The sequence below is a fragment of the Mobula birostris genome, chromosome 1 (genome assembly GCF_030028105.1).
Source record: "Mobula birostris isolate sMobBir1 chromosome 1, sMobBir1.hap1, whole genome shotgun sequence".
Taxonomy (NCBI): domain Eukaryota; kingdom Metazoa; phylum Chordata; class Chondrichthyes; order Myliobatiformes; family Myliobatidae; genus Mobula; species Mobula birostris.
Window position 1 is genome coordinate 133187550 of NC_092370.1, and position 500624 is coordinate 133688173.

The following is a 500624-nucleotide window of genomic DNA, read 5'->3' on the forward strand; positions in this document are numbered from 1 at the left end:
TTCCCATCTATTACACTCAGCAAAACTGGCACTTGGTTATTTTATTTGCTTCAAAATACTGGCCATTCAGTATACATCACCCAGTTATCTATTGTGTAATCGAACGTGTCTATCTTTCTGATGTAGCCAGCCATTTCTGCTTTTTATTTATTTATTATTTTTATCATCTGGTATTCATTGTTTATGAACCCATGAATGTTGTCTGTTCCATGCTCTTTTTTTTTAAACTTGACCATCCCTCTCTCATTTTATACAGAAAAAAGAACATGCTTCAGAAGGTAGGTGGTTATCTCAGGTTTGTTTTAAAACTTCCTTGTTGCCACTGTTATGCTTTGTAACTCCAAAAACTAATTGAAAGGAAGACACAGGAGCTGGGTAGTGGGTCTACTTAATGATACCTTAGAGAGGCACGCTCATATGACATGGTGGTGTTATCACATAAGCCGTTCACCTACCTCTTCCATATAACCCATCATGAATTATGTAAGCAAACAAGGAATGCTTAATTAAACAATATATTTATAATATTTCTCAAGTATTAGTGTAATATTATGTACAAAACAATGTAAATTTATTACTTAAACAATATAAGACAGAGATGCAAAATGGTGACATGTAGAGATGCAGTAGCTTCTCCGGCTCCCAATAATGGAGCTAGCTTTAAGTTCGTAGATAGTGTTTCAAAGCTTCTAGTCAGGGATTTCAAACAACCAAAGCCATGTACAGTGACTTGTACATTGTGTTTTATAAGATTGCTTTTATACTTGTATTCATGGTTTCTTTCATTTTGTTTTTTAAATTTTCTTTATACCTATTGAGTTTTTTCATGCTGTATCAGATACAGAGTAACAATCATTTTGTTCTCCTTTACACTCATTTACTGAAGAATGACAATATCAGATCTTGAATCTTAAATTTCTCAAATCCAAATAAATTAGTTTTCTGTGATGTAGTTATGAACTGTATCTGAACACCCAGTAACTGAACATTAAGTAACACTGCTGATACTAATGTCTTCATTCAGCGTTTTAAATTCTGTGTAAGTCCTCAGCAATGTTTTGAGGCTAAATCATCCATGGAATTATCTTTTTAACCATCATGGCTTAGAAATTCAATCACACACAGCAGTTCTTGTCAGCATGTTGTGATTGAAAATTGATTTTACCTGTAGTGGGACATAATTGCAAGCGTTTAAGGGCCTCTTCTCTTCATTCTGGAAACTCACTCGTGCATTTCCAGAAATGATTCACCTTTACATGTTTGACACAGTTTACACATCACTCATGCATGAGTTAATGTCATTCTATGCACAATGCCCACAAAATGCTGGAGGAACTCAATAGGTAGCATTGTGGTTACCACAGCGTTTTAGAGTACAAGCAACCTGGGTTCAATTCTTGCTGGTGTTAGGAAGTTTGTACATTCTCCCCATGACTGTGTGGGTTTCATCTGGGGGCTCTGGTTTCCTCCCACAGATCAAAGACGTATCAGTTGGTAGGTTAATATAACATCGTAAGTTGTTCTATGATTTGGCCCAGATTAAATCAGGGGATTTCTGGGCCGTGTGGCTCAAGGGGCTGGAAGGGCCTATTCTAAAATGGTTCCGTTTATCATCAGAGAACGTGTACAGTATACAACCTGAAATAATTTTCTTCGCAAACATCCACAAAATACAGAAGAACCCCAAACAAATGAATGACAGAAAAATGCTAGAACCCTAAAGCCCCCGCTCCCCCCTCACCCGCACAAGCAGCCACAAGCATTAAAGCATCAACTTCTCCCTCCCCCCGCTCGTTTTAGCAAAAAGCCTCTGTGCCCACCACCCATCAAGCAACAGCAAAGCACCTAAAGAAAGACCATCATTTGCAGTCAACAAGATCATTGTTTACCCAACAGTTTGACATGTCAAGGTGTCTCTCCCAGCAAGAGACAAAGAGAAATGACCTATTTTTCACAGCGAAAGGGGAGACTGACAGTCGCTGTTATGGTCTGCCACACTGCTTGTTACTCCTAGATTCCCGACCTGAGAATTAGCAAACTCTCCCCCCATTGAGAGAAAGGGAGAGAGAGTGTGCAACCGCTTGTCCACAGAGCTCTCTATTCCCACATCCACCACAGTGAAATCCTGATATTCCTCCCCTCACAATGCCTCAGTCGGCAACACTGGACTAGAATCGGCTGTCCACAGGGCCGTGCAGGAGACACCATCTTCCAAGCCGTGCCTAGAGAATGTCAGAAAATATTCGAACAATGAGCACTTGCAGATCAGGACCTCAATAGAACTCCAACCTTGAAAAGGGAAAAAAAGAGACATTAAAGGGAGGAATTTAAGCTGTTTTCGCGGATGAGCTTGAAGAGGCAGTCACTTGGTGCCATCTTAACTCTGTGCTGTATTTCAATAAAAAAAAATTAAAGGAAGGTCAGGCAGCATCTATGGAGAGAAATAAATAGTCAGCGTTTCAGAGTGAGAGTCCTAGTGAAGTGTCTTGGTCCAAAATGTCAACTCTTTATTCCAGACTTGCTGAGCTCCTCCAGCAGATTGTGTGTGTGTGTTGATCTGGATTTCAACATGTATAGGGTCCCTTGTGTTGTGCAATACTCCTTTGCACTGTGCAGAAGTTAGTCCAAGTTGTCTTTGGAGACACATTTATTGGGACAGTTAGGTTCTTAATGCTGCAACATTGCGTTACAATCATTATTGGTCACCCCCCCCATCCGTCTCCCCTCCACCAACCAACTAAATAGTAGTAGTGCATACACAGACAAAGCATTCCTATTTTAACAAAAGATCTTTTAAGTTAGATATCAAATTTGTCCACATTAAGATTGTGTTTGTTCGTGCATCATTTACTCTTCCTGATGAAAGTTCCAGGTAAGAAATGTCCAAAAAGCTCCGAAGCCAGTGAGTATTTGAAATATCATGGGGAGGTTTCCAACGCTGGACTACAATCTTCTTAGCCACAGTCAGGCCTGCCAGCCAGACTTCGCGTGTTTTTTCCGTAAGGGAAAGGTGGGAGTCATCATTTAGAAGATGTACAGCGGGGACCATTGGTAATTGTATCCCTGTTAGTTCTGTAAGAGTACTGATAACCTACCCCCACAAACCAAAACCCCCTGGTTCTGTGGGAGTAAAATGAGCAAAATGGGTCAGGAACCAGTCCCATTTGATGTCTAATTCTTGGTGTTAAATATGCTCTATGACAAAATTTCAAGTGTATATACTGATGATTTGGGTTTTTCGAAGCACCGGCAGCATTATCCCAAATCACAACCCAGTTTAAGTCTTGTCCTAATTCAGATATGTCCCTACCCAGGCTTTCATTCCTGATGTGGGCATATATTTCTGGGAGTTTAATTTATCATAGATATATGACACTATCTGTCCTGGAGCACTCTGTATCCAACTTAAAATGAGATGGTCCTTTAAATCTGACCCCCAGGGAACGCCGTAGGCTTTACAAGCTGATCTTACTCTAAAGTAGAAGAAAAAGAGAGTGTTTATCAATATTATACCGAGATATCAGTTCTTGAAAGCTAAGGATAGTACTTGCCCCATTAATATCTTGAAGAGTAGTAATACCTTTATCCTCCCAAGTTCTGTTAGGGAATGGTTTCCCCCCAGATAGAAAACGATTATTGTTCCATAATGGAGGTGATTTGCACCATATGCTTTTAAATTTTAGGAATTATTCTGCTGTTCTAAACACTTGTAACACATGGGTTAAAATTGGACCGTAATACAAATCACATTTTTTGGTAGACATACCTATAAGGAGAAAGTCCTTCAACCTGATTGGTGCTATTAACTCTTGTTCTATATTTTTCCCTGATGAAACTTTATCCTCCTCCATCCAATAGCTAAGAAGTTTTAATACAAATGCCCAGCGATACAATTTAAAATTTGGACATGCCAATCCCCAATCCGACTTTTTGAACTGTAGAGCTGACCACTTTGTATTGGGTCGTTTACCGTTCCAAACATAGCATCGTAGTAAGGAGTCCAGTTTTCGCCAATATCCTGCTGGAGGTGCAAGTGGGATCATTGAGCTGATAAAATTAATGCATGGTAAGATGTTCATTTTAGTGACCGATGTACGGGCTGGGACTGATGCTGGCAGGTGTCTCCATCTATTAATATCTTCTTCTATTTTTTTCAAAATTAGTGAGCAATATGTCTTAGCCACAGATTATAGGGAAGTATTAACTTTAATACCCAGGTAGAGGACCTCATTTGTAACCTTAATCTGGGGAGGGAGAGAAACCTTACTTTTATCCGTATTAATCAGCATCAGTGCTGATTTTGACAAATTAACTTAGTATCCTGAAAGAAATCCAAATTGCTCCAGTGTTTTAAAAACATAGGGGAGAATTTGTTGAACATTTGCCATATAAACTAGCGTGTCGTCCGCATAAAGTGATATCAAATGTGATGTTGCACCTATTGTAACAGGGGAGATCTGAGGAGAGTTTCTAATTAAATGTGCAAGCGGTTCAATAGATATAGTAAAAATTAAAGGAGACAAAGGGTTCCCTTGTCGTGTACCCCGTCCTATGTCAAACAACTCGGAGAAACCTCCTCCCACACATACCCGGGATGAAGGATTAGCATACAGTGTTTGAATCATATTGATAAATTTATCACCGAACTTAAATTCTTTTAGAACTCTCCAAAGATATGGCCATTCAAGGCGATCGAATGCTTTTTCAGCATCTAGAAATAGCAGGCCACAGGCAGGCGGGATCTTATGTGTTGCACTCAGTATGTGTAAAAGGCGGCAAATATTATCAGATGCCAGACGCCCCCTGATAAAGCCCATTTGATCTGGGCTAAGTATTTTCCCAACTACTGTCTCAAGTCTATTGGCTAAGACTTTGAAAAATATCTTGAGGTTGGCATTTATCAAGGAGATTGGACGGTAATTGGCACGCTCCAAGGGGTCCTTACCAGGCTTAGGTATAACTGTGATCAGGGCTGTGTTTAGATCTCTATGGAAAGCACCATTTCCAAAAGCATAATTTAATGTTTCTAACCATACTGGTCCAAGAATATCCCAAAGTGCTAGGTAAAGTTCCACAGGTATGCCATCTATGCCTGGCGTACGGCCCTTATTTGTAGCTGTGACTGCTTTAAGTAGCTCATCCAGTGTAATAGGAGAGTCTAGATTTTTGGTGTCCTCTAATGACAACGTAGGGAGGTCTAATCCACTAAAAAAATCTGTGAAGTCATTCTCAGAAGGAACTGAGCCACATGTACACAGTTCTTGAAAGTAATTGTTGAATGTCTCGTTTATTTCCTCTGTTGAAGATCCTACTCCACATTTAGCACATCTAATCGCTGGTATAGACCTGTTAGCTTCCTGTTGTTTGAGCATTAGAGCTAAAAGATGGCTCGGTCTGCTGCCTTCTGCGTAATACCTATGTTTGGTTTTATGAATCATATATTCTGCCCTGCTTCTTAATAAATCATTTAATTCTGCTTGTTTTGTTTTGAGCTTGTTTTCTTTTGTTATGGTGTATCTCCTTTTGAGATCATTCTCCAAAACCTTACATTCTTCTTCCAGGGTGGAAATCTTTTGAAGCCGGCTTTTATGTAGATGGAAACTGAACCATATGGCGTTATATCGTAAGAAACCCTCGATGGAGGCCCAAACCACAGTCACATCCGAGACACTATTTTTATTTACATTTATAAATTCTGCCAGTTTTGTTCTCAATTGTGATAGAAATTTGTTGTTTTTTAGAAGGGTGGAGTTAAACCTCCACCTAGTAGCCTTATTTTTAATTTTGCCATAATTAAAAATAGGTATGACTGGGTTGTGATCAGATAGATGTCTGGGCAAAAATTCTATTGAGTGTACCAAAGGCAGCAGACCGGAGGATATAAGAATGTAATCTATCCGAGAAAGTGTTTTATGTCTTGTGGAGAAGAAAGTATAGTCTTTAGCAGATGGATTATGCATCCTCCACACATCAGTTAAATTTAAATCCGTTAGAAAAAGGTTAAGTGCTTTGGAAGCAGATTCTTGAGAGCTTGATATAGTTGGGGAAGATTTATTGAGGTTAATGTTTGCCAAAGCATTCATGTCGGAACCAACATACAGATGGTAGTCACTTAGCTTCAGTAGTTGTGAGGTAATAGAGGGAAAAAATTCAACCTCGAATATAGTTGGGGCATATAGGCTAATGAATGCAACTTTTTTTTTTACCCTGAATAGATGTGCAGCAAAAAGACATCCTTTATTGTTGGAGCCAGCCCTTTCAATTGATACATTGATATTATGTATCATTAATATCATAACTCCTTTCATACGAGTACCATCAGCTGATGCCACGATGGGTTTATAAAAGTGGTTTTGAATTCTGGGAATGTCATTAGGTTTAAGATGTGTTTCCTGTAACAGCGCGATATCTATTTTCTTTCTGCGTAAGAAATCTAAAACCTTTGAACGCTTGTAGGGAGAGTTTAATCCTCTAACATTAAATGATACAATAGTAAGATTTTCTAATTTATCTGTGTTGCTCATCGTCCCCTGGATCTGTTGTTGTAAGTTGGTGGTGGAGCCCTGAGTTACCCCCTTCCCACCCCCCTCCCATCACCCCTCGCATTCAACCCTTTACTATGTAACATCTGTGAGTGTCACTTAGCAATGTCAGACACTGAACACTGACATTAACCGCCCCCCTCTAGCACCAACAAATTAGAAAGGCAAAGCAGTTCTCACAGACAATCATATCCAAGAGACAAGAAAAAAAAACCTGGACAAACCCGTTAACCTATATTATTAAAACCATTTCCATCTCAAATATAGTATAACACATAATCAAGGCCCCAACAGCTATCTTGCAAGAAACTGTCGCTTAAATAGACCGTTGCTTAGCGATGGTGCCAGTGACGTCTTATCTGGTGCCCAGGAACGTAAACCAGTCTACTGGAGACAAAACATTCTGAAGTTATTCAGAACACCTAGGACGTTAACTTTCCCGTGCCTGTTAGATTGTGCATACAGGCTGGTCCAAGCTCTTAATGCAGTTTCATCTCCTCCAGAGGGGTGTGTGGACTTTGCCCAGGGACTTCTTCCATATCTCCCAGCACCGATGATTTCAGAGCTTCTTTTGCTTCCTCTGCCGAGTTAAATGACATCTTCATGTCCTTGATATTCACTCTCAAAATCGCCAGGTATATGAGGAACCAGTCGATCCCCTTCTGCCGAAGCTTAGCGCGGATCTCCTTGTATCCCTGCCGTTCCTGCATCATGCCGGGGCTGTAGTCGGCGAAGAACTGCAGCTGGGTGCCATCAGGGAGAGTAGGTTTGGCTTTCCTCGCACCCTCCAGGATAGCCTGCCGGTCGGTGTACCATAGAAGCCAAAAAATCATAGTCCGCGGTCTTAAGGTGTCGTTGGAAAAGATCCTATGTGCTCTATCGATCTTCAATGGAGTGCTGTGGGAATTCTTGAACACTGGAATCCAATTAGGAAGCATCTTCTAGAGGTAACCTCTTGGATCGTCGCCATCAGCGCCTGTCGGTAAGTTGACCAGCCGCACATTGTTTCTCATGGATCTGTCCTCCAAGTCGTTTAACTTCTTCCATACCTTAGTCACCTCCGCGAGACGGGAGTTAGTAACTTTCTCATTCTCGCGTAAGCAAACCTGAATGTTGTCTATTTTGTTGAAGACCATGCTAAATTTTTTAGCGTGAATGTCCGCTTGCTCCTTTAATGATCGAAGAATGTTGCCATTCTCTGCCATATGTTTCTGTATGGGGTCCAGAGCCTTTTCCAGTAACTCCTTGAGCATGTGGGCAACCGTTTCTTGCAGCGATTCCATCTCTGTTGCCATTGTTTGCTTAATTAGCATAGCTATTTCCTCGGATGAATTGCTAGCTTGGTGTTGTCTGCTGGTATCTTGTTTCCTGGTTGTATTTGGATCTTTTTTTGAGGTCATGTCTTTAGTTAGATCTTTCTCCAAGTCAACTTTGTATTAAGACCGTCTATGAGCCCTGAAGAACTTGAAAAAGGAGGGTTGTATGCCAGCGCTCAGTGCTGTGCTACCATCTTGCCTCGTGCCTCACTGCAAGTCCCCAACAATATACATTCTGAAATTCTTTTTCTTTGCAAACATCCACAAAATCAGGAGAGTGCCCCAAAGAATGAATGACAGTTAAACATTAGATCCCCTAAGCCACCCCAACTCCCCCCCATGCATAAGCAGCAGCAAATCAATGATCTCCCCTTCCCCACCAGCAAAAAAGCATCACCACTGAGCACTCAAGCGTGCAGCAAAGCATCAGTAAAGACACAGACTTGCAGTACCCCAAAGACTACTCGTTCGCCAGGTAATTCGACATACCACAGGCTCTCTCTCTCTCCTTATTAAGGGAAAAAGGGGTGTCTCCGTTTCACAGCGAGAGGGGAGACATAACAAACAACTCACCGATCTATGGTGTTAAAAGTCCGAGCTCTATGCCTGAAGAACTCCGGTCTCTGGGCACACAGCCCGCAGTCAGCCTGCTGCTTTTGATCTTCCATCTCCCACGATGCACCAGCGGGCGGCACTGACCTCGAGTCTGTCCGCCTCCTGAAGGCGCGCTAGTCTCCTAGGCTATGTCCTTGGCATATTGAGTAGTGGCCAGTCGTGAGACCCCGAGAGCAGGTCCCACTTCCACAAAGAACCGAAGTCAGCGTGTAATTCCAGTTCAGGATCTTCAAAAGAATCCTGGAAAGGGAAAAAACAGATATTAAAGAAAGAAATAGAGCTGTTTCCGAAGATGCAAACAAAGGAGTCGCCGTTAGGTGCCATTGTTCTCCTGAGCTCAGTAATATACAGTATATATATATGTATATTAAATAGATCAAAAATTGTGCAAAATCAAAATAATATAAAAAAAGTGCGGTAGGGGTCATGGGTTCATTGTCCATTTAGGAATCAGAAGGGCAGAAACTAATCCTGAATCATGAGTGCGTGACTTCAGGCTTCTGTACTTCCTTCCTGGTAGTAGAAATGAAAAGAGGGCAAAAATCCTGGGTGATGTTGATACTTAATGATGTATGACGCCTTTCTGAAGAATTGTCCTTGAAGATATTTTGGATATTACAAAGGCTAGTACCCAAGATGGAGGTCTTTTGATCCTGTGCTCCCTGCTCCATACCAGACAGTGATGCATTAATTGCATATATTTGCTGTCTTGTCCTCTTTATAGCCACATTGATACGTTGGGACCAGGTTAGATCCTCAGAGATCTTGACACCCAGGAATTTGAAATTGCTCACTCTCTCCATTTCTTATCCCTCTACGAGAATTGATACATGTTCCCTCGTCCTACCCTTCTTGAAGTCCACAATCAGCTCTTTGGTCTTACTAACGTTGAGTGTCAGGTTGTTGTTGTGACATCACTCAAGTAGCTGGGTATATCTCGCTTCTGTACGCCCTCTCATCTCCATCTGAGATTCTACCAACGACGGTTGTATCAAAATCTGGAACCCTGAAGGCTTCCACGTTGCGTCCTTGGGATATGAAAAGGCAGCCGGTCATGAGGCCTTGAGAACACCAAGAACCAAAGTCAGAGTGTAACCCAAGGTCAGGGTATTCAAAAGAATGTTGAAAAGGAAAAAAAGAGATATCAAAGATAGAACTAGAGCTGTTTCCGAAGATGCCAGCAAAGGGGTTGTCGTTTAGCGTTATCTTGACTTCGCTCCGCCCCTCCGTGAAATGTTTAAGTGGAACATAAGGGAGAATGTTTTTACTCAGAGAGTGGTAATTTCAACATCTAAGAGAAATTTGATTAAGTACATGTATAGGTGGGGCATGGGGGCCTATGGTCTGGGTGCAGGCTGATGGGAGTAAGCAGAATGATAGTTCAGCATGGACTAGATGGGCTGAAAGGCCCATTTCTATGCTGTAGTGTTCTTTAACTCTATGACTCTACTTCATGAAGTAGATTAAATTGACAAATAAAATAGCTTTATACAAATATAATATCTCTGTTGCATGATAATAACGAACAGGAAAAGATCTCATCCATCTTTAATGTGCCATACAGTGTTAACACATAAAAAACAAATAAACATTACTTCGGGAAATGCCTGACTGAGTTTCCAGAATGAAAGGAAATGACTCAGAAAAGGTTGTTATTATTTTTCCAGTCTAGATAAAATAAATTTTCAATTGCTAAATTCTGAAACAATTACTACTCTACAGAAGATTGAACCTGATAGAATTGTTGTAGAGGAAGAGGGGGTTCAGATTGGTAGAGGAACTGTTGAAAGTCAGAAACAAAGGGAATATATATGGAAGTTCTGGTCCTGTCACCTTATTGTAGGAAGGAAGTGGAGGCTTTAGGGTGCTGCATGGACGACAGGGCATGTCTTATGAAGATAGGTTGAGCGAGCTAGGGCTTTTCTTTTTGGAGTGAAGTAGGATGAGAGGTGAATTGATAGAAGTGTAGAAGATGATAAGAGGCATGGATTGAGTGGATAATCAAAGGCTTTTCCCCAGTATGGAATTGGCTGATATGAAGGGGAATCATTTTAAGGTGATTTGAGGACAGTATAGGGGGACGTCAGAGGTAAGTTCTTTATACAAAGAGTGGTGAGAGTGCAGAACACCCTGCCAGTGGTGCTGGTAGAGGCAGATATATTTGGGACACTTAAGAATCTCTTAGATAAATACATAGACGATAGAAAAACAGAGGGCTATGTACAAGAGAAGGGTTAGATTGATCTTAGAGTAGGTTAAAAGGTTGACACAACATCATGGTTGAAGAGTTTGTAGTGTTCTATGATCCAAGTTCTAGAGAAAGACATTCACTTGGATTTCGTGAAGGCACAGCCCAAGTATACCTATCTGCCAAGGTTACTTAACGCTGCTGACATCTAGAAACAACCAAAACCTATTAAAATGAAATAAACTATCTAATTGAAACATTTTGGAAACTGAAATTTAAGACCACAAATAATTTATTTGACCCTGCGTGCTCACAATGTTTTTCAATATGATCATGGCTAATCAATATAAGAATGATCATGACTAATCAATACATGGCTAATCAGGACAAGAAACAGGTGCTAGAGAGTAGTCCAGTGGCTGCCCCCCTTAACAATAAGTATTCCTGCTTGAGTACTGTTGGTGGCGGGGGCGGGAAACGGCCTACTTGAGGGAAGCAACAGTGGTCGCGCCTCTGCACAGAGTCTGGCCCTGTGGCTCAGAAGGGTAGGGAAAGGAAGAGGATAGCAGCAGTGATAGGGGACTCTATAGTTAGGGGGTCAGATAGGCAATTCTGTGGACGCAGGAAGAAACGTGGATGGTAGTTTGCCTCTCAGGTGCCAGGATCCAGGATGTTTCTGATTGCGTCCACGACATCTTGAAGTGGGAAGGTGAACAGCCAGAGGTCATGGTACATATTGGTGCCAATGACATAGGTAGGAAAAGGGAGGAGGTCCTGAAAACAGACTACAGGGATTTAGGAAAGAATTTGAAAAGCAGGACCTCAAAGGTAGTAATCTTGGGACTACTGCTGTGCCATGTGACAGTGATTATAGGAATAGAATGAGGTGGAGGATAAATGCGTGGCTGAGGGATTGGAGCAGGGGGCAGGGATTCAGATTTCTGGATCATTGGGACCTCTTCTGGGGCAAGTGTACAAGAAGGTCGGGCTGCACTTGAATCCAAGGGGACCAAGGAGGATTGCTAAGGCTACTGGGGAGAGTTTAAACTAGAATTGCTGGGGGGTGGGAACCAAATTGAAGTGACGGAGGAAAGGGAGGTTGGCTGACAAATAGAGAAAGCTTGGAGACAGTGTGAAAGGGAGGATAGGCAGATGATAAAGAAGGGACACGCTCAGACCGATGGTTTGAGATGTGTCTATTTTAATGTGATGAGTATTATGAATAAAGCAGATGAGCTTAGAGTGTGGATCAGCACCTGCAGCTATAATGTTGTGGCCATTACAGAGAATTGGATGGTTCAGGGGCAGGAATCACTACTTCAAGTGCCAGGCTTTAGATGTTTCAGAAAGGACACAGAGGGAGGCAAAAGAGGTGGGGGCGTGGCACTGCTGATCAGAGATAGTGTCACGGCTGCAGAAAAGGAGGAAGTCATGGAGGGGTTGTCTACGGAAAACTCTGTGGGTGGAAGTTAGGAATAGGAAAGGGTCAATATCTCTACTGGGTGTTTTTTATAGACCACCCAATAGTAATAGGGACATCGAGGAGCAGATAGGGAGACAGAGTCTCGAAAGAGGTAATAATAACAGGGTTCACACATCAAAGTTGCTGGTGAACGCAGCATCTCTAGGAAGGGGTACAGTCGATGTTTCGGGCCGAGACCCTTCATCAGGACCAACTGAAGGAAGAGCTAGTAAGAGATTTCAAAGTGGGAGGGGGAGGGGGAGATCAAAAATGATAGGAGGAGACAGGAGGGGGAGGGATGGAGCCAAGAGCTGGACAGGTGATTGACAAAAGGGATATGAGAGGATCATGGGACAGGAGGCCCAGGGAGAAGGAAAAGGGGGAGGGGGGAAAAACCCAGAGGTTGGGCAAGGGGTATAGTCAGAGGGACAGAGGGAGAAAAGGGAGAGTGAGAGAAAGAATGTGTGTACATAAATAAATAACGGATGGGGTACGAGGGGGACGTGGGCCATTAGCGGAAGTTAGAGAAGTCAATGTTCATGCCATCAGGTTGGAGGCTACCCAGACAGAATATAAGGTGTTGTTCCTCCAATCTGAGTGTGGCTTCATCTTTACAGTAGAGGAGGCCGCGGATAGACATATCAGAATGGGAATGGGATGTGGAATTAAAATGTGTGGCCACTGGGAGATCCTGCTTTCTCTGGTGGACAGAGTGTAAGTGTTCAGCAAAATGATCTCCCAGTCTGCGTTGGTCTCGCCAATATATAGAAGGCCACATCAGGAGCACCGGACGTAGTATATCACCCCAGCCGGCTCACAGGTGAAGTGTCGCCTCAGCTGGAAGGACTGTCTGGGGCCCTGAATGGTGGTAAGGGAGGAAGTGTAAGGGCATGTGTAGCACTTGTTCTGCTTACAAGGATAAGAGCCAGGAGGAAGATCAGTGGGGAGGAAGTGGGGGGGAGACGAATGGACAAGGGAGTCGCGTAGGGAGCGATCCCTGCGGAAAGCAGAGAGGGGGGGTAGAGAAAGATGTACTTAGTGGTGGGATCCCGTTGGAGGTGGCAGAAGTTACGGAGAATAATATGTTGGACCCGGAGGCTGGTGGTGTGGTAGGTGAGGACCAGGGGAACCCTATTTCTAGTGGGGTGATGGGAGGATGGAGTGAGAGCAGATGTGTGTGAAATGGGGGAGATGCGTTTGAGAGCGGAGTTGGTGGAGGAAGGGAAGCCCCTTTCTTTGAAAAAGGAGGATATCCCCCTCGTCCTGGAATGAAAAGCCTCATCCTGAGAGCAGATGCGGCAGAGACGGAGGAATTGTGAGAAGGGGATGGCATTTTTGCAAGAGACAGGGTGAGAAGAGGAGTAGTCCAGATAGCTGTGAGAGTCAGTAGGCTTATAGTAGACATCAGTAGATAAGCTGTCTCCAGAGACAGAAAGATCTAGAAAGGGGAGGGAGGTGTCGGAAATGGACCAGGTAAACTTGAGGGCAGGGTGAAAGTTGGAGGCAAAGTTAATGAAGTTAACAAGCTCAGCATGCGTGCAGGAAGCAGCGCCAATGCAGTCGTCGATGTAGCAAAGGAAAAGTGGGGGACAGATACCAGAATAGGTTTGGAACATAGATTGTTCCACAAAGCCAACAAAAAGGCAGGCATAGCTAGGACCCATACGGGTGCCCATAGCTACACCTTTAGTTTGGAGGAAGTGGGAGGAGCCAAAGGAGAAATTATTAAGAGTAAGGACTAATTCCGCTAGATGGAGCAGAGTGGTGGTAGAGGGGAACTGATTAGATCTGGAATCCAAAAAGAAGTGGAGAGCTTTGAGACCTTTCTGATGGGGGATGGAAGTATATAGGGACTGGACATTCATGGTGAAAATAAAGCAGTGGGGGCCAGTGAACTTAAAATTATTTTAAAGTTTAAGAGCGTGAGAAGTGTCACGAACATAGGTAGGAAGGGATTGAACAGGGGGGGGATAAAACTGTGTCGAGGTATGCAGAAACGAGTTCGGTGGGGCAGGAGCAAGCTGAGACAATAGGTCTGCCAGGACAGAATTCCTCGCGTTTACAATAATAACAGGGTTGTTGTGGTGGGAGATTTTAATTTCCCAAATATTGATTGGCGTCTCCCTAGAGTGAGGGTTTTAGATGGGGTAGAGTTTGTTAGGTGTTCAGGAAGGTTTCTTGACACAATATGTAGATAATCCTACAAGAGGAGAGGCTGTACTTGATCTGATATTGAGAAATGAACCTAGTCAGGTGTCAGGTCTCTCAGTGGGACAGCATTTTGGAGATAGTGATCATAATTCTGTCTCCTTTACCATAGCATTGGAGAGGAATAGGAACAGACAAGTTAGGGAAACGTTTAATTGGAGAAAGGGGAAATATGAGGCTATCAGGCAGAAACTTGGAAGCATAAATTGGAAACAGATGTTCTCAAGGAAACATACTGAAGAAATGTGGCAAATGTTCAGGGGATATTTGCATGGGGTTCTAAGTAGGTACGTTTCAATGAGACATGGAAAGGATGGTAGGGTACAAGATCCGTGGTGTACAAAGGCTGTTGTAAATCTAGTCAAGAAGAAAAGAAGAGCTTACCAAAGGTTCAAAATACTAGGTAATGATAGGAATCTAAAAGACTATAAGGCTAGCAGGAAAGAGCTTAAGAATGAAATTAGGAGAGCCAGAAGGGGCCATGAGAAGGCCTTGGCAGACAGGATTTATGAAAACCCCAAGGCATTCCACAAGTATGTGAAGAGCAAGAGGATAAGACATGAGAGAATAGGACCAATCAAGTGTGTCAGTGGAAAAGTGTGTACGGAACCGGAGGAAATAGCGGAGGTTCTTAATGAATACTTTGCGTCAGTATTCATTATGGAAAAGGATCTTGGTGATTGTAGGGATGACGCAGTGGGTTGTAAAGCTTGAACATGTAGATATTAAGGAAGAGGATATGCTGGAGTTTTTGGAAAGTATCAAGTTGGATAAGTCACTGGGACCGGATGGGATGTAGCCCAGGCTACTGTGGGAAGCAAGGGAGGAGATTGCTGAGCCTCTGTCAATGATCTTTGCATCATCAATGAGGATGGGAGAGGTTCCAGAGGACTGGAGGGTTGCAGATGTTGTTCCATTATTCAAGAAAGGGAGTAGGGATAGCCCAGGAAATTATAGGCCAGTGAGTTTTACTTCAGTGGTTAGTAAGTTGATGGAGAAGATCCTGAGAGGCAGGATTTATGAACATTTGGAGAGCCATTATGTGATTAGGAATAGTCAGCATGGCTTAGTCAGAGGCAGGTGATTTGAATTTTTTGAGGATGTAACTAAACACATGGATGAAGGTAGAGCCGTAGATGTAGTGTATATGGATTTCAGCAAGGCATTTGATAAGGTACCCCTTGCAAGGCTTATTGAGAAAGTAAGGAGGCATGGGATCCAAGGGGACATTGCTTTGTAGATCCAGAACTGGCTTGCCCACAGAAAGCAAAGAGTGGTTGTAGATGGGTCATATCCTGCATGGAGGCTGGTGACCAGTGGTGTGCCTCAGGGATCTGTTCTGGGACCCCTACTCTAAGTGATTTTTATAAAAGACCTGGATGAGGAAGTGGAGGGATGGGTTAGTAAATTTGCTGATGACATAAAGGTTGGGGGTGTTGTGGATAGTGTGGAGGGTTGTCAGAGGTTACAATGGGATGTTGATAGGATGCAAAACTGGGCTAAGAAATGGCAGTAAACACGGGGAATTCTGCAGATGCTGGAAATTCAAGCCACACACATCAGGGTTGCTCGTGGACGCAGCAGGCCAGGCAGCATCTCTAAGAAGAGGTACAGTCGACGTTTCGGGCCGAGACTCTTCATCAGGACTAACTGAAGGAAGAGCTAGTAAGAGATTTGAAAGTGGGAGGGGGAGGGGGAGATTCAAAATGATAGGAGAAGACAGGAGGGGGAGGGATGGAGCCAAGAGCTGGACAGTTGATTGGCAAAAGGGATATGAGAGGATCATGGGACAGGAGGCCCAGGGAGAAGGAAAGTGGCGGGGGGGGACCCAGAGGATGGGCAAGGGGTATAGTGAGAGAGACAGAGGGAGAAAAAAGGAGAGAGAGAAAGAATGTGTGTATATAAATAAATAACGGATGGGGTATGAGAGGGAGGTGGGGCATTAGGGGAAGTTAGAGAAGTCAATGCTCATGTGATCAGGTTGGAGGCTACCCAGACGGAATAGAAAAGTTGAAGAGCCGAAGAAATTACTGATGGGGAGCAGTGAGAGGTGGGAAAATCCTCACCTACCACCCCACCAGCCTCCGAGTCCAACATATTATTCTCCGTAACTTCCGCCACCTCCAACGGGATCCTACCCCTAAGCACATCTTTCCCTCCCCACCTCTCTCTGCATTCTGCAGGGAGCTCTCCCTACGTGACTCCCTTGTCCATTCGTTCCCCCCATTCTTCCCCACTGATCTTCCTCCTGGCACTTATCCTTGTAAGCGGAACAAATGCTACACATGCCCTTACACTTCCTCCCTCATCACCATTCAGGGCCCCAAACAGTCCTTCCAGGTGAGGCGACACTTCACCTGTGAGTCGGCTGGGGTGATATACTGCGTCTGGTCCTCCCGATGTGGCCTTCTATATATTGGCGAGACCCGACGCAGACTGGGAGATCGTTTTGCTGAACACCTACGCTCTGTCCACCAGAGAAAGCAGGATCTCCCAGTGGCCACACATTTTAATTCCACATCCCATTCCCATTCTGATATGTCTATCCACGGCCTCCTCTACTGTAAAGATGAAGCCACACTCAGGTTGGAGGAACAACACCTTATAGCCTCCAACCTGACGGCATAAACACTGACTTCTCTAACTTCCGCTAACGCCCCACCTCCCCCTCGTACCCCATCCGTTATTTTTTTATATACACACATTCCTTCTCTCTCTCTCCTTTTTCTCCCTCTGTCCCTCTGACTATACCCCTTGCCCATCCTCTGGGTTTTTTTCCCCCCTCCCCTCTTCCTTCCCCCTGGGCCTCCTGTCCCATGATCCTCTCATATCCCTTTTGCCAATCACCTGTCCAGCTCTTGGCTCCATCCCTCCCCCTCCTGTCTTCTTCTATCATTTTGGATCTCCCCCTCCCCCTCCCACTTTCAAATCTCTTACTAGCTCTTCCTTCAGTTAGTCCTGACGAAGGGTCTCGGCCCAAAACATTGACTGTACCTCTTCCTAGAGATGCTGCCTGGCCTGCTGCGTTCACCAGCAACTTTGATGTGTGTGACTAAGAAATGGCAGATGGCATTCAACCCAGATAAGTTTGAGGTGGTTCATTTTGGTTGGTCAAATATGATGGCACAATATAGCATTAATGGGAAGATTCTTAGCAGTGTGGAGGATCAGAGGGATCTTGGGGTCCGAGTCCATAGGACACTCAAAGCTGCTACATAGGTTGACTCTGTGGTTAAGAAGGCATATGGTGCATTGGCCTTCATCAATCATGGGATTGAGTTTAGGAGCCAAGAGGAAATGTTGCAGCAATATAGGACCCTGGCCAGACCCCACTTGGAGTACTGTGCTCAATTCTGGTCGACTCACTACAGGAAGGACATGGAAACCATAGAAAGGGTGCAGAGGGGATTTACAAGGATGTTGCCTGGATTGGAAATCATGCCTTATGAGAATAGGTTGAGTGAACTCAGCCTTTTCTCCTTGGAGCGATGGAGGCTGAGAGGTGACCTGATAGAGGTGTACAAGATAATGACAGGCATTGATCGCATGGATAGTCAGAGGCTTTTTCCCAGGGCTGAAATGGTTAGCAGGAGAGGGCACAGTTTTAAGGTGCTTGGAAGCAGGTACAGAGATGTCAGGGGAAGGTTTTTTACACAGAGAGTGGTGAGTGCGTGGAATGGGCTGCCAGCGACAGTGGTGGAGGCAGAAACAGTAGGGTCTTTTAAGAGACTCCTGGATGGACACATGGAGTTCAGGAAAATAGAAGGCTATGGGTAAAGCCTAGGTAGTTCTAAGGTAGGGGCATGTTCAGCACAGCTTTGTGGACCGAAGGGCCTGTATTGTGCTGTAGGTTTTCTATGTTTCTAATACCATACTCCTACTCTCTTCCCATATCTCCTCGTACTTTTTGTGTCAAAAAACCTAACTACTCAGCGATATGGGTAAACAACCTACCTTGGTAGGAAGTTCAGGATCATGGTCCTCTGAGTGGAGACCATTTCTCCTTTCATGGTGCACTTCATATCCTGAGAAAATGTTCTAGACTCCCTCGCCAGGAGAAAGATCTTCTCTGTATCTTAATCTGTCAAGCCATGTTAAAATTCCAATGATATCTTCTCTGGTAAATACAAACCTCGTCCACCCATTTTCTCCTCATCTGATGGTTGCATAATCTCAGGAATGTTTTGTTCTATTCTCTCTTTGGATTGGGCATCCTTTCTCAGATAGGGAAACAAGGACTGCACACAATACTCCATTTGAGGTGGTGTGTAATTATTTTAAGGCATCCTTGCTCTTCCGACTAACACTCTTTTTTGCTGCATCTACGTATTTGTTTTCAGTAAATGTTGGAAAAAGGCATTCGGGTAACTTTGTAAATCAGTATTTCCCACCATGATATTTCTGCAGCAAAATGCTGGAGGAACTCAGCAGATCAGGCATCATCTATTGAAATGAATAAACACTCAATGATTTGGGCAAGACCATTCATCAGGACTGGCTCCTTGTTGTTTTTCCTGCCAAAGTGAATAAGTCCAAATTTCTGTGCTATAACCATCTCCAATACATTTGGCCATTTACTCAACACGCCTAAACCTTCTCCAAGACTCATGCCATCTTCTGCTGGATTAGGCTGTAGAATTGTTATTTTTCTTGTAGTTTAATGTTCCTATGCTTGTTTTTATATAATCATCTAGAGTATTATATATATATATAGATAGATACTCACACACACACACACACACACACACACACACACACACACACACGTGTATCATGTAAATAATAAAGTGGTCACTGAGTGTGTGTGATCTTCTGCTGCTATAGCCCATCCACTTCAAGGATCGATGCCTGTGAATCACTGTTGTAACACATAGTTATTTGAGTTACTGCCACCTTCCTGTCAGCTTGAGCCAGTCTAGCCATTCTCCTCTGATCTTTCTCAGTAACAAAGTATTTTCGTGCACAGAACCGCTGCTGACTGAATATCTTTTGCTTCTCGCACCATTCTCTGTAAGCTCTGGAGGATGTTGTGCATGAAAATCCCAGGAGATCAGCAGTTTCTGAGATACTCAAACCACCCTGTCTGGCACCAATAATCATTCTATGGTTAAAGTCACTTAGGTCACATATCTGTCCAATTCTGATGTTTGGTCTAAACAATAAATAAGCCTTTTGACCATGTCTGTATGTTTTTATACACTGAGTTGCTGTCACATGATAGACTGATTAGATATTTGCAATAACAAGGTGTACAGATGTACCTAGTAAAATGATAACTAAGTATACACTTGATTGTTCAGTGAGTGTTTCAGTGATTGCAGTTGCCTCTTTTTTTCCTGGAAACCTGAATTTCAGTGGCATGTGTCACATTACTTGAATCTAGATATTTAATGGTTTAACTGTTATCTTTTGGAATTTTAATAGATTTACTGTTATCAGTGGTACAGTATGTTATAAGAAGACCAGTCCACCTTTGCTCTTTCTCTTTCCCTGCTCCACACTTTTTTGTTCTTTCCCTTTTCTCTATGTCTCTTGCCACGCTTCTTCTTTTCCCTTCTTTGCTGTGGTAACACTTAATAAAACAATCATAAGCAATAAGTTTTATGCCTCAATTTTGATTTCAGAAGAACCTTTGGATCGCAAAAGCATCCGGGCCCAACGCCTCCTTACTCACAATCTTACACAATTTTGAAAGATCAGCTATATCTGTCACATGTGCATCAAAACATACAGTGAAATGTGGCATTTGCATCAACAACCAGCACAGCCTGAAGATGTGCTGGGACAGCCCACAGGTTTTGCCATGCTTCTGGTCCCAACATAGCATGCACGCCACCCACCCTAACCCATATGTCTTTGGAATGTAGGAGGAAACCAGAGCACCTGGAAGAAACTCACACGGTCACAGGGAGAATGTAGAGAAAGAGAAGTCTGATCAGTAATTGCTGGTGCTGTATGCGCTGCTATTCGTGAACTGACAAATAGTATATTTAGTTTATTTAATAAAATTATTGATATAATTAGTGAAAGCAGAACTAGCCACCACAGAAAGATCCATTAATTCCTGTTCTCTGTTGTGGTATCCTAACCAGCCTGTGTTTAGCCCTGAAGCTATTAGGTAGCAGTGTTAATTAATGTACTACCCAATGACACATAGGTGAACTAATTTCTTATCCTACAACTATAGAAAAAATATTTAAATGTTGAAAATACAGACAAGCCTGGGCAATTTTCCATAGTGATGAACTACTCCTTTGGTTACATGGAGCAGTCTTTGTTCCAAACCTACCCTGGCTATTCCTCTGCTACATTGATGACTGCATTGGTGGTGGTTCCTGAATTTGCCAATTTAATTTTATTTGCTACCCTCTTCTCCTTTCTTAATTTTGCTGTCTCCATCTTGGGATAGCAGTTATCTACAGGCATTACCTACTCCCCCCCAACTCCGACAGTCATCCATACTGCACCGCATCCCGACCAGCCACTTGCAAGGATGCCGTTTCTTTCTCTCGGCTTCTGTCTCCACTGCATCTATTTCCAAGATGAGGCCTTCCACTCTGTGATATCCGAGAGGTCCCTCTTCTTTTAAAAACAGGACTTTTCCCTGACTATGGCCGACAAAGCCCCCACTCTCTTCTCAACCAATCTTAGTCCACCTCCTCCAGGCCAGAGCATGGATAGAGTCCCCTTGATTCTTACCTTTCACCCACCAGCCAACAGACCCAGCACACTGCTTTTAATTTTAATTTAATTTTATTATTGTGATGCAGTATGGAGTAGTTCTTTCTGGCCCTCTGAGCTACACCACCCAGCAACCCCTGAATTAATCCTAGCCTAATCATGGGACAATTTACAATGGCCAATTACCCTTCCAACTGGTCTGCTTTTGGACTGTGGGAGGAAATCCGTGTGGTCACGTGTGGAGGGAGGCTCCTTACAGGCATTGGGCAGGAACTGAACACAGGCCACTGGTACTGCAAAACCTAGTGTTAACTACTACACTACTGTACCACCCCATTCTTCGCCATTTTCATGAACTACAACATGGCCCTGCATCCGTTCACACCTTCCTTTGCCCTCCCCGCTTTGCTTCCCACAGGGATCATTCTCCCCGAGACTCCCTGGCTTGTTTGCCCCTCCCCTTCCCCAAGCACTTTTCTTCATAACTGTAAGAGACGCAGCGCCTGTCCCTACACCTCCTCCCTCACCACCATTCAGGGCCGAAACAACCCTTCCATGTGCACCTCCTCCACACACTTGTGTATTGCATTCAGTGCTCTCCATGTGGCTTCATCTATATTGGTTTGACCAAGCACAGACTAGGTGACCACTTTGCCAAGCACTTGAGCTTCACCTACCATAGAGTCCTGGATCTCCCAGTAGCTAACCACCTTAAATCTACTCCCCTCTCCCACCTTCACTCTGACCTGCCTGTCCTCTGTCTCCTCCACTGCCAGGATGAGGCTAAAACTGGAGGAAATGCATGTCGTATTCCACCTGGTAAGTCTTCAACTTAATTCTAAGAATATTGAATTCTGAAATTTCAAGTAAAATGCTTACCCCGCCTCTTTTATTCCTCACCTGTTGACCCACCAAGTTCACTCCACACCTGCAGCCAGTGCCTCATCACTTTGTTTCTCTCCCCTCCTCCATCCACTCCATCTGCCCATCAATTCCTCCCACGAGGTCTCCTTTGTGCACTGTTCCTGTCTGCCTTCTCCACCTTCCTTACTTGAATCCATTCTCTGGAGCACTTTGTAGCCTCCACCTATGACCTCCCAGAACCTGTTGCCTCCTCTATTAGCACATCCTCCCTCTTCACCTGGATCCACCTATCACTTCCACCTTCAAGGATCAAGGATCAGCTGTATTTGCTATAGATATTTACAAGGGAGGGAGGAGAAGATGGTGGCACGACGCAGTGTGTGCGGCCATTCCGAATGATATCATATGTGTTAACTAGGGTGCCGTGCACAATCCTGATTTGATGGAGACAGCCATGAGAAGCATGGAGGAACACCTGGAGAAACTTCTGAAATGCCCGTTTCGCTGCAGCTGCTACTGTGCGATTGAGAATCTCCAGAGGGGAAGGCCCCAAATCCTCGGCTTTGCCTATTGCCTGTTGCCGGGGCTGGGGTCGGGGTCGAAGCGCTCGGTAGAAATGATGCTCGGTGCTTGGTGTCGGAGAGCTGGTCGGAGGCTCGGAGTTTTCGGACGGGCTCGGAGTCGGACTGTGGTCGGATGCTTCCAGGATGCTGCATCGGCAAGTTTGCGGCGCTGGAGGTTCACCGTCTGCGTGAGATGATGGGACTTTTGAGAGACTCTGAGACTTTTTACCGTGCCCATGGTCTGTTCTTTATCAAATTACGGTATTGCTTTGCACTGTTGTAACTATATGTTATAATTATGTGGTTTTTGTTAGTTTTTCAGTCGGTTTGTCATGTGTTTCTATGATATCATTCTGGAGAAACATTTTATCATTTCTTCATGCATGCATTACTAAATAACAATAAAAGAGGACTGCGTGTCCACATAATCTAAAAAAAAGTGTTAGTACAGCACAGTGACTGAGGTAACAGAAAGGGTGGGGTGGCAAACCAGAATGGTTGATCAGATTAATTGCCTGGGGAGGGGGAGCTTTAAAGATGAAGCTAAGTTTTTATTTTAATGGCCCTATAGGACTTATCCCTTCTTATCTTTCACTGAAAGATCTCGACCTACACCACAGGGGGAGATAACAGGAAAAAAAGTAAAAACTAATTTTAACATCCATGAAAAATTAACATATTTATTCATAAAATCAGTTTATTTTTTCACAGTTAAGAAGGTTGTTTGGCATAAACTGTACAAAATGCCATTTAAAACCTCTGTTACAATTTGTTTAATCTGAGATTAAATGTCAGTGGATTTTACAGTGAAACCAGTCGATAAAAAGTAGATTCATTTCACTGATCCGGTGCTAGCTACCAAAGAGGAGACAGTGATTGCACGCTCCACAAAGCTCTACATTTAAGGTGTGGGGGGGGGGGGTAAGTCCAACAGAGATGTTATGGGGAAAACTGTCTTACCTTTACACAGAGAGTGGTGGGTGCCTGGGCTGGTGGTGGAGGCAAATACGGAAGAGGCATTTCAGAGGCTCTTGGATGGGCACATGGATGTACTGAGAATGAATGCTAATGGTCATTGTGTAGGTAGAAGGGATTGGTTTAGTTAGGCTTTTACTAGTTTAAGTTAAGCTCAAGTTTAAGTTCATTTTCATTTAGCCATACTCATGTATACCGCCAAGTGTTACAAGGGGCACAGCACAGTGCATATGGGAGGAATATTGAACTAGATCTGAAGTTTCAGTACATACTTGCTTTTAACTACCAAACTTCTAGATTACCATAAACACAAGAGATTCTGCAGTTGCTGCAAGTCCAGAGCAACACACACCAAACGCTGGAGGAACTCAGCAGATCAGGCAGCATCTATGGAGAAGAATAAAGAGTCAACATTTCAGGCTGAGACCCTTCATCAGGGCTCCTCCTGATTGCTATTGTGTACAGGAAATGCGATAGCATCTTGAAATTAAAATTGAAAGCTTCTATGAGTGTTTTAATACCTTCCCTCTTTCTGCAGCAGCATAAAAAGCTTTTTACATTAAAACCTGCCTGTAAGAAGTGCAGATTATTTCACTGATGCTGTGCTAACTGCTAAAGAGGGAGACAGTGATTGTATCCTCTGTAGAGCTCTGCTTTTAAGGTGGGGGGGGGTAAGTTCAAAGGAGATATATGGGGAAAATTGTTTTACACAGAGAGTGGGGTGTGCCTGGAGTGCACTGTCAGGGACAGTAATGGAGGCAAATATAGCTAGTTAGTTACTGCCTGTTATACCACTGGCACTTGGGGCAGTAATGAAGTTCCTCTATCTGTCTGTTGTTGGTCGTCTTCTCTAATGCACCCCAGGTGTGGTTCAGGGTCCTCATTTCTGCCTCTACGGTACAGCGCCAAGTTGTCTTTAGCCTCCCGCGTTTCCTCTGCCCTTCAGGGGTCCAATGAAATGCTTTCTTGATGATGGAGTTGGCCTCTCTTCTCAACATCTGCCCAATCCACCTCCAATGTTTCCTCATGGTGATTGCGGCCACGTCCTCAGGGTGACAATGAAGGAGTAGGGCGTGGTTAGAGATCTTTCTTGGAGGACCATCCAGAGGTTCACGGTGTGGAACGATGGCAGCTTGGCAAGGCCAGTCTCTGTCACGTGCTGGCACTCTGACCCGAACAAGAGTGTGGACAGAACACAGCTGTGGTACAGCTTCACCTTGCTGTGGACGCTGTACTTGGTTGATCCCCATATGCTGCTCATTGAACTGAAGGCGTTTCTAGCTTTGCTGAGTCTGCACTGGAGTCGTCCTCGGTCCCACCATCCTGCGGAATGATGCTGCCCAGGTTGGTGAATCTGCCAGTGCAGGGTAAGTTGATGTCCTATGCCTTGACGGGAGACTCTACATTGAGGGGCACGCTCTCAGTCTTTCTCTGGCTGGCTCTGAGTCCAAGCTGTCCACCGAAGATACACAGGTGCTGTGTTTTCTCTTACATGTGCTGGCGTGTATGTGACAGTATGTGAATTCATCCGTAAAGTCAAGGTCTTCCAAAGTAGAGAATAGAGTCCACCCAATGCCTTTCTGTTCATCTTTCACTGTCTGCCTCATAACCCAGTCAATCACCAAGTTAATCAATATCGCCGACATCATAGAGCCTTGCCTGACTTGTCTTGACTTCAAAGCTCAAATTAAGTCCACAATTATTCAGATGAAGTTAGAATAGAAACTCTGGATAAGCTTAACAATTTTGGAGGCAAATATAAGTCATTTCAGAGGCTCTCAGATAGGTACATGAATGTGCTGAGAATTGAGGACAATAGACACTGTGTAGGTAGAAGGGATTAGTTCAGATAGGCACTTACACATTTAATTAGATTGACACACCATTTGACAGAGTACAGAAGACGTGCTAATTAAGTGGCTGGAGTGTTTACAACACCTACACTCTCTTGCTTCTGCAGTCAGAGGCTACCTGACATGCTGGGTAATTCCAGAATTTTCTGATTTTATAACTTCCTTCTAAATGACACTAGTTTAAAATCAAAGGTGTTTTAAAATGCTGTAGCTGTAGTTGAGCAGAGTAGCTTCAGTTTCACGCAGTCTAAATTAAAATGTTAACTATTATTTGCTATGTGAACATTTACTAAAACATAGTTTAATTCCATTACCTCAGGTTCAGGGGATAATGCTTTTTTTTTCAGATTGACTCCTCCCACGGCCAACATCAGAGGTTGCCAAGGAATTATAAACTTGATTAGGAAAAAAAGGATTAAATCGATGTTGCATTCTAAAGAAACATAGTAAAACAATGTTCTTTTCTAAAATTATCTGGTTCATTGATGTTACAGTATAAAAAAATTCACTGGGAGTCTATAATGTGATTGAGAATACAGCAAAGTACATGGAAATATGCAAACACACACAAAATGCTGATGGAACTCAGCAGGACCGGCAGCATCTATGCTTACTTATTTTCTGCCCATTACGCCGCTGGCATTTAGGGCAGCAATGAAGATCCTCCATCTCTGACGGCATTCAGGGCTTCATTCATCATGTCAGTAGCTTCCTCTCAGTTTTCATGCAAGTCCTGAGTGGAGACACAGGAATACCACTGCACTCAGATGAAGAAGGATTGTTCCTTGCTTCTTCCATAACAATTTTGTTTTATGTGTAAGGATTGTTAGCCCTGAGCTGAGCCCCTGAACCTGGAGGATCAGTGGACCACTCTTAGACTGGCTTCTATCAAGAGCCAAAGCATAAAGCCCTGACCTCAGCCAACATAGCTCTCCGGGTTATTGAGGCACGCGCACACAAGCCTCCAAACCGCAAGGCTGTGCTCCTCTTGGAGGGCGGCATCTATGGAAAGGAATAAAGTCAACATTTCCAGGCAGAGACCCTTCATCAGGACTGGAAAGGATGGGGGGAAAAGCCAGAATAAGGTGTGGGGTGGAGATGTACAAGCTGGCAGTTGATAAGGTGAAACCAAGTGAGGGGGAAGGTGGGTGGGTGATGGAGAAAGGTTGAAGCGAGAAGCTGGGCGGTGATAGGTGGAAAAGGTAAAGGGCTGGAGAAGCAGATAAGCAACACCCAAGGTCAGGTTTGAACCCAGGTTATTGGACTATCTTTTTACCATCATACAGTAACACTCCAAATGATTGTAATGGCAACTGTAATTTGTATTCAGTACTACAGAACAATGGGCTTACAAGATATCGCAGTACTAAAATGGAAAACGGACACTAAACAGAGTACTCCAGTGAATTAAATCAAAAATGAAGTTAGCTGCAGAGAAAACTGGAGGAGGACTGTGTTTTTTGGAAAGGATGTTATTCAAAATCTGCTGGGAATTAGAAAGTAATAAACAACAGGGGAATTGAAACTATATTTATATTTTAGATTTAGATTTAGTAGTTGTGTTAAACTGGACTGAATGTATCTGTCCAGGGGCTACCAGGAAGGACTGAAGGAAAATCTGAGGAGTTACACTTAATGTTAGGGTAAATGATCTAGTTATACAAGGCATGCGAGAATACTTGGCCAAATTGTGAGCTGGGAATGATGGATTGACAGGTGACAGTAACAGATGATGCATTGTTTTACAGAGAGAGAAGTTAAGGCAATGTAAAGCCAGATGGAACTGTGGTGTTGTTATGGTTTGAAGGCTGGAAATGAGATACTTGGAGAACAGCTGTGGGCTTACAGTAGGACTAACTGGAAAAATGGTCTGAAATATGGTAAATGGAATTTACTGCAGACAAGTGTGAGGTATTGCACTTTGGGAGAACAAGCCAGGCCAGGAATTACACAAAGAACATTAGGGCACTGAGGAGTGTGGTAGAACAGAGGAATTTGGGAATACAGGTCTATAATTCATGTTCATCCACTCAAGTGGGAGGATACCTTGAAGGAATATAGGTGTTGTTCTTCCAACCTGAGAGTGGCCTTATTGTGGTAATTGAGGAGGTCATGTTGCAATGAGAGTGGAAAGTAGAATTAAAATGGGTGGCCACTGGGAAATTCAGCCTTTCGTGGTGGATGGAGCAAAGATGTTTGACAAAGTAGTCCCTCAATCTACATCAGGTCTCACTGATATAGAGGAGGCAGCACTTGAGCACTGGATACAGTAGATGACACAATGGACTTGAGTGTGAAATGTTGCTTCACTAGGAAGGACTGGTTTTGGGCCCCGAATGATGGTGAGGGAAGAGATGTAGAGGCAAGTGTAGTATTTGTCCCGCCTGCTGGGATAGGTGCCAGCAGGGAGATCAGTGAAAAGGGACGACTGAACCAACTCAGCTGCTTCATCTTGGGGACTAGCCTCCCAGCATCCAGGACACCTTCAAAAGGTAGCAATCCATCGTTGGCCCCCATCACCAAGGATGTGCTTTCTTCTTATTACTACCATCACTGAGGAGATAAAGGAGTTTGAAGATACACACACAACATATTAAGAACAACTTCCTCTCCTCCAACATCAGATTTGTGGATGGACAATAAACCCACGTACCTCAGTATTTTTTCTTTCTTTTTTCTCTTCTTGCACGACTTTTTAGTTTAAATATATAGATACACATACACTTCTTATTGTAATTTATAGTTATTATTATTATGTATTGCAATGTACTGCTGCCGTAGAACAACAAAATTCATGGACGTATGCCAATGATATTAAACAGAATTCTGATTCTGATTTTTGCAATAAAAACAAGTAAGTAATTATAAGCTTTAAAATGAAGTAAAACCAACCACCTATTCCGACGGAGTTAGAGAACATATTCCATGAATAGAATCAGGCTCTCTTACACAAGCAGGACCTAAGCACGTGCTGGCTACAGATAAATGCAAGCCAGTCCAAATATTGGCTGTATGGAGTTAATTTCAATAGTCAGCATGTCAAGGTTTGGCTTTGTAAACTGCAGCTTAAAAGTGTGCCCTGTTAGAATGAGGGCACTTGTGGGGAATCAATGGACTAAAATGCTCATCCCAAAAGTTTTTCGTAATAATGAAAATAGAAGACAATAGGGAAGAATAAAAAAAGGCAAACCATAAATCAAACTCGGCCTACTTGTTTGAAACACATTCAGAAGAGCTGTATGTTTTATTAACTTGTCTGTTCTCCCCATAGATGTTAACTCACTTAAGTACTTCCAGCAATTTCTCTTGTTACCAAAGAAAAACTATTAGCTAGTTTTCTGAAAAAAAAAAACAATTTTAAGTTACCAGTTGCCTTTCTTCACTTTCTTGGGAATATGAAATTGTGGAAGGGTTTGATTTTACTCTATAGAGCAACTGGTATTCTCAAACAAGACTAATAATTTCAGAAAAAGAAATAAATGCCACCCATTCTTTGATATTTTTAATGTAAAATGATAGTTTGGGTATGAATTTAGATCCTTTGCAAGACAGGGAGTTCATACAATTAGCAGGGAGCAGTGCTAATGCCTGAGCCTAATAATAAAGTCAGCCTTGATGTTACACGTGTGGCAAGAGAAATAGAAAAATTGGAATTTATTTTCTCATTTTAAAATTCCAGGTTCACAGGTATAACTATTTCTAGGAATGAAGTGGTTATTGATCTCAATCTGCCAATGACAGGATTTCTTTGGAAACTGCTTCCTCAATTGGAGTCCAATATGTATACTTTTGAAGTCATCTTGTATTGCACAACTTGTTCAATTACATATGCCCTGAGTTTGACAGGATCACAACCTTTCCGTGAGCAAAATTGGCACATAGCATCCTCAAAACTAACAAAAGGTGACCCAGTTTCTTTGTAACTTAAAGAAAGAAAATAAAAGCATCATCAACAGAAAAAAGATTCTTTTGATGAAATAGCCTGTTTTCAATATTTTACATTCTGCATCTGGTGGTTCCAAGAATATCTCAGCTGTAATTGTTACCTGCACCTTTTGAATGGAGAATAGCATTAACTTCATTAACTTCACAATAACCTGTGAAGTTACACGGAGTAGGTTCTGTTGAACTGGTTACTCACATATCAGCAAAACCAAATAGCTGATTATTAACTACAGGAGGAGGAAACCTGAGGTTCTTGAGTCAGTCCTCATCAGGAGATCAGAGATAGAGAAGGTTTGTAGCTTTAAATTCATCGGTGTTGTCATTTCAGAAGATCTGTCCTGGGTTCAGCTCATTAGTGCCATAACTAAGGAGGCACGGCAGCACCTCTGCTTCCTTAGCAGTTTGCGAAGATTCAGCAGATCCTCTAAAGTTTTGACAAACTTCCATTGATGTATGGTGGAGAGTATAGTGACTTGTTACATCATGGCTTGGTATGGAAACACCAATGCCCTTGAATGGACAAGCCTACAAAAAGTAGTGGACAGAGCCCAGTCCATCACGGGTACAGGCCTCCCCACCACTGAGCACATCTGTGAGGAATGCTGTCGCAAGAAAGCAGCATTCGTGATCGAGGACCCCCCCCCAACTAAGTCATGCTTTCTCTCGCTGCTGCAACAGGGAGGTGGCATAGGGAGCCTTAAGCCCCACACCACCAGGTTCAGGAAAAGTTATTACCCACCCGCCCCCAACCATCAGGCTCCTGAACCAGAGTGGATAATTTCACTTACCCCAGCACCGCACACAGGGACTCACTTTCAAGGAATCAACAAGTCATATTCTCAATATTATTCATTTTATTATTATTATTTTGTGTTTTTCTGTTTTGAACTTCCACAATTGTTGTCGTTTGCACACTGGTTGCTTGTGTGCCGTTTTCATTCATTCGATTGTGTTTCTTTGTATTTTACTGTGAATGCCAACGAGAAAAATGAATCTTAGGGTAGCATATGGTGACATTTATGTACTTTGATGATAAATTTACTTTGAATTTAGATGACTTTTTGTCTATATCGTAGACCAGGGGATCCCAATCTGAGATCCATGGATCCCTCGGTTAATGGGCACGGCATAAAAAAGGCTGGGAATCCCTGTATTAGGATATTGACAGACAGTTACTTTCTGTCAGACAGATTTTGACAGACTGTTAGACAGTTAATCTCCCCAAGCAGTAAGGTTCTTCAACACCTCCACCTCCACCCACTGATGCACCCCACAGCACACCCTCCACCACCACTAATTTATCGTTTCCTTTCAGACTCACCTAATGTACAGACAGTCCTGTACATAGTGTCACTTTAAGTACATATTCTAAATATCAGTATATAAGCTATCTTATGTATTTATATTTAATGCTTTTATTACGTTATTTACATTGGTGTGTTTTTTGGGGCTGCAACAGGCCCAGAGAAACAATTATTTTGTTCCCCATTATACTTGTGTACTGGAAATGACATTAAACAATCTTGAATAGAGTCACAGACTCATAGAAAGGTACAGCACAGAAACAGGCCCTTTGGCCTATCTAGTTAAACTAACTAGTCCCATTGACCTGCACCCAGACCATCCATGTACCCATCCAAACTTCTCTTAAACATCAACATCAAGCACATATCCCACTTGTGCTGGCAGCTTGCTCCATACCCTCATGACCCTCTGAGTGAAGAAGGTTCCCCTCATGCTCCCCTTAAGCAATTCACCTTTCACCCCTAACCCATGACTACCAGTGGTGGGCCCACCCAACTTCAGTGGAAAAAAGCCTGCTTACATTTATCCTATCTATACTCCTCATAATTTTGCACATCTCAAACAAATCTTTTCTCAATTTTCTACATTCCAAGGAATAAAGTCGAAACCTATTCAATCTTTCCTTATAGTTCAGATCCTCCAGTCCCGGCAACATCCTCATAAATTTTCTCTGTACTTTTTTAACCTTATTTACATCTTTCCTGTAGGTAGGTGACCAAAACTGTACACAATACTCCAAATTAGGCCTCACCAATGTCTTACACAACTTCAGCTTAACATTCCATCTCCTGTACTTAATGCTTTGATTTATGAAGGCTAATGTGCCCAAAGATTTCTTTTCGACCTATATCGACCTGTGCCACCACCTTCAATGAATTATGAGGCTGAGGCTTTATTAGGCACTGGTGAGGTCTCACCATGAGTCTTGTGAACAGTACTGGGCTCCTCATCTAAGAAAAGATGTACTGATACTGGAGAGGGTTCAGAGGAGGTTCACAAGGATGATTCTGGGAATGAAAGGGTTATTATATGAGGAACGTTTGATAGCCTCGGATCTGTACTCGCTGGAATTTATAAGGATGAGGGGGGGATCTCATTGAAACCTTTCGAAAGTTAAAAGGCCAGCAGATGTGGAAAGGATGCTTCCCATCGTGGGGGAGTCCAGGACAAGAGGGCACAGCCTCAGTATAGAGGGGTGTCCATTTAAAACAGAGATGCAGAGAAATTTCTTTAGCTAGAGGGTGGTGAATTTGTGGAATTTATTACCACATGCAGCTGTGGAGGCCAGATCATTGGGTGTATTTAAGGCAGAGATTGATAGGTTCTTGATTGGGCATGGCATCGAAGGTTACGGGTAGAAGGCTGGGGTGTGGGACTGAGGAGGGAAAAAAAAAGAGGATCAGCCATGATTAAATGGTGAAGCAGACTCGATGGACCAAATGGTCTAATTCTACTCCTATGTGTTATGTTGGTCAGCAGCTTATAGATTTACTTTGTGGTTCTTATTGGTAATACGTTTGGCTTTGTTAATCCTACATCGAGAAATGGATTAAAATAAAGCTGCTTCAGCACCTGTAATAGTAGCAGCAAGTAAGCTGTCGTTTCACTTGCTGCAAGAAGGCCTTACTGATTGTAGCAGTTTTCTAGGATTAGAGATTACCATAGAACCATAGAACATTTTGGCCCTTCTTGGCTGTACAGAACCATTTTCTGCCTAGTCCTACTGACCTGCACCTGGACCATATCCCTCCATACACCTCTCATCCATGTAACTGTCCGAGTTTTTCTTAAATGTTAAAAGTGAGCCCACATTTACCACTTCATCTGGCAGTTCATTCCAAACTCCCACCACTCTCTGTGTGAAGAAGCCTCTCCTAATGTTCCCTTTAAACTTTTCCCCCTTCACCCTTAACCCATGTCCTCTGGTTTTTTTCTCCCCTTGCCTCAGTGGAAAAAGCCTGCTTGTATTCACTCTATCTATACCCATCATAATTTTATATACATCTATCAAATCTCCCCTCATTCTTCTACGCTCCAGAGAATAAAGTCCTAACCTATTCAACTTTTCTCTGTAACTCAGTTTCTCAAATCCCGGCAACATCCTTGTAAACCTTTTCTGCATTCTTTCAACCTTATTAATATCCTTCCTGCAATTTGACCAAAACTGTACACAGTACTCCAAGTTTGACCTCACCAATGCCTTATACAACCTCACCATAACATTCCAACTCTTATACTCAATACTTTGATTTATAAAAGCCAGTGTACCAAAAGCTCTCTTTACAACCCTATCTACCTGTGACGCCACTTTTAGGGAATTTTATATCTGTATTCCCAGATCCCTCTGTTCTACTGCACACCTCAGTGCCCTACCTATGTTCTACCTTGGTTTGTCCTTCCAAAGTGCAATACCTCACACTTGTCTGTATTAAACTCCATCTGCCATTTTTAGCCCATTTCTCCAGCTGGTCTAAATCCCTCTGCAAGCTTTGAAAACCTTTCTCACTGTCCACTACACCTCCAATCTTTGTATCATCAGCAAATTTGCTGATCCAATTTACCACATTATCATCCAGATCTCATTGATATAGATGACAAATAATGATGCATTGATCCCTGTGGCACACCACTAGACACAGGCCTCCACTCAGAGAAGCAATCCTCCACTACCACTCTCTGGCTTCTTCCATTGAGCCAATGGCTAATCCAATTTACTACCTCTCCATGTATACCTAGCGACTGAATTTTCCTAACTAACCTCCTATGCGGGACCTTGTCAAAGGCCTTACTGAAGTCCATGTAGACAACATTCACTGCTTTCGTTCATCCACTTGCCTGGTAACCTCCTCGAAAAACTCTGATAGATTGGTTAAACATGACCTACCATGCACAAAGCCATGTTGACTCTCCCTAACAAATCCCTGTCTATCCAAATACTTGTAGATCCTATCTCTCAGTACTCCTTCCAATAACTTACCAACTACTGACATCAAATTTACCAGCCTATAATTTCCCAGATTACTTTTAGAGCCTTTTTTAAAAAATGGAATAACCTGAGCTATCCTCCAATCCTCCGGCACCTCACCCGTAGATACCGACATTTTAAATATATCTGCCAGGGCTCCTGCAATTTCAACACTAGTCTCCTTCAAGGTCTGAGGGAATACCTTGTCAGATCCTGAGGATTTATCTACTCTGATTTGCCACAGGATAGCGAGCACCTCCTCCTCCTCAATCTGTATAGGTTCCATGACCTCACTACTTGTTTGCCTTATTTCCATTGACTCCATGCCAGTTTCCTTAGTAAATACAGACGCAATAAAAACCATTTAAGGTCTCCCCCATTTCTTTTGGTTCCATACATAGCCGACCACTCTGATCTTCAAGAGGACCAATTTTATCCCTTACTATCCTTTTGCTCTTAATATATCTGTAGAAGCTCTTTGGATTATCCTTCATCTTGACTGCCAAAGCAACCTCTTGTCTTCTTTTAGCCCTCCTGATTTCTTTCTGAAGTATTTTTTTGCACTTTTTATACTCCTCAAGCACCTTATTTGCTCCCTCTTTCCTATACATGTCATACATCTCTTTCTTTATCAGAGTTCCAATATCCCTTGACAACCAAGGTTCCTTATTCTTATTCACTTTGCTTTTAATCCTGACAGGAACATACAAACTCTGCACTCTCAAAATTTCTCCTTTGAAGGCTTCCCACTTACCAATCACATCTTTGCCAGAGAACAACCTGTCCCAATCCACACTTCTTAAATCCTTTCTCATTTCTTCAAATTTGGCCTTTTTCCAGTTCAGAACCTCAACCCGAGGACTAGATCTATCTTTATCCATGATCAAGTTGAAACTAATGGTGTTACGATCACTGAAACCAAAGTGTTCCCCTACATACACTTTCGTCGCCTGTCCTAACTCGTTTCCCAATAGGAGATCTAATATTGCATCCTCTCTAGTTGGTACCTCTCTATATTGAGTTAGAAAATTTTCCTAAACACATTTTACAAACTCTAACCCGTCTAGACCTTTAACAGTATGGGAATCCCAATCAATATGTGGAAAATTAAAATCCCCTACCATTACAACTTTATGTTTTCTGCAGTTGTCTGCTATCTCTCTGCAGATCTGCTCCTCCAATTCTCGCTGACTACTGGGTGGTCTATAATACAACCCCATTAATGTGGTCATACCTTTCCTGTTTCTCAGCTCCACCCATATGACCTTGGTAGACAAGCCCTCTAATCTGTCCTGCCTGAGCACTGCTGTAACAATTTCCCTGACTAGCAATGCCATCCCCCACCCCCCTCACCCTTCATTCCTCTGCCTCTGTCACGTCTGAAACATTGGAACCCTGGAACATTAAACTGCCAGTCCTGCCCCTTCTGCAGCCAAATTTCACTAATGGCTATAATGTCCTAATTCCATGTGTTAATCCACGTCCTCAGGTCATCAGCCTTCCCCACAATACTCCTTGCATTAAAATAGACACACCTCAGAAGATTATTACCACCACACACAACCCTTCTATTTGTGACCTTGCATGAACTTTGAACGTCATTTATTTTCACCCCAGCTCCACTATCTGCTCTGGCACTCTGGTTCCCATCCCCCTGCAAAACTAGTTTAAACCCTCCTCAAAAGCACTAACAAACCTCCCTGCAAGGATGTCGGTCCCCCTGTAGTTCAGGTGTAACTGGTCTCTCTTGTACAGGTCCCACCTGCCCCAGAAGAGGTCCCAATGATCCTGAAATCTGAAACCCTGCCCCCTACACCAGTTCCCCAGCCACGCGCTTATCCGCCAGAGCATCTTATTCTTACTCTCACTGACACATTTTTCTTAAGTTCACATTTTTCTTCAAACATTGTTTTCCTGACTGCTAAAAGGGAAACTCAAAAAGGGAAATTCAAAAAGGGAAACATTTTTAAATGTACTGTAGGTCAGTCAGTCAGTGGGTGCCGTCCTGAATCCGGGGTTGGCGGCTATGCACCTCCATCTTCTTCGATCTTGTGACGGCACCGAGTACAGCCTCTCCTCCAGTTTGTTCTCGCTGGCCGCTTTGGCACCTCCTGCCGCCGCCCCCGCTGAACTCAAGCCCGAGGCCGTGTCGGCCTCCAGCCGCGGCTGCTTCTTCGAGCTCGGCCCTTCCTTAGGCGGAGGCCTTGGGCAGGTCCAGGCACACAGTGCAGCGCCCAAGTTCCTCATGTCTCTTCTAACTAAGTGGATAGCATACGATTCGTAGGTACCTGGTGAGGCTTTAATCTCTTCCATGGAAGATGGCCGTTGGCTCACAAGGAGCTCATCCGTCCTTTGTCAGGTCTTGTTTATTTTTAGCCCTGCTGGGTGTCCTCACACCCTCCTCACCAGACTAAGTCTGGTGGGGGAGCCAGCCCAAGTCGCTGACCACTTGACCACGGCCCCTGGCCGAGCACCGTGTGGCTGTCCCCCCCCCCCCCCCCCGCTGAATCTCTCCAAGCATCCGGCACCTGACCGTACTGTAGGTGCAAACATATAAATGCTACTTACTGCACTAATCTCGGCAGTCTTCTCAATTCTGCTCCCAGAAGTGCCGTTTCATGGTGCCTCAAGTCCACAAGTGAGGCAGCACGAGGGTGCACAGTGGTGCAGCTCGTAGAATGGTTTGCTTAGTTTCAGTGACCCAGGATAAATGCATACTGCTGGTGCAGCCTGTGTGGAATTTTCACATTTCTCCCGGTGACTGCACGGATTTCTTCCAGATGCTCCGGTTCCCTCCCACAAACCAAAAGCATGCTGGTTGGTGCATGAATTGGCCACTGTAATTTGCTCTGCATATGTAGGTGAGTGGTAGAATCTGGAGGTGTAGGAAGAATGATATGGGACCAGATAGCGGCGTTAGCTAAAGGCAGAGATGACGGCATTTGCTTCATGATTAACTCATCGTGGTGCACAGAAGTGTGATTATGTCTGAGTCCTGTTCCTGTGACTGGAACATCTGTTGATCGAATTCATCAGGAAAGAAAATTCAAACAGGGGTGCAAAGGGACTTGGGAGTCCTCATGCAAGACTCCCAGAAAGTTAATTCGCAATTGCATCTGTGATAAAGAAGGCAAATGCAATGTTGGCATTTATTTTAAGGGGAATAGAATATGAAAACAAGAAGATAATGCTAAAGTTTTATAAGACATTAGTCAGGCCGCACTTGGAGTATTGTTAACAGTTCAGGGCCTTTTATCTCAAAAAGGATGTGATGTCATTGGAGAGAGTCCAGAAGAGGTTCATGAGGATGATTCCAGGAATGAAGGGGTTAACATATGAGGAGTGTTTGGCAGCTTTAGGCCTGTATTCACTGGAGTTCAGTAGAATGCGTGGCAATCTCATTGAAACCTACCAAATGTTGAAAGGACTAGATAAGGTGGATGTGGCGAGGATGTTTCCTCTGGTGGGAGTATCCAGAGCTAGAGGGCACAGCCTCAAAATGGAGGGGCGACCTTTTAGAACAGAAGTGAGAAGGAATTTTTTTAGCTGAAGAGTGGTGAATCTGTGGTATGCTCTGCCACAGACAGCGGTGAAGGCCAAGTCTATGAGAATATTCAAAGCAGAAGTTGACAGATTCCTCATTGGTCGATGCATCAAGGGATCTGGTGGAATGTACACTAACTAGGATGATAGAAGAGAGCTTTATCAGTCAACAGAATGGACAACATGGAGCTGAATGGGATACGGGATTAGCCACGATGAAATGGCAGAGCAGACTCAATTGGCCGAATGGCCTAATTCTGCTCCTATCTCTTATGGTCTAAATATTGTCAATGCTGATAAAGCTCTCTGTCATCATCCTAGTTAGTGTACATTCCACCATTGGCAAACATCAACTGTAACTGGAGGAGCTGAGCACTGTGATTAACAGTCATGATACAGCATCGCCCTAATCCCTTCCCAAACATTGCGGGGGACTTCAATGGGCCAGTCTGAAAAAGAATCTGACAAACTATGACCAACATGTCACCTGTGGAACCAGAGGAGCCAACACACTTGATCAGTGTTATACCACCATCAAGAACGCTTGCCATGCTATCAAGTGCACCTGGCCGTACTTATACTCTTGGTATACAAGTAAAGACTGAGGACTGTAATACCAGTGGTGTGGACTGTGAACTTATGTTCAAGGGAAACTCAGGAGGGTTTACTGGTCTGGACCATATTCAGGTATTCAACTTTGGATCTGAATGAATATGCTACTGACGGTATCTGGCCGGGTGCTGGAAAGCTGTGCCAACCAACTGGCTGGAGCATACAGGGACATCTTCAACCTCCTACAGCTGCAGTTGGAGATTCTCACCAGCCTCACAAGGCATCGATCATACTGGCGTCTTTTTGAAGAGAAGGGTGAGCTGCCTCAATGACCATCACCCAGCAGCAGTCACGTTACTGTGATTAAGTGCTTTGAGAGGTTGGTCTTGGCGAGAATTAACTCCTGCCTGAGGAAGGACCCAGACCTGCTGCAATTTGCTTACTGCCACAACAGGCCCATGTGGCTCTGCACTTGGTCTTAAGAGGACCTGGATACAGCAATATTTATGTCAGGCTGCTGTTTATCAATTACAGCTCGGTGTTCAACAGCTTCACTCCGTCACTACTAGTCAACAAGCTTTGAAAAATAGGCCTCTGCAACTAGATCCTTGACTTCCTCAGTGAGAAATCACATTTCCTTCTCACTAACAGTCAACACCAGCGTACCTCAAGGAGGCATGCTCAGCTCACTCTACACTCTGTGTGGGGCTAGGCACAGCTGAACTGTTGTCTACACATCCACTGTTGTCGGCAGAATCTCGGATGGTGATGAGGTGGTGTACAGAACTGAGACAGATCGGCTGCTTGAATGGTGTCACAACAACAACCTTGCTCTCAACATCAGTAAAAGCAAGGAATTGACAGTGGACCTCAGGGAGGGGAGGTTGAGAGAACACACACTAGTCTATTTTGAGGGGTTAAATTTAGAAAGGGTGAACACCTTTAAGTTCCTGGGTGCCAACATCTTAGAGGATCCATCCTGGGCCCAACAATTCGATGCAATTATGAAGACAGAATGCCAGTCGCTCTACTTCAGTCAAGGGTTTGAGCAGATTTTGTATGGTCACCAAAAAAATCTAGCAGATTCCTACAAATATCAGGTGGAGACCTTTCTGACAGACTGCATCACTGCCTGATCTGCAGTCTCCAAAGCACAGGATCAAAAGAGGCTGTGGAGGGTTGTTAGCTCAGCCAGCTCCATCACAGGTGCAACCTTCCATATCGAGGACATCTTCAAAAGGCAGTGCCACAAGAAGGTGGCATTCATCATTAAGAACCCCAACCATCTGGGACATACCCTCTTGTCATTAATACTGACGACACACACTCAGTAATTTAGGAACAGCTTCTTTGCCTCTCCCATCAGATTTCTGAATGGTTCATGAACACTATCTTGCTATTCCTTTTTTACACTTTTTTGTAATTTATAGTAATTTTTATGTCTTGCACTGTACTGCTGCCACATAGCAACACATTTCATGACATACATCGGTGCTAACAAACCTGATTCTGATTATGTGTACCAGTGCTTTATGGCCAACCTGAATATTATTAGGGATTCATGATTTACGGAATTACGTGGATATAGCAGGTGTTAATTCAAATGAGAAGTAGTCTTCAGGAAACCGGTTTTAAAGTAAATTGCAGGCAGCAATCAGTTTAAAATTATAAGCACAACAGTGTTATCCAGAGCACAGGCTACTGACCACAGCAGGAGGCTGATCATGAGATATGGCGTGGAAACTGCTGTGACAAGATGCACTCATGTGCATCAGTGAAATGTAAGAAACTGGGGCTATATTAATTCTCCCATATCAAACTAGGCATCAGGCAGCAGCTAGGTTACTTCGCATCATTATATAGAGATCAAGGAAGCTTCTGGACCACACTGACGTTGTCACCTATCACATCCACCATAAGCACTTATGCTGCATATCAATAATTGGGATGTTTGCATAGCCAAAGAGTCAGCCCTCACAGCAATAATTTTGAGTTTCTGAAATCTGTCCTCAGAAGCTTTTAGACCATCCACATCCATGTGAATTATTTTGTCCCAGCAAAGATGTTTGAACACTTAGGAGTGTCTTGTCAGATACAGCGCCCTTACATTTTTGATAATGTAATTCAACCGTTGTATTTGTCAGATTCAAAGTGAGTAGATATTGACATTGTATTTAGCTCATCTGCTGTTACTTTTTGTTCTTAAGAGTGTATAAAAAAGATGTACTTTTGAGTTCAAAGACTACTGAGAGGGTGCCTGTCATGATGAATAAAAACCTTTGTATCTGTTAGTTTCCAAGTCTCCAGTGAGTCAGATCACAGTTGCAACAGATACAATGAGCCAAAGGGCCTGTGGCAATGCCATTTACTTGCTCGAGGTATTCACAGATAACCTACTGTGGCCACGGTGTTCTGCTGCTGTAGTGCATTCACGTCAAAGTTTGACATGTGCGTTCAAAAATGCTCTTCTGCACACCACTATTGTACACGTAGTATTCAAGTTACTGTCACCTTTCTGTCAGATTCCTATTCAAAGGGCACCTGATACAACCGTAACAGGAGTCAGCCCCAACAATGTTTATGTCAAAAAAAAGCCTGATTTTCTCTTCCATCTCCAACAAAGGCCAATTTTGTAACCTCTATTGCACCTCTGGTTGAGCTCAATTGATTAAATGTTGACTTTTGTTGGTTCAATGCTGCATCCATGATATCCTTGCATTTCATAAGGCACATAAGGCACCAGAAAAGTCAAAGCAACACTGGTGAATACAACCAAAAAAATTTTATTACCAAAATAAATTAGAATTTCAATGAAACATACAGATGATTTACAGCAAGATTGCACTTCACTTCACAATAAAATGCTCACACATTTAGGTAAATTATTAACTGGTCAGTAGGACTGCAAGATTTTCCAGACACCTCAAAAGATAAACATTTAGGGGACCTTCAGGTACACCTGGAAAGTAATTTGCATATATATTAAAAATTGACTTTTATACAAATATACTACACTAGCTGTACATGTATTTATTCAATTAAGTAATTATCAGTCTCACTGGTTTTGGTACATGCCTCAGCTTAACGGAAAAAAAACTTACATTTCCATGGTAGTAATAACCACTAACACCCACCTCTTTCTAAAGTTTAGAATCACACAATACAACTGCGATGAGTAAGAGATCATTATAATTCACATTTCAAAGTTTATAAAATCTTTTTGTTGATGGGGAGCAATTGTGAATAGTGGATTCAGCTACAACTCACAGGCCCCAGGGCCGTTAAGAACTACATTAGACTGGCAAATGGACTACAAATAATGTGGCCCTCATTCAGTCTCCATGACTGATAGTTCAGCACCTTGGTTTGCTAGAGAAAGACTCGGAGGCTACCCTTGGGATTTGAATCTAAATAGGTGCCACAGTAGTGCAGCAGGTAGTGCAATGCTATTATAGCTGGGGGTGTTGGAGTTTGGAGTTCAGTTCTGGCGCCATCAAAAAGTTGTTTGTATGTTTTCCCTGTGACCACATGTGTTTCCTCCGGGTGCGCTGGTTTCCTTGCACAGTCCTAGGATATTCTGGTCAGAAGCCTAATTGGTGATTGTAAATTGTCCTGTAATTAGGCTAGGGTTAAATATGTGGGTTGCTAGGTGTTGCAATCTGTTGGGCTGGGCTATTCTGTGATCTATCTCTAAATAAATAAATCTTACTATGAACATTGATCTACGCAAAGATAGTTGATTGTTTTTTTCTTCAGTAATACAAATTGGTTTATTCATACGAGAGAAGGCTACATAATTTAGCTGCAGGCTGATAGAATAAAATGTCTAGCAGGCCAGGTATTGGGGCTCTCCCTGTCAGTTTATATTTGTAGCATTCTGCGGTTTCTCCCCTATGGATGGTCCCAAGCCCAGCTGTGTAAAAGCCCAATGCTACAGAAGCTCCAAAAACTTCATCCCTTGGAGAGGAAGGGTCTTTGCCCAGAGGCATGAAGTTGTGTGGTGAAAGCCCAAAGCCACAGGGCTGATGGGCTTAAGAAGACGAATCGTGGTGTTACAAATAGGAGGGGGCAAGTTGTGACCTCCTGGCCAGAAGAATTTCCTGTATAAGAGCTTCTGCACGAAGTTCAAAATTTGTAATTGAATTTCTAAGCTAGTCTCGTTTGGATTTCAGGAAAGAATGTAAGTTCAATATTTCTTAGAAATAATATAAAATGGTGCATGATTTTGCTATTGCATGTCTGCTTCCCTCTAATAAATCTGTTTTACAATTTATAGACCCTGCCAATTTTTTTTATATGACCAGAATTACAACTCAAATCACCACTGAAGGTACATTCACATAAACTTGTTCTGTTTGAATAAATAATGATTGATTTTTTTCAACAAACCATAAATGCTAGAATTTACTAGTAACTGAATTTCAGATTCAAATTCATAAACACAAGAGATTCTGCAGATACTGGAAATCCAGAACAACACACAAAAAGCTGGAGGAACTCAGCAAGTCAGGCAGCACCTGCATTGGAATAAACATTGACTGCTTATTCTTCTCCACTGATGGTGCCTCACCTGCAGGGTTTCCTCAGCATTTTGCATGTATTACTTCAGATTCAGATTGCTACCAGAAAAAACACCAAGTCAATAAAGATTTCCTTATTTAAAATGTAGAGAACTAAGATTTTTTTTAAGTGGAATGCATGTCAGATAATGTAAATAGTTTGACAACATAAAGGGTAAGAATTATTTCAATTATCAGAGTTATCAGTGCGGAATTACAATAGTAATCTGGATCTGTGTTGAAATAGTGTCCTATCACTGATTATAAACTTTTTGTTGTTTTATAAATAAACTTTAATCAATGAGAGACTCTTCCCACTTCCATGTACCCTGTACTTGAAGTTAATTTTTTTATTTTCCTCCACTTATTTAGTCACTCAATTCGGACCCAAGGATCTCTCTTTTGCTGGGTTGGAGCTTACAATTTTTGTTTGCCTGACAGGCTGCCCCACAAGCCTGTCCTCACACGCATTTCCTCTTAAGGTTGCCCATCAAATTTACAAGCAACATACACACAAAATGCTGGAGGAACTCAGCATTTTGTGTTTGTTGTTCAGATTTCCAGCTTCTGCAGATTTTCTCTTGTTTGCCATCAATTTACAAACTGGTTTCCAAGAGAAATAAAGGCTCCAACCAGTGACCCTAAATGCTTGAATATCCTTCAAATATCTCTCACGCTTGGGAGATGGTCTTTAGATTTGCTCCCAATTTTCATCAGTGACACTCTAAAGATCTGACAAGGATTATGCTGATTAACTGTACTATGCTTCGATCTTTACTGTGCAAGGCAAATGGAGCCACTGACTTCATATTATTATTTGGAATGATAAATGAGATTTGGACATGAGAGAATCATCAAATTATTGAAACTTGCAAGGATCTATTTTCTGGAGTGGTCTAAATGCAGTATCTGCACTGGTGATGTGATGACTGCAAGAAGCTCTTTTGATGTGTTTAGTTAATTGCTGAATGTGCTTGATGCCTGCATGATAGAGAAGGTTGTAAACCTTCATAAAATGAAAGCTGCATTTCAGGTAGTTGGAGAGTTAAAGATTAGATGGCCAGATGGAGGTAAGCCAAGCTGAGCAGCATGATTGGAGATGCCACGTTCAAGTTTATTGTTATCAGACTGTACATACATACAGCAAACCACGTTGCACCCTCAAAACATATAACACACACAGCACAGATAAACAGTACAGTATACAGTAATTGACCTAATGAGATCTCGGTGGCGTCAGCTTGAGGGGAGAAGCTGTTACCCAGTCCTTCCTGATGGTAGTGCGTCAAAGAGATTGTGGGATGGGTGGTAGCGATCCTCAAAATGCTTTGGGCCCTTTGTCTGCAACGCTCCAGTAAATGTCACAAATAGGGGGAAGGGAGACCCCAATGATCCTCACAGCAGTTCTAACTATCCTCTGAAGAGTCTTGTAGTCTGAAGCCTTGCAGCCTCTGTATCATAGGATGATGCAGCGAGATAGGACACTCGCAATGTTGGTCCTGTAGAAAGTTGTTAGAATGGGGGCTGGACGTTGTGTACACCTCAGTCTCCTCAGAAAATGTAGATGCTGCTGTGCCATCTTGACTAGTGAGAATGGGTTGTGGATCCAGGTTAGACTGTCTGTTACGTGCACATCAAGGAACTTCGTGCTCTTCAGTTCTCGTTTATTGTCATTTAGAAATGCATGCATTAAAAAATGATACAACGTTCCTCCAGAATGATATCACAAGAAAAACACAGGACAAACCAAGACTAAAACTGACAAAACCACATAATTATAATATATTGTTACAACAGTGCAAAGCAATACCATAATTTGATAAAGAGCAGACCATGGGCACGGTAAAAAAAAAAAGTCTCAAAGTCCCAATAGACTCATCATCTCACGCAGGCAGCAGAAGGGAGGAACTCTCCCTGCCATGAACCTCCAAGCACCGCCAACTCGCTGATGCAGCACCATTGGAAGCACTCAACCGCAGCGGACTCTGAGTCTATCCGAAAACTTTGAGCCTCTGACCAGCCTCGCCGAGCACCATCCTCTGTCAAGCACTTCAACCCTGCCCCGGCCGCCGAACAATAAGCAAAGCCGAGGACTTGGGGCCTTCTCCTCCGGAGATTCTGGACCACACAGTAGCAGCAGCGGCGAAGCAGGCGTTTCAGAAGTTTCACCAGATGTTCCTCCGTGCTCCCACGTCCGTCTCCATCAAATCAGGATTGTGCACGGCACCCTACTTGACAAATAACAGACATCATCACCGGAGTGGCTGCTGCGAGCTGCGTCACGCCACCTTCACCCTCTCCACAGCAGAGACATTGATGTGCGATGCAGAGTGGTTGACCTATGCCTTCCTGAAGTCCATAATCATCTTTTGTTCTGTCCACGTTGAGACTCAGGTTGTTCATGCACTATCTGACAAGCCTCTCAACCTCCTTTCTGTATGCTAACTCATCATTGTTGCTGATGAGGCCAACTACTGTTAGTATCATCAGCAAACTTGATGATGCGGCTTGAGCCGAATCTGGCAGTGCAGTCGTGAGCAGGCAATGTGAACGGCCATGGGCTGAGCACACAGCCTTGGGGGTACCAGTGCTCAGCGAGATGTTACTGCCACCTCACGCTAACTGGGGCCGTTCCATTAAGAAGTTCAAGATGCAGTTACAGAGAAGGGCACTGAGCCCAAATGAGGACAGTTTACCCACCAGCCTCTGAGGGATGATTGTGTTAAACACCGAGCTGAAGTTGAACAGCATCTTGACGTATGAGGCATCGTTTTCTAGATGGGACAAGACAGAGTGGAGGGCCAAGGCTATGGCATCATCAGTGCACCGGTTGGAGTGGTAGGCGAACAGGAAAGGGTTCAATGTAGCAGGAAGATGGCATTTTATATGATCTATTATTAGCTGTTCAAAGCACTTCATGATTGTTGAAGTCAGTGCTACTGTGCAGTAATCTCTTGGCCACTGGTGGCTGCCTTGAAGCCTGCAGGGACAATGGACTGTTGCAAAGAGATGTTGAGGATGTCCATTAATTTTTCTATTAGCTGATTTGTAGCCACTCAACACACAGCCAGATATGTTGTCCAGCCCCACATCTTTGGTCGGATTACTTTGGCTAGGATGCTCCTCACCTCAGCTGTGTCCAGAGAGGGTGTCTGTCCCTCAGGTGAAGATGGAGCTTTCCTCAATGTCACATCATTCAATGCATCAAATTGCACATAGAAGGCATTCAGTCTATCAGGAAGGAAGGCATCACTGTAATTGAATCACAGGGTGGTCCTGTAATCCGTTACGGTTTGAATACCCTCCCACATGTGCCGCATGTCTCTGTTGTCAAAAAGGTGTCTGGCTCCAGGTTGGGCTGGAGAGAAAGATAACATAGACTAGATGTTGTCAGCATGCTGTGTGGTCTGAGCAATATGGACATTGAGGTGCACTTGCTTTTATTGACATGAAGAACACACCAATAGTCTGCATGAATCTAAAACTATATTAATTCTGACTTAATTTCCGAAAAAGATGCCTCCTAAAATCTCAGGATGTCTTTTTCTTCACAAATGATGCAGCTTATGTACCTCAAATTTAGGAAAATAAATAATGGATTCACTTCTATAGTCAAACTGATAGATCGAGCTGATTAAAGCACCTTCATCAAGTTAATTTCATCTTTTTATGGGCTCCGGAGTCTGACTTCCAACTAGTTCCATCTGTTGACAGAACAATTATAGAAGGGCTTGAACTGTAGAATTTTTAATAGCACCCCTAAATGTTATCTTCAATGGAAGAATAAACTCCTTGCAACAAACTCTCTTGTCAGGTGTTGGCAATTAAATATACACACTAAATTATATATTTCAGACAAATTTCCCATTCTTTCTAATACTTACACTTCTTAACTGCTAAATAAGCTTCATCCACTCTCCTCTTGATTGATGGATTTTTCAGTGTCACCTTCGCCTGTAAGCAACATTCATTTCAATTTTAAATTGTGAAAATGAATATGATGATGGTGATGTTTGTTTTGCTAGGAGACAAACGAGGGCAACCATGCTTAAGTGAAGACAACCTCAACAATTTTAATTTATTATAGTAGAAAAAGAACATGGCTTCTCCAGAACTGTTTGAAAGGTAACTATACTCAGTTATTTAATCTACTATTAATGGTGCCAAAGAAAATAGTGCATGAAAAGAATCCCCAAATATTAATTCTTGAGGGTTATAAAGCTTAAGCAACTGAGACTCTGACACTCTGAACTGCAGCATTGTTGCATGATACAGATGAATACAAATTACTGACAGTAGGCTGAAAACTGAATGCTGAATAAAATGAAATATTGTGCACCATTGACCTTTTCAGTGAGGAGTCTACAACGGCAAACTTCAGTGATGCACATATCTGTGTTTTCCTTTTTCACTACAGAGCACAGTAAGGAAGAAATGGCATGTAAAATCAAGGTTGAGAGAGGAATAGGATGAGCATTTGGAAATGAAATTGCATTGAGGTGGTGGAGGTGGCATTGGCAACTCTGGAGACCAAGTCATGGCTTTGGGAGTGGAGTGAGTGGTTATCTGAACATTAGAGGCCCATTTGGGGTCTGGGATTTGGCTTGTAGTACACTACAGATAATGATGGAGGGAAAGATGCCGGACCTTGGACAGGAAGTTTAATTTCAGGGGAGGTGGATTGAGAAATTCAAGGAGGAGATGGTGGGCAGATGGACGATGAGGGCCAACTGGAAACAGTAACAGGAAGTTTTCATGGTTTTGTTGAAATGCCATTCTTCTTGGAGCACTACATTTCACACAAGGAACCTTTCATGGTCAATGTACAACACAATGCCTGTCTCTACCCCAACAAAACCCCAGATCTGTTAAGCAATTGATCTCCAAATGTTCTTCTGTTATAATTTTCTTGAAGTTGTTAACTTTGGTCAGACAAGTTTGCAAACTGATTAAAACGAATACACATAATGTTATGCTCTTTTAAACCTCATGACCATACATACACTGTGGCCACTTTATTAGGAACCTCCTGTACTGAATAAAGTGGGCACTGAGTATACTGTATCTTTGTGGCCTTCTGCTGCTGTAGCCCATTCACTTTAAGGTTCAATGTGCCGTGTGTTCAGAGATGCTCTTCTACATACCACTGTTGTAACATGTGAGTATTTGAGTTACTGCCATCTTCCTGTCAGTTTGAAGCAGCCTCGCCATTCTCTTCTGACCTCTTTCATTAACGAGGTTTTTTTTTTGACCACAGACTGCTGCTAACTGTATTTTTTTCATAATTCTCTGTAAACACTAGACATTGTTGTGTGTGAAAAGTCCAGGAATTCAGCAGTTTCTGAGATGCTCAAACCATCCCTGTCTACCACCAACAATCATTCCATGATTAGAGTCATTTAGATCACATTTCTTCCCCATTCTGCTGTTTGGTCTGAACAATAACTGAAGCACTTTGATAATGCTTGCATGCAGCTATACATTGAGCTTCTGCAATGTGATTGCCTGATTAGATACTCGTATTAACGAACAGGCTAGATTTACTTACTAAAGTAACCACTGACCGTATAATGGAATGCACAAAATCTTTAATCACATGCTGTAGGATTTATACTCCACATAAAAACGTTTACAACTAAGTGTAAACTGGCAAAGTGAAATGAAGATGATTTTTCGAACCTACATGAATGCAGTTATTTAACTTTAACCTTCACACAAAGATAGAAGAGATGGTAAAAGATTGTGAAGGTGATAGCTAAACAATGCTGCAGCACAAGAATGCAATTTTAGTGTAACTGATAAAAAAGTTACCACGTCTCCAAACAATAGTTTTGCCATTTTCTTAAAATTTATTTAGTGGTTGGTTCCATCCAACTCACATACTAAAGCAATAAGAAGGGAATGGCAGTTTGTATTTAATGTTACCTCAGTGGCCACTTTATTAGGTACATCTGTACACCTGCTCATTAATGCAACCAATCATGTGGCAGCAACTCAATGCACAAGAGTGTGCAGGAATATAGTCAAGGGATTCAGTCGCTGCTCAGACCAAACATCAGAATGGAAAAGAAATGTGATCCAAGCGACTTTGACTGTGGAATGATTGTTGGGGTAGTTTGAATACCTTAGAAACTGCTTATCTCCTGAGATTTTCATGCACAACAACCTCTACAGTTTACAGGGAATAATGTAAAAAAAATTCCAGTGAGCGTCAGTTCTGTGGGTAAAAATACCTTGTTGATGAGAGAGGTCAGAGGAGAATGGCCAGACTGGTTCAAGCTGACAGAAAAGCCACAGTAATTCAAATAACCATGTGCTACTACAGTGGTGTGCAGAAGAACAACTCTGAATGCACAAATGTCAAACCTTGAAGTGGATAGGCCACAGCAGTAGAAGACCACACCGGGTTCCACTCCTGTGGCCACTTTATTAGGTAAAGGAGTGTACCTAATAAAGTGGTCACTGAGTGCATTTCATAATACAGTTGCTACCTTCAACATTAATAGTCTATACTTATTGGCAATGATGAAACCAGTCATGAGGTGCACCTTTCAGTTGAGAGTTGCTTTTCCAGCAAGACACAACTCAAAACGCTGACATTGCACTGCAGGTATTCAAGGGCACACTCACCTTTTGATAGTTATGGAGCAAAGCCCAGAGAGCTGAGGCTCCTATAGTCTGAACCACAGGATTGTCATTTTCTAGACAAGAAGAAAATATTGACACAGTTTTATCTGGGGACAAAAGGAAAACAAAAGAGCACAGTGATTATTCCTCTACTCATAACTCCCTTTCTCTAATTTTTGCTCCCATGTCTGGAGACTAATAGAAGCCAGAATAAGTACTTCAGGTGGATTTAATAGCAAGCAATTATTTTAACTAAGTGCTCTGAAATAAAAGTAAAACATGTTGCTGCCAATCATTGCTAACAGCTAAAAGCATCATTTGGCTAAATAGTCACTTGGTTGTTTGGACAATCAGCTGTTCTTGGCCCTATAAACAAGCTTCCAAAATACACATGTTTCTCAAGAGGATTAAGATAAATGGGCACATGATTGAGGAAACTGGACATTGCAGTGATAATGGCATTTAGGAAACACTTTATCACATTGTAATGGCTTGAAACACTTTACACAGTGACTCACTTACAGAATTCAGTATCTTGTAGCCAAAATTGTACTTCATCCACACATTTGAAATATGTTAATCACTTCTTGGGGCTTCCTTTAATTTCGTTTTACATCATTATTACCTTTCAAATCCAGAGGTAAACAACCACATTCCTCAATGTCCAAATTCACCAAGTGAATGACAAATGTAAAGCATTTAGGAAAAAATACTCAATAAAGCTCTTTTTTCACAATCATGATCAATTTTAATTTTAAAGGGCTATAACTGAAGTGAATTAATCAAGGCCTCTTGCAATCAAAGGAAGATCTTGGAGTGAGCTTCAAAGTCTAATAAATAGATTAGACTAAGTTTAGCAGCATACCAGATAAAATAATTTGCAATTTAATCTACAATATTTTTTCTTAGCATTCTGCTATCTCAGCACAGATACACTCAGCACAATCTCAGAAAATGACACCACAAAATATAAATCTAGAAGCCTATAGCAAAAAAAGAAAATACAATTTTTCACTTTCATTAAATCATTAAAATATCATAGGAGTTTCAAGCCAATAAAGTAGTTTTGTCAATATTGTTTGGATGCTTTCCTGAAGCACTCTATAAAAGATCATAAGGCATAGGAGAAAATAGGCCATTCAGCCCATTGAGTATCCTCTGCCATTTTATCATGGCTGATTTATTATCCCTCTCAACCTCATTCTCCTGCCTTTCCCCTGCAACCTTTGACACCCTAACTAATCAAGAATGTGTCAACCTCCGCTTTAAAGATACTCAATGACTTGGCCTCCACAGCCATCTGTGGCAATGAATTCCACAGATCACCGCACTCTGGCTAAAGAAATTCCTCATCTCTGTTCTAAACAAACACCCCTCTGTTTGAGGCTTTACCCTCTGGTCCCAGACTCCCTGACTATTTAAGAAATATCCTCTAGCTAGGCCTTTCACATTGGTATATTTATATTTTCAGATTAGTTCTTTAAATATTGTTTCTTTAATGTTCCATACCCTTCAGTGCTCTTCCAGTGAGGTTTGTTTAGAAATGGATTTCTTCAGATCTGCTAAAATTAAACAACGTTTGCACATTCTACCAATCAACCCATGTCATTAAGGTCTTTTAAATAATTTTTACTCGTTCAATACCTTGCTCTTATGTTGTCAGAAAGTTTGACAATTATGCGTCATGCTGACCAGCATATCTGCCCAAATTTTTAAGTTTACGTAAGCAGTTCCACTGCACTACTCTTTCCTATTATCGTGCCACTTTCTATCCAATTCCCCATAATCTTTGAAGAATAACTGCATTAAAAAATGTGTTTTTGAGAGAGACTTCAGTTGATTACTTACAGAAGTTGCTATGGTTAATTAGTCATTTAACCAAACTTACAACTGGGAGCTCTAAAGGAGTACATCAAGGATGTAATACTGCAACCGTATAAGGCACTGGTGAGGTTTCATTTGGAGTAATGTGAGCAGATTTGGGTTCCTTATCTAAGAAAGGATGTGATGACATTAGAGAGGGTTCAAAGGAGGTTCAAAAAAATGATTCCGGGAATGAAAGACTCATCCTCTGAGGAGAATTTGAAGGCTCTGGACCTGTACTTACTGGACTTTAGAAGAATGAAGTGGGTATCTCATTGGAATGTATTGAATGTTGAAAGGCCAAGATAGAGTGGATGTAGAGAGGATGCTTCTTATAGTAAGGGAGTCCAGGACTGGAGGGAACAATCTCAGAATAGAGGGACGTCCATTGAGAATGGAGATGAGGAGGAATTTCTTTAGCCAGAGGGTATTAAGTCTGTGGAATTTGTTGCCAAAGGTGGCTTTGGAGGCCAGGTCATTAGATGGTTGATTAATCAGGGAGTGAAAGGTTATGGGGAAAAGGCAGGCAAATAGGATTGAGAGTGAAATGGATTAGCCATGATCAAATGGCAGAGTAGACTCAATGGGCTGAATGACCTAATTCTGCTCCCACGTCTCATGGCTTTATGGCTTAAATTAATTGATCACAGTCCTGTGACTAAAGTTTGAAGAAGACTGACTGAAAGTTTTGCATGCCTTGCTCATGGCCACCATGTTCTTTGGGAGAGAACAAAAAATACCTGTCCAAGTGGTTCATGAGTAACCAACACAAAATGTTGGAGGAAGACAAAAATCAGGCTGTAACGATGGTGAGGAATAAATACTTGATGTTCTGGGCTGAGACCCTTCAAGGCCTGAAATGACTGCTTCTTCTTCTTCTTCTTCTTCATAAATGACGTCTGACCTGCTGAGTTTCTCTAATATTTCGGGTTTGCTACTCCTGATTTCCAGCATCTGCAGAATCTCGGGTTCATAAATGAGATTTTATTTTCTAATTGGCAGGCAAAATTTGCCCACTGCTAGGTGCTTATGTAAGCAGATTTTACACACAATGATATGCATTTTTAGAACTTATATTTAAATGCCATATTTAAAGTGTGACCAATATTGTTAGAAATCCTGTAATAGTTGAAATTTCTAAATACACCTCTGTGCAATTGCGTGTTAGACTTTCTAACCAACAGATCTCAGATAGTCAGGATGCACATCTTTCCTCCCTCATCATTCTCTACACAGGTGCCCCCACCCTCCCACCCGGGCTGAGTGCTGAGCTCATTTTCTACACGTTGATCACATATGACTGCACCGCCAAACACCCGAGTAATCATATTGTCAAGTTCGCCGGTATGAAAGTGGTGGAGCTCATCACCAATAACGATGAGATGGCCTACAGAGAGGAGTTGGAAGATCACGGAGCCTGGATTCCCAGCAAATAACCTCTCTATCAATGTCAACAGAAAGGAGATGGTTATTCACTTCAGGAGAACTCGTACCAATCACTCCCCTCTTTGCATCAGTGGCACAGCAGTGGAAACTGTGAGCAGTTTCAATCTCCTGGGAGCGCACATCCCACACAACCTCTCTTGGTCCCAGAACACATCCTACACAATCAGGAAAGCTCACCAGCACTTCTGCTTTCTGAGGATGCACATCTGTACTCATGTCATTCTGCACAGTAGAGAGCATCCTAACATGCTGCATCACTTCATGGTATGGAAACCACACTGTGGTAGAGAGGAAGGCTCTACAATGGGTAGTTAAAACTGGCCAACACAACACTGGCATCAAGTCTACCTGCCATCAAGTAAGTGCTTGTGTGTGCGTGTTTGTAGGTGTGTGTACACAAGCTATCTTATGTATTTGTACTTATTATGTCTTTTTTTAAATTATTGTGTCCATTATCTAATTGTGTTTTTTTTGTGCTTCATCAGATCTGGAGTAATAATTATTTCTTTCTCCTTTACATTTGTGTATTGGAAATGACATTAAACAATTTTGAATGTTGAATTATACCTGTAAAAACCACAATAATAATTTTAAAAAGAGCATGAAATTTATAATAAAGTTAAAAACAATTCAGTTATTCTCCAGATATTCAACCACAGTACAACGTTTAAAATAACCTACCATGAGCTAGAACCTTTGGCTTGTTGGCAGGATGGAAGCAAATATTGTGAAGAACAAGCAGTGCAGTGGGTTGGTTGCTTTTGCACTTTTGCTGAGATATTGTTGACAACAGCTCCAGACTTCCATTCATCTTTAGAATCATCTGTTGTCCCTCATCTCCAAAAGACAAATTCAGTAAAAGCTTCAGCCAAAGCATGGTCAAATTGCTAACTTGTCTGCCTGCAGCCTTTGGTAATGGCAGGGAAACGAAGTTATGTAAAAAATTGCTCTGTAATACAGATTAGAAGCAGAAAAGACCTAAAGTTATCATATTGATAATTAGTAACATAATTCACAATCAATGACCCATATACAATATTGCCTGCTTCCTGCAAAGGGATCACCTTCCAATTTAAAATGCAAATCACATCTTGAACCATGCAATATAAAATATTAATGTACAGTGCAGTTAACGCTGATTGGAAGTTTTCAGTCCAAAGTGTAACTTTTCAGCTCAATATATGAAGGGAAATATTTGTTTAAATTACTACCATGTCAGCTAATAGCTGACATTTCAGTTACAAAGCCATGGAGTTCAGCTAATGGCTCTTCTGCCTCAGTCAGCAAGCATCTTCATGTAGATTATCAGAATTAGTTCCTTTTTATATATAATTGGATAGCATACCAAATCTATCAGTCACTCTCAAACCTGATCTGAGATAAGAATGCAGCTGGAACAGATTGAAAGCTTTTGTCCTTTCAGTCCTGCTACTACATAGCAATTAACATCAAAACATCCTGATCTCTTGGCCACATTCTGTCAAGAATGATGTTAAATGCACGTCAGTAGAAGACTCATATTCCTATTTCAAGTCCCCCCTCCTTTCAGCATCATTCAGACTAGCTAATTAAGTTTATAAAAAAGCTGCAGTTTAATCTGTTTGTTCTTCAGATGACATTGTCCAGCCAAAAGGTGTTCAGTCTTATCCTTATTCAAAATGGCAAGGAACAGAGGATGAGTGAAAAGGTACTGCCCCGCCAAACTGATTTACAGCTTGCATCAACAAATGGAAAATATTTACTTTTGATTTTACCATTTATCTGGAATTAGAAAATCAAATTAGTGTCCTGAACCATGATAAAATCCTTCCGGAACTTAATCAGATCATTAAAAGCAGAAATAAATTCTGAACAAATACAGCCGATGATGGAAATTACTTTTTCTTGATTTCTCCTTGTGGCTCTAACATAAAAGTTTGTTGAACTTACTAGCCTAGGAATTCTTCATTTTGATATAACATAATTGTGTGCTATCAAATGGAGTTTCACAGGAAAAATATCCAAGTAAGTTTAATATCGAAGTGTGGATATATCACCATATACTACCATGGCATTCATCTTCTTGCAGGCATCTACAGGAAAATAAAGAATTTATTGAAGCAATACACACAAAGTGCTGGAGGAACTCAGCAGGCCAGGCTGCATCTATGGAAAAAGAGTACAGTCGACGTTTTGGGCTGAGACCCTTCATCAGGACTCATTTATGAAGAACTATATATAAACAAAGACTGACATACCACCAACGTGCAAGAGAAGAGAAATTGCGCAAATAAAGTAAATAAATAAATAATACCGAGAACATGAGTTGTAGAGTCCTTGAAAATGAGTCCATAGGTTATGTAATCAGTTCAGAATTGAAGTGCGTCAAGTTATCCTTGCTGGTTCAGGAGCCTGATGGTTGAAGGGAAATAACTGTTCTTGAACTTGGTAGTGGGAGTCTTTGATGATGACTGCTGCTTTCTTGTGGCAGTCCTCCTTGTAAATATGCTCAATGGTGGGAAGGCTTTGCTTCTGATGGACTGTATCTAAACTAGTTAGTTTATATGCCCAGAGTGCTAAGGAGTGTAAGATCTCAGGTATGCTTACTGGCACAGGTGATTGTGTGTCATTTTTGTATGATATTGATCCCAGGAGTCATCCTGACCAGATGTGCAGAAACCGACTCTGTAATGAATGAGTAGCCTACTTTGGTGATATGTGAAGCAAGCCGATATAACCAGTTCCAACTCCATGGAATCCAGGGCTGCAAACCAATGGAAAAATGGCCCTTTTTAAATGTTTTCCTTTGAAGCAGGTCACTACCTGGAATTCCCAAGGATCACAGCTCAGACTGATGACCTTAGCTTGCACTCAACCATGACTGCTTTCCCAGCCAACTGTAAATCCAGTTCTACACCTGCTATGACCCCACTGAACAGACTCAGTTCACAAGACTCACAAAGCCATTCACCCACCATCTGGTAGCAAACCACACCCATCTCTGCAAGAGATTTCCTTGCCCCACAACACTTCCCAGGGCTCTATTGGACTTCCTCAAAATGATGAAATAACTGTAATAATGGTCTCTGTCAGCATTGAACATGGAAGGCGCTATGCATAACAGAATTTTGTTATGTTTCGTCTCACACAAAATGTCCATTGACCCACTGCGTGTGTTTATTATGCTTTTCTTGACATGAAAGAACTTCAAAGGCTACAATAGAACAATTTGGTCATTTCTCTCTATTCTTGTGCTCCATACTCAATTCAATAAAAGTCAAGGCTGTTTGCCCTTTCTGTGTATTGATTACATTTATACTTTCAGAGAAGACGTTAAAACATTATGTTGCTAATGCTCCATACCCTTCAGTGCCCTTCCACTGGGGTTTGTTTTAAAACTGATTTCTTCATACTAACTAAAATTAAACAAACTGTTGACACATTCTGCCAGTTAACCCATGTTCTTGCACATTTTTAAATTGCTTTTACTGCTTCTAAACATTGCTTTCATGTTGTCAGAATGATTGACAATTAGTCTTCATACCAAAGTCCTAACCTTTCTAAATGCAGAAAACTAGCCTGAATGGTGACCCATAGAATTAACCTTTCTGTAACCTTTCCAACCTTCCTTCAATTTGAGCAACACTAGAACTGGAGATTAATTTTACGTTAGTTAACCAAACTTCTATTAATGTTGATTTCTTCTAAACTATGAATTTGGCTTCTGGGATACTGAGATTGGATCAAATATCTGCATTGTACTTCCTTTACTTGTCCATTCTTCACAAAAACAATCTGCCAGACATGATAAAGGTCCTAGTCATCCTTACAGACTGTCCTTCACAAAACTAGACAACTCCAAATGTTTGTTAATTCTATCTTTAATTCTGGATCTGTAGAATGCCCAATCACTTGTTTTACCTTTCTCTTTGTGAACAATGTATTATGTTGAATATATTCATGGTGACGAGAAGGCATGCAGGAGCGAGACAGATCGGCTGGTTGACTGATGTTGCAAAAACAGCCTTGCACTCACTGAGAAATTGATTGTGGACTTCAGGAAGGGGAAACTGAGTGAACACTAGTCCTCACTGAGGGATCAGCAGAGGAAAGGATGAACAGTTTCATGTTCCTATGTGTCAACATCTCTCAAGATCTCTACCAGACCTAACATTTTGATGCAATTAAAAAAAAAAGGCATGCCTGCAGCTATATTTCAGTTTAATTAGCAGTTTAAGGAGATTTGGTACGTCACCAAAGACTCTAGAAAATTCCTCTCGATGTACTGTGGAGAGGGTTCTGACTGGTTACATAACCATCTGGTATGGAAGTGCCAATGCACAGGATTGGAAAAAGCTGCAGACAGTTGCAAAGTCAGCCAGTTCCATCATGGAAATTAGCCTCCCCACCATTGAAGTCATCTTCAAAAGATGCTGCTTCAAGAAGGCAGCATTCATGATCAAGGACCCTCACCATCCAGGACATGTCTTCTTCTTATTACTATCATCAGAGAGGAGGTACCGGAGCCTGAAGACACATACTCGGTGATTCTGGAACAGCTTCTTCTCCTCTGCCATCAGATTTCTGAATGGACCATGACCATTATCTCACTATTTGCTTTCTTTTTGCACTGCTTATTTCATTTGTCTATATTTCTTACTGTAACATCATAATTTTTTATGTAATGCACTATACTGCTGCCTTAAAACAACAAATTTCATGATATACTATGTCTGGGATAATAAAACTAATTCTTCTAGTCTCCCAGTCTAAATACTATATTCAGAACTTTAGCTGGGCATTCTAAGATCCCTGTGGACTTTTCTGAGTTATATATGCCAAGAGCATTGAGTATTTTAAAACTTATATAACAAAGCTGTAACACACATCAAATTTGCAGGTGAACGCAGCAGGCCAGGCAGCATCTCTAGGAAGAGGTACAGTCGATGTTTCGGGCCGAAACCCTTCGTCAGGATGAAGGGTCTCGGCCGAAAACGTCGACTGTACCTCTTCCTAGAGATGCTGCCTGGCCTGCTACGTTCACCAGCAAATTTGATGTGTGTTGCTTGAATTTCCAGCATCTGCAGAATTCCTCGTGTTTACGTTAACAAAGCTGTCCCTTGATTATCCTGGAGTTTTTACTAACCTTTTGTAAAATGCCTTTACATTCGTGGGATATAACCAAGTTGGAGAGCACAGCAAATGCTATTTGTTGAATGATATTACTGTCATGTGTCTTTTGCAAGGCTTGCTTCATGATCATATGCACGAGACTGCTCCCGCCAAGTCCTTTCTGAGATGAAACTGGTCCTCCAGTTCCACAACACAGGGAAACACATGCTGAAAAATGACAAGTTGGATCACTGAGCAAGATCCAATGTTTCAGGCTTCAATTTCAAATGGTTACACATGAACAAAGTATTTTTTATAACCAACATGAACTAGATAATGAATATTCTATTATTTGTTATTATTCTTCCTCAGTCTTAAGGAGGTGCAACGTGACCTGGGTGTCATTATACATCAGTCATTGAAAGTGGGCATGCAGGTACAGCAGGCGGTGAAAAAGGCGAATGGTATGCTGGCATTTATAGCGAGAGGATTTGAGTACAGGAGCAGGGAGGTACTACTGCAGTTGTACAAGGCCTTGGTGAGACCACACCTGGAGTATTGTGTGCAGTCTTGGTCCCCTAATCTGAGGAAAGACATCCTTGCCATAGAGGGGGTACAGAGAAGGTTCACCAGATTGATTCCTGGGATGGCAGGACTTTCATATGAAGAAAGACTGGATGAACTGGGCTTGTACTCGTTGGAATTTAGAAGATTGAGGGGGGATCTGATTGAAACGTATAAGATCCTAAAGGGATTGGACAGGCTAGATGCAGGAAGATTGTTCCCGATGTTGGGGAAGTCCAGAACGAGGGGTCATAGTTTGAGGATAGAGGGGAAGCCTTTTAGGACCGAGATTAGGAAAAACTTCTTCACACAGAGAGTGGTGAATCTGTGAAATTCTCTGTCACAGGAAACGGTTGAGGCCAGTTCATTGGCTATATTTAAGAGGGAGTTAGATATGGCCCTTGTGGCTACGGGGGTCAGGGGGTATGGAGGGAAGGCTGGGGCGGTGTTCTGAGTTGGATGATCAGCCATGATCATAATAAATGACGGTGCAGGCTCGAAGGGCCGAATGGCCTACTCCTGCACCTATTTTCTATGTTTCTATGTTAACTTTGTTTAAAAAATTCAAGGAGGAAAATAGTTGCTTAAAGCACAGAAATGTGAGTGTAGTATGCTCATTATCATCGCATAATCCCAAAAATAACGTCCTGGTAGCAAAATCCAGAGCATTGACTACATTTCAAAGTTTAAAGTAAATCAAAGTTTAAAGGTAAATCTATTATTAAAGTATACATATGTCATCATATACTAACTTGAAATTCATTTTCTTTGGGGTATTCACAATTAATACAAAGATAGACAAATAACCAATGTGCAAAAGACAAAAAATTGCGCAAATTAAAAAAAAAATAAGCAATAATATCAAAACATTGAAGAGTCCATAGTTTGTGGAATCAATTCAGTGTTGGGGTGAATGAAGTTATCCAGTCTGGTTCAGGATCCTGACGGCATCAGCAAGAAGAGAGCATGGCCTGGATGGTGTGGGTCCTTGATGGTGGATGCTATTTTCTTGCAACAGTGCTCCTTATAGATGTACTCAATGGAGGGATGGACTTTCCTGTGATGGACTGAGCTGCATCCACTACTTTTTGTAAGCCTTTCTGTTCAAGGGCCTTGGTGTTTCCACACCAGGCTGTGATTGAACTAGTCAGTACACTCTCCAGCATGAATTGATAAAAGTTTGTTAGATGACATGGTAAAAGTTCATAAACTTGTATGAAAGTAGAATACCTCGGTAATATAAGTGGTATCTGTCAGAATATTTTTGAGCAGTCTAGTGGCTTGCAATTGGTACTTTCTTTATCTGAACATTCAAGCCTATTATCTATAATGCCCATTCATAAGATACATTACAACAGATTTATATTATTACAATCTTGTGGTAAATGAATTAACTTACAAAAAAAGTGTAGCAAGCTACTGAAAACAAAAGTCAGCCTCAGTGGATTAGACTTTCACTCTGTCAGCTGCAAAAGCAGCAGGTAGTTTGAAAATGTCAAATGGAGAAAAAAGCTGAAGTGATACATTCAGGAACAGAAGTGCTCCTAATTTGTTCCACAAATGACTGAGATCTGTCTGTTGCTTCCATTTTCATTTTACCTCAACTTAATGAAAACATGTTGACCCCTGCCTCTAATATTTCAAATGAAAATGATCCTGAGCCTTCTGAGGTACAGGATTACTTTATATGTGGAAAAGGCTCTTCCTGATTTAATTTTGACACTGTGGCTACTTGTTCTGGATTCTCTTCCCATAAGAAATATCTTTTGCACTTCAACCCTTTCAAATCTTTCATCATGTTAATTAACTGAAATTAGTTAACACTTGTTCTTCAAAGCAATAAGTCCCAATTTTATCTCAGCTGTAATATAACCCAATTCCTTAAGCCCAGCCCGATGGGTGACACAGTAGCGTAGTGGTTGGCACCAGGCTTTACAGCACTAGCACCAAAATTGATCGGGGTTCGATATCTGCTGCTGTCTATCGGGAGCTTGTGCATTCGTCCTGTGGCTGTGTGGGTTTCTTCCCACAAACTAGAGACGCTCGGTTGACATTGGTGAGTTGTGGGCATGCTATGCTGGTGCCGGACACTTGCAGGCTGCCCAGCACAAACCTCACTGATTTGATTTGATGCAAGTTACACATCAAAGTTTATGTGACAAACAAAGCTAATCTTTAATCAAATCTTTCTTTAACACCAGCTGTCAAGGAATTGTTCCACATGTAGGTGATATGATAAAGGGTCTCAGCCCAAAACATAGACCATTTATTCCCTCCACAGATGCTGCCTGACCTGCTGAGTTTCTCCAGCATTTTGTGCGTGTTACTCTGGATTTTCAGCATCTGCAGAATTTACATGTTTATAATTAATAGTTGAATGTATTTTATTAGGATTCCTTGATGGCTTCCACAGCCAAATTCTGCTGCACTCTTGGAATTCAGCTAGTTTCTAAGTGTGGTTGTTTTAAGATCTGGAGCCATATAAACCTGGTAAGACTTGGATTAGGCTTTGATGAGTTGGTTACTGGGAAATGCTACTTGTTGGTACCACTAATGCCCTTTTTCATCGCTATGTTGATGAAGTTTAGATTGACAAGAAAGGCTGTATCTAAAGGTTAATGATTAGCTTGATTTCTCACATGTACATTGAAACATACAATGAAATCCTTCATTTTGCACCAAAGGATGGTGCTGGGCAATCCACAAGTGCTGCCACAGTTCAGGTGCCAACATAACATGAGCACAATTCACTCACTCTAAGCGTACATCTTCTGAATGTGGGATGAAACCAGAGCATCCAGGTGAATCCTGCACAGTCACGGGGAGAACGTACAAATTCCTTAAAGCCAGCGGTGGAAATTGAACTCTCATCGGTGATCGCAGGCGCTGTAAAGCAGTTGTGCTAACCACTACTCTACCGTGTTTACCTGGCTTCTTGTGTACAGGATATATACAGAATGGCCATTTTGTTATTGTCAGATAGATACACAGTTAACTGCACTAGAATATCACAGACCATAAGACATAGGAGCAGAATTAGGCCATTCAGCCCATCAAGTCTGCTCTGTCATTTTATCACGGCTGATCCATTTCTCTCTCAACCCCATTCTCGTGCCTTCACTCCACAACCTTTCACACTCTGACTTATCTAGAATCTATCAACCGCCACCTTATATACACACAATGACCTGGCCTCCAAAGCCATCCGCTCTAAATGGACCATTCCTCTACTCTGTGGTTGTGCCCTCGAGGTCTAGACTTCTCCACTACAGGAAACATCCTCTCTATATCCACTCTATCTAGGCCTTTCAACATTTGATAGGTTTCAATAAGATCCCCATCGTTCTTCTAAATTCTATATAGGTCTAGAGCCATCAAACAATCCTCATATAAGCCTTTCATTCATGGAATCATTTTTGTGAACCCCCTTTGAACCCTCTGCAATGTCGGCACATCTTTCGTAGATAAGGGGCCTAAAACTGCTCACAAAAATTCAAGTGAGGCCTCACTAGTGCTTTATAAAGCCTCAGCATTACATCCTTGTTTTTATATTCTAGTCCTCTCAAAATGAGTGCTAACATTTCATTTGCCTTCCTCACCACCGGCTTATCTTTATGGAATTCTGCACAAGGATTCTCAAGTCCCTTAGCGTCTCAGATTTTTGAAATTTCTCCCTGTTTAGAAAATAATCTATGCTTCTTATTCCTTCTATCAAAGTGCATGACCGTACACTTCCTGACACTATATTCCATCTCCCACGTCTTTGCCCATTCTCCTAAACGCTCCAAGTCATTCTGCAGCCTCCCCACTTCCCTGTCGCTCCTCCACTTACCTTAATATCATCCACAACTTTTGCCACGAAGCCATCAATTCCATCATTTAAATCATTGACATATAATGTAAAAAGAAGCAGTCCCAACACCAACGCCCGTGGAACACCACAACTGACCAGCAGCCAATCAGAAAAGGCTCCCTTTATTCTCACACTTTGCCAATCAGCCGCTGCTTTATCCATGTGAGTAACTGCTTTTGAGTCTACTGGTCCAGGCGTGGATGCTGCGTGAGAATAGGACAAACAGTCCATAACTATCGTGGATGGGATCCTTCACGATATTGCTGGCACCTTTTTGTAAATATGTCCTTGATTGTGGGTAGGCTGGTGCTGGTGATGTATTGGCCAGTTTTAACTATGCATTGCAGAGCCCTCTAACGCACTGAGCCCTGTATTCACTGCAATTCAGTTTCTGTACCACACAACGGTGCAGCATGTTTGGATGCTGCCCACTGCATATCTGTAGAAGGTCAAGAGAATTGGTGTGCATAGACTAGCTCTCTTCAGCCTCCTCAAAAAGTAGAGGTGTTTTCCTAGTTTCTTGACATTCAAAACAACTTTTACTGAATTAATCGTATCAGGCCTTCACACATTGCAACTAACTCCAGTAACAGAGTCTAGGCTCTACTTACGTGCTGGAAGGTTAGCAGTGTAGACACAGAGCAGCTTCAGAGCTTCCAACATCAGCACATCATCCATTAGAAGCCAGGGCCAAAGTGAATGGACAGCACTGACAAGATGAGCATCGGATGCTGCAACCTGTAGAGATGGGGTTAGGGTACAGAAGTAGAGAGATGGGTGGAATTGCAGTGGAGGGCCAACAGAAAAGTTTAGAGATTGTTCAGGTAATAATTCAGAACATCACAGATTAGTTTGACTTGGTAGCAGACTTACTTTGCATTCGATATTGTGGTGTAGACAATTCCTCAGCAACTGCATTACTGCTTTCAGTTCTCTGGTCAGAGGGTCATCCTGTGGCATCAGAAACATATTAACAATCCATATCAATACTTCTTGAGAAATTCTAACAGTCACAGACAAATTTCCATATTTCCTTATAATATGGAGGGCTTCCATTTCAACGTACTGAGCTTAGGTTGTTTATTAAGGCAAATCCATTCCCTGGTAACTTTCCTCTGTAACCTATTTCTTACATTCTTCACATACATGAGGAGTAAAAATCTTTACGTTGCGTCGCCATCTAAATGTGCAATCATAGTAATTTATAATACAAACGTTTGTAAATAGAACAGTTAATGCAATATAGAGTACACTCAAATCAGTATGAGTTCATCAGTCTGATGGCCTGGTGGAAGAAGCTGTCCCGGAGCCTGTTGGTCCTGGTTTTTATGCTGCGGTACCGCTTCCCAGATGGTAGCAGCTGGAATAGATTGTGAATGGGATGGCTTGAATCTCCAGTGATCCTACCGGCCCTTTTTACACACCTAGTAAATGTTCTGAATCATGGGAAGTTCACAACTACAGATGCGCTGGGCTGTCCGCACCACTCTCCGCAGAGTCTGTGATTAAGGGAGGTACAGTTCCTATAAACAGGCAGTGCTGCAGCCAGTCAGTATGCTCTCAGTTGTGCCTCTGTAGAAAGTTCTTAGGATTTGGGGGTCCATACCAAACTTCCTCGATCGTCTGAGGTGAAAGAGGCGCTGTTGTGCCTTTTTCACCACACAGCTGGTGCGCACAGACGACGCAAGGTTCTCGGTGATGTGGATGCCAAGGAACTGGAAGCTATTTACCCTCTCAACCACAGATCCATTGTTATCAATAGGGGTTAGCCCATCTCCATTCCTCCTGCAATCCACAACCAGCTCCTTTGTTTTTGCAACATTGAGGGACAGGTTTCAGTCCCATCAATGTGCTCTCATCCCCAACAAATTTCACTACTCTTCTACACACTAGGAACAATTTACAATGGCCAAATAATGTAGAAACCTGCGTGTCTTTGGGATGTGCGGAGAGATAATCCGAAACATCAGAGGAAAACCTATGGGGCAGCAGTACGTGCAAACAACAGATGGACAGCACCAGAGATCAGGGCTGAACCTGGGTTGACGGACATGCACGGAAACTGTTGCTTTGCAGTGAGGTGGGAAGGGGAGAAAAAAGCCATGCAAACAACATTACTCATGACTTAAAAAATGTAGTTCATCAATTTTCAAAACTGAATTTTATTTCGACATAGAAGTGAATTAAACGATGCCTGTATGGAGTCAGCTGGGTACTAACAATACTGGTGTTCTACATTTCAGCACATAAATGATCTCCTCAATAATAATCATCACATTGTGAATCAAAACCAAACTGAAGGAATAAGGCCGTGCCAAAACATCAGTAGGAGTATTTCAAAAAAATTATCAAAGTAATTATGTTACATGGAAAATCTTTGTGTCTGAAGAAAATAGAACAAAAATTAATTTGTTGACTAAATAGAAGAGATTCTGCAAATACTTGAAATCCAGAATAACACAAGCAAAGTGCTGGAGGAACACAGCAGGTCAGGCAGCATCTCTGAAAAGGAATCAACAAGACCATCCTGATGTCATCTAATATTTTGTTTCTCCAACATTTTGGGTTTGCTGATTGAATTTTTGTTTCCTCACTTACCTTTCTCCTTTGTATCACTTTTCCGGGTCTCAATGAATCCAAGTTGAATTGTACATAGGTTTGCTTCATCTGTTCTATACAGCTGTCAATAAGGCCAGCTAAACAAGGAAGGATTGCAGAATCACATCCAGATTAGAAGCAGTTTGTTCACACTCACTTTATCTCAATTGTATAAAGAGATTTTGTTTTCATGTAAAATGAGAGATTGAAACTGAGTTTTCAAAATTATTCATCAAATCTGCAAAAATTATTTCAACCCTATTTCCAATATTGCTTATAAATTACAATGAAAAATGTCTAGAATTTTGCGTATATGTATTATGAGAACAGATTTGTGGAAAAATATGCATTTTTGAGTCAAATATTTATAAGTTAAAAGAATGCTTATATTAATTCCCAAATATATTTCACTTTAGAGGGGATAAGGGTAGATATATTAGCTCATGGTGTTAATGTGGCATAATAATACCATTCAGAATCAGTACTAGTGGTGTGAAAGCTCCATCCACTCTGCTTGAATGGTATACCTTAACCAACCCAAGGAATAAATCTTCCTATCCACAGGATATGTGGTAACTTTTTCATTTTCTACATCAGTTGTTTTAACTGCACCACTGAAATGAAAATTATTAATAGGAAGAATGCGTTCATCTGTGGTTCTACTAAGTATAACCACAGTTGAGCTTATGAATCCATACCTAATTTTGCATAAATCTTGCTGTGCGTTGGTAAAATACAAAAAGTAAATACTTGAACTATTTTTCAGCTCATGGCATGGGTCTGAAAATATGAATCTTCTCATCAGTCTGCAACAATTCACTGCACCAGAAGCTTGTAAATACAGTTTGAGGTTGTTGGCCCAGTTGGGATACCTTTGTGGTCTAAAGTTATGTGAGGAATATACACTCACTGACTACTTTATTAGGTACACTTGCTCGTTAACGCAACTATCAAATCAGTCAACCATGTGACAGCAGCTCAAAGCAGAAAAGCATGCAGACATAGTCAAAAGGTTCAGTTGTTGTTCAGACAAAACACCAGAATAGGGAAGAAATGTGATCTAAGTAACTTTGACTGTGGAATGATTGATAATCCTAGACAGGGTGATTTGAATATCTCAAAAGCAACTGATTTCCTGGCATTTTCACACACAAGAGTTTACAGAGAATGGTGCGTAAAACAAATTAAAAACAATTGAGAGTGTGGCAATTCTGTGGGTGAAAATGCTTTGTTAATGTGACAGGTCAGAGGAGAATGGCCAGACTGGTTCAAGCTGACAGGAAATTGACAGTAACCCAAATAATCACACGTTACAACAGTGGTGTACAGAAAAGCATCTCTGAAGGCACAGCACATTAAACCTTGAGGTGGACCGGCTACAGCAGCAGAAGACCACGAACATACACTCAATGTCCACTTTATTAGGTACAGGGGAACCTAAAGTAGCAACTGAGTGTATGTCATCAAAGAAACATTGATCTTCATTCTGTGTCCTGAAACATTCTTTGGGCAACATTAAAATAGGCAGGTTCACTGTAAGACCTATAAACAATAGATCTGAACAAACTGAAGTCAGTTTGTGATTGGCAACTGCATCTACACAAGTATGAGTAAATGCTCAAATGTTGTTCTATATGGCAGCCTTAGAGTTGCAATGATTGGTATCTTAACAGTGCTCTGGTTGAGGAAACATATCATTCACTCGCTCCTGGGCCAATTCTCTGCAAGATGGTGGAACGCAGATTTATTTAACATAGTAGGGATGCTCATCAGCTCGTTGCCCTGGAGTTCTTGGATCACAAGAAAGAACAAGTGTCAAAATATTTGCCCGATGCAAATTATATGCTCCACAGAAGAGAAGACAGAACAATTCTCTGATTTGAATTAACCTTGAAAGTAAACTTCAATTAAATATTTACCCAAGCCCACATGATAGCTCTACTGGGAGCATCAAATTCAACAGTTTACTGTCACATCACTATTCTGTAAAATGGAAAACAATTTTTAGTGAAAGGAATTTAAATATGGTTGTTTGAATAGCTCGGAGTGGTTAATGCAGTAACTTTTCAGAATCCTCACTTCGAACAAATGACATATCTGACTAGACAATGACTAAATGGTCAGATGATCTTACAATACAACCAATGTATTCACAAGAAGAACAAAATTAACTCAGACAGAATCACATTTTAATATTGGTGAGATGTGAAAGAAGTGAGCTATTACAGAATTAAGAAAACTAGAGATGAAATCATAAACTCAGTATAATACTGCAAATGTGACTGCATGAAACAGAAAAAATGTGCAGTGATACAATTTAGAAAGTCAAATTTTAAGGCAAAGTTTGGGGTAATGGCAGGATCCTTGGCAGAGTGGAAAAACCGAGGCATCTTGGGGCCCACATTCGTAGATCCCTCAAAATTGCCACACAAGTTAACAATGTGTATAGTGTGTTAGCTTTCATTACTCAGAAGATGGAGTTCAAAAGCCACAAGGCAACATTGCAGTTCTATAAAACCCTAGTTCCATCACTCTTGAAATAAAGTACTGATGAAGGGTCTCAGTCTGAAACCCTTCACTGGATAGACAATGGAAAATCGGTTGATGTTGTGTACTTGGATTTTCAGAAGGCCTTTGACAAGGTGCCACACATGAGGCTGCTTAAAAAGCTATGAGCCCCTGATAATGCAGGAAAGATTCTAGCATGGAAAAAGCAGTGGCTGATTGGCAGAAGGCAAAAAGTGGGAATAAAGGGTGTCTTCTAGCTGACTGCGGTGACTAGTGGTGTTCCATATGGGTCTGTGTTAGGACCAATTCTTTTTACGTTACATGTCAATTATTTGGATGATGGAATTGATAGCTTTGTTGCAAGATTTGCAGACAATATGAAGATAGGTGGAGGGGCAGGTAGTTTTGAGGAAGTAGAGAGGCTACAGAAGAACAGACAGATTAGGAGATTGGGCAAAGTAATGGCAGATGGAATGCAGAGTCAGGAAGGGAATGGTTATGCACTTTGGTAGAAGAAATGAAAGGCTTGACTATTTTCTGAATGGAGAGAAAATACAAAAACACTGAGGCACATAGGGTCTTAAGAGTCCTTGTGCAGGATTTCCTAAAGGTTAATTTACAGGTTGAGTCTGTGGTGAGGAAGGCAAATGTAATGTTAGCATTCATTTCAAGTGGACTAGAATATAACAGAAAGGATATAATGTTGAGACTTTTGCATTGGTGAGGCCTTGCTTGGAGGAATATGAAAAATTTTGGGCCCCTTATCTTAGAAAGGATTTGCCAAAACTGGAGAGAGTTCAAAGGAGATTCACGAAAATGATTCCATGATTGAATGGCTTGTGAAATGAAGAGCATTTGATGGCTCCAGGCCTGTATTCGCTGGAATTCAGAAGAATGAGGGGTGACCTTATTGAAACCTATTGAATGGTGAAAGGTCTAGATAGAGTGGATGTGGAGAGGATGTTTTCTATGGTGGGACAATATAAGACCAGAGGACATAGCCTCAGAATAGAGGGGCGTCCTTTTAGAATGGAGATGAGGAGGAATTTCTTCAGCCAGGGAGTGGTGAATCTGTGGAACTCTTTGCCACAGGCAGCTGTGGAGGCCAAGTTTTTACATATATTTAAGGCAGAGGTTGATAGATTTTTGATTGATCAGGGCACGTAGGAATATGGGATGAAGGCAGGAAATTGGGGCAGAAAGGAAAATTAGATCAGCCATGATGAAATGCAGAGTGGACTCCAAAGCCTAACTCTGCACCTACATCTTATGGTCTTATAGAAACAGCGACTGTTTACTCTTTTCCTTAGATACTGCCTAAGCTGCTGTGTTCCTCCAGCATTCTGTGTGCATTACTTGGAATACTGTGTTCAGTTGTGATTGCCTCATTATCAGGGATGTGAAAGCTTTAAAGGGTGCAGAGGAGATTTATCAGGATGCTGCTTGGACTAGAGGGCATGTCTTATGAGGATAGGTTGAGTAAGCTAGGGCTTTTCTATTTGGAGAAGAGGAGGAGGAGGATAAGAGGTGACTTGAAAGAGGTGTTCAAAATGATAAGAGGCATACTGTAGATAAAGTGGATTGTCAGAGACTTTTTTCCAAGGCAGAAATGGCTAATACAAGAGGGAGTAACTTTAAGGAGATTGAAGGACAGTATAGGGGGATTGTCAGAGGTAGATGATTTTATTTATTTATTTTTACACACAGTGTGGTGGGTGTGTGCCAGGGGTGGTGGCAGAGACAGATATATTTAAGCAACTCTTAGATAGGCACATGGGTGATAGAAAAATGAAGGGAGGAAGAGTTAGATTGATCTTAGAGTAGGTCAAAAGGCTAGTATAACATCATGGGCCGAAGGGCCTGTACTTTCCTGCAATGTTCTATGCTTTCAGATCTATGTTCTATGAACTCTTTTTAACGTTATAAATTCTAATGAATATACATGAGACTGCAGATGCTGGAAACTGAAGAAACAAATAACCTGTCGGAAATGTCAACCATTCCTTTCCTCCCACTGATGCCGTTCACCAGCTGAGTTCCTCCAGCAGACGTTGCTTTTAAATTCTAATTATGGATATCACATGACAACTAATTCATGTGATTGTGACTAAGAATACAAAATAATCACATCTCGCACTTAAGAGAAAACTGATTGGAAGGTGTGATTAGACAGAAAATGGGCACTGAAAAACATGAATACATTGAGGACAAGTAATGATGGTAACATGGTTAAAGAGTTTCAAAGGACAAATTGAAAGCAGAAGGAAAAGTAAGCTATGTGTTAAGAGGGGAAGTTACAGAGCACAGACATGGATAGCCAAAGGTGTGGTGAACAAGGAAGGAATAAGTGCAAGTTGGATGAAGTAAGAGATAACTCCTGGAAAGCTTGATGATAGTAATAGTCAGAGCTGGGGAGGAATGAACTCAGGAAGGAACTTGATTACCACAGCGAGCCTTTTAAGTATGAGAGCTCCCTGTGGAACTATTAGCATTCCCCTCTATAACTGGAGTGAAGCTGGGCATGTAAATGTGAAAGCACCAAACTTTGCAAGAAGTTTCTGATTACACATTGGATTTGGATACCTCATGCAGCCCAGCAGTGGAGATTGAACATGCAACCACTTACCAGGAAATACTCTGTGAAGTTTGCCTACTGAACACCTGTGACATTTGGGAGCACTCACTCAACTATTTCTGCCGCATTTATTGGGGTGGCGTGGGAGCTAATGGGGTGGCATGGTAATGTCATGGTTCCTGCAATCCTTTACAGAACTGGCTACAAGACTGGTGTTGATTCCTGCCACTATCTGAATTTGTTAATTTGTCCCATGACCACATGTGTTTCCTCAGGGTGTTCCAATTTCCTCGCACATTCCAAAGACGTACGGATCAGGGCTAGGGAGCTGAGGGGTGCCAGAAGAATGGCAGCACTCATGGGCTGTCCAACACAATCTTTACTGATTTGATTTCACACAAATGATGCATTTCACTGTATGCTTCAATGTAAATGTGACAAATAAAACTAATCTTTAATTTATCTTGTCTTCTCCATCAGTCTTGAACTCCAAATCTGAAATTCATAATCACAATTTTAGTTAATTAGGGCCCACAACATCTTGTTCCTCAAAGTTCATAATGAAAGACCCAATCTGCATCTTCCCTTCCACTTACTGGACATCACATTTCATACTCATCCAAACCCAGTAACTGATCAGCATCTTTCACTTACCTTCTCTCTGGCCATTTGGCTAATCCATGAATCTTCTTCCACATATCCAGCCTCTCATCAATTTGAAAAGAAGTCTCAGTTGGTCCCATGATCACAAATCCTTAATTTCCTTACTCTAAACCCGCCCCCCCCCCGCCCCATCTCCACCAAGCATAACTTCAGTGGCACATTTCCAAAAAAGATTGGTGCAAAGTCCTTTTACCATGCTCTATCATTGTATGAGGCTTTGGACCTCAGGTGCAAATGAAGTTTGCATCAATGGGTCAAAAATCAAACAGTGTATGGCATGCTGTCATTTGAACAATCACCAATCATCAAAATATTTAGGTGAATACGTCCTTGAGTTCACATATTACATCGGATCTTCCCCCATTCCTGTTGATCGACTCAGACTCTGACAAAACTCCAGAGTAAGGTTCCTTTCTTAATCTTTAATGCTTCAAGATCTTACTTTTGCTGTCTTTCTTCACCTCTACAAATTTTAAAATTTCTAAATGGCTCCAATTCTAACCTTGCTCTTTCCCCTTTCTTCATTGTTCCAACTTCGGTGGCAGTATCTTAACATAACTAGCTCTTACTAAACACTCCCCCTATTTTTCCACCTTAAAATGTTTCTCCAAACCTGCCTCCTTACCAAGCTAATGCAACACTTATTCTACGTTACCACTGGACACATGGTAACACTTGCAGGCTGTAGGAGGTGTTTGTTACGTTGGCTATGTTGATGCAACGATAAATTTCACAGTATGCTTTGATGTTCATGTGTCAAATAAACTTAATCTTTAATTGCTAATTTCAATATTTGCTTAAGATAGAAGGTATCCAATTTTGTTTGATTATTCAAGTTTACTCCATTAAAGACATCAAAATTGTAATAATGTAATATGTTTAATCAAACATAATAAAATTTATACTCAGTGGCCAGTTTATTAGATAACTCAAATATCTAATAAAGCAGCCACGAGGGAATGTTCATGATCTTCTGCTGCTACAGCCCATCCACTTTAAGGTTTGACGTTGTGCATTCAGAAATGCTCTTCTACACACTACTGTTGTAAATGAGGTTACTTGACTTACTGTCACCTTCCTGTCAGCTTGAACCAGTCTGACCATTCTCCTGTGACCTCTCTCATTAACAAGGTGCATTTGTCAACAGAACTGCCGCTCACTGGATGTTTTTTTTTGTTTTTGCACCATTCTCTGTAATCTCTAAGAACTGTTGTGTGTGAAAATCCCAGGAGTTTTTGAGATATTCAAACCACTCTGTCTGGCAGCAACAATCATTCCACGGACAAGATCACTTAGATCACATTTATTCCCCAATCTGATGTTTGGTCTGAACAACAACTGAATCTCTTGACCATACCAGCATGCTTTTATGCATTGAGTTGCTGCCACATGATTGGCTGCATTAATGAGCAGGTGTACAGGTGGCTTAATAAAGTGGCCACTGAGCCTATAGCTTACTTTTCTGATAACTTCATGTTAGACAGAGCTGATTTTACAAGGGCACTCTAATACTTGTATCACTCACCCTGCAAGGCGTGTTTCTGTGCACAGGCACTCACAGGAAGTAATGTGGTGAGAGCACCTGCAGCAACTTTCCTCTGAGTATCTTCAGATGATTTACCCTCGTAGCTCTACAAAAGAAAACACCACATCAAGATCAATAACAAGTAACTGAAAATAATTTTATATACAAAACACTGAAATAAAATGTTTACATTTTTCCTTTACCTTGGTTTTCAAATTACACTATTTCAAGTTCTGCAATATTGATTGTGAATAACTGATTCCACAAAAAAAAAAGACTGTGGTCAAGTTGTTCATACACAGGGCAATGTTTCTTTAACATTGTGAACACAAGAGATTCTAGCAGATGCTGGAAAACCAGAGCAACACACAAAATTTTGGAGAAACAAAATGCCGCAGGTTAGGCAGCATCTGTGGAGAGAACAATGGAGAGTCAATATTTTGAGTCAAGCCCCTTCATCTGGTCTAGAAAGGAAGGAGGAAGAAGCCAGAATAAGCACCTGGTTGGGGGGAAGGAGAACAAGCTGCAAGGAGATAGGTGAAGCGAGGTGAGGGGAAAAGTAGCTGGGTGGAGGAGGGAGATGAAATGTGAAACTGGGAGGTGACAGGTGAAGGAAGTGAAGAGTTGAAGAAGGAATTTGATAGGAGAGGAGTTTGGATCATGGGAGAATGGGAAGGAGGAGGGGCACTATAGTAAGGTGATAGGCAGGTGAGGAGAATGGGCAAAAGGGGAGCCAGAATGGGGAAATGGAATAAGAGAGAAGTGGGACGTGGAGGAGAGAAGTTACTGGAAATTGGAGCAATCAATGTTCATGTCACTTCATCAATATTGTGCATCTAAATGTAATGCGTTGTTAGGATTCACTGCTAATGTAACGGCTTCTCTGCAATGTTTCACTGCTAAGGCTAATGAAATGGCTTCTCTGTAATGTTCACTGCTGAGGTAGCGGTTTCTCTGTAGCAGCAATATTTGGGTTATGGCTGGAGATAACAGGACTATGGTATGCATGTTAGCCAATCAGGATTTTGTTGCTTTGTCTTGTGAATTTGGAAGGAGATTTTTCGCAGGCTTTTGCCAGGGAGAGATGAGGAAAGAAGCCGCGAATGGAGAGAATTGGTAGACAGCCGGATGGGGTGGACTTGGAGCGAGGGTCCGAAGGGTAGCGACGATTGGAGGTCAATGGTGAACAATCTACTGATCAGTGAGCTCCAACTTTGCACAACAGACTGCTTAATAAGACTGGACCCTTTTTTTTTTGTTTCTTTACTAACCATATAGTCCAAGTAAGAATTATAAAGCTTAATCGTTTAATCACATATTGTGTACTGTTTGTTATTTCGGGGTACTGATTTGGAAAAGGGAACACATCGTGCAGCATCCATCCAAACAAGATTTCTTAAGTTTGGCTGGGCCGGGGATTATCACCCCCTATATTAAGTCGCTAGCCGAAATGAGAGTTACAATTGTGGGGGCCACGTTTGGGATTGGTTCCATTTGATGCTGTGTGATTACCCTGAACAATGAACCAGTGGGGCAGATATTTGTACTCCCGATGAATTGTTAATTCCATTGTTAAGAAATGTTAAAGTTGCAATTGTGAGCGGAGGTTTGATAAAATGGCTGGCGCAGCTCTCGTTTTAATGCAGACCAGCGCTGAAGTGGCGGTAGCTGGGGACTGAGATTTCAAAGACAGGGTTCTCTCATTTCTGAGGAGTGAGGGGAAAGAATGGTCGGATTTGGAATGTTTAATTAGTCCACATCTACCGGTGAAGAGTGAGAATTCTGAGTTAGTATCTGCCCTTACTTCTCTGGTGAATAAATGGAAAAATCAGATTCAAAGTCCCAGCTATGGCAGGCTCCGCCTATTCTCTGGAATAACACCCACCCCTAAAGGGGAGGAGGAGTATGAGACTTGGGCGGAGCAGACCTCTCCGTTGTTAGATGAGTGGCAGTGCTCTGATGATGAAAAGCGACACAGATTGGTTGAAAGTTTGAGTGGGCGGGCTGCTGACGTTGTGAGAGCTGTCAGGTTGAAATCTCCCGTAGTGACAGCTGTCAATTATCTGCAAGCACAGGACAATGCTTTTGGTCCGACTGGAAGCCTAATGGAGCTCCTGGTGGGGTTTCAAAACATGTGTCAGGAAAAGAGGGAGAAGCTTTCTGCTTTTATTTTTCAGCTGGAGAGGCAGCTAAATTGATTGCGGAGCAGAGGGGTCATTCAGGCGGCTGAGGTGGATCAGTTAAGAATGGACCAGACAGCCAGGGGCGCCCAGTCCCAGGACCTGATTGCGTGGGGTCTCCGACAGTCTCGTTAGATGCGCCCCCCTCCATCTTTTGTTGAGCTGATCAGAGAGGTACGGGAAAAGGAGAACGCGGCGGAGGCGCAGGAGGCCTCTGTCAGCAGGGTACAGTCCTCAGTAGTGGTTCCCTGCGGTGAAGTGACCACAGATAGCCTACCCTGGGGAGCGGTAGAGGAGATTGTGGCAGAGTTGAGAACGGAGATATGTCGGTTGTTATCAGTGGGTGTGACCCCCCCCCCATATGATGGAGCCAATGGCGGGGGGGGGGGGATCCCCTGAGGGGATGAACAATGCGGAGGGCTGCTGGCAGCAGGTGTCACGCCAGAAGGAGAGGGAGCCCCTGGGTACCTCAGCAGAGAGAGTCGTTGGAAAAACTTAGAGGAGACCAAGTATGGGAATGGCCTGGTGTCTCTGGGGGAACACGTTCCCAGCAATGTACCAAGGAACCTCTGAAAGCGAAAGGCCCAATTCCTGAAGACTTAGTGGATTCATGCTCCTCCAGTGTGTCGCTATGAAGAGAGGGTATTTATGCTAAAGCCATACTCAACACCGGGTCACAGGTCACGTTGTTATACTGTTCGTTTTACAACCAGTATCTGAAGCATTTACCATTGACAGCATTCAGGGCACTGGAGATCTGGGGACTTAGTGCTAGTGATTATCCATATGATGGTTATTTGTCAGTGAAGTTGGAATTCCCGGAGGCCGAAGTGGGAGTGTCAAAGGTCCTTGATACATTGGTGCTGGTTTGTCCGGACCCCGTTGAGACGGGCAGCATTTCGGTTCTGGTGGGGACCAACACCCCTTTTGTTAAGAGGCTCATGGGGGCCTGTAAGGAGAAGGCGGGTGAGAGCTTTCTGGGAACATTCTCTGTGCACCCGGGGTTTTGAGCTGCTTTTGAGGAAGTGTGTGGCAGCATTGGGCCAGATACCGAATTTAAACACGGGACTGTGTGGTTCACCCAGTCGAAGCCAATGGTGGTAAGGCCCGGAGAAGTAGTGAGAGTGATGGGGACCCCTAAATTTCCCGGAGTGCCTGAGGGCAAAGCCTCTTAGTAGACGCTCTGGAAGACCACGAGGGGAAGTCGGGATTTCCTTCTGGGGTACTAGTGACACCTGAATTGCAGAAGCCCACGGTTGTACTAGAACGCAGGTTGGCAGTGATTGTCCGGAACACTGCGAAGAGGGAGGGTCACCTTCAAGCAGAGGATGCCCCTGGCGCATTTGTTCCTGGTGGCAGTAATATCTAGTGCCCCTGTGAGACATGCCGGGGAGAAACTATTGGAAAAGTGGGGAAAGTTGACCGCTGAGTCATTCAACTTCAGGGACTCCCCGGTTCCTGCGGGTTGGAAGAGGAGGCTGGTAGAGAAGATGTTGAAGCTGGAAGGTGTCTTTTCCACTGATGAGTTTGATGTGGGTTGTTCCAAGAGCACACATCACAATATCTAGGTGACTAAGGACACCCCGTTCTGAGAAAGGTCGCAGCAACTGGCCCCTGCAGAGGCGGAGGACGTTCGGCAGCATTTGTGTAAGTTGAAGGAAGCTGGGATCATCACCGAGTCCTGAAGCCCCTATGCGTCCCCAGTAGTAGTGGCCCGAAAGAAGAATGGGAAGGTACAGATGTATGTGGACTATAGGACTCTGAACAGGTGCACCATCACTGACCAGTATACTGTCCCAAGGATTGAAGACACGTTGGCCTGCCTGAGTGGTGCGGTGGTTCAGTGTGCTGGACTTGAGGAATGGATATTACCAGATCCCCACGAGTGAGGCTGACAAAGAGAAAATGGCATTTATATGTCCACTTGGATTTTTCCAGTTCGAAAGGATGCACCAGGGCATCTTGGGAGCTCCTGCAACCTTCCAGCGGGTCATGGAAAAGATTGTGGGGGATATGAACTTGCTTGAGGTGGTTGTGTATCTGAATGACCTCATAGTATTTGGATCCACCTTGGAAGAACATGAAGCGGGGCTGCTGAAGGTGCTGGGCCGCCTGAAAGCTGAAGAGTTAAAACTTTCCCTGGACAAGTGCCAGTTCTGCCAAAAGTCTGTTAGCTACGTTGGGCACATAGTCTCACATTATGGGGTAGCTACAGACCCAGCTAAGATCGAGGTGGTTTCCACTTGGCCAAGACCCCAGACTGTGAGTGCTTTGCGCTCGTTCCTTGGGTTCTGTGGTTACTATCAGAGGTTCGTGAAAGGTTATGCAAAATTGAGTCACCCTTTGAATCAGTTACCCTCCCTGGGGAAGAAAGGGAGGGGTGAGAAAAGGACAGGAGGGTGGAGAGTATCTTAGACCATCGGAGCCCTTTGGACCAAGGTGGGATGCAAAACGTGAGGAGGCCTTCCAGTCGCTGAAGGAGCTGCTGACCCAGGCGCCGGTGCTGGCTTTTGCAGACCCCCGATTACCGTATGTACTGCACACGGATGCTAGTGGAGAGGGTTTAAGGGGCATCCTGTATCAGCATCAGGGCTCTGAGTTGAGGCCCGTTGCATTTGTCAGCCGGAGTCTGTCGCCCTCTGAGGAAAAACTATCCAACAAACAAGTTGGAATTTCTAGCGTTGAAGTGGCTGGTGGTAGATAAGTTGAGTGACTACCTCTACGGGGGCCAAGTTTGAGGTGGACAACAACCTCCTAACTTGTATCCTGACCTTGGGGAAACTGGATGCCACAGGCCATCGGTGGTTGGCGGTGTTGTCTGCCTATGATTTCAGCCTGAAATACCGGCCGGGAAGCAGGAATATTGATGCTGATGCTTTGTCCTGATGGGTGCATGAGGGACTGGTCAGGGATGAGAGTGGGAGAGCATTCCTGCCTCGGGGGTGAAGGCCCTGTGTCAGTTTGCCATCACCGTGAAGGCAGAGGGAAAGGAGGGGCAGGAGCGAGTGGTGGATCAATTGGGGGCTTCTGATGACATCTCCCAAGTTCATTGTACCCTGACTGCTCTGAAGACAAATCAGCTGCCGGAATTGAGCCCTGGGGAAGTGGCTGCTGCGCAGCGAGATGACCCGGGCATTGGTACCATTTGGGCAGCGGTTGAAAAGGGAGTCATGGCTCAGGAGGAGAGGATGAAACACGCGTCGGTGCCTCCATTACTACGAGAATGGCTTCGGTTGGAGTTGAAGAACCAGATCTTATACCGGGTCACGTCACCCCCAGACCAACCCCAGCATTGCCAGCTGGTTCTGCCCGAGAAGTATTGGAGGATGGCGTTGAAATCACTTCATGATGATTCTGGACATTTGTGGGTGGAAAAGACCTATGGATTGTTCAGAGTCCGGTTTTACTGGCCCCGAATGAAGACGGAGGTTGAAGAGTACTGCAAGTCATGCATTCAATGCATATAGCAGAAGACACTGCCCATGCAGGCAGCTCCCTTATCCCACCTTCAGAGTGCGGGGCCTCTGGACCTGGTGTGTATGGACTTCCTGTCAATAGAACCCGATGTCAGCAACATGGCGAATGTCTTAGTCATCACGGACCACTACACCAGATATGCTCAGGCTTTTCCTAGGACCAGAGGGTGTCTACAGTGGCAAAGGTGTTATGGGAGTATTTCATTTATTACGGCCTTCCCAAGTGAATATATTGTGATCAGAGACGGGATTTCGAGAGCAGACTCATCCGTGAGTTACTGGGTATGCTTGGAGTCAAGAAGTCGAGGACCACACCCTATAACCCACAGGGTGATTCCCAGCCAGAGAGGTTCAACCGGACTTTGCTAGACATGCTCGGGACCCTGGATTTCAGCACGAAGGGCAGGTGGAGTCAACATATTGGGCATCTAGTTCACAGTTATAATTGTACGCGAAATTCTAGAGTAAAAAAATATAGCTGCTTTCATTAATGGGTTAAATTGTACTACTTGGGAAATTAAACCAAGCACATAGCCATCCTTGTTGTGGTTTGGAGGCTTGTGTGCTTCAATGACCTGGAGAGCTATATTGGATGGAGTCAGGGATTTATGCTTTGGTTCTTGGTAGGGTCACCCATGCCAAAGAAATGAAAGGGTAGAGGACAGACCAAGAGTGGTCCAACGCTTCTCCAGGTTTGGGGTTCAGCTCAGGGCTAATAATTCTGACTGATAAAACAAAATTGTTATGGAAAAAGCAAGGAAGAATTATTCTACATCTCAGTGTGACAGTATCCCTGAATCTCCACCCGGACTTACATGACTGACAGGAGTGAAAACCGAGGGGAAGCTACTGACATGATGAAGGAAGCCTTGAACACTGCCAGGGATGGAGGACCTTTACTGCTGTCCGTAACGTCAGTGACAGAGCAGGCAGACAGAATATCCAGTCATGAGTCACGCTTTCCTATTTGGCAGCAATTGCATGGCGGTTGGGCATGGGGTACCTCTATCCACTGTGCCATCAGCAGGGAATTGGATGACGTGAATCTGAGGGCCACCACCTGGAACACCCTTGGTCTTGTTTAACAGCTTAACTGTGTTCTTCAGAGTGCCACCAGCCCACAAGTGCCATGAACAATGAACACCTTCCCGAGCCCTGATCTCACAACCAAAAGATCTGGATGGGGTCTGAGTATACTATCATCAGCATATAATAATGTATGCAGAAGACTCAGTTGTATACAGTTAGCGCAATTGCTTTACAGCAATCCCCAATTGGAGTTTAATTCCCATCGGTGTCTGTAAGGAGTCTGTACATTCTCCCCACGACCAGGCAGATTTGCCCTTGGTGCTCCAGTTTCCTCCCACATCCCAAAGACATATGGATATGGCTAGTAAGTTGCGGGCATGCTATGTTGGTACTGGAAGCATAGCGACACTTGTAAACTGCCCCCAGCACAATCCTTGCTGATTTGTTATGATGCAAACAACTTAACTCACTCTACGCTTTGATATCCATGTGACAAACAAACTAATCTGTATCCTTAAAAAAATAAGCAATAACTAAAAGCTTTCTTTGATGTTTTTAGTAAAAATGAAAAATCACTGACCTAGGATATTAGCTCTGGCCAATGTCTCATGCATTTGAGGAGATAAACAATAACAGCCGATGTAGCCATTTAGCTCCATACACCAGCCCTGATCGCTTACCACAACGTTACTTTTCACGTTTTTCTTAATGACGATAATCTAGCAATTTGCCTTGACTAGACTGAACAAATGCTCCAGAAGATCTCTTTTGAGCAGTGAGATCTCAAGATTTTAGGGGTGAAGAAATTCGTCCTTAGCTTTGATCTGAATTGCCAGTCTTCTAATTTGAGATTTTAATTCCTGGTTCTAGACATCCCAGCCAGGAAAAATATCAACTTTGCATCTACCACATAAATCCCTAAGGAATTTTCTATGCTTTAATGAGATCACCTTTCATTGTTCTCAAATTAATATCAATGACTTAGTCTCTATTCATATGACAAACTCATCATCCCAGTTATCATTCTGGTAAATTGTTGCTGCACTCTCTCTAGGACAGGATTTACAGCAAAGATTGCTTAGTTATGGAAAACAACATTATAGATGTGGTCCCATCGGGGCTCTATATAATTGCTACAAGACATCGCTGCTCTGGAGCTGAAATCCTCTTAGAATAAAGATCACACAGAGTTATTCATTGACAATTGTACCCTGCATTTACATCACGGAAACAGTAAATAGAAGAGGCAGTAACCCACATGAACCTCTGAGCTTGTTCTGCCAGTCATTTGATCATGATTGATAACACAAAATAATCTGCAGGTGCTGTGATCAAAGCAACACTTTCAGTACGCTGGATGAACTCAGCAGGTCGGGCAGCATCAGTCAGAAACGATGAGTCGACATTTCAGGCCGGAACCCTTCGTCAGGACTGAAGAATGAAAGATGGGGAAGGATTTGAAGAATGCTTGTAGCTTCAGTTGAAAGACCAGTAATTTGAAAGACAAAGGGGTGGGGGAGGGGAAGCATTGACGTCATAGCCCTGGAAACAATGGACAGTAGAAGAAGGAGGCGGAACCATGAGGGAGCTGGGGGAGGGGGTAGAGTGAAATTGGGATAGAGGAAGGGAGGGGGAGGGAATTACCGGAAGTTGGAGAATTCTATGTTCGTACCAAGGGGTTGGAGACTACCTAGACGGTACATGAGGTGTTGCTCCTCCAACCTGAGTTTAGCCTCATCATGGCGGTAGAGGAGGCCATGTATGGACACATCTGAATGGGAATGGGAGGCAGAGTTGCAGTGGGTGGCTACCGGGAGATCCTGTCTGTTGTGGCGGACGGAGTGGAGGTGCTCGATGAAGCGGTCCCCCAATCTGCATCGGGTTTCACCGATGTAGAGGAGGCCGCACCGGGAGCACTGGATGCAATGGATGACCCCAACAGACTCAGAAATGAGGTGTTGTCTCACCTGGAAGGACTGTTTGGGGCTGATTTATGAAGAGAAAACAGATATCTAACTAATGGAGTCTCATACACTGAAGATGATGAGTGAATTTCCTGGCAATTCTTAAACCTAACAATGCTTTAGTGTTTTAAATGAAAAGTTTGGTAAAAATAATGATCAAAGTTCAACTCTTGGTGTTGGAGGACTATGTGTGCACGTGGGTATATGAGTGGGAGGGAGAAACGGCTTGTTTCACTGTTGTTGTTCAGTTGCTTATTGTGTTCTGTTTTGTCATGTTCTGTCGAGCATGATTGGTGGTGGAAAGTGCAGAAACACTTATGGGCTGCCCCCAGCACATCCTTGGGTGTGTTGGTTGTTAACACAAATGACGCATTTCATTATATGTTCCCCTTAAATCTCAACCTGAGTCTAAATATCTTTATTCTAATGTTTAAGAAGCCTCCAAATGACATGTTGCAATACAGTAATTCACTTCTAAGTTTAAATAGAAATTGAATACTTTAGCTTGGATTCTTAACACATTCAAAATAATTACAATGAATGTATTGTGTTGTATTATTTCAGAATACCTGTAATATGTTCTCACAGATCTTGCTCCCTGATGATACATCATCTTCAACTTCATCCAGAAGCTTTGTAAGTGAAGGACACATGAGTGGTTGACCTTCTGCGCCAAGCTGCCGCTTTCCCTCTTCCACCAGAAGAAGAGAGAAGAACTGCAAGGACACTGTATACAGACTAGGATTGATGGTAGACAGCTGAATGCACAAGGAAATAGTCTCTAAAAGACAAAGAGATACTTGTTTTAAAAAAAGACAAACTGAATTCTTGCAGCAAAAGCATTAAAACATTGTATTAGTTGAAAGATTGGAAAAGTTAAATGACTCAGAGAGAAATTCATGTTTTGTTAGAGTTAAACACCTCCGACAATATTAGCTTCTCTGCGCATTCAGATTCCACTTAAGTCAACATATGGTTGGTGTTCTTACAAGCAGTTAGCACTGGCAGCCTCAGACAAACTTCTCCCACACCAGTTAACAGGAATCTGCAAGGCAGGTATCAGCAAGTGTTTCTCTTTACATCACTATACAAGGCTTGAAACTAGTTGGTCGCATACACTGAATAAGAGGAGGGAAGATTCAGTTGTTATGTTTTGAATAATTGTAAACACTGGACCTTCATCCTGTGAAAAAAAGTACAGTTGATGTTTTGGACCAAACCCAAACATCGACTGTACTCTTTTTCATTAATGCTGCCTGGCCTGCTGAGTTCCTGCAGCATTTTGTGTCTGTTGCTCGGATTTCCAGCATCTGTAGGTTTTCTCTTGTTTGTGACCTTCATCCTGTGAATGTCATTTTAGATATGAAAACAAAATATTCTCAAAAAGAAATTTGCAAAAATGACATTCACATTAGCTTTATTGAGTTCCTTTGGTCCATCCGTAACAGGGAGGATTTCCTAGTGGGCAACTTTTTAAATTCTACTCTCCATTTCCATTCTGACAAGTAGATCCGTGAACCCTCTAACTGCCATGATGAGGCCACTTCTAGGTCAAAGGAACAACACCTATTCTGTCTGGATAGTCTTCAACCTAACAGCATGAACATTGATTCCACCATATTTCTTTTTCCATTCCCTATTCTGTTTCTTCTCTTACCCCTTTCTCTTTTCCTAATCTGTCCATCACCTCCCTGTGGTGCCTTTTCTCCTTCCCTTATTTCCATGGCCCACTATCCTCTCCAATGACTTTCCTTCTTCTTCAGCCCTTTACCTTTTCCACCTATCATATCCCAGCTTCTCATTTCATTCCCCCCTCCCTCATCCATCTACCTTCCCCCTCAAGTGGCTTCACCTATCACCTTCTAGTATGTTCTCCTTTCCCTCCCCCCCACCTTCTTATTCAGGCTTCTTCCCCCTTCCTTTCCAGTCCTGATGAAGGGTCTCAGCCCGAAGCGTAGACTGCACAGATGCTGCCTGACCTGCTGAGTTCCTCCAGCATTTGCAAGCGTTACAATAAAATTTTTCATCTTGTTTTCAATTTCCTGTCGTAATTATCAACATAGTATAAAGTACCACCATTCGCGTTATAAGCAATGAAATGATACAAATCATTTTAACAACAGAACAGATGTTCCTGTACTCATGGGCATCTGATGACTGAGACAACAAATCATAAACCATATTAAGTTATAACACTACAGTGATACTTTATATTCCAGAAGCCTATAATGATGTACTTTAGGAAAAGCAGAGGAATATGATGCAGGATATTTTATGTACGGGATTAAATTTTCAATTTAGATTTAGAGATACAGCACGGTAGCAGGCCCTGCTAGCCCATTGAGTACACAGCGCCTAATTACACTCATGTAACCAATTAACCTACTAACCCATATGCCTTTGGACAACGGGAGACAAGCAGAGCACCTGGAGGAAACCCATGTGATCACAGAGAGAACGCACAAACTGTGGTGGGAATTGAACCCAGGCCACTGGCACGGTAACAGGGTTACACTAACAGCTATGCAAATGTATCACCCCCACAGTAGAACTAATCAGAGCCATAAAGGGTCCACTGTTAGCAATTTACTATCTAGATGTACCTGATTTGTTCAAAAGGAAGCTAGTCTTCAGATCTGTAGTCATGAGCTTCAATGTTGTGTCTCTAAATTGGTTACTATGTTACATTGTGGAAAATAACATGGGGTGACATGTGCCCCATAAAAGCAAATTTCTCAGACACACTAAACTGGTGATAACTACTTTCTAAGGAGGCTGAACTATGCACATCTATACTCAGGTCATTCTACAGATGTACAGTGGGGGGAATCTTAACAATGCTGCATCACTGCTTGGTACGGAAACCACTTCCGTAGACAGGAAGGCTCTACAACAGTCAGTCAAAACTGCCAAACACAACACCAGCATCAGCTTACCTGCCAACAAGGATGATCAACACCTTCCTCACTAACCCACCCTTTCGCACCTCCACCACCACTACTTTATAATTTCCTGTCAGCCACCTTATGTACAGACACCCTTGTGCTTAGTGATACCTTATGTACATTCATGCAATTAACATATGACATTTTATGTATTTATATTAATTGTGTGCACTTTTAAATTATTATGCTGTTTATTTTGTGGAATGTTTTTGTGCTGCATCAGATCTGGAGAAATAATTATTTTGTTCTCTTTTACACTTGTGTACTAGAAATGACATTAAAAAATCTTGAATCTTGAAACAAAAAGAAACTTCACCTGAGCTGTTTGTAACATTAGAACTGTTAATGTGAATAAAAAATGAGGAAAACTATTGTGTGGGAATCAGGATTTGGTTCAGCAATTCAAATGTATGTCAGATTCATTCCATGTCAAGGCATGTACATGGAAACGTTGCAATGACAATTGTGGCTGATGTAGTAACCATGGGGAGGGCTTATTCTCCTGAAAAGTGAGAATGTACAGATTAGCTGGGTTACATTACCTAAGAGAGGAACCCACTGCTTGGCCACAGCAGTTACGACAGCAGGGAATACAGCCTGACCACACTTCCGTAGAATTGTAATCAAAAGAATAAATAAGTCCATCCAAGCTTGGTAGATGCCAGATGTTATTTCATAGCCTGAAAACACAGATAATAATTAGATTGGCACTAAAAAGAATTATTAATTTTAAAATAGAAATTCTAGTCATTAACTGCTATTACTAATAATAATGTAATGTTCTTACTTCAACCCATTTATGTAAATTTCTTTGATAATGTTTATGGTTAAAGTACCCAGATCCCAATAAAGATGTTAATCTGCTTAATGAAGTAGTGGTCAGCTGGTTAAAAAAATTGAAATTTACAATACAGGAAGGATTATACATTCAGTAGCCACCTTATTCGACACCTGTACACCTGCTCGTTAATGCAAATATCTAATCAGCCAATCATGTGGCAGCAACTCAATGCATAAAAGCATACAGACCTGGTCAAAAGGTTCAGTATTTCTTTAGGCCAAACATTAAAATGGGAAGGAAATGTGATCTAAGTAACTTTGACTGTGGAATGATTGTTGGTGCCAGACAGTATGGTTGAATATTTCAGAAACTGCTGATCTCCTGGGGTTTTCACACAAAACAAACTCTAGAGTTTATAGAGAATTTTGTGAAAACAAAAACATATAGTGAACGGCAGTTCTACGGGTGAAAATGTTCTGTTAAAGAGAGAGGTGAGAGGAAAATGGCCAGGCTGGTTCAAGCTGACAGGAAGATGACAGTAAGTCAAATAACCATACACTCCAACAGCGGTGTACAGAAGTGCATCTCTGAACGCACAACATGGCGAACTTTGAAGTGGATGGGCTACAGCAGCAGAAGACCATGAACATGCACTAAATGATCACTTTGGTCATAGTCATACTTTGATCCCGAGGGAAATTGGTTATCGTTACAGTTGCACCATAAATAATTAAATAGTAATATGTAAATTAGGCCAGGAAATAAGTCCAGGACCAGCCTATTGGCTCAGGGTGTCTGACCCTCCAAGGGAGGAGTTGTAAAGTTTGATGGCCACAGGCAGGAATGTGACGCTCTGTGTTGCATGTCGGTGGAATGAGTCTCTGGCTGAATGTACTCCTGTGCCCACCCAGTACATTATGTAGTGGATGGGAGACATTGTCCAAGATGGCATGCAACTTGGACAGCATCCTCTTTTCAGACACCACCCTGAGAGAGTCCAGTTCCATCCCCACAACATCACTGGCCTTACGGATCAGTCTGTTGATTCTGTTGATGTCTGCTACCCTCAGCCTGCTGCCCCAGCACACAACAGCAAACTCGATCGCACTGGCCACCACAGACTCGTAGAACATCCTCAGCATCATCCGACAGATGTTAAAGGACCTCAGTCTCCTCAGGAAATAGAGATGGCTCTGACCCTTCTTGTAGACAGCCTCAGTGTTCTGAGACCAGTCCAGTTTATTGTCAATTCGTATCCCCAGGTATTTGTAATCCTCCACCATGGCCACACTGACCCCCTGGATGGAAACAAGGGTCACCGGTGCCTTAGCTCTCCTCAGGTCTACCACCAGCTCTTTAGTCTTTTTCCATTAAGCTGCAGATAATTCTGCTCACACCATGAGACAAAGTTTCCTACCGTAGCCCTGTACTCAGCCTCATCTCCCTTGCTGATGCATCCAACTATGGCAGAGTCATCAGAAAACTTCTGAAGATGACAAGACTCTGTGCAGTAGTTGAAGTCCGAGGTGTAAATGGTGAAGAGAAAGGGAGACAAGACAGTCCCCTGTGGAGCCCCAGTGCTGCTGATCACTCTGTCGGACACACACCGTTGCAAGCACACGTACTGTGGTCTGCCAGTCAAGTAATCAAGAATCCATGACACCAGGAAAGCATCCACCTGCATTGCTGTCAGCTTCTCCCCTGGCAGAGCAGGGCAGATGGTGTTGAACGCACTGGAGAAGTCAAAAAACATGACCCTCACAGTGCTCGCTGGCTTGTCCAGGTGGGCGTAGACACGGTTCAGCAGGTAGACGATGGCATCCTCAACTCCTAGTCGGGGCTGGTAGGCGAACTGGAGGGGATCTAAGTGCAGCATGACCATAGGCCGGAGCAGCTCCAGAACAAGTCTCTCCAGGGTCTTCATGATGTGGGAGGTCAATGCCACCGGTCTGTAGACATTGAGGCTGCTGGGGTGTGGCGTCTTCGGCACAGGGACGAGGCAGGACGTCTTCCACAATACAGGAAACCTCCGGAGCCTCAGGCTCATGTTGAATACATGGCGAGGTACTCCACATAGCTGAGGGACACAGGCTTTGAGCACCCTGGTACTGACACCATCCAGTCCTGCAGCCTTGCTTGGGTTGAGATGTTTCAGCTGTTTTCTCACCTGTTCAGCTGTGAAGCTCACTGTGGTGGTTTCATGTGGGGAAGGGGTATCGTCATGAGAGCAGGATGGGGGACTGTGAGGAGGGGTAGGAGGGGAGAGCGGAATATGTGTTGGTTGGGGGCCAACAACAGATGAATCATGTGGGGGAGTGGCAGGGGCCACAATGTCAAATCTGTTAAAGAACAGGTTAAGTTTGTCGGCCCTGTCCACACTGCCTTCAGCTCCTCTGTTGCTAGTTTGCCGGAACCCAGTGATGGTCCTCATCCCACTCCAGACCTCTCTCATGTTGTTCTGCTGGAGTTTCCACTCAAGCTTCCTCCTGTACCTGTCTTTAGCCTCCCTGATCCTGGCCTTCAGGTCTCTCTAAAGTGGACTTAATGAAGTGGTCACTGAGTATACATCGAATGGTATCCACGACAGCCATGTAAGAGCTATCCAGTTTTTCACCATGCACTTTGCAGCTTTTGCTTGGAGGCTTGGAGCTACACATTCAAGAACTCTGTAATAACGTCTTGTAGAATTTTTCCCCCACCACCCTTTCAGGAGTGGGATCCAGACCACAGCCTGGTTGACTGCACACTTGGTAAAATAATTTCTTCTTAACTTCCCTTTAATCCTTCTACCACCTATATACCTAGTTGTTGAGCTTTTTACTGGGAGAAAATGGTTGCTTTATATCCCCATATCCCCTCCATCAAAGAAATAAAGAAAATCTTCTTTCTACCATCAGGGAGGAGGTACAGGAGCCTAAAGACAAACACCCAAAATTTTAGGAACAGCTTCTTCCCCTCTGATAACAGATTTCTGAATGGACAGTGAATCATGAACACATCAGTATTTTTGCACTGTGTTTGCACATTTCAACCTCTAATTGGTCTTAAGGTCTTCAAAAAAATGACTCACATTCACCAAATCATCTTTCCTAATGTTGGCTTCCTGTTGTGAATCGCCCTCACAAATGTAATGTTATTTTGGTATCAGTGGTGGTGCAGAGAAGAGATCAATCAAATAAACTTGGGACAAGCTGGGGCAAGGAGAATTATTAGCATGGATATAATGGACCAAAGGGCCTGTATCCAAGCTCTGTGACCCAAACCCGCAAAGGACACTTTTAAAGGCACCAGATGAAACGATGTTTTAAAAGAAAAACTATGAAAAATAACAAGTATTTTCCAGGCTACCTCCTCACAATTGAACACAATTTGATTTTCTCTAACAAAAGCAGTAATGAAAACAGCATAAAATAGTTTCTATGTTTCTAAAAAAAAGGGACATACATACTTGTAGGGAAGAGGAAACTGAAGACAAGAAATGAAAGTATATTACCAAAATAATCTTTGCAGCGTATACAAAGTACTGCAAATGCATTAGACAACAAAGGCTTCAACAAGACATCTTGGTTTATGAGCTCTGGATGCAGGATTACACAGGACTGGATTAACCCAGAAAGCGAGGATAGATACTGAAGATGGCTCAATACCTGCACAGAAAAATAATAATTACTTATGTCACACAACAAATCTGAGTGATTACAATCTACTTTAAAAAAATAATCAATATACTCTTAGCTGTGCCACTCAAAGAGTTGACAAATTGTTAAAGTACTTATGCAAAAGCAAGTTCAGGATCACATTTATTTTACCACTTTAACCAATTACAAGGTGAGGGTGTGTGGTGGGGTGAGGAGCTTAAAACTTTGAGAATTACCCTAAATGCAAAATTCAGTGCAAAAGGTAACTTTTGATTTGCATTTCCTGCTCATAACAATCAAAGAACAAAGTCACAAGATGGATAAGAACTGTGTTTACTTCTGGAAATAATTCAGTCAAAGTTGAGTTTACTGTCATATATACAAATGCAACGAAAAACTTGCTGCAGCAGCCCCACATTGCATCATTTGGGCAGTATTCACAAGAAAAAAAACATAAGTGAAGTATAAATTATACATGAAAAGGAGTACACTCAATGTTTCGGGCCGAGACCCTTCAGCAGTCCTGTTGAAGGCTTTTGGCCGGAAACGTTGACTGTACTTTCTTCCATAGGTGCTGCCTGGCCTGCTAAGTTACTCCAGCATTTTGTGCATGTTGCTTAGATTTTCAGTGTCTGCAAATTTTCCCTGGTTTATAAATGATACATTATTTTTATAAGAAAGTATGCAATTGGAACCAAAACTGAAATCTATTTTAGTAAAAAGTAATCAAAGTGGTCATAGTATTGCTAATTTAGAGGGACTAAGGTTTTGCCAGTTGGTTCAAAAACCAAATGGTTGAAGGGAAGTAGCCGTTCTTAAATCTGGTGTGGGACCTCAGATTTCTGTATCGCCTGCCTAATGGCATGGGCCAGATGGTGGGAATCTTTGATGGTCACTATCGCCTTCTTGAGGCAGCACCTCCAGTAGTTATTACCAATAGTGAGGAAGGATGCGCCTGTGATGTGTTGGGATAGAGTCCGCTATTCACAAATTCCTAATACTGGTAAATGTAAATGGCAAAGTTGATCTTTAATCCTTTGCAGCTTCTAGCATTCCCGTGTATTCAAATTACCAAACCGCATCACAATGCAACCAGTCAACGTACTTTCAATAATGCATCTGTAGAAGTACGTTAGAGTCTTCAGTGAGAAGTGTAATCTCCTTAACCCCCTAAGTAAGTAAAGATGCTGGTGCACTTTTCTGTACGATTGCATCTATGTGCTGGGCTCAGGACAGGCCATTTGATATGTTAAAGCTCATGAATTTAAAACTGCTGACTCCTTCCATCGCGGATCCCCCAAGGCAAACCATAAGTGCGGGTGCCAGAGTAGCGTAGCAGTTAGCACGATGCTATTACTGCTCTGGATGCTTCAGAGTTCCAACACCATCCATAAGGAATTTGTACGTTCTCCCTGTGACCACATGGGTTTCCTGTTTCCTCCCACAGTCCAAGAGATGTACTGGTTAATTGGTCATTGTAAACTGTCCTGTGATTAACTGGGCAGTGAGGCTCGTTAGACTGTATCGCTAAAATAAAATAAATAAAAGATGTTCACCTTGCTTCCTATTCCTGAAGTCAACAATCAGCTCTTTAGTTCAGCTACACTGAGTGAGAGCTTGTGGTTGAGGCTCCACTCAACTAGGTGTCAATCTCTAAAATGACTTATTGCCCCCTGTGATTCGTCCAACATCAGCAGTACTGTCGATATATTTGAAGATGGCATTGGAGCGGACCCTGATCACCTCTAAAGCAAGAGGTGATTGATGTGAGTGTTACAGGTCAAGAGTCATTGAGGCAGATCACCGCACTCTTCTTGGACACGAGTATAACAGATGCCTTTTTCAACCCCAGTTGGGAACCTCAGACTGCACAATCAAGAGACCAAATCTTGGATTGACACTCAATGCGGTGAAATGAGGTTTGTTTTTGTCAAAACTATGTGATCAAAAAGTTTTCCCCAATCACGCTCCCTCTTCCTAACCCACTGAGTAAAGTGGGATGGTAATTATTTCTGTGTTACTTCACACCACTTTGGTTATTTGTTTCTGTATTTCTGGACAATCAGCACTCTTGTGGCCTGAAGTGGTTTTCTCACCCAGAATACATAAAGCACCACTGCACGTGAGCTTGGGTGATACTTGTCTTCGTTCTATATTCCATCACCAGACCTCACTTTCAAATCCCTCCACGCTAAACATGAGATCTTTCACTCTTCAGACCCAAAGATTTCAACTTCCAATCACACTTCCCCCTACTCAACAGACTTCTGAAAGGAACATTTTTGATTAAGAATGTTGTGCAATGTCTACTCAGTTGCACTCATAGTTAACAACGCCCAGCTAACGCATTTTGCTTTGCACAACAAGTTCCAAGTTGATACACCTTTGTACTGACGGTAACTTGTAAAGTTAATTTCAGATTGGCACGGTAGCATACTGGTTGGTGCAATTCCTCTACAGCAAGCACCGATCGGGGTTCGATTCCCACTGCTGCCTGTAAGGTGATCGTATATGTTCCCTGTGACTGCATTGAGTGCTCCAGTTACCTCTCACGTTCCAAAGATGTACTGTTAGGATTAGTGTGTTGTAGACATGCCATGCTGGTGCCGGAAGCGTGGCAACACTTGCGGTTGCCCCCAGCATAATTCTCGCTGATATGTTTTGACACAGTGGCGCGTTTCACTGTACGTACCTTTGTTTCGATGTAGACATGACAAACAAATCTAATCTTTAATCTCTTTAAAGCTGTGTGAAGATAAACATTCATGATAGTAAGAGAAAACAAGTTTTACTGCTACATGTTAATATGAATCTTGAATTCTGCAGCTGGTGAAGTGATATCACTAAGAAGCAGGAATTTAAAAGAAACAAGTTTGACTTGGATGTGATGCAGTCATTCCAAAAATCAAGTGGGAATGGCAGAATAATTGAGAAATGATGAAGTCTGAAAACTGAAAGTTTTGTAATTAACAAGAACTGAGAAACTGAGTATTTAAGCAGTGGAACTTTGCAAGCCACAGAAAGAAAGTAGTAACTGTTGCAGTGAACAGTAATAATGAGGCTCACAGGATCTTGCTTAGACAACATGCATGTTTCTCGGATGAATAGTGTTATAGTAGTTAAAAGGTAGAACATGTTAGTAGTAAAAATTCCCAAGAAATATCCTTTCACTAATTTCAAGGATCTTACCTGGAATGAACATGGGACTGACCTGTACTTTAATATCCTGACGATGGCTCGGTCGAGTCAGTGGTATTCCCAGCTCCCATAAGCACTTCTCTAGTAAACTGGCATTTGTCAATCTTTAACAAACAATGAAATGAAAAATAATGTTATTTTATTTATTTATTGAGATACAACAAGGAATGGGCCCTTCCGGCCCTCCAATCTGCATCGCCCAGCAATCACTGATTTAACCTTAGCCTAGTCACAGGACAATTGACAATGACCTATTAACCAACCAACCGATACGTCTTTGGACTGTGGGGGGAACCCCGCGCAGTCATGGGGAGAACATACAAACTCCTTACAGGCAGCGGCAGGTGTTGAACCCCGGTTACTTGTACTGTAAAGCACTATTTACTATGCTAACCACTATACTATCATGCGTTGCCTTCACTATATTTAAAGACAACCTACAAAACTTCTTACTCTAAGTATTTACATAAAAAATATATATATATATATATATATATATATATAGGACCAAAAGACAGTCGGCTATTCTGCCCATTGAGTCTTTCATTATGGCTGATTTATTATCCCTCTCAACCCCATTCTCCTGCCTTCCCCCTGTACACCCTTACTAATCAAGAATCTGTCAACCTCTGCTTTAAATATACCCAGTGACTTGGAGGCCACAACAATCTGTGGCAATCAATTCCACAGATTCACCAAGAAATTCCTCTTCATCTCTGTTCGAAACGGGCACCTTTATATTCTGAGGTGTCCTCTCTGATTCAAAGTACATTTATTATCAAAGGACCTTAAGATTTGTTGCTTACAGTTAGTTACAAAGCAAGAAACCTAAGAGAACCCAAATAAAGATAAAGAACAGACCAACACTCAATATGCAAGAGAAAGAAAAAAATACAAACCATGCAAACAGTTGAATTGAACAACAACATTCTGAACCAAATTGAGTCCGAAGATCCAAACCCCAGAGCAGCCTGAAGCAGGCTTAAAGCCTCACTTAACAGTTCATCATATTAGAGGGCACAGAGCACAGCAGCCAGGGCAGTCTGCATAGCCTAAGTGCCATGGAGAAAGGAGTGACCATCGCGAAGAGCAAGCGAAATCAGCTCTTGCCTCAGATCCCGACACCTCGTCTTTCCAGTCTATCTGGGCCAGCGTTTAAATTGCCCAAATAACAGAACAGCAAAAGACCCTGCTGGCCTGGAGAGAGAAATGGACATTGAGGAGAGTGAGCAAAATCGTCTCTTGCCTCTGATCTGGGCTGGTGTTTAAATTATCTAAACAGCGGATCCTACCTTACCACTGCGAAGGGCTCGGGGCCTAGACCACGCCACCTAGCAATTCACCCCAGGCCCATATTTCGCCACTTAGCCCGAAGCCACTCTCGAACTCTTCAAATCAGCTTGGCACCCAGAGCAATCCAATCTCACATCTGGGCAAGTTGTACAGGCATCTCCTCTCTGAATGCTCACTCCATCTACGTTGATTCTGCAACACACCATCTTGGCACATCCCCCAAACTCACCTCGCCATCGCTTGGCCCTCCACCATTTACGGCAATAATTTAACACAATTTACCTCAGGAAAGGTGTTTTTAGTGGCATTTTTAGTCCAATTTCTTGCTTTTTTAAACAGCCAGTGAACTGTCACATGCTTTTGATAACACCATCTTAACTGGAAGTTATCCTAGACTCCCCCACTATTGCAAATATCATCTCAGTTTAAAGGCATCCGTTAGTCTTGCGAGACCATGGATCTGCACCTGGAAAGTCTTCACTCTCCAGGGCGCAGGCCTGGGCAAGGTTGTATGGAAGACCAGCAGTTGCCCATCCTACAAGTCTCCCCTCTACACAACACCGATGTTGTCCAAGGGAAAGGCAAGGGCTGATACAGCTTGGCACCAGAATCGTCGCAGAGTACTGTGTGGTTAAGTGCCTTGCTCAAGGATACAACACGCTGCCTCAGCTGGGGCTCGAACTCACGACCTTCAGATTGCTAGTCAAATGCCTTAACCACTTGGCCACATGCCCACTCTATCATCTCAACACCCACTCTATCTCAGACGTTCAATAATTTTCAATGAGATCCCCTCATTCTTCTGTACTCCAGTGAGTACAGGCTCACAGCCATCAAATGCTCCTCACCCTTTCAGTGCCAGGACCATCCTCGTGAATTTCCTCTGGACCAGCTGCAATGCCAAGACATTTTTTTTTAGGTAAGGTGCCCAATATTGCTCACAATACTGCAAAGGTATGAATATTATATTCTCAAAAAGTCTCAAATGCAGTAGATTCTGATTAATTGCAACAGATTGGGACCAGTACATTTCAGCCCAGTTAAGCAGCTGCCCAATTAGCTGAGGTTTCATGGAAATAGCTCAAGGTCCATTATTATAGTTATTGTTTAACTGAGTGACAAATTATGTAGTTAAATAGATAAAATGTATTTAATAACTGGAAGAAACTCCTTTAGCAGCAATAAACTCCATCAAACTTTTCCTGTAGCCGCTGATCAGACTTGAACATTGGTGATGAGAAATTTTAGACCATCCCTCCATATAAAACTGTTTCAGTTCATCAATATTTTTGGGATATCTTGCATGAACAGCCCTCTGCAGGTCATGCCACAGCATCTCGATTGGGTTAAGGTCTGGACTCTGACCTGGCCATTCCAAAACACAAATTTTCTTCTTTTTAAACCATTCTGAGGTTGATTTACTCTTGTGTTTTGGATCATTGTCTTGTTGTGTCATCCAACTTCTATTACGCTTCAGATGACAGACCGCTACTCTGACATACTCCTGTAAAATTGTCTCAATACAATTTTGAACTCATTGTTTCCTCAACGATTGCAAACCGTCCAGGCCTTGCGGCAGCTGAACAGCCCCAAACCATGATGTTCCTTCCACCATGCTTCACAGTTGGGATGAGGTTTTGGTGTTGGTATGCAGTGTCCTTTTTCCTCCAAAGTTGTGTGCATTTCTGCCAAAACGTTCAACTTATGTTTCTTCTGTCCACAAAACATTGTCCCAGAAGTGTTCTGGAACATATAGGTGGTCTTTTGCAAACTTGAGACATGTAGTAATGTTTTTTTTTTAAGAGAGCCATGGTTTCCTCCATGCTGTCTTTCTAAGTACACCATTCTTGTTCAATAATTTTCTTATATAGACACATAAACAGAGACTTTAGCAAGTTCTTGAGATTTCTGCAGGTCTTGGGTTCTTTTTACCTCCTTCAGCATTGCATTATGTGCCTTTGGTGTGAACTTTGAAGGATGCCCACTCTCAGGGAGGGAAGTAGCAGTACTGATTTCCTCCATTTGCAGACAATTTCTATTACTGTGGACTGATGAACTCTCAGGTCTTCAGAAATGCTTTGTACCCTTTTCCAGCTTCACGCATCTCTACAATTCTTCTTCTAAAGTCCTCTGAAAATTGTTTTAATTGTGGCATAGTGCACATAAACAGATGTTTCTTCAGTAGAGCAGGCTCTGTCAGTAACCTGACTTTGTGTGTTCTTTTTATAGGTCAGGGCACCTCCACAATCCACACCTCCAATCTCATCTCATTCATTGGGACACCTGACTCCAAATAGTGTTTGTAGAAGCCTTTAGCACAGAAGTTCACATACTTTTTTGAACCTAGACTGTGATTGTTTAAATGTTGTTCTCAGTATTACGAGAAGAACAATTGTTAGTGTGTTATTAGTTTCGGCAGTTCGTGTTTGTCTATTATTGTGACTTAGATGAAGATCAGACCACATTTTATGCAGAAAACCAGGTAACTGCAGTCAGTTCACAAACCTTTTCTTGCAACTGTACATATACACATATAAAATACTGTCTTAGGCGTATGTAAAAAATTCTGTAAAGCAAAGATGCTTTCAAAAATAATGAAAAGTTTTCAAATATGAAAAAAATTACTATAAAGATCAGTAAACAATAAAAAAACTATCAAATCAATATTTGGTCTGACCACCCTTTGCCTTTAAAACTGCATCAATTCTCTTTGGTACACTTGGTGCAGTTTTGTAAGAAAATCAGCTGGTAGGTTGTTCCAAGCATCTTGTAGAACTTGCCTCAGTGCTTCTGCAGACTTTGACTGCCTTGCTTACTGCTGTCTCTCCAGGTAACCCCTAACAGCCTAATTGATTGTTGAAATCAGGACTCTGTGGAGGCCATAACATCTGTTGTAGAACTCTTCATTCTTCTTTTTACTGACAATAGATCTTTATAACTTTGGCCATGTTTTGTGGGTCATTGTCCTGCTGCAGAATGACACTGGGACTGATCAGATATCTCTATAATGGTTTACTGTGTGATCTATGAGACTTGCTTGTATTTCTCAGCATTGAATAATCCTTTAATTCTGACCAGATTACCAACACCACTTGCAGAAATGCAGCCCCAAAAGTGCAGAGAACCTCCACCCTGTTTCACTGTTGGCTGAAGACACTCATCCATGTAGCGCTCTCCAGCTTTTCTAAGGACAAACTGCCCCCTGCTTGAGCCAAAAATTTCAAATGTTGACTCATCAGTCCAGAGCATTGCTGCCATTGTTCAGCACCCCAGTCTGTGTGTTTTTGTGCATATCTGAGTCTCTTGTCTGTTTCAATTTAAGAGCAATGGCTTTTTAACAGTAACCCTTCTAAGGCCACTTCAGACAAGACTTTTCTGGACTGCAGAGGTGTGTACTTGGGTTCCAGTGGTTTCTCTGAGTTCAGAGTTGATAGCAGTGCCGGACCTCTTCCGATTTAGAAAGGACATCAGGTTGATGTGTCTCTCATCTGCTGCACTGAATTTCTGGTCTTCAACCTTGCCCGTTTCTTTGTGCTTTTTCAGAATTGCTCAGACAGCATTTTTTTGAAATTCCCATCTGCCGCAAAATTTCTGCTTGGGATAGGTCTTGCTGATGCAGGATGACCACCTTGTGCCTTGATGCTATACTCACTCTTGCCATGGTGTAAGGATTGATGATGTGAAGGTTAAACTGTTATATCTGCCACACCCTCACTTTTTAGTTTGGCTGTCCTTAGCCCAGTTAGATTTGTTCTACACCCGTTTCTGTTTCAATTAATCAGTTTAGTTCATGCAACTCATTATGTCATTGATCATTAGCACCTGTTTGTTATCTTTGTTTAATAATACACTGGGCTATATACCTACAAAATAATCAAGTTTTGAGTGAGTGAGTGAGTGTGAGAACACGAGTGAGTGAGTGTGAAAAAAAGAGAAAGAAAAGAATTCTAGTTAACTGAATGTAAATCTGCTCAAGGAACAATTTAGGCTTCAAATGCACAACTGATCCAGAGGCTAAAATATTGATATTTTGTCAAAGTTTCTGTCTGGCTTCCACTGAATTGTCACTTGTCTTTATTTCAGAATGAGCATAGCAATACAATATCTAAAGGAATGAAGAACAAATTCTGCAATACCACATAATTAGTCATCCCTTTGACAGTAAACAAGAGATGAAGGCAACTATTTGTATACAATTACCAAGTGTCAATAAAAATGCTGTTGGAAAGCAAAAACATGAATTGGTAGTGTGTGAGTCATGTTTTCTAATGTTTAAGACGATGCAAAGTATAATAATCAGTTCCTACTGCTCATAGAACACATGTACAAATAGATACCCATTAAAAGAACTTATGTGCCTAATTAGGATGTCTAAAACATTTCAAACAGACAATTAATGTAGAACAGATACAAGATTTAAAAAAAGTCCCTTTGGTGCAACATAGCTCATACACAGAGTGCCTTCTCCTTCAATGGTTGTTTAAAAAACTTGGTTTATTTCCAATCTTAAGGGACAATGTAACGTGTCACAATTTTCTCCTGAAGTACTGTGATTGTATTGCTATGACGTAGGATCTCTACGGTCAGATGGGAGGTACTAGAGCCTGAGACACACACTGAACATTTTAGGAACAGGTGCTTCCCCTCCGCAAGCAGATAATATATACAGTTGAAGTCAGAAGTTTACAGACACCTGAGCCAAATACATTTAAACTCAGTTTTTCACAATTCCTGACATTTAATCCTAGAAAACATTCCCTGTCTTAGATCAGTTAGGATTACTATTTTAAGAATGTGAAATGTTGGAATAATAGTAGAGAGAATGATTTATTTCAGCTTTTGTTTCTTTCATCACTTTCCCAGTGGATCCGAAGTTTACATACACTTTGTTAGTATTTGGTAGTATTGCCTTTAAATTGTTTAATTTGGGTCAAGCGTTTTGGGTAGGCTTCCACAAGCTTTTCACAGTAAGTTGCTGGAATTTTGTTCCACTCCTCCAGACAGAACTGGTGCAACTGAGTCAGGTTTGTAGGCCTCCTTGCTCGCACACACTTTTTCAGTTCTGTCAACGAACTTTCCATCAGATTGAGGTCAGAGCTTTGTGATGGCCACTCCAATACCTTGACTTTGTTGTCCTTAAGCAATTTTGCCACAACTTTGGAGGTATGCTTGGGGTCGTTGTCCATTTGGAAGACCTATTTGTGACCGAGCTTTAATTTCCTGGCTGACATCTTGAGATGTTGCTTCAATATATCCACATAATTTTCCTTCCTCATGATGCCATCTATTTTGTGAAGTGCACCAGTCCCTCCTGCAGCAAAGCACCCCCATAACATGATGCTGTCACCCCCATGCTTCATGGTTGGGATGGTCCTCTTCAGCTTGCAAGCCTCACCCTTTTTCCTACAAACATAATGATGGTCATTATAGCCAAACAGTTCAATTTTTGTTTCATCAGACCAGAGGACATTTCTCCAAAAAGTAAGATCTTTGTCCCCATGTGCACTTGCAAACTGTAGTCTGGCTTTTTTATGCTGGTTTTGGAGCATTGGCTTCTTCCTTGCTGAGCAGCCTTTCTGGTTATGTCGATATAGGACTCGTTTTACTGTGGATATAGATACTTGTCTACCTGTTTCCTCCAGCATCTTCACAAGGTCCTTTGCTATTGTTCTGGGATTGATTTGCACTTTTCGCACCAAAGTACGTTCATCTCTAGCAGACAGAATGCATCTCCTTCCTGAGCGGTATGACAGCTGTGTGGTCCCATGGTGTTTATACTTGCGTACTATTGTTTGTACAGATGAACGTGGTACCTTCAGGAATTTGGAAATTGCTCCCAAGGATGCATCAGACTTGACATCATTTTCTGACCACAATCCGATAAAAAATTTGTGGGCAGAACTAAAAAAGCGTGTGCGAGCAAGGAGGCCTACAAACCTGACCCAGTTACACCAGTTCTGTCTGGAGGAATGGAACAAAATTCCTGCAACTTACTGCGAGAAGCTAGTGGAAGGCTACCCAAAACATTTGACCCAAGTTAAACAATTTAAAGGCAATGCTACCAAATACTAACAAAGTGCTTGTAAGCTTCTGACCCACTGGGAAAGTGATGAAAGAAATAAAAGCTGAAATAAATCATTCTCTCTACTATTATTTTGACATTTCATATTCTTAAAATAAAGTTGTGATCCTAACTGACCTAAGACAAGGAATGTTTTCTAGGATTAAATGTCAGGAACTGTGAAAAAATGTGTGTGTATATATATATATATATATACACACACACAGATATATACACAAACACACACACATACACACACACACAGTGGCATGCAAAAGAAAGTTAGAAAGTTTGGGCACCCCGGTCAAAATTTCTGTTACTGTGAATAGTTAAGTGAGTAGAAGATGAACTGATCTCCAAAAGTCATAAAGTTAAAGATGAAACATTCTTTTCAACACTTTAAGCAAGATTAGTGTGTTATTTTTGTTTTGTACGATTTTAGAGTGAAAAAAAGGAAAGGAGCACCATGCAAAAGTTTGAGCACCCCAACGGATTTGAGCTCTCAGATAACTTTTACCAAGGTCTCAGACCTGAATTAGCTTGTTAGGGCTATGGCTTGTTCACAATCATCGTTAGGAAAGGCCAGGTGACGCAACTTTCAAAGCTTTATAAATACTCTGACTCCTCAAACCTTGTCCCAACAATCAGCAGCCATGGGCTCCTCTAAGCAGCTGCCTAGCACTCTGAAAATTAAAATAAATGATGCCCACAAAGCAGGAGAAGGCTAAAAGAAGGTAGCAAAGTGTTTTCAGGTAGCTATTTCCTCAGTTCGTAATGTAATTAAGAAATGGCAGTTAACGGGAACGGTGGAAGTCAAGTTGAGGTCTGGAAGACCAAGAAAACTTTCCGAGAGAACTGCTTGTAGGTTTGCTAGAAAAGCAATCAAAACCCCCGTCTGACTGCAAAAGACCTTCAGGAAGATTTAGCAGACTCTGGAGTGGTGGTGCACTGTTCTACTGTGCAGTGACACCTGCACAAATATGACCTTCATGGAAGAGTCATCAGAAGAAAACCTTTCCTGCATCCTCAAAATTCAGCGTCAGAAATTTGCAAAGGAACATCCAAACAAGCCTGATGCATTTTGGAATCAAGTCCTGTGGACTGACGAAGTTAAAATAGAACTTTTTGGCCGCAATGACCAAAGGTATGTTTGGAGAAAAAAGGGTGCAGAATTTCATGAAAAGAACACCTCTCCAACTGTTAAGCATGGGGGTGGATCGATCCTGCTTTGGGATTGTGTTGCAACCAGTGGTATGGGGAACGTTTCACTGGTAGAGGGAAGAATGAATTCAATTAAATACCAGCAAATTCCGGAAGCAAACATCACACTGTCTGTAGAAAAGCTGAAGATGAAAAGAGGATGGCTACTACAACAGGATAATGATCCTAAACACACCTCAAAATCCACAATGGACTACCTCAAGAGGCGCACGCTGAAGGTTTTGCCATGGTCCTCACAGTCCCCTGACCTGAACATCATCGAAAATCTGTGGATAGACCTCAAAAGAGCAGTGCATGCAAGACGGCCCAAGAATCTCACAGAACTAGAAGCCTTTTGCAAGAAAGAATGGGTGAAAATCCCCCAAACAAGAATTGAAAGAATCTTAGTTGGCTACAGAAAGCGTTTACAAGCTGTGATACTTGCCAAAGGGGGTGTTACTAAGTACTGACCATGCAGGGTACCCAAACTTTTGCTTCAGGCCCTTTTCCTTTTTTGTTATTTTGAAACTGTAAAAGATGTAAATAAAAAAGTAATCTTGCTTAAAATAGTAAAGAATTGTGGCATCTTTATGACTTTTGGAAATCAGGTCACCTTTTACTCACTTAGCTATTCACAGTAACAGAAATTTTGACCTGGGTGCCCAAACTTTTGCATGCCACTGTATATATATATATACACACACACACACATACATACATCAACTATGTATAAGATAAAGGTTCAAAGACCGTATTCTTGGGCACCAGTAGAATGTCAAGACATTTTTGACATAATACTCCATGCTGTCAATGTTAATTCACTTTTTAAAAGAACTGAGATTTTAAAATTCTCAAGTCATTAGAAGGGACCATCCATTTCGAATTCCCTTCTCAGCAACCATGATTTTCTATATGCAATAAGGGAACAACTGACAATAATTGTATGAGGGCTTGCCAGTCAAACGTGCTGAGATACAGATTAAAGATATGTGCCTTTCATGAGGCTGTTATTTCTTTCTGTTTGTTTCTCACCAAGAATTAAAATAGTTTTTGTTAAAATTTTATCAGATGGCTTTCTCAGTTATCTTGTAAGAGTGATTACTTAGCTGTGTGCATAGCCTTACAAATCCTGCTAAATTAATCGCTAGTTTAATCAAGTTAGTTGTATTAATAGTCATAGTCATACTTTATTGATCCCGGGGGAAATTGGTTTTCGTTACAGTTGCACCATAAATAATAAATAGTAATAAAATCATAAATAGTTAAATAGTAATATGTAAATTATGCCAGGAAATAAGTCCAGGACCAGCCTATTGGATCAGGGTGTCTAACCCTCCAAGGGAGGAGTTGTAAAGTTTCATGGCCACAGGCAGGAATGACCTCCTTTGACGCTCTGTATTGCATCTCGATGGAACTCGAATGTTGCTTTTTGAAGCAGATTGTGGATAGATGCCCAGTTAAACTCCTGAGAGGAAATTGAGGCCAGAACTACACAAACCATCTACTGATGCATATTGGAGGGTATCCTTACTGGTTGCATTAGGCCTAGTATGGAAACATCAAAGCCCAAGAAAGGAAAAGCCCATAACAAGCCCATTTTATCAATGGCAAAGCCCTCTTCACCATGGAGCACATCTTCAAGGATGCCACCATAAGAAAGCAGCATCCATCAAGCACTTTGCCCATTCAAGCCATGCATTTTCCTTGCTACTGCTGCCAGGAAGGAGGTACAGGAACTGTTGGTCCCATACAATCAAGTTAAGGAACAGTTATTACTCTTCAAATATCAGGCTTCTAAACCAGTGAGAGTAACTTCATTCACCTCAAAGCAGAATTGATTCCACAACCTATGGACTCTCAAGGAGTCTACAACTTAAGTTCTCAGTATTATTAATTAATTATTATTCATTTTTGTATTTGCACAGATTGTCTTATTTTGTACATTGGTTGTTTGTCAGTCTTTGTGTGCAGTTTTTCATTGATTCTATGAATGTGTTTGTTCCACTGTGAATGCCTCCAAAACAATGAATCTCAGGATACTATATGGTGACGTATGCATACTTTGATAATAAAATTACTTTGAACTTTTTATAATGACAACCAGAAAGGAAAAGATATAAAGAGTGGAATCTCATTCTCACTTGGATACATTAACCAATTAACTTGCTTCATTTTGATTCTTTTCAATGAAGCCTCTTTTCCATTCTATTTCTCTTTCAGTCCTGATTTCGTTCTAATTTAGTGTATACTGTTCCATTATTTTTCACTCTTAAATTCATTGGTTGATGAGATAGACCTGGCTACTTCCCTACCCACACACTTCATCAACATATATTTCAAAAGTGGGCCAGACAACAAAATGCCCTTCTCAGGCAAACTAAATGTTAACATCCTCTGGCGGTCCTGAGCAAGAAATTACCAGGCTTCAACGAGTTCCAAATGATTTTACAGTGATCACTCACCCAATGAAAGCTTCAAGAAGGTGGTTTTGCTTGAATCCAGTTAATGTGTCTTCTGGAACGACTGCCAGTAAGTTAGAAAGCAAGCTGCATACAGCTGACAAGAACTGAGGAGTAACAACTGCACATTGCTCCGAAGCAGGTTCAGAATCACAGGAATTCTCACTGTGAAGTGATATTGTAATCTCTGAATTACTCTGACCTAAAAAACAGAAAGATGAAAACATAGCATTCATATGAAGTGGAAACAATAGGCAGTAAACAATGCCTCATTTGCCTCACATATTTCTCTACTATATTGTATTGAAGAATCTAAAGAAAATTGGTTTACAGTTATAATTCTTTTTGCAGTGTCTTCAAATTAACCTGAATACAATAGAACTCCACAAACGCACATGGTGTGGTCCAGGACACAAGTGTCTGTCCTGGGTTCAGCGTGCAAATGCCATTACAAAGTAGGTACAGCAGTGCCCCTACTTGAAGATTCAGCATATCATCTAAAACTTTGACAAACTTCTTTGACAAACCACAGTGAAGAGCATACTGTCTAGTTGTATCACAACTTTGAAAGGAAAAGCCTACAAATGATAGTGAACACTGCCCAGTCCATCACAGATAAAGACCTCTCCACTATTGAACACATCTACAAGGAGAACTAACACAGGAAAGCAGTATCTATTATCATGGATCCTCACCATCTGGGCCATGGTCTCTCACTGCTGCCATCAGAAAGGAGGTACAGGAGCCTAATGTTTCACACCTCCAGGTTCAAGAACAGTTACTAATAGTTAACCATCAGGCTCCTGAACCAGAGTGGATAAATTCGCGCACCCCAACACTGAGGTCTCAACTGATTTTACAATCGATGGACTCACTTTCAAGGACTCGACAACTCCCGTTCTCAATATTGTTTACTTATTCAGCTATTATTATATTGTTTTTCTTTTTGTATTTGTACAATTTACTGTCTTTTGCACATCGGTCACTTGTCCATTTTTGTGTGTAGTTTTCATTAATTCTAATGTATTTGTGAAAATAAAACACAATAGAATCAAGAAAATAAATCTCAGAACAGTATATAGTGACATATATGTACTTTGATAATAAATATACTTTGAACTTTGAAATAAAATTTGCACCCCACCAGCTTCTCTGCTTTCTTGTAAAATTGATTTGGCTGCAACTATTAATTTAAAAAATGCAAATAGATTCAGGAAATTCATCAAAAGAATATTTGAATACTTATGCAAAACTCTACAATTTAAACTAACAAATATTAATTAGGAGCAGCACATAAAATGCTGGAGGAACTCAGCAGGTCAGGCAGCATCTACGGAGAGGAATAAACAATCGATGTTTTGGGTCGAGACTGTTGATCGGGTCGAGACTGTTGATCAGGTCCTTCAATTTTCCCCAACGACATGACTGGAGAGTGTGTCCTGAATTTTCTACTATCTTAACTTGGTAACAAGCAGATCCACAGCCATAAGAGATACAGGGGAAGCTTATTTACTTGAACCTGTTAGAAATTTAGCAGCCTTATGGCAAATCACAAGCACCTTTTCCTATGGACCTCACCAAGCTCACTATTCTTTTTATGTTATGTATTTTTTATTTAATAGGTGTTAAATAGGGGGGGTTTGTTGGGCAGGAAGGGCCAGTTCCACCCTGCATCGCTAAACAGGCAACAATCACCAGAGTTTATAGAGAATGGTGCAAAAAAACAAAAAAAACATCCAGTGACTGGCAGTTCTGTGGGCGAAAACACTTCGTTAGTAAGAGGTCAGAGGAGAATGGCCAGACTAGTTCAAGTTGACAGAAAAGTGACAGTTATTCAGACAACCACACATTGCAACAGTCGTGTGCTGAAGAACATCTCTGAACTCACAGCCCGCCGAACCTTGAAGTGGATGGGCTACAGCAGCAGAAGACAGCACCAAGTTCCACTAATAAAGTGGTCATTGAGTGTACAGTAAAATACTGGTGACTCCTTGGTTTGGCCTATGGTGAGACAACTGTGCTCAAGGCACTCCCAGCTGTTAAATTCTGGCATGGGAATGAAAAGTTGTAGGCACTTTGTGGCTCACTTAGTAGGATGGACTCAACTGTCTTCTGGCCAAATATAGTCAGAAGACCATAGGTTATGCACCACCGTGGTAGACTAAATTATAGCCTGTAACTTAAATGTAGGCATACGTGGAATGCATTTCTTCTGCTGCTCATGGATACAAGATCTGAGTTGCTAGATCTGTTCTGTTCTGAATCTATCCTATTTTGGATAATGATAGCATCAAGTATGATGATCCCTTCCTATGTACAAAGGACCATGCTGTTATTAATAGTGCAAACTTTATAGCTGGAACAGTAGGTTTTGTCCCGCGTGTTCACCTTCTCACTCACTGCCTCAGGCCTAGGGTGGCACAGTACCACAGCAGATAGCATAATCACTTCAGAGCGCCAGAGATCACTAATCGGGGTTTGATTGCCACCACTGTCTGCAAAGGAGTTGGTAAGTTCTCCTTCTTAATTGCACGAGTTTCTCCCAGGTGTTCTGGTTTCCTCCCACATTCCAAAGACATACAGGTTAGGCTTTGTAAGCTGTGAGTGTGCTACGTTGGTGCTGAAAGTAGGGCAAAACTTGTAGGCTGCCCAGCACAATCCTCAGACTGTGTTGGCATTGACACACAATCAAGCATTTCACTGTATATTTCAATGTTTCAAAGTACATGGGACAAATAAAGCTAATCTCTAATTTCTTTAACACATGAGATTCTGCAGATGCTGGAAATCCTAAACAACATACACACAATGCTAGAAGAACTCAACAGATCAGGTAGCAACTATGAAGAGTAATAAATAGTTGATGTTTTAGGCTGAGAAACTTCACCCTCTAATTTTTTTTAAAGTCTGATTGCCTTAAATTTCAGGATCTGTCCCTTTGTTCAATAGGCAGTGTAACAGAGTTAACCAGTAAAGTTTCATGCAGAGAACATCTTGTGACCTTGTTTGGAGCTTCTTGCAGTTCATGTGGTGACTATTGGTTGAGCAAGATAGGGTGGGGGGAGGGGGCTCAAAGGTGGGGCCAATAGTCAAGGGGATCACAGATGGAGGTAGAGGAAGAGGGAATTGGTACTGTAGATGAATGTGAGAAGCAGCAGAGTTTGATCGCTCAGGTGGCTTGGAGGCCAAGAGATTTCAAAGAAGAGGGTTGTCGTAGTGGGAGATTTTAATTTCCCAAATATCGATTGGCATGTCCCCAGAGTGAGGAGTTCAAACGGGATGGAGTTTGCTAGCTGTGTTCAAGAAGGTTTCTTGACACAAGAGATAGATAAGCCTACGAGAGGAGAGGCTGTACTTGATCTGGTAATGGGAAATGAACCTGGGCAGGTGTCAGATCTCTCAGTGGGAGATGTGACGAGAGTACACATAGATTAAGATGTTAACTGTCCTGTGCTGGCACCAGTGGGATCAGCAGTTGGTCTGCCACCTGTTTTCAGGAGAAAGAGAGATAAGGAAAACAATGGAGCAGCATTTGGAGATGTTAATGAAGGGATGGGAGAGTTTAACGGAAGGAGAGCTGTCAAGATCGGCCCCCCCCTTTGAACCCTGAACTGTTTGAAGTGATGGACAGGCGATACCCCAGCAGGGGGATAAAAAGGGACAGGTTCGCTAAGGCAGACACACACGACACCCCGAGGTAACGAGACTCTGGAAGCGGTACGTCTCCCACAAGTCGGTGGGAGGTTTTGGAGGGCTCATCGCGGGACCAAGCCATAGACGCACAGGGTGGAAAGGTACGATCGGCGGGAACCTGGTGTGTGTCTGCCCTTGCCTGGGTGCCAGGTTCACCGCAGAGAAACGATCGTATCTGGAAATGGAGGGGTCATGGTCGATGACCTCAGAAGACATCACAAAGGGCTCCCCCGAAAGCTGACTGCAAAGAATATCGAAGGTCTGTGTGGAAGCCGTTTGAATATTCATTCGTTTTTGCTCTCTCTCTCCTTCCCCCCCACTGTCCATCTCCCACGGCAGTGATTAATGTGAACTGAACTGAACTCAATTGAACTGAACTTTGAGTCACTTTGAAACTGGTCATTTACCCCTAGATGACGATAGAGCTTGATTGATCCTGTTATCCTAATTCTGTGTACATGTGTGTTTATGATTGCTGAACTGTTGCATTTATTATCCTTTTGCTTAGAGTACTGTGTTGCTTGTTTCTTTAATAAAACTTTCATAGTTCTAGTAATCCAGACTCCAACTGAGTGATCCATTTCTGCTGGTTTGGCAACCCAGTAACAGAGAGCATTTTGGAGATGGTGATCACAATTCTATCTCCTTCACCATAGCATTGAAGAGGGATTGGAACAGATAAGTAAGGAAAGCATTTAACTGGAGTAAGGGGAAATATGATGCTATCAGGTGGGAGCTTGGAAGTATAAATTGGGAAAAGATGTTCTCAGGGAAATGTACGGAAGAAATGTGGCAAATGTTCAGGAGATATTTGCATGGAGTTCTACATCGGTATGTTCCAATGAGACAGGGGAAGGAGCCGTGGTGTACAAAGGCTGTTGTAAATCCAGTCAAAAAGAAACAAAGAGCTTATGAAAGGTTCAAAAAGCTAGATAATGATAGAGATCTAGAAGATTATAAGGTTAGCAGGAAGGAGCTTAAGAAAGAAATAAGGAGAGCCAGAAGGGGCCACGAGAAGGTCTTGGCGGACAAGATTAAGGAAAACCCCAAGGCATTCTACAAGTATGTGAAGAGAAAGAGGATAAGACGTGAGAGAACAGGACCTATCAAGTATGACAGTGGAAAAGTGTGTATGGAACTGGAGGAAATAGCAGAGGTACGTAATGAGTACTTGGTACTTTGTTCAGTATTCACTATGGAAAAGGATCTTGGAGATATTAGGGATGATTTACAGCAGACTGAAAAGCTTAAGCATATAGATATTAAGAAAGAGAATGTGCAGGACCTTATCGAAAGCATCAAGTTGGATACGTCACTGGGACCGGATGAGTTCTACCCCAGGCTACTGTGGGAGCAGATTGTTGAGCCTCTGGCGATGATCTTTGCATCATCAATGGGGACGGGTGAGGTTCCGGAGGAATGGAGAGTTGCGGATGTTGTTCCTTTATTCAAGAAATGATGAAGATGGACGTGAAAGCACAGAGGAACATCTGGAAAAATTTCTGAAACGCTCGTTCGCTGCTGTCGTTACTGCGCGGTCGGGAATCTTCCAGAGGGTAGGCCTCAAAATCCCCGGCTTTGCCAGCTGTTGGCGACAGAGAAGGAGGTCGAATCGTTCGGATAGTGATGGTGCTCAGTACTCGGTGTCGGAGAGCTGATCAGAACTCTAAGTTTTCGGATGACTTAGAGTCGGACTGTGGTCAAGTATGGCAGGGAGAGTTTTCTTTCCTTCTTTCCGTCTGCGTGAGATGTGGGACATTTGGGAGACTTTGAACTTTACTGTGCTCATGGACTGTTCTTCATCAAGTTATGGTATTGTTGCACTGTTGTAACTATATGTTATAATTATGAGGTTCTGTCAGTTTTTTCAGTCTTGGTCTGTCCTGTGTTTTGTTGTATCACACCGGAGGAAATATTGTATCATTTCTTAAAGCATGCATTACTAAATGACAATAAAAGAGGACTACGTGTCTTCATAATCTAAAAGAAAGGGAGTAGAGATAGCCCAGGAAATTATAGATCAGCAAGTCTTACTTCAGTGGTTGGTAAGTTGATGGAGAAGATCCTGAGAGGCAGGATTTATGAACATTTGAAGAGGCATAATATGATTAGGAACAGTCAGCATGGCTTTGTGAAAGGCAGGTCGTGCCCTATAAGCCTAACTGAATTTTTTGAGGATGTGACAAAACACATTGATGGAGGTAGAGCAGTAGATGTGTAAATGGATTTCAGCAAGGCATTTGACAAGGTACCCCATGGAAGGCTTATTGAGAAAGTAAGGAGGCATGGGATCCAAGGAGAAATTGCTTTGTGGATCCAGAACTGGTTTGTCCACAGAAGGCAAAGAGTGGCTGTAGATGGGTCATATTCTGCATGGAGGTCGGTCACCAGTGGTGTGCCTCAGGGATCTGTTCTTGGACCCCTACCCTTCGTGATTTTTATAAATGACCTGGACGAAGAAGTGGATGGATGAGTTAGTAAATTTGCTGATGACACAAAGGTTGGGGGTGTTGTGGATAGTGTGGAGGGCTGTCAGAGGTTACAGTGGGCCTTTGATAGGATGCAAAACTGGGCCGAGAAGCGGCAGATGGAGTTCAACCCAGAAAAGTGTGAGGTAGTTCATTTTGGTAGGTCAAATATGATGGCAGAATATAGTATGAGTATCAATGATAAGACTCTTGGCAATGTGGAGGGTCAGAAGGATCTTGGGTCCCAGTCCATAGGACACTCAAAGCTGTTGCGCAGGTTGACTCTGTGGTTAAGAAAGCATACAGTGCATTGGCCTTCATCAATCGTGGGATTGAGTTTAGGAGCCGAGAGGTAATGTTGCAGCTATATAGCACCCTGGTCAGACAGTCATCTCACTATAAGGAAGGATATGGAAACCATAGAAAGGGTGCAGAGGAGACTTCCAAGGATGTTACCTCGATTGGGGAGCATGCCTAATGAGAATAGGTTGAGTTAACTCGGCCTTTTTTCCTTGGAGCGACGGAGGATGAGAGGTGACCCGATAGAGGTGTGTAAGATGATGAAAGACATAGATTGTGTGGATTGTCAGAGGCTTTTTCCCCAGGGCTGAAATGGCTAGCATGAGAGGGCACAGTTTTAAGGTGCTTGGAAGTAGGTACAGAGGAGATGTCAGGGGTGATTTTTTTTTAAAAACGCAGAGAGTGGTGAGTGCGTGGAATGGGCTGCCAGTGACGGTGGTGGAAGCGGATACGATAGGGTCTTTTATGAGACTCCTGGACAGGTATATGGAGCTCAGAAAAATAGAGAGCTATGGGTAACCCTAGGTAACTTCTCAGGTAAGGACATGTTTCGCACAGCTTTGTGGGCGAAAGGGCCTGTATTGTGCTGTAGGTTTTCTATGTTTCTATGAAGAGAATGTTGAAATGCCTTCCCAGGTAATCAATACAGAGAGCAATTATCATTGATGAGTTTGTCCGATCAGTAGATAGGAACATCCAGTGCTGGTGCTGGAGGAATACGGGTAAATATTATGGTTCTCAGGTGACCGAAGATGGCACTAATTGGAAGATCAGATCTTCCAACTTGGATACCTGAACTGATTGGGTCTAATGCATACCTCCTGTCTTTCATGTTCTATTTTCTGTAAAATGGGAGAATTTTAACCTACCTTGAGCTGTCAACCTGTTGATGGGAGATTCAGGAACAAGAATGGGAGATACTGCTGATGCCTGAAGTAATCCATGGAACTCAGATTCAGCAATGGACAAAGATGAGGCTGGCAAAATCTGGAAATTTCACCAAACGGGAAACATAAAGCAACACTTAATACTGTGAAAATATTAATATCATTATCTACATTTGTCTTTCCATTTAAATTGGCCTAGAAATTATTTTGCTCATGGAAAGATATCTTAATGTGATGGTGATTGGTGAAGTATTCAGTGATTTGTCCCAGTGAATTGAAATCTGGCATTGGGACGATCAGGCAGTTTGTAGGGATATGGGAAGGTATGGGAAAGGTGTTGATACCATGAGAGACAAGCATGAAGGCAAGGTGGAATCCTAGCACTGAACTACAGAGCTAGAGACCCACCTCTAATAAATGCCTTCTTCTGCATGACTTGCCTGGAGCAGCCGCTGGCCATCTGTGTGATGAAAAGCCATGGAAGTAGCATAACATACAAAGAACTGGACAGGACTGCATGTGTCCAGTACCAGCATCCATTCAATGTCAGAAGGTCAATGAACAGAAATAATGGATTTTGTAGTCGTTGCTACTAATTTCCAATATTCTTTAACAAAATAATTTTCTCAAAATTTAACTGTGTAGAACATGACCTAATGCATTAAAATTTTTGGTTTGCCAACTTTCCAATCTAAATTAAGCATTAGAAATACAAAATAAACTAGGGTTCAGTGAGTAAACGCTTTCATTGTACATTGAAACTCCCTCACGATCTTATGTCTTGAAGTGTGCAAATCCAATATTAACACAGAAAAATCATTTCTGTAGACATAGAAATACTTCCTAAAAATTCTGGCAGGAAGAATCAAGTAAACTTGTTCTGAAATATTTTTACATTCGTCGATTTGTTACACACCACAGTGCTTGATGTTGATGGAAAACATGACAGCTGACTGTGATTTGACAGGCTGGATGATGCTCTCCAGTACTGCAGTGAGTCAGCATCTGTTGAAAGAAAATGAAACATCACTAGATATCAAAGCCATCTATAAATGTAGCTTTTTACTTTTGAGTGATTTAGGATTATACAAAAAACAAGATTTTGCCAATTGTATAAATACAGTTAATGTACGCTCAGTGGCCACTTTATTAGGTACAGGAGTGGAACCTGGTGTGCTCTCCTCCTGCTGTAGCCCATCTACTTCAAGATTTGACGTGTCTTGGTCATTCAGAGATGCTGTTCTGCACATTTCAAAGATGCTCTAAACACGTGATTATTTGAGTTGCTGTCACCTTCCTCTCAGCTTGAACCACTTTGGCCATTCTTCTCTGACCTCTCTCATTAACAAGGCCTTTTTGCCCACACAGCTGCTGCTCACTGGATGTCTCCTATTTACTTGTACCATCCTCTGTTGTGACAGGGTCCTGAATTACCCCCATGAACTGTGCTCGATTACCCCTATGAACTGTGCTTTGAAGAGAGAGAGAGAGAGGGAGAGAGAGAGAGAGTTATTTAACACCGACATCTTGTTTTTAAGAGAGAGTGAGAGAGTGAGAGAGTGAGAGAGTGAGAGAGAGAGAGAGAGAGAGAGAGAGAGAGAGAGAGAGAGAGAGAGAGAGACAGACAGACAGACAGACAGACAGACGGACGCCAAGACTGCTCACAGTATGTTTACATTTCTACAAGGTCGCTGCCTGCTTGGAAATTCTTAGAGAGAGAGAAAGGAGGAGCTGTTTGAATGACAATTGGTATTCAGCACGGGGAGATAAATAGAAGGCCAGATGATAGACCTCAGACACATGGTTTTGGACACTGGTTGAGCTTTGTTGTGCCCACAGAAAAAGTGGGTTTTGGAGGATCGATCAGTGGCTCTCGCAGTGTGGAGAAGGTGTCACTGGTGGGGAGGTATTTTTTGTGTCCAACCCTCACCTGGGTTGATACCTCCACCACAGAAGAACAGTCCTCTTTTGTTGTGGTCACAGTCGGTGACCTCTAAAGGATTTCGGAGGACAATGGGAAAATCGACAGCGTCAGCTCACCTGAAGACTCAAATCTCTCCCTCTCTCTCCATCACTACTCAACTCAATACCACAAACTGAACTGAACTTTACTCATAAGATCATAAGATATATAAGCAGAATTAGGCCATTTGGCCCATCAAGTCTGCTCCACCATTTAATCATGACTGATCCTTTTTTTTCTCCTCCTCAACCCCATTTCCGTAACCTTTGATGCCATGTCCAGTCAAGGACTTGACAATCTCTGCCTTAAACATACCCAATGATCTGGCCTCCACAGCTCCCTGTAGCAACAAATTCCACAAATTCACCACCCTTTGGCTAAAGAAATTTCTCTGCACCTCTGTTTTCAATGAATGCCATCATTGTAAGACTATCTATTTACTCCTAGACTTGAAGAAGCTTGGTTTTTATATATATTTCCACACTTACCAATATACTTTCTTATATATAATCATTGCTAATCTGTTTAATTTATCTGCAGTTATATTACTGTATTGCGTAGTTACTAATAAATACCATTAGTTACTAGCAATAGTGTTTTCCATTTCTGCTGGTTCTTTAACTCATCATGGGGTACGTAACACTGTAAACTCCAGAGCGGGGATTCTCAACCTTTTTTATGCAATGGACTCTTACCATTAACCGAGGAGTCTTTGGACCCGAGACTGGGAACTCCTGTTCTAGAGACATGAGGTATCTAATAAAGTGGCCATTGAGTGTATGTTCATGATCTTCTGCTGCTATAGCCAATCAAATTCAAGGTTCGATGTGTTGTGCGATCAGAGATGCTTTTCTGCATATCACTGTTGTAACGCGTGGTCATCTGAGTTACAGTTACCTTCCTGTCAGCTTGAACCAGTCTGGCCGTTCTCCTCTGACCTCCCTCATTAACAAGGCATTTTTGCCCATACAGTTGCGGTTCATTGGATGTTTTTTGTTTGTCACATCATTCTGTGTAAACTCTACAGACTGTTGTGCATGAAAATCCCAGGAGATCAGCAGTTTCTGATGCTCAAATCATCCCGTCTAGTACCAATGATACCATGATCAAAGTCACTTAGATCACATTTCTTCCCTATTCTGAGGTTCGGTTTGAACAACAACTGAATCTCTTGACCATGTCTGCATACTTTTATGCATTGAGTTGCTGCCACACAATTGGCTGATTAGATATTTGCATTAACGATGTGTACAGGTGTACCTAATAAAGTGGTCTGAGTGTATATTTACAACCTCATTACTTAAGCTTCATAGATAGTCATTTTGCCTGCTGTTGTCTTCACAAATTGTAAAGACTGTATTGTTCAGTCTATTAGCCTTATCTTAATGATAGCTTTGAAAGCTGGCTCCAGTAAGAATTATACCAAATTCGTAGGATTGACACGGTGGAGTAGTGGTTAGTGTAATGCTATTACTCCACCAGCTAATTTTATCAGGGTTCAATTCCTGTCACCGTCTGTAAGAAGTTTGTATGTTCTTGCTATGACCACGTGTGTTTCCTCAGGTACTCCAGTTTCCTCCCACATTCCAAAGGTGCACGGCTGGGATGAGTGAGCTATGGGCACATTATGTTGGTGCCAGAAGCACGGTGACACCTGCAGGCTGTCCCCAGAACAAGCCTTGCTGACTAGGTGTAAACGACGCGTTCCGATACATGTACATTTGACAAGAAAGCTAATCTTTAACATATATAGTACGTTGACTACACAATTCATTTTGAAGCACACAACTTTGTGATCTTATACTCAAATTAATTCATACAAATGTATGTATTCTGTTTTCAATGAGAACTCAACTTTCCATTCCCAGAGAAATAATCCACCTATTTAAAATGTTTATCACTTACTTACACGATTTCTTTCTACTTCATTAATTTTAATACTATTTTATTAAAAAGACTCCCCCTGGAATGACTTACCTTACCTAATTACTGAATAAAATACCAGTAATTATTTGCCATCTAATGGTAGCATCATCATTATGTTAATGGACAGTGATTAGAGATCTAAACTAAAATTCCAAGGCACAAGTTTAAACTGAATTACAATTTAAAGTCTCAAAATGTGAAGTTGGAACAAAATGCATCCAAGAATATTTTGTGAAAATTCATATGGTTCACTGACGGTCTTGTCCAGTCTGTTAATCAACACAGCTCCATCATTGCAAGATCTGTCTGTGTTCAGGACAAAGAAGCTGGCGGGAAAAATCACTGCGGACACAACCCACCCTGCAGATTGCCTCCTCCGAAAGCTCCCTTAGGGCTATTAAAACAAAAATTACGCCATCCTAAAATTTTCTTTCCCTAGGCAGTTAATCTGATCAACCATTCCGGTTAGTTCTCCCCCCCACCCCCCCCCCCCATTATCCTTGTCACTGCACTGCAGACACTACAAAAAAAACTTTTTATAAAGGTGTTTACAGTGTAAATAAACACTGGTATTGTCTGTATTTATGCACATTTTATTCCATACTCATTCTTTAACCTCTAACTTTATTTTTATATAATTATTTATTCTTTATAATTGTTGAATGTTGTTTTTTGTTGCATGTCGAACCATGATAAACACACCACAGCAAATTCCTAATACACGTAAATACATAAGGTGAATAAAGCTGATCCTAGATGCTTAATATGCAACACAAATCCTCCACAAACAGAACTGAATTTTACCTGTGTCCTGAGATATACAAACAATAAGTCAAACAATGATGTTAACCATGTACAGTCAATTAGCAAAAAATCAGTATCAGGCCAATATACTCAATGGATATGAATCAGATGATGTCAGTCTGTGCAGGTACCACAGTGATCTGGTTTTCCCCAATTATATGAATATTTGGCAAAGTGGGTGATGGTAAAGAAGGAAGTTTTAGGCTGCAAGAAGATATCAAAGGACTAACTGTATAGAATTCAGTCCTGAGGTAATGCATTTAGAAACAGCAAATAAGATGAAGGAATGCACTATTAATGCTTTCTAGGTCACCGCTTTAGGATCATGCATAATTTTAGACATTGATTCTGGAAAGTGGAATTAACCGAAACAGATCTCATTTTACAACACTGTTCGATTGGGCTACAGAAATTTCTTTGCAATTTAACTTGCTTATGCTTGTTTATATAATCATCCATATACATGTGATCATTCTGTGAGTTTTTCAGTTGTTACAGTTGCTCTGGGAACTTCTTGGTTTCAGTGACGGATGTCACATTACTTGAATCAGGCTATTTCATTGATTAATGTTAACAATGCAATTTACTGTTATCAGTGGTCTGGTATAAGAAGACCACACCACCCTTATCTTTCTCTGCTCATCACTATCTCTTGCCTCTCTGTTCATCGCCACACCACTTCTCCCTTTCCTTCCTTTGATATTATAACACTTAATAAAACGATTGTATGCAACATTTTATGCCTCATTCTCAACTTCTGAAGAATACAAAAACATCAGGATCCAACAACATGGATATAACTGGATTCCTTCAATGTTGTAACTTCCTCCAATTCTATACATTTAATGTTTATGAAGTACAAGGTTAATGAAAGCATTGGATATATTGTTAAATTTTGAAAATAAAATATTCTTAAAACTCCTACCTTCAGAAGTGGTGCTGAGCAAAGTGCTGCTCGGTTTTGGAAAGTTCAAATCAAACATGTATCTTCCCAGGTAGCAGTGTTTTGCCATTTGAGCCACATGATCATAGAACTGGCAGTGGTATAAAAGGGCCTGGAGAGCAGGCAGCCCGACTAGAGATAAGCCAGACTCCTCATCATGAACACAGGGGCTCTACAAAAGAAAACATTTCAGGTAAAAATTAAAGCAGAACCATAAATTCAGTGCTTCCAACAGAAAAATGGACCTTTCTTATTGCTTCCGACTTACTAAACACAGTTCATTGTCTTTGGAGTGGTGCTATAAAATGTGTGCTATATAGATTGGCGCTATATTTGTTTAATTGTCAGATGTTATCTGAGTTTAAAGGTTTCAGGAATGAAACCAAGACAATTCACTTTTAGGAGAGTCATTATTCAAATTGAAGTATATTATTTGAATCATAAAGCATTTTAAACAATTAAATTCCTGTTTATCGAGCACCATTAGAGGGAACTATATCGTTCACTCTGTTCACACCAGTTTCTTTTAACTGCCAGATTTGCCAATATGATTGTTCAGAAAGAAATCCCCTATAGTTCTTTATATGGTTGGTAACATAATTTTATCAGTAATTACCACTAAGTACTTTATATGTTGAAATTGGTGGGTGAAAGTTAAATCTGGCACTATGCAGGTGATACAGCAATAAATGTTTAAGATGGCAAGCCATGGTATCTTTGGCATCAACGTTCAGCTTGCAATTCTATTTACGCTGTTCTAAAAGCCCATGGTCCCTCACTGTTCCATCTCCTTTCTTGGATCCAATTACCCCATCTGCAATGCTAAAAGTAATCTGCTCACTGCTCTTGTGTAACCCAACAATATAAACTAACCCCCTCACCTGGATTCACCTAACACTTGCCAGTTTGCACTCCACCTTCTTATTCTGGCTGTTTTCCCCTTCCTTTCTAGTCCTGATGAAGAGTCTTGGCCCAAAATGTCTACTGTTGATAGATGCTGCCTGACCTGTTGAGTTCCTCTGGATTTCCAACATCTGCAGAATCTCTTACGTTAATAATATAAATACAGAATTCCTTCTTGACACTTATAAAAATATACATCAGACTTTAAATCCTCATATTTTGTTTCTTTTTACATTACTTTTACCATTGTTCAGGAAATACTCCAAATGCACATTTAATATCAATTCAGAATCAGGTTTATTATTACTGACGTATAGTATGTCATGAAATTTGTTGTTTTACAGAGGAGTATAGTGCAAGGTATAAAAAATCATAAATTACAATAAGAAATATTTTAAAAAGTAGTACAAAAAGAGAGCAAAAAAGTGATGTAGTGTTCATGGACCATTCAGAAATCTAATGGCAGAGGGGAGGAAGCTGCTTCTGAAACACTGAGTGTGTGCCTTCAGGCTCCTGTATAGCAGCAATGAGGAGAAGCATGTCCCAGATGGTGATAATTTTTGACCTTTCAGCAACTACTTATGATGTAGGCTTCCATGCTTATGCTTTATACTTATTGAAGAGATATTGGCTTTGCAGACTGAGCCGGCATTTAATTACCCATCCTCAGTTGCCCTTCAAGAAGGTGCAGGTGAGCTACCTTTTGGGTACACCTTTAATGTTGTTAGGGAGTGCTTCTCGATTTTGACCCAATGATTGTGAAGTTATAACATATAACATTTCCAAATCAGGATGACCTGTGGCTTGGAGGGCAACTTCCTGTTGGCGGTGTCAGAGAAAGATCTAATCAAGGGATATACTGGGCAACATAGAAACAATAATCCATCACTGGAGGCATGAAGGCCAGTCAGTCAGTGTGCCTGGAGTTTGGGGTCCTGTCAGCACCTAGTCTGAGAGTCAATACGGCAGATCGAAGCCTGAAGGTTGATCAGAAGTCCAGAAGTTGAAGCCCAATGGCTGCACCCGGGACTTGGAGGACCATCCATGTGTTTAGGTAGGTTGGAGGGAGGAAAGGGACTTGTTCTGCTGTTTCTGTTTTGTTGCTTGTTGTATTCTGGTTTGCTGTGCTGAGCATTATGGGTATGCTACGATGGCACCCGAATGTGTGACAACACTCGTGGGCTGCCCCCAGCACACCTTTAGGTTGTGTTGGTTGGTAAGACCAATGACATATTTCACTGTATATTCCCATGTACATGAGACAAATAAATGTGAATTTGAACCATTGTTTTGTGGGTACTTTAAATTTAAAAATTTAGAAGCAATCAAAGCATCCAATGCTACTGAACTAACCATACCCAACAGAATGGAGAAATGAGTGAATTCCAGTATAGGGACACCATGAAGGGAAATGGCCAGGGTTGGGCATGTGAGCTACCAGTTCACATCAACGATGGGGAAATGTGGGTGCCAATGACAGAGTGGATAGGAGTAATGCTATTTACATTGTAAATACATGGTGGCATTTACCTATTTATGCACATTTTATTCCACATCAATAATTCTAACTTTATTTAATATAACTCTTTATAATTGTTGAATGTCGTTTCTTTTGATGCATATCACCCCAACACACCAAGAAAATTCTTAATACGTTTAAATGTATATGGTGAATAAAATTGATCCTTGAATGCTGCGCTGAGTTAAGCGGGAGTTCCTGAGAACGGTGACAATTGTTGGCCGGAGGGTGGAGGGGCAACAGATCAGAGCTTTACTCATGGAAATGGGATCTAGAGAAACAGCAGCATTTGACCCTGGGTCCATAAGATCGGCTTGGGTGGTAGAGGTGAAGGCTATGTATGAGGTTGAGTGAGGGATCTGAAGGGTAACAGATGATTAAACAAATGAAAGGGGACCTAATTCAATGGAGTCCAAGCACCAGGCTAGGGCTTGCTCAGGAAGGCTGCCTTACAGCCCACTGGCATGGATACATTTATAAAGACAAGGCTTTATTTTCAAAAATAAAAAGCACATCACCTATAAGGAAAGACAAAAAGCTATGCATACCTGCCAGCTACAATTTTTGGCTTCCTCCATAGTGGCCGGCATACGAATCATCAGCAGGTTCTGCAGAATAGCTGCTGCCTGAACAGAAATCAGACTATTGTTACATTTCTGTTCCATTATCAAAATTATAATGGCGCCCTCCAGATCCACAGCAATTCATGAGAGTGCAAACAGGAAAGACCATAAAATGCAGCAGCTTATTTGACCCATTCGCCCCATCAATCCACTCTGTCATTGAACTATATTTAAACACCATTTTCCTGCCTTCTCCCCGTAAACCTTAACCCCATACCAACCAAGACTCTAACAAAATCTGCCTTAAATACACCCAATAACTTGGCAATAAATTCCACAGATTCAGCACCCTCTGATGAAAGGAGTTCTTCTCCCTCTCAGTTTTAAAAGGATGTCCTTTTGTTCTGAGACTGTGCCTTCCAGTTCTAAACTCTGGAAAAGGAAGAATCACTTTGTCACCTCAAGTTTCTGAACAAATGCAAACCCTGATATACCAGCGGAGGTGCAAACTGGATCATATTCTTGGACATATTATTTAATTACCGTGACATTTTGAATATCATCATAACGTCAAGTCAAGCCAACATCTAATTCTGTGCAAAATGTGTACTCATTGTTCGTTTTTTTGTTGTTTTATTATTAGTGTCATGTGTACCAAAATACAATGAAAAGCTTGTCCTAAACACTGTGTTTATATAGATCAATTCATTACATAGCGGATTCAGATAGAATAAGGTAAAATAATAATGCACAATAAAGTGTAAAAGCCATCAAAAACATGCAGTGCCAGTACAAACATCAGTGAGACATTACACTTTATTGTGCAGGTAAAGAATAAAATGTAAGATTGCAATGAGATTTGGATAACTAATAAAAGTTATTTGTAATATTTTAAGGATAAATTTCATTAAATTTCATTAAAGCATAGGGGTTATTATTGTTCAGTTCTGTTTTCCAATCAGCAATTTTCAGACAGTTAGTTGTACATTGAGAAGAATGAAGGATTTTATATTGAAACCAATGAAGGGTAGAATCTTAGACATCTGTAAAGGGTGCAAAGTGTGCAAAGGAGAATGAAATAATTGCGACTCCAAATTCAATGCAGCCCAAAAAAATACACAAGGAACACAATAATAAAAAAAGCACAATAAATACATAAAGTAGCTTATATACGAGATTGATTGTATGTACATAAAGTGATGCTAGGCACAGTAGCGTCTGTACATAACGTGACTCCGACAAGAAATGATAAAATAGTGGTGGTGGGGTATGTGGTGGTGTGGTTAGGTTGAAACTTTTTGTAGTTTCCACAGCTGTGCTGACATTGTAACGGGGGATACGAGTGGTACGAGTTATCCTGAAGTCAATAACCATCTCCTTCGTTTTGCTGCCATTCAGAAAGTGGTTACTTGCCTAGCACCAGGCCTCGAGCTCTTCCACCCCTTCTATGTAGGCCTTCTCATTGTTGTTGGTGATGATCCCACCACTGTCATCGCTGAACTTGACAATGTGATTACTCGGTGTTTGGCTGTGCAGTAGTGTGTGAGCAGAGTGTACAGCAGTGGGCCCAGCACACAGCCCTGAGAGGCACCCCTGTTGAGGATGATGGGGAGGGAGGAGTGATTGTATATCCTGACTATCTGAGCTTTGTTGGTTAGGAAGTCCAACACCCAGTTGCACAGTGGTCTATTTAGTTGCACATTGGTTCACTAATGTCCCTGGGGCAATAATGTTGAATAGAACATAGAATAGTACAACACAATACAGGCCCTTCGGCCCACAATGTTGTGCCGACCCTCAAACCCTGCCTCCCATATAAGCCCCCACCTTAAATTCCTCCATATATCTGTCTAGCAGTCTCTTAAACTTCACTAGTGTATCTGCCTCCACCACTGACTCAGGCAGTGCATTCCATGCACCAACCACTCTCTGAGTAAAAAACCTTCCTCTAATATCCCCCTTGAACTTCCCACCCCTTACCTTAAAGCCATTTCCTCTTGTATTGAGCAGTGGTGCCCTGGGGAAGAGGTGCTGGCTATCCACTCTATCTATTCCTCTTATTATCTTGTACACCTCTATCATGTCTCCTCTCATCCTCATTCTCTCCAAAGAATAAAGCCCTAGCTCCCTTAATCTCTGATCATAATGCATACTTTCTAAACCAGGCAGCATCCTGGTAAGTCTCCTCTGTACCCTTTCAAATGCTTCCACATCCTTCCTATAGTGAGGCGACCAGAACTGGACACAGTACTCCACGTGTGGCCTAACCAGAGTTTTATAGAGCTGCATCATTACATCGTGACTCTTAAACTCTATCCCTCGACTTATGAAAGCTAACACCCCGTAAGCTTTCTTAATTACCAAAATCCAAAAATGTGGAACCAAAATCCACAAACTGCATTCTGACATGTGTCCTTGTTTTCAAGGTGTGTCAGGGCCAGGTGCTATGGCATCTGTCATAGAGCAGTTCTGTCAGTAAGCATACTGGTGAGTGTCCAGTGTTTCAGAAATGGCGTTTTTGATATCTGTCATTACCACCCGCACAAATCTGCACAACACTAAAACATGGTCTTTCGAACCCTTGGGAGGAAAGGTGAGAAGTAACTGTGTTTAGAAAAAAGAGTTCGATACAATCAGTGACAGAAAATGGATAGCACACTTCACTTCAGAACTGTGAGGAACTGTATAGAATTAAAGGGATTCACATATTTTCTCAGCACATAGAATTTTCAGATAGGTATACAACATTTTGTGCAGAACCAGATGATTTAAGATGAGAACACTGGAGCTGTATGAAGATTCAGTTCCTTCCCGATTGCCAATGATTCAAAACACTAAACTGAATCTTCCGAGTGAACCTCAGATACGAGATCCAGGAAAATAAAACTGGATAAATGACTTTAATTTGCAAAATGAGAATACATCATATGAATTCTCTGAAAAATGGTCAGAACTTAAGAGGTGATTCAAGCAGCTAATCACCTCTCTTACGGTCTCCAGTGGAAGTCTTCTATTCTGCATTCAAAATCAATCACGACGTACATCTAGTTACCTGGTAATTCCAGTGAGCACTGTCGGGTTAACTCTGTATCTAATAAAGTGGCCACTGAGTGTATAATTATGGACTTTTGCTGCTGTAGCACATGCACTTCAAGGATCGAATTGTTGTGTATTCGAAGACTCTCTCCTGCACACCACTATTGTAATGCGTAGTTATTCGAGTTACTGCCACCTTTCCGTCAGCTTGAACCACTCTGACCATTCTTCTCTGACCTCTCTCTTCTGTTTTTGCCCACAGATGCTCACTGGATGTTTTTGTTTTCTGCACATTCTCTGTAAACTCTGGAGACTGTAGTGCGTGAAGATCAGCAGTTTCTGAGATATTCAAACTACCATCTGGCACCATCAATCATTCCATGGTCAAAGTCACTTAGATCACATTTCTTCTCCATTCTGATGTTTCACCTGAACAGCAAATGACCTCTTCTCCATGCTAGCATGCTTTTATGCACTGAGTTGCTGCCACGTGATTGGCTAATTAAATACTTGCATTAACGAAGCGTACAAGTGTACCTAATAAAGTGGCCACTGAGTGTATGCTAATGGATGCACATTATAGTTTTAACCTTTATTATTTAGTTGTTCTAGCTGATTTAATACCTCTGCAGGGCTAATACCACAGCCAGCTGCTTTGATAGAAATACTTCTTTTAAAGAAAGAATACTTTTAACATATAAAAACGTTAAGATGAACAACAATGTTTTGCTCAGGAGGCATGCTGAAAAGGCAATGGGTGGTTAAAACTGCCCAGCACATCACCGGCATCACCTACTCACCATTAAGGACATATAAGGAAAAAGGTGCCGGAAAAAGGCCTGCAATATCCCCATCATCCTACTCATGGACTGATTGTCCCACTCACATCAGGGAAGAGGCTACACAGCATCCACGCCAGGACTACTAGCCTCTGAAAGTAACTTCCCCCAAGCTAATCTTGCTGATCACCATCTCCACCCATCAACCCACCCAGTCACCGCTAGTTTTTAATTTCCTGTCAGAGACACCTCGTGTACAGATACTCCTGTTCCTAACGTCACTTTTACATACAACCCATTTATGTATATTAGCTGATTTTATGTATTTATATTTATAGTGTTTTTTTTTAAATTACATTCTTTATACTTATTGTAGTTTTCTATGCTGCATCGGATCTGGAGTAAAAAACATTTTTTTTTACACGTACTAAAGAATGACAATAAACAATCTTGAAATTTAATCTTGAAGCTAGCAATGATCTATGATCTAAGAGATACAAATTGGACAATGCTGCTCCTTGCTGGAGGAGATGAACCATTGCTTGAAACAACATATCACCTAAGATTAATACGCACCAACTAAACTATTAAAGGGCCAGTTTCATACATTAAGGTCATTTCATTGGCTTTAATTGTGGTTGCTCATCAGCAGAATAATAGGTATATTTATTATATGTTAAAAGGTGCTTCATGAATGATTAGACTGGAGTTTAGACTGTACTTGCTGTACACACTGGAGTTTAGAAGAAGGGGGGGGGTGGAATCTCATTGAAACCTATCAGATATTGAAAGGCCTAGACAGGTTAGACATGGAGAAGGTGTCTCCTATAGTGGGGGAATCTAAGACCAAAGGACACAGCCTTAGAATAGAAGAGAGCCCTTTTAGAACAGAAATGAGAGGGTCTTTAGTCAGAGGGTGGTGAATCTGTGGAATTCATTGCTACAGATGGCTTTGGAAGACAAGTGGGTATATTTAAAGCGGAGGTTGATAAGTTCTGCGTTAGGAAAGGATTCAAAGTTTACGGGGAGAAGGCAGAGAATAGGGTTGAGAGGGATAATGAATTACATGATGGAATGGCAGAGCAGACACAATAGGCCGATTGGCCCAATTCTACTCCAATATCTTATGGTTTATCGTTTAAGGTTTCATGAAATGGATCAGCATTGTATTTTAAGATCATTTCATTAGTTTTACAACGTCTGGATATTCAGGGATATTACTGGATCGTTTCATTAAATAATCTTACTTTTTCTGTTAACATCCTTTCCAGTTACAGTACATCTCAGAAGTTGAGGATGCTGAGTCACTACATATATTGTGGGTTGAAATAGATTAAGTTCTGGGTCCCAGGAGGATTTGGGTATCACAAAGGAAAGTGGAGTTTGGGCCGATTCAGATCAGCTATATTACTGAATGGTAGAGCAGACTCAAGGTGCTCTATGGCATCCTCTTACCTTTATTTCTCATGTTAAATCTATTCCACTTTACCCATTTATACTCCACAAGCAGAAAATGCCCGAGGTAAAAAGAATTTCCAGCATCTACAGTCTTATCTTGGATTTTCAGTATATTTCTAAACTTCAGTCAATGCTTACATTATAGAGTCTAATTCCATCCATAGCAATCAAGGCTTGTGGCATTTTAAAGACTTTCGCCATAATCTAATTTATTGATTTTTTAAAAACAGATTAGATTATCTATTTTTACATCTGTACTGATGTGTCAGCAATCAGAAAAAAAAACTTGCATGGATCTTATTATCTTTTAACATCATTTTGAAAGGAACTTGGCACAACATTCCACAAAACATTTAAAAATATAAAAAAGCTTAAACTAGAATGACCAACCATCTTTAACTTGAACTTAAATGCTCTTAAGGGCAATTCACCAAGCTAAACTAGTCTATTATTCTGTATTTTGGGTTTTTTCCCCCCAAAATTACATCTCTTTGCTATTTGCTAAATCCCAATAAATGGTAATACATATTCTCGATGTCACGTCTCTATCCAACTATTGAATCGGTAAAATGTACAAAACTTCCAGAAAACAATCTAAAAGTGACTATTTCTGCAGTCTCCATAGGACTTCACTGTCTAGAGAACCAATTTTGGCACTGTCCAAACAAACATCTCTGTTTTAGTTATTTTTAATTGAGCTATTTTTTATACTTTATACTTTATTGTCGCCAAACAATTGGTACTAGAACATACAATCATCACAGTGATATTTGATTCTGCGCTTCACACTCCCTGGATTACAAATATTAAATATTAAAAATATTAAAAATAGTTAAAATTAGTAAATATTAAAACACTTAAATTATAAATCATAAATAGAAAATAGAAAAATGGGAAGTAAGGTAGTGCAAAAAAACTGAGAGGCAGGTCCGGATATTTGGAAGCTACAGCCCAGATCCAGGTCAAGATCCGTTCAGCAGTCTTATCACAGTTGGAAAGAAGCTGTTCCCAAATCTGGACGTACGAGTCTTCAAGCTCCTGAACCTTCTCCCGGAGGGAAGAGGGACGAAAAGTGTGTTGGCTGGGTGGGTCGTGTCCTTGATTATCCTGGCAGCACTGCTCCGACAGCGTGCGGTGTAAAGTGAGTCCACGGACGGAAGATTGGTTTGTGTGATGTGCTGTGCCGTGTTCACGATCTTTTGCAGCTTCTTTGGGTCTTGGACAGGACAACTTCCATAGCAGGTTGTGATGCACCCGAGAAGAATGCTTTCTACGGTGCATCTATAAAAATTAGTGAGGGTTTTAGGGGACAGGCCAAATTTCTTTAGTTTTCTCAGGAAGTAAAGGCGCTGGTGGGCCTTCTTGGCAGTGAACTCTGCTTGGTTGGACCAAGTCAGGTCATTTATGATACTGACCCCGAGGAACTTAAAGCTTTTGACCTGTTCCACTTGTGCACCACCGATGTAAATTGGGTCGTGCGGTCTGCTGCTCCTTCTGAAGTCAACAACCAATTCCTTTGTCTTGATGATGTTGAAAGATAGGTTATTGTCTTCGCACCATGCCACCAGGTTCTTAATTTCCTCTCTGTACTCAAGCTCATTGTTACCCGAGATATGGCCTACAATTGTTGCGTCATCAGCAAACTTATACATTGAGTTTGATGGAAACTTGGCTACACAATCATGGGTGTACAGTGAGTACAGCAGGGGGCTGAGTACACAGCCTTGTGGGGCACCGGTGCTCAAAGTGACTGTAGAGGAGAGCTTGTCCCCTATTTTTACAGCCTGGGCCCTGTCTGTGAGGAAGTTGAGGATCCAGCTGCAGATCTGGGTGCTAAGGCCCAGGTTCCGGAGCTTAGGAATCAGTTTATTTGGAATGATGGTATTAAAGGCAGAGCTGTACTGTCAATGAAAAGGAGCCTTACGTATGCGTCTTTATTCTCCAGGTGTTCTAAGGAGGAAAGTAGGGCCAGAGAGATGGCATCTGCCGTTGACCTGTTGCTCCGGTAGGGGAGTTGCGAAGCATCAAGGTTGACCGGTAGGCTGTGGTTGATGTGTGCCATAACCAATCTCTCGAAGCACTTCATAGCAATTGATGTCACAGCCACAGGTCGATAGTCATTCAGGTATGCCACCTTGCTCTTCTTCGGCACTGGGATTATCGTTGCCTTCTTAAAACACGAGGGGATCTTAGACTGAAGCAAGGAGGAGTTGAAGATGTCAGCAAACACTCCAGCTAGCTCACTTGCACAGGCCCGGAGAACCTATTTATCACAAACCTTATGTACTTTCACAACTTGAAAAAAAATTATCTTCTGTTATGGAACTTTATCTAATTCTACGCAAAACAAGATACACTGTTAGACCATATTTTGATTACTTCAGGGAAATATAGAAGAAAAATACAATGCCCATTGAGTCATTTGACATATACAGTGCTTATAAAAGGTATTTACCCCCCCCCCCCGAAGTTTTATGATTTATTGCTTTACAACATTGAATCACACTGGATTTAATTTGGCTTTTTTGACACTGATCAACAGAAAAAGACTCTTGTGTCAAATTGAAAACAGATCTCTTCAAAGTGACCTAAATTAAAAGACCATAAGACATAGGAGCCGAATTACACCATTTGGCCCATCAAGTCTTTTCCACCATTCAATCACAAACAAGAGAAAATCTGCAGATGCTGGAAATCCAAGCAATACACACAAAATGCTGGAGGAACTCAGCAGGTGAGGCAGTACCTATGGAAAAGAGTACAGTTGATATTTCGGGCCGAGACCGTTCAGCAATACTGAAGGAAAAGAAATGGGGAGTAGAGTTAAAAGGTGGGGGGAAGGCAGGGACAAACACAAGGCAATAGGTGAAACCGGAAGGGGAGGGGTAAAGTAAAGAACTTGGAATTTGATTGGTGAAGGAGATACAGGGCTGGAGAAGGGGGAATCCCATCGGAGAGGACAAAAGGCCACAGAAGAAAGAAAAGGGGGGGGAGGAGCACCAGAGGGGGGCGATGGGCAGGGAAGAAGATAAGGTGAGAGAGGGAAAATGAGATGGGGAATGTTCATGCCATCAGGTTGGAGGCTACCCAGTTGGAATACAAGGTGATGTCCCTCCAACCTGAGTGTGGTCTCATCGCGACAATGAGGAGGCCATTGATATACATATCGGAATGGGAATAGGAAGTGGAATTAAAATGGGTGGCAACAGGGAGATCCCACTTTTTCTGGTGGACGGAGTATAGGTGCTTGGGCATCTAGCGATGCAGAAATTCGCAAATGGATCCTAGCCAGATGCAAGCAAGACCCTAATATGACTCTACAAGCTGATACCCAAGAATGTCAGAGGTTGGTCAACCTGAAACATGATTTCAACCTGGTTAAACAGAACCATGTCAATGCAGCTTCGAATGACTCAGACATCATCATTCAGCAGGTTTTCAAGTGGCCAAACACAGCTGATTGGGACTGTGGTGCATGGTATTACATAAGAAACTGCCAATACAAGAAATATACTTGCTTCAAATGCCAACTCCACAGTCATAAAGAAGGCTTTTGCTATCTTTCACTGTCTTCTAAGTCAGTGAAGCACAAGGCCAAGAAGTTTCGAAAGCCATCAAAATCTACAAGGAGTTTAATGGTCATATTCAAAGTTGACTTCACTCCCAGGAGTTGATACATCCACATACCTATCAACAATTAGTTGGTCAAACTACAACTCCAAATGCACAGAGCAGGTCTTGAGTCACCAACTATTCAAATCAATTCATCACTCTGCCTGCAGTACATCGGGTGGAACGCTCCAGCTGATTGGCGAACTGCACTGCATGGTAACCAAATCAACGGCACGCGTTGCCTAACAGACCAGCCAGATCTGAATGTTTTTGGCATTGACTGGATGGGCAAGCTTGATCTCTGGAGCATCCCTCTAAAGGAAGTCTGTATGGAGACACTGACCATTAAAATCATGTCAGTCAACGCCATACCAACATCAGTATGTGAGATCATACAACAACAGCAACAGTGCTGTGCAACAGTGTTTCAAGAAGGCTTAAGCAATTGCACCGAACTGGAAGCAGAATTCTATCTGCATCCAGACACAAAGCTAGTCTTCTGTCGCAAAAGATTGGTACCATAAACTGCCTTACCAATTGTGGAGCAAGAGTTAGATTGCCAGAAACAAGCTGCTGTGATCAAAGCTGTCAACTATTCACATTGAGCAGCTCCAAAAGCCATTATCAAGAAAGCCAATAGTACAGTGAGGCTGCGTGCAGACTTCTTAACTGGTCTCACTACGGCTTTGGACACACACCACTACCCACTACTGGTCCAAGATTGAATGGTGGTCACTACTTTGTGAAGTTGGATTTGGATGAAGCCCATCTCTAGATGGAAGAGGCAAAAAATTCACAGGAGTTTCTTGCTATTACAACAGAAAGCATTGTTTTCCTTCTTCTATCTACCTTTTGGGGTAAAGGCAATTCCTTCAATTTCACAACAGTTTATGGACACCATGCTGAGTAATAATAATAATGTTGCCGCTTTCTTTGATGACATCGTTATAACTGGCACGGATCCACATTATCAGGTACGTTAGGGTTGATTCACTTAATGGAGAACACCTCTATGTGTGACTTGGTTTAACATGCAGATGCTGTTGCATGGACAGCCAACACACGGTCCTTGACAGGTTGGTGGTCAGGCACCAGTGGCATGAAATGCAAGACAACTGGGGACCCTTCAATGCTGCAGTCTTCCTCCATTGTGATGCATCATCGTCTTCTGCCAGCTCCACCACTGAGGTCTTGGTTTAATCGCTCTTTATCTGGAACCTCTGCCTTGACCTTAATGGCACCTGCATGTTTCTGAAGCCCTTCATCACTGTTAGAGTAATTGTACATACGAAGGTACAAGATTATAGTTCATAGAAGATAGCCAAATTATGAAATTGCTTTGTTACTGTGAAAAGCTGAGCATTGGGTAGGGGCCAGATTACACTCAACAGCCACTTTACATGGTACATCTGATCATTAATGCAAATATCAATGACCCTATGATGTGGTAACAACTGAATACATAAAAGCACACAGACATAGAGGTTCAGTTGTGATCTAAGTGACTTTGACTGTGGAACGATTGATGGTGTAAAATGGGGTGGTTTGAGTATCTCAGAAATTGATGGATCTTGCAGGATTTGCACGCACAACAGTTGATAGAGTTTATAGAGAATGGTGCTAAAAAATAAACATCCAATGAGTGGCAGTTCTATGAGAAAAAATGCCTTGCTAATGAGAGAGGGCAGAGGAAAATGACCAGACTGGTTCAAGCTGACAAGAAGGCAACAGTAACTCAAATAACCACGTGTTACAACAGTAGTGTGCGGAAGAAAACCTTTGAACATATAACACATTGAACAGCAGAAGACAACGAACATACACTCAGTAGCCACTTTATTAGGTACAGGAGGTAACTACTGAAGTGGCCACTATGTGTAATTCATAGAAGTCAGCCTAATTATGAATATGCTTTGTTGCTGTGAAAAGCTGAGAATGCTGGGTAGAAGCCAAATGATAGTATAGGTATTTACTCTGTATAATTAGAAGAACTGCTTACCTCTTTACGAACCATACTGCACTCTGATTGGTCTAGAAGAATATTTAGCAGCGTACCCCATAATCCTCCAGAAATGTTTTGACAGCTGGCTGCCAATGCAACACAGCCACCTTCTACCAGTGTTAATGCTGATCCAATGCCCAAGCTGCCAAAACGAACCTAGCAATATTCAAACAGAAACTAATTCATACAGCAGGCACTGTTCAAAAATTTTACAATGGTCTTAGCACTGGCAAGACACATGTGCTTTACATTTCAAACGAATGGCATGAATAGAAATATTATATAAAAACGGCACAGAGCTGAATATAGGTTCATTTAAATGGGACATCAACATACTGATCTGTCATTGAGTTTACTTTTCATGACCTCAAAACCTTAAAGCTAGATAATTCCCAAGGGCCCAATGGGATTTAACCCAGGTTATTGAGAGACAAAGGAGGAGATTACTTGGGCCCTGAGGGACATATTTGTACCCTCTTTATCCACAGGAAATGTCCTAGAAAACTGGAGAATAGTCAATGTTGCTTCTCTGTCTGAGAAGGCCACTCTGAGCAAACGAGGAAATCATAGGCTGGAGAGCCTTATAGCAGTGACGGCGAAATTACTGGAAATGATTCTCTGATATAGAATCTCCTTGTATATGGCCTTGTGCAGGGGAAGTCAAACCTTACAAATTTTTTTTTTGAAGATGTTACAAAAATGACTTATGAAGATAAGGCAATAGATCTTTATACATGGAGTTAAATAAAGATTTTGACAAGTCCTTCTCCAAAGATCATGGACCAACTTTACTTGCTATATAAGTTTACATGTATTAAGAATTTGCTGTGGTCTGTTGGCATGCACAACATACAACAAGATTACAGAAATTAAAAAATAAAGAAATATATAAAAAATTAAAGTTGATGCAAAAGAATTAGGGCACAGGATAACTTGTAGACTGAATTCAAAATTGGCTTTGTCATAGAAGGCAGACAATAGTGGTTGTAGGTGTTATTCTGACAAGAGGACTGTGACCAATTGTGTTTCACAAGAGTCAGTGCTTAGACCTCTTTTGTTTGTGATATATACAAGTGATTTGGATGAACATAAACAGTAGGTGGCTAGCACAAAAGTTGGCAGAAATGTGGATAGTGAGAAAGGTTGTCAAGGACTACACAGAATACAGACATATGGCTAGAGAAATGACAGTTAAAGTTTAATCCAAACAAGTGTGTGATCAAAGGGGAAAGCCCACAGTAAATGGTGGGACCCTTAAAAGTACTAATGTACAAAGGTATCTTGGGATGCAAGGCCATAGCTTCTTAAAAATGGCAAGCAAGTAGATAGAGTGGCAGCATTCTTGCCTTCATTGGTTGGGGTGTTGGGCATAAGTCAGGAAGTAATTTTACAACTGTATAAAACTACTGTTAAAGTTATATTTGGAATACCGTGTGCAACTCTGGTTGCTGTATTACATTAAGGATGTGGAGGCTTTGGAGAGATCTGAGAGATTCATCAGGATGCTGACTGGGTTAAGAGTATTAGCTAAAAGGAGGAGTTGTATAAACTTGGAATCCTTTTTCTGGAGCATCGGAGGCTGAGGAATGACCTGATAGAAGTATATCAACTTAAGAGAGACATAGTTAAGGTAAACTTTGACAAACTCCTATAGATCTGTAGTGGAAAGTATATGGACTGGCTGCATCACAGCCTGATATGGAGACACCAATGCCTGAATGGAAAACTGTATAAAATGTAGTGGATATTGCCCAGTCCATCAGGCCAAAGCACTCGCCACCATTGAGCACATCTACATGGAGCATTGTTGCAAGGGAGCAGCATCTGTCATTGGGGACACCCACCATCCAGGTCATGTTCTCTTCTTGCTGCTGCCATTCAGAAGGTGATACAGGAGCCACAGGACTCACACCACTAGGTTCAGTAACAGTTATTACCCCTTAACCAACAACCTAAAGACTCACTTTCAAGGAATCTTCATCTCATGTTCTCAATATTTGTTTATTTATTTGTTATTATTCTTTCTCTCTTTTTGTATGTGCACCGTTTGTTGTCTTTTGCGTACTGGTTGAATGCCCAGTTAGAGCGGTCTTTCATCGATTCTATTATGGCTATTATTCTATGATGAATTTACTGAGTATGCCCACAAGAAAATGAATCTCAGAGTTGTGCATGGTGACATATATGTACTTTGATAATAAATTTATTTTGAACTTTGAGATCATAAGTCTTTTTTTCCCCCAGGGTGGAAATATCAAATACTGGAGGAAATAGCTATAAAGTGAAAGGGGGAAATTTTAAAAAGTCAGGGTGCAGAACACATCTAACATGCCAAAGAGATGTTATGAAAGTGATGGCAGGTGAGAACCTTGATCCAATTATTGTCACTAAAGAGGTAGTGATGAACAAACTAGTGGGTCTAAAGGTAGACAAGCCCACTCTGGCTGATGGGATAGAGGCAGGAAAGTTGTTTCCATTGGTTAGTGAGACTAGAACTAGGGGACAGAGCCTGAAGATTCACAGGAATAGATATAAGACAGAGCTGAGAAAAAACTGCTTTTCCCAAAGACTGGTGAATCTATGGAATTTTCTGCCTGTGGAAATGACCTCATTAAATATATTTAAGATATGGTTAGATATATTTTGCATAATAGGCAAATTAAGGGTCATGGGAGAAAGGTAGCAAAGCAGAGCTGAGTACATGGTCAGAACAGCCATGATCTTATTGAATGGCAGAGCAGGCTTGAAGGGCCAGATGGCTGACTCCTGCTTCTATTTAATATGTTCTTATGAGATTTGTGAAGCAAACATTTTTTAAAAGCAGAGAGTGACAGATGCATGAAATTAATTGCCAGAAGTGACGGAATGCATTATGACAGTAAACATTTAGACAGAGAAATGAACAGGCAGGCAATAGAGGGATAGAGACCACATGCAGTTTAAATTCGTATCATGGTGACCACAGACATCACTGGCCAAGGGGCCTGTTCCATGTTCTATGCTTTAAGTTAAGAGTACTTCACTACCTGCAAGGTAAAATGTTGAAACTAATATCATGCAGAAAGCAGAGAGAAATCTCTACAGAGCAAACTCCCATAACTAGGAATAAGATAGCGACCAGATAACTAATTGTTAGTACTATTTTAAAATACAGATCAATATAGTGGGGATAACTCCCAGAGCAACACACACACACACCAAATGTTGGAGGAACTCAGTGTGTCAACCACAATCTGTGGAGAGGAATAAACAGTCGACATTATGGACAGACCCTTCGTCAGGACTGGAGAGGAGGGGAAGGGCTACAAAAGCCAGAATAAGGTGGTGGGTGGAGGGAATAAACAGTTGACGTTTTGGGCTGAGACCCTTCAACAATACCAAAAAGTTGACTGTTTATTCCTCTTTGTAGATGTTGTCTGACTTGCTCAGTTCCAGCACTTTGTGTCTCTGTGTGTGTGTGTCTCTCTCTCTCCAGATTTTAGCATCTTCAGAATCTCTTGTGGTTATCACTTACACACTCTCTGATTCTCCCTCACCTTACACTCACTAACATTTCTTGATTTCCCTCTATTACTCAGACCGCCACGCTCTGATCCCTGTCACTCAATGTACCCACCAGATGTCTAATACTTCTCACCCACACTCCCTCACTTCCTTCTGCTGTTCTTCTCTGCAAAGGCTAACAAAACAGTGATTTTTCTCCACCATTTCCACATTCATCAATATAATTCCTCTTGTTTCAATCTGAATGGGGCCTGAATTAACTTGTGTCTCGCTGGAAGAACAAACTAGTTTTTCTAAAGCATTCTATTAGTATGCCACTAGAAAGTTGTGACTAGGATTTTGTGACCGGGCTTCTAGCCTGGTAACTGCACCCAGAATCCTCTGACTTAACAGCAAATCTGGAACTAACAAATATATTGTATTTCAGTAACATCACAAATGAACACTTAATGGCAAATGACTTTCTTCAGCAGGAAAGAAACAAATATTGTCACCTCTCTCTCTATGCAAGAGGAGAAATAAAGTTCATAAATTGTTCTGGTTTATTAGAAAAACGAATCTGTTCTCTACAATAGAAGATAAATTTTTGACCTGGATAGGAGGCAGCCAGAAATAGAGAAAGGGAGATAATGGGCAGATACTTGTACTGTTATATCATGACAGCTGGCAACTTTAAAGATCTTCAATAGAACTGTAGCAGAACTCTATTACTGGGCAATTAATATTCGATATTTAAAATTTTGGTTACAAGATTTGGACGCATCTTTAAACCCTCATTGGGTAAATCTTGAATCTAATTCATTACAAGGGTTTTCCTTGGGTTCGGTTTTAGGAACTTTACTTCCTTTTATTTCTTTTAAATCATATAAACAAATGAACAACCCAATAGTTAAGCATACTTTACGTATATGGTTTCAATTCCGAAGATTTTTTGGGTTTAATCAATTTATTCTAGCATGTCCCATTATATCAAATTTTCTTTTTCAACCTTCCACGATGGATCAAGCTTACTTTGATTGGAAAACCAAAGGTATAATATCTTTTCGCGATTTATTTTTGGATAATTGTTTTATGTCTTTTGATCAACTCTCTAATAAATATCTTACCCAGATCTCACTTTTTTAGATATCTACAGATTAGAAACTTTTTAATTACTGTCTCCCCTAATTTTCCACACCCATATCCAATGGACACTATGGAAAAAATCTTAGATTTAAATCTCTCTCAGAAAAGTGTAGTAGCAATTATATATAATATAATTATGAATCTATGTCCTGATGCTTCTAATAAAATTAAAGCTGACTGGGAAAGAGAACTTGAGATTAATATACCGACTGAAAAATGGGAAAAAATTCTTCAGTTGGTGAATTTATCCTCTGTATGTGCAAAGCATAGGTTGATACAGTTTAAAGTAGTGCACAGGGCTCATATGTCCAAAGATAAACTATCTCGTTATTACTCTTATATTAATCCAATATGTGACAGATGTCATTTCGAGATAGCTTCTTTAACCCACATGTTTTGGTCATGTCCCTTGTTGGAGAAATATTGGAACGATATTTTTGATATTATTTCAACGATCCTAAATATAGACTTACAACCTCATCCAATTACTGCTATCTTTGGACTACAAATGATAGACTTAAATAATTTAACCTCTTCATCACGAAGGATGATTGCATTTCTTACTTTAATGGCTAGAAGGTCCATTTTGTTGAATTGGAAGGAAATTAACCCTCCTAATGTATTTCATTGGTTTTCACAAACTATGGTGTGTTTGAATTTGGAGAAAATTAGAAGTGCAGTTTATGACCCTTCCATTAAGTTTGAAAAAACTTGGAGGCCATTCATTCAGCATTTTCATCTGATGTAATTTGATCATTTCCAAACTTGTTTTATCTCTCTGTACTGTTGGAGGGGAATGGAGTCGTCGACACTAAGGTTTTCTTCTTTTCCATTTTTAAGTTGTTAGTTTTGCCCAAGTCTTTTAGTTTAGTTGATTAATTTTGTTTTTCTTTGGGGATGAGGTTTGTTTCTTTTTTGCTTTGTTTTTTTTCTTTTTCATGATTTTTTTCCCAGTTTTTTTTTTGCTTTGTATTATCCGTTGTTCTACATGATTGGGAGCTTTGTTAATTTACACTATTTGATTTTACAATTACTTTTTTTTAAGTGTAACAATATATCTCCTACTATCTGTATTATTGCTATGTTTTGTCTCTATATTTTGAAATTAATAAAAAGATTGAAAAAGAAAAACTGTAGCTCTACTTATAAATGACTTAATTGATGGGAATGAAAGTCATATATTCAAGTTGCCCTAAGACACAAAGAAAGGTGGTGAGCGTGTGAATAGAATAATTCAGTTGAAAGGGAGATTCTAAAAGTTTGTGTGAATGGGCAAAACAATGGCCTTGGAAGAAAAGGAGATGCCATCCACTCCGACTTTAAAATAAAAGAACATGTTACCTTCTAAATAATCAGAATCAGGTTTATTACCACTGATACATGCCGTGAAGTTTATTGTTTTGCAACAGCAGTATAGTGCAATGCATAAAATATACCATCAATTACAGTAAGATTAAGTAAGTAATGCAAAGAGAGCAAAAACAGTGAGGTAGTGTTCATGGTTTCATCAACTTTCCAGAAATATGATGGGGGTGGGAGGTGTGGGGGCAGAAGAAGCTGTTCTAAAATGCCGAGTGTGTATCTTTGGGCTCCTGTACCTCCTCCTTGATGGCAGTAATGAGAAGTCCGGGTGTGGGAGATCCTTAATGATAGATGCTACCTTTTTTGAGCCATCGCCTTTTGAAGATACCCTCAACGTTGGGGAGGCTAGTGCCCATGAAGGAGCTGGCTGAACTTACAACCTGCTGCAGCTTTTTCTGATCCTTTGCTGTGGCCCCTTCGTACTAGATACTGATGCAATAATAAAAGCCACAAATAGCGTTGTTCTAAAGAAACTCTGGAGTCTATTAAAAACTCATAGTCAGGATAAAAATGCTGCCTTGATATCTAGAGAAACAGAAGTCATATTTTGTACTACTGTACAAAGCCCTTGTTAGGCCACACCGGGAATACTGCAAGTATCTTACCTTAGAAAGAAAAGGTTGATCTTAAAAGGACTGCAGCACTGATATAACAGAATGATACATGGACTTAAAGGATTAGATCACAAGAAGAGATGAAAGAAAAAAAATCTATTCTGAAAATGTAGAGTTCAGACATTACTTGATTGAAGTCCATAAGACAGTAAAGGAAATTGATAGACATAGACATGTACAAGAAAGTATACACACCTCAGGGTCTCGGTCAACCCACAGAGGAATTAGCCAGGCTAGGTCCAATCGTGGAGCTACATGATCCTCATTGTTACGTTCATAGACCAAAGACCACATGGATATCCAATCCTAAAACAGATATAAAATAAAAGCTGAAAAAAAACTCCCTTACTACAATGGTATGGTTAGAATTATATGTAGATTATAAATTAAACAAAGACATGCATGTGTATTTTCTAAACAAAAGTACTTGCATACTATTTCACAGATGATTCCAATCCGTACTGGTTATTCTCAGAATTATTTTTTGTTTTAGCTTATTTAAAGGCACAGTGTGGTAACTGCACCTTCTGTCCCAGCTACCATATGCCTAATTAATTTACTAATCTGTAGTCTTTTGAATGTAGGAGGAAACCGGAACACCCCGAGGAAACACACACGGTCACAGGGAATACGTACAAACTTCTTACAGACAATAGCAGAATTGAACCTGGGGTCGCTGGGGATGTAATAGCATTATGCTACCATGCTACCCAAACAAATTGATGGATGCTCATAGATCTACTTACCATGGCTTAGCCTTAGACTAAGGCAACTGTGAACTATTTTGTTGATTAATCTAAAGAAAACACATAAAGGAAACACTTTCTGCCTAACAGACCCAAATCAGTTAAATTAGACAACCTCTCCTCCTCCACTCTCACCCTGAACACCGGCGTGCCTCAAGGCTGTGTGTTGAGCCCTTTTCTGTACTCCCTTTTCACCCATGACTGCGTTCCTGTACATGGTTCCAACTCCATAGTCAAGTTCACAGACGACACCACGGTGGTTGGCCTGATCAGAGGGAATGCTGAGACGGCCAATAGGGACGAGGTCTAGCACTTGGCCGTGTGGTGTGCCAACAACAACCTGGCCCTTAACACCCAGAAGACCAAGGAGACCATTGTGGACTTCAGGCATGCTAGGAGCCACACTCACGTCCCCATCTACATCAACGGAGCTGTAATGGAGCATGTATCAAGCTTAAAAATTCCTTGGTGTCCACATTTCCCAGGATCTCACCTGGTCCCTGAACTCCTCCATCCTGATCAAAAAGGCGCAACAGCGCCTTTATTTCCTGTGGAGCATCAAGAAAGCTCACCTCTGTCCCAGGACACTAACAGACTTTTACTGCTGTACCATTGAGAGCATACTCACCAACTGCATCTCAGTGTGGTATGGCAATTGTCCTGTATCGGACCGCAAGACCTCACATCACAGCGCTAAGCAGTATTGCACCCATATTATACTGTCTCGGTACTTTTATATTTGTGTGCTATAGCACTTACTTTTTATTCGCAGTTATTTTGTAAATAACACTATTCTTTGCATTTCTGGTCAGATGCTAACTGCATTTCATTGGCTTTGTATCTGTACTTGGCACAATGACAATAAAGTTGAATCTAATCTAATCTAATAAATGAAGAATTGTAATTCCTTTAGTTTCTGGTTGCTTTTTCACAAAGGTTCTCATCATATAGAAAATACATAAACAATTCCAGATTTTGCTACACCCATCATTAAAGCTATACTTCTCCTAAATGAACTCAGAAATCCCAAAACCCTTTAGCCCCAACCTTAGTAGGAATTCTGAGTTTCTATGTTCAATGTCCATTCTGCAGAATAGTACTTCGCAGGGCTAAATAGAAAACCAAAGGTGATAATCTCTAACCCTCGCAAGGTACAGGTGTCTCAAGAATGACCTGTTAACCTAGCAACCAAATTAGCTTGAACTGGCCTTGATAGTACACCTAGCAGCTTGGCTCACATGAATGATGAGGATGGGTTGCCTTAGGATGGTAGGTTGAGCAATCTCCTTGGAGTGAAGGAGGATGACAGGTGATCTGATAGAGGTGTACAAGATGATAGAGATATGGATCAACATAATTTTAAGGTGATTGGAGGAAGTATAGGGGGAATAGTGGTAGGTGGGTGGAATGCTCTGCCATAGGTGGCAGTAGAGGCAGTTACATTAGCGGCATTTAAGAAACTCTTTTATTGGCACATAGATGATAGAGAAATGGAGGCCTATGTAAGAGGGAATGGTTTGACTGTTCTTAGAGCTGTTTAAAAAGTCGGCACTACATTCTGGCTCAAAACGCTTGTAACATGCTGTAATGTTATCTGGAAAATCTATTGAATCATCCACTATGCACAAAAAAAATGTCAAAATACTGCAACTCCTGAGACAGTTCATCTGATTTTGTATCAAGTTCCCACATTTAGAGAGAAATCCAACATAAATAACACAAATGTTGTCCCAGAATACCCCAGGGATGAGCAGTAGCATTATGTTTCCTTGATAATTGATTATTAATTAGTAATTGTTGAAATATAAAATATGAAGATTTACATTTTGAACCCTGGCCACTATTGTAATGCAAAATAGCATGGCGTCCATTCTATTAATGAAAATTATATATTCATCAAAAATGAATAAGGATAACCTGTCATTTTTTAAAAATGAGAAATGAATCCAAAGCTCCATCAATTCCTTCTCCATCAGCACTTAGTTGTGTTCTGCATGATATCCTGCCTAACAAAGGTGAAAGCTATCTCCCACAGATTGTGATAATGGAATTGTGTAACTAACTGTTAGAGGTAGGAAAATGGATCAAATTATAGTTAAACTGAAAAATAACTTTGTTGCATTTCAGAAAAATTACAGTTTTGCTGCAAAAGGCAGAAGTGTACAAATTCACTGGAAAGGTACATTTAGTGACATTGAGACAGATGGGAAGTTATTTTGTTTAATATGCTGTAGGGTTCCAAGTCGTGTGCCGTAGCCTTTTAGTTCATAGAGTCTTGCAAATGTAGTCTTCTGTGGCAAGTAGGCTAAGAATCGCTACCTTAAACAGGAAAACTTAGATATTGCTGGTAGTGATAAGTAGAAGTGATAGCCTTGGTAAACTCACAGCAGAAATTGTGACCCTCACCTGAATTCCTCCACTATCCACCAACTCAACTCTCCTACCATCTCAGCAACACAAAGATTCAGTGCAAAAGTTGACACAATTTGACCAGGAGCTACGTTGAATGCTGAGCTGTAATCACAGAGCATCCTGATGTATACACCTTCATTGCCCAGATGTTCCACAGCTGAGTGAACAGCCAATGAAATGGCCCCTGCTGTTGATGCGTTGTGATGATAGACAAATTAGAGCTGATCCAAGTCACTCCTCAGGCAGGAGTTGATATGGTTCATGACCAAACTCTCAAAGCACATCATCATAGTGCTACTGGTCGATAGTCATTGAGGCAAGTTAACACGTTCTTCTTAGGCACTGGTATAATTGAAGCCTGCTTGAAGCATGTGGGTACGTCAGACTGCTGAAACAAGACTTTGAACATATCAGTAAATAATCCAGCTAAGTAATTAGCATAGGTCTTCAGTACTCATTCAGGTACACAGTCTGCCTATCATTGAGCACATTTACAAGGAGCACGGCCACAAGAAAGCAGCAACCATCAAGGACTCACCACATATTCCAGGTCATGCATTCCGGATGCTGCCTTTCTGAGGCATCGCTTTTCGAAGGTGTCCTGGATGCCGCGGAGGCTAGTGCCCATGATGGAGCTGACTGAGTTTACTGTTTACTGCAGCTTTTTCTGATCCTGTTCAGTGGCCTCTCTATACCAGAAGGTGATGCAACCAGTTAGAATGCTCTCCACAGTATATTTGTAAATATCTTCGGTGACATAACCAATTCTGCTCATAGTCCTGTAATGCCTTTGTAACTGCATCAATATGTTGGGCCCAGGATAGGTCCTAAGAGATGTCGACACCCAGGAACTTGAAACTGCTCACCCTTCTCACTTCTGATCCCTCAATGAGGACTGGTGAGTGTTCCCTCAACTTCCCCTTCCTCATCAAGTCTGCAATCAATTCTTGGGTCTTACTGACATTGTGTGCAAGATTGTTGCTGCTACACCACTCAATCAGCTGATCTATCTTGCTACTTCATGCCTTATCATTACCATGTGAAATTCTGCCAAAAGTATTTGTGTCAACAGCAAATTCATAGCCAGCATTTGAGCTGTGCCTAGCCACAGGATTGTGGGTGCAGAGAAAGTACAGCAGTGGGCTAAGCATGCATCCTTAACGTGTGTCGAGTGTTAGCGAGGAGGAGGTGTTATTTTCAATCTCCACACACAGTGTGGACTCAGTGTGGGAGTCAAGCATCCCATTGCAGAGGAAAGTACTCAGGACCAGGTTTTGGAGCCTGTAGATTAGAACTAGGTATGATTGTGTTAAACACTGAGCTGTAGTCAATAAACAGAAAGCCTAACGTAGGCAATACTATTGTCTAGAAAGATCCAAAGCAAGTGGAGAGCCAGTAAGATTGCATCTGCTGTAGACCTATTGTAATGATAGACAAATTGCAGTGGGTCCAGGTCGTTGCTTAGGAAGGAGTTGATTCTAGTCATGACCAACTTCTCAAAGTATTTCATCACAATTGATATAAGAGTCACTGGACGACAGTCTCTGAGGCAGTTCATGCTGTTCTTCTTCGGCACTTGTATAATCATCACCTTTTTAAAGCATGTGTAACTTCCGACTGCAGCAGTAGGAGATTGAAGATGTTCTTGAACTGGTTCACACAGGTTTTCAGAACCCTCGCAGGTACACCATCAGGGCGTGATGCCTTGCAAGTTTTCTGACACTGGTTTCTGAAACAGAGATCACAGGGTCACCAGACGCTGCAGAGATTCGCACAGGTGTGGTTTTATTCTCTGTTTCAAAGCTTACATAAAATGCGTTGAGCTCATCCAAGAGTGAAGCATCACAGCCATTCATGATGTTATGTTTTGTTTTGTAGGAAATAATGGCCTGCAAACCCTGCCAAGCTAATGTGTATCTGATTCAGTCTCTAACCTCAATTGGAATTGTTTCTTCACACTTAAACTAGCCTCCTAAAGGTTATACTTGGACTTCTTGCATAGTTCTGGATCACCGGTCTTGAATGCCACAGATCCAGTCCACAGTAAACTACGAATCTCATGGTTCATCTACAGGTTTTGGTTTGGATATGTCTGCTATGTTCTTGAAGATACACACTCATCCACACAAGTCTTGAAGAAGTTGGTGACAACTGTGGTGTACTCATTCCGACTTGAAGATGAAACCCTGAATACTGTCCAAGCTACCAACTCAAAGCAGTCCTGTAAGCATACGTCTGCCTCCCTTGACCATACCTTCTTGGCCCTCACCACTGATGCTGTGATCTTTAATCTCTGCCTATACACGGGGAGTAGAAGAGCAATCAGATGATCGGACTTTCCAAACTGTGGGTGTGGGATGGTATGGTAAGCATTCGCGCTGATGATATCACAGTGGTCAAGTGTATTGGGTCCTCTGGTTCCACAGGTGATACATTAGCGGTAGTCGTTCAGAGACTTCTTCAAGCTGGGCTGGTTCAAATCTCCCGCAGTGAATGGGGAGACATCAGGGTGTGTTGTTTCGTGCCTGTTGATTACGTTGCTCAACTCCTCCAGTACCTGCCCAATGTTGTCCTGAGACGGAATGTACACCGCTACTAGGATGATGGTCAAAAACTCCCTTGGCAGATAAAATGGATGATATTCGACCGCTAGATGTTCCAGGTCAGGTGAGCAGGGCTGAGACAGAACCACTAAGTTTAGGCATACTCCATCCCCTCTGCCTTTAAAAGACTCAGTTGTCCTGTCTATGCGGAGAATGGTGAAACTCTGAGACTTCAGCAGTGCTGCATCTGAAATTGTCAGTGTGAGCTCATCTTTCCGTAAAGCAAAGCACACAGAAGTTCCTAACGTCCTTTTGGTACAGCAATCTTGCTCTGAGGGCTTCAATTTTATTTCCCACGGACCGTACATTCACTGGCAGGATAGTTGAGAGTGGAAGTCTCAGTCTTCTGCATTTCAGTCATACCTGTAGACTGGGGCAGCAGCCATGTTTCCATTTTCTTAAAGGAAAATGGCATTCGCAACCAAAGGCTGCCATTTGACGTTTGTTGATTTTGAAAGTCACTGAAAGCAAGCATGCAAGTACAGCAGGCAGTGAAAAAAGCTAATGGCATGCTGGCCTTCATAACAAGGGGAATTGAGTATAAGAGCAAAGAGGTCCTTCTGCAGCTGTACAGGGCCCTGGTGAGACCACACCTGGAGTACTGTGTGCAGTTTTGGTCTCCAAATTTGAGGAAGGACATTCTTGCTATTGAGGGAGTGCAGCGTAGGTTCACAAGGTTAATTCCCGGAATGGCGGGACTGTCATATGTCGAAAGATTGGAGCGACTGGGCTTGTATAGTCTGGAATTTAGAATGCTGAGAGGGGATCTTATTGAAACATGTAAGATTATAAAGGGATTGGACACGCTGGAGGCGGGAAGCATGTTCCCGCTGATGGTTGAGTCCAGAACCAGAAGCCACAGTTTAAGAATAAGGGGTAGGCCATTTAGAACGGAGTTGAGGAAAAACTTTTTCACCCAGAGAGTGGTGGATATATGGAATGCTCTGCCCCAGAAGGCTGTGGAGGCCAAGAAAGAGATGGATAGAGTTCTTAAAGATAGCGGAATCTAAGGTTTTGGGGATAAGGCAGGAACTGGATACTCATTGTGGATGATCAGCCATGATCACAGTGAATGGCGGTGCTGGCTTGAAGGGCCGAATGGCCTACTCCTGCATCTATTGTCTATTGAATATTGATAAGATTTTCTTAAACATCCTAAAACATTGCTGCTTTCTCAAGTACCTATGGCTGCGACTGTGGATTTCAGCTGTTGTAATCCTAGACAGGAATATTTGATGATTTCCTTTGCAGCTGCACACAAAGACTCATCAATTAATGGCGCTATCTTTCACACTATGAACCTGATCTAAATGCACTGAAATTCCTTACATGGACTTAAAGCAATAACCATAAAATAACAATGACCCCGCCCAGGCAATGGATCGGAGATGTGTGTGGTATTTTAATTGTTTTAACTGGAATTCTAATGTCGACCTTGCCATTTACCAATCACTGCTCCCATCTTGTGCAATGACATTGGATTATTCTGGTTTTCTTTCACCAGCACTAGATAGAGTGAATGTGGAGAAAATGTTTCCTATAGTGGGTTAGTCTAGGATGAGATGGTACAGTCTCAGAATACAACGATGGATGACCCTTTACAACAGAGATAAGGAGTGTGTGAGATGGAGATGGAGATGGAGATGGAGATGGAGATGGAGATGGAGATGGAGATGGAGATGGAGATGGAGATGGAGATGGAGATGGAGATGGAGATGGAGATGGAGATGGAGATGGAGATGGAGATGGAGATGGAGATGGAGATGGAGATGGAGATGGAGATGGAGATGGAGATGGAGATGGAGATGGAGATGGAGATGGAGATGGAGATGGAGATGGAGATGGAGATGGAGATGGAGATGGAGATGGAGATGGAGATGGAGATGGAGATGGAGATGGAGATGGAGATGGAGATGGAGATGGAGATGGAGATGGAGATGGAGATGGAGATGGAGATGGAGATGGAGATGGAGATGGAGATGGAGATGGAGATGGAGATGGAGATGGAGATGGAGATGGAGATGGAGATGGAGATGGAGATGGAGATGGAGATGGAGATGGAGATGGAGATGGAGATGGAGATGGAGATGGAGATGGAGATGGAGATGGAGATGGAGATGGAGATGGAGATGGAGATGGAGATGGAGATAAAAAGAGAGAAACTGTGGCATGCCAAACTGTTAGGTAACTAATAGATTTGCAGACTTCAGATCATGGTCTTTGCTTGGGTGCTTTGCTATTTGCTTGTTGGGTGGTGGATGCTGACGCTTTTTTTGCTGAAATGGATTGGGGAGGTTGATGCGTTGATGCTGCTTGCACAGGGGAGGGGAAGAGGGGGCTTTGGTGTTCTAACGTTTTTCTGTTGTTCATTCTTTTGGGGCTTTGTTTTTCATGGATGTCTGTGAAGCCTATGTATTTCAGGTTATAAACTGCATATATTCTCTGATAATAAACGGAACCATTTGAGGAGGAATTTCTTTAAATAGAGGGTGGTGAATCTGTTGAATTCTTTGCCATGAAAAGCTGTGGAGGCCAAGTCATTGGGTAGATTTGAAGTGGAGGTTGATAAGTTCTTAATCAGTAAGGGCATCAAAGATTACATGGAGAAGGCAGGAGAAAAGGGTCTAGGGGAATAATACTTTAGACATGATTGAATGGTGGAACAGCCTGATTCTGCTCCTATGTCTTATGGTCTTATTCTTTTAAACTTACCAAGTTTACTCAATATCTCAGCGTGGCAAACTATACCGCTTGCTGTAGTTCAGTGTCGATATCGAAGATTGAAGCCCAAAGGTTGATCAGATGACCGGAAATTGACTATCTGTGTGTATGGGCAGATGGGAGGGGTGTGGAGGGAGAAAAGGACTTGTTTTGCTGTTGTTTTATTGTTTGTGATGTGTGGCGACACTTGCGGGCTGCCTCTAGCATAGCTTTAGGTGTGTTAGTTGTTAACAGAAACATTTCACTCTGTGTTAACATGAAATAAACATGAAAGTGAATCTGAATCCTCCCATCTCTGGAACGGCAGATACTGGAATCTACAGCAGAAACACAAACTGCTGGAAGAACTCCGCAGATTGAGTGTCATCTGTTGGGGGGAAGGGATCGGTAATAGGTCAAGCCAAGACCATGCATCATTAAGGTAGGGGCTATGAGTACTCCCATAATACTTAATCATTGTTTGGATGAACACTTAAATAGCCAAACAATAGAAATCTAAGAAACCAGTGCTGTATGTGAGAAGATTGCAGATGGGTATTTGCTGGTCAGGATGGATATTGTAAGTAGAAGGGGTTGTTTCTGTGCTGTATAAGTCTATGTTACCCAGCAGTATGCATCATCTTATTGTCCCAAAGTCTTTCACACCATATTAAGAATTGCTAAAATCCATTTTATAACCAAGTTTTAGTAATTATTTCTAGCCCTTTTCAATGACTCAGGGATTAGTGAGAGCAAGCAATTGTTAAGTCTGAATCACAGGAACTCGGTCTGACTCTTGGCTGACCTTATCAGCGATCCCAGCATTTTTAGTTTTTTTTATTTGGGTTTTTGCAATTTCATCTGATGTTTATGGAAAAGGAATCGAAACTGAAAATGTAAGCAATCATCTTGGGCAAAAGAACCTGCAGTGTGCTGTAACATTCCATGAAATAGCTAGAACATCAAGCAATTCTCTGTGGAGAGAGAAAAAGAATTGAGTTTCAAGTGTTCAATATGCCAATGGACGTTGGACCTCAGAGATAAAATAAATGGGACCACTGTTGAGAAAGGCAGCTATTGTAACTACAGAAGGGTCTCTCCACTTTTTGCACAAAGTGGAATTATTCTCCTCAACCACTTCCTGTTCGTGGTAACATATTTTTATTCTTTATACTTTTCTAATATTGATATCTGTGTACTTGTAATGCTACTGTGACACTGTAATTTCCTTTGGGATCAATAAAGTATCTATCTCTCTTTTCTCTGTGGCCGAAATACTGCTCCCTGAATTACAGTGCAAACTCTATCCATCTAGAAGTACAGGGTTGTGATCTTCAGCACACAACAGACGAAAAGTCAGGGGATGAATTACTCATTGTAGATAGCATTTTTGACAAAATTCTGAAATTCTACCAAATGAGTATGTGAAGCATCCTTCTTAAATTTGGTTGCATTCAGGAATTCAACGCCATGTGACTGAGATCCTTCTTATGGTCAGATATGGCAATAATCAAAGGAGGGGAAACATTGTTGAACTGAAGGGGGGAGAAGAGGACCGGTGGAGAGGGCAGAAGGGGTATGGGGCAGGATTAGAGAAGGGTGGGGCAAGGGGGATTGGGGTAAAGGGCAAGGGAGGGGTCGAGGCATAAAGCGGGCGGGTATTGGGCAGCGGATGAAAGTCAGGAAAGCAATTGAAGAGATGTTTACTTGTAGGTAGGTGGGAGACATGGTTGCTAAGGTCTCTGGGAGTCCTTAATTTACCTCGTCTCCGTAGCTAGAGCAGTGGAATTACCACCCTATCCTCCCAAAATAGGCATTCCCGGACAACACTGTCTAAGTCTCCCTACAAAGCTCTTAATGCAGCATGATACGAGAAGCTATTTCATACAGCACCAGATACCTCCCAAACAGGACCAAACTGGTGTATCTGCATTATTTTTGCACATTCTCCCTGCAACCATGTGAATTTCTCACAGGTACTCCAGTTTATTCACATATATCGCAAGGATATATGGGTTGCTAAAATGAATGACCTTTTAAAATGTCCATTGCATGTAGGTGAGTGGCAGAATGTTGGGGAGGGGGGAATTGATGAGATTGTGGAGACTAAACATGGGATTAATTGAGCATTAATGTAAAATGCATGGTTGATAGCAGAGGGCCGATGGACGACAGGGCCCTTTTCCAGGCTGCTTCTCTCTGTGGTACAATGTGTATTGCTAATGTGAAAATCCCATTGGGGTCATAACAAAAAGTGCCTTGTTGAATTTTATAACTAGATATACATTCAGTGGCCACTTTATCAGGAACCTTCTATACCTAATGAAGTGGCCATTGAGTGTATGTTCATAGACTTCTGCTACTGTAGCCCACCCACTTCAAGGTTTGATGTGCTGTGCATTCAGATATGGTATGATCTTCTGCACACCACTGTGTGATTATTTGAGTTACTGTCACCTTCCTGGTAACTTGAACCAGTCTGGCCATTCTCCGCTGACATCTCTCATGAGTAAGGTGCTTTCGCCTACAGAACTGCAGCTCAACGGATTTTTTGTTTTTTTGTTTTTCCACACCATGCTCTGCAAACTCGAAAACTGTTGTGTGTGAAAATCCCACGAATTCAGCAGTTTCTCAGATACTCAAACCACCTTGTCTGGCACCATCAATCATTTCAAAGTCAAAGTCACTTAGATCACATTTATTCCCCATTCTGATGATCGGTGTGAACAACAACTGAACTTCTGGACCATGTCTGCATGCTTTTATGCACTGAGGTGCTAACACATGATTGGCTGAGCAAATATTTGCTTTAACGAGCAGGTGTAGAGGTGTACCTAATAAAATGGCCAATGACTGCAATTTCCATGCACTTCCTTTAAAAAAAAGTAGCACTGCTTTTTTTCCCCAAATACAGGATATTGTTTCTGCAGGTAACAACCAGGTTACTTATCTTCTGAAATACGTTCTTCATTTCCCTATTTGTCGCTTATATTTATTGCATATCATATTATCTATCTGAATTATTCAAAATCTTGGTGCTTCAGTATAAAATTGGAACCTGCTGGCAATCATGATTCTTCATTTTTGACATCCAAATTAACCTCCTAAATTTTAATAACCTAACTGCAAATCACCTCATTAGTCTTTGCTAACCTGATGGCATAAAGATCCATATCTCTAAATTTTGGTGATTTCTCCACCTCCCCCTTCTCTTTTTCTATTCACAACTCTGGCTCCCCTCTAACCCCTTCTCTTAGCCTCACCTGCCTATCACATCCCTCTGGCGCTCCTCCTTCCCTTTCTTCCATGGCCCACTGTCCTCTCTTATCAAATTTCTTCTTCTTCAGCCCCTTTACCTCTTCCACTTATAATCTCCGAGCTTCTCAATTCAAGCCCTTGACCTCAGCCACCCACCTTCCCCCTCAACAGGTCTCAGCTATCACTAGCCAGCTTTTACTGCTTTCCCTCCCCCACCACCTTATTCTGGCTTCTTCCTCAATCCTTTCCAGCCCTGGTGAAGGATCTCTGCCTGAAACTTTGACTGTTTATTCCTCTCTGAAGATGCTGCATGACCCACTGAGTTCCTCAGCATTTAGTCTGTTTATCAGAGTCTTTTGTTAATTGTGGACCTTTCTTTTCTGAGAGCTCTATGTTCCTACATACAGTGCCTTATGAAAGTATTTAGCCCCCAACCCTTTATTTACATAAATGAATATTACAACCAAGGATTTTGATCAATTTAACTGAGAATTTTTATTTATGAATGCCATGTTCCTTATTTCAAAATAGAGCCCAATAATCAGGAAAATAGTGAAGCATGAAAAACTGAAATGTCAGCATTTTAGAAGTATTCATCCTCCTTTGCTCAGTACTTAGATGAACCAACTCTCTATTAACACAATGTCTCTATTAGCTTTTCACAAAGTGATGGAGCAAGCTTTGCCCATTCTTCTGAAAAATTGTTCAAGTTGTGCCAGGTTAGGAGTCAGCAGTGGACAGCAACCTTGATGTCTTGCCAGAGATGTTTGATCAGGTTAAGGTCAGGACTCTTACTGAGCCAATAAAGAATATCAATTTTCTTCATTTGAAGCCACCTCATGATTGTTCTGGCAGTGTGTTTTGGGTTATTGTCCTGCAGAATGACGAACTCCCTCCCCAGTTTAAGATTTCTAGCAGAGACAAGCAGTTTTTTGTCCAGGATCTCTCCGTATTTAGCTGCCTTCATCATTAATCCTGACCAGATTTCCAGCACCTACTGCTGAAAAGCATCCCCATAGCATGATGCTACCTCCACCATACTTTACTGTAGGGATAGTGTTACCTGGCTGATGCACAGTATTACATTTATGCTACATGTACCGCTTATTCTGAGTGCAAGACCTTCTTCCACATCTTTACAGCACCTTCTAAGTGTCACTTCGCAAAGTCTTTATGGGCAGGGATATGCTTTTTTTTTTAAAGCCAGGGCTTCTTCCTTGACACTCTGCCATCAATACCCTTTTTGTACAAGGCCCTAGAGATTGTGGAGTCATGAACTTCATCTCCAGTTGCACCTACTGACTTCTGCAGCTCACTCAGAGCTGTCACAGTAGCCCTTCTTACAAGTGTCTTTCTTCTTTGGCAACTAATTTTAGAGGGGCAGGCTGACCTGGGCAGCGTGGCTGTGGTTTCATACTTTCTCACAATGGACTACACTGAGCTCTGAGGTATGATGAGTGCTTTGAGATGATCTGTATCCTTCCCCAGATTCGGTTTTGTATTATCATTTCCCTGACTTTGTTTGAATGCTCTTTTGTCTTCATTTTGGTTTGGTCCGTTGAAAATCTACCATACTGATGGACCTTGCAGAGAGAGGGAGTATTTATTCTTATGAATTCATTGCAAACAAGTGATCCATCAATTTCCTACATCAGCAAATTAACAAATTAGGTGATTTGGTAAGGTAAATTATTGCATCTGAGGAAAGTTAGTGTAGTAATTACAAAGGGGATGAATACTTCTTTAGCCTCACAGTTTTGGTTTTTAAATTTTTTGTAAATTGTTGGCAAGTTTTGGAATTTTTCTTTTGATTTGACATGATGCACAATGTTTTGTAGATTAGCTCAAAGAATTCCTACTTCAGTGTATTTTAAATTTAGAAAATGATACAATAAAAAAGTGAAAGTAGTTGTGGGAGCTGAATACTTCTACAAGGCACTGTATACCATTCTACCATCATCCGCACTCTTCATTATTCTGCCTACTTCTTATTCAGCCAGCGTCACAGGAATGTGGTCATGTCTATAAACAGACATACTGCATGGAAATACACTGCCTCGCTCCATGTGTGCATTCTTTTCCGAAACAAGTCTGTTTTATTATTCTCACTTTCCCATCCATTTATCCCAGATTCAATCACTTACCCTTGCACAAGGGACAATTTAAAGTGCCTGTACGTTGCAGGGATGTGGGAGGAAACCATGGCACCCAGAAGAAACCCACACAGTTGTGGGTAGAACATGACAGTAGAAGTCAGGATTGAGCTGGGTCCCTGGAGCTGAGGCAACAGCTCTAGTAGCTGTGCCACTGAGAAAGCGAAGTGTTCTCCAGCACTTTTTCCAAACGTCCTTATCATCACAGTATTAAATGTCCTCACATTCTTCAGATAATATTTCAATTTTCTAAATTTTGCAGCTAAATCAACTATTGTCACTAAGTTTTTCCTGAATGATCTCAACTTCTTTACCTGGTATTTTACATTAATATACCTAAAAGCATTTACCACTGAAATTCCGTCTGCAAAATTCCTCATTGCTTTTGTGTTCCTTATCGTAACTCTGTTTCAATTAAGGAAGGCATAGAATCAAATCCCAACATACCATGATTTTTTTCTTTCTAAATCTTTGACTGGAAACTCAATTTAATGGCAGACACAACGTGTTTAAAATGCAGAATAAAACTGAGGAATGTGACACTGCCTTGTCACATGTACAGTGCACATTGAAATTTACAAACGTGTACTTCCACGCATGCAATGTGCACACATGCACAAAGGTGGCAGAATATGCAACAGGAAAGTCAAACACCAAGCAAGGCATGCATGATGCTGAAACTACCATACTATTTGTTTAGTTTATTTTACTGACCCAGCGATAAAACACAGAGCAGACCCTTCGAAGAAGGAAGTCTGAGAAGCGGAGCGGGAGTGTGGAGGAAGACATTTTTGAATTTTTCGTTTTTTTTTCCATCGGCATTCAGAGAGGTAGGACTGCGCAGGTGTGTGACGTCGGGCAGTGAAGCGCGGAAGATTTAAAAGGAACAGAGCCTCATACAGCCGGCAGCGTAGTTTGCGGGCTGCAGAGTGAGCCGGGAGCAGAGTGAAGGCTTAAGGGCTTCGGCTCACCGGGCTTAGGCAGAAACGGGCAAGGCGAGGAAGGTTTGGTATTCATTCTTTTTTTTTGTTGTTATTTGAGGAGAGGGGCAGTTTGAGTGTGAGGGCAGTTTGTTGTTCTCGGTGCCGGATGTGGGAGTCTCCAAGCCTCCCAGACGTCCACATCTGCGCCAGGTGCGCCGAGATGCAGCTCCTAAGGGACCCCGTTAAGGAACTGGAGCTGCAGCTCCAGCTCGATGACCTTCATCTGGTCAGGAAGAGTGAGGAGTTGATAGTGAGGAGTTACAGGCAGGTGGTCACACCGGAGCCACGGGAGGCAGACCAGTGGGTCACGGTTAGGAGGGGGAAGGGGAAGAGTCAGGTAATAGAGAGTATCCCAGTGGCTGTGCCCCTTGACAATAGGTACTCCTATTTGAGTACTGTTGGGGGAGGGAGGGGAACAGCTTACCTGGGGGAAGCGACAGTGGCCGTGCCTCCGGCACAGAGTCCGGCCCTGTAGCTCAGAAGGGTAGGAAAGGAAGAGGAGGGCAGCTGTAATAGGGGACTCGATAGTAAGGGGGTCAGATAGGCAATTCTGTGGACGCAGTCCAGAGACCCGGATGGTAGTTTGCCTCCCCGGTGCCAGGGTCCGGAATATTTCTGATCGTGTCCAAGATATCCTGAAGTGGGAGCGTGAGGAGCCAGAGGTCGTGGTACATTTAGGTACCAATGACATAGGTAGGAAAAGGGAAGAGGTCCTGGAAGGGGAATATAGGGAGCTAGGAAGGGAGTTGAGAAAAAGGACCGCAAAGGTAGTAATCTCGGGATTACTGCCTGTGCCACGCGACAGTGAGAGTAGGAATGCGATGAGGTGGAGGATAAATGCGTGGCTGAGGGGTTGGAGCAGGGGGCAGGGATTCAAGTTTTTGGATTATTGGGACCTCTTTTGGCGCAGGCGTGACCTGTACAAAAAGGACGGGTTACACTTGAATCCTAGGGGGACCAATATCCTGGCAGGGAGATTAGCGAGGGCTACTGAGGTGACTTTAAACTAGAATGGTTGGGGGGTGGGAATCAAATTAAAGAGGCTAGGCGAGAGGAGGTTAGTTCACAACAGGGGGATGGGAACCAGTGCAGAGAGACAGAGGTGTGTAAAATGAGGGTAGAAGCAAAAAGTAGTAAGTGAAAAGTAGAAGTGGCAGGCCGACAAATCCAGGGCAAGCATCAAAAAGGGCCACTTTTCAACATGATTGCATAAGGGCTAAGAGAGTTGTAAAAGCGCGCCTGAAGGCTTTGTGTGTCAATGCAAGGAGTATTCATAACAAGGTGGATGAATTAAAAGTGCAGATTGTTATTAATGAATATGATATAGTTGGGATCACAGAGACATGGCTCGAGGGTGACCAAGGATGGGAGCTCAACATTCAGGGATATTCAATATTCAGGAGGGACAGACATGAAAGAAAAGGAGGTGGGGTGGCGTTGCTGGTTAGAGAGGAGATTGACGCAATAGAAAGGAAGGACATAAGCCAGGAGGATGTGGAATCGATATGGGTAGAGCTGCATAACACTAAGGGGCAGAAAACGCTGGTGGGAGTTGTGTACAGGCCACCTAACAGTAGTGGTGAGGTTGGGGATGGTATTAAACAGGAAATTAGAAATGTGTGCAATAAAGGAACAGCAGTTATAATGGGTGACTTCAATCTACATGTAGATTGGGTGATCCAAATTGGTAAGGGTGCTGAGGAAGAGGATTTCTTGGAATGTATGTGGGATGGTTTTTTTTAATCAACATGTCGAGGAACCAACTAGAGAGCAGGCTATTCTAGACTGGGTATTGAGCAATGAGGAAGGGTTAATTAGCAATCTTGTCGTGAGAGGCCCCTTGGGTAAGAGTGACCATAATATGGTGGAATTCTTCATTAAGATGGAGAGTGACATAGTTAATTCAGAAACAAAGGTTCTGAACTTAAAGAAGGGTAACTTTGAAGGTATGAGACGTGAATTAGCTAAGATAGACTGGCAAATGACACTTAAAGGGTTGACAGTGGATATGCAATGCCAAGCATTTAAAGATCGCATGGATGAACTACAACAATTGTTCATCCCAGTTTGGCAAAAGAATAAATCAAGGAAGGTAGTGCACCCGTGGCTGACAAGGGAAATTAGGAATAGTATCAATTCCAAAGAAGAAGCATACAAATTAGCCAGAAAAAGTGGCTCACCTGAGGACTGGGAGAAATTCAGGGTTCAGCAGAGGAGGACAAAGGGCTTAATTAGGAAGGGGAAAAAAGATTATGAGAGAAAACTGACAGGGAACATAAAAACTGACTGTAAAAGCTTTTATAGATATGTGAAAAGAAAAAGATTGCTTAAGACAAATGTAGGTCCCCTACAGACAGAAACAGGTGAATTGATTATGGGGAGCAAGGACATGGCGGACCAATTGAATAATTACTTTGGTTCTGTCTTCACTAAGGAGGACATAAATAATCTTCCGGAAATATTAGGGGACAGAGGGTCCAGACAGATGGAGGAACTGAGGGAAATACATGTTAGTAGGGAAGTGGTGTTAGGTAAATTGAAGGGATTAAAGGCAGATAAATCCCCAGGGCCAGATGGTCTGCATCCCAGAGTGCTTAAGGAAGTAGCCCAAGAAATAGTGGATGCATTAGTGATAATTTTTCAAAACTCTTTAGATTCTGGACTAGTTCCTGAGGATTGGAGGGTGGCTAATGTAACCCCACTTTTTAAAAAAGGAGGAAGAGAGAAACCAGGGAATTAAAAACCGGTAGCCTAACATCGGTGGTGGGGAAACTGCTAGAGTCAGTTATCAAAGATGTGATAACAGCACATTTGGAAAGCGGTGAAATCATCAGACAAAGTCAGCATGGATTTGTGAAAGGAAAATCATGTCTGACGAATCTCATAGAATTTTTTGAGGATGTAACTAGTAGAGTGGATAGGGGAGAGCCAGTGGACGTGGTATATTTAGATTTTCAAAAGGCTTTTGACAAGGTCCCACACAGGAGATCAGTGTGCAAACTTAAAGCACACGGCATTGGGGGTAAGGTATTGATGTGGATAGAGAATTGGTTGGCAGACAGGAAGCAAAGAGTGGGAATAAACGGGACCTTTTGAGAATGGCAGGCAGTGACTAGTGGGGTACCGCAAGGCTCAGTGCTGGGACCCCAGATGTTTACAATATATATTAATGACTTGGATGAGGGAATTAAATGCAGCATCTCCAAGTTTGCAGATGACACGAAGCTGGGCGGCAGTGTTAGCTGTGAGGAGGATGCTAAGAGGATGCAGGCTGACTTGGATTGGTTAGGTGAGTGGACAAGTTCATGGCAGATGCAATTTAATGTGGATAAATGTGAAGTTATCCACTTTGGTGGCAAAAATAGGAAAACAGATTATTATCTGAATGGTGGCCGATTAGGAAAAGGGGAGGTGCAACGAGACCTGGGTGTCATTATACACCAGTCATTGAAAGTGGGCACGCAGGTACAGCAGGCGGTGAAAAAGGCGAATGGTATGCTGGCATTTATAGCAAGAGGATTCGAGTACAGGAGCAGGGAGGTACTACTGCAGTTGTACAAGGCCTTGGTGAGACCACACCTGGAGTATTGTGTGCAGTTTTGGTCCCCTAATCTGAGGAAAGACATCCTTGCCATAGAGGGAATACAAAGAAGGTTCACCAGATTGATTCCTGGGATGGCAGGACTTTCATATGATGAAAGACTGGATGAACTAGGCTTATACCCGCTGGAATTTAGAAGATTGAGGGGGGAATCTGATTGAAACGTATAAAATCCTAAAGGGATTGGATAGGCTAGATGCAGGAAGATTGTTCCCGATGTTGGGGAAGTCCAGAACGAGGGATCACAGTTTGAGGATAAAGGGGAAGCCTTTTAGGACCGAGATTAGGAAAAACTTCTTCACACAGAGAGTGGTGAATCTGTGGAATTCTCTGCCACAGGAAACAGTTGAGGCCAGTTCATTGGCTATATTTAAGAGGGAGTTAGATATGGCCCTTGTGGCTAAAGGGGGGTATGGAGGGAAGGCTGGTACAGGGTTCTGAGTTGGATGATCAGCCACGATCATACTGAATGGCGGTGCAGGCTCGAAGGGCCGAATGGCCTACTCCTGCACCTATTTTCTATGTTTCTATGTTTCCAGTCCTGAACACTACATCGCCCCAGCAACCCTCACCCTCAACAAACCTAATTAACCTAACTTACAATTAACAATTACAATTAACCGAATTAAAAATTTACAATGCCTAATTAACCTACCCGGCACACCTTCAGACTGTCGGAGGAAACCACAGCACCCAGGAAAACCTGCACAATTCACAGGGAGGACATACAGAATCCTTACAGGACGGCACCACATTTGAACTTCAAACACCAGAACGCCCTGAGCTGTAATAACATCATACTAACTGTTGCACTATGTGGTATAAGTTACATGTTAGGAACACCATAAAGGAATTATTAAAACTTGTTAAGCAATGAGTTGAGTACCAAGCCCTATTTAGAACAGACTTCCACACAGAAAGCTGACCTTTATTCTTTGGACTTGATATTGGCCATTCTCTCACTCTCCCATGGGTTTTATTTTCTTAACCATTCTACCTTTAGAGACTTTGTATAAAATCTCCTTTACATTCATATGTACTATATCAAATGAACTTCCCCAAAAGGTTAAATCGTTGGCCAGACGTGACCTTTCTGTAATAACACTGAGTTCAAGTCAAGTCAAGTCACTTTTTATTGTCATTTTGACCATAACTGCTGGTACAGTACACAGTAAAAACGAGACAGCATTTTTCAGGACCATGGTGCTACATGAAACAATACAAAAACTACACTAGACTACAGACCTACCCAGGACTGCATAAAGTACACAGAAGAGTGCAGGCATTACAATAAATAATAAACAAGACCACAGGCACAGCAGAGGGCAGTAGGTTGGTAGTCCGATGGCTTGGGGGAAAAAACTGTTACATAAATAAACAGCTGAGTCCAGGATTCCGTCTGTTTCTGTACTCCTGCTGAGTATTTCGTTGGAGTCGGATGCAGTCCAATTTAAGCTGAGAGTCTCTGATTAATCTGTCTCCCTCTAGCTGAAGGTAAATATTGTACCCTAGAAAGGATTTTGATAACTTTTTCATTCCCAAAGTTAACTGATATATTTCTTTCCTCTTTCAGAATATCAGTGCATTAGCAGTCCTCCAAAGCTCTGGCGGCATTTCAGGAGCAAGAACAGGACCTCTGGAATTTCTTCCCTTGCTTCTTTAAGTACCCAGGAAAGTATTTCATCTGGGCTTAGCAATTTCTGCCCGTGTAAAGATGCATCCAGGACTTGCCCTTTCTCATTGCTACCATCAGGGAGGAGGTACAGGAGCCTGCTGATACACTCTTGATGTCTTACTAACAGCTTCTTCCCATCTGCCATCAGATTTCTGGACAGACAATGAACCCATAAACACTACCTCACTTTTTGCACTACTTAATGATTTTAATTTTTTAAACTGTAGCTGATAGTAATTTTATTTCAGTATTCCACTGTACTGCTGTTGCAAAGCAACAAATTTTTAGACATATATGAGTAAGAATAAAACTGATTCTGATTCAGTTACACACATCACTACTTTCTCTTTCCACTTTTAGTCAAACTACATTAATACTGTTTCTGTTTTATAAGAGGCTTTAAAGTGTCCGAAAACTTAAATGTTGTGCATTTAGCTCAGTAAATGATCTTAATAATGGTCCACCTACACCATTTCCTAAAACTGAGTCTCCCGTGATCTTATTCTGTTAATTCTAAAACTTACCTTAACCAAAATATTATGTACCTAGATTCAAACTTAACTGTTGAGCTATAAAAATCAAAGAGTTTTAGGGCAATATGCTTTTGTTAATATATTACTATTTATTACAGAGTTGTAAATGTACAGTTAATCACATAGCACAATTTCCTTCACTATTAAAGATTTACTATCGAAAGGTTGAAAGAGTGCAGAAAAAAATTTACAAGGACATTGTCAGGACTTGACCTGAGTTATAGGGAAAGGTTGAATAGGTTCCGCCTTTATTCCTGAAGTATAGGTATAGGAGAATTGGGGGGGGGGGGCCGATTTGAAAGAGGTATACAAAATTATGGATGGTATAGATAGAGTAAATGCAAGCAGATGTTTCCCACTGAGGCTGCTGAAACTAGAACTAGAAGTCATTCATTAAGGGTGAAAGGTGAAAGAGGGGAAGCTTCTTCACGCAGAGGGTGGTGAGAGTGTGGGATGAGCTGCCAGCGGAAGTGCTGAACACAGGTTCGATTTCAACATTTAAGAGAAATTTGGATTGGTACATGGATGGGAGGGGGGTGAAGGGCTAAGGACCAGGTGCAGGTCAATGGGACTAAGCAGAATAAAAGTTCAGTGCAGGCTGGATGGACTGAATGGCCTGTTTCTGAGCTGTAATGTTCTATGACTCTATGATAATATACATCATGTGAAATTAATAGTTAACTGAATGCATTTACTGTTTTAGAAAATCTTGTCTCATTGGTGAGGATAAGTTCTAATAAGTTACCATATCACTATACAATCTAAATTTATATTGAAATAAACTTACTATAATGTATGATTTAATAAGCCATGTACACTAAACTATGATTCTTTTTTAAATATTTGCTTGCGTATAAAGGTTTAATTTAAACTAAGCTGAAATCTACACTCAGTAGCCACTTTATGAGGTGCACTTGTACACTTGCTCATTAATGTAAATATATAATCAGCCAATCACGTGGCAGCAACTAAATGCATAAAAGCGTGCAAACATGGTCAGGAGGTTCAGTTACTATTCAGAACAAACATCAGAAAGGGGAAGAAATATGATCCAAGTGACTATAACCATGGAATGATTGTTGGCGGTTTGACTATCTCAAAAACTGCTGATCATCTGGGATTTTCATGCACAACAGTCTCTAGAATTTACAGAGAATGGCGTGAAAAACAAAAAAAAACAATGGCAGTTCTGTGGGCGAAAATGCCTCGTTAATGAGAGAGGTCAAAGAAAGGCTGGCTGGTTCAAGCTGACAGGAGGGCAATAGTAACATACAACAGCATCCCTGAACACACAACAGTTCAAACCTTGAAGTGGATGGGCTACAGCAGTAGAAGAGAATAAACATTCCGCTAATTAGGAGATACCTAATAAAGTGGCCTCAGGATAAATTCATCTTGAAATGAGTTTGTACTATTTATGACTTATTAAGACACGCATGCTAAACTATGATTTCTCTTTAAAATTTTGCTTACTTACAAATACTTCATCTAAATTCAGTTGAAATTTACAACTTATTACTTACATAGGGATTAGTGAACTCTGGATATTCTATGAAATGACATCCAATCATAAAGTGGCAAGCAAGCATCAGGAAAACATACTTTCTCAAGAGGAAGACAACATGCAAACATCCCACTGATGATCCTACCTTATCTTTGGCTTGCATTTTCATCTCATAGGACAGCTGGAGCAAGCAGATAACTGCATTCTTTGTGACTCCTTTCCCCATGAAAGATACTGCATTTCCTCCCCATTCCACATAAAAGGATGAAATGACCTGATAGATGGGTATAAGTCAAAAAGTTCACATGAAATGAAACATCTTGGCAGTGCAGTGGTGAAAACATTTACCTCATGATTCTTTGCAGGTTCAGACATAGGTCTTGCTCAATCAATATTGACAGAAATGGGCCAATTATTTTTGAAGAAAAGGACTAATACTGAAATTATCAGCACTTTGGTGAAGGTCCAGAGGGTATTTTCTTCATTTAATTTCCACATATTTCAAATATGTCAAGAATCAATCTATCATTGAATTTTCAAACTTTTATTCTCAGTTTTGCAATTCACTAAAATGATATTGATCATTTCTAAAATGATATTGATCATTTCTATTCTCTGATCTCATTTTACCAATCTCTTTGTTGCAACTTACTTCGCATTAGTTCTGTACTATTGTCCCTGTAGTGACAGATCAAAGCCAGTAAGGATGAAGAGAACAGCAATTTAGCTTAGTTAATGAAAAAAAACTGGAAGGCTGAATTTTTCTCAGAGGTATAATAGTATTTTGAATATATTTACTTATTTAAAACTGTATCCTGTACACTGATTGAACATAAAATTACCTCTATTTATCCAACACACATCAAAATATACGTGAAATGGGATATTTTGTGGCAACGACCACAGTCCGTGGATTCTGCTGGAGCAGCCCACAAATGTCGTCAAACTTCCAGCACCAACATAGTACATCCATAACGCACTAACCCTAACCATATGTTGTTCGAATGTGGGAAGAAACCGTGTACTTGGTGGAAACCCACGTGGTCCCGAAAAAACATATAAAAATCCCTTACAGGCAGCGGCAGGAATTGAACTCCAATCGGTGATTTGTAGCCCGCCAGAGTCATATGAACTACATGCAAAAACATCTGGCCTCTCTCACCTGCCTATTTATTCCCTATTGTCTTGCAAGTTTTTCCTTTCAGATACTTATCCAGCTCCTTTCTGAATGCTGCAGCTGAACCCATCTCCATTACTACTGCTGGTAGGATATTCCAGAACTAAAACACATGCTGGAAGAATAAAAATGATTTTCCTCATGTTACATCTGTTTTTATTGCTAATCATCTAAACTCTATGTCAATTAGCTCTTCATTCTTCTACCACTGGGTCCATTTCTATCTGCTCCATCTCAATCCTTTCTAAATTTAAATACTTCCAGATCTCAGGTAGATTGGCAAAAATCAGGTTGGTGCTGGATCCCCACAGCGGAAATTTCTAGAATGCCTACGAGATGGCTTTTTGGACCAACTCATGGTTGAACCCACTAGGGGAATCAGCTATTCCGGATTGGGTGTTGTCCAATGAACTGGAATTAATTAGGAAGCTTAAGGTAAAGGAACCCTAAGGGCCAAGTGATCATAATATTTTTGAATTCAGCCAGAAAGTTGAGAAGTAGCAGCTAAAGTCAGATGTATCAGTATTACAGTAGAGTAAAGGGAAATGCAGAGACATGAAAAGGGAATTGGCCAAAATTGACTGGAAAAGGACACAGGCAGGGATGCCAGCAGAGCAGTAATGGCTGGAATTTCTGGAAACAATTCAGAAGGCATAGGATACATACATCCCAAAGAGGAATAAGTATTCTAAAGGCAAGATGACACAAATGTGGCTAACAAGAGAAGACAAAGCCAACATGAAAGCCAAAGAGAGGGTATATAATAGAGCAAAAATTAGTGGGAAGTTAGAGGATTGGGAAGCTTTTAAAAACCAACAGAAGGTAACTAAAGAGTCACTTAGAAGGTAAAGAGGAATACAAAAGTAAGCTAGCCAATAATATTAAAGTGGAAGCCAAACGTTTCTTCAGATACTTGAAGTGTAAGAGAGAGCGGTGAGAATGGATATTGGACAGCTAGAAAACGATGCTGGAGAGGTAGTAATGGGGGACAAGGAAATTACAAAACTTAATAAGTATTTAGCATTAATCTTCACTGTGGAAGACACTAGCAATATGCCAAAAGTTCAAAAATGTCAGTGGGCAGAAATGTGTGAAGTTGCCATTACTAGGGAGAAGATTCTTGGGAAACTGAAAGGTCTGAAGGTAGATAAGTCACCTGAACCAGATGATGTACACCCCAGGATCCTGAAAGAGGTAACTGAAGAGATTGTGAAAGTACTAGTAAAGATCTTTCAAAAAAACACTAGATTCTGGAATGATTCTGGAATACTGGAAAATTGCAAGTGTCACTCCACTCTTCAAGAAGGGAGTGAGGCAGAAGAAAGGAAACTATAGGCCAGTTAGTTTGACCTCAGTGCTTGGGAAGATGTTGGAGTCAATTGCTAAGGATGTGGTTTCTGAATTCTTGGAGCACATGATAAAGTAGTCCGTAGTCAGCATGGTTTCTTCAAGGGAAAATCTTGCCTGACAAATGTGTTGGAATTATTTGAAGAAATAAAAAGGTGGACACACAAAGGAGACTTGGTTAATGTTGTGTATTTGGACCCTCAGAAGGCCTTTGACAAAGTGCCACACTTGAATCCTAGGGGGACCAATATCCTGGCAGGGAGATTAGCGAGGGCTACTGAGGTGACTTTAAACTAGAATGGTTGGGGGGTGGGAATCAAATCAAAGAGGCTAGGCGAGAGGAGGTTAGTTCATAACAGGGGGATTGGAACGAGTGCAGAGAGACAGAGGGTTGTAAAGTGAGGGTAGAAGCAAAAAGTAGTAAGGAGAAAAGTAAAAGTGGCAGGCCGACAAATCCAGGGCAAGCATCAAAAAGGGCCACTTTTCAACATAATTGTATAAGGGCTAAGAGAGTTGTAAAAGAGCGCCTGAAGGCTTTGTGTGTCAATGCAAGGAGCATTCGTAACAAGGTGGATGAATTGAAAGTGCAGATTGTTATTAATGATTATAATATAGTTGGGATCACCGAGACATGGCTCCAGGGTGACCAAGGATGGGAGCTCAACGTTCAGGGATATTCAATATTCAGGAGGGATCGACATGAAAAAAAAGGAGGTGGGGTGGCGTTGCTGGTTAAAGAGGAGATTAACGCAATAGAAAGGAAGGACATAAGCCGGGAAGATGTGGAATCGATATGGGTACAGCTGCATAACAATAAGGGGCAGAAAACGCTGGTGGGAGTGGTGTACAGGCCACCTAACAGTAGTAGTAAGGTCGGAGATGGTATTAAACAGGAAATTAGAAATGTATGCAATAAAGGAACAGCAGTTATAATGGGTGACTTCAATCTACATGTAGATTGGGTGAACCAAATTGGTAAAGGTGCTGAGGAAGAGGATTTCTTGGAATGTATGCGGGATGGTTTTTTGAACCAACATGTCGAGGAACCAACTGGAGAGCAGGCTATTCTGGACTGGGTTTTGAGCAATGAGGAAGGGTTAATTAGCAATCTTGTCGTGAGAGGCCCCTTGGATAAGAGTGACCATAATATGGTGGAATTCTTCATTAAGATGGAGAGTGACATAGTTAATTCAGAAACAAAGGTTCTGAACTTAAAGAGGGGTAACTTGGAAGGTATGAGATGTGAATTAGCTAAGAGAGACTGGCAAATGACACTTAAAGGATTGACGGTGGATATGCAATGCCAAGCATTTAAAGATTGCATGGATGAACTACAACAATTGTTCATCCCAGTTTGGCAAAAGAATAAATCAAGGAAGGTAGTGCACCCGTGGCTGATAAGAGAAGTTAGGGATGGTATCAATTCCAAAGAAGAAGCATACAAATTAGCCAGAAAAAGTGGCTCACCTGAGGACTGGGAGAAATTCAGAGTTCAGCAGAGGAGGACAAAGGGCTTAATTAGGAAGGGGAAAAAAGATTATGAGAGAAAACTGGCAGGGAACATAAAAACTGACTGTAAAAGCTTTTATAGATATGTCAGAAGGAAAAGACTGGTAAAGACAAATGTAGGTCCCCTACAGACAGAAACAGGTGAATTGATTATGGGGAGCAAGGACATGGCAGACCAATTGAATAATTACTTTGGTTCTGTCTTCACTAAGGAGGACATAAATAATCTTCCGGAAATAGTAGGGGACAGAGGGTCCAGTGAGATGGAGGAACTGAGCGAAATACATGTTAGTAGGGAAGTGGTGTTAAGTAAATTGAAGGGATTAAAGGCAGATAAATCCCCAGGGCCAGATGGTCTGCATCCCAGAGTGCTTAAGGAAGTAGCCCAAGAAATAGTGGATGCATTAGTGATAATTTTTCAAAACTCATTAGATTCTGGACTAGTTCCTGAGGATTGGAGGATGGCTAATGTAACCCCACTTTTAAAAAAAGGAGGGAGAGAGAAACCGGGGAATTATAGACTGGTTAGCCTAACGTCGGTGGTGGGGAAACTGCTGGAGTCAGTTATCAAAGATGTGATAACAGCACATTTGGAAAGCGGTGAAATCATCGGACAAAGTCAGCATGGATTTGTGAAAGGAAAATCATGTCTGACAAATCTCATAGAATTTTTTGAGGATGTAACTAGTAGAGTGGATAGGGGAGAACCATTGGATGTGGTATATTTGGATTTTCAAAAGGCTTTTGACAAGGTCCCACACAGGAGATTAGTGTGCAAACTTAAAGCACACGGTATTGGGGGTAAGGTATTGATGTGGATAGAGAATTGGTTAGCAGACAGGAAGCAAAGAATGGGAATAAACAGGACCTTTTGAGAATGGCAGGCAGTGACTAGTGGGGTACCGCAAGGCTCAGTGCTGGGACCCCAGTTGTTTACAATATATATTAATGACTTGGATGAGGAAATTAAATGGAGCATCTCCAAGTTTACGGATGACACGAAACTGGGTGGCAGTGTTAGCTGTGAGGAGGATGCTAAGAGGATGCAGGGTGACTTGGATAGGTTGGGTGAGTGGGCAAATTCATGGCAGATGCAATTTAATGTGGATAAATGTGAAGTTATCCACTTTGGTGGCAAAAATAGGAAAACAGATTATTATCTGAATGGTGGCCGATTAGGAAAAGGGGAGGTGCAACGAGACCTGGGTGCCATTATACACCAGTCATTGAAAGTGGGCATGCAGGTACAGCAGGCGGTGAAAAAGGCGAATGGTATGCTGGCATTTATAGCAAGAGGATTCGAGTACAGGAGCAGGGAGGTACTACTGCAGTTGTACAAGGCCTTGGTGAGACCACACCTAGAGTATTGTGTGCAGTTTTGGTCCCCTAATCTGAGGAAAGACATCCTTGCCATAGAGGGAGTACAAAGAAGGTTCACCAGATTGATTCCTGGGATGGCAGGACTTTCATATGAAGAAAGACTGGATGAACTGGGCTTGTACTCGTTGGAATTTAGAAGATTGAGGGGGGATCTTATTGAAACGTATAAAATCCTAAAGGGATTGGACAGGCTAGATGCAGGAAGATTGTTCCTGATGTTGGGGAAGTCCAGAACGAGGGGTCACAGTTTGAGGATAAAGGGGAAGCCTTTTAGGACCGAGATTAGGAAAAACTTCTTCACACAGAGAGTGCTGAATCTGTGGAATTCTGTGCCACAGGATACAGTTGAGGCCAGTTCATTGGCTATTTTTAAGAGGGAGTTAGATATGGCCCTTGTGGCTACGGGGATCAGGGGGTATGGAGGGAAGGCTGGTGCAGGGTTCTGAGTTGGATGATCAGCCATGATCATAATAAATGGCGGTGCAGGCTCGAAGGGCCGAATGGCCTACTCCTGCACCTATTTTCTATGTTTCTATGTTTCTATGAAGCTGCTTAAGAAGTTATGAGCCCATGGTATTAAAGGAAATATTCTAGCATGAATAAAGCAGTGGTTGATTGGCAGGAGGCAAAGGGTAGGAATAAAGAGGGTCTTGTCTGGTGGCCACAGAGATCTGAATTGAGACCACTCTTTTTACATTATATATCAATGATTTGGATGACGAATTTGATAGCTTTGTTGCAAAGTTTGCGGATACAAAGAAAGGTGGAGGAGCAGGAAGTTTTGCAGAAGTGGCAGATGGAATACAGAGTCAGGGAGTGTAAGGTCATGCATTTTGGTAGAAGAAATGAAAGAATTGACTGTTTTCTAAATGGAAAGAAAATACAAAAAAAAAATGAGGCGCACATGGACTTCGAAGTCCTTCGAAGTCCTTGTGAAGGTTAATTTGCAGATTGAGTTTGTGATGTTAACATTCATATTAAATATAAAACAAGGATGTAATGTTGAAACTTGATAAAGCACCGGAGAGGCCTCACTTGGAGTATTGTGAGCATATTTGGGCCCCTTATCATAGAAAGGATGTGCTGAAACAGAAGAGGGTTCAAAGCAGTCTCACAAAAAATGATTCCAGAATTGAACAGCTTATCCTCTGAAGAGCATTTGATGGCTCTGGGTCTGTATTCACTGGAATTCAGAAGAATGAGGGGTGACCTAATTGAAACTTATCGAATAGTGGAAGGCCTTGATAAAGAGGATGTGAAGATGTTTTCTATGGTGGGAGAGTCTAAGACCAGAGGACACAGCCTCAAAATAAAGTGGTGCTGTTTTAGAATGGAGATGAGGAAGTATTTCTTTGGCCAGAGAATGGTGAATCTGTGAAATCTGTTGCCACAGGCAGCTGTGGAGGCCAAGTCCTTACATCTATTTAAGACAAGAGGCTGATAGATTCTTGATTGGTCTGGGCATAAAGGGATACAGAATGGGGGGTGGCAGGAAACTGGGACTGAGAGGAAAAATGGATCAGGCATGATGAAATGGCGGAGCAGACTCAATGGGCCATATGGCCTAATTCTGCTCCTATGCCTTATGGCCTTATCTCCTTGCAACCTCCTCTATTTCAGGGAAAGTAGCCAGAGTTTCTCCAGGATATCTACATAGCCAAAGTATCTCATTCCTGAAATAAATTTCTTCTGCACCCTCTCCAAATCTTCACATCTTCTCCAAAGTGTAAAGCCCATAACTGTACACAATATTTCAGTTGTGACCGAACCGAGTGATTTATGAAGGTTCATCACAACTTCCTTGCACTCAGTCACAGCAAACTATCAACTTGCACTCTCTATATCACATGTTTTCTGAACCATTTTCAGAACATCTTCTCTTGATGAAAACCAACATTGATAACGAGATTTGCCTGCAATGCAACAGCACAGTCTTTGGTTGACTGAGGTAAATGTGATTATTTCAGACTCAGCAGAAAAGTTTCAAGAGCTACATGGTAATGTGGCAGCTCTATAAAACCCTGATTAGACCACACTTGGAATATTATAGTTCTGGTTGCTTCATTATAGAAAGGATGAGGGAATATTAGAGAAGATGCAGAGGAGATTTACCAGGATGCTGTCTGGATTAGAAAGCACATCTTATTAGGAGAGGCTGAACATGGTAGGATTTTTCTCTTTGAAGTGGAGGAGGATGAGAGGTGAACTGACTGAAGTGTACAAGAGGCATAGAGTAAGTGGCCAGAAACTTTTTCCCGGAGCAGACATGGCTAATAAGAAGGGGCATTATATTAAGATGATTGGAAAAAAGTAGAGGGTGATGTTAGAGTTAAGTTTTGTTTTACAGAGTGGTTGGTGCTTTGAACACCCTGCTAGGGATGGTGTTAGAGGCAGGCACATTGGGGACATTTAAGAAACTCTTAGTAAGAACCTGGATGACAGAAAAACGGAGGGCTATGTATAAGGGAAGGGTTAGGTTGATCTTGGAGTAGGTTAAAGGATTTGGAAAATGTTATGGGCCAAAGGGCCTGTGCTTTGCTGTACTGTGCTGTATTGTTCTATGTTCTATAGCATCTGTAAGAATGTGAAATGAAGGAGAAAATTCATGGGAATGTACGTATTTACACTGGCTGGAATATTTCCATATTAAAGGTCTCTTATTATCTTATTAGTTTTGCCTGCCAAGATTAATATCTAATTTGCTAAAGGTATACACTGTATGTCCTCATTCCATTCAAATCTGACCTTTTGCAATCCTTTTGCAAATCTCTTCTAAACTACATTAAACCAATGATTGATGTTTTCTTGACATTGCCGACTGATGCTTGTTCCACTTACCCTGGGTCAATTCTCAGAACCAAGTCCAAGTCCACCACCCCTGGTAGAGTGTTCCACACACCCACCATACTCTATGGTTACCTCTGACAACCCCAATATTCTTTCCTTCAAACACCTTAAATAGGGTCTAAGATACTCTTAGGTAGCTAGATGGAGCTTAGAAAACTAGAGGGCTATGCGGTAGAGAAATTCTAGGCAGTTTCTAGAGTAGGTTACATGGTTTGCATAACAGTGTGAGCCAAAGGCCCTGTAATATGCTGTAGATTTTTACGCTCTATGTTCTGTGATAGCCCTTGGGAAAAAGTCTCTAGCCATCCACTTGATCAATACCTCTGCTCATCTTATACACCTCTATCAGTTCACCTTTCATTGTCCTTCTCTCCAAAGAGAAAGCCCCAGCTTGCTCAATCTATCGTTAAAAAACATGCTCTCTGATCCAGGCAGCATACTCCACATCCTCCCTTTGGCTTCCAGATCACTCCTACAATATAATGAAGCAACCAGAACTGAACACAGTATTCCAGTTATAGTATTCTAACCTACAGAATAGTTCCAGTGTCTGTAGAGATCAAGTTTTTTTTATATCTGGTTGTTGAAATGTTATATCTTTTAGTTTTTTCCTACAGCTGCTATGTGTACCTGCTCCAAGTCTAAATCTCATTTAAAATGTAATCATTTCACAGATTATGCCAAGTATTTGAATGCATACCTCCAGAAGGCCAGTCAGATATTTAGTACAAAGTGAATAGGATTCCACAGTGGCTGAGTGCAGACTCCATCCAGGAAGAGCCAGGACGTGGACCATTCCATGTAGTGCCCGCTCTAATGAAGGAAGCCCATAGAAATTTGGAGCATCTGTAATCCTCAAGCACTGCAAGAGTTTGACTGACAGCTGGGTTCTGAAAGGACCAGCCAAAAACAGGCACTTCCTTAAATGAAACACAGAAAGAATTAACTTTAATTACTTAAACATTTTTAGTGAAACAAGCTTAAAAAGAGTAAAGTCACTACTTTCAACATGCCAATAAATGAGTTTCAAATGATATTTTTGGTACAATCACTTTCTACCAGCAGAAATATTGCTTCGCATCATAGAATACTACAGCATAGAAGAGGCCCTTCAGACCATCTAGTTTGTGCTGAACTATTCTTCTGCCTAGTCCCCTTGACATGCACCCAGACGTAGCCCTCCATATCCCTCCTATCCACTTACAGTACCTATTCAAACCTGTCTTAAATGTTGAAATCGAACCAGCATCCACCACTTCCACTTGTAAGAGTTATGCAAATTTTTAGACAAAGTAATATTATCAACAATGACAATGCCGTTAAGCTTTCTTGAAAAACTGAGATGCTTGGTTGGCATCTTCCCATAATTTGCACTTATTGTTGAGAACCACCCTCATTAATGCAAGTTGTTACTGCAGCTTCACAGATGTGTGAACAAGATCGTAGATGGCAAACATAGAATGTCTAAGAGTCTTCCTCAAAGGGCAGTGGAAGCAGAATGTTGATATATTTTTAAGGCAGTGTCAGATTCATCAGAAGAAATGAGAAGAAAGCAGGAGTGGGCTAGAATGCGGAATCATCATTACAACACAGCCATAATAGTGGAGGAGATTTAATTTGAAATAGGATCTAGTTGCTTTCCCACCATATATGACGAATAAACCCTTCTCAGGCTTCCAGTCGGGTACAGGTATCGATTACAAAAGACATTTCAGTAACAACTCTGCCACCTTCATCAGGGATGATGCCTGGGCATGTCCAGCCTGGTGGTATTTATACCCCCATAGTCCATTCCCCGATTGTTTTGTCCTCATCCAATCAGCTTTCTGCTCTCCTACCTTGTTTACAATCAAATTCCAGTCCTTAGAGCTATTGATATTGTTATTGTCATGGGACAAGGTGCTGATGAAAATACCATAGGAAAATTTGGACTCGGGGAAAGAAATGAAAGAGGTGAAAAATGGGTAGAATCGTGCAAGATGAATAATCAGGTCATCATGAATACCTACTTTAAAAACCATCCAAGACACTTGTGGACCTGGAGAAGTCCAGGTGATTATAGTAGAAATCAAATTGACTTTATTACGATAAACCAAAGATTTAGAAACTCAGTGGCTCAGTGCAAAACATATCCAGGTGCAGACCGTAATAGTGACCATAACCCAGTAGAATGTCATGTAAAAGTAAAACTTAAAAAACTAAAGAAGCAAAAACCTGAACAATCCCTTAACTACTTGCAATTAATTAAAGAAGAAAACTGAACACAAAAATTTACAATTGAAGTAAGGAATAGATTTCAAAGTCTAGAAATAGAATCTGTTGAAGATGATAGCAATCATGTAGAAATGAAATTTAACTCTCTAAAGGATGCTTCGGTAGAAACAGCAAAGTCAGTGACTCCTAAAAAAGAAAAGAAGCTCAAAGAATAAATGGATGACAGAAGAAATTCTATAGGCTTTGCTTTCTTCCATTAGATTTTAAGTCCTTAGATTAAAAAGTTACAAGATTATGTCAAAAAGCCAAAGAAGAATAGTTAAACCAGGAATGTGAGCAAATAAAAAGAATCCCTATTAGTGATCCAAAAAGGTTACATCAACAAATCAAGAATATCAATGGCAAAAAGCTCTTCTGTTCTTCAGATGGATGTTTGAAAGCAAAGGACGGTAACATTACCACGGAAAAAGATGAGAATATGAACAGATGGATTGAGTATATTCAGGAATTGTTTGAAGACGATCGAGGTTAAAAATCAGAAATTAAGAAAAACATTGAAGGTCCAAGTATTTTAAAATCTGAAGTTCGTAGTGCAATAAATAAGATGAAGAAAGGAAAGGCAGCAGGTCCTGATGAATTAGGTCCTGACAAATTGTCGCCCTTGAAGATTATGGAATTGAAAAACTTACTGATTTAATCAATGACATTGATGAGACTGGAATAATACCAGAAGAGGTGAAAAAAATCAGTATTTATCATTCTTCCTAAGGAACCTGGAGCAATAGAATGTGAATTACATAGGACCATAAGTTTAATGAGTCATGGCACCAAGTTACTTCTAAGAATTTTGATGACAAGAGCTAAAAGTAAGATACAAGCTGAAATAGACAAAGAACAATGTGGTTTTGTGAACACAAAGGTACAAGAAATGCAATATTGATGTTAAGGATACTATCAGAACAAGCTATTCAGGTGCAAAAAGATTTGTTTGTTTGTTTGTTTTATCGACTATAAAAAAGCACTTGATAAAGTGAAGCACAGTAAGTTATTTGAAATATTACAGAAAACTCTAGATCTAGATTCAAAAGACCTCTGCCTAATCAGAAATCTGTAATGGGTACAAACCACCGCTGTAAAAATAGATGGAGAAGTGAGTCAGTTTACGTAAATCAAGAGAGGCGTTAGACAAGTGTGTGTTCTGTCCCCTGATTTATTTAATGTGTACAGTGAAACAACATTACAAAAATTAAGAGACATCTTGGGAATTAAAATTGGCAGTGAAAACAACAATAATTTCAGATATGCAGATGACACTGTGTTAATTGCAAGTACGGAGGAAGAACTACAAAACTTAATTGATATAATTGTTGAAGAAAGTGCAAAAATGGGTCTATCTATCAATTGCAAAAAGACAGAATATATGGTGATATCCAAAAAGGAGAATCCTATCTGCAGGCTGAGAATAAACAGGGAAGACATAAAACAAGTACAGAACTTTTGCTACTTAGGAAGCTGGGTGACATCAGTCAGCAGGTGCGACATGGACATCAAAAGAAGAATAGGGATGGCAAAAGACACCTTTACGAGAATGAAGAGTATACTGACCAATACTAAACTACAACCCGCCTCAGAGTACTGAAATGTTACGTTTATCCAGTTATGTTATATAGCTCAGAATGTTGGACAATATGTAGTAACATGAGGAAATGAATTGTAGCAGCAGAGATGTGGTTTTTGAGGAGGATGCAAAGAATATCACAGATGAAACGAATATCTAACAAGGATGTCATGAACAGAGCAAACACAAAAAGAGAAATAATGTACGAGGTCATGAAAAGACAAAGTAACTTCATTGGAGTTTTTCGAGGAGGTTACCAGGAAAGTGGATGAAGGGAAGGCAGTGGATATTGTCTACATGGACTTTAGTAAGGCCTTTGACAAGGTCCCGCATGGGAGGTTAGTTAGAAAATTCAGTCGCCAGGTATACATGGAGAGGTGGTAAATTGGATCAGACATCAAGAAGCCAAAGAGAATTGCTTCTCCGAGTGGAGCCCTGTGACACAGGGATCAGTGCTGGGTCCATTGTTATTTGTCATCTATATCAATGATCTGGATGATAATGTGGTAAATTGGATCAGCAAATTTGCTGATGATACAAAGATTGGAGGTGTAGTAGACAGTGAGGAAGGTTTTCAGAGCCTGCAGAGGGACTTGGACCAGCTGGAAAAATAGGCTGAAAAATGGCAGGTGGAGTTTAATACAGACACGTGTGAGGTATTGCACGTTGGAAGGACAAACCAAGGTAGAACATACAGGGTTAATGGTAAGGCACTGAGGAGTGCAATGGAACAGAGGGATCTGGGAATACAGATACAAAATTCCCTAAAAGTGGCGTCACAGGTAGATAGGGTCGTAAAGAGAGCTTTTGGTACATTGGTCATTATTAATCAAAGTATTGAGTATAAGAGCTGGAATGTTATGATGAGGTCGTATAAGGCATTGCTGAGGCCAAATCTGGAGTATTGTGTTCAGTTTTGGTCACCAAATTACAGGAAGGATATAAATAAGGTTGAAAGAGTGCAGACAACAGGAATTCTGCAGATGCTGGAAATTCAAGCAACACACATCAAAGTTGCTGGTGAACGCAGCAGGCCAGGCAGCATCTGTAGGAAGAGGTGCAGTCGACGTTTCAGGCCGAGACCCTTCGTCAGGACTAACTGAAGGAAGAGTGAGTAAAGGATTTGAAAGTTGGAGGGGGAGGGGGAGATCCAAAATGATAGGAGAAGACAGGAGGGGGAGGGATAGAGCCAAAAGCTGGACAGGTGATAGGCAAAAGTGTTTACACTTCCTCCCTTACCACCATTCAGGGCCCCAAACAGTCCTTCCAGGTGAGGCAACACTTAACCTGTGAGTCGACTGGGGTGATATACTGCGTCCGGTGCTCCCGATGTGGCCTTTTATATATTGGCGAGACCCGACGCAGACTGGGAGACCGCTTTGCTGAACGTCTACGCTCTGTCCGCCAGAGAAAGCAGGATCTCCCAGTGGCCACACATTTTAATTCCACATCCCATTCCCATTCTGACATGTCCATCCACGGCCTCCTCTACTGTAAAGATGAAGCCACACTCAGGTTGGAGGAACAACACCTTATATTCCGTCTGAGTAGCCTCCAACCTGATGGCATGAACATCGACTTCTCTAACTTCCGCTAATGCCCCACCTCCCCCTCGTACCCCATCTGTTACTCATTTTTATGCACACATTCTTTCTCTCACTCTCCTTTTTCTCCCTCTGTCCCTCTGAATATACCTCTTGCCCATCCTCTGGGTTCCCCCCCCCCCCGTCTTTCTTCCCGGACCTCCTGTCCCATGATCCTCTCGTATCCCCTTTTGCCTATCACCTGTCCAGCTCTTGGCTCTATCCCTCCCCCTCCTGTCTTCTCCTATCATTTTGGATCTCCCCCTCCCCTTCCAACTTTCAAATCCCTTACTCACTCTTCCTTCAGTTAGTCCTGACGAAGGGTCTCGGCCTGAAACGTCGACTGCACCTCTTCCTACAGATGCTGCCTGGCCTGCTGCGTTCACCAGCAACTTTGATGTGTGTTGCTTGACAGAGTGCAGAGAAGGTTTACAAGGATGTTGCTGGGACTTGAGAAACTCAGTCACAGAGAAAGGTTGAATAGGTTAGGACTTTATTCCCTGGAGTGTAGAAGAATGAGGGGAGATTTGATAGAGGTATATAAAATTATGATGGGTATAGATAGAGTGAATACAAGTAGGCTTTTTCCACTGAGGCAAGGGGAGAAAAAAACCAGAGGACATGGGTTAAGGGTGAGGGGGGAAAAGTTTAAAGGGAACATTGGGGGGGCTTCTTCACACAGAGAGTGGTGGGAGTATGGAATGAGCTGCCAGATGAGGTGGTAAATGCGGGTTCTTTTTTAACATTTAAGAATAAGTTGGACAGATACATGGATGGGAGATGTATGGAGGGATATGGTCTGTGTGCAGGTCAGTGGGACTAGGCAGAAAATGGTTCAGCACAGCCAAGAAGGGCCAAAAGGCCTGTTTCTGTGCTGTAGTTTCTATGGTTCCTATGGACATGTGATTAGGAGAGAGGAGTTAGAATGCACAGTAACTATGGGAAAGATTGAAGGGAAGAAAGCAAGCAGAAGACAAAGACAAATGATGATGGAGACAGCAGCCAGAGAACTGGAAATGAATACCAATGAATTGATCCACTTGACCCGAAACAGGAGTGTGTGGGCACGGCACTTGATGATGATGAGAGCTAGACCTTTGTCTTTGTTAAAAAGTAGAGGAAAAGAATTTTAACAAAGACAAAGGTCTCGCTCTAAGTAAGAACTCAATTCGATTGTACACAAGGTGGGAGAGCAGAAACCTGATTGGATGAGGACTAACCAATCAGAAGGGTATAAATACCATCAGATTAGACATACCCAAGCATCAACAGGGAGGGGAAAGAGAGGCATTTATACAAATACAAAAGAGTGCTGCAGGTACTAGGGTAGGTAGTGGATAGAGAAGAGAGGAAACTGTGTGGACTAGGTTAAGGCTGGGGGACTGTGCATTAAACAAAACATTGTAAATGATAGGGAAACACCAGACAGGATTGTGTGAGGAATGTCAGGAAGAGGAGTCAGTAGAACATGTAGTTCTGAGTTGCAGGAAGTATGGGATACCGAGAGAGATGATGAGAATTAATCTGAAGGAATTGAGGGTGCAGGAATTCACATTAAAAGGGTTGCTGGGCATGGGTGAGAGCACAGGTCAGGGTATTTTTAGCTTCCTTAAGGGGTCCAGGGTTTTTTTTATATAGGATATGATGGATAAGCGGGAATAGGGTACTAGGGTGGCCAAAGATGGGAGGATAAAGTGTAGGTTAGGGTGTGTGTGAGTGTGAGAGTGAGTGTGAGAGAGTGAGAGTGAGAGAGTGAGAGTGAGAGTGGGTGAAAGGATTTAGAATGCAAGTCTATTGCACACTCCGGAGCAGAAGGTGGCGGTAATGCACCATAAAGCTGGGTGCCAACTGCCGTAAAACAAGATGGAGAAGAAGAAGAAAAAGAATGCCCAAGCATCATCCCTGATGAGGATGGCAGAGTTTGCCATCGAAACATCAGATATAATCAATACCTGTATGCGGCTGGAAGCTCAATCAGAGTTTATTCATCATGTTTAATTTCCTAATTCTACTTTCTATGAATTACTTTCCTAATTCATAGCTTGACATGCAAAAATGGAAAAGTTGCTGATCCAAACAAAAGATATGGGAGGGCAAAAGCTTGTCAACAAGATACCTTTTCAAGAGAGGGGGAAGAAGGGCTCTAAAAGAATGAGTGATTTATGAAGGAAATTCCGGAGGGGAGGCCCTGGTAGATGAACAAAACGCAGCCAAAGAAGAGGGCTTACATGGCAGAATGAATTCATAGGGTTGGATACTGTAAGTTACGGTTGGGGATAGTTAAGAGTCACGGAGTCACAAAGCAATACAGCACAGATACAGTCCTGTCAGCCCAATGAATCCATGTCGGATGTGCTGCCCACCCAACTAGTCCCAATTTCCTGCATTAGGGCCATATCCCCCCAAGCCCCATCATTCCATGTACCTTCCCACATGCATTTTATATGATGCTCTTACACCTGCCTCAAAAACTCCCTCTGGCAGCTCTTTCCTTACTCTCACCACCCTCTGCATGAAAAAGTTGTGCCTCCGTCCTTTCAAAAACTTTCCTTCTCACCCTAAACCTTTGCTCCCTATTTTTGGACTCTTCTAACCTGGGGGATAAAAAAAAAAGACTGTTGGCATCCATCTTATCTATGCCTCTCATAATTTTAAACAATACAAGGGGCTATGATATTCAAGTAAGAAATGTTGTGTCAGCCAATCAGGATGGTGGAAATGGGAGAAAGTTCGAGACAGCGGGGCAGAGAGAGGTTTGTGACGGACAGTCTGGTTCACAAGTTTATTTTGGCAGGAGCTGCAGAGAGGACAGGAAGGAAGACGGCTGAGGGTGCCGTGGGAAGCAGCGTCCCTGTTGCACAAGGTGCTTTGTTCAGATGAATGGCTCCAAGGCAAAGGGCCAATACTCCTGAGAGAGTACCCGCTTCTTCAAGATAGATCTTGAGCGATGTTTGGGACGCAGTGTGTGCTTTCATGCAGGCCATGGGTCCAGCATGAGAGTTAAAAACAACACCAGTATAAGCTCCAATTTTATCTGCATATTTGAACTAGGTTAACTGTAATGGGTGCTTTTATTTATTTTTTCCTTTTCTTTTTCTTACGAACTATTTGATAAAGCTGAAATTTGTAAATATACTTTCTATATAATTTTATGCCATGTACAATTTGTTATTTCTTGCTGACCAACAATCATGTAAAGGCAGTATTTACACAGCATTCGCTCAAATCAAGGTTTCTTTAATCAGAACATCAGGGCGTTCCAGCTTGGTTGTACCCCAAATCATACCAACTCTAGACACCTATTGTTAATGAAAGGTGGCCTTCTCACCGCTGAGTCCTGTGGCTGTTAGCAGGGCCGGCAACGAGCCAAATTTCCACACGAGCCTGGTGAGGGGACTTCAATAACAATGCCAGCTCTTAAAATGTTAAAGAACTGTATGCTCTGTTCACAAGACTTATTCACTTTAAGACTTAAAAGCAGCAGGTTGCAACAAAATACATTTAAGTCAACTTAATTAAAACAGAAGGAAAATTATCTTGGACTTGTATTTATCCACAGCTCTTCCTTAAACAGATGTGCTTTATTGTGACTGCAGCAGATACAGAACACAGATTAGTTTACTTTCTAACATTGGATACCACAAAACGGCCAATAACAGAATACAACAGCCCAAAGCTCAAATTAGGGGGAACTGTCAGCTTTTATTCAGAAAATTCATGAACCAAAATTTAGAACAGTGTTAAAACCTTCAGTAACTTGCATTTTGGATCTTCTCGTTTTCTCCAAACCTTAAGTTTGGAGAAAGTAGGAGGAGCCATTGGCACTCAAATGGGCCCCAGCTTCGTCTGCCTTTTCACAGGCTACATGGAACAGTCCATCCCCTGACGGCTGCACTGGTGCTGCTTTCTGCACCCATGCTGAACTCGTTAACTTCATCGATTTTGCCTCCAGCTTCCACCACGCCTTCTAATTTACTTGTCCATCTCAACACCTCTCTCTAGAGACACACTAACTACCGATACTTTTCACAAGCCTACCGACTCTCACAGCGACCTTGACTATACTTCTCCTCACCCTGTCACTTGTAAAAATGCTATACCCTTTTCTCAGTTTCCCTGTTTCTGCTGCATCTGTTCTCAGGATCAGGCTTTCATCACCTTTTTCAACGAACAGGGTTTCCCTTCCTCTTCCACTGATGCAGCCCTCACCCATATCTCTTCCATTTCCCACACATCTGCCCTCACCGTATCTCTCCAATGCTACTGCAGGGATAGAGTTCCTCTGTCCTTACTTACTGTACCACCTCAAGAGTCTCCATATTCAGCACATCATTTTCTGTATCTTCTGCCATCTACAACAGGATCCTACCACTAAAGCACATCTTTGTCTCCCCTCCGACTTTCCAATTTCCACAGTGATTGCTCTTTATGCAACTCACTTGTCTATTTGTCCCTCTCCACTGAGTGTGGAGTAGTAGGTAAGGACAAAGCGAACTGTATCCCTGTTATTGCTGTGGGAGGATAGGGTGAGGGCAGATGTGCAGGAAATGCAGATGTAAGTGAGGACATCGTCGATGGTGGTGGAAAGGGATCCTCTTCTTTGTTACTGCCTTCTCCCTTATCCTCATTGATCTTGCTCCTAGCACCTATCTCTACAGACAAGGCAAGTGTTATAGTTGCCCTTACACCTTCTTAGTCACCACCATTCAGGGCCCCAAAATAATTCTTCCAGGTGAGGCAACACTTAACTGACAGTCTATCAGGGTTATGTGCTCTGCTTGGAGAGGATCTTTTGCTCCTTCTACCACAAAAAGGTGGGTTTTCCTGGTGGCCACCCATTTAAATATGACCCCATTCCAGTATGGTGGTACATAATTTCCACTACTACTACAAGGAGGGCACACTCAGGTTGTAACATCTCAGATTCCGTCTGGATAGCCTCCGACCCAACCGCATGAACACTGATTTCTTAAACTTCCAGTGATTTGTCTCCCTCCTCCTCTCTTTTTCCATCCCTGATTCTGGCTACCTTTCTCTTTTCCTCACCTGACCATCACCTCCCTCTGATACCCCTCCATCTTCCCTTTCTCCCATGGTTCACTCTCCTCTCCTATCAGACTCCTCCTTCTTCAGCCCTTTACCATTTCTCCCTTTCATCTTCCAGCTTCTCACTTCATCCCCAATCCCACACCCACCCAACCACCTTCCTCCTCACCTGGTCTCACCTACCATCTGTCAGCTTATACTCCTTCCCTAACCTCCACATTCTTAATCTGGCCTCTTCCCCTATCCTTCCTGTCCTGATGAGGGTCTTGGCCAAAAACATTAACTGTTTATTCGTCAAAGGATGATCTCTGACTTGCTAAATTCTTCAGCACAGTGGGTTAAATTGCTAAGGAACAAAAATATCAAGTTCAGCCATCTTTACCTGTCTGTAACAGAAGTGAGGGATCGTAATATTGCATTGAAGAATCTTGTCAACTCCTTCTGTAGCTTCTGTCTTACAAGAGTATCAACTTCATCCATTTCACCTTGAGCTGGTGATTCGGTCTGCACCAGTAAATTCAGAAGTGAACTGCTTTCCTATCACATCAACAAAATACCAACAAAGAGTGAGTCAAGTGTCAAATTTCTTTAAACTTTCAACCTGACAATACAGATGACGATTATCGATGTCTATTCATACCAGCTCTGTCATAATATTAATAATTCAATTACAGAGCTTGGTAGCAGAATCATAAAACCTTCAAAGAGCGGGAGGGAGTTTTCTACATTTGCATTTCTGATCCACTGACATGACATTTTTTTGCCCCGCACATAAAAAACAAAATAACTTTTTTCCAATTTACTTAAGAGATACAGCACAGGATAGGTTATCCTGGCCCAGCGAGTTGCACCACCCAGAAACCAATCTATTTAACACTAGACTAATCAAAGGACAATTTAGACTGACCAATTAACCTACTAACCAGTGCATCTTTGGACTGTGGGAGGTAACCGGAGCATCTGGAGGAAACCCGCATATTCACGGAAAGAACATACAAACTCCTTAGAGGTGGTGTCAGAATTAAATTCTGAACTTCGATGCCGAGAGCTGTAATAGCATCATGCTAAACGCCAGCTAACATGGTGCCCTCTGGTTCATTCCTATTTGTTCTTTCAAACAGAATATGATTCATTATTCAATTCATCCTTCAGAGAATACATGAATATTTAATTTCACAAACTCACCATCATCTGAGAGAAGTATGTATGAGATCAATATTTTATTCTCTATTTACACTATGTGTTTATGGTATTTTATTATGTACTGCTGCTACAAAACAAACCATGATATATGTTAGTGGTAATAAACCGGATTCTAATTTTCTTGGCAACTCTTGCTATTCCAAACATGCACAGAATTCATACTTAATGAGAAATGGAAACAGAAAAAAATGAGCTTAAAATGAAACATACTGCATTATAACCGTACATCTGGCATTAATAACATCCTAACATCAGGTGTAAAGTACTTTGGTGATGCCAGCAACTTTCAACACTAATTAACTTCCAAAACTCCACCATGGACGATTCCAAGCCAGGCTGCGAAAGCAGGAGGGTTGGGCACGGAAAGAGCAACCCCATCCCATGAAAACCCAGAACTACAGAAATGCCAACAGAAGCTCCAAAGGCTTCACCCCCGGGGAAGGAAGGCTCTTCGCCTCGATGACGTATGAAGTCCCGTGGTGAAAGTGGAAGCCACAGGGCTGATCAACCTTTGGCCGAGGACAGAGGACTCTAGCGGGCTACTGCCTGCTGCCTATGCCCCAGTAGGGGTGATGTGCTTAAGAAAATTAATTTCCAGAGTTTTCTATAAGTCTGCTTTGATCACTTGGAATAAGGACACAAAATACTGCCAGTGAGGGTGACATGGTAGTACAGCGATTAGCACAACATTTTACAGTGCAAGCAACCCGGGCTCATCTCCTGCCACTGCCTGTAAGGAATTTGTACGTTCTACCTATAAATGTGTGGGTTTCCCCGAGTGCTTCGGTTTCTTCCCCCAGTCCATAGATGTACCAGTTGGTAGGTTAATTGGTCATGATAAACTGTCCCATGATTAGACTAGAATTAAATCTGGGGATTGCTGGGCTGCATGCCTCGAAGGGCTAGAACAGCCTATTCCATGCTGTATCTCAATTTTAAAAAGATTAAATTAAAAATTAAAACAAATTTTCTGACTGCTTGGCAGCTGAGGCAGCATCTGTGTAGAGCAAAATTATTTACTGCTTGAGGGCAATTATTTTTCAATAAAACTTCACTGAAGAATTTTGCTTGTTAACAGCAATGAAATATAATCTCATTGAAATCTATCAAGTAATGAAAGGCCTAGACAGAGTGGACATAGAGAGAATGTTCCCTTTAGCGGGGGAGTTTAGGACCAGAGGGCACAGCCTCAAAACAGAAGAACATCCCTTTAGAAAGAGATGAGGATGAATTGCTTTAGCACTAGCGGTGGTGAATCTGTGGAATTCTTTGCCACAGATGGCTGCGGATGCCAAGTCAATAGGTGTATTTAAAGCAGAATTTGATAAGCTCTTCATTGGTAAGAGCATCAAAGGTTACGGGGAGAAGGTAGGAGAATGGGGATGAGAAAGGTAATAAATCAGCCATGATGGAACAGCAAAGTCAATCAAGGGGCCCAGTGGCTTTATTCAGATCCTACGTCTTTATGTTCTCAATCTTTTACAGTCACCATCAAGAATGAATATTAAACTATGCTGATTCTGAACGAGCACAAGCAGGATAAAAATCTGATTTTAAAACACCTTCAAGTAAAAAAAATCCTCCCAAAGATTCATGCATAGAAGGGAACATTAACATAGCAAATGCAAAACTGAGATTTTCTGAGATTGATTAGAGGTAAAGATTTTTAGAAACAACAGAAGGTTAATGAAGTAGGTAGATTGCATTTCAACTGATTTACGAATTTATCATGTTCATACTGCTAAAAGTAATAGAGGCCAGGCTCCAGAGAGAAATTTGAAACAAACAGAAAGTTCCAGAAGTGTACTTCAGATAAGTCAGCACCTGTGGAGAGAGAAACGGAGATAACACCACTTCCAATTGATGACCTTTCAACATTCCTTACTTTAGAGCTGCTATCTGACGTGCTGAAAATCTCCAGCATCTTACATAGATGAGAGGAGGCTTTCATGATCCCGAACAATTCTTGATATGTAGATTACGGGACAAAGTACAAGGTAGTGGGTGATATGTGAAACTGGGAGAGGGGTAGAGGTGAAGTAAAGAACTGGGAAGTTGATAGGTGAGAGAGATAAAGGGCTGAAGAGAGGGAATCTGATAGCAGAGGGTAGAAGACCATGGAAAAAAGGGAAGGGGGAGGAGCACTAGGAGGTGACGGGCAAAGATAATAAGGTGAAGAAGCTTTCCCAGCCAAAAGCACATTCCATCACCACTTACAACACTATTATACTGTTCAACACTATTATAAAGTTCATTCCATCACCACTTACAACACTATTATACTGCAGATGCAAAGTCATATGATCCATTTCTGGCTTTCACTTCAAAGAAATCTTATCCATAGGATTAATTAGGATAAAGCTGTGTTGCGGAAACATGGACAGCAGCCAGGAGGGAAGGAGACAGATATTACGCCACAAAATCTAGGATAGTTCTATCCCCAGAAGACAATTGGCAAAGTGAAATCACTCAGACTGTATGAGTTTCCTGGATACTTAGTACAGATCGTGTCTTAAGATTGAGCACAATGGACACTGAGGAAATACAGGCCCTTTAAATTCACAGATTCTGAACTAGAACCTAAGGTACTTCATGAGTGCAATTTATCTCTGCTGAAGCCTGCAATATTGCATTATTTACAGATTGTTCGGTACTCATCACCTTCACTAATACAGAAGTCCCTACCCCATAGGGTAGATTATCAGTGCTACTGTGAACAAGATACTCTGAAGGTAGAAGAAAGGTAATTTGGGGTGGCCTAAAATAACCCTGAGATTGGAAAGTTGAGTGAACCAGTTACTTTGAGCTCTACTGAAGAACAAACAAGGCACGGACTGGTTGCAGAATGACCAGCTTTCATTGACGACTACTTTGGAAAACATAAGTTTCCACAGCCATTGCTTCTCTGGAGAACCAAAGGTAAGATTGTGTGCATTAGCAAATTTAGTGAGGATTGTCCATTGAATGGGAGTACCTATACAACTCATCTCATGGAGTTTGAGAGTTTTACTCTGTTTCTGGGACTGATACTCCCATTTCAATAAAGTCCAACATGATGACAGCGAAACACTCCATATTAACTAGTACCCAATCACAATGTAATTCAATAGATATTTCTGTGGTCAATAGAAATAATTTTCAGTATGAGTTGTCAGCCTGCTCAGCAGTTTGAACTTCCACCATCACTTTTAAACAAAAATATTAGAGGATGAACACCATCATGTTTATACAGTTCATTTGTACAGACAATACCCTAAACTTGCACTGCACAAGAACAAACACAGTTAGGTCTAAATCCACTGCGGAAAACTTTCCATTGGCAAAAACACACATTTGAACTATTCAAGGTTCTGAAAGAATTACTGGAATATACTATGTGACTTGGAAGACATATTCCATTTCAGGCAGACACATTATTTTTCATTTGCATTGTGCTGAAAAAAACATGTTATTCTTTCTAATTTCTTTGCTATCTGCTTTCTACCTGCCCTTTGATAATTTCAAAAGGTCTCAGCTTTCTCACTTCTGTAGGAGGAGCTCAAAATAGTTCAGAATTACTGATAATAACATGGTATGCAATCTCATACTAACCTTGCAAATTTTTTCTGCACCTTCTCTGTACTTCTATGTTCCTTTGTGAAATAAAGGCTATTGTTGTATTAAAATAATATGCTTCGATAGGTGAGGATATGACTGGTTAGTTTGTGATTATAGGGTGCGTTATACAGATCATTATTGACTGATATTAAGCTAAAAATTCAGTGTAATGAAATGGCTGCAAAGCAGATGACTGTCATGCACACTGCTTAGGAAAGTGCACCTAAAAGACATTTAAGAAAAGAAAAATATTAAAAGATCAGCTTTATTTGTCACGTACATCAAAACATACATTGAAATGTATCGTTTGCGACAAATCAAATTAGCATGGATTGTGCTGGAAGGCAGCCGCAAGTGTTGCCACAATTCTAGTGCCCACAGCTCACTAACACTACCTGTAGATCTTTGAAATGTAGGAGGAAATCCATGCGGTCACAGGAAGGACGTACACACTGCTTACAGACAGTGCCAGGAATCAACCCCTTATCAATGATCGCTGGCACTGTAAACTGATTATGCTAACCACTGCGCTACCATGCCAACTTTAATTTCAAGAATTGTAAGATTATGAATTTAATATAGTGTTAAACAGAAGATAAAGTAATGTTGTGTAAAACTGATAATAAACAAAGTTCGCTTTTTGAAAGACAAGATGATCGAGTGTCAAGGCATTCAAGCTATTTACAAGACAAAAGATTGTTAAATATTACCTTAGCTTAGGAAGAATGTTGATTAAAAATATCAAAGGCTCTTAAAATCTTAATTATTTTAAGGCAGAGAATGGAATGAAATGCAAGGTACAGAAAATAAAGATAATAAATCAAAAACATCAAAGATTCTGTAAATGCTAAAAATATAAAACAAAACACAAAATGCTGGAGGAAATCAGCAGATCAGGCTGCATCATGGAAGTGAACATAGGTCAACATTTTGGACTGAGACCCTTCTTCATGACTGGAAAGGAAGGGGGAAGATGCCAGAATAAAGAAGTTTGGGGAGCGCAAGGAGGCTAGCTAGAAGGTGATAAGTGGGAAAGCTAAAAGGCTGGAGAGAAAGAAATCTGATAGGAAATGAGGAAAAGGGAAGCAAGGGCACCAGGGAGAGGTGGCAGACAGGTGAGAAGAGGCAAGCAGCCAGGATGGGGAATAGAAGAGGAGAGGGGAAGGGAATTTATTTATTTTTTTATATGACGGAAGGAGAAATCAATATTCATACCATTAGATAAGAGACTACTCAGACGTAATAAGGTGTTGCTCCTCTATCCTGAGGGAGGCCATGGACCAACACGTTGGAACAGGAAGGGGAATTAAACTGTTTGGTCATTGGGAAGTTCCGCCTTTGGCGAATGGAGCAGAGGGGGTCGACAAAGTATGACATGTCATATGAAAACAAAAATCAGCCTGAACCCAAGTGGCAGAGAATTTATAAAAAAAAAACTAGGATAAACCAAAAGTGGAACAACACTAACTAAAGGATTGTAAACTTGTTAAAAGTGGGAGACAAAGAGTTTGCTCAGACCTTTTCAAGAATTTCTGTACATAACCATTCAAATGTATACTAAGTTGTTGTTACAGCAAATCTGAAAGGTTACAACAGAGACAAGCTAATCAAGACTCTGCTGAAGGGCGTTGGCCTGAAACATCAACTATCCTCTTTTCCAAAGATGCTGTCTGGCCTGCTGAGTTTCTCCAGCATTTTGTGTGTCTTGCTTGGATTTCCAGCATCTGCAGATTGTCTCTTGTTTGCAGCTAATTAAGCTAAAACCAGCACTTGGTCAGCGAGAAAGAAGAACTTATAGGAACCCAATGTTAACTTTTGCCCAACATTTTGACCTAAGGAAATTAAGAGGCAAAAAATAGTAGTCAATGGGAACCTGCTGCCTGCTCCTAATTTTTGCAACACAAAGTACTGGAGGATCTAAGCAGGTCAAGCAGCATCTATAGAGAAGAATAAACTTTCAACATTTCGGGCGTTTGACCCTTAGTCAAGCCAATCCTGATGAAGGGTCTTGGCCTGAGTTGTTGATCTTCTATTCCTCTCCCTACATGCTGCCTGACCTGCTGAGTTCCTTGTGTGTTAGTCTGGATTTCCAGCATAAGCAGAATTGTTTGTGTCTATAATCAGTGCACAATAACCTCTCTTTTTTAAAGAAACTGAAATTATTTCACTGATAAAGTTTGCCGTTGAATCTTTAGAAAGTCCCAGTGAGTAAAACTGGGCCACTTTGTTTACAACCGAAGACTATTGCAAACAATTTATAGTTTTTATTTATTCCTTCCTAAATTCAGATGTTATCTATTTTTTAATTGATCATACATTCATGAGTATTAATCTATTTTTATACTATAAGTATTAATTAGATTTTGCTACTGTACCTGTTTAACCAGGAGATCCAGGAGTGAGCTTAGATATTTGGCATTTGGAGCATCTCTTTGAGCTATCAAGGTTTTGGTTAGGAAAACAACAACATCAGCCAAAAGCTTCTCATCTTCAGCACAGGCTGGAAGAACTTGTAAAAACCTGGAACATAATTAATGACAATTGTATGACATTTCAAACCAAGGCAGCTAATGGAACAAAGCAAGAGTTTAATTTTCAATACATGTGATCTTGCATTATTTTTGAAATGGCAGCTTTAGTCCTAACAAAATTAAGAGGCGAAAATAAACCTCAAGCTTAAATTATTAAAAAAAATGGGAATTCCAATCCTTCAGAGTTTTTTTTTAAGCTGTCAATGTAATCCATGGTCCCTTAGTTATGCATTTCACTGAAAACAACAACCCTACCAAAAGTTCCAGATGCACGCAGGACCTGTAGCATTATGAATTACTCTGATATTGATCGACAATATTTGGGTAATGAGTAAAGTGTGTGCGTGAGTGAGGAGCAGACAGCAGAAGGCAGCATGAAGGGAACAGTGACAACACTTGAAGAACAGTGATCGCGACTCATTATGTAGAAAACGGAGATATGCAAGTTAAGTTTTAAATGGACCTAAAATGGAAGAGGGCTAACTACAGTGGAATGACAAAAAAAAAACTGTTTAAGGTAAAATGGAACCAAATACTACTGGAAGGTAAAACTATTAACGGAAAAATATCTGACCTTGAATAAGTAGATATTCCAGTCTTCTTCCACTGAGGTTTGGTGAGGTCATAGGTTAAGGGCAAAAGATAAAATATTTAAGAACAACATAAGGGGAAAGTATATAGAGAAGTGAAAAGGAAAATTAAGTACTAAGGGAAAGAATGGTGTATAACACGAATGCGTATTGTAACTAGATAATACAAGGAGTTAGGCTAATTAGGGAATTTGAAGAGGAGGAGGGTTGAAGACGGGAGAAGGGGTCATCGGTGGGGCGGGAGAGTCCTTGCCGAAGGAAAAGTGGGGGAGGGATACCAGTATAGGCTTGGAACATGGACTTTTCCACAAAGCCAACAAAAAGGCAGGCATAGCTGGGACCCATACAGGTGCCCATGGCTACACCTCTAGTTTGGAGGAAGTGGGAGGAGCCAAAGGAGAAATTATTGAGAGTAAGGACTAATTCTGCTAGACGGAGGAGAGTGGTGGTACAGGGGAACTGGTTAGGTCTGGAATCTGAAAAGAAGTGGAGAGCTTTGAGACCTTCCTGATGGAGGATGGAGGTATATAGGGACTGGACATCCATGGTGAAAATAAGGCGGTGGGGGCCAGGGAACTTAAAATCATTGAAAAAATCCAGAGCGTGAGAAGTGTCACAAACATAGGTGGGAAGGGATAATTAAGGATGGTCAATTTAACTTCAAAGTTCAAAGTAAGTTATCAAAATACATATCTGACACCATATACTACCCTGAGATCCATTTTTTTGCAGACAGAATGGAAAAAAAAATCAACGAGAAACTACATAAAATGACTGGCAAACAATGTGGAAAAGATGACTAACTGTGCAAATGCAAAAAAAAAGATAATAATAAATAAATAATATTGAGAATATGGCTTGTAGAGAAAGTGAGTCCATAAGATGTAGATTCAGATCAGTACTGAGGTCAGGAAATAATCAGGAAAACATATTAATAAGCATTTTGAAGTAGCTGAAGCTGATAAAAGTGAGTCATTGTGGGTTTTTTAAATGCAAATTGTGTTAGACTCGCTGGATTTAATTTATTAATGAGGCGTAAGAGAAAGTTAATGAAGGTATGTATTGGTTGTCAGGAGTTTGGTAACATCCCACTTGACACACTGGTTAATGACACAAAGGCATATGGAACATTTTCAGAAGTGCAGATGACACAAAGCTTTGAAGTGAGGAGGACAGTAAAGCAAAAACAGCAAGGAAAAATAGTCCTGACAAAGGGTCTCAGCCCAAAACATCAACTGTACCTCTTCCCAGAGATGCTGCCTGGCCTGCTGCATTCACCAGCAATTTTTATGTGCATTGCTTGAAATTCCAGCATCTGCAGATTCCATGTTTGCGTTTTTAAAAGGAAAAATAATATTCATCATTATTTACTGTTTTGGTTTCAGATTACCAGAATCAGCAACTCTGTTGCTTTTTCAATTACTGCAAGGAGACATAGACAGGCTGGCTGAACGGACAGATAAAAAAAGATTGAATTTAAGGTAACACACACAAAATGCTGGAGGAACTTAGCAGATCAGGCAGCGTCCATGGAACGGAATAAAGAATGATATTTCGGCCAAGACCCTTCATCAGGACTTGTCCATCGTAAACCATTATCATAGTCCTAATTCTAAAAAGGGTGCAAATAGAAGGACTTGGTTATGTACATGTATTAATCCTTGAAAGTGCAAGCTTAGGTTGAGAGGGTGGATAGTAATGCATATGAGATCGTGCATTCATAAACTGAGGCATAAAGTTCAAAAGTGGAGAATTTATTCAAAGTATTCAAAATACTTTTTATGCTACAACTGGAGTGCTGCGTCCAATTCCGATCACCTTTAGGAAGAATATGAAGTTCCTTGAAAGTGCATTAAAAGTTTAAGGAAGGAGGGAGGCAGCAAAAAGAAAATTACAGACCTATTAGTCTGTACTGTGCTGTAATGTCCAATGTTCTAGATCAAATACAGTGGATTCTGATTAATTAGGACACATTGGGATGCGTACATTTTGTCCCAATTAAGTGGCTGTCCCAATCAGCCAATGCTTCATGGAAATAGTTAAAAAGGAATAAAAAAAATAGAACACTACCAATATTACTGCAGTACTATAAAACTGTGTATTAGTTTCTAATACTTATCGATGGAGGAAATCATCCACATCATGTTCCTTTCACCATAAACGAACAAAATCAGCACAGACACCTAGTGCAGATAATAGACTACCTTCATACAGTCCTGTTGACAACTGCGTCCTCTAAATCTTCATTTCCATTGTACCATTTAAGATCATTGTTGAGATCTTCAAATTCTTCGCATTTACCCTATTTAAAAACCATTCATATGACTGGTGCCAGTTAGAAACTGTTCTGTAACAGTGTCCTGCCCCAATTAAGCAGCAGTATCCCAAATAAACAAAGAGAACCCTGGGTATTTTCTTGATTAGATTTTTTTTCTTTCAGAGTTGTCCCAAATAAGCAGCTAGACAATTAACTGGAATCCACTTTAATTGCATTTCTGATACTACCTTGAAAATCATGGAAACCATTTAGAGAAAAATGGTGGCTAGAGTTTTTAAATAAAACCTACATGAATCATAAATGGATATGAAAAAATAATAGTTATATATGGCAGATACTCAAGAGTTACATTTTCAGCAATTGTACAAACCTGCCCAATACTGTATGCCACTGAAGGTTGTGTAATATAGATATACAGCTGCCAGATCCTTGTTTTAATGCTAGTTTGTCATTCAATAAATACAATCTCATCCTGGCAAGAGCAGAATAGACGGCACTGTGAGAGACAGCATTGGTGATGGAAAGAAGAGAATCCTGCAGACCACTGGTAACGTGACTTGCTTTAAGCACTATTTTGTCAACAGGAGACAGCCTCATGTCTTCTGGAAACCTACATTTAAAAAAACAACAAATTAATATGTCATTTAAATCAATAGGAGTACATTTAAATGCACCGTGAAATTCAATATAGTTCAGATAAATACCAATTGACACAGGAGCAAAATTAGGCTGTGTGACCCATCGAGTCTGCTCTACCATTTCATCATGGTTGATATATTTTCCCTCTCAACCCCATTTTCCTGCCTTCTCCCTATCAACCTTGACACCCTTACTATTCAAGAACTTAACAACCTCCACTTTAAATAATACACAGTGACAGTTGTCTGTGGCAATGAATTCAATAGATTCACCAGCTTCTTGCCAAAGAAATTCCTCCTCATCTCTATTCTATAGGGATGTCCTTCTATTCTAAGGCCGTGCCCTCTGGTCCTAAACTTTCCCACTATAGGAAACATCCATAGTTTTAATATCATCAGTCAAACCATTATATCACATACACAAGAGATTCTGCAGATGCTGGAAAACCAGAACTCAGGAGGTCAGGCAGCATCTATGGAGAGGAATAACCAGTCAACGTTTCAGGCTGAGACCTTTAAAAGGGACTAAGTCAGGACCATAATATCAGACCACTTCTTTGCAGTCCAGATGAAGGGTCTTGACCCAAAAATATTGACTGCCCATTTTCCTCCATATATACTGAGCTCCTTCAGCAGTTTCTGTGTTGCTCCAGATTCCATTATTTGCAGTCTTGTGTCTCAAGTTCCAAAGTCAGCCTGGAGAATTTATATTCTGAATAAAAGCAAGCACTGATGTACAAAAAAATTACTATGTGTTCATAAAAACATACATGATTCAATGATGTCTTTTTGAGAGGAAAACCACTTTCCTTACTGAATCTGGCTTAAATGTGACTCCATACCTACTATAAAACATCAAAAGTGCTCTTGGCTCAAGGTCAAATGCAGATCATGAAAACACAGACAGGTAGTAAATGTTGATATAATACCCAAACATGAGAACATTTTTACCAAAGAATTGCAGGGAATAACTGAAAATTCCATCAAAGTTCTCTTACATTATCTTCATCATAAAACTATTAATATTGTTCACCAATGCTTTTAAACACTTTGTGACATTTTGCGGGCTTGGAGACCAGAATTCATACTGTACAGCCAATGAAAATGCAAAAAAAACATAAAATGTACTGATGAAGGGTTGCCTGCTGAGTTCCTCCAGTAATTTGTGTGTTATTCATATATATAAAACATACACTTACTCTGATGAAGTATCAGTTCTTTGACCTCCTTCCTGATCCAAGGTCTGCTCAATTCCATTATTCCATGCAAGATTCCAGGCTAGTTTCAACGTATCCAGTACAGGTGTCAAGGTCATGGGGTCCGAACTGGATGGAACAACAATACAGTAGGGGCTCACAGCATGATGAACTGCCACTTTGACCATCAAATTGTACCTTTTTGAGTTAATAAAACAAATCAAAGCAATGAGTGAGAGAAGAAACCAGATAAAAGCTAACGAACAAAATAATATTTACTACAATTAAAGCATCCTATATGGGGGTTTCCAGCCAATTAAAATTGTAGCTATGCTGTAGTGCTAGATCCAACAAAACAAGACCTCAGACATAAGGAGTGTCTTAACAAGTCACCATGCTAACTGTAGGAACTGCATTGGGAAACTGAGCTTATGGGGAAGGGGTGATTAATTATGTTTTCAAATACTTAAATAATAAAAGCAGAAGTTTCATTGGTTTATAACTTCCTAGAGTTGGAGTACTGTCTGTGGTTAGGTCGATGGGAAGATGTGAGGATGTACATATGATAAATAATTCTGAATCAAATTATGTAGGTTTGCACCTCCATTACATACTGAATAATTCAGAAATGACTGGCATAGTCATTTGCACATTATAAAATTATAATTAATGAAGTCTTCAAAAGATAAAACAGAAATTATATGGTAGTTTTAAATAAACAAGGTATACACTCAGTGCCTGCTTTATTAGGTACACCTGTACAACAGCTAGTTAATGGAAATATCTAATCAGAAAATCATCTGGCAGCAACTGAATGCATAAAAGCATGCAGACATGGTCAAGAGGTTCAGTTGTTGTTCAGACCAAACATCAGAATGAGGAAGAAATGTGATCTAAGTGACTGTGACCGTGGAATGATTGTTGGTGCCAGACAGAGTAGTTTAAGTATCTCAAAAACTGCTGATCTCCTGGAATTTTCACACACAGCAATTTCTAGAATTTATAGAGATTGGTGTGAGAAACAAAATAAATACAGTGCACAGCAGTTCTGTGGCGAAAATACATCATGGTCAGAGGAGAATGGCCAAACTGGTTCAAGCTGACAGGAAGGAGACACAGACTCAAGTAAACACGCATCACAACAGTAGTGTACAGAAGAACATCTCTGAACGCACAACACTTCGAACCTTGAAGTGGATGGGCTACGGCAGCAGAAGACCACAAACATACACGCAGTGGCCACTTTATTACATACAATGGGTATCTAATAAAGTGGCCACTAAGTGTACTTGTTTCATGTCAAAGTCCCCATAAAATGTTATAAACAAAAATTGCACTTTATGCTTTCAGCTGGATTTTGAGGTGTGGAAGTGAGTGAAGGGTCTATTCCTGTGAGGAGGAATTTTTTTGGCCAGAGGGTGATGAATCTGAGAAACTCGTTGCCGCAGACATCTGTGGATGCCAAGTAATTAAGTAAATTTAAAGCAGAGGTTGATATGCTCTTGATGAGAAAGGGTGTCAACTGTTAGAGGGAAAAGGCAGGCGAGTGGGGTTGAGAGGGATAATAAATTGGCCGTGATGGAATAGTGGAGCAGACTCGATGGGTTGAATGGCCTAATTCTGTTCTTACATCTTATGGTCTTATTTCCAGGATAAATAGATCTTAATTTTATTTTTAATAGATTTTAATTTTATTGTCATGATTAAGTTTCTGATTTATTGCTTTTTTTTAAAGCAACGGGCAATCTATGCCCATATACATACTGCCACACCAAATCAAGATGGATGGAAATGTGTGCTGATATTTTAATTTAGATAAAGAAATAACATTAAGATGTGCTTTTCAAAAAGGCTTACCTCTGAGTTACAACCACAGGCAAGCTGAATGGAGTTGGAGTGGCAGCACTATCAGACCTGTTAAGAAAATGGCCTTGTGAACAAAGTAATCAATACCAGGAGACATATCAACGACACAGAAACAAATGCAGGATTCTGCTTCTGATTAATCACCAAGAGCTTCAGACTGCAAACATGGTGACCTGCATCATCCACAGATACCAATTATGTTGACCATCAATTTCGCGTCAGTCTAAAACTATCATATACAGACATATAACATATACCTACATTACCTCATAAGAACAGCATGATAACTGAACACACTATTTAGGTCAGAGAGTTTTAATTATTGTTGTAAAAGTCAGCTTTAAACAAAATGAAACAGCATTTGATAGGTTTCAATCAGATCATCTTGATGCTCAAGAGATGAGTTTCCATCCTGTTTTAATTATAAATTAATTAAAGTGAAAATAATTATTTTTCTTTGGATATTTTTACACCAATATATGAAAATAAATCAGATAGCTCAAATGAAGACGTGCTTTTAGGATTACTGGGCCGTGTTATTTACAAACTCTAGTACTGTTTAATGGAAATCCTGCAAACAGGCACCAGCTTATGCTAAGTAATCACATACAATAATTCATAAATATATTGTCTTAAGTTTTAAACATTGCCTAAGGTTTACCTCAAATATCAAGAAAATTTTGTGCAGAAAAGTCAGTTAGGTTATGGAATATTATAGTGGATGAAGTAAGGATTAAGGTTAAGGAGAAGAAAAGGATGTATCTTTAGAGAGACATTGGAATTGTTTGTGATTTAGCAGGATCCAGCCAAGGTTGGAGAACAGGTTGAGGAAGAGATTAAGTTGGAGTAGTTGGTTGGCTGAGTTAGTTAGTTGGCAACCCAGGGATGCCTGGGAGACAATCAAACTGGGGAAGGGGGATTTGCTGAGAACACAGGTAATTGCAGATTTGGGAAAGCATACAAGAAAACATAAAAGATAAACCCCGTCTTCAATGGCAGCAACAGAAATATGGAATTCTGCAACAATTGGTCATTTGAAGTCAGGTCATCGATTATATCAAAGTTGGCATTAAAACTCCAGATAAAAAAATTAATACTGTGCTATATGCCAGGGCTTACAATGTCATCACACTGCTGTTGATGGCACATTAGAGGCATATTGAGCCATCATATACATTAATTTCTCCAGCTGTAGTGATCACATATTTTGATAAAATTGGTACTATAGCATAGTGATTAACGTAACACTATTCAGCGCCAGTTGTAAGATCAGGGTTCAATTCCCGCTGCCGTCAGCAAAGAGGTTCTACGTTCTCCACATTTCCTCTGGGTACTCTGGTTTCCTCCCACATTCTAAAGACTTACAGGTCAGGATAAGTTGTGGTCATGCTATGTTGGCGCCTGAAGTACACTGACACTTGCAGGCTGCTCAGATAACTTGATTTGATGCAAATGACATATTTTTCCTATTGTTTCAATGTACATGTGACAAATAAAACTAATCTTAAACACAATTTGGTGTACCAAGACAATGAGCTACACTACAGACTTACTAGACTTTTACATTTTAAACACTTCAATAATTTCAGCTGTTAAGCTGACAAACTGCAGTCTTACCAAGTATCCATTCTGGCTACTTCATCAAAAAGAAGCAGAGTCAGCAAGGCTGCCACCTCAGAAATTGTATCTTTGTCTTTCTGCAAAACTAAGGATACTGAAAGGAGAAGAAATATCAATAAAAAATATTGATCATTATCAATAATGTTGTATTGCGTAATTCAGCTTTAACTTATTTTTTACATGGTTGGTTGTTCTGGCAAACCACATTGAAGTAAAATTATAATCATAAAATATTTGCAAACTAATACAATTCACTTTATATGAAGTAGTTAACCAAATGCAAATCATGGAGTATCATAACTACATTTAAGAGTTGCCAGCGGATATTTATTGCATTAAGCAGGAGATGGAGGTTGGACTCTAAGATGGCGGTGTGCAAAGGCTCAGCAGTTGCCCTAGTTCCCAATAATAGTCCTAGCTTCAAATTTTTAGAAAGTATTTCAAAGTTTCTAGTCGTGGATTTCAGTCAGTCAGAGCTTCACAAGTACAATGACAGACTTTTTGTTCCCTTTTATACTCGTGTACTAAAGAATGAAAAAGCAATCTTGAATTTTCAATTAATGATACAAAACGAGAGCTGATATGGACTGATGTCAATAGGCATAAGAAAATTATCACAGCTTTACTGCAATTACAAGAGAAGAAGGCAAACTCAAAGATCTTAAGGTGGATAAGTCACCTGAACCAGATGGACTACATCCCAGAGTCCTGAAAGAGGTTTCAGAAGAGATATGGATATATCGGTCATGATCTTTCAAGTATTACTTGATTCTGGTGTGGTCTCAGTGAACTGGAAGATTGCAAATGCCACTCCACTCTTCAAGGAAGGGAGGCAAAAGAAAGGAAGTCATAGGTCAGTTAGCCGAACCTCAGTGGTTGGGAAACTGATGGAGTCTATTATTAAGGATGAGGATTCAGGTAACTTGGAGACTAATGATAATGAGACCAAGTCAAAGTCAGCATGGTTTCTGTAAAGAGAAATCTTGCCTGACAAATCTGTTAGATTTCTTCGAGGAAGTAACAAATAGGGTGGACAGGAGAGAGGCAGTGATTGTCAATTATCTGGATTTTCAGAAGGCACTTGATAAGATGCCACACAGGAGGCTGCTTAACAAAATAAAATCCTACAGCATTACAAGAAAGATTCTGGCATGGACAAAGGAATGGCTGACAGGCAGGAGGCAGCGAGTGGGAATAAAAGGGGAGGCCTTTTCTGGTTGGCTGCCAGGGACTAGTGGTATTCCTCAAGGGTCAGTATTGGCACCACTACTTTTCACATTGTTTGTCAATGACGTGGATAATGGAATTGATGGCTTTGTGGCAATGTTTGTGGATGATACAAAGATAGGTGGAGGGGTAGGTAGTGCTGAGGAAGCAATGCGATTGCAGCAGGACTTAGACAAATTGGAAGAATGGGCAAAAAAGTGGCAGATGGAATACAGTGTTGGGAAATGTACGATAATGCATTTTGCTAGAAGAAACAATAGTGCAGACTATTATCTAAATGCAGAGAAGGTTCAAACATCAGAGGTGCAGAGGGACTTGGAAGTCCTCGTGCAAGACACCCAGAAGGTTAATTTAGAGGTTGAGTCAGTGGTAAAGAAGGCAAATGCAATGTTGCCATTTATTTCAAGGGGAATAGAATATAACAGCAAGGAGATAATCTGAGCCTTTATAAGTCACTAGTCAGGCCGCACTTGGAGTATTGTCAACAGCTGTGGGCCCCATATCTCTAAAAGGATTTGTTGTCATTGGCTAACAAGGATAATTCTGGGAATGAAGGGGTTAACATATGAGGAGCATTTGGCAGCTTTGGGCCTGTACTCACTGGAATTTAGAAGAATGCGGTGGGATCTCATTGAAACCTTCCAAATGTTGAAAGGACCAGATAGGGTGGATGTGGAGAGGATGCTTCCTATGGTGGGGTATCCAGAGCTAGAGGGAACAGCCTCAAAATTGAGGGGAGACCTTTTTGAATTGAATTGAATTGACTTTATTTCTTACATCCTTCACATATACAAGGAGTAAAAATCTTTACATTACATCTCCATCTGAATGTGCAATGTGCAAATTGGTAAAGAGGTAAGGAGGATTTTTTTTTTTAGCCAGAGAGCAGTGAATTTGTGGACTGCTATACTACAGACGGCAGTAGAGGCCAAATCCATGGGTATATTTAAGGAGGAAGTTGGTTATTTCCTGATTGGTCAGGGCATCAAAGGACATGGCGAGAAGACAGGTGTATGGAGTTGAGTGGGATCTGGAATCAGCCATGATGGAATGGCGGAACAGACGCAATGGGCTGAATGGCCTAATTCTGCTCCTATGTCCTATGGTCTTATGATCTTATGATTAAGAATCTAAATATTGATTCATGGATAAAACTAGTTACAATGCATAATTTTCAATATTAAAAAGGCATCTAATAGTGACACATTTTCAAATATAATGACCTGTCAAAAATAGCAGTGGAGTAGCTGAAAGAAAACAATTCAAAAGTTTGCACTTGTCATTAGTATGTTGCAATGATCTGAATTACTTTGTACCATTGTAGACTGAAAATGTCCTTTCTCAAAGAAACCAAAGTAAGTTGCATGTTCATACATTCTATTTTGCTCCCAGAATTCAAACTAATTAATTTCATACTTGTGAAGATGAACACTAGAAGAGTCACTTAAACTATCTTCCCTGCTGACACATGGTATTATACTGCAAGGATATAAGCCATGAAATACCAAGCTGTCAATTCATTGCACTTCAGTAAAAAGTCTTGAGATATAAATCTTTCTATCAAGGAGTATCTAAGCTATATTTCACTAAATAAGAAGGAAAGAAAAGCAAAGTGTACAAAGGTAGACACAGAATAACTTTGAAACAAACTGTAGTTGTTACATTCCCCGTCATCTTGCATTCCATGCCACTGGACCCCGACCCCGATCTGTCAAGGAACATGTGGTGACTGCCTGTGTATCAGCCTCCCCACATTAAGCAATGTCACACAGAAATGTTCTCCATTAAGGGATAAACCTTAAAAGAACATTTAGAAGAACATCATACTCAACTCGATTGATCACACTACTACTATAATTGTTCGAACGGTATGAAATAAAATGGACAATCATAAAACACATTTAAAAGTTGCTGGTGAACGCAGCAGGCCAGGCAGCATCTCTAGGAAGAGGTGCAGTCGACGTTTCAGGCCGAGACCCTTCGTCAGGACCCTCCTGACGAAGGGTCTCGGCCTGAAACGTCAACTGCACCTCTTCCTAGAGATGCTGCCCGGCCTGCTGCGTTCACCAGCAACTTTTATGTGTGTTGCTTGAATTTCCAGCATCTGCAGAATTCCTGTTGTTTGGACAATCATAAGATGGCTAACATGGAGTGGAGTTGTACAATTTCAGTAAATTGCAGTTGGAGACATCTTCTCTTTCTTTTTCTTTATTAACCTTTTTATTGATGTAAAAGGAACATAAATACAAACAAGAGGAGAATTATCTCAAATATATATAAATATTAAATAAAGGCATCCGTTAGCCTTGCGAGACCATGGATCTGCGCCTGGAAAGGTTCAAATATATATATATCAATAACAATACAAAGCAAGATTAAGATAGACATTATCAAAATCATACATAGTGTTAAGCTAGTATATAATATATAATAAAAAAAAGAAAACAGCAATTCTCCTCTTATCTGTTCATGAAGAGGAAAGAAAAAGCTTCGAATTTTAAATGAAGAAAAAAAACCACTACACTATACAAAAAAAAAGAAAAAAAAAAGGGACTGGGCAGTCTATTCTGAGGATACGACCAAAAACAAAAGAAAGACTTTCTGATCAAATCTAAAACTTCGAAAAAAAAATTGAAAGAGTAATAAATCAAATTAAATGAAATCAAATTCAGAGCTCAGAGCTCACCTCTGAAAAGAGCAAGTAGAAAAGAGGTTGCCAGATTTGCTCAAATTTAAAGGATGTATCAAATGTCCAACTTCTTATTTTCTCTAAACTTAAACAGGACATAATGGAGGAGAGCCAATAAAAGGCCATAGGTGGATTAGAATCCTTCCACTTCAATAAAATGGCTCTCCTAGCCAATAAAGTCGAAAAGGCTATCATACATTGAGCGGAAACAGGAATGTTTCCTGCTTCCAATGGGATAATCCCAAATATTGACAAAAGCAAATTAGGTTGTAGGTCCAGATCCAAGACTTTTGATAGGAAAAGTTATCCAAAAGTTATCTAGCTTTATACAAGACCAATATATATGCATTAAAGTGGCCACCTAGAGACATTTTCTCAAAACAATCAACGTATTAAGCCAAGGCAAACCAACGTTTGCCATAAGACTTGCCTCAAATTGGACTGAAGATTTTTTGCACCCCACCTCCCCCAACACCTTCACATTACAGCAAAGTTATCCTATCCCAAGAGATTGATTAAGTTCTTCCTCTCCATCAATGTTCTAAATGCTTCATCCCATTAAGGAACCAATCACCAGCAGTAAAATACCAAACGAGCTTCTCCAAATCCCCACCCCAGGTTAGGTAATTGGTCGCGATCTTCGTTCATCTATGCATTTCCTAATAATACCGTCACTCTGTGTCTCTACAGCCATCCTCAGTAATGATAATTTTAAGGTACCAAATTAATCTTATGTCTGGCTGGATATAGATTCATAGAAACATATTATGGAGATAGAGAAACTTCGCCCCAATGAGTTTTCACTGACCACCAACCATTCATTAACAGTAATACATTAACCCCATTCTTTTTAATTGTCCCACAGTCTCATCAAGTACTCCGAGGTTCTAACAATCATCTACTCATTGGAGGTAACTTAAAGTTTAAACATGGCACCACATTCTTACCAATGTTCTAACAAACAAAGTGTACCCAGAGATATGTGGCATGCCTTTGTCTGCCTTTTTATGGCTTTGCTCTAACTGTAATAAAAATGCCAGAAAACTGTATAACCAATGCATTTTCAGAGAATCCTGTGGATTATAGTTATATTAATTCACTCATAACTCAAGCTCTTCATTTGTATTCTATATTAAGTTGTCCTAAACAATTTATTGAACACAATCATAAGACCAAAAGGCATAGGAGCAGAATTACCCATTTGGCTCATTCAGTCTCCCCCACTGTTCCATTGTGACTGATTTATCATCTCTCAACCACATTTTCCTGCCTTTTCCCCATAACTTTGATGCCCTTACTGATAAAGAACCTTCACTTTAAATGTAACAATACTGATAACAGATCTCAAAAAAGATGCAAGTCAGAGAGGAGAATAAAAATAACATGTCTAGACTCTCAAAATGCTGTAGGAACTCAGCAGGCCAGACAGCATCTACGAAAAAAAGTACAGTCGAGTTTCAGTCCGAAAAAGCGACTGTACTTTTTTTTCCATAGATGCTGCCTGGTCTGCTGAATTCCTCCAGCATTTTGCGTGTGTTGCTCGGATTTCCAATATCTGCAGATTTTCTCTTGTTCATGTCTGGACTCTCCCATTTTGGCAAATCAGGCAAGGCATCACTAATAAGCTCAACTTTTCAATTAGAGAAGAGCAATGAAAACAAGTTCAAGAGCTCACCTCTGAAAAGAGCAAGTAGAAAAGAGGATTGCTGAGCCAGGTCGTGACGAAGTGCAGGATCCAGGTAAACCAGTTTCCGTAAAACAGAAACACATGGCAACACTAAACACTGCATGCCCTATTCAAGGGGAATAATAAAAACATATATACTATAAATGCAAGCATATTAAAGAAATGAACAATTCTAAACAAATCCTAAGCAAACTGAACCATATTTGGTTTTCCAACTTCTTTTTTTAAGAAGTAGTTAACCCTCTCCAAGCATTACAACCCAAGTATGATGTTCTGCTGAGAGATAAACTACCCAATTAAATTATAACTAGGATTTGAGTCACTTGCTTAAATACTAGGTGTGCTTGCTTTAGCAAATACAACATAGCTTTATATTCACTCCACTTGAAAAGATACACACCTTTTTGCCATCTAAGTAGGAAAAAAATCTAGAGTTTTTCTTTTAAAAACTAAAAATATTCAATAGTTGCCAAGATGAATTTTTGTACAACTGACAAGTGAAACAGATTATAGGAGTAAGCCCATCACTGGAATATTTACATTAATACAATGTCAAAGATAGTGGGAAATGCAGTTGAGGATGTCAAATGATCAGATAACAATCTGTGAATACACCACACACTTTAAAGATGCAGGAAGGAGACAAAGAGAAAAGTAAGTGAAATAATCATGACTACTCAATTTTTCAAATCATCGACTGAAGTCTTGAGAATAAAACCAAATAAACTGATAAACTTTCAAACACAGAAAACTGACTCCAATATTTTACCTTTGTAAAGTTACTGATAATTTATATTGCATCTTTTCTTGCCCTTTCACAGGATACAATAGTAACATAGTTAAGTTAATGAATTAAAGATCAAGAATTTTGTATTGATAATTCAATAAATGCAAGGTAAAATTCACATACTACCACATATTTCAAATAAATTTAGAATAATAAAGCTGGTATCAGTAAAAATTATAGTGGAGTTTGTGTCTGAAAAATATATCTGGCTCACCCTACCAATCGATAATTGAAGTCCTAAATTTTAAGTAAGTAACACTAAGTTCTTCAGATGTCACAAAAACTAAAAATGGTCAGAATGCATACAGTCAAAGGGACTTGAAAAATGTTATTAAATGAACCTTCACAAATCAACTTAAAATTTGTGTCAATGAGCACAGACCGAAGAAAAAGCATATTGCAATACCTTTCCATTTTTGTGTACACTTTCATATATCAGTGAAACTATCTTTTCTACTATTCCAAGGTTTTTTAATCCTTCATGGATTTTAGCATCTGCAAGTAAATAACAAACATGATTTATTCTAATGTAGCAGGTTGCAATTTGGAAAGCACTGAGTGAAAACGGGTTCAATATTAACATACAAAACAGTTCTGGAAATGAGCATGGAAATGACTGTAATTGAAAAGATCTGCCAAAGTCCTGGTACGGGCATGACAGATCTAAAGCCCACATCCATGCCATTTAATTTCTAGACTAAATGAATTCTAGATTTTTAATATTGCTTCCATATACTGCATGAACATCCTTTGAACATGGCAATTTGAAAAGAATAATTATCCATCTCTCACCCCCCATGAGAATATTCATGTGTCTCCTTCCCTCGGGATTGAGGATGGCTTGCTTCCACTCTGGTTTTGTGAGTCCTGAATGAGGCTGATATAGGAATCACAGGCTCTTCCACTGAAGGGGCCGGTCACTACTGACAAGGTGACTGGGCTCATAAGGTGGACTGCTCCTACCATTGATTAACAATGATACCCAATGAGATTTTCAGTACCATCCAAATACTCCTTCAACACTTTGAGTGGTAACAGGCCCTAGATTCCCAGGAATCAGTGTATTTTTTCCCCAAATAGCCTCTTCCATCTTTTTCTCCATTGGCTGGTAAATTCTTAACTTAACAAGCAATAGAGGAATAATATTACATAATTCAGAATAGATCTTCTGGTCTGGTGCTGGGCACAAATCAACTTGGTCTGCACAACTTAGTGCAATGAGGGCACCAATGTGGAAGAATATTACTGGCATTATTCACAGCCAGTGAGCCTGGAAACTGGTCTCACTGGCTGTGATATCCATTCTCACAGTGCAGCTAGCTGTCTGTGCTGAGACAGACCTTGAGCTGCACTGAGCTCTGCAGAACATATGGAAGCCAGGCACCCAACAGAAGAGAGCAATAGAGACCACATTGGAACAAATAGCGTGGCAAAAAATGTGATTTCAAGACTATGTGGAATGCGTATATTTTTCTTGCTGTATATTCCCTTACTGTGTTCTTTCATGCTCATGACTATATATTTGCACAGATTATAAGTTTTTAGTTACCAGGTACCCAAAAAGGAAGGAAACTTCCTGAGATGCCTTCAGATCCACACCTCCCTGACAGTCTGGATGAGCTTGCTTTGCACAGTCAGAGCAGAAATGAAATAATTAATCTACTTATTGGAGGAAAGAGCATTTGCTATTGCTTTTGTATATTGGGTGGTATGGTAGCACAGTGGTTAACACATCACTTTACAGTGCCAACTTTCACCGATCAGGGTTCAAATCATGCCTCTGCCTGTAAGGAAATTTGTATGTTCTCCCTGTGACTACGTGCTCCAGTTTCCTCCCACATTCCAAAGATATACAGTTAGGATTAGACGGTATTGGGCATGCTGTGTTGATGCCAGAAACACAGCGACACTTGCAGGCTGCCCAGCACAATCCTTGCTGATTTGAATTGATGAAAACAATGCATTTCACTGTATGTTTTGATGGACGTGTGACAACTAAAGCTAATCTCATTTAAAATATGAATTTGTTCTGAACAGGTCCTTAATATAAGAGATGCACTAAATTAATACAATCTTTTATGGTCAAGATTCACTTTACAGTACAATATATTTAAATAATGTATCTAAAACAGGGAAGAAAAAGGACAGCTTCATGCAACAGACAAGTAAAAACTCTACCATTTGAAAAATAATACAAAATCACTGCACAGACTGTGAAGTGTTTACCTTGTGCCATAATTGCCAGCTGTTCTGCTGCAGATTTCCGTAGAATCAGGTCAACAGTCTCCGAGATCAAGATTTCATATACTTTATAAATACTATCATCCTAGAACACAAGACAAGAGCATGATATTGCTGAAGCAATTCACTGAAGTCTCTGTTGAAGTGTGTCATTGCAACAAGCTACAAAGCTGTGTGTTAAAAAGGAGTACATTAATCTTGCTTGGACAGTATGATCTAGCTTCACAACCCAAGAGTATAATTTGCCATAGGTTATTCTAGAAATTTTACCAAAACCAAATCTATACAGTCATTTGGTTTTTCAGTGACAAATTGATGAATGCTTCAGCTGTGGACCAGTTAGCATAGGAAATGCATTACTCTGGTCTGGGACTGGATTTGGTGGTAGTGTTGGGAGGAGAGGAATGTACTGCCATAATCAGAATCGGAGTTGTAAGTGTAGGGAGATTCAAGATTCATGATCCAAGGTGGTTAAGCGTAAAGTTGAACAAAAGGATTGTTCCTCCGGATCCAAAGCAGCATATAAAAAACACAGTAAGTATAAAGAACACAATAAATGTAAGTACATAAGATTAGCATTGTCTGTATTGTACATAAAGTGACGATAGTTACAGGAGTATCTGTACATAAGGTGACTGACAGGAAATGATGAAGTAGTGATGGTGACCGAGGAAAAGTAATCGGGGTCAGAGGGAGTGTGATAGAATATTGTGGTCAGAGGATTGAAGGGTGGCAGGACCCAGGAGGTGTTGATCAGGAGTAAGAATGTACCTTTTGATTCATATTCTAGAGAGTTTTCAAAACATTAGAAGTGTGGGATACGACTTACAATTGTAAAAATTCACAATTGTCTCAAAAGATGGTCAATTTTGCCCCAAAATACTTCAAAAAGACTATTATATGTAAACAAGTCATTTTTTGTGTAGAAATTTCATACAGATCACATGAATACATCATTCTGGAAGTACCTGGTCAAATTCCCAAAACAATGTTAAATGATACAGAAATTTGGTTATGATAGCTTACACACTAATTATAATATTAAAAATTGGCTTCAAATACTGTAACTAAAGCAATATTGTGGGACTACTGAAAGGGCAGGTATATATCCGCCCAAGTCTGGCGAGAAAGGTGGTGAATTTAGTCAAGAAGAAAAAGGAAATATACAGTATTCCAATCACAAAGAGAATATCTGCAGTTGCTGGGAATCCAAGCAACACGCACAAAATGCTGGAGGAACTCAGCAGGCCAGACAGCATCTATGGAAACTAGTACTGTCAACATTCTGGGCCAAGACCCTTTATCAGGCCTGGAGAAAAAATGATGAGGAGTCAGAGTAAGAAGATGGGGGAAGGAATGAAGGAAAACAAGGTGACAGGTGAAACTGGAGGGGGGAGGGGTGGTGGAGAGATAAAGCAAAGAGCTGACAAGTTGATTGGTGAAAGAGATACAGGGCTGAAAAAAAGGGGAATCTGATAGCAGAGGCCAGAAGGCCATAGAAGAAAGAAAAGTGGGAGGAGCACCAGAGGGAGGTGATGGGCAGGAAAGGAGATAAGGTGAAAGGGGGAAATGGGAATGGTGAATGGTGAAGGGGGAGGGGTGGGGGGCATTACTGGAAGATAGAGAAATCAGTGTTCATGAGATCACATTGAAGGCTACCCAGACAGAATATAAGGTGTTGCTCCTCCAGCCTGAGTGTGGCCTCATCGCAACAGTACAGGAGTGACATGACAGAATAGGAATGGGAAATGGAATTGAAATGGGTGGCCACTGGGAGATACCTGTTTTTCCGGTGGATGAAGCGTAGGTGCTCAGTGAAGCAGTCTCCCAATCTACGTTGCCTCTCACCAATATACAGGAGTCCACACTGGGAGCAGCAGATACAGTAGATAACTTCAACAGACTCACAGGTGAAGTGTCACCTCACCTAGAAGGACTGTTTGAGGTCCTGAATGGTAGTGAGGGAGGAGGTGTAGGGGCAGGTGTAGTACTTGATCTGTCTGCAAGTATAAGTGGCAGGAGTGAAGCTGGAAGATGTCTTTTCTACCGACGAGTTTGATGTGGTTGTTCCAAGAGCACTTGCCACATTATCCGGGTGACAGAGGACAGCCCGTGCAGAGAAAGGTCACAGCGACTGGTACCTGCAGAGGTGGAAGGCGCTTGACAGCATCTGCAGAAGCTGAAAGAAGCTGGGATCATCACTGAGAACAGGAGTCACTATGCATCCCCAGTAGTAGTGGCCAGGAAGAATGGGAAGGTACGTATGTGTGTGGACGATCAGGCTCTGAACAGGTGTACCGTCCCCAACCAGTATATGGTCCTGAAATTTGAGGACACGTTGGTCTGTCTGAATGGTGCAAAGTGGTTCAGTGTGCTGGACTTGAGGAGTGGGTATTATTAGATCTTCATGAGTAAGACTGACAAAGAGAAGGTGGCATTCATATATCCACTTGGATTCTTCCAGTTTGAAACGATACCCCAGGATATATCAGGAGCCCTGGCTACTTTCCAGCATGTCATGAGAAAACCGTGGGGGATATGAATTTGCTTGTGGTATTGGTGTACCTGGATGATCTCACAGTGTTTGGGTCCATCTTGGAGGAATATGAAGCAAGGCTACGGAAGGTGTTAGACCGCTTGAAAGCTGAAGGATTAAAACTTTCACTGGACAAGTGCCAGACTTCTGTCAACTAGGTTGGGCACATAGTCTCATGAAATGGAGTAGCTACTGATCAGTCAAAGATTGAGGGAGTGACCACATGGCCAAGGCCCCATACTGTGAGTTCCCTACACTCATTCCTTGGACTCGGTGGGTACTATTGGAGGTTCATGAAGGACTACTCTAAAGTGAGTCACTCTTTGAATCAGCTTCTGTGTGGTTACCCTCCCTTGGGGTAGAAAGGAAGGAAGACAAAAGGAGAGGATCTTTCATGATGATTCAGGTCATTTGGGGGGTTGGCAAGACAAATGGATTGGCCAGAGATCTGTTCTACTGGCCTGAAATGAAACCGGAGGTCGAAGAGTACTGCAAGTCGTGCATACTATGTATACGGAGGAAGAAGCTGCCTACAAGGGTCACTCCATTATCTCATTTGCAGAGTGCAGAGCCACTTGATTGGGTATGTATGGATTTTCTATCAATAGAGCCTGATGTCAGCAACACGGAGTTATTACCGATCACTGTACCAGATATGTGCAAGCCTTCCTTACAAAGGATCAGAGAGCGTCCACCTTGGCCAAAGCGTTATGGGAAAAGTATTTCGTTCATTATGGCCTCTCCAGGTAGACACATAGCAATCAGTGACAAGATTTCGAGAGTAGACTCGTACATAAGTTACTGAGCATGCTTGGAGTCGAGAAATCGAGGACTATGCCTTACTAGCAAAGGATAGATCTATATGGAAAACCATGGTCACAGAAGTCCACATCAGATATGGTACCTAGACAGACAGACATGCCTTATTACCTTCGGTGTGATCGCCAGCTCGAGAGGCATGTTCACAATCTTGGAGATCAATAAATAGAACAAGTGGAGTCAACATATTGGACATCTGGTCCACTGTTACACCTGTACACAGAATGAAGCTACGGGGTACTAACCATATTACCGGATGTTTGGGCACGAACCCAGGTTGCCCGTTGACCTCTGTTTTGGGATTGGTGGGGAAGATCTACAACAGAAGATGAACCTGAAGTATGTGTCCAACATAAGGGGGGAACTGCAAAGGGCTTATGAACTAGCCAAGGTCTCGGATACCAAACAAAATCAAGGAAATAAGAAGAGGTATGATCAAAAGGTTAGGTTCTCCCAACTGATGCCTGGAGTCAGAGTCCTCATAAAGAATTTGGGGCTACCTGGGAAGCATAAGTTGGCTGACAGCTGGGCGGCTATGTCCTAGGTAGTGGACAGTCATATGTCAAACATAGAAACATAGAAAATAGGTGCAGGAGTAGGCCATTCGGCCCTTCGAGCCTGCACCGCCATTCAGTATGATCATGGCTGATCATCCAACTCAGAACCCTGTACCAGCCTTCCCTCCATACCCTCTGATTGCTTTAGCCACAAGGGCCATTTCTAACTCCCTCTTAAATATAGCCAATGAACTGGCCTCAACTGTTTCCTGTGGCAGAGAATTCCACAAATTCACCACTCTCTGTATGAAGAAGTTTTTCCTAATCTCGGTCCTAAAAGGCTTCCCCTTTATCCTCAAACTGTGACCCCTCGTTCTGGACTTCCCCAACATCGGGAACAATCTTCCTGCATCTAGCCTGTCCAATCCCTTTAGGATTTTATACGTTTCAATCAGATCCCCCCTCAATCTTCTAAATTCCAACGAGTACAAGCCTAGTTCATCCAGTCTTTCTTCATATGAAAGTCCTGCCATCCCAGGAATCAACCTGGTGAACCTTCTTTGTACTCCCTCTATGGCAAGGATGTCTTTCCTCAGATTAGGGGACCAAAACTGCACACAATATTCCAGGTGTGGTCTCACCAAGGCCTTGTACAACTGCAGTACTACCTCCCTGCTCCTGTACTCGAATCCTCTCGCTATAAATGCCAGCATACCATTCGCCTTTTTCACCGCCTGCTGTACCTGCATGCCCACTTTCAATGACTGGCGTATAATGACACCCAGGTCTCGTTGCACCTCCCCTTTTCCTAATCGGCCACCATTCAGATAATAATCTGTTTTCCTATTTTTGCCACCAAAGTGGATAACCTCACATTTATCCACATTACATTGCATCTGCCATGAATTTGCCCACTCACCTAACCTATCCAAGTCACCCTGCATCCTCTTAGCATCCTCCTCACAGCTAACACTGCCGCTCAGCTTCGTGTCATCCGCAAACTTGGAGATGCTGCATTTAATTCCCTCATCCAAGTCATTAATATATATTGTGAACAACTGGGGTCCCAGCACTGAGCCTTGCGGTACCCCACTAGTCACTGCCTGCCATTCTCAAAAGGTCCCGTTTATTCCCATTCTTTGCTTCCTGTGTGCCAACCAATTCTCTACCCACATCAATACCTTACCCCCAATACCCTGTGCTTTAAGTTTGCACATTAATCTCCTGCGTGGGACCTTGTCAAAAGTCTTTTGAAAACCCAAATATACCACATCCACTGGTTCTCCCCAATCCACTCTACTAGTTACATCCTCAAAAAATTCTATGAGATTCGTCAGACATGATTTTCCTTTCACAAATCCATGCTGACTTTGTCCGATGATTTCACCGCTTTCTAAATATGCTGTTATCACATCTTTGATAACTGACTCTAGCAGTTTCCCCACCACCGATGTTAGGCTAACCGGTCTATAATTCCCCGGTTTCTCTCTCCCTCCCTTTTTTTAAAAAGTGGGGTTACATTAGCCACCCTCCAATCCTCAGAAACTAGTCCAGAATCTAAAGAGTTTTGAAAAATTATCACCAATGAATCCACTATTTCTTGGGCTACTTCCTTAAGCACTCTGGGATGCAGACCATCTGGCCCTGGGGATTTATCTGCCTTTAATCCCTTCAATTTACCTAACACCACTTCCCTACTAACGTACCAGTTTTCCGGGTGAAAAGCGAGGATGGGAATGAACCTGCCAGTATTCTCCATCGGAACCACCTTCTACCTCTAAGGCAAAAGATATGTGTTGACCCAGAGCCTGACCTGGACCCTACACCTAGTAAGAGGACTCCTCGGCGACATGGAAGAACCAACGGACAAGCAGCAGAAAGGGCTAGACTGAACCTAACCACTGAATGCAATACGGACTCAGAGGATGAGGAAATGGGGGTGTGGTATATGCTGCCCTTTGCAAACTCCCCAAAAATTGACAAAGAGATCCCCAATCCTCCTCAGGCTGAGGCAGGTGGAATGGGAGGAACTGGCAGTGGGCAGGCAAGTCTGCGGTTAAACAATGACAGAACTCTTGACTCTACAGTAACTGGGCAGGAAGCTGAGCTCAGTCAAGTGACAAGGGGACCCGAGTTGTTGAAAGGCACGAGTAATGGACAGGTAATGGACCTCCCGACGTAGACAGGAAAGAGCCCAGGGAGTGTCTGAAACTGAAGAAGTCTGATGGGGTAAGAAGGTCTCAAAGAGTCAGGAAAACCCCCAGATAGAGTGGCCTATGTCGCACCGAGGGAACAGAGTGTGGTGCCTATCCCCTTGGTGAGATACATCACTGCCATTTACATCTGGACTGGAGGTCCTGATGTCACGAAATTTCTGTGAGAATTCGTGTTACTCATGAAGGGCTGATAAGTTATCTCAGTCATGAAAAGGTGACTATTTTTGGTGGGGGGAAAGAGTGTAACGCCCTGGTAAAGGTTTCACTGCTAACGTAATGGTCTTTCAGTAGATGCAGTGTTTCCGTTATGGTTAGGGATAATGTGTGCTTTGCAATGCGAGCCACCCAATCAGAAGAACGGTTTTGTTTTGGTGTGCCTGACACCGGTGTGAACTGGGGTCTTTGTTTGGCAGGAGATGAGGAGAGAAGACCCTGGAGAGAACCGATTGTAGGACTTGACCCGGTGGAGACCGTGATCCAATGGAGCAAGGTGCAGAAGTCTACTGAGAATCAGTGAATATGACTTTTATTCGAGTTGAGTTCCAACCTGAGCACATTTGACTGTTTAATTTATAATGGGCCACTTTTGCTTTACTCACCCTTTAGTTAATATTGATAAATATAATTCCTTTAATCATATGGAGTGTGCTGTACTGGCAACAAGTTGTAACAGGGTAGCAAATTACACGGCATTCACACAAACCGGGGTTTGAGTGGGAGAGACTTCCCAATCTCGCAGATTTGGCAGGACCGGAGCGTGTATTTCCTAGACTTACGCGGCAAAGAACTGTGAGTCTGTTGGCGAAAAGTCGGAAGGCAGGTAGCAAGGGATAACAAGTCGTTTCCAGAGAAACTCGAGAAAACCGGGGTTTCACTTGATTCATAATATTTGTCGCTTAGCTTTTACCTTGAGCATCCTGTTATCACATTTTTAGGAATTATATGTCTGGAAAGACGAACTTTATGGTGCAACGAGGCATGACCTACTGTATATGGACAAAAGAAAAAAAAGGATTCTTACCTTTAAAAATGTTTTGCCAATGTCTTCCAACTGTAAGTCAATAGGCTTATCCAATATATACAGATCAGACACATTGTTGAATATACTTCCTTGTAATGCAGGCAGTTTATCAGCTACCCTGTCTTCATTTAGCAGGTGTGGCATTAAGTGTGTAATAGCCACGGACCGCACTCTTGATCAAACAGAAAAAAAAATTAAATAAATACATATTAGCTTTATTTGTCACAGGTACACGAAACATACATTCTGCTCCAATGTCTTATAGCTTATGGAAATAATTTGTTCTTCGTCAAAGACCAACACAATCCAAGGATTTACTGGGGGAAACCCATAAGTGTTGCCATGCTTCCAGCACCAACACAGCATGCCCACAACTTATTAATCCTAACTGTACATCTTTGTAATGCGTAAAGAAACCGAAGCATCTGGAGGAAACCCACGCAGCCTCTGGGAGAACTACATCTCCTTACAGACAGCGTTGAGAATTGAACCCTGGTCCCTGGTGCTGTAAAGCCTTACACTAACCGCTACATATTCGTTGAAATTAAAAACTATTACATTCAGGGAAAATAAATTTGATTATGGATAACAAAGTAGACCAGTTATAAATGAGGTAGATAAGTATGTTACAAATTTACGGAACTAAAGCTGTACTAATTTAATTCAAAAACTATCATTCTGATAATGATCTGATTAGAAGTTCTGAAGGTATAGCAAAAAACAAAAAGTAACTGTTGAATTTAACTTATCGCCACTCAAATCACATTTAAGTAATCAATTAAAAAAATTTCAAAGCAAAATCTAGTAATTGCATTGAGTTACTTACAGCTGAGTACCTAGACTTCAAGCCTTTCTTATCTTCCTGCTAACAGAGAAATCTCCAAAGGAACAAAGCATCTTAAACTCAATTTGCACATTAATGTTTGCATTGACATGCCAGAGATTACCATCCAATTTATTGTCCAGTCATCTGAGAAGTAGGAGTCTTCTGGTCACTTTTATCATGTCATCCCGGCTTATAAGCATCATATTTTCTTTAGAAAATGAACAAATATAAAACTTAAAGGGTTTGAAAGGGTAGGTACTGAGATGGCTTTCTTTGTTTGGAGAAATCTAAACAAAACAACACTGTTTCAAGATAAACTGAATATAGAGAGCAAAAGTGATATATATATTTTAAAGCAACTTCAGTCAAGGAATCAGAGGACAATACAGGAAAACTGAATGAATGTAGACCATATTAATCCATATAGTGGCAGGATAAACATTCACAGTTCTCTTCATATACACTCAATGTCTACTTTATTAAGTACACCTGCTAGTTAATGCAAAAATCCAGTCAAACATGTGGAAGTAACTCAATGCATAAACAGCATGCAGACATGGTCAAGGTTCAGTTGTTGCTCAGATCAAACTTCAGAATGGGGTAGAAATACGATCCAAGTGACTTTGACTGTGGAATGATTGCTGGTTCTGAGCTATCTCACAAAATTGCTGATCTCCTGGGATTTTCATGCACAAGTCTCTAGAGATTACAGCGAATGGTACGAAAAAAATACATGTGATTGGCAGTTCAGTATATGAAAATGCCTTGTTAGTGAGAGGTCAGAGGAAAATGGCCGGATTGGCTCAACTGCCAGGAAGCCAACATTAATTCAAATAACCACGCTTTACAACAATAGTTTGCAGAAGAGCACCTCTGAATGCATGACACGTCGAGCATTGAAGTGGATAGGTCTACAGCAACTGAATGCCATACTTGGTTCCATTCCTGTACCTAATAAAGTGGCCACTGAGTGCATAAACACAATTTGATTCCGCTACCGTTTGATTTCTTTACATAGTTGGATTTCAGTCCAATATCAAAGAGTGGGTTACTTTAAAATAAATTATTCTGCTTACGGATGCTGTTTACTCATAAAGAGTCGTAGAGAGGCACGGATCCTTGCTGTCTTTGATAAAACTCCAGGTACAGATTCACTGCATGGCTCACTCAATGCAAGAATACAGCGACCTAGTGACTCTTCGACAGTTGCAAACCCCTATAAAATTCAATGAACACAATGATCAATGATGATGCTTCAAAACAATAATGGTCACTTTCATTGACAGAAGGACTGGCGCTCAAACTCAGTTTAATTCCAATATTCAATTTGTATTTTTTTTGTGATGTGCCTCATCTTGAGGAGATAAAATTGAATATTTTTTCCTGAAAGAACACAAGAGAAAAATCAAACCACATATGGAGACTTATTATGATATCACTCAGGGAGTAACCTACTAAACATCCCCTGAACGTAATTGAAGTAGCCAAGGATTCTGAGAAAATTCATTATCTAGGTAGGGATTAAACCTATGTAAATGCCATGTTAAAGGTGACTGTTTTTATAAACTCTATTCAACTCCATTCATATCGCAATGAAGGATGAGCCAGTACCTCATACCTACAGTGACAGTCACTGCCCTACTGCGTTTCTTTAAAAGATCACTATATGTACAGTTTATGTACAAACGTTTGTATATAAACTAATCTTATGTATGTAGAGCCACACTCAGTTACTGTACATTCTGTCTTATAAGATTGCTTTTATTGTGTTTTGTTAAGCGTATTAGCTGTTTGTTCATGCTGCATCAGATTCGGTGTAACAATTATTTTATTTTCCTTTTACACTTTGATACTGATGACAATAAGCAATCTTGAATCTTGAAATTAGAGACTGAACATACAGCAGATAACAAAATGCTACTGCAGAAAGTAAAAGGTTTAAGGCAACACAGATCTCAAGGGTCCTAAGGTTTATACTTCAGGATATGAAAAAAGATAGCTGAGAAAACAGCACATCATTAAGTCCTGAAACTCTTCATCTGCAAAACTTGCATTTTCAAATAAAACTAGTAAATGATATGCCATTCCATAATTTTAAAAGAATGGGAGAAAAAAAAAGAAATGTTTTGTTTAATGTGAATTGTGGTAAGTTATCCGACTGGGCACTTGGACAGGTGTGAATCGACTGAAGAAGGACAGGTCATTATTACTTAATTTTATTGACTATTTTTAGTTTGCTAGATTGATGCAAACATTCACGGATATTAGTTATACGGTCTACCAGACAACATTGATTAGTTGCTGCACAAGACTAAAAGCAAAAATAAAATCATGAAATTCGACCTAATCTTACAACAGATGCCTGCTTGTAGAGAGGAAACAGACTGAAAATAGAGATTGAGGGTGAAGAGCTGATTTTGATTATGCTTAGGAATCAGATTTCAGAACTCAGCCTTTCACCATAAATATTAATCACACATGAAAAAATGATATATTCAAACTTGAGGATGATAGAAAGTTGAGGGAAAGTATTTATGTAAATGGATGGAGAGAGTGACAAATGAACACAAAGTGCAGTCATTCCTATGGCAATCTGAAATGAATATGGGGTCACCACTCTGGTTTTATTATCAAAGCACCTACTGTATATGCCATCATATACTACCCTGAGATTCATTTTCTTACAGGTATTCACAGTAGAAAAAAATACAATAGAATCAATGAAAAACTACACACAAACTGACATACAACCAATGTGCAAAAGACAAACTGTGCAGATAGACAGACATACAGCAACTGAGAACAGGAGTTGCAGAGTCCTTGAAAGTGACTCTGTTGGTTGTGTTCAGTGATCAGTTCAGTTTTGTGGTGATTGAAGTTATCTGAAAGTATAAATCAAAATATTTTCTCATGGAGAGAATTATTCATGATGGAGAACAAAAGATATTAGGGGACTTAAACAAATTAGCAAAACACGACCATGTGCCCAATATGTTTTTATTACCAAAGAATGCCAAGCTTCATTTGTACATCGCCTTAGTCAAACACTACCTGAAGCACTAAAAAGGTTTGTACCAACATTCTAATGATAAAGGGTACCTCGGACGGACAGAGAGCAAGGAACTAATGAGCTTAGCATGTCAAAAAAAGTTGAGGCAGTGTAAAGATCTTGATTTTCTTTATTTTATTGATGAGGAATGGCAGAAAAAATCAAGAATTAGCAGTTCAGCTGTGATAGATGGGGAGAATAAAAATAGAGGACAAGCTTTTTAAACATTAAGTCAGGGAAGACGCAAATCAAAAATGAAGGTCCATTTTGCACATCAATCTTGCCTAACAAGAAGTGTGCCTGAGACAGCTAGGTCAAACTTCTGCAGTGCTCAAAAAAGCATTGCTTGAAGATCAGCAATCTTTAGATCATCAGACGTAGGAGCAGAATTCAGCTCCACCATTCTATCATGGCTGATTTATTACCCATCTCAACCTCATTCTTCTGCCTTTTCCCACATAACGTTTGACACCCCTACTAATCAAGAACCTATCAATCTCTGCTTTAAATATACCCAAAGTCTTGGCCTCCACAGCTGTCTGTGGCAATGAATTCCACAGATTCACCACCCTCTGGCTGAAGAAATTCCTCTTCATCTCTGTTCTAAAGGGAAGTCCTTCTATTCTGAGGTTGTGTCCTCAGGTCCAAGACTCCCCCACTATAGGAAAAATCTTCTCCATGTCCACTCTATCTGGTCTTTCAATATTCAATAGTCTTATACAATTGTGATATAGAAATCATGTCAGTGTCTCAAAGGTGACATGTTATGAAGCCCCTAATCAAATTTCTGAAGGTGCATGAAACAACCTTGAAATGGACATCATCACATTTCACACCAGACAGAAAATGCACAAACCAATTTGCAACTGAACAATGAAGAAACAAAAAAAAACATTTTGCCATTGATGTTCTTCATTATGGTAGTCTTGCAGAGGGTGCAGCTCAAACTCACCAGAAAAGTTTGCGGACAGCTTGATTTGTACTTGCCATCGGTGGAACAGTTGAAATATATAAAATGATTAAGAGATTTAATTCATTCATACATTCGTGCCTGGCGTGTAATGTCAAGATTGGTCTCCTTTCGGATTAATCGGGTCACGGTATGAATGTTCTTGACTCGACCCTTGTTTTTTTTTGTTTTTTACAAGGCCGAGTGGCTAGCTCGATGCTCAACCCGGCACGGATAGAAAGTGTGCCCGGGGGGGGGGGGGGGTCTCAGGAGCCTTCGCTCCGAAGTCCGGCGCTGATGCCACTGTGCTACCAGCTGTCCCAGAGATTTAATAAATGCCAAGAACACATTTATCTTTTGAGGGAATTCAGATTCTTTTCCCCCCATCGGTTCTCCTGTGTTTCTTTGTAATTACTGTGAATGCCCGCAAGAAAGTGAACCTTAATTTAGTACTATATGGTGACATATATGTACTTCGATAATAAATTTACATTGAACTTTAAATCAAGATTAAAATTGGAACTATGCAATTTAGAGGTGCCTTTACCTCATGAACATGATGGAAATCAGAACACACACTTCTTCCAACAGATTGTAGAGATCGATTCAATTGAAATTTCCAGAGCAGATATTGATTAGGCTTCTGTCAGAGGAAGATAACATGGGAAGCATGGGAAAACTATATAATTAGAACTGAGGTGAAAATGAATCATGGTCAAACTGAACGGTGCAATGTAGACAGAGAGTCTGATCAGCTGACTCCTAAATCTACTTTAAGACATGACGTGGTGGTTAAGTTAAATCAATCAAGAAGATGTGCAAATAATGGGAAAGCTCAATAATACCATCAGACATGAAAACATAAAAGCTAATGAAAACATAAAATTAGAAATACTGTAACATTCTGATGATTGCTTCAAGTTAAAAAATATGTTGATGCTGATGTCTCTCACATGGATTGAAGTTGCATAATCAGCCTATATTTTCCTCTCATTTTAGTTATTAATGCCACTGGTACACAAGAGGGATGTTAGCTACAAAGCAACTTTCAAATCTTGATATCATTGAGAATCAACATACAAGAGCCAAAAGTGTAAGGCTAAATTACAAGACTACAGCTTAAATGTAAAGGGTATAGCATTTGTTAATTCTTTGGAATCACATGATTTCTCTATGCAAACAGAGAATGTAAGGTAACAAAAGAAAATGAGAAATATTCAGCAAGTCAAACAGCATCGCCAAATAAAGGACTTCATTTCTATTTGGGTTTTATATTTCCAGCATTTGTTCCCATCCTCAATTAACAGGATTGTGTGTTCTTGGATATGTACGGCCACTTGAACTCTAGATCTAGATTTTTAAAATTTGGGGCATTAAAATGTTTGTTTGATGATGAACTTCAATAAAAAATAAATTACAAAAAAAAATCATTTTGTTTTGTCCAAAATATGGAGAAACTTGATCACAGAGAACATTCCAGTGATATGCAAGTAATAATGACAAATATGGTTACTTGTGGCTCTGGATCACTTCTCTGAAGATTCAGCTTGGTATTTTAAAGTTTGAGAGCTATAGTCTCTACTCGCTTTGCATTCCTGTTTGTTCACAACCACCAGAGAGAGTTCTAAAATAATGACAATCACTCTGGCATATGAGACCTATTAAAGGACTCCTCAAACTCAATCTACCTACCTGCAGCAAACAATGCACCCCCAATACTCATCCATGATTCTGCGGCTAAGATGGTTGTATAGGCAAACAGAGCCCTGTCCGAGATCCTCCAGCAAAAGGGCAAAGATAAGAAATAAGAGAGAGGAGAAGGATGGACAATGGAAATGAGGATGAGAGCAAGAAGGAGAAATAGGTGAGGTAAGGTGGAATTGGAGCAAGAAAAAACAAGAAAGAGGGGTGCAGGGCCACTGTGAATAGTACTTACAGCATATTTCATGGAAGTCATCTTTTTCCATTCAGCACCTTAGCATGCATCTATCAACTTGGAGACTAGGAACCAATCTTAAATTTTTGTATGGCTGTCATCAGTTTCATAAGGAGTAACTGATAAACTCATCTCCGTGGATTGTCACCTTGTCGTGGTGGAGAGGCTTGTGTGGTTCTGTGATCCCAAAAGCGATGCCGTCTAGAGCTATGCTCCTGGTAGGGTCACCCATGGCGGTAAGGTCAAGGGTGAGGTCCCTGACAAAGAACAATCCAACCAAGACCTCAACGGTGGAACAGGCAGATGAAGTTACTTCGAACTCAACGGCTGTGAAGGCGGATGAAGGCTGCAACAAATCCATCAGCTCCAGTCGTCGTGGTTTCCATGCTATTGGAATCAGTTGGTTGATTTGTGAAGTACATATTAAACAAATACACACACACACAGGCGTCCTTGCTCTGTGGGCCACTTCTTCAGAACGAAGACCATCACCCTTGACCTCAAGGGATAGCCACGACGACAACGACTAATAAACTGCATGACAGCTTAACGCTCTTTTGTCTGTCAAAGTTAATGTCATGCTGAAGCATGGTGAAAAAATACCAGTTCTGATCTGTTTTCGCTCGCCCACCTTCTCTTTCTATCTTCTTCCTTCCTTTCCGGTCCTGACAAAAGGGTCTTGGCCCAAAACGACGATTGTTTGTTCCCCTCTATAGATGCTGGCTGACCTGCAGAGTTCCTCTAATATTTTGTGTGTGTTGCTCAAGATTTCCAGCAATTGCAGAATGTGTACATTAGTTACACCAAGCTGTGTAAGGAAGAGGGCACACCTGTGGACTGGTCAGTCACTGAGCTCAAGAATGCCAAGCAAAATGGAGATGCAAATCTGCAATGTGGCCAACTTACTCCATTAGCATGTGAGTAGCTGTGGGTGACCGCTAATAAGAGGAGGTAAGAAAGATTTCTCTCTCTGGTTGCAAGCAAGTGTAGGAAGTTTCTGTCTGCCTAGTGTGTATGTGAAAACTAACCTGGTACCTGAACGGTTAAAATGCTACGACAAAGACTGTGTCGCTTGACGTGGCTGTGTGCACCACTTTCTGTGGTCTTTTCTGTTCCTGGCACCACCAATCACAGGAACAGTGACTTAGTTATTTATTTTGAGATACAGCATGGTACTTGGCCCATATGGCCCAATCAGCCTGTGCCGCTCGATTACACCCACGTAACCAGCTAACCTATTAACCCGTACACCAATGGAATGCTGGAGGAAACCCACACGGCCACAGGGAAAGTGTATGAACTTTTTATGGATAGCAGTGGGAATCCAACCCAGGTTGCTGGCACTGCGATAACATTACACTAAGCACTACGCTATCATGCTGCCTAGTTATCACTCCACAACCATCAAAGAAAGAGCTAGGAAGTTGATTGGTGAAAGAGACAGAAGGCCATGCAAGAAAGAAATAAGGTAAGAATATAAGGTATTGTTCCTCCCAAATGGAATACAAAGCTCCAGAACTAGCATGGATAACTTCACTCACTTCAACTCTGAACTGAATCCACAACCTATAGGCTCACTTTCAAGGATTCTGCAACTCATATTCACAATATTATTTAATTATTTGTGCGATGTGTCTTCCTTTGCACATTGGTTGTTTGTCAGCCTTTGTTAATGAATAGGTTTTATTAATTCCATTGTACTTCTTTATCTTCCTGCAAATGCCTGCAAGAAAATTAATTTTACAGTAATATATTGTGACATACATGTAATAAGCATCCGTTAGTCTCGTGAGACCATGGATTTGCACCTTGGAAGGCTTCCAGGGCGCAGGCCTGGGCAAGGTTGTATGAAACACCAGCAGCTGCCCATGTTGCAAGTCTCCTCTCTCCATGCCACCAATGTTGTCCAAGGGAAGGGCACTAGGGCCGATACAGCTTGGCACCAGTGTCATCGCAGAATCGCAGAGCAATGTGTGGTTAAGTGCCTTGCTCAAGGACACAACACGCTGCCTCAGCTGAGGCTCGAACTAGCGACCTTCAGATCACTAGACCGACGTCTTAACCACTTGGCCACGGATCAACACATGACATACACGTGCCTTGATAATAAATTTACTTTCACTTTGTATGTAAACATTATGCACAAATTGTAGAGCTGTAACCTTCCTAAATCTAGTAAGCTCAGGATTCCTTCTCCTGCACTGATTCATGTTAGAGGTCGCCTCACTCCTGGAAATCAGTTCCTACCAAGCTAATCTGACCATTGCCCTAGATGGTAACCTGGCATCGCAACACAAACAGCCTCTCACGATGCATGGATCACTTCTAAAACATCAAACACTCTCTAAAACAGGAAAGACATTTACTTCCAACAGCGATGAAGCCCAAGTTCTGCTGGCAACTGCGCAAGATTCCACGGGAGTGCTTTAAAAAAGATCATCTTCCAATTGAGAAAGTTTAAAAGAATCACAAGTGCACAGTTGCAGTTAGACTGTGAGCGCTAACTCATAATACTTAGGCAGCTTTTAAAGAAAGCACGAAGGGAAAAATGCTAGAGAGTTTTAACACTAATAAATTCTAAGGCAGCATATTAAAGATGAAACTACACCAAGTGCAAGATGCTTTCCAATTTTCCACTGAATATTTGCTTCATCATGGCTGCAGGAGCAGCATTTACTAAGTAAAAAGCTCTATGTAACTCCTGCTTCTCACAGCAAATAGTGGATTTGCATCACGTTCACAAATAAGTTGCAATAAAATATGGTAGTGCAGCAGTTAGTCTAATGCTATTACAGCACCAGTGACGTGGGTTCAATCCCTGCCAATGTCTGTAAGGAGTTTGCACGTTCTCCCCATGACCGCGAGGGTTTCCCGAGTGCTCCCGTTCCCTCCCACATTTCAAAGATGGGTTATTAGGCTAATTGGTCACAAGAGTGCAACTGGGTGGTACAGGGTCATTCAGCTGGAAGGACCCATTACCTTATCTCTAAACGAATAAAATGTGAGGGCTTGGAACTTCCCTGTTCATGCAAATGTTTTCACAACTTACAGAATATCCTGGCTCTATGACAAATTTTAGGTATTGTATTCGATCTTGCTGGTAAAATACAAGCATATTTATGAACACAGAAGCCCAGAAATGGCAAATCTGTCAGTGTGCCTAACAGGAAAGAGTGCAGTAGCAAAGACTTGCTTGAAGTTTCCCAGACTGTATGCTAGAGAATCTGCATTCAGACTCTACAACAGGTAATACCTAATCCATAAAGCTGCATGCTTATTTGTTTCAATGGAAAGTTTACAGCTGTGAGAAAGACAGGCAAGGTTAGGATATCATATTTTAAACAATTTGTATATGCAATAATGTTTTATTTAAATTAAGCATTTATATTTAAGTATCTTAAGTATTTAAATTAAGTATTTAAGCTCTACAATACTCTGGTTAGACCACAATTGGAGTACTGCGTTGAATTCTGGTCACTTCATTGCAGCAAGGATGGTGTGGAAACTTTAGAGAAAGTGTAGAGATTACCAGGATACTGCATGGATTAGAAAGCATGTCTCATGAGGACAGGCTAAGTGATCAAGGGCTTTTCTCTTTGGAGCAAAGTATGAGAGGTGACTTGATAGAGGTACAGAAGTTGATAAGTTGATAGAGTAGACAGTCAGCATCTTCTCCCCAGAGCAGCAAAGCTAATACAAGAAGGCATAATTTGAAGGTAATTGGATATCAAAGGGTGGGATAGCAGAGGTATTTTTTTTCAACATCACAAGTCGCAAGTGCACGGAATGCTCTGCCGGGGGTGATGATAGCGGCAGATATATTAGGGACATTTGGACATTTAAAGAACTCTTAGATGGAAGAAAAATAAGAGGGCTATGTGGGAGGGAAGGGTTAGACTGATCTTCGAGTAGGTTAAAAGGTCGGCACAACATCATGGGTCAAAGTGCCTGTACTATACTATGTCTTATTTAAGATAAAATTTTTAGTTTATCTTTATACTGCTTGATAGCAATGACAGATGACAAAGATGTTTTTAATCTAACGAAGGTTTACTCAGCATTTTACAAGTGAGGCTACTTTTTGCTCACCTGCAAATCACACAAGGCCTTGTCAATCAGGTCCTGGCCATCTTGCATTACAGAATGGGGCAGTCAAGTGCAAAATTATTCTACAGCCAAAGTCTATGAAGAATGAATATTTAATTCTGCCCTTTAATGGTGTGCAGGTTAATATTAATATGATGTCGAGGTAAAGCAGAATACAAAGCCTCCCTTCAATCCTTCAGTTTCATTACAACTTCCTGATTATTCTGGCATATTGGTAATAAAGACAGGTATAGTTGAACCCAGTGATGTATCTGCTGCATAAAAAATTAAGAACAAGATAAATTTCAGAAATATGAAGTTAAAATTACCTGCAGGACAGGAATAACAGGATATAAAGCTTCTAGTAACTTGTTCCAGCTTAAAGCACTCATAACTAGGTATCCTTGCATTAAGTAAAGGAGAATGTCCTTCGCAGCAGTGTTCACCTGTGTGATGACAGAGAAGTATTTTGATAACTAGTAAGAAATTCATTCACATATCCTCAGCAAATCAATTAAACAAGATATAGCAAGATCAAAGACACAAGAGACTCTGCAGATGCTGGAAATCTAGAGCAACATACTGTATGTAAGATGTTTGCGGAACTCAGCAGGTCAGACAGCATCTATGGAAAGGGTCTCAGCCTGAAAAGTTAACCATTTATTCCTTTCCATAGATGTTGCCTGACCTGCTGAGTTCCTCTAGCATTTTGTGGGTGTTAATACAGCAAGACCAAAAATAGGTTTTAATGTATTTCAGTAACAAGGTAGCCGATTTTAATGTGTCCTTTTTTAAAGCAATTTTAGTTATGACTGTTAAATGGTACTGTATAAAGAGTGAATAGAAAGTGGGTAGGTTATAATAGATGTAAAAAATATAGGGGTCACCTGCTGGGAGAACAGGAGTCAGAACATTAGTATGGACAAGTAAAGCTAAAGGCCAACCCACGGATAAATGAAACAGATTGAAATCAGGTTTTTGGATTAGCAATTTGATTCAGGACAGGGTCGTCAAAGTTGCAAAGAATCATGGAAAATAGGAAAAGATGACCTTTTATGTGGAACAGTATACAGCTTTGACTTGGGGTGGCATGGTAGTGTAGTGGTTAATACAACGCTTTACAGTATAGGTGACCCAGGTTCAATTCCCGTCACTGCCTGTAAGGAACTTGTATGTTCTCCTCGTGACAGCGTGAGTTTCCTTTGGCTGCTTCGCTTTCCTCTCACAGTCCAAAGGCGCACAGGTAGGTTAATTGGTCATTGTTAATTGTCCCATGATGCGGATTAAATCGCAGATTGCTGTGCAGTGTGGCTCGAAGGGCTGGACAGAACTATTCCACACAGTACCTCAATAAATAAATAAATAAATAGATTGCTGAAGGAGTTTCAAGTTTTGAAATTAACGATCAAGAGTTGCAGTTAAAGATAAAGATTAGCTTTATTTGTCACATGTACATTGAAACATACAGTGAAATGGATTGTTTACATCAAATCAGCACGGATTTTGCCGGTGGCAGGCCGCAAGTGTCGCTACTCTTTTGGCACCAACATAACATGCCCACATCTTGCTAACCCTAACCACACATCTTTGGAATGTGGGTGGAAACTGGAATGTCCAGAGGAAACCCACAATGTTACAGGGAGAAAATACAGCTTTCAGGCGATGGTGGAAACCAAACTGATTGGTTATTGCAGGCACTGTAAATGGAACATTAACCTGCCTTGCCTAATAATTCCATTTTCCATTACTAATCTAAATCTCATTTGTGATTACTGTTCTCCGAATGTTCTTGTAATGAATGAACTATCATTTGACCTTCTTTATTTTCCAGTATCAGATTCAGCAAGAGTATTTTCCTCAAGAAACATACTGATCAAGCCAGGTGAGGGGGAAGGGAGGAATGAAGAATGAAGTTGGGAGGTGGATAGGTAGAAAGGGTAAAGGGTTGAAGAATGAATCTAGTTGGAGAGAAAGGACCAAGAGAGGAAGGAAAGGAGGAAGGTGCACCTGAAGGAGGTAATAGGTAGGTGAGGAGAAGAGAACAGGAAAGCCAGAATGGAGACTGAAAAAACAGAGAAGGGGGTATGAGGAGAAACTATCAGAAGTTTGAGAAATCAATATTCATGCTGTCAGATTGGAGGCTACCCAGATGGAACATGGGGTGTTGCTGCTTCAACCTGATAGTGACCTCACCATGGCAGTAGAATGGGAATGGGAAGTAGAATTAACATGGGCGGCCACCAGGAATTCCCATCTGTTGCGGCAGATGGATTGAAGCTGCTCCATCTTCCTTTATGAGAGGCATAATTCTTGTGGTACATTTCCTTTTAATGCCAATTGACTTCTCTTTGAATAGGACTCCTTAATGTTGCACTGGATTATATACTGCCCTGATGTCAAAGACTCAGACAGAAATTATAATGAATGGTCAGGAGAAGCAAATAATTATCAGAATTCAGAACCAAACAGAATACTGAAAGTATGGAGGTGTACTAAAAAAAAAGAAAATGAGAGTGTTAGCCTCTATAAACATACAAAGTAAAATAATATTTTTTTTTAAAAACTGATGAATTTATAGAATAGATTTACTTTGGACTAATATGGGGAAAGACAAGGGAATCTGAGATAAGGAAAAATTGTTCACACTGGCAAAAGAATCAATAATCATAGATTGAAGGCAATTTAAAAAAGGCATAGAGTCAGATATCAAGTAGAGAACTGTATTAGTTATGATACAGAAGATTAGGCCAATTATGTCACTACCAAATGGAAATAAAAGAGCTACCCAACCTAATCATACTTTCCAACACCAGGTTTGGAGCTCTGCAGAACACAACTCTTTACCTGCAATTCCAAAATAAAATTCTCGTTTTACTTGAGGGTTTCTGCCTCTACCAGTCTTTTAGCAGAGTTCCAGACCCTTCTTAACCTAAAAGTGGAAAAATAATGTTTGATCTTTCTACCAATTATTTTATGTTGATGTTCGATAGAAATAGGTACTTTCTATTTATTTCAACTTGGCCCCCTCACAAGTTGATGGCTTGTGTTCTCCAAAAAGACAGCCAAGCCTTCCACCTTTCCACACAATTACAATATTTTAGTGCTGGAAAATTATCTCTGTACTCAAATCTGAGTAACTACAATTTCCATCTAATATGGTGAGCAATACTCAAATACATGGTACTCAAGATATATCTATCAAGTAATAGTGTCCTACAGTAATATTTCAGTTTTTATTTCCCAGGCATCCTGGATAACATTTTACCTGCCAAAAGGTAAACTGAGTACATACTTCAAGGATAAGCACTTTCATTATTGTGGGCCATGAGCTAATTAATGAGTTGCAACAGAGACCCAGAATGGTGACAATAGACTGAATGATCTTTTGTAGTCTACTTTTCAAAGATTTCCGGATCACATCTAGTCCATCTCCTTCCAACACCTTAAATTCATAAAGAGTATACCATTGCCTGTTAAATAAACATTTAGAATTCTAAGTACCTTCACAGCAGAGTCTTGTAAACCAAAAGTGCATATTTCATACAGAACACGAGGATGGAGGAGGAAGTGAATGCCATGAGATGCTGATGATGCTGGTTTGGTAACATTGTGGATTCCTAAGCAATTCTTAGCAAGAAAATGTAAAAATAAATCCATTAGTGCATCGAATACAGGATTAGTTTTATGTATGTTAACATATGTTAACCATGGAATTAAAACAATATTCTTCAGAGCTCCTTCTGCCAAAACATCAATTACGAATATTGGAATTACAAGTTCATCTTGTTTCAGTCTGGTTCTTGCCAAAATAGGCTTCAGATTTATGCTCCACAATGGGACTTCACTCAGTTGACATTTCATGCAGCTTTGAGGAATATTCTGCTGTTGAAGTACTAATTTTTGAATGACTGTTAAGAACGCGACACAAGCTGGTTTGCAGTATGAGGATTAATAGAGGATTTTATACAGTTTGCGAACCTTGATTTATTCCTCAACCAACACCAATTGAAACAGTTTTTGTTCATTTATCTCAGCACACTTTGCAGGATATACCATGTATAGATCAGCTACATGACAATAATGACTACTCTTTAAAAGCTAGCATATCAGTTGTAAAGTTATTGTGATATGCTAAATATCACATAAATACAAGTTATTTTGTCTCAACTTTGACTGTTCCCATCTAAACACATGGCCCGGATCTCTTGTTGGTTTAGTCTTCACTGACTTTACAAAAGGACCACGATCCATGCTTCATCCGTTACAACCATTTGATATGAATGCCAAGTCATAAAGATATCTCCATAACACAGCATTCTGAGCTTCAGTGATGGTACCTCTCACCAGAAGCCTTTCCAATCCTCAGTTAGCTCTGGCTACTGCTGACTCATTTCCAACATTATGCAGTCTGCCTATTCTCACTCTCTTCCATTCTCCTGCCCTATCTCTATTACTATTTACCTGCCCTCATTTTTGACAACATTGTACACCATTGAATACCACAGAAAGTTTGAATCCTAAAACAAAACATTCAGCCCAATAGTTCCATTTTAAAATGTTGGAATGTAGATGCAGTCAATAGAACATAAAGCATTACCAGTACTCTACAGGCCCTTTGGCCCACAATGTTGTGCCGACCTTTTATCCTACTGTAAGATAAATATAACCCTTAGCCCCCTATATAGCACTCCAATTTCCTATCATACACATGCCTAAGATTTTCTTAAATTCCATTAATGTATCTGCCTCTATCACCATCCCTGGTAGGCCATTCCATGTACTCACCATTCTCTGTGTAAAAGCCTACCTGACACCTCCCTATACTTTCCTCCAATCACCTTTAAATTATACCCCCTTGTATTAGCCATTTCTGCCCTGGTAAAAAGTCTCTGGCTCTCCACTTAATCTATGCCTGTTATCATCTTGTACACCTAAGGGAATCTAAGAGTTGCACGTACTTGGAACACAATAATCATTGCCACAGACGGCTGTGGACACCAAGTCATTGGGTATATTTAAAGCATAGGTTGATTAGTAAGGACTTCAAAGGTTACAGGGAGAAGGCAGGAGAATTGGGTTGAGGGAAAATAAATCAGCCATGATTGAATGGCAGATCAGACTCAATGGGCTGAATGAACTAAATCCGTTTCTATGGCTTATGTTGGAGAAGTAAAAGAAAATATTTTAAGATGAAGATGACCAAGTGAAGAGAAATCTACAGTGGAACACACACAACAAATCAATGTAAAATCTATAGCCCATTAACAAGAGATCAACAATGTTCTTAGCTTACCTTGACAACAGCTAAGGAGTAATGATAGGTCTTAGTTTTAATAACTGGCAAAGGATGAGACAACAGTTTTAGGAACACTTTCTTACTTTCTCCTTCAAGTATTGGGCTGGTCTGTGCAGATTTAGAACTGCAAAAAAACGAACAGCTATAACATCATTCAGATTTTTTAGCAGCATAAGTCAGCTCTAAACAGAATAAAACCCGAAAACCTCTATTATTTAAAGTTGAGTTTTCACGCCAAAAAATATCTAGTATTTGAAAATATTTTCAAACTATGACTAAATATTTTTCAGAACCCACAAGAGAAAATAAACAGTCATGCAAGAAATCTAATGATATTAGCCACGGGATTTTTTTCTTATAAGTTTTAACTTTGCTGAAAGTGCAAGGTTATCCTACTGTAGTGAGGAAGATTAGATGTTTACTGCCCAAGCACATTAGAAATACACCATGTATCATCTGAGACAACCAAATTGAAATGAACAGCTCAAGTGACAAGAAGAAAGCATAAAGTGAGTGGCTAAATCAGATACAAATTAGATAGAGAACAGGAAAAGGGACCAAAAGATTGAATTGTGAGATTAAAATCACAAAAGGAATCTCATTTTTTTTTTAAGACAGATTTAACAGTTGGCACTGGAACTTAACAACATATATCACTAAAAGAAAATCTTGAACAGATCACCCTCTTGTGAGTTTAGTACAGTATGTATTTACCATTAAAGTACTTCAACTTCAATCTATTCAGGGCATTTCAATGCTGATGCCTACAACAAGGTTTGACTTTTGTGAAGGTGACATGAAAGCAGAAAATGTTAAACAGCAAATGCTGAATGTAGCTTATCCACAATCTCTTCCTGATGCGAAGCTGCTAAACTATTTGCAAATCGACTTCAGTTATTTTGACAGCAAGTTACAACCCTGTACCTTTAAGTGCCTACTTAACTAGATCAGGAAAACAGTTTCATTTATAAAAATTGCACAATTACGTAGAGGAACATGTAACACTATTTTGAAGTGGCACTCCTTCAGGCAGAATTGTAATTGGCATTGGTTTGTTATTGTCAGATGTATTGAGATAGTGAAAAGCTTGGTCTTGCATACTGTTCATATTAGATGAAATCATTACACAGTGCATTGAGGTTTAACAAGGTAAACAATAACAATGCAGAATAAACTGTAATACCTACAGAGAAAGTGCAGTGCAGGTAAACAATAAGGTGCAAGGTCATAATGAGGAAAACTGTGAGGTCAAGTGTCCATCTTACTATACTAGGAAATCACATAATAGTCATACAAAATTTTGTAATAATCTCCCGGGACTATGGTCTAAGAATCTTTATAGTGATAGATTTACAGTAACAGCTTGGTATGGAGCCGCCAATGTATTTGGATCAAAAGAAGCTGCAGAGGGATGTAGACTTGGCCAGTTTTGAAATGGGGCAGCCCACGCCATCATCAAGGACATATTCAAGAGGTGGTGACTTAAAAAAGCATCATCCATCTTTAAGAAGAGAAAATCTGCAAATGCCGGAAATCCAAGCAACACACACAAAATGCTAGAGGATGCAAATACGAGGAATTCTGCAGATGCTGGAAATTCAAGCAACACACATCAAAGTTGCTAGTGAACACAGCAGGTCAGGCAGCATCTCCAGGAAGAGGTAGTCAACGTTTCAGGTCGGGACCCTTTGTCCTGACGAAGGGTCCTGGCCTGAAACGTTGACTGTACCTCTTCCTCGAGATGCTGCCTGACCTGCTGCGTTCACCAGCAACTTTGAAAATGCTGGAGGAACTCAGCAGGACAGGCAGCATCAATGAAAAAGAGTACAGTTGACATGGAGGAACTCAGCAGGCCAGACAGCATCTATGGAAAAGAGTACAGTTGATATTTCAGGCCAAGACCCTTCAGCAGGTCTGTCCTGCTGAAGGGTCATGGCTCAAAACGTTGATTGTACTCTTTTCCATAGATGCTGCCTGGCCTGCTCAGTTCCTCCAGTATTTTGTGTGTGTTGCATCCATCATTAAGGCCCTTCACTATCCAGCATATGTCTCTTACTACTCTCATCAGGGAGAAGGGTACAGGAGGAGCCTGAAGACCAAACTTCAATGATTTAGGAACAACTTCTTCCCCTTCGTCATCAGCACATACCTTTATTATTCCCTTTTTTTGCTTTATTTTAGTAATTGATAGATTTTAATGTCATTGCTCAACACTGCTGCCATCACAAAATAACAAATTTCATGTCATATGGTATGTCTGTGATAATAAACCTGATTCTGTTTGGAACTTATAGGGAAAATCTGATATATTATGGTTTTCTTGCCAATAGCAAACTGGAGGCAGAATTAATCAAACAACTACTTGGGTGCAGAATGCAGCCATTTGACATGTGAAATCTAGTGGGCTTGAAAATGGGATAGCAACACACGTAAAAGTTGCTGGTGAACGCAGCAGGCCAGGCAGCATCTCAAGGAAGAGGTGCTGCCTGGCCTGCTGCATTCACCAGCAACTTTTATGTGTGTTGCTTGAATTTCCAGCATCTGCAGAATTCCTGTTGTTTGTGTTGAAAATGGGATATACACTCAATGGCCACTTTATTAGGTACACCTGCATAATTGCTTATTATGCAATTATTTAATCAGCCAATCATGTGGAAGCAACACAATCATAAAAACATGCAGACATGGTCAAGAGGTTTAGTTGTTGTTCAGACCAAACATCAGAATGGGGAAGAATTATGATCTAAGTGACTTTAACCATAGAATAATCGTTGTTGTCACACAGGGTGATTTGAGTATCTCACAAATTGCTGATCTCCTGGGGTTTTCACACAACAGTTTCTAGAGCAAGGGTTCCTAATTTTTTTTTTATGTCATGGGCCCTTACAATTAATCAAGGAGCCCATGGACCCAAGATTGGGAACCCCTGCTCTAGAGGTTACAGAGAATGGTGTAAAAAGCAATAAAAAAAATCAATGGGTTAAAACATCTTGTTAACGAGAGGTCAGAGGAGAATGGCCATATTGGTTCATGCTAACAGGAAGGCAACAGTAATTCAATAACCACGCATTGTAACAGAAGAGCATCTCTAAACAACACTTCGAACCTTGAAATAGATGGACTGCTGCAGCAGAAGATACAAACATGCACTCAGTAGCCACTTTATTATGTACAAGAAGCATGTTAGAAATATTCTGCAGGACCCATAGCATCTTAAGAGACAAAAAGAGTTCATGTTTCCAGTCCACAACCTTCCAATAGAATTTTAAAAAACAAGCACAGCTTGATGTGCAAGGAAAAATGGATGGTGAGAACAAAGGAAACATCTGTGCAAGAGTGAAGAGCAAGACAGACCAGATAACCCAAGCTCTGGGAATGCAGGCTGTGAGGGGCTGGTGAAGGCATACTAAGTGCAAATGATGCAAGGAGAAGATGGAGGATAGAGGAGAGGAAAAAAAATAACAGTGCTGGAGCTCTGAGAGACAGACTTCTGCAGGTGCTGGAAATACCCAGACAACATCAGTGGAAAGAGAAAAAGCTGAATTAACGTTACAGGTTTGGATGGAACAATGTAAAATGAAAAGACAATGTAAAATGAAAGTGGGATGGAGAACTGACACGACAGGTTAATTCAGCATTCCATTCTCACCATGACTAGTACCTTTAGCTTCCAACAAAACCAAGTTCAAGCTTAATAAATGGCAAACAATCTTGTCACCAATTGACAATAATCAGCCTGTCCTCTTAAGTATTTCTGCCCCCACCTGTGTCTGCACCTTGGAGTCACAAATTCGCATCTCAGAACCCACACTATTACAATGGAAGCATAGGATCTTCAAGGCCAAGAGATTGCATAAGAAGAATATTCTGTATTTATATTTATTAGAAGATTTAAATATAATATGAAACATCCTCTTTACATTTCTGAGCAGATGTCAATAAACTTCTGGACCAGCTGTAGCTGTTGATGGTAGGGAAGGCTGAGCACAGCCTGATCTGCTAACTCAATCAATTCCATCAGATCCCGTTCACTCTGCAAGAAGGATAATTCAATTAGGCTGAGAACATGCTTTTCTCTTTCCAAATATTACATGCAAAACCGCAAAGTTCAGAGTAAATTTATTATCAAAGTATACAGTAGATCACCATATACTAACCTGAGATTCATTTTCTTGCAGTAATTCACAGTAGAACAAAGCTACACACAAGGACTGACAATCAAACAAAGTGCAAAAGAAAACAAACTGTGCAAACACTAAAAAGCTAATAATCAATAGATAGCTACATAACAGATAAATAAACTAATTATATTGAGAACAAGAGTTGAAGACTCCTGGAAAGTAAGTCCACAGGTTGTGTTCAGGGATCAGATCAGTGTTGAGGTGAGTGAAGTTATCCACAAGTATTAACCTAGTTTAATATAAACAAGTATATCAAGTGCTATCTTTAGATTGTGGGAGAAGAATTGCAGGATTATCACTGTTATTCAACTATGAAAGATAAATAGAAATTATTGCCACATTAATGCTCCAATTCCCAGAAATAAAGCTGTGTTATTTCCGCATGGCTGTGACAATGATGACAATTTAAGGTCTCTTCAATGGTACTTAAGAGTTTCTTACTTTAAAGAGATGTACTATGGTGCATATTGGTTTGTATAATTAGTAAAATAGGTCAGAAAATACATGATACAGATTTTTAATGGGTCATGAATCTAATGTGTTGACATATTTTAGAATTTGGAATCACAATTAAAATTACAAATAATGATTTTGATTAAAAAACAAAATCTAAAACAATTCTGGCAAAATCTGATGAAATAAAAATATCTGTTTCATGGAGACTTGTTTCACACTGAAATACTTGGTTCTTTTTAAATTTGATACTCACTTTTAATGGAGGTTCAGACAGAACCTTTGAAACTCAACATGGAAATGCTCTCACCTATATCTCTGTAGTCTGACAACTTTACAATAAAAGATGTCTCAGAACATCTTTCATGTATCAGTTCCCATAAGTAATCATATTTATTACAAGAGGACTAATATTTCTCAATTAAAATAAGAAGCTTTAAAATATTATAAATGCAAATTAATATTATTTTGAATTAAGAAGATGTATTCATATTATAAACCATTTATGACAACAGAACTGCACATATAAGTGATATACTGCTCTGACTGTATAAATTGATTCACTCTTTTAAGCAATTTGGTCCACAAAACAATTTAACTACTGACTTGCTGTATGAAAACAGAACTGCCAATTGCTCTTTGGAAAAAAAAAAGGAAAACAGTCAAAATCAACCAATATTTATTCCCTAGTTTCAGAACTAATAAATAAAACAGAATGTATACATACCTTTGCTTCAACATCCTTGATAAAAGAACATGCATACTCCATTGAGTGTGCTACCTCTGTGGCTCTCTTGTACATATTATAGCTCTGCAAGCTGACCTTCTCTAAGTAGACAGTGATGGACTCATGAATGCTGAAATAGCTCAAACGGAATGGGACATCCAGAGACAGAAGATAAAGTGCGTTCCCTATGCTCTCTGGCAGAACTTCACTAGCCTAAATAAAAAAAAAACTCCAAGTTAGATGTCCTGTCCTGCTGAGTTCTTCCAGCATTTTGTGTGCACTACTCTGGATATCCAGCATTTGCAGAATCTCTTGTGTTTATAACTTTAAGTCATTAACAGAATCATTTCAAGAAGAATATTACATAGTACATTTGTAATTTAGAGACTTGAATTGCTATTTAAAGTTTATTAATGAGGTGCTTCACATCTACCCTCTGAAGAGATTGCTATGGTCAATTTCACAAAATATGAAGGCAATTGAGCTGCCTAGTTCAGACTTTGTGAAGGATCAAAGTGATTATTCTCTCTTTAGCCTTGGGAGCTAAAGACAATGAGCAAAGCTCAGTCTGCCAATGACCTGTCTTGGAAAGTACACGGAGAAATAAATATTTCAAATGCTACCCTTATACTGGATTGTGATGCCCAGAAGGAAAAAACACTACAAACACTAATTGTCCCATGTGTAATTGGAGTATGACCATGGGGATAACCTGTGACCCTGACTTTACTCACCATTCATTGTGCACTAACCAAATGCAAGGTGCTAGAGAGCACCAGTTTCAATGATGCCTTTCAGGACTTCAACCCAAAATAATCTTCAACATGGAGGTAAGAACACTGGGGTTTGGGGAAGTGGTGGTTTACCATGATTACTAGTTCACAATCACCTCTTGCTGCAGTAGTTCAATCATTAAACCAGGTAAGTGGAAGTAACACTTTATGCTGACAAATTGGTTATAGCTTGTGAATCAATTCCCCTGAAACAGATCTACTACATATGATCTGGTATTTGTGTTTGAGATTAGAAATTAGCTTTATTTGTCACATGTACATAGAAATATATAGTGAAGAGCGTTATTTTTACCAAGTCAACATAGTGCAAGGCCGTGCTGGGGGCTGCTTGCAAGTGTCACTATGCTTCCACCGCCAACAAAGCATGCCCACAATTTAGTAACCCTAACCCACATCGAAACAGAAAACCTACAGCACAATACAGGCCCTTCGGCCCACAAAGTTGTACCAAACATGTCCCTACCTTAGAAATTAAAAAGGTTACCTATATACCTCTATTTTTCTAAGCTCCATGTACCTATCCAAAAGTCTCTTAAAAGACCCTATCGTATCCGCCTCCACCACCGTTGCCAGCAGCCCATTACATGCACTCACCACTCTGAGTAAAAAACTTACCCCTGACATCTCCTCTGTACCTACTCCCCAGCACCTTAAACCTGCGTCGTCTTGTGGCAACCATTTCAGCCCTGGGAAAAAGCCTCTGACTATCCACACGATCAATGCCTCTCCTCCTCTTATACACCTCTATCAGCTCTTATCCTCCGTCGCTCCAAGGAGAAAAGGCCAAGTTCACTCAACCTATTCTCATAAGGCATGCTCCCCAATCCAGGCAACATCCTTGTAAATAACCTCTGCACTCTTTCTATGGCTTCCACATCCTTCCTGTAGTGAGGTGACCAGAACTGAGCACAGTACTCCAAGTGGGGTTTGACCAGGGTCCTAAATAGCTGCAACATTACCTCTTGGCTCCTAAATTCAATTTCACAATTGATGAAGGCCAATAATTCGTACGCCTTCTTAACCACAGAGTCAACCTGCGCAGTTGCTTTGAGTGTCCTTTGGATTTGGACCCCAAGATCCCTCTGATCTTCCACACTACCAAGAGTCTTACCATTAATACTATATTCTGCCATCATATTTGACCTACCAAGATGAATCACATCACTTCACACTAACCTGGGTTGAACTCCATCTACCACTACTCAGCCCAGTTTTGCATCCTATCAATATCCTGCCGTAACCTCTGATAGCCCTCCAGTCTATCCACAACACCTCCAACCTTTATGTCATCAGCAAACTTACTAACCCATCCTTCCACTTCCTCATCCAGGTCATTTATAAAAATCACGAAGAGTAAGGGTCCCAGAACAGATCCCCGAGGCACCCCACTGGTGACCAACCTCCATGCAGAATATGACCCATCTACAACCACTCTTTGCCTTCTGTTCTGTAGGCTAGCCAGTTCTGGATCCACAAAGCAATGTCCCCTTGGATCCCATGCCTCCTTACTTTCTCAATAAGCCTTGCATGGGGTACCTTATCAAATGCCTCGCTGAAATCCATCTACTGCTCTTCCTTCATCAACGTGTTCAGTCACATCCTCAAAAAATTCAGTCAGGCTCATAAGGCACGACCTGCCCTTGACAAAGCCATGCAGACTATTCCTAATCATATTATACCTTTCCAAAATACTCATAAATCCTGCCTCTCAGGATCTTCTCCATTAACTTACCAACCACTGAGGTAAGACTCACTGGTCTATAATTTCCTGGGCTATCTCTACTCTCTTTCTTGAATAAAGGAGCAACATCCGCAACCCCCCAAGCCTCCGGAACCTCTCCTGTCCCCATTGATGATGCAAAGATCATTGCCAGAGGCTCAGCAATCTCCTCCCTCACCTCCCACAGTACCTTGGGGTACACCTCATCCAGTCCCCACGACTTATCCAACTTGATGCTTTCCAAAAGCTCCAGCACATCCTCTTTCTTAATATCTACATGCTCAAGCTTTTCAGTCTGCTGCAAGTCACCACTACAATCACCAAGATCCTTTTCCATAGTGACTACTGAAGTAAAGTACTCATTAAGTACTTCTGCTATTTCCTCCGGTTCTATACATACTTTCCCCACTGTCACATTTGATAGGTCCTATTCTTTCATGTCTTATCTTCTTGCTCTTCACATACTTCTAGAATGCCTTGGGGTCTTCCTTAATCCTGCCTGCCACGGCCTTCTCATACCCCTTCTGGCTCTCCTAATTTCCTTCTTAAGCTCCTTCCTATTAGCCTTATAATCTTCTAGTTCTCTAACATTACCTAGCTCTCTGAACCTTTTGTAAGCTTTTCTTTTCTTCTTGACAAGATTTATTACAACCTTTGTACACCACGGTTCCTGTACCCTACCATAACTTCCCTCTCATTGGAACGTACCTATGCAGAACTCCACACAAATATCCCCTGAGCATTTGCCACATTTCTTCCGTACTTTTCCCTGAGAACATCTGTTTCCAATTTAAGCTTCCAATTTCCTGCCTGATAGCCTCATAATTCCCCTTACTCCAATTAAACGCTTTTCGAACTTGTCTGTTCCCATCTCTTTACAATGCTATTGTAAAAGGAGATAGAATTATGATCACTATCTCCAAAATGCTCTCCCACTGAGAGATCTGACACCTGACCAGGTTCATTTCCCAAAACCAAATCAAGTACAGCCTCTCTTCTTGTAGGCTTATCTATATATTGCGTCAAGAAAGCTTCCTGAACACACCTAACAAACTCCACCCCATCTAAACTCCTTGCTCTAGGGAGATGCCAATCAATATTTGGGAAATTAAATCTCCCATCCTGACAACTCTGTTATTATTACACCTTTCCAGGATCTGCTTCCCTATCTGCTCCTCGATATCCCTGTTATTATTGGGTGGTCTATAAAAAACACCCGGTAAAGTTATTGACCCTTTCCTGTTCCTAACCTCCACCCACAGAGACCCTGTATACAATCCCTCCATAGCGTCCACCTTTTCTGGAGCCGTGACACTGTCTCTGACCAAGCGCCACGCCCCCACCTCTTTTGCCTCCCTCCCTGTCCTTTCTTGAAACATCTGAAACCCAGCACTTGAAGTAACTATTCCTGTTCCTGAGCCATCCAAGTCTCTGTAATAGCCACCACATCATACCTCCAAGCACTGATCCACGCTCTAAGCTCATCCGCTTTGTTCACAACACTCCTTGCGTTAAAAAAGACGCATCTCAAAACTTCGGTCTGAGCGCGTCCATTCTCTATCACCTGCCTATCCTCCCTCTCGCACTGTCTACAAGCTTTCTCTATTTGTGAGCCAACCTCCTCTTCCCCTGTCTCTTCAGTTCGGTTCCCACCCCCCACAATTCTAGTTTAAACTCTCCCCAGTAGCCTTAGCAAACCTCCCCACCAGGATATTGGTCCCCCTGGGATTCAAGTGCAACCCGTCCTTTTTGTACAGGTCCCAATGATCCAGAAATCTGAATCCCTGCCCCCTGCTCCAATCCCTCAGCCACGCATTTGTCCTCCACCACATTCTATTCCTATTCTCACTATCACATGGCACAGAGAGTAATCCCGAGATGTCATTGGTACCAATATGTACTACAACCCCTGGCTGTTCTCCCTCCCACTGCAGGATATCTTGAACGCAATCTGAAACATCCCGGCCCCTGGCACGTGGGAGGCAAACTACCATCCCAGTTTCTTTCCTGCATCCACTGAATCACCTGTCTGACCCCCTAACTACAGAGTTCCCTATCACTACTGCCTTCCTCTTCCTTTCCCTACCCTTCTGAGCCACAGGGCCAGACTCTGTGCCAGAGGCACGGCCACTGTTGCTTTCTCCAGGTAGGCTGTCCCCGCAAAAGTACTCAAACAGGAGTATTTATTGTCAAGGGGTACAGCCACACGGGTACTCTCTAGTACCTGACTCTTCCCCTTCCCCCTCCTGACTGTGACCCACTTGCCTATCTCCCGTGGCCCCGGTGTGACCACCTGACTATAACTCCTTTCTATCCCTGACCAGGCGAAGGTCATCAAGCTGCATCTTCAGTTCCCTAACTCAGTCCCTTAGGAACTGCAGCTCAATACACCTGGTGCAGATATGGCCATCTGGGAGGCTGGGAGACTCCAGGACCTCCCACATCTGACACCGAGCAGAGAAAACTGGCCTCACACACATACTTCCTCCTTTCCGCAAATAACAACAGTAAACCTACCTCACCTCGTCCCGTTAGTGCCTAAGCCCGTTGAGCCAAAGCCCTATCACTCTGCTGCCTCTCACTCCGCTGCCCGCTCCGAATGCTGCCCGCTGGATATGACGGTCTTCTTTTTAAACCTTTCGTGCTGTACTGGTTGACGTCACGCGCCTGCGCAGTCTTGCCTCTCTTTTACCCCGGAGCGGTAAAAACCACCATGGCTCCGAAAATCAGCTATTCACTTGCAGCCTTCTTGCTCCAAATCAAAAACCGTTGAAGATTCCCTGTCTTTTTAAACCTTTCACGCTCTACTGGCTGATGTCACACGCCTGCACAGTCTTGCCTCTCTTTTGCCCCGAGTGGTAAAAACTGCCTTGGCTCCGAAAATCAGCCATTTACTCGCGGCCTTCTTGCTCTGATTCTTTGGAACGTGGGAGGGATCTGGAACACCTGGAAGAAACCCATGTGGTCACAGGAGAAATGTACAGACAGCAGAGGGAATTGAACCCCCTGGCGCTGTAATGCATGGCGCTAATCAGACTATCATGTCATATCTCATTTTTTTTTCTAAGTAACTGAGCAGATATTTTTGTAAGTCAGAGTGGTAACATTAATTTTTGATTGAAACCTAGAGTGTGAAAGAAATCTTCTTGATTAAATGTCCAACAATGCATGACATAGTGGTAGACATGACATAATCCTCCAAGGCACAAAAGGCTATGGACCAAATAAATGACCCTGTGATACTAATTATGCTAAGAGTGAATCAGGAGAAAGCATTAAAAAAAGGCTCTTTGTTGAATGTTTATTGAATAATTATTGAAAATTATTCCAAGTTCAATTCCTTCCTCACATTTTAATTCCAGGAACTGATAAAAATGCATAGCAGGCACCGCACTGTATAAAGCTTGATTGCATTTTGGGTCTTCTGATATCAGACAGAATATCCTATTCGTAGGTCTGGATGTTTTAACCTTATTTTTGTAGAGAATAATGTTCCTCTGCCATGGTTCCTACATCAACAACGATCTAGGAACAACTCCTGCATGAATGAGTAGCAGTATAACATCTGTACCAATTAATTTAACCATACAGTTTAGTCACAGATGAAGATGCCTTCATAAGACCATACGCACCCAACTAATTTCATCACCCCAAAATCAGATGGCTCTATTATTTTCAATACTAGTTAGAACGGAAATCATAATGATTGGAGCCACTTCAGAATACGTGAAGGCTCCCCTAACAGTGGGCATCACAAAACTACCAAGCGGAACTTACACAAAGGACTTTATTCCTTGGAACGCAGAAGACTGAGGGAAGATTTGATAGAGGTATACAAAATTATGAGGGGTAAAGATAGGGAAAACACAAGCAGACTTTTTCCACTGAATTTGAGTGGGTGAAGGGTGAAAAGCTTAAGAGGAACGAGGGGAAACTTCATGTTCCCCTCTAGCAGCCAGTGCATGCAAGCCCGACTACAGCATTTGAGAGAAGTTTGGATAGGAACATGGATGGTAGGGGTCTAGAGAGCTATGTATGTCAATGAAAGTAGGCAGTGTAAATGGTTTGTCATGGGCTAGATGGGCCAAAGGGCCTTTCTCTGTGCAGTACTTCAATGGCACTGTAACAAAGAAGGACTTACAAAATAGCTGGGTGCACTCAGGATAGAAAATTCAACAGTAGTATGTTTTATATACATTTATTTTTTGCAACCACATACATTTAAAAAAAATAGGAGTATGCTGAATAGTAATTACTCTGTAGTTTTTCTCTCCACTTTATAAATACTCATGAATTACAGCATCAAACAGAAAAATACATCAGGTTCAATGAGATCAGTGATATTCAAACTGAGAAACTCAGACAGAGCCTACACAAGGGATGCACAAGGTCAATGCTCCAGTTATTCTGACAGATTAATGGTCCTATTTAGATTGCTTGATCCCCAAAGGTAACCAGGGAAGAAAACGAGCACAATTTAAACTTTAAGCCTCATTTATCACTAAAATTCACTGGAGACATCACATTGTCACTTTAAACATTTCGGAGATTCCATTCAACAAGCTAGAGTAGCATAAAGATATAGCCAGCAAGGCTACTGTCTCAGTTCCAGTCACTGGTTTCAATCCTGTTCTCTGGTGTTTGTGGGGGGGGGGGGGGGGGGGGTCTGTGTGGTCTCCCTGTGACCATGTGGGTTTGTTTCCTCCTGGTGCTTCATACCTCCAAAAGCATGCAGATTCTCAAGTGGATTCTTTGGTTAATTGGCTACTGTAGTTTGTCCACGCTCTGTACGCAACTGGTAGAATCAGGGTTAAATTGAAGGGTATGTGTGGAGAATAATATAGTAGGTGCAGACGAATATAAATTGGTGCAGACACTTAGCACAGAATCACCGGGCTGAAGAACTTGTTTATAAATACTGATCATGATTTTTGATTAAGGCAATATTTCGTAAAACCCCTATGATGATGCTGTAATTCTCAGTATCAAAGGCGAGCCTTGAATCATCTAGTTGATGACTCCATTGTCGAGAGTGAAGCGCAAGCATTCAGCCCATTAACAACTTAATGGAATTTCAGAGTGAATACAAAAGCCCTATGAGGATTGCAAATTGTTTCAAAATCTAATTTCTACAGCAAGTGATGTTCTGCAATGTTTTTTGATTTGACTTTGTTTGGCTTCTTTCTAAGAAACTGTTCACAATTTCAATCACTATTTGAAAAGGTTTGCGCAAAAGGGAAGTTTCTGAACTTAAAGAAGCCAACATTTAATCTCATATCCTATCCAAAACAGGAAATACACACTGCTTTTTTCATATAATCACTGTAAATTACATCACAATTGTGTAACCATCAAAGGAAGTAGCTTATCAATATTAACAAGCAAATGCTCTTCAGAGTTTTCATCAGTTGAAGATACCTTGCTCAGTTGGCCATTTTCTATACACGTTCCTAGATATATCACCGCACTGTCTTGTCAGACACTGCACAATGAAAAGCAAGTTTAAAAAACTTTAGAAAAGAGAAATGGAAAATTGCATATGAATTACAATTACATGTGCACACAGAAACAAGGAGTAATTACAGACCTATCAGTACCTATCATTACACTTACAGTAGCATAGAGATTAGCACATCGCTTTAATGACCGTGAATCAGGGTCAATTCCTGCTGCTACTTGTCAAGAGTTTGTACTTTCTCCCCATGACTGCATGGGCTTCCTCTGGCTGTTCCATCTTCATCCCACATTCCAAAGACCTACAGGTTAAGGTTAGTGAGCTATAGGCATGCTATGTTGGTACCATAAGCGTGGCAACACTTGTGGGCTGCCCAACACTGCTCTTGGGGTAAACAACACACTTCATGTATATTTCAATGTACATGTGACAAAGCTAATCTTAATTGTCCTTTAACATACATAAAAATATGCAGAGAGCTGCAAACTTACATTTGATTGTGCACAAGATCCAAATGAAATCTTGTGGAAGTGAACAGGTACAAATGCATCAGCTCACCTTCTCTACAGGGAGGACTACTTGCAGAAAACGCACAGAGAATAGCGCAATACTAATAAACGCTAATCGGTGGTGCACAATAGCCGCTTCTTGTTGTTCTACAGCAATGCTGGTATTATGATAAGCAAGAACTTCCCCTAAAGCATCCAATGATCCTATCAGACTCTCCTTCTGTAAATAAAAACAGTAAAATGAAAAGCATTAGACTTACTCATTTGAAGTACCCTAAACCATAACAGTGGTTAACTGATACAGCAATTGTTTTGGCTTCTTTACCTTAACTAAAGATTTAATAATAGTCATTGTTGCATGCTGAGAACAGAAATTGCAAAATAAATATTTAGTACAAAACACAGTACCATTTAAAATGACTATAAGACATAGGAGCGGAAATAGGCCATTCGGACCAGCGAGCCTGTTCTACCATATCATCATGGTTGATTTATTTTCCCTCTAAACCTCATTCCTCTGCCTTTTCTAAGTAAGCTTTGATGTCCTTCTCATCAGGAACCTATCAATCTCCGCTTTAAATATACTCAATGACTTGCCTCCACAGCTGCCTGTGGTAAAGACTTCCAGATTCACTACTTTCTGGCCAAACAGATTCCTCCATGTCTCTGTTCTAAAGGGACATCCTTTATTCTGAGGCTGTGCCTTCTGGTTCTAAACTTCCCAACTATAGGAAACATTCTCTTCACATCCACTCTCTCTAGGCCCTTCAATAAACAATACATCTCAGTGAGATTTCCCACACCCCAACTCTTTCTTCTAAACTCAGCAAGTACAGGCCCAGAGCCAAACACCCCTCCTACGCTGACACCTTCATTCCCAGGATCATTCTCATGAACCTCCTCTGGACCGTCTTCAATGGCTGCACATCCTTTCTTAGACAAGGAACCCAAAACTACTCACAAGACTCCAAATACCATCTGACCAATGCCATGTAAAATCTCTGCATTACATACTTGTTTTGATATTCTCATTCTCTTGAAATGAATGCTAACATTGCATTTGCCTTCTTTAACACCGACTCAACTTGCAGGTTAATCTTTAGGAAATCCTGTACGAGGACTCTCGGGTCCCTTTGCACCTCTGATTTCTGAATTTGCTCCCCATTTAGAAAATAGTCTAAATTTTTATGCCTTCTACTAAAGTGTGTAAACAAATGCTTCCCTGTACTGTATTCCATCTACCACTTCTTTACCCATTCCCCAAATCTGTCTCAAGTTCTCCTGCAGATTACCTGCTTGCTCAACACTACTTGCCCCTCCAACTACCTTGTATCATCCAGAAACTTGGCCACAAAGCTATTAATTCTGTCATCCAAATCATTGACGTATAATGTGAAAAGAAACGGTCCCGACACTGATCCCTGTGGAACACCATTAGAATGCAGAATACCACGAGTCACCAGCAGCCAATCAGAAAAGACCCTGTTTATTCCCACTCTTTGCCTCCTGACAGTCAGCCAATCTTCTGTACGTGCTATTATCTTCCCTGTAATAGGTGTAGTGATGTAAAAAGTACCAGAAGAAAGATTCATGAACGGGAATATATCATTCCCATTCATGAATCCCCATGGGGTTCAATGAAGCCCATTTGTTCATATTTCATCTTACCCAATCTACCAATAAATTGCATTCTTAATAAGTGTCTCTCCCTTATCCGGCCAATTATTTCAAATGCAAATCTCTCTTTTTGGGAAGAAATAATTTTACAATTATAATGCCATGCATCCTTTACTCAGCTCAATGAAGTGGCTCTCATTTAGCTACAATCAATACTTAACAGTTCCATGGCTTATGGATCTACAAGAATATTTACAGTTAATACCACTGGGCACAATTTTAAGATGATTGGCAGACAGTGTGGGGGGTTGGAGAATGTCTGGGTTTAAGTTCTTTACACAAAAAGCAGCAGACACGTGGATCGCACTGCTAGGGATGTTGGTAGAGGCAGATTCATAAGGGACATTTAAGAAACTCTAAGATAAGCACATAAATGATAGAAAAATAGAGGGCTATGTTGGAGGGAAGAGCTAGATTGAACTTAGAGAAGGTTAAAAGGTCAGTACAACATTGAAAGGCCTGTTTTGTACTGTACTGTTCTACATTCTACATTCCATGTTCTATTAACCTTATTTCAAGAGGCTGAAATGCAATGAGGAACAAGTATGCATAGAGTCTTAGTCATGCTCAATGTAGAGTATTGTGTTCAGTTTTGACCACTACACCTCCTGAAAACATAATACAATTCATATGGAAAGAAGTTTGGATGACCTTATGATTACGGTGGACGCATAACGAAGCAAAAAAGTTAATGTCACATTCAAGTATGGAAATGAAGAAAGATAAAGCACAGAGATAAAAGAAAGATAAAGATTTGGAATGGCTGCAGAAACTTGCGCTCTGATTAAATGCTAAAAGGATCTTGGCGCAGGTAAGCTTATCTGCATGTGGGAAAAATCAAGAAAAGGAGACATTATCTTAAATTTAGTATGGATCATTCACAAACAGAATGATTTAAGACTTATTCAGACTAATGGTTGTAGAAATTTGGAACTCAGTTTCCCAAAAAGTTGCAAGCATCTGAGGTTTTAAGATACATTCTCATAAGACAAGAGCAAAAGCGAAAATAAGCACTCATCCTCCAGGATTTATGCATATAGCTAGTGAACAGGGCAGTTTTGCTTGTATGTCATGGTCTGTACATTGCATTTATTACTGATTCACAGCTTCCCCCTACTGGTTAGAACTGAAACACTCACCTGGAGATACAGAAGATGTGATTGAAAATGTTAACATCTAAATAATTATGGTACCTTTCTTGTATAACAGCCAGTGAGATTTGATGCCAAATTTAATTTGGGTAGTTATCTTTTATACTGGCAGAAAAGCAAAACTAATTCTTTCTATATGTCAGAACCAATGAAAATTTAAAAGGTGAGAATAGAAACATCCATAACATTGTTATTTATAGATTATGGACTTAGAACAGGGTGTGCTACAATATTCTCTTCCTCAGTTTCTTCAACCCCATCCCAGTTTATTGGTATCCATTGTTATTCAATGCAGAACCATTTGTTTTTTCCCCTACATATACCAGAACCTTAGATGTTTATGTAGATAACCTCATTTCCTGCACCGCAGTACCTAGGATTGAAACAGAATCGCAATGCAATCCATTTTTGGAATGTTCTGAGTTTGCGAAAGATGATACACAAATTCAAATCCTTACTTGATTCTGGACATGCAGCACTAGTTTAAACCAACATCAGGACTTATTAACAAGAATTCAAAGACAATTCCCAGTGATGAATCTTAAAAGCTTTGGAAAGAAAGGTGCCAGCACAATACCAATACCAACAAGGAGCAAATAACACAAATAAAAACACTGTGTTGTGTGAGAAACTGAAGTCATCACTAATTTAAAATCATTTGCAAAAGAGAAATTAAGAGTGCTCAAAGATGTAAACATGTTCAGACCAATTCAGATTTTTCTTAATAGAATACAAGGTTCTGTTGACAAATGTATTCCCACAAAACTCATACCAGTTCTCGACCGGTCAGACTCTCATCATCCCAGACGTCTTCAGAGATTGAATCACTAATAAGCATCACCAGTTCTGTCAAAAGCTCTAGTACACATATCACAATCTTCCTACTACCTGCAAAAGAATTAGTGCCAATTTAATGGTCAAACGTTTATTACGTTAATGACATCAGATTACAAAATGAACACAAAGTTCAAAGTAAAGTGATTATCAAAGTAGACATATGTCATCAAATACAATCCTGAAATTCATTTTCTTACAGGCACTCACAGTAAGTACAAGAAACACAGCAGAATCAATGAAAGACTGCGCCCAACAGGATAGACAAATGACCAATGTGCAAAATACAACAAACAGTGCAAATACAAAAAGCAAGAAATAATAATGATAATAAATCAATAAGCAATGAATATGGAGAACATGAGATGAAAGGTCCTTAGAAGTCAGTCCATAGGTTGTGGGAATAGTTCAATGATGGGGTGAGTGATGTTGAGTGAAATTATCCCCACTGGTTCAAGTTGAAAAGTAGTAACTGTTCCTGAACCTGGTGGTGTGGATCCTGAGGCTCCTGTACCTTCTTGCTGATGGAGGTCCATGGCCAGTTCTTGTCGGGGGTTTGGCGGGGGGGGGGGGGGTGCGAATGAGAGGTGGAGAGGGTCAGCATTTAGCATCATTAAATTCCTCAGTGTTATCATTTCAGATAACCTGTCCTCAGTCCAGCATACAAGTGCCATTTCAAAAGGACAGCAGCACCTTCCTTACAAGTTTGCAAATTTGGCATGTCATCTAAAACTTTAACAAACTGCTATACATGTCCAGGGAAGAGCATATTGAATGTTGCATCAGTCTGATATGGAATGCCCTTGAATGGAAAAGCCGACAAAAAGTAGTAAATACAGTCCAGTCCATCACAGATAAAACCCTCCACATCACTGCGCACATCAATAAGAAGTGCTGTTGCAGGAAAACAGCACTCATCATCAAAGATATGTTGACCACCACTTAGGTTCTGAGGAAAAGTGCTTCAGAAATGAATAGAAGGATTTGTGCATATGAGCTGTTGAAAAGTTCAGACTATTTTACAGACAATACCAAGTAGGATCATTAAAAACTATTTTGTTTTAATATTCTTGCATCCACCACATTGAGATAAACAACTAAGCAATTATGCTATTTTATCCATCATGCATACTTTGCTAACTTTAAAGTGTCTAATCACTTCAGCAAGGTCTGCCTTGACATGGCTCTAAAGTTTATCAAGATAGCCACACCTAAGCTTTCAAAGCAGTAACTGTGGTCACAGAACCTCAATTTAAAGAATATTTTCCTTGCAGTGGACAGTTGCTAGGAAGTCATAAGTCAGTATTGGATATAGTGCTAACTCATGGAGTCTGTTCTGAATGAATGAATGGCAATCATGCTGCCACAGTTGTGGTGTCATTAAGAATCTGATGAGCTTGCAGAATTATGAAGCATTTTCAAATATTTCACACTACTGAAAGTTCAGTTTACAACTGACTGCTACCTGTTTTACCCAATATAGAAAGGGCGATGTACCAAAAAGACTGACAAGCAATGCTGCAGTGAATCAAAAATCACTCACCTTTAGCCTCAGACTCCACAGAGAACCAGCAACAATATCAACCTTGCAGATTAGTTCAGCTTTGATTTACACACAAACACATCTGAACTCTCATCCTATCCCTGGACTTGCAACACTGCTTTTCCTATTCGAAATATGACCCTATTCAAATGACTTGATTTAAAAGGCAAGTAATATGTTTATTTTATTCAACCAACACACCTAAAATGCTGGTGGAACGCAGCAGGCCAGGCAGCATCTATTGGAAGAGGTACAGTTGGCGTTTCGGGCCGAGACCCTTCGTCAGGACTAACTGAAAGAAGAGATAGTAAGAGATTTGAAAGTGGAGGGGGGGGGGAGATCCAAACTGATAGGAGAAGACAGGAGGGGGAGGGATGGAGCCAAGAGCTAGACAGGTGATTGGCAAAAGGGATACAAGGCTGGAGAAGGGAGAGGATCATGGGATGGGAAGCCTAGGGAGAAAGAAAGAGGGAGGGGAGCCCAGAGGAAGATGGAGAGCAGGCAAGGAGTTATAGTGAGAGGGATAGAGGGAGAAAAAAAAAAGAGAGAAAAAAAAGGGGGAAACAAATAAATAAACAAACAAACAAGGGATGGGGTAAGAAGGGGAGGAAGGGCATTAACGGAAGTTGGAGAAGTCAATGCTCATGCCATCAGGTTGGAGGCTACCCAGACGGAATATAAAGTGTTGTTCCTCCAACCTGAGTGTGGCTTCATCTTTACAGTAAAGGAGGCCGTGGATAGACATATCAGAACGGGAATGGGACGTGGAATTAAAATGTGTGGCCACTGGGAGATCCTGCTTTCCCTGGCAGACAGAGCATAGGTGTTCAGCGAAACGGTCTCCCAGCCTGCGTCGGGTCTCACCAATATATAGAAGGCCGCACCAGGAGCACCGGACGCAGTATATTTTATTCCATGTTTTTAGTTCCATAATCTACAAAAACTATTAGCATTCATTTTGACAGCACTAGAATCAAGGATATAATGCTGAGGCTCGATAAGGCACCGGAGACTGGAGAGGGTTCAGAGGAGGTTACCGAGAATGATTCCAGAAATGAAAGGGCTGACGTCTGAGGAGCATTTAATGGCTCTGGGCCTGTACTTGCTGAAGTTTAGAAGAATGAAGGAGTTGACTGTGGACTTCAAGAAGGGGAAGTCAAGGGATCACACACCAGTCCTCATCGATAGATCAGCAGTGGAAAGGGTGAGCAGCTTCAAGTTCCTGGATATCAACATTTCTGAAGATCTATCCTGGATCCAACATATTGATGCAATTACAAAAGCTGCTATAGTTCATTAGGAGTTTTAGGAGACTGGGTATGTTACAAAAGACACTCACAAATTTCTACAGATATACGGAGGAAAGCATTCCAAATGGTTGCATTACCGTCTGGTACAGACGGAACACAGCACAGGATCGGAAAAAACTACAGAAAGTTGAAAACTCAGCCTGCTTCACCATGGGCATTAGCCTCCCCAGCATTAAGGTCATCTTCAAAATGAGACATCGCAAGAAGGCGACATCTACCATTAAGGAACCCCATCACCCAGGACATGTTCTCATCTCATTGAGGAGGTACAGGAGCCTGAAGACACACACAGAACATACCATGAACAGCAACTTCTCCTCCACCATTAGATTTCTGAATCGACCATGAACCCATGAACACTGTCACCTTTTTTCCCTCCCTTTTTGCACTACTTACTTGATTTAATTAAATATTCAGTGGATTCCAGTTAATTAGCCCATTAGTTAATTGGGGCAGCCACTTATTTGGGATAAATAAAGAACAGTAACTAATCGAGAAAATAACCAGGAATTCTTTTGTTTATTTGGAACTCTATACTGCTTAATTGGGACAGAAGACTGCCGTCGAACAGTTTCTACTAGTGTCAGTTGTGTGCTCTGCATGGCTGTTAAGACATTTCACCATGCTCAGAGCAAACAGTTTTTAAATAGCGTCAGTTGCATGTGCTTGTGTTTAAAAAGTAGTTAGTTGATAGTTGGAGGGAAATAATCAGTAAGACAATTTAGAATTGCTTTGTTCACTATGGTTTCAAGCACTCAGGCTTGGAGATGCCAGAAATGGCCAGGAGCGAAATGAAACAATTTCACTACTTCAAGTTAAGAACTATGAAGAATTGGAAAGCATCAAGAACCATACTGAGTATTACAATGAAAATGAAGATTTGGAGGATGCAACCAGAAGCATTGTATGAAGGCAGTCCATTTTCTGTACTAGGTGTCTTGCTAAGTTTGCTCAGTCAAAAGAACACGGCAGAGTGTAGGATGTTTGTCATATCCAACGATGACACTGATACCTGTTTTTAAAGTGGAAGAGCCATTGCACTAGGACAGTTCAACTCTCTTCACCTCAGTAGTCTGGGTCTAGTGGTACGAGCAGGCATCACAAACTAGGGTCTTCCTTTCTTGCAGTGGGTAATCATAACTTCTTCTGTGCCTCATCATAAACTTTGCTCCCCACAAAGCATTGCAGAACCACATTCTTGGCCGTGGAATCTCACTGTTTCTCTCATCAGTCCAGTACATTGGAGCTCACTTCACCTGCAAGGACAGGCATGTCCCAATCTCACCAGGGTATGAAGCTCATCGGCTACCCTCATCTGGTTTATACCACTTGTCAAAGCGTTGTACTGGAGAATGGCCGCTGTCACATGCAAACAGCTACTTGGAGCCACAGGTGGGAGCTGAGTGTCTGGTTGGGTCCAAAAGAGAATGAGCGGCCATAAAATGAACACTACAAGCCCCTCCACCAGAGGTGCTACTCCTCCCTGGACACCCCATACACAGAAGCCTGCAGTGGATGAATTCCTCCCTTGAGGAACTAATACAGCTTTATAGTACTGTAGTAGCATTGGTAATGTTCCGATTTGTTCTGTATTTCACTTAAATACATAATTTGTTACTCAGTTAAATAGTAGTTTGTATTTTTTTTAAAACAACTTTTTAACTATTTCCATGAAACTTCAGCTTAATTGGGTCAAAACGCTCTGATCTTGATGTGTTCCTGGTACCACAATCCACTGCCTCACTGTGTGTGTGTGTGTGTGTGTGTGTGTGTGTGTGTGTATGTATTTCTTATTGTTAGTCTATAGTTTTTTTTTTAACTATTATGTATTGCAATGTACTGCCGCTGCAAAACAACAAATTTCATGACATATACCAGTAATATTAAACCTGATACAAACCTATTGAACATGTAAGACCTAGATAGAGTGGATGTGGAGGGACTGTTTCCATTAGTGTGGGAGTCTAGAACCAGGGGGCACAGTTTCGGAATACAAGGACTTCCCTTTCGAACAGAGACAAGGAAGAATTTCTTCAGCCAGAGGGTGGTGGATCTATGGAATTCATTTCCAAAGACGGCTGTGAAGGCAAGTTATTGGGTATATTTAAAGCGCAGGTCAATAGGTGCTTGATTAAGAGTGTCAAAGGTTATAGGGAGAAGGCAGAAGAAAGGGGTTGAGATGGATAATAAATCAGCCATGATAGAATGAATGGTGGAGCAAACCCTCAAACCAAATGGCTAGATCTGCTCCTATATCTTATGGTCTTAAATATATTTTTATTACAGTAATTTTAGAATTAAATCTATTTAATCTGCTCTTAAAAACCTCTGATATGACCTGTACAAAAAGGACAGGCAAGACCTGAACTTGAGGGGGACCAATATCCTTCAGGTTTGCTAGAGCTGTTGGGGAGGGTTTAAACTAATTTGGTAGGAAACCAGAGTAATAAGGCTGAGTATAGGTCAGCTGCTATACAAGTAGATGCACTGTGTGAGGATGGACAGGTAAATGACAGGGAAACATTGCAGTCAGTGGGATGATTTGAAATGCAAAATGGGGACAAAATCCATAAGGACGATGAATACAGGACTGAAGGTGTTATATTTGAAATCACTCAGTATATGGAATAAGGTAGAAAATCTTGTAGCACATTTAGAGATTGGCAGGTATGACACTGTGGGCATCGCATGGCCAAAAGAAAAACATAGTTGGGAGCTTAACATCCAAGGATACATATTGTATTGAAAGGACAGACTGGTAGAGTGAGAGGGTGGGATGGCCCTGTTGGTAGAAAAAAGATGAAATCAAATCCTTAAAAAGAGGTGACATAGGATCAAAAGATGCAGAATCTTGTAGGTGGTGTAAAGAATCAGCAAGGGTAAAAAGACCCTGATATGAGTTAGGTACAGGCCTCCAAACTACAACAATGAGGCAGGGTGCAAATTACAAAGGGAGATAGAAAAGGCATGTGAAAAGGGCAATGTTACAACAGTCATGGCGGATTTCAATGTGCAGATAGATTTGGAAAATCAGGTTGGTGTTGGATTCCAAGAGAAGGTATTTGTAGAATGTGTATGAGATGACTTTTTAGAGCAGCTTGTAGTTGAGTCCACAAGGAAAAAGGCAATTCTGGATTGGGTGTTGTGTAGTGAACCAGATTTGATTAGGGAGGATAAGGTAAAGAAACCCTTAAGAGACAGTGATCATAACATGATCGAATTCACCCTGCAAATTGAGAGGGAGAAGATAAAGTCAGATATATCATTATTATCGTGCAGTAAAGGGAATTATAGATGCATGAGAGAGAAGCTGGCCGAAGTGGATTGGAGGGGACAGTAGCAGAGATGACAGCAGAACAGCAATGGCTGGAGCTTCTGAGGACAATTTGGAAGACACAGGATAGATACATCGCAAAGATGAAGGAGTATTCTAAAGGGAGGATGAGGCAACCTTAGCTGGCAAGGGATGTCAAAAACAGCATGAAAGCAAACGAGAAAGCATATAATATAGCACAAAATTAGTGGACCCTCGTCATGGGCCTTACACTTCGAAAACCTTCACTGGACTTTGTGTAACTGTAATGCTATATTCTGCATTCAGTTTTATTTTCCTTTTATGCTACTATGATGTACATACAGATTAAATGATCTGTCTAGGCGGCATGCAATCAAAAGCTTTTCACTGAATTTTGCTACATGACAATAATAAACCAATTATCCAAATGCCTGTGCACAATGCTGTATATCAATCATCAGATAATAAGGATGCATAACAGGAAAAATTTCATTATTTCTTGAATCATTATTAGCTTCATTTTCCTTTTGAATAATACCAGCTCAACAGTTATCAATTAATAAGAATATTACTGTGGCAATACATTCCCTTTAGAACCTAGAACAGTACAGGTCCTTCAGCCTACAATGTGGTGCTGGCCTTTTAACATACTGTAAGACATTCTTACCCTTCCCTCCTACATTGTCCTTCATCTTTCTTTCACCCATTGGCCATTTGTCTCTTAAATGGCCCTAATGTATCTGACTCTACTACCACTCCTAGCAGCAGGTTCCAGGCACCCACCACTTTCTGTGCAAAAACACTACCTTTGACATTACCCTTATACTTTCCTCAAATCACCTTAAAATTATGCACCCTCATATTAAGCCATTTCCATAAGACCAAAAGACACAGGACCTAATTCTGCTCCTTCGGCTTAACCATTCCACCATGACTGATTTATCATCCCTCTCAATCCCTTCTCCAGCACTTTCATATTTCTGCCCTGGGAAAAAGTCTCTGACTGTCCACTCAGTCTATGCCTCTTATCATCATATGTACCTCGTGTATTTATGGGTCAAAGTCACAAATGTATTTAACTTCAATGCAATAAATATACATTTCAGTAAGTTTCAAAATGCACTTTCAAATTCACTAGCATAAACGAAATGCAGAAATGAATTCCAGTTTCCACATAACAAAATACCACACATCCAACATCAGTATAAGCTCCATTCCACAACTGCACATATTTTCATGTTTTATTGAGACAATCCATTATAAATATAGGGACAGGAGCACTCAATTTCAGCCAAGTTTAATTCCAGGAACTGAGCAATGCTGTTTTACTACACAAAGCTATCAAGTCCTGCATGTTCTTTTTTATAAAAGGTACTGAAACAGTTTCTATCATCAGTTCTCTTAAGTCTATCTTTCATCATCAAGCATACCCTGGTTGATAGACCAAGTTGGAAAGAAAAGCAACAGAGATATACAATCTGATTAAAACCCGGTTTCCACCAGACTGCTTACCTGTTTTGAGCAAAGGTACTGCATGTTCCAGGAGAGTTACACAGAACTGTGGAAGACTAAGCTGCTGGAACTGAAGTTCCAAGGAATTCTCACTTTCCATCTCAGGCAGCTCCAACTGGGTCAAGTCAGCCACCGAATGCTTAGACACTGAACTTCTGCTGTTGGGAAATCCTTGGGAACTACTTCCACTGAGATTGAATTTAAAAAGAGAAATGACATGAAAACACATATCAACACATATTCAACAAAATTTCAACAGAAAGCACTGAAGATCAGACCGCTAATCATTAACGGTGTGGCACACTTCTGCAATGTCTCTAACAGAATTCTATTTCTTACTATCACACAAAATGTTTTGAATGAGACAGAAGTTTTATCTTGAAAAATGCTATCTTTCATATGCATGAAGTGAATTGGTAATGGTTACAACTGCTAAAACTATCAGAGACACTATTGCACTGATTCTTTGTGCCAATACTGCTCCAAAATTATCAACACAGAAATGGTGCAACTGGTCTGTGATTATTGAACTGAGGCACTTTGGCTGCTTGGACATCTACTAACAATTTTAAACATCCCTAAATCAGTTTCTGCACTTTCCAAAGCTGTACATTTTAAAAATATTAGTTTTATTACCAAAGAAATGAATGGCTTACAATTTGGAAAATTCACATTAAAACAATCCGTGGCTACTAAATTATTTTGCTTCAAGTTTCCACAGAGTGCATAATTCTGTCAGGGCAACTGTAGAGGGCACCAACCACAATCCACCTTCCCCATGCTGATTTGTGGAGGTGTTTAATCTTGTGAACACTTGCCACTGTATTTGTCAGGTCATCAAGGACAAAAGAAAGATTATTTTAACTTTGAATGCATTTTAATGCACTTAACTTTTAACGCATTTAACTCTGAACCTAAGCACACATAACAATGAAAACATGATACTTTATACTTTATTGTCGCCAAACAATTGATACTAGAACGTACAATCATCACAGCGATATTTGATTCTGCGCTTCCCGCTCCCTGGATTACAAATCGCTAGTAAATATTAGAAATTTAAATTATAAATCATAAATAGAAAATAGAAAAATGGAAAGTAAGGTAGTGCAAAAAAAACTGAGAGGCAGGTCCGGATATTTGGAGCTCCTGAGCCTTCTGGAGGGAAGAGGGATGAAAAGTGTGTTGGCTGGGTGGGTTGTGTCCTTGATTATCCAGGCAGCACTGCTCCGACAGTGTGCGGTGTAAAGTGAGTCCAAGGATAGAAGATTGGTTTGTGTGATGTGCTGCGCCATGTTCACGATCTTCTGCAGCCTCTTCCGGTCTTGGACAGGACAACTTCCATACCAGGTTGTGATGCACCCTAGAAGAATGCTTTCTACGGTGCATCTATAAAAATTAGATTCACAATTTAAGACAATAAGACATGGGAGCAGAATTAGGGCATTCGGGAATGCACATCACTGAGGAGCTCTCCTGGTCCATCAACACAACCTCAATAGTAGGGAAGGCACAAAGGTGACTATAATACCAGCAGTGCTTAAGGAAAGCTAATCTTCTCCAAAAACTGTTGGTCAACTTTTACCGATGTGTGACAGACAGCATACTCACATACGGTATGACAGTGTGCTGCTATACCTGCCACAAGACAAATCACAAAGCACTCCAGCAGGTGATTAGGATGGCTCAGCATATCAATGGGACTCAACTACTGGACCTTGAGACAACCTATAACTCTTGATGCCTATGGCGGGCTCTTCACATCATTAAAGACCCATCTCATTCTGGACATTGCCATCTGGTAGGAGTTACAGAAACCACCTAGCCAAGACTGAAAACAGCTTCTTCCTGAATAATGTTACATCCCAGCTTACCAGTGGCCTTTGAGCTTCACAGACTATCGAAGTCACTCGTTGCATTCAAGTATAGGATTTTTTTAAATTAAGCCGTACCATATGCATCGTAAATATCTGTGTTGCATGGACTGCAGCAGCATCACAATCTCGTTGGCCTAAACAATGACAACAAAGTTCTATTGTATCCTATTCTCTGCTCCAAGTTTGGTCTCACTACAGCCCTGCATTTTGGCAGCATATACTCCTACTCATATATTCTAAGCTCATTGCAATAAAGGCAGACATACCTTCAAACTGCTTGCTATGACTATATGAAAGCTTTCTGCATTTTCTTCCATTGTAATTCTAGATGCTTCTGATCACCATTTTTTAAATTAATTTAATATTACTATTGCTTCCATTCTTGACATCTCTCCCGCAGCTCAACTTTCTCATGTAGATCTATATTGTTAGTAAACTTTGTTATCGTACACTTCGTCAACAAACCAAATTACCAATACGAAATGTAAATCTTCAAGGGCTTAGCTTTCATCCTTGTGGTAAGAACATATTTATACATGTGAACACTCAATGTTTTACGAACAGCTTCTTGCCCTCTGCCCTCAGATTTCTCACTATTTTTGTTCTCTTTTTGCACTTTTAATTTAAATTTTCTTAATATACAATTTATACTTTGTTATGTATTGCACTGTACTGCTGCTGCAAAGCCACAAATTTCATGACATATGTCAGTGATTTTAAAGGCCATTGTGATTCTGAAATGCACCAGGATTTATCCACTGTAAGTGGTCAGAAAATGTTAACATCAGATAGACTATTAAGAACATGTCAAATGTAATTTCAAGTGCCTGAAGATACAGATTAATTTTGTAACTGACAATGTATGAGAAGTCAAATTGTCATTTCGCAACTGTTCCTTGTTCCTTGCAAAAGGTTGTTACAATAGATATAGATTAGAGGCAGCTACTTATTATGGGGTTTAAAAGAAAAAGAAAGGTGCACTTCACTTATTCTATTGTAAACTTAAAATGATGTGTGCAATAAAGAAATACTTTATTAAACATTGTCTGGTTAAACACCAACAAGCCAAGTGTTGTGTCTGTTCATCTAATAATAATCTTGATTCATAAGATGATAGTTTTAATTTCCACTCCAAAGGCTTGAGCACAAGATCAGGGATAACACTTCTGTATAGCTGTACAGAGCCAAATGCTGCACTGTCAAAGGTACCATATTTTCACTGAAATATTAAATCAAGACCCATCTGTCCTCCCAGCTGGACATGAAAAATCCCACAGTATCAATTCAAAGAGCAGCAATTGAGTTTCACACACAAAATGCTGGAGGAACTCAGCAGGTCAGGCAGTCAAGTTTTCAGGCCAAAACCCTTCATCAGGACTGGCAAGGAAGAGGAAAAAAACAGTATAAGATGGTGGGATGGGGAGGGGAAAGAGTACAAACTAGAAGGTGATAAATGAAACCAGGTGGGTGGGGGGAATGAAGTGAGAAAATGAAAGCTAGGAGCTACCACAGCAAGTGGGTTTCCCTTGTGATCTTAACACTGTTTAGATATCAAACAATAAAAATAGAAATTATGATCACATTGGGACCTTGCTGTGTACAAATCAACTATTCACTAAAGCACAAAACTACTTCAAAAGCTATAAACCTGAGGTTCCTGAGATTGTGAAAGTGCTCCACAAGTTTCTTTCCTTCACTTTCTGTGCAAACTTTCAATAATCAGCCTCAACTGCAGATTCTTAAGGAACCTACACATGGACCAATGCAACTCATCTTCATTTCACACACCTATAGTAATTCAATCACTCAAGTAAAGTACAATGTTCCCCTAAGGGGTTGTCTTCACATGGCTGTAGAATATTCACATATTCTGAGGGGCTTCCAGACCTCAGTCCTGCACACATTGCCACTTGCTGATCACAATGGGACTTAATCCAGGATGTTAGGGTGGAACCCCTTAATGGAGAATGCCTGTGCCTGACTTTGTTTAACATGGAGAGGCTGATGCACGAGTAGTCACCACACGGTCCTCAACAGATTGGGGTCAGAGTCCAGTGGTATAGAATTCAAGATGACGAGGGACCCTTCACTACTGCAGCCTTCCTCCGCCTTCAGTCATTCTGAGGTTGCATCACCTTCGGCCAGCTCCACCTTTGAGGTCTTGCTTGGATCGCTCTTGCTCGAAACTTTCCCTTTGACTTTACCACTGTGAGTGAACCAACAGGAGCTAAGCAACAGATGGCTCAACTCCAGATGGCATCACTCTCATGATATCAGAAACTCACACACCAGGCACAAGGTGGCTTGCCATTACAAATCGAGCAAATGTTTGTTAAAAGTTGACTGGTAGCCAACAGAATGCTGGGGCAAGAGAAGGTGCAACGAGATAATTTGATTTGGTTTTTATAACTTGTCTGTCTCCCTGGCTTCCTCACTCCAAGGCTACAAGTAATTTCTAACATCTCTCAAAGTAGGAAAATAAATCCATCCGATTTCCCTACGTACACTGAACCCAATAGATCTTTAAATTGTTACACTCAGGTGATTAAAATTACAGTGGAAAATTTGCCCAAGTTCCAATAGAAGTTTGAAAACTTCGGTTAGATCATGTCCATCTTTAGATTCCTGATATTCTAAATTGGATCCACTATGCAATTTGTTTCCTTTCAAAGACAATAATCCCCCTTAAGGATCAGGTGTCCAATACGGCACCCAATATTCCAGGTAGGAGCTATACTGTATACCTTCTACTTTAATATCTAATTTGGTATCCCATTCTTCTTTACCTTTTATTAAAGTTAGAGCTGAATTATATCACTTGTCAATTAATTTACAGTACTGTACTGATGTGCCAGTCTAGTTTCATGACTCAAGTCCTACCTGTCAATTTAGTGAAGATGGAACCTGAGCATGGACGGTAGAGCAGGTTGTATGAGCTGAATAACCTCATTATGTTTCTCATTCTACAAGCTCATGAATCAGTGAAGGCTGACTTAGGACTGAAATGTTCTCTAATAAATTTCTTTTGCACTTCAAAGAATACTGCCGCGCTTTCCATCGCCTCTTTTCTGTCAATGCAGGAAATTATACTGAGAATGAATTGCCCCATAGCTAAATAGAATAAAATGCCAATCTTTAATGTTCAAATCGAAAAAAGGATAGGATTTACCTCAGTGGAGAACATGGCTCATTACCAAAAGCAAACATCCTAAACCTAGCCATAGAAAATCATCAATCTCAGACAGCTTTCCTCCGCAAAGGGAAAAGAAAGAAAACTGAGTAGTTGAAATGAGAAATAAAGACAGAACATATCAGATAAATAGATAATCACTCAATGTCCATTAGGAGAATGAAGTGTTTTCCAGGAATGGCCTTTTCATAAGAAATGATGGAAGAATCAATATTTGAAATGGCCATTTAGATTTTGTCTTCATGCATTATGCATTTACAGTATTTTCTGCCTTTTTTTTATTTAAGTCCATTTAAAGAAACCTCCACTAGTTCTTTCTTTAATTTTCAATCAAAAACTTTAAAAATCACAAAATATTTTGAAAATAGTTACAAATGGATTTGCAATTTAAAGTGCATCATATTCTGAATAACTACAATGCTGTGACATGGGACAGTCGGCATGGCTTTGTGTAGGGCAGGCCATACCTTGCAAGGCTGATCAAGTTTGTTGTAGAGTTAACAAATCAGCTTGATGAGGGTAAGGCACTAGGCGTTATCTACATGTGCTCTAGTAAGGCATTTGATAAGGCCCCTCTTAGATTATTTCAAAAAATAAAGGTACATGAGATTCAGGTGAATTACAAGTTTGGATTCAGAACTGGCTTGCCCATAAGAGACACACAGTAGGAGTGGAAAGACGTTACTGTTGGTTATTCTCATTGGAAAGCAAAGACTAATTGTATTCTGTAAGGATGACAGTGAGGGGGTTAGGGATTGTTATTGTTACTATTTTTTTCTGTAGGGCAGGGGTGGGGATTTGATACTATAGTTGCTGATATTTTCTGCGGGGGAGTGTGTGGGGGATTTTGGGGTCAAAGAGTTTTGTTCCTTTTCTATTTCGTGCTGGGAGGGGCAGTTGATACTTTTTCTTTCATCAACTCCCATGGTCTTTCTGTATTTCATGGCTATCTGGAGAAGACAAATATCAGAGTTGCATTATAAATGCATACTTTGATAATAAAATGAACCTTACGACTAATATTTCACTTACCTTGAAGATACTGCATCACCATCTTGTCCATCTCCTCTGGGACGCTGTACTGTTCGTCCAATCACTGATGGTCTAGGACTAGTACTCCTAGGTGATGGATTTTGGGAAACATGCATCCCATGTGCTTCCTGGGAATAAGTCAATGAGGAGTTCTGGGAAATTAAGTCTAAAGGAATAAAAGTGAATATAATGGATTTTTTTTCTGATATTAATTAAATGACTCTTCAAAACAAGGATTACACATTGTTAATGATGTATCAATTTGATATAAAGAGTTTCTACCTCCTGAAAGTTTAGTGTCTGCCACAATTCAGTGTAAGAACATTGCTATCTCACTAAATATTGCTAAAGATAGAACCAGACCTGATATAACTGGTATGTGAATGCCTTGGTAGTAATGGCCCACTGCACACCACCGATAGTTTTTAAGATGGTAAAGTGCAGGCCTTTTTTCAATACTATGCAAAAGTCTTAGGCATATATACACACAAACATACATATATATGTATGAGGAAGAGCGCCAAGGGCTGAGGGCGGCGAGGGTGTAGACACACCCAGCCCTGCGACACCAGGCAAGGTAATTTGATTCCAAACAATTGGTTTATTGATCATTGCAGAATGTCTCTCAGGAGTTTCCTGCTCCATTCTCTCTCCCTTCCCCTTTTCCTAACCATGATTCCTCTCTCCCTGCCCCCTTCCCACTGTTGTCCACAACAGAGAGCCATATTAGAATCAGGTTTATCATGACTCATGCATGTCATAAAATTTGTTGGATTTCACATGGCTTTTTTGACAATGATCAACAGAAAAGACTCTTCAATGTCAAAGTGAAAACAAATTTCTACAAATTGTTCTAAATTTATTAAAATTATTAACACAAAATAATTGATTGCACAATTACTCACCCCCTTCAAGTCAGTGTTTAGTCAATGCTCTTTTGGCAGCAATTACAGCCTTGAGTCTGTGTGGATAGGTCTCTTTCAGCTTTGCACATCTAGACACTACAGTTTTTCCCATACTATTCTTTACAAAAACTACTCAAACTCTGTCAGATTGCATGGAGATCGTGAGTGAACAGCCCTTTTTAAGTGTAACCACAAATTCTTAATTGTATTGGGATCTGGACTCTGACTTGGCCACTCCAGGACATTAATTTTGTTATTTTTAAGCCATTCCTGTGTAGCTTTGGCTCTATTGACTTGCTGGAAAACAAATCTTCTCCCTAGTTGGGGTTCTCTTGCAGACTGCATCTGGTTTTCCTCCAGGATTTCCCTGTATTTTGCTGCATTCATTTTACCATCTACCTTCACAAGCCTTCCAGGGCCTGCTGCATGAAGCATCTCCACATCATGATGTAGCCACCATCATGTTTCATGGAAGGGATGGTATGTTTTGATGATGTGCAGTGTTTGGCTTATGCCAAAGACAGCATCTAGTCTGATGGCTAAAAAGCCCATTTTGGTTTCATCAGACCATAGAACCTTCCTCCAGCTGACTTGAGTCTCCCACATGCCTCCCACAAACTCTAGCCAAGATTTCATCTGAGTTTTTTTTTTCCAGCAGTGGCTTTCTCCTTGTCTCTCTCCCATAAAGCTGCGGCTGGTGAAGTAGTTGTTATATGTGCAGTCTCTCCCAGCCAAGCCACTGAAGCTTGTAACTCCTCCACAGTTGTCATAGGTCTCTTGGTGGCCTCCCTCGCTAGTTCCCTTCTTGCACGGTTACTCAGCTTTTGAGGACAGCCTGCTCTAGGCAGATTTACAGCTGGGCGATATTCTTTCCCTTCTTGATGATTGACTTAACAGTACTTAGGGGATATTTAGTGACTTGAAAGTTTTCTTGTATCCATCTCGTAAATTGTGCTTTTCAACAACCTTTTCACAGATATGCTTGGAGTGTTCTTTTGTCTTCACTTCGTCAGGATACTAACTCACCAGCAGTTGTACGTTCCAGATACAGGTGTATTTTACTACAATCAGTTGAAACACCTTAATTGCAGACAGGTCTCCTAAAACAGATCTGCACTGAAACAATTGTCTCCACCAGTGATGATTTAATGTGTCATATTAAAGGGGGTGAATATTTATGCAATCAATTATTTTGTGTTATATTTGTAATTAATTTAGATCACTTTGTAGCGGTATGTTTTCACTTTGACATAAAAGTCTTTTTCCTGTTTATCAGTGTCAAAACAGCCAAATTAAATCCATGATTCAATGTTGTAAAACAATAAAACATGAAAACTTCCAAGGGGGGTTTAATACTTTTTATAGGCACTGTATGCGTCCAAGACTTTTGCACAGTACTGCATCCCACCCTCCGCCGGTGCTAGTGCTGGGAAATCCCTGCAGGAGCTCTAGAGCACCATCTGCAACCTTGAAGCTATTCACCCTGATAGTTTCTTCATTGCTTCTGGTGACTTCAATCCTGCCAACTTAAAACAGTCCTGTGCCAACTTAAAGCAGTCCTGACAAAGTTTTACCAGCATGTCAATTTCGCAACCAGTGTTCGTCGAACCTACAAGGCTGTACCTCGACCCCTGACCTTGGCTACTCAGAACACATATTTTGCCGGTCCCCGGCTACAGACCACTGGTTAAACGAGTCAAACCAGTTTACAGGGAGATCTGGACCCAGCCAGAAGTTGCCACCTCAGCGGTGCAGGACTATTTCAAAAGGACAGACTGGAGCATATTTAGGGAGGCGGCTACCTATGATCATCATGTCAACATTGATGAATATGCAGGATCAGAGATTGGCTGCATTGAGAACGTTACCATGATTAAAGACTACACTGCCAGAGCAAACCAGAAACCATGGCCAACTGCAGAGGTTTGTGCATTGCTTAGGGATTGGGACGCTGCTTTCAGATTGGGGGTCAGAACAACTGTAAGGTCAGCAGGAGTCATACTCTCCTGTGTCATCAGGAAGACAAAGCGAGAAAACTTTGTGACACCACGTACACGTGGTGCATGTGACAATCGTAACAGATTACCAATCCACCCTGCGCATCGACAACACCTCCCTTCCTGATAGGCTGAATGCCTTCTACACATGACTGGACGCAATGAATGATGTGACATCAAGTAAGGCCCTTGCTGCCCAAGGAATAGGCACCCCGTCTGGCTGTAGCCGAGGTGAGGTGGATCCTAGCAAAGGTAAGCCCACGCAAAGCTGCAAGGCCAGACAACACAACTGGTCAGGTGCTGAGGTATTGTACAGTCATCTAAGGGGTCTTAACGGACATCTTTAAAATCTCTTTGCAACAGTCCACTGTGCCTGCAGGCTTCAAAGCAGCCACCATATTCTGGTGTTCAGGAGAGTAAAGGTAACTGGCCTAAATAATTACTGCCCAGTGGCACTTAACTCAACAATCATGAACTGCTTTGTGCGGCTGGTAACAGATTGTATAACATCCCATTTCCAACTACACTGGACCTTTTCCAGTTCATCTACCACTCAAAATGGATCATTGATGATGCTATAGACTTGGCCCTCCTGTGCCACCTAGAAACTGATGCCTGAAACACCAGGATGTCGTTCATCAACTTCAGCTTGGCGTTTAACATAATTATTCCTCTCTACCGCCCATTGAGCCGCTGGCATTTGATGCAGCAATGAAGGTCCTCCATCTCTGGTGTTATTCTGAGGTTTCCTTCTTCGTGTCAGTAGTTTGGTTTTCACTACTGTCAGTCATAAAAGCCCCAGCTGGAGCTTCAGGTATACCGTCGCAATCATATATAGCAGAATTCATCGCTGCTGTTTCTGTAATAATTTTGTCTTACCAGTCAGGGTTGCTAGCCTGCAGCTAAACTCCCAAACCTGGAAGACTGGTGGACCATTCTTACTCTGTCCTCTATCCTTTGACCTGTTTGGCATGAATGACCCTACTGAGGGCACAGCTCTCTGGGTCACTAAGGCACTTAAGCCACCAAACCATAACAAGGTTGTGATCCTCTTGGAGGAATCATCCATCAGACTGGATGAATTGCCTTTATTGGGACTCAACACCCCTCTTTGTGGAAAGACAGGAAGACCCAGTCAGTCATCTCGAACTCCATCACACTAATAACTGGTGCCACCAGGGCTGTGTGCTCAGCCCGCTGCTGTTCACCCTTCTCACTCACAACTGTACTGCCAGATCCAGCTCAAACAACATCATCAAGTTCTACAGTGACTGGCTTCATCAGCAACAATGATGAGTCGGCATATAGAAAAGAGGTGGACAGGCTTGTCAAATGGCGTGAGAAAAACCTGAATCTCAATGTGGACAAAACAAAAGAGACTACCGTGGACTTCAGGAAGGTGCATGTTGACCACTCTCCATTGCACATCAATGGCTCTGCCGTAGAGAGTGTGAGCAGCATGAAATTCCTTGGTGTGCACATAACAGAAGATCGAACCTGAACCCACATCACCTCCTCATTAGTCTAGAAGGCACAGCAGTGTCTACATTTTCTGAGGACATTGAGGCATGCAAGGCTCCCCACCCACATTCTAACAATTTTCCACAGAAGCACCATTGGGAGTGTCCTGTCTGGCTGCACCATTGAGTGGTATGGAAGCTGCAGATATCGGACCACAAAACCCTACAAAGGGTTGTAAAAACTGCCAAGAAAATCATCAGGATTTCCCTCCCATTTGTGATATTTGCCGAGAATGTAAAATATAACGGGCCCGAAGATGTTGAAGATCCCTACCACCCATACCACAATCTCTTTGACTTGCTATACTGTCAGGAAGGAGATACAGGAGCATCAGTACCAGTACTGCAAGCCTGGCTAACACCTCGGGCTGTGAGACTAAGCAAATACCTTGCCACTACCAAGGTCTCATCACTAGGACAGCAAGCTGTTTACTGTTTACCTGCTCTATGCACCTTGAATTGTATTTTATTAACTTATATCTGGTAATTTCTTTTTGTGTGCTGTATATTTTGTGAGTGCACCATGATCCAGAGGAAAGTTGTTTCATTTGATTGTATATATGTACAACCAGATGACAATACACTTGACTTTGATCTTGTGATCACAGCAAACTCTTCAGATGGCTAAATCGACACCCCTATCCTAAACACCCTCAAGCCTTTCTCCTACCTCGGTCAATCATGCAGAACGCCTCCATTACTTAATCAGGTATACTGAAGTCTCAGCACACCACAGAGGCTTACCTGCTTTTGATACAGAGCTGCAGACAGTTCAAAGGCTGGGTTCAGTTTTTAATTGTTTCTGAACCTAATACAATTGTAAATAACCTTTAAAATGTAATTTTAAATATTGACATATTTATTAATTTGTAAATATCTGTGTTTGAAAAGCCAGCAATACTGGCATGGAATGAATGATATCCAGGTAATTGCAAGGCATTCATAAATTTGCACTGTATGTTGTTTTCTCCCAGCGCATACACCTTATTGTCATCTACAGTTTATTTTAATTGTGTATTGCAATGTACTGCTGGAGCAAAAGAACATACATCATGACACATGTCAGTGATTCATTCCTGACTCTGATTCCTCATCAGGCTTGGAAAGAGAAGGTGAAAAAGCCAGAGTAAGGTGGTGGGGGAGAGGGGAAGGAGTGATGGGTGATTCCCTTTCTCGATAATTCACCGGGTCCATTTCCAACAGCTCCATTCCCTTTTTCAATATTACAGTCTCTATCTCTGAAGACAGCTTATCCACCGATGTCTATTACAAACCTATGGAGTCTCACAGCTACCTGGACTATGCCTCATCCCACCCTGCTACTTGTAAAAACGCCATCCCTTTCTCTCAATTCCTCTGTCTTTGCAGCATCTGCTCTCAGGATGAGGCTTTTCATTCTAGAACGAAGGAGATGTCCTCATTTTTCAAAAAAAGAGGCTTCCCTTTCTCCACAATCAACGTTGCCCTCAACCGTATCGCTTCCATTTCATGCATGTCTGCTCTTACCCCATCCTCCCGCCACTGTACCAGGGATAGGGTTCCTCTTGCCCTCACCTACCACCCCACCAGACTCTTGGTCCAGCACATAATTATCCAAAAATTTCACCATCTCCAACAGGATCTCACCACCAAACATATCTTTCCCTCCCCACCCCCACCCCCTCACTTTCTGCTTCCCTCAGGGATCACTCCCCGTGCGACTCCCCCGTCCATTCGTCCCTCCCTACTGACCTTCCTCCTGGCACTTATCCTTGCAAGCAGAGCAAGTGCTACACCTCCTCCCTCACTACCATTCAGGCGACACTTCACCTGCGAGTCTGTTGGGGGTCATTTACTGTGTTCGGTGCTCCCGGTGTGGCTTCCTGTATATCAGTACACCTTATTTCCTGTTTGGGTAGCCTCCAACCTGATGGCATGAATATCGAGTTCTCAAACTTCCGGTAATGCCCCCCCCCACCCCGACCATTTCCCATCCCCTTTTCTCTCTCTCATCTTATCTCTTCGCGTGCCCATCACCTCCCTCTGGTGCTCCTCCCCCATTTTTCTTTATTCTATGGCTTTTTGTCTCTTTCACCAATCAACTTGCCAGCTCTTTACTTCATCCATCCCCCTCCAGGTTTCACCTAGCACCTGGTGTTTCTCTCTCCCCTTTCCCCACCTTTTAAATCTACTCCTCAGCTTTTCTTCCTCCAGTCCTGCCAAAGGGTTTCGGCTCAAAATGTCGACTGTACCTTTTTTCCCCATAGATGCTGCCTGGCCTGCTGAGTTCCTCCAGCATTTTGTGTGTGTTGCTCGGATTTCCAATATTTGCAGATTTTCTCTTGTTTGTGGGGTGATAGGTGAAGCCAGGTGCAGGGCAAGATGGGGGGGTGGGTGAGGGGTGATGAAGTAAGAAGCTGGAAGATGATAGGTGGAAGAGGTAAAGGGCAGCAGAAGGAGAACTTTGGATGACAGGAGACCATAGAAGAAGGGGAAGTAGAAGGGGCACCAGAGGGCAATGTCATGTCATCCCCCTTCCTGTCCAGTCCTGATGAAATGTTAACTATTTATTCCCCTCCATAGATGCTGCCATGCCTGCTAATTTCCTCCAGCATGTTGTGTGTGTTACTTTGGATTTCCAGCATCTATAGAATTTCGTGTTTGGTATTATTTCAGTGAAATTTTATTGGATTTCTGGTCTCCAGTGCCTCAGCAGTCTTTGTTGAGATAAGAATATAAAAAATTTAATACAGAGAATAATAACATCATTCTTGGTGATTCTAATTAACCATAATTACTCGAGACCAAATGAGAACAAAGCAAAGGACCATTTTCTGCGTTGAATAATTCTGTAACTTCTATTACTAGAATAAATGAAGAAAAGAGGTTTTTAAACAATGAACATTTCCAAAAAGAAATTACTTCATGTGCTTAGAAGGCAGATGTTGTATTGATGAACAATGAAATAGGTCAAACAGACAATGAGGAAAACTCAAGTTTAGCAGTGAGTGCAGGAAAAAATTACTCATACAGAAATGGCTATGTCTCACTGCAGTTAATGACTTAAGAGTCACTGTCAAACTTTGCAATTAAATTACTCTGGCATCTGGTGAGCGACAACACCGCCTACATGGAGAGCAAAAACATACTATAGATGGAGCATTTGCGCATTTTCTGCTTCACGCTGTGATGTGATGCAACTTTGAATGCCTACATTAATTAACTTTGAATGGGTTGAGTCAGTGAGGTAGACAGCATTAATGAATTTTAAATATATATTTCTTTCATCACGTCAGTCACAGAGCTCCTGTACTTTAAGTGGCCACTGAGTGTACGTTCGTGGCCTTCTGCTGTTATAGCCCGAACACTTCAATGTTCAACAAGTTATGTGTCCAGAGATGCTCTCCGCACACCACTGTTGTAATGTTTGGTTATTTGAATTACTGTCATTTTCCTGTTGGCTTGAACTTGCCTGGCAATTCTCCTCTGACCTCTCTCATTTATAAGGCATTTTCACCCACAGAACTGCCGCTCACTGGATGTTTTTTGTTTCTCACACCATTCTTTGTGAACTCCAGAGTCGTCTGTGATAATCCCAGGAAATCAGCGGTTTCTGAGATACTCCAACTACCCTTCACCAGCAATCATTCCACGGACAAAGCCACTTACATCAAACTTCTTCCTCCCATTCTAATGTTTAGTCTGAACAACAACTGAATCTCTTGATCATGTCCGCGTGCTTTTATGCATTGAGTTGCTGCCACACGATTAGCTGATTAGATATTTGCATTAACGAGCTGGTGTACAGATGTACCGAATAAAGTGGCCAGTGGATGTGAATTCCAATGCCAACACCTTTCAGCATTTGAATCACAGACAGACCAAATATGATTGTAATTTTAAAGCCATTAAGTAAAGGATTACAGTGGTAATTTTGAAAAACTTTCTCCAACAAAATTCAGCTTCAAGCCAGTCTCTTGGCATTCTCTCACCGATCAACAACTCTTCTTCCTCCCCCTTTTCTATTGGTCAACTGGCAACAACATCTTTCCCAAAGAGAGCCATTCTCAAAATGAATCTCAGTGCTCAGGGAAAAGTATGCAAAAATTTAAGTTGAAAACTTTCGAGGAGTTCTGGACAACACGTAGACTACCCTCCCTCTTTTTGCTGGAAACATATTTGGGCTGAGCAGACCATGGGGACTGGATTCACTATGAGGCGCAAGAGGCTTAGATAAAATCTGAGGAAGAATTTTTTCACCCAAAGGACAATTGCAAATCTGGAATACACTGCCTGAGGAAATGGTGAAGGCAGGTACTCCCACAACATTAAAGAGGCATCCGGATGAGCACTTGAATCACCAAGGCACATTAGGCTATGGGTAAGTGCTTGTAAATGTGATCAGTATCAATAGGTACGCTAAGTTCAAAACAGACATAGTGGCCAAAGGGCCTGGTTCTATGTCGTGAAACACAATAATTTGCTCATGTTCAAAGAGAAAAACGGTGTGTGCTATAAATCTGAAACTAAAATACAAAATGCTGGCAAGTCACAAAAGCTCTTTGGCATGAAACATTAACCTTGTCAGTCTGTCCATTCATTTTGCCGCACCTGCCCAGTACTTCCATCAATTTCTGATTTAAAACAAGCTTACTCATCTTACCTTGCTTTACGGAGAAGAAGCTGGGATCCCTGTGGAAGTTCAGTCGACTCTGTAGATAGCTGCAGAGTTGAGTCAGGCAGCCTATAGCAAGTATTGCTAAATATTGTTTTCCATCGCGTTCAAATGCTAACTTCATCAACAAAAGAAGATTCTGAAATATTAAAAACAGTTTAAACAATTATGATCACATTAAAAATCAAAAATAAACTCCCACAAATATAAGTAAATACAGAGGATTGCAGTTTATTGGGACACACCAGTACATTTTAGCCCAATTAAGCGCTTCCTCAATTAGCCGAAGTTTCATGTTAAAAAGATAGTGAAAAAAGACAAACTACCATTTAACTGAGTAACAAATTACGTAGTTAAATGAAATACAGAACAAATTGGAAAAAATGTGTTTTTTACTTCTTTTACACTTATTTTTCACCTTAAATATGTTTTTGGGACTATCAGAGCCTGCAATTGACAGTTTGGAGATTGTTTGAGTGATCTGGCACTTTGCTGCCTGCGAAAAGATTCCAGGAAGTGAGTGTGTACCCAGACAGCCTCAATGTGAAGAAACTTCTAGACAAAGCCGAAGCCAATGTTCGACTCCATTTCGCCAGTTAAAGCACCTATTAATCACTGATTAAAGTGTCGAGGAAGATTGAGACATCAAGGCAGATGTGGTATCGTGCATTTGATTGCTGCCGGAGAAGAGATCTGAGTGGCCTATCGCTGTGTGGCTCACTGTGGCAAGCAGCTAGGCCTCTTTGCCTTGTGTGGTGTCCCTCTCTTTTGGTGAATGTCAATGATATCGCAGGATGGTATCGGGGTTCTGCTTTTATGGATTGGACTATTGCATTTATGGACTGTGGACTATTTTCATACTTGGGGTTTTTAATATTCTGTACTTTTGATCATCTGTTCCTTTTACATTTTGTTGTGCAAGGGGAGGGTGCTTGGAGGTTGATGTTCTGTTGTGTTCTGTTAGTGTTTCTGTGCAGAAGAAGGGTTGTTTTTTTGTGGGTTGATGTTCCTGTTTTGTGGGGGGGAGGAGGGTTTTGGGGGTTGATGATCGGGATGCCATTTGGTGGCGGGGAGAGTGGGTTTGATGTTTCTCTATTAACAACATGGTGTTCTTTGTTTCATGGCTATCTGGAGAAGACAAATTTCAGAGTTGTATATGGATACATGCTTTGATAATAAATGAACCTTTGAATCTTTGAACTAATACAGAACTATAAGACTGCGTATGCAGTGTACACTGCTATGTTCTTTTGATTGACTGTAAAAAACAAAATCAGTGCAAACACCTAGTGCAGATAATGGACTGCCTTTAATGCCTTCCTGCATGAAATAATGTCATAATCCAAGCATATGCAACTCATGTTATTTAAAAAACTGTTCATTCTTAGCACAGTGTGCTAACAACTACACAAGTGCACCCAGCTGCCGCTAGTTAGAAACTGTTCAGCAGCAGTCTCCTGTCCTAATTAAGCAACACAGGGTCCCAAATAAAAGGAGGAAATCCTGGCTATTTTCTCAATTAATTTTTGTTCTTTAAGAGTTGTCCCAAATAAGCGGCTACTCTGATTAAGCAACAGCCCGATTATCCAGAATCCACTGAATAAAAAACATAGAGTGGACACCAGTTCACTGGTCCAGATGACACAACACTGCTTAGAGCAAACAGTTTTTAAAAAGCAATGATTTTCATCACTGATAGTTGGCGAGAAAAATAGCAGTAAGACAATTTGGAACTGTTCTGCTCACTATGGGTTCCAAGCTTGGAAATGCCAGGAATGTAAATGGAACGATTTCACTACTTCAGCAAGTTAGGAACTACAAATAAATAGAAGGTATCGACAATCATCTTGAATGTCACAATGAAAATGGAGATTTGGAGGATGCAATCGCTGGAAGCATTTTATGAATGTAGTCCATTACCTGCATTAGGTATCTGCACTAATTTTGTTCATTTATAGTCAATGAAAAGAACACAGCAACGTGTTGGTTTTTCATCATACCCAATGATGTTGGGGAAACGTGTGGGAGTGTTTTTAAAGTGGAAAAGCTGTTGCATTGGGGCAGTTCCACTCTCTCGACCTCAGAAATCCAAGTCCAATGGCACGAGCAGTCGTCACAAACTGGGGTCTTCCTTGGTTGCTATGACTTCTTCTGTGCCTTATCATATCCTTCGTTCTTAATGAAGTATTGCAGAACTGCCGTTAGATCTCACTGTTGATCTCATCCACCAGATCTACCGATGACTTCACAGACATGTCCCTATTTCATTAGATATGAGGCCCGCCGACTTCCAACACTTGGTTTAGCCCACCTGTCAAAGTGGTGTACCAAGGTATGGCTTGGAGCCACAGGTGAGAGCTGAATGTCATGTAGAGACCAAAGTGAGTGAGCTACCCCTCCCTGAACACCTCATAGAGCATACACTGGATGAATTCCTCCATCGATAACTGTTAGCAACTAATACACACACTTTAATAGTACTATAGTAACATCGGCACTGCTCTAATTTGTTCTGTGATTCATTTAAATACCTAATTTGTCACTCAGTTAAATGGTAGTTTCTCTTTTTCAGTCCTTTTTAACTATTTCTATGAAACTTCTGTGAATTTCGACAGCCGCTTAATTGGGCCAATATGTATTGGTCCTGATCTGTCCCTATTAACCAGAATCCACTATACAGTTTGATTCTCCACCTGAGCCCACATACTTAACTACAGTGACAATAAGGATACCACAACTGCCTCAGTACCCAGACAAGGAAAGGCTCAAATGAGAATAATCAAAATGCCATCTAGAAACCCTAAAATAATGTAAAAAAAAAAGTAACTAAATTGCTTTATTGATTACAAAAATAAGCACTCTGTGGGTAAGCAGAGATTAAGTTTAAAAAGTATGACAAACTTGCTGTCAAGTAACTGAATTAGTGAATTTAGCATTGTATTGCTCAGGAAACAGCTTACCAAACACCTTTGTATGCAGTGTTAATAAATAGTATTAGAATGGTTCACGAAGGCACAAAGAATAAAAGTTGGTCAAATTTGCTTCTAAAACACAAGACACAAAGCTTTAGGATTTTACATTATTAACATGAGATTGTCACAAAATATTTTAGTTTGGAAAAGTGGCTGCCCTGCTGTTCACTAGAGGCAAGACTTCCCATGATAGGAAGTAATTATGCACACATTAATAGAAAGAGTAACAAATCTACCAAGAACAAAAAAGAATAGAATTGCTAAGAAAAGGAAGCTAGTCCAAAAATGGAATACATTATTTGAAAAGTAATGTTAAGGAATTATATAGTGAAGATAAGAGATATCATGTAGACATTAGCTCCACATTCTATTTTAAAAAGTTTCTAACAGTTTTATAATTTAACTTGGCATGTAAAGGAATGAGGAGCATAAAGTGAGGAAGAATCAAATACAACTTGATATTCAGTCCTAAGAATGCCAGAGCACTGCACAATCTTCTGCAGAATTGGAGCTTAATCACTATGTATTTCAGTGTAAGACCATGTCTAACTGAACAATACAGTACTCTCCAAATGCAGACTTGGGAAAAAGCAGTCAGAATATATTACTTAAGATGAAGAGATAACTCTAGTACCAACAATTTGTCTGATCTGGTTTACTGAAAGCGAGCTTGCCTGGATTGTATGTGTATAATACAGCATTATAACTGAGTAATTGGATTTTATACTCTCTCCTCACTCAGATGACCTCCATTACAATTTTAAATGAATAAGGCATGATCGTTTTAATTCATTTCGTTCTGAATCATCATTAGAGCTGACAAACATTCATGACCCAGGTTTAAGTGTATCTAAAATCGTTGATCTTTGTTTGGGTCACTGCCTTACCAGAATCCAACATTAATTTCTGTGACACTTAATTTAATCATATTTTCTCAATTAATAGCAATTTCTAAGCAAAGTTCTTCATAAAGATTGTTATTTAAAAGGTTTTCATCAGTACAGCATTTTGATGTATGAAAGATTCATATTGTTTATTTGCCATCTCTTAAGTTTAGGGAATTGTGGGCACACTATGTTTGTTTGTTTATTTATTTATTTATTGAGACACAACGCTGTATAGGCCCTTCCACCCTTCAAGCCACATCACTCAGCAATCTCCCATTTAATCCTAGCCTAATCAAGGGACAATTTGCAATGAACACTTAATCTACCAACCGGTACGTCTTTGGCGCCAGAAGCACGGCAATACCTGCAGGCTGCCCCAGTACAATCCTGTGCCGGTCATTGACACAAAATGACGCATATCACTGTACATTTCAATGTTTCAATGTACATGTGATAAATAAAGCTATTCTTTTAATATTTATCTTTAATCTTCAACATACCTCTCCACTTTTTAACCACTCCTCTGGAATGGCAAAGAAGTGGAAATGGAAGCAGTTCATGATGGCGATAAAATTTGCAATTCATTCAAAATTAAAGCAGCATTTAAGTTGGAAATCTGATGAAAAGCCATTGACCTGAAACTATCACTTCTCCATAATTTTGGTCTGTTGCAATTTTCTTTTTTTTTGTTTCTATTATTAATAGATTTCCTTTGCCTCCTCAATAAATTGAATACCATACCAAAAAAGCCAATTTATTCCATAGAGTCAGAGCACAACATCACAGAAAGAGGCCATCTGGCCCATGCCGAACTATTATTCTGCCTGGTCCCATCAGTCGCACCTGATATGCTTAAGAAGTTAAAGAATTTATCTGAAGGAAGATGATGCGATGGCTTCTCTAAATTCCCCAACAGCAGCCAAGATGGGAATTGACATAGTAACCCATGCAAAAACAGGTCTTAGATTCCCAGTTTGAATAGTCAAAGTTAATTAATCAATGTTCATGCCATCAGGTTGCAGGCTACCCAAACGGAATACAAGGTGTTATTCTTCCAACCTAAGTATGGCCTTATCCCAACAGTGGTGGAGGCCATGGATGGACATATTGGAATGGGAATGGTAAGAGGAATTAAAATAGGTGGCCACTGAGAGATCCCGCTTGTTCCGGCAGATGGAGTGTAGGTGCTCGGCGAAGCAGTCTCCCAATCTACATTTGGTCTCACCGACAGACAAGAATACACACCGGGAGCACCCAACACACTGTATGACCCCAACAGACTCACAACAGGTGAAGTACTGCCTCACCTGGAAGGACTGTTTGGAGCACTGAATGGTAGTGAGGGAGAAGGTGTAGGGGCAGATGTAGCACTTGTTCCGCTTGCAAGGGTAAGTGCCAGGAGGGACGAATGGACAAGGGAGGCACATAGGGAGCGATCCCTGCAGAAAGCAGAAAGTGGGGGGAGGGGACCATTCCCAATTGTCAACTTAATGAGTTGACATCATAATTACAGTAGAACACAAATTATCCTTTCAAACATGTTCCATAGACGTGGCCTTCTTTCACGGTCAGTTCGTAAACTCTGAAATTGGTAAGATGTTATTCTACCATGTGCTTAAAGGATATTCAACTTAATGAAAATGAATTGTGTCTTTTGCACCTGAACAATCTTTGGCCGCTGAAGGAAGATCTCAGCTGGAAAATCCTGCATGATGACATCTTGTAAAAGCTCGCAGGTATTGCGAACTAAAGTATGATTAGTACTGGTCAAGGAGCTGTTCAACAAAAGAAATACAGATTAGGTATGTTCAATTTTTTCCACATTACATATTCAAGAATATATTTCGCAGTGCCTCCAACACTGTCAAAAACTCCTGACATCCTTCCTGCAATCTTCATGACCTCCTGCCATCAGGCAGAAGGCTCAGCATAATAAGAAACAGAACTTTCAGGCTGGATAACAGTTTCTTGCCCCAAGCTGTTAGATTTCTTAGCACCATGCAGCCACCCAGCACACATGCACATCCTGTCTGAATGCACTGCAGTCACAACACCCATCCCACCCCCCTCATCCACACACTCCCCAACTCACAGACACACTCTATTCCTGCACTGGTCACTCTTCATCTTTCATTGTTGCTGCTTCATATATTTATACTACTGTTTGTATCATTTCCCTCAGGATCAATAAGGTATGACTATGACTACTACAACTATTATAATCATGCAGATAACATCATGCTACCTTACATAAGCACCTTATGGCAACCTGCCCATCTTCAGGCCATGTCACGCAGGGACTTCTGCTAATATTAATTGGTGATTGTATGTTTTGGATCATTACTGTATGTGCTGTGTCTGACTATATATACTGTGTTTTGTAACTCAGTCCCAGAGGAATAATGTTTCACTTAGGAAAAATGTGTATGGTTGAATGAGACTAAACTCGAACTTGAAGATTTGAATGGGTGCTGCTAGAAAACAGTGAGACAGCCATATTGTGTGAAGCTCAGATCCTTGTAGAAATCTATTTCTTTGGGTTATTAGAAAGCCAAATAAATTGGCAATTGTAATGATTTGTGTGCATTACAATTTATGCATGTGGCCCCAGAATGAGAATCTTTCATATTTTAATAAGCATATAAAGCATTACCCCTCAGTCAGGTTTTCTTTAGTATAGAAAATGTCTATATATTTTTGTTTAATTCTTTTTGCTAATTCTTTGCCCCATTGTTGGTTTTAATGACCCTTACCAACAATTCATACTTATTGAGAAAACGCTGCCACACTATTTACTCCCTAATTTGGTCACTGTATTCTGCATCAGTTGAGTTCATCAGGAATTGATAATCTAATGAAAATAGAAAATGCTGGAAACACTCAGCAGATTTGATAATCTAACAATGAATTTAAATCAAAATGTGCACTCTTATGGATCTTTTAGCTTCTAGAAGACATTTTCAAAAATGTGGAAAATTGGATTTCCATTATATCACAATGCTGAATTATTTACCGAGAACACGCTGCATTATATCTTTGGTGACAGTCAGAATCACTAATATACTTAAAGGATTTGCTGTAAACCCTTAAATAATGTGCATACCCATGGGTTCCAGCTGAATCAACTGCTTGAAAGGTACTAATAGGTAATCACACAATATCTATTTAATATCTTCTCCCAAACACACCATTGTTTCTCCGATATTATTTGTATCACCAATGAAAGGCATGATAAGAGGTATAGATCAAATGGACAGCCATTGACTTCTTCCCAGGGCTGAAATGGCTAATACAAGGAGGTATTAAGGTGATTTGAAGAAAGTATGGGGAAGGGATAGCCGGCCAGTGGTGTAGTGGCTTCAGCACCAAACTTCGAGGTGAATGGTCCTGAGTTCAAATCCAGCCACCTCCTTGCATGCTCAGTCCAGCGCGGATGGAAAGTGCTCAGCTAGCAACTCGGCCTTATCTAAAAAACAGACAATACTAAAGAAACAGCAAGGTTACCCCCCGATGCACCACAAGTCACGGACAGGAACAGCAGCAACTGGGGGTGGTGGGGGGAGATTCTGTATCAATATCCATACATATATACATATGGAGAGAGATAGACACAGACACATGGTGGGTGAGTGGAAAGTCTTGCCAGGAGAGTGGTAGAGGCAGATAAATTAAGGGTATTTAACAGATTTTTAGATAGCACATAGATGACAGAAACATGGAGTGTTATGTCAGAGGGAAGAGTTAGATTGATCCTAGAGTAGATTAAAAAGTCAGCACAACATCATGGGTTGAAAGGCCTGTACACTGCAGTAACGTTCTGTGTTCTATGAACTTAAAATCTGGTAAGACCTACCTCTCATTCGATAGAAGAACATGCCTGTCTGTCATAGTCAGCGTTAACCAGGGGAAGGTGGAATACTTCAGACATTTCACTGTATCATTAACTAAAAACAGAGAATAAAATTAAACTACTGGGAAAAAATAGTATCATAAAGTTAGCATATCTTCAGCCTAGACTAATAACACACTGAATGCCACGTGCGATGCTTACAGTGGAAGTCAGCCACAGCACACCATCTTTTTTCATCCAATCCCACAATAAAAGCACGCATTAGCTCTGCAGAAAAGGTGAACTGCCCACATATTGGTGAAATTAACCACTGGGAAGCAATGTTCTTCCTCCTGCTTGCCCTTTGTCAAATATCAGTGTTAACAAAAAGGATGTAACGACCCTCTGCCCATTCCAAACTAACAGGGAAGCTACAAGTCCCGATACCACCAGATATTATGGTCAAGCAAGAATGTGTCATTACAGTGTAAACACAAGTCCTGATGTAGGACCTCAGGCCGAAACATCAACTGTTTATTTCTCTCCATAGGCACTGCCTGACCTGCTGAATTTGTCCAGCATTTTGTGTGTGTTATTGTCATTACAGCAACACTCTTCACAATCCTACCCTAATACTGCACCTCCTCTGCAGCAACATCCCCACTGGAACCTAATCTACAGAGTGTTTAGGAGATTGTCATTTGTTATTCAGGACCTTTGTTATTTCTACTCCCAGGATCACTCCCATCTCAATCAGTTGTCATGAAACAGCATGCAGATGACTCTTGCATGTATATGCCCAAAGATTTAACTCTAAAGCATTCCAACAATAAGATACAAGAGCATAACAGCGTAATGGTTAGTGTAATGCTATGACCATGCCAGTAACCCGGATTCATTTTCCACCATTGTCTCTAAGTTTCTACATTCTCCCCATGACTGTGTGAGGTTCTGACAGGTGTTCAGGTTTTCTCCCACTTTCCAGACATTATAGGTTTGTAGACTAATTGGTCACACGGGTGTAATTGGGTGGTGCGGACTTGTTACTGCGTTGTATCTCTAAATAAATAAGAGGATGGGCCTTAAACTATATATCTAAACACAGAAACATTCTTTGCCTTCCAAATCTTGCCACAAATCACTGTCCCTTAACCAGGATCCAACATAAGCCTCTGGTTTACATGGATCATTTCCCATTTCTTGGGAGCAGTGCTCAGCAAGGACAAGCAATAAAATCCATCCCAACCTTCAGCGTACCAACAGCCACCCGAGGAAAGGGTGCTTGACGACCCAGTGACAACTTCATGGTCTAACAATCAGGATTTCCATTCTCTTGTGCACAGACATGTGGATGAATAGAGACTGTTCAAAGCAATACTGTCCAATACTAATGATCAGTGATAACATCTCTTCCTTGCTGGCAAATAACATAGATGGTAAAGATCAAAGTTGCTGGTGAACGCAGCAGGCCAGGCAGCATCTCTAGGAAGAGGTACAGTCGACGTTTCAGGCCGAGACCCTTCGTCAGGACTAACTGAAGGAAGAGTTAGTAAGAGATTTGAAAGGTCACTTACCTCTTCCTAGAGATGCTGCCTGGCCTGCTGCGTTCACCAGCAACTTTGATGTGTGTTGCTTGAATTTCCAGCATCTGCAGAATTCCTGTTGTTAGATGTTAAAGATGTGTGCTTAGCGCACTGCCTGACTCTCTCTACACTACACAGCTCAAACACTATTTATAAATTTGCAGATGACACCACTGTTGATGGTAACATCTCTGATGGGAACAAAGGGGCACACAGTTGTTTACAATATATATTAATGATTTAGACGAGGGAACTAAATGCAGCATCTCCAAGTTTGCAGATGACATGAAGCTGGGCGGCAGTGTTAGCTGTGAGGAGGATGCTAAGAGGATGCAGGGTGACTTGGATAGGTTAGGTGAGTGGGCAAATTCATGGCAGATGCAATTTAATGTGGATAAATGTGAGGTTATCCACTTTGGTGGCAAGAACAGGAAAACAGATTATTATGTGGCCGATTAGGAAAAGGGGAGGTGCAACGAGACCTGGGTGTCATTGTAGACCAGTCATTGAAAGTGGGCTTGCAGGTACAGCAGGCGGTGAAAAAGGCGAATGGTATGCTGGCATTCTTAGCAAGAGGATTTGAATACAGGAGCAGGGAGGTTCTATTGCAGTTGTACAAGGCCTTGGTGAGACCACACCTGGAGTATTGTGTACAGTTTTGGTCCCCTCATCTGAGGAAAGACATTCTTGCCATAGAGGGAGTACAAAGAAGGTTCATCAGATTGATTCCTGGGATGGCAGGACTTTCATATGAAGAAAGACTGGATCGACTAGGCTTATACTCGCTGGAATTTAGAAGATTGAGGGGGGACCTTACTGAAACATACAAAATTCTAAAGGGATTGGACAGCCTAGATGTAGGAAGATTGTTCCCGATATTGGGGAAGTCCAGAACGGGGGGGGGGGGGGGTCACAGTTTGAGGATAAAGGGGAAGCCTTTTAGGACCGAGATGAGGAAAACATTCTTCACACAGAGAGCGGTGAATCTGTGGAATTCTCTGCCACAGGAAACAGTTGAGGCCAGTTCATTGGCTATATTTAAGAGGGAGTTAGATATGGCCCTTGTAACTAAAGGGATCAGGGGTATGGAGAGAAAGCAGGTACAGGGTTCTGAGTTGGATGATCAGCCATGATCATACTGAATGGTGGTGCAGGCTCTAAAGGCCGAATAGCCTGCTGCACTTATTTTCTATGTTTCTATGTAACTTTTTGTAGCTTCTTTCAGTCCTGTGTAGTAGACTACCCCCCCCCCGCATACAAAAGTGATGTAGTCTGTCAGAATGCTCTCCACGGTACATCTGTAGAAGTTTGACTACCTTAGGTGACAAACCAAATCTCCTTAAACTCCTGATGAAATATAGCCACTGTCTTGCCTTCCTCATAGCCGCATTGATATGTTGGGACCAAGTTAGATCTTCAGAGATCTTGCCACCCAGGAAACTTGAAATTGCACACTCTCTCCACTTCTGATCCCTCCATGAGGATTGGCTTGTGTTCCCTCGTCTGAAGTCCACAATCAGCTCTCTGGTCTTATTGACATTGAGTGCAAGGTTATTGCTATGACACCACTCAACTAGCTGGTATATCTCACTCCTGTATGCACTCTCGTCTCCAGCTGAGATTCTGCTATCAATCATTGTATCATCAGCAAATTTATAGATGGCATTTGAGCTATGTCTAGCCACACTGTCATGGGTATAGAGTGAGTAGAGCAGTGGGCTAAGCACATATCCCTGAGGTGTGACAATGTTAATTGCCAGAGAGGAGGAGATAATGATACCAATCTGCACATATTGTGGTCTTCTGGTTAAAAAGTCAAGGATCCAATTGCAGAGGGAGGTACAGAGGCCCAGGTTTCATAATTTATAGATCAGGACTGTGGGAATGATCATGTTAAACACTGAGCTACAGTCAACGAACAGCGCTCTGACATAGGTGTTTGTATAGTCCAGGTGATCTAAGGCCATGTGAAGAGACATTGAGATTACGTCTGCCGTAGGCCTAGTATGGTGATAGGCAAATTGAAATGGGTCCAGGTCCTTGCTGAGACAGGACCTGATTCTCACCATGGTCAACCTTTCAAAGCATTTCATCACCGTAGATGTGAGTGTTACAGAACGATAGTCATTAAGGCAGCTCACACTACTCTTTTTGGATACTGGTATAATTGTTGCCCCTTTCAAACTGGTGGGAACTTCCAACCGTAGCAATGAGAGGATGAAAATGTCCTTCAGTCCATCCGCCAGCTGGTTGGAACAAGTTTCCAGAGCCTTACCAGTTACTTTATTGGGGCCTGCCGCCTTGCAAAGATTCACCCTCCTGAAAGACACCTGACATCGGCCTCTGAGACAGAGATCACCAGGTGCAGCAGGGATCTTCACATCTGTAGTTATACTCTTCCTTTCAAAGTGGGGACAAAAGGCACAGAACTCGTCTGGTAGTGAAAGCATCATAGCCATTCATGCTATTGGGTTTTGCTTTGTAGGAAGCAATGTCCTGCAAACCTTACCAGAGTTGACGTGCATCTGATGTTGCTTCCAACCTCGCTCAGAATCGTTTCTTCGCTTCTGAGATAGCCCTCTGCAAGGCATACCCGATTTTCTTGCATAGGCCAGATCGCCAGACCTAAAAGCCACAGATCCAGCCCTCTGCAGACAAAGAACCTTCTGATTCATCCATGGCTTTTGGTTTGGGAATGTATTGCAAGTGTTCGTAGGCACACACTCATCCACGCAAGTTTTAATGAAGTCGGTAACAACTACAACATGCTCATCCAGATTTGAACATGAATCCCTAAATGTAGTTCAGTCCACCAATTCAAAGCAGTTCTGTAAGTGCTCCTGTGCTTCCCTTGTCCATACCGGGTTGCAGTCTTCAGTGTCTGCCTATGCTCGGGGAGTAAAAGTGCAGCCAGGTAATTAAACTTTCCAAAGTGTGGGTGTGGAACAGTATGGTAAGCACAGTGGTCCAGTGTGTTGCTTCCTCAGGTACTACAAGTGATTTGTTGGTGATAATTGTTTGGTGATTTTTTCAAACTAGCCTGGTTGAGATGCCCCAATATGATGGTGAAGGCGTCAGGGAGTGCTGTTTCATGCGTGTTGATTACATTGCTCAGATCATCCAGAGTCTGCTTGACATTGGCCTGAGGTGGAATGTACACCGCTACCAAAATGATGGCAGAAATCTCCTGCGGCAGGTAAAATGGACAGCATTTAATTGCGAGATATTCCAGGTCTAGTAAGTAGAATTGGGACATCACTGGACATTTATGCACCAAGAGGAATTAGTCTTGAGGCAAACACCTCCACTGCTACTTTTGAGAGACCTGACAGCCCTATCCTGACAGTGAACCCTTCAATGTGAATCACTGCATCCATTACGTAAGGTATTAACCAGGATTCCATGAAGCAGAGGATGCACACTGTCCCCTAATGTCTCTCTGATACAGCACCCTAGCTCTGAGATCGTCAATTTTATTTACCACAGACTGTGCGTTTGCCAGTAGTCAAAAACCTAGACTTTTTTTCCAACGCACTTGTAGCCCCGAGCAAAAACCATGTTTGCAGTTGTGATTCTCAGCTACAGCAGGCTGAAATGGGAATATTTAAACGTATCCATCCAGCTGCTCAGCCACGAATTCGCCCATTTAGAGGTGCCCCGGAAGTATTCACAGAATCATGAAGAAGTCATGCCAGTAGCTCTACATCAGCAGGATTTTGAGGAAGTTTGCTATATCACTGGGTGATGGGGCAGAGATATGTCTCTACCAAAGGATATGCAAGGAGGTCACTAGCCTGCAGGTCACCCTTGGGCAAGAAGTAGCACCTGCGTAGTCCCCTGATCCGGGTCACATGAAGCCATGGGAGCAGGTGATGGATGGTCATATCAGCAGCTGCTGCATACCACAAGTCCTGGTTATGCGACAACTGATGCCAGGCAGGCAATCTCTGAGAATATTGATAATGACAGAAGTTCCCACTTGCTTCAAAAAGGCATCAATTATACCAATGCCCAAGAAGAATAATGTGGACTGCCTTAATGACTATCATCCCGTAGCACTCACACCGACAGAGATGAAATGCTTTGAGAGGTTGGTCATTACTAGACTGAACTCCTGCCTCAGCAAGGACCTGGATCCATTGCAATTTGCCTATTGCCACAATAGGTCAATGGCAGATGCAATCTCAATGGCTCTCCACACGACTTTAGACCACCTAGACAACACAAACACCTACATCAGGCTGCTGTTCATCGACTATAGCTCAGCATTTAATACCATCATTCCCGCAATCCTCATTGAGAAGTTGCAGAACCTGGGCCTCTGTACCTCCCTCTGCAAATGGATCCTCGACTTCCGAACTGGAAGACCACAATCTGTGCGGATTGGTGATAACATATCCTCCTCACTGACGATCAACAGTATGTGCTTAGCCCACTGCTCTACTCTCTGTACACACATGACAGTGTGGCTAGGCATAGCTCAAATACCATCTACAAATTTGCTGACGGTACAGGTGGTGACGAGAGGGCATACAGGAGTAAGATATACCAACTAGTGGAATGGTGCCGCAGCAACAACCTGGCGTTCAACGTCAGTAAGATGAAAGAGCTGATTATGGACCTCAGGAAGGGTAAAACAAAGGAGCACATACCAATCCTCATAGAGGGATCAGAAGTGGAGAGAGAGAGCAGCTTCAAGTTCCACGGTGTCAAGATCTCTGAGGATCTAACCTGGTCCCAACATATGAAGGCATAAAGAAGGCAAGACAGCAGCTATACTTTATCAGGAGTTTGAAGAAATTCGGCATGTCAACAAATACACTCAAAAAACTTCCATAGTTGTACTGTGGAGAGCATTCTGACAGGCTGTATCACTGTCTGGTATGGAGGGGCGACTGCACGGGACCGAAAGAAGCTGCAGAAGGTTGTAAATCTAGTCAGCTCCATCTTGGGCACTAGCCTACAAAGTACCCAGGACATCTTTAGGGAGCGATGTTTCAGAAAGGCAGCGTCCATTTTTAAGGACCTCCAGCACCCAGGGCATGCCCTTTTCTCACTGTTCCCATCAGGTAAGAGGTACAGAAGCCTGAAGGCACACACTCAGCGATTCAGGAACAGCTTCTTCCCCTCTGCCATCCGATTCCTAAATGGACCTTGAAGCTTTGGGCACTACCTCACCTTTTTTTAAAATATGCAGTATTTTTGTTTTTTGCACATTTTTTAAATACTATGTCTTATTTTATTTATTATTTTTTTCCTCTCTCTGCTAGATTATGTATTGCATTGAGTTGCTGTTGCTAAGTTAAAAAATTTCATGTCACATGTCAGTGATAGAGTTCAGCACGGACTAGAAGGGCCAAGATGGCCTATTTCCGTGCTGTAATTGTTATATGGTTATGGTTACGTGGTTATAATAAACCTGATTCTGATTCTAATGGCTGGGGTCACCTATTTTGTAAAGACTTTGCCGAGAACGCAGCAACAGCAAACCCTTTCTGTAGCAAAATATGCCAAGAACAATCATGGTCATGAGACCTTGATTGCCCACATCATACAACTTGGCACATAATGATGATAATGCTATGTCACCAAAGTCTTGCAAATCTCTATACATTTACAGTGGAAGGCAGTCTGACTGGCTGCATTAAAGCCTGGTCCAGTGCACATGATTGCGAAAGCTGTAGAGGGTTGTGAACTCAGCCACCTCCATGACAGGCACAACCCTCCCTATCATCGAGGACATCGTCAAGATAGCAACATCCATCATCAAGATCTCTCAACATCCTTCTGCCCATTACTACCATCAGGGATGAAGGTTCGGTGCCTGAAAACCCATACTCAACGATTCAGTCATCATCATAGCTTGTCACACCAGACAGTCAGCCACTCTAGTGTTGTTTGGTTGATGTTGAGCAGGTCAGTGTCAGCTAAATCAGGTGAGAGTGAGCAGTTGCGCAGAACGTGTTCAATTTTCTGCACCCTTTCACCACACTCACAGGATTCACTGGTCTTTAAGCCCCACTTCATTATATCGTCTCCTGTCCTACAAACTCCCGCTCTCGCTCTGTTGAGACTGCACCATTTCCATCTGTCAAGCAGTGCCCTGTCTGGCAACATTTCTGTGGGGTCTTGCACTGAATTGTTTGGTGGGGTTCTGGCTTCTGTTTGTTGCCAGAGTTCAATCTTGTATGCTTGGGGGGGGATGTTCCGTGTGCTAGTTCCTCCACTGTAGCAAAGCTTTTCTTCGATTTTAGGCAGTTGGAAACTGGCACATGATGATGTAGTGGGTGCCGTGGATCCCGGTTCTGTTTATCTTTTTCAATTTTTGTTGTAGTGTGCCTTCGGATCTCTAGGGGAGCAATGCCTGCAAGTCTATAAATGATGTTAATGGATGTGGGGCGCAGTGTGCCCGTGATTATTCTGCAGGCTCCATTAAGCAATGGGTCTATTTTCTTCACATGGGCTGATCTGCTCCACACAGGTGCACAGTATTCTGCAGGTGCATAGCAGGGTGCTAGGGCAGTTGATCTTAGTGTGTGAGCATTAGCGCCCCATTTCATGCCCACTTCAAGAGAGAATTGTGACAGCCAACTTTCCCTCGGAGTTTTTGGATGTGTGTGGCAAATGAGAGCGTCCTATCCAGTGTCACGCCCAGGTAAATTGGAGTCAGATGGTGTTCGAGCTCCTTTCCACACCAGAAGATCTTGAGTTTCCGAGCTGCTTCTCCATTCCTCAGGTGGAATGCACACACTTGAGTTCTTGATGGATCTGGGTTCAGAGACCATTTTTCATAATACTGATTCATTGCTTCGAGGACTGCTGTAAGTCGTACTTCAACTTCTTGGAAGGAGTTAGCTTGTGTTGCTATGCATAGGTCGTCTGCATAGATAAACCTGCATGTGTTAGGAAAGGTTGGTTGGTCGTTTGTGTAGACATTAAATAGTAGGGGTGCCAGAACTGATCCCTGTGGTAGTCCGTTCTTTTGTGGATGCCACCTACTCTTAATTCCATTCATTTCTACATAAAATCTATGATTTTCTAGGAGGCTTCTTATTACTTTGACTGTGGTTTCGTTCTTTAACATTTCAGATAATTTCAGTAGAAGGCCTCTGTGATTCACAGTGTCATATGCTGCTGTTAAGTCAACGAATACTGCCCCTGTAATTTGTTGCATTTCAAAGCCATCTTCGATATACTGGGTTAAGTTCAGGACTTGACCGCAGCAAGAGCAGCCTGGCCTGAACCCAGCTTGGTCTGGTGTTAGAAGATCTTTGACTAAGGGGGATATTCTTTTCAGTATGAGTCTCCCGTAGAGTTTATAGAGGGTGCAGAGCAGGGAAATCAGTCAGTAGTTTTTAGGAATGTTGAGGTCTTTATTGGGTTTTAGGAGAGCAACAACTTTGGCTCTTCTCCACTTTTTAGGTATCTTTAATGATCTTAGGCAACAGTTAAAAAGGGACAGAAGCCAGTGGAGTGTTTTAGGTCCAAGATGTTTAATGAATTCATTAAGAATCCCATCTATGACAGCAGCTTTGTTGGATTTTAGCTGTGATACTTCATCCTTTAATTCTTCTAGAGTGAGAGGTGGGAAGTTGTTATTCCTGTTTGAGAGAGCCGACTCCACCTCCTGATGTTACTTTTTCTTTTTCCTCTGTTCCTTGTTATTTGGTCAACCATTTAGTATCATTTGGTGGGCAACCTGACTGGGTGTTACTGCAGCAATTCTCTGTGGTGGTCTATGATTCAGTCATAGCTTCTTTTCCTTCATCATCAGATTTCTTAACTCAGTATTCCTTCTCTTGGTACTATTTATTTCTTTCATAATTTATAGTAATGTTATGTCTTATCACTGTACTGTTGCCACAAAACACCAAATTTCATATCACATAAGATAGTGATAACACTCCTGATGCTGATTCTTCAAATCCTCTCATGGCATAGGCACACCTACGTTAGTGTGCACTCCTATGCTTAGCAATCTCATAGCAACAGCTCTGATTGAGCCTAACAATTCCAATGTGACTCCTCAGACAAGCATGCTGATCCTACCTGTCAAAACATGCTTTTTCTAGAAGGACAGAAATAAAATGTGTGAATAATATCCTGCAAACCTCATTGAAGACATGTAACATCCTTACATCTCACATAATTCCAAGACCAGTCAAACTGACAGAGAAACACACAGAAAGGAACCAACTTCAAGTATCTCTGATAGTAGTACCAGGAGACAATGTTCAAACGTCCCACCTACCTCCAAATGAGATGAGCCAATCTCTCCAATTATTTGCTTTCTGTGTCAGCAAAAAGGAATTATTCTGAAATATTTCCGAAAGTAAACTAGTACTAATATACGAAAAGGAATGGTAACACCAGCACTCTGAAAATATTGTATCACTTCTCTCCTGACACAATAGCATGTTCTGCTGAAATCTTTAAAGGGAAGACATCAAAGTGCAGAATAAAGAGTTGTTGATCTGCTTAGAAGAGTTTTGTAGAGCACCTAAACTACATGTTTTGCAGGACTGTAAGATCCACTCAATTGCATAAAACTTAAGTGGGGTTGCATTGATGTATTAAATACTTGGTACTAACTTGATGCCAGTTTTAAGATGTCCCAACTGATATCTTAGTCATTTTTAGTAAGCCTTTATATTGAACCACAAACTCTCACTACACTGCCAAATCTTCCTTATTGCATAATGTTTTTTATATTTGAATAAAGAGTAAAAGTACATGAAGGTACTCATGTTTTACAAACGTTTGTAATTCACAAAGTTTAAATTTTCAAAAGAAAAAAAAATATATCTAGAAGCATCCAAGCAGATAACATTCTTGAAATCTCACCAGCTGCTTTCCGGGGCACTTGATTGTTTGGTTCCACCTGATTGCAGTTATGCTTCTGAAAGTAACCAAAACCTGTTGTGCCCTCTTCAGGTGGTACAGAGGACACTACTGTAAAAGAATATATTTTTTAAAGAATTTAAGATTTTAATTGTTCAATGAAATACCACATAATCACAGCTCAGAACATTTTTATCTGATTTATAAAATCCACAAAATTTTCCAAAACACTATATTATAAACACAAAATGTAGGAAGAACTCAGCAGGTGAGGCAACATCTATGGAGAGGAAGAAAAAGTCGACATTTTGGGCCGAGATCCTCCATCAGGACCTGATGAATAAAAAGTGCCTGATGAGGCCAATTTCTCGATGACTATATATTATGGAAGTAAAAGTGTATAAACAAAGGAAAGACTTTGTCCAGGGACCACAACCACTTCTTCAGGACCTGATGAAGTGTCTCGACCCAAAACGTTGACTGTTTATTCCTCTCCACAGATGTTGTCTGACCTGCTGAGTTCCTCCAGCATTTTGTGTGTGTTGCTCTGGATTTCCAGCATCTTCAGAATCTTGTGTTTATTATTCTTCTAAAGCATTTTTATGGGAGATAATTTGCTTCAGTCTGCTAATTTTAACTGCCATAACATTTTTTGTATAAAGTATATTTCTTTTTCTTTACTTGCAGTCTAAAACACAGAACATTAGAGCACAGTATAGACCGTTCAGCTCACGATGTTGTGTCCACCTTTTAACCTACTCTAACCTTCCCACATAACTCTTCCCTCCCACATAACCCTCCACTTTACTATCATCCACCCGCCTATCTAAGAGTTTTATTTTAAATCGAGCATAGAAAAAGTTCAATTTATCAATGCAATTCTTCAGGTCACAGATGCCAACAGAATAGAATAAAATTCAATTTACCAATGCAATTCTTTTGGTCAGAGGTGCTACCAGGAGACTCATATAGACTTCTATTAAAAAGTAATTTTTTCTGATATATACCTCAGTGGCTTGGAAAACATTACTACCCACGAGTAACCAAAATGAATAGCACCTGATGTCATGTCAGAGAGCAGCTCAAAAATCAAGCATATTGATTGGTATGGGATCACATAAACATGCAGATTTTTCTCTATAGAGCGTTGCTGAACCAGATTGTCTTATATTATAATCTAGCAATTCCATGGAGCTAACTACTAATACTAGATCTGTTAAGTGTTCATAATTTGTATTGTTTGAACTTACACCTCATGAGTATTCATATATGGTTGAATAACAATTAAATTTGAACTTGAAGGCTAAACAAATGCAGCACATCTGTCCACATACAGAGAATTCAAAATCTATAAAGTGTTTACACACATGTAATACAACTCTTAGTATTAGATGTCATAAGCTTATTATCAACCAATACAAAGTACCTTTGTCAGAGGATTTTGAAGGCTGTAACTGATAGACTACAGTTGGATCAGCATCCACAATTGTGTCAGGCAGTTTAAGCAGATCATCCATTATCTCATCAATGCAGACCTGCATACTTGGCTCCACATTGGGTCGCAATTGTGCTAGAAATTCCAAAGCTCCAATTTCTCGAAATGTTTGAGCCACTGATGAATACTTCAAAGCCGAAACACAAAAGGCACACGTTAGGTTGACAATGTAGATTTTATTCTTATTCATTCAGCAAGTCAGACAGCATCCGTGAAAAGAGAAACTAGAGTTAGTGTTTCAGTTTACAAACATTTCATCAGGATACCTAGATCAATCTTTCTTTCCACAGATGCTGCCTGTCTTGAGATTTTTTAATTTCAGATGTGCAGCAACTACAGTTTTTTTAAAAAAGGTTTTCAGCTTTTAGGTCTTATTCTTCCTTCTCTCAACCATTCATTGTTTCACCTAATGACAGATGAAATGATAGGGTGCAAAATATTCAAACTAGAAGAAAAAGTAGTTCATGAGAAGGATGTAAAGACTCTGCAAAATACATAGACACGTTAAGCAGGTGAGCAAAGAAAAGTGGCAGGTAGAAAACTGTGGAAGTTATACATGTTATTAAGAAAAGAAACCGTCTTTTAAACAGTGAGAAACATTGACGTGCAGGAGAAATTTTGAGTATTTGCACAGGAAGCAATCTGCATGTGAACAAGTAAATAGGAAGGCAATTTGTATTTTACACTTTATTACAAGGGTGTTTAGGTTTAAAAAGAAACGTTGCTGAGAATTTGACAAGATCATAACAGAAGTAAATATTTAATTTTGTTTTCTTAACCGTAAAGAAAGACTTAATATTTGACTCCTCTTTGGTATGTGCACAAGTATAAGACAAAATTGAGGTTGTAAGACAAAATGGTGTCTTATTGGAATGTGGGAATATTTTGAGAATGAACAGAAGTACCAATCACTGTTTTCAAAGTAGGTAACAGTATTTTAGTCTTTTAAGTTATGTGTCAAGGTTGAAGGTCATGGGAGATATGAAGGTACAACCTGACGCCATGGAAAACTACTTGGGTTATACTATGGTTGAAAGGTATAAAAGGGACAACTTCTTTGTGCATGTTGGAATCTTGTCTTCAGCTGTATCATGATCAATGCAAAGAGGCTGAAAGAGCAAAATTGCAGAAAAGTCTGTCAGACAGTTGAGGTTCCTTCCAGCATTATATATGGTTGATAAGTATTATTATATTTCTTTATCTTAGTGAGTTTTTGTGTTTTTATCCTTTATGTAATTCCAATGAAGTATTATCCTAAAACATTTAATACGTGTATGGTGCCTCCTTTGGTACTGGCTACTGCCCGTTGCTGAATCAGGAAAGAACAAGGAACAAATTCTCAAAATATTTTCATTACATTAACTGAAGATTACAGCAGCACTCCCAGGTGAAGGAATATTTCATTAATGAACCTTCACTACAATGAAAGGATTTATTTCAAGTTACCACCTAAAGGTTTGGTTCCTTCAACAAAACATCAGGGAATGCATTTGTACATTGCGTTTCATACACAGGTCCATAAAATCCAGTACCTGTTTTAATTAGATCAATACAGAGTTGACAGGAAAATAAATAAACTATTTAAAATGGTAGAAACTCACAGCATCTGTGCTATTCGACCTAGCAACAACAGTGATCAATTTGTAACCTGTTTTTATAAACCAAAATGTACAAATATAGCTTGATTTAGATTTACAGCATAGTAACAAGCCCTTCCAGCCCAACAAGCCTGCACTGTCCAATTACAACCATATGACAGTTCACTTACAAACAACATGGTAAAGGTGGTGTTTGGCACACCTGGCTTCATCAGTCAGAGCACTGAGTACAAGAATTGGAATGACATCTTACAACTGTACTAGACGATGATGAGATTGCACTCCGATCATCATGTGCTGTTCCAGTTGTTAAATTACAGGGAGGAAAGAGTGCAGAAAAAAATTCACATAAAGATTAGATTATGAAGAGACGCAGTCCTCTTTTATTGTCATTAGTAATGCATGCATTAAGAAATGATACAATATTTCCTCCAGTGTGATATCACAAAACACAGGATAGACCAAGACTGAAAAAAACTAACAAAACCACATAATTATAACATATAGTTACAACAGTGCAACAATACCATAACTTGATGAAGAAGTCCATGAGCACAGTAAAAGTTCAAAGTCTCTCAAATGTCCCACATCTCACGCAGACGGGAGAAGGAAGAAAAGCTCTCCCTGCCATACCCGACCACGGTCCGACTCTGAGTCATCTGAAAACTTCAAGCTCTGATCAGTTCTCCGACACCGAGTACTGAGCACCATCTCTATCCGAGCAATTCGACCTCCATCTCGGTCACGAACAGCAGGCAAAGCCAGGGATTTTGAGTCCTTCCCTCCGAAAGATTCCCAACCACGCAGTAACAACAGCAGCGAACGAGCGTTTCAGAAATTTTTCCAGATGTTCCTCTGTGCTTTCACATCCGTCTCAATCAAATCAGAATTGTTCACGGCCCCTATTTAACGGATACAGTATCATTTTTCACCGGAGGGCTGCGCACGTGCGGCGCGCTGCTTCATCTCCTCCCACCACATGTTACCGGGACTAGAGATATCTAGTTATAAAGGAGAGACTGGATAGGCTAGGGCTTTTTTCCCGATGCACAAAATGGGTGATCTTATGTAGATCTATAAAAGCAGTGGATAGGATGAATGGTCAGTCTCTTTCCCAGGTAGTGGAGTCTAAAAACAGAGGGCAAAGGTTTAAGCCAAAAGGAAAAAGATTTGAAAGGGACCTGAGGGACAACTTCTTCACACTGAAATATCTGAAGACTGCCTTATCGTCAGCCCTCTCAATCCATTTCAGAATTTTGAATGTTTTTACCTGGTTGCTTCTTTTTTGGAGTTCTCTATTTCAAGTGGGCTTGCCCTCTGAACACACTCAAGGCTAGGAAAAAAAATGGGATCTTTAGATACCACAGGAATCAGGCTAAAAGAAGCTGACTGGAAAGAGAAAATGACACATGATCAACCATGAAATTATTTCATAGAACATGAGGCTTGAGATATTATAAAGCCTGTTTCTGCTGCACTTTATAATTTTATATGTTTAGCCAACATCACCAAAACATTTTTTCCCAATCATTAGTCCTATTACTATCTATAGGAGGGAACATGTGTGAAAATTAGAATTTCTCTATATACAGCAGTGAAAATAACTTAAACATCTGTTAGCCTTGATGAACTTAAGGTTGAGAAAGATGTAATAAAAAGGCAAGCTAGCTAGATTTTTATTCCCTAATCTTTATCATATGGTCCCATATGTCTTCAAAGAGGTAGATGAAAAACCTCACACTTTAGCATAACACTCAGTTTAAAAAAAAAGGTCTGTAAGCACCAGTTATGGTCTTACCTATTGCTGAGCTCATATTAGGAGGAAGTGACAAATAATGAAATGGATTCAGACTGGAGGTGAGCAAACACTATTTGATATGAAAATACATGTCCAAACATTACATTTCTGATATAAACTCAGGGGCCACTTCATTAGGTACCTCCTGTGTTTATTAAAGTGGCCACTGAGTTTATGTTTGTGGAATTCTGCTGCTGTAGCTCATCCACTTCAAAGTTCAACACGCTGTGCATTCAGAGATGCTCGTCTATACACCACAGTTGTAATGCCTGGTTATCTGAGTTACTGTAGCCTTCCTGTCAGCTTGAACCAGTCTGGCTATTCACCTCTGACCTTTCTCATTAACAAGGTGGCTTTGCCCACAGAACTGCCACTCACTGGATTTTTTTTTTTGTTTTTTTGTTTGCACCATTTTCTGTAAACTCTGGAAATCGTTGTGCATGAAAATCCCATGAGATCAGCAGTTTGAGATACTCAGCCCGACTGGCAACAACAAACATTCCACAATCAAAGTGACTTAGATCACATTTCTTCCCCATCCTGATGTTCAGTCTGAACAACAACTGAACCACCTGACCGTGTCTGCATGCTTTTATGCATAGAGTTGTTGTCACACGATTGGCTGATTAGATATTTGGATTAATGAGGAAGTGTACAGGCATAGTTAATAAAGTGGCCACTGAGTTTATAGTGCATCTTTACTGATAATTCATGTGTACTACTCATCAGAATATTTATAATAAAGGTAATGGAAAATAATCAGCTTTAACTGCAGTTAAATAAACCAGAAAAACAAGCAGGAATTCTGGGACATATGCTCTGTCCTAATGACCACTGAGCTTACAAGAAAAAAACTGGTAAATCCAAACTCACCATTTGCAAGCTCAATACTAAGCACATTGACAGGGTCCTTTTTTGCCTCATTATTCTTCAATACACTTAAAACATTCCCAATGTCTAACACATTTAAGTAATTTTTCAATGATTCCTCTCTCACAAATAACTTACCTTTACAAGTTGACCACAGAGCTTGAGCACTTCTCCTTGCATCGGAACAGTTGGGAAGTTGAACCATTCAAATAGTCGAATAAAGAGCCTCTTTTCTTGTGTCAAATCAAAAATGGAAATCAATCCATGATCAATTTTGCTCAAAATATTCTTCAGAGCTCGAACTCTGATTTCCATCAACTGGTGACCTAAAAATAAAAGACATGTCATTTTCTGTACTTCCGGCATCTCGAACACGACCCTACCACAAAATACTTCTTTCCCTCCCTCTTCCACTTTCCGTAGGGATCACTCTCTACGTGGCTTCATTGACCCTCCCCACTGATCTCCGTCCTGGCACTTACCCTGCAAGAGTGACAAGTACTAATACCTACCTCTACACCTCCTCCCTCACCTCCATTCAGGGCCCCAAACAGCCCTTACAGGTAAGGTGACACTTGACCTGTGAATCTGTCAGGGTCATTGATTGTATCCAGTACTCCCAATGTGTCGTACTAGTCATCAATAAGATGCAATGCAGATTGGAGGACAACTTCATCGAACACCTTTTCTCTATCTGCCACGAAAGGAGATCTCCCGCTGGCCATCCATTTCAATTTGACTTCTCACTTCTATTCTAACATGATGAGGCCAAACTCATATTCCATTTGGGTAGCCTCCAACCTGCTGGCATGAACATCAATTACTCTAACCTCTGGTGATTCATCATCCCACCCTCTTCTCTCTTTTTCCATTCCCTGTTCAGGCTCCTCCTTTTACTCCTGCTTTTTCTACTCAGTTGCATGTCACCTCCTTCTGGTTTCCCCACCTCTTTCCCTTTCTTCCATGGTCCATTGTCCTCTCCTATCAGATTCCTTCATCTTCAGTTACTTATCTCTTCCATCTAGCCTCTCTCAGCTTCTTACTTCCCCACCGCACCCACCCTTCCCCTCATCTGATTTCATCCATCGCCTGCTGACCCAACTTCTATTTCTGGCTCTGTCCCCTTACTTTCCAGTCCTGATGAAGGGTCTCAGCTCAAAGTGTCGTCAGTTTATGCCTCTCAATAAATGCTGCCTGACCTGCTGAGTTCCACAGCATTTTGCATGTGTTAATCCAAGATTCTAAGCATCTGAAGAATCTCTTGTACTTTAGAGTAAAACCAAGATCCAATATGTAATTTGCATTTAGATTTTCACATTTAGGGTGGATAACAACTGAGCTGGTTAGTCTCCTTTCAAATTGCAGCAATACAGCCAATGAAGAGTTGTGTATCCTCCTTCACATTTGCACTCCGTAGAGAAAATACAACCCCAAATTCAGGTATACATGAGAGCTAGTACCCCTCATTTCCACTGATTCTGGAACTGAACCAACAATATGGCACGAAATAGCTCAACCAACAAGTAACATCACTTATCTTGACAGGAAACGCACATGCAATGTCATTTCCAGATTCTGAAAGTACAGCGGGGAATAAAGGAACTCTCTGAATCTTAACTCGTGAAACATTCACATTATCAGAGTCAGCATCAATCACCAAGCAGCCTGACATTATAACCGCAACTAATTGGATATCCAAGCTAGAGGTACAGCCTGGTAACAGGCCCTTCTGGCCCAAAAAGCCCACAATGCCCAATTACACCCAAGTGACTAATTAACCTACTAACCTGTACATACTTTGAATGTGGGAAAATGCTGATCAATAAATGTACGATAAAAAATCAGATATGAATAATATCTTGCCTCAACAGAATACTCTAATTAGTTGTAATGTCATGGTGCTGAGTGCTGGTTTATAAGGTCATTGTGTAGAATTCATGGATTTCATGTGGAACCTCGCTATGTAGCTAGTGTAGCAGCAACTATCCAGCAATATATTAGTACTCTTCTACATTATGGGCACCACAGCAGTCAGCACAACACTGTTATAGTTCAGGGTGTTCCAGAGTTTGGAGTTCAACTCCAGCACTGCCTGTAAGGAGTTTGTATGTTCTCCCCATGAAAGCGTGGGTTTCCTAGGGGTGCTCTGGTTTCCTCCCACAGTCAAAAGATGTACCAGTTAGCAGGTTAACTGGTCATTGTAAATTGTCCTGTGATTAGGCTCGGGTTGAATAGGTGGGATGCTGGGCAGTACGGTTCATTGGGCCAGAAGGGCCTGTACTGCGCTGTATCACTAAATACAAACTGTAAATAAAACCAATTACATTAGAAACTGTCCTCCTAAATCACACGGCATGTCAGGGCTAGCACTCGATCAGTAATGCATTCACTTGTATAGAATTCATGGACCTGCAGAAAAAAGTTAATTACCAATTTACTATAAATGTTTCAATGGGTTGTTAGTCTTTAATGTGCTTTAATGATGTTTTCAATTTAAGGCATTTTAAATTATTAATATTTAATTTTACCTTGTAATGGCGCTATCAAAGACAAAGACCATTAACCTGCTAAAGCAACACATGCATATGCACGCGCGCACACACACACACACACACACACACACACACACACACACACGCTGGAGGAATTCAGCAGGTCAGGCAGCATCTATAGAGGGTAATAAACAGTCGACATTTCAGGCCTAGTATCTTCATCAGGGACTGGAAAGGCAAGGGGCAGAGACTAAAATAAGGTGGTGGTGGGGGGGGGGGGGGGGAGTGCAGCATTTTGTGTGTGTGTTGCTCAAGCTTTACAGCACCTGCAGAATCACTTGTATTTAGCATGAAACTGCTTCACAGCTTTGGCATAGGGAGATCTACTTGAGACACATGCCTCATGTCGAGAGTATTCTGGAGTTCAGGGCTGCAGGCAGGGTGATCAATGCTATTCATTGCTGAGGCATTGCTGGTGAACTCACGGTACAGAGGATTTAGCTCCTAATATTTGGGCCAAATGAGGGCAAGCAGAACGGAATCTAACAATCCAGTCAACCAGCAATACTTAGCAATCACACCATTAACAGATTTTATAGGAAAAGATTAACCCTATCAAAGCTTTTGTTTTGGGTAGAGATCTGTTAGCATTTGGGTTAGAGTAAAGAACAGTACAGTAAAGCAAAGTCCCTTCAGCTCAAAATGTCATGCTGACCATCTAACCTACTCCAAGATCAATCTGACCCTTTCCTCCCATGTAGCCCTCCATTTCTCTTTCATCCATGTGCCCAAATGTTTTTTAAGTGCCCTTAATGTAACTAAAAAAAAAGGCATTTAAAAAAAAAAATGTCCTTAATGTATCTGGGGTGTGTGGGGTGTCTAGGGAGGGGTAGCACCTCTGGTGGGGTAGCCTGCCGTGCCCTTTTCAGGGCAGCTCGTCCACCTTTGGTCCTCACCTGGCGCTCAGCTCTCACCTGTGGCTCCAAGTAGCTGTAAAATGCGCAGCGGCCACTCCCCAGTAAATGGTCTCGGCAGACGGGCCAAAGCAGGCGAGGGGAGCCTATGGGTCCTTGACCCTCGGTGAGGTAGGGGATCTGCCTATCCTAGCGTGTGAAGTCTTTCCCTGGCAGATTGAGCGGACGAGACCAATTAACGGTCCAACGGTCAAGAAGGTAGGCCAGCAGGCGTTGTGGAGCGCTGAGAGCACGACAAGGCACTTAGATGACTTGGTCATCCACTGCAAGAGGTGGTGATCTCTTTAAACTCACCTGGCAGAAGGCAAAGGCAAACCACTGCTGTAACCTGCCAGGTACACGATTTCCCAATATGTCTGAGCGGCGTGGAGGGAAAGTGTCCGTCAACTGGAAATTCCAGATGCAACCTAACGTCGTCGTCGTTAACGTATCTGCCTCTATCACCATCCCTAGCACATGTTCTACACACCCATCACCTTGTGTAAAAAAAACTTAACTGACCCCTAACCCTCTATCACCACCCCTGGCAGGGTGTTATTTCTGAATGAAAACTACTCACTTTGTATTTCTGAAGTTGAGAATAATGTAATTTAGGAGCGCAAATTCCCTATTTAGATCCCAATTTGGGTGTGTAATCATCAATATTTAAAGTTCTGCTTATGATACAACATTTGTCCTTTCAGCACACACATCATCTCCTCAGAACAACTGTGTGACTTATTGGACTGGCTCCTTTTTTTTTTGAACGAAAGAAGACCAACAATTTACATTTCTATGGACACTAAAACTTGGTAGACTTCAACTTGCTCTGCGGGGAGGGGGGGGAAGTCTATCATTTTCTATCAACTGACTGATAGAAAATGAGATCCCAAAAATGACAAAAGTCAGTTAAATAATTAACTTTGAGGAGGTTCCGGAGAGCAGGTAGTTGCAAAGGTATTAGAGAGTTTGGCGAAGTTAGCTAAAGACCTGCGCACAGAAAATGAAATGGACAATGGATTGCACAGGGACCAAGGAACGATAGAAAAACATTGAAGGGCTGAATGAGATTTCAAAAGTAGGATGCAGCATGGGGATCACTGGATAAGAATCAAAGATATGGATTCCAGTTTGGATTATTGCCCAAATTCCCACAAAGAGAAGGTTAGAGATGCTGTGGAAGGGAAACAGTGGATAATTGAGTGAGATAAAGCAGAGCTTTAGATCGAGCTGAGGTTTATGCAACAAGAAGTTTGCAAAGGAGGAGGAAATCATCAATGCAGAATTTTGAGTAAATAAACCATTGTCAAAGGCAACATGGTGGCAAGAGCAGATATTAAAGCAAAAGCACTCCAAGCAAACTTGGATAGATCAGCTTGAACAATGGGGGTTGACGTTCTGCTCAGAGTCAAACAGGACAAAGTGCAGAAATACAAGAGCAAATTTGAAAATACATTATCAATTAGTTGGTAATTTGAAACGGTAAATTAAACCAAGAAATTGGTAAAAATGAAAACAAAGAACGGGCAACAACAGCAATAAATATCAGAAATCTAAAGGGATTCACTAATCCATGAAGTATACTATAGAAATATTAAATAATTAATATCTGCACAGCTTTTAACAACTTGCTACCATTATAAATTTTTTAGTCTGAATTTATCAAAAAACAGCTCACAAACTTATTTCCATATTATATCTGCCTTTTGGAAGAAATGTGGCAATGCCACCAATGGTAAAGATATGTCAACAAGTTCACATAAGCTATTCTGTAATGTGGTGGTGCCAGAGAGCAGTGATACTTTGCAGCCTGCTCTTAAGTATTTCCATTCTTACCTTTAAAAACTCAAATTTGCAGCCACAATTACTACAGAAATGAATGATGTTTTAAGCCATTTAAATGCTTTAGCGATCTTAGGATAGCGAAACAAACAAAACTCAGCAGAACAGACCACCCAGAAGGCGAGTTCAGTATCTATAAGCATTAGGAATGCCGTTATTGTGTCAGAAAATGTGGTCACCAGGGAGGACTTCAGGCAAAATGCCATATCAGAGAGACACCAGGGACTGAAGTTTACTGTTTCACAGAAACATTGCTCACCCAGCTTTCCAGTCCCAAAATTTCAACAACCACTGCACGGATTGGACAGAGGTTTCAGGTTAAGGTATAGGCAGCTGCGCTTGCATATTGGTTAACTCGCGCTGTACTCAGACACAGCAGTTCTATCTGAGTCCTGCTACCCCAACGTGGAACATGTGGCAGTGGTATCATCTGTACTATCTGCTGAGGAAGCTCCCCCACCATCATCCTTATTCTAGTACACATCCCACCCCCAGGCAGGCAGGCATCAAGTTGGCACTGGAGGAATTGAGTGCCACGATTACCAAGCACAAAACATTGTATCCCAACACCTTTCTCATCATTGTATCATCTTCAACCATGAAGAAGCCTCTGCCAAACTATACCAGCACGTCATCTGCTTACACCACCATCATCACACCCATATTTTGGGAAATCTAACCACCCAGTCATACTTCTTCCTGTGTACAGACAGACTGAAGGGTCTGGCATCAATGGAAAAGGTACGGTACAGATCTCCCCACTTTTGAAGAAATCTACAAGAGAACCTTTCTTAGGAAGGCAATATCCATCAGTGAGGATTCCAACCACCCAGATCATGCCTGCTTTTCAATGTTGCTGTCGAGCTGGAGATTCAGGAGCCTGAAGACACAGACCTCAAGGTTCAACAACACCTTCTTCCATACTGCCATCAAGTACTTGAACAAACTTGCAAATCCTTAACACTAATTCAGACTTTATTTCCTTTTTTCTTTCACTTGCACACATGTCATTTTGATTTTGTTTAATTCATGTACAAGTTATATTAAGCCTATGTTAACTTAACATGGACTTAAATTAGCAAAGAGCATCGAGGATGAGGGCTGGTGGTTCCACCCCAACCCCAGGTCAGTGAATCATCAGCAGGCTCCAGGATCGAAGTACTGTGTAGGCAAGGGCCTGTGACCCCCTATGTACACTAAGTTAATGAGACTGGAGTTTGAAGCCTCGTTCTCAGTCTCATCATTGATGAGTCTGAAGTTCCAGGCCAGGAGTTCTGATCTTCAGTCGTCGCCATTCTGGGGTCAATACCAAAAGATGGATGCTCAATAAACTGATTAGAAAGGCTGGCTCTGATATAGGGGTCAAACTGGACACACCGGAGGCTGTGGTAGAACAAAGGACCCTACGGAAAATCCTGACAATTCTGGACAATATTTCTCACCCACTGCATGCCACCTTGGCTGAACAGAAGAGCACTTTTAGTCATAGACTAAGACAACTGTGCTACTCCAAAGAGCTCTATATGAGGTCATTCTTACCCTAGGCCATGAAACAACCAGAGAAGTGATGAACCCCCTGCCCCACGTTAAGACTGATGTTAACTTATTTTTTATTCTTTCTTACTTCTACTCTAATATTTGTATACCTGTGCATTTATACTGTGACACTCTAATTTCCTTTGGGATCACTAAAATATATATCTATCAGAATTGGAGGCCCGATGGACAAAGCCTTGAGCCTGGGTGAATCTCAGTGAGTTTGCTGAGGAAACAGGAGGCCCAGTATTTGCACCTCTGAGCCCACTGAAGGCTGAAGGCAGAGCGGCCTGTCCTGGTGTTAGAGGACTGTCCGTGCATATGGGTGGGTGGGAGGGAAGGAACGTGCTTGTTATGCTGTGGTTTGTTGCTTGACATGTTCTGTTTCATTGTCTTCTGTGCCATTCTGCCGAGGACGGTGGGCATGCTACACTGACAACAGAAAGACTTACAGGCTGCCCCCAGCACATCTGTAGGTGCGTTGGTTGTTGACACAAATGACATTGCACCCTGTCATTCAATGTACATGTGTTAAATAAATCTGAATTTGAATTTTATGTTTGTCATGCTTGTAACTTGCTCTGCAACTGCTGCAAAAAGCTAACTTTGATGGCATTTATACCCTGTGTACATATGCCTCTGACAATAAACAAATTTGAAACTTGAAACTTAAACTGGGACACACTAAGTTCCAATAGAAAGTTTAAAAAGGCAGAATACATACTTTTAATTTAACTGAATTTAGTCTGCAAAAATCTGTATCAACGTTCTCTAACCTTGATTAATTTGGAAATAATATCCGGTCATGATTCCCCATGCGCAGCACCTCCGAAGAGTTGATGGGTGAACCAAACTCAGATAATAGCAACAGGTTTAAATTTTTCGCACACCCTGTCATACAGACAGGAATTCTCCATCAACTCAACACACTTTATCACATAGAGTCGGACTCTACACTCAACCAAGGTTTCTACTACACAGCAACAGACTGCGTTAACTTGTCAAATTCTACAGGAACACATTCTGCACTGATCTGAGATCTGTGTACATCCCGCAGATGCACTTTGCATACCTCAACCGTGTACCTCATGAGAGCACACTGATCCACTACAAATGGTGTTCCAACATTCTAAAATATCCCAGAGCAGGATTTGCCCTACAGAATGTGTTTTAAGGGAGACCCATTGTAGGAACAAGCCCAATACTAATCCAGACCGGAATACATTACCCGTACACTCCCTGCACTGACCAGGGACAGGGACGGGTAAGAGGAGACTCAGCCTACGTTCGAGGCCGCCGACAACCGCCGGCTCTGCTTTACCTAGTTTGGTGATGAGCACCGTCAGCTCCATGTCCACGACCCACAGGGCGATTCAACGGTGGCGCCGGTCCATCTCCGGTTGTGGTCCGGGTGCAGCAGCGACTCCCAGCACCGTTCCAGACCTAAAGAAAAGGAGTTGTCAACTTCAAAACAATCACTGAGCGCACCATAGCAAATAGTGGCTCCCTGTAAACTCTCGGGCTAAAAAGCTTCAACTACCAATGTCACTGTCTCTGCTGGTGACAGTTCACAACTTTGTTCCGAGATATATTAAACTCCCAGGATTCTCTGGGACGCAGTGCAGATGCGCGGCACGGCGGGCGGGCAGGCGGGGAGGAGAGGGCTCGGCCCGAGTGGAGCAGCGATGAGGCGCGCAGTGGGGAAATGCGCATGCGTAGGATTGCAGGGTTTTCTGGACCTTGTAGTCGTTGTTGCTAAGAGTTACGGGGTCTGGCTGTTAGCACCATGTGATAACTGGGTTACCTGTCTGGACATGCCTGGACACGCCCCTCTGCTGACTGCTCCTGTGGCTCTTCCCACAGACCCCTGAATAAAGGCGATTGTGTCACTGCGCCTCCCACAGTGCCGGACAGACATACAACATGGACGTGGATCGATTTTACTGTTAATAAAAGCTTTTCAGTATTTACTCTACTTCCAGTCTTTGGGAGTAACCGATAGTGCATCACACCACCTGTGATGTGATTGAAGGAAGCCTGTGGCGGGAAATTCAGAAGTCTGCTTAGGCTGTAATAGTCACTCAGTCAGAATGCGTGACCCTCCACCGTTGCGGTGTTTTAAATGCTAGCGAGTGGGACAGACTGCTGCTTCTCGTAGGGGAAATTGCGATGTGCAGAATGCGGGGGTGAACATGATTACAAGGAGTTCTGAGGTTGGCGCTGAGGCAAGATGCTGCAACTCTTGGGGGGTGCTCATAGCGCTGCTTATTTAGGATGCCCTGTTTTACAAAAGGCTCGGGAAATTCAGAAGGTGAAGTCAGCGCATAATATTTTACTTATGTTGAAGCTGTGAAAAGATTTGGTTTCACTACATCTGTTGTGTGTTGGGTAAAAACAGACACTTCAACAGGGATTCGGGATTCGGGTGGAACCTGATCATGGACCGAGGGGGTAGTGGTGGAGGTGAGGCAATAGTGATGTATTGATTCTTTAAAAATAGATTTTCTTGCATTTCTGTCTGCTGTGGTTAATGGAATAGCACAGGTATGAAAGAAATCTGATAGACTCGGGATCGTGGTGGATGCAGCATTGAAGTATTTGGGTTTAGTGGGAATTACTGCAGAACAAGTACATGAAATACTTCGGTGAGAACATTTGCAGAATGATAGTAGAGGGAATGGACTAGTGGTAGAAGGTGATTGTACACAGTGTGCTTATTCCGACCAATTTACAGTTCTTCGTTGGAATGCGAGGAGTCTGTTAGCCAACAGACAGGAATTTAAAGCGTATGTTTTAAGTTTTGGCGTTCCTTGGGTGTACAAGAAACTTGCTTGTTGCGATCACATTTATCATTAAAGATTCCTGGTTATAAAGTTGTGAGCGCCTTTACTTCCTGAGGAAGCTAAAGAAATTTGGCCTGTCCCCTAAAACCCTCACTAATTTTTATAGATGCACCATAGAAAGCATTCTTCTAGGGTGCATCACAACCTGGTATGGAAGTTGTCCTGTCCAAGACCGGAAGAAGCTGCAGAAGATCGTGAACACAGCTCAGCACATCACACAAACCAATATTCCGTCCTTGGACTTACTACACACTGCACGCTGTCGGAGCAGTGCTGCCAGGATAATCAAGGACATGACCCATCCAGCTAACACACTTTTCGTCCCTCTTCCCTCCGGGAGAAGGCTCAGGAGTTTGAAGACTCGTATGGCCAGATTAGGGAACAGCTTCTTTCCAACTGTGATAAGACTGCTGAACGGATCCTGACCCGGATCTGGGCCGTACCCTCCAAATATCCGGACCTGCCTCTCGATTTTTTTTGCACTACCTTACTTTCCCTTTTCTATTTTCTATTTATGATCTATAATTTACATGTTTAATATTTACTATCGATTTGTACTCCAGGGAGCGCGAAGCGCGGAATCAAATATCGCTGTGATGATTGTACGCTCTAGTATCAATTGTTTGGCGACAATAAAGTATATAAAGTAATACAGTATATAAAGATATGATAGGCATACAGAATGTGGGAGGAGGCTGTGCTACATTTGTGAAGGAGGATTTATTGTACAGAATTTTGCCTTCTCCAGAGAAAACTGAATTGATCCACAGAGTGGGATCAAAATTGTGAACTTTTATAATCCAAATCAGGAAGGGTTGGGGAGAATGGTGGGGAAATTATTATGGTAAGATTATTTTTATGGTGATTTTAATGCACATAGTGGCTTATGGGGCAATAAGACTACAGATGCTAATGGGGCAGTAGTAGCGGAGTTTTTGGAAGAATGATTTTAGTGGTTCAAATGATGAAAGAAAGGTAAAGGTGGTGCTCTTGTCTAGACTTGACTCTTATCTCTGCACCACTTGGGTTGTAACGACTGATTGTGATCATGTCCCAGTCCTGTGTATTGTAGGGTAATCCCTACAAGGTTCACAGTCAGAATTTGGGTTCTGGTGCTAAATGGGCAAATTGGGGAAGATTTTCCATTGAATGTGAGAAGTCATTTGATCAATTGTCTCTAGGTGGTACCAGAGAAGAAGACCATCAGAGTATAATTTCTGGTTTGCGTGGGGCAGCCTATCAAGCCGTTCCTTTGGTGTCTTGGAGAGCGGGTAAGAAATGTGTCCCTTGGTGGACACAGGAATGTACAGAGGCTATCAGAGACAAGAGGGGCTTCTCACGTTTTGAAACGTAGATTAATGCAAGAAGCCTTGTTGAACTTTCAGAAGAAGCATGGAGAGGTATTATGAATGCTAAAAGGGCGGCTTGGAGGGAATTTTGCAGATCGTTTGGGGGAGGGGGAACTGATCTGACAGTGGTGTGGAGAATGCTGAAGAAAATGAATGGTGTCAGAGGTTATCACCGGATTCCAGTATTAGCAGAACATGGAAATTTGGCTACAATGGACAAGAAAAGGCAGGGTGTCTGGGAAACATATTTGCAAAGACACATGGACTGGATGATTTGGGGGATGAGTATATTAAGAGATGGCAGTATTTTGAAGAAGAATGGGAAGATTGTGAGAAAATACATGTTTGAGAGTGCCATAAATAATGGTTTTACATTGGCTGAACTGAAATTTGTCCCCAGGACAGGATATAGTCAGCTATCATAAGCTCCAGCGTCTGCTGAGGCAGCCCTAAAGAAGTTGCTTGAGCTTTATAATAAGGTCTGGAAGCAATGAATACTCCTGGAAGACTGGAAAAGGGCTCTGGTGTTATCTACTGTAAAACCTGGGAAGGATTCGATGCTGCCAAATAGCTACAGGCCTATGGCTCTCACCTCTTCACTATGTAAAATAATGGAGAAAATGATTGTAATGAGGCTGTTGTTTGTTTTGGAGAAGAAAGAATTAATTATTCGCTACCAGTGTGGAATTCATAAAGAGAGATCTACATTTGATGCCCTTGTACTACTGGGAAATGATATTCAGAAAACCTTTTCAGTAAAAGAATCAATAGTTGCAGTGTTTCCGGACCTAGAAAAGCTTACCATATGCTCTGGAGGGAAGGGCTTTTGATTAAATTGGTATTGGTGGGAGGCATAACAACTGGGTTTTGGATTTCTTGTTTGACCGGTGCTTCGAGTGAGGATGTGTGAAGAAGTGACATCAGAGTTTTCGGTGGATAATGGGACCCCCCCCCCCCCGAGGGTAGTGTCATTAGTCCAATGATTAATGATATTTTTGATGGTGTTGCACCAAGGGTTGTATTGGCTTTATATGCTGATGATAAGGCACTGTGTAAAAAGGGTTGTTGCCTCACAAACAAGAGAAAATCTTCAGATGCTGGAAATCCAAGCAACACACCCAAAATGCTGGAGGAACTCAGCAGGCCAGGCAGCAACTGTGGTAAAAAGTACAGTTGACATTTGGGGAACGAGACCCTTTGGCAGGGCGTAAGATTGCCTATGTGGTTATGTGTGTGCAAACAGCGTTATCAGCAATGGAAGAATGGTTTTTGAACTGGGGATTTAAGCATTTTATTTCTAAGTCAAAATGTATGTTTTTACTCGGAAACATGGGCTGGATAATATTCACCTTACTCTATATGGGTGCTTGCTGTCTAGGGTTCCTGTGTTTGACTATTTGGGATTATGGCTGGATGTGAGACTGACTTAGAGAACACACATAAGGTTTTTAGAGGATAAACGGAAGCAGGTCATTAGCTTTTTGTGATGTGTTGCTGAGTACCACAGAGTGACTTCTAGGGGTGTGCTGTTGCCAATTTATCGTGCTTTAATGAACTCTTGTCTGGACTATGGTTGTATGATTTATAGGGAGACAGCTCGTTCAGTTTTATACAGGTTGGATGTCCTACAGGCCAGGCACTTAGAATCTGTAGTGGAGCATTCTAGATCACACCAAGAGATGGACTGAGGGTTTAACCAACTGAGATGTCACTTGTTCTGTGGAGAGAAAAATTGAGCCCTGCATACTGGACTGCCGTAGTAGGGTGGTGGACATCCCATTTGACATACTCAGTTCTAATTGATTTCTGGGAATACACAAACAGAATTGTTGAGTGTTTTGGGTGGATAATTAGGGAATATATGATGGAGTATGGTTTTAGGGATTTGTGGATTAGCCCAACAGTGGCCTGGTCAGCAATTTCCAGATATGGGAATAGATTTGTTGTTACTGGGGTATAGACAGGATCTTGTGGGTGGTGAGAGGGTGTCTGGTCATCTAGAGCAGAAGTATTTTTCCTTTTTGCCTATCTTTACAGATGGTGACCTGATCCATTGATGGAAGAATACTACAATTTACATTGTCATGTGTGACGCCAAGCAGAGCTACCGGACGGATGATGCTAATGAGAGAGATAATGGAAGACAATGGAGAGACATTCAAAATGCTAATAAGAGAGAAGAGAGAGATTAATGAGAAAGAAACATAATTCAGATATTGACAGACCGTTTGCTTTGAACCTGAACTGTTTGAAGTTTTATGGACAGGTGATACCCCAGCAGGGGGATAAAAAGAGCAGGTTTGCTAAGGCACAACACGCCACGAGACCCTGGAAAGTTGGTGGGAGTTTGGAGGACCAGTTCACGGGAATCGGTCAGAGGCTCACAGGGTGTAGAGGTACGATCGGTGGGAACCTGGGGCATGTGTCCGCCCTTGCCTGGGTGCCGGGTTCAATGCGGAAGAACGATTGTATCCGGAACGGAGGGGTCACATTCGGCGACCACAGCGGGATCAGAAGACATCAAAAGGTCTGTCCGAAACTGCATCTCTCTCTCTCTCTCTCTCTCTCTCCAGTGGTACAACAACAATGATTACTGCGAACTGCACTAAACTGAACTAAACTCTGCTTCACTTAAGACTGATCATTTTACCCCTAGACTGTGATAGAGCTTGGTTGATTCCTATTACCCTATTTCTGTGTATAGGTGTGTATTATCATTGCCAACCTGTTACATTTATATCCTTGCGATTAGTGTACTGTATTACTTATTTCTTTAATAAAACTTTATTAGTTCCTAGTAATCACAGACTCCAACGAGCGTTCCATTTCTGCTGGTTTGGCAACCCAGTTACAGGGTACGTAACAATATGTTCTCGAGAGTATGGGAATAGTAGCACATTTTTGTTGGGTACCAGCACATGTGGGTGTATCAGGTAATGAAAGGGCAGATGTTGCAGCAATCAGGCATTTACTAAGTCAGAGGTAGATATTATAGTCAATATAGGAAAGTGTGAAGCTAAATCTTGCATTAGGTTGGCTGGGATTAGAAAATAGCAGAATTTGTGGGATAGGAGTGGGTCAGCGAGGTGGCATTACAATTGAGTACCATCAGTTGAGGGAAGGAATAGGACGGAAGATGTGTGGTTGGTGAGATTGAGGTTGGGACATACAGATCTGCACTCCACTTTGGCACTCATTGGTAAACAGTGGAACGGGTGGTGTGACTTTTCAAAGGTACCAGAGACAGTGGAACATGTGTTCATGCTGTGCCTCAGATATTCGTTAGAATGTATGAAGCTGTTTAGGCAATTATTGAGTAGATCTGGGGTGCCTAGGCCACAGGATATTCTGGCACCTGAAGCAGGGATGGTTAAGTCATGTAGGACTTTGGTGAACCTTTCAATTAAAACAGATTTGGGAGGCAGGATCTGATCCGCATCATGGCTCCTGTCATAACCCATTACAGTAAGTGGCAGTGATGCACCTTCCTGATAGGTGCAAGCCACCATTAGCACAAAAAAAAGAAGAGGAGACAAGGGAGAAATGAGAGGAGGAGTGGAGAAGAGGATGGTGAGAGGGGGAAACAAGTGGTGAGGAGAAAGAAAAGGGGAGGGGAAGGAGAAAGTGGGGGAGTAGGAAGGAGGGGAAAGAGAAGGTGGGAGAGTAGGAGGGAGGGAAGGAGAAAGTGGGGAGGGGAAGGGGAGGGAGGTAAGGAGAAGGCTGGGGAGAATGGGAGTCAGAAAGTGGAGGAAGGGAAGGAGAGTGGGGAGGGAAGGAAGGAGAAAGTGGAGAGTAGGGAAGGATGGAGAAAGTGGGGGAGGGAGGAAAGGTCGAAGAGGAGAAGCAGGGAAAGTAGAGGATGAGGGCAGGAGACAGGGTAAAGTGAAGGGGAAGAGAAGTGGAAACAGGAGGGGAAGGAGATAGAGGGAAGAAGAGGACTTTGGTAGGAAGAATGAAAGGAGTGGGGGAAAGGGAAGTGATGGAGGGGGGCTGATGAAGTAGAGAGATGTGGAGAGAGAGGAATGGGAGCAGCTAAGGAGGAGAGGAAGGGGAAATAGGGAGGGGGAGGGTGGGTGAAGGAAGGGAGGGTGGAAGGAGTGGAGGATAATAGTGAAAGGGGGTTGGAGGGATGGGATAGGCAAACGGAGAATGGAGGGGTAGATGGTGTGGGAAGAGCTTGGAGATAAGGGGGAGAAAGGGAGAGGAATGGGGAAAAGGAGGAGGGGGGTGTATAGAGGTTCTGGCATCTGTCCCATAGTGGTTGTAGGCGTCGACTCTGAGACAGAAGGAAATGGTTCTGACAGCTCTGGACATCTTTCTTCTCTAACAATTTACTCTGCTCTCCTCAGCTGATCGACATGTCATTTACAGATGACACATCAGACACAATTCCCACTTTGTAGGACTGTAGTCCAGTTCTGTCAATCTTTCCAAGTGCCGACTTTTGATCACCTCAGTAGTCCCTCCCCAGGACTGCTTGCCCAGGAGTGAAACATTGAACCTCTTTGTTTGAGGAGCCCTCAAATTGTCTCAGTTACTTCTTCTGCACAATTCTTCTGAGATTGGGTTTGAGGGGATCCGAGTGTGAGCACAGGTAAAAATGGGAAAACTGGAATTTCTGCTGCAGGTTCTAGCCACTTTTTTGCTGTGTAGACACGAGACAGCACAGGATCTTTTCTGGTTTCCATTTGCATCAACTCTACCATAATAGGGAGACTCAAGGAGCATATTTCAAGAGGAGTGTCCTCTTATAACCATATAACAATTACAACACAGAAACAGGCCATCTCGGCCCTTCTAGTCCATGCCGAACTCTTACCCTATCCTAGTCCCACCGACCTGCACTCATCCCATAACCCTCCATTCCTTTCCTGTCCATATATCTATCCAATTTAACTTTAAGCGACAACATAGAACATGCCTCAACCACTTCTGCTGGAAGCTCATTCCACACAGCCACTACTCTCTAAGTAACCCCTAAACTTTTGTCCTCTAATTCTCAACCCATGTCCTCTTGTTTGAATCTTCCCCACTCTCAATGGAAAAAGTCTAACCACGTCAACTCTCTCAATCCCCCTCATAATTTTAAACATCTCTATCAAGTCTCCCCTCAACCTTCTACGCTCCAAAGAATAAAGACCTAACTTGTTCAACCTTTCTCTGTAACTTAGGACATGAAACCCAGGCAACATTTTAGTAAACCTCCTCTGTACTCTCTCAATTTTATTGATATCTTTCCTATAATTCGGTGACCAGAACTGTACACAATACTCCAGATTTGGCCTTACCAATGCGTTATACAAATTCAACATTACATCCCAACTCCTATACTCAATGCTCTGCTTAATAAAGGCCAGCAAACCAAAAGCTTTCTTCACCACCCTATCCACATGAAATTCCATCTTCAAGGAACTATACACCATTATTCCTAGATTCCTCTGTTCTAAAGCATTCTATAATGCCCTACCATTTACCATGTATGTCCTATTTTGATTAGTTCTACCAAAATGTAGCACCTCACATTTTTCAGCATTAAACTCCATCTGCCATCTTTCAGCCCACTCTTCTAACTGTCCTAAATCTCTCTGCAAGTTTTGTAAACCTACCTCATCATCCACAACGCCACCTATCTTAGTATCATCTGCAATCCAATTTACCACCCCATCATCCAGATCATTAATATATATTACAAGCAATATTGGACCCAGTACAGATCCCTGAGGCACACCGCTACACACCGTCCTCCAATCTGACACACAGTTATCCACCACTACTCTCTGGCATCTCCCATCTAGCCACTGCTGAATCCATTTTACTACTTCCATATTAACGCCTAACGATTGAACCTTTCTAACTAACCTTCCGTGTGGAACCTTGTCAAAGGCCTTACTGAAGTCCATATAGACAACATCCACCGTTTTACCCTCATCAACTTTCTTAGTAACCTCATCAAAAAATTCAATAAGATTTGTCAAACATTACCTTCCACGCACAAATCCATGTTGACTGTTGCTAATCAGACCCTCTCTATCCAGAAAATTATATATAATTTTTGGATTGGGAAAATTTGTTTTATGGAAAGGGTGTAACAGAAATGGAGGTCACGTAAAGGTGTTAAATGTTTGTTTAATTATTTAATACATAATTAATCACATAATACATAATACCTATATAATTAATTAATTTCTTTAATTAATTTAATTCTTTAATTGTCATTGTATTAATTGTCATACTTTCCATAACTACCCTACTTACTTCCTTTACCTTACACAATTCAATATCCTTCTCCTTACTGAATACCGAAGAAAAGAAATTGTTCAAAATCTCCCCCATCTCTTTTGGCTCCGCACATAGCCGTCCACTCTGATTTTCCAAGGGACCAATTTTATCCCTCACTATCCTTTTGCCACTAACATAACTGTAGAAACCCTTTGTATTTATTTTTACTTTACTTGCCAAAGCAGCCTCGTATCTTCTTTCAGCTTTTCTAATTTCTTTCTTAAGATTATTTTTACATTTTTTATATTCCTTGAGTACCTCATTAACTCCAAGTTGCCTATACTTATTGAAGATCCCTCTCTTTTTCTGAACCAAGTTTCTAATATCTCTTGAAAACCATGGCTCTCTCAAACTTTTAACCTTTCCTTTCAACCTAACAGGAACATAAAGATTCTGAACCCTCAAAATTTCACCTTCAGATGACCTCCATTTTTCTATTACATCCTTCCCATAAAACAAATTGTCCCAATCCACTCCTTCTAAATCCTTTCGCATCTCCTCAGAGTTAGCCTTTCTCCAATCAAAAATCTCAACCCTGGGTCCAGTCCGATCCTTCTCCATAATTATATTGAACTAATGGTATTGTGATCACTGGACCCGAAGTGCTCCCCAACACATACCTCCGTCACCTGCCCTGTCTCATTCCCTAACAGGAGATCCAACACTGCCCCTTCTCTAGTTGGTACCTCTATGTATTGCTTCAAAAAGCTAACCTGCACACATTTTACAAACTCCAAACCATCCAGCCCTTTTACAGAATGGGCTTCCCAGTCTATGTGTGGAAAATTAAAACCTCACACAATCACAACCTTGTGCTTACTACAAAGATCTGCTATCTCCTTACAAATTTGCTCCTCCAGTTCTCAATCCCCATTAGATGGTCTATAATACACCCCTATAAGCGTCACAACACCTTTCCTATTCCTCAGTTCCACCCAAATAGCCTCCCTAGATGAGTCCACTAATCTATCCTGCCAGAGCACTGCTGTTATATAATCTCTGACAAACAATGCAACACCTTCCCCTCTTGCCCCTCCTATTCTATCACACCTGAAGCAACGAAATCCTGGAATATTTAGTTGCCAATCACACCCCCCCTGCAACCACGTTTCACTAATTGCTACAATTTCATATTTCCAGGTATCAATCCATGCTCTAAGCTCATCCACCTTTCTTACAATGCTCCTAGTATTAAAATAGATGCATTTAAGAAAGTCTCCTCCTCCCACTCTCTGTTTATCCTTAATTGAGCAAACAACTTTGTTATCTTCTTCTTCTGCTCTGCTGGGGGAGAAGCTGACAGCGATGCAGGTGGATGCTTTCCTGGTGCCATGGATTCTTGATTACCTGACTGGCAGACCACAGTGCGTGTGCTTGCAACACTGTGTGTCTGACAGAGTGATCAGCAGCACTGGGGCTCCACAGGGGACTGTCTTGTCTCCCTTTCTCTTCACCATTTACACCTCAGACTTCAACTACTTCACAGAATCTTGTCATCTTCAGAAGTTTTCTGATGACTCTGCCATAGTTGGATTCATCAGCACGGGAGATGAGGCTAAGTACAGGGCTACGGCAGGAAACTTTGTCACATGGTGTGAGCAGAATTATCTGCAGCTTAATGTGAAAAAGACTAAGGAGCTGGTGGTAGACCTGAGGAGAGCTAAGGCACCGGTGACCCCTGTTTCCATCCAGGGGGTCAGTGTGGACATGGTGGAGGATTACAAATACCTGGGGATACGAATTGACAATAAACTGGACTGGTCAAAGAACACTGAGGCTGTCTACAAGAAGGGTCAGAGCCGTCTCTATTTCCTGAGGAGACTGAGGTCCTTTAACATCTGTCGGACGATGCTGAGGATGTTCTACGAGTCTGTGGTGGCCAGTGCGATCATGTTTGCTGTTGCATGCTGGGGCAGCAGGCTGAGGGTAGCAGACACCAACAGAATCAACAAACTCATTCGTAAGGCCAGTGATGTTGTGGGGATGGAACTGGACTCTCTGATGGTGGTGTCTGAAAAGAGGATGCTGTCCAAGTTGCATGCCGTTTTGGACAATGCCTCCCTTCCGCTACATAATGTACTGGTTGGGCACAGGAGTACATTCAGCCAGAGACTCATCCCACCGAGGTGCAACACAGAGCGTCACAGGAAGTCATTCCTGCCTGTGGCCATCAAACTTTACAACTCCTCCCTTGGAAGATCAGACACCCTGAGCCAATAGGCTGGTCCGGGACTTATTTCCTGGCATAATTTGCATATTACTATTTAATTATTTATGGTTTTATTACTATTTAATTATTTATGGTGCAACTGTAATGAAAACCAACTTCCCCCGGGATCAATAAAGCATGACTATGACTATACTTTTTCCCCTACATCAACCTCCCCTCTCCTAGTCTCCTTAATTTGATTCCCTCCCCCCAACCATTCTAGTTTAAAGTCACCTCAGTAGCCCTCGCAAATCTCCCTGCCAGGATATTGGTCCCCCTATGATTCAAGTGCAAATCGTCCCCTTTGTACAGGTCACGCCTGCGCCAATAGTGGTCCCAATGATCCAAAGACCCAAATCCCTGCCCCTTGCTCCAATCTCTCAGCCACGCATTTATCCTACATCTCATTGCATTCCTACAACTAATAATTTATTTTATTTTACATAAATAAATAAATAAATAAAAATAAAAATTTTAAAAATAACTCTTCTGTAAATTTTTCAGGTAATTCCTTTCCCAAGAGTAAGTGGGACAATCCTTCAGGATTCCATGATTAGCTGTCCAATCGAATTCAACTTTGTCATTGTGTCCTCCAAGAAACAGAGTCCATGTCTGCATTTGTGCTGCTGTTCATGGAACACCCCTCTGTGCATTGAAAATGGATATTAGTGGTTGATAATCAATAATGAGGGTAAACTCTCTCCCATACAAGTAATGGTTGAAAGGTTTTACACCCCAAACCAGACACAAGGCCTGTCTGTCAATCTGTGCACAAGTTTTATCTGCAGCAGTAAGGGAACGTGACACAGAGGCAATGAGACGTTTACTTCCATCACTCATAACATGTGACATAAATGCACCTATACCATAAGGCATGGTATGACAGGCAAGCTTCACTGGATGACATGAAGGATAATGTATGAGTACAGTGTCTGCCTTCACCATTTCCTTTGCCTTTTGGAAAGCCACCTCACACTGCTTTGTCCACTGCCATTTCTTCCTGATCCATAATTAAGAGGTCAAGGGGTGAAGCACAGTAGCCAAGTTCGGCAGGAGCCTGTTATAGTAATTGACAAATCCGAAAAAGGACTGCAACTGTCACAAATCCCAAAAAGGTCTGCATCCTTTGGCCTTGAGGCATCCACCACTGCTTGAATTTTCTCAGCATACTTGTGTAATTCTTGAGTGTCAATAGTGTGACCACAGTAGTTGATGCTTGATTTAAATAATTCACACTTGTTGCATTGTGCTCTGAGTCCATAATCTTCTTATCTTCTCGCAATTTGGAGATATTCCTTGTCATCTTCATCTGTAATAATGATGTCATCCAAGTAACACTGAGTACCTGGTCCACAGCTTTCTGTCAGAGTGCAGGTGCAAATGCCACTCGAAAAATAAATCTATTATAGCGATAAAGCCCTTTCTGGGTGTTTATGGTGAGAAACACTTTGGACTCTTCTTCCGTCTGCATCTGTAGGCCCCTGCTAAGTCCATTTTGCCGAAGTGTTTCCCTCCAGGAACACTTGCAAATATAGCCACAATCCTGGGTAGAAGTTATTGATGAACTTTTGGCACTGGGTTGATGGTGACCTTAATCACCATAGATACTGACAGACCCATTCTTCTTGGCTACTGGGAACATTGGTGTTGCCCATGTGCTTTTCTCAACCTTGAAAAGAAGTCCTTCAGCCTCCATGTGATCTAGCTCACTGGCGACTTTATCACGGATGGTATAAGGAACCAGACAGGCTTTGTCGAACGGGTGTGGCATTTTCATTTAACACTATTTTACCCTTGATATGTTTGAGTTTTCCAATTCCATCCTTGAACATTCATTCAATGCAAATGTCTAATAAATGTGTTTACTGAGTGCTCTCTGTCACAGTAATGAGCAAAACAGCTGAGACAGTGTCCAATTCCATTCTAATTAACTTGTTATTCACTCTGGTGTAAACATTATTGCTGGTCTTTTATTAGTTTTCACATTTTAAATCTCAAGGCTCCTCAGACCTGTGTCACTCTCATGATTATCAGATTTTTCACGAACAGCATGCAGATTAGTGCTCTTTTTGAACTGCAACTTGACTTTTTTTTTGCCTGCCCAACATGCGCTTTAAATGTGTCATACTTTGTTGCATTTTCTGCAAATTTCACCTTTAAACCTGCATTGGTCTGGTGTATACATGCCTTTGCCACAATAGTAACACAATTTTTTCAGCCCCACTAGTTTTTGTTCAAATATTGCAATTTTGTCCATGCTTGCTTTCATTCGTGATTGCAATTCAATTGTGTCTCTGTCTACTGTTTCTCTTTTTACAACAATTTCTACGGTACTTTTGAATGTGAGCCGTGCTTCAGTTAGGAGATGTTTTTGAATGCTTTCACAAACTAAGTGACCTCTCAGTGTATCATTAAGCCCATCACTAAACTGGCTGACTGGTATGGAGGGGCTATTGCACAGGACCAAAAGAAGCTGATGAAGGTTGTAAATCTAGTCAGCTCCATCTTGGGCACTAGCCTACACAGTACCCAGGACATCTTTAGGGAGTGGTGTCTCAGAAAGGCAGCGTCGATTATCAGGACCTCCAGCACCCAGAGAATGCCCTTTTCTCACTGTTACCATCAGGAAGGAGATGCAGAAGTCTGAAGGCACACACTCAGTGATTCAGGAACAGCTTCTTCCCCTCTGCCATCTGATTCCTAAATGGACATTGAATCTTTGGACACTACCTCACTTTTTTTAGTATACAGTATCTCTGTTTTTGCACGATTTTTAAAATCTATTCAATATATGTAATTGATTTACTTGTTTATTATTATTTTTTATATTTTTTATTATTTTTTCTCTCTGTTAGATTATGTATTGCACTGAACTGCCACTGCTAAGTTAACAAATAAACCTGATTCTGATAATGCTCAGACAATTTCTTCAGTTCAGCCACATACACTGAAATGGTCTCCTCTGCTTTTTGATTCCACTTATGAAACCTAAAGCATCCACAATGTTTTTAGTTCTAAATGTTCCTGCATTATGTTCTCAATATCAGCAAAGCTCATTTCATCTGGTTTCGTTGGAATAGTCAAACATCTGAGCAAACTGTATGCCTTTCCACCCATTGCATTTAGCAAAACTGGCACTTGCTTTTCATTGGCTATTTTATTTGCTTAAAATACTGCTCAATTCGCCCACTATACAATATCCAGTTATCTCTTATGCAATTGAATGCACCTATCTGACGTAGCCAACCAACTATGCTTTATTATTTTTTATTATTATTACCTGGTATTCGCTGTTTATGAATCAGTGAATTTCGTCCATTTTCTGCTTTTTTTTTAAACGCAAATGTCTCGCTGCACTTCTGAAGAAAATAAACATGCTGCACTTTTACACATCTCAGGTTTGCCACTATTATATTTTGTAATTCCAGCAACTAATCAAAAGAAAAACATGGGAGATGCATGTCTTAGTTTCATTTTACTTTCGTGAAGTGCACATTTACGACATAGTGGCATAATGATGTGTGCCATTCACGTACTTTTACATGTAAACTCGGCAAACTCCACAACATCAAACAACAAAGAATGTTTAATGAAACAATATATTTATAATAAGACCATAAGACATAGGAGCAGAGTTCAACCATTCAGCCCATCGACTCTGCTCCACCATTCCATCATGGCTAATCATGGATCCCATTCAACCCCATACACCTGCCTTCTTGCCATACTGCCCTGACCAGTCAGGAAACTATCTACTTCTGCCTTAAATATATGTACGAACTTGGCCACCACTGCAGTCTGTGGTAAAGCACTCCACAGATTTACTACTCTCTGGATAAAAGAAAAATCCTCCTTACCTCTGTTCTAAAGGGTCACCCCTCAATTCTGAGGCTGTGCCCTCTAGTTCTGGATACCTCCACCATAAAAAACATCCTCCTCCCATCCACCCTATCCAGTCCTTCCAACATTCAATAAGTATCAATGAGAGCCCCCTGCATTCTTCTAAATTTCAGTGAGTACAGGCCCAAAGCTGCCAAATGCTGCTCCTATTTTAACCCCTTTATTCCTGGAATCATCCCTGTGAACCTTCTTTGGACTCTCTCCAATGGCAAGATATCCTTTCTGAGATATGAGGCTCAAAATTGTTAACAATATCCAAGTGCTGCCTAACTAGTGTCTTATAAAGGCTCAGCATTATCTCCTTGCTTTTATATTCTATTTCCCCTGAAATAAATGCCAACTTTGCATTTGTTGTCTTTGTTGTCTTTACCACAGACTCAACCCGTAAATTAACCTTCTGGGAGTCTTGCACAAGAACTGCTAAGTCCCTCTGCAACCCTAATGTTTGAACCTTCTCCCTACTTAGATAATAGTCCACACTATTGTTCCTTTTATCAAAATGCATTATCGTACATTTTCCAACACTATTCCATCTGCCACTTTTTTGTCCATTCTTCCAATTTGTCTAAGTCTTGCTGCATTTCCATTGCTTCCTCAACACTACCTACCCTTCCACCTATCTTCGTATCATCTGCAAACTTTGTCACAAAGCCATCAATTCCATTATCTAAACCATTGACAAACAATGTGAAAAGTAGCAGTCCCAATACAGACCCCTGAAGAACACTACTAGTCACCGGCAGCCAACCAAGAAAGGCCCCTTTTATTCCCACTCGCTGCCTCCTGCCTGTCAGCCATCCATGCCAGGATCTTTCCTGTAACACCATGGGATTTTATCTTGTTAAGCAGCCTCATGCGGCACCTTATCAAACGCCTTCTGAAAATCCAAGTGAATGACATCCACTGCCTCTTTTGTCCACCCTTGTTACTTCCTTGAAGAACTCTAATAGATTTGTCAGGCAAGATTTCCCTTCCTAGAAACCATGCTGACTTTGACTTATTTCATCACTTTTCTCCAAGTACCTCAAAACCTCATGCTTAATAATAGACTCATACACTCTCCCAAGCACTGAGGTTAGGCTAACTGGCCTATAATTTACTTTTTAGAAGTTTAGGATTATTTGTAACTGACTTACTGTCCATTTGTGTCACAGCAAGAGAATGGAGTCTGTAATAAAGGCAGAGAAAACTGGAAAAGCATGCCATGCTGATCAACATTGGAGAACACATGGAACCTGAAGGATAATTGGGATAAAAAGTGTGCAGAAATCCTTTTTAAGCTAACTTAAATTAAACATATTCATCTTAAATAGGAGAGAATCAGTAATGTAACAGAAGAAGAGACAACTGAAGAGTTGTTGGACGGGGGTGTAGAATTGTTATTTTTCTTGTATCTTAACTTTCCTGTGCTTGGTTGTATCTTTATATAATCACACATAAATGCTTGTAATTGTTCAGTGGATTTTCCAACAATAACAGTACAGTTGATTCTATATTTGTTCTAGAAACCTCTGAGTTTTCAGTAGCAGGTGTCACGCTATTTGAATCTGTCTGTTTTATAGCTTAATTGATGTCACTGGAACTCGCTGTTATCTTTCATTTGCATATAAGTTGCCCACAACTACTTTCTAGTCTAGTCCTTTTTTTTTGTTCCCTCAACTGTTCTTGTTCTTCTTTGCTCTCATAATGTTCAATAAAATAGCCATAGGCAAAAAGTTTTATGCCTCATTCTTGACTTCTGAAGAACCTCTGGATCGCAGGAGCATCAGTATCCAATAGGGTCTTTTGTCTGTGCTGTATATCTATATCAGGTATTAAATTTTTCAATAACATTATGAATCAGGAATTTTTCATGTTCTTGAAAGAATCACCAAAAAGTAATTGTGATATTATGCAATATCAATTCAAGAATACAATTTCATTAATTCTTAAATGAAATTAATATTAATTTCTTAGGTTTATTTTTCATTCATCATTGATTGACAGTAGACAGATAATGAATATGTTCGCTTTGAAGCCCATAATTTTACGTAGATATCTATCCTGAATGTATACAAAATACTGTATAGTTGGACTCTTGGTAAATAGTATTTCTGCCATTGTACAAATGATTTAATTCTCCCAGCCTCTGGTTGTTTTCTAAATTATTCTGTCATTGCAGCAGCTTGTATATAGCATCCTACCAATGGCAAAATCTAACAAAACTACTGCATTTTCAATACATATTTTTTGTATGTTTTGGACCAATTTTCCTTCTTTAATTCCCATTGAGGATGACTGATTGACAGCTTTAGTATCTCCTGCAGAACTGCTGCAGGAATCACAGCCAGACTACATTTGAAATCATGTTCATTCAGCTGAGCCCACTTTCCCATTTCCAAATCAGACAAGCATGACAGGTCCAGAGCCACATCTGGTAACATAGGATTGTTCTTGTCAGTTATTTCTTTTTCTAGTTCCAGCTGTTCTATATGACTCAGCCACATTTAAAGAGCGTGCTTCGCATTAGGATGAGTAATTCTATAACCGTTCTGTTAATTTTAAAAAGCTACACTATACACCATGATTTACCATTTAGCATTGCCTGCTTTACTCTACTGTACTTTTGTGACCAAAGAATGTTTTAAAACCATGTAGTAAAACAATATGTATATTCGTAGTCACCATCAATAAAAACAAAGGTATCCAGAATTAAATATATTGACAGAATGATAATATATTGAACCAATATTGTTTAAGGATCAGGGATCAAGGATCAGCTTTATTCACCATATACATTTATATGCATTAGGAATTTGCCGGGGTGTGTTGGTCAGGGCCGAGACCTTTCATCAGGACTGGAAAGGAAGGGGGAAGAATCCAGAATAAGAAGGTGGGGAGAGGGAAAGGAGGATAAGCTGGCAGGTGATAGGGGAAAACCAGCTGAAGGGGGAGGGCAGGTGAATGGGGGAGGGGAGAATGAACTGAGAAGCTGGAAGGTGATAGGTGAAAGAGGTAACGGGCTGAAGAAGAAGGAATCTGATAGGTGAGGAAAAGTGGACCGTGGGAGAAAGGGAAGGATGTAGAGCACCAGAGGAAAGTGATTGGCAGGTAGGGAGAAGAGAAGGGGTAAGGGGGATCCAGACTGGGGAATGGAAAAAAAGAGAAAAGGGAGAGGGATAAATTACTGGAAGTTAGAGAAGTAGATATTCATGCCATCAGGTTGGAGGCTATGCAAATGGAATATGAAGTATTGCTTTTCCAACCTGAGAATGGTCTTACACTGATAGTACTGACAAAACCATTCACAGATTTGAAAATGGGAGAAGGAATGGCCCTTACATAATGTTTCATTTCTATTTCCAATTCCTCTTTACCTCTTTTAAGTTTGATAACTTACGCTTGGATATAATTTCATATGTACCAGGAGCTTGTTGCCATCTGATCCAATCTTTTAACTTTTCATGCAGAAATTGACAAGTGTATTAATAAGGTATTCAATCTTAGATGGGGTGCTAGGGTGGGGAGGAGGTGTACTTGCTCAGGTAACTTGGCTCACCCTTGAAATTAAGCCTTGAAGATGTTTGGCCTTTATTGCTGAATAAACAAGAGTGTGTCTATGTCACTGAGGGAACACAAACACTTACAAACTCGGTGCCTTGTGGATCCAACTGAGATGGCAATAATATAGCTGTAGCAGGGCCTTTGATGATCTCAATGTTATTTGACTCACTATACTTTCCTTTAATAATAGCTTCAGAAATCAATTTGCACTACAGTATATTCATTCTGGTGTTGTAGACACACTGGTTTGGGGACTGTAATCCTTGCTTTCCAAAGTTTGATATTGAAGCAAAATAAATTTCAAACAAGTGTTTTCATAATATAGCTAAAGTAGTCTATTCTTATTTTCATTGGGATCATCATTAACAATTTAAATAATTTCGAACCTCTTGAATTATAGTTTACAGAAAGTTTTGTAGTCAAGAAAAATGGCATGCTTATTTTTGCATTGTGGCACCAATCCTTGACGAAAAAAGTAAATGGGAAATAATCTTAAACATCTTATGAATGAAATGTAATGAAATTGAATGAAACAGACTTAAAAACCTAGTGAATGCTGTGTGTCCAAATGTTGATGATAACGTCAAGCTGAAATGTTGTACAATGTAAGTATTACAGTTGAGTATCTCGGTTAATGATAAGTAGTGTTTTTGATATAATGACAAAGTAATGTTTAAGTGGGTGGGGTGATGGCATTAACTGTATTGAAGCTATAGGAAGCTGATAATGTCATTTGCAGCAGCAGAGTAGGGGTATCTACAAAGGCAATGAAATTCCTCTGTATTAAATCAGAGATGTAAATGCATAAAATGCATTATAGTATGATTGAAGAATTCTTTTCATTTGTTATTTTCGAACATTATCCATTACCAAAAGATGATCCATATTTCAAGGCAAATAAATGTTATGCCGAGACTCTTTATTCAACATTCAATTAATTGCTACTACAATTAATAAGAGAATAAGTACCATATTTGTCAGAATATGGGGTCAAGAATAGACCATGACTTAAAAGAAATGACTTCTGTTCATTGAATTAAAATCTCTAAAGGCATTTCAATATTCAGCAGTGTAGAAACTATTAAGATGCTGTAGAAAAGGAGTATCAATTATGACTTGCAGCATACCATGCTTATGTTTCTGAACTAAAATGTAATTGAGAGTTTGGAGTCATTAGAGAGTAAACATTGCTTCAAATTGCAATAATCAGTCTAACTTGTATACTATAAGTTCACTTACAAATTAGTTTTCTCCACTGTACAATATATATTCAGTAGGTATGGAAGTGAAATTTTACCTGTCTCCTTAAGAGCATTACAGGCATTTTGAAATTCATAATCTTTGGCAACAATTTAATTCAAGCCATTTAAAATAATTGGAAACAAAACCACTTACTGGAAAATTATGAATAATAAATTTAACATACTAAAAGTCAACTAAAATTTTATTCTCTCACTTGATCAAATACTTATTTTATTTGTTCTTTGCTTAAAATGCCCGCTCTTTTTCTCCTCCACACATTCTTCTTTTGCTACCTTTGTTCAGAATCAACTTCTTTTGGTGAATGTTGCTTAGAGTTCAAGTTAATGATTATTGCCATCTAATTGTACATACATGCAACCAACCAAGCGTTCCTCCAGATCATAGTGCACTCACAAAACATATATCACACACAGCATGCAAAACAAAATATTACCACAAATAAGTTAATAAATATAATTCATAAATGCATATAGTGTGCAGCACAGTCAAACATAAACAAGAAACAGTAGGAGTATCATATTTATGCTGAACTGCAGAAGAAATGGTTCCTAAGGTTGTCAAGCCGAGGAGTGGTAGTGGGGACAAGCTCCCACTACCTAAGAGTGCTCCTCACGGCATGCACCTCAAATAGCCTCTAACAACCAAGTCCAACTCCTGGCCTTCTCATGTGGCTTAGTCTCTAAGCCCAGTGGAACTGTTTCTACTGACAGGAGAAGGGGCGAAGGCGGGTCCTGGTGCCTTAAAACCAGTGCTTCAGGTCGATGGAGCTTGTCAGCCTGGGAAGGCAGTCCATCTAAGAGAGGGAAAACTCTGATTTCAAACCTCCTCTACCTTGCGGCCATACCCACTCACCGGAAAGGCTTCGGGAGTAAATCCTGAGGACAAATCCGGAGCTGGAGCCCCTAAGGCAGTCCGACGTTGCCTTCAGTCTCATTCTGGCAACTCCTGCAATGAGACTAGTGCCAAGTCATATCAGACCTTGCCCTTCCCTTGGACAACATTGGTGTCGTGGAAAGGGGAGACTTGCTGCATGGGCAGCTGCCGGTCTTCCATAAAACCTTGCCCAGGCCCACTCCCTGGAAACGTTCCAGGCGCAGATCCATGGGCTTGCGAGACTAACAGATGCCACCACCAGCAGAAGAAATAATGTTTGCAGATCATGGAGAGTATCCATAAATGTTTCATTTTCAAGTAGCGATCTTAATCCAGTCCTGTGTTTCTAAAATGACAGATCATGAGTAAACCAAATGATTTAGATGATAATGTAAACTGGATCAACAGATGTGTGGATGATACCACAACTGGGGGTGTAGTGGACAGTGAGTAAGGCTATCAAAGCCTGCAAAGTGGTCTGGATCAGCTGGGAAAATGAGCTGAAAATTTTCAGATGAATTTTAATGCAGACAAGTGTAAGGTGTTGCACTTTGGGAGAACAAAGCAGGCTAAGACTTACACAGTGAATGGTAGGGCAGTGAGGTGCACGGTGGAACAAAGGAATCTGGGAATATAGATCCATAATTCATTTGAAGTGACATCAAAGGTAGATAGGGTCATAAAGAAAGCTTTTGACACATTGGCCTTCATAAATCAGGGCACTGAGTACAGGAGTTGGGCTGTTGTTTTGAAGTTGTATAAGACATTGATGAGGACAGATGTAGAGGACTATGTGCACTCCTGGTCAGCTACCTACAGGAAAGACATCAAAAAGCTTGAAAGTGCATGGAGAAAATTTTACACAGATGTTGCTGGGATGTGAGGACCTGAGTTACAAGGATAAATTGAATAGGTTACGATTTTATTCCCTAGCGTGCAGGAGAATGAGGGGAGATCTTATAGAGGAATACAAAGTTATGAGGAGTATAGATAAAGTAAATATGCAGGTTTTTCCCTTTAGGTTTATGAGACTAGAAATAGAGTTCATAGGTTTAGGGTGAAAGGTGAACTATTTAAGAAATATCTGAGGGGGAACTACTTCACTCTGAGGGTAGTGTGAGTGTGAAATGAGCTGCCAGCAGAAGTGGTAGATGCAGGTTCAATTGGAACATTTAAGAGAAGTTTGGATAGGTTCATGGATGTTAGAGACGGGTGAATCTGCTATGATTGTATTATTTTGCTTATAACAAACAAACTCATCAATTAAATTTTACTGAAAACTAATTGATCTCAAACCATGAATACTTTGCTTTCCACTGATGCTGTTTGACTTTTCAAGTAGTTATAATAACTTGTTTTTACTTCAATGGCAGTGTCTATGTTCTAAGTGAACAGAGCAGATTTTTACAAAACTCTGAAAGTTAATCACTGTTCAAAATTGCCAGCATCATCCAGCACTTTACACATGATGTCTACGAGGATGATATTGATGCCATTTGTGTGATCATAATGTATGTATTATCCTTTATTTTTGAAGCTCAATATTTTCTGTTTCCATATCACAGTAAGTATGAATTTCATGAATGTTTGAAAGAGCAAAAGTTACCTAGTAAACCAGAACCAGGTTTACTATTACTGACATATATTGTGAAATTTGTTTTGTGGCAGCAGTACGATGCAATACATAATAAAATGCTCAAAGTTACAATAAGAAATAGACAAGTAGTGCAAATAGAGATCAAAATAGTGAGGTAAGGCTCATGGACCATCCTGATGTCCTAAAACCTTCTTTTCTTAGATGATGGTGAGTTTGTGAAATTAAATATTCAAGTATCTCTAAAGTATGAATTGAATAATGAATCATATTCTGTTTAAATAATGAAAAAAGATATGTCTTCCTGACTAACTTTTTTACTTTGTTATGTGCTGGGCCATAGATGTCTCAATTTTTCATGTGTGTATTTTATATTTCAGTAACATATGAATAATACTGTTTGATTAAGCATTCTTGTTCATTTCAATAATTCATGTGGTAATGTAAAAGTACGTAAATGGCATATGTCATCACACCACCACATAATACGTGTTCACCTTTCTTGAAGTAAAGATGAAGTTAGACATGTTATTCCTGGCTCCATGTTTTTATTTCAATTAGTTTATTGTCTTGGAGTTGATGAGAAAGTTTTAAACAAACCTAAGATGACTTCTTACCTGTTGAAGCACAGTGAGACATTCAAGTATAAAAAAAAGCAGAGTGAGTGAGACAGTCTAAATTTTTAAAAGTGCAGCAAGATATTTGAGTTAAAGACAAAGCACAGTGAGATGTTCAAGATTTTTAAAAAAAGCAGTACATGGATAAATTCCATGGGTTCATAAACAGTGAGTACCAGGTGATAATAATCAAAATTTTAAAAAAGCAGAAATGGCTGGCTACATGTGTAAGATAGGCACATTCAATAAATAATGGAGAGCTGGCTGATTCATGTTGAGTGAACTGAGCAGTATTTTAAAGCAAATGGAGCAGCCAATGAGAAACAAGTGCCATTTTTGCTCAGTGTAATTGATGGAAGAGCATACACCTTGTTTAGAAGTTTGACTGCTCAAACCAAACCAGCCAGAATGAGCTTTGATATCATGAAAGTAATGCAGGACCATTTAGAACCAAAGTCATTGTTGAAAGCGAAATGCTTTAGGTTTCATAAGCAGAATCAAAAGGAAAGGGCATCCATTTCAGTGTATGTTGCTGAATTGATGAGTTTGTCTGAGCATGTCAGTTCAGTGATGGGCTTAATGATGCACTAAGAAATCGTTTAGTTTGTGAAATCTTACAAGAAAGCATTCAAAAATGGCTCCTGACTAAAGCACAACTTACATTTAAAAGAGCAGTTGAAATATCTGTATCAATGGAAACAGCAGACAGAGACGTAATTGAGTTGCAGTCAGGAATGAAAGTGAGCATTAACAAAATTGTAGTGTCTAACAGAAACCAGCCTGGCTGAACAACTTGGATTACCATTATGTCAGGAGCTCACATACACCAGAGAAATGCAGATTTAAAAGCAAAACTTGGAGAAAATGCAACAATGTGGAACCTATACAAAGAGCATGTTGGGCAGACGAAAGTAAATGGGCTGCTAAGGGAAGAGAAATAAAATGTTAAGTTGCATTTTCAAAAAGAGCACTGATCTTCATGGTAGTCATGAAAAATAAGATAACAATGAGAGTGACAATTCTATAAACCAAGCATCACTTACAGTGGTCATATCATTGACACACCAGGATTAGACTGTGCATCGTAAATGGACAATAGTGGTTGATCAATAATGAGGGTAAACTCTCAAAAAGTACAGTTGAAAATGTTTTACACCCCAAACCAGATTCAAAGCCTCTCTGCCAATCTGTGCATAATTTTTCTCTATAGTTGTAAGTGAGGTGTGTTGACAAAATTCAAACAGTGGTGGGTGCCCTGAGGCAAAAAGTTGTGTCTCAGATGTAGTCCTTTATAGGATTTTACAATTACTAAGACAGGTTCCTGCCAAACCTGACTACTTGCTCCATACTTTAAACTCATTACTACATATCGGGAAGAGATGGCAATGGATGAAGAAGTGTGAGGTAGCTTTTCAAAAGGCAAAGGAAATGGTGATGTCAGACACTACTCAGACATTATGATCCACATCATCCAGTTAAACTTGCCTGTGATGTCCCATAATAGGAGCAATCATGCCGCATGTGATGAGTGATTGAATTGAATGCCCCATATCCTTTGCATCACATTCCCTTACCACTATAGAGAAAAATTATGCACAGTTTGGCAGAGAGGCCTTGAGTTTGGTTTGGAGTGTAAAATGTTTCAACTTGTATGAAAGGTTACCCTCATTACTGATCATCAACTACTACTGTCCATTTTCAATGCATAGAAGGGTAGCAACACAAATCCAAAGATGGGCACCATTTCATGGAGGATACAATTACAAGATTGAATTCAAGAGGACAACTAATCATGGAAATGCTTATTGATTGTCTTGTTTGCCTTTGGAAAAGGAAATCACTGAAAAATTTACAAAAGAGGACACTCCTCTTGACGTATTCTCACTAATGAAAATTGAAAGTCTCCCTATTATGGCAGAGATGAGACAAGGAGAAACCATTTAAGGCCTCACACTGTCTCTGGTCGCCATGGCAACCCAAAATGGCTGGAATGTGCAGCTGAAACTCCAGTTTCCCCAATTTATCAGCATCAGAATGAATTTGTGCCATCCAAACAGTTAGAGGAGCTGCATTCCGGTCATCTAGGCATGGTCAGAATGAAAGTGTTGGCTCAAAGATTTGTCTGGTGTCTCGGGTATATCAGCAGATCGAGCAGCTTGTCATGCAGTGCTCAGAATGCCAACACATCCAGAAGAAAGCTGTCACTTCCTGCAGTTCCAGAGTCAACTCTTACAATTACCATTGAGGAGGCCCCAATGTCTGAGTTTGATTCACAGCTACAAACTTCACTTGCCAAGCAGAGTGATGTACCCCCCCACAACTCCCCTCCTTGTCAGAAACATAGAAACATAGAAAATAGGTGCAGGAGTAGGCCATCCGGCCCTTCGAGCCTGCATCGCCATTCAGTATGATCATGGCTGATCATCTAACTCAGAACCCTGTACCTGCCTTCTTTCCATACCCCCTGATCCCTTAAGCCACAAGGGCCATATCTAACTCCCTCTCAAATATAGCCAATGAACTGGCCTCAACTGTTTCCTGTGGCAGAAAATTCCACAGATTCACCACTCTCTGTGTGAAGAAGTTTTCCCTAATCTCGGTCCTAAATGGCATCCCCTTTATCCTCCAACTGTGATCCCTCATTCTGGACTTCCCCAACATCGGAAACAATCTTCCTGCATCTAGCCTGTCCACTCTCTTTAGGATTTTATATGTTTCAATAAGATCCCCCCTCAATCTTCTAAATTCCAACGAGTACAAGCCTATTCGATCTAGTCTTCCATCAAATGAAAGTCCTGCCGTCCCAGGAATCAATCTGGTGAACCCTCTTTGTACGCCCTCTATGGCAAGAATGTCTTTCCTCAGATTAGGGGACCAAAACTGCACACAATACTCCAGGTGTGGTCTCCCCAAGGCCTTTACAACTGCAGTAGTACCTCCCTGTTCCTGTGCTCGAATCCTCTTGCTACGAATGCCAACATACCATTCGCCTTTTTCACCGCCTGCTGTACCTGCATGCCCACTTTCAATGACTGGTGTATAATGACACCCAGGTCTCTTTGCACCTTCCCTTTTCCTAATCGGCCACCATTCAGATAATAATCTGTTTTCCTGTTTTTGCCATCAAAGTGGATAACCTCACATTTATCCACATTAAATTGCATCTGCCATGAATTTACCCACTCACCTAACCTATCCAAGTCACCCTGCATCCTCTTAGTATCCTCCTCACAGCTAACACTTCGTGTCACCCGCTAACTTAGAGACGCTGTATTTAATTCTCTCATCTAAGTCATTAATATATATTGTGAACAACTGGGGTCCCAGCACTGAGCCTTGTGGTACCCCACTAGTCACTGCCTGCCATTCTGAAAAGGTCCCGTTTATTCCCACTATTTGCTTCCCGTCTGCCAACCAATTCTCTATCCACATCAATACCTTATCCCCAATACCATGTACTTTAAATTTGCTCACTAATCTCCTGTGTGGGACCTTGTCAAAAGCCTTTTGAAAATCCAAATATACCTCATTCACTGGTTCTCCCCTATCCACTCTACTAGTTACAATCTCAAAAAATTCTATGAGATTCGTCAGACATGATTTTCCTTTCACAAATCCATGCTGACTTTGTACGATGATTTCACCGCTTTCCAAATGTGCTGTTATCACATCTTTGATAACTGACTCTAGCATTTTCCCCACCACCGATGTTAGGCTAACCGGTCTATAATTCAAACAACAGGAATTCTGCAGATGCTGGAAATTCAAGCAACACACATCAAAGTTGCTGGTGAACGCAGCAGGCCAGGCAGCATCTGTAGGAAGAGGTGCAGTCGACGTTTCAGGCCGAGACCCTTCGTCAGGACTAACTGAAGGAAGAGTGAGTAAGGGATTTGAAAGTTGGAGGGGGAGGGGGAGATCCAAAATGATAGGAGAAGACAGGAGGGGGAGGGATAGAGCCAAGAGCTGGACAGGTGATAGGCAAAAGGGGATACGAGAGGATCATGGGACAGGAGGTCTGGGAAGAAAGACAAGGAGGTGGGGGGGACCCAGAAGATGGGCAAGAGGTATATTCAGAGGGACAGAGGGAGAAAAAGGAGAGTGAGAGAAAGAATGTGTGCATAAAAATAAGTAACAGATGGGGTACAAGGGGGAGGTGGGACCTTAGCGGAAGTTAGAGAAGTCGATGTTCATGCCATCATTCATGCTATAATTCCTCGGTTTCTCTCTCGCTCCTTTTTTAAAAAGTGGGGTTACATTAGCCACCCTCCAATCCTCAGGAACTAGTCCAGAATCTAAAGAGTTTTGAAAAATTATCACTAACGCATCCACTATTTCTTGGACTACTTCCTTCAGCACTCTGGGATGCAGACCATCTGGCCCTGGGGATTTATCTGCCTTTAATCCCTTCAATTTACCTAACACCACTTCCCTACTAACATGTATTTTCCTCAGTTCATCCATCTCACTAGACCTTCTGTCCCCTACAATTTCCAGAAGATTATTTATGTCCTCATTAGTGAAGACGGAACCAAAGTAGTTATTGAATTGGTCTGCCACGTCCTTGTTCCCCGTAATCAATTCACCTGTTTCTGTCTGTAAGGGACCTACATTTGTCTTAACCAATCTATTTCTTTTCACATATCTATAAAAGCTTTTATAGTCAGTTTTTATGTTCCCTGCCAGTTTTCTCTCATAATCTTTTTTCCCTTTCCTAATTAAGCCCTTTGTCCTCCTCTGCTGGACTCTGAATTTCTCCCAGTCCTCAGGTGAGCCGCTTTTTCTGGCTAATTTGTATGTTTCTTCTTTGGAATTAATACTATCCCTAATTTCCCTTGTCAGCCACGGGTGCACTACCTTCCCTGATTTATTCTTTTGCCAAACTTGGATTAACCATTGTTGTAGTTCATCCATGCGATCTTTAAATGCTTGTCATTGCATATCCACCGTCAACCTTTTAAGTATCATTTGCCAGTCTATCTTATAATAGATAGACTGGCAAATGTCTATCTATTATAAGACATTAATTCACATCTCATACCTTCAAAGTTACCCTTCTTTAAGTTCAGAAACTTTGTTCCTGAATTAACTATGTCACTCTCCATCTTAATGAAGAATTCCACCATATTATGGTCACTCTTACCCAAGGGTCCTCTCACGACAAGATTGCTAATTAATCCTTCCTCATTGCTCAATACCCAGTCTAGAATGGCCTGCTCTATAGTTGGTTCCTCGACATGTTGGCTCAAAAAATCATCCCGCATACATTCCAGGAAATCCTCTTCCTCAGCACCCTTACCAATTTGGTTCACCCAGTCTATATGTAGATTGAAGTCACTCATTATAACTGCTGTTCCTTTATTGCACGCATTTCTAATTTCCTGTTCAATGCTATCCCCAACCTCACTACTACTGTTAGATGGCCTGTACATAACTCCCACCAGTGTTTTCTGCCCCTTGGTGTTATGAAGCTCTACCCATATCGACTCTACATCCTCCCGGCTAATGTCCTTCCTTTCTATTGCGTTAATCTCCTCTCTAACCAGCAATGCTACCCCACCTCCTTTTCTTTCATGTCTATCCCTCCTGAATATTGAATATCCCTGAATGTTGAGCTCCCATCCTTGGTCACCCTGGAGCCATGTCTCTCTGATCCCAACTATATCACATTCATTAATAACAATCTGCACTTTTAATTCATCCACCTTGTTACGAATGCTCCTTGCATTGACACACAAAGCCTTCAGGCTTGTTTTTACAACACTCTTAGCCCTTATACAATTATGTTGAAAAGTGGCCCTTTTTGATTTTTGTCCTGGATTTGCCGGCCTGCCACTTTTACTTTTCACTTACTACTTTTTGCTTCTACCCTCACTTTACACCCCTCTGTCTCTCTGCACTGGTTCCCATCCCCCTGTAGTGAACTAACCTCCTCATGCCTAGTCTCTTTAATTTGATTCCCACCCCCTAACCATTCTAGTTTAAAGTCACCTCAGTAGCCCTCGCTAATCTCCCCGCCGGGATATTGGTCCCCCTAGGATTCAAGTGTAACCCGTCCTTTTTGTACAGGTCACACCTGCGCCAAAAGAGGTCCCAATGATCCAAAAACTTGAATCCCTGCCCCCTGCTCCAATTCCTCAGCCATGCATTTATCCTCCACCTCATCGCATTCCTACTCTCACTGTCATGTGGCACAGGCGGTAATCCCGAGATTACTACCTTTGCAGTCCTTTTTCTCAACTCCCTTCCTAACTCCCTATATTCTCCTTTCAGGAACTCTTCCCTTTTCCTACCTATGTCATTGGTACCTATATGTACCACGACCTCTGGCTCCTCACCCTCCCACTTCAGGATATCTTGGACGCGATCAGAAATATCCCGGACCCTGGCACCGGGGAGGCAAACTACCATCTGGATCTCCTGACTGCGTCCACAGAATCGCCTATCTGACCCCCTCACTATCGAGTCCCCTAATACTACTGCCCTCCTCTTCCTTTCACTACCCTTCTGAGCTACAGGGCCAGACTCTGTGCCGGAGGCACAGCCACTGTCGCTTCCCCCAGGTAAGCTGTCCCCCCCAACAGTACTCAAACAGGAGTACCTATTGTCAAGTAGGTACTGGGGTACTCTCTGTTACCTGACTCTTCCTCTTCCCCCTCCTAGCCGTGACCCACTTGTCTGCCTCCCTTGGCCCCGGTGTGACCACCTGCCTGTAACTCCTCTCTATCAACTCCTCACTCTCCCTGACCAGACAAAGGTCATCGAGCTGCTGCTCCAGTTCCCTAAAGCAGTCCCTTAAGAGCTGCATCTTGGCACACCTGGCGCAGATGTGGATGTCCAGGAGGCTTGGAGACTCCCACATCCGGCACCGAGAACAACAAACTGCCCTCACACTCAAACTGCCTTTTTCCTCAAATAACAACAAAAAATGAATACCAAACCTTCCTCGCCTCGCCCGTTTCCACCTAAGCCCGTTGAGCTGAAGCACTTAAGCCTTCACTCTGCTCCCAGCTCACTTAGCCGCCCGCAAATGACGCTGCCAGCTGTATAATACTCTGTTCCTTTTAAATCTTTGGCGCTTCACTGCCTGACTTGACATGCTTGCGCAGTCCCGCCTCTCTGAACGCTGATGGAAAAAAACTCAAAAAATTCAAAAATGGCTTCCTCTGCACTCCCACTCCGATTCTCAGACTTCTTTCTCTGAATTAAACCCGAAGCAGGATTTCTGTCCTTTTAAATCTTACATGCTTCACTGCCCGACGTCACACGCCTGCGCTGTCCCGCCTCTCTGAACGCCGATGGAAAAACAACCAAAAAAATTCAAAAATGGCTTCCTCCGCACTCCCGCTCCGATTCTCAGACTTTCCTTCTCAGGAAAGATGTTATCCAACAAGAGTAAGAAAGCGTTCATGGCGATTAAATCTTTAGGCCTGAATGGGACACATTAAAATTTACCGTGCTGTGGATGTCTATATAGTCATTGTATTATATAGAATACTGTATATGTACAGCTTATATGTACAGGATATAAGTTGAGATGCATTCGATATTGAGATAGAGTTTATAGCTAAATATAGAGGGGTGCTGTGTATTTACTATTTTAGTAATATTTGAGTAATATTGTAAATTAATCATTTGATTGAGCATCTTTGTTCATTTAAATAACTCATTGTGGATTTAATGTAAAAGTATGTGAATGGCATACGTCATCATGCCACCACATCATATGTGCTCACCTTGCTTAAAGTAAAAACATTAGACATGTTATTCCTGGCTCCTTGATGTTAGTTCAATTAGTTTCTTATTTGGAGTTACAAAACATAGATCAGAACTGCAAATGTAGAAAATTTAAACCTCGCCTGCCCAACAAGGTCGCCCCTCCTTCCCTTTCTCCTACGGTCTACTTCGCTCTCCTATCAGATTCCTTCTTCTTTAGCTTTTTAGCTTTTCCACTTAACACCTCCCAGCTTCAGGCTTCATCCCCCCCCCCCATCTACCCACCTTCCCCCTTACCTGGCTTCACCTATCACCCAAGCTGTGTTCCTTACTTCTGCCCACCTTCTTATTCTGGCTTCTTCCCCCTTCCTTTCCAGTCCTGATGAAGTGCCTCAGCCTAAAACGTCGATTGTTTATTCCCCCTTCCATAGATGTTGCTGATCTGCTATGTTCTTCCAACATTTTGTGTGTGCTGCTTTGAATTTCCAGCATCTTCAGAATCTCTTGTGTTCTTAAAAATTAAGAACTGAAGATAAATGGAATGTGAGAGTGTAAATCATTTGCATTGTATTTTTCAACTTTAATATTTTTAAATTTAAGTTTGAATAAAATCTAGTGAATTAGGGACCAGGAACAACTATCATTAAATATTGATATCATGCTTTCACTTATCTGACGCACAGTGAAAAATATGATAGATTTGTTTTTTGATTGCTTTTGTCTCTTCCAGTGACACCATCCACCCTAGGGTTTTATGTAAAACCACAGTAGACCTCATTAAGTTTTACTACTGGCAGTTGCTTTTGCCATAAATATTGACAACGTCAACAGCTCATCAGAGACTTATGTAACACTAATCACTTAAAATGAATAAACAATAGAAGTATAATTTAGCAGCTTACCATGCTACTTAAACATTGAAGTCACATTAACTTAAGTTTGTAATTGAGAAGCAAAACAAAAACTGACTTGATAAATCTAAAATATTAACAGAATAAGCTGCATGTAATTTACTTAAGAAGCATCTGTATAGAAAGACACATAATTAGCATTTAAAATTGAAAGGTCAATTGCTTTTAATAAAATATTCCTGATGTATGAACATTTGATTTATCACAAATACAAGCACGATTATACAATCTGAATTCGGAGTAAACTCTGTCATTTGCAGGCTACAAGCTGAAATCAGGCAAAGATATATCAATTTTAGATTGAAATCATTATAATTACAGATATACATACACATATAATTTATAAGAAGCATACATCCTAAACACATAGCCTCACCATTAATGAAGGCATTGTTTCTGCAGAATTTTTTTTTGTTTATGATAGACTGCTTGAAGCTGAATACAAATGTGATTTCAGACTACTTGTACCATGTGCGAATGTGGAGAAATAAGAAATTAATTATTATTGAACATAATGCATAACATTGCTGATGCTTTGTAATAGTTCAACTAAGCTAAAATTGTTTTGTTGATGATTTTCATTTGTACTCAGTTTCTGAGGCTTCTCTTTTAAATGTCCAACAATAATCAACCAGCACGGATGGATTCCAGATGCCCTGATACCTTTTCTCCATGACTGCAATGTCCTGGTGAAACCTTTCACCATGCTCACTGACATCATCAAGATTTGCAAGGAAGAAGCCTAAAACAGGAATGCAGAAAATAAATCTTTAGTGACATGTTGCACTTCATGGTTTTGTATATTTGAAGCATGTTGTCAAGCAGCTGAATGTAATTTAGTGCTCTGTAGTTGCCAAGAAAATTTTCAACCACATCTTTGAATGCCTTCGATACGATTTTCTCCAGTCCCACTTGAAGTTCTTTGAATTGCCAATCATTGATGACCTGTTTGATTTGTGGACCAACAACAATGCCTTCCTTAATCTTGGCATTAGTTATTCTGACTAGAATTATGAATTGAAATAACAAATATAGGAGATTTCAAGAAAATAGTGTGTGATAGGGAAATTTCATGATGATTTTCATGATCTGCAGTCACAACTCCATAAGATACACCCAAAAGTATTCAGGAAGCAAAATCTTTGTTGTCCAGTGTAAGCTCTACAACAAGGAAGGCCATCCAAGTCAATCAACAGATCATTTTCCAACATCTTCTATTTTACAGCAGACCATGGGATCTTCCCTTCATCATAGATCAATTCCACATTAAGACCTTAGAAAATGTATTGAATCAATCTCACAATAAAATAATTACATTTGAGTTTTGCCAGTAAATGAATAAATTTAAAGCTCACAGCTCCAATCTGCTATTTAAATTTGCTGACGACACTACATTGATTGGCCTAATCTCAAACTACAGAGAAGAAGTCATCACCCTGACACAGTGGTGTCAAGAAAACAACCTCTCCCTCAACATCACAAAAACGAAGGAGCTGGTTGTGGATTACAGGAGGAATGGAGAAAGGCTAACTCCTATAGATATCAATTGATTTGGGGTTGAGAAGGTGAACAGCTTTAAGTTCCTTGGCATAACATCACCAAAGATCTCATGTGGTCCATACCTGCTGGTTGTGGAGTAAAAAAGGCACAACAGCACCTCTTTCACCTCAGACGGTAGAAGAAGTTTGGTACGGCTCCCCAAATTCGAAGAACTTTCTATAGAGGCATGACTGAAAGCATCCTGACTGGCTGCATCACTGCCTGGTATGGGAACTATACTTCCCTCAATCGCAGGACACTGCAGTGAGTGGTGCAGACAGCCCAGCACATCTGTAGTTGTGAACTTCCCACTATTCGGAACATTTGAAAAGATAGGTGTGTAAAAAGGGCCTGAAGGATCATTGGGGACCCAAGCCATCCCAACCACAATCTATTCCAGCTGCTGCCATCCGGGAAATGGTACCGCAGCATAAAAGCCAGGACCAACAGGTTCCGGGATAGCTTCTTCCACCAGGCCATCAGACTACTTAATTTATGCTGACGCAACTGTATTTCTATGTTATATTGGCTATCCTGTTGTATATAATATTTATTATAAATTACTATAATTGCACATTGCACATTTGAATGGAGACGTATCGTATAGATTTTTACTCCTCATGTATATGAAGGTTGTATGTAATAAAATTATTCCAGTTCAATTCAATTCAAAAATATTGTTTTGTATCTTGCTTTATTGATGATTGTTATATTGAAAAGCAAAACTATATTCTTCATTAGGCAGGAGGTACAGGAGCCTTAGGTTCAGGAATAGTTATTACCCTTAAACCATCAGGCTCCTGAACCAGTGTGGATAACTTCAATCACCTCAACACTGAGCTGATTTCATAAGCTGCAGACTCATTTTCAAGGACTTCTAAAGGCATCCGTCAGTCTTGCGAGACCACGGATCTGCGCCTGGAAAGTCTTCACTCTCCAGAGTGCAGGCCTGGGCAAGGTTGTATGGAAGACCAGCAGTTGCCCATGCTGCAAGTCTCCCCTCTCCACGACACCAATGTTGTCCAAAGGAAGGGCATTAGGACCCATACAGCTTGGCACCAGTGTCATCGCAGAGAAATGTGTGATTAAGTGCCTTGCTCAAAGACACAACACATTGCCTCGGCTGGGGCTCGAACTCACGACCTTCAGGTCACTAGTCCAATGCCTTAACCACTTGGCCACGTGCCCACACTCAAGGACTTTATGACTCATGTTTTCAGTATTTATTGTTAAATTGATTTATCTACCTTTTTATTCATATATTTGTACAATTTGTCTTCTTTTGCACATTGATTGTTTATCAATCTAAAGTATTTCTCTATTTTCCCATAAATGCCTGCAAGAAAATGAATCTCAAGGTAGTATATGGTGACATATACACTTTGATAATAAATTTATTTTGATTTTGATTTTGTAGCACTTTACTCCTCTTCTTGTGTTCATTCATTACATCTTTTTTTTGAACATTAAACGATATATTTGGCTAATTGTACATGTCAGTATTATGCTTGTAAGGCTCAGACATTCCATCGGATGTGGCATACAGTTGTGTCAGTTGGAAATAGCAATCATGCACTTCATCTCTAGCCCATGAATTGAGTTGGGCAGCCTTTTTTGTAATTTTGTGAAGTGTTTGTTAAAGCACCATGGTCTGTCATTAGAAAGTTTTAATTCCTTGAGGGTAAGGTACAATATGAGGCATTTTCTTTTAAACCAAATGAGATTCAAAATAGAATTTCTGGAACCTTGTGAAGATGTATGTATAATTGTGTTTTTAGCTGCATTGCCTTTGAATTCATTTTTTATCATGATGAATGCCAGCTTCTAGGTCACTTTGTATTGTTGCTGTAGGCTGACAACATCGAGGCTGAAAGATCAATGGTTGCAAATTTATTTTCCTCATAACTCTTGTGCAAATAGCAGAAACAGAGCTCCAGATAAAGTGCGGATTCTATCAATGCTGTGATTTTCCTGATTCTTATCAGGGGTAGAATCTTCACCATTCCTTACATGGCAAATATAGAGACAATTAAACAGAAGAATGGAGAGGTATTATGCTTCCCTGGTTTGAAAAGTAGCTGATATGCAAAGAAAGATAAGATTTTCTCACCGAACCTAACACCACCACATGCCCCACCACTCCTCAAAATAAAACATAGAATATTGAACATTACAGCACTGTACAGGCCCTTCAATGTTGTGCCAACATTTTACCCTGCACTTAGATCAACTTAATCCTTCCCTTCTTCATAGCCCTCCACTTTTTCTATCATCCTTGTGCTTACCTAAGAGATTCTAAATGTCCCTAATGTATCTGTCTCTATTACCAGCACTGGAAAGGTGTTCCACACACTCACCACTCTGCGTAAAAAAAACTAACCCTAACATATCTTCCTGAAGTTTACTCCAATCATCCTAAAATTATGTCCCCTTGTGTTAGCCATTTCTGTCCAGGGATAAAGTCTCTCTGAAGGTACAGTAAGGCAAGACCCACAAATAAAGAAGTGTTTTTAAAATTAAAACTCAAAGGAGCTGCATATATGGGATCTCAAGATTACCTACACCATAATGATTCCTAAGGCACCATTCCCCTAGTAAATATGCATTTTTGTTCATGATGAAAAATGTGTCAGTAAATTATCCATGAGTATATGAAATATTTAAATCAACCATTTTCCTGCAGATCAGGAATAATTGCAAAATCCAACAGAAATGTCAATCATTACCAATGTCCTAGTTAACATTCATGCCCTCATTCCCATAAATCATCTTACAACCTGTTAGTTATCCATTGACTTTAAAATCGAAGTATAATTATCATGACAGTACAAATATGACACCCTATACTACCTTGACATTCATTTTCTTGCAGGCATTTACAGGAAAATAGAGGAATGCTATAGAATTCATGAAAAAATATACAATAAACAAAGACAGACAAACAATCGATGTGCAAAAGAAGACAAATTATGCAAATAATAACAAAAACTAATACTGAGAATATGAGTTGTAAAGTCCTTGACAGCGAGTCTGGAGTTAGTGGAATCAGTTCAGAGTTGGGGAGAGTGGTTCGGGAGTCTGATGATTGAAGTGTAATAACTGTTTTTGAACCAGGTAATGTGGGACCTAAGGCTCCTGTATCTCCTGCCCAATGGTAAGAACAGACAATGCAATCTTCAGTAAATGCATTTTGATACTTCAGTATATTTATACAGTCCTTGTTTGTATTGATGTAGGACAAACACTATAAAGAGAACCCTTAAATGAAAGGAGGCCAGAGTTAGGATTGGTATTGATTAAAACCCAACAAGAAACCAAAAAGACGGCAAGAGACAATAAAGCTGAACCTGCCACAGCGAAGGCAGAAGCTGGAGTACGGAGAAGAGTTTGGAAGCTTAAATGTAAAATAAAGACAGTGAGTGAGTGAGACCTCTATCGGTTAGGGTGAACCTTGGAGGTTGCATCCCAGCTGTCTAGATTTGCAAGCCTGGGCAGTACGACCATAGAGAGCAAGCTGTTGCCCATGTAGCAAGCTGCCCCTCTCCACGCAGCTGATGAACTCAAAGGAATGGCAGAGACCTTTGGTACCAGCAGCTCTGCAGGAGTTGTTATTCACATTGAACTTGGCGTAGGACTGCCTTAGGGACTCCAGCTCCAGATTCTTCTCTCGGAGTTCACTCCCGAAGCCTTCCCCATGAGTGGTTATAGCTGCAAAATAGCAGAGGTTTGAGATCAGAGTTTTCCTTCTCACAGATGAGCTACTAACCACAGCTGATGAGCCCCATCTGCCTGAAGTGACTGATTTTTAAGGCACCAGTAACCTGTCTTTGCCCCTTCTCCTGTCAGTAGAAATGGTTCCACCAGGTTTAGTAGCTAAACCACACGTGAAGGCCAGGAGCTGGACTTGGTTGTCTGAGGCTAATAAAGGCAGAAGCTGTTGGAAACACTAGGTAAGGCTTTGCAGTAACATCCACAATTCGTGGCTTTGTTACCATAAGGTGCAAGTCATGGGGCGAAGGATTGTGTAAAATCAATTGATAATCAGAGTTGATACTTCATTATGTAGCATCCTTTGTCAGGAATAACAAAATAGAACACAGTAAACAACAAAACACCAACAGCAAAGCACACCCTCACACCCACACACTTACACAGACGCTTCTTTTGTCTCCTCTCCAGTTCTGATGAAGGACCTTGATCTGAAGTGTTAACTCTATTCTCTATTGCTACTTCCACTGAACCAGCCTGATCTGCTGAGTATTTTCAGGAGTTTCTGTTTTAATTTCAACTTTTCAACATCTGTCCTTGTTTCAATTCCCGCCTTAGATGGACTGCAGGGTAGCGTTGCAGTTAGTGCGACACTATTGCAGCTCAGGGTGTCAGAGTTCAGAGTTCATTTCTGACAAACTCTGTAAGGAGTCTCTGTACATTCACCCCATGGAATGTGTGGGTCTTCTCCGGGTGCTTCACTTTCACTCCACAGTCTAAAGACACACTGGGTAGGTTAATTGGTCATTGTAAATTGTCCTGTGATTAGGTTAGAGTTAAATTGCGATTGTGGAGGTTGCTGGGCAGTGTGGCTCAAAGGGCAGGAAGGGCTTATTCCACACTGTATCTCTATTGGATAAATAAATATTATTTCCTATTGTGTTGCACTGGGGTCCTTGCTGTTGGTGTTCCTTTTGGGAGATGTGACTGACATTGTCAAGGCCAACATATTTGCTCAATCCATAAATACCTTGGGAAGATAGTGGTGAACTGCTTCTTGAACCACAGCAGTTCTTCTGAGAGATACCTCTACTTTACTGCTGAGCTGGGAGCTCCATTATTAGATCCAGAATGGCAGTATATTTAAGAATATAGAACATAGAAGATAACAGCACAGTACAGGCCCTTTGGTTCGCAATGTTGGGTCAACCCTTTAACCTACTCCAAGTTCAATCTGACTCTTCCTTCCTACATAGCCCTCCATTTCTCCATCATCTATGTACCTATCTCAGAGTTCCATAAATTTTCAAAGTTCAAAGTAAAATTGATTATCAGAGTACATACCTTTCACCACATACAACCCCGAGGTTCTTTTTCCTGCAGGCATACTCAGCAAGTCTATTGAACAGTAACAGTAAACAGGATCAATGAACACAAACTGTGCAAATGCATATATAAATAAATAGCAAGAAATAATGAAAGGATGTAATAACAAGATAAATAGTCCTTAAAGTGAGACCATCGATTTTGGAAACACCAGAAACAAATCCCCTTTAGTTCAACAGCCAGGTTGAAGGGTAGTAATTGTTCCTGAACCTGGTAGAGTGGGTCCTGAGGCACTTGTACCTTTTACCTGATGGCAGCATTTAAGTTGGAAGAGAACCTTAAAGGTGGATAAGTTCTGAGGGCCAAATGGGATTTATCCTATTAGGCTGTTATGGGAAGCAAGGAAAGAGACGAGCTTCTATTGATATTTTTAAATTCTTGTTTATCACAAGTGAGGTTCCTGTTGACTGGAGGACTGTAAATGCTGTCCCCATTTACAAGAAGGGAAAAGATTGATAATTACAGTTCTGTGTCGATCATCAGTATTAGGGAACAACACACACAAAATACTGGAGGAACTCAGCAGGTCAGACAACAACTATGGAAATGAATATACTGTCGATGTTTTGGGAGCGAGACCTTTCTTCATGACTGAAAAGGGAGGGAGAAGACAGAATAAAAAGGTGGTGGTAGGGGAAGGAGGATAGGTAGAAGGTGATAGGTGAAGCCAGGTGGGTGGGAAAGATAAATGGCTGAAGAAGATGCAATCTGATAGGGGAGGAGAGTGGAGAAAGGAAAAGAAAAGGGGACTTGGGGGGAGATGATGGGCAGGTGAGAAGAGGTAAGATGCCAGAGTGGGGAATAGAAGTGGGGAGGGGTAGGTAATATACTTTTCACAGGAAAGTGAAATTGGCTTTCGTGCCGTCAGGTTGGAGGCTACCAACATGGAATATAAGGGATTGTTCCTCCACCCTGAGGGTGGCCTCATCTTGGCACAAGAGGAGGCCATGGACTGACGTGTTGGAATGGGAATGGGAATTGGAATTAAAATGACAGATGGAGCAGAGGTGCTGGACAAAGTGGTCCCCCAACTTACAACAGGTCTCACCAGTGTAGTGGAGGCCGCACTGGGAGCACCAGGCATAATTAATAACCCCCGCAGATTCACACGTGAAGTTTCTCACTAGGAAGGACTATTTAGGGGCCTGAGTGGAGGCAAGGAAGGAGGTGGATGGGCAGGTGTAGTCCTTAGGCTGTTTGTGGGGTTAAGTGCTGGGAGGGAGAAATGGATGAGGGAATCATGGAGGGAGCAATCCCCACAGAAATAGGGAACCTATTGATGAAAATAGGCTGAATGGTGGCAGAACGGTCAGAGCATTCACTTTACAGCACTGGCAATCGCTGATTGGGGTTCGATTCCCACCGCTTTCTGTAAGGAGCTTCCCATGACTACGCGAGTTTCCTGTGGGTGCTCTGTTTTATCCCACATTTCAAAGAAGTATAGATAGAGTTAGGATTAGTAAGCTGAATGTGTGGTAACACACACAGGCTTCTCCCACACAATCCTTGCTGGTTTGATTTGACAGAAATGACACAATTTATGAATATTTTGATGTTTTAATGTACATGTGACAAAGCTCATCTTTAATCTTTAAAAAAATGCCAAAGGACAGGATTATTGATCACTTTGAAAAACAGAGTCTCCATCAGAGGCAGCCAACATGACTTTGAAAAGGAAAGATACTGCCTGACCAACCCATATTGAATATTTTGAAGAGGTAACCACGTGTATCAATGAGGACAGAGCAGAAGATGTGATTTACATGGACAAGAAAGGTCTTTGACAAGGTTCCACATGGTGGACTGGCCCACAGCTTCGGGCCCATGGGATTCAGGCAATTTGGCAAACTGGACCCAAAATGGGAGACTGGTGGTGAAAGAAGAGGATTGTTTTAGCAATTTCATGTCTGTTACTAATGGTGTTCCCCACACATCAGTGTCTGGACCATTGCTGCTTGCGATATACATGAATGATTCAGATGTCAGAGACATGATAAGTAAGTTTGCAGTTAACACAAAGCTTAGTGAAGTCATAGATAGTATGGATAGTCCTAGGCTACAGAGTGATGTGTTGCTGAAATGGGCTGAGAAACTGCAGATGAAATTTAATCCAAATAAACGTGAGATGATTTTGGGGGTGCTAATGTGGCTAGGACATACTCTATATATTGTACTGTTTATATATATATGTGTGTGTGTGTGTGTGTGTGTGTGTGTGTGTGTATTTATTTATGTTGCTGCATTGAAACTGGAATAACAAGTATTTCATTCTCCTGTACACCTGTGTACTGAAAATGATATTGAACAACCTTGGATCTTAAATCTTGAATTTTATTATAGTATATTTTATGTATTGCATGGTATGCTGCATAAAAACGCCGAGTTTCACGACGTATGTTGGTGATAATAAACCTGATGCTGATTCTGAGTGCCCCGTTTCCACATTGCACATGTCTCTGACTCTAAGTATTGTAGCAGTTCAAGCCATGCCTCACCAGCATCTTCACAACGGCAGTTACAAATAGGCGCTAAATGCTGATCTTGGCAATGATGCCGAAATCCCTAAAATTTGCCTTTAAGTAATGGAGACAAAATGCTGGAGGAGCTCAGCAGCTCAGGCAGCATCTATGGAGATGAATAAACTGTCGATATTTCACACCCAGGTTCTTCATCAGGACTGGAAAGGACGGGGGAAGATTAAAGAATATGAAGGTGGGGGAAGGGAAGGAGGACAAGCTGGAAGGTGATAGATGAAGCCAAATGGATGGGGTAAGATTTGGCAGGTAAGATTTTCCCTTAAGGAAACCACGTTGACCATGACCTATTTTGTCATGAGCCTCCAAGTACCCCAAAACCACATTCTTAACAATCACCTCCAACATCTTCCTGACCACTGACATCAGGCTAACTGACCTATAATTTCCTTTCTTCTGCCTCCCTTCCTTCTTGAAGAGTGGAATAACATTTGCAATTTTCCAGTCCCCGGGAACCATGCCAGACTCTATTGGTTCTTGAAAGAGCATTACTAATGCCTCCACAGTCTTTTCAGCTACCACTTTTAGAACCCTTGGGTGTAGTCCATCAGCTCCAGGTGACTTATCTACTTTCAGACCTTTCAGATTCCCAAGCATCATATCCCTAATAATAGCAAAAGCACTCACTTCTGCTCCGTGACACTGTCAAACCTCCAGCGTATTACTAGTGTCTTCCACAGTGAAGACAGATGGCAAATACTTATTCAGTTCATTGCATTTCCTTGTCCCCAATTATTATTTCTCCAGCATCATTTTCCAGTGGTCCAATATCTCCTCTCACCTTTCTTTCACTCTTTTTTTACATCTGAAAAAAAACTTTTTATATGTGACATGACTGCACCTATACCATAAGGCGAGGCGTCACAGGCAAGCTTCACTGGATGATGTGGATCATAACATGTGAGTACAGTGTCTGACATCACCATTTCCTTTACCCTTTGGACAGTCATCTCACATTGTTTTGTCCATTGACATTTCGTCCTGATTTGTAGGAATGAGTTCAAGAGGAGGAGCACATAACCAGGATTGGCAAGAACCTGTTAAAGTAATTGACAAATCCAACAAAGGACCACAACAGAAATGTCTTTTGGCCTTGTAACATGCACCAATGCCTGAATTTTGTCAGCACACTTGTGTAATCCTTATGTGTCAATAGAGTAACCACAGTAGTGAGATTGGGTTAAGGAATTCACAGTTGTTGCATCATGCTCTGAGCCCATAATTTTCTAAACTTTTTAACACTGTTTGGGAACTTGGAGATGTTCCTTGTCATCCTTACCAGTAACATTGATGTCATCTATGTATCACTGTGTAGCTGGACAGCCTTATAGCACCTGGTCCATAGCTTTCTTCCGGAATACAGATGCCGATGCTACTCCAAAAATATCCTATAATAGTGATAAAACCCTTTGTGAGTGTATATGATGAGAAACACTTTGGACTCTACTTCCATCTCCATCTGTAGCTAGGTTAAGTCCATGTTGCTGAAGTGCTTTCCTCCAGAAGAATTTGCAAAGATATCCTCTACCCTGGGCAGAGGGTATTGATCTTCTTTCAGTACTGGGTTGACAATGACCTTAAAATCACAGCAAATTCTCACAGACCCATTCGTCTTAGCTACTGGGGCCATTGTCATTGCCCATGGGCTTTACTCAACCTGAGAAAGAATTCCTTCAGCCTCCATGTGATCTAGTTCATTGGCTACTTTATCATGGATGGGCTTTGTAAAAGTTGGAGGGGCATTTTCATTTAAAACATTGAAACTATATGTTTGAATTTTCCAATGTGATCTTTGAACACTGCTGTGGCACCATCCAGTTCCTTTCTTAATTTGCTTCCAGTTGACTCAATGCAGGGGATACGGCATGCAAATGGTGGTTGGATGTCCAATCAATTTGTAGTTGTCTCAACCAATCATAACCCCACAATGCTGGTTCTTCTGTTTTTATCCATACAAGCCCACTGTGGCTTGTTGGTTGTTGTATTTCATTTCACTGTTACGAATGTCATTCCAACAGGAGTTATCTATTCTCTGGTATAAGCTCATAGTTGGACATCTGCAGGCTTCAGTTCGGTATCTTTAAAATGCCATTCAAACTTATTTTCTATAATAACTGAAGCAGCCGAGCCAATGTCCAATTCAATTTTAATTAATTTGCTATTCACTCTTGTATAAGCCTTATTACTTGCTTCTTGTTATTTTTTCACAATGTAAATCTCAAGGCTACTCAGTCCTGAGTTACTCTATCATTATTAGATTTTTTCATCAACAGCATGCAGATTAGTGCTCTTTTTGAGACTGCAGCGTGACTTTATTTTCTTCGCAGTCCAGTTCATTTATTTTTGTCTCCCCAACATATTCTTTCTATATGTCCTACTTTCTTGCATTTCCTGCAAGTTTCACCTTTAAATCTTCATTAGTCTTGTTTATTAGAGCCCATGCCACAACAGTAACACAATTTGTTTAGCCAGGTAAGTTTTTGTTTGGACATTGCAATTTTGATCATGCTCACTTTCATTCCTGACTGCCACTCAAATGCATCTCTCTCTGCTGTTTCCATTGATACAACTGCTTCAACTGCTCTTTTAAATGCTCTTGTGCTTTAGTTAGGAGCAATTTTGAACAGTTTCACGTAAGATTCCACGAACTAATCAACCTCTCAATGCATCATTAAGTCCATCACTGAACTGACAGTGCTCAGATAATTTCTTCATTTCAGCCACATATGCTAAAATAGACTGCCCTTCCTTTTGATTCCATGTATGAAACCTAAAGCATTCTACAATCAACAATTATTGCATTTTGAAATGTATTTGCATTACTTTCACAATATCAGCAAAGCCCACATCAGATGGTTTCGTTGGAGTAGACAGACTTCTGAGAACACTGTATGTTCTTCCATCAAATCACTCAGCAAAATTGGCACACATTTCTCATTGGCTATTCCATTTGCTTTAAAATACTGCTCAATTTGTTCCGTATATATCTCCCAGTTATCTACCATGCAATTGAATGTGCCTATCTTTCCAATGAAACCATAGAAACTACAGCACAGAAACAGGCCTTTTGGCCCTTCTTGGCTGTGCCGAACCATTTTCTGCCTCGTCCCACTGACCTGCACACAGACCATATCCCTCCATACATCTCCCATCCATGTATCTGTCCAATTTATTCTTAAATGTTAAAAGAGAACCCGCATTTACCACCTCGTCTGGCAGCTCATTCCATACTCCCACCACTCTCTGTGTGAAGAAGCCCCCCCTAATGTTCCCTTTAAACTTTTCCCCCCTCACCCTAAACCCATGTCCTCTGGTTTTTTTCTCCCCTTGCCTCAGTGGAAAAAGCCTGCTTGCATTCACTCTATCTATACCCATCATAATTTTATGTACCTCTATCAAATCTCCCCTCATTCTTCTATGCTCCAGGGAATAAAGTCCTAACCTATTCAACCTTTCTCTGTAACTGAGTTTCTCAAGTTCTGGCAACATCCTTGTAAAGCTTCTCTGCACTCTTTCAACCTTATTTATATCCTTCCTGTAATTTGGTGACCAAAACTGAACACAATACTCCAGATTCAGCCTCACCAATGCCTTATACAACCTCATCATAACATTCCAGCTCTTATACTCAATACTTTGATTAATAAAGGCCAATGTACCAAAAGCTCTCTTTACGACCCTATCTACCTATGACACCACTTTTAGGGAATTTTGTATCTGTATTCCCAGATCTCTCTGTTCCACTGCACTCCTCAGTGCCTTACCATTAACCCTGTATGTTCTACGTTGGTTTGTCCTTCCAATGTGCAATACCTCACACTTGTCAGTATTAAACTCCGTCTGCCATTTTTTAGCCCATTTTTCCAGCTGGTCCAAGTCCCTCTGCAGGCTCTGAAAACCTTCCTCACTGTCTACTACACCTCCAATCTTTGTATCATCAGTAAACTTGCTGATCCAATTTACCACATTATCATCCAGATCATTGATATAGATGACAAATAACAATGGACCCAGCACTGATCCCTGTGGCACACCACTAGTCACAGGCCTCCACTCAGAGAAGCAATTCTCTACCACCACTCTCTGGCTTCTTCCATCGAACCAATGTCTAATCCAATTTACCACCTCTCCATGTATACCTAGTGACTGAATTTTCCTAACTAACCTCCCTTGTCAAAGGCCTTACTGAAGTCCATGTAGACAATATCCACTGCCTTCCCTTCATCCACTTTCCTGGTAACCTCCTTCAAAAACTCCAATAGATTGGTCAAACATCACCTACCATGCACAAAGCCATGTTGACTCACCCTAATAAGTCCCAGTCTATCCAAAAGCTTGTAGATTCTGTCTCTTAGTACTCCCTCCAATAACTTACCTACTACCGACGTTAAACTTACTGGCCTATAACTTTTCGATCCTTTTTTAAACAACGGAACAACATGAGCCACTCTCCAATCCTCCAGCACCTCACCTGTAGACAGCGACATTTTAAATATTTCAGCCAGGACCCCTGCAATTTCAACACTAGTCTCCTTCAAGGTCCGAGGGAACACCCTGTCCGATCCCGGGGATTTATCCACTTTAATTTTCCTCAAGACAGCAAGCACCTCCTCCTTTTCAATCTGTACAGGTTCCATGATCTCACTACTTGTTTCCCTTAATTCCATAGACTACTTGTTTCCCTTAATTCCATAGACACTACTTGTTTCCCTTAATTCCATAGAATGTAGCAAGACATTTCCGCTTTTTCAAAATTTATTATGATTACCACTTAGTACTCACTGTTTAGGAACATGTGAATTTCGTCCTTTTTCTGCCTTTTTTAAAAGCTCAAGCACCTTTCTTTCCCCCTTCCAAAAAAAATGTGCTGGGCTTTTTTTTAAACTTAAGCATCTCACTGCACTTCCTCCCAAATGAACCTGTGCCAGCCAACTACACTCATATAAACAATTAACCTACTTACCTGTATGCTTTGCAATGTGGGAGGAAACCTATGCAATCATGGGAAGGATGCATGAACTCCTTACAGACAGCGGCAGGAATTGAACTGGGGTCGCTGATGTTGTAACATCATTACACTAACTGCTGCACTACAGTGCCGCCCATTTCTCCTTTCCTTTGTCATTCTTCTCTCTGAAGCCCTACTTTTCTATTTATTTTTTCCCTCATTGGTTTGCTTATTTGTCTTTTCTAGCAACCTTAGAACAGAGATGAAGAGGAATTCCTTCAGCCAAAGGGTGGTGAATCTGTGGAATTCATTGCCACAGGTGACTATGGAGGCCAAGTTATTGGGTTTACTTAAAGCGGAGGTTGATCAGTTTTTGATTTGTAAGGGCATCAAAGGCTGCGGGGAGAATGCAAGAGAATGGAATTGAGGCAGGTAATAAATCGGTCACGATGGAATGGCAGAGCAGACTCAATCATCTGAATGGCCTAATTCTGCCATATGTCTTATGGTCTTTTTGTACTGTCACTGAATCTCCAACAGATGGCAGACTTCCAGCTTGTCTGATGTCAGCCTCACAGCAGGATGGTTCAGGTTCTGCTGAAGAATTGGTGCCATATGAACAAACCAAGTGTTGTCAATGATGCAGATCGCCCAGTTACCTTGTGAGGATGTGATACTCCCTGAATTGCCACTTCTGAGAAAATTGTGCCATTTTGTCATTTGAATTATTCCTCATCCTGCCATAAAGTTGCAGCAATTAAACATTAATTGTTCATTAAATTTGAGATAAATTGCTCAGTTGGTGCCTGTTTAATGGAACTGATAATTATCAGCCTCTCTCCCTCCCAAAAGGAAACATTGCTTGTGTCACACCTCTTTCACTTAGATTGCAAATTACTTCGAGATATTAAAACTATTAAAATTGAAATATTACCCTTTTTAACACTTTTCCTTTTTGATATCTTTTCACAATTTTACTGCAATCAAAAGACCACAAGATGTAGGAGCAGAATTAAACCATATGGTCCATTGAATCTGCACCATTATTTCATCATGACTGATCCATTTCCCAATCAGTCCCAATCTCTTGCCTTTTTCCTGTAACCCTTCGTGTCCTGACAAGTCAAGAATCTATCAACCTCTGCCTTAAATATACCCAATGACTTGGCCTCATTGCCACCTGTAGAAATGAATTCACAGTCATCAGAATCAGATTTAATATCACCGACATATGTCATGAAAGCAGTACAATGCAATATATGATAATAGAGAGAAAAAACTGTGAAATAAAGTATAAAACTGTTAAGTAAGTAGTGCAAAATTAGGAAATAAAAAAAGTAGTGAGGTTGTGTTCATGGGTGGAATGTCCATTCAGAAATTGGATGGCAGAGGGGAAGAAGCTGTTCCTGAATTGTTGAGTGTGTGTCTTCAGGTTCTCCTTCTTTCTCTGTTGTTTTCCTTTTGATATTATTGTTTGTGCAATAAATTAGCCATCTGATATTGTTGTCTGTTCGGAAATCTGGTGGCAGAGGGGACAAAGTTGTTCCTAAAATGTTGAGTGCATGTCTTAAGGACCAGTACCCCCCCCATTATCAGATTTCTGAATGGACAGTGAAACCATTAACACTGGCCTCACTATTTCTGGTCTCTTTTTGCACAACTTATTTATTTTTAATACATATTTATTATTAGGATTTATAGTATATTTTATATATTGCTCTGTTTTGTTGCTGCAAAACAACAAATTTCAGGACATATATCAGTGATAATAAAGATGATTCTAATTCTGAGTGTTTGTTACATTAGAAATGAGCTGTGGTACATCTTGCTTTTGTTGATCCTGGTATTGTGCTTGGTGTTGAGTCAGCTGGGACAAGTGATCATTAACTTTGTAAGGAGAGAAATGGTCTAGAATTTGGGTTAGTCAAAGACTCTGTGGTGTGGGTACAAATCAAGAGGTCTGAAGTTTGTGTGTAGTTTCAAAGAAAGCATTGTAGATACATTGTAAATATGGAATTGTCCTTTGATATTTAGCACATAAAATATCAAGGGCCAGCCGACCTTTCGACCGAAAGCATCTCCATATGATGCCTGCTGTATCTTGTTTTGTCAAATAAAGAAGCTGCTTCATATCTACCATTACTTTTCTCATTCATGCAACAACCCTCTCAGCCCTCCTTGACAAAAATAAATTTGTACCAGCAAAGGCAAACCTTAAGGAGGATCTATTCAAGTAGGCAGCAGAAATGCCCTGCCTCTGAATTTCTCCCCCCCCCATTACTTTATGTGCATCTACATCTACCCTACCATCCCTAATGGCTACCTACAAAATGCTAAGCAGAAAGATTGTTCCTGAACTTTGAACAAAAGTCTTTCGAAATGAGTCTTCATTCGTATGCCTGTTGGCTTTTTCTCTGCTGGCCGATTGCAGCTTAATCACATTCCTCATCTTCACCCTTCCATTTTCTGGCAGCTAAAACTCCCTCCTTCCAGGGGCACCAGCAAGGTAAGTACATCAGGCTTACAGGCTCTCTCATTGATGTACAGGAAGGGGTTAGGGTTGTCTCTATCTGAATGACTGCAAGGATCTCTCCCCAAGAACCTCTCTCCAGTGGCACCCCCTTCCAAATTGTGCAGTTGATTGCTGGCCCAAATGCCGAAAGGGCCCAGCTCATTTGTAATCAGGTTGGGGATGACTGCTTTCAGATACCGTGTGCAATCTTTCTCAGTCTGCTGTGCTATCGAAGTTGTAGAACCTGCTGTCTCTGTTTTAACTTAAATCCTTCCCAATCTATTTTCCCCAAAATCTTTTCTATTCTATGCTATTCAACTAATCATCAACCTTCAGCAATGAGCCTTCATTACAGAGTGCCATTATACTTTAGCATGCTATTTATGGGTTTCTGTCACGTTCTCAGTGTCTCCTGTCTTTGCGTTTCCTGTGGGTCTGTTTCCGTCAGCTGTGGTCAGGTCTGGTGTGGCCAAATGGTGTTCATCTCTTAGGTTCTCTGTAGTTACACAGTTACTGGGTACACTTGATCCCCTGCTCTGTGGGGGGCAACAAGAAAGTGAATCGAACGGTTTAATCTGAGTCCAGTGTTTCCACTCGCTGCCTTGCCAAGTCTGCACACAGACACAAGTGTGTCACTTGTTAAAAGTACCATCTGTGGTCTTATCCATCTGGGAGCAAACCCTGCCCTTTCAGAGAGCGCCCTCACGTAAATTGGTCATCCAGCTGTAGGAGGACCATCTTCTTTCCCTTGGCTCTCTCTGATCAGCAATGCTGTTGTTGTTTTGCTTAGTCCTTCGACACTTTCAGATGATTACCAAGGTCTTTCACATACTGCATCATTCTATCCCTGTAAGCCCCACGCTCCCCGCTACCTGTGATTACTGCATAAGGGAGTCACATTGCTCGCCCCATTAATAATTCGTAGGACTGAGACCGAGCGTGCAGTTTGTGGTTGCTCACAATCTCATCAGGATTCCTGGTCGTACATCAGCCTGTGTCTTTCCCATCTCAGCTATAGCTTTGCCTAAGACGTTCTTGATTGTTCAGTTCATCTTTTCTACCATTCCTGAACTCTGAGGGTGATAGGGTATGTGGAACCGTTGTCGAAACCCTAACAGTCGACACATTTCCTTCATCACTTTCCCTGTAAAATATGCTCCCTGATCCGAGTCCACCTGAACTGGGGTTCCCCACCTTGGGACGATTTCCTGAACTAGAATCCATGCAGCCGTGCTGGCAGTGCAGTCCCTTGTTGGGAAGGCCTCTACCCACCGGGTGAAGTGGTCCATAATTACTAGACATTAGCTTTTCCCCCTGCTTTTTGGCTGGGGTCCCGTGAAGTCTATCTGGATGTTTTCCCAGGGTCCCCTCGGCGTGGCTGATTTGCCAGCTGTAGCTTTCTGTCCTTACCAGGGTTATGTTGGACATTAATGATACAATGGCGGCAGAATTTCTCAACATTCCTGCCCATCCCTGGCCACCACCAGTTGTGCCGGAGGGTTGTGATCATGCTCTGCCTTTCCTGATGCATCACTGCGTGATATAACTTCGGTAGTATCTGCCTAACACATGGTGGGGCCCCCACGACTCCTTCCTCCCCATGTATCCAGCTCCCATTTGGTCCCACATTCACTCCCTTTCTCCTTTTCATCAGCCTTCACCTCTTCATATAATTTTACCAAGCTGGCTTCCGTCATTTCTTCCTGCACACTTGCAGTTTCGATTGCCTCTTGTTCCTCTGCTGCTTTCTTCGCAGTAATGTCCTTTCTGGTGAGCTTTTACTTTAATTACTGCCACCTCTGCTGGCAGACCCATACCGACTGTTCGTGTGTGCACGTATGTCTGTATCTGTCTATATCTATACTGTAATGCAGTGCTTCTATCAAGGCCACTACTGCTGAGAACCCTGGTATGAAATACAGCAGCAATTGAATAGACCCATTATCTTCCTCACTGCCCTTACGTTTACCAGGCAGAGCATGAAGCTGATTGCCGAACATCCGTCATCTGACATGCCCTGGGGAATGGTGTAGCCTAGGTACTGTATAGTTTGCTTTCCTATCTGATCCTTGTGTGGACTGATTTTAAATCATCTACATGTTGTAAGATGTTGTAAAGGGGTTCTTTTGAGCTTTTGTAAAGTCTGCACCATGACCTTGTGAAAAATAGCTGGGCTAATGTGGAATCCCTGGGGGAATCTGGTTCACATATACTGCTGCCCACTTAGGGTGAAGGCAAACCGGTCTTGGAACTCAGCTGCTAAAGGGAGCCCCCAAAATCCATTAGCAATATCCAGGACTGAAAAAAAATATATATTCCAGACACAGGCCTTTCAGTATTGTTGCAGGACTTGCCACAGTGAGATGGAATCTCGGCGTGGTCTTATAAAGGACGGTATAGTCTATTGTTCACTGATAAGATTCATCAGGCTTCTTTACTGGCCATATAGGCAAGTTAGTAGTTGTCGCAGTCTCTCAGAGTATCCTCTGGTATTTTAGTTCTTCCACTTTACCCTGAACAGTTGTCAACATGGCTATGCTGGCTATGTTGTATTCTCCGTTGCTTGTACATGTTCACTGTCCCTGGCTTGTCTATATTATTTCTCCCTTTCCTGAATCTATAATGGCCCCTGCTTCTCTTAGGACGTATAGTCTAAGGATAGTACCCTCAATATTTGGACAGACCCAGAAATACACTGGAAGCTGCATACTGCCGATTTCATGTATTGGCAACTTGCTTCTTTCTGCTTTTACCAATTTTTCCTTCTACACCCATAATATAATTAGCCTGTCTAGTTGTAGGTCGGTTATTGGTACCAATGCCCCTGTGTCAATTAACATGTCGCATTGCTGGTCCCCTAACAGTGCTATTGGGTACATCCACGAGTCACCAGTGCTGGCAGTGGGGGCCGCCGCCACAACACCAGTTCTGTAATCTGATCAGCACTCAGACTGGTCTGAAACTTCCTGGTGTGCTGAATTCAGGCCTTCCTTCATCGTCTTCAAGAAGACTTGATCATCCCTCCCTGGATTATCTAACCCTGAATACTCCTCATACGCTCGATATTTACATTCTGCATAATCCATGACCATCTCATTAGCTCTTTGAATCACTGCCATTATCATTCCCCAGTTACTCTCACCTCCCCCCATTCACTTCCCCTTTAAATGAGTGATATCTTTTTTCATTGCTGGTGGTCCTGGTAGTTGCCAATGTACCATCCCGCACCCCCTGGGAATTACTGTCCCACATATTCCTAGGGCTCTTTGCTTTTACCAACACATGTATATCTTTAGGGCATCTGGTGAATTTTAACCATTTCTTTGAGCTTGCTCCGGAATTCTGAATACCTACATGTGCCTTTAAGTGTGGGTAGCTCTGAAAAAATGGTCAGATTCTCCCCGGGGGGTGAACGGTCATAATCAGATTCAAAGTGTGCAGGCTCGGATCATCGGGATTCTCGACCTGACGTTGCCTGACCTCAATAGGCGCCATCCTGACAGATGTATCTGGGTAAAACATCCCCCTGAAATATCTCCACACTAATTCCCACACAACACAAAATACAAATGATGGGTACCCGTTAAACAGTGCATATTTAAAACCACAGACTATGTGCTCTGCAATCTGCCACTTTCGAGCAGCTGAACTCGTGTTACCTTTGCATCAAGTTCACAAAAAGGCTAAAAGGCTAAAATGCTAAATTGCGGCCCCAGAACAAGTATACACAGCAAATGTTGTGTGACGAAGTCTCCGGAGAAAAGTACTGGCAGATATGAAACAGGCTCCTTATTTGACAAAACAAGATATACCAGGTAGTGGCCACTTTGTTATGTACACATGCACACCAGCTCGTAATGGAAATATCTAAACAGCCAATCATGTGGCAGACATGGTCAAGAGGTTCCATTGTTATTCAGACCAAACATCAGAATAGCGAAGAAATGTGATCTGAGTGACTTAGACTGTGGAATGATTGTTGGTACCAGAAGGGGTGGTTTGAGTATTTCAGAACCTGCTGATATGGGATTTCCACGCACAACAGAGTTTACAGAGATTGGAGCAAAAACAAAAAAAAATCCAAAGAGCAGCATTTCTATGGGTGAAAATGTCTTGTTAGTGAAAGAGAGTGGCCAGATTAGTTCAAGCTGACAGGAAGGCGACAGTAACTCAAATGACCACATGTTACAACAGTGGTGTGCAGAAGAGCATCTCTGAACGTGCCGCATCTTGAAGTGGATGGGCTACAGCAGCAGATCATGAGCATACACTCAGTGGCCACTGTATTGTGTACAAAAGGTACCTAATAAAGTGGCCACTGAGTGTATTAGTAAATGATAGAAGAAGACAGTCTGAGGACAACTGGAACCTCCCACGCGTGTGTGAATGTGTCTGTGTGTATGAACATATGTGTGTGTCTGTCAAGATCTGACACCAGATAAACATATTATCGTTTGACATGACTTCTCAGCACAACTTGTAAATTGATTTTCAATCAAACAGATTAAAAATCCCGGACTGGTCTGAAGTTTCATTTCCACTGGCTTCAATAGGAAGGATCAGACATAATCAAAAGTCACCCTTTGAACGATAGCTATATTGTAGAAGACACCAGAAGGGTAAGTGATCAATACCTTTGTTTTTACTGTCACTCTCCAAAAGGTAGAACAGACCTCTAATGGAAGGAGTTTTTCTTTAAGCAATATGAGACCCACATGTAACACAGAATGGCATTCACTTGTCTTTCCTGCAGAATCAGAATATAGATGAGCATTAGAAATCTCTGTTATGTTGACAAACTATGCTACTGAATCTGTGAGAATAACCTCTACTGGAAGCATGCTTTCATCATCGTGAGAGCCAAAGACCTGACACTCATCGACTATCAAATGAATCAGAACTGAGATGTCAAATACCAGAGGGAATGCATTTATTTTGAGAGGGGACAATTTCAAAGGAGATTTGAGGGGTAAGATGTTTCTACACCGAGAGTGGTGGGTGCCTGCAGTGCGCTGCCTGGGCTGGTAGTAGAGGCAAGTACATCAAGAAATGTTCAGATAGGCACATGAATGAGAGGAAAGTGGAAAATGAACATTGTATAGGCAGAAGAGATTAGTTTAGTTGGCCATTTGGTTACTAATATAATTGATTCGGCACAGCATTGTGGTTTGAAGGGCCTGTTGCTGTGCTGTATTGTTCTACGTTCCACTGATGAAATTCACATCACTCGTTGCAACAGGGAAGCAAAAGACCATCAAACCATATGACATAGGAGTGCAATGCAGTCCATTTTTTCTGCTCTGCTGATTTACTATCCCCCTCAACCCCATTCTCCTGTCTTCTCACCATATCCTTTCACATGCTTACTAACCAAGAACTTATCAACTTCCATTTCAAATATACCCAAAGACTTGGCCTTGACAGCTGTCTGTGGCAATGAATTCCACAAATTCATTATCCTCTGGTTAAAGAAATTACAAAAACTGTGAGCATGACTACAAGAAATGCAGTAGTTACTACAAAGGAAACCATCTCGGCTATGTGACACTAAAACCCAACTCATGTCACAGATAAGAGGTGTGGACAAGTACAGAAATCATAAACACAAATGATCTTGCAGATGTTGGAAATCCAGCGCAAGTCACACAAAGTGCTGGCGGAACTCAGCAGGTCTGGCAACATCTATGGAGAGGAATAAACAGTCGATGTTTCGGGCCATGACCTTTCATCAGGGCAGAAATCACTCCCCCAAAAAACTCAAAAGAAAGTAGAAGAGAACAAATAAACACCAGAAGCTAAATGAGTGATTAAAATTGGACATCATTTATCAGACATCTAGGATTGGAATTTACATAACTTTATTTGGATCTGGTTTACTTTAAAATCACTGATAAATTATTCAAACTATCCCCAATTATTCTCACCTAGCTAGCAGATCAAAAACCCTTAAAAAAAGCTGTGATTAGTGAAAGCAAAATGACCTTATGGTGTCTTTGCCGTCCATTAACCCCTGTTCTAGCTTTCTATCTGTTCATGTCAGATGTTTTTCGTTATATGCCAATGATATCTTTGTCGTCAAATTCTTTTTATATCCATTCTGCTAACAATATCATGCAAGCTTTTCAAATTCAGTTCAAATCAAAGTACACTTATTGTTGAAGTATGTATGCAGTATAGAACTCTGTGACTTGTCTTCCCCACAGACAGCCATGAAACAAAGAAGAACCACAGAGTCAACCCGTTCAAAGAGAAAAACCATCTTGATGTCGATGCAATCAAGAAATTAAACCAATTTCTAATTGAGATGATCCTTCTCGTTTAGGCCAATATAGTGTATAAGATATTAAATTCCATTGTCTTGATCCCAATCCTTCACCGCTTGCAAATTTTCTCCAGTTCTGGGGAGAGCTGCATTAATCCGAGTCCTTACATTGGAGAACCATTACTGATTCTATGACTTACAGATTCACTTTCGTGGACGTTTTACAACTCATGCTCTTGATATTAGTTTTATTTGCACAGTTTGTCGTCTTTTGCACATCAGTTGTCTGCCAGTCTTTATGTATAATTTTTTCATAATCTATTGTATTTCATTTTTCAAAGGTTTCAAAGGTATATTTAGTGTCAGAAATATATACAATATACATCCTGAAATGCTTTTCCTTCGTAACCATCCACGAAAACAGAGGAGTGCCCCAAAGAATGAATAACAGTTAAATGTTAGAACCCCAAAGTCCCTCCCAGCTCACACACGTAAGTGGCAGCAAGCAATGATTCCCCCTCCCCCACCAGCAAAATAAAACATCGGCACCCACCACCGAGCACTCAAGCATGCAGCAAAGACACAGACTTGCAGTTCACCCAGTATTCGACATACCACAGGCTCTCTCTCTCTCTCTCTCTCTCTCTCTCTCTCTCTCTCTCTCCCTAATAAGTGAGAAAGAGCTGTCTCCGTTTCGCAGCGAGAGAGGAGACATAACAAACAACTTGCTGGCTTATGGTGTTAAAAGTCTGTGTCGCTTTTTCTGAGCTCTGTATCCAAAGATATCAGGACTCTGTGCACACAGCCAAAGATCTTCCGCTCCCATGACACACCGGTCTGTCGGGACACCAGCCTATCTCCAGAGCACCGAGATCCTAGGCCTCCAAAGGTGAGCTGAGCTCTTAGGCCACGCCCTTGGCATGTTGGATAATGGCCAGTTGTGAAACCCTGAGAGCATGTCCCATTCCCGCAGAGAACCGTAGTCAGCATGTAACTCCAGGTCAGGGACTTCAAAAGAGCCCTGACAGGGAAAAATAGAGATATTAAAGATGGAAATAGAGCTATTTCTCAAGATGTGGGATAGTATATGGTAACATATACATACATTGATAATAGTTTTACTTTGAACCTTTAACTTTGAAATGTCCTCAGCCTGATTTAGCTTTGCTCTGCTCATTTCTTAACAATCTTTTTCCTGTTTTTGCTACTTTAATCAAGTTACTTTATGACTTTCACTAATTCAAGTCACTGTGCTGACATAACTAATATTTTTATTTAATTTTCATCTATCTCTTACATTTAATGAGCAAAAGAATTCACTCTATTCTGATTAATAGAATGCTAAATCAAAAAAATGCCCTTGTACACATATTTGCCTTTAATAACTGTGTCTATTAGACATACATTCAGTGACCTCTTTATTAAGTACACCTGTACACATGCTCATTAACACAAATTGAAATATCTTTATTGTCATTGTACAATTTGTCATGCACCAATACAGTGAAAATGAGTTTGCAACTCTCATACTCAATGCTATAAAACAACAAATAAAATGAACAATAAATAAAATCAAGTAACCAGCCAGTACAAGCAATGTCCAGCAGTACAGAAGTGCCACTCAGATGCATGACAGCCATAAAACCAGTATTAAAGTAGCAATATAACAAATTTATGGAGGATGCCTCATCGATTGGTTCAGAGCAATTATAGCTCTGGGGAAAAAGCTATTTTTCAGTCTGGAAATGTGGGCATAGAAAATCTTATAACCTCTTTCAGATGGAAGAAGTTCAAACAGATGATTGCATGGGTGTGTATTGTCCTTACAGATGCTTGTAGCTTTCCTTAGACAGGCAGAGCTGTAGGTGTCGTCCTAGGCTGGGAGCTGTGTCCCGATGATCTACTGTGCACTAGAGACAATCCGCTGAAGTGCTTTCCTATCAGCTGCTGTACAACTGAGATACCACACAGAGATGCAGTATGTTAAGATGCTCTCTATGGTGCAGCAGTGAAAGATCACCAGCATCTGTCCAGGTAGACCAGCTTTCTTCAACATCCTGAGGAAAAACAAGCATTGCTGTGCTTTCTTAACTATTGTAGTGGTGTTAGTGGACCATGTAAGGCCTTCTGAGATACGTGTTCCCAGAAACCTGAAACTGGACACTCTCTCCACTATGTCTCCGTTAATGTAGACTGGAGCATACTCGTCATCTCGTGACTTTCCAAAATTGATAATTAGCTCCTTAGTCTTTACTGTATTAAGAGACAGGTTGTTCTCTGAGCACCAGCTCTCTAAGTTCTGTACCTCCGCTCTGTACGCTGATTCATCTCTGTTGGAGATCAATCCGATCACTGTTATGTCGTCTGCGAATTTGACGATGGTATTGGTGTTACATGCAGGTACACAGTTGTAAGTGAAGAGGGAGTAGAATATGGGACTCAATCCACAACCTTGTGGTGTACCAGTGTATCTAATCTTGGTATCTAATCAGTGTATCAAATATCTATTCAGCCAGTCATGTGTCAGCAACTCATTTCATAAAGGCATGCTGACATGGTCAAGGAGTTCAGTTGTTGTTCAGACCAAAGATCAGAATGGGGAAGAAATGTGATCTACGTGATTTTGACTGTGGAATGATTGTTGATGTTAAGTGGGGTGGTTTGACAAACTTAGAAAATACTGATCTTGTGGGATTTTCGCACACAACCACCTCCGGAGTTTACAGAGAGTGGTGCACATACCAAATAAAAAAATCCATTGAACGGCAATTTTATGGGTGAAAATGTCTTGTTAATGAGGGAAATCAGGGGAGAATGGATGGACTGGTTCAAGATGACAGGAAAGTGACAGCAACTCAAGTAACCACATACTACAACAGTGGTGTGCAAAAGAGCAACTCTGAATGCACAACACATCAAACCTTGAAGTGAATGGACTACAGTAGCAGAAGACCATGAACATACACTTTCTGGTCATTTTATTAGGTACCTCATAAAGTGGCTACTGAGTATAGATCAGTTACAGTAATGTGCAGGAAAATAGCAGATGGTGTTTAATCTGTGCAAATGTGAACTGTTGCACTTTGTTCAAAGGTTCAAAGGTACAATTTAATGTCAGGGAAATGTATACAATATACATCCTGAAATGCTTTTTCTTTGCAAACATCCGCAAAAACAGACGAGTGCCCCAAAGAATGAATGACAGTTAAATGTAAGAACCCCAAAGTCCCCCCACAGCTGCCCCCTCCTGCGCATAAGCAGCAGCGAGCAACAATCCCTCCTCAGCCCCCCGCCGTCAAAAAAAAGCAAGCACCAGCACCGCCACCGAGCAGTCAAGCATGGGCAAAGCAACAGCAAAGGCACAGACTTGCAGTTACCCCAAACACTTTGCGTTTCACCTGGAATTCAACATAGCACAGCTTCTTATATCAAATGTAAAAGAAAAGTGTACAGTTAACAGCAGGGCTCTTCGCGGCATTGATATACAGAGAGATCTTGGAGTCTAGGTTGATATGTCTCTGAAAGTATCAACACAAGTAGATATGATGGTAAAGAAAGCATATGGCCTACTTACCTTCATCACTAGGGACAGAGTACGAGAGGTGGAAATCACGATGCAGATGTATTAAACTTTGGTTAGGCCGTACTTGAACAGTTCTGTTTTCCCTATTACAGGAAAGATGTGGCAGCTTTGGAGAGGGTGCAAAAGAGGTTAATCAGGATGCTGCCCGGATTAGTAGATACCGGCTCTGAGGAGAGGTTGGAGAAACTTGTGTTGTTTTCACTGGAGCATTGAAGGCTGAGGGAAGACTTGATAGTAGTTTATAAAATTATGTGAGGAATGAATGGGGTAGTCAGCCAGAATTGTTTTCCCGGAGTAGAAATGTTGACCACTAGAGGGTGAAGCTTTTAAACTGAGTTGGGGGGGGGGGGGCCGGCGCGGAAATCTTTAAAATTAAAACACAGAGAGTGGTGAATGCCTGCAATGTGCCACCAGGGGTGGTAGTAAGCATATTTTCTGTAGTGGCGTTCAAAAGGCTTTTTCATAGCCACAGGAATGTACAGGGAATGAACAGAGGTGAAAACATGCTCAGGCACAAGGAATTAGTCTAGTTTGGCATCCTGTTCATCACAGACATTGTGGGCTGAAGCTGAACTGCTTTATGTTTTACACATGCCTTCCTATATGTGCATTCAAGATTAATTATATAGAGCTTTACATCAAATGTGAGATGCTACAAGGAATAAAGTACATTAAGCCACATGTCTGGGAGTTCTTTTGTGTTTTTACTTTTATTTGACATTGTGTAAAGAATGTGTAAGATTTTGATAAATGCCATTGCTCATGGCACAGAACTTTGCATGCTAATCTGTGCCTGTCTGATATATACTTAACTCAGGTTCAGATCTATTTGTCACATGTATTGTACATTGAAACATATAAGTTAACGACCAGCACAACCAAGGATGTGCTGGGGGCAGCCACAAGTGTCACCACACATACCTGCGCCAACATACCATGCCCACAATCCCACAAAAGAACACGAGCAGTAACAAAAACAACAACAAAAAAAGAAAACGGCAAAACAATCCCCTCTCCCATCCCTCCCACCCACTCACACTCCCAGATAGGCCTCTCAGTCGGTTCATCTCGCACACATTGGTGGCTTGGTGTTAAAGTTCTGTTGGAGAAAACATCTTGTTAATGAGAGAGGTCAGAGGAGAATGGCCAGACTGGTTCAAGCTGACAGGAAGGCGACAGTAACGCAAATAACCAGACTTACAACAGTGGTGTGCAGAAGAGTGTATCTGAATGCACACCACATTGAACCTTGAAGTGTACAGGCTACAGCAGTACAAGATCACGATGAGTTACTTTATTCACCATATACATTTACATCTACTAAGGATTTTCTGTAGTGTGTTTGCATAACATGCAACAAATAACAATGTGTAAGTGCCTGTGAAAGATATTATATGTGGTGATTCATTTGGTACTACTCTGTGACAAAAATATTTGAATTGTTTTGAAATAAAAAGAAAGCCTTGCATTCGTGTGACAAATACGAGAAAATCTGCAGATGCTGGAAATGCCAAGCAGCACACACAAAATGCTGGAGGAACTCAGCAGGCCAGGCAGCATCTATGGAAAAGAGTAAACAGTCAACGTTTTGGGCTGAAACCTTGATGAAGGGTCTTGGCCCGAAGCATTTACTGTTTGCTCTTCTCCATTGAAGCTGCCTGGACTGCTGAGTTCCTCCAGCGTTTTGTGTGTTGCTTTGCATTTGTAGGTTTCACGTTTACTAAAATACTAACAATCAATAAAGTACTATAGACGTGTAATTTTTGTTGCAGTGGGGAAACACCAATGGTTAATTTTGTACAGCAATCTTCCAAAAACAGTAATCAAGGATCAAGGAGATAAATAAATGAATATGAATCTGAATATATCAGGTAAATTGAAGGTGGCAAGATCACGCAATCAAGTTACTTTATTTTTTATTTATTATCGAGATCCAGCACAAAATATGCCTTACCAGCGCTCTAATCCACACTGCCCAGCAATCCCCTGATTTAATCAGAGCCTAATCACAGGACAATTTACAACAACTAATTAACCTACTAACTGATAGGTCTTAGGACTGTGGGAGGAAACCAGAGCACCCGGAGGAAATCCACGGGGTCACGGGGAGAACGTACAATCTCATTACAGGCAGTGGCGGGAATTGAACTTGGGCCGTCTGTATTGTAAAGTGTTGTGACAACCACTATGCTACCATACACTCCCAATTTTTGTGATGTTGACTGAGGGAACAGTATCAGCTAGGTAATCACGTTATTGCTGCTTTTCTTCAGAGTAAAGGGATTTTTTTTAAGATCATTTGAGAGAAGGGGTTTCCTCTCTAAGTGGTATCATCATACAGTAGCACGCTGAATTGCCAGTGGAATTAGCAAGGAGCTGAGGATCAAGAATCTACTTTATTCACTTTAGACATCTATATGTATTAGGGCTTTGTTGTGGTGCATTGGCGCGACATGGAACAATATGATAATAACAAGGAATCCTATTTCTGTAACTTCAGTTAAGAGATGTGATTTGGCTAAAATGTGGAGGATGAGTGCCTGGTTCTTTTACAACTTTTGTTTCAACATCTCGTCTGAAGGACAGTATCTGTGACAATGTAAAGCTTGCTCAATACCATGCTGAAAGTTCAGCATAGCGTTTTGTGCATAATTCTGTGTGATGGACGTGACTCTACAACGTTGAAACACGAACCAGTAATGTTCTCATCCTGGGTGGCAATGTTGCATAAATTACAGGTCTCATTCACACCCTTGAGCATTTCACATTGCACTTGGTGACTCACTGACTCTTCTGAACGTATGCTTGACAATTTCAAGCGCTTGATTGCTTCACAGTTGCCTAATGTATTAAGTTGCTGCAATTTAACAACACAAAGCACAATCTGTGTTCGATCACGGCCCTGAGTCTGCCAATCTTTGTCAGTCTGCTAGGGAAGTTGAAGTCCCCACGTTGAGAATCTACAGGTCCACTGGAAGCCGAAGGAGATGGCCCATCCTGGGGTTAAAGGACTATGTATGTGCGTGGGTAGGAGGGAAGAACAGAGCTTGTTTCACTGTTGTTGCTTGTTGCTTGTCGTGTTCTGTGTTGTTCTGCCAACCCAGGTGGGCATGGTATGCTGGCGCCAGAATGCCTGACGACACTTGTGGGCTGCCCCCAGCACTCCCTTGGGTGCAGTGGATGTTAATGCAAATGACACATTTCACTGTATGTTTTGTTGTGCATGTGATAAATAAATCTGAATCTGATCTGATCTGACCTGATTGACTGGCACTGTAGTTGAAACAAAGTTACTTCTTGACTTGGTACTGGGAGTGAAATCACCACCATTCCTCAGCTCGTATCCTTGCAGTTGTAATGGAGGTGAGTAATTAACCAATGAAAAGCTAATGGTTTCAGATTTAATTATAAGGTCAAATGGATCTTTTTTTAAGTTAAAACATATGATGCAATAGTTTGAGTTAACATGCAAAAAACTGCTTGCATAAAGATAAAATACTTGCAGGGGAGGGAGAGTGGGCTGTAAATTCAACATTACTATTAAAAAATATATTTTTTGAAGTGAGTTCCTTTCTAATCCAGAGTGGTGATGGCCCGGTTGTGTTATAAAGCTGCAACTGGTGTTTCTGGGTTTCACCATAGCCCAAAAAATGATCTTTTATGAGAAGTCAAAATTGTTGGATTCTTTCTCTAGGTAAAGCAACTGGTGGAAGTTAACAGTTCTAAGTTCAATTTATTATGAAAGTATGTATATGTTACCACATTGTACTCTGAGATGCATTTTCCTGCAGGCATTCGCAATATATACAAAGAAACACTACAGAATCCATGAAAAACTACACAAAGACAGACAAGCAGCCAATATGCAAAAGACACCAAATTGTGTAAATACAAAAAGAAAAACAAAATAATAATAATAAATAAATAAACTATAATATTGAGAGTATGAGTTGTAGGATCCTTAAAACTAAGTCCATAGATTGTGGAATTAATTCAGTGTTGGGGTGAGTGAAATTATCCACTCTGGTTAGGAGCCTGATGATTGAGGGATAATAACTGTTCCAGAACCTGTTGGTGTGGGACCTAAGGCTCCTGGACCTCTTGACCGATGGTAATAGCAAGAAGAGTGCATGGCTTCGCACTAGCTACATCTTATTTCCACATTTAGACTCCATTCTCAGCACTACATGTGAGGAACTGAAGGATAAATTAGGTCAGAGAATAGGCTGAGGAAGACAGGGCTTTTCTCTTTGGAGTGAAGGAAGATGAGAGGTGACTTTATAGAGGAGTATAAGATGAGAAGAGGCATAGATCAAGAGGATTGCCAGAGACCTTTGAAGTGGCTAATACTAGGATGTATAATTTAAACCTGATTGGGGGAAAGTACAGGGGAGATGTCAGAGGTAAGTTATTTTGGGAGGAAATTTGGTATGGGCCCCCAAATCCTAAGAACTTTCTACAGGGGTACAATTGAGAACATCCTGACAGGTTGCATCACTGCCTGGTACGGGAACTGTACCTCCCTTAATTGCAGGATCCTGCAGAGAGTGGTGCGGACAGCCTAGCACATCTGTAGTTGTGAGTCTCCCATAATTCAGGACATTCACAAAGACAGGTGTGAAAAAATGACCCGTAGGATCATTGGGGACCCGCGTCACTCCAACCACAATCTATTCCATCTGCTACCATCCAGGAAACGGTAACGCAGCATAAAAGCCAAGACCAACAGACTCTGGGACAGCTTCTTCCACCAGGCCATCAGAATGATTAACTCACACTGATTGAGTTTATTTTTATGTTACATTGACTGTTCTATTTATTATAAATTATTATAAATTACTATAATTGCACATTGGACATTTAGACAGAGATGTAATGTAAAGATTTTTACTCCTCATGTATGTGAAGGATGTAAGAAATAAAGTCAATTTAATTCAATTTTACACAGAGTGTTGGGTACATGAATACCCTGTTGGGGGTTGGTAGGGGCATATATAATTCTCTTAAATAGGCATTTGGTTGATAGAAAAATGGAGGGCTATGTAGGAGAGAAGAGTTAGATTGATTTTAGAGTAGATTATAAGGTTGTGGGCTGAAAGGCCTGTACTGTGCTGTGTTCTATGCTTCTATGGTCTGTAAGTCCTGAATGGTTCTCACAGCTGGCCCAGATGTTGTGATGAACATGGAGAAGGATGGAGGTGCTAAGTGTTTTCGGTCAGGATCACAGCCTGCTTGAGGCGTTAAGGATTCGGGCCCTTTTACTGATCTCAGCCTTTGGGAAATGTTTTCATTTGCACTTCTGAGTATTTTTCTGACACTTACACTCATCTTTTAGTCACTCAATCAAGAATTGTTCAGTTGTGAAAATCTCAGCGGTGTCTTACTGCACTATGTCTCTCATTTCAACATCAACTATATATTTCTGTATATATTCAACTACATTTCCGATCATTTATTATTATAGATCCATTTTTCATTTCAGCAAATTACATCTGACTTGCAGTTTTGCTTAGAGGTGATTTAGCTGCTCATGATGTCTGGTTTTCGTGATGTGTGCACCAAAATTACTTCATAGAGCACTTCCATTTTACTACTGGTCAAATCTGCCTGAAAGAATTATGAAGGCCTACTGCAGTATTGCTACATCAACAATCTCAGTCTGTAACTATAAAGGATCTAGGAATCCCTGGTTAGCAACCCATTAGAATTACACTGACTGTAAACTGAATGACTCCATCCTACCCCATCTGTATCAAGGAGAACTTGAGGAGAAACTTTCTCGGTGTTTGATCTGTTAAGTGTGCTCGTTCAGCAGTATCTATCATCAAGCACTCCCATCGTGCAGGCCATGTTTTCTTCTCACTACTACCTTCGGGCAGGAGGTACAAGAGCCTAAAGTCCGACAACACCAAGTTCAGGAACATTATTACCCTACAATCATTAGTTTCTTGATCCAGCATGGATATTTCACTCACCTCAACACTGAACTGACTCCATTCACTTTCAAGAACTCCTAACTCATGCTCTCAATATCATTTATTTCCTATTCTACAAATTATTTTACTTGCACGATTTGTCTTCTTTTTGCACATTGGATGTTTGTTAGTCTTTGTGTATCATTTTTTTATTGATTCTATTGTATTTCCCTGTTCCACAATGAATGCCTGAATGAAAATTAATCTCAAGCTAGTATCTGGTGACATATGCGTACTTCAATAATAAATTTAATTTGAACTTTGAACATGCATGCATTGAGCCTTCCAGTCACCTGATCCTAGCCACCATTTGGGCCTGTCCAAGAAGGCAAGGAAGCATAGAACAGCACGGACTGGACCATTTTGTTTGTACCTGTTTTCACATTCAGTTTCAAATTTATTTATCATATGTACATTGAAACACAGTGAAACGAGTTAACCACCAGCAAACAACCTAAGATGTTCTGGAGGCAGCACGCAAGTGTCACCGTGTATTCCAGTGCCAGTATAGCACACCCATAATGTTGAATTCCATCTGCGTTTTGTGTGTGTTGCCCTGGACTCCAGCATCAGCAGAATCTTTTGCGTTTATGGATCCCCAGTCAGTAGATCTAAGCCATGGACATTCGCACGGGCCCCAGTTATACCTGCCTTTTTGCTGGCTGCGTAGAACAGTCCATGTTCCAAGCCTTCCCTGATAATGCTCTCCAATTCTTCTTTCGCTACATTGATGACTTCATTGGCGCTGCTTGCTGCACCCATGCTGAGCTCGTCAATTTCATCAACTTGCCCCCAACTTCCACCATTAAATTCACTTGGTCTATTTCTGACTTCTCCCTCCCTTTTCTCCAACTCTCTATCTCCATCTCTGGAGACAAATTGTCCACTGACATCAATTATAAAGCTACCAATTCCCACAACTATCTTGACAACACCTCTTCCCCACCCCCCATCACCCCTACACCCCCCCACTCTCGTCTCCTTTACCCAGTTCCTTTGTCTCCACCATATCTTTCCGCAGAATGAGGCTTTTCTAACCAGGACATCAAAAATATCCTCCTCCTTCAAGAAACGGGGTTTCTCTTGTTCCACCACTGATGCAGCCCTCACCCACATTCCCTCCATTTCCCTGACATTCGCGCTTACCCCATCTTGCTGCTGCCTTAACAAGGACAGGGTTCCTGTGATAACCTACTAACCATGAGCTTCCGCATCCAGCACATTATTCTCCACAGGTTCTGCCATCCCCAAAGGGATCCTACTGAACACACCTTTACCTCACTCCCACTCTCCACTTTCCACAGGAATCAATCCGTCCATGATTCCCGTGTCTATTGGTCTCTCCCCATTGATCTCCCTCCTGGCACTTATCCCTGCAAGCAGCCAAAGTGCTACACTTGGCCTGCCCATTCACCTCTGCCTTCACCTCCATTCAGGACCCCAAACAGTCCTTCCAGGTGAGGCAACACTTCACCTGTGAATCTGTTAGGGGTGGTCTGTTGTATATGGTGCTTCCTTTACATTGGTGAGATCCATCGTAAATGGAGGGGACTACTATGTCAAACACCTCTGCTCCACCTGCCAAAAGCACTATTTCCCAGTGGCTAAGCATTTTAATTCCTATTCCCATTCCCATTCTGACATGTTGGTACATGGCCTTCTTTTTTGCCAAGAGGCCACTCTTAGGGTGGAGGAACAGCACCCTATATACTGCCTGGGATGCCTTCAACCTGATAGCGTGAACATCAATTTCTCCTTCTGGTAAAAAGAATGTTTTTCCTTCCACTTACCTCTTCTTCTATTCCTCATTCCTCTCACCTGTCTATCACATCCCTCAGGTCTTCTCCTCCTCCCCTTTCTCCTATGGTTCATTCTCCTCTTCTATCAGAATCCTACTTTTCCAGCCCTTTACTTTTCCCACCCACCTGGCTTCACCTATCACCTTCTAGCTTGTCCTCGTTCCCTTCCCCTCACCCAATTTTTTTCTTCTGCTATTTTCCCCCTTCCTTTCCAGTCCTGAAGAAGAATCTCAGCCCAAAACGTTGACTGTTTATTAATTTCCACAGATGCTACCCAACAAGATGCTGTTCCTCCAGCATTTTGTATGTGTTGCAATAGATCAAAATGTTTGCGGTAGCAATTTTGTACTGGATTTCACTGAAAACTTTGATTTAATTGTAGCCTTTATTAATGGGATCAGAAAGAAATCTAGGATAGGTGCCCTCTCCAGGGGGTCTGGTGGTTTTTTTTTTCTGAGATCATTTTAATTCCTTAATAACGAAAATACATTCATTTAGAAGATAAGGAGTATGGAAGCAGAGCCCAAAAGACTTTCAGCTCTTTGTTGCTCTGTTATCCAATAAAATCCTGGCTGCTCTTTTACCTCAGTGCTGTATTCCATATTCCTAATCCACACTCAACAGCTACTTATACATTGTATTTTATAGGAATACTTTAATGATTATATTAATTGTGTTTTTTGCTTATTGTGTTTTTTTATGCTGCATCAGATCTGGAGTAACAATAATTGTGTTCACATTTTCACCCATGCACTGAAGAATGACAATAAACAATCTTGAATCCCTTGAAAACTTTGGGTGCATGGGGTGCAATGGGCCAATAGCAGAAACCGAGTGTAAATTGTGGTGGCAGTAGGTGTTGTTGTTCCTATGCCACCCAGTAAACTACTTCTACATAGGTGGAGTTCACATACTATACTAGCAGCGTTGTTAATAACGTTCAGTGGAGTGTCCTGCAAGCTGGTGTCCTGGTGTGTTCTGCACTATCCCTCATTAACAAACACAACATGGTGTCAGAAGTGGTTGATCATTAATGAATTGGTGCTACAAACCAAGTGAGAGCCCCAACAAGAAATAATTTACAGCAAGACAGTTCTTGTTCATATATATCTAAGAAAAATATCCAGAGACTTATCAACCTAAACTTCCTATGCTAGTTTGCAAATTGTATGCACGATAAAGCCTGATTTATACTTCTGCGTCAATGCGTCACCGTAAGTACTGCGTCGCCACAAAGCCGACGCGGAACCCTATGCGAGAGCCTGCATTGCTGCGACATGCACCTCTCCCAAAATGTAACCACGTGTTGCGGCAACGCAGAACGCAACGGCTGTGATTGGTCCGCTTGGTAGCATCGTATTTCATCCTACGCTGCAATAGCTTTTCATTGGGCAACTGAAGGGCAGGGAAGGAACTCTGGCTGCAATGCTTTCTATAAAGCTTTACACACCTCTGAAATTATGGAGGACACATTTCGCTTTTACGAAAATGACCATGAAACCTTGCGCGGGCAGGTGTCTGCGCATGCGCGACGTGCGCGAATTGCAGAGCGATGCAGACACACCAACACACAAGTATAAATGCTCACAACGCACGTCGGTCACTTGCATAGGTTATGGCATCGAGTTCATGCAGAAGTATAAATCAGGCTTAAGGCTCAGCTCAGACTGGGCCAGGGTTGCTAAGCAACACCTTCAAGCCACACTGAAAAATGGATACCTTGTGATAATCTGTGGGCCACTAGCCATGGAAAGTGCATGGAGACACAGACATAGAAGTCAGTCAAACTCTTGGGGAGAGAAAAGAAGACATTTGCAGTTTAAATAAATAAAATAACAAATGAATAGACAAACAGCAAAATTGAATGAATACTTGTAATAACTATATCAACTTACCTAATAAAGCTCTCTGAAACATTTGATTTCCCTAAACCAGGGGACTTTGAGAGATTTAGGGTTGCAAACAATCTCACTCAGGCTTCAGAAGAGCATTAAATAAGCAGACTGATATACTGCATGGTGACAAAGCTGATGACATCATGGGTGCATTAGGACTGGCAGAAGCTGAGAAAAAGGAGTATAAAACAGTACAGGACAAATTCAAAGAATATTTCACAGGAAAGTGAAAAGCAAAATATGAGAGGACAAAGTTCAACTCCAGAAAACAGGAGCCATATGAAAGTGTAAATGACTCAATCACAGCATTGAATGCCCTGTCAGACAGCTAAGCATATGGAAATTTGAGAGATGAGCTCATTAGAGACAGGATTATTGTCAAACTGCTAGACACCAAATTGTCAGTGGGACTTCAAGTACAGGCAAATCTCACACTAGAGAAAGCTATTTCTATAATCAGGCAGTGTGAGTATGTTTGTCAGCAACAGGCAGAACTCAGTTACGAAAACAACTCTGAGGTAAAGCTAAAAGACGTATAAAAAGAAGGGTACAAACTGTAAGGGCAATTGTCCCATTTCAACCAGTAAAGCTGAATCAGGGACAACCCTATTGCACCACAACACAATCTTAAAGCCTGTGCTTGTATCACATCTCAATATTTTAAAGTTGAAGATGAAGCTGATCCATAAGCCACGTACAGCCATGATCAAGCACAGATGTAATTAAAGAAATATAAATGGTCAACAAAGATTTTCATGTAGCACTCCAAGAATACCCACATGGACACCTGAGAATATTTAATGCTCCTTTACATTTATCAATTATTTTACTGATAGGATGCTGGAGACTGAGGATAAGCCTGTCTGTTCTTCTTTCCCTTCTCCAACCTCACGTAGCCAAAGTGAGATATTTTAAGAAAACACAGCATGCAAAAATGAAGAACGTGCATGATCACTGACACAGAGCAAAGTTGTTGCACAGGAGTGGTGAAGCTGTTTGGGCTTCAGACCAATTCACCAAAGGAACCATAGTCCAGCAGCATGCACCACCAATCGTTTGTGATCAGAACATCACAAGGCGAAATCAGACAGAACAAGATTGTGCTCGTGCATCTTCAAAGTCCGTGAAAGGTCGAGAAAGAAATAGAGTGGCCTGATGCTTATTGAGGACCACTTACCTGAGGTGGATGCACCTGTTCAAGGAACTGGTGAAAATAAAGGAGGAAAACAAAGAGAAATACAGTTCGAACGTTGACAATTCTTTTTTATGTTTATGTAAAGAACATAAATTATACGCTAAGGTAAAATGAACTGAATTGTTCAATTTCAGTGACTTTAATTTTAATGCAGTGTTATAGGCAAGAAGTACATACCTAGTTTTTCTTTTTTGTCAGGAAGTGGAGACATGCTGGTAGTTGGTGGCGTTATTCCGATGTCACTCAGTATGTGAACTCACCCACATGGGAGGAGTTTACATACTGCATAAGTAGGGTTGTCAAAAAAAAATTCAGTGGTGTAGCCTGCATGCTGGCATCCTGGCATGCTCTGCACTGTCCCTCAGTAATGAACACAATATAAATCACTATAATGAGCAATTGCATGGCTTAACATATCCTTGAATCTTGAATTTTCAAACCCCCTAGTGCTTGATTCCTATTATATCTACAATTGTATTAATACTTGTCTTGAAAATATTCAGCAGCTGAAGTTATCCAACTCTCTTGGACAAAGAATTTGAAAATTCACTACCCTTTGGACCAAGAAATTTCTTCTAATCTCAGTCCTGCAATGCCAATCCCTTATTTTGATGTTCCAGCCAAGAGAAACATAATTTTTGCATCCTTTCCTGGAGAGTATAGGCCAAGTCTACACAATTTCTCCCCAGAGCCAGGAATGTTATGTGGATGCAGTGATCAAGTGTACGGCTGGAGCTCAGAATGTAAATGACACATTGGACATTTGGTTCATAGAAAAAACAGATTTCTATTCTATGGAGATTTCAAGTGATTACATAGTGCCAGAAGTATGGAAGGGCAGGTTCCATATTCCTAATCTTTTGTATACGTGGCTACACTCAACAGTTAATCGTATATTCTGCTTTATAGGATTGTTTATATTTATATACTTTGTGTTTTCATGTTTGTTGTGATTTTTTTTGTGCTTCATCAGATCCAGAGCAACAATCATTTTGTTCTCCTTTACACTTGTGTACTGAAGAATGACAACAAAAAATCTTGAATCGTGATTATTCACTAACCTCTTAGTACTAGATTCTTACTATATCTAAAAATGTACCAGTATTTGTCTTGAATATATTTGGTGACTAAGGATCCACAGCTCTCTTGGTCAAAGAATCTGAAAATTCTAAACTTCCTAAATGGCCAACACTTTACCTTGAGACTGTGATGGTCCAGCCAAAGGAAATATAATTTCTGCATCTGCTCCTTTGAAACTTTCAATGAGATTACCTTCCACTCTTCTAATCTCTGGAGAGTATAGGCCCAGTCTGCTTAGTTTCTCCCCATAATACAACCTCCACTCCTGTCCTAGGGATGTTACCTGGATGTAGTCTGCAAGTCTTCAACCAGAGATCATAATACAAATTTTGCATTGGACATTTGGTGCATAAAACAGACAATAGATTTCTACTAAAATGAGATTTCAAGTGAAAGAAGCGTAGAAGACAATGGATTCCATTTAATCTCATTCAATATAAAGTGAAACATAAGGCTTACTTTAATTGACTTTGAGACTTCGCTTAATTAATGAACCGATGACCAATGTGATTTCATGCTGGTTGCTCTTCTTTAAGACTTCCCAAGTTTCTCACAGTATTATCAGTTTTAGAAAGGTCAGTTGGTAACATATCTGTGGCCAGAGGCAGTTGCTTTGATGAATGGTTGGACACGTCATAGGGGATTCACAGGTCCTGTACCTTATAGAGGAGATACAGGAACCCTTTGGGTGGGAGGGTGGAGATGCATCTCTGCCAAAGGAGGTGTATAGTGCTCCATCCCCCCGTTAGCCTACAGGTTACCCTTGGGCAAGGAGTAACACCCACTTAGCACCTCCCCCAGATCAGGGTCACACGAAGCCATGGCTGCAGGTGGTGGATGATTGTATGAACAGCTGGTGCATACCACAAGCTCTAGGTTCTAGTTATGTGACCACTGATGCCGGGCAGACAACCTCTGAAGAGTATAGATAATGGCTGGGGTCACCCGTCTTGGAAAGACACTGCCCAGAAGAAGGCAATGGTAAACCACTTCTGTAGAAAATTTGCCAAGGACAATCATGGTCATGGAAAGCCCATGTCATATAACACAGCTCATAATGAACAGGAACCTTAGGCCCCACTCCACCAGGTTCAAGAACAGCTATTACCCTTCAACCGTTAGGCTTCTGAACAGTATGGATAACCTCACTAACCTCAATGCTGAATTGACTCCACAATCTATAGACTCACTTTCAAGGACTCTACAATTCATGTTCTCAGTATTATTTATTTATGTTTTTGTTATTATTTGCATGATTTGTCTTCTTTTGCACATTGGCTGTTTGTCAGGCTTTATAATTTACAGCTTTTCATAAATTCTATTGTACTTCTTTATTTTCCTGTGAATGCCTGCAAGAAAATTAATCTCAAGGTAGTATAAGATGACATATACGGTTCTTTGATAATAAATTTACTTTGAACTTCGAACTTTAAACTTTAATGTAGGACAAGGGGCTTTCCTGGATTAGCTGTGACGTTACTGGAAGTAACTACCAACTATGGAGGATTTTACATCCACTTACTGTACACTCTAACTCTGAAAATCTAACCTTACATAGGAATATACTTCCACATTACAAAAACATTAAATATAATGCTTTCTTACATAGTTAGCAATAATAGTTAGCTAACAAGACTTATTAAAGATAAAAAAATTAGAGCATCCATTCTTAATTATTCTGAAATAACAAGCAAAGGAAAAGAATTTGCATCTGTCGATGCTGCCACCATTTGGAAGCATTTGGTTGAGCTGTATACTAATCTGTTAAATTGCTGATAAAGGGTCTCAGTTTGAAATGTCAACTGTTCATAGATGTTGCCTGACCTGATGAGTTCCTCCAGCAGTTTGTGTGTGTTCTCTGGATTTCCAGCACCTGCAGAATCTCTGGTGTTCATTGTCCTTTTCCAAATCCTTCTGCTCCAATCCATGTATTTTAACGGAGCAATAAATTCAGCCTGGCTTAGGAAGTCATTGTGTTCAAAATCAGCAGTTTGGATACTTGTGTCAGACACCCCCAGTTTCTCTTGCGTTCTATGAACCTCAATCATGTTACAGAGTACAGAACAGCCAAGTATAATACATAGAATCACTCTGGGAAGATATTAAAAAAGTGGGAACATCAATTACACACCTATAAAAAATGCCCAGTCAAATGTGCGACAAATTTTTGCTGTCATCAAAAAACGTCTATTGCACCAATATGATCTTATACTGATAAAATAAAACTTTCTCAAGTTCAGCAGACCTAAACTTTTAAAATTCCTGTCTTATCATACTCCAGCTGAATCCAGGCCTCCAGTACTTTATCCTGTTTCAGATATCATTAAGTACTGTTATTTAAAAAAAGATATGCTTTACTTTTCAACTGTATGTCGAAACATCCAAACTCACAGTAGAATGAGCCATTTGTGTTGGTCACCAACACAGTCTGAGGGCATGCTGGGGTAGCCTGCAAGTATCGTCTTGCTTCCAGCACCCACGTATCATGCCTACAACCTATTAATCCTCAACTGTACAGCATTGCAGGAGGAAACTGGAACACCTGAATCCACCCATACTTCTAAGAAAGTAGAGGCACTATTGTTCCTTCTTTGTAAGGACACTTAGGTGCTGGTCCCAGGACAGACCCTCTGAAACGATACCCAAAACAATTTAAAATTACTGACCCTTTCTACCTCTGAACCCAAATGAGGACTGGTTCTTCCTCCTGCAGTCAATATCAGCTCTTTGCCAATTATTTCTTGCGGTTAATATTCTAAATACTGATTTATTAAGTACATATTCTCCTGATGATTAAATATGGACTGTCTCTTATCAGTTCCATAATGGAAATAAGCATGGGAATGTTTATCTTGAGTCAGTGATTAAGGAAGAAAGAATCAAGTTTTCCACTCTCAATGCAAAACATAAAATATCAGTTTCTTGTACCAGATGACTGGTTCCATAATACTATCTTGCCAGCAGGTGGACCAATGAGTCCATTGTTTGAGTCTAATGAACTATTTGAAATTTAAGACTACCGAGGTTTCAATAGTGCTGAGCTCTGCAAAACCTGTGAAATACCTGCAGAAATACTTCAGCTGCAATCTGTATTTATAGTCTCCATTCTTCCTTTGTTGGAACTAGGATGATTTGTTCTTGTAATTTCTTTTGCCCTCTGGTAGGCTGACTCAATTTCTGCTGTAAATTAAGGACAGGCGCTGGATATCATGTTCTGAGCTACGTGATATTAAATGAACCAGCAATTAGTAGGTGAAATGGACAAAAATGATAAAGCCACAAGATATTCTGCAGATGCTGAAAATTCAGAGCGACAACTCACAGAATGCTGGAGGAACTCAGCAGGTCAGGCAGCAGCGATGGAAATGAATAAACAGTTGGCGTTTTGGGTGGAGACCTACTTCATGTCTGGACAAGAAGAGGGAAAATGCCAGGATTAAAGGTGGGGGGAGGGGAAGGAGGACAAGCTAGAAGATGATAGATGGAGCCAGGTGGGTGGGGGAGAGCGGAATGAAGTATTAAGCTGGGAGGTGATAGGTGGAAAATGCAAAGGGTTGGAGAAGAATGAACCTGACAAGAGGGAAGAGTGGATCATGGGAGAAAGGGAAGGAGGAGGGCAGTGGGAGGTGAAAGGCAGATGAGGAGAAGGGGTAAGACACCAAAGTGTGGAACAGTTGAAGATGCAAGGGGGAGGGGGAAAAATGCTGGAAGGAGCTGCGGAAGGTTATAAATCTAGTCAGCTCCATCTTGGGCACTAGCCTACAAAATACCCAGGACATCTTTAGGGAACAGTGTTTCAGAAAGGCAGTGTCCATTATTAAAGACCTCCAGCACCCAGGGCATGCCCTTTTCTCACTGTTACCATCAGGTAGGAGATACAGAAGCCTGAAGGCACATAGCCAGCGATTCAGGAACAGCTTCTTCCCTTCTGCCATCCGATTCTTAAACGGACTTTGAAGCTTTGGACAGAACTTTTTTTTTGATATACAGTATTTCTGTTTTTGCACATTTTTAATAATCTATTCAATATACATAAATTGACTTACTTGTTTATTTAATATGTTTTATTTTATTTTTTTCTCTCCCTCTCTCTCTGCTAGATTATGTATTGCATTGAACTGCTGCTGCTAAGTTAACAAATTTCGCGTCACATGCCAGTGATAATAAACCTGATTCTGATTCAATGTTCAAGCCATCAGGTTGGAGACAAAATATGAGGTGTTGCTCCTCCACCCTGACAGTGGCCTCATTGTGGTAGAAGAGGAGGCCATGGACCGACATGTCAGAATGGGAATGGGAACGGAAATTAAAATGGCTGGCCGCTGGGAAATTCTGTTTTCTGCAGTTGGAGTGGTCTCTCAATTTATGTCGGGTCTCACTAATGGAGAGGAGACTGCATTGGATACAGAAGATGATCCCGACAGATTCACAGGTGAAGTGTTGCCTCACCTGGAGCTACTGCTTTGGGCCCCGAATGGAGGTGAGGGAGAAGGTGAATGGGCAGGTGTAGCATTTCTGTCACTTGCAGGGATATGTCCGAGGAGGAAGAATAGTGCAGATGGGACAAATGGACAAGAATCACTGTGGGAATGATCCCTAGGGTAAGCGGAAAGTAGGGGGAGGTAAAGATGTGTTTGGTGGTAGGATCCCATTGATGATGGTGGAAGTTGTAGAGAATGATGTCTTGGATATGAGGACAATGGGAACTCTACCCCTGTTAAAGTGGCGGGAAGATGGGGAAAGCGGGAGCTCTGGGAAATGGAGGAGGTGCGAGAGAGGGCAGCATCAATGTTGGAGGAAAGGAAACCCTATTTCTTTTGAAGAAGGAGGACATTTCTAATGTCCTGGAAGGAAAAGCCTCATCCTGGGAATAGATGTTGTGGAGACGAAACAAATGGGCCAGAAATGGGCCAAGTGAATTTAAGAGCAGGGTGGAAGAGGAAGGCAAAGTTGATGAGACTGATGAACTTGGCATAAGTGCAGTCACCTATTGTGGTAAACCATATATATATATGTTGTAACTGGGTTACCTGTCTGGACACGCCCCTCTGCTGACTGCCCCTGTGGCTCCTCCCACAGCCCCTGGATAAAGACGATTTCGCCATTGCTCCTCTTCCTCAGTCCAGGGGCAGACACTCAGCATGGAGGTCACATTTTACTGCGAATAAAAGCCTTTCAGTATTGAAGAACCTTCAATTACTCCAAAAGACTGAGGTTTGGTAAAATACTGAAAGGCTTTTATTCGCTGTACAATACGACCTCCACAGTGAGTGTCTGCCCCTGGACTGAGGGGGAGGGGCAAGACGAACACCTTTATACAGAACTCTGTGGGAGGAGTCACAGGAGCAGTCAGTAGAGGGGTGTGTCCAGACAGGTAACCGAGTTACAACATATATACATGGTTTAACACATTCACCCCTCCTTTTTTTAAAAAGAGTCCCGCGGGGTGAAGTGACTGACAATATCTACAAGAAGTATATTTACAGGTTAAGTCTATCAGGCGGTCGAGTCCGTCGCTGTGATCTACGTAGCACCGGCGGTGATTGCACCGGCGATGGCAGTTGTGCTGGCTCCGGCCGGATTTCAGGTGCCAGCACGTTAGGCGTCGGTAATCCCTCGTGCGTGTGCGTCGCGTCCGGTATGGGAGTGTCGTGTGGTGTCTGTATAGGGTTTGGGGTGCACGGTGTCTCGTAGGTACATACATTGGTGGGTACAGGGTCAATAGTCACCACGGAGTGTTCAGGGTAGGGGCCCGGAACTCCTGCGGGCGCCAGGTCGCGGATGGAGATCGTGTCCTCCCGCCCATCAGGTAAAACCACGTAGGCGTACTGGGAGTTCGCATGAAGTAAGTGAACCCTCTCGACTATCGGGGAGTATTTATTGCTCCTCGCATGTTTCCGGAGCAGCACTGGCCCTGGGGACGTCAGCCAAGTTGGTAGGGTGGTTCCAGTGGTCGATTTTCTGGGAAAAGGAAGGAGCCGCTCATGAGGGGTGGCATTGGTGGCCGTGCATAACAGGGAGCGGATGGAGTGGAGTGCCTCGGGAAGGACCTCCTGCCAGTGGGAGACCGGCAGTCCCTTTGACTTGAGGGCTAAGAGTGTGGCTTTCCACACTGTGCCATTCTCCTTCTCTACCTGTCCATTCCCCCGGGGATTATAGCTCGTGGTCCTACTGGTTTCAATTCCCCTAGCCAGTAGATATTGGCGCAGCTCATCACTCATAAACGAGGACCCTCTGTCACTGTGGATATAGCATGGGTATCCGAACAGAGTGAAGAGCTTGCACAGGGCTTTTATAACTGACGTGGTAGTGGTGTTGGGGCAGGGGATGGCGAAGGGGAACCGCGAGTACTCGTCAATTACGTTAAGAAAGTACACATTGCGGTCGGTGGAGGGAAGGGGGCCCTTAAAGTCAACACTCAGTCGCTCAAAGGGGTGGGTGGCCTTGATGAATGGTGCCTTTTCGGGTCGGTAGAAGTGCGGTTTGCACTCTGTGCAGACTTGGCAGTCCCTGGTCATCATCCTGATCTCCTCAAGGGAGTAAGGCAGGTTCCGGGCTTTCACGAAGTGGAAAAGCCGGGTGACTCCCGGGTGGCAAAGGTCTACATGTAGGGCGTATAGCCGGTCGATCTGCGCACTGGCGCACGTTCCCCGGGATAGGGCATCGGAGGGCTCGTTGAGCTTCCCAGGCCTGTACATGATGTCATAGTTGTAGGTGGAGAGTTCGATTCTCCACCTCAGAATTTTATCATTTTTGATTTTGCTCCGCTGCTGATTATTAAACATGAATGCGACTGAGCACTGGTCAGTTAGCAGGGTGAACCTTTTGCCGGCAAGATAGTGCCTCCAGTTCCTTATAGCTTCCACTATGGCCTGGGCCTCTTTCTCTACCGCAGAGTGCCGAATTTCAGGGCCTTGAAGGGTACGGGAGAAGAACGCCACTGGTCTTCCTGCCTGGTTGAGGGTAGCAGCCAGTGCAAAGTCGGAGGCGTCACTCTCTACTTGGAAGCATGCATTGCTGCTTTGGTAATGTCCCCTTTTATGCGGTTGAAGGCCGCGTGGGCCTCGGCAGAGAGGGGGAATGTGGTGGATTTGACCAGGGGGCGGGCCTTGTCTGCATAGTTAGATACCCATTGGGCGTAATATGAAAAGAAGCCCAGGCACCTTTTGAGGGCTCTGAGGGTATTGGGAAGAGGGAGTTCCAACAAGGGGCGCATACGGTCGAGGTCTGGGCCAATGACTCCATTCTCCACGACACACCCAAGGATAGCAAGTCCGGTGGTCCCAAATACACACTTGTCCTTGTTATAGGTGAGGTTGAAAGATTTGGCCGCTTGGAGAAATTTTTGGAGGTTGTTGTCGTGATCCTGCTGGTCGTGATCGCAGATGGTGATGTTATCCAGATATGGGAACGTGCCTTCAGTTGGCACTGGTCCACCATCCGGTCCATTGCCCTCTGGAAGACAGATACACCATTCGTGACACCAAAGGGGATGCGCAGGAATTGATAAAGCCTGTCGTCCGCCTCGAAGGCAGTGTAAGGGCGGTCCTCCCGGCAGATGGGGAGCTGATGGTAAGCGGATTTTAGGTCTATGGTCGAGTACACCTTGTACTGTGCTATCTGATTGACCATATCCGCGATGTGGGGTAGAGGGTACGCGTCGAGCTGCGTGAACCTATTGATGGTCTGGCTATAGTCCACGACCATTCTATTCTTCTCCCCGTTCCGAGCAACCACCACCTGCGCCCTCCAAGGACTTGTGCTTACCTCCATGACCCCCTCCCTGAGCAGCCGCTGCACCTCCGACTTAATGAAAGCTCTGTCCCCCGCGCTGTACCTCCTGCTTTTAGTTGCCACAGGTTTACAGTCGGGGGTCAGGTTGGCGAACAACGGTGGGGGAGGGATCCTGAGGGTGGAGAGGCCGCAAGTGGTGTCGGTAGTGTGGCAGTTGGCATGATGTTGGGTGGGATGTGCGGGTCGGTGTGTGTGTGTGGTCAGTAGTGGAGTACGTGACATATCTCTACAAAACAGGGGATTTATGACAGTAATTGGCGGGAGGGGCCCATCATACTTCATTGTCCCGCTTTTCAGGTGGCTCTGGAAGTCCAACCCCAACAGCACAGGGGCACACAGTTGAGGCAAGATCAGTAACGTAAAGTCCCGATATTCTGCGCCCTGCACCACTAGTGTCGCTACACAACCCCCCCCGGATGTCTGTTGTATGCGACCCGGAGGCCATGGTGACCCTCCGACTTACCGGCCGTATCATGAGTCCACAATGCTGCACCATGGCCGGTTGGATAAAACTCTCTGTGCTGCCTGTGTCAAACAGGCAGCTTGTCCTGTGCCCCTCCACCAGGATGTCCATCATTGACCTTGCGAGCTGGTGGGGAGTGCTTTGGTCGAGGGTCACGGAAGCCAGGGTGGGGTCGCTGTCTTGGTCCGACGTGGTGGGGTGCCGCGTGAGCACCCGTTGGTCGTAGGCGGTGGGAGGTGGCGCCAACCAAGATGGCCGCCCCCATGTCTCGCACATGGTGGTGGCACGCAGGGAAGATGGCGGCAGGCAAGATGGCGACCCCCACGTCTTGCACGCGGCACTGCTCGATCCCGCTCGCGGTTTTGACTTACAGACCTTGGCGAAGTGGCCCTTCTTTCCGCAGCTGGAGCAGGTAGCTTGTCGGACCGGACAGCGTTTCCGGGGGTGCTTCTCCAGTCCGCAGAAGTAGCACTTTGCGGACTCACGACTGGCGGCAGCCGAGGTCGATTCGCCGGCAGGTTGCGGGGTCTGCGGCACCCACGAGGCCATTGGGGGATCGCGTGCCTGGAGAGCCTCGGAGTTATGCAGAGCGGCCTCCAACGTATCAGCCAGCTCCATCGCCGAACTTAGGGTAAGATTGGCTTTTTCCAGCAGCCGCTGGCGCACATACACTGACCTGGTCCCCGTGACGAAGGTGTCTCTCACTAGGAGTTCTGCATGCTGCGCCGCCGTCAGCTCCTGGCAATTGCAGGCTCGCACGAGCGTCCGTAGGGCCCGGACAAACTCAGCACTCGATTCCCCGGGGCATTGTTGCCGTGTCGCTAAACGGTGCCGAGCATAGATGCTGTTTATCGGCCGCAGGTATTGTCTTTTGAGTGCGTTCATTGCACCATCGTAGTTCGGCTGGTCTCTGATCAGCAAATAGACCCGTGGACTGACCTGGAGAGTAGAACTCTGCGCTTCGCTACGGGGTCGGTTGCTTTAATCTCCTCTAGATACGCTTTGAAGCAGGCCAGCCAGAGTTCGAATGCGTTTCCAGCTTCAGGTGTTTGCGGATGGAGGTCTAATTTTTCTGGTCTCAGGGCCTGTTCCATGTTTTAAAACGTACAGCGAATAAAATTGAAGCACCTTCAATTACTCCAAAAGACTGAGGTCTGATAAAATACTGAAAGGCTTTTATTCGCTGTACAATACGACCTCCACAGTGAGTGTCTGCCCCCGGACTGAGGGGGAGGGGCAAGGCGAACAACTTTATACAGGACTCTGTGGGAGGAGCCACAAGGGCAGTCAGCAGAGGGGTGTGTCCAGACAGGTAACCAAGTTACAACATATATACATGGTTTACCACAAGTATTTACCCTACTTCCAGTCTTTTGGAGTAATTGAAGGTGCATTACCTATGTAGCATGAAAAAGTTGGGGAGAATTTCTAGGGAAGGCTTGGAACACGGACTGTTCCGTATAGCCAACAAAAAGGCAGGCATAGCTTGGGCCTATGCAGGTGCCCAAGGCTACACCTTGGGTTCAGAGAAATTGGGAGGAGCTGAAGGAGAAATTGTGGAGGATTAGGACCAGTTCCACCAGACAGAAAAAAAGGTGATGGAGGAGGGGAACTAGATGGGTCTGTTCTCAAGAAAGAAGTGGAAAATTTTAAGGCCTTCTTGTTGGTGGATAGAAGGGTATAGGGGCTGGACATCCCTGGTCAGGGCTAGGGAATTGAAAGTCATTGGGAAATCATTATAAAATGATAATAACAATGACTTTGCTTTACACGTACAAGCACCAATGCTCATATTTACTGGGCTTGTTATGTAACATCTTGTCTTCCAGAATAAAAAAAAATTCTCAAACTTATGAAAAATGCTACAGCATACAGAATGACTGGTATTCACCAGTTATAACGATGACACAGTTATTGGTCAGGTAAAAAGTTATAGGGATTGTGTGCTTTACAAACTAGACTTAAATGAAGAAAAACACACACAAAATGCTGGAGAAACTCAACACATCAGGCAGCATCTGCAGAGAGAAAGAAACAGTGGATGTTTTGGGCCAAGATTCTTCATCAGGGCTGGAAAGGAAGTGGGAAGGAGCCAGAATAAGAAAGTAGAGGAGGAGAAGGAGCACAACTAGGCTGGTGATAGATGAGACCAGGTTAAGGGGCAGGTAGGTAGGTGGGGGAGGATGGAATGAAGTGGCAGTCTGGGACATGATAGGTGGAAGAGGTAAAGGGCTGAAAAGAAGATGGGATTTTGTAGCAGAGGAAAATGGACCATGGGAGAAAGTGAAGAAGGTGATGAGCAGATGAGAAGTGTTAGGAGGACAGCCAGAATTGGGAATGGAAAAAGAGAGGGGGGGCACAGAGAAGTGATCATTGGTTAGATAAATTGATGTTAATCACATCAGGTTCAAGACTACCCAGACGAAAAAGAGGTGTTTCTCCTCCATCTTGAGAGTGGTTTTATCATGTCAGTAGAGGAGACCATGGACCAACATGTCGGAGTGGGAATGGGAAATTACAATAAAGGAAGCCATGGAGCAAACTGTGTACATGGGATTATATTCAACGGAGAATGTGACAAATACTTTATCCGTGGGATTGACTAAATTTTATAGCATATTCTACTGAGACTGGTGTTGAGGGAATACTCTATAAAATTTATTCAATCCCATGGATAAAGTATTTGCCACATTCTCCACTGAATTATATGGGACACTCAGGAAAGTACTATGGATTTTGAATTTCTGAAGCAAGGTGTTCAGAATGAAAATAAATGGTTTCTGCTCCAGCACAGATGCACCTACCTTAATAAGAACTATTAATCATTCGGATTTACAAAGACTTTTGCAAGATGCATCCAGAAAAAGAAAGAGAAATGGTCCTGGGAAAGATGAATTCCAAAAATAAAACTTGGGCATTAGCTTTCATTTGCAGTTAAATGATTTACAGAACCATGTAAACTGTCATTCTCTAATTCTCCTGTGTACATTCATCTGTTGTTCGATTCCACTTATTTGACAACCTGACCTGAGTGTTCAGAAAACAAACAGTTGTAACCTGCAAGTTACAAACGTAGATATCATCACAGACCTTAAAATGAGACAGGCCTTGATGGTGTCACAGTTGCTAGGATTAATTTGATGTAACACAGTTGAATGATGGAGTTACTCAGATTCTAAGTTTCCGAGCTACTAAAACCACAAACTACCTCATCTTCTGTCACACTGTGAGCTCTGCCATTGAATTATGGGGAACAATTATTATATGGTCTAAGTAACAAGAAATAGCTAATTTCTTTCTGGCAAATAAACAATCCTTTCAAACAGAATTGAATTGACAACTTCAATCTACAACAATTAAAATCAACGTCATGCATACTCATCTAACATTTACCAGAGGACACTAATTCACAAGAACTCCACCATGGTTGGTCTCAAGCCAGACCGCAAAAGGAGGAGGGTGGGGTATGGGGCTAACAAACCCAGCCCAGAAACACCAACAGAAGCTCCGAAGACCTAATCCCTGTGGGAGGAAAGATCTTAAGATGGGCGACACCTGGAGATAACTTGAAAGACTGGCCCAGGACAGAGGATTCTGGCAAGTTGCAGTCCATGGCCTAAACCCCAAAAGGGGCGAAGGGCTTAAGTAAGGAAGTAAGTACTGATTCTTACGCACTGGTGATAAAAATTTTGGCATTCAGAGGTGTACCTGAAAGCAACCATTTCAAAATTGGGATGAAGTATTAAAAGATATATGGTCGATGGCTACCTTTTTAGATACAACATATACCTAATAAAGTGGACTCTGGGTGTATTTCTGCAGGTTCATGGTCTTCTGCTACTGTAGCTCATCCACTTCAAGGTTTGAAGTGTTCTTCTACACACCACTGTTGTAATGTTTGGTTATTTGAGTTTCTGTCACCTTCCCGTTAGCTTGAACCGGTCTGGCCATTTGCCTCTGACATCTCTCAAGGGGTTTTCGCTCACAGAACTACTACTCACTAGGTTTTATTTTGGTTTTTTTTGCACACCATTCTCTGTAAACTCTAGAGACTGTTGTGCGTGAAACTCCCAGGAAATCAGCAGTTTCTGAGAAACCCAAACCCTGTCTTGCCTCATGGTCAAATTCACTTAAGATCACATTCCTTCCCGATTCTGATGTTTGGTCTGAACTGCAATTGAACCTCTTGACCATGTCCACATGCTTTTATGCATTGAGTTGCTGCCACATGATTGGCTGATTAGATATTTGCATTAACGAGTAGGTGTACAGGTGTACCTAATAAAGTGGGCACTGAGTGTATGTGCTGTATCTTACGCCAGCAGTTCAGTAGAGGGCTGTCAGCAAGCTGGTCTTCACAAGTCGGCACAGTTCTGACTTCAGTGACTGCATCATATAGCAGAAACTTTGGGATCAGGCTGGAAAATGGAAGGATATGGATATTGTGTAGGCAGAAGAGGTTAGTTTAGTCAGCCATTTGATTACCAATTTAATTGGTTTGGCACAACATTGTGTGTCGAATGGTCAGGTCCTGTGCGGTACTGTTCTACGTTCCATGTTTTAAATGCCGAAGGTATATTTTGCAATTTGTAATGTTAGTAGAATTAGTAACCAAGACATGAACAACATGCACCAAAGACAGACAAACTGTATTATGCACTTACAACAATATGCCCTTGCACTTCACTTATAAAACAAATACATTGTTCCCAAGTATGGGAACACCACCCTGGGCATTTCTCACCAAGAAAAGAGAACAGTGTTAATGTCAAAGTTTAGATTCCATTGCGCGAAACCCTTACTTGCTTAAGTGTCCATTGCTAATCAATCACTTGGGTTATGACTTGCATCTGTGAAAGAACAATGAATTACAGAGACCATATTTTTTCAAATGACTGCACATTTAATTGAGATGCTGGAAGACACTGACATAGCTAAGGGCAGCTTAACTCTTCGATGTATAAGATGATCGAATGCAGATAGTGACTATTTGCACCTCACAGCTCACTGAACTGCACTGAAACCACACTCTACAGAAACTTCACTGTGGCAGAGAGGAAGGCTCTACAATGGGTAACGCATCACCAGCACCCTTCTACCCACCACCAAGGACGTATATACCGAAAGGTGCCAGAAAAGGGCCAGTAACATCATAAAGGATCCCACCCACCCTGCTCATGGACTGTTTGTCCCACCCCCATCAGGGAGGAGGCTATGTAGCGTCCATGCCAGGACCACCAGACTCAAAACAGTTACTTTCCCCAAGCTGTAAGGCAGATCAGTACCACCATCCCAAGTCCCCTACCACCACTAGTTTATTGTTACCTTTTAGAATCACCTTATGTATGAACACTCCTGTGTTTAGCGTCACTTTGTGGACACACAATCAATCAATGTATATAAGCTATCCCATGTATTTAGATTTATTGCATGTTTTATTATTGAGTTCTTCATCTTATTGTACTTCTTTTGTGCTGCATTGGATTTGGAGTAACAGTTATTTCATTCTTTTTTATACTTGTTCACTGGAAATAACATCAAACAATCCTGAATCTTGGACTGATATTACCCAGATTACATTGTCTAACTAAGCATTATTATACAATATATAAGGAAGTGCAATATTGTTTTAAATTAAATCTGATCTTCTGTCTACGTTGTCTATTTATATACTATGTGCTGTGTACTGATATAGACACAGTGGCCACTTTATTAGATACCTCCAGTACCTAACAAAGTGGGCTCTGAGTGTATGTTCCTGGTCTTCTGCAGTTGTAGCCCATCCATTTCAAGGTTTGATGTACCGTGCATTCAGAGATGCTCTTCTGCACACCACTGCATGCCCTTCATCAGTCTTGGCCTGAAACATCGGCTGCTCACTACTTTCCATAGATGCTGCCAGACGTGCTGAGTTCCTCCAGCATTTTGTGTGTATCATTCTGATGTCCAGCATCTGCTGATCTTCACAAATTTTCCCTCATTAACAAGGTGTTTTTGCCCACAGATCTGCCACTCGCTGGATTTTTATTTGCTTCTTGCACTATTCTCTGTAAACTGTAAAGACTGTTACACGTGAAAAAATCAGATCAGCAGTTTCTGAGATATGGAAACCACCCCATCTGGCACCAACAATCATTCTATGGTCAAAGTCACTTAAATCACATTCCTTCCCCATTCTGATGTTTAGTCCGAAGAACAACTGAACCTCTTTATGCATTGGGTTGCTGCAACATGGTTGGCTGATTAGATATTTGCATAATAGGTACAAGTGCGCCTAATAGAATAGCACTGAGTGCAGAGTTCACCGGCTTAGCGCACCCAGCAATTCAATATAAATGGAAGAATGAGTATACCATCTTGAAACTTCTCAGCCTCTCCAGGCAACTGCCTCCTGCTCCACCTACATTCATATTCTGTGGTTCCTTCATTGCAACGTTCAGCAATTGTAAAGAATAAAGAATTTTATAAAAGTAAAGTTAGAGGTTAGAGTAGGGATATATTCAAAATCATTACCTGATGTAACACAAACATTTAAAATTTCTACTCCTAGGAGATGTCAATTTTTTTGGTGATTTCCATCAATTATTCTTCTGTAGGCAATTAAAATAGCTGTTTTTATCCAGTGAGTTAACTTTTCACTTAACGCTACTTAGAAATAAGATTTTATCTACATGCAAACATAAAACCGAAGGCTTCTCTTTTAAGGGTGGCCATTTTTGTAACCTCTGTGCAGGCTGAATTCCCAGAGCAGTAAATAATCTGACTTTACAGCTGTCGAAATGGCTTCTGGCATAGTCAGCACTCCTCCAGCTGTAGCACAAAATGCACTGAAGGACAATTTTCACAGAGCTTCTTTTTGTTGTTAGGAAAGCCAGGAGTGGCCATGCAAAGTTCTTAGCAAGTGGAAATAAAGAGAATCCCAAGGCATTCTATGCAAACGTCAAGAGCAAGAAGATAAATAGGGAATGACTAGGAGCAGTCAAGGATAAAGGAGGGAAGATGTGGGTGAGGTAATTTGCATCAATATTTACCAAGGAGAAGAAAGTGGAAGGTTGGAATATTAGTACTGATAGTATTGATATGCTGGGGCATTTTGAGGTAAAGGAGGAGGTAGTGTGAGTCTCCTAAAGAACATTAAGGTGGATATGCCCAGGACTTGATGGGTTATGTCCAGGTTATTGAAAGAGGCAAGAAATGAAGTTGCTGTGGCCTGGACCAATATCTTTGTGTCCACTCTAGTCATAGGCAAGGTTATGGAGCACTGCAAGTAACTACTGTTATACTATTGTTTAAGAAAGAGAATAGGGATAATCCTGGAAACTAAAGACCGATGAATCTCATGTGAGTGGTTGGGAAGTTACTGGAGATGATTTGGAAAACCATGGCCTAATTACTACAGTGGTGTCATTACTACACCACTAGGTGATCATCCCAACGGCGGAGCAGGCAGAAGAGGAGACACCTCCCAACGGATGCAAAGGCGGATGAGGATGCCCAACAATGGGCAGGGAGGCTTGCGAGCACGCCGCAAGAACTGCCGTAGACCCACAACACTCAGGGCTTGTCTATCTAGCGTGTGAAGCCTGGATTTGGTGGACTGAGCGGAAGAAACCATCACTGGTTCAACGGGCAGAAAGGCGATTCTCAGCAATGCGTCGTGGAGCGCTAAGAGGGCACAGTGAGACACACAGAACACTGCTGGCCATCCACTGCATCCTGATCTATCTCCAGCTGTCTCGGCTATGCCTTGCCACTGGGTCCAGATAGGCCGGCACGAGAGAGTGAGGCTGACGACCTGCGCAACTCTCCCTCACCTTAATCCAAGTCAAGCACAAGTCATGACTTCAAACCCAACGCGGAAGAAAGTGATGGTGCTCAACCTTGGCACATGGAACGTGAGAACTCTGCGAGATAATGTCAAGGCAGACAGACCAGAGAGAAGAACTGCACTGGTTGCAAAAGAGCTAGCTCGCTACAATGTGGACATAGCAGCTCTCAGCGAAACGCGCCTAGCAGACAAGGGCCAGCTGACAGAACGTAGTGGTGGATACACGTTCTTCTGGAGCGATCGCAGCAGCGCTGAACGACGAGAAGCAGGCGTGGGATTTGCCATCAATTCTAACCTCGCCCGTAAGCTCACCAAGCACCCAGAGAGCATCAACGACCGCCTGATGACACTTCAGCTCCCACTTGCAAACAAGAAGAGTGCTACGCTGATTAGTGCCTATGCTCCCACCATGACCAACCCAGATGACATTAAAGACAAGTTCTATGAAGAACTCGATGCCCTCATCTCAGCAATCCCACAGTCAGAGAAGCTCATCGTTCTCGGGGACTTCAATGCCAGAGTAGGGACAGACTACCAGACCTGGGAAGGGATCATTGGAAGACACGGCACTGGCAAGTGTAACAGCAACGGTCTTCTGCTCCTCAAGACATGTGTCACACACGACTTTGTCATCACCAACACCCTGTTCCGGTTACCCACCCGTAAGAAGACGTCATGGATGCACCCACGCTCGAAGCACTGGCACCTGATTGACTACATCATCACCAGGAAGAGGGACAGGATGGATGTCAGAGTGACGAGAGCCATGTGTGGTGCCGACTGCTGGACTGACCACCGCCTCATTGTGTCGAAGTTCAGGCTTCGCATTCTGCCCATGAGAAGACCCCAAGGGCAGAAGACTGCAAAGAGGCTGAATGTCTCCAAGCTGAAAAGCAGCAGGGTTGCAGAAGAATTCGTCGATGACCTCGAAGGCAGACTGCCAGACACACCACAGGAAGACGGGACCAGCATTGAGGAACAGTGGACGGCCTTCAGAGACTCTGTCTACACTACCGCCCTCGAACATCTCGGACCAGCAACCCGAAGAAACCAAGACTGGTTCGATGAGAATGATGAAGAAATACAGGCACTACTAATGGAGAAACATCAACATTACAGAGCACATCAGAATGACCCCACGTCGCTAGCCAAGAAAGATGCCTTTACCAACGCAAGAAGAAAGGTGCAGAAAAAACTTCGTGAGATGCAGGACAGCTGGTTCAGCAAGAAGGCCGATGAAATCCAGGGCTATGCAGACAGCCACGACATAATGCGCTTCTACGATGCGCTTAAGGCTGTATATGGACCCCAGTCCTCCGGCTCCTCACCCCTCCTCAACGCAGATGAGACGCAGCTGCTGACAGAGAAGAAGCAGATTCTGAATCGGTGGGCTGAGCACTTTAACAACGTCCTTAACTGCCCTGCCGACATCAACGACGAGGCCATTGCCCGCCTGCCCCAGGTAGAGATCAACAAGAACCTCGACACCCTCCCCACAGTAGATGAAGTCAGGAAGGCAGTGAAGCAACTCTCCTGTGGCAAAGCACCAGGACCTGATGCAATCCCTGCTGAGGTATACAAAGCAGGAGGCCCTGTCATGATGCAAAAGCTGACTGTACTCTTCCAGTCCATGTGGAAAAAGGGACAGGTCCTGTAACAGCTGAAAGATGCCAGCATAGTCCACATCTACAAGAGGAAAGGCAACCGCCAGTCTTGCGACAACCACCGAGGCATCTCCCTCTTGTCCATTGCGGGGAAGATTCTGGCCCGCGTCCTGCTCAACCGACTTCTCCAACATCTCGAGCAAGGTCTGCTCCCAGAAAGCCAGTGTGGCTTCTGTGCTGAACGTGGGACCGCGGACATGATTTTTGCTGCACGCCAACTCCAGGAAAAATGCCAGGAGCAACACAGCGACCTCTTCGTGACCTTTGTCAATCTAACCAAGGCTTTCGATACGGTCAGCAGAGAAGGCTTGTGGAAGATCATGGAGAAGTCTGGCTGCCCCAGCAAGTTCATCACAATCGTCCAGCAGTTCCACGACGGTATGATGGTGAAAGTTCTGGATGACGGCGACGAGTCGGAGGCCTTCCCAGTGACAAATGGCGTCAAACAAGGCTGCGTTCTTGCCCCGACTCTGTTCAGTATGGTATTCTCTGCCATGCTGACAGATGCCTTCCGTTACTACAAAGAAGGAATCCACGTCAAATACAGGACTGACGGCAAGTTGCTCAACCTTAGGCGCCTGCAGGCAGTTACAAAGGTGCGAGAGACTGTTATCAGAGACTTCTTGTTTGCTGATGACTGCGCACTCAACGCCAGCACAGAGCAGGAGATGCAGCATGAAATGGACTGCTTCTCACAAGCCTGCGACAACTTCGGTCTCACTATCAGCACCAAAAAGACCGAAGTTATGTACCAGCCTGCCCCAGGAAAGCCATACCAGGAGCCGCACATCACGGTGAAGGGCCAGAACCTCCAGGCAGCCGACAACTTCACCTACCTGGGCAGCATACTCTCTCACGCAGTGAACATAGATGCTGAGGTCAACAACAGGATTGCCAAAGCCAGCGCCGCCTTTGGGAGACTCCGTGAAAACGTCTGGGAGCGGAGAGAACTCAGCCTTATCACCAAGCTGAAGGTCTACAGTGCAGTGGTCCTTACCACCCTCCTTTACGCCAGTGAGACCTGGACTGTCTACAGCAGGCACGCCAAACAGCTCAACCACTTTCACCCGAGCTGTCTCCGCGGACTCCTCCACATCAGGTGGCAGGACAAAGTCCCCGACACGGAAATCCTGAAACGAGCTGGGCTCTGCAGCGTCTACACCCTCCTGCTGAAAGCCCATGCCAGGTGGGCTGGGCATGTGGTCAGAATGCCAGACAGCCGATTGCCTAAGCAGCTGCTGTACGGAGAACTGTGTCAGGGTAAGCGTTCAGTCGGGGGGCAGAAGAAACGTTACAAAGACTGCCTGAAAGCGTCCCTCAAAGGCCTGGGTGTCGACATCAACACGTGGGAGACGCTTGCCCTCGACCGTCCAGCTTGGCGCAGCAAGATCACCACAGGAGCCCGTGCAGCTGAAGTCAGGCGCATCATCGAGGCGCAACAAAAGCGTGCTGTGCGCAAGGCCCGAGCAGCATCCACTGCCACGACAGCACCCACCCACTTGTGTCCCACATGTGGGCGAGCCTTCAGGGCCCGGATTGGCCTCGTCAGTCATCTCCGGACCCACAGACACCAATCTCCCATTTGACTTTGAAGCCATGGTCATCTTCAACTACGAAGGACGAACAACAACAACAACAACTGGAGATGATTTGGAAAACTGTGGCCTAATTAGGGACTTCAGCATGTCTTTGTGCAGGACAATTTGTGTCTAACTTGATTGAGTTCAGAGAAATGGTGAAGGTGACTAATGAAGGGAGAGCTACGGATGTCGTCTACGTGAATTTTATTAAGGTACTTGACAAGGTCCCTCATGGGACATTCATCCAGAGGATAAGATGTATGGGATCTGTGGTTGAGTAACCATTTAGATTCAGAATTGGCTTTCCTTAGAAGGCAGAGAGACTTATTCTAGCTAGAGTTCTGTGACTAGTGATGTCCTGCAGGGATTCAGACTGGGATCTCTGCTGTATCTGATTCTATACATGATTTGGATGGGCGGGTTTGTAAGTTGGCATATAATAGGAAGATTCTTGGTATTGTGGATCGAGTAGAAGACTGGCAAAGGATACAACAGGATATAGATCAATTGCAGATATGGGTGTAGAAATGTCAAATGGAGTTTAACCTGACCCAGCGTGAAGTGTTGCCCTCTGGGGGATCAGATGTAAATAGACAGTACACTGTTAATTGGAAGATTCTTTCAGAGGGATCTTGGGGTCCAAGTTCATAGCAACCTAAAAGTGGCCACACAGGTTCATAGGATGATGGTATACTTGCCTTTATTAGTCGAGGAAGTGAGTTTAAGTGTTGGGAAATTATGCCACAGCTTTATAAAATGCTAGTGAGGCCACATCTGGAGTACTGCATTCAGTTTTGGTTGCTCCATTATAGGAAGGATGTCAAGGTTTTGGAGAGGGTGCAGAAGAGATTTACCAGGTTCTGCCTGGATTAAAGAGAATGTGTTATAAGGAGAGGTTGGACAGAGCCGGGTTGTTTTCTCTGGAACAGTGGAGTCTAATAGAGGTTTCCTAATGTTATGAGAGACATAGGTAGAGTAGGTAGGCAGAATCTTTTTCCCAGGGTTGAAATATCTAATAACAGAGGGCATACACTTAAGGTGAGAGGAGTAAGCTTGAAGGAGGTGTGAGAGGTAAGTTTTTTTACACAGAGAGTGGTGGTTGCATGGAATGTGCTGACTGAGCTGGTGGTGGAGACAAACACATTAGAAACATTCAAGAGACTCTTAGAAAGGCACATGAATGTGCAGAGAATGGAAGAATATGGGCATTGTGTAAGCAGAATGGATTAGTTTAGGTGGGCTCTTGATTACTAATGCAATTACAGTACTGTGTAAAAGTCTTACTGTATATAGCTTAGGGTGCCGAGGACCTTTGCATATATTGGTTAAAATAAGATGGTTGGAAAATAGAAATAAGAGTACTTACCTTTGTATTAGATCAGGGGTATTAAGTTTTATTTGGTAACTGGAAAGGCGTAAAATACAGTATTGTGAAAAGGCTTCGACATCCTAGCTCTATCTCTCTCTCTCTCTCTCTCTCTCTCTCTCTCTCTCTCTCTCTCTCTATATATATATATATATATATGCGACGCACTGGTGCCAAGCTGTATGGGTACTAATGCCCTTCCCTTGGATAACATCGGTGTCATGGAGTGGGGAGACTTGCAGCATGGGCAACTGCTGGCCTTCCATACAACCCTGCCCAGGCCTGCGCCCTAGAGAGTGAAGACTTTCCAGGTGCAGATCCATGGTCTCACAAGACTAACAGATGCCTTTAGATATATATGTACATATTCCAACCAAAGAAACTTCACAAAAACATTTTCATCACTAAATTAACATTAGTGTGAATGCTCATGGTACATCTCTGAGCAGGGTGGTAAGGATGGGGTAAAGTACTGTAGCTTTGTGGTTGTATTGCTCAGCATGCAATACAGACAGCTGGGCAAATGATCTGGGGATGCAAATCCAAACTTAAATTCAGCTGACAGATAAGTCAGAAATAAAAAGCTACTGTCAGGAAAGTAGCTGTTAAATCGTTTCAAAAATCTGACTGGCTCACTAATGTACATTCTGGACATCTAGTAGCCACCTGTGCCAAGTCTCCAGACAGCCCACAGATTCTGAAATGGTCTACTCAAATTTAAAAAGATCAATTAGGAATATGTATTGGATACAGGCTATCCTGATGATATCCATGTTGTGTGAATGAATAAAGAAAAATTGCTATCCACTTTCATCCCACCCTTCAATGATGCGCTCACCGCTTCCAGCTTTTCTGCACAATGCTGCAAAGTACACTGAGTAGCCACTTTACTAGGTACCTCCTATACCTAATAAAGAGGCCCTGGGGATGTATGTTCGTGGTCTTCTGCTGCATTAGCCCATCCACCTCAAGGTTCATCATGTTGTGGGTTCAGAAATGCTGTTCTGCACACCATTGTTGTAACAAGCGGTTATTTGAGTTATTGTCATCTTCCTGTCAGCTTCAACCTGTCTGGCCATTCACCTCTGACTTCTCATTAACAAGGAGTTCTTGTCTACAGAACTGCCACTCACTGGATGTTTCTTGCTTTTCATACCGTCCTCTGTAAACTCTAGAGACTGGTGTGTGTGAAAATCTTGGGAGATCAGCAGTTTCTGAGATATTGAACCCACCCCATCTCGCACCATCGATCACTTCACGGTCAAAGTCACTTAGACTACATGTCTTTCTCATTCTGATGTTTGTTCTGAAAAACAACTGAACCAATTGACCATGTCTGTATGCTTTAATGCATTGAGTTGTTGGCATGAGATTGGCTGGTTAAATATTGGCATAAACAACTAAGTGTACCGGTGTACCTAATAAAGTGGCTACTGATTGTAGATATAACGAGCATTGTAGGAATATAACTTGACCATGAAATTGATGTGCTTTTAAAGAAAACTATTACATTGTTTGCTTCCAGGATAATACTGACTCTGTATTGTGTAGCCCACAGAAATCTTAAAAGAGATTCAAGTCATACAACACTTGCCTGAGAAGAAATATTTTATTGTCATATCTGATACTTCTGGGAATATGATGCAAAGTGCAGGTTCTGTCTGTGGACTTGATGGTTGGTGGTGAATATTAAATGAAGGAGCTTGACCTTAATTTTCAGGGGATAGTTTATGAATTCAGAAGAAAAGTCCTTCCTACCACGGAGCACACTCCAAACAGCACTGCCACAAGAAAGCAGCATCCATCACTAAGGACCCCCACCATTCAGGCCGTGCTCTCTTCTCACTGCCGTCATCGGATAGGAAGTACTGGAATCTTAGGTCCCAAACCACCGGGTTCAGGAACAGATATTACCCCTCAACCATCAGGTTCCTGAACTAACGTGGACAACTTCACTCACCCCAACTCTGAACTCTAAAACTCATGTTCTCAATATTATCTCCCGGTTATTTTTTATTACCGTTATTGTTTTTATAACAATTTGCAGTGTGTCGTCTTTTGCACATTGTTTGTACATCTTTGTATGCAATTTTTCCCTGATTCTATTGTGTTTCTTTGTATTTACTGTGAATGTCCACAAAGAAGCAAATTTCAGGGTAGTATATGATGACATATTTGTACTTCGATAATAAATTTACTTTGAACTTTGAACTGTGAACTAAGTTTCAAGTTGCCCAGCTGTGCTTTAAGAATGTAGTAAGCAATACCTTTGTTTTCAATTTAGCCATTATTACGTAGTGAATTATACTGCATAAACTCAACAGCAACTCCTTGACAAAAGGTCAAAGGCTATTCGAACTTGCACCATCATTTCAAGAGGATGTCCTCAAGCAGGGAATTCTGATTACCTGTGAGTACCTAATGTAAACACAAGAGGTTCTGCAGATGCTGGAAATCCAAAACAACACATACAAAATGCTGGAGGAACTCAGCAAGTCAGGCAGCATCTCTGGAAATAAATAACCAGGTGATGTTTCGGGCCGAGGTCCTTTCTCAAGACTGGAAGGGAAGGGGGAAGATGTCAGGATAAAACAGTGCAGGGAGGAGAAGGAAGATAGCTAGATGGTGATAGGTGAAGCCAGGTGGGTGGGAAGGGTAAAGGACTGAAGAAAAAGGAATCTGATAGGAGAGGAGAGAGGACTATGAGAGAAAGGGATGGGACAGGGACACCAGAGGAAGGCGATGGGCTGGTGAGGAGAAGTAAAAGAGTAAGAGGGGAGCCAGAATTGAGATAGGCAAAGGAGAGAAGAGGGAGAGAGGAGGAATTACCAGAAGTTAGAGAAATCGATGTTCATGTTGTCAAGTTGGGGCTACCCAGACGAAAAATGAGGTATGCTTCTCCAACCTGAGGGTGACCTCATCGTGGCAGTGGAGGATGCCATGGATTGACAGGTCCAAATGAGAATGGGAAGTAGAATTAAAAATGGGTGGCAACCAAGAAATCCCACTTGTTATGGCAGATGGGGCGAAGGTGCTTGATGAAGCCGTTACAATCTATGCTTGATGAAATGGTTCCACAAACTAACCCTAATGTAGTTCAACAATCAAAACGGTAACAGATGTTGCCTGACCTGCTGAGTTCCTCCAGCATTTTCTGTGTGTAGGAGGAGGAATGTAATAGGAGAAGAGAGTGGACCATGGGAAAAAGGGAAGGAAGAGGGGCTCCAGATGAGGGGTGATGGGCAAATGAGGAGAAGAGAATGGGTAAGAGGGGAGCCAGAATGGGGAATGGAAGAAGAGAGCAGGCAAGGGGCAGGGGGAGGGTCATTGAATGTGTTGTGGCCATCTTTCCCAAAGCTCCATGATCGTCAGATTTCAGCTGGATTGTATTACTGTTACAGTCTCAGTGATCTCACAAATGAGAGCCAGTGTGACTGCGACACAAAAAGTTTATCCTTCTCTGTCCTTCAGCCTTTATCAGTGACAAGATGAGCATCCTTTTCCAAAGCCTCTTCACCATTCTCCAGTTGAGAGGTACAACACTTGCAAGGCTCCTCTGTTCATTTATTTGACTGGGATCAGAGAATCACCTGCCATGATTTCTTGTCCCATTCCTGCTTGTCCAGGGCCTCCAAATGATCCACACTTGATCCCATGTTATTTTCACCTAGACACCATTATCTGAAAATGTAGTACTGACTCACACGTAAATAAAAAGGCTTTTATTTTCAGACCACCCCAAAGCACTTTGCAACCAACGATGGAACTCCTGAAGTTTTGTGAAATAGGAAATAGACCTGTCCTGGGTTTGGTGGACTTCCTGTGTGTGTGGGTGGGAGGGAGAAAGGGGCTTGTTTTGCTGCTGTTTTGTTGTTCTGCTGAGTGTGGTGGATATGCTATGTTGGCAGTGGAATGTGTGATGACACCTGCAGGCAGACCCAAACACATCCTTAGGCTGTGTTGGTTGTTAAAGCAAACGGCACATTTCACTGTACATGTGATAAATAAATAAACCTGAATCTGAATCTGAATATAGCAAATAAATTGAAGTTACCAGGATCACACAACAGGTTAGATAATTTTAGCCCAGGAATTGATTTTTGTCATGTTGACTGAGGGAATAGTATCAGCTAGGGCAGTCAGGTCATTACTGCCTTTCTTCAGAATAATGGAATTACCTAAATTCGTCAGAGAGTCGAGGGGTTCCTCTCTTAGCACTTACATCATACAGCAGTACAGTTAATTGCCAGCCTGGATTTCTGAATTCAAGACTGAAGTAACCTACAAATTTCTAACACAGATAACTAACAACCAAGCTGCATCTAAGACAGAGTACTATCAACCAAGCCGCTCCTAACTCACAGTACTATCAACCAAGCCACTTATAAGACAGAGTACTAACAACCATGCTGCTTCTAAGACGGAGTATTATCAACTAAGCCACTTCTAACACAAAATACTAACAACCAAACTGCTTCTCAGAGTATTATCAACCAAGCTGCTTCTACCATAGTCATAGTCATAGTCATACTTTATTGATCCCGGGGGAAATTGGTTTTCGTTACAGTTGCACCATAAATAATTAAATAGTAATAAAACCATAAATAGTTAACTAGTAATATGTAAATTATGCCAGGAAATAAGTCCAGGGCCAGCCTATTGATAATACCACAAAGTATTATCAACCAAGCCGCTTCTAACACAAAGTATTATCCACCAAGCTGCTTCTAACATAATTGTATCAAATAACAAAAAAGCCATTCCCTCCCTGATCAAGCTGTCTGTATTTCCATTTACTCGTTATGTTTTTTGAGGGTCATTCTAAAACTGGTTATCATTCTCTATTCTACAGTCCACTAATTCCTAATATTGGGTATATTTAAAGCAAAGGTTGATAGGCTCCTGGCTGGCAAGGGTATCAAAGGTTACGGAAAGAAGGCAGGAGAATGGGATTGAGAGAGATAATAAATCAGAATGATTGAGTGCTGGAAGGGACTCTATGGGCTGAATGGCCTCATTCTGCTGCTATGTTTATTGGCCTTTTACTTTTGTGATGAACACAGCTCTATAATTGTTGCAAAAAATACTCTTATGTTTGCTCCTCTCATTCTCCTGACAGAGTGTACTCTCCAGAAATAACATAGATAAATGAAAATGAATTTGATCTCATTTTCTGTGATAAATTTCCATGCACTGTGTAAATCCAGTTTCTGGTACGTGTTGAATCAATTGACCTCAATTGATGAAACGTTGATGAAAACATCCACCTTTGGACCAGTCAGAGATTGTTAGCAAATATTATTACGTGGCAATCACATACACAGTATATTGTTGGTTAGAAACAGGAATGAAAGGAAACCACAGTGGTTGTGAGAGATTATTTATGCAATTGCTGAACTGAATGAAATTTTGATCTTTGACACCAAATATCTCAAAAGTAAAATCCAAACTTTTTCGTACACCAGTTCCAGGAGCCTAGAGACTTCTCAAATTTGCCATGCAAGTTGTTAGGGTGGTTAAGAAGGCATATGGTGTGCTGGCCTTCATTAGTCAGGGGATTGAGTTCAAGAGCCACGAGGTAATGTTGAAGCTCTATAAAACTCTGGTTAGACCATGCTTGGAGTATTGTGTTCAGTTCTAGTCGTGCCATTGTAAGAAAAATGTGGAAGTTTTGGAGAGGGTGCAGAGGATATTTACCAGGATGTTGCCTGGATTAGAGAGCATGTCGTATGAGGATAGGCTGAGCCAGATGGGGCTTTTCTCTCTGGAGTGAAGGATGATGAGTGGTGACTTGATAGAGGTGTACAAGATGATAAGATGATAAGCCAGATACTTTTTTTCCAAAGCAGAAAGGGCTAATAGAAAAAGGGTGGAATTTTAAAGTGAAGGGAAGTGCAGGGGAACGTGAGAGGTATTTTTTTTACACACAGAGGGTGGTGAGTGCAAGGAACGCCCTGACTGAGGTGCTGGTAGAGGCAGATACATTCAGGGAGTTTAAGAAAGTCTTAGATAGTCACATGGATGATAGAAAAATGGAGGGTTATGTAGGAGGGAAGGGTTATAGTGATCTTAGAGTAGGTTAAAGGGTTAGCACAACACCGTGGACTGAAGGGCCTGTACTGTGCTGTAATGTTCTATCTACTAAGTTCCAGTAAAACTTGCATGTGACAGCACAAGCATGTACCTAAAAATCCAGGCCTGATCTTTTGATTTTTTTTCTCTCCTCTGCTGCAATTTCCCAGTTTGCTCCATCTGTTCTTTCTCTGCAGAGGTCAATGTTAAAGAAAGTGAGAATGAAATCAATGATATTGTACAGGACAGGTGCATTCAGATAATGCCTCGTTCCTTTGCAGGGTTTAAATTTAATACCACTTCTCCCTCACCCCAAGCCAGGTCAGCACCACTGTCAATAAGACCAAGAGTCTCCGTGGAATCACATGGGTATATTTAAGCCATTGATCACACCGACAAGGAGCACTTCCACAAGAAAGCAGCATCTGTAATCAATGACCCTGTCAGCCAGGCCATGCTTTCTTCCAGTAACCTCTGCTTTTAATATACCAAATCAGTTGGCTTCCACAGCCATCTGTGGCAATGAATTCCACAGAATCTCCACACTCTGCTAAAGAAATTCCTCCTCATCTCTGTTCTAAAGGGATGTCCTTCTATTTTGAGGCTGTGCTGTTTGGTCCTAGGTTCCCCAGCTATAGGAAACACCCTCTCCATTGATAACGGCTTGATAACACCCATTCTTCTAACCTCCAGCGGGTACAGGCCCAGAGCCACCTAATACACCTCATAAGTTAACTCTTCCTTTCCCAGGTTCACTTTTGTGAAGCTCCTCTGTACCCACTCCAATGCTTCTTGTATAAGGGGCCCAGAACTGCTCACAATACTCCAAGTGCCCCTGACCTATACCTTATAAATTTTCAGCATTACATCCTGGTTGAGTGAAGGCCTGATCCTCAAGAGCACCTGATGCTACAGCCTGAACTGACAAAAGGCCCAACCCTCTGGACCATCCGAGGCGAGTCCTGTTATAGGAGAAACAATAATAAGGGTTAGTAACTGGTAAATAGTGATGTAGATTTTGCTAATGGGTTAAAAGGAAAACATAGGAAAAGCCTAAAAGTAGTGACTTGGATGCAACAGCAACGATGCCCAAATTTCAGGAAATGCATTAAATTTGTTATAGTGTGCACTCATTGTTCTAATAGAAAGTTGGATCTGCTGTTAGACCTGTGGATAATCTGTTTAATCAATTTAATCATTTGTTACTTAGTTAAGCCACCCTGACTTAATTTTGAATCAATGTGCTGAATTGGAGTTGTATGGCCAGGCAGATCCTTAGGGGGTCAGTCATGGAATGGACATTGGTAACTAAGGCAGTGGAATTTTTGCATTCACAGCTGCACTGTATAGTTTTTAAGTAGCGCTAATGTCAGGTGAAGTACCAGAAAGCAATTTCCTTGGCTTTCATAGATCTGGTTCTAATTGTTCCAATACTTATTTGGAAGGTAATAACACAATGAATCTAATATCAGATGATCAACTCTAATGGTTTTCCCTCCAGTACTGTGTATTCCTCCAGATTACTAATGCTGTGCCACGTGGATGGTAATAAAGTGTATGTCTTTACCTCATTTTAGAGCAGTAGATGTAGTGTACATGGATTTCAGCAAGGCATTTGGCAAGGTACCCCATGCAAGGCTTATTGAGAAAGTAAGGAGGCATGGGATTGAAGGGGACATTGCTTTGTGGATCCAGAACTGGCTTGTCCACAGAGGGCAAAATGTGGTTATAGACGGGTTATATTCTGCATGGAGGTCGGTCACCAGTGGTGTGCCTCAGGGGTCTGTTCTGGGACCTCTACTCTTTGTGATTTTTATAAATGACCTGGATGAGGAAGTGGTGGGATGAGTTAGTAAATTTGCTGAAGACACAAAGGTTGGGGGTGTTGTGGATAGTGTGGAGGGCCGTCAGAAGTTACAGTGGGACATTGATAGGATGCAAAACTGGGCTGAGAAGTGGCAGATGGAGTTCAACCCAGATAAGTGTGAGGTGGTTCATTTTGGAAGGTCAAATACAGAATATAGCATTAATAATAAGACTCTTGGCAGTGTGGATGATCAGAGGGATCTTGGGTTCCAAATCCATAGGACACTCAAGGCTGCTGCGCAGGTTGACTCTGTGGTTAAGAAGGCATATGGTGCATTGGCCTTCATCAATCGTGGGATTGAGTTTAGTAGCTGAGAGGTAATGTTGCAGCTATATAGGACCCTGGTCAGACCCCACTTGGGGTATTGTGCTCAGTTCTGGTCACCTCACTATAGGAAGGATGTGGAAACCATAGAAGGAGTGCAGAGGAGATTTACAAGGATGTTGCCTGGATTGGAGAGCATGCCTTATGAGAATAGGTTGAGTTAGCTTGGCCTTTTTTCCTTGGAGTGATGGAGGATGAGAGGTGACCTGATAGAGGTGTATAAGATGATGAGAGGCATTGATCGTGTGGATAGTCAGAGGATTTTTCCCAGGGCTGAAATGGCTAGCACGAGAGGGCACAGTTCGAAGGTGCTTGGACGCAGGTACAGAGGAGATGTCAGGGGTAAGTTTTTTACCCAGAGGGTGGTGAGTGCGTGGAATGGGCTGCTGGCAACGGTGGTGGAGGCGGATACGACGGGGCCTTTTAAGAGACTCCTGGACAGGTATATGGAGCTCAGAAAAATAGAGGGCTATGGGTAATCTTGGGTAATTTCTCAGGTAAGGACATGTTCGGCACAGCTTTGTGAGCTGAAGGGCCTGTATCGTGCTGTGGGTTTTCTACGGTTCTATGTTTCTCTGTTTACAAAGCTTCTCTCAGAGATACTGATATCAAAAATCAACTTTATTCACCACATGTTGCTGTGCTGAGTTGGTCAGGGCATGACATACAACAAAAAACAACATTCAACATTATAAAGAATAAAGAAATATATAAACAATAAAGTTAGAGTTTAAAGTACAGATATGGAATAAAATGTGCACAAATATATAAATACCAAGATGTATTTACAATGTAAAAATGGTTTAAGTTGCTTACAGTGCAGCGACAGTGGTAATAGATAGAGATAGTGGGGGCGGGGGTTCTAGGTGGAATGGTTGACCAGATTAACGGCCTGGGAGAAGAAACTTTTACAATGGTGTGAGGTTTTTCATTTTAATAGCCCTGTAGCATTTTCCAGAAGGGGCTTTTTGCAAAGGCGGTTTGCAGGGAGGGTAATGTCCACAATGATTTTCCTGTCTGCTTCTTTATCCTGGACACATACAACTCCTGCAGTGATGGTAGACTGCAAACAATGACCGTTTCTGCTGACCTGACAGTTCACTGTAGTTCTCACGTATTTCGAAAAGACGCTGCGCCAAACCAGACAGTAATGGATGATGTGAGGATGCTCTCTACCATATTACAACAGAATCATAATAAGAACAAGAATTTTCTTGTTCTTGGAATGGGTCTCAATAGCTCTACAGAATAGGTGGGTAGATTTTTGATAAGCAAAAGAGTAAGTGTTCTCTCTGGGTAGATGGGAATGCAGAATTGAGTTTAAAATCAAAACACAGAATTGGAATCAGATTTATTATCACCGGCATGTGACGTGAAATTTGTTAACTTAGCAACAGCAGTACAACGCAATACATAATGCGGCAGAGAGAGAAAAAAAAATAAAATAAAACATAATAAACAAGTAAAACAATTATGTATCTTGAATAGATTATTAAAAAATGTGCAAAAACAGAAATACTGTATATTAAAAAAGAGAGGTAGTGTCCAAAGCTTCAAAGTCCATCCGGTGACAGAAGGGAAGAAGCTGTTCCTGAATCGCTGAGTGTGTGCCTTCAGGCCTCTGTACCTCCTACCTGATGGTAACTGTGAGAAAAGGGCATGCCCTGGGTGCTGGAGGTCCTTAATACTGGATGCCGCCTTTATGAGATGATCTTCTGAAGCCCATTCCTGTTCCTAACTGGACACCACAGTAGCATAACTGTGCAATGTAAAGGGTTAACTTACCTGCCGTTCGAAAGCGTTTTTGATTGGCCAATTTGAAGGATGCAATAGCTTTCTCCCATTGTTCTCCACCAAAGAACTGGTGGGATTGAGGGATTTGTACAGGCAGAAGGCAGGAGAGCCTCTGGCCACATGGTGATGGAGGATATGGGATGGGGGGGGGAGTTAATGTACAACGTCTAGCTAATAGAGAGATGGGTGCCCTGGAGGAGGGGGGCTGTCATCCCAACATGTGGTTAATAACACCCTGAGAATGCCAACCGTGGAGTGTCACAGGACCAGCTCGTATACACATGGGAGAGTCGGCAGTAAACCTGTTGCGCCTCCCACTGGAGTATGTACACATTCCCACATTGTGTCACAGCACGGTAGCTCAAGACTTACAGGACCCTAGCACCTCCACATCCCACTATATAGACAAGCTGCTCTTACAGGGGTCCTTACGGAACATAGTGAGGCAGGCATTGGTTGAAGTGGTTACCTCCCTGAGAGAGTGGGGTTGGTCTATCAACCCCGATAAGATACAGGGCCCCAGTCAGAATGTTTTATACAGTGGCATTCTGGGCAGTGGGAGATACCTGTTAAGGCCAAGAGCAAGATCTTGAATGCCGTGGTCCCTGTCTCCAAAAAGGAAATGAAACGCTTTGTAGGGCTCCTTGGGTGTTGGTTCCATCTTCTTTCCCATCTGGCCATGATATTACACCCCCATACCAAGCTTCCTGAAAAAAGACTGTTTTCCAATGGGGTCCTGAACAGCAAGTGGACTTTGAGACTGCCAGGCAGGCAGTGCAACAGGCTCTCCCATTAACCGTTAGACAGGGTGAGGTGCCCTTTGAACTATAGGTTTCAGCTACACCTAGAGTGTCCGAGTGGAGCCTGTGGCAGGCGTTGAAGGGTATTGCATCCCTTTGGGGTTTTCGGCACAAACTCTCCCTGAAGTGATGACCTGATGCACCCCCTTCGAGAGGCAGTTGTTAACCTGCTATTGGGCCCTCCTGGCCACTGAACATCAGACAGCCTCTGAGCTAGTTGTGCTGCAACTGCACCTTCCTGTCATGCAGTGGGAGAAGTCCAACAATGCGACTTCCAAGGAGGGCCATGCCCCATGGTCTTCAGTCGATGAATGGAAATATTATATCGGAGACAGGGAAAAGAAATGTCCTGATGAGGTGAGCCACCTCCATGAACAGGTTATGTCCCTGCCCGATAATGACCACTGCACCCCTGCAATTGACTCCACACCTGTACAGTGTTGTAAGCCATGGACGATCTGACCCATGAGGAGAAGTAACAAGTCTGGTTCACTAGTGGCTCAGCCGCTGGTGGAGTGGCAAGCAGTGGTATCCATCTTGCGATTAGTAAAGTCGTCATGCAGAAGGGAGGCGGGGGAGGATCCAGCCAGCTGGCTGTGTTAGTGTCTGTAACCTTGCCCCTCCGAGAGATGAACGGACCTGTTAGAGTCAATATAGTTTGAGAAGAAGGTAAAGTCTGATGTATCAATATTACAGTGGAGTAAAGAGAATTACAAAAGCACAAGAGAGGAGCTGTCTAAAGTTGATTGGAAGGGGACATTAGTAGGGATGTCAGCAGAACAGCAATGGCTGGACGTTTCTGGAGGCAATTTTTAAGGCACAGGATAGATACATCCCAATGATGAAGAAATATTCTAAAGGGAGGATAGGGCAACTGTAGCTAACAAGGGAAGTGAAAGAGGACATGAAAGCAAAAAAAGTGGACATATAATATAGCAAAAATTAATGAGAAGTTAGAGGATCAGGAAGCTTTTAAAAACCAACAAAAAGCAACTAAAAAGCCATGAGGAGAGAACAGATGAAATATGAAAGTAAGCAAGCCAATAATATTAAAGAGAATTCCAAAAGTATTTTCAGATATATAAAGGGTAAAACAGAGATGAGAGTGGATATTGGACTGCTGGAACATGACGCTGGAGAGGTAGTTGTGAGGGACAAAGAACTTAATATTTTGCATCAGTCTTCAAAGTGGAAGACACTAGCAGTATGCCAGAAATGTGAGAGTTTCAGGGGGCTAAAGAGAGTGTAGCTGCTATTACTAAGGAGAATTTGAAAGGTCTGAATAAGTCACTGAACCAGATGGCCTACATCCCACCTGAAAGAGGTGGCTAAAGAGATTGTGGAGAGATTAGTACTGATCTTTCAAGAATCACTAGATTCTGGAATGGTTCTGGAGGACTGGAAAATTGTAAATATCACTCCACTCTTTAAGGAGGGAGAGAGGCAGAAGAAAGGAAATTCTAGGCCAGTTAGCCTGACTTCAGTGGTTGGAAAGATGTTGAAGTTCATTGTTAAGGATGAGGTTTTGGTGTACTTGGAGGTGCATGATAAAGTAGGCCAAAGTCAACATGGTTTCCTTAAGGGGAATTCTTGCCTGACAAATCTGTTGGAGTTATTTGAGGACATAACAGGCAGAATAAACAAAGGAGAGTCAGCAAATATTATTTACTTGGATTCTCAGAAGGCCTTTGACAAAGTGCAGCACCTGATGCTGCTTAACAAAATAAGAGCCCATGATATTCCAGGAAAGATAATGGCATAGATAGAGGATTAGTTGACTAGCAGGAGGCAATGAGTTGGAATAAAGGGGGCCTACTCTGGCTGGCTGCTGGTGCCTAGCTGTGTTCCACAGGGGTCAGTATTGGGACCACTTTTTTTTCATGTTACTTTATATGTCAACGATTAGGATGATGGAATTAATGGCTTTGTGGCCAAGTTTGCAGATGATACAATGATAGTTGGGGGGACATAGAGTGTTGAGGAAGCAGGGAGTCTGCAGAAGAACTTAGACAGATTGGGAGAATGGGCAAAGGAGTGGTAAATGGAATATAGTACATGGAGGAGTAGGGTCATGCACATTAGTATAAGGAATAAAGGTGTAGACTATTCTCTAATTGCGGACGAAATTCAAAAGTCAGACATGCAAAGGGACATGGACTCCTTGTGCGAGACTCCCTAGAAGTTAACTTGCTGGTTTTGAGTCAGTGGAAAGGAAGACAAATGTAGTGTTAGCACTCATTTCTAGAGGACTAGACTATAAGAGCAAGGATGTGATACTGAGACTTTATAAGGCATTGGTCAGACTGCACTTATAGTCATAGTCATAGTCATAGCCATAGTCATACTTTATTGATCCCAAGAGAAACTGTTTTTCGTTAGTTGCACCAACCGAGAATAGAGTATAAATATAGCAATATAAAACCATAAATAATTAAATAGTAATATGTAAATTATGCCAGGAAATAAGTCCAGGACCAGCCTATTGGCTCAGGGTGTCTGACCCTCCAAGGGAGGAGTTGTAAAGTTTGATGGCCACAGGCAGGAATGACTTCCTATGACGCTCTGTGTTGCATCTCGGTGGAATGAGTCTCTGGCTGAATGTACTTCTGTGCCCAACCAGTACATTATGTAGTGGATGGGAGACATTGTCCAAGATGGCATGCAACTTGGACAGCATCCTCTTTTCAGACACCGCTGTGAGAGAGTCCAGTTCCATCCCCACAACATCACTGGCCTTACGAGTGAGTTTGTTGATTCTGTTGGTGTCTGCTACCCTCAGCCTGCTGCCCCAGCACACAACAGCAAACATGATCGCACTGGCCACCACAGACTCGTAGAACATCCTCAGCATCGTCCGACAGATGTTAAAAGATCTCAGTCTCCTCAGGAAACAGAGACGGCTCTGACCCTTGTGGTAGACAGCCTCAGTGTTCTTTGACCAGTCCAGTTTAATGTCAATTCGTATCCCCAGGTATTTGTAATCCTCCACCATGTCCACCCTGACCCCCTGGATAGAAACAGGGGTCACCGGTGCCTTAGCTCTCCTCAGGTCTACCACCAGCTCCTTAGTCTTTTTCACATTAAGCTGCAGATAATTCTGCTCACACCATGTGACAAAGTTTCCTACCGTAGCCCTGTACTCAGCCTCATCTCCCTTGCTGATGCATCCAACTATGGCAGAGTCATCAGAAAACTTCTGAAGATGACAAGACTCTGTGCAGTAGTTGAAGTCCAAGGTGTAAATGGTGAAGAGAAAGGGAGACAAGACAGTCCCCTGTGGAGCCCCAGTGCTGCTGATCACTCTGTCGGACACACACCGTTGCAAGCACACGTACTGTGGTCTGCCAGTCAGGTAATCAAGAATCCATGACACCAGGGAAGCATCCACCTGCATCGCTGTCAGCTTCTCCCCCAGCAGAGCAGGGCGGATGGTGTTGAACGCACTGGAGAAGTCAAAAAACATGACCCTCACAGTGCTCGCTGGCTTGTCCAGGTGTGTGTAGACATGGTTCAGCAGGAAGACGATGGCATCCTCAACTCCTAGTCGGGGCTGGTAGGCGAACTGGAGGGGATCTAAGTGTGGCCTGATCATAGGCCGGAGCAGCTCCAGAACAAGTCTCTCCAGGGTCTTCATGATGTGGGAGGTCAATGCCACCGGTCTGTAGTCATTGAGGCCGCTGGGGCGCGAAGTCTTCGGCACAGGGACGAGGCAGGACGTCTTCCACAGCACAGGAACCCTCTGAAGTCTGAAGACATGGCAAAGTACCCCACATAGCTGAGGGGCACAGGCTTTGAGCACCCTGGTACTGACACCATCCGGGCCTGCAGCCTTGCTTGGGTGGCGACGTTTCAACTGTCTTCTCACCTGTTCAGCTGTGAAGCCCACCATGGTGGTTTCATGTAGGGAAGGGGTATAGTCATGACAGCAGGGTGCGGGACTGTGAGGAGGGGTAGGAGGGGAGAGTGGAATATGTGTTGGTTGGGGGCTGACAACAGATGAATCATGTGGGGGATGGGCAGGGGCCACAATGACAAACCTGTTAAAGAACAGGTTAAGTTCATTGACCCTGTCCACACTGCCTTCAGCTCCTCTGTTGCTAGTTTGCCGGAACCCAGTGATGGTCCTCATCCCACTCCAGACCTCTCTCATGCTGTTCTGCTGGAGTTTTCACTAAGTTTCCTCCTATACCTGTCCCTAGCTTCCCTGATCCTGGCTTTCAAGTCCCTCTGTATTGCCCTCAGCTGCTCCCTATTTCCATCTCTAAACGCCCTCTTTTTAGTGTTCAGGAAGTCCTTAATGTCCTTTGTTACCCATGGCTTGTTATTTGAATAACAAAGGACAGTTCTTGTCGGAACATTGCAGTCCACACAGAAGTTGATGTAATCAGTGATGCACTCTGTGAGCCCATCAATATCCTCCTCATGTGGCTCACAGAGTGCCTGCCAGTCTGTCACCTCAAAACAACCCTGGAGCGCCTCATAAGCCTCTTCCGACCATTTCCTCACTGTCCTCGAGGTTGCAGGTTTACTCTTCACCAGAGGCACGTAGCAGGGTTTGAGATGCACCAGGTTGTGATCTGACCTTCCCAATGGGGGGAGGGGAGAGGAGCTGTATTACTTGGAGTATTATGAGGTGTTTTGGGCTCCTTTTCTGAGAAGAGGTGTGCTGGCAGTGGAGAGCATCCAGAGGAGATTTACCGGAATGATTCTGGGAAGGAGAGGGTTAACATATGAAGAGCGTTTGATGGCTCAGGACCTGTACTCACTGGACTTTAGAAGAATGAAGGGGGATCTCATTGAAACTTATCAAATATTGAAAGGCCTAGATAGAATAGATATAGAGAGGATGTATCCTATTGTGGGTGAGTCTAAGACCAGAGGTCACACCTTCAGAATAGAGGGACATCTAATTAGAACAGAGCTGAGAGGGAATTTCTTCAGCCAGAGGGTGGTGAATCTTTGGAATTCATTGCCACGGACAGCTGAGAAGGTCAAGCCAAAGAGTATATTTAATGTGGACCAGACAGCATCTATGGAAAAGAGTAAACAGTCAATCTTTTGGGCTGAAACCTTTTATCAAGACTGATCAGGATGGCCAGAGTTCATTCTAAGGAGGGCGACCACAGTTGCCTGGTGGTCTGCACACCAGAGGAGTGGAGACTTATGGATGGACGATGTTACAAAATGGGCAGAGGCTCAAGGTGTGATCCCAGTTATGATGAGGCCAAAAGAGCAGCTGTAACTTGGGGGGCAATTTAACCAAGTGCCTGTTGAGATAGAAATGTTACTGAATGTTTAGTGTTATAGGTTTGTAACTTAGGGGGCTGAGCTAAGTACTTGTTTGATTTAGATGCTTGCTCGAGCATTTCACTGATTGTTTGCAAATAAACAGTTAACGTTTTTACTCGCAATCAGGGTTTTGGTCCCACTTCGCAAATCTGTGAATCCGCAACAAGCAGTTAGCACAACGCTATTACTGCCCTGGGTGTTCTGGAGTTGAGAGTTCAATCCCTCTACCGTCTGTAAGGAGTTTGTCTGTTCTCCCCGTGGCGGCGTAGGTTTCCTCCAGGTGTTCTGCTTTTGTCCCAGATACCAAAGATATACCGGTTGGTAGGTTAACTAGTCATTGTAAATTGTCCTGCGTTGGGGCGAGGGTTAAATAAGTGGGTAGTTAGGTGGTGTGGCTCAATTGCCGGAAGGGCCAGTTCCACACTGTATCTCTGAATAAAATAAGATAATTTATGTTTGTACATTTTTCTAAACAATCTAGAAGTGGATCCAGTAATGCAAGTACCGTGATACCAAGTGAAAACATTACACAAGACTCAGTCTTTCATCTAACTTATGCCGAAGAAGTAGTAAATTCGAAAATAAATGAATCAGCTTTCAGCCATTATGTTTATAGCTGGCTAATTAAGGCCATACTTTTAATGCATCGCATAGTGCACCTTATTAGCAATAACCTGGTAATGAAAAGTGCAATGGCAAAGATTGCAATTAAGGGAGCTACCTTTAAAGGTTATCAATTAATGCATTTGATTGAAATGCTGAGATGTACTCCATGGAAACAACTGTGCAATGCTTTTTATTGCCCATAACTGTAGATAGTATAATTCAACATTGATACAACCTTGTAATAAATGCTTTCGAAGACTCTTGGCAAACTAGGAACAACTTAATATTTTTGAAGATACAATCTGTTCTCTTGCTTCCACCTGTTAGTCGTTATCTTTACACTGGTGTCGGAATACGCAGAGAAGCGTAGCAGTTAGCACAACACTTTACGGTGCTCGTTGTTTCAATTCCCACCGCTGCCTGTACATTTTACCAGTGTCACTTGTGTCTCCTCTGAGTGCTCCAGCGTCGTTGCACTTTCCAAAGATATACAAGTTCAAGTTTAATTATTATTCAACCATACACATCTATAGAGCTTAACAAAACTTCATTTCTCCAGAACCAAGGTGCAAACACAGTACATACAGTCACACACAGCATACTACACACATCGTTTTGATACAGTCACAAAATAATATTGGCACAAGTCCCCGTGTGAAAGGCCTAGAAGATTGATGGTGCACAGGATACGTATTGCAAGAACAAGCACGTACTGTTAGGGTTTCCGAGTTGTGGGCTGGCTATGTTGGTGCCAGAAGCATGGCATCACTTGTGGGCTGCCCCAGCACAAATCTAGATGTTGATTATCAATGCAAAATGACACATTTTGCAATGTTTCAATCTTTCGATGCACCTGTGACAAATAATGTTAATCTTCAATAACTTTACATCCATAATTGGAAAAGTCCAACTTAATGTATAATTTCCTCAACATTTGTCCATTCACATTATTGTAATAATGCAAAAGGTGGGAGATTTCAGGAAATAGCGCCATAGCAGTTTATTATACTGCTGAATCTGACAGATGGCTCTGTGTGTGGGGGGGGGGCTTATTCTGCTCTATAAGTGTCTATCCGGGTATAAATAGCTGATGACTCGTACGTGTTCTCTTGCTTTCATACTGGTAAGTGTGCTTGAGTAGTTACAATGTTCATGGTACGTGGCATTTGGAGGAATTAGTGGGCAATTATGTAAATTGGGAAACAGGTTGGTATAAGATAGTCTCCTTACTGCATTAGAGAATATTATTCACTGGTTGTTATTTAGAGATACAGCACAGTAGCATGTCCTTCCAGCCTAATGCGTCTGTGCCACCCAATTACACCCATGTGACTAATTAACCCAGAAGGAATCCACGTGTTCACGGGACGACTGCACAAAGTCACCACAGACAGCGGTTGAATGGAACCCAAGTTGCTGGAGCTGTAATAGCGTTAAGCTAACCACTATGCCACCATGCCAATTCCTATTCCCGTTCTGACATGTTGTCCACAGCCTCCTCTTGTGCCAAGATGAGGCCACCCTCAGAATGGAGGAGCAATAACTTATATTCCGTCTGGGTAGACTCCAACCTGATGGCTTGAACATTGATTTCTCCTACTGAAATAAAAAAAATCCCTTCCCCTCTCCTCTTCTATTCCCCACTCTGGCCTCTTAACTCTTTTCACCTGACTATCACGTCTACCTCGTTTCCTCCTCCTTCTCTTTCTTCTATCAGATTCCTTCTTCTCCAGCCTTTTCTCTTTGTCTGGCATCTTCCCCTTTTCTTTTCAGTCCCGAGGAAGGGTCTCGGCCTGAAATGTTGACTATTTATGCAATTCCATAGATGCTGCCTGACTGGCTGATTTCTTCCAGCATTTTGTTTGTGTTGCTTTGGATTTCCAGCATCTGCAGAATCTCTTGTGTTTATGATTTGATATGAACCCTTATTGTTTTTCTTGTTACTCCTTTTTAAAAGATTTGCAGACTCCAAGAATTTCACCTGGGACGCTATGCACCACAGCCCCTTATGCATGATTTTTCATAGGCTCTGCATTCACAAAGGGAAGGAGAATCCTAGTAGAATGCATCACAGTCCTCCATCAAAGACCTCCACTGCCCCCCTCCCACACGTACACACACCAATCATATGTCATCCAGCAGGAAGTTTGTTATCTATTTTCTCCCTCCTTGGCCATCCCATTTCTGTAAGACCAGCATTTAGGGTTCATTACTGTTGAGATGATGGATTCACATTCAGATTTACTTATCACATGCACATCAAAACACACAGTATATTATGCTGTATGCATTAACAACCAACGCAACTGAAGGATATGCTGGAGGCAGCCAGCAAGTATCGTCACACACACTAGCACCAATGTAGCATGCACACACTATTCAACACAACACACAACAAGGAACAACACAGCTGTAGCAACAAGAACAGATCAAAACAAAACAAGAAGACCAAAACAAACCATAAACACAAATGGTTCTGCAGATGCCGGAAATCCAAAGTAATGCACACACAAAATGCTGGATGAACACAGCGTCTATAGGAAGTCATAAAGAGCTGATGTTTCAGACCAAGATTCTTCATCAGGACTCAAAAGCAGCAAAACAAACCCCTTCGCCCCCTCCCCACTCCCCCATTATAACATAGAGATACAGAACAGTACAGGACCTTCAGCCCATGAAGTTGTGGTGACTTTTTAACCTGCTCTGAGATCTATCTAATTCCTCCCTCCTACATAAACCTCCATTATTCTATCACCCATGTGCCTATCTAAGAGTTTTTTCAGTGTACCTAAACCACCCTTGGCAGTGCATTCCATGCACCCACTAGTACCTGTGTAAAAAATCTTAACTCTGACATCCCCCTATGCCTTCTTCCAATCACCTTAAAATTAAGCCTACTTGCATTAGCTATTTCTGCCCTGGGAATAAGTCTCTGACTGTGCACGCTATCCATTTCTCTCATCTTTGAATTTGAGTGTTTGCTTTGAACTGCTCCATTCCATTCTCTGCGTTATTTGTTTATTTCTTTTTACTATTTGCACGATTTGTCCTCTTTTGCTCATCAGATGTTTGTAAGTCTTTGTTGTGTGTGGTTTTTCCTGGATGCTATTGTGTTTCTGTTTTGTGGGTGCCTGCATGAGGATGAATATTGGAATTTAGAAGACTGAGGGGGGATCTGATTGAAACGTATAAAATTCTAAAGGGATTGGACAGGCTAGATGCAGAAAGATTGTTCCCAATGTTGGGGAAGTCCAGAATGAGGGGTCACAGTTTGAGGATAAAGGGGAAGCCTTTTAGGACCGAGATGTGGAAAAACTTCTTCACACAGAGAGTGGTGAATCTGTGGAATTCTCTGCCACAGGAAACAGTTGAGGCCAGTTCATTGGCTATATTTAAGGGAGAGTTAGATATGGCCCATGTGGCTGAAGGGATCAGGGGGTATGGAGGGAAGGCAGGTACAGGGTTCTGAGCTGGATGATCAGCCATGATCATACTGAATGGTGGTGCAGGCTCAAAGGACCGAATGGCCTACTCCTGCACCTATTTTCTATGTTTCTATGTTTAATATCACGGTTTACTCGGTATACATACCATGATAATTAATTTAAACTCAGAGCTTTGAAACTTGATAACATTTTTGATACAAGTATGTGTTTACTCTGCCTTTTCAAAGGGCAACTGAGAGCTAATGGTGTCGTGTTTTGTTTCAGCGTGGCAAATTGCTTTCCTTGATGGATATTAGTGGATTTTGACCAATCCAACACAGACCAAAGATTGACCTTTCAGACTTGCTGTTCTCTGCTAATTGGTAACAAACTGCAAAGTGCACTTACCACTGAATATTTTATGTTTGTAATCAATCAATATGTGAATCCTTTTTGGGCATTTATTAATCATCAAGGATTCCAAATATTTGTTCAAAAGTACTGAAAGTAACAAGCAAAACTAATCCTAATATAATTTAACATGAAATTTATTCAATTTGTTAGAACAGTCATAGAGTCATAGACACTAGAGCACAGAAACAGGACCTTTGGCTCATCTGATGCTGCCTATTAACCCGTCTAGTCCCATTGACCCTCATCTGGACCGTAGCCTTTCACACACCTCCCTTTCATTTATTTAACCAAACTTCTCTTAAATGTTGAAATCAAACCCGCATCCATCACTTCTGCAGTATCTCAGCACCCTCTCACCCCCCTCTGAGTGAAGAAGTTCTCTCTCATGCTCCCTTTCAACATTTCACCTTTCACCCTGAACTCATGACCTCTAGCTGTGGTCTCACGCAACCTCTGTCAAAAAAGACTGCTTTTGTTTATAACCCTCATAAGGTCCTAATCTATTCAATCTTTCCATATAACTCCCCGGCAACATCCTTGTAAGTTTTCTCTGTATCCTTTCAATCTTATTTGCATCTTTCCTGTAGGTACGTGTGCAGTTTTGTTCACCTACCTCCAGGAAAGATGTAAATAAGGTAGAAAGAGTACAGAGAAAATTTACAAGGATGTTGCCGGGGCTTTATATGGAAAGATTGAATCAGTTAGGGCTTTACTCCTTGGAACATAGAAGATTGAGAGGAGATTTGATAGAGGTAATACAAAATGATGAAGGGTGTAGATAGCGCAAATGCAAACATGCATTTACCACTGAGATTGGGTGGGACAACAACTAGAGGTCATGGGTTAAGGGTGAAAGGTGAAAAGTTTAAGGAGAACATGGGGGAAACTTCTTTGCTCAGAATACTGTGTGAGGGTGGAATCGGCTGCCTGCACAAGTGATGTATGCGAGCTCGATTTCAACATTTAAGAGCAGTTTGGATGGGTACATGGATGATAGAGGCATAGAGGGCTGTGTTCCAGGTGCAGGTCAAACAGAATCAGAATCAGGTTTGTTATCATTAACATGTGATGTGAAATTTGTTAAATTAGCAGCAGCAGTTCAATGCAATACATAATATAGAGAAAAAAATAATTAATTAATTCCAGTATAGTTATATTGAATAGATTAAAAATCATGGAGTTTAAATGGCTCAGCATGAACGAGGTGGGCCAAAGGGTTTGTTTCTGTGCTGTAACTTTCAAAGACTCTACGTCTCAATAATTTTATATACCTCTGTAAAATCTCCTGTCGTTCCTCTACATCCTAAGGAATGAAGTCCTAGACTATTCAACCTTTCCCGATAACTCAGGTTCTCAGGTCCCAGAAATACACTTGTAAGTTTCCTCCGCACTCTTTCAATCTTATTTACATCTTGCCTGTAAAAGGTGATGAAAATGGCACACAATACTCCAAATTAGGCCTCATGAGCATCTTTTACAAGTTCAAAAGAACATCCCAACTCCTGTACTCAATTCATTGATTTATGAAGGCCAATGTGCTAAAGGTTTTCTTTACGACCTTATCTACCTGTGACACCATTTTCAGGGAACTATGGATCAGTATTCCCAGATCCCTTTGTTTTACTACATTCCTCAGTGCCCTACCACCCACCATGTGACACCTACCCTGGTGCAATTTCTCACTTGTCTGTATTAAATTCTATCTGCCACTAATCAGCCCATTTTTCCAGCTGGTACAGATTTGACTGCAAACTCTGTTAATCTGCCTTGCTGTCCACTACGCCCCCATTGTTGGTGTTATTCCACAAACTTGCTGATTCAGTTAACCACATTATCATCCAGATCGTTAATAGGGATGCCAAACAACAACGGACCCAGCACTGGTCCCTGCAGCACACCATGAGTCGCAAGCTACTGTCAAAGATCCATACCATCTGTAGCCACTCTCTTGTTATATTTTGTAACTTCAAAACATTAAACTAATTCAAGGGAAAACACGGGAGTCTGAAATGTGAGTCTAACTTCACGTTTACGTTAAGTGAGGTGTGCACGTATTATGTGGTAGCGTGATGATGTATGCCATTCAGGTATTTATACATACAATTCATAATAAATTATTTAGATGAATGCTTAATCTATCAATATATGTACAAGATTACTCAAATATTAGTGAAATATTAAATTGATGAAGGTAGAACAATAGATGTAGTGAATTTGGATTTCAGCAAGGCATTTGACAAGGTACCTCATGCAAGGCTTATTGAGAAAGTAAGGAGGCATGGGATCCAAAGGGACATTGCTTTGTGGATCCAGAACTGGCTTGCCCACAGAATGCAAAGAGTGGTTGTAGACGGGTCATATTCTGCATGGAGGCCGGTGACCAATAGTGTGCCTGAGGGATCTGTTCTGGGACCCCTACTCTTCGTGATTTTTATAAATGATCTGGATGAAGAAGTGGAGGGATGGGTTAGAAAATTTGGTGATGACACAAAGGTTGGGAGTGTTGTGGATAGTGTGGAGGGATATCAGAGGTAACAGTGGGACATTGATAGGATGCAAAACTGGGCTGAGAAGTGGCAGATGGAGTTCAACCCAAATAAGTGGGAGGTGGTTCATATCGGTAGGTCAAATATGATGACAGAATATAGTATTAATGGTAAGACAGTGTGGAGGATCAGAGTGATCTTGGGGTCTGAGTCCATAGGACACTCAATGCTGCTGCGCAGGTTGACACTACTACTGCTGCTTTGGCCTTCATCAATCGTGGGATTGAGTTTAGGAGCCAAGAGGTAATATTGCAGCTATATGGGGCCCTGGGCAGACCCCACTTGGAGTACTGGTGCTCAATTCTAGTTGCCTCACTAAAGGAAGGATGTGGAAACCATAGAAAGGGTTCAGATGAGATTTACAAAGATGTTGCCTGGATTGGGGAGCATGCCTTATGAGAATAGGTTGAGTGAACTCAGCCCTTTTTTCCTTGGAGCGACAGAGGATGAGAAGAGACCTGATAGAGGTGTATAAGATGATGAGAGGCATTGATCGTGTGGATAGTCAGAAGCTTTCTTCCCGGGCTGAAGTGGCTGGCACAAGGGGGCACAGTTTTAAGGTGCTTGGAAATAGGTACAGAGGAGATGTCAGGGGTTAGTTTTTCACACAGAGAGTGGTGAGTGTATGGAATGGGCTGCCGGTGATGGTGGTGGAGGCGGATGTGAAAGGGCCTTTTAAGAGACTCCTGGACAGGTACATAGAGCTCAGAAAAATAGAGGGCTATGGGTAACCCTCGGTAATTTCTAGGTAACTTCTAGCTTTGTGGGCCGAAGGGCCTGTATTGTGCTGTTGGTTTTCTATGTTTCGATGTTTCTATGTTACACAACACTCCTCCCTACTTAGCTATAAACTCCAACTCAATAGAGAATGCATCTCAGTTATATAAACTATATTATATAATACAATTACAAAATACAGACATCCTCAGCATAGCCAAATTTTAAATTGTCTCATTGAGGCCTAAAGTTTTAATCACTGTGGAGGATTTCTTACTCTTGCAGGATAAAGTATTTCCTGACAAGGTAGATCTCTGTACATGGCAGGTGAGGTGAGGCTTGTGGCTGTGAAACAATCTTGGTGGTGGTTGTAGGAGTTGAGTCAGAGACTGAAGGAAATGGTTCAGAAAGCTCTTCTTTTTTTTACTCTCTCTGGATCTGCTTTGATTCCTTTCATTTTCTTTCCTGTGTCACACCTTTCTCTCCACCTCTTCTGTCCTTTTACTAGTTTGTGCATCTTGATCTTAGGGAGGTCCCTTTACTTCACTGGAGTATTTTCTTATTAATCCTTCTATTGCTCCCTTTATGATCTGATCTCTCCTCTTGGTTTCCTCATCCACAACATCATCTGACGAATCCTCTGTTTTCGCGTCTCCATTGACTCCTTTCTTTTTGGCCCTCTGTTCATCCAACTGGGTGTTGATCTTTGCATCCACTCTTACTAACAGCTTTTTGTCTCCTACTTGAAGTTCATGCAATAAACTTTATGCATGCAGAGTAGATTTTGATTCTTTTCTACTCACAAAAGCTGAATGCTTGCAACTTTCCTGACGCTCCATGAACTCTCTTCCAGCCTAAAAAGTAACTGCCTGATTAACATATCAGAAGCTTGCTCAGATATGTTTCCTACAAAAACTGTTGTGGTTGGACCACTGCTTTCTTCACTTACACATTTCCTCTGGCAGCATGGTCCTTCCTTGGTCCAATATTTTTTGCAGCCAGAGGCACAGAGGTTGGCACTGATATCTGTTTGTCCTCTTTTTAGTATCAGTTTTTGGTGTTCAGCATGGAGACAGTTGAGGCATCATCCACTACCTTTCTTAATTTACTTTCAGGTGGATTCATTGCAAGGACGTAGTATGCAGATTGGATGGGCCTCCAATCAAGTTATGGTTGTCTCAGGCACTTACAACCCACAATGATGGTCCTCCTGTTTTTACCAACTAAAAGCCCAATGTGGCTTGTTGGCTGTTGTATTTCACTGTTACGAATGTCATTCCCACATGAGTTATCTTTTCTCCAGTATAAGTTCTCAGTTGAATATCTGCAGGCTTCAGTTTAGTATCTCTGAAATGCCATTGAAACTCATCTGGTGGAAATAACTGAAACAGCCCAGTCAGTATCCAATTCCATTTGAATTAATTTACCATTCACTTTTGGTGTAAGCCATATTGCCTGTCTATTGCTTGTATTCACGTTGTAAATCTCAAGGGTACCCACCAATCCTGTGTCACTCTCATCACTATCATCAGTAGCATGCAGATTAGTGCTCTTTTATAAACTGCAACTTGAATTTTTACCTTTTTCTTTTCTCTGTGCAGTCCATTTATTTTTGTCTATCTGACATTCTCTTCATACATATCCTACTTTGTTGAATTTTCTCCAAGTTTCATCTTTAAATTTGCATTGGCCAGGTGTATGTGAGCCCCTGCCACAATGGTAACACAATTTGTTTGGCCAGGCAGTTTCTGTTTAGATGTTTCAACTTTGTTCATATTCACTTGTATTGCTGACTGCAACTCATTTGTGTTTCTGTCTGCATTTTCCATTGATACAGCTATTTCTACTGCTCTTTTAAATGTAGACTGTGCTTTAGTTAGAAGCTATTTTTGAATGCTTTCTTGTAAGATTCCACAAACTAAACAATCTCTCAGTGCATTATTAAGCCCGTCATTGAACAGATAATGGTCAGATAATTTCTTCAATTCAGCCACATACACTGAAATGGATCCCCCTTCCTTTTGATTCTGGTTATGAAACCAAAAGCATTCTGCAATCAACAATGCCTTCAGTTCTAAATATTCCTGCATTGCTTTCCCAATATCAACAAAATCCAATGCACTCAGCAAAACTGGTACTTATTTCTCTTTGACTTTTTCATTTGCTTCAAAATACTGTTTGGTTAGCTCAGTATACATAAGCCAGTTACCCTTTAAGCAATCAAACACATCATAAGTTCTGATGTACCCAGCCATTTCTGCTTTCTTTTATGATTAATATCACCCAGTACCCACTGTTTATGAACTTGTGAAATCTTCTCTTTTCTGACTTTTTTAACTTGACTCTCTGCACATACTTTGCCGCTTTCTTTTTAACTCAACCGTTACTCACTGTGCTTTTATTAACTCACCCATCTCACCGCACTTCAACAGGTTGGTAGCTGTTTCAGGTTTGTTTTAGAAACACCTCATCACCACCGTTACATTTTGTAACTTCAAAACATTAAACTAATTCAAAAGTAAACACTAAGGTTCAAATTGCGAGTCTAACTTTGAGTTTACTTTAAAGGAACCACACATATATCATGCTGCAGTATGTTGACGTATGCTTTTCATGTACCATAATGCCTTAATTTCATATAACCCAATATGAATTATTTAAATGAACAAAAATACTTAATATATACTTAATACCAATATATATAAAGGATTATTCAAATATTACTGAAATATTAAATATAACACTTTGTCTTCTCCCACAAAGCCAAAGTCCAATCCAATTTACTATCTCATCTTGAATGCCAAGACATTAAAACTTCTTGAAATCTCCCATGCAGAACCTTGTCAAAGGCCTTGTTAAAGTTTATGTAGACATCATTCACTGCCTTCCTTCATCAACTTTCCTGCTAACTTCCTTGAAAAATCTGTAAGATTGGTTAGACGTGACTTACTACACACAAAGCTATGTTGACTATCCAAAATCAGTCTCTGTCTATCCAGACACTTACGTATCTGGTCTTTTAGAATACCTTCCAATACATTTCCCATTACTGATGTCAGGCTCATTGGCCTATAATTTCCTGGCATATTCTTGGAGTCTTTCTTAAAGAACTGAACAACATTAGTTATCCTCCCATCCTCCGGCACCTCACCTGTGGCTAAGGAAGTTTTAAATATCTCTGCTAGGGCCCCTGCAATTTCTGCAATAGCCTCCCTCAGGATCCAAGGGAACACCTTGTCAGGCTCTGTGGATTTATTCACCCTAATTTGCTCAAGACAGCAATCACTTCCTCCTCTGTAATCAGCACAGGGTTCATGACCTCGCTGCTGCTTTGCCTCACTTCTGTAGACTCTGTGTCTGTCTCCCAAGTAAATACAGATGCAAAAAATCCACTTAAGATCTTCCTCACCTCTTTTAGCTCCTTGCATAAATGACCACTCAGATCTACCAGAGGATCAATTTTGTCCTTTGCTGTTCTTTTGTCTTAATATATCTGTTGAAGCCCTTACGATTCTCCCTTACCTTGTCTGCTAGAGCAACCAAAACCTGTTTTCTGTGCCTTTTATTCTGACAGGAACGCATAAATTCTGTCTTCTCAAAGTTTCACTACTGAAGGCCTCCCACTTACCAAGTACACCTCTGCCAGAAAATAACCTTTCATAATCCACGCTTGCCAGGTCCTTTCTGATACCGTCAAAATTGGCTTTTTTTCCAGTTTAGAATCTCAACCTGAGGACCAGACTTATCCTTTTCCATAATTACCTGGAAACTAATGGCATTATGGTCATTACATGCAAAGTGTTCCCCTACACAAACTTCTGTCACCTTCCCTGTCTCATTTCCTTATAGGAGATCTAGTATCACCCTCTCTCTAGCTGGGACATTCATTTACTGATTAAGGAAACTTTCTTGAACATATTTGACAAACTCTTTCCCATCCAACCCTTTTCTAGTATGGGAGTTCCAGTGAGTATGTGGAAAGTTAAAATCACCTTCTATCATAACCTTATGTTTTTTGCAACAGTCTGCGACCTCTCTACCAATTTGCTCCTCTAAACCCCAGAGACTGTTGTGTGGTCTATAATATTATCCCATTAATGTGGTCATACCTTTCTTATTCCTCAGTTCTACCCATAAAGCCTAACTAGATGAGCTGTCCAGTTTGCCTTGACTGAACACTGCTATAACATTTTCCCCAACTAGTAATGGCACCTCTCCCCTTCTAATCCCTCCCACACTATCAGGTCTGAAACAATGAAACTCTGGAATATTAAGCTGCTATCCCTGCCCCTCCTGCAACTAAGTCTGATTAATGGCTACAGTGTCATAATTCCACATGCTGATCCGTAATCTAAATTCCCTGCCTTTCCTGTAATACTCCTTGCATTGAAATATATGCAGCTCAGAACATTAGTCCCACCATGCTCGACCTTTTGATTCCTGACTTTGTATGTAGGTTTACCAGCATCTTTCTCCACAATAACAGCACTATCTGCTCAGGTGCTCTGGTTCCCATCCCCCTGTAACTCGAGTTTAAATACCCCCGAGCAGCACTCACAAACCTTCCCTCTAAGTTATCAGTTGCAATTGTCTTGTAGAAGAATTTTGTGTACAGTCGTTGTGTCTGCCTTATTACAACATAAAATAAGCCAAGAGCACAACAATGCTATTTGGAGTACTTAAAAGAACAGTTCCAAGTAACTTATGCCAAGGAATTATGATTGTATTGTGATTTTTTTTCTGATTACGTAGTGGAGTGCATGGACTCTATTATAATATCTGTACTTCCTCCCTGAAGAAATCCACTCTTAAAGCAAGACATGAAAAGAATAATACAATATTTGTCGAGGTCACAAGGGAAAATATTATTTCATAAAATGGCTCTCCTCAGAAACGGCTGTGCCATGCTGCAGTAACTAGCACAAGAGGAATGCTAAGTTTCAGACATAGGGTGTCATGTCTGATTAAATATGCCCGTAATTATTCTAATTCTCATCTTTCTACTGTTATAAATGATTAAAACACCTTAAGCACCTCTCCAGTGTGAAGAGCTCTGCATGGAGTATTAGAAAGTTTCATTGAAATACTTGAGTCTAATTTTATTTGGGAGTAAATTCAGAAATCAGAGTTGCAAAGGGACTTGGGAGTCCCCGTGCCGGATTTTGTAAAGGTTAACTTGAAGGTTGATCCACACGGAATATTTCTGAACAGTTTTGAGACCCCTATTAAAGAAGGGATGTGCTGCAATTCGAGGAAGTCCGGAGGAGGTTTATGGGAATGATCCATGGAACAAAAGGGTTAACATATGAGGAGCATTTGATGACTTTGGGCCTGTACTTGCTGGAGTTTAGAAGAATGAGAGGGGATCTCATTGAAACCTTTCAAATATTGAATGTCCTAGATAGAGTGGATGTGGAGAGAATGTTTCCTGTGGTGGGGGAGTCTAGGACCAGAGCACACAGCCTCAGAATACCAGGATGTCCTTTTAGAACAGAGATGAGGAGGAGGTTCTATAGCCATAGAGTGGTGAAACTGTGGAATTTATTGCCACAGACTGCTGTGGAGCCCAAGTCATTGGGTATACTTCAAATGGAGATTGATAGTTTTTTGATTTGTAAGGGTGTCAAAGGTTACGGGCAGAAGGTGGGAGAATGGTGTTGAGATAAATAAATCAAGCAAGATAGAATGACAGAGCAGGCCCAATAGATCAAATGGCCTAACCTTGTTCCTATGTCTTCTAGTCTTATAGTCTTTTGTACAATAGATGCCAACTGTTAAGATGACATCAAAGAAATGCACACATAGATGCAAAAGATTCTGCAGATGCTGGAAATCCAGAGCAACACACACAAAATGCTGAAGGAATTTACCAGGTCAGGTAGCATATTTGGAAAGGAATAAACAGTTGATATTTCAGGCTGAGATCCTTCATCAGGACTGGAAATGAAGGGTGAAGAAGTCAGAACAAGAAAGTGGGAGGGGGAGAGGGCATATAAGCTGGCAGTGATAGGTGAAACTAGGGGAGGAGGAAGGTAGGTTGGGTGGGTGGGGGAAGGGGGGATGAAGTGAGAAGCCGGGAGGTGATAGAAAACATAGAAAATAGGTGCAGGAGTAGGCCATTCGGCCCTTCGAGCCTGCACCACCATTTATTATGATCATGGCTGATGATCCAACTCAGAAGCCTGCACCAGCCTTCCCTCCATACCCTCTGATCCCCCTAGCTACAAGGGCCATATCTAACTAGGTGGAAGAGGTAACGGGTTGAAGAAGAAGGAATCTGATAGGACAGGGCAGTGGACCATGGGATAAAGGTAAGGAGGAAAGTCATTAGAAGAGGTGATGGTCAGCCGAGCTGAAGGTGCATACATGCGTACACCTTTGTCATTGTTGTGAGATGCCGTATTGGTGAGAACGCTGACTGCTGGGTGGCAACGTTGACCAACACTATAACTGTTATTAAATAACACCAATTTTTGAAGATAGGAGCTCTGGAAGTGATATTGTTTAACATTATGTTTAGTACAAACAGACCATTGGGGGAATTATATGAAAGATCCTCAACTCCCTTGATGCGTTGCTGGTTGAATTTTTCTGGCTTGTCACTCAATTCTCGGATCATCTTTGCCACCTGCTGTGAGGGAGGAACTGAGGAGGAAAGGTGGGGGCAGCTAGCTCATCCTTTCCAGATGGGCAGCACACAAAGAATCTGGATGTGTCACCATAACTGCAGCCTCCAACCCCCAGACACATTGTCTCCTCTTTGGCATCGATCGTCACACTACAATATAGCTTGTTAATGTTCTGGACAGATGTTATATGGAACATCCTCTTGGAACATAGAACATAGAATGCTACAGGACAGTACCTCCGGCCCTTCGGCCCACAATGTTGTGCTGAGCTTTTAACCTATTCTAAGATCAATCTAACCCTCTCTTCTACACAGCCCTCCATTTATTCTAACATCTACTACATATGCTGACTTAAGAGTTTCTGAAATGCCCCTAATGTATCTGCCTCTACCAACACCCCTGCCAGCACATTTCACTCACTCACCACTCTGTGTAAAAAAAAGCTTATCTCTGATATGCCCCCCCCCCTATAATTTCCTCAAATCACATTAAAATTTTGCCTCCTCGTTTTAGCTGTTCCCGCTCTGAGAAAGAAAAGTCTTTGGCTATCCACACAACGTATGTCTCCTATTATCTTGTACACCTCAATCCTTCTTCATCCCAGTCAACCTATCGTCACAAAACATCATCGGATTAAGTTGCTATCAGATGGGTGGCAGAAAAGCTTCCGGTAAGGTGGCCGCATTCTTGGACTTAGCGGCCTCCCTGGGGCCAAACAAAGGTGTCTTTTGTCTTTTTTTAAACATCATTTTTATGATTGCAAGAGCACTGGTGTACATTAAGGTCTTCAAGTACTGCTGGTCTACCCGAACAGCGAGTTGCTCGTTAGTGAGGATCATACAGATAACTTAATTGAGGTAGTAGAAGGGAAAACTATAACTGAATGCAGAATAAAGTGCTACAGGTTACAGAGTACATGCAGAAAATAACACGAAAGGCCATAATGAGGCAGACTATGGGATTAAATATCCATCTTAATGTACTAGGAGACCATTCAATTATCTTACAACAGCAGAGTAGAAGCTGTTCTTGAGCCTGCTGGTATGTGCTTTCAGGCTTCTGTATCCACTGCCCAGTGGGAAGGAGAGAAGAGAGAATGTCTGGGTTGGGTAGTGTCTTTGATTATGCTGGCCACTTTACCTAGGCAGTGGTAAGTATAGTCAGAGTCCATATATGGGAGGCTGGTTTCTGTAATGTCCATATCTCTTTACTGTTCTTCACAGTCTTGGGCAGAGCCATTGCTATACCAAATTGTGATGCATCTTGTGAGAATGGTTTCCATGGCGCATTGATACAAATTAGTGAGGATCAATGGAGACACGACAAATCTCTTTAGCCTACTCACTGCTCGGTACATGAGGTAGAGGTGCTAGTGTGATCTCTTGATCCCGGTGTCAAAGTGGCTGGATCAGAACAGGCTATTGCTGATATTCACTCCTAGTAATCTGAAGCTTTTAGTCCGCTCATTTTCAGCACTGTTAAGGGCCAAGTTAGGGTTTAGGGAGAGGGATGTAGGGTATTAGAGGTCTGGCTGGAGTCTAGGCCTCTGCTCCATGTTTGAAGGCCAGTGACATGGAAGAGAGACATCTATGGCCAGATGTTGCGCCAGCAGACCAGTGAGATTGAGGACTATCAGTCCCCAACAGATCAATGTCTTTTAGGATCGGAGTTCAATGTGTGCAGGATGCCCAAGAGACGGACCCCTAGGTATATGAATCAGTGACAGCAGAGTTCGAGGCCTAATTTTTAAGTTCCTCTTCAATGGTCTACATTCATTGCTATCAGCAAGTCCGGGGTCAAGATCAAAGGTCAAAGTCCGAAGGTCGATCGGAAATCTATAAATTTGAAGAAGCCTGGATCTGCGAGTCTCTGTGAGTCCACTGGGGAGGAATGGGGCATCTATTGCCATCCCCACCTACATCTCCTCTATCTCTCAAATATCTGTGCTCACCCCATCTTCCCTCTGCCTTATAAGTGATAGTTTCTCTTTTCCTTACCTCCCATTACAGCAGCCTCCACATTCAACACATTACCCTCCACAATGTCTGCCGTCTCCAAAGGGATCCCACCACTAAACATATCTCTACCTCCCTCCCTCTCTGCACTTTCTGCAGGGATCGCTCCCTCCGTGATTCCCTTGTCGATTCATCCCTCCGCACTATTCTCACTCACGACACTTATTCCTGCAAGCGGGCAAAGTGCTACATCTGCCCATTCACCCACCTCCCTCACCTCCATTTAGGGTCCCTAAACAGTCCTTCCAGGTGCGGCAACACTTCTACAGTGAATCTGCTGGGGTCGTGTATTGTGTCCAGTGCTCCGGATGCAGCCTCCTCTACACAGGTGAGACCCCTTGTAAATTGGGGGACTGCTTCGATGAGCACCTTCACTCTTTCTACCATAAGTGGAACTTCCCAGTGGCCAAACAATTTAATTCTGATTCCCATTCCTATTCCGACTTGTCGGTCCATGGCCTCCTCTTGTGCCAAGGTTGGAGGAGCAACACCTTATATTCTATCAAGGTCGCCTCTAGCCTGATGGCATGAATACCAATTTCTTCTTCCAGTTAAAGTTTTTCCCTCCCCTCCCCCTCTCTTCTTCCTCTATTCCCTACTTTTACCTCTTCTTACCCACTTTCCACTTCTCTTTCTCTTTCTCCTATGGTTCACCCTCCTCTCCTATCAGATTCCTTCTTCATCAGCCCTTCATCTTTTGCACCCACCTGGCTTCACCCTCCAGTTATCCTCCTTTCCCGCCCACCACCTTTTTATTCTGCCATCTCCCCCCTCCCTTTTAAGTCCTGAAGAAGGTCATGGCCTGAAATGTTGACTGAATATCAATTTCTATGGATGCCACCTGACCTGCTGAGCTCCTCCAGCATTTTGTGTGCGTTGCTTTTGCTTTGCTGTTGCTGTTTTGTTGCTTGTTGTGTTCTGTGAGCATTGTGAGCCTGTTCTGGTGACACGTGTCGACTGCCCCCAGCACAACATTAGGTTGTATTGGTTGTTGATGCAAATTATACATTTCTCTGTATATTTTGAAGCACATGTGATTAAAAAAAACCTGAATCTGAATCTGACATTGAGGAAAATACAATTAAGGTATGAGGAAAATTTCATCTTTGATCATCTCACCCTTGCAATTGTTGACAATCTCAGCAACACCTGTCTCACTGTGGGAGTTATAATGATGATGTCCCTTTCTATTTCGCTTCTAGTGTATTCAGTTCTGTGCCACCTTTTCCGCAGGGAGAGGGAGATCGTGAGCACCGTTCAAAACAGATAAAAATGCAAATGCTGGACTCTGAAAAAGAAACCGAAAAACTGGAGGAACTCAACCAGTAAAGCAGCATCTATGGAAAAAGTGATGAGTCAACATTTATAGGTGGATAAGTCACCTGGGCCAGATGGACTATATCCCAGAGTTTTAAAAGAGGTAGGTAAAGAGATTGTGCAGGCATTAGTAGTGATTTTTTAAGAATCACTTGTTTCTGAAATGGTTCCAGAAGATTGGCAAAGTCCAAATGACACTCCACACTTAAAGGGAGAGAGGTAAAGTACAGGAAATTATAGGCATAAATTGTAGGCTAGTTTCCTTTACTTCAAGAATCACTAGATTCTAGAATGATTCTGGAAGAATGGGAAATTGCAAATGTCACTTCACTCTTCAAGAAGGGAGGGGGCAGAAGAAAGGCAATTATAGGTCAATTAGTCTGACCTCAGTGGTTGGGAAGATGTTGGAGTCGATTATTAAGGATGAGGTCTCAGGGTACTTGGAGGCACATGGTAAAATTAGCCAAAGTCAGCATGGTTTTCTTAAAGGGAAGTCTTGCCTCCCAAATCTTTTGGAGTTCTTTGAGCAAGTAAAAAGCAGGCTAGACAAAGGAGAGTAAGTAGATGTTTATTTGGATTTTCAGGAGGTCTTTGACAAGGTGCCGCACAATATGTGATTTACTGAGATTGACGACTGTAAAGAGGTCACTGAATTTCTGGAGGCTTTTCTTTCTCAACCTTGACATCTAGGTTATCTGCACCCATTGTCATCTAAGCCTCCAGTGACGACAGTGTCAATCCTACATTACACGTCCTCCATCGTGATTGAGAGTGCAGGCTCCCAAAACATGATGTCCCTACTCTCCAATGCCTTCACTCGTTTGGAATTAATTTAGTTTATTATTGTCACATGTAGCAAAATGTTTTGAAATTCTTAGATCTGCATGCCATCCATAAAGATCATTTCAAAACATTGATACCTTTGGTATGACTACCAGCACCTACTCAGCCAACATTTTATGAAGTGCACGTTGAATCTAAGCAGTGCAGGAACCTTTAAATCATCTCTGTTGAGAATAAAGAACATTACAGCACATACAGGCCCTTTCGCCCATAATGTTCTGCAAACCCTTTAACCTAGATCAATCTAAACTTCACTCCCACATAGCCCTCTGTTTTTCTTTCCATGTACCTATCTAAGAGTCTCTTAAATGTAAGTCCCCGGGGCCTGACTGAATATTCCCCAGGCTGCTCCACGAGGCGAGGGAAGAGATTGCTGAGCTTCTGGCTAGGATCTTTATGTCCTCGTTGTCCACAGGAATGGTACTGGAGTATTGGAGGGAGGCGAATGTTGTCCCCTTGTTCAAAAAAGGTAGTAGGGATAGTCCAGGTAATTATAGACCAGTGAGCCTTACTTCTGTGGTGGGAAAGCTGTTGGAAAAGATTCTTAGAGATAGGACCTATGGGCATTTAGAGAATCATGGTCTGATCAGGGACAGTCAACATGGCTTTGTGAAGGGCAGATCGTGTCTAAGAAGCCTGATAGAGTTCTTTGAAGAGGTGACCAGATGTATAGATGAGGGTAGTGCAGTGGACGTGATCTATATGGATTTTAGTAAGGCATTTGACAAGGTTCCACATGGTAGGCTTATTCAGAAAGTCAGAAGGCATGGGATCCAGGGAAGTTTGGCCAGGTGGATTCAGAATTGGCTTGCCTGCAGAAGGCAGAGGGTCATGGTGGAGGGAGTACATTCAGATTGGAGGATTGTGACTAGTAGTGTCCCACAAGGATCTGTTCTGGGACATCTCCTTTTCATGATTTTTATTAACGACCTGGATGTGGGGGTAGAAGGGTGGGTTGGCAAGTTTGCAGATGACACAAAGGTTGGTGGGGTTGTAGATAGTGTAGAGGATAGTCGAAGATTGCAGAGAGACATTATAGGTTGCAGAAGTGGGCTGAGAAGTGGCAGATGGAGTTCAACCTGGAGAAGTGTGAGGTGGTACACTTTGGAAGGACAAACTCCAAGGCAGAGTACAAGGTAAATGGCAGGATACTTGGTAGTGTGGAGGAGCAGAGGGATCTGGGGGTACATGTCCACAGATCCCTGAAAGTTGCCTCACAGGTGAATAGGGTAGTTGAGAAAGCTTATGGGGTGTTAGCTTTCATAAGTCGAGGGATAGAGTTTAAGAGTCACGATGTAATGATGCAGCTCTATAAAACGCTGGTTAGGTCACACTTGGAGTACTGTGTCCAGTTCTGGTGGCCTCACTATAGGAAGGATGTGGAAGCATTGGAAAGGGTACAGAGGAGATTTACCAGGATGCTGCCTGGTTTAGAAAGTATGGATTATGATCAGAGATTAAGGGAGCTAGGCCTTTACTCTTTGGAGAGAAGGAAGATGAGAGGAGACATGATAGAGGCGTACAAGATAATAAGAGGAATAGATAGAGTGGATAGCCAGCGCCTCTTCCCCAGGGCACCATTGTTCAATACAAGAGGACATGGCTTTAAGGTAATGGGTGGGAAGTTCAAGGGGGATATTAGAGGAAGGTTTTTGACTCAGAGAGTGGTTGGTGCGTGGAATGCACTGCCTGAGTCAGTGGTGGAGGCAGATACACTAGTGAAGTTTAAGAGACTACTAGACAGGTATATGGAAGAATTTAAGGTGGGGGGTTATATGGGAGGCAGGTTTTGAGGGTCGGCACAACATTGTGGGCAGAAGGGCCTGTAATGTGCTGTACTATTCTATGTTCTATGTTCCATGTATCTGCCTCTATTGCTACCCCTCGTAGCACATTTCACACATCCACGGTCTTCCGTACAGTCTACCTCTGAGATCCCTCATATACTTTCCTCCAAACACCTTAAAGTTACGCCCCCCCCCCTTGTATTAGCCATTTCTGGCCTGAGAAAAAGTCTCTGGCTATCTACTCAGTCTATGCCTCTTATCATCTTGTACACCTCTATCAAGTCACCTTTCATCCTCCTTCTCTCCAAAGGGAAAAGCCCCAGCTTGCTCAACCTATCCTCATAAGACATGCTGTCAAATCTGGGCAGCATCCTGTTAAAACTTCCAGTATGCTGGATGAACTCAGCAGGTCAGGCAGCATCAGTCAGAAACGATGAGTCGACGCTTCGGGCTGGAACCCTTCGTCAGGACTGAAGAATGAAAGATGGGGAAGGATTTGAAGAATGCTTGTAGCGTCAGTTGATAGACCAGTAATTTGAAAGACAAAGGGATGGGGGAGGGGAAGCATTGACGTCATAGCCCTGAAAACAATGGGTGATAGAAGAAGGAGGCGGAACCATGAGGGAGCTGGGGGAGGGGCAGAGTGAAATAGGGATAGAGGAAGGGAGGGGGAGGGAATTATCGGAAGTTGGAGTGGGTCTGAATGGGAATGGGAAGCAGAGCTGAAGTGGGTGGCTACCGGGAGATCCTGTCTATTGTGGGTGGACAGAGTGGAGGTGCTCGACGAAGAGGTCCCCCAATCAGATATGTCCATACATGGCCTCCTCTACTGCTATGACGAGGCTAAACTCAGGTTGGAGGAGCAACACCTCATGTACCGTCTAGGTAGTCTCCAGCCCCTGGTATGAACATAGAATTCTCCAACCTCCGGTAATTCCCTCCCCTTCCCTTCCTCTATTCCTATTTCACTCTGCCCCCTCCCACAGCTCCCTCATGGTTCCGCCTCCTTCTTCTACCACCCATTGTTTTCAGGGCTATGACGTCAATGCTTCTCCTCCCCCGCCCCTTTGTCTTTCAAATTAATGGTCTTTCAACTGACGCTACACGCATTCCTCAAATCCTTCCCCATCTTTCATTCTTCAGTCCTGACGAAGGGTTCCGGCCTGAAACGTCGACTCATCGTTTCTGACTGATGCTGCCCGACCTACTGAGTTCATCCAGCGTACTGAAAGTGTTGCTTTGATCTTTTACAGCACCTGCAGATTATTTTATGTTTACAATCCTGGTAAAACTATTCTGTGCCCTCTCAAAAATATTGCCTGCCAACTCTTGCTAATGAACCAATTAATCAATGGGATGTGATTATTGGTGTTGCAGTTCAGGGGTACTATGACTTTTTCCCAGCTCTAATATGCTATTTTTTTTGGCACTTCCTCATACCTCTGTCACTTTGCCTTTAAGATGTTGTATTTCCAGCACCATTTTTCTCTGTAGACTCAAGCATAAATGGCAATGAAATAAGAAATAAATATATTTACTCCAAATTGCAAATATGTCCTATATATGATAAACCAGTCTGCTTCAAAAGGAATGGAAAAGATTCACTTTGAAGTTCAAAGTTCAAAGTAAATTTTATTATCGAAGTACATATGCAAACCTGACATTCATTTTCCTGCGGGCATACACAGTAAATCTATAGAATAATAACTACAGAGGGGTCAATGAAAGATCAGCTAGAGTGCAGAAGACAACAAACTGCAAATACAAATAGAAATAAATAACAAGAACCTGAGATAACAAGATAAAGAGTCCCTAAAGTGAGATTAATGGTTGCGGGAACATCTCAATGGATGGGCAAGTGAGTGTAGTTATCCCCTTTGTTCAAGAGCTTGATGGTTGTTGGACAAGTCTTATCAGTGGTATAATTAACATTCACACTGTCCTCCAAGTCATCTTTTCAACACCAAAGTGAAATGAATATATTTCCAAACGTCTTCTCTCTTTTGGTTCTTTTAGTTGCAGCTGAACGGGACAGAGGAAGCTGTCTCATTTAGCTGTGTCTATTAAGGCTTGAGTGATAACTAAACTTGATTTGATCTGATTTGATTTATAAATGATTTACTCTCATTTAGTTAAAATTTGATGCAAGTTAGCTCTAGGTTTCCAAGTGGCAAATACCATGTGACATTACTGCCTGCAAAAAAATCAAAACAACAGCTTAATTTTCCATTGAACTGTCATCTGTGATCTTGAGTAAATGATCGTCCTTTCAAACATGAAATGCATACAAATATCAAGCGGTCAATTAATAATAATCCCCAAGTAACTGACTTGAAGACCAAAAGTTTACTTCAAAAGTTTTCAGGATACAGTTCTATATTACGAGTTTGCTCCCTATACAAATGTCCTTTGCGTTTAATATTATACAAATTTTCCCAGAGGGGTTGCCACATGTCTGGATGATGAATAACATCATATGCTTTATACGCCTTCAGTTTTTGATTAGAGAATTCTAATGGAATCGTCACACTTTCGAGACATGGTTCAGCTCATTGTGAGAAGATTGCAAGATGAAGGTACTCCTTCACTGCACAGGGGATATTTTCCCAGCCTCCTGATCCACGTAGCAAACACACAATGGGCAAAATGCCGAGGGAAAAATGGTGCTAACCTTAATTTCAAAGGCATTCTCCTGTCCTGGCTGTATATATGAACACAACTATGCCACGAGCTAAACAAAGGCTTTCTTCAGGGTTTTTAATGAGATCTCTTTATTTGTAAAAATGCAGAGTTAAGTAAAATTCATATTAAATTCAATACAGATTTACCGTGTGCATGAACATACTAATGCAGTCGATTATTCTCACAACCTGTGTTAAGCAAGGTAGTACACATTCGTAACACTCCATAACTACACAGAGTAAACAAGAGTAAACTTTCAGTGCAAAGATAAACTTATAATCCTTCCTTCAAAATATATTTCCTAAACATTTACCAATATTATCAACAACTTAAGACTTACAGATATTGCTGTTTCAAGGGCAAAAAAAGAGTGCACATCTTTGCACTGTGTGCTTCACATTGAATCGAAACTAACCTATGCTGGAAATAGCATAAAAGCAGCTTTTATTGTACAAAATGAACTGTGTCTGTGGAGGTTAGAACACTCCCCATCTGGCATCCATAGGATGTCAAACTTAGCAACTGAAACTAAAAGTCAAGTGACGATTTCTCTAAGTCTTTGGCAAAAGGATATATCAGGGACAGAGTCATAAATTACTTCACCATCTTTAACCATTCTCACTTCGAACATGTCATCATTGAAGTCATACCTCTTTGAGGTAATGTCTGATGAGCAGACCAGTGACACAGTGCCCATCCAGAATGGTGATTGCATGAGGTAACTCGAAGTGAGTAGTGCATTCTTAGTATGTCCTCCAACTCAGTGTAGTCCTTTAGAGTCAAGAAAGTGACCGAGTTTACTAAGGGGACTTTGTTTTGGGAAACATTCCTGTTTTGTAATGCACTGTACTTCCTTTGCATACACCTGTCTTTGCATAACAAGACTGGTACTAACCCTTGCCCACTTCAGTTGCTCTGCATTGAGAAGTTGCATACAAGTGCATTGCAAAGTCTGTCTTTGGCTACTCCTGTAAAGGAGAGAGTAACATCTGAGAGCTGAGCAATTGCTCTGATCAGTGACTTACAGTTTGAAAAACGCTCAGCACATGCACTGCCAAGTTGTAAGGGTAATTAATGAATCAATTTGGTCGACACTTTTGGACATACTTCTACATTTACCTCTAGGTCAGCTGTTGAAAGTTTCCTGCTGACTGTGAAAGGAAATGCCCAAAAAAGTTATAAAAGATGACAATCCCCTGAATGTATTTTGCCTAATGAAAGCCAAACATCTCCCTATTTCAGCAGAGATGATCCAAAGTGAACCCAGAAAAGACCCCATACTCTGTGAGATCTACATGGAAACCCAAAATGGCTGGAATGTGCAGCAGAAACTTCACTTCCCCCATTTTTATCACCACTGGGATGAACTTGCCCTTGCCAGGGTTTGCCTTATGTGGGGATTGTGAGTTGTTGTATGATCCAAGCTGAGAGCTAAAGTGTTGGAGGAGCTAAGTGCTTGTTATCTAGCGTGGTCAAAATTAAAGCATTGGCTTAAAGCTTTGTCTGGTGGCTCAGGATAGATCAGTAGATTGAGCAGCTCATCATGCACTGTTCGGGATGCAAACACATTCAGAAGATACCAAGAGCAGGGTCTCTACATCCAAGGGTTTGGCCTGCATTGCCCTGATAGTGGATTCATGTGGATTTTGCCAGACCATTCCTAGGCACAAATTATTTAGTAGTACTGTATGCAGCTACAAAGTAGCCGGAAGTGTTCATAATAGGCTCCACTACAACCTCACACACAGTTGATTTGTTGAGAAGTGTTATAGAATACTTAATGATAAAGGACCACATCTTGTGGTGGAACAGTTTCAGTCATTTCTGAAAATGAATAGAATAAGACATATTCTGGATTGCATGTTGTGCAATGAACTGGAATTACTAAAAGAGCTTAAGTTAAAGGAACCCTTAGTTGTAAGTCATCATAAAATGAAAGAATTCACCCGGCAATTTGAGAAGGAGAGGCTAAAGTCAGATGTATTATGACAAAAGAACCAGTTATCAGAAGGTTGATGCCAATAAGAGGACAATGGGGGAACATGCAAGGTGCTAATAAGAGAGAGACGAGAGAGATTACCGAAAGGAGACACGGTTCTGAGTATTGTCAGAGACCGATGGCTTTGAACCCTGAACTGTTTGAAGTTTGATGGACAGGCGATACCCCAGCAGGGGGATAAAAAGGGACAGGTTCGCTAAGGCAACAGACACACGACATTACGAGGTAACGAGACCCTGGAAGCGGTGCGCCCCCCCCCCCCCCACAAGTTGGTGGAAGTTTTTGGAGGTCTGGTCGCGGGACCAGCCATAGACACACAGGGTGGAAAGATACGGTCGGGCGGGAACCTAGTGTGTGCGTCCGCCCTTGCCTGGGTGCCGGGTTCACCGCAGAAGAACGATCATATCTGGAATGGAGGGGTCACAGTCGGTGACCTCAGAAGTCATTACAAAGGGCTCGCCCGAAAGCTAACTGCGAGGAATATCGAAGGTCTGTTTGGAATCCGATTTGCATATTCATTCGTTCTCTCTCTCTCTCTTCTCCCCGCCCAACGGCACAACGGTGATTACTGCGAACTGAACTGAACTAAATTGAACTGAACTTTGCGTCACTTGAAACTTGTCATTTTACCCCTAGACTGCGATAGAGCTTGATTGATCCTATTATTCTAGTTCTGTGTACATGTGTGTTTTATCATTGCTAAACTGTTGCATTTATATCCTTTTGATTAGAGTACTGTGTTGCTTATTTCTTTAATAAAACTTTCTTAGTTCCAGTATTCCAGACTCCAACTAAGTGGTCCATTTCTGCTGGTTTGGCAACCCAGTTATGGGGTACGTAACAGTATCATTACTACAGTGGAGTAAATTGAATTACAGGGGCATGAGAGAGGAGTTGGCCAAAATTATTTGGAAAAGAGCACTGGCAGTGATGACAGCAGAGCATCAAAGGCTGGAATTTCTGAGAGCAATTCGGAAGGCACACGAATTATACATCCCAAAGAGGAAGAAGTATTCTAAAGACAGGATGACACAACTGTGGCTGATAAGAGAAGTCAACGCCAACATAAAAGGCAAAGAGAGGGAATATAATAGAGCAAAAATAATGGGAAGTTAGAGGATTGGGAAGCTTTTAAAAGTCAACAGAAGGCAACTAGTAAAATCATAATGAAGGAAAAGATGGAATATGAAGGGAGACTAGCCAGTAATACTGAAGAGAATACATAACGTTTCTTCAGATACATCAAGTGTAAAAAAAAGTTGAAAGTAGATATCGGAGCACCGGATGCTGTAAATGGAGGACAAGGAAAAGGCAGACAAACCGAATAAGTATTTTGCATCAGTCTACAGGTGTCCCCCACTTTTCAAGCGTTCGCTTTACGAAAACTCGCTGTTACAAAAGACCTACATTAGTTACCAGTTTTCGCTAACAGAAGGTGTTTTCAGTGTTACGAGAAAAGGCAGCACGCGCCCCGAGCAGCCAAGCTCCTCCCCCGGAACTGCATTCTAGCCGGCGTTGCTTAAACACGTGCCTGTGAGCAGCCGTTAGCAAGATGAGTTCTAAAGTATTGGAAAAGCCTAGAAGAGCTCATAAGGGTGTTACACAGCGTAAAACTAGACATAATTAAGCATTTCGATCATGGTAAACGAAGTAAGGACAAAGTGAGTTTGGCTTGTGGAAGTTGACGAAGATGATGTTGAAGAGGTTTTGGCATCCCATGACTAAGAACTGATAGATGAAGAGCTGATGCAATTGGAAGAGGAAAGGATAACAATCGAAACCGAATGCAGTAGCGAACAGACCAAAACTGAAGTCGTCCTGGAACTGAACGTGAAGCAACTGCGTGAAATTTTATGTGCTATTTGACATGATTTGGTAGGTTATTTTTTGGGTCTGTGAATGCTCACAAATTTTTCCTATATAAATAAATGGTAATTGCTTCTTCACTTCACGACATTCCAGCTTACGAACCATTTCATAGGAACACCCTACCTTTGGATGGCAGGGAAAACCTGTACACTGTGGAAGACACTTGCAGTATGCCAGATGTTTGAGAGTGTTGGGGACAGAAATGTGTGAAGTTGCCATTACTAGGGAGAGGTATTTTGAGAAACTGAAAGGCATGAAGTTATATAAGTCACTTGGACCAGATGGTATACACCCCGGGTTCTGAGAGAGGTGGTTGAAGAGATCGTACAGCCACTTGTAATGATCTTTCAAGAATCAACACAGCCTGGCATGGTCCTGTAAGAATGGAAAATTGTAAATGTCCCTCCAAAGAAGGGAAAGAGGCAGAAGGGAAATTATAGGCCAGTTAGTCTGACTTCAATGATTGAGAAGATATTGGAGTCAATTGTTAAGGATGTGATTTTGGGGTACTTGGAGGCACATGATAAATTAGGCTGCAGTCAGCATGGTTTCCTCAAGGAAAAATCTTGTCTGTCTAATCAATTGGAATGCTTTGAAGAAATAACAAGTAGTATAGATAAAGGAATAACAGTTGATGTTATGTACTTGGATTTTCAGTAGGCCTTTGACAAGGTGCCACACATGAAGCTGCCTAACAAGCTATGAGCCCATGGTATTACTAGAGTGATACTGGCATGGATAGAGCATTAGCCCATTGGCAGGAGGCAAAGAGTGGCAATAAAAGGAGCCTTTTCTGGGTGGTTGCCAGTGGCTAGTGTTGTTCCACAGGGGTCTGTGTTGGGACTGATTCTTTTTATGTTATATGTCAATGATTTGGATGACAGAATTGATGGCTTTCTGGCCAAGTATGGCAGACGACACAAAGATAGGTGGATGGGAAAGTAGTTTTGAGGAAGCAGATCAGCTACAGCATGGCATAGGCAGATGAGAAGAATGGGCAAAGAAGTGGCAGATGGAATACAGCATCAGGAAGTGTATAGTTATGCACTTTGGTAGAAGAAATAAAAGTATAGACTACTTTCTAAATGGGAAAAAATTCAAAATTCTGAGGTGCAAAGGGACTTGGGAGTCCTCGTGCAGATTTCCTAAAGGTGAATTTGCAGGTTGAGTCGGTGCTGAGCAAGGCAAGTGCGATGTTAGCATTCATTTTGAAAGGACTAGAATATAAAAGCAAGGATGTAGTGTTGAGGCTTTATAAAGCACTGGTGAGACCTCCCTTGGAGTATTGTGAGCAGTTTTGGACCCCTTATCAGAAAAAGCATGTGCAGACTTTGGAGAGCGTTCAAAGGAAGTTCACAAAAATGTTTCTGGGATTGTCATATGAGGTGCATTTGATTGCTCTGGGCCTCTACTCATTGCAATTCCGAAGAATGAGGGCTGATCTCATTGAAATCTATCGCATGTTGAAAGGCTTCAATAGAGTGGATGTGGAGAGGATGTTTCCTGAGGTTAGGGCTTATATAACCAGAGGACACAGCCTCAGAATCGAGGGGTGTCCTTTCAGACTGGAGGTGTGGAGGAATTTCGTTAGCCAGAGAGTGGTGAATCTGTGTAACTCTTTGCCACTGGCTGCTGTGGAGGCCAAGTCTTTGTGTATGTTTAAGGCAGAGAATGATATATTCTTGATTAGTCAGAGCATGAAGGGATACACGGTGAAGGAAGGAGATTGGGGTGAAAGGGTCAGGCATGATGAAATGGCGGAACAGATTTGATGGGACAAATGGCCTAATTCTGTTTCTATATCTTATGATCTGACCTGTACCATCCTGCTACGAATGGCTCGGCAGGAAGTTTTCTCCAGAGTCTAGAGAATGCACTGCAAACAATGTCAGCAGAACGCACTGCACTAACGCTGAATCAGAAGCTCACCAATTTCCTCCTTGCCTTTCGTAATGCAGCATACTCCGCAACTAGCAACTCACTAGCTGCACAGTTCCTGGGCCGTCCCTTGCGTTCACTCTTGGATCTCCTCAAACCTAATTGCAGAAGGAGGATGCAGGACACAGTTGAGATAAATTGAAGGTTCCTTGAAAAAAGATGTTTGATGTTTCAATCCTGGACAAGCAGTCCTGGTGAGGGACTACAGAATTGATCAGAAGTGGGTATTGTACTCAGACAGATTAAGGACAGAACTGGACCACTCTCCTACATAGCAGAAATTGCACCTGATATCATCTGGAGACGACACATCAATCAATTGAGGAGACCAGAGGCAATTGCTAGAGATGAAATGCAGCCAAAGCTTTCAGAACCACTTCCTGCAGTCTCAAAGTCAACTCCTAAGGCCACGATGGGAGAGGCCCCAGAACCTGAAGTTGTTTTACAGTCACAAGTCACACCTGCCAAACAGAGTGTTCCCCCTTTTAAGGAAAGACGATTTCCCACAAGAGTAAGAAATTGTCCACTGTGATTAAATCATCAAGCAGGAATGGGACAACTTAAAATTTACTATGCTGTGGATATCTATATACAGTAGTATTCTGTATATATAGTATACGTACTGTATATAAGCTGAAATGCATCTATATTGAGTTGGAGTTTATAGCTAAGCAGGAAGGAGTGTCAAGTATTTAATATAACAGTAATATTTTAGTAATATTGTAAACATATTGTTTGATTAAACAATATATTGCTTACATAAGCTTACATAGTTGTCTTCATAATGCATTGTGGGTAATATGTAAAAGTACCTAAATGGCATATGTCATCATGCCACCATGTGATAGGTGCATACTTTGCTTAACATAAAAAAAACTAAGATTCACATTTCTCTGCTCCCGTTTTTTCCTTTAAATTAGTTTTTTGTTTTGGAGTTACAAAACTTAACAGTAGGGAACCCTTGGCTTTTGCAGCTTGACTTCCAGGACAGATAACAGGCAGACTGGTTGTCAAACCTGCTGTGAGTAGGTCTTGAAGAGGCAGATGCCAAGCCAAATCAAATGCATCTGCAGCTCCTGAATGCAAGCACTGTGGAGATTGGTTTGCCATATGTGTTTGCTGAGATGGATGGAAGTTCAGTCTATCCATCTCTGTGCAGACGGGATTGGCATCAGTAGCAACTCTTGACTGGGGATTTTGCTATTGTGGAATTGCAGAAGGAGGTGCTGTGGGTCTTTGTTGCTGTAGACCTTGACTGTCAATACCTGGACTATGTAAAAGGCATGTTGGCTGTGCAGTGTGGATAGGTTCTCCTTGTAGAGCTGGAGCACTGTCTTTTTTATTGCCAACATGCATTTGAACATATTCTTTAGGAAGATGCATTAGCTATTAAGATGGCAAAGCATGACTGATTCCGGTTATAGACTCACAACTGCCTCTACTGAGGCAGCCTCATCTTCACACTCTTCCTTGAGTGCACATAATGTACCCTCCATATGTCCTCTCTCCATGCCCATCTGAGCTTTCTCCTTTGCATCTGAACTTGGTGCTCAGCACCCGCTGCTCTCTTTCTTGCCTCTTCAGCATGCTGGTGCTGGAGTCATTTGAATTGCGGATTCGTTCGATCATTGAGAAACATAGAAACATAGAAACATAGAAAATAGGTGCAGGAATAGGCCATTTGGCCCTTCGAGCCTGCACCGCCATTTATTATGATCATGGCTGATCATCCAACTCAGAACCCCGCCCCAGCCTTCCCTCCATACCCCCTGACCCCCGTAGCCACAAGGGCCATATCTAACTCCCTCTTAAATATAGCCAATGAACTGGCCTCAACTGTTTCCTGTGGCAGAGAATTCCACAGATTCACCACTCTCTGTGTGAAGAAGTTTTTCCTAATCTCGGTCCTAAAAGGCTTCCCCTCTATCCTCAAACTGTGGCTCCTCGTTCTGGACTTCCCCAACATCGGGAACAATCTCCCTGCATCTAGCCTGCCCAATCCCTTTAGGATCTTATATGTTTCAATCAGATCCCCCCCTTCAATCTTCTAAATTCCAACAAGTACAATCCCAGTTCATCCAGTCTTTCTTCATATGAAAGTCCTGCCATCCCAGGAATCAATCTGGTGAACCTTCTTTGTACTCCCTCTATGGCAAGGATGTCTTTCCTCAGATTAGGGGACCAAAACTGCACACAATACTCCAGGTGTGGTCTCACCAAGGCCTTGTACAACTGCAGTAGTACCTCCCTGCTCCTGTACTCGAATCCTCTCACTATAAATGCCAGCATACCATTTGCCTTTTTCACCACCTGCTGTACCTGCATGCCCACTTTCAATGACTGGTGTATAATGACACCCAGGTCTCGTTGCACCTCCCCTTTTCCTAATCGGCCACCATTCAGATAATAATCTGTTTTCCTATTTTTGCCACCAAAGTGGATAACTTCACATTTATCCACATTAAATTGCATCTGCCATGAATTTGTCCACTCACCCAACCTATCCAAGTCACCCTGCATCCTCTTAGCATCCTCCTCACAGCTAACACTGTTACCCAGCTTCGTGTCATCCGCAAACTTGGAGATGCTGCATTTAATTCCCTCATCCAAGTCATTAATATATATTGTAAACAACTGGGGTCCCAGCACTGAGCCTTGCGGTACCCCACTAGTCACCGCCTGCCATTCTGAAAAGGTCCCGTTTATTCCCACTCTTTGCTTCCTGTCTGCTAACCAATTCTCCACCCACACCAATACCTTACCCCCAATACCGTGTGCTTTAAGTTTGTACACTAATCTCCTGTGTGGGACCTTGTCAAAAACCTTTTGAAAATCCAAATATACCACATCCACTGGTTCTCCCCTATCCACTCTACTAGTTACATCCTCAAAAAATTCTATGAGATTCGTCAGACATGATTTTCCTTTTACAAATCCATGCTGACTTTGTCCGATCATTTCACCGCTTTCCAAATGTGCTGTTATCACATCCTTGATAACTGACTCCAGCAGTTTCCCCACCACCGACGTTAGGCTAACCAGTCTATAATTCCCCGGTTTCTCTCTCCCTCCTTTTTTAAAAAGTGGAGTTACATTAGCCACCCTCCAATCCTCAGGAACTAGTCCAGAATCTAACGAGTTTTGAAAAATTATCACTAATGCATCCACTATTTCTTGGGCTACTTCCTTAAGCACTCTAGGATGCAGACCATCTGGCCCTGGGGATTTATCTGCCTTCAATCCCTTCAATTTACCTAACACCACTTCCCTACTAACATGTATTTCGCTCAGTTCCTCCATCTCACTGGACCCTCTGTCCCCTACTAATTCTGGAAGATTATTCATGTCCTCCTTAGTGAAGACAGAACCAAAGTAATTATTCAATTGGTCTGCCATGTCCTTGCTCCCCATAATCAATTCACCTGTTTCTGTCTGCAGTGGACCTACATTTGTCTTTACCAGTCTTTTCCTTTTTACATATCTATAAAAGCTTTTACAGTCTGTTTTTATGTTCCCTGCCAGTTTTCTCTCATAATCTTTTTTCCCCTTCCTAATTAAGCCCTTTGTCCTCCTCTGCTGAACTCTGAATTTCTCCCAGTCCTCAGGTGAGCCACTTTCTCTGGCTAATTTGTATGCTTCTTCTTTGGAATTGATACTATCCCTAATTTCTCTAGTCAGCCATGGGTGCACTACCTTCCTTGATTTATTCTTTTACCAAACTGGGATGAACAATTGTTGTAGTTCATCCATGCAACCTTTAAATGCTTGCCATTGCATATCCACCGTCAATCCTTTAAGTGGCATTTGCCAGTCTATCTTAGCTAATTCACGTCTCATACCTTCAAAGTTACCCCTCTTTAAGTTCAGAACCTTTGTTTCTGAATTAACTCTGTCACTCTCCATCTTAATGAAGAATTCCACCATATTATGGTCACTCTTACCCAAGGGGCCTCTCACGACAAGGTTGCTAATTAACCCTTCCTCATTGCTCAAAACTCAGTCCAGAATAGCCTGCTCTCTCGTTGGTTCCTCGACATGTTGGTTCAAAAAACCATCCCGCATACATTCCAAGAAATCCTCTTCCTCAGCACCTTTACCAATTTGGTTCACCCAATCTACATGTAGATTGAAGTCACCCATTATAACTGCTGTTCCTTTATTGCACACATTTCTAATTTCCTGTTTAATACCATCTCTGACCTCACTACTACTGTTAGGTGGCCTGTACACAACTCCCACCAGCGTCTTCTGCCCCTTAGTGTTACGCAGCTCTACCCATATCGATTCCACATCTTCCCGGCTTATGTCCTTCCTTTCTATTGCGTTAATCTCTTCTTTAACCAGCAACGCCACCCCACCTCCCCTTCCTTCATGTCTATCCCTCCTGAATATTGAATATCCCTGAACGTTGAGCTCCCATCCCTGGTCACCCTGGAGCCATGTCTCTGTGATCCCAACTATATCATAATCATTAATAACAATCTGCACTTTCAATTCATCCACCTTATTATGAATGCTCCTTGCATTGACACACAATCAATGAGCTACATTCTCACCTGACTTCCAGGTCTTGGTGATCGACGTTGTACAGGTCGGAAGCTGACATTATCATCTACAGCTTTCAGTCTGCTGGTGATGCCTTTGAAGAAAAGCAATCTTTTCACTCTACTGCCCTCACTGTGCATATAAACACAAATATGTAGCAAGCTAAACAACTTCTCAAAAGTCACGTGAGGTAGAATCTTTCTTCAGGTTTTTAATGAGATCTATTTACTTGTGAAACTACAGAGAATTAAGTAAAATACATATTAAATTCAATACAGAATCTTCATGTATCTGAATGTACTAATATTGTTGATTATTCTCATAGCCTGTGTTAATCAAGGTAGTACACATTGCAACACTCTGTAACTAGCCAGTGTAAACAAGAATCAGCTTGAAACAGGATATAGTGCTTTCCCAGTGTAGAAAAAGAAAGGTACATCGCATCCGGACTTTCTCCAGTTAGCGGATGATTTCCCTCCATGCCTCTCTGACGTAGTGGGGAACCATGTACGAGGCAAGTTACAGCAGTGGTTTGCCATTGCCTTCTGCCGGGTGAGTTTCCAAAGAGATCACCAGCTCATAACCCAGAACGGATGGAAAGCGTGCAGGGGAACCGGCTGGATTCGAACTCGGGATCATTCGTCCCGAAGTCCGGCACTGACGCCACTAGGCCACCAACTGGGTCTCCCAGCGTAGATGATGATTAAGTTTTTCTCTGACTTCCAGCTGGGTACAGGTATCAATTATAACCAATGTTTCAATGATTTTTTTTTTGCATAGTAGGGGAATTAAGTGTTGTGGGGAAAAGGCAGGTAGGTGTCCAGATCAGCCGTGATCTTATTGAATGGTGCAGCAGGCTCAGATGGCCTAATCCTGCTCCTTTTCCTTACGTTAGTATTGCAGAATTTGTCATTGAAACGTTGGTTATAATTGATACCTGTACCTGGCTGGAAGCCTGAGAAGAGTTTTTTCATCAAGAGTAAACTTGCAGCGTAACGATAAATTTAAACATAATCCTTCCTTCAAAATATGTGTACCAATATTACCAACAGCTTAAAACTCATAGATACTGCACATGTCATGAAAATTTGTTGTTTTTGCGCCAGCAGTATATTGCAATACACGGCAAATAAAAAGTAAATGGAGATGTGTGTTTTACCACTGTGCACACCAAATCAGATCAAAACTAACCCGCACAGGAAATGGCATAACAACAATTTACATATCGAAATGATGGTCATACAAAATGAAGTGTGCCTCTAGAGGCTAGAACTGGCATACTGCACTGAAATTTCCTCAGTGGCTTTTCTGGAAGTTCTATCTGAGGAGTTCTCAGTAAGTTAAGCGATGTACATTTAACTGAACTGAATTCTAAAAGGTTTTGTGTTCAGATTTATTCTAATACTAGTAAATGCATATTGTCTTGATTGATAACTTGGAACCATCTGTTCCTATTTGGGCGTTGGGTACCAGAAAGAGCAGACCTCTCAAAGACATCAGACACTTCAGAATATATATATTATATATGTGTGAGAAAGAGAGAGACCAAAAATAGTGAGGTAGTGTTCATGGGTTCATTGTCTGTTCAGAAATCTGATGGAAGAGGGGAAGGAGGTTCCACAAAAGTTGAGTGTGTGTCTTCTGGCCCCTGTGCCTTCTCCCTGTTTGTAGTAATGAGTATAGTAATTAGAAGAAAGCATGCCCCGGTTGGTGGGTTCCTGAATGAAGTATGCTGCATCTTTTGAGGCATTGCGTGTTGAAGATGTCCTTGATGCTGGGGAGGATAGTGCTCGTAATGGAGCTGGCTGAGTTTACAATCCTCAGCAGCTTTTTTCTGATCCTGTGCAATGCTGTCCACACCAGATGGTGATGTAAACAGTCAGAATGCTCTCCATGGTACATCTGTAGAAACTTGCAAGTGTCTTTGATGACATACCAAGCCTCCTCAAGCTCCTAATGAAATCTAGCTGCTGTCATGCTTTCTTTGTAATTGCATCAATATGTTGGGCCCAGGATAGATCTTCAGAGAAGTTCACACCCAGGAACTTGAAACCCGTCTTCCTGATGTTGAGCGGCAAATCTTGCTACATTTCAGAGTAAGAGAAATAGTCGTGGAAAGAGTTTGTAATCAAACTGAAAGAATGTAAAAGTGATATTAACCTGGAATGTGTCCAGGAACAAACTGAAGTAAATTCTAAATGCTGATAAATAGGGAACTGTGTGGGTGCAGTCAGATTTATAAAGTCTATCTACGTACATAAATCAATAAAAGCCAGTATATGGGCACAAGAAGCAATCTATGAAGGCCAATGAAACGTTGTCCTTTATCTTCATGTGTTGTTGAAATACAAAGAGGAGGAAGTTGAACGTAGCCTTGGTTGAATTCCATCTGGAGTATTGTGTTCAGTTTCACAGGAAGAATGCATTGTCCTTGAGTATGTGCAGGGAAGATTTGTAGAATGATAAGAAGCTTCAGGGGGTTCATTATGGAAGCAGGCTACGTTAACTTTATTTTCCTGAATACAAAAGGATGAGCTATACGATGATAAAATGTTCTGTGACAAAATTTTTAAGGAAAACATCAAGAATTTAAAATTACTAGGACTTCTTGGAACCAAAATAATGTCCATTTCACAAATAAATTTGTTGCAGTTTGTAATTCCTTCCCCACAAATGCTTTTGAAAATATCAAGGTATGTGGAATTGGAAACACAGATGGAAATTTCAGCAAAAGAAAAGATTAGTATAATCTTATGAAGGAAGTTCCAAGCACATAGGCTGAATAACCCACGATGATCTTAAAGTGGCTGCTGTCTATTTCAGGTGGTATTGGTTAATGTCAATGACATTATCAGGCATTAAGTTTTTGCAAATTTTTTAAACAACTGATGTAAATTGTGTACTCTGTTCACCAATCTTTAACATACTACATTTTCTCAAGTCCTCAAAGAATGGCACAAGGCTCCCCTAAACAGCACTAAACCTATAGAAATCTGAGACTCAGATCACCTACAGTAGGAATCACAAGACAATGGGAAGATCCCATCAATGCTTTCTCCACAAAATTCTCAAAGCAAATTGAAACAGTATTAACCTCTTTGCCTTGGCCAACATCCCAGAACTGCAGCATTGGTTAAAGTCATTTGGCTTCATTGAGCAAGTTGCTTTGGTTGCACGCCTAGCTGGCCCATGACCACTGGAAGACAAGGAGCACAAGGATGGTATTGAGAGTGTTTGCTGACATCTTCAACCACTTGCTTCGGCCGTCTGAAGCAAGACAACTGAAACTGCTTAACTGACTCCGCAACCGACAGTATAGAGTCACGTGCAAGGGGTCTATAAATTCATTTATCTATCTATCGATCAATCGATCATTTGAACTGGGAGAGCTCAGAAATGCATTAAAAACAATAGAAGGAAGCACCTTACCTCAAGTTACTACTAAATTACCTCATCTGTGAAGAAGCATGTGGATCTCACATTGGCCTCATGACTTACCTCATAGCGCACTGAACTGAACCAGAAACAAGCATTCTCTGTCATATGATAAAAAGAAGCAATTTCTCCAGCTATCCCGAAGGAATATAACTTCAGGGTTTTTATCAATCCAATATTCCTGATCTATTCCTATCTTGAAACAACTCCTAAATGGTGTCTTTATGCTTCAGGGTTGATCGGCCTTTCACACTATGTTTTAACCTAGCAAAGACTGTACATTAACATCTCCAGAAAAATACTCCATAAGACTGAATTAATAATTGGAAGGTTACTGAGGTTGTCTAGAGATTGCCGGGTATTTCCACCCCAATAAGTTAGTACATAGAACATAATACAGGACCTTTGGCTCATGATATTGTGCTGATATTTTAACAAATTCGAAATTCAATCCAGCCATTCCTTCCTACATAGCCCTCCATTTTTCTATCATCGATGTGCTTATCGAAGCATTTCTTAAATGTCCCTCAACACGCATAAAAGTTTCTGGTGAACGCAGCAGGCCAGGCAGCATCTATAGGAAGAGGTACAGTCGACGTTTCGGGCCGAGACCCTTCATCAGGACTAACTGAAAGAAGAGCTAGTAAGAGTGTTCCTAATGTCTTTGTGTCTACCACCACCCCTAGACTCCATGCACTCCATCCACTCTCTGACATCTCCCTTTATTTTCCTCCAGTCACCTTAAAATTATGTCCCTTGGTATTAGCCCTTTCTGCTCTAGGAAAAAGTCTCTGACTATCCAATCGATCTATGCCTCTATCTTCTTGTACACATCCATCAAGTTGCCCTTAATCCTCCTTGGCTTCTAGCTTGGTCAAGGCAATCTGTCCTCACAAGGCATGCTCTCCAATACAGGCACCAGTCTTCTCCAGTGTTAATTCTTTCTGAAGATTTCTAAGGGTTAATGAAATGAAATCAGTACAATACATATACATAACAAAAGAAATCATGCCCAACTGGTGTACACCTGCGTGATTAAAAGGCAAAATGATGTGGTTATGGAAATGATGAAGGAATAATTATACTAAATTTTAGTAAGTACTCTATTAAATTAACGTAGGTCATCCCTTTACATCTCTCCATTAAGTTGCTCTGTTGTCAAATATAATTTATGCGCTGTTCTGCAGAGTCAGCAGTTAAATAATGAATGTGGCTATTTCATATGATACAGCAGCTTTGCATGAAGCTCTTGTCATATTCTGTACTGGAGTTCTCTGAACTGTTCTCTAAATTTAATATCCTACTGCAGAATAAAGAAAAGAGTATACCTGTATCTTAAAATAAAAAAGCAAAAGATAAACCAAAAAAGTAAAGTGAATGATAAAAGACCAACAGCTGAGGAAAAAGAAATCAGAAGTAATTAAATGTTGAGAAAGGCCATTTGTCCTGTATTAGTTCAACCATCAAAAGGCATCCAATGTGTTTGTGGTATTGTCTTGCATCTACTTGACATTTCTTCTGATTTTTCTATTAAAATTCTGGTTTGCATCCAACACATCATTCTATGATCACATCACAGACACTACCCCTCTGGGCAGAAAAATCTGGGTCTTCCTCCTCTTGTTAGATCTCAGCCTGACACTGCCTCCAACATGTTAAAGAATTTTCCTTGTAGGTAACTTGAGCAAGGTACTCAACTAGCTTAAGGGGCTAAATAGTGTCTACTTGACTATGCCTAACTTGCATTCTATTACCCTACCTGGTTTGAACACTCTGTAATTTAGAAATTAGATTGCTTTTAAATCTTCTCTGCAAAATTAACGTGCCTATACGTGAAAAGCAAGTAGGGCATAAAATTTGACTCTGATGATTCGAAAATATTCCAAAGTGATCAGGCTCCTGAACCAACATTGTTAATTTCACTCACCTCTGTACTGAACTGATTGCACAACCTACAGACTCAGTTTAAAGGACTCGACAATTCATGTTCTAGGTATTCTTTCTTTCTTTATTTGTTTGTTTTTTGTTTGTATTTGCATAGTTTGTCTCTTTTGCATATTGGTTGTTTTCAGTCTTTGTGTGTACTTTTTCATTACATCTATTGTATTCCTTTGTTCTACTGTGAATTCTTGCAAGAAAATGAATTTCAGGATAGCACAATGCCTATAAAAAGTATCCCTCTCCCCCTGGTAAATTTCAAGTTTTATTGTTTTGCAAAATTGAATCACAGAGAATTTTATTTGACTTTTTTGACACTGATCAACAGAATAAGACTCTTTCATGTCAAAGTGAAAACAGATCTCTACAAAGGGATCCAAATTAATTGCAAATATAAATCACAAAATAATTGATTGCATAAGTATTCACCCACTTAAAGTTAATGTTTAGTAGATGCATTTTGGCAATGATTACAGCCTTGAGCCTCTCTCATCTCTATCAGCTTTTTCCAAGTCCGACCACAAATTCTCAATTGGATTAGGGTCTGGGTTCTGGCTTGGCCACTCCAGGACATTAACTTTGCTGTTTTAAGCCATCACTGTGTAGCTTTGGCTTTAGGCTTGGGGTCATTGTCTTGCTGAAAAACAAATCTTCTCCCAAGTTGCAGTTCCCTTGCAGACTGGATCCTTCAAAATTTCCCTGTATTTTGCTGCATTTATTTTACCCTCTACCTTCACGAACCTTCCGGGGCCTGCTGCAGTGAAGCATCCCTACAGTATGATACAGCCACCACCATGCTTCATGGTAGGGATGGTCTTTTTTTGATGTGCGGTGTTTGGCTTATGCCTTAGCGTAAACATAGTGTTTAGTCTGATGGCCAAAAAACTCAATTTTGGTTTCATCAGACCATAGAACCTTCTTCCAGCTAACTTCAGAGTATTCCACATGCCTTCTGGCAAACTCTAACTGAGATTTCATATGAGTTTTTTCCAACTGGCTTTCTCTTTTCCACTCTCCCATAAAGCTGCGACTGGTGAAGCACCTGGACAAAAGTTGCATGTGCAGTCTCTCCCATCTCAGTCACTGAAGCTTGCAATTCCTCTGGAGCTGTCATAGGTCTCTTGGTGGCATTCCTCACCAGTCCACTTCTTGCACTGCCACTCAGGTTTTGAGGACGACCTAATGTTGGCAGATTTACAGCTGTGCCATATTCTTTCCATTTCTTGATGATTGACTTAACTGTACTCCAAGGGATATTCAGTGACTTGGAAATTTTCTTGTACCCATCTCCTGACTTGTGCTTTTCAATAAACTTTTCCCAGAGTTGCTTGGAGTGTTCTTTCGTCTTCATAAGACCATAAGACAAAGGATCAGAAGTCGGCCATTTGGCCCATCAAGTCTGCTCCGCCATTTTATCATGAGCTGATCCATTTTATCCTATTTAGTCCCACTCCCCCGCCTTCTCACCATAACCTTTGACGCTCTGGCTTGTCAGATACCTATCAGTCTCTGCCTTAAATACACCCAATGACTTGGCCTCCACTGCTGCCCGTGGCAACAAATTCCATAGATTCACCACTCTCTGACTAAAAAAATTGCTTCGCATTTCTGTTCTGAAAGGGCGCCCTTCAATCCTTAAGTCATGTCCTCTCGTACTAGACTCCCCCGTCATGGGAAACAACTTTGCCACATCCACTCTGTCCATGTCTTTCAACATTCGAAATGTTTCTATGAGGTCTCCCCTCATTCTTCTAAACTCCAAGGAATACAGTCCAAGGGCGGACAAACGGTCCTCATATGTTAACCCTCTCATTCCCGGAATCATTCGAGTGAATCTTCTCTGTACCCTCTCCAAATTCAGCACATCTTTTCTTAAATAAGGAGACCAAAACTGCCCACAGTACTCCAAGTGAGGTCTCACCAGTGCCTTATAGTGCCCCAACATCACATCCCTGCTCCTATACTCTATTCCTTTAGAAATGAATGCCAACATTGCATTCCCCTTCTTCACCACCAACTCAACCTTAAGGGTGTCCTGAGGACTCCCAAGTCCCGTTGTATCTCAGAACTTTGAATTCTTTCCCCATTTAAGTAATAGTCTGCCCGTTTATTTCTTCTGCCAAAGTGCATAACCATACACTTTCCAACATTGTATTTCATTTGCCACTTCTGTGCCCATTCTTCCAATCTAACCAAATCTCTCTGCAGACTCTCAGTTTCCTCAGCACTACCGGCCCCTCCACCTATCTTCGTATCATCAGCAAACTTTGCCACAAAGCTATCTATTTCATAATCCAAATCATAGATGTACAATGTAAAAAGAAGCGGCACCAACACGGACCCCTATGGAACACCACTGGTAACCGGCAACCAACCAGAATAGGATCCCTTTATTCCCACTCTCTGTTTCCTGCCAATCAGCCAATGCTCTATCCATGCATGTAACTTTCCCGTAATTCCATGGGCTCTTATCTTGTTAAGTAGTCTCATGTACGGCACCTTGTCAAAGGCCTTCTGAAAATACAAATATACAACACCCACTGCATCTCTCTTGTCTAGCCTACTGGTAATTTCCTCAAAAAATTGTAATAGGTTTGTCAGGCAGGATTTTCCTTTAAGGAATCCATGCTGAGTTCTGCCTATCTTGTCATATGCCTCCAGGTACTCTGTAACCTCATCCTTGACAATCGATTCCAACAGCTTCCCAAACACCGATGTCAAGCTAACAGGTCTATAATTTCCTTTTTGCTTCCTTTCCCCCTTCTTAAATAGCAGAGTGACATTTTCATGGTGTAGTTTTTGCCAGGATATTGACTCACCAGCAGTTGGACCTTCCAGATACAGGTGTCTTTTTACAATAATCAATTGAAACACTTTGACTGCACACAGATCTCCATTTAACTAATTATGTGACTTCTAAAACCAAATAGCTGCACCAGTGATGATTTGGTGTGTCGTATTAAAGGGGGGGGGAGGGTGATTACTTATTGAATCAATTATTTTGTGTTTATATTTTTAACTAATTTATATCACTTTGAAGAGATCTGTTTTCACTTTGCCACGAAAGAGTCTTTTTCTGTTGATCAGTGTCAAAAAAGCCAAATTAAATCTACTGTGATTCATTGTTGTAAAACAATAAAATATGATAACTTCTGGGAGGCGGTGGGGTGGGGGGAATACTTTTTATGGGTACTGGATATGGTGACATATATGCACTTCGATAATAAATTTACTTTGAACTTTGAAAGCCGCCTGTGTCCATGTTGCTTGTGCCTGAATTGCCTTTATTTTTTTCATGTATTGTTTGTAATTATTAGTGATCACTATATAAAAGCAATTAATTTCTAAGTCATAGAGTGTACAGTTAGTAATGATTGGTGATCTATCCCTTGTGGGGCACACTCTGCCGTATACCCACTGACCCATTCCTACACATACTGATGTCAGTGCGCTAAGCACTGAATGACCCTCTTCATTAAGCTACAGCACCTCAGAGGTCACTGAGATCTATTTAATTTTGGAATATTATTTTGGGAAATTGGTTTATTATTGTTACATGTATGGAAATACGGTGAAGAACTTGCATTTCATTCATACATATCAATTTATTACAACAGTGCATTGAGTTAGTCCAAGGTTAAACAGTAACAGAGTGAAGAATAAAGTGTTGCAGTTGTTACACAGTGAAGTGCAAGGCCATAACGAGGTAGTTTGTGAGGTTAAAATTCTATCTAATCATACTAGGGAACCAGTCAATGATTTTATTTTTATTTTAGTTAATTTCTGTTTTTATTTGGAGAAACAGCAGAGTAACAAGGCCTTCTGGTCCAATGAGCCTGCGCTGCGCAATTCCACCCACGTGATCAATTAACCTACTAACCTGTATGTCTTTGAACTGTGGGCAGGAACCGGAGTACTCGGAGGAAACCCACCTGGTCAGAGGGAGAACATGCAGACTCCTTACAGACAGTGGTGGGAATCGAACTGGCCGCATGCTAACCATTATGCTATTGTGCCACTCCATAACAGCAGGATAGAAGCTGCCCTTGAGCCTTGTGGCAAGTGCTTTCAGGCTCAGTATTACATACAGTTCAGGTCATCCCAGGATAGGAAAGATATTGAGGCTTTGTGGAGGGTGCAAGAGAGGTTTACCAGGATGCTGCTTGGTTTAGAGGGCATGTGCTATCACGAGAGGCTGGACAAACATGGGTTCCTTTGTCTGGAGCGGTGGAGGCTGAGGGGAAGATCTGGTTATAAGATTATGAGAGGCGGGAAGTATCTTTTTCCAGGGTAGAAATGCCTAATACCAGAGGGAATGCTTAGTGAGGGGGGACAGGTTCAATGGGGATGTGAGGGGTAAGTTTTTTTACTCAGAGTTGCCTGGAATGTGCTGGCTGATGTGGTGGTAGAGGCAAATACATTAGAGGCTTTTAAGAAACATTTAGATAGGCACACGAATATGAGGAAGATGGAGGGATGAGTTTTGGGAGGGGGGGGGTGTTGATTTATTTTTTAGCTGGTTCAGCACAATATTATAGGCCAAAGAGCCTGTTCCTGTGTTGTACTGTTCGATGTTCTATGTTTTTGTATCTTCTGCTTAATGGGATACTTTGATAATAAATGAACCTTTGAACCTTTGGAGGAGGGAAAAGAGAGAATGCCTCTGGTAGATAGGGTCTTTGTGATTATGCTGCCATCTGTACTGAAGCAGCGAGATGTGTAGACTGAGTCCATGGGGGGAAGGCCGGATTCCATGATGTGCTGAGCTGTCTCCACAACTCTCTGCACTTTCATGCAGTCACTAGCAGAGTAATTGCATTCCAAGCTGTGAAAAATCCAGATAGGATGCTTTCTGTGGTGATTTTCCAAAAATAGGTGAAGGTCAAAGAGGGTGAATCAAATTTCTGTAGCCTAATGAAGAAGTCGAGGCACTGGTGAGCTTTCTTGGTGGTGGCATGAAAGAGATTGGAGCAGGAAAGACTCTAGTGATGGTTTCTCCAAGGAACTTGAAGCTCTCAAATCTCTTGACTTCTGTACTTTTAATGTAGATAAGGGCATGTGCAGCTCCAAAACCTTACGGAATTCAATAAACACTTCTATTGTTTTGCTGCCATTGAGAGAAAGGTTGTTGTCGTGACATCATTTTACTAAGCTCCCTATCTCCTACCTTTGACTCATTTTTATTTGAGATACGACCCATTATAGTGGTGTCGTCAAAAAAGTTGTAAACGGAGTTAGGGCAGAATCTGGCCATGCAGTTATAGAGTTAAAGAGTCATAGAACACAACAGCACAGAAACAGGCCTTATGACCCACTCAGTCCATGCTGAACTATAATTCTGCCTAATCTCATAGACCTGCACGCAGACCCCTAGCCCATCCATCCATGTACTGCACGTATCAAAATTTCTCTTAAATGTTGTAATCTCATTCCACCATCTCACCAGCCTCTGAGTGAAGAAATATACAGAGGGTGGAGTGTGTGACTGAAGTTGCAGCCTTGTGGGGCATTAGTGTTGAGGATAATCATAGCAGAGATTTTGCAGCCTATCCTTCCTGATTGTGGTCTTTTGGCCAGAAAGTCAAGGATCCAGTTGCAAAGGGAGGTGTTGAGCCCTAGGTCTAGGAATTTGGAAATGACTTGGAATTACAGTCATTGGTTCTTTGCAGAGACTGATGGTAATGGAATTGCCTTGCCTTGGTCCAGGTCCTCATGCCGCGTTGCAGCCTGTTGCACCTGCCCAGTAGAGGAGACCTCGGAGGCACTATGGGAGAGAACAAGAATCCACGCTGGGTAGGGGCTGGCCCCTCCCATCAGTGCTACTCTCCAGTGTTTGCTCGGTGAAAGACAAGCTGGATTCCATTGTTTGTCTGCAGTTGCATTAGTGTGTGATGAGTCGCATTAGCGCATGTGTACTTGTTCTTGCAGAAATGCGGCATCAGGACAACATCCCATGCACCATCAATCTACAGGCCATGACACACAGGGACAGGGGATATATAATTTCTGTGACAGTATGTTTTTCTGCTGTTGTAGCTATATATGCTACATCCTGTGTGTGACTGTTGGCACAGTGATTTGGACCTTAGCCCTGGAGAAATGCTCTTTTGTCTGGCTGTATTCATGTGTTTGGTCAAATGACAAATAAACTTGAATTTGAACTTTAACTTGATGCTCTGACTGATAAAAGCTAGCAATCAAAACATGTTTTTTTCCACCCTGTCAACTTGTGTGGCTGCTTTCAATGGACTGTACACTTGTAATCCCAGGTTGCTCTCTTCCTCCACTGTCATCAGTGTGCTGTCATTCACTGATAATAGGAGGGGTCAGTACTCAGACCGACCATAAGGACTGCAAGAAGGACGCAGAATCCTTGACTCTAAAGCCTTGCTGACTTTAATGTTGTTTGTGCCACAAGCAAGAAGGATCAGTTAAAAGAAGATCTTGGATTGGAGAAAGTATCATAACCATCTTGAAGGAACTTGCATCAATATAGACAGCAGATTATTAAGCAGCTGAGGCTTCAAAATGTTAATAATTATTTGGAAGTTTTCTCCAAGATTCCACAATGTGAGTAAAGATAAATATCTTTGTTCAGAAGGTGAGTGCAATTCAGTATTAGGGCAGAACAGTGGCATAGTGGTTAGCACAATGTTTTACAGTACCCAGTCACCCAGGTTCAATTCCTGCCACTATCTGTAATGAGCTTGTATGTCCTCCCTGTGACTGTGTGGCTTTCCTCTGGGTGCTCTAGTTTCCTTCCACATATGGATTGGTAGGTTAACTGGTCATTGTAAATTGCCCCGTGATTAGGCTAGGGTTAAATCGGGGGTTGCTAGGTGCTGTGGTTTGAAGAGCCAGAAGGGCCTACTCAATACAGTATCTCAATTAAAAAAAATAAATAATAAATTATTTTGGTTCTAGTTAGTTTTACACAGAGAAGGGTAAATGCCTGGAATATGCTGCCATGGATAGTAGTGGGAGAAGATATGGCACTGGAAATTTAAGAGGCTTTCAGATGAATACAGGAGTATACAGGGACTGGTGGGATGCAGATCATGTACAGGCAGAAGAGATAGTTTAATTTGGCATCGTGTTCGATGCAGACATTGTGAGCCAGAGGGCTTGTTCCTGTGCTGTACTGCTCTGTGTAATGTCTGAAAATTTCTGCAACATGGAAAAGCACCAAGAATGCAAAAGGTCTCATGATATGGGTGGTCCCGGTTGTTTAGCGGCTGTCTGGCTGAAGGAAAAGGGTAAGCAGAATGAGAGTGACATGTCCCGTCTCAGCACGGCACACTCTACATTAAACATGTTTCAAATAATCAGTTTACTCTTTGCTTTTGACCACAAACTCTTCTGAAGTTTCTGCCAAATTACATGAAGACGGAACAGAAGAAAGATCATTTCAAGGTTAGAGGATTTTCCATTGTGATGTGATCTTTTCGCTTCAGCATGAAATTGTTTGAATTTGACCAAACCAAAGGGAAAATTGATGAATTTCAACGGCAATTTGTGTCATATACAGTTTACAAAATCTTGTTCCTTGGAATAATAAAATTATCCACGCATATCAATTTTTAATGAACTTCATGGCCTTTCTGTCTGCTTGAACCATTCTGGCCATTCTCCTCTGACCTCTCTCATTAATGAAATCTCTTTGCCAACAGAGCTGCTGCTCATTGAATGATGTTTTGGTCTTTTTCACCCCATTCTCTGTAAATTCCAGAGACTGCTGTGGGTGTCAATTCCAGGAGATCAACAGTTTATCATAAACTCAATCCAAACCAACGAATGGTACCAACAGTCATTCCGCGGTCAATATCATGTTGATCTTATTTCTTCTCCCATGCTGACGTTTGGTCTAAACAACAACTGAACCTCTTGACTATGTTTGCATGCTTTTATGCATTGTGCTGCCGCCACATGATTGGCTGATTAGATACTTGTATTACTGAGCAGGTGCACCCAATAAAGTGGCTATAAAGTATAGAAGTAAGTCTAACCAGAGTGAGAAAGAGAAAACTCTTCTCAAAACCAATGTCATTCTGGAACAATTTCTACTGCAGAGCTTATTTCATATAATTTGGAAATTTTCTACTGCAGAGCTTATTTCATATAATTTGGAAATTTACCTGCAATTGTCCAAGGAAAAATTAAAAATGGAATAGTCAAAGAATGGAAAACATTATAAAATCCAGATAAAAATCTTCAGGATTGTTAACACCTGTCATAAATTTGATTTTCAAGTCTTTTTTCTTCAGCTGAATGAAAAAAAATCAGAAATCATAATCAGGTTATTATCACTGACGTGTGCATTAAAATGTGTTGTTTTGAGGGAGCAGATGGGTGCAATAATTAAAGTATGCTATAAATTACAATAAGAAATATGTATGTATATGTATAGTCATTTCTAAAGCCATATCAGAAAAGTTACGTTATGGACGTGCCAAGTTGATGCCAAAACCGTGGCAACATTTGCAAGTGCCCCCTGCACAACCCTCACTGCTTTAGTTTGATGCAAATGACACATTTCATTGTATGATTCGAAGTTTCAACATACATATGACAAATAAAACTAATCCTTATTCTCATTAGATACAGTACTGTGCAAATGTCTTAGGCACACGTAAAAAGATCCTCTAAAAGTGAAGATGCTTTCAAAAATAATGAAATGAAAAGTTTGATGTATATCAAACTATACCATAAAGAACAGTAATCAGTTAAAAAAAAAACTAAATAAAATCAATATTTCGTGTGACCTTTAAAACTTAATCAATTCTGTTAGGTAGACTGTCATGCAGTTCTTTAAGAAAATTGTCTGCTCAACTGTTCTATGCATCTTGGAAAACTTGCCGCAGTTCCTCTGCAGACTTTGGTTGTCTCACTTGCTCCTGTCTCTCCAAGTAAGTCTAGACAGCCTTGATGAATTTGAGATCAGGCTCTGTGGAGGTCATACCATCTGATGCAGAACTCTCTGTTTTACTTTTCACTGAAGATAGCTCTTTATGACCTTGGCCATGTTCTTGGGATCATTGCCCTGCTGCAGAATGAAGTTGGAACCAATCAGACACCTCCGTGATGGTAGTACGTGGTGGTTGAGAATCTGCTTGTACTCCTCAGCATTGAGGGTTGCATTAATTCTGACCAGATCACCAACCCCATTAGCAGAAATGCAACCCCAAGCATGTGGGGAACCTCTGCTGTACTACCCTGTTGGCTGCAGGCATTCATCCATGTAGCACTCTCCAGCTCTTCCACAGACAAATTGCCTCCTGTTTGAGCCCAAAATGGTCAGATTTTGACTCTTCAGTCTAGAGCACTTGCTGGCACTATTCTGCACCACAGTCTGATTATGTGTGTGGGTGAGTCTCTTGTCTTTGTTTCCTCTTCCAAAGAATGGCTTTTTGGAGGTGACTCTTCCAAAAAGAGACCATTTTTGTCAAGACTTTTCTGGATTGTAGAGGTGTGTGCTTGGGTTCCAGTGGTTTCTGTGAGTTCAGATATAATAGCAGTGCTTGACCTCTTCTGATTTGGAATGGGCGTCTGTTTAATATATCTCTCGTCTGCTTCCATGGCTGACCACTGCATTTATGGTCCTCAACCTTGCCCGCTTCTTTGTGCTCCTTCAGAGGAGCTTGGACAGCATGCCTTGAAACTCCTGTCTCCCGTGAAATTTTTGCTTTGGAGAGACATTGCTGATGCAGGATGACCACCTAGTTTCTTGTTGCTATGCTCATTCTTACCATGGTGTAAGAATTGATGATTTAAAGGATAAGCTGTTACATTTACTCTCACCTTTTAGTCTGGTTGTCCTTTGCCCAGGTTTGATTCCTTCGACACCTGTTTCAGTTTCAATTAATCAGTTTAGTTCATTCAACTCAATATACCATTGATCTCTAGCACATGCTTGTTATCTTTGCTTAATCATGCACTGGGCTAAATACCTACAAAGTAATCAAGTTCTTATTTGAATAGGGCTCGATTGGTTAATATATTACTTTCTTTAACAAAGTACAAGAATTTTTCTGTAACATCTAATTTTTTGGAAAATAAATGCTTGAAAATCTAAAATTTGCTCTTTTCTACTGACACATTAATGCAGAAGACAAAAAATAAACATCTAAAACAAAGTTTATATAAAGAATCGAGGGTGCCTAAAACTTTTGCACAGTTCTCGATACTTAATGCTCAAGGCTCATATTATATATGGGATGTGTGTGCTTGATACAATTTCACATTAGGATGCCAAAACAAGTTGTGTGATGTCACTCTGCAAACTCTGTTGCACCTGTGCATGTGCGTGTCATCCATATCCCTATTATTTAGGAAGCATCCCATTGGTGATGGAGTTTCGATACAAATTTATTGCATAGTGCACAAAACATTCCCTGTGTTCTGCAGGAAATTCAGAAGCCTGGTCGCCAATATTCAAACAGTTATGTGTTTTGATAAATATTTTGATGAGTTGTGACCAGAAATACACTAATAAACTAACTGTTCTGCATATACAATAAGGTATTAATAATCAAAGTGTTTAACATTTGATTATATGAATAAAATTAACTTTTAAATTGTTTTTAAATGATTTGAGCTTCGTTTTTTTAAAAATCTAAATATTTTGCTTAACATAGAAATGGGAAAGTATAGCCAGGGGAAAAAAGAAACAGCTGATAAAATGTGTGATGTACACTTAGTGGCCACTTTTTTAGGTACACAGTGCAAATATCTAATCAGCCAATCATATGGCAGCAAGTCGTGTGTAAAAGCATGCAGACATGGCCAAGAGGTTCAGTTGTTGTTCAGACCAAACATCAAAATGGGGAAGAAATATGATCTAAGTGACTTTGACCAGGGAATGATTGTTGATGCCAGACAGGGTGGTTTGAGTATCTCAGAAACTGCTGATATCCTGGGATTTTCACATACAACAGTCTCTGGAGTTTACAGAGGATGTTGTGAAAAACAAAAAAAAGCAGTGAGTGGCAGTTCTGTGGATGAAAATGCCATGTTAATGAGAGAGGTCAGAGGAGAATGGCCAGGCTGGTTCAAGCTGACAGTAACTCAAAAAAATCACACATTACAACAGTGGTACGCAGAAGAGCATCTCTGATCTACACATGAATCTTCAATAGATCACTGCAGCTGTGTGAAGTCCCTCATTGCTTCAAGCACTCCATTATCATTCCAGTCCCTAAGAAGCCCACTATCAAGGGACTAAATGACTACAGGCCTGTTGCCTTGACATCTGTGGTCATGAAGTCCTTTGAGAGACTAGTGTTAGCTCACCTGAATGACATCACAGGCCCCCTGCTGGACCCCCTGCAGTTTGCTTATCGGGCAAATAGGTCAGTGGATGATGCAGTCAACATGGGACTGCATTACATATTACAACACCTCGACAACCCAGGAACTTCTGTGAGGGTCCTGTTTGTTGACTTCAGCTCAGCGTTCAACACCATTGTCCCAGAATTCCTGCACTCCAAACTCACTCAGCTCACTGTCTCCCCCGCCATCTGTCAGTGGATCACAAGCTTCCTGACTGACAGGGTGCAGCAAGTGAGGCTGGGGAGAATCATTTCTAGCACCCGGACAATCAGTATCTCCCCACTGCTCTTCTCCCTTTGCACTGATGACTGCACCTCACAGGATCCAGCTGTTGAACTCCTGAAGTTTGCAGACGATACAACTATCATTGGCCTTATCCGAGACGGTGATGAGTCTGCATACAGACAGGTGGTGGAACGGCTGGCCCTCTGGTGTGGTCAGAACAATCTGGAGCTAAATACGCTCAAGACTGTGGAGATGACAGTGGACTTCAGGAGGAGCCCCCCGATACTCCCCTCACTCACTATACTCAACAGTATTGTGTCTGCTGTGGAGACCTTCAGGTTTCTGGGTGTCACAATCTCCCAGGACCTGAAGTGGACACCCAACGTGGACACTCTTATCAAAAAGTCTCAGCAGAGGTTGTATTTCCTACGTCAACTCAGGAAGTACAACCTGCTTCAGGAGCTGCTGATTCAATTCTATTCAGGAATAATCCAGTCTGTTCTCTGTTCTTCCATCACTGTCTGGTCTGGATCAGCTACCAAACAAGACAAGAATAGACTCCAAAGAACCGTCAGGGCTGCGGAAAGGATTATTGGTGTGAAGCTGCCCTCGATCCAGGACTTATGTGCATCTAGAGTCAGGAAGCGAGCAAGCAGCATCACTGTAGACCCATCACACCCTGGACATCACCTGTTCCAACTCCTTCCTTCTGGTAGGCGCTTTAGATCACTGTATGCCAGGACAAATAGGTACAAGAACAGTTTCTTTCTGTATGCCATCTTCCGTATGAACACTTGAATTTTAGTCTATTATAACCCAAGTTCACCTGTACATACAAAGGTATACCTCATTGGATATAGTTCACCATTATTTGCACTATTGTTTTGTTTCGTATTCATTTATTTATTATTTGCACAGTACTGTAAGTCGTCTTTTGCTCATTGGTTATTTGTTTTTGTGTGAATTTTTTCATTGATTCTGTTGTATTTGTTCTACTATGAATGTCTGCAAGAAAATGAATCTCGGAGTAATATATGGTGATATATACAGGCTTTACTAATAAATTAATTTTGAGCTTTGAAGGTGTTAAGTGTTGAAATGCTATAATTTTGGAAAGTGGACAGAAAATTGGGGTGCCACAGTAGCATTGCGGTTAGCACAATGCGACTACCGCATGGGGTGTCAGAGTTCAGAATTTAATTCTGGTGTCCTTTGTAAAGAGCTTGTGTGTTATCCTCATGACTGCGTGGGCTTCCTCTGACAGTTAATTGGGAGGTTAATTGGTCATTGTAAATTGTCCTGTGACTAAGTAGATAGATTGCTGGCCAGAAGGGCGCGTTCTGCACTGTATCTCTAAATCAATCAATCAATCAATAAATAAAAATTGTGCACTGTTTCTGTGATGGAATTATTGGAAGAACTAATCCTTTGCGTGACACCAGAGTGATGCCCTTGCTCTTCATTGGATTATGCCAGAGGATGACCTTTTGGATCCTACTCGTCCTGCACACAGAGCTTCATGTTGACATCTCAGCAAAAGAGCAACACCACCTCGATATATTCTCATGGTGTCACCATATGACATCCAGTCTCTAGCTTTCCTGACCTTGTTTAGCAAACAGTTCATTTATCTTCAATATTTTTTAGAAAGCACTTGTGAAGAAAAAACATTTCAGGATGTATATTGTATACATTTCTCTGACATTAAATTGTACCTTTGAACTTCTGAATATTTTTAAAAATAAATAGTTAATGATTCATGAATAGTATATCCTTTAAGTGGTGTACTGCCCAAATATGAGTACTTTAAGTTGAATTTAATCCAAGCTTTATGTAACTCTGATATAAGCCACCCATTCATATTCTAACTTATTTGAAATAAAACCCAATATTCTCTTGGTCTTCTGAATTATTTTTATTTTGTACCCATCCAGTAACTACCAGTGTCATCTCTGAAATCTATAACAGTTAATTGGTAGTTACTAATCTACATTTCGTAAAAACAAATCTTTGTCCCCCTTATTTCCCATGCTGAACTCCGCCTACCATAGTTTGGCCGACTTACTTAATCTGTCAATGTCCCAATGTCCCTCCATGCTTGGTGGTACATCATTGAAATTAATTTCATCAACAAACTTAGATAATTGGTCAATCTTTTATTCTAGACATTCAGAGCAAGGCTAATGCCTTAGTACAGATGGTTGTGGTGGTTGTCCATCATGTCCAACAACGTCAGGAAACCTGTGCAGGAGAGTTTATAAAGTGGAAAAACCATTACACTGGGGCAGTTCCTTTCTCTCGACTTCAGAATTACAGGTCCAGTGGTATGAACCAGTGTCACAAACTGCAGTCTTCCTTGGTTGCAGTGGATGACCATGATGTCTGCTGTGCTTTGTCATGCCCTTCGCTCTCCAGGGAGTGTTGCAGAACCACCTTCCTGGCCATTGGTTCTCACTGTAGATCTCATCTGCCCAGTCCTTTGAAGCTGACTTTGCATGTTAGGACAGGCAAGTCCCTTTCATGCTGGGGAACAAAGCTGCCAGCTATCTTCACCTGCTTGAGCCTGCCTGTTGAAGTGGTGTATTGGGGTTTAGCCGCTACTTGGAGCCACAGGCAAGAGCTGAGTGTCTGGTGGGAATCAAAGGTGAGTGAGCTGCCCCAGAACGGACATGACCCAAGTCCCTTCACCGGAGGTGTATTCACTGGAATTCGGAAGAATGAGGGATGACCTCATTGAAACCTATTGAATGGTGAAAGGCTTTGATAGAGTAGATGTGGAGAGGATGTTTCCTATGGTGGGAGAGTCTAAGACCGGAGGATACAGACTTAGAATAGAGGGGTATTCTTTTAGAATGGAGATGAGGAGGAATTTCTTTAGACAGAGAGTGGTGAATCTGTGGAATTCTTTGCCACAGGCAGCTGTGGAGGTTGTCTTTAGATATATTTAAGTCAGAGGTTAATAAATTCTTAATTGGTCAGGGCATGAAGGGATATGGGGAGAAAGCAGGAGACTGGGGCTGAGAGGAAAATTGAATCGGCCATGATGAAATGGCGGAAGAGATGCAATGGGCCAAATGACCTAATTCTGCTCCTATATCTTATAGTCTTATGGTCCTATATATGAGACAAAAAATATATGCACATTATCACCACTCAGTTGTTACTTCCTTAACAGTTTCCTAATCAAGCAGTTAAGTTGCCTTCAATTCCACATACCATCATTGTTGTTAACAGTCTCATCCGTGAAACTTTGTTGAACGTATACTGTACGCTCAGTGGCCACTTTACTATGTATCTCCTGTACCTAACAAAGTGGCTACTGAGTGTATGTTCGTGATCTTCTGCTGCTGTAGTCCATCCAATTCAGGATTCGACATGTTGTGCATTCAGATATGCTCTTCTGCACACCACTGTGTGGTTATTTGAATTACTCTCACTTTTCTAGCAGCTTGAACAAGTTTGGCAATTCTCCTCTGCCCTTCCTCATTAACAAAGTATTTTCGCCCACTCACTGGATGTTTTGCTTTTTGCGCTGTTCTCTGTAATCTCTACAGACTGTTGTGCATGAAAATCCCAGTTTCTGAGATACTCAAACCAGCCCATCTGACAGCAACAATCATTCCACGGTTAAAATCACTTAGATCACATTTCTTCCCCATTCTGATATTCGGTCTAAACAACAATTGTATCTCTTGACCATGTCTGCAGGCGTTTATGCATCAAGATGCTGCCACATGATTGGCTGATCAGTTATTTGTATTAACGAGCAAGTGTATATGTGTACCTCATAAAGTAGCGACTGAGTATATAAGGAAAATATATAATTCCCTCAACCACCACATAGTTGTATGAAAAAAAATTCAACTAAATTCGTTTGATGCAGGTTAAAAATAATGAATCCGTATTACTCTCTCTTCTTAGCCTTCATTTGTCCAAATGCCTAATGACTTCATCCTAAATGATATATTCCACGAACTGGAACAAAACAAGATTAGACTTACAGGTCTTAGGGTTCTCTTATATTTGAAATAATGGAATGTCAATGAAGGTATTTTAATCCAGACAATTCCAACATAGAGTTTTGGAAAATCATGACCAACACATAATCTTTCAGTTCCTTAACTAATATCCTAGTGAAAAATATCAGAGGTTTTTCTATCATTAATCTTGCTGGATTTCATAGATGTTTTTCTTTTACCTCTGTTTCTTCAATTGCATTAAATCTAGTTATTTGTTCACCATGATTTATTTTTAGTTCACCTTGTATCTCCGATACCTTACACCCAGCCTCAGTTCTGAAGGTAAGATAAGGTAGTTGTTTAAGAAGCCTTTCATTCCTTGATTTTCAATTATGATATTGTCTGTATCTATTAATAAAAATTCCACATTATTTTTAATCAACCATTTTTCTTTTTATCTTGAAAATAACTTTAGTGTTCTCCTTAACAACTTTTGCAAACTTGTTCTCATAACATTTTGACTTCTCTTTGTGCCTTCTTTATTTCCCTTCACTGTGTCACTCTATCTCATCCCCAATCTGTGTGATTTCTACTATTCTTTACAATACATAAGGTGGCCAAGGCAGCAGAATGGTTAGTGTTATCGCTTTACAGCTTTAACGATTACCAATCTGGGTTTGATTCCCACCACTGTCTGTAGGAGCTTGTATGTTCTCCTTGTGTGGGTTTCCTCTGGGTGCTCTGGTTTCCTCCCACATTCCAAAAAAATGATGTGCAGTTATGGTTAGTAAGCTGTGGGCACGCGATATTGACTCCGGAAGCATGGCAACGTTTACGGCTGCCCCAGCACAATCTTTGCTGTTTTGCTTTGAATCAAACAATGCATTTCAACATATGTTTCAAAGTTTCAATGTAAATGTGACAATTCTTTATATTTATATAAGCACTACCATTTTGTTTAATGCTTCCTTTCTCTTCTCTTGTTGACTTTGGCCATCTCCTTAAGTACATACAGTACATCAACCTCTTGCTCTTCAGGGGAATGTGGCCAACTATTTTTTTTGAGTACTATTAACAGTGTTGCCCCTCATATTGTGGTTTATTCCCATCTCACCTCTCCAAAGCTAGCTTTGTCTAAGTATAGAAACTACTTGCCCTGTGAGGCAAATCTCTGAGCCAGCAGAAGTGCATTTAAGCACCTGGCTGCTACTCCCCGTAGGCTTCTGAAATTACTTCTAAAAGATTTATAGAACACACTAGAGTTGCAGCAATAACCAGGAGAAATAACCCAACAACTAATCTATAAGCAGCTCCTGATCCTTTTAGCTAGCTCTGGTAATTATCTGTGATTGGTTATGTGAGGTCAAGAACAATCAATATTTGCAACAATGGTGTTTTATCCAGAAAGAAAATCTACAATTAAATGCAAGAAATGAAGCAATCTAGAGCTAATTTTTAGGTAGTGGACAAAAACTGCAAAATGAGGAACAAAACTGTTAATTATTATTTTATATTTATACGTGTTAAAAATAATTACTTGTTTCTTTTGAATAATTCCTTTGCTATCAATTATCATGTTGCCAGAAATTATGAAGTGGTGCAAACATTTTACTTCAGGAGGGTTGGCAAACTGATCTGCGGATATGAATAACTAATCGGAAAAATGATCAACTGTGTCAGGATCTTTCAATATATAATTTTTGCTGTAGTGTAGAAACAGTCTAAAAGTTATTGTTCTTCTATTTTATAAATCAAACTGAATGCTTCATTATTCCAGTCACTGCAATATTAATTACAGCTTTTGTCACTCCTGCCTTCTTCAGAGTTCAGACTGCATCCATCAGTCAAAGTCAAAGTAAATTTATTATCAAAGTACATATATGTCTGGTCAAGATGGCGCCTGTGTACAATGCTCCCTCGGTCAACATCTTCCAGGTAGACCACAAAACTGTTTATTTCACTTCTTTTACATCTGTTTTACATCTTAAATGTGTTTCTGGAACCTGTGATTACAGTTTAGAGATCAATTGAGTGAGCCAGCACTTTGCTGTCTCGGAGAAGATTCCAGGAAGCAAGCACGAGCTCAAATCCTAAAGGCCTCAGGGTGAAGAAACTTCGAGCTGGTTCAGAAGCCTATGTTCGACACCATTAATCACCAATTAAAGTGTCAAGGAAGATTGAAGCATCAGGCAAATGCAGAAGGCGAGCTAAGGTTCATTGCCAACTATCTGCCATCTAATTGCTGATGGGATCCATCTGCTACCGAAGAAGGAGCCTGTGTGGCCTATCACTGTGTCCTGGGTGTAGGACTCTGCTTTTGACTGCTATCTCTCTCTTTCAATAATAATAGAAGATGTTGCCAAGGTTCTGTGCTTATGGATTTGGACTATGGACTTTGGACTTTTTCAGTCTTATGATTTTTATATTTTGTGTTTTCGCCTGTTCCTTCACACTTCTTTTGTGCGGGGAAGTGGGGTTTAGTGGTTGACGTTCCTGTTGTGTTTTGTGTGGGGGAGGAGGTTTTGGGGTTTTTGTTCTTGTGTTTTGTTCAGGGGAAGTGGGATTTGGGGACTGATGTTCTTGTATTTTGTGTGGGGAAAGGGGGTTTGGGGGTTGATATTCTTGAGTTTTGTTTGGTGGAAGCAGGTTTTTGGGGGATTGATGATCATGTGGCCATTCTTTTTTTATGTGGGGAATAGGTTGGCTGTTTGCTGTTTCTCCTTGAAATGACTTCCATGGTTTCCTTTGTTTCACGGCCATCTGGAGAAACAAATCTCAGAGCCGTATACTGCACACTTACTTTGATAATAAATCAATCTTTGAACCTTTGAACCTTTGAACATACACTAGCTTGAAATTCACTTTCTTGCAGGCATTTACAAGAAAATATAATAGTATTTGTGAAAATCTATACATAAATTAACACTGAAAAACAGCCATTGTGCAAAAGAAGAGAATTGTGCAAATTGCTATACCTACAGTATATATGTGTGTGTGTGTGTGTGTGTGTGTATAAGACCATAAAATCATAAAAGAGAGGAGCAGAATTGGCCCAGCGAGTCTGCTCTGCCATTTAATCATGGCTGATCCTTGTTTTTCCCCCAGCCTTCTACCCATAACCTCTGATACCTTGGCCAATCAAGAACCTATCAATCTCTGCCTTAAATACACCCAATGATCTGGCCTCCACAGCTGCCTGTAGTAACAAATTCCATAAGTTCACCACCCTCTGGCTAAAGAAATTTCTCCACATCTCTGTTTTAAATGGACACCCCTCTATCCTGAGGCTGTGCCCTCTTCTCCGAGACTCCCCCACCATGGCAAACATCCTTTCCACACCCTAGGTTTTTCAATATTTGAAAGTTTTCAGTGAGGTCCCCCCTCATCTTTCTAAATTCCAGCAAGTGCAAGACAAGAGCCATCAAACGTTCCTTGTGTGATAACCCTTTCATTCCTGAAATCATCCTTGTGAACCTCCTCTGAAACCTCTCCAATGACAGCACATCTTTTCTTAGATAAGAAGCCCAATATATACTGTATATACACTATATATACACACACACACAAACACAACACTATATATATATATATATACACATACACACACACACAAACACAACTAAATACATATATATACATGGATGCTTTTACACACATATTTATATATGTATTGTATGTGTGTGTATATGTAAATATATACTGTATGTGTTGTATATGTGTGTTTATATACCAGAACATTTCACTTAACAAGGGGGCCCAAAAGCCACAGCTCAAGACACAACTGAACATCCTACCGCTAAACATACCTTTACCATCCCCCACCCCTCCACCCACTTTCCACATAGATTGCCCTCTCTGCGATTCCCTTGTCCTTTCATCCCTCCTCACTAATCCCCCTCCTGGCAATCGGCCTAGGCGCTACACCTGCCCATACACCTCCTCTTTCAACTCCATTCAGGGCTCCAAGCAGTCCTTCCAGGTGAGCCAACACCAGCTCCATATGTGCTGGGGTCGTCTATTGTGTCCAGTGCTCCCAATGCGGCCTCCCTTACCACGGTGAGAACTGTCCTAAATTGGGGGACTGCTTCATTGAGCACTTCCACACCATCCACCACAAGTGGGACTTCCCAGTGGCCAAAGATTTTAATTCCGATTCCCATTCCGAAGTGTTGATCTGTGGCCTCCTCTTGTGCCAAGATGAGGCCACCCTCAGGGTGGAGGAGCAACACCTGTGTACCCTCTAACCTGATGGCATGAATATCTATTTCTTCTTCTGGTGAACAATCTTCCCCCTGCCTTCCTCTACTCCCCACTCTGACATTTCATTTCTTCTCACCTGCCAATTACTTCCCCTGGGTCCCCTTCTCCTTCCCTTTCTCCTATTGCCCATTCTCCTCTTTTATCTGATTCTTTCTTCTCCTACTCTTGACCTTTCCCACCCAACTGGCTTCACCTATCTCCTTCCGGCTAGCCGCTTTCCCCTCTCCCATCTTTCCTTTCAAGTCCTGAAGAAGGGTCTCTGCCCAAACATTGACTGTTTACTCTTTTTCATAGATGCCGCCTGACCTGCTGAGCTTGTCCAGCATTTTGTATGTCTGGCTCGAGGCACAGTCCTTCACTGCCATCATTTCTGCCCATTCACACATAACTACAGACAGGACATGATTTGCAAATTTCTGTTTTTATTTCTACCTACAAAACTTGTCACTGACAAACATTGTAAAGTTTATGTATTTCTTTGCTTGCAAATATTTGTATTGCTCATTTAAAGATATGCAAACATTTCAGTGTTTTGTATTAATGATGGTACAAATGCCTCTTTCTGCTATCTGCCGAAAAATAAGCATCAAAAGCACATTTTAGTAGTTTGAAGGCATGCTGCGAAATTGCGTGCAACACCACACGCAAAAATTATTCACTGACACAACTGAAAAACCCTTAATAAAATACGAAATATAGCAGGAATTTGGCACCACATTGTGCGCTCCAGCCCTGGTGGACATTGCTCTTTATGGTGGAGACTCGGTGAAAATGAGAGATCATTGACAATTCGCAGTTAGATTCGTTTGGAGAATCTCCCCTGTACAGAAGAGGCACACAACTGTCGAGTACCATTCTGTCCCAAAACAATTTATATATGTTTTTAAAATTAGCTTTAGCTTTATTTGTCACATGTATATTGAAACATACAGTGTAATGCATTTTTTAGTGTCAAATTAAATCAAATCATTGAGGGTTGTGCTAGATGATTGTTGCCACACTTTCAAAGCTGACGTAGCATGCCAACAACTCGTAATCCTAACCTATCTACCCTTCAACTTTCAAGATTGTTCAATGTCATTTCCAGTACACAAGGGTAAAGGAAAATGAAATAATTGCCACTCTAGATCTGGTGCAGTGCACAAAAACACATTAGGAAAAAGAATAAAATAATAATGATAAACACAATAAATATAAATGCAACGTGGGAGGAAGCTGGAGCGCACACAGGAAATACACAAGGTTACAAAGAGAACATACAGTATAAACTCTTCACAAGCAGTGACGGTAATTGAACCCCTATCATTGATCACTGGCGCTTTATTAGCATTACGCTAACTGTTACACTACCATCTGCGCCATTTACATTGACAAGGTGGCAGCCCTTTTCTCAAAACAGTTATGTTCTGTCTGATTCACCTGCACATGCTCTGATTTCCATTTAAAATTAGATTGTCACTTGCATTCATGAGCATAGCAAATTGACCATGGTGCAAAAAAACCTGCCTGACGAGTTGATGGGTTGGTGGTGTTGTAGATAGTGCAGGGGGTAGGTTGCAGCAGGACACTGACAGGATGCAGAGCTGGGCTGAGAAGTGGCAGATGGAGTTTAATCTGGAAAAGTGTGAAGTGAATCACTTTGGAAGGTCGAATTTAAAGGCGGAATACAGAGTTAACGGCAGGATTCTTTGTGGTGTTGAGGAACCGGGGGATTTTCAGATCCACCTTCATAGATCCTTCAACATTCTCACTCAAGTTGATAAAGATGTTAAGAAGGTGTATGTTGTTTTGGCCTTAATCAGTCAGAGGACTGAGTTCAAAGGCAGCTCTATAAAACCGTGGTTGGACCACACTTGGAATGTTGTGTTCAGTTCTGGTCTCCTCATTATAGGAAGGATTAGATTAGATTCAACTTTATTGTCATTGTGCCGAGTACAGATACAAAGCCGATGAAATGCAATTAGCATCTGACCAGAAGTGCAAAAAGAATAGTATTATTTACAAAATTGCGAATAAAAAGTAAGTGCTACAGCATACAAATATAAAAGTACTGAGACAGTCCAATATGGGTGCAATACTGCTTAGCGCTGTGATGTGAGGTTCAGCAGGGTCACAGCCTCAGGGAAGAAGCTCTTCCTGTACATGCTGGTGTGGGAGCAGAGGCTCCTGTAGCACCTACCGGATGGGAGGAGAGTAAAAAGTCCATGGCTAGGGTGTGAGGAATCCTTGATAATGCTTTTTGCCCTGCCCAGGCAGTGTTTATGGTAGATGTTCTCAATGGTGGGCAACTGGGTGCCGATAATCCGCTGGGCAGTTTTCACCACCCGCTGGAGTGCTTTGTGGTTCAATACAGGACAATTGCCATACCACACTGAGATGCAGTTGGTGAGTATGCTCTCAACTGTGCAGCGGTAAAAGTCCGTCAGTATCCTGGGACAGAGGTGAGCTTCCTGATGCTCCGTAGGAAATAAAGGCGCTGTTGTGCCTTTTTGATCAGGATGGAGGAGTCCAGGGACCAGGTGGGATCATCGGAAATGTGGACACCAAGGAATTTGAAGCTTGATACAGGCTCCACTACATGTGGAGGATGTGGAAGCATTGGAGAGGGTACAGTGAGTGTGTGGAATGTCCTGGCAAGGTGTAGATAGAATAGAAATGTACATCAGGGCATTTAAGAAAATCTAATATAGGTACATGGATGATAGCAAAATTAAGGGCTACGTGAGAGGGAAGGATTAGATTGATCTTAGAGTTGGTTAAAATGTTAGCACAACATTGTGTGCTGAAGGACTTGTATTGTGTTGTAATGTGTAAACAAAATAGATTCTGCAGATGCAGGAAATCTGGAGGAATGCACACAAATACTGGAGGAACTCAGCAGGTCTTGCAACACCTCTGGAGGGGAATAAACAGTCAGTGTGTCCTCTCCATTGATGCTGCCTGACCTGCTGGGTTCCTCCAGCATTTTGTGTATGTTACTCTGTGCAGTAATGTTCTATATTTTATGATCCATCATATTGGATCACATATACCACTAATTCAAGTTGAATTTGCAATTGTATTAGGAAAGAGGATGTGTTGGAGGTTTTGGAAAGCATCTAATTGGATGTCACTGGCACTGGACGAGAGGTACCCCAGGCTAGTGTGGGAGGCGACGGAGGAGATTACTGAGCCTCTGGCAATGATCTTTGTATCATCAATGGGGACTGGAGTGTTTCCAGAGGATTGGAGGGCTGCAGGAGTTGTTCCATTATTCAAGAAAGAGAGTAGAGATAGCCCAGAAAATTATAGACCAGTGAGTCTTACTTCAGTGGTTGGTAAGTTCATGGAGAAGATCCTGAGAGGCAGGATTTATGAACATTTGGAGAAGCATAAAATGATTAAGAATAGTCAGCATGGCTTTGTGAAAGGCAGGTCATGCCTTACATTTCTCACGCTCTGAATTTTTTCAATGATTTTAAGTTCCCTGGCCCCCACCGCTTTATTTTCACCATGGATGTCCAGTCCCTATATACTTCCATCCCCCAGCAGGAAGGTCTCAAAGCTCTCCGCTTATTTTTGGATTCCAGACCTAACCAGTTCCCTTCTACCACCACTCTGCTCCATCTAGCGGAATTAGTCTTTACTCCTAATAATTTCTCTTTTGGCTTCTCCCACTTCCTCCAAACTAAAGGTGTAGCCACAGAAACCTGTATGGGTCTCAGCTATGCCTGCCTTTTTGTTTGGCTATATGAAACAATCCACGTTCCAAGCCTATACTGGTATCTGTCCCCCACTTTTCCTTCGCTACATCGATGACTGCATTGGCGCTGCTACCTGCACGCATGCTGAGCTCATTGACCTCATTAACTTTGTCTCCAACTTTCACCCTGCCCTCAAGTTTACCTGGTCCATTTCCGACACCTCCCTCCCCTTTCTTGATCTTTCTGTCTCTATCTCTGGAGACAGCTTATCTACTGATGTCTACTATAAGCCTACGGACTCTCACAGCTATCCGGACTATTCCTCTTCTCACCCTGTGTCTTGCAAAAACGCCATCCCCTTCTCGCAATTCCTCCATCTCCACCGCATCTGCTTTCAGGATGAGGCTTTTCATTCCAGGACAAAGGAGGTGACCTCCTTTTTTAAAGAAAGGGGCTTCCCTTCCTCCACCATCAACTCTGCTCTCAAACGCATCTCCCCCATTTTATGCACATCTACTCTCACCCCATTCTCCCGCCACCCCACTAGGAATAGGGTTCCCCTTGTCCTCACCTACCACCTCACCAGCCTCCGGGTCCAACATATAATACTCCGTAACTTCTGCCACTTCCAACGGGATCCCACCACTAAACACATCTTTCCCTCCTCCCCCCCCCACTTTCTGCAGGGATCGCTCCCTTGTCCATTCATTTCCCCCCCCCCCATCCCTTCCCACCGATCTCCTTCCGGGCAATTATCCTTGCAAGTGGAACAAGTGCTACACATGCCCTTACGCTTCCTCCCTCACCACTATTCACGGCCCTAGACAGTCCTTAGAGGTGAAGCAACACTTCACTTGTGAGTTGGCTGGAGCTATATACTGCGTCCAGTGCTCCCGATGCAGCCTTCTATATATTGGCGAGACCCCATGCAGGCTGGGAGACTGTTTCACTGAACACTTATTCTCTGTCCACCAGAGGAAGCAGGATCTCACAGTGGCCACACATTTTAATTCCACGTCCCATTTCCATTCTGATATGTCTATCTACGGCCTCCTCTACTGTAAAGATGAAGCCACACTCAGGTTGGAGGAACAACACCTTATATTCCGTCTGGGTAGCCTCCAACCTGATGGCATGAACATTGACTTCTCTGACTTCTGTTAATGCCCCACCTCCCCTTGGTACCCCATCTGTTATTTATTTATGTATTTATTTTTTTTTCTCTCCTTTTTCTCCCTCTGTCCCTCTCACTATAACTCATTGCCCATCCACTAGGATTCACCCCTCCCCCTTTCTTTCTCCCTAGGCCTCCTGTCCCATGATCCTCTCATATCCCTTTTGCCAACCAACTGTCCAGCTCTTGGCTCCATCCCTCCTCCTCCTGTCTTCTCCTATCATTTCTGATCTCCCCCTCCCCCTCCCACTTTCAAATCTCTTACTATCTCTTCTTGCAGTTAGTCCTGATGAAGGGTCACAGCCCGAAACGTTGACTGTACTTCTTCCTATAGATGCTGCCTGGCCTGCTGCATTCACCAGCAATTTTTATGTCTGTTTCATGCCTTACGAGCCTGATTGAATTTTTTGAGGATGTGACTAAACATATTGATAAAGGTAGGGCAGTAGATGTAGTGTACAGGTGTCCCTCGCTTTTTGAACGTTCGCTTTACGAAACCTCACTGTTACGAAAGACCTACATTGGTACCCTGTTTTCACCAACAGAAGGTGTTTTCACTGTTACGAAGAAAGGCAGTGCGTGAAAAAAAATCAGCGCGCGATAAAAGGCAGCGCGTGCCCCTAGCAGCCGCTCTCCCCCGGACTCGGAACAGCATTCTCGCCGGCATTGCTTAAACACGTGCCTGTGAGCAGCCGTTTGCAAGATGAGTTCTATGGTATCGGAAAAGCCTGAAAGAGCTCGTAAGGGTGTTACACTTAGCGTAAAACTAGACATAATTAAGCATTTTGATCGTAGTGAACGAAGTAAGGACTAAGTGAGTTTGGCTTGTGGAAGCTGATGAACATGACGTTGAAGTGGTTTTGGCATCCCATCACCAAGAACTGACAGATGAAGAGCTGATGCAATTGGAAGAGGAAAGGATAACAATCAAAACCGAGTGAGTAATGATGAAGTACGACTTTAATTTTGAAAGGGTAGTCGGTTTAGGGGATAGTTGCAGGATGGTTTGAGTGTCTACAAAGAACTGTATGATAGAAAAATGTGAGAGGCTCAGCAGTCAAGAAAGCCTTCCACATCAGCCACAGCAGACGACAAGCCTCAACTTCGACATCGAGGCGGGCAGTCATAGGAGAAGATGAGCTGCCTACCCTAATGGGAACAGACGACGAGATGACACCCCAGTGTCCCACCACCCCAGCTCCCAGGCCGCGGACAGATATCAATTCGTGGAGAATGCAGCAGTAGCCGGGAGACACACAGCACATCTTTAAGAAAAAAGCCGAAATAAACATGCTAATTAATTAGGTGCTGCCCGACACGTAATTGTCGAACCAGATCAGAGGCGATGCAATCGGCAATCGGCACTGATCTGGGCCGACAAATACATGCCGGACGGTACCTAATTAATTAGCATGTTTATCTCAGCTTTTTTCTTAAAGATGTGCTGTGTGCCTCCCGGCTACCGCTGCATGCTTCGCGGATCGGTATCAGTTCGCCGCCCGGAGGGTGGGGGCCACTGCACCAGCCAAACTCCGATGACTCAGTCTAACACACTATCAGTGTGCTCGGCGCAGTCCCAATTCCGGTAAGTGATACTACACTGTACATGCATTATTTCTACTTTATATCGGCTGTGTATTTTTACGTGTTATTTGGTATGATTTGGCAGCTTCATAGCTTAAAGGTTACTGGAGAGCACTTGCGCCGTGCTTTTGTCGACGGCGCTTGCGTGAGATTTTCCCTACGGAGAACAGTTCAGGCAATGATTGTCGAAAAGTATTTCTACTTTATATAAGCTGTGTATTTATCATATCATTCCTGCTTTTACTATATGTTACTGTTATTTTAGGTTTTATGTGTTATTTGACATGATTTGGTAGGTTATTTTTGGGTCTGCGAACACTACAAAATTTTCCCATATAAATAAATGGTAATTGCTTCTTCGCTTTACGACATTCTGCCTTACGAACCATTTCATAGGAATGCTCTACCTTCGGATGGCGGGGGAAACCTGTATATGAATTTCAGCAAGGCATTTGACAAGGTATACCATGCAAGGCTTAATGAGACAGTAAGGAGGCATGGGATCCAAGGGGACATTGCTTTGTGGATCCAGAACTGGCTTGTCCACAGAAGACAAAGACTGTTTGTAGACGGGTCATATTCTGCATGGAGGTCGGTCACCAGTGGTGTGCCTCAGGGAACTGTTCTGGGACCCCTAATGTTCGTGATTTTTATAAATTACTTGGATGAGGAAGTGGAGGGATGGGTTAGTAAATAATCACTGGTGCATGGAGACTAGTCAAAGACATTTGCTTTAGTGTTGCCAATTTTTGGATGTTGATGAAAACCATAGCTTACCAGAGTTGAACCTGTTATTTAAGGTTGGAGATGTTGTGGATAGTGTGGAAGGCTGTCAGAGTTTACAGCGGGGCATTGATAGGATGCAAAACTGGGCTGAGAAGTGGCATATAGGGTTCAACCCAGTTAAGTGTGAGGTGGTTCATTTTGGTAGGTCACATATGATGACAGGATATCGTATTAATGGTAAGACTCTTGGCAGTGTGGAGGATCAGAGGGATCTTGGGATCCAAGTCCATAAAACACTCAAAGCTGCTGCGCAGGTTGATTCTGTGGTTAAGAAAGTATACGGTGCATTGGCCTTGATCAATTGTGGGATTGAGTTTAGAAGCCGAGAGGTAATGTTGCAGTTATATAGGGCCCTGGACAGACCCCACTTGGAGAACTGTGCTCTGTTCTGGTCGCCTCACTAAGGGAAGGATGTGGAAACCATAGAAAGGGTGCAGAGGAGATTTACAAGGATGTTGTCTGGATTGGGGAGCATGCCTTATTAGAATAGGTTGAGTGAACTCGGCCTTTTTCCCTTGGAGTGACGGAGGATGAGAGGTGACCTGATAGAGGTATATAAGATGATGAGAGGCATTGATCGTGTGGATAGTCAGAGGCTTTTTCCCAGGGCTGAAATGGCTAGCATGAGAGGGCACAGCTTTAAGGTGCTTGGAAGCAGGTACAGAGGAGGTGTCAGGGGTGATTTTTTTTTTAAACGCAGAGTGTGGTGAGTGCATGGATTGGGCTGCCTGCAACGGTGGTGGAGGTGGATATGACAGGTTCTTTTAAGAGACTCCTGGACAGATACATGGAGCTCAGAAAAACAGTGGGCTATAGGTAACCCTTGGTAATTTCTAAGATATGGACATGTTCGGCACAGCTTTCTGGGCCAAAGGGCCTGTATTGTGCTGTAGGTTTTCGACGTTTCTATGTTTCTAAGATGAAAAAAACAGCGATTAAGGTATATTTGTTATTGTCTTTGGATAGGTATTATTTACTTCCACACTTCTTGGTTCACCGCCATTGAAACTTTGATATCTTTCCCCTCTTGCTCATTGTTTCCTCTTCTAGAGGAAGACTGACTCAAAGTCCTTCAACCAATCTGATGTGAATGCTTACAAGGATCAATAGCTCTCAGAGTGATATTGAGACTGAATACTCTTTAGAATGGGTGATTGCATGGACAGCAAAAATTTGAAGCTGGAATTGATTGGAGATAAAAGGTGAGATCCAAGGAATGATAAAGGGATGACCTGGGATTTAGTAGGTTTTGATTGGAAATGAGGTACTAGTAATATCTGGAAATAGGAGAACTCAGTGATGGAGAATACAGAAGATGGAATGCGAAACTCAAGAAGTGCAGCATATAAGTGCTGAGGTTGTCTTGTTCTCTCTGTCATAGTCAACAGTGGACATAGAAATAATCACTGGTGCATGGAGACTGGTCAAAGGCATTGTTGCCAATTTTTGGAAGTTGATGAAAACCATAGCTTACCAGAGTTGAACCTGTTATTTAAGCAGTCCATAGCAAAGATATGTTGAAGGTGTCAGGAAATGTAGAGGAGGTTTGATCCAAAAGCAAAGCAGTGGAGAAAATTTAGCAGTAAATGGTATTTTTCTAATAAGCTGCAAAATAGCAAGCCACAGGGGGCCTCAAAACAAGAGAGAGCAGATACTTGATGTGACAAGGCAGCAAGATAGCTGAAAGCTAGGAGCAAATGGGTTAGGGCTGGCTGGTTTGATGAGTGAACAAGGGCTGTGGATAAGAGCAGGGTTTAAATAGGCTGCAGGTGATGAGTTGGAAACTTGCAGGTGACTCCTGTTAGCAGGGTGGGAACTGGAAGGTGCCTGCCTGTGCAGGTCTGATGGGACCTCATTCTACAGCTGGCATATGATGGCCCAGGATGATCTGGATGGGTCTGGTGGATCTTCTCCATGAGTGATGGATCTAAGTTGAATCCAGACAGCACCAAAGACCTTTCGTCTCAACTATACAATTCCTGGTCAACCAGGTACTGCACACCCTGTCCACAAAGACTTGAATCCATCAACCAGCAAACCATGTATACTGGATCACCTTCCACCATTCCTGGTTCCCAAGGTGCAGGCTCAGGTTGAGTGATCCATGCACAACAGGCTTGAGGCAGTACATGTGGAGGGTAGGTGTGATCCTGAGGGACAGTGGTAGCTAGAGATGGTAAGTAACTGGGTTGATATTATGAATAATCTTAAAGGGATCAATAAACTGGGACAAAAGCTTGCAGGAGTCAGTGGACAGGGCCAGATCACAGGTGGACAGCCAGACATGGTCTCCAGGCCTGAGTAGTCTGACTGGGCACCAACAACAATTAGTCTACCAGCAGTAGGTATGCTTGGCAGCTAGTGTAGCCCTCTGTGAGCTCTACAAGCATACCAGCATCAGCAAACCAGGGTCCTGGTGGATGGGACCTCTAACATTGTTCCGGCGGAAGAGCCATCCAGAGTTGGTAGCCATGAAGCACTTCAAAGGGTGACCATGACCTACCTGTTGCAGGGGAGGTGTGTAGATTGTGGGATAGTTTGGCCCAGAGCAGATACTTCTTCCATATGGAAGAGTTGGAGGTGGCAAGGCATCGCAGACACTTTTACCACTTGCTGATAGGCTTTTTCTGATGACTGTTGGTCTGCACTTCTGGTAGCCAGAGGACAAACTCACTGAGATGCCGATGAGGGAGCAGAAGGCTTGCCAGAAGTGCAAGACTAATTGCGGGCCCCTGTCCAATACAATATCCTGAGGGAAACCATGAATGACATGGTGGCGAACCGGGTCTGCCGTCTCAGCAGCTGATGGAAGTTTGCAGAGAGTAATGAAGTGGGCCACCTTGGAGAACCGGTCCACCACTGTCATGATCATCATGGTCCCATCAGAAGGTGGCAAACTCGTGATGAAATCCATGAAATCAGGAACTGCTTGGTGTTTTCTATCAGTCAATGTCTCCATTCTTCCAAGGCTTATTTAATGGTGAGTAGTTCCTTCTCTCCTAGATCATAATGGGGCTGTGAAGAGTTGAACTCATGCAAGAAGCAGGCACAAGGGTGTAATGAGCTCTTTAGATTTGTGCAGGGAACTGAAGAGCATTAGGCTCCAAGGTTTTTAAGAACACCTGGATTGGTTAATTGTTGTTTAATGAGAGTCCTTAATCATTTAGAATTCCTTATGTTTTTTTCTCAAGTGACTTGCTCTTTGTAATGCGGTCTCCCGGTGCTTCTTACAAAAATTTGTAATGTCTATTTTGATAGGCTTGGGAATTCTATATTACTTGTATTATTGAAGTGGACCGCTGATTAGTGATAATTGCAGGGTCCTAGTTTTGAGAATGTTACATTTTGCGGTGTCGGTCAGCCGATCCATGAAAGTTCTTTTGGAATTCTTATGAATGAACTCGCATCGCCATTTCTACATGGGAGTCTGTCTTCCCTCTGCACTTAGGTTCTGACCTTGCCTGCGTACATCATGACATGAAGGAGTGTCTTCTTATCCGATCCTTGCTAGGTCAAGATGTTCCCAACACCCACATAGATACATCCACCTCTACCACAAAAGGTCCGGAGGGGTTTGCGTGGCATAGGATGGGAGCGGTGGTGAAGCATTTCTTGAGCTCCTTACAAGCATAGCTCACAGCAGCAGACAAGGTTAACATAAGGTAGATGACTTTGTGAGTGGAGTGAAAGGTGTGGCGATTTGGCTGTAGTTTCTAATGAAACAGTAGTAGATGTTGGAGAAGTCCAAGAAGCACTGTAACTGTTTGAGGTAGCTTTGATGTGACCATTCAATGAAGGTGCACACATTCTCTGGGTCCACAGTTATGCCTTTAGGTGAAATGGATATATCCCAGGAAGGAGATGATTCAGGTGTGGATCTGGCATTTCTCAAACTTGTAGTACAGCTGGTTTTCGAAGAGACGCTGAAGGACTGAGCGATGTGAACGATGTGGTCTTAGGGATCCTTGGAGAAGATGAGGATGTCATCATTGCAGATGAACACATACCTGTGTAGCCTGTCACAGAGGATCTTGTTGAAGGCTTGGAAAATGGCTAGACTGTTGGAAATTCAAAAAGCATTACCAAGTATTTGCAGTGGGCAGTGGGTGTTATAAGAGCATAGACCATAAGACAAAGGAGCAGAAGTCGGCCATTCGGCCCATCGAGTCTGCTCCGCCATTTAATCATGAGCTGATTCATTCTCCCATTTAGTCCCACTCCCCGCCTTCTCACCGTAACCTTTGATGCCCTGGCTACTCAGATACCTATCAATCTCTGCTTTAAATACACCCAATGACTTGGCCTCCACTGCTGCCTGTGGCAACAAATTCCACAGATTCACCACCCTCTGGCTAAAATAATTTCTTCGCATTTCTGTTCTGAATGGGCACCCTTCAATCCTTAAGTCATGCCCTCTCGTACTAGACTCCCCCATCATGGGAAACAACTTTACCACATCCACCCTGTCCATGCCTTTCAACATTCGAAATGTTTCTATGAGATCTCCACTCACTCTTCTAAACTCCAAGGAATACAGTCCAAGAGAGGACAACTGTTCCTCATATGTTAACCCTCTCATTCCCGGAATCATTCTAGTGAATCTTCTCTGTACCCTTTCCAATGTCAGCACATCCTTTCTTAAATAAGGAGACCAAAACTGCCCACAGTACTCCAAGTGAGGTCTCACCAGCGCCTTATAGAGCCTCAACATCACATCCCTGCTCCTATACTCTATTCCTCTAGAAATGAATGCCAACATTGCATTCGCCTCCTTCACCACCGACTCAACCTGGAGGTTAACCTTACGGGTATCCTGTACGAGGACTCCCAAGTCCCGTTGCATCTCAGAACTTTGAATTCTTTCCCCATTTAAGTAATAGTCTGCCCGTTTATTTCTTCTGACAAAGTGCAGAACCATACACTTTCTAACATTGTATTTCATTTGCCACTTCTTTGCCCATTCTTCCAATCTATCCAAGTCTCTCTGCAAACTCTCTGTTTCCTCAGCACTACCGGCCCCTCCACCTATCTTTGTATCGTCAGCATAAACTTAGCCACAAAGCCATCTATTCCATAATCCAAATCATTGATGTACAATGTAAAAAGAAGCGGCCCCAACACGGACCCCTGTGGAACACCACTGGTAACCGGCAGCCAACCAGAATAGGATCCCTTTATTCCCACTCTCTGTTTCCTGCCAATCAGCCAACACTCTATCCATGTATGTAACTTTCCCGTAATTCCATGGGCTCTTATCTTGTTAAGCAGCCTCATGTGTGGCACCTTGTCAAAGGCCTTCTGAAAATCCAAATATACAACATCCACTGCATCTCCCTTGTCCAGCCTACTTGTAATTTCCTCAAAAAATTGTAATAGGTTTGTTAGGCAGGATTTTTATTAAGGAATCCATGCTGATTTCTGCCTATCTTGTTATATGCCTCCAGGTACACTGTAACCTCATCCTTGACAATCAACTCCAACAACTTCCCTACCACCGATGTCAAGCTAACAGGTCTATAATTTCCTTTTTGCTTCCTTTCCCCCTTCTTAAATAGCGGAGTGACATTTGCAATCTTCCAGTCCTCCGGAACCATGGCAGAATCTATCAACTTTTTAAAGATCATCGCTAATGCCTCTGCAATCTCCACAGCTACTCCCTTCAGAACATGAGGGTGCATTCCATCTGGTCCAGTAGATTTATCTACCTTTTAGACTATTCAGCTTCCTGAGTACTTTCTCTGTCATAATTGTGACTGTGCACACTTCTCTACCCTGTCACCCTTGAGTGTTCGGTATACTGCTGATGTCTTCTTCAGTGAAGACTGATGCAAAATACTCGTTCAGTTCCTCTGCCATCTCCGTCTCTCCCATTACAATTTCTCCAGCATCATTTTCTATCGATCCTATATCTACTCTCACCTGTCTTTTACTCTTTATATACTTGAAAAAGCTTTTAGTATCCTCTTTGATATTATTTGCTAGCTTCCTTTCATAGTTAATCTTTTCTTTTCCCTCTTAATGACCTTCTTAGTTTCCTTTTGTAAGCTTTTAAAAACTTCCCAATCCTCTGTTTTCTCACTAATTTTTGCTTCCTTGTATGCCCTCTCCTTTGCTTTAATGTTGGCTTTGACTTCTCTTGTCAACCACGGTTGCATCCTTTTTCCATTCGAAAATTTCTTCTTTTTTGGAATATACCTGTCTTGCACCTTCCTCACTTCTCACATAAACTGCAGCCACTGCTGCTCTGCCGTCTTTACCGCCAGTGTCTCTTTCCAGTCAACTTTGGCCAGTTCCTCTCTCATGCCACTGTAATTTCCTTTATTCCACTGAAATACCGACACATCAGATTTCGGCTTCTCTTTTTCAAAATTCACAGTGAACTCAATCATGTTATGATCACTGCCTCCTAAGGGTTCCTTTACCTCAATCTCTCTAATCACCTCCGGTTCATTACACAATACCCAATCCAGTACAGCCAATCCCCTAGTGGGCTCAACAACAAGCTGTTCTAAAAAGCCATCTAGCAGACATTCTGCAAATTCTCTCTCTTGAGATCCAGTGCCAACCTGATTTTCCGAATCCACTCACATGTTAAAATCCCCCACAATTATCATAACACTGCCCTTCTGACAGGCCTTTTCTATTTCCTGTTGTAATTTGTAGCCCACATCACTGCAGCTGTTTGGAGGCCTATAAATAACTGCCACTAGGGTCCATTTACCCCTGCAATTTCTTAGGTCATGGACGCTGTCTTCCATTCACACTCTATAGATCCAGTTGGTTACAATCTGCGCCCCACGGGTGGTTTTGCTATTCATCAAAGGAAGAGGGAAACAGTTCTTAATGGTGACTTTGTTGAGTCCATGGTAGTTGATGCAGGGATAAAGATCCTCTTTGTTATAACCATATAACCATATAACAATTACAGCAGGGAAACAGGCCATTCAGCCCTTCTAATCTGTGCTGAACTCTTACTTTCACCTAGTCCCACCGACCTGCACTCAGCCCATAACTTTCTATTCCTTTCCTGTCCATATAGCTATCCAATTTATCTTTAAATGACAGTATCGAACCGGCCTCAACCACCTCTGCTGGAAGCTCGTTCCACACAGCTACCACTCACTGAGTAAAGAAGTTCCCCCTAAACTTTTGTCCTTTAACTCTCAACTCATGTCCTCTTGTTTGAATCTCCCCCTCTCTCAATGGAAAAAGCCTATCCACGTCAACTCTGTCTATCCCTCTCATAATTTTAAATACCTCTATCAAATCCCCCCTCAACCTTCTACGTTCCAAAGAATAAAGACCCAACTTGTTCAACCTTTCTCTGTCACTTAGGTGATAAAACCCAGGTAACATTCTAGTAAACCTTCTCTGTACTCTCTCTATTTTCTTGACATCTTTCCTATAATTCGGTGACCAAAACTGTACACAATACTACAAATTTGGCCCCACCAATGCCCTATCCACATGAGATTCCACCTTCAGGGAACTATGCACCATTATTCCTAGATCTCTCTGTTCTACTGCATTCTTCAATGCCCTACCATTTACCATGTATGTCCTATTTTGATTAGTCCTACCAAAATGTAGCACCTCACATTTATTCAGCATTAAACTCCATCTGCCATCTTTCAGCCCACTCTTCTAACTGGCCTAAATCTCTCTGCAAGCTTTGAAATCCTTCTTCATTATCCACAACTCCACCTATCTTAGTATCATCTGCATATTTACTAATCCAATTTACCGCCCCATCATCCAGATCATTAATGTATATGACAAACAACATTGGACCCAGTACAGATCCCTGAGGCACACCACTAGTCACCGGCCTCCAATCTAACAAACAGTTATCCACCACTACTCTCTGGCATCTCCCATCCAGCTACTGTTGAATATATTTCACTACTTCAACATTAATACCTAACGATTGAACCTTCCTAACTAACATTTCGTGTGGAACTTTGTAAAAAGGCCTTACTGAAGTCCATATAGACAACATCCACCACTTTACCCTCATCAACTTTCCTAGTAACCTCTTCAAAAAATTCAATAAGATTCATCAAACATGACCTTCCATGCACAAATCCATATTGACTTTTCCTAATCAGACCCTGTCTATCCAGATAATTATATATACCATCGCTAAGAATACTTTCCATCAATTTACCCACCACTGACGTCAAACTCACAGGCCGATAATTGCTAGGTTTACTCTTAGAACTGTTTTTAAACAATGGAACAACATGAGCAATACACCAATCCTCTGGCACCATCCCCGTTTCTAATGACATTTGAAATATTTCTGTCAGAGCCCTTGCTATTTACACACTAACTTCCCCCAAGGTCCTAGGGAATATCCTGTCTTCTTTAAACATCATAGTTTCCATAACTACCCTACTTGTTTCCTTTACCTTGCATAATTCAATATCCTTCTCCTTACTGAATACTGAAGAAAAGAAGTTGTTCAAAATATCCCCCATCTCTTTTGGCTCTGCACATAGCCGTCCACTCTGATTCTCTAAGGGACCAATTTTATCCCTCACTATCCTTTTGCTATTAATATAACTGTAGAAACCCTTTGGATTTATTTTCACCTTACTTGCCAAAACAACCTCATATCTTCTTTTAGCTTGTCTAGTTTTTTCTTAAGGTTCATTTTACATTCTTTATATTCCTCGAGCACCTCATTTACTCCAAGCTGCCTATATTTATTGTAGATCTCTCTCTTTTTCTGATCCAAGTTTCCAATATCCCTTGAAAACCATGGCTCTCTCAAACTTTTAACCTTTCCTCTCAACCTAACAGGAACATAAAGATTCCGTACCCTCAAAATTTCACCTTTAAATGACGTCCATTTCTCTATTACATCCTTCCCATAAAACAAATTGTCCCAATCCACTCCTTCTAAAACCTTTCGCATCTCCTCAAAGTTAGCCTATCTCCAATCAAAAAATCTCAACTCTGGTCCAGTCCTATCCTTCTCCATAATACATTGCAACTAATAGCATTGTGATCACTGGACCCGAAGTGCTCCCCAGCACATACCTCCGTCACCTGACCTATCTTATTCCCTAACAGGAGATCCAACATTGCCCCTTCTCTAGTTGGTACCTCTATGTATTGCTGCAAAAAACTATCTTGCACACATTTTACAAACTCCAAACCATCCAGCCCTTTCATAGAATGGGCTTCCCAGTCTATGTGTGGAAAATTAAAATCTCCCACAATCACAACCTTGTGCTTACTACAAATATCTGCTATCTCCTTACAAATTTGCTCCTCCAATTTTTGCTCCCCATTAGGTGGTCTATAATACACCGCTACTAGCTTTACTACACCTTTCCTATTCCTCAATTCCACCCAAATAGCCTCCCTAGACGAGTCCTCTAATCTATCGTGCCAAAGCACCGCTGTAATATTTTCACTGACAAGCAATGCAACACCTCCCCCTCTTGCCCCTCTGATTCTATCACACCTGAAGCAATGAAATCCAGGAATATTTAGCTGTGAATCACACCCCTCCTGCAACCATGTTTCAGTAAGCTACAACATCATATTTTCAGGTATCAATCCATGCTCTAAGCTCATCCACCTTTCTTACAATGCTCCTAGCATTAAAATAGATGCATTTAAGAAACTCTCCATTTCTTACTGTCTGTTTATCCCTAATGGTGCAAACAACTTTATTATCTTTTTCTTCTCCCCTACATCTTCAGTCTGAGCGCTCCCGTTCAAATTCCCCTGCCTATCCTCCCTCACACACTGTCTGCTAGCTTTCTCTATCCGTGAACTAACCTCCTCTCTCCTAGTCTCTTCAATTTGATAACCACCCCCCAACCATTCTAGTTTAAAGTCTCCCCAGTAGCCTTTGCAAATCTCCCCGCCAGGATATTGGTCCCCCTGGGATTCAAGTGCAATCTGTCCTTTTTGTACAGGTCACACCTGTGCCAAAAGAGGTCCCAATGATCCAGAAACTTGAATCCCTGCCCCCTGCTCCAATCCCTCAGTCACGCATTTCTCCTCCACCTCATTCCATTCCTACTCTCACTGTCGATTGGCACAGGCAGTAATCCCGAGATGACTACGTTTGCGGCCCTTCTTCTCAACTCCTTTCCTAACTCCCTATATTCTTCTTTCAGGACCTCTTCCCTTTTCCTGCCTATGTCATTGGTACCTGTATGTACCACGACCTCTGGCTCCTCACCCTCCCACTTCAGGATATCTTGGACACGATCAGAAACATCCCGGACCCTGGCACCAGGGAGGCACACTACCATCTGGATCTCCTGACTGCGTCCACAGAATGGCCTATCTGACCCCCTAAATATCGAGTCCCCAATTACTACTGCCCTCCTCTTCCCTTCCCCACCCTTCTGAGCTACAGGGCCGGACTCTGTGCCGGAGGCACGGCCACTGTTGCTTCCCCCAGGTAAGCTGTCCCCTGCAACAGTACTCAAACAGAAGTACTTATTGTCAAGGGGCACAGCCACTGGGGTACTCTCTAGTACCTGATTTTTCCCCTTCCCCCTCCTAACCATGACCCACTTGTCTGCCTCCCGTGGCCCTGGTGTGACCACCTGCCTGTAACTCCTCACTCTCCCTGACCAGATGAAGGTCATCGAGCTGCAGCTCCAGTTCCCTAACACGGTCCCTTAGGAGCTGCAGCTCGGTGCACCTGGAGCAGATGTGGACGTCCGGGAGGCTAGAGACTCTAGGACCTCCCACATCCGACACTGAGAACAGCAAGCTGCCCTCACACTCATACTTCCTCCTTTCCTCAAATAACAGGAAAAATTGAAAACCAAACCTACTTTGCCTCGCCCGTTTCCACTTAAGCGCCAAGCCGTTAAGCCTTCACTCTACTCCCGGCTCACTCCGCTGCCCGCAAAACGACGCTGCCGGCTGTATACGGCTGTGTTCCTTTTAAATCTTCCACACCTCACTGCCCGACGTCATACACCCACGCAGTCCCGCCTCTCGTAACTCCGATGATAAGAAGAAAAAAATCAAAATGGCTCCCGCCGCACTCCGTCTCCGATTCTCAGACTTCCATCTCCGATTTAAACCCGAATCAGGATTTCTGACCTTTTAAATCTTCCACGCTTCACTGCCCAACTTCACATGCCTGCGCAGTCCCGCCTCTCTTAACTCCAACGATAAGAAGAAAAAATCTTTCTTTTTGACAAAGGAGAATCCTGCACCGGCTGGGGTATGAAATGGTCAAATGAACTCATGCTCTAGTACTTTGGCAATGTAGTCATTCATGGTTTGGATCCCAAGAGGGGAGAGAGAGAATAGATGACCTCAGGAAGGGCTGGTGCCCTGCAGGAGGTTGATTGCGCAGTCCAGTGGTTGGTGAAGGGGCAGGGTGGTGGCTTTCCTCTTACTGACGGGGATGGCCAAATCAGGATACTTCTGTGGGAGTTGGTCGAGAGGCTCCTCCAGCTCCTTGGAATTACCGGGTGAAGTCAGTTAAGGATGCAGGCAAGTGTTCTTGCAAGTGAGTTAACTTTGCAGTGAAGCAGATGATCAGGCAAAGTGAGGGTCATGAATGGAGGGCAAGGGCTAATCCAGGATGAAAGGAGTGTCGGGTGAGCCAATAAGGAGGAATTGGATAGAATTGCAGTGCTCTTCGATGCTCATGCACACAGACCATGTGTGCACTCTGATCAGCCCAGACCCCAGGAAATGTCCAACAAAGGCCAAGATGCAGGAGGGGTGAAAGATACAGACACAAAGTCTGATCCAGAAAGTTGCCAGCTGCATCAGAATCCACCAGAGCCTCCTGTGCCTGTAGAGCTGATGGTGTATGAGGAAGACAGAGAGAGTGAGACGGGCTATGGTGCTAGAACGAGAGGCTGGAGGGAAGCTTACCAGAAAGAAGGCCCATGGCCACAACTTACTAATCCTAACTGTATGTCTTTGGAATGTGTGAAGAAATTGGAATATGCAGTGAATATACAAGCTCCTTACGGGCAGCAGTTGGAATCAAACCCTGATATTACAGCCTGTGCGATAGCTGCTATGCTACCGTGCCACCTCTTACAAGATAGATAGACAATGACAGAAGAAAAGTGAATAAAGGAAAAACAGTTAATAAAAGAAGAAATTAAAATATATTGCATTGATGCAAGTGTGGAAAGAAGGAAATCTAACAGAATGCATATACAGTTGCTGTTGTGTGAATGAAGTCACCATAGAGAGGTGCTGGTGGACGTGAAGCAGCCTCTTTATTCAACAAAAGAACATACAGCAGGCATCATATTGAGACCCTTTCGGTGGAAAGTTCTGCTTGGCCCAGCCCTACATAACACTTTAATATGCTAAAGATCGAAGAAGGATTCAGAACAATTCCAACAAATCCATATTTACAAAGCTTCCTTTGAAATACAAGCAACACACACAAAATGCTGGAGGCCCAAAACATCAACTGTACTTTTCCATAGATGCTGCCTGGCCTGCAGACAACATTCAATTGCTGACTTTGAAATACATACCCCTTTCACACCTCCCTCATTCATACCCATACTACAAATAATGAATTTAAACCAGCATTGTCTACTCGTTGTTCAGAGTTGCACTTTAGATTTAATCTTCAATAAGTATTCAAATTTGAAGGCTAGTGGCTGAAATTGGTTAAGTTAATTGCTACAAAAGCTAACCCCAAAAATTGCTCTAAAACAGTCAGTGGCTACTTTACTAGATACACCTGTGCAAATATTTCATTTGCCAAGTCATGTGGCAGCAATTCAATGCATAAGAGCATACAGTTATGGTTGAGAGGTTCAGTTCTTATTCAGACCAAATGTCCAAACAGAGAAGAAATGTGATTTAAGTGACTTTTATTGGGAATGATTGTTGGTGCCAGATAGGGTAGTCTGAGTATCTCATTAACTACTGATCTCCTAGGATTCTCATGCATAACAGTTTCTAGAATTTACAGAGAATGGTGTAAAAAACAAAAAAAATCATTGAGTGATTGGCAGCTCTGTGGATGAAAAGGTCTTGTTAATGAGAGGTCAGAAGAGAATCGATAAAATGTTTCAAGTTGACAGGAAAACGACACTAACTGAAAAAAATTATGCATTACAACAGTGCTATGAGAAGAGCATCTCTGAACACATAACACATCAAACCTTGAAATAGATGGGCTACGTCAGCAGAAGACCATGAACATACACTCAATGGCCACAGGCTGTACCAATGGCAAGCATTTAAAGGTTGCATAGATGAATTACAACAATTGTTCATCCCAGTTTGGCAAAAGAATAAATCAAGGAAGGTAGTGCACCCATGGCTGACTAGAGAAATTAGGGATAATATCAATTCCAAAGAGGAAGCATACAAATTAGCCAGAAAAAGTGGCTCACCTGAGGACTGGGAGAAATTCAGAGTTCAGCAGAGGAGGACAAAGGGCTTAATTAGGAAGGGGAAAAAAGATTATGAGAGAAAACTGGCAGGGAACATAAAAACTGACTGTAAAAGCTTTTATAGATAAGTAAAAAGGAAAAGACTGGTAAAGACAAATGTAGGTCCCCTACAGACAGAAACAGGTGAATTGATTATGGGGAGCAAGGACATGGCAGACCAATTGAATAATTACTTTGGTTCTGTCTTCACTAAGGAGGACATAAATAATCTTCCAGAAATAGTAGGGGACAGAGGGTCCAGTGAGATGGAGGAAATGAGCGAAATACATGTTAGTAGGGAAGTGGTGTTAGGTAAATTGAAGGGATTAAAGGCAGATAAATCCCCAGGGCCAGATGGTCTGCATCCCAGAGTGCCCAAGAAATAGTGGATGCATTAGTGATAATTTTTCAAAACTCGTTAGATTCTGGACTAGTTCCTGAGGATTGGAGGGTGGCTAACGTAACCCCACTTTTTAAAAAAGGAAGGAGAGAGAAACCGGGGAATTATAGACCGGTTAGCCTAACGTCGGTGGTGGGGAAACTGCTGGAGTCAGTTATCAAAGATGTGATAACAGCACATTTGGAAAGCGGTGAAATCATCGGACAAAGTCAGCATGGATTTGTGGAAGGAAAATCATGTCTGACGAATCTCATAGAATTTTTTGAGGATGTAACTAGTAGAGTGGATAGGGGAGAACCAGTGGATGTGGTGTATCTGGATTTTCAAAAGGCTTTTGACAAGGTCCCACACAGGAGATTAGTGTGCAAACTTAAAGCACACGGTATTGGGGGTAAGGTATTGATGTGGATAGAGAATTGGTTAGCAGACAGGAAGCAAAGAGTGGGAATAAATGGGACCTTTTCAGAATGGCAGGCAGTGACTAGTGGGGTACCGCAAGGCTCAGTGCTGGGACCGCAGTTGTTTACAATATATATTAATGACTTGGACGAGGAAATTAAATGCAGCATCTCCAAGTTTGCGGATGACACGAAGCTGGGTGGCAGTGTTAGCTGTGAGGAGGATGCTAAGAGGATGCAGGGTGACTTGGATAGGTTGGGTGAGTGGGCAAATTCATGGCAGATGCAATTTAATGTGGAGAAATGTGAAGTTATCCACTTTGGTGGCAAAAATAGGAAAACAGATTATTATCTGAATGGTGGCCGATTAGGAAAAGGGGAGGTGCAACGGGACCTGGGTGTCATGATACACCAGTCATTGAAAGTGGGCATGCAGGTACAGCAGGCGGTGAAAAAGGCGAATGGTATGCTGGCATTTATAGCGAGGGGATTCGAGTACAGGAGCAGGGAGGTACTACTGCAGTTGTACAAGGCCTTGGTGAGACCACACCTGGAGTATTGTGTGCAGTTTTGGTCCCCTAATCTGAGGAAAGACATCCTTGCCATAGAGGGAGTACAAAGAAGGTTCACCAGATTGATTCCTGGGATGGCCGGACTCTCATATGAAGAAAGACTGGATGAACTGGGCTTGTACTCGTTGGAATTTAGAAGATTGAGGGGGGATCTGATTGAAACGTATAAAATCCTAAAGGGATTGGACAGGCTAGGTGCAGGAAGATTGTTCCCGATGTTGGGGAAGTCCAGAATGAGGGGTCACAATTTGAGGATAAAGGGGAAGCCTTTTAGGACCGAGATTAGGAAAAACTTCTTCACACAGAGAGTGGTGAATCTGTGGAATTCTCTGCCACAGAAAACAGTTGAGGCCAGTTCATTGGCTATATTTAAGAGGGAGTTAGATATGGCCCTTGTGGCTACGGGGATCAGGGGGTATGGAGGGAAGGCTGGTGCAGGGTTCTGAGTTGGATGATCAGCCATGATCATAATAAATGGTGGTGCAGGGTCAAAGGGCCGAATGGCCTACTCCTGCACCTATTTTCTATGTTTCTATGTTTCTATCTTTCTAATAAAGTGGCCACTGAGTGTATGCTTCCTCCAAGAGGACCAGAACCTTGTTGTGGGGTTTGAAGGCTTGCTTGTCTCAATAACCTGGAGAGCTATGTTGGCTAGAGTCAGAGTCTTGTGCTTTGGCTCTTTGTAGGGTCACTCATGCCAAACCAGTCAAAGGGTAGAGACCAGACTAAACCTGGTCCACCAGTCCTCCAGGTTCAGGAGTTCAGCTCAAAGCTAACAACCCTGACTTGCCAAAAAAATTGCTACAGAAACAGCCATGAAGAATCCTATATTGTATGTGACTGCATGTCCAAGTCTCCACCCAGGATTTGCATGACAGACAGAGGTGAAAATCCAGAGGAAGCTACTGGTACAATGAACGAAACCCTGAACGCCACTAAGATGAAGACCAAAATTGGTTTTTGGACTATACGGACCATGTACCACACTGGCAAGCTGGCACAAATAACTACAGAAATGTGCCATTACAGACTTCCTATACTGGGCGTCAGTGAAAGCAGATAGACAGGGTCTGGCAGACTAAAGGCAGCAACTGGTGAAACAGTTTGTACTCAGCTCAGGAAGGGAAGATGGTCAGCATCATGATGGTGTAGCGGTAATTGTGAAGAAAGGCATTGAGAACTGCTTGTTGGAGTAGAGACCAATCAACAGGAGGCTGATGACAGTCAGACTGAAAGGGAAGCGAGTGAACATGACTGTGATCCAGTGCTATGCTCCAACTAACAATAGTGACATTGAAGAAAACGACAGCTGCAATTGGAGGTAGAGTTAACACCACGCCATGACGTAATTGTCATCATGGCAGATCTAAACACCAACATGGGTAATAACAACTGACATTTCACTAAAGCCATGGGCATGCATGGATGTGGAATGATGAATAACAATAGTGAAAGACAGGTGGAATTCTGTGCCATGAACAATCTGGTCATAGGAGGGGCCATCTTTCCACATCGTAAAATCCACAAACTGACATGGTGCTCACCCAGTGCACGTGACAAGAACCAGATTAACCATTTAATGATCAATGGTACGTGGGGTTAGTCCTTGCAAGATCTAAAGGTGAAGAGAGGAGCAGATACAGGAAATGATCAGCACCTTGTTGTAGCAGTGATGAAACAAGCTGAGAAGGACCTGGACAAGAACACATGTACAAGAACACATGTACAAATATGTTTTGGTGCTGAAAAGCTCGAGGACACCAGTGTGGGAACTGCCTTCACCATTCATCTGAAGAGCAGATTCCAAGCCTTGCAAGACCTTGACGAGGATGGAAAGAGGAACAAAGAAAGGATACAGCAGGAAACATGGACAGCCTTAGAAGAAAGACAGAAAATTAAGAAGAAAGTGTTAGATGCAAAATCGACATGAATTAAGGAGAAACTTCAACTAACTTACTGAAACTGACAAGAAAATGAAGAGACGTAAAAAAGGATAAGACAGTCTATATGGATGACCTCTTTGAAGCAGCATCCAATCAAGGTGATCAGGAAAATATATAAAGATTTTAAAATTGACATATGGAAAGATCCAGGCCAGATCCAGATCCAGAGGTCCCTTGAGAGATAAGAATGTTTTGCTTTTGTTAACTGAGAAAAAGCAAGAAGCACGATGGACAGGGTATTTCAGAGAATATCTGAATAGACCACCACCAAATGAAGAGGCACCAGAGGACCTTGACATCAACATAGATTCACCTAAGAAAGACTGCTGCGATTAAATCATTAAAGAACAGCAAAGCTCCCGGGCATGACAATTTGAATACAGAACTGTTCAAAGTTGGACCGAAAGTTGCAGCAACCATCCTGTAACCACTGTTTTACTATAATCAGGGAATAGGGACAAATACCCAAGGACTGGACAAAGGGAGTTATTGTTAGGAACCCCAAGAAAGGAACAATAAGTGATTGCAACAACTTGCATCACACTTTTGTCAGTGCCTAGTAAGATTCTCACCAGTCATTGTCCAATGGATTACAGATGCTGTCGATGTGTGCTTGAGGAAAGAGCAAACTGGCTTCGGGAGAAACAGAGGTTCTGTTGACCAGATCTTCACACTGTGTAACATCATAGAACAGTGCGGAGGAAACTGTATATGAATTTTGTTGAATTTGAAAAGGCTTTTGATAGCATCCACAGGGAGAGCACTGGCAAATTCTCAGATCACACAGGATCCCGTCCAAAGTTGTCCAGCTTATCCGGAGTTTCTATGCTAGCTTCATCTGAACAGTTGGGGACTGCAATTTGAACTTTGAAGTCAAGGCAGGAATCAGGCAAGGCGATGTTGCGATATTATTTAATCTAGTGATTGACTGGGTTATGAGGCAAACAGCAAAAGATCAGCACAGAGGCATTAGGTGGATTTTATCACATACATACCAACACATGCAAGAGAAAACTCAGCACTTGTGTACCTTTGGACAAGTTGGACCCAGAGTCAGCCAGGGAAAGACTGGGACCATGACACTCATTGAATAGTCTCCTCCTTCCATCAAGGCATTTGGTGACGATTTAACCGGAACTGAGAGATTCGCCTACCTGGGCACCATCATTCCGCAGGATGGTGGGACCGAGGACGACTCCAGTGCAGACTCAGCAAAGCTAGAAACGTCTTCAGATCAACGAGCAACGGAGGGGGATCAACCAAGTACAGCGTCCACAGCAAGGTGAAGCAGTACCAGAGCTGTGTTCTGTCCACACTCTTGTATGGGTCAGAATGCTGGTGCGTGACAGAGAGCGACCTTGCCAAGCTGTCATCATTCCACACCACGATCCTCTGGAAGATCCTCCATATTTCCCGGCCAAGGAAGATCTCTAGCCATGCCCTGCTCCATCAGCATCACCAAGAGGAAATAAGACCAAAAGACCATAAGACATAGAAGTAGAATTGGGCTATTTGGCCCATTGAGTCTGCTCTGCCATTCAATCATGGCAGATCTTTTTCCCCCTCCTCAGCCCCATTCGCCAGTCTTCTCTCTGTAACCTTTGATGCCATGGCCAATCAAGAACCTATCAATCTTGGCCTTAAATACACCCAATGACCTGGCCTCCCTAGCTGCCTGTGGTGACAAATTCCACAAATTCATCACCCTCTGGCTCAAGAAATTTCTCTGCATCTCTGTTATAAATGAGGCTGTGCCCTCTTATCCTTGACTCTGCCACAATGAGAAACATCTTTTCTACATCTACTCTGTCTAGGCCTTTCAATATTTGAAAGATTTCAATGAGATCCCCCCTCAACCTTCAAAATACCAGTGAGTACAGGCCCAGAGCCATCAAACATCCCTCATAGTCATAGTCATAGTCATACTTTATTGATCCCGGGGGAAATTGGTTTTCGTTGCACCATAAATAATTAAATAGTAATAAAACCATAAATAGTTAAATTGTAATATGTAAATTATGCCAGGAAATAAGTCCAGGACCAGCCTATTGGCTCAGGGTGTCTGACCCTCCAAGGGTAACCCTTTCATACCCAGAATCATCCTTGTGAACTTCCTCTGAACCCTCTCCAACACCAGCACATCTTTTCTTAGATAAGGAGCCCAAGATGTTCCCATGTTCTAATATGGCCCAAGTGCGGAGTGAGAGACATTGAAGCAGGTCGATAGTTCACAGACTTTAATGTGAACAGTATTAAAGGGAAAATAAAACAATAAACGCTAGGCCGAACAGGGCTGTTAACTAAAACTCTCAAATGGAAAATGAAGCCTACACTGTGGATGAAAAGAACATCTAAACATTAAACGAATACCGCTCGTATTCAGAGTCAGTTGACTTGACAGTCCAATTTCTCAGGGAAGACCAAATGCAAACAGGCAGCGAAGTGTTGCTGTGCTCTGTCCAAGTCTCAACAAGCACTACGACGACAAGTATGGGGTTAAATACTATCACAATGAAATAATAATTAGCTGAGATGCGCATATTCAAAGCGCAATTGCCATATATACTGCGCTGCCCAATCCATGGCTGTGATAGGGCCACAGACCTGTGTCCACTGGAAGCAGCTTGAGCTGGGAAACATGAAATCTTCAGTGATGCTGGTAGACACAATCTATAGGACACCTTGTTGACAACCTTTTCCACTACAAACGGTCCCACGTAGCGTGGTGCCAATTTCTGGTTCTCGACTTTCAGGGGAAGATCCCTTGATGCCAACCAGACCTCCTCTCCTGGCTTGAATGGCCTTACCTTTCGACAGAGTTTATCAGCCTGCCAGGAATGTTGTTTTTGGGCATGCAGCAGATAAGCCCTGGTTCATTTCCAGGTGCGCTTGTAGTGCTGGATCAGGTGTTCAACAGCAGGAGCTTCTACGTCAATTTTCTGATCAAGGAAGAGCAGGGGGCTGGAATCCCTTCTGGCACTCAAAGGGAGACATACTGGTGGAGAACGACTGGAGATGTTTGTGGGCAATCTCTGCCCAAACCAATTGGGATCTCCAGGACGTGGGGTTGGAAGAGGCAAGACAGTACAGGGTTGTCTCTAACTCCTGGTTCACTCTCTCAGTCTGGCCATTAGATTGTGAGTGGAATCCAGACGATAGGCTGCCCTGGCTCCTACAAGTGAGCAGAAATCCTTCCAAAAGCGAGAAGTGAACTGTGGTCCATGATCAGACACTATGTCTTGAGGAAAACCGTGGAGCCTGAACACATGTTGAACCATGAGTGTGGCAGTCTCACGAGCCGATGGGAGCTTGGGGAGGGCAATGAAGTGGACAGCCTTGGAAAATCAATCCACAAAGACCAAAATGGCGGTGTTTCTATCAGACAGGTGCAGACCAGTGATGAAATCTACTGAGAGGTGGGACCAGGGGTGGTGGGGCGCAAGCAGTAGACATAACAGACCAGCAGGATGCTGTTGTGATGTCTTGTTCCGAGTGCAGATGGGACAGGCAGATACAAAGTCCTGGACATCCTGGGGCATAGATGGCCACCAAAATTGTCTCCTTATAAACTCCTGAGCCTGTTGAATTCCTGGATGTCTAGCCAGACAGGAGGAGTGACCCCATTCCAACACTTTGGAATGCACTGCAGCAGGGACAAACAGCCGGTTGGGAGGTCCTCCACTCGGGCCTGGATCTGATTGTTGGGCGGCCCTCACCTCCACCTCTGTTCCCCAGATCACCGGAGCAGTGATACACGAGCGAGGAAGAATGGGCTCTGGATCGGCATTGTCCTCGGATCCGTCAGACTGCCGGGAGAGAGCGTCAGTCTTTGTATTCTTGCTGCCGGGATGATAAGTGAGGATGAAATTGAACCGTGTGAAGAAGAGAGCACACCGGACTTGATGAGAGCCGACTCTCTTAGCATCCTGAATATAAATGTTCTTGTGATCTGTCCAGACCAAGAATGGATGCTCTGCCTCCTCCAGTCAGTGTCGCCATTCCTTCCATCCAGAAGCTCCTGGTTCCCAACATCGTAGTTCCTCTCGGCTGGAGTCAAGCGATGGGAAAGAGAGGCACAAGGGTGTAGCCGGCTATCCGCAGACGAGCGCTGAGAGAGGACAGCTCCAATACCTACATCGGATGCATCCATCTCGACAATGAATGGCTGAGATGGGTCTGGGTGTTGCAGCAGCGGGGCAGTGGTGAAGTGTCACTTTAGTTCAGAAAACGCTTGGTCGACATCGTCTGTTCAAGAGGCTCCTGCCGAGGTCTTCTTGGTGAGTGCATTAATTGGAGCCGTGGTAGAGCCGGAATTCCGGATGAAGCGGTGATAAAAGTTCGCAGACCCCACGAAGCACCGTACCTGTTTGACTGATCACAGTCTGGGCCACTCTGCAACTGCCTGAACTTTACCAGAGTCCATTTGAACACTGGATGGGGTAAGTATATAGCCCAAAAACAACACTTAGTCTTTATGGAATTCACATTTTTCAGCTTGGCATACAGGTCCTTTTCAAGAAGGTGGCTGAGTACTCTCCGAACATGCTGGATGTGCTCCCGATGAACGTGGGAATAGGCATGGATGTTATCTAAAGAAACAAACACAAACTGGTTCAATATGTCCCTGCGCACATCGTTAACCAAGGCGAGGATTACAGTGGGGGCGTTGGCCAGACCAAAAGGCATCACCAGGTATTCATAGTGGCCATTAGAGGTGTTGAAAGCCATTTTCCACTCATCCCCTTCTCTTATGTGAATCAGATTGTAAGCATTGCACAGATCAATTTTGGAAAATATGGTTGCTCCCTGGAGATGTTCAAACGCAGACGTCAGCAAGGGAAGAGGGTAGAGTTTCTTCAGAGTGATGTTGCTTAAGGGCCGATAATAGATGCAGGGACAGAGCTTGCTCACAAGAAAGAAGCCCACTCCTGTCGTCGAGGTTGACGGATGGATAAACCCCATGCTCAATGCCTCCTTAATGTATTCCTCCATGGCCACCATTTCAGGACGAGTGTGGGAAAAGAGCCGGCCCCGGGGAGGACTAGTGCCAGGTGGAAGGTCTGTAGCACAGTGGTATGGCCGGTGTGGGGACAGGGTGGTGGCCTTTCTTTTACTGAGAACCTCAAAGAAATTTGCATATTCAGCCGGAATCCCAGACAGGCGCACATCCTTAGCTGACACAGGAGGGGATTCGTGGAACGGAGCTCGAGCTGGACCCAGACAGGTAGACAGGCATGCCAGTCCCCACTCTTGGAGTACCTTCAGAGACCAATCGATCCATGGGTTATATCGAGATAACCGGGGAGACCAAGTACCAGTGGCAGTTCAGCTGAATTAACCAGATAGAAAGGTATTTCTTCATGGTTGCCTTCGAGCACCAGTTGGAGGGGTTGGGTGGAAAGGTGGATCTGGCCGGTTCCCAGAGACCGACCGTCCAGCGCCTTAAAGTTGATCTTTTCTCTTAATTCCTGAGTTGGAACTCCCCATGTTTGAGCAAGTGAGATGTCTGTAAGATTTCCGGCTGCATCAGAGCCAATAAACGCTTTAAGTTTATGGGTCTGATAATTCCACGACAAGGAAGCTGCGAGCATTACAGAATGAGGGGAAGCTGACTGAAGAGAGAATCGACTCGTCAGGATTCCCCTCCCTGCTGACAGGTATTCTCTTTTACCGGACGCTTGGAACATGCCGCCCGGAAGTGTCCTGGATCACCACAATAGAGGCAGGAACCTGTTCTCCGGTGCCGGTCTCATTCCTCCTGAGACAGGCGCATGTGTCCCACTTGCATAGGCTCCTCCGTGGGCTGGGTGCTGGGTGGTGAGGGAGGGGGAGAGGGTGAGGAAAGACAGTGATCAAGCAGCACATAAGAAGTTTGAACATCCTTTCCCTGTGCCATTCAGTTACCCGGTCGTCAACTCGAACAGCCAGATTAATCAGGTCATCCAGACTACCTTGCTCATCCTGGACAGCAATCTCATGCCAGATCCCTGCATTCAGTCCACGCTGGAAGGCAGTGATGAGAGATCTCTCATTCCATCCCATCTCTGCTGCAAGGGTATGGAATTTAACTGCATAGACTCTCAACCATTCTTCTACCTTGGCACAGGTCCAAGAGTTGGTGGACAGCCTCCTGACCCCGTACTGGAAGATCAAGCACCCTCCTTTACTCCACCACAAAATGTCAGAACGACTGGGCTGCGGGGTATCTTTGCTCCTGTAAAGCATTGAACAGGCTGAGTGGAGGTCTGTCAAGAAGATTGACTATGTACGCCAAATTTCGCGCATCACCACCAAAACGACTAGGCTGGGCTTGGAATGTCAGCTTGCATTGGGTGATAAAATTCCTGCAACCATCAGGATCAGCAGAATATCTGCCTCGTGGTGGAATACTCAGTTCCTGTATGGTTGTGGGAGTTGGCTCTAGTCCAGGCGTGGGAGCGGGAGCATTAGTAGCAGAGATTGTCGGGGCAGCAGGAAAGGATTTATCTGCGAGATGCTGGGAGTGGGACTGAGGCGGCCAGAAGCTGCTGAATTGCGTTGGCGAGAATGTTAATGGCTGTCAGCTGATGCTGGCTGTTCACAGTAAGTTCGTGGACGGCAGCCGTGAGTGTGGAAATCGCAGACACCTGAGTCCGATTGTCTTATGTTGAGCTGTTGAACAATTGTGGCTAGGGACGATACCTTTTCCTCCAAGTGAGACTGGGCTTGTTGGCCTGAGATTATCTGCCTCATTGTCTCCATAATTTCACTGAGAACAGATTCCATTGCCTGTAGCTTGCCTCCTACCTGACCAATGAATCTCACGGCCAAGGTCAGCTGCTCTCTCTCCACTGGGTCCATCTTTGTGTGGTCGAGACTTGCTGTTACCCAGTTTGGATGTGGCCCAAAGGCGGAGTGAGAGACACTGAAGCGGGTTGATAGTACACAGACTTTAATGCAAACAGTGTTAAAGGAAAAATTAAACAATAAACACTAGGCCAAACAGGGCCGTTAACTAAAACCCTCAAATGGAAAACAAAGCTTACACTGTGGCTGAAAAGAACATCTAAACATTAAACAAATACCGCTAGTCTTCAGAGCCAGTTGACTCGAAGTCTAATTTCTCAGGGAACACCGAATGCAAACAGGTAGCTGAGTGTTGCTGTGTTCTGTCCAAGTCTCGACGAGAACTACGACAACAACTACGGAGTTAAATACTATTACAAATAAATAATAATTAGCTGACACGTGCATATTCACAAGCACAATTGCCGTATCTACTGTGCTGCCGAATCCGTGGTTGTGACACAAGACTGTTCACAATACTCAAGGTGAGGCCTCACTAGTGCTTACAAAGCTTCAGCATCACATCCCTGCTCTTATATTCTAGACCTCTTGAAATGAATGCTAACATGGCATTTGCCTTCTTCACCATCGACTCAACCTGCAAGTTAACCTTCAGGGTGTTTTGCACAAGGACTCCCAAGCCCCTCTGCATCTCAGATTCCTGGATTTTCTGCCTGTTTAGAAAATAGTCTGCACATTTATTTCTTCTACCAAAGTGCATGACCATGCATTTTCCAACATTGTATTTCATTTTCCACTTTCTTGCCCATTTTCCCAATCTGTCTAAGTCCTTCTGCAGCCTTTATGTTTCCTCAACACTACCAGCCCCTCCACCAATCTTTGTATCATCTGCAGACTTGGCAACAAAGCCATCTATTCCATCATCTAAATCATTGATATACAGCATAAAAAGAAGTGGTTCCAACACCAACCCCTGTGGAACACTAATAGCCACTGACAATAACCAGAAAAGGATCCCTTTATTCCAACTCGCTGCCTCCTCCCAATCAGACAATGCTCTAACCATGTTAGTAACTTTCCTGTAATACCATCGGCTCTTAACTTGGTAAGCAGCATTATGTGTGGCATCTTGTCAAAGGCCTTCTGAAAATCCAAATATAGAACATCCTCCGCATCCGCTTTATCTATCCTAATTTTAATGTTCTCAAAGTATTTCAACAGGTTCGTCAGGCAATATTTTCCCCTAAGGAAACCATGTTGACTTTGTCATCTCTTATCCTGTGTCATCAAGTACTCCATAACCTCATCCTTAACAATTGACTCCAACAACTTCCCAACTACTGAGGTCAGGCTAACTGGTCTAACTGGTCTTTGCTGCCTCCCCCCCACCCCTTCCTTAAAGAGTGGAGTTACATTTGCAATTTACCAATTCTCTGGAACCATGCCAGAGTCCAATGATTCTTGAAAGATCATTACTAATGCCTCCACAATCTCTACTGCTACCTCTTTCAGAACGCTAGTGTGCAGAAATAAGAGCAGAAGTAGGCCATTTGGTCTGTGGAGCCTGCTCCGCCATTCAATAAGATCATGGCTGATCTGACCATGGACTCATCTCCACCTACCTGCCTTTTCCCTATAACCCTTAATTCACCTACTATGCAAAAATCTATCCAACCTTGTCTTAAATATATTTACTGAGGTTGCCTGCACTGCTTCATTGGGCAGAGAATTCCACAGATTCACCATTCTCTGAGAAAATAAGTTCCTCCTTATTCCATTCTAAATCTAATTCCCCTGAGTCTTGAGGCTATGTCCCCTAGTTCTAGTGTCACCTATCAGTGGAAACAACTTTCCTGCCTCTATTTTACCCATCCCTTTCATAACTTTATATGTTTCCGTAAGATCTCGTCTCATCCTTCTGAGTTCCAGTGAATACAGTCCCAGGCAACTCAATCTCTCCTCGTAGTCTAACCCCCTTATCTTTGGAATCAACCTGGTGAACCACCTCTGCACTGCCTCCAAAGCCAGTATATCCTTCCTCAAGTAAGGAGAACGAACAGAACTGCACGCAGTACTCCAGATGCGGCCTCGCCAGTACCCTATACAGTTGCAGCATAACCTCCTTGCTCTTAAATTCAATCCCTCTAGCAATGAAGCCCTACATTCCATTTGCCTTCTTGATAGCCTGCTGCTCCTGCAAACCAACCTATTGCAATTCACGCAACAAATACTCCCAAGTCCTTCTGCACAGCAGCATGCTGCAATCTTTTACTAATCAAATAATAATCTAATTTCCATTTTTCCTTTCAAAGTGGATGACGTCGTATTTACCAACATCGTATTCCAACCGTCAGACCCTTGCCCACTCACTTACCCTATCTATATCTCTCTGCGGACTCTCTTTATCCTCCGCACAATTTGTTTTTCCACTCAATTTAGTGTCATCAGCAAATTTAGATATACTACACTCAGTTTCCTCTTCCAGATCATTGATGTAGATTGTGAACAGTTGTGAGCTCAGCACTGACCACTGTGGCACACCACTCACCACTGATTGCCAACCAGAGAAACACCCATGTATCCCTACTTTCTGCTTTCTATTGGTTAACCAATTCTCTAGCTACGTTAATACATCACCCCCAACTCTACGCATCCTTATTGATAAGCCTTTTATGTGGCACCTAATCGAACGCCTTCTGGAAATCCAAGTAAATAATTTCCACCTGTTCTCCTCTATCCACTGTGCTTGTTATATCCTCAAAGAACTCCAGTAAGTTTGTCAAACAGGACCTGCTTTTGCTGAATCCATGCTGCATCTGCCTGATGGACCCATGTCTTCACAGAATGCTTCATTTATTCTCTTTAATGATAACTTCAAACATTTTCCAAACTACAGATGTTAATCTAACAGGTCTATAGTTACCTGCCTTTCGCTTACATCCTTTTTTCGAACAGTGGTGTGACATTCACCGTATTCCAATCTGCTGAGACCTGCCCAGAGTCCAGCGGATTTTGATAAGTTATCACCAAAGCCTCAACTATAACTTCTGCTATTTCTTTCAGTACCCTGGGGTGCATTCCATCAGGACCAGGGGAATTGTCCATCTTTAGGCCCACAAGTTTGCTCAGCACTACCTCTTTAGTGATAGATATTGTATTGAGTTCCTCACCTCCCATTGCATCCATACCATCTCTCTTCGGCATGTTAGACGTGTCCTCCACTGTGAAAACCAACACAAAATAGTCATTCAAAGCCTCGGCCTTTTCCTCATTACCCAATATCAATTCCCCATTGTTGTCTTCCAAGGGACCTACATTCACTTTGGCCACCCTTTTCTACTTTATAAAATTATTATAACTTTTATTATCCTTTTTCATATTTTGTTCTAGTTTATTTTCATAATGTATCTTCCCTTTCTTAATTGATCGCTTTGTGGTTCTTCGTTTGTTTTTAAAATTTTCTCAATCTTCCAGTTTCCCACTACTCTTGGCGATTTTGTGCACACAAGCTTTTAGTTTGATGCCTTCCTTTATTTCCTTAATTATCCAAGGCTGGCTCTGCCTACCCTTACTGTCCTTGCTTTTAACTGTAATATACTTTTGTTGAGCACCGTGAAAAATCTCTTTGAAAGTCTTCCACTGTTCCCCAACCGTCCAACCATATAGCCTGTGTTCCATTCTACCCTAACCAACTACAGGAGCAGAAGTAGGCCATTTGGCCCATTGAGTCTGCTCTGCCATTCAATCATAGGCTGATCCAATTCTTCCAGTCATCCTCACTCCCCTGCCTTCTCCCCATACCCTTTGATGCCCTGGCTAATCAAGAACTTATCTATCTCTGCCTTAAATGCACCCAATGACTTGGCCTCCACAGCCGCTCATGGAAACAAATTCCACAGATTTACCACGCTCTGACTAAAGTAATTTCTCTGCATCTCTGTTTTAGATGGATGTCCTTCAATCCTGAAGTCATGCCCTCTTGTCCTAGACTCCACTACCATGGGAAATAACTTTGCCTTATCTAATCTGTTCAGGCCTTTTAACATTCAGAATGTTTCTATGAGCTCCCCCCTCATTCTCCTGAACTCCAGGGAATACAGCCCAAGAGCTGCCAGACATTCCTCATATGGTAACCCTTTCATTCCTGGAATCATTCTCGTGAATCTTTTCTGAACCCTCTCCAATGTTAGCATATCTTTTCTAAAATTAGGAGCCCCAAACTGGACACAGTACTCCAATTGTAGTCTCACGAGTGCCTTACAGAGCCTCAACATCACATCCCTGCTCTTATATTCTATACCTCTAGAAATGAATGCCAACATTGCATTTGCCTTCTTCACCACCGACGCAACCTGGAAGTCAACCTTTCGGATATCCTGCACAAGGACTCCCAAGTCCCTTTGCATCTCTGCATTTTGAATTCTCTCCCCATCTAAATAATAGTCTGCCCATTGATTTCTTCCACCAAAGCGTATGACCATCTCTGGTTCATTGCCTAACACCCAATACAGTATAGCTGATCCCCTAGTAGGCTGAACACTGTTCTAAAAAGTGATCTCATAGGCATTCAACAAATTCACCCTCTTAAGATCTATTTTCACAATCTACCTGCTAGAATCTACCTGTTAGAATCTCCCATGACTACCATAATATTGCCCTTTAGGCACGCCTTTACTGTTTCCCATTGTAATCTGTATTCCACATCCCAACTGCAAGGGTCTTTTTACCCTTGCAGTTTCTTAACTCAACCCACAAGGATTCAACATCTTCTGATCCTGGCACATCTTTCTGATGATTTGATGTAATTCTTGGCCAGCAGAGCCCTGCCAACCCCTCTGCCTAACTTCCCATCCCTCCAATACAATGTGTAACCTTGGACTTTCAGCTCCCAACTACAGCCATCCTTCAGCTACGATTCAGTGACGGCCACATCATCCCCGACAATCTGTAAAAGTGCAACAAGATCAGCCACCTTATTTCTTATACTCCGTGTACAGAGAGATATCATTTTGAATACTGTATTTGCTACCCTTTTTGATTTTGAATCCCTAATGCACTAATACTCACCCTGCTGGCTGCAATTTTGTCCTATCATCTGCCTGCCCTTCCTGACAGTCTGACTGCATGTTATCTTTGCTTATTTACCATCTGTCTATCCTGAGTCCCATCATTCCAGTTCCCACCCCCCTACCAAATTACTTTAAACCCTCCCCAACAGTTCTAACAAACCTGCTCACAAGAATATTGGTCCCCCTTAGGTTCAGGTGCACCCCATCCCTTTTGTACAGGTCATACCTCTCCCAGAAGAGATCCCAGTGATCCCAGAACCTGAAGCCCTGGTCCCTGCACCAGATTCTCAGCCATAATTATCATGAGGAAACATTGGAGATGGGTTGGGCACATGATGACAAGAGAGGCCAACTTCATCATCAAGGCAGCTCTTCATTGGACCCCCGAAGGACGGAGGAAATCTGGGAGACAAAAGACAATTTGGCACCATACCTTAGAGGAAGAAAGGAGGACCCTGAATCACATGGGGACACAATAGAGAAGATGGCCAAGAACAGACAGAGATGGAGATCCTTCTTGCTGCCCTGAATGCCAGTGGTATAATAGGCAGTAACCAAAGGAGTATATTTTTCTAAGATGCAAAAAGTTGCAATGTTTGTAAATGGTAGACCATTCTAAGAATAAATAGTGTATTTGAAGTTTGGGAAAGCAGCAGTTAGTGGGGAAAAGTTATGTGAATGGATGCGGAGAAACTTACTATTCTATGTCAGAATTCCTATGCAGTTTAAAGTCCCGAAGACTCACTGGGTCACTGATTATTAAAACAGTAAACCCACATGCAATGGGTAAGGCCTGAATAAAATATTAACTGATGGGAAAGAATTCTAGACTGTCATTCCCATATATTTTTAGAATAAGATTTGAAGTTGAACACTGGATTGTAGAGCTTTGACTGCAGAAAACAAGATAATACATCCATTAAATAATCCAATCCAAGTAGAATTTGAAGTCGGTACTCTCATGGATAGGAGTCTGTAATGTGATTTTAAGTATAAATCATATTATCTACTCTGTTTCTGTAGATGTGTTTATATTGTGAACACATTGGACAGCAGAATTATGTGGTGTGTCTACTTCATAAACAGACTAATCCTTCACAATCAGATACATTCATTTGCAGCAACATGTAAATGGTAAATGTGCTGCCTGGTAAATCAATGCCTTTGATCTATATTTGCTATGTCTTGATAGATTCCGAAGGCTTATTGGTGATGATGAAGCCAGTTTTACTCTGGATTCGTTGAAGGACTTGATGATTGTGGCTATGAAGCATCAAAAAGTGATTTTAGCAGTATTTTCTCCAACCATTAATATAGAATCTTTTATGTGTACTGACAACAGTGCATAAAAAGCACACTACAGTAGCAAGGGACAACATCATTTTGATATCACTGCATTAACATATGCACCCTCTAGAAGCTGAATTGAAAGGTAGCTTGGCTGCTCCTGCTGGCTATGCTTGAAGACTAGGCATGTACTGTTAAGGTTGTAAATTATTTAACTAGTCTAACAAATTAATGAACTTCTTTGAAAAAGAAATAATAGTCTGGAGATTTGAAGGAGAAAGCAATGCTGTCAGAGCCAGAATAATACATCTGTGCACAAAAAAAAAATAATCCTAACGTGGATTGGGCAAGAAGTAAATGACACATCGGTTGTCTGACAACATAGAAGGAGAAAGGAGAGTTATCTTTTTTTTTAAAGACACTGTGCAGGAATGTTGTACACGCTGAGGGATGCACTAAGGCTTGATGTAGCCACCGCAAGAACCTGGTGAGGAAGGACGTTCTTCTGCTACCGGAGAGGGAAAGGCTGGGCTGGGTGAGGATGCCCCTCATTTATTGTAGTAGGGTGTCACCCCAGGGGGCCACAGGGGTGGCACAAGTCCTATTCCTGACTAGAAGGAAAGCAGCCATCAACTGTACACTTTCAGTTTTGGTAGAGTAGTGGTTGGTATAACACTTTACAGTACCAGCAACAGCACTTACCAATCCGGTTTCGATTCCTGCCACCACCTGTAAGGAGTCTTCACGTTCTCCCCATGACCGTGTGGGGTTCCACTGGATGCTCCAGTTCCCTCCCATATTCCAAAAGGACTTATAGTTAGGGTTAGTGAGTTGTGGGTATGCAAGGTTGGCACTGGGTGTGTGGTAGCACTTGTGGGCCGCCTTTGGAATGTGTTAGTTATTGGCGCTGTTATTATTATTATGATTATGAGGACGCACAGTCCCCTTTTATTGTCATTTAGTAATGCATGCATTAAGAAATTATAAAATGTTTTTCCAGAATGATATCACGAAAACACATGACAATCCGACTTAAAAAGGTAACAAAAACCACATAATTATAACATATAGTTACAACAGTGCAAAGCAATATCGTAATTTGATAAGAACAGACCATGGCACAGTAAAAGTCTCAAAGTCTCTCGAAAGTCCCATCTTCTCACGCAGACGGTAAACCTCCAGCACCGCCAACTTGCCGGTGCAGCATCCTGGAAGCATCCGACCACAGTCCGACTCCGAGTCTGTTCGAAAAACTCCGAGCCTCCGACCACCTATTCGACACCGAGCACCATCTCTGCCGAGCGCTTTGACCCCAGCCCCAGCAACAGGCAATACGCAAAGCCGAGGATTTGGGGCCTTTGTCTCAGGAGATTCTCGATTGCACAGTAGCAGCGACAGTGAAGCAGGTATTTCAGAAGTTACTCCAGATGTTCCTCTACGCATCTCACGGCTGTCTCCATCAAATCTGGATAGTGCACGGCCCCTAGTTACACATAATCTATATTTATTCCGAACAGCCGCGTGTGCTGCGTCACACCGCCATCTTCTCCTCCCTCCGAACAACATATTTCTCTGTATGTTTGATGTTTTGATGTATATGTGACAAATAAAGCTAACCTTTATCTTTAAAAATCTTCAAATTGTATACATTATTACACCAGTGCCACACTGACACAAACGAGACAGAGAATAAAAAGACAAGGCTGAAATCATGACATTTCTTTCTCTGATGAAGAGGTGTAAGTTTAATTGGAGGAGATTTGATGTCATTCACTACTGGAGGTTGAATGTACTGTAACTGCTGACGACATACATTCAGTGGCCCCTTTTTTATATATACCTGTGCACCTGCTCCTTAATACATATATCTAATCAGCCAATCATGTGGCAGCAACTCAGTGCATAAAAGCATGCAGACATGGTCAAGAGGTTCAGTTGCTGTTCAGACCAAACATCAGAATGGGGAAGAAAGGCAATGAGAAACATCAAACATCAGAATGGGAAAGGAAAGTGACTTTGACCGTGTCAGTACCAAAATGGGGTGGTGTGAATATCTCAAAAACTACTGGTCTCCTGGGGTTTTCACACCCAACATTCTCTAGAGTTTACAGAGAATGGTGCGAAAAGCAAAAAAATGTCCAGTGAGGAGCAGTGGACTAAAATGACTTGTAAGGAAGAGAAGTCAGAGGAGAATGGCCAGACTGGTTCCAGCTGACGGGAAAGTGAAAGTAACTCAAATATCCATACTTTTCAACAGTGGTGTGTA

At 41.8% G+C, this 500624-nt stretch overlaps 1 protein-coding gene across 5 annotated transcripts; it reads right to left on the minus strand.

Moving 5' to 3' along the window:
* Nucleotides 1-40368: 40368 nt before the first annotated feature.
* On the minus strand, nt 40369-296095 carry rttn (rotatin). 5 transcript variants are annotated; one of them, XM_072262511.1, is made up of 50 exons: nt 295977-296095; nt 295758-295879; nt 287752-287939; nt 283279-283474; nt 281856-281963; nt 271453-271543; nt 269260-269374; nt 263729-263879; nt 254665-254830; nt 248566-248753; nt 240844-240959; nt 237293-237463; nt 228766-228978; nt 227325-227437; nt 223402-223528; nt 221610-221735; nt 218438-218554; nt 209165-209304; nt 207263-207434; nt 200159-200258; nt 198339-198427; nt 197134-197251; nt 191540-191636; nt 189914-189970; nt 188060-188254; nt 186593-186832; nt 183199-183343; nt 176406-176560; nt 166263-166482; nt 157448-157576; nt 135330-135440; nt 128527-128685; nt 117628-117705; nt 114640-114829; nt 109938-110026; nt 109004-109121; nt 101677-101875; nt 90674-90764; nt 87318-87471; nt 83586-83723; nt 80668-80879; nt 71450-71555; nt 64179-64276; nt 62454-62531; nt 62192-62318; nt 57198-57391; nt 52754-53021; nt 48767-48870; nt 46021-46090; nt 40369-40536 (listed from the first exon to the last, which is right to left on the minus strand). In XM_072262511.1, the coding sequence occupies exons 2-50, from the start codon at nt 295786-295788 to the stop codon at nt 40463-40465; spliced, it is 6732 nt and encodes a 2243-aa protein (XP_072118612.1). In that variant the 5' UTR covers nt 295789-295879; nt 295977-296095; the 3' UTR covers nt 40369-40462. The 5 variants fall into 5 exon arrangements, with proteins under 5 accessions (XP_072118612.1, XP_072118621.1, XP_072118603.1 ...); XM_072262520.1 differs by lacking the exon at nt 57198-57391 and adding an exon at nt 61560-61783 and having other exon boundaries at nt 48767-48837; XM_072262502.1 differs by lacking the exon at nt 57198-57391 and adding an exon at nt 61560-61783.
* Between the last annotated feature and the right edge of the window lie 204529 nt (nt 296096-500624).

Excerpts from the sequence above, each read along its gene's own strand:
- rttn (XM_072262502.1), bottom strand. The coding sequence starts at position 295,788 with ATGGAGCTGACGGTGCTCATCACCAAACTAG. Across the intron at positions 227,438-228,765 it reads TCAAGGATGTTGAAGCAAAG|AGTGAACGGGATCTGATGGA; the intron begins GTATGTATACAT and ends TCCTTCTTGCAG. Across the intron at positions 191,637-197,133 it reads TCTACTTGCTCTTTTCAGAG|TATCCTTAGTTTTGCAGAAA; the intron begins GTGAGCTCTTGA and ends TTCTCCTTTCAG.